The 464,383-nt window shown below is 41.9% G+C and overlaps 3 protein-coding genes and 1 non-coding gene across 23 annotated transcripts; 2 read left to right on the forward strand and 2 right to left on the reverse strand.

Annotated features, from left to right (window-relative positions):
- The first annotated feature begins 22,249 nt into the window (after window positions 1-22,249).
- PRIMA1 (proline rich membrane anchor 1) lies at window positions 22,250-91,105 on the forward strand. Of its 3 annotated transcripts, XR_004027956.1 has the most exons (6): window positions 22,630-22,708; window positions 23,527-23,650; window positions 31,963-32,098; window positions 73,614-73,743; window positions 85,253-85,423; window positions 89,885-91,105. XR_004027956.1 is itself a non-coding variant. In XM_030803548.1 (5 exons), exons 2-5 carry the CDS (start codon window positions 23,558-23,560, stop codon window positions 89,985-89,987), a joined length of 462 nt encoding a protein of 153 aa, XP_030659408.1. In that variant the 5' UTR covers window positions 22,250-22,708; window positions 23,527-23,557; the 3' UTR covers window positions 89,988-91,105. The 3 variants fall into 3 exon arrangements, 2 of the variants coding, with proteins under 2 accessions (XP_030659408.1, XP_030659407.1); XM_030803548.1 differs by lacking the exon at window positions 85,253-85,423 and having other exon boundaries at window positions 22,250-22,708; XM_030803547.1 differs by lacking the exons at window positions 22,630-22,708; window positions 85,253-85,423 and adding an exon at window positions 22,802-22,863.
- Window positions 91,106-103,552: 12,447 nt separating this feature from the next.
- Window positions 103,553-382,024, reverse strand: UNC79 (unc-79 homolog, NALCN channel complex subunit). Of its 18 annotated transcripts, none has more exons than XM_012497970.2 (52): window positions 381,698-382,024; window positions 345,238-345,358; window positions 338,588-338,892; window positions 335,262-335,432; window positions 324,942-325,034; window positions 316,224-316,279; window positions 315,404-315,533; window positions 287,100-287,164; window positions 282,520-282,608; window positions 281,849-281,889; window positions 278,161-278,189; window positions 272,531-272,760; window positions 269,931-270,102; window positions 268,069-268,299; window positions 238,432-238,622; window positions 237,720-237,843; window positions 235,325-235,465; window positions 232,527-232,748; window positions 230,203-230,430; window positions 228,242-228,383; window positions 223,985-224,064; window positions 223,747-223,895; window positions 217,230-217,387; window positions 213,516-213,697; window positions 210,296-210,497; window positions 207,733-207,912; window positions 206,192-206,257; window positions 198,062-198,348; window positions 193,903-194,085; window positions 192,833-192,995; window positions 190,154-190,303; window positions 188,353-189,573; window positions 180,326-180,433; window positions 176,597-176,713; window positions 173,947-174,030; window positions 169,916-170,018; window positions 167,467-167,607; window positions 164,520-164,558; window positions 157,612-157,724; window positions 157,441-157,526; window positions 156,118-156,291; window positions 152,323-152,391; window positions 148,600-148,710; window positions 137,889-137,993; window positions 128,639-128,716; window positions 124,666-124,755; window positions 122,481-122,656; window positions 121,025-121,211; window positions 119,380-119,577; window positions 116,941-117,018; window positions 106,728-106,769; window positions 103,553-104,726 (listed from the first exon to the last, which is right to left on the reverse strand). In XM_012497970.2, the coding sequence occupies exons 3-52, from the start codon at window positions 338,832-338,834 to the stop codon at window positions 104,526-104,528; spliced, it is 7,923 nt and encodes a 2,640-aa protein (XP_012353424.2). In that variant the 5' UTR covers window positions 338,835-338,892; window positions 345,238-345,358; window positions 381,698-382,024; the 3' UTR covers window positions 103,553-104,525. The 18 variants fall into 18 exon arrangements, with proteins under 18 accessions (XP_012353424.2, XP_030659387.1, XP_030659390.1 ...); XM_030803527.1 differs by lacking the exon at window positions 381,698-382,024 and adding an exon at window positions 381,513-381,626; XM_030803530.1 differs by lacking the exon at window positions 381,698-382,024 and adding an exon at window positions 346,125-347,099 and having other exon boundaries at window positions 338,588-338,733.
- On the forward strand, window positions 375,019-375,129 carry LOC115832585. Its single transcript, XR_004028111.1, has one exon. It is a non-coding gene; the product is annotated as a U6 spliceosomal RNA (small nuclear RNA).
- A 78,707-nt stretch (window positions 382,025-460,731) lies between the features above and the next one.
- On the reverse strand, window positions 460,732-461,908 carry LOC115832449 (cytochrome c oxidase subunit 8C, mitochondrial). Its single transcript, XM_030803539.1, has 2 exons — window positions 461,696-461,908; window positions 460,732-461,059 (listed from the first exon to the last, which is right to left on the reverse strand). The coding sequence occupies exons 1-2, from the start codon at window positions 461,819-461,821 to the stop codon at window positions 460,967-460,969; spliced, it is 219 nt and encodes a 72-aa protein (XP_030659399.1). The 5' UTR covers window positions 461,822-461,908; the 3' UTR covers window positions 460,732-460,966.
- Between the last annotated feature and the right edge of the window lie 2,475 nt (window positions 461,909-464,383).

Genomic DNA, 464,383 nt, shown 5'->3' on the forward strand with positions numbered 1-464,383 from the left:
GAAGGATTACGACATTCCAGTCACTAAGCATGCTATCCCATTTAATCCTTATCAACCCTGAAAGACAGGTATTGTCATTCTCATTTGACAAGGGAGGAAAGGGAGGCTTAGGGAGCTGATGGACTTACCCACAGTCACACGAATGGTAGGAAAATGCCCAGTCTTGCTGACTCTTTGCTCAGTACTCTTTTTGGCTGACTGTTCATGGCACTCAGCTCTGCTCTCTGCCTCCATGGATGGGTGTCCTGACCCCATCTGTCACACCAAGGATCTCATGGCTCTTTTAAGTAGGACACGACTATATGTGATACAGTGACCTTAACAGGTGCTGGATGGATAAGGGGTTGGGGTGATCAAGGAGATCTGGGAGGAAGTGAGGTATGTCGACACCACAGTTGTAATGACAGATGTCACTTGTTGAGGGCCAGAGGGAGCCAGACCACACATCAGCCACTGACATACATTATCTCCTTTCAGTCCTCAAAACAATGCTGTGGGGTAAATATTAGTGCCAGTTCACAGATAAAGGACCTGAGCCTCTGAGAGGGTCAGTAACCTGCAGCTTCCAAATGGACCTGCTGTCCCTTGTCCCCAGACCTGTATCCATCCTCTGCCTCCTTCTCTGCCTGGTTCACTCCTGGTTACCATTTGGTTGAGGTGAGATATCATCTTCCTGGCCAGCTGCACCCCTTGAGCTGACTCAGGGGACCTCCCGAGCCCCACAGCTCCCTTGCCTTTAACCCCAGGTCTTAGTTCTTTTTGTGCTGCTGTAACAGAATATCTGGGACTGGGTAATTAATAAGAACAGAAACTTTTTTTTTCTCACAGTTCTGAAGGCTGGGAAGTCCAAGATCAAGGCATCAGCATCTGGTGTCTAAAGAGTGTATATTCTCTGCTTCCAAGATGGCGCCTTGAATGCCACATCCTCCACTGTGTCTTCATATGGCAGAAGAGCAGAAGAGAAAAAGAACTCACTCCCACAAGCCCTTTTTATAGTGGCATTAATCCATTCATGAGGACAGGGCCCTCACAATCTAAACACCTCCTATGAGGCCCCACCTCCCCACACTGTTGCATTTGGGATTTAGTTTCTAGCATGTGAATTTTACAAAGTACATTCATACCACAGATCCCACCCTGAAACTGTACACACTGCATTGTCCTTGCCTGTTTTCTGCCCTGACCTTCCATCTACACTGTGAGCAACCCATGTCTTGCCTGGTTCCATACGTTTAAATGAGTTAGTAAATGTAAAATGCATGGCACAAGGGCTCAATAAAATGCGTGGTACATAAGGGCTCAATAAGTGCTGTTGTTTTTATTATTCCCATTGCCCACCACAAAGCCAGGCACTCAGCAGGCCAAGAAACATTTGTCTAACTAAGGAATGAATGACTATCATATTAGCTATGCATTTATAGAGCCAGGATACCAGTCTCACTGTCTCCAAAACTGTAGGGAGACCCCCTGAAACTATTGCTACAGAATAAAAGATGAAATGCTCCTGACTATTGTAAATACAAAATTGCATGCAGGATTGTGTAAAGACAACGCCAGGTTGGACTGCCAGAATGAGCCACCAGCGCGTGATGTGTTTCCCCCTGCAGAGAGCCTATGAATGGACATGCAGTCAGAGAGGTTTCACATCACCAAGGTTCCTATCCCAGAAAAGCAGATGTTCATAGCTCTGGGAATGGAATGTGACCCTTGTGAAGAGCCTATAAACGGATGCATGAGGGGTGCCCATTCAAATGGATAAGATAGGGCTACAAACGTCCTCATCTTGCCACGGCTCTTCTAGGCCTCTTCAGGGTTAAGGCATGCTCCCTTCTGAGAATTTCTGGTCTAACCGGTTGTCTAGCTTCACATCTGTTTCTATGGATTGTTTGTAAGCAGCTTTTACTGCAACTGTTACTGCTGATTAATATCTTGCTGATCATAGGTTGTGGAAAGACTGTGTTTCTGTTTTAAGGCTCTGTTAGAAATTACTGAGGCACACACTGTATTGTAAATTCTTATCCCTGTATACTGTACTTCTGCATACAGATGTTATGTTAAAGAATTACTTCATCCCCATGTGACCATCTCACCTCCTAATCAAATGACCTTAAATCCCTCACTAATCTACCCCCCCCCCACTAAACTTAATAATAAATGCTGGCATATACGGTGCATTGGCGGCACTGCAGGACGAGAAGGCGGTGACCCCCCTGGACCCAGCTTTCACTATCTTGTGTGTGTCTATTATTTCTCGACCTGCCAATCCACCTGGGAACAAAGAGAGAGCCCCGTTGCATTGCGGGCTGCTGGCCAGATCCCACAATACAAAACCATGGATTGCCTCTTCTGCCTTGGCTGGACCTGTGAGATGCTTCCCACCCACCTTGTTGCTGACATGCCTTCACTTCCAGAGTGCCACCCCACCATCAGCTGAGGCAGGTGTGCAGATCGGGAGCAGCTCCCAGTGTAAGAATCCACAAAGGCCTCAGGTCATGCAGCCACTTGGAACTCTAGCCTTGACACCACTGCCCCTGGGAAAGCAAAATAAAACACTTTGGGAAAGGAGAGCTCAAGATCTGTTCTCTTCAGAGCTGGAGAAGTGTTAGAGAATCCTCTGAAACTTTTCTTGGAATTCTCCATGATAAAATGCTGACTCTCAGCTGGTTGGGTACGTTGATCTGGAATATTCAAGGTAAGTCCAGCTACAATCAACTTGCCAGGGATCAGGCTCCCGCCATGTTGAGTCATAGCACCCCAGCTGGGAGTGGTGGCTCACACCTGTAATCCCAACGCTTTGGGAGGCAGAGGTGGAAGGATCGCTTGAGCTCAGGAGTTTGAGACCAGCCTGGGCAACATGGCGAAACTTCGTCTCTACAAAAAGTACAAAAATTTGCCAGGCATGGTGGTGTGCCACTTAGGGGGCTGAGGCAGGAGGATGGCTTGAGCCTGAGAGGCAGAGCAGTGTTCATGCCACTGCATTCCAGGCTGGGTGACAGACTAAGACTCTGTTAACAAAAATAAATAAATAAACAAAAATTTAAAAAAAGACACTAACTCTCTTCCTCTGAGAAGAGCAGGGATTTAAGACCAGACTTGTCATTTGAACTTCATTGGTCATCTAAGCCCTCTCTCGCCTCTTGCTCTCCTTCCCTAGGAAAACCTCATTTTGATCCAGGCCTTACTCTCTGTCCATCCTCCACCCTCACAGCCTGTTTTATCCTGAGTCAGCCCTTCCTTGGATGTAAATTCTGGGCTTCTTTGTTCCTTGTCCCATCTATTCTCATAATGCATAAGAGTGGGAGTCCCAGCTTCCAGCTCTCCCCCCTCCAACAGTCACTTTCCCAGGAAAGGGGGCTGCACCCCAGATGCTCAGCCAGTCCCGGCCAAGGCAGACCCACTGGCAGGTGAAAGCTATGACTGTGCTTATTGCCCAGGCCAGGAATGGTGTGCCCTGGCGCATGGCACCCGGGAGCTGCATGGGCCTTCTTCCCCAACCTCATTGCACTGGCCAGGTCTCTCCCACTTCTTCCTTTTCCTTCTCTTCCTCCTCCTCCTCATCACCATCATTGCTAACCCTTATTAAGAGCTCACCATGTGTCAGGCCCTATTTGGATCATTTTTCATAGGTATATATCATTTTGTATGGGGAGATCCCTACACTAGTTTGGGGACTTAAGATCTAGTCTTAGAAAACCGGTCCACTGGTAGAGACTGTGAGCCCCTACTCAGACAACTAAATACTGTATCCCTCATGGACAGAACCTAGGACCGCATCCAGCCTGCCTTCCAGAGCTGAGGCTGCTGGTCACCAGGTCTACCTACCAAGCTAGATTCTGTTGGGCACCAACACTGCCCACACCAGCTCCAGGTTCATTCTAATAATACCTGGCTGCCTGGTGTGGACTGTGGGACCTGCCCTTTGGGGGCCAGCCCAGCAGGCCAGTGCAGCTTGGGTTTCCTCCCCTTCCTCAAGTCCATGACTGAGTTCCCAGCCAGCCTCATGGCCAAGGCTGCGTAGGTTAGGACATGAATTCTCTATGTGACCACTCGTAGTGATGAACTCCACCCAATAACTGATCAATTATTTACTTTAATGGGCTTGGTGACTGCCAGCATTTTGAGCTGCTTCCCCAGTTCACCTCCTCACAATGTCCTCTGAGCCTTTATAAAAGGTGGGATCACATGGAAACATCACGGGTATGTCTCTTGCTGCAGTTGGGAAGGTCCATGTTGAATCATGGTTACTTGTTAAAGCCACATAAGAAAAGCCATATTCCTTTAGAGAGAAGCTGAGGTCTTCCAAGAAGCATAGGGTGTTCTAGTTACTATGGCTGCAAATCAAAATATAGTAGCATGAAACAGCTATTTGTTATGCTCATGGATTCTGTGGGTCAGGAATCAGGGACGGGCTCAGTGGAGCAGTTCTTGCTTGGAGTCTCTCATGAAGGCGCAGGCAGACATCTATTGGGGCTGTCATCTAAGGCAGGCCACTCACATGGCGGGAAAGCCAGCATTGGCTGTTGGCCCGGGGGCCTTGGGTTTCCTCCACAGGGACTTCCCCATGGAGCTGCCTGTGTGCTATCACGGCACGGCAGCTGGCTTCCCCCAGAGTAAGATCTCCAAGAGGCCAAGATGCAATACCTCCTATGACTTAGCCTTAGAAGTCAAACACTGTTACTTCCACCATATTCTGCTGGCGACACAGGCAAACCCTGACTCAGTGTAGGAGGAGACTACACAAGTGAATGAATACCAGGAGGCAAAAATCACTGGGGCCGTCTTGGAGGCTGGTTCCCATAGGCAACATTCCCAAGGTGGAAGTGGAATTGGTGGCCAAAGAGAAGAGGCCACATCTGTCTCTAAGTTCCAGATTTAGAGGCATCCAGATGTCCAGCCATACTCTCCTAAACTGGGGGGACCCCAAAAAAGTGCCCACCACATGAAGCAAGACTGAGGTTGACACAAAAGTCACCTGGAGTGGAATCCAAACTGGAAATGAGTAAATGTCATTGGCGCTTTTAGGGCCTGCCTGACATCCCCTTAGCCACCTCTGAGGTCAGCTGCAGCTGTAGCAGACAGCTCCCAAGGCTGCGGGCAGAGTCCCACCTCCAGGACCAGCCACATCTTGGCTTCCCTGCCTGCTGCAGGCTTGGCCCACATGTAAGGCAACCCAGAGTGGAGAGGGGTCAACAACCCCTATCAATGGCATGGCAGTCAGTGAATCCATGCCTTAGGCTCCCCTCCCAGAGTTCCTTGGGGGCACCCAGAGTAACTGAAGCCCAGCTGCCCACAGCAATAACCAGCTCAAGAAAGCACTCGTTCTTGCTTTTTTTCTCCTTGCCTGTCTCTCTCCCTGTTCTCTCACCTTCAGAATAAACTCCCTTCACTCAATGTCTTGCCTCAGGCTCTACTTTCAGGGGGACCCAAACTAAGACAGTGAGCTTCAGCCACCTTGCTCTTGGGCCTCATTTTCTAGATTCATGCCATGCTCTGCTGTTTCTTTTATTCAACAGACACTTTTCAGCGCTTCATATGCAGCAGACACTGGGAAGCAAAGGTAAACCAGACATGATCTCAGCCCTCAAAAACCTTGAGCCTCCCGCCTGGCGGTCCCAGACAAAGGCATCGGCAATTAGGGAGCATTGATGAGGGCAAGAGCACGGTGCCCCAGGACGGAACAGGACAGGATCCCAGAAGAGGGGACTCTAAATGAGACAGGGGTCCAGGAAGTCTTCTCAGATAATTGATGCTTGGGCTGAGAGATGCAAAGGAGGAAAACTCATTAATGAGAGGAAACAACGGGAAAGGTTGGTTTGGCCAAGGGAAGTGCTTGAAATAAATAAAATGAAACGATGTTGCTAAGGCACTATTGCTACAGCTTTTTGTTGTTTTCTTTTTCCTCTTTTTTTTTTTTTTTTTGAGACAGGGTCTCTGTTTCCCAGGCTGGAGTGCAGTGGCACGATCCAGGCTTACCGCAGCCATAATCTTCCACCTCGGCCTCCCGAGTAGTTGAGATTACAAGTGCACACCACCATGCCCAGCTAACTTTCTGGATTTGGTGTTTGTTTGTTTGTTTGTGCCTTTTTGCTTTTTTAACATTTCTAGGCCAGGTGCAGTGGTTCATGCCTGTAATCCCAGTACTTTGGGAGACCAAGACAGGAGGATCCCTTGGGCCCAAGAGTTCCAGAGCAGCCTAGGCAACATCGTGAGACCCTCTCTCCAAAAAATAAAAATAAATAACATTCCTGAAGAGTTTTTCCAAGTGCCCAGACCTCACATGGATCATTTCATATAATCCTCATAGCAACCTGTTGGGGTAGAGATAACTAACCCCATTCTGCAGATAAGAAAATGGAAGCGAGGAGTTCAATTATTTGCCTGTGGTTGCCCAGCTAACAAATGACAGGACCATGATTCAAACTTAGGTCTGATTCCAAATCCCAAGGTCTCACCAAGAAGAACGCATCTCCTCCTATGGTGGGTCACGGGTGCATGTGGACAGTTGCGGAGTGGGAACACAGCTGTAAGAGCAGGCAGGGGTTAGATCACAGACTGCAATAAACCAGTAGAGTTTAAATGAGGGAACGACAGGCTCAGATTTGATAGTTGCAAAGCTAATTCTGAACACTGTGAATGAGATTCCATTCTATGTTAACAGGGTCTAAGAGAAAGCACCTTGGTCCATCCTGGGGCCACAGGAGTATGGAGAAAGCAGCGCCCCTGTGAGGCTGGAGTGGGGCCAGCAGTGATTAACGCCACTTTCTCCCAGAAGGCGCTCAGAGAAAACTTCCCCATTAAGAAATTGCCCTACAATGCTCACCTTCCAGGGTCTGAGATTTTATTAAACAAAGTGACACTTTTCTTTTAGGTTTTTCCCCCTTGGAAAGTCTAATAAACATCGCTTAATGAGCAAGGAGGGGCTCTAGGGTGCAATGATATACACTATGACTATTTTTGACTCACCCTGCTTTTTCCAGCGCAATCTTAATTAAGTGGAAGGTGCCAGTAGCTCTAGAAGAATTTACCAACTGCCTCTCAAACTAACTCTGATTAATAGCAGAGGCACAAAAGTGTCGCCATAACCAGGTCACATGACATAATACAAATGACTGTCTATTGCTATTTTTAAGTAATGTTTATTAGAATCCCTTGGCGTGTAATAAATTTAATTTACAGCTACCTGCAGCCCGACTTACACATGGCCTCCTGCGGCTCAGCTCATTAACACACTCAGGGAAGAGATGAGTTTTCTCTTTAATTCTCCCATTCCATTTCTCCTTTCTAATGAGGCCAGATTGTGAAACTCTTCAGGAGAGAATTTCTCCATTGTCTCCAATACAAATGGTCTGAAACGCTCAGATGTTTTAATTATCACAGAGGCACACGGCACAGATTCATATGAGATGGCTTGGGGCAGAGCTGGAGAAAGACATGGTGAATCATCCACGTTCACATGCGTGAGAGCTCTTGGAAGGGAGACAAGAGGAGGAAGCCTTTGGATCCAAGAACCCTCCAGTTGGAGATTTGGAGGCCTTTAGACAGATCCAGCTGTTATCAGACTCTCCAGAGAGCAACAGAAGAGCTGGAGGCCAATGGACCAATGGCCTGGGGTCGAATTGTCGAATTCTGCTTCTGAGTTTGGTTTAGAAACCTCGGAGGGCCTTTCCAGCTCTTAACAGTCTGATTCCTTCCATTTCTTGGATTGAGGACAAAATTCAAAGAAGAAATATCTCCATCAAAAAGAGCAAGAGTCAGCATACTTGTTCTGCAGAGGACCAGATAGTAAGTATTTCAGGCTATGCAGGCCAAGAGGCAGAATCAAGGATATTATGGAGATACTTACATAACAAGACAGAACAAATTTCCATAAATTATTATTGATGAAATTTAAAACATAATAACTAAGTACAATATTTTATTATGTAGGTCTACTGATGAGAAGAATGGAATTCTTTTTTATGGGATAGCATTTTGCCTAATTGTCGTTTAAAGATAATGTTCTCCATCACCAAACTAAAGAATATTCATCTGTCATAACCCTTCTTAGCTATGGGCCATATAAAAACTGGTGGTAAGCTAGATTTGGCCTGCAGGTCATAGGTCGCCAACTCCTAACATAGAAGAGTGTCTAACGGTGTGAGTTCTGCAGTCAGACTGCCTGGGTTGAGATCATGGAGCACCAACGATTAGCTGGAAGGTTATGTCATCTCTTGCATCTGTGATCCACTGCTTCAACCATGCTGCAAAACTGCAGCGGTGTATGAAGAGACGTATTTCCTTAGCTCACAAGTCGGTGGATCCCCTTGGTCTAGGCAGCCTCTGTTGGTCCAGGTGGGCTTGCTCATGCACCTGCAGGGGTTGCGGGTTGGTTCAGCAGCTTTGCTTATCTTGGCTGGGCTCGCCCACAGGTCTGAGGTTCTGCTGGTGCTTGGCCAAGCTGGGGTGGCCTCAGCTGGGATGACCTGAGCAACTCGACCCCGTTCTACGTGTCTTTCACCTCTGGCAGGCTGGCTGGGGCACATTCTTCACATGCCCATGAACAGAGAAGCAAAAGCAAGCAAACCCAGCTCCCAAGCACTCCCCAGCTCTGTGTACATCACACCCACCAACATGCCATTGGTCCAACACAGGGCCCAGGGGCCCAGAATCGAGGCACAGGAAGGGGCAGCACCAAGTCACATGGCAAAGGGGTGGATGCAGCAAGGGGGCAAACACTGGGCCTGCCACGCCACCTCGCCTCCCTTGGCCTGTTTCCTTATCTATAAAAATGGTGGCAATCATCATAGTTTCCTTCTAAGGTTGCCATGAAGATTTAAGGAGTTAATACTGTTATATCTTTAGAACATAACCTGGGGTTTAGTAAACACCCAATAAATATTAGTCATTATTATCAGCTGATTTACTTACTCTAGGTATCAGCTTCTTAATTCTATCTCCTGGTAGGACCTATGCATTCTAAGAACCTGGAAATAAACATACATAGATGGAGTTATTTACTCTGGGGCTCTTTAAAGACATTCTCTATGCTCAGGTATGGACCATGGGTGCAGGGGAGGTCTAGGGGTGTCTGGTCCCAGCCTTCTGTTCCATCCACAAAGGATCTGCAGAAAGGCTGAGAGAAAGGCTCTGGTCTTCCAGGGAGACATCCTTGTGTGTCCTGAGTCATCTGGTTCCACACCGTCTGCATGGGATGGCTGCTTCTTGATTAGAGGTTTCTTCCCCTGTCTCTCAGAGCTCAGTGTCCTCATCAGAAGGCTGGTATAAAGCCTTTGCTTCTCTCCCAGTGGTCCACCCTGGCCAGCTGCTGCTGCGGGGCCCTCAGCCCCCTGCCTGTCTGACCTAAGCTCCACTGAGCTTCTCTCTGTCTTTGCTCATCATGATTTTGTTAACAGGATGGGCCTTTTTAAACTCCCCCTAAGGAGACAAGTGTCTCTGTTTGGAGTATGACTGAAGCTCCACAGTGCAAATCATTAAGAGATGCACCAGAAATTGCTAGGTATCTGGTTGTCCCCAGCATCCATCTCTGTAATTCATTAGGAATGGGACCTCTGATTTTAAGCTGGACACATGGTTGCCCTGAATAAGAAATGTGTTTCACAGCCTCCCTTGTAGCTTGGTGTCCTTTTGTGATTATGCCCAGGCCAATAGGATGTGAGCAAAAGTGTCATTTCAGACTTGCAGAAAGTGCTCTTAAAGGAAGGAATCGACCTTCCTTTCTCTGTTCCTTTTTTCTGCCAGATGGAATGTGGATATGATGGCTGGAGTTTGAGCAGCTATGTTGGACCATGAGGTGTAAAGACCCCTATGTGGTGAGGATGGCAGATTGACAAGCTAGAAAGAGCCTGACCCCTGTTCTGTGGAGCACCCCACCAGCCCCAGACTTCCTTTTACCAGAGAGAGAAATAAACTTCTACCATATCTAAGCCTCTAGGCATTATGGATCATGTCTGGTATTTACATGGTATTTTAAACTTTACAAAACCCATTCCTATTTATGTTCTCTTGTGATCTTCCTAGGCAAAGCAAGTAACATTATTATTCCCATCTTACAAATGAAAAAACTGAGGTCCAGGGGATTTAAGTGGATTGCCCAAGATCATATGCCTAGACAGAAGCTGCCATTCAAACCTAGACCATGTGACTCCAAGTCCAGTCTCTCAGCCAGCACTCAGCGCACCTGCCTTCTATCTATCACACGCGCTTCGCCCTGCCCCTCCTCCCCAACACTGCCAGCATGGTCTTTACACAAATACTCAATGCCACTCTCTTGCTTAAACCTGCTCGGTGCCTCTCCACTGCCCCCAGAATCATTCCAAATGTCTTCTCAGGATGGCTCACAAGGCCCACTACGGTGGAGTCTTTCCCTCCTGGAGCCTCATCTCTTGTATGTTCCTGCTCTGTCCTCCAGGTGTGTCCAAGAACACAGCCAGGAAATAACAGTACTAGGAGTAACTCAGACCCAGCTCTGTTTGACGCCAGAGTCAACAAATTTTTCTCTTAAATCATCAGCCTCCCAATTCCTCATTGATTTCATAATCACACAGGAGGCTGAAAAAGGCAGCTGTACAAGTGACTAGACACAGACTGCTCACAGAGCAGAGGAGATGGGGTTGGCTTGGTTGCTCACACAGCAGAGGAGATGGGGCTAGGGGAGGGGGTGCTTCCTGGGCAGAGTGATGATGTGAGCTGGATTTGAAGGATGGCAAGGACTTTGCCAAGAAGGCAGATGGCAAAGCCTTCCAGACAGAGGAAACTGCACGTGCAAAGGCAGGAGGTGACAACTGCAAAATGTGTTAAATCATCAGCCTCCCTACTCCTGTTGAACTTTGGTCAACATCAGCCTCCCTACTCCTGCTCGAAGTTTGGTCAACTTCAAGCGGAAGTACAATCGCGCCAGGACACTGAAAGCATCAGGCTCTTCCGGTGTGCTTGCTGCCTGTGCTCACTTCTGTCCCACACCATACATATTATAAGCAGCTCTCTCCTTCTCTGTCTTCCCCACTGGACTGGAGCTAGTGAAGAAAGGGCAGGGCCCCTGTTTCAGGCAATTCTGATCCCCAGTACCCACAGCCTGGGACAGAATCTGCATTCTCTCCATGTTTGTTGAGTGCCTAAATAAGCAAAGTTATCACAACCATAAATCGGGGACTGTCCGGCTAAGTGAATCCTTCTATATCAGGCGCTGAGAAAGGCGTGCTCCTGGAAAAGTTACAAAGAACAGCTGCGTGCTGGGCTGCTCAGCGCTGGTGTGAGCAGCAGATCTTCAAGCTCCTGGAAGCTTCTGACATTTCTGACTAAAGTAAATGGCAAAACCCTCATTCCCTGAAATATCTACAAAGCTCAGAGCCAGACAGGTTTCCAGGCAGAGGCCATTCCGTGAAAATCCTACTGTAAACAAAAAGACAGAGTTCAGCGAGGCCTCCCTGTGATGAAAAAGCCACTCAAACATGCAATCATAAGGAAAGACACAAAATGTAGAACTTTGTAAATTACCCTATTTCCATTCATTCCTTCAACAAACATGTACCAGGCGGTCACCGTAGGTCAGGCGCTGCCCTAGGCTCCTGGAGTATGGTGGTTGGCCTTTTTGTTTGGGTTCTCCCAACAGCAGAGCATGAGACAAGGTCTCTGGTGTAGGTGATTTGTTTGGGAGGTGAGCCCAGAAGCAGGAAGAAGGGAGAAGAAGCCAGGGCAGGGGAGGCCAGGTCAGTTTGTGCTAAGGACCCAGTTACTGCTGTGGGTGATGGGACCTCAGTCCCCTTTGGGGGACCCCCAAATAACTGTGTAGAGTAAGGCGCAGAACTGCCCCTCAATCCCGCCCTATTGTTCAGACCACTCTGGAGGTGTCACCTCCTACATTTCTGCTTTCGCCTGCTAAGCGGGTTTCCTCAGCTCTCAGGCAGAAGAGCAGAGAGAAGTTATGGCAGGAGGTTAGGGTGGGGGACTCCAGAGGAACTGCCCGTCATGGCTGCCACCAAAACCAAGGTGGGCGGAGGGCATGTGCCGTGGAATGCAAAGCATCCTCTCCGGGCAATGAAAAAAGGGGCCTGAAGCCCCTGCCCTCATGGAGCTTACATTATAGTGAGGGCGGACACATAATAACCAAAGGAAATGAGTAAAATTAAGTGTGTAATTGGGAAGCAATAAGTACTAGAGAGAAAAATAAAATAAAGTAAGGAGAATGGGGCCAGTGGTGGGAGCTGAGATTTTAAACAGAATGGTCAGGGTGGATCCTGTTGAAAAAGTGACATGTGAGACAAGGCTTGAAAGAGGGAGGGAGGGGGTCCTGCTGATCTGTGGGGAAAAGCATTCGAGGAGGAGGGAACACCCAGGCTGAGGCCCCAAGGCAGACTCAGGTTTGAGGGTTTCAGAAATAGCAACAAGTCTAGAGGAGGAGCAATAGCAGATATGGAGCAGGCGGGGTTCAAGAGGTGAGGGGGACCCTTCCCTAGAGGTCCAGTAGCACTGGGCTTATTCATTTAATAACGCTTTAGCAGTCGCTCACAATTCTTTACGGAGCTCCTATTACACGTTGGGTGCTGCTAGATGTCTGAACTCAAAGAGAAATCTAAAAAGCCCCTACCCCAAGGCTCTCACAGTTAGGAAAGGAGACAGAAGTGCAATTAGATAAAGTGGACGTGATTTCCCCCAACCTGCTGGGCTCAAAGTTTGACATGCATCACTTCTAATATTCCCCACTACAGCCCAGCAAGGCGCATATCAGCATCCTCATTTTACAGTCAGGGACACTGAGTCTCAGAGAGGTTAAGGGAACATCCCAGATTGGACCCAGATTCAAGCGACATCTGAATCGGAGTTCTTTCTACTAACACCACAGCCTGTCACCTCCCTGCCAACAATATGTTATGCTGTCATAACAGAGTCCAGTGTGATAAGGTGCCATGATGGAGGGGTGGGGAGGATCCAGAGAAGGGAGTCTGGGATGGCTGTGTGGCAATTAACCAAGATGACAAGAGGGGAAGGGGATCTAGGGAGGGGAGCAAGGGCAGGGAGGTGGGAAACGGTAAGGTGCCAGCGGGGAACTGCAGGTCAAGGTAGATGGGGCAATGGGCGGAGTGCCAGGGTTGGGTGTTCCTATGCTGTGTTAGGGAGTCTTCCAGGAATATTTTTTTTTAATTAAATTTAATTTTTTTGCGACAGGGTCTCATTCTGTCACCCAGGCTGGAGTACAGGCATGACTGTAGCTCACTGCAGCCTTGAACTCCCAGGCTCCAGCTATCCTCCTGCCTCTGCCTCCCAAGCACACATCACTGCACCTGGCTAACATTTTTATTTTTATTTTTTGTACAGACGAGGTCTCGCCATGTTGCCCAGGCTGGGACTTCCGGGGAGTTTTCAGCAAGAAAGAGAAATGGCCCTACTTGCATTTTCTGGGTTAGGTCTGTTTCTCCTTCCTCCATTAGAAGGTGAGGTCTTGGGGAGCTGGACCCATCTCCTTCCTCCCACAGCTTCTGCGTGACCCAGCGTGTGTTGGTGCTCAGCAGAATCGAGGAGCCGGAGCTGGCTTTCCCGGCTGGGCTGGCATTTGGACTTGACTGTTCTGGCCAAAGGAGAGGCTAGCCAAGCAGTTCCACCAAATGCTCTCTTGGATCGGATCTGTCTGGATTCTCTTTTGACGTAGGAAAATGGCATCGAGCCAGGCTGTGACCATGAAGCAAGCCCAGACTTGATAAGTTTTTTCAAAATGTTGGTCCTTTTTTTAGGGTTTCAGGAAGGATGACAAGACAGAGGAGACACGGATGGTTTTAAAGGGAAGTTAAAAATCTGGGCTTCTTTCTGACTTCCCCTGCCCCCCACCTCCCTGTCCAAATATCTAGCTTCAGAGATTTGGACCAAAGTATTCTTGGGGAAAGAACTAACTCACAGTTTGGGGCAAGGCAGATCTGTCCACACAACCCCAGGTAATGAATGCTGCTCAGCTCTTAGAATGCTGATGGAGGTGAGGGACAAACCTCAGAAGGACAAGTGATGTATTGGATGAATCCCAGAAGAGACTTGGGGTTCCCCCTCCCCCACACCTGGTCAATAAGGAAAATATCCTCTCTGGACAGATTCACAGCTGACCTACAAAACGTGGAACTGACAAGTAACTTTAATTCAAGTTCAGGTAATGAACAAATTGGATAATACCAATATCTTTTAAAATAACTCTATGTTTATTTGCAGCATTTAAAAATATCAGCCTTCATAATTTTAAGGTTTAATAATAAGTGTTCCTTTACTACTCATTTTTTTTGTGTTTTGCTCATCAAGATTCTTGATGCCAATTCGTACTCTTGTAAAACAGAGGCATCTTTGCCCCTCTATCTTTCAAAATATTTAGAGATAGACTTTTTTTTTTTTTCTGTGAGCAGTTATATTGTGCCAGGCTAAGTGTTTATTGAAATATCTCAGCTAATCCTTTCAGGAACTCTGTGATCTAATTATATCTAATAAATATTATTCTAATCCCTGATAGGGGATAAGAGTCAGGCCTCAAAGTTTAGGAAATTCCCCAAAGATTGTATAGTTAGCGAGAACCGAGCAGTCTGACTCAAGAGTCCATGCTCCCGGCCAGCATGACACTCTCCCCACCTAGAACCCACCTGTATTCACGGAAAAGTGGAGGCCAAGGAAAACCATCTGGATTCTTAAGGAGCCTCCCCTTTCAATTATCCACAGTTATACAGATGTTTCAGGCATAAAATATCCTGGTTGCCATGGTGTTCCACTTCATTTTATGCATGTGGCCATAGCCTCCGGAGCCCAGGAAACCTCTAAGAACCTGTCTAAGCCTGGGTTCCCTAGAAAAGGGGGCCTGAAGCAAAGCTCATGTAGCAGCACATTGTAGGGGTGCAATCCCAGGTTAGAAAGAGCAGGGGAAATTAGGAAAGGAGGCAGGGAAGGAAGGAAAGTACATCACGTGTGGTGCTGAAGAGGCCACAGTTTTGCCAGGGAACACAGCCAGTTGTTCGGTCACACAAGACATGTGTCTGTAAGCCATACGGATGGAGAAAGGGAGCTAAATAATCCACCAGATCTTTTCAGATCCTGTCATTGATCAAAGTTCATCCCACAGGAAGTTAACCCTCCTCCACTTTCAGGTCATGGTCCTTGGTCCCCACTGACAACTACTGGGCAGGCCAGACCCCCTCCCCATGGTGTGGGGAGTATACTCAATCCTCTGAGTATAGGATTGGCGGCAGGTCCTAGGTCAGGATCCTGTGATGCTCGGGTCAGAGTCATAGCTTCCAGTAGAGTGGAATCCTTACTGTGTTCATTGGTGGGACCTGTACTCTCTACAAGCCACGACCTCTGACTGTTCTAAATCTAAGGTTGCAGGGATAAGAGCAGATTCTGCAGGCTCTCCATGACTCCAGTCATCTGGGCCTGTCCCCCGCTGCTGCCGTGGCCCCTTTCATGGTGTACATGATGGAGGCCAGGCTGAAGCTCAGCTCTTACCCGGGGGAGGCTGCAAAAGACAGTGGCGTTAGGAGATGGGACAGTGGTGGCACTGGCTGCCCTCTCCATTGAGCAGAAGGGGAGGCAGGTAAGGCCAAGTAAACCCAGGAAACGTATAGAAGGGGCCCAGTACAGTCCACTCCTTGTGCTTTTCAGAGTCCCCCACCCCATCCTCCTGTGATATTTGGATGTAACTTGAGAACAAAATGGCATCAGTTTGAGAGTGAAGGTGTAAGTCCAATTTTTGAAGTGATCAATTGCAACTTCCTAAAAAGGCATGAAAAGATTAGCAAAGGAAGCTAGAGTCCCACTGCTGTGGCTGGTCCTAGGGCCATAATTGACATTCATCATCTTCCATCTACTCTCACCTTCCATTCTAGATTTCTGTCTTTCTTTTTTTTTTTTTTTTTTTTGAGACGGAGTTTTGCTCTTGTTGCCCAGGGTGGAGTGCAATGGCACGATCTTGGCTCACTGCAACCTCCACCTCCTGGGTTCAAGCAATTCTACTGTCTCATCCTCCCAAGTAGCTGGGATTACAGGCATGTGCCACCACGCCCGGCTAATTTTGTATTTTTAGTAGAGACAGTGTTTCTCCATGCTGGTCAGGCTGGTCTCGAACTCCCGACCTCAGGTGATCTGCCCACCTTGGCCTCCCAAAGTGCTGGGATTACAGGTGTGAGCCACCATGCCCAGCCCCATTCTAGATTTCTAGGGCCAGCTCTTCAGTGGGTCTGGGGTTCTCACCTGGAGGGTCTTCGGATATTGTAATTGCCTGTTCATGGCTATCTCTGAGCAGAGAATCCCCCACAAATCCCAGACGACCAGATGTATTTGTCAGCTCAGGCTGCTGTAACAAAACACCCCTAGCTGGGTGGCTTAACCAACAGAAATTAATTTTCTCACAGTTCTGGAGGCTTGGCTTTCTAGATCAAGGTTCAGCAGGGCCAGTTTCTGGTAAGGATTCTCCTGCTGGCTTGTGGACAGCCGCTTTGTCCTCACGTGGCTTTTCCTCTGGGTACCCAGAGAGAGGGAGATAGCTCTGGTCTGTCTTCATCTTCTTAGAGGGAAAACAATCCTAGTGGATAGGGCACTACGCTTATGACCTCATTTAACCTTAATACCCCCTAAAGACTCCCTCTCTAAACATACCTAATATCTCTAAATAACCCCTAATGTTGAGGGTGGGACTTCAATGATGCATTTTGGGGGAAACACTTCAATCCAGAGCACAAGACATACTCTTCCCTGCACCCACTATGTAACACCAGCCCTTGCTCCTCATGGTAATGAAGTACTATTGTGCATCAGTATAGCAAACCCTCCTTTCTCTGCTGCCCCACTGGCAAGAGCAGCCCAAGGCGCCCAGGTCACAGTCACAGCTTCCAGTTTAGTGGAACCCTTACTGTGTTCATTAGTGGAGGTTTTACTCTGTAAAAGCCAGGGCCTCTGACTCTTCTAAGTTTGCAGGAAAAAGCAGCACGGATTCTGCAGGTTTCTTGCAGGCAGTCAGACAGATGAGCTAATCCTACTTCCACTCTTTGGTTCCTAGACTTGTATATTCCAACTGTCAGAGACACATCTATTGACTCACACTATATCCAGGAGAGCAGTGCCCCAACCCCACCAGCTGTTGTCTCTAAGCTGATGTCACAGCTGAGCCTTCAGTAGACCATCTCATCACTCAGGGAAGCCCTAGGATGGCCAAAGAGGGGCTGGGTCATCCTGTCCGGCTGACTCTAGGAGCCTCCTTGGCAACAGATGCTCCCTGGAGAGACAAACACGAGGCAGAAAGCCCCATACTCTTTGTGCTCACTCCCATGAATTCATCATTTACTGTTTACTTGACCTCCATGCCCCTGGCTTTTCATTTTTGTTCTTTCCATGTCCCTAAATGATTAGCCCAGCCATTTACCCTGCACAGGAGAGTGTATGTCTGCACTTTGGGCCACCTCTCCTACCCTTGAATGCGAGGTAACACAGCAGTCATCTATTCCCAACTAGCACCAATACACCACGTTGACCTGGTTGTAAAAGAGGCTCTGGTGCTTTCCTCCTCCATCAGACTATCACATGGAACTCCCATTTGGGGCTAAACATATATGTTGAGGAAGAGCTTCAACAGAGGTGGGTGACATGAAAATCTGGACCAGCTGTTTAGGCAATTTTCCTGTTCCTTCTAGACCTGCTCGAGCCTGGTCCTATACATACCACTTCTATCACATGCTGGGGTGCCACTATTCATGGCCCACCTAATGCCTCAGAAATCCAGCCTCCCCTTTAATCATAGGCTCTGGACTATGAACAACCTTAGATAATTTCCATTGCAGTAGATGTCATCTTTCTGCTCTTATACTCTTGATTTTAAAAGTATATATATTTATACAAGTCAGGCAACACCCCTGTTAGCTCCCCATTTGTCTCCCCGCCCCGCCAATTACATCATGTTCTGTCAGCCATTAACATAGATTCCTGGCTGGGCGCAGTGGCTCACGCCTGTAATCCCAGCACTTTGGGAGGCCGAGGTGGGCGGATCACGAGGTCAGGAGATCGAGACCATCTTGGCTAACACGGTGAAACCCCGTGTGTACTAAAAATACAAAAAATTAGCGGGCGTGGTGGCGGGTGCCTGTAATCTCAGCTACTCGGGAGGCTGAGGCAGGAGAATGGCATGAACCTGGGAGGTGGAGCTTGCAGTGAGCTGAGATAGCACCACTGCAGTCCAGCCTGGGCGAAAGAGCGAGACTCCGTCTCTAAAAAAAAAAAACAAAAAAACAGATTCGTATGGCTTCAGGCACCCTGGTTGCCACTCTGGCCTTGCTGCCCATTATGGTAATTATGCCCACTTTGAATGGCATGACATTATGCCACTTGGCCTTTGCCATTACACTGATTGCCATTGATCCAAGAGAGTCCATTTCCCCACCATCTCCCATCATCAAACCCAGGCATCAGAAGACAGGGGAGAGCCACCACTGAATTTCTCAAAGGTGCTGATGGGCTCATTAGGACTTCTTTTTTCTGTTTCAATGAAGGGAAGATTCTCTGGGCTATCCCAGGGAACATAGGCCAGTGGTGGATTCTCAGGTCTTATGATTCTAATATTCACACCTCTGAGCCTTCTGGTCCTTTTCTTCTTATTGTGCCCAAAAAATGTTCTGGCATCTCGCGTATTCACTGTAGGCTGTTGTCATTAAAGCAAGTACTACCTTGCAAGTTTCCTGCTTCAATGAGGTCATTGTCATCCCCAGGCCAAGAAGAGCTGTTCTGTTCTAACAAGTGGAAGAGAGTTGCTTCTACCTGACAGAGGATTCAAGATCAGGGTCCAGATTTTCAGGTTTGTTTACCCAAAAGTTTCCATTCCAGGTCACCAGCTCCAATCCTTTCTTTATTAGAGCTCTGACTTGGACATAAGACATCTACGTGGCTGCACATTTAGTCTCCTTTTCAGATCTGCCACCCTTATAATGAGCCCCCAAGCTTAATTTTCAATGCAATCTGTCTTGCAGATGTCAGGAGCGTCCTTAAAGTTTTCATTTCAAAGCATGTCTTACGCTGGTAGATAACTTCCCTGAGTCTATCATTTTCTCCTTGAAATACCTCTGATACCATCAGAAAAAGCCACTTAACCCCAAATGCAATGGCCATTTGATCTCATAAAGCCTTATTTTCTACCTGCATCTCATTCCAATTAGCCACAAGTGAAGTTTTAGAAATTGTAATATCACTGTATGCCAGCTACAGCCCAGCAGTGGAGACCCTATTATAGATAGAAGACAAATCCAACATCCCATCCTAAAGGTCTACTTTTTAGGACCATTTGTGGTAGCAATTGTCCCTGTTCCTTAGGAGACAGAGTATCAAGCAATAATGCTGCTTGCTAATACTTTATCGAGGGATAAAATCCTAGGGCAACAGACAGAAGGGAAAAACTGAAGCAGGGGAGGAGGGAAGCTAATAGAAAGTTGTGCATTTTTGTGAGATAGGGTCTTGTGATGTTGCCCAGGCTGTTCTTGAACTCCTGGGCTCAAGGGATCCTCCCGCCTCAGTCTCCCAAGTAGCCAGGACTATAGATGTGTGCCACCAGGTTGTACATTATTGAGCTGGTCACATCCTCAGAAGTAAACACAGCCAGTTGCTTAATTGCACCTGCTGGACATCTCCCGACAGGCCAAATGGAACCACTGCACTCCATATGCTGGGTCCCTTCCATCTCTTGTCCTTCATTGGTCAAAATGTGTCCCAAGCTTTAACTCCCCTGTATTTCTGAGTAGATGTATCTGGCCCCTGTAGGCAGACCTCATGTGGCCATGGTGTGGGTTACCAACTGATTGAAAAGGGTGAGAAGAGCCACGTCCTCCTTAGGCCGCTCATGGCATGAGAGGCCGGTGACAGAGCCTGGGCTTCACCCTAAGGGAGGTGACAGGAGGGTCAGCAGGATGTGGGGCCAGGTTGCAGGGAGCTGAAGGCCCATGGGACGTAACCAACTCATCATTCTGCTGGAGGCTATGTGATCAAACAGCAAACTGTTTATCATGAATGCAGGATGAGGGCGAACTTACACGGCCCTGCCACCAAAAGGTTTGCTGAGGGATGTCACTCCTTGGTGCCGGGCTCCTTGAAGTTATCTACCGGGAAATCTAGCACCTATTGTTCAAAGGATGCAGCCTCACAAGCCTGCTGTGAACCAATTGACAATTACTGGACAATCACACCCCCTCCCCTTTCTTGCTGTCTCTTTTGCCTAATAAATACGGAAGGCTGTGTAAAACTCAGGGCCCTTATCCACTAGAGGCAAGGCACCCCCTGACCCCTTCTTCCAAATATACTCTTTTATCTCTTGTCTTTTATTCCCATGTTCACCCCGCTTTGTTCAGTCCCCCTAGGTCCGTGCAGGCTACAAGTGGCAACCTGAACAGTGACAGAATCGGGCGATCTACACCAGGTGACCCTCAAGAGGTGCATAGATTAGGTCCACTACAGCAATATTGAAGACCAGATTAGATAATGCAGGTTTTCCAATGCACAAAACTTACCTAAGTTCTCCCAAAGTCATGAGCCTCTAGCTGGGGGTTAGTATTTCTGAACCCCCAGTGAGCTGCTGTGTGATTCTGGCTCAGGCACAAAGGTCTCTGAACTGTTCACACAGGGCAGTTACACTTACATCACAGAGTTGTGAGACCTGAATTAAAATGTGGTGTAAATAACATTTGTTAGTGGCAACGAGCTCCATGTATAAACACCAGGAGCTGTTGTCAAATGAAAAGATTGTGCTGAGCAAAATACCACGACTTGTTTTGGCTGGACAGGCATTAAAATATCCAGTGTTATTTTGACCTCAGCTGACCAATAGCTGCTCCATTTCTCCACACTGTACATGAGTCACCTAGGAGGTCCCTATCCCTTCATCTTCTTCCCATCCTCCCTCCATCCTATCCCACCCCCAGTGAGATATCCTCTTGTTCCCTTTTCTACCCAGCATCAAGAGTTCTGTCTGGCCCCTAGCAGGTGCCCATGGAGACTACATATGGAATGAAGGAATGAAGGACTGAATAAATGTCTCCATTTCTTTGCACAAAGGGTTACCAATGCTTGAGATGCTCCCCTACTCCCAGGAAGTCACCCTCTCCAAGGAGCCTTTACTCAACCCGCCCTCCATTCCTCATTCTTCCCCTTTCTCAGGGCAGCTGGTTGTATGCCAGTGCACAGTGGAATGGTTGATTTTATCCATCTTCCTGACAGGCCCCTGAATTCTTAGGGGGGAAGGAACAAGGTCTCATTCACATTTGTCCCTGCATCTTGCTGGTTGAGGTGCAATGTGCAGCATTTATGTGGCAAAGAGCCTCGGGGCGGCGCTCTGGCGTGAAGGAGGCCACTAAGACGTTTCTCTGAAAGCTGGCTTGCAAGGCAGTTTATACTCTGCAAACCAGCGTTTATAGTATGTGTTTACATGAGTGGCTGAAGGGTGTCCAAATACTGGGAAAAGGTGCTCAGTAAATGTTTCTTCCATGCATGCGCTGTAGTATCTGACCCTCGGCTCTGTGTCTTAGCCCCTGGTTCTCTCATCCAACCTAAAAATAGGATTGTCCGGGCCTTGAGGGCCTTCTGGAAGGCGCCCCCCATCAGTCAAAGCGCTTACAAAGTGCTTCCACCACAAGAGCAGAGTGGCCGCGCCATGCCTGTGATGCTGCTAGGCACAGCTTGTCTGAAAGAGATGTAACCAGGCTACTTCCCGAAGAACCGACTTGTTGATAATCTTGCCTCAAACAGGAGTTTGCAGATGGTTGAGGAAAAGCAGTGGTAGAAATGTTCTCCCCAGGGCCGTCACAACTCCTTCTCAGCCGCAGCCTAGTGTTGCAAGAGAGTTTCTGCTGCTGGGACTACAAAGGAGACGACAAGGCCCATGGCCGGGAGAGCGGCGGCCTGCACCTTTCAGTCCCGGCGCCCGGGAGAGCCTGCGGGGAGTGCGGCGGGGAGAGTCCTCAAGGATGGAGCGCAAAAAAGGGTCTCAAGTCAGTCCTCGCCACCTTTCCGCAGCCTCGGGAGAGGCTTGGGGGAAGCGCAGGCAAGGGGCAAAACCCCATGGAAGTGGGAATCCTCGGCCTCCAGGGTGAATAAATAATTAAGCGCCCAATACACAATAGCCTCGCTAGATGGAGACGAGGAATCACTGCAGCGGCGCTGGCGGCGGCGGCGGCGGCGGGGGGAGCGCGGGCGGGAGCGCAGCCCCGGGTGGGAGGCGGGAGAGGCTCTGGCTCGGCTCACGTCTGTTTTCCTTTTTCGTGCATTATTTATTTCGCCTCCACCCACGGCTTTGCTGCCCCACCAGGAGCTCCCGGCCGGCGCCTCCCGCCGCTGCCTCTCGCGGGCCGGCGTGAGCGTAGCAGAGAGCTCGGGCACCCCAGTGCCCCGGGCAGCCGCGCGGCGCCACCAGGAAAGGCGGGGAGCCAACGCGGGCCCGGGGAGGGCTCGCGCGGCCGGCTCCCGGCGGCTTGGAGGAGACTTTCCCCGCCCTCTGCCTCCGCCTCGGCTGCCAGCCCCGGCCCTGGGAGCGGGGTGCCGCCCCTCCCGCCCCGCGCGCGGCTAGGCGCAGTCCAGAGCCACCGCGCCCTGCGCCCCGTGCGACGACGCCGCTCCTGGTCCTCTGCTTAGCGGCCCGGGAGGCCCAACCGGCGCGCAAACTTTTGCTCCAGCGCCGGGCGCTCCTCCCCGGCATGTGAAGCCCCCTGGCGCCCGCGCAGCCGCCAAGGTGAGGACCGAGGCCCCGCCTAGAAGGCGGGGGACTGGGGAGGCGGCTGGCTTTAAATGGGGGCTGTCCGGCGGCTGGGAAACAGAGCTGCCGCGGGGGAAGCGCGGACCTCTTTTCCCCGAGCCGAGGATCGGCTGGGGCCGCCGCCAGGCAAGGTAGCGTGAGGCGTTGGAAGGGTGCGGGCGGAGATGGAGGCGTGGGGGAACCCACGCCCGGGAGCGGGAGATCGGGGCTGGGCGGAGGCATGCAAAGGGGCAGCGCACGGAGGTGCCTATGTTGCAGTGTGCGCAATGAGGCCGGTAGGGCAGTGAGGGTGCACGCAGTGTGAGATTTCTTGGGGCCGTGCATGCAGGGTCAGCGAGGGTGCAGGCAGGAGTCGGTGGGTGTGCACCGGGATCGGTGGGTGTTCACGTCTGTTTCTGTGGGTGTGCGCGCAGGTGAGTAGTGCCCTCCGGGTTTGAAGTGTGCTCACAGTGAGAGTGAGTTGTATGGGATTTAATGGGGGCGCAGTAAGTGTGCTTGGCTGTTTCTGGAGGTGTGCATGGGGCCAAGGTATGCACGCAGTATTCTGGAGCTGTGCGCGGAGCCAAAGTGTACACGCGGGGTTCTGGGGATGTGCATAAGAAAAGAGTGTGAATTCTGGGATTCACGAAGAGTCAGTGAAGGTGTAAGCTGGAGTGTAAGTGCAGGCTTGGTTTACTAGGGTGCCCCTGGGTGCGGGGCGTGCCCGTCCGACCCGGGCTGGGAGGTATGTTGGTGCGCGGCGGCGAAAGTGCCTGCGCGGTGTCCGCCTGACCCGAGCCTTGCTCTCCTGACAGTTCGCCCCAGGAGCGGGCGCCGCTGGCCGAGATGCTCCTCCGGGACTTGGTGCTGCGCCGTGGCTGCTGCTGGTCCTCGCTGCTGCTGCACTGCGCGCTCCACCCGCTCTGGGGCTTCGTGCAGGTGAGACGCGCCGGCTGCGCACCGGCTGGGAGGGCCTCCTGGGTGAGGGGCGAGCTGTCCCTTCCCTCCTGAGACCCTGGCTTCTTGCAGCCACCCCACTGATTGGTTCTCGGAAGAGCTTGGGAAAAGAAAACTGCTACGGTCCCCTATACCCTACCCCTGAAAAGATAAGAAACTCCAAAGAGAGGCTTCGACTGTGGCCTAAAGCCTGCAGGACCGGGCCGGCCTTGGAATGGAAACGGGCTCAGAGAATACCTTCCGATGATAACATTCTAAGGTAGAAATTCAGCAAAGAAACAAACTTACAAAGAAAAATGATCCCAAGGATATATATTCTTTCCCACCAGAACCACTGATGAACTTCAAATTAGCTTTCTTAAACTGGTTTTCAACACGGAAGGCAGCCATGTTTCTTGTAGGTATCAGAGTTGAGGATGTAGACAGATAATGCGTGGTGGCCCATCCCTCAGGACTGCCCAGGGTTGAATCTCTCACCCTGGGTCCCTTAAATCCCAGGGCAGAGGCCAGGCAGCCACTAACTGGAGTTACCTCTTAGGGTCAGACAGGGGGTTCAATGGGATGGTCCCTAGTCCCCCCCAGAATGTGCATGGTCACTGGTACAGTGGAGAGGTGACAAGGTGGACTTCGATGTCAGCTCTGGAATTTGAGCTTCAGCTCTGTCCCTCACCAGCTGGGAGGCTTTAGGCAACCCACTTACCCTCTCTGAGAGTTAGTTTCTTCTTCCTGCCTGTATTATTATAAGTACTTGATGAGATAAATGCATGTAAGGATTACTTAGTGTAGTGCCAGGTCCATGATGAAACTAACGGGTAGTGGTTGCTGCCGTTGTTGATAGGAGTAATAGTAATGCGTTCTTCTGCCTGGCTGACCAGGTACTCTGTTGATCACTGCGTGGTCTGTTTGACAGTTTTTCTGCAGGCTCTGGAGGACATTTTCATTGTTTTGGGCATTGAGGATCCACTCGGGTATTTGTAGCCTCATGTTTTGCTGATGGCATTTTGGGGTTTGGGGACCATTCACATGGTTGCTCTGTACTAGTAGGGGTGACAGACCAAGAAAAAAAGGGATGGGGGCCAAGACCACTTGCCAGTCTACCGAGGTCCATGAGCTGCCCCAAATGACGGGGCCCTGCCGAAAGCTCGCTCAGTCAGCACTGCCTGGATGATGGCCTGGGTGACTGCCCATCGAGAGCCAGGGTCAGACGCTGCTCAGCACCCCCCACTCCCAGGCCCCATCTTCTGCTCTCTTCTCTGGCTTGCCTCCGTCTCACTCACAATTGTTTTCCTTTTGGAATTGACAGCTTTGTCTAATGTGCGAAACAGCAGTTATTAAACTCAGCTGTGCCTCCTCAGGAAACATGATTTTGTCACTTCTAAACACTTCAGTGGCTTGGGACCAGCTTCCCTTGTTCAACTTTTAGCTGAACCTCAGATATTGAGTTCACTTAGTTTTTAGATTCATTTCTTTACAGTTTTCTCTCTTCCATAAGACACCTTCAGCTGGGGTGGGAAGCAACATAGTGAGGTTGTCAGTCTCCAAGACTAGAGTTCTACTGTGTGAGCTAGTAGGATCTAAACAGAAGACCCACAAGCACCCTGCACTCCTCCCAGAAGAAATAATTTTGTGAAAGCAGTTCAGTTTTTTAAGTGTCCTTCAGCCAGGCAGTACTTACACAAGCAGGTGTGTGTGTGTGTGTGTGCAGGAGTGTGTGTGTGGGGGGTGTATTTCAGATGCTCTTACTCAATACAAATCAATTTTCATAAAAATCAATTTAAAAAGGAATCCTCCAGACAAGTAGAATGGGTAAAATCTTGGCTTGAGGCTCTGGAAAAATTAATTTACAAATGATAGGGACAGAGAAATCAAGGGAAAGGGGTTTTGGAATGAATGGATCTGGCTTTAAGCAAAAGAGCTAAATCCAAGGGAACGTAGGAGAGAAGAGGAAAAATGGAAATGCACGAAGCCATGTGTTTCTCTTTAAGTGGGGAAAATAAAATCTGTCATGTCATAGGAGTTTCTCTAATCTGGAGAACAAACTCAGAGCTATCTGCCCTTCCATGAGCATTGTGCCAGAAGAACATTTGGAAGGACAAGGCCAACATAACAAAGTCCTGTGATTAATGGGATCGTCGATGAGGCAAGAGACCTGGGGTCCCCCAAAGCACCAGGTTCTTACCTTGCGATCAGCCTTAAGCCTCTGGCTGCTGCTAGTTGATAAGAAACTGAATCATTAAAGTCAGACGACATTTAAATTGCCAGAAAGGTTGGTGGGAGCATTCCTTAGCCTTTCCCCCTGTTCTTTAATGTGTCTGGAATTGAGATTTTGAGCTTCTGTGATTTAGGGTTCTTCTAAGTTCACTTCCAGATGATTCTTTTTTTTTTTTTTTTTTTTGCAAGGGAAGAGGATGACAGGCTGGCAAATTTATTAGGTGTGACAGGAGTGTGTCTCATCAAGTTACCGTGGTGCTGGCCTGTCTCCATGAAAGATGCCAGAAGCCATCATCTTTGTGGCTGCCCTCCTAAAGCAATAGTTAGAGAGACAGCCTCTTATCTGGCCTTATGGGTCTCTGTGTGCTGATGAGGAGCCACCCCAGACCCAAGTGATATTGAACCCCTTCTATGGTCAGTCTCTGCAGCTTTGATGATTCATTCGGCAGCATTTATTGGGCGCCTACTGTATGCCAAGCCCTTTGTTAAGTGCAAGGGGCTTAGTGGCCTCTTCCCTCGTGGCACTGATAGTTTGGCAATGTAGAGCTAATTAAACAAGTAATTATCATCAAGAGACCTCAGCAAGAGCAAACAGCTTGGACCCGGGGCAAGAGTCATAGAAGCCTCAAGGGTGTGGTGCTTCAGCTGAGACATGAAGGATGAGAAGTTAGGATGCAAATGAGGGTGAGGTGTCCAGGCAGAGGGAACAGCCCAAGGCCAGAGGAGAGAGGGACTTTGGAAGACCCAGGGGAAAGAGGCACCAGGTAAGGCCACTGTTGTAAGCCACCAACATAGTGTCCTGCAGTTTGGACTCGATCCTGAGGGCTATGGATGTCATTTTAAGTAAAGGATTTTAAGTAACAGATGACGCAATCTCAGGTTGGTATTTTAGAAATCTCAGTCCAGGCTGGTTGCAGTGGCTTACACCTGTAATCCCAACACTTCGGGAGGCCAAGGCAGGAGGATTGCTTGAGGCTAGGAATTCGACACCAGCCTGGACAACATAGCGAAACCACGTCTCAAAAAAAAAGAGAGAAATCTCAGTCCGGTTGCTGCATGAAGGATGGATGCGGGGAGGAGGCAAGGCAGGGGCAAAGAGGTAGGTAAGAGGATGGTGGGCCAGATTTAGCAAATAAAATACAGGATATCCAGTCAACTTTTAATTTCAGATGAACTACAAATTGTTTTTCTGGCATCTCTCCCATGTAATATTGGGGATATACTTTAAAATTATTTGTTGTTTATCTGAAATTCAAATGTAATAGGGTGTCTTATATTTTATCTGGCAACCTTAGATGAGAGGCAGGTACTGCTCACTGGAGACCTGATGGTGGCCTGGTTCAGGTGGCAGCAAAGGAAACAGAGGAATAGATGGATTCAAGAATGATTTAGGAGGCAACGTCTGCTGGACCCAAAACTGCACTGATTGGCCAGGAGTAGGATGGTGGTTGGAGAAGAGGGAACTGAGGCTGGGAACACTGTGTCCTTCAGACCTCTGCTACAGGTACCAAATCCAGGAGACTCCAGGACACACCTGTGCCTCAGCCCACTCTCAAGACTACAGCATTTACAGGATTCTGGCTGCAGGAGAACACTGCAGAACAGGGCCTGGAAGGCAGATGATAGTGAAGCTGGAATAAGAAGTGGTCCCGGGAAGTACTGATACCAGCCTGCGTTCTGTGGGCTTTAGACAAGTCACTGACCTTTCTGGGCCTCTGCTCTTTCTTAACGAAGTCCAGCTAAGAGCATGTTACTTCAGGGGAAAGTTCCTTCTCCTTTTGAAATTCCCCGAGATAGAAACCAAAAGCCAGGTGTTGAGACAAGCTCCAGACACCCGAGGCTTCCTCTCTATTGGTCTAAATACAACACTGCCAATCAACAGAACCCCCAAGTGGAACCAGCACTGGGGAATGGGACAGATCCTGTGTTTCTCCACTGGTGGGCATTGCATCTTTTCACTGAGCGCCAACTGAATGCTGGGCCTTGGGCAACTTTGGTACATCACTTAGCTTCGCGGAGCCTGCAGGCCACCTGTTAAGAGTGGATAATCTCACCTATCTCTCCCGGTTATGCCTAGGGAGAAATGGGAGCATGAACTTATGACAGACACATAGTAGGGCTCAGAAAATCATGATTGTTCAGGATTAATAAAGTACTCATCTACCTGCCCGCCCTAAGACACTCACAACTTAGTGTAGAGAGACACACATTACAAAATAGCATGGAAATGCCCCAGACAGAAGTGTTTGCAGAATGGAAATACCCCAGACCGAAGCGTTTGCAGAATGAAAACCCAGACGAAGCGTTTGCAGAATAAAGCAGCAGCACTGAGCAGGTGGGTCTAATTTGGGGTGGGGGAGGGTTTAGGATGGCTTTGCCCAAGAAGGAGGATTGCTTGAGCCCAGAAATTTGAGACCAGTCTGGTCAACATAGCGAAACCCTGTCTCAACAAAAAGAGAGAGAGAAATCTCAGTCCTGTTCTTGCATGAACACACAAGAAGGCTGTTCAAGAGATGGGTTTGAAGGATGGAGAGAGGCTAGCAGGTGGATATGGGGTCTGAGTAACCCAGAGTCGAGGCAGGCTCAGACGCCACAGGCTTGGACTGGACCAAACTATCAGGACACCGCAGTGTGGGCTCAGCCGTCAGGCATAAGGACCGACCAGACGTGATCCTTTTGTGAGAACAGTTGGCTAAGCAATTGTGCCTGCTCACATTTCAGACAGGCCCTTATATAAGAGACTGAGAACCACTGATTTTTTTTGTTTTGTTTTGTTTTGAAACAGGGTCTCGCTCTGTTGCCCAGGCTGAAGTGTGGTGCACTGTAATAGCTCACTGCAGCCTCAACCTCCTGGGCTCAAGCAATCCTCCCACCTCAGCCTCTGGAGAAGCTGGGTCTATAGGCATGTGCCACCATGCCCAGCTAATTAAAAAAAAAAAAAATTGTAGAGATGAGGTCTCACTCTATTGCCCAGGCTGATGTTGAACCCCTGGGCTCAAATCCGCCCGCCTCAGTCTCCCAAAGTGTTGGGATTACTGGTGTCAGCCTCCGCACCTGGCCAGAGCTATCAATTTTATGTATGTATGTATGTATGTATGTATGTATGTATGTATGTATGTATGTATGTATTTTTGAGACGGAGTCTTGCTCTGTCTCCCAGGCTGGAGTGCAGTGGTGTGATCTCAGCTCACTGCAAGCTCCGCCTCCCATGTTCACGCCATTCTCCTGCCTCAGCCTCCCCAGTAGCTGGGACTACAGGCGCCCACCGCCACGCCTGGCTAATTTTTTTTGTATTTTTAGTAGAGATGGGGTTTCACCGTGTTAGCCAGGATGGTCTCGATCTCCTGACCTCGTGATCAGCCCGCCTCGGCGTCCCAAAGTGCTCGGATTACAGGCGTGAGCCACCGCGCCCAGCCTTATTATTTTTTGAGACTGGAGTTTCGCTCTGTCGCCTAGGCTGGAGTGCAGTGGCACGATCTTGGCTCTCTGCAGCCTTGACCTCCAGGTTCAAGTCATTCTCTGCCTCAGCATCCTGAGTAGATGGGACTACAGGCGTGCACCACCCTGGCTAATTTTTGTATTTTTTTTGTGGAGACAGGGTTTCACCATGTTGGCCAGGCTGGTCTCGAACTCCTGACCTCAGGTGATCCGCCCGCCGTGGCCTCCAAAGTGCTGGGATTGCAGGCGAGAACTATCAATTTTTTAAATGCAGTATGCTCCTTCACTTCTTCCTCCTGCAGCCTTGAAATTTGGCCCTGATTTTTCTGCCTAGAACTTCATCACATTAAACACCCTTATACATCTGTGCCTTCATATCCTCTCACAAAAATAGGTCATTGTGTCGGGCCAGGTTAAACAAACGTGCTCCTCTTGAACTCTCTCATAAATTGCACCTTGGAGATTGAGAAAATAATTACACTGGCAATGGTATTGCTTGAAGTTCACACACTTGGTAGAGTGCATTGGAGAAGTGGTCTCAGAGGCCAGCTATTAGGAGAATGAAGCTTTCTAGCAAATCCCAGGGTCTCAGAAGGTCAGAATCTAGAGGGGCACAGGCTTAATGATGGGACGTCTAACAATGGCACCGGTCTAGAAGCTGGTGGATTTCCCACTGACATGTAAGCAGTTAATCATTTCTGTAAAATAATTGAGCAGAGGCCACCATCAGATGGTATGCTCTTCCCAGTGGGAGAGAAGATTGCCTTCCAGGGTTTGAAACGCAGTCAATGGCCCTTTAAAAACATTAAAAGGTGATGAGCAGGAGCCTCTTAGCCTGGTAGATATTAAGCCGGGGCTGTAAATCAGCTCACTTCCTGCTGCCACCCCAGCGGACATTACCCACATTACTTCTTCACATCTTCCAGGTCCGATGGGAGCCTCCCAGCCCCGGGGGCTCTCCTTGCCACATGACAGAGGGGCTGGATCAGCATTCAAAGGCAGGCCACACATGGCTAGTTGCAGGGAAAGTGGAGTTCTGGTTTCCAGTGGCTCAGAGATAACAGAGAGATCAACCGTGGCTGTCGAGGAGGTGGAGGGTGACTGGCAACTCTTTGTGCTTTTAAACCAGCTTGTTCCCTGGGACAGGCATGAAACACCAGACTTCTGGATTTATGGCACTCTGTATAGTGAGGGACACTGGCAGTCAGTCCAATCCATCCACCCGGTTCCCATGCTGGCTCTGCATAAGAAGTTTAACCTGGGAAGCTTAAGCAAAATCCCCAGGCCCAGCTCCACCTGCAAAATTCTGATTTAATCGGTGTGGCTCAGGCATGGGTATTTTTTAAAACCACCAGGGAGATTCCAATGTACAGCCAGGGCTGGGAACTGCTGGTGGAGCCCAGCTCACTCCGGCTACCGTTCTCGTTGACAGATGAGGAAGCTGAGATTGGTGCTGGAAAAACACCAGGCCAAGGTTCAAGAGGCGTGGATTGTGGCCCAGTTTTTCATATTCATTCATTCACTCACCAGAGATTTATCAAATGGTGGGCATTCCCTTAAGTGGTGATTTATGATAGAGAGAGATAAGGAACAAGGCCTGCTCTGCCCTCAGCGAGCTCACAGTGCCATGGTGAAGATACGTATGAACCAGGTAACATCCAAATGTAGCTTTCTGCCCCCAGAGGGGAACCTGGTGCCGGGAGAGCCCATACAAAAGGATCTGGCTGGATAAAGAGGACAGAGACACATCTGTGAGGTCACCGCCAAGCTGAGTCAGGGGCGCAGCAGGGTAGGGATGGGAGAACATTACCACCACTGGAGCAGCAATAGCAGAGGCCAGGGGCCTGGAACTGAAAGGAGAGAATGAGGGCAGAGAGACGGGGAGAGAGCATGGGACGAGGTGGGGCCGGAGAGGTTGTCAGGGATCGCCCCTTGCAGACCTTGTAGGCCACGTGATCCCACGAGGGGTGGGGTGGCATCTGGGTCTTGCTGGGGGGATGGAGGTGGTTTGGAGGGGTGCCCTTCCCACAAGACCACCTGGATGCCGAGTGGAGAGCATCAAGCGGTTTGCTCTGCTCCCTTTGGTCACGTGGGACACAGGAGCAGAGGCCTCTCTGGGTGAGGTTTCTCCCCAAGAGAGGGGAGCCTTGCCCCAGAGTAGACATGAAAAGGCCATCAGGAGTGAGGGCTGGAGAGAAGGCCAGGGCTTGGCCTTGGGCTGTAACAAGGAAGAAGGAGAAGCGGTTGGGCTTAAATTATAAAGGAAGCAAAGGGTCTCACTCTCCAAGTGTGAGACCCTTGGGCAGCTACTTCTGCCTGGGCCTCAGGTTGCTCATTTGTACAATGGGGAAATTCTACCAGTTAACCTTCAAGTTCCTGTCTACTTCTCATTCATATCCAGGTCACTTGCCCAGGGTCCCTGGCAAAGCTAGGAAGAAAACCCTGGTCTCCAACCACCCAGGCCAGCTGCCAACAACATTGTCCCCTTTGAACCAATCCGACTTCTGTTGATTCTTCCTGCCTTGGTCTTGGAGAGGAATCCCAAGTCCCAGCCTGGCAGGGGACGGGGTGGCCTGGGCTCGTTTCAGCTTCTAGTTGCCTTATGGTCTTCTCCCTCTCTTGGTTACGTGTGCCTATGTGTACAGGTGACGCATGGTGAGCCCCAGAAGTCCTGCTCCAAAGTGACTGACAGCTGCCGACACGTCTGCCAGTGCCGGCCCCCTCCCCCGCTGCCCCCGCCGCCCCCACCCCCGCCGCCTCCCCGACTCCTCTCCGCCCCAGGTAAGTAATGGCTCACTCCATTTTCGGGTTTCTCTTTGTGTTTTCCTGGGCCCACGAAGATCCACTGAGCGTGGCCGAGGGCAGCCCTGCCTCCTTGGTAATTTTCCACTGGCCAAGCAGGAGGGAAGCCAAGGCCCAACTTTCCCCTGCAGTCTGCAAAACGCCTTTCCCACAGCGTGCTCCTGCAAGATGGAGAAGGATGTTTCTCCACCAGTTAATCAGATAAAAGTCAATCTCCATTTGATGAGTGACTTGGCCTGGATTGTTCCGAAGGCCAGATCTTTAAAGGGGGCTGCTGCTGGGGACTGGTCTTAAATAGCCCCCTCCCCCAACACACAGTTCTATTTCTCTAATTTACATTTAAGGAGGCAGTTAGGGTAGGAAGTCAGTGCTCCGGGAGCAAAGTTACAAGATGCCATTCAGCTATGTGCACCAAATTCTGCTAAAACCTCTCTGTGACTTGTTTGCCTTGGACGATTTCATCTCTGAACAATTTGATTGCGCCGTCGTTCAAACAAAGGAGCATTTCTTTAGCCAGAAATGGCCTCAGCCCTGACCTCTACATGATAAAGTTCCCTGTTTACAATTGCTACTTGATAAGGTCTCTCCAAAGGAGGTTCTGTATTTCACATGGTTCATTCAAGTTCCCACCTATAGGATGCCCGTGATCCTGTCCGTATGTACCTCATTCAGCACATCTCCTTGGAATTATTTGGGATGTATTTTCAATAACCTTGGCACAAAGCTTGTTCTCTGGTAGGCTGTGTTTCCAGCCTCTTGGTCCCCAGTCAGTGACGCAATGTTCTGGAGGATCTTTGCAATTTGTGTGAATTTCTGCATTTTGACTGTGAGGCCTCTATATATCTCCATCCTTCCCTGACACTCTGTGGCCCATTGCTTCTCAAAGCCTAGCCCTCAAATGACCTGCTTCAGCATAACCCAAAGCATTTGTTTTAAAATGCATCTTCATGGGCCCACTTCAAACCCACTGAGCCAGAGTTTTTGGGGTGGGACTTGTGATTCAAATGCAAGTTACAGTTGAGAACCTAGGCCTGCCAGGCCCTCTGCTCCAGGCCTCTGCCGGATCCTTCTATCCTGGGATGCTCACTGGCCTCCTCTCTCCTGAAAGAATCCCCGGGCCTGCACCTACCCTTGGAGAGATCACTCCTTTCCCTTCCTTTAGAATTCCTCACTCTCCCACATTTTGGGCCCCATGGCACGTAGTCTCCCAGTGGTTTGTATTTGATCATCCACATCCCCCAGCTAGGGTCCCTTCAGGTCATCTTGTGACAATTGAGCATCCGTGTCAGACAGAGGAGAAGGACCGTCCTGGCCTTCTGGAATCTCAGCCCTCCCAGGGAGGGCCATCCTGTCAGCAACCTACAAAGAGTGGCCTGAGAGAACACAGAAATTGTTCGCTAGGTGCACTGGAAATACCTGAATAGTTAAGCAAAACAGTAGCCCCAGTAAATAGTAACAGGGGTCTTTAAGAATAAATGGAATTGGCCGGGCACAGTGGCTCATGCCTGTAATCCCAGCACTTTGGGAGGCTGAGGCGGGTGGATCATGAGGTCGGGAGTTCGAGACCAGCCTGGCCAACATGGTGAAACCCCGTCTCTACTAAAAATACAAAAATTAGCCGGGCGTGGTGGCACACGCCTGTAATCCCAGCTACTCCAGAGGCTGAGGCAGGAGAATTGCTTGAACCTGGGAGGCGGAGGTTGCAGTGAGCCAAGATCGCGCCACTGCACTCCAGCCTGGGCCACAGAGTGAGACTCCGTCTCAAAAAAAAAAAAAAAAAAGAATGAATGGGATTGTTCCAGGTTGCTAAGCAGGTTGGGGGAAAAGGGCATCCAGGCAGAAGGAAGAGCATGGACAAAGGCTTGGAGGTATGGCTCTGTGAGACTCCTCTTGAGAGTCACAAGCCCTTCAGCGGCTTGAAAGAGTGGCCAAGGAGGAGGACCTAGAAGGGCCTCGTGTGCCTGGCTGAGCAGATCGCATTTAATCCTATGGGTCATTGTTTGCCGAACAATGATCTACATTCACGCATATCCAAGTACCACCTCTTATTTGCCTAATTTTTTTCTTTAAATAAACTCACTTTTGTGTGTATACAAATTAATTTCCTTACCTTTACAAAACTACTCTAAATGAGAAACTAGTACCACTCGCATAAATGGAAGGTGACCATAATAATAAATGCAGTGGAAGCAAACCAAGCTTTTAAAATTCCAGCTTTCTCTGGAAGATTCTGAGCTTGAGACTTTCTCTCTATTTGTTAAAAAGGGAGAGAAGTGGTAGAGAGATGTCAAAGCCATGGTGGCACAGTGCTGAGACCTTCTCTATAAAGTAATTGGAAAGTTTGTAAGTGAATCAAAAGGAGCTTAAGTTTCTTATTACAGGTTTCAATGTGTTTGAGTGCTGGGTCCATGTACTACCTAAAATCAGCTCTCATAACTTCAGGGACGTGGACCCAGTGCTTTAGGAAGCTGCTCTGGGCAGTGATGAGCCTACAAAGGTGTTAAGTGGGGAAGTCACATGAACCTGTATTTTCTGTTTCAGAAAGATCAACTGTTTTGACAATGTGGGTTGGACTGGAGTGGATTGGGGTTGAGCTGGGCGACTGGAGTCCAGTGGGGAGTCTCTTGAGATCATTCAGACCCCAGACCATCCAAGAGGGCCTGAAACCAGGCTGGGGGCTACGGAGATGGGAGGAGGCTAGAGGAGAGTGCTTGGTTGGGTACAGAGGAGAGAACTCATGTTGAGTTTTGGGACTGAAGGTGCTTCTTGGGAGAGGAGAGTAAGAGAGGAGAGCTCTGTATGGCAGGACTTTTTCAGCTTCAAGTAGCAAAAACACATCTTGAAGCAGTTTAAGCAATACAAAAACTAGGGAGAAAGATGTTAGCTTGTGGGCTTATGTATCAGGATATCCAGGCAGCAGATCTGCTGAATCCATGGTCTCAAATGATGACGGTATTGGATTTCTGTCTCTGTCTCTGTCGCTCTCTCCTGATGTCTCCTGGGTTGCCTTTTCTCTCAGGCTGGCTCAGTTCCTGTAGCTCTAGGCTCCAGCATTCCATCATCCTTACAGTCAGTAGTCTCCCTAGGAAGAGACCTTCTGTTTCCCAATAGTCCGAGGGAAGTCCTGAGGCTGACTTTCGCTGGACTAGCTTGGGTCATGTGCCCACCTGTGGACCAATCATGGTGGCTTATGGGATAGAATATGCTAGTTGATCAGGCCCGGGCCATGTGACCACCCCTGGAGTTGGGATGTGTGGATAGAGGCTCAGGGAGAGGTGGTTTCCCAAAGGAAAATCCGAATAGAAGGGCTATAACCCAAAAATAAGAACAATGGCTACCAGGCCGGGAGGGCAGGGAATGTCTACCATAGCCATGGAGGGCCTCAGGCATGTAAGGTGGATTAGACCAGTGGTGGAGAATGTGATTTGTTCATTCTCTTGGTCCTCCTTGAGCTCAGCCCAGAATCCTGCACACAAGTAGTGCCCAATAAATGTCAGAGCTATGGCCACATCCACAACTTCCGCCAATCATAAAATATGGAGGCGGAGGTTGCAGTGAGCCAAGGTTGCGCCATTGCACTCCAGCCTGGGCAATAAGAGTGTTAACTCTGCCTCAAAAACAACAACAACAGCCAAACAAAACAAAAAAAACAACAAGTGCCTGCTATATAACCCTGAAGGAATTCGTGTCTCCCAGAGGGCACAGGGCTTCAATGCTGTGGAGCCTCAGCTGTCACTCAACAGGTGTGCACTGAGCTCCAAATGTGGGACATGGTGCCAGGGCCCGGGAGCCAGCAGTGAGCAGCAGACAGCTCCTGCCCTCATGGAGTTCATGGTCCAGTGGACTGTCATTTGCAGAAGGTGTTGACAGGAGTGTCCCTTCCTGCCATCTCTCTGGATTCACTGGCTCAAGGCATGTGCCAGTCCTTGTCCCATTTGCTCATTTGATGTCCTTTGCATTCTTGCCACTCACAAGGGCCTCTCCTTCACCTGGCGAGCATTTGCCAGGCACCTGTTCTAGGTTCAACCCTGCGCTGGGCACCCTGACGGATACAGAGTCACACAGGGACCTCTCCACATCAGCAAGGCCCAGGTCATGAAAGAACAAGGACTTGGCATAAGAGGCCGATTCCATGAGCCTTTCTTTAGCCTATGTTGGCGTGCTAGCCCTGCTCTTTCCTCTTCATGATTTTAAGAGAGCCGGTCAACCTAAGCCTCAGTTTCTTCCTCTATAAAATAGGTCATGGGCTACACCCACCCCATGGGGTTGACTTGAGGGTTCCTGAAAGTGAGAAGTACTTTTGAAAACTAGACAGGTATCCATTGCTGTAATCATCCTGTGGAAAGCGTTCTGATGAAGAGCAGCCTGTAAGTGCAAGCCAGACTTGGGGGATAAAGAGGTGCTATTGGGAAGAGGATACATAATTCCAAAAGGGGCAGGGAGGACGGATTTGGGAAGACGTGAGAGAATTCCCAGGTAGAATGGGACAGGTGGGAGCAGAGGGAGGCTGGATAGGCCACGAAGGAGAGGGAGTGGCCAAAGCAGATGCCCAGAATTAGCAGCCCAAGGATCAGGCAGGAGGCTCCCTGCTGAAGTGACATTTAACAAACAGGTGTGTTGAGCTTTGGTGTGTGTGTCTGGGATAAAGGGAGAAAGAGGGGAGAGAGAAACACCTATTCGCGCAGGCCTGTGAAGTGCCCCCTAGAAGTAATGACCAGGAATGTTTGCAGGGCATCCCTCACATGGCCAGGCAGGCCTTGCTCTTCATCCAGACAGCACCTGCTGCTGCCCTGCCCCTCGGGGTGACCCGCTTGTCCTGGCTGGCCCAGGCCTCTCTAGGTTTTAGCCCCAAAGGTCCTGTGCCCCAGGAAACCCCTCAGTCCTGGACAAACTGGAACAGCGGGTCACTCTACTGCTGGGCCACCCTTCTTCTGGCAAAGGCAAGAATGGTTTTTCCAGTTGTTTTTTGTTATGTTTATTTTGGGGGTGTTTGTTTTGTTCTAATTTGCTCTGATTTTTTTTTTTCTTTTTTTTTTTGAGACGGAGTCTGTCTCTGTTGCCCAGGCTGAAGTGCGGTGGCGTGATTTCGGCTCACTGCAATCTCTGCCTCCTGGGTTCAAGTGATTCTCCTGCCTCAGCCTCCAGAGTAGCTGGGATTACAGGCGTGAGCCGCCACACCTGGCTAAGTTTTGTATTTGTATTAGAGACAGGATTTCACCATGTTGGTCAGGCTGGTCTCAAACTCCTGACCTCAGGTGATCTGCCCTCCTCAGCCTCCCAAAGTGCTGGGATTACAGGCGTGAGCCACCATGCCCAGCCACCATGAATCTTTTGAGAGTCCTGACTTGCCTCCCCCACTTCATTGCTGGAGGGGGCAGCATGGCCTCCTATTCCTCTGTGGCGGGCCCAGCTCTGTGCCCTGCTCCCAGCAGCCCTACCTGTGCCCTGCCTGTCATGGAGAAACAGCATGGAAAGGGATCTAGTGAAGCAGAAGGTTCTCGAGCAGCATCTCCACCTTCTGCCCTTGGATTTTTCAGGCTCCGCCCACAACCCTCACTTTGAGTCTGGGCACTCAACCAGGGGTTCTCCAACTTGAGCTTGTATCAGAAGCACCTGCAGAGCTTGTTTAGTCACAGATCACTGAAGCTTATCCCCAGAATCCCTGACTCGGTAGGTCTGGGGTGGGGCCCGAGGACCTCCATTTCAGTTCCATTCTCAGGTGATGCTGACGCTGTCGGTCGTAGGAGCACACTTTGAGAACCTGTGCCCTACAGAATGACAATCTCAGCAAGGGGCTCTGGGGCCAGCCCCAGCCCTTTCACTCCTAGCTGAGACTCTGGCCATGTCACATCCTCTCAGAGCCTCAGTTTTCTCATAGGATTCCTACCTGCAGAGGAATTGTCATGAAGATTAGAAATTATCCAGGCCGTCCTGGGCAGAAACTTTGTGCTCAAAAGGTGGAGTTATATAGCGCGGTGGCTCAGAGCCTGGCTTCCTGCCCTCTAGACCTTGTTCATTAGCTAAGTGATTTGGGCAAGGAATCCTTAACTGCTTGGAGCCCCAATTTCCAAATGTGTGGAATGGAGTTAACAACCCCACCTGCTGAACATGGGTGGTTGGAAGGATTCGATGCCCTAAAACTAACACAGCACAGAGCCTGGAACCCAGTTAATATGCAATAGATGGCAGCTCATAAATAATTCTAATGCAAGCAGTAGAAATGAGAATAGGTCACTAACCTTCAGATTGGGAGTTGCTTCTGCAGGGTTCCAGCATCTCTCTGCTGAGATAGGAGCATCAGATTAGACACTCTAAGGATGAGATGGGCTCTCGAAGGAGGTGTAGACTCCCCTGGATCTTCAACAGGAAAGAAAAGGTTTTCAGAGAGTCCCACCTGTGTCTCCTCCGGGGCAGCCCTTGCCAGGCATGTGATCCTCAGTGTCAACAGAGTGCCCCTGGTGAAGGTATTTCTGGAAGGCATGGGTGGGCATGAACCCTGGCAGAGCCAGAGGCCTGCCTGTGGCCTGAACAAAAAGCCTTCAGCAGCCGCCAGAGCCCAGAACCTGGGCTTGCTTTGTAAATGTCAGCCGTGGCCCGCCCGTCCCCGCCTGTGACTCAGATGGTGGAGGCCATGGAAGGAGATGTGTACCAGCCCCCAAGCAAAGCACATACACGCCCTCTGTGAGACCTGCTTCCAAGGCTGATGGGGCCAAAAATAGCTGTGGCAGAACAGAGGCGTGAGCCTGCATTTCCATAGTGCCTGTCTTGAAGGAGTTCAAAGCACTGATAGAGATTTGATTGGGGCATTTATTTTGTTCTTGGAAAAATTGGAAGGAGGTTAAGTGACTCCTCAAAGGTCACACAACAGTGGTGGAGCCAGGAATAGGGTCACCTGGTTCTTTTCCTATGTGCCAAAGGCCAAGTTTCAACAGAGAAAGAGACAAATGGGACTGTGGAAGTTCTAAGATGCTTCCTCTTTACTCACCCAGAACACTAGAAAGAAACCAATACTTAGTTCCCGGTACTGTTGGAGAGAAGCTCTGCTCTCCTCATCTCATTTAATCTTCAAACCCTTCTTTGTAATAGGTGGTATTATTACCAATTTTTATGAGGAGCTTAGAGGTTCAGAGAGGGTGAGTTATTTATTCTAGGCTGCCCAGCTGGAGAGGAAGGGAGGTTATTCAAGGCTATCTGCTTACTTCCTGCTGTGGCCCCTGCCTAACTCTTCCCTCCACTTCTGAGAGGCAGCTTCAAGGACTCCCGCTTTCCTTTCCTTCCCTGGGCCTCACTCCTTCCTGTCTTGGAGCCTTTGCATATCTAGTCCTTCTGTCCACCAGCCTCCCCTTCGAAGTAGAACCTAACTCATGCTGATCTCAGCTCAGATTCCCTTTCTTTCTTCAGGAAGACCTTCCCTGACTTCCACAAATGTCACACCAGTGCCTGTTCTGGTCATTTATGGCTGCAGAACGAACTACTCCAAAAGCTACAACACCAACGTATTTTCTTTCTCTTGCTGCTGCAGGAGTTGACTGGCTCCACCTGGAGGTCCCTGCTGGGGGTCTTTCATGCACCGGTAGTCTGTCAGCCAGGGCTGGGGCCACCATGAAGGCTTCCTCTCCCGTGTCTGGTGGTCAATGTTGGCTGTCGGTTGGGTCCTCAGATGGAGCTGTTCACTCTAACACTCCATGTGATGCCGCCTTGTGAACCGGGCTTCCTTACAACATGGTGGCTGAATTTGAAGGTTGAGAGGCTGATGGGAGCTGTATCCCTTTTGATGATGCAGTTGAGGAAGTCACCCAGCATCACTGCCACTGCATTCTGTTTTTCAGAATCAAGCGACCAGGGCTGGCTCCTATTCAAATAGTGGGGAATTAGACACCACCCCTGATGGAGCAGTGTCAGAGGAGTTGCTTACATTTGGAAACCATACCACCCTGCATCCACATGCACACACACATACATGCACACACACGTACATGCACACACACACATGCACACACACGTACATGCACACACATACATGCACACACGTACATGCACACATACATGCACACACACACATACATGCACTCACTTTGAATTTTTCATTTTCCTTTGTAGCAGTTATTCCACCGTTTAAATATGTAATTAATGACTTGACCAATGCTTGATCCTTTGTTAGTCATACACAATTGTCCAGTGTCTGCTGGGTCCTCAGTGATAGCCCCAGATCTTTAGAACATGCCTGGCACGTCATGAGTCCTCGGTAGCTACTAATTCACTTATCTCACAGATATTTTTGAATATCTACTATATGCCAGGCACTAGGTACTAGGTACTAGGAATCTAGTGATGGACAGAACAGAAGGGCCCTGCAGTCACAGAGCTTGTAGACTGATGGCTGTGTGTGTGCATGGGAGGGGGCATGGGATGGTGGTATAGGAAATAAGCAAACCAAAACCATCGCAGGAAAAATGGAAGATAAAGTGCCACAAAGATAGAGAAAAACACGCGATTTGATAGGGGTAACTGGGTGGCTGCCTAGGTTATGTGGACCCGACATGGCATTTCAGCTGAGAGCTGATCAAAAGGGAGTAGCTGGTGGAGGAAGATCTGGGGGAAGAGCTTTCTCATCAGAGGGAACAGCATGTGCAAGGTCCTCGTGTGGAGAAGCACTCGGGGTGTGTGAAGGGCCAGCGTGGCTGCTGCCTGCTACGAGGGAAGACTGCAGGAGGTGAGCCCACAGGGAGGCAGTGCCCAGACCGCACAGGGCCATGGAGGCTAGAGAAGGAGTTTGGATTTTATCTGAAGTGCAGCCAGAAGCCAGCGGGTTTTGAGTAGGGGGTGTGGTGTGCCCTCATGTGCACTCTACAAAGACTGACTGGAGGGTGGAAGGAAGGGGAAGAGTGGAGGCTGGGAGCCCAGTGAGGAGGCTGTTGCCATGGGCCAGGCGAGTGACGGTGCAGGGAGAGATGGTGGTGGTAGGCTGGACCCAGGATGGAAGCAGGAGGAGGTGGCATGCCCTGTCTGTGTTAAGATCATTCTGCAGCAGGGACTCACTCAGTGATGGCTGTGGTTGTAGGGGAAGAGCAGAAGCAAGAATGCTGCTAGGTTTTGAGGAATGACTGCGTGGAAGAAGCCACCAGATGTCACCCGGCGCTCCCTCTCCTTGGTCCTCCTCCTGACATCTGTGATCTCATGAATGGGATGATGAAGCAGACTCAGGTGGTGCCAGGAAGGCGGTGGCTCAATTTCCCCACCCCCACCATCAGAGTGTTTTAGCTGCTGCCATCAGAAGGACCCAGGCTCTGGGACATTCGCATGAATCCCAGGTTTAACTAGGCTTCATCGTCATAAAATGAAGTCCCTGCTGCTGGTGCAAATCAGAGTCTCCTCCAAGTTGTGATGAGTTTCCGACTAACAAAAGAGGAGGTCCAGGCCTTGTGGGTCGCAAAGCTGAGCGACAGGCACAGCAGGTGAAGCCAGTCCCCGTGACCCGCCTTCCCTGCAGGCGACAGGCTCCTTATGAAACCTCATGAATGCCGCTGCCCTAGCCCTTGGCTGGATGCAGTGTGAGCCTGTGACGAGGGACTGTGGGCATCAAACACGGGCCATGTCACTTTGAATGTCTCCTGCTTCAAGGGCTGTGTTCATGCCCAGCTCACTGTTGCCATTGATTCCGGCCTCGGGGTGTTGAATGCTCGTCTTTTGCTGCCCCGTGATCTGCTTGCCTGGTCTGCAAGCAGGAGGGCCTGGAGGCCAGGCCAGGCTCTTGCTCTTTCCAGATGTGTGCTGGTCACTCAGCTTCTATGAGCTTCAGTTTTCCCATCCGCCAAAGGGGGTTGTGCAAATCACACATGTGAGGTCCTGGCCCAGCCCTGGAACATTGTCCACTCACAGTAAATGAGATCTCTCATCACTATATAACCTTTGCTTGAGCAAAATTCTTATCCAAACTGGCCTCAGCTCCCTCATCCATAAAATGGGCTGACTCTGCCTTGCATTCCCCTCTGTACAAAGCACAATGCAGGTATGAACATGACTCCTATCTCCAGATGAGTTTGAGATCCATAAGAGCCTCTAGAATCGCTGGCCTTTTAAAAAAGTGATCTTTAGCCGGTTGTGGTGGTGCACACATGTAATCTCAGCTATTCGGGAGTCTGAGGCAGGAGAATTGCTTGAACCCCGGAGGTGGAGGTCGCAGTGAGCCAAGATCGCACCACTGCACTCCAGCCTGGGTGACAGAGTGAGACTCCGTCTCAAACAAAAAAAAAAAAAAAAAAAAAGATCTTTTTTTTAAGTACTGAATTTTCCTCTCCCAATGCAGTAAAAGGAATTGTTTTAGTCTTCTGTTTATTTATTTGTGTCCAGCAAATAATCAAAGCTTGCAAGTTTATACATATTTTAATTTATTCAACAAATCTTTACTTACTGATTTATTGAACATTTACCAAGGTTGTGCCATGGCAGGTTCTGGGACTACAAAGGTGAATTCAACACAGCCCTGCCCTCGGACCCCTGCCTCTAGTTGGACACTTGAGCCCTGGTTGCATGTTGACAACACCTGGGGGCTTTAAAAATACCTGATACCCAGGCTCACCCTAGACGGGAGTTTAAAGCTGCCCCAGGTGATGCTCGCATGAATCAAGGTTGAGACCTTTGGCTAAAACCAGTGGCACAAAGCGACCTGTATTAAAATAAGAACAGGTGAGGTGTGATGGAACTTAGACCCAAAAGACTGGGGGAGTTGCAGGCAAAGAGGTGGGAAGGACAGTGCACCTTCTCCACGGTCCCCTGCTGCCAACACAGCCACTAATAAGTTTGCAGGGTTTAGGCCAAACTCAATCCTGCCCTCCAGGAATTCTGTGTCTTATGTGGAGTCTGGACTGAACATTGAGGTGGAAAAAGGGACACATGTCTCTTCAAGAGGCTGCATCCAGGCCCGGCATATGCTTTCTGGGTGCCTTTTTTTAAAAAAAGATTTTTTTTGTTGAGGTAAAATTTGTACAATGTAGAATTCGCCATTTTGACCATTTTAAAAACATACAATGTAAAAGGTCTTTAGTATATTCACAATGTTTGCAACCATCACCACCGTCTCATTCCAGATCATATTCCTCACCCCTAAAAGAAGCTCATACCTACCACCCCCTGCAACCACTGATCTTCCGCCTGCCTCCATGGATTTGCCTGTTCTGGACATTTCATATGAACCTGAGTGTTCAGAGGCAGGTGAGCACGGCAGTCCAAGCCTCAGTTTTCTGATCTGCTAGTGGGAATGATGGCTCGTTCCTCGCTGTCTCCAGGCAGAATGGAGGTGGGGGTGTGTAGGGTCAGCCTGCGCCTAGCATGAGGCAGTGCTCGGAGGATGGGGCCCCATAATGGCAGGAGATTCTGCAGGATGGGGAGTGTAATCCTGGCTAAAAGTCCCCACCTTTGGGCTCAAGGGCTAGCTCCGGCACCCCTGGAACTCTGGCCTCAGGATGGCATTGTTCTGCGATTCCCAGCGTCGGCTGTGATGCAGAAACAGTGAGCTGACATTCACCTTGGCATGCGTTTGCTGAAGGGTCAGCCAACCCTTTGCTCCTGACCCGGGCCCCACCCCCTGGTTCTGGGCTCTGGGACCTGATAGTGCAGGGCATTCTCTAACTTCCCATCCCTTTCCCTGCCCCTCCTCTCTCCAGCAGCAGGGTCCACAGTGAGACTCACCCAGTTAGAACCTTGTGACCTTGGGAAAGCCTCTTAACTCGACTAACCTCAACTTCCTGATCTGTAAAATAGGAGTCCGCCCACCACGTACTCAGTAGGGTTGTTTTGAATATTCACTGAGATAAAGGTATTAGTTAGCCCAGGGCTTGGCATACATCGTTCTTAATAAATGTAGCTGTTGTGACGTTTGCTATTTCTGATCAGTATCACCTTCTTGGTCTGCCCACCCCCTTCAAGGCCTTCCTGTCTCTTTGGCACAACTTTCTCTGCCCAGAGGATCTTGTCAATTATTACAGACGTTGGTTATGGCAACATGAGATTGGTTCAAGTCTTGTAGGCCACTCTGCCCATCAGTGGGCTCCAGGACTTGATGCCCTGTCATTTGTTCATTTGTTCATTCCTTCATTCAGTCTCTCCGCTGTGTCCCAGGCACTGGGTAGAGATGAAAATAAAGAAGATATGGTCCTTATCAGTTAATCAGTTTGTATCTTACTTTCCTTCTTCATTTCTTATTCTTGAGTTGCAGAACTTGACTTGGCCATGCACACTGAGGGCATGAAACCCAGTCACTGGTTTTGATTGTTTTGGTTTTGCTGTTCATGGGAAAATATTAGAGTGGATGTCTGCAAGGGGTCTTTGCTGAGTGTGGGGGTACAAGTGGACCCATTCACCTTCAGGGCTGAGGAGCGTCTGCAATTTGTTTATCAAAGGTTTGTTGAATTCTCTGTGTCATGCTGCATGTGAGGCCCCAGGATGCAGTGATAACTACAGTGAGGCTCCTGCCATTGCTGCATCCAGCTCTGTCCCGTGGCTGAAATCACCGGTGTGTCTGCAGTGGGCAGTGGCAAACTCACTTGGGTGGGAGAGATGCTGGCCTTGAGGGGAACAGGAATTCCTTGGGTATCACCTGATGCTGGCTCCTGGAGGCTAGAGGCTGGCTTCTTGTCATCCAATCATCCATCTCTCCCAGCACACCTGACCCTAAGGTGACTCACACTCAGAAGGGCCAAATGACTTTCTCAAGGCCACCACCAAGGGAAGGCTGTGAGACCCAGACCCAGGTCTTTGGAATCTGGGTCTTGTTTTCTTTGCCTCTGCTGTTACCCAAGCACAATAGATGCCCTGAGCCATGTCTCAGGCAAGGGTGCTTTGAGGACATGTTCATTTCATTGAACCATGAGGAGGCATTGGTTTGCTACCTTAGTGTCAAGAGTAGATGAGCATCTTCTGAAAAACTGGTCTTTAAAAAATCTACAGCCACTGTGCCATGTGTAAATGGCCTGGCTCCCTCTTGGATGCTACCTGGAAAGCTGGAGAAAAATGTGTGGCCCTGAGTGCAAAGGACTTTTGGCTTCTTTTCTTAGCAGCTTCATGTTGGGTTCAGTTTTAGGTCACTACCCTCATTTTATATATTATCAATTAAGGCAAATTAGAAAATCATCAAGTAAAAGAAATTACTTAGAACACATAATTTCTGGGGAAGAGAGCTTTCAGCTGGCCTTTAGGGGGCTGCAGGGATGGAGCATGAGGGTCCTGAGAACTAAGGGTGCTAGGATTGGAGGTCTTCAGTGTTGACTTGGTTTCCCCAACGTGACTGATCATTAAGAAGGAGAGGAAGAATGTCTAAGGGACATAATTTGAAGCAAGGATACTTTCATTTGCAAGCTTATTCCCACAGTCCTGATTCAGCAGCTAACATCTGCACTTTCTTTCCCCAAATTCAAGTGATTTGGATCCCAGGTGCCATGGTGTAGCTATGTGGCCTCAGAAAGGAGCTTTGCCCTCGTGTAGACCTCCTTTTCCTCCTCAGGCTGATGAGAGGGTCAAAAGGAATAATATGTTCAGTGCTTACAATAGTGTCCAGTACAGGGTGGCCACTCTGCCAAGGTTAGTTAGCTCATCTTATTATGAAATTCATCTAGGATGCCCCACTTGTGTCCAGGACAAAGCAACCAGTCTGACCTATTAAGTGTCTGATCCGATCCCTGAGGACAGGAACTGTTTATGCCTCTGCGTCCTCAGCGGCAGCACAGGGCTGGACACATGGAAAGTGCATGCTGAGTGTTTGCATAAATGAATGCACGCATGGCTGGATGACAATGATGAAAGATCAACTCTGGAAAAGAAAGGAAGTAGGGAGGGGGCTTACATTTTGTAAGAGCCTGCCATTTGCCTGGGAGCATTTGGGGCCATGTCTTGGTTTTGGTTTCTCCAGAAACAGATGCTGAGACAAGGATTTAAGTACTAGTGGTTAATTGAGAGGTGATCCCAGAAAACACCAAAAGGGGTGTGGGGAGGACTCAACGGGGAAGGGACAGTAGCCAGTAAAGGGTGCTATGTCAAGCCAGTAACCCCAGCTCAGTTACCCCCGGGTCTCTGGGAAATGGTGATTACATGCCTGAGAGTTACCCCAGCTTGCAGGAGCCAGGGCATATATGCACTGCCTCCCACCAGGCACAGTTAAGAGCTGGTCCAAGAAACGTGAGAGTCACTTTCCTGGGCAGAGATATGTGGCTGGAAGGCACCAGCAGCATAGGAGTCCACACTTCTCTCTCTCACTCAAAAAAGTGCATCAGCATTTCAGCAAGTGTTCTCCTATCATGGGGAGACCTAAATTATATGTTTAAGGAGCAGTAAATCACTCACAAACATTTATTCATTCAACAAATATTTATAGAGCACTGAGTGTGCCAAGCATTACCCTGTGGTCACAGACTGAGGATGACGCAGTGGAGAAGACATGGTGAACCCACAGGGAAAGTTCACGGGGGAAGAGCAGGGTTCTGTTTTTTCTCATGTGGAGTTTGAGATGCCTGTGGACAGCTTTGGGGGCGGGGGGGCAGAACATGCAGGAATTGCAGGCTAAACAACCCCCAGGGAGGGGTTGGCTGAGAGGAGAGGTGCCCAACCAGGGCAGGGGTCCTGGAGGAGGTGCTGGCTGGGCTGGGATGGGAGACGATTCTTCAGCTGAAGGCGAGTTGGGGGAGGGGAAGAAGGGCGGTGTTTCCACAGAGGGACCTGCAGGTTGGAGGCCAGAGAGCTTGGTCTGTCCTCTGAGAGATGAGCCAGAGGGGTGAGGATGGGCCGAGCCTGGCAGCCTACAGATTCTGGACTTATTCTCCAAGCAGGGAATGGCGGCTTGGGTCAGGCAGTGGCTGGGAGTTAGAAGGGTGGGAGTTTGAGAACCTTCAGGACTCAGTGACTGACCAGACATGGGATGAGGGAGGAGGACCGCTGGGTGCCAGTGTCTGATCGGATGCCTCTCTCAGAGGAAGTGTGTGACACACGGAGATCCCGAGTCCCAGGTTTTGTCACAAGGCGTTGGAGGTGCCATGAGACAGCAAAGAAGGCATTGGCTGGTGCCTCTGGAGTTGAGGGCAGAGGCCCGGGCTGGCCCCAAGGATGTGAGGTGGAGGCACCAGTGCTATGGCTCCAAAGCCATCAGAGATCACTGGGGAGAGCGTGGGGTGGGAGAAGAGATGGCGGGGACTGAGCCAGCAGAGGACCAGAGGGAAGGAGAAGAGCCAAAAACTGTGCTGGGACCTTGTGAGCCAAGGGAAGTTGCTGAGGACTGGAAGTGCTCACCGATTAGCAGACCAGGCACGCATCCACCCCACCCCCACCCCCACTGCCCCTTTACCCGCTCCTCCCTCAACCCTCCTCCAGGCCTGGCTCCTGCAAGCTGCAGAGTGGAGTGGAAGGAAGGAGGAGGGAGCAGCCAGCTCTGAAACAAATGGCTGCTTCGGCTGGGGGCCATGGAAGACAATCGGTGGTGTGAGCCTCAATAGTCCAGGGAGGCTTCAGGGAGGAGGCAGAGCTCACTGCAGGCCTGGAAGGTGGAGAGAGATGAGCTCAGCCTCAGAAGGGTGAGCTGGCCTCCCAGGGTGGGCAATGGCATGAGCAAAGGTCAGGGAGCAGCATGGGTGTGGCCAGAGATGACCAGGGACCCCCAGTGATGTCACAGGTGTGTGCACTGATGGGGGTTTAGAGGCAGAGTCCCCAGTATGCTGGCAGCTGGGGCTCGGGAGGCAGGGGAGATGCTGGGAGGGGCAGACTTTTATTCAATCAAACATTTCTTGAGCATTTCTGTATCCTAGGAGCCTGCAATACACTATGGTACAAAATAGATCCTGAGTTTATATGCTGGCAGGGGGCAGAGGGACCAGAAAGCCATGGATATGCTCGCCCCCCGAGCTAGCCAGTGTGCTGGAGGCAGCAAGTGCTATGGGAAAAAGAAAGCATGCAGCAGAACAAGCTGGGGTCGGGCCAGGTGGCAGTCTGAAGAGAGGGTGGCATTTGAGTGGAGGTTGGCAGAGGTGAGGACCAATGCAGGCTGGCATCTGGGGAGACTGTCCCAGCAGAGAGGACGGCCAGGGCTGAGGCCTGGAGTGGAGGAGCAGCAAGAGGCCTACGTGGCTGGAGTGAAGTCGGGTGCAGGGACAGGAGACAAGGATGGGAGAAGCAGATGGAGTGGGGCCTACAGGCCCATGGAGGGTGTTTCTTGACTTGGTGTGAAGTTGGGAGCCCGTGTAAGGAAGGGCTGAGGATGGGAATGATCTGACTCACTCCCTATTGGACAGTCTGGCTGCTGTGCTGAGATGAGACTGTGGGGGTCAGGGCAGGAGCAGGGAGACCAATTACAAGCCTGCCACAGTGACTTGGGGGACAGGTGACAGCCACCAGGACCAGGTGGCACCAGGGGGGACATGAGAATGGTTGGGTTCCAGACGGGAGCCTACTGTACTTCTGAGTCAACCTGGTTCTGATGGGTGGTGTCCCAGGGGACCGGGACAGGGCACAGAGAAGATAGCTGGACTCTTTTCCCTGGAATGGGCCTGGGATTGGGGGGTGGGGGCTGTGCTGGAGCCAGGACAAGGCCATCTGATTTCATCTCCCAGCCAGCCCACTGAGCAACAGCTCCAATCCCAGCAGGGATTTGATGAGGCTGCCTCTAAATGACTGGCTACTGGTGCAATTAAAAGGGGAGGGGAATGGTTTATGCATCTGCTGGGTGGGAGATGAGCACTATCACATCAGGACTTCTTGGTGCAAAGTCGAGAGTGCTTCGTCACTGTCAGGAAGTGCTGGATTGGGCTGGGAAGGTGGGGCCAGCCCCACCTGCGTCCCACAGGGTCCCAGGACTGGCATGTCCCCAAGCTGCCTCTTGGGCTTCCACATTACCCCCCAGGCCCTGGCCCAGGGCAAGGCCCCTCTGACCGTCGAGGGAGGTCGTTTCTGTGGATACAGAACAACAGTCAGAGTCTGTAAGCAATACCGTGAGAGGGCTCTCCTAAAGAAATCAGTGCTGACAAATGAAACAGAAAATCAGAAAGAGGCAAAATATGCTGGGAGGCAAGAGCCACTCTTGGTTTCTGCTAAAAAAGTGCACAGCCCAAAACTCTTGTAATTTTCATAGTTAAGAACCAAGAAATGGAATCTGGATGTCCAGCGGGAGGTCACTGCAGGTGATCGTGAGGTCCGTTCAATCATTCATTCACTCAGTGAACATCTGTTGAACACCAACTATGGGCCAGATACTGTGGGAGAGGGTGGGGAGCTGGGGATATAGGGATGATTCTGGGGCAGGAATAGAGACTACAGAGAGGGCCCTACCTTCCATGGAGAAGGCATGCCCAGGAAGGTCTCTCTTTGAGCTGGCTGATATTGGAAGGAGGAGAAGGAATTAGCGCCATGAAGACAAGGAAGAGCATTCCAGGGAGAGGGAACAGCACATACGAAGGCCCTGTGGCACAACCATCAGGGTTTGAGAAACCCAAAGAAGGTCACACAGCTGGGCACGGTGACCACGGGGAACAGTGGTATAAATGAGACTGGGGAGGTTAGTCCCAAAATCATGCAGGGCTTTATAAACCATAGCTTACATAGGACAGAGGTGGGTTTTTTGTTTTTGTTTTTGAGACAGAGTCTCGCTCTGTTGCCCAAGCTGGAGTGCAGTGGCGCAATCTCGGCTCACTGCAACTTCTGCCTCCTGGGTTCAATCGATTGTCATGCCTCAGCCTCCAGAATAGTTGAGATTACAGGTGCGTGCCACCATGCCCAGCTAATTTTTTTTTTTTTTTTTGTATTTTTAGTAGAGACAGGGTTTCGCCATGTTGGCCAGATTGATGTCGAACTCCTAGCCTCAAGTGATCCACCCGCCTTGGCCTCCCAAAGTTCTGGGATTATAGGCGTGAGCCACTGCACCCAGCCAGAGGTGGAGTTTTTTTTTTTTTTCAAGTGCTATGGAAAACTGTTGAAGAGATTCTGACTATAGGGATGACACTTACAGATTTGCTTCTTAAGACAATCATTGGCATCTGAGTGGAGAATAGATTGGGGTAGGGGTAGTAAGAGGGCTGGGAACAGACCAGTCAAGATGTTGTCAAGGTGATAGAGGTGGTGGCCTGGACTGGGGCAACAATGGAGGGGAAGAGAGGTGATAGGTGCCAGATGTAGTGTGAAGGGAGATGAGAAATTGATGCCAACAAGTGTTTGCTAAGAGTTTGGTGGCCCTGGGGCCATCTGCCAGCAAGGCTATTGATTGACCCAGCTAGTGTGTACTGAGCACCTCTTGTGTACCAGGTGCTGGGTGGGGCAGCCGAGGGATGAGTGAGAGCTGCTCCCTGCTCTGGTGGAGCTCACCAGCCAGGGGAGAGGGGATAAGAAGCTGTCAGCCAGCAGGGAATTCAATGGGCACCAAGTGCTATAGATGGGTCGTGAGCCATCAGGGATGGCTGCCTGGAGGAGGTGGCACTAAACTCTGCCTCCGAGAATGTTAGGACTCTGAAGAGCAGAGTAGGGAGGGGTGGAAGGGTGGGTGGAGGAGATGCTCCAGGTAGAAGAAATGGCATTCACAAAGGCGGGTGGTATAGGAGGTTTTGGGGAACCTGAGTACAGTCCCACTTAGGGGAGGTAACAGGAGTGGGAACTGCCTCAGGGTGGATGGGCAGAGGAGTCTGGCTGTGATTCTGGAAGATCTAAAGGTTTTTGAGCAGCTGAGTTCGTCGAGGTAGGACGATGACTCTCACGGAGATGGGAAGGAGGCCGAGTTCCCCGCTCATGTGTGTGTCTGTGTTCAGTTCCTCACTGTGGCAACGACTGATTTCAAAGATTGTGCCAAGACGTTGCCTTGTTTTGTTCCCCCTGGCAGCCCAGGCTGTGGGGCTTGATTTATGCTGCCTCTCCGTCTGCTCCTGTCTAAATATGGTCAGGCAGCCCTCGGGGACGGCGGCTGTTGCCCTGTGGCAAGGGCCTTCCTGCAGCTTGTCAGCACCGGCTGTGACCTGGCTGTGGCATCCGTGCTGCCCTTCGGCCCCTGGAGGAGGAGCCCAGTAAAGGTTCAAGTGTCTCGGGCCAGCCTGTCTGGGAAGCCTCCAGACTGTGATGTCCAGGCCGGGGCCTCTGCCAAGCGGGGCACGGTGGTGAACACCACGGCCTTCCTAGAAGCTCCTCTGCCAGGGACGCCTCCCCCTCCCCACTGTTGCTCTCGCTGGTCTGTGGGGCTCCCGGGGGCAGAGCTGCAACTTGCCTTCTCACTCCACCAGGAGAATGGCTGGGCTGAGGAGATTCGAAGCTCCGTCTGTGCTGGAAATGCAAAGCGTCCTGGAACACTCAGGGAGGCTTCTCATCACAGGTGTTCTTTCTCCTCTCCCTCCCCTCCCTCTCTAGCCCTCTCCCTCATGCTCCCTTTTTTGCAAGTTGATGTGAATCCTCCCACATGCATGCACACACACATGCACATGCACACGCACACGCACGTGCACACATGCGCACACACACACATGCACACGCACACGCATATATGCATGGACTGCCCCCCACCCCGCCCTTCGCTCTCCTTCCCTTTCTCACCTTGAGCTGATTTTATCCCACCGGTGGTTTTCAGTCAGGGGTAGAAACACACCCTAGGATGCATTTGGAAATGGGGGTCCAGGTTTTGGTTGCCACAGTGACTAGGGAGTAAGCACTACCGGCATTTACTGGGCAGGGGCCAGGGATGAGAAATGTCCTGCAACTGCAGGGACAGTTTCACACAACAGAGAACAGTCCCTCCCCATAAGCCAGCAGAGGCCCATTGAGAAACTGCTTAGCCCTCAAGCCTCCTTTCCAAACAGGCAGACTTCAAGTCCTAACCTCGTGCCCTGCGGAGAGTTGATTCTTTCCATTTTTGGAAAATTCAGTGACCCCTGTTGCTATCATGGAAAGCGACAGCTGTCTGTTTTGATGGTTCTGTTTCACTGCTGTATGATAGTTTTGGGCTAGTCCCGATTCATCTGTGAACCATTTACTGAACACCTACTACTTGCCAACAACAGAGAGATGCAAAATATTCGAAACCCAGGCCAAGCCCACAGAGAGCGGGCAGGTAGCATTGCCAATTGTCTTTGGTGGTCTTTGATGACCCCACCAACGTGCCGGCCCCTGGAGGGTAGACAGTGGGCCCTTGTTATCCCTGAACCCACCCCACAGAGTCCATTGCACAATGCTTTGCTCATGGTACACTTAGGAAATTGGTGGCACATTGAATTGACCCAGGGACTCCACATTGGTGGCTACTGACATTCTAAGTGGCTGGAAGACAAGAGTGTCTGTGTGCTTCATCAGGGCGTTTGTTCTACTCTTTGCTTTTGAAGGTTATTTCTTTCTTTCTTTTTTTTTTTTTTTTTTGAGAGTCTTGCTCTGTTGCCCAAGCTGGAGTGCAGTGGCACAATCTTGGCTCACCGCAACCTCCACCTCCCAGGTTCAAGCAATTTTCCTGCCTCAGCCTCCCAAGTAGCTGAGATTACACGTGCACACCACCATTTAAATACAAAAATTAAAAATAATTTTTGTATTTTTTGTAGAGATGGGGTTTTGCCATGTTGGCCAGGCTAGTCTTGAACTCCTGACCTCAAGTGATCTGCTTGCCTCGGCCTCCCAAAGTGCTAGGATTACAGGCCTGAGCCACCACACCCGGCCGAATGTCAATATTTCACTGGAACTTTTTGTAATCTTATGTGGTCAGCTGCTCATATTTAGGCTATGTCTTCAAAGACTTGATGTTTGTCAAGACTTCATTGGCCATCCTGTCTTTGGTTGGTTCCCTAGTGGCAGAGCCGAGTAAGCTGAGCTGAGACAGGGGTGTACCCAGGTGGAAGCTGTAAGGAAGCGAGGGAGGCAGGACAGGAAAGTGAAGGAGCGAGCCAGGATGTGGTTTCAGCTGGAATGTTCCATGGGAGCCCACGGGAGCTCTGGACTGAGTAGCCTCACACAGGAAGTTCTGCCTTGAGGCCAAGAGCAGCCTCCTAGGCCCCCCGTCAAAGCATCATCGGCCCCCTGCAAAGGGAACTTGTGGGTGGACACCAACAGCGCCCGTCACGTGTTCGTCTTAGTGAGGAGAGGCTCCCCGCTTCACACACAAGGTTCTCTTCAAGTTCTTGGCCTAAACACAGCAGAATCGAATGGCATTAAGAGCTACCAGGTTTATCTTCCTGCATTTGAGGTTTTAAAATATTTCCCTCTGTTTCCTCCCCCTTCATTCCTTTTTTTCCCCATTTCCACTAAACTTACGTTCCCACCAAGACAAAGCCCACCGCTCAGCCCACTGCACAGACTCAGAGAGCTTGAGCGACTCCACGCAAGGAAGAGGCCAGCTGTCACCATGTGGGCTTCAACCACAGACCAGTTGCTGGGAGAAGCCCCCTCCCTCCAGCCCCCACCCCAGGCCGGAACCCTGGACTCTTTCACAGTCAGAAATACACGAAAGATTTTCTTCTCATCTCTGAGAACATTCTGGGCCTTATAAGCAGCAAAGAGGTTTATCTTTTTATTCAACTAATCTGAGATGCTTTCTGTGGGCCACTTAAACCCTGTGGGATTAGCCAGCTCTGACGTGTCCATAGAGCCGCTCATCCCTCCGAAGGGAACGGATTGGCGGGAGTGTGAGCTCGAGCTGGTGGCGGTGGCTGACGGTTCTCAAGTGCGCCAGTGTCAGAGGGGCAGCCATTAAGTAAGAGGACTCCCTTCCTTCCTTCCTTCTTCCTTTCTTCCTTTCTTTTTTTAAACCCAAGTCTCACAATTTCTCCATCCCCACTTGGAAATGTTCCCACTGTGTGCTGGCTCTGACAGTTCTGTCACTGCTTGGAAACTTTCTAGATTCTTCCCTACAAAGGTTTAGACCTGAGTGACCCAAATGGGAGAAATATTTCGCAAAGGCCATGATAAAAAGGTTGGGTTTTCTTCTACCTCTGGTAAGAAGCCTTTGAAGGACACTGAGCGGGAATGTAATAGGATCTCACTTCACTTTACAAAGAACCCCCTGGGTACCATGGGGGACAGGCAGAGAGACTGGCACAGAGGCTGCTGTGGAGGACACGTTTGAAGGGGACTTGCTGCCAGATTGAACAGAGGGAGGGCTAAGGGAAGGCTTGTCCGAAAGACCCAGGTTCCTGAACTGAGCAGCTGGGTGAATGGAGGACTGGGGGAGGAGAGGGGCAGGGGAAAGATGAAGTTTGGTTTTGGACAGGGAACCCAGAGCCGGCCTGTGGACCACCCCACTGGAGACGCTGAGTCGCAGCTGAATATGGGAGTCAGGGGGCTGGGGGACGTGCTGGGGCCGATGCTGTACACATGAGAGTAGTTGGCATCTGGTGGGGACTTGAAGGCATGGGACTGATGGATTTGTGGGGAAGGGCATAGATGGGGCCGGGGTGGGGCGGGGTCCGGGGCTGGGAGCTGCAGGACCTTTCCTCCTGCCCACCCTCGGGTAAGACGCCCGGGCAAGCCAGGGAGAGGCAGAGGACAGCCCCAGGACCTAAGAAGGCTGCATTTATTTTTTACTTTACATTTTTTAGGATGACAGCTTCATTTCCCTCCTTTATTCCCAAAGAGATAGATTAAAACCAATCCATGTCTGAGGCCATGGCCTGGGTCACTGCCCCTCAGAAGTCCAGCAGTGGCAGCCATTAGATACTGCGCTAATGAGCCACGCCCAGTGTTTAAAAAAAGAAAAGAAACGGCATTTAACATCAAAGATATTTCTTATTTTAGGCCAGGCAAGGTGGCTTACACTTGGAATGTCAATGCTTTGAGTGGCCGAGGCTGGAGGGTTGCTTGAGGCCAGGGGTTGACCAGCCTGGACAACATAGCAAGACCCAGACTTAAAAAAAAATCCAGATTTCTCTATTCTCTTTTAAAAATTGGCATCTCACAGGGCTTTCAAGCTGGATTTCAGACAGCACGGGGCTAGGGAGGGAGAGAAGGAGAGAAGAGGTGGCTGCGTGTCAGAGAAGAGCTTCGGGTAAGGAAGAACAGGGTCACAGAAGCTGGGGAGGAATCTCTGCTCTCTGGCGTGCATGGTGAGCCCTTCCTCACCTCACCAGGCACTCGTGGGTACAATGCTGGGTTCTCATTACCCTTGTGGGTTGGCTCTGGGGGGTGGGAGGGATGCTGAATCATCTCCACAGTGGATTTGGGCCAAGGTCCAAGGCCACAGGAGCCGATCATGTCTGGTTTTCCACGTCTCCAGCTACCAGAAGTACTGGAAAAGGTCTGTACATGCCTTGTCTGGATGTGTTCTGGAAATCGGAATATTTCAAATTTTAGCAAAGTAGTGCCATGTATACACCATAGATGAAGTAACACCACCAGGCAGTCCAGTGCCCAACGATATTTCTCCAGTGAAATATGTGGCCATTCACACTAAGTGAGATGAACCAAGACCACAAAGAACCCCATTCCTGCTCGGCTCTGGTTTTCCTACTCAGTTAGTTTTGGCATCAAACTGCCTTTTGGGTTAGGAAATTACCAATAAAGGGTTGGAGTCCTGCATCTGAAAAACAGCCTCTCCTAAACTGGTGAGATACATTGTGGTACATCCATTCAGCTCTTAAAAAAAAGAAAGGTGGCCCCCATCACACTGATGTGAAAGCATTGCCACATGTAACAAGTGGAGTGTGCACTGCGTCTCATAGTCATAGCATCCCGGTGTGTGCAGGGTGCTCGCACTTGGGATGCATATATTTACACACACACACACATCATCTTGAAAGATACATGGGAATCAGTTACCTCTTCCAATGGTTGCCTCTAGGGAGGGAGCGCCTGAGCTAACCCTTAGGCCTAGGGTTTTTTTCCCCACTGACTAGCTTCTGGATGTTTCTAGAACCTTCCAGGTTATTGGTTATATTTTATGGTTCAGGAGAGTCCAGAATTGGGAATGTCAGTTCCCAGAGAGCTTTCGAGACCTTACCTCACTTCCTGGTGAGGAGCCAAGCCAGCCGTGCCTTCCCAAAGGCCTCAGCTGCTGTGACGCTTGCTTCTGGTAACTTTGGTTTTCTAAAGCAGGTGGACGCGGCTGGTTTCTGAAGCGTCACCCTGTCTGTATGAGGCAGCCCTCACCTCTGAGACCCCATTCATGTCCCTGTCAAAGGAAGGCGATGGAACAGTCAATTATGGTGACCTGTGTGGCCGGCTGTCATGTAAAATAAAGAGTGGGTGGCAGTGACTGGGTTCTTGAGGGGCTCGATGTCCACTGGATTTTGAAATGATGTGCTCAGGGAGCTCATGACTGTAAGGAATTAAAGGGGAAGAACTCGTCCTGAAAATGATATACATTTCTCCCTTGCCGAGAAGTTTGGTTCCCTTTTCCCTCCCTCCTATGATCCAAGGTGTGGGTGTGGCCAACTTTGCCCTCTCTGGTCTTGCTCACCTATCACAGTCTCTTCAGTTGAGTTTAGTCTTGCTGTCTGCCCTTGGGAGGGGTGGATAGAGGGCTGGAGAAGGCGGGGACCAGAGGACAGAGGTCAAGGCCCCCATGGCCCCACTAGGCAATGTTAAAATCTGTTCTCATGCTGGACCAAGTCGCTGCTGCTACAAATCTAGTAGCAGTGGTCTCTGCCTGGTTTGCAGTGGGACGTGATAGAAAGAAGATGGACTTTGGGGTCAGATTGTCCCAGAATCCCAACTCCACAACTGGGATTGTGAAGAGCTCCACGAGCTCTTCATTGAGCTTGTTCTCACTTCAGTCAAGGGGGACAGTGACACCCACATCTCCTGATGGATCGGGAGACTTAAATCAGATGTCACCTGGGCAAGGTGCATGACAAGTGCTTAGCAACTCTTATCGTTACGTTTTTGTTAAGCAGTTGAACATTCTTTAATGTAAATATTTTCCTCCATAAAATTTTCTGAAACCTTAAGCATTTGCTCATTTGCCAGCAGATGGTAAGTAACAAACAAACCCTAGTGAAGGCTCAGAGACAGCCCAGCAGGCCCAGCCCAGAGGGGTGGCCTTTTGCATGAACATAAGCAATGGTGCCCGTGACTCTGTGTAAATCGCCACCATAGCATCTGTTATGAAGGGAAAGGCTGTCCCTGGTTCACATTGTGGGATTTCGTGTTTCCTGGGGTTTGGCAGCGTGCACTTTAACTGGGAGCTGTTCTGCCTGGAATAGGTCAAAGTTGCCCTGCTCACCTACACCTTCCTTCCATTATCAAAGGAGTCCTCTCCACAAAGGGGGCGGCATCATCTCTCCACTTAGGCAAGGGTGGGTCTCCAGTGGCCTTTGGGAAAGCTCTGTTGTCGGGCCTTCTGCCTGGGAAAGATGGCAGGGCTCTGCTAGCTGGGTCAGCGAGCAACATCCATTGGTTTTTGCCCCCTGCTTCCACCAGAGAAAAATAAGGTCATAGGAGCGGCGCCTGTTCCCTGCTCCCAAGTTTCTGTGTCATCCTTCCCAGCGATCAGAGAAGGCCAGAGGCCACCGTTTCCTGGAAGAGATGTTGGCCTACCCCCTATCCCTGTACCATCTGCCCCTCCCAAGAGTGAATGGGTTCCTTGTTCTCAGATTTAGAATGAACTGGACCGTGGGTGGCAAAGGCCCATTGTCTCTGGACTTGGCAGAGAGAATTATGGATGCCTTGGAAATAATGCCTTGGCTTCTTCTTGGACCCTGTTACAGACAGTTCCACTGCACAGCCTCTGAGTAGCCAGGGGTCATCCTGAAGGCAGTTGGCTTGGAATCTCAGAATGTCCCAGCTGGAAGGCCATCCAGTTTAACTCCTTCAATTGGCTGGGATTGGTGCAGTGCACTTGGGAGGCCGAGTCAGGCACTGTTGGCTGTGCCTGTGTTGGACGCATCAGTCTCCACCAAGTGCAGAAGCCAGGAAAGAGCCCTGGCCATCTTCCAGCCCTGTGGCTCTCTTAGTTTCCCAGGGGACATCTGGTCATCACAGCTGGGGGAGGGGTGCTACTGGCATGTAGTGGGTAGAGGCCAGGGATGCTGTGAGGCATTCTACGGTGCACAGGACAGCCCCGACCATAAAGAACTATCCAGTCCAAATTGTCCACAATGTCGATGTTGAGGACCCCTGCCCCTGCCCAAGGTCACCACTCCCATTGGGCAGATGGGCATTTGATGTCCAGAGAGGTGAAGTGACCTGCAGACGTCCAAAGGGCTTCAATGACAGTGCCATAACCCAAGCTGCATGCCCCAGATCTTCAGACTGGGCTGCTTGTCCAGACAGAGAACTCAATTTCCAGGCAGGAGCTGGCTGTCAAACCTGCCCAAGTCTCGGTGTGCCCTATCCTTGGACAAGCCAGTGTCACAGAAATTGTCTTTGGATATTGCACTGGTGGAGTTTCGTGGGCCTGGGGCCTGGCCCTGCTTCACCACAGTGGCCCAACTGCCCATCGAGGAGGCTGGAGCCGGGGCAGCCCTCTGCTTGTTATTTTCAGGAAGACATAGTGAGTACTTAATACTTTTTAGATTCAGGTGTTCCACTCACCAAGCCACATGGCTGCTGAAAGAGAGAGGGAGTGAGGGGCCCCGCATGGGGTTAGAATATGCCCTGGCATGTTTCCAGCTCAGCAGAGTGTTGGCTTGCCGGGGGGCGGGGGGGTCTCCCTCCTGTGGTCTCTCAAGCCCTGACTGTCACTTTACTCGCAGTTCTGTGACTTTGCTTCTTTGACCTTCAGAACCCTCAGTTTCCTTATCTATAAATAGTTCTAATGATCCCTGCCTTGCCTGTTTCAAGGGGAGGGATCTGAGAATCAAATAAAAGAATCTAAGAAAAATGTGCTTTGAAAGTAGATAGCACTGGCAGGATCCGGTGGCTGTCTCCATTTGCTTTCCGTAGGGTAAGAAAACGGCTCCTGGCTGCCTTTCTGGAAAGAGAAGCAGAACATCCCACCTCCCAACACTCTGGACGGCCCAATACACTTTCTACGATGCTGGAAATGATCTAAGTCTGTGCTGTGCAAAACAGTAGCCATTAACCACGTGTAGCTATTGAGCACTTAAAATATGGCCAGTGCAACAGAGGAACTGAATTCTTGATGTATCTAATTTTAAGGAATTTAAATTTAAGTAGCCACATGTGGCTGGTGGCTACTGTATTAGACAACACAGCTCTGGACTGTCAATGTTGATATTGTTTTCTTCAATACTACGTGTGGTTTTGTCCCAGAGCCACAGACATTTCAGGTTTATTCCTTTTTTAACAAAGACCAGCTGAGCAGCAGTGATTCTTCTCAGCCGTGTCATCATCCCTTTTTGGTCCCAACTTGGACTCAAATCATTCTTAGCTTAACCCTACAGGACCCTTTTAAACAGGACTTAGGCTCTGTCCAGAGAACTAGCAAAGGGTAGTCCTGGGAAGGAGTCATCTAGAATGTGGAAAGTTCACATGCATCTCATTGGGATATAATTTCATCTCTTGTTTGATGCTTTAGAAGGAGGCCAGGAGCTTTCAGCATCTTGGTAACCTCATGTCTGGGGTGCCTGATGTGGAACCTGTCCTCAGACCCTAATTTTTAAATGAAGTGCTCCCCAGGAGAGACTGAAGAGGCAACGGAGGTGGTAGGGTGGGGCAGGGGGGAAGCAGAGTGAAAGCACCATCTCAGGCCAAGTCCTGCAAAGGCAATTTCAGCCTATAGTTGTCCCCAGCCAGGCTGTCACACTTAGCACCCGTCGGTTACTGGTGGAGGATGCTCTGCAGAGCATGGGACATCACTTCCTGGGCTCCCCACCTTGTGCACAGCCACCCTGGCAGCCCTAATGCAGACCCTGAAGACGGGCTGCAGGTGCCCGGAAAGTCAGACGTGTAGCTTCAGGTGACACTTTTCTGCCTCCAGAGCAGAGTCCCTGCGTCCCGGCCAACAGGTGGGAAGCAGCTCCCCCCAGCCTTCCACGGAATGTTGTCACCCTTTGGCGATGGGAAACTGAGGCTTGTAAAATGTAAGTGCTTTGTCTGCGGGTTTCTTAGTGGGTATGGTGTGGCCAAGTCAGGATCCAAATTTGTGCCTGTCTCTCTGCTGTGCTTTGCTTTCTCACCACACTGTCATCATGAAAACTCCCAGGCAAGATGGAGCCCTGTGCCCCATGCCCAGAGACTCCCACCTAGGCCTTGGTGTGACATTTGGGGTAAAGGGCCTTTCTAAAAATAATATGGAAGGAGTGGATTGTTTACTTGCAAAATACAAATTTGTGGTATAATTTCAGGACACTTTCAGACCACTCTTCTAAGCTCGTCTAAGAATCTCAGGTTAAGACTCCTCTAAATTAGGGGTAAAAAAACTTTCTGTAAAAGGCGAAATAGTGTATCTTAGGCTCTGCAGGCCATACAGACTTCCATGGACAAGGTGTAAACAAATAGGTGTGTCTGTGTTTCAATAAAACTTTATTTATAAAACAGGTGTTGGGCCAGATTTGGCCTTCAGATCAGTGTCAACCACTGGTCTAAGCTGACCCTGAACCCCTCTGCAAAGTGATTACAACTGATTAGACAGAGCACATTCTACCTGATGGAGCATTCATGAGGGCCCCATCATGTTTGTTTTGAGACAGGTTCTTGCTCTGTCACCCAGGCTAGAATGCAGTGGCATCATCATAGCTCACTGCAGCCTCAAACTCCTGGGCTCAAGCCATCCTCTTGCCTCAGCTTTCCAGTGCAAGTCCCAAGTAGCTGGGACTAGAGGTGTGCAGCACCATGCCCAGATAATTTTAAAATTTTTTGTCACACTATTTTTTGTCTTACTATCCCAGCTGTTTTCTTTTTTTTTCAGACGGAGTCTCACTGTGTCTCCCAGGCTACGGTGCAGTGGCATGATCTCGGCACACTGCAACCTCTGCCTCCTTGGCTCAAGCGATTCTGATTCTCCTGCCTCAGCCTCCCAAGTAGCAGGGACTACAGGCGTGTGCCACCACACCTGGCTACTTTTTTGTATTTTTAGTAGAGATGGGGTTTCACCATATTAGCTAGGCTGGTCTCGAACTCCTGACCTTGGGCGATCTGCCCACCTAGGCCTCCCAAAGTGCTGGGATTACAGGCATGAGCCACTGCACCCAGCTTACTTATCCCAGCTAATTTTTTAACTTTTTTCTTGCTATGTTGCCCAGGCTGGTCACAGACTCCTGGGCTCAAGCGATCCTCCTGCCTTGGCCTCCCAAAGTGCTGGGATTACAGGTGTGAGCCACTGCACTCAGCCTCATCACCTGTTAATTAAGTGCCCCCATGAGAGAAAGCAATCATATTGAGCATCAACTAGGCGCTGGGGCTCTGCTGGGTGTTTAATATATACCATTGGGAGCATTCTCCCTTCCCAAGGTCACGAGCTCTCACAGGCAAAGATGAGCTCATTACGTTCAGTCAACTCACACTGGCTCTCCATGTCAAGTCATTCTCATTTTTGTTTGTCAGCTTCCTGTTGTTGTTACCAAAGTCACATGCAGTTAAGTGTCTCGGTGAGCTGGGAATCAGTCTGCATTTACTTGGTGATGATTTAATGAATGTCCAATTTCCAGTAGATTATAAGCGTCATGAGGACAGGGTCCATCCTGTCCCCAGTACTAGCATGGTGCATGGCACACAGCAGGCTCTTAACAGATGTGTATTGAGTGAATCAGTGAGTGGATTAGCAGCTGAATGAGGAGGAGTCATCAAGGCAATGAGGGTGGGTGGGCACAGTTCTGAATGTGGCCCCCTCTTGTCGCTTCTCAAAGGCACTGGGCTATTCTAAACTTGGCAAGTATGTGGACCTTCTGCACAGTCGTGCGTCTGCAGCCCTGGTGGGGAACAGAAGGCCTGGCAGATCTGGGGAGGGGACCAAGGGCCAGGACAGAAAAAGGGTGGAATGCAGCTACTAAAAGAGAGTAGATGCTGTTGAGTAACAAGGCCTTGCCTTAAGGAGTCTAACAAAGAGGGCTGTTTGGGCAAAAACAAGGGGGACGTGTTCTCCAGTCGCTACCAGAAGCGTAATTAATTCTATCAGGCAGTGACCTGCTGTTCTCGGCTCCTGCCCCAGCCTCCACCCAGACTCTCCCTTGCACCAAGAAAAGCTGAGGCTGCCCACACCAAGAGACATAAGCCCGATTCATAATTTTCCTTTCCTAATTAGGCACAGGAATGATGGAGACAATTATTAATAATGTATTGGGTTTTTTTTTAATGTCCCCTCAGGAGCCGAGCCTGAGAACAGTGCCCTTGATGATAAGCAGCCAATCTGCCACCTCACTGGGCTCTGCGCACAGAGCACCAGGCAGAAATAAATAAGCCCGGGGAGCAAGTGGCCCGCAGAGCACAGGCTACAGATTAAGAGCCATAGATGGAAGGGCACAGAGCCCCACACCCAGGGCTCAGGAAAGGTCTCAGTCACCAGCCAGGGGGCAGAGAGGCTCCTGGTGCCGCTGCCTGTGTCCCCCATTCCTTCCCTTGCTGGCACCTTCTCATAGGGCTGCCCCTGCACCCTGTCGGGCTCAGCTTGAACGTCGCCTCCTCAGAGAGGCTCTCCTGATGCCCAGGGTGGCCCCATCACCCCTTTCCACACACTGCGTTGCTCCCTCCAGTCTTCCGGTCTCCCCCAAAGCGTCTCTCCTGGCCGTTTGTCATATGTGGGGACTTGCCTGCTTTGTGTCTATGCAGCCGTCACAGGTTGGCCCTGGGGCCAGACTGTCTGGGTTCAATCTCAGTGTCCTCATCTGGCCAAGCATTGTCCTTGCTCCCTGTGGGCCCCTGACCCCTCTCTCCCTGCTCTCACTTTATCGTACACACCGGGCACAGGCCCCCTTGGGCGCAGCTCTTCCCCCTCTCCTGGGCCACAGCCATCAGCACTCACACACTCAGTCGCTCACACTCATGCACACTCATTCACACACATACACATTCACACACACACTCATATGCACTCACACACATACACATTCACACACACTCATACGCACTCACACACACACTCATACGCACTCACACACACATTCACACACACTCATACGCACTCACACACACATTCACACACTCACATACATACACACTTACTCACACTCACAGTCACACTCCCACACACTCAGTCCCCCCACTCTCACACTCATACACACTCTCCCACTCAGTCCTCGGTCCCCACTCACACACACACACACACATTCATACACTCACACACAATCACACTCCCACACACTCAGTCCTCCTTACATTCACACACTCATACTCTCTCCCACTCAGTCCCCACTCACACTCGTACACACACTTGTACACACACACAATCACACTTCCACACACAGTCCCCCTTACACTCTCACACACTCATATACACACACTGTCCCACACACTCGCACTTCCACACACTTCCCACTCACACACTCATATACACACTCATACACTCACACACACTCATATGCACTCTCATGTACTCTGTCACACTCACTCTCACACACTCATACACACATACTCCCATGCACTCACACTCCCCCACTCACATTCTCACACACTCACTCTCCCACACTCACACACTCACACACTCCACCTCCTGCCTTGAAATCCTTCCCATGACTTCTCCCCCCAGATACGGCTCCATGCCGCCGCTCCCTTTTGCAGCGAAACTCCAACCGCGAGTTGTGCATCCCCACCATTTCCATTCCCTCTCTCATTCTCTCTGACTCCCCGAATCGGGCTTCCTCCCTCCACTCCCTCCAAACCACTTTTCAGCGGCCAGCAGCAACTGCCACATGGCTCCATCCCATGGCTGGCTCCCAGCCTTGCTGTACTTGACCATCAGCTGCGGTAGACACAGTTGACCTCCCCTCCTCCTGTACGTCCCTTCCTGACGTGGCTGCAGGACCGGATGGCCTGGGCCGCCTTCCTCACTAGCCTCCCCTGTCACCCTCCTCTGCACCTCCTCATGTTGAGGTGCCCCAGGGCCAGGCATTGGCCCTCTTCTCCCCTCTGCCTACCCTCTCCCACTTGACAACCCCCTCCAGTCTCAGGGCTGGGTGCTGACCACTGCCAAATGCCTGCCTCCAGCCCTCAATTCTGAATGCAGAGTCTGGCCCCAGCTGCCTTCTCACCGTCTCCCGTGGTGTGTGACAATTTCCGACTTCACACCTGACCTCCACACCCGTCCCAAAGCTGCACGGACTCAGTAATCTTCCCCATCAGTTGGTGACAGCTTCCTCCTCCCACAAGCGCAGCCCCAAACCCTCGGAGTCATCCTTAGCTCCTCTGTGTCTGCTGCCCACATCCACATTTCCATGAAATCTACCTTGAAAGCATTTCCAGACTCTGACCTTTCCTCACCACCTCTGCTGAGAACCCCTGCGTCTGAGCCCCGCCATCTTGCTGCTAGGTTATCAGCAGTATCCCCGCAGCTTCCCGCCCTTCCCCCACGCCACACACCCAGTTTAAACACAGAGGGACTGTGCTGACCTGTAGGTCAGAATTCACCACCCTCTCTTAAGTCCTCCCCATGGCCTCCTTATGGCATCCCCATGGCCCTATGTGGTCCCATCTCCTTCTAGTCTCCCCTCGCCACTCCCTCTCAGCCACACTGGCCTCCTTCCTGCTCCCCAGAACCGCCAGGCCCGCACTCACCTCAGGGCCTGCACTCCAGCCATTCCTTACCCCAGATACCTGCATGATGAACCCCCTGCTGAATTCCAGTCTTTGCTCCAGTGTCTCCTCTGGAGACTGACCCTGACCACCCTGCGTCACACTGAGACCCCCCCCGCACCCTGCACCCAGCACCCTCAGCCCCCATAAGCTGCTCAGCTTTGGAGTAAAGGACACAGCAGTGTGCAGGAGGAGAAGCCACCTCCTCTGCATCTCTCTTAAGAGCCGGGACACCATTCCCAGGAGCCCCCAGCCGACTTTTCCTCTCCTGTCCTTGCTGGAGCTCTAAGACCCCTAAACCAATTAGGGGCATAAGTACTGGAACAACCAGGCCTGGCAGCGACCCCTGAAAACCGACCTCCTAGGCTGAGCCCGCCTCTCCCAAAGCCTAGGCCCTCTGGAGGGTGGAGGATATAGGAGGGGAATCAGAGTTCTGCAGGGAGAAGGGGAAGGATGTGGGCGGCGGCGGAGGGGTGTCTGCTGCTGGTTCTCTGATCGTGTCTCTCATGTCGTCTTTGCACCAGCCCTGAGGAGGTGGTTCTGTTGCCTTCCCCCGACTTGTAGTGGAAGAAACTGAGATTAAATCTAACAGAGTCAATGACTTGCCCAAAGTCAAGATCTGGATTTTAACTTCTGGTACTTCTGATTCACAGCCAGTGTGGATAACCACTGTGCTGAACTGGGCAGCTGATATGATACCCCAGGAAGGAGGGGCTGGCGGGGGGATGGGACGACCTTGATAACCCAGCAAGACCCAGCACAGGGCTGGAGTCAGGGAGAAGGTGGAGAGGGGGTTGGAGGGAGCAGCCGCAGGATGTGGCCACTCAGAGGGCAGAGGGAATGCCCAGGTGGGGGCCTGAGCCAGGAGGAAGGCACTGCCCCAGCGGTATTGAGGAGCGTGGGGCAAGGAGGCCCCACTCCCTGTTGGATGCCTCCAGCACAGGGGGCCCACCAGGCTGGGGCTGGGGACCTGAAAGGCGCTGCACACACAAAGCAGTTGCAGAGAAGAGGTTGAGGGCAGAGAGGATGTTTTCAGGGCCACTTGTACAGCAGCGAGGGTGGGACCCGGGGCTCTGACAACTCTCCCCATGAAGCTCAGCAAAGAGTCCAGCCTGGCCCACCCTTGTGGCTTGGGCTGCTCTGGAGCCCTGAGACTGTCCTGGTGGCACATTCAGGTCTGGCACATTCCTGCCAAACCACCACCACAGGCTGACCAGGGCGTTATGCGTATCCACAGGCCCACTGTTCCTGTCAGTGGTGGGTGAGGGTGGGGCGTGCTCAGTGCTGCCAGCCACTGAAGCCCAGCTTCCTGGGGCAGGAAGGGTTATGGTTGGCATGCAGGAGGCAGTATGAGGGAGGTGGGCAAGAGACAGACTGCCCCAAAACAGGCCAAGCCAAAATCACTTCCCTGGGACACTCCCCTCCCACCCCCGCCCCGGGCTACAGGTTGCAGGGCAAGAGCCCCATTTAGGCTACAGTGCCCACAAACTGTTTCCCTCCTGCACAGTAGAGAAGGGTGTGTCCCTTAGTTTTGGAAAAGGCAGGCCGCTGAGGCACCCCCAGGAGTTCTGTGCCCCAGGGAGGCTAGATGCCCCTCCCTGGCTTTCTGTTAAGCATGGGTCAGGCACGGGTGCCTCTCACCTGTGGTTATGGGCAGCCAGGAGCTTCCTGCTGTAGCAATCTGTGATTGGAGGGAGGAACTGGGGAGACTTATGAAACAGGGGGTCTCCATGCTAAACCCAGAAGCCTTAGCCAAATTCCCACTGACAGAGAAGGGGTGGGGGGCCCCTGAATTGTAGGCGCACAAGGGCACTGTGTTCATCCAGTCACACCCCAAAGGAGATTTCTCATTTCTCTGTAGAAATAGGGGCTCGTTGCAGAGGTTGGCCAAGGCACCGAGGTCTGATTTTGTATTTGTGGTTTTCAAGTGCAGCCCACGTGCTCTGGTGCCTTCGGGGTGAGGAGTGAGTGAGCAGCCCCGCACCCAGGCCGGCTCTCCAGACCTCCCCCAGGCGCCACAGGAGGTGGACGCCCTGGCACAGACCTCCCCAAGGGCACCCTGTGCCCAGGAATGGAGAGCAGTGGCCTGAGAGGCGGCCCCTTGTGTCCCTGAGACAATGGGACCCTGTGTGGGGGCAGGCGCCACGGAAGAGTGGCCGGCCCCGCCCCCACGCCACTCCTTCCTCAGCGGCCTTGGGGCTGGGGGCCCTGAGGCAGGGAAAGGGTGGTCAGCGCAGAAGAGACCTCTGAGAAACCGCGTCCTTTGTGGTGCTTTGGGGGCAGCTCATAAATGAGGCTGAGAGACCAGAGGACCTGAGTCTGGTCCCTGTGTGGCCTCAGGCAGGCTCCTCCCCTTTCTGAGCCTCAGTTTCTGCCTCTGTCCAAAGGGTCTACAAAACAGATTCTGCATCACACAAATCTTTAGCAAAGCTCCGGCCCCCACACTGTCCTTGTGAGACAGACAAAACCTGCGGGGGCTTCAGCAAGCTGGCTGACCAGGGCCGAAGAGGACGCACGTTCCTAAGTGCTTTTCAGCATCCCGCCCCCTTTCAGCGCGCGCCGAGTCCCGTGCATTTGCACTTCTCCGTGACATTCTGGACAGTTTCCTCAAGACCCTTTGGTGGGCGGGAGGGAGCGGTGCCAAAGGGGACCCCTGCACACGCTGAGGACCAGCGGTGCCATGAGACTTTCCCTGGAGCAGGGCTGTGACTCCTTTCACCTCTGCTCCCCATGGCCGAGTCACCAGGCCCACACTCGTATTAAGACAGAGAAACAACTCCCAGCCCAGGTGCTTCTGCCTTTGGTTTCCCACAGCAAAGGCTGAACTTATCCTCAGAGGCTTGGGGAGCACATTCACTGACGTTGGCTCCTTGAGGGAGATGGAGGTTGATCTCTACAGCGCAGGGGGGCCCTAGACAAGTGGCACTAGACTGCATTGTCAGCCGTTGTGACCCACCTGATGGGCCCGGAGCTGGGCTGCTCAGGAAGCCAGAAGCAGAGAGAGCAACTGCAGTGACAGCTCCCACCTGACTACAATCAAGGCCAGTGACGCGCCAGGCCCTTTCAGCTCCTGGGGAACAGTCAGGAAGCCGCTCAGGCAGCCCAGGGCTTCAGTCCCAAAGATTGGAAAGTTAGGAGAGCCATCTAACGATGCCTCTGAGGCCCAGAGGCCCCCAGCATGCCCATGGTGTCACCAGCAGTGTCTGGTACTCAGGCTGCGCCCCAGAACCAGGAAGCCGTGGGGGCGAGTGGGCTGCCACTCACAGGGTCAAGAGGCCCAGCAGTGGATAAAGCCTCCATCTCACGGTGCAGAAGCAATTTTAAAACCAAGAACATGGCTCTCACTCCCCTCTTCTAGACTCAGACAGCATTCCTATTTAAAGATAGCTTGCAAAACTGAGATTGTTTCCAACCTACTTGCTATCTGTTTGATTCATTCATCCCTGGCTCTGTTCCCTCCTGTCAGTCCAGCACCTCCTGTGTGCAGCTTCTCTCCAACAGCTGGCTCTGACGGGGACAGCTGTTTGCCCGGGTCATACATTAGTATGTATTGAGTTAGTTGTGAGTACTGTCGCAAGGCCCCTGGCTGTGTGGCCTCAGTTTCTCCACTTCTGAAAGGGGAATATAACTGAGCTATGCGCTATTGTGCCTAGTAGTGCCTTGAAGTCTTTGCTACTCCTGGTACCCACCAAAATGCTGCCTCCATCATCTCCTTTGATAGTCACAAAAACCCTATAAGGACGATAGGGGAGGCATTTGCCACCAAGAGTACCTGGAGGGCTTGTCTGACCTCACACACTTCTTTCATGCATTGGACCTTGAGTGGGTCCACAAGCCCACCTCCCCCACCCTGCGCAAGGGAATTTTTTGGTCTCCTTAGCCTCCCTGGACCCATACAGGTGGGCACATCCAAAGCTGCCCACCCCACCTGCTGCTTCTGCAAACATCCATGGGACCTCTCTTTTCTATTTATTTCACAGCACTTGCCATGATGTGCCATTATATATTTATTGGTGTATTTCCTTACCACTGGCTTCTCCTACTGTTCTCAAAGTTCCCCTGGGGAGAGACCTCATCTGTCTTGTTCACTCTCTGGACTCTCAGCTGAATCTCTCCAACTTACGGAGCTGGCGAGGCCCTGCGGATTCTGCCTTCCTGCACTACTGTTTTGGAAACGCTCTCAAGGCAGTGAGCTGGGCCTATGTTAGGACTCACCGCATTTGTTTCATCGTCTCTTGGGAATCAGTGTCTTTGGTTGCCTCTTTTAAAAACCACTGTTTCAAATCTTTGGTATGGTTTTTGGATGTTTCAGACAGGAGGGCAGATCTGGCCCCTGTTACTCCATCTTGGCTGGAAACAGAAGTCCAAAGCTTTTAACGATGCATCTCATAATGAGAAGACAGCTGCTCCTCTGATGAAGCAAAACTGAGCCTGGGCAGCTTGCAATTGCTCTCTCTGGTTGCCAGCTTCATCATCTTTACAGGCGTCAGGAGTGTTAAATGAAGACAGCAGACGAAGCCTCACTGAGCCCCGGGGAAGACAAGGTGTTGCGACCCCTGAGATGTCAAGACAGCTCCTGCCTTTCTGTTGTGTTTGCAGAATCTTGGCTGGGAGGTAGAGGGGGTGACAGAGGAGGCAGAGAGCCCAGGTGGTCTCAGACCTGGAACTTGGCACTCTCTGCTTGTCTCAGCCTCCCTGTCTGACCACCTGTCTCTCACAAGGCATCACCCGCACCCCTGAAATAACCTTCACCTTCTGTATTAGCAATTCATGCATGCCTCTTTTCCCCAGAGACTCCTGAGCAAGATGATCAGGTCTTAGCCTTGTAATTAATAATTCATGGGGCGGCTGGCGCCAGCCCTGGTAAAGGCACCGTTTATGTCTGATTTATCTTTGTACTCCCAGATCCCAGCACAGTGTCAGGCACCGAGGGTGCTCAGTTTGCTGGATAAACAGATGACTGAAGGAGCACCTCCATGATGCTATCTTCTCGAATATGAACCATCAATCTGTGCACATGTAAGCTGTCTTAGCACCTCCAGAAAGAGGTGCTGGCCACACCCCATGGGAGGGAAGTCCAGGCAGGGATAGACCCAGCTGTAGCCCAAAGATCAGGGTCCCAACCCTGGCCCTTGGGAAAGTTGCTTCTTGATCCTGGGACTCCATATTGTATTCTCTTTTCTGAAATAACACCTCCTAGACTTCCTCCAGCTCCAACATTCTCTAATTGACTCAAGCAAGGATAAATAAGGATGCATTCTTTGAACACAACAGCTGGTTTTCTGAGCAAAATCCAAGATGTATGCCTTCACTAGGTTTCACAAAATGCCTCCCTCATTTCATCACCATTAGCGTTTTTGCCTCGGGTAGTTTTCTCATACACGTGCGGTGATGAGTGTTCTTGCAGAATATTAGAGGGGACCCTGTGCTCCAGCCCAGTGAGCCATGGGCTCACTGCTTTCAGTATCAGTTATGTTTGAAAAGGAATAGCAAAAGAAAATTCCCACCTAACTAACAGAGAATGTAAAGAAGAGAGGCACTGTGAAATTTAGTGCCAAATTCCCTATGAGGCTTATAATCAATCAAGTTGATGAAATTTCTCAACAGGGGCCCTGTTGGTATTTTTCAAGGGACAATTCTGCCTTGTGTGAGAGTATCCAGTTCATTGTTACTAACATCCATACTGCTGGGATCACACATTGTGACAACCAAAGACAGCACCCACTCCGATATTTCCCAGTGCTTACTGGAGGGGGTGCAGCAGCCCCTGGCTGAGACCACACACCGGACACCGGTAGATCTGTCCCCAGCCACAGGAGTGTTGGTGCGACTGTGGTCCTGGACCGTTGGTGGCAGGCATGGCCCTGGGGTCTCTCCCAGAGGTGTCACAGCCTGAAGTAGAGCCATGGAAACCAAAATTGCTTCCCTTTGTGGTGAAAATGAGGAGGTAGACCTTTGAGGCTTAGGGGTGCAGTGTAGACAGAACAGCCTTGGATGATCTGGCTGTATTTCTGACTCTCCAGCAGTGACTTCTGACTTCCCAGAGTGTAGGGAAGGTGGGGGCATCACCCCAGGAAGACACAGCCAAGTCAGGGATACCCCAAAGTGAGGAATTGGAGGGAAGGATTTTTTGTTTGATATTTCACCAAGAAAGCCTTGAACAAGTTCCTCATGGGGAAAATGAGAATCCCCCTGGGTCTCCTTTTTCTTATTTTAGAGTTCATTCCTATTTCAATGCTATATTCTGTATCTTTTCAGTGTTGAGGTTTCTAAAGGCCTGGTCCTGCCCTAGCTGAGAGGCCCAGTGGCATCCTCCTATCAGCCATCTCTCAAGAAGCATTTCTTTCTTTTTATTTTATTTTATTTTATTTTATTTATTGATTTCTTTTTTTAGCTGGAGTCTCGCTTTGTCACCCAGGCTGGAGTGCAATGGCACAATCTTAGCTCACTGCAACCTCCACCTCCCGGTTCAAGCGATTCTTCTGCCTCAGCCTCCCAAGTAGCTGAGATTACAGGTGTCTGCCACCACGCCCAGATAATTTTTGTATTTTTAGTAGAGACGGGGTTTCACTATGTTGGTCAGGCTGGTCTCAAACTCCTGACCTCAGGTGATCCACCTTCCTCGGCCTCCCAAAGTGCTGGGATTACAGGCATGAACCACCATCAGGAAGCATTTCTGATTCGACTTGGTCTCTGTGACACCTGAGGCTCACTCCTGGGCACCTTGCATTTGTTAGTGGGGTTTCGGCGCTGGTTCACTGGGAAGCACATAGTGGCTCCCCGGATCTCCTAATCCAGCTGCAACAAATCAGTAACCACTCCCTTCTTCCCATCTTCTTTCTTCTTTCCACCTTTCTTCATGCTGCACAGAATGTACAAAGGTACAAGCATTCAGGAAAAACAGCTTGGCATGTCCTTCTAAAGTTTATCATACACACACCACACAACCCAGCAGTTCCACTCCTACATATTTATCCAAGAGAAATAGGAAAATGTGTCTGTACAAAGACTTGAACACAAATGCTTATAGCAGTTCTATTCAACATAGTCAGAACTGGAAACAACCTAGGTGTTGGTCATCAGGTGAATGGATAAACAAATTGTGGCCAGGCGCGGTGGCTCACGCCTGTAATCCCAGCACTTTGGGAGACCAAGGTGGGCAGATCACCTGAGGTCGGGAGTTCGAGACCAGCCTGACCAACATGGAGAAACCCCATCTCTACTAAAAATGCAAAATTAGCTGGGCATGGTGGCGCCCATCTGTAATCCCAGCTACTTGGGAGGCTGAGGAAAGAGAATCGCTTGAACCCAGGAGGCAGAGGTTGCGGTGAGCTGAGATTGTGCCACTGCACTCCAGCCTGGGCAATAAGAGCGAAACTCAGCCTCAAAAAAAAAAAAAAAAAAGAAAAGAAAAGAAAAAAACAACAAATTGTGATATGTTCATATAAAGAAATACTCTTCAGCAATAAAGGAAGGAGCTGCTGAAATACACAGTAACATGGATGAATCTCAAAAACACTGTGCTAAATAAAGGAACAAAAAAAATACACACTGCATGATTCCATGTATGTGAATGTCAAAACCAAGCAAATCTAATCGGTGATTTTAGAAATCAGAATAGCGGTTGCCCCCAGGGTGGGATTGATTAGAAAGAGGCACAGGGACACTTTCTGGGCTATTGGAAATATTTATGTCATGCTGGAGGTGTGGCTTCCACTGGTGCATGCATTTGTCAAAGCTCACAGGATGGTACTTTTAAGATGGGGGGGTGCATTTCACTAGATGTAAATTACACTTTGATAAAAATCCTAAGAATGAAGCCATCCATATTACCCTTTGGGAAGTCATCTCCTGGTTCCCCACTTACTGTCACACCCCTCAAAGTACCTATTATAGAGTGGACACCAAGTCTGGGGTGTATTTCTGATTCTTTTGCATATATTCATGTCTTGGAGACCTGTCCAAAGTTAATACTGTCTCTCTGTCCATCCATCCATCCATCCATCCCTTCCTTCCTCCCTCATCATCCCCCTTCCTCTTTTTTTCTCTTTTCCCTCTCACTTCCTTTCTCCCTCCCATTCCTTTTGCAATTCTGGGCACTCCTTTTCAGTTGTGTCTTAGTCATCCCAGAAGCCCTGGGATGAGGCTGTGTGATGTCTTTGCTTTTCTCAGAGGAAAGTGAACCGGCCTCACTGACACAAGTCCTTCAGGTCCACCCCAAGACAGCCCGTGCCAAGGGAGGGAGGACAGGTTCACCCAAGGACTCCATGGATTGAGTAACTAAGAGAGGGCCCTGTAGCACCAGTGTCCGGTGCCTTGTCAATGACACTTTTCCAAATTTTGACCACCTCCGTGCAAACTGAGACAGCGGCAAATACCCACCCCACGGGCTGAATCCAAGAAGAGAGAACGTCTGCATCTTGCAAGAAATCAGCTTAAGAAATGGACATTGGCAGTCCTCCCTTTCTTTCCTTCGTCCCTCAGCACCCCCTGTGAGCCCCGCTCCCCACCCCTGCCTGCAGAGGAACCAGATTTAGTGCCTCAGCTGAGAGAATGAGACGCTCTGTTATTTTTCATGGGAAATTAGGCCTGACCCTGCTGTCAGTTAGCTCATGCCGAGGGAGGATGGATGGCCTGGGGCGTGGTGCTTAGCCCCTGCTCTGAGCACGCCGGGGCAGGGATGGAGGCGCTCAGAGGCCAGCCTGGCTGGGGGCCAGCCATGATGTCACCTGCCACAGGGTGGGGGCAGGGATGGCAGGAAAGGTCAGGGAGCCTTCATCCAGGTGATGGATGCCAGTGGCCTCCCCGTGCCTCTGTTGGTGTCACCCATAATGGTCCCACCAGTGACCTCCCCACGCCTCTGTTGGTGTCACCCATGATGGTCCCACCTCTGTCACTGGCCATAACCAACTCGTCCAGGTGACACTCAGGCTGCTCCTGTCTTTTTCAGCTCCCAACTCTACCTCTTGCCCCACTGAGGAAAGCTGGTGGTCAGGGCTGGTGATCATCATTGCTGTGTGCTGTGCCTCCCTGGTGTTTCTGACTGTGCTTGTCATCATTTGCTACAAAGCCATAAAAAGGTGAGTGCTCACCCACTGCACCCAGCTCCAAGCCGAAGGGAACCCCAGCTGGGCTTGGGGCTCCTACACACATCCCGTATCATTATTTTAAATTATAAAAGTTGTTAAGCATATAAGAAGCAGAAAGAATATACAGTGACCTTCCATCTACCCTTACCCCGATTCAACAGTTCATCGAGATCTTGATAAATTTGCTGTATCTATTTTATTTTTCCTTTGATCTTTTTCATTGCTGAAATATTTTAAAGTTGATCTCAGAAATAATGTCTCTGTCACTTTAGAGAGTTTGATTCCACAAGCAATTGATTAGCACCAATTGTATGTCAGGCCCAGTGCAACGTGAAAAATACAAAAATGTTGCAAAACCCCGAAGAGGCATAAGAGTTGTTAACAATATAATATTTCAAAGGAAGTTTTTTAAACATTTCCTGACTCCCAAAAGTAGAGGGCCCACATTAAGAACATTCCTAAAATCTAAAATATTTAAGTTTACTCTTTAAGTTCGTTGTTCTATGTGATTTCACTTAAGTAATTCAAAAGCAGGAAGTAAAATATCAAGGTAAAAGCCTTAAAACAAGTCAGGCACACAGGATGGGGGGCCACAGAAAGCCAAGAGACCAGGAGCGTCCTGGTAACCGGGCACAGGAGGGAGGACACCTGGCGGCAGAGACCGGGCATGGCGGCTCCATGCAGGACAGGCCATGCCCTGGGGATCTGCCACCCAGCCGAGAGCCCAAACTCAGAGCCCCGTCTGCCCAAAATGCACATGCTGCAGGGCAGTCTCCAAAAACACTGATAAATAACACAGGCATAACTATAATCAGCAAATACCTCAGCCGGGCACTGGGTTCTTCTCCTCACCAACGTTCTCTTAGTTCATCTCCACCTACATTTTCCCAATCAGCTCCATTTTGCAGAGGAGGTTGAGGTTCTAAGGAGTTAGAGAGCTGCCTGGGGTGGCACAACTGGTGAGCAATGGAGTCAGTAATTGAACCCAGAACAAAGAGACTCCGAAGCCCAGCCCTGACTACTCACCCTGTTTCAGGGCTATTGACGAGTTCAACTCCAGTGTTGGGCTAAGAACAGACCTCGGTATTCCTGCCTGCCCTTCCTCAGGGATGCGGGAGAGGGGATACTCGGGGTTTGGTGAGGTCTGTCTGTGCTTCTTTGAGACCAGAAGGACATACAGACAGAAAGGCCCAATGCTCCAAGACCCTGTAACTCTGGGTAGGGGCCTAGCCTTGAAAACCAAGGTGGGGCCAGGCACGATGGCTCACGCCTGTAATCCCAGCATTTTGGGAGGCAGAGGCGGGGTCGGGTGGATCACCTGAGGTCAGGAGATTGAGACCAGCCTGACCAACATGGTGAAACCCCGTCTCTACTAAAAATACAAAAATTAGCAGGTCATGGTGGCACAGGCCTATAATCCCAGCTACTCGGGAGGCTGAGGCAGGAGAATCTCTTGAACCCGGGAGGCGGAGGTTGCAGTGAGCTGAGAGCGCACCACTGCACTCCAGACTGGGTGACAGAGGGAGACTCTATCTCAAAAAAAAAAAGGAAGAAAGAAAACCAAGGTGGATGGTTGGAGTCTCCCAGGGGACATAGCTAATCCAATTCCCACGTGTTTTGTAGGCGCCTCCTTTGTGCCAGGCTTGGTGGGCACGCAAACAGGTAAGACCCAGGCTATGCCCACAGGCTGCTCCATGAGGCTGTGGGAGGTTTGCTGGTAGCCCGCTGTGGCTGCCCGGAGGAGTCACGGTGCATTCTGATCTGGACCATAAAGCATCTGAGCTGAAGGCCTGCTGGAATGGGAGGAGGGTTTTAAGTAGCAGAGCAGAGGAGGCATTCTAGGTCAAGGCACCTATGAGGGGAGCAACCGGACACCAGGAAGCCCCCGCGACGCAGGAGATGAGGCTGGAGGAGCCGTGAGCCTGACTGGGGAGGCCTTTGTCACCAGGCTGAGTGGTGACTCAGACACTAGGAAGTACTGAAGATTAGCTTCAGTAGCTACTTTTTGGGGGAAGAGTGTGCACCACCAGGCCATGGCTGCCAGTCTCCTTGCAGACACGCCCCACTTCCCCTGGGAGAGGCTCAACATGAATAATCTGTTTAATATAAACTCGTGTTCTTACAAAAGACACCTGAGCCACTTCTGCCTCCCTCCCTGCCCCAAACCTCCCCTGAAGAAATGTGCTACCTGCTTCTACCGGAGGAGGGAAAGAGAACAAACTCACTTTAATAGCTCACTAGGGCGGTGCTGCTCAGCGGTAGCCTGCTGGGCTTTGTCTCGGCTGGGCTGGGGGGCTCCCAGGAAGGGTGTGAGGGGCGTCATCTCAGAGCAGCTATAGAGGGGTCTCCTGTCTGTCCGCTTCCACTCTCTCTGAGCTCTTGGCTCCTGGGTCTGTTAGCACCCTGGAAAAAACAGAACTTATGCCAGATGGCTCAGTGGACCAGACTTCAGATAGTGGGCTTCTTCCAGGGGCATCGGCGAGGATCCACCAGGGCGTGGGCGGGGCTTCTTCCAGAGGCATCGGCGGGGCTCCACCAGGGCGTGGGCGGGGCTTCTTCCAGGGACATCGACGGGGATCCACCAGGGCGTGGGCGGGCTTCTTCCAGGGCATCGGCGGGGCTCCACCAGGACGTGGGCGGGGCTTCTTCCAGGGCATCGGCGGGGCTCCACCAGGGCGTGGGCGGGGCTTCTTCCAGAGGCATGGGCGGGGCTCCACCAGGACGTGGGCGGGGCTTCTTCCAGGGGCATCGGCGGGGCTCCACCAGGGCGTGGGCGGGGCTTCTTCCAGAGGCATGGGCGGGGATCCTCTGGGGTGTGGGCGGGGCTTCTTCCAGGGGTGTGGGCGGGTTTTTTTCCAGGGGTGTGGGTGGTGCTCCTCTGGGGCATGGACGGGGCTTCTTCTAGCGGGTGGTGAGGATTATTCCAGCGCTTTGGGTAGGCCCAGAGAGCAAGTGGGGCAGGTGAGGCACTCAGGGACTTGCAGAGTGGGAGCGGTTAGCACCTCTAGGAAGACAGGCAAGCGGGAAACTAGTGCCGTGGGAACCTCGTGAGAGACTCGCACTTAGGAGAAAGGCCTCCTAGCAGGAGCTGCGGTTGGAACTGTCAGAGAAGCAGCCCCAAAACAGGCAGGAAGGGGGAAGAAATGCTCCCAGCAGCTCTCCATGCTTAGGTTTCCCGTGGGCGCCTCCCACTGGCCAAACCCAAGAAGCAGGGGAATCAGGACACACAGTCAGTAAGGTCGGCCTCCCGGGGGCACAGGGCGGAAAGCCCGTGAAGCAGGCAGTTGGGGTGTAAGCCGACGCTCTGCTGCGCAGCCCCTTTGCTGCCCTGCACCAGGCTCTGCATCCATCTGCGGATCAAGACCTGGGGACACCGAGGAACAGGACCCAGCCCTTTGACCTCGAGGTCTTCATAATCCAGAGAGAGCATCCCTGGTGCAGCAGACAGATATTTAATGACAAGAGGGGACCGTGTTCATTGCGGGTGAAGGCAGCAATAGAGCCCAATGCTGCCAAAACCCACCTAGAAGGAGGCTGGGGAGGGCGGCCTAACCCCTTGGTGGAGGGAGAAGGAGGCAGCAGAAGCTGCAACCCCGCCTACAGAGCAAAGTGCTCCCCACTGCCCCCAGGCGCTGACCTCAGCTGGGGCTGTAAGAGATAGCATCCTCACTCAGGCCAGCTGCCTGTCCACATCTCTCTCCAGCGAAGTGGAGGATTTCTTGCTCACGGCCAATTGTTTTTGGTCAATAATTCATCTGAAATATGCCTTTTCTCTCAGGAAACAAAAGTATCTCATGTCACTACAAAACCATTAAAAGGAAAATTTAGTGATAAACCCTACTCTTTTTTTTTTTTTTAACTCTCATAGCCTCGAGTCCTAGGGATTTCCAAGAGATCTTTGTAAACGGCCCCAACACAGCCTTTCAGAGCCTTGTTGCTGAGAGGCTGTTTCTAGAATCGCGTAGGTCAGGGAAGAGGTGACTCTGGAGATGCCTTGGCACCTGGGGGTGTTAGCTGCCAGGACACAGGCCTCGGCAGGGACGGGCGGACACCGAGGGCCGAGCTGCAGTTGTGGAAGGCGCACCCCTCAGGGCCCTCACATCTGTGTCCGAGGCCTGGCTGAAAGGGGGCTGGACCTTGGCAGGAGGAAGAGTCTCACTAGCATTTGCTAGACGCAGATTAGGTGAATTAACACTTCCTCCTGTGACTCAGCAAACCTTCACCAAGTCCCACCTGTGCACTGGGTAGACCGTGCTCAGGGAGCTTCCAGGCTGGGGGAGTTCAGAGGAGGGACACCTTGCCCAGACCTGATAGCCAGGCGGGGTGGGGAGGTTTCTCAAAGAGGTACATTACCCAGGCCAGGGGACTGGGCGGGCAGGGTGTTACCTGAATTTGCATGAGCACAAGCAGTGGCCCCCAAGTCCGCTGTCGATGACCCCAAACTCCAGAGGGGGTTCCCAGCCACAGGGAGCCCATGCAACATGCATTTTGGTGGCTTCATTGCCCCGGGCTTGTTATAAACAAGCCTTTTTATCTACAGCTGCATGGAGAGCAGGCCCCAGAGCCCTTGGGTGCTGGGTACCCCCATGCCTGGCACCCGGGTGTCCTCCCACCCCTAGGCCTGACGGGAACGTGTTTCTGACAGCAGGACAGCCTGATTTGTTAAAAGCGCCCAGAACGGGGAGTCAAGCCCCCAGGCCTATTCCCTTCCCAGCCCCAGCCCAGCCGGGCTCAGCTGGGCTCAGCAGGTATCACTTCCTTCTGTGGCCTCTGTTTTCCCTCTCTGAAATGACAATCTCCGAGCAGACTTTTGTGTCCCCATCCTGGATCGCAGGGGGACCATCACCACTCAGGCATTCAGCCACTTGGACGTATAAATGCTGATCACTGTGCCCGCCAGGGCCAGGCCAGGTGCCAGGACCAGGTGCCAGGCACTGGGCCACAGGAGTGGGCACCACCGGCACAGTCCCTGCCCATGCTGCACATACCTTTTCGGGGGAAGAAGTGGGCATCAATCAGACCAGACTGCCCCCAAAGAACTGTGGATCACAGTCAGAGGAGAGGCAGAAGCGCAGAGACAACACGAGTGTCCATCCAGGGCAGGAGACAAACTTAAAACAAGCGATGACCACAGAGAGTCATCAAGATAAAGCTCCAAGGGGCAAGGCACCCGCTGCCCAGGTAGACCTCAGATCCCAGCTGGGGGAGCCCCACAGGCCTGTGCACTCGCAGGGATGAGGCTGTTTTCCCGGGGTGGCATTTACAGCTTCTCTGACAGCCACACCCTTCACTCAGAGAAGAGCTCCTGTGTTGAGGGGAGATGATGCCCACCCCCTCCCTGGAGACACGCCCACGCCGGCACAGGAAGAACACCTTGCCTCCATTGGCCATCTGTGGCGTGGGTCTGTTGAAGCCACTGGACAGCCATTTCCCTCTCACAGGTATAATTGGCAGAAAGACCAATACGTGGTTTCAGGACGGTTTGGCTGACCCTGCAGACGTTACTTGCTGACCTTAAGCAAGCGTGCTGCTTCCTGAACGTGGGCTTCAGTGTGCGTGATTGTTCCTAAGCACCACTTATTGCCGGGCTCTGACCCTCATCAGCTGTTTGTGGTTGAGCCGCTTTCAGTAGAACGAGCACTTTTTAATGCTCAAGTCTTCTTGATGGTGCCTTAGAAAACCCATTGACTGGCACAGAACTGCTCAGTGTTGATCCATTTATTGAGCACCTACTGTGTGCTGGGGACTAAGCACAAGGGATGCAGAAGAAACAAGACAGTCCCTGTTCTCCTCCTGCTGGAGGAGGCAGATTAAGCACACACACCAGCAAATTAATAAATGAGGTGATCTTAAGGACTAGGAAGAGAAAAAAAATACAGGGTAACGGGGAAGAGAAGGAGAAAGGAGTGAAGGCTGCGTCCTCTCCAAAGAGTCGGGCATGTTGTGCATGCCTTTTGAGACAGCTTAATGATTAGAAAGTATGGCTAGAGCATTGCACATTTATTACCTCCTTTTAATTTAGTTTTAATTTTTCTCAAAGGAATACATATACATACTATGGTTTAAAATGTCAAATGTGCTCCCAAGGCTCTTAAGAAAGACAGCATCCCCCTGTCTTTTCCCCCAAGTCTCATTCTTGAGAGGCAACCACTTTCAACAGTTAGCTGTTTCTTCTGATATTTCTCTCCATACGCTAAGTGATGTGTATACTGCTATTTAAATTCTCTTTCCATTTTAAGCACCATCTATTTACTTTCCACTGTGGAAGATACCAAGGCCAGCACCCTTGCAGTACAGGCATACAACATTCTTCCCGTCTTCTCATTCTCCACCTAGAATGGGGTTCAGTATGGGATTCTGTGCCTATTCAGGGCTCACCTTAGTGTAACAAGGAACGTATTGTGCATAGCTGAGCCACATAGCATGTTATGCTGTTTCCTTTCCTGGGGTTAACAATGCCTCCTCTCAACACAGTCAAATATATCAGTTCCATTTTTGTCCTGAGGGCTCCACGCTCCTCTCCAAGGTGGACTGTGGGTCTCTGAGCCTGTTGCACAGTTGTCAACCTACAATCATCCTCTCCAGCACCCTTCCAAGCTGGATGACCCCAACACGGCTCCTCCCTGGGAACCCGCTGCCCTTAGCTCTCTCCGTCCCTCTCCAACTCCAGTCTCTCATCTCCTTAGCTTGATTGTTTCATGGATATTTTTCCCAAGATCTTTCCTGGATCATAGACTCAGTAGAAAGTTAATCAGTGAAATTAGTTTTCTTTTTAGAATTTACACTCTTTCTGGAGCTTTGGGATAGCCCAGAGAAAGGTTAGTTTTTACTGAATGTGTGGCGTATAGAGAAGACCTGGTTACCTGAGGCACCTGGAATACCAGGGAGGGTGGAAATGAGTTTCCTAGGGAGTCTGAGCCAGAATGAACCTTCATGGTCAAGAGCCAATCCCTTGTTTTACTGATGTGGGAACTGAGGCCTTGGTGGGGAGAGAAATGTTTCAGGTTCCAGATGTTTCCTGCCCTCCTCCTGGCTCATCGAGCACTCCCATAGCTCTCTCTGGTCAGTGTCCTTCCCCTCACTTCTTCCAGTTGAGTCCTTGCTGCTCCTCCCTGGAGATCCAACTCAAATGCCACCTCCTCTGAGATGTCATCCTGGACGAGTATAGAGCTGTCTCTTCCCTGTCCAACTGCTAGAGTCATAGCTCTCCCTGAATTTACAATTCTGCTTTCTGCTGTAGGTAGGTGTGTGTCGGTGTTCGTGTGCCCACACACTTGCGAATGTATGGTTGTGTGCACACACGGTAGATGGGGATTGGTCATCTCATCTTACTCATCTCTCTCCCGACGGTGCCTGGCATGATGCCTGGCACACAGTAACTGTTCAGTGGTGGTTTCTGTGGTGTGAATGGAGGCTTGTTCCCACAGACTTGCCAGAGTCCACCTTTTAAACTGACAAACTCTATTTAGAATCACAGTAAACTCATTTTTTTCCCTATCTGGATGAGTGAAATGGTCTGCTTTTGGTGTAAATAACATGCACCAAATTTTAAGTGTTGGGCGTCACCCCTTCACCAGTTTCAGTTTTCCCAGCCCCCTGCCATTCTTGCCCCCTCCCTCTCAACCCCGTTTCTTCAGTAGGTGTCCTGCCATTCTCTCCCTTCCCCATACGATAGCTCAAGTGCATGCACCCTGACTCAGCGGTCCCCTCTCCAAGCTTCGGAATAGCACAGCCTCTCTCCCACCTGTGCATGACACACTCCCAGGCTGTGAATGCGGTGGAGCAGCCCCGCCATCTACCTCCTCTTCTTCCTCCCCGCAGGACACACCTACTGTGCCAGAGGCCAACCCCGCCCTCTCTCCCTCATTGCCTGCTCTGGCCCTCAGCTGATCTGCAGAGTCAGGGCCAAAGGAAGGGCATGGGGAAGAAAAGGTAGGCCAGGCCCAGAGGCCAGCAGTGAGGACCAGGAATCAGGACAGGAGTGGAACTGCTCCATCCACCCTCAACTCACCACAAACTTCCAGGAGCAAGAAATTCACCTTGAATGCATCTTGGTGCATTCCTGGGGCCCTGAGACTGGGGTTATCTCATGGGCCAAAGCCTCTTGGCCAGGTGGGGTCTCAATGCGGTTCCCATCTGTCACCTCTCCCTGCTGTTCATACGTGTACCTGTAGCAACACTCCCTCCTCCCCACTGCCCCAAACCCAACCCAGAATCACCACACCTGGTTGTACTGTGAGTCAGGTCAAAGTTAGTGTACTCCAAGGAAGGGCCTCTTTAGGGCAAGTGCTGAGCATTGTTGCATGGCTTCGGCTGCTCAGAGACCATCCTGCATACTTTGGAACCTGGGCTGGATTCAAGGAGCTGGCACCTGTGCTTAGGCCAGAATCAAGACTCGATCTTCTGACTCCTCGGCCAGTTTGCCTTCCCCTGGGCCTCACGGCCACCTTCTAGGCTCTCTGGGGCTTGGCTCTTTGGAGTCCCAGAAGCTGCATTGTCCTCACCATCACACCCACATCCTCCATCCAGGAAGAGGTCAGGCCAGCAAGGGGCAGGGGCACGAGGTCCTGACCTGTCCTGGGCTGAAATGCTTCCTTGGACTTATTCGTCCCCCCATAGAGACCGATCTTCCATCATGGGTGATAAAATCCCATCCTGCTGTGTGAGGCAGGCAGCAGGGACGAGCCCGCTTCATCTGCCGGCATCCTTGGTGTGGGGGACATGGAGCCCAGGCCTCCGTGCACTGTGGACAGTCACGGACAGAATGCTCAGCAGATTGAGGGTGTGTGTGCTCAGGACCAGCTGTTGGGAGACCCAGACAGATCCCTGCTTCTTGGGGCCTTTTTCTTTCGTCATCAAGAAATACATGCCTCTCTGGACCCATCTCTCCAGACATGCTGGGTCAAGGTCATGGGGCAGGGTGAGGGTAAATGGGAACCCCCATTTTAGAAGTCCTCAGGTGACACCCACCTCTGTCAGGATAAGACCCAGACAGCTTGCCCTGGCCAGCTGCACCCTACAGGGGCTGGCTCCTGCCCCACTGCTTCTGCTGGTGTTTTTCTCCTCCTCTCCGCCCTGGCTCAGGACTCTCCAGCTGCATGGGCTTCCATCCCGGCTCTGTCCTGCTCCTTGCATGGCAGGGTCCTTCTCACCCCCTGGACCTCACTGACCTGTCTGCCTACCAGGCCTCCCACTATTCTCTCCCTCGACACCTGGTTCGTTGCCGTCTTAGTTCCTCTCCTAATTTGCTGCCATCTGTTCATTCGTGTACTGCTGGTCAGATGACGGCCAACGTGGTGCCAGGTCGAGGCCAGTGTCCTTGGGCCATGTGAGTCCGTTCTGTGCACTCAAATGAGCCGAACCCACAGGACCATGGAGGTGGAGCCACCTGTGAATGAATCTTGTCTGTGAAGAGAGGCGCCCTGTGCCTGAGGTTGGGGAGTCCGGGGAGGGGGATGGGCCACTTCTCTGGGGGAGACACGCCCTCAGCCTCCTTGTTTGCTTCAGGAGCCCCCGAAGCAGTGCCGGGCATTTCTGTAGTGCCCATGGTGACCAGGCTGGGCTGGGCTGGCTCAGGACAGCTGAGCAGCGTAGGATGCAGGGGAGCCCTGGTGGGGCATGACCGCCCAGGAGCTCAGGGCAGGTCTGTCCTGGAAACCCAGCCTCTAGGAAGAACATGGCTTTGTGTATTCCCATTACCAGTGAAGGCCTTTTGTGACAGCAAGACAAGGTGAAGGGAGGTTCCGTGACCTGGGGCTAGTGTCCAAGGGCATGCCCACATGTGTCTGCCTGTGCCCACCTGTTCTATACAGGACCCCCACCAGACCTCAGCCGAAGGCTCTTCTACCCAGAGGTGTTCCCCAGCCCCTTCATCCCCAGCACAGAGGGGTGGCAGGGAGGCATTGTCCCTGGAGTTTCAGGGAGGCGGGTGCCCAGACCCCCAGTGAGACAGACACCGTCTGGGCCGCTTCTGCCCACAGAATCCCCCTCAGGGATCTCCATCCCCCAGCACCATTCTGGCATATCGGAGGCTTGAAGGACAGTCGCCAAGGCCTGAGCTAGCTTGGAGGTCCCTGTCCAGGGCTCTGTGCATGACCCCGCAATCCTTTCTTCAGCCTCTGGGCTGGGAAGGGCTCTGCCCTAGAACAAATCCCAGGCTGCAGAGCAGTGCTCGAGGGGAGAGAGAGTCACGCCTGTGAGGAGCCCCCCTGCCCCCCGGCAGACCCCTCTCTGCTCCCCTCGGCCCACAGCTCCCAGGGGAGGATGCAAGCATGTGAAATGCACAGGAGCCAGTTCCGCCGCGGCTCAGCAGAGGAGGCCAAACAGGTGATCCCAGGGGATGGTCCAGACAGTGGGTCCCACTGGCTGTGAGGACGCTTGTCTGCCGCGTGCCTGTCTCCCACCCCTGGGCGATGGAGGCTGGACGTGGGGCTGCTGCTTCTCACGGTGACACCCTCGAGGCTCAGAAAGGCTTTTTTCGGCTTCTTGACCCAGGTTTGGGGAAGTCTGAGGTCTACAGAAGAGTCTCATCATGGAACGCTGAGTGTGTGTGCATATGAGTGTGGGGCTAGATGTAGATAGGTATGCGTATGCATGTGCACATGTGTGTGTGCATATGTGTGTAGGGACATGGGTGTATGTGTATATTGTGTGTGTGTGTAGGTACATGTGTGTATGTGTATATTGTGCGTGGATTCGTGTATATGTACATGTGTCTGCGTGTATGTGTATATTGTTTGTGTGTGGATTTGTACATTTGTTTATGTGTATGTGCCTCTGTGTGTGTGCATATATGTGTGTGTGTAGGTACATGTTTGTATGGCTTTGTGCATATGTACATGTGTGTATGTGTATATTGTGTGTGTGTGTGGATTTGTGCATGTGTACATGTGTCTATGTGTATATTATATATGTGTGTGTTTGCGTACGTGTGTATGTGTATAGTGTGTGTGTGTGTGGATTTGTGCATATGTACACGTGCCTATGTGTATGTGCCTGTGTGGATGCAGGTTCACGTGTATGTATGGGTGTGGGAGGGTGTCGGGTGGGCAGTCGGGAGGATGAATGCCTTCATAAGAGGTGAGTCCGGGACCTTTAACTTTCACTTCTCCCAGGGGCACATGAGGCGGGAAGAGAGCCTCCCTTCTCAGGCTCCCAGAGTTGTTATTTGCCTCCGTCTCCTCCATCCCCACAGAGCAGCAGGCTGAGGGGGAGGCTGTCACATCATGATCAGCAGGGCCTAAGAGGGGTACCTGGGTCCTGGCCCTCCTTGCCCAGGCCAGAGATGCTGGTGGAGGCGTGGCTTCTGCAGGCTCGTGGCTGCCGGCATGGGCGGCTGGAGCTGTCCGCACGGCACTCCGAGCAGGGAGTATGGGGGCTGCTGCCCTCTGAGCCCAGGGCAGGGACAAGAAGTCTCAAGGTGGCAGAACTCACCCTCCTGCATGCAGGAATCCTGGGCGCCGCCAAGGAAAGTCTCCCTAACCTCTCTCTTGCTTTCTAGGAACCATGCCATTTAGGGAGCCCTCTGTGGCCACCTCTGCCTGGACCAGGGTGGAAAGGCCTCTTCTTGGTTTAGTGAGACCAGCCTCAGCTGACTCACAGAGCTGCAGAGCCAGGCTGGGTCCTAACAACTCTCTCTAGCATTTCCGGAGCCCCATGGTGCACGCGTTAGGTAGGAAGTCTGTGCAGACTGGAGAACCTTGGCTGCTGCCAGCCAGTGGGGCCAGCTGCCTGGCGACAGCTTTTCCCCAGCAGTACTGAGAGCTGACAAACATTTATGGGGCACTTACGGTATGCCAGACGCTTGTCTAAGTGCTTGACGTGGACTAACGTGTTTAATCCTCCCAACAAGCCTGGGAAATGGACACCACTATTGTGCTCATTTCAAAGACAAGAAACTGAGGCACAGAGAGGCTATGTAGCTTGCCTGAAGTCACACGGCCAGAAAATGGTGGGGTGGAGGTTTACTGAACTGAGCCTTGACATCTGCCTCTTAGCACTTCCGCAGCGTCACCCTGAAGTGCCGTGCTTGGTGGAAGGGTGGAGTTGAGGGGGTGCAGAGGTGGAGCCATCTTCTGCTTTCGGGAACAGCCAGCTTCCATGGGGCTCCAGTGAATCTCAGAAAGGCTTTAGAGCAGCGGTCCAGGCAGGAGAGTGGTTGGGGACTCAGCTCCGGTGGCAGGAGGGGAGCAGATCGTGACCACTTCTCAGGAGAGCCCTCGGCTGCCACCCTTCCCCATCACCACGTGCGGGCTCCTGAATGCTCCTGTCTGTGGCCCTTAACTGCCACAGGTGCCGAGCCCCTGCCGAGCCCCTCTGCCTGCTTTCCTGTCTGGGAAACTGGCTGAGCAGCTGTGAAGGCCCTGGGCCCCCTCCTCACCCTGCCTTCCAGGGTCCTCCTCCTGCCAGGCTCACTTCCTGCTTAGCTCTTCCCAGCCACCTCTTCCCCATGGCCTGCGAGTACGAAGGGGTCTCACAGACGGCAGGAAGCCTTTAGAACTCTCTCCTTGACTCCTGCCAATAGGAATCCTACTGACCTCCTCACCTTACCCGAAAAAGCGTGGAAACCTTGAGCCCTCCAGGCTTAGTCATTTCCAAGGGAGCTCCATGCCGCCTTCATGTCTTCATTATCCGCCCTAGAAGGCCCTTAAGCCCTATCTCCCATGATCTGGACCTGTTGCCTGTTGCAATTGTTTTTATTTTAGCCCTAAGCCCAATATGTAGTACGTATCAAGGAGAATGCTGTGTGGGCTTGGGTCCAGACTCTTTTCTGCCTGTTAATATTTTCCGCAATCCTGATGCTGATGTACTTTCTTCCCCTCATGTATTCATGATCTATTTCTCCCACTTGAGTCCATCAGCGGCCTCACTGGGGAGCACAGGATCTCACTGTAAGAAAATGCCCCCCCCCCAAACAAATTATCCAGGCCATGCAGATTTCATGGAGTCAGAAGTCAGGCACACCCAGCAACATCAGAGCTACTTAAGGCTTCCTGGAAAGGGGTGGGTAGGACAGGAACGGGGATGAAGGGGACAGAGGGAGCAAAAGGCCCAGGGCAGAGCTTGGCTGCAGAGTCCATCATTTCCCATGGATCCCGACATAAGGTAGCACAGCTGAGGCCTGTAAACACAGAGTTTCCAGAGAGTATCTGTTAGCGTCTACATAAATGACGTTCTCAGATTCATATGTGGGATATGCTGAGTTAAAGCAAAAGGAGACAGGCTTCTTGGAGGACTCTGAAGAATCTCTAAGAGGAGGGTGGAGGAAGGCTTTCCTAAGTTGATGAGATCCCAGAGCTCATAGGGGAACACCTGCTGGGAATGCTGATTAAATGGGAAGATGCTGGCACTTTGGGAGGCCGAGACGGGAGGATCACTTGAGGCCAGGAGTTCAAGAACAGCCTGGGCAACATAGCGAGACCCTGTCTCTACAAAAAATTTAAAAATTAGCCAGGCTTGGTGGCACACACCTGTAATTCCAGCTACTCAGGAGGCTAAAGCTGGAGGATCGCTTGAGCTCAGAAGTCCAAGGTTGCAGTGAGCTGTGATGATGCCACTGCACTCCAGCCTAGGCAACAGAGCAAGACCCCATCTCCAAAATAATAGTAACAGTAATGATAATGGGAAGATAGATGTCTGGCCAAGACACAGTGTTGGTGGGTGGTGGTCCAGGCCCCACCACAAACCAGATGAGTGTGCTTGGGCAAATTAAACCCTCTCTAAGCCTCAGTTTCCCCATAAAATTAATCTCTTACTCCAGGCTTAGCTTCTTCAGGTGACCACTGAGAGAAGGGACAAGGAAATCTCTGTGACGGAGAGTGCTTTGCACAAAGCATGATGCACTGTGGGAGGAATTGTGGGTTTGCCTCTTGCATTCCTGGAAGAAGCCACGGTGGCCGGGCTTGACCACCTGGAGTGAGTGCACTTGGCTTGCTTAGCAGAAGTTTTGAGCTACTTCTGCTGCAGGAGAAAAGGGAACAGTTCGCTACCAGACTGAGCTCAGTGTGTGGTCTCTGAGTAGGCCTGACTGTTCTTCCGGTGAGCTGCTAATGATCCCCTCACAGACCCTGCCTCCTCTGAACTCACTCAGTCAGGGCTTTATCCCAGAGACATCGAGCTGGTCACCAGGCACCAGCCCTTCTGACTGTGGCTCTGGGGAGGCTCTGGGGACATTTGAAAAGGCAGAAGCAATCAACTTCTGGGCCTATGATAATGACCATAAATGTCCAGCCTGGACAGCTCCCAGCAAGGGCAGATCCAGGCTCAACCCTGGCACCCCTGGGAACCCTGGAGGGGGCTGGGCTACAGCCCCGTGGGGATGAGATAGCAGAATTGTGGCATGGAATTGGGCTACAGAGAGCATGTGTGGCTTAGACCAGGAGGATACAGACACTCAGGCTGGGGGCCAGAGCCCTCCTGAACAACTCGAGGGAGGGAGGAAGTGAGACTTGAGCCAGGCCCAAAAGTACACCATAATTTCAGAACCCCAGCAAGTGAGCAAGAGCCTTCCCAGAGCCTCCCTCCCAGCCCTCCTGATCCCTTATATGCATAGGAAAAACCGCTTTTGGGGTTAGGGGCCCTCTGGAATGAGCTTCAAATGGCTCAATTTAAAGTGTTCCAGAACCACTGGTGTGTACTAATTTAGTGTAGACATTCACCACCATCATCACTACCACCGTTGCCATTACCATCACTATCATTGCCACCCCCATCATCATTACCACTGTCACCATCACCACCACCATTGCCATCTCCACCACCACATCACCACCACCAATACTACCTCCACCACCATAACGACTATCACCTCACCACCACCAATATGACCTTCGCTACCATCATTACCACCATCATCACCTCCATCACCACCACTGTTAACCCAACCATCACCACCACCATTACGCTAACCATCACTATCATCATCATTACCATCATCATCACCCCATCATCATTACCGCTGTCACCATCACCACCACCACTGCCATCACCACCACCAATGCCACCTCCACCACCATCAGAACCACGATCACTATCACCACCAGCATTTTGACCTTCAGCACCAGTATCACCAGTATCACCATCACCACCAGTCAACCGAACCATCACCACCACCATTACCCTAACCATCAGTATCATCACCACTATTACCCTAACCATCAGTATCATCACCACCATTACCCTAACCATCAGTATCATCACCACCATTATTAGCATCATCACTGCTGCCCCCATCACCATTACTACCTCCACCACCCCATTACCACCAGCATCACCACTACCACCACCACCAGCATCACCACTACCACCACCACCATTACCACCAGCATCACCACTACCACCACCACCATTACCACCAGCATCACCACTACCACCACCACCATTACCACCAGCATCACCACTACCACCACCACCATTACCACCAGCATTACCACTACCACCACCACCCCGTTAGCACCAGCATCACTACCACCACCACCCCATTAGCACCAGTATCACCACTACCACCACCACCCCATTAGCACCAGCATCACCACTACCACCACCACCATTACCACCAGCATCACCACTACCACCACCACCCCCGTTAGCACCAGCATCACCACTACCACCACCACCATTACCACCAGCATCACCACTACCACCACCACCATTACCACCAGTATCACCACTAGCACCATCTGCTTCATCACATTTTGCGTTTGCCTTTGCCCACACTGAGGAAGATTGCAGAACTCAACCCCTAGCACTTCTCTTCTGTTAACTGTCTGTGCCCTGATCGAAGAGATCAGTCAAGGCCTGACCATGCTAGAGTGAACATACTTTCTTGTTTGTCCAAAACAGCCCGGACTCATACCTGTTGTCCCTGCTTTATCATTAATAGCTACCCTCTTTCCCGCTCAACTGTGCCCCGGTTTTCATGACTCCCGAGTTAAGACCACGTCCAGCTTCTGATTAACCCCACAAGGACTAGCAGCCCAAGGATGCTAACCGAGAACACAGCCATTGGCTTCCTTCTGACACTCTCACGGAGCAGGGATGCTAGCTGGAGGTTACACCCCACTGTCAGTGATAACTAATGGTGTCCCTGCCTCCCCCTCCTTTGCCTTCCCTGTCCCCTCCTCCCCGCTTCCAGGAAACCACTGAGAAAAGACGAAAATGGCACCAGCGTTGCTGAGTATCCCATGAGTGCTTCGCAGAGCAACAAAGGAGTGGACGTGAACAATGCAGTGGTGTGAGTCTGCAGGCCCTGGACCCGCTGGCCAGAGGGACACCTTGGTGGCACTGGTGGACATGGGAAAGCAGGTGGACATGAGCTAACCCTGAGCTTGTCCAGGACTTCATTGCCTCACAGGCCCTGAGCCTCCCGCAGGAGAAATCATTGTCTTCCCAGGCTTGCCCCTGGTCAGCCTGCGGGCCCAGTCGGCTTGGACACCAGGTTGAGCCCAGCTCACGCTGCATGCAGCACCTGGGCAGTGTCCCCACCCCAGGCCCTCCACATCCCCCTCCCTGTCTGGTGTCTGGTCCGTCGACTGCTCCCAGCTGCTGTCTAAAGCATGTGCACCGGCAAAGCCAGAGGGATCTGTCTTTCTGCTGTGGCAGGGAGGCTTCCCCCTTTAGCCAAAAGAAAGATGGTCCGGGGCCCACTCCCTGCCGGAAAACCTCTCCTCCTCCCAGGAAGCCTGCCTGCTCCTCTGTTCACATTCTCAACAGAAGCCATCGGCACAGCCAGCAGACAGACGTCCCCTTTCAAAGGTGCTTCCCACACATCTGTTCATCGCCCCATCTGCAGTTGTCAATCTTCAGGGCCTGCCTTCTCCCTCCTATCCCCACTGACACCCCACACCCTAAGCTCCTGACTGCCTGCCATGGAGGGCTGTGAGTCCAGCCTGCAAAATCCCCTCCTGAGCAGACACAGGAGCACGTTTACACTCGGGGGCAGTGTCTGGCCTTCCGGGGGCAAGACGACTCACTGAACCCGCGGCCCAGGGCCACTGGGCAAGGGCAGAGGCCACTGCACCTGTCCTCAGACTCATCCCCACACTTGACCCCATAGGAACTGATGCATCTATGTGAGCCAGGCCCTGCCTTAGTCAGCAGAGGCCACTACTTGTGCCAAATCCACTGTGGGCATGCTGTACCAGGCTGATGCTGGCCAGGCGCTGGATGTCCCCCACAGTCCCCTGAGGCCTGACTGTTGTACTCAGGCCCTCTCCCAGAGTCCTCCATCATCTCCCCATTTTACCCTCCCCCAAGCCCCAGTCACCAAGAAGGAGGCGTTGTTCTTCCACAGTCTCATGCTATAGAAGCGCTGAGCCCTCCAGCGTGGTTGGAGGATCAAGGGATGAAATGGGACAGGAGGAGAGGGGTCCTCCAGGCTGGTAACCCCTGCCCGGTTGGCCTGTCTCCCAAGTGGCGGCCTTCCCTCTGGGCCACATCAGGAAACCCACGGAAACAGGGTGATTTTGCATCTCCTGGAAAATGAGTGGGACACTCCTGGCCCCGTGGCTCTCCCCAGTGCCCCTACATATGTGCTCAGAAGGAACTCAGTGCATTGAATGGTTCCACTATCGAGCCCTCTAAGACCTGGTTTGCCTCCTAAACCTCCAATGTACTCCTCTGGTAGGTGTGTAAGCTACAGGTGAGACTTTGAAGTCCAGAGAAGATGGACACACCTGAATACCAGTCCCCATTTGGGCCGAAACTTAAAATGCCCATTGTCCCAGAGTCCTAGTGCCCACAGAGCTGTCTGTGTGTCATTGTCCTGCCCAGGTCATCAGGTGTAGGCTGAGGACAGGCCCAGGGCATACCCTCCCATACAGGGTTTTTCTTCTTTCCTCATTTCCTTCTATTTGAGGACTCGTTTGGGGTTTAGATTTGGATTTTGCTTCCCCTGGACACATGGGCATCAGCATAGTGCCGCCCCCTGCTCCTGACCTGGCCGGTACTTCACAGTGCTCTTGAGGTGCGGAGCCAGGTGACAAACAGGCCAGAGGGTGTGGGCCAGCAGCAGGTCAAAGGGGGAAACCCAGCAGACCCCACCCCAGGGCACTCTCCCCTACTGCCTTCAGCCTTCTGGTGCCTGCTGAACCCCCAAGCTGTGCCCTAAGCAGACCCCTGGGCAAGACCCTAGCCCTAAGCACACACCACCCTGTGCTGCAACCATGAGAAAGTGCCCATGCCTTGGGCTGTTCAGAAGCTCAGGAGTGATCAGAGGGCACCTTCTGCAAGAGGGGAGGTTCCTGGCTAAGGGGCCATGGAGTGGTAGGCAGCCTGAAGGGGCTGGGCACAGCCCAGCTTTGCACACACTCGCCTGGTCCCATCATTCCCTACCTTGGCTTAAACCTAGGAGGCCTGGATTTTGCAGTTAGCCTAATCTTCCAGCCCCAGGCGAGGCTCCCTGGCGAGGAATCAGCTGAGCCATCACCACGCTTTGGGGCCCGTATCCTCTTCCCTGAGCCACTGACGCATCCAGGGCTCTGGTCTGCACGTAAATTCCCTCTCAGTTGGGCTTATGAAATCCCTTCTCATCCCAGTTAGCAAAAACCAAGGGAAGAGCCTAGTTTTTTTTTTTAAAGATTCACTTAATACCCACCCCCAAGCCCAAGACCGGCCATTCAGAAAATAAGTCTCATGGCACAGCAAGGGAGACCCACTAGAGTTTGAGCTTATGAGACATAGGGGTACTTAAAATCACGTCGGCCTAGTATTTGAGCTTAGAACTTTTATTTAAAATGAGCCGGCAGTCTCTAGACCCGCACGGATTCTCAGGCTAGTCCGAGCCCTGAGGTCAAGAACGAAATGCACTTCCCTTCTCATTTTCTCAAATAGATCTTTTCCAGCCGTCTCACAGTTGACCCCAACTTTGGAACTCAGATCGTAGGATCTCCCAGAGGTTTCAGGTGTTCCTAAGAAGCTTCTAAAGGAAGTTTTGGAAGAAAGACTAATAGGTGTAAAAATATAAACATATATATTATATATAGCTATATATATTTAAAGAGATCTCTACATATATATATATATAAAAATATAACTACTGTACTCTCTGCATCTGTACAAAGTATGAATTAAACTGCCCAGGTAGTGTGAGATACGTAATGCATGAATGTGAATATCCTGAAATCTGCCTTCTTAGCAACGTGCCGCGTGTACTGGAGAGAGGACAGTTGCTCCTGGGAGTTCTCTCAATGGGCAAATGTACAAGTCGATGCCGTCTTATCCACCAACAAGCCATTAAGGTTGGTTTCCTGCTGAGACTTTTGTACCGGAAGCAAGACCGGCAGCACCGGGGGTGTCCATATGCCACTTATGAGGAAGAAAGCACCATGACTTTTTTATTTTCAATAAAAATATAGAGATGTCTGTCAGTTGTCGTTTGTGGGGTGGGAGAAAGGAGAAGGCAGGCCTGAGGGATGGGGAGATCCTTCACTAGGGTCCTGCTATACCCCAGGGCCGGGCTGGGGACCTTCCATGGGATATTTCTCTATGTTTTATCCCAACGCCCTAAGGTCGGTGTTTATGGGGATTTCAAAGGCCAATTCTGCCCCTCATCCTGCCACCCACCACCTTGACCCTTGACTTAATTGAGAATAGGGCGACCAACCTTCCTAGTTTGCCTGGGACTGAGATTTTCCTGAACCCGCGACTTTCAGGGCTAAAACCGGGGATATCTGGGGAAAATGGGACAAGAAGGTCACCCTAAATTGACAAGTACTCACAGGAATCAGGGAGCAGGAATCAGCCGGCCACACCAGCAGGGTGACGGTGGCCAGGGTCGCCTCCTAGATGTCCACCGCACGTGTAGATCTCAGCACCCACGGGCTGCTCTGCAGAGCCCCCGTACCTGGCCAGCTGCGTGGAGAATGGAGGCTTGACCTGCACCCCCACGCAGAGGGGCCCAAAGGGCACAGGGCCCCCGCCTTGTGCTCGAGCTCCCGCCACCACCCTGCTGCTTTCTTTTCCAGCTCCAGTCTCACCCTCAGGCAAGCCTCACAGGAAGCAGCTGTGGGGAAGAGCTTCCGGTCTGATGGGCCAGAAGGGATGTAGGAAGAGAGAAAAAGTTGCCCCTGCAGCACCTTCATCCTTCTGTTTGGAGTGAGCAGACAGGTCAGAAATGGGGCACAATGGCCAAGGTCAAGCACATACCAGGAAACAGGGATGGGGCTGGGGGTTGAACCCAGCCTGGTGCCTCCAAGGCCCGGCCACTGGGCACAAGTGAGGGGCCACAACCCAGACTTTCTCCACTGTTGGGGCGCTGCTGGGCCCCACCACCCCCGCCTGGGTTCTCTGGGGCTTCAGAGTTAGCTCAGTAAGGGACAGTTAAGAGACCCATGTGCCCAGAGCTGGGGGGCAAGTATATCCCCCCAACTGGGCTCACAGCCCAGGAGTTCAGTGCAGGAACTCAGGGAAGGGCCTGTGTCCCAGGCATCAGGGACGTGGAGGGAACATGAAAGTTATTAAAGGCACTCCTGTTATAAGCGCCCCTTGCACCTGGGATTCTGTGAGCTCCCGTTGGCCTGCATACAGTAGACACACAGTAGAAGACGACCGTCGTTACAATGACTGTCACTGTTGTCCTTAGTGAAACAGCCTGTGTGATAGTGAGGGCTCCTCTGTCCACTGGCCCCCTCCTGGGGCCTGCCTGAAAGCTGGTGAGGGTTCAGTGGGACATCTCAGGCCTCACACCCACTCCTGTGCACGCCCAGACCAGGCATCCTCAGCAGCAAGCTCAGAGGCCAGCAGGGAGTGGCAGGCCTATGTGCTGTGCTCTGCCTGCTTGTGCAGGGGCCTGGGAATGGGGACCCAGGGCCAGCCTGGCAGAGGGAGGTGGTGATCAGCTGAGCATACAGGTGCCGGGAGCCATCAGCACACAGTTGCAGCATCAGAGCCCTCCTGGGGGCTAGCCCAGTGCCTCCACCTCACATCTCTGGGGAGTTTGGCCACTGATGACAGCTCCTATGGCCAACATGACAAACTATGCTCTGGCTACCTTGTAGTTCCATGTCCTGCTCTGGGGTCCTGCTGCTGCCCGTGAGGTGGGAGATGCAGCAGAACCCACAGGACATCCCTGCCCGGCACCTGGCAGGGTGGCAGAATTACTGTCTTGGACATGTGGGAGTGAGTGATGGCAGGAAAGCTCTTCCTCCTGCCTTCCCCACACATGATACTATGATGTGACATCGCAGAAGATGGTCCCGTGAGCCTGAGTGAGCTGCTGCGCTGGCTTCGGGTGGCAGCTGGCTCAGTAACCTGGCTGCACTGTGGCCTCACCTTTGGGCAGACACTCACATCACTAGGCTCATGACAGCCCCCACTGAGTCACTCGCTTCCTGTTCCTCTACCATCCTCCCACTTAGGAAGTAGCTGACCAGTCATGTGACACATGGAGGATGCCCTGTCTCCATGCCTGGCACAAGTGGTGTCCACAGCCTGCACTCCAGGCACCTATGGCTGCCTTTATCTGGGAGATCCAGCTCTGTGAGGGCCTGCTTGTGGGGGCAGGTGGAGCCGCACTCCCAGCCTGTCCTCCTCTCCTCTCCGGGCTCTCCTGTGGGGCTCCTTCTGCTTTCCATCATATGTTCATGCAGTCAGTCAGTCCCCAGATCCTTAAGAGGCTCTGCTACCGGCCAGGTACCACACTGAACAGAGTTCAGCTTCCCCCACCCGAGGCCCCAGGTGGAAACCTCAGAGGTCCCCAGCTCCTTCAACCTGGTGGGTCCTACTTGGGCCCTCCCATCTGCTCTCCAACCCACCTCCACTTACCCAGCTCCTCCCCATACCATCCCCTACTTCCACTCCCTCTCTCTACCTGCCTCAGGCTTCTCATCACTCCACGCAACCGCTGCCTGCCCAGCTGAGCACTCAAGCCCACCCTGCTGGCTGCTGTGGACCCATCTTTAGTCTAGCTGCCCTGGGCCCCGAGGCTTCCCCAGCCCCACTCCTCACTGCTCACCCCACCCCACGCCCCACCATCCAGCAAACCACATTCACTGCCAGCCTCGTGTTCCCATGCCCACCCTTTGGCTGGGCTTCGCTGTCCTTGCCCAGCTCACCTCTCCCTCCAGTTTCTGCCTGGCCACCACTCATCTGCTCTCCAGGTCCCCTTCAGAGGCAGCCTCCTCGCCGAACACATGTGGATCATAAACCCACGCATGCCCAGAGCCGGAGGAATGCCCCCTCTCCTGGGCGGCACAGACAGCCCTGCACGCAGAGCTCCCACTCTCTGCCCTCTCTGGCGGATGTTTCCAGTCAGTTATCCTCCGCTGCCTGAGCCTGGCAGTCCCCAGACAACGGCTGCTCACCCATATCCTAGTGTTGACTGGGGACACGTGCTGTGTCCTGGGGATACAGAGGGAAGGAAGACAAGGCCCCTGCCCTCCAGGGGTAGGTTGGTGGTGGCAATGGCCCCACAATGTGCACTGCGACAATGACACAAGTGTGGAGATAAAGGGACACTCAGGGCCAGCTTCCCAGGGCTTCACGTACTTTATCTCTTTAATAGTCCCTGCAAGCCTAGGAGGCAGGAAGATTGCCCCCATTGTACAGATGAGTAAACAGGTTAAGTGGCTTACCAAGGAGTTAAAAAAAAAAAAAAAAAAAAAAAAGGCAGTTAAGGCACAGAGTTGCAATTCACACCTAGCTCTGTGTGACTACAAGTTAATTCCAGGCTCTTCCAACCCAGACAGGTCCTTGGATTTTAAATGGTCCATTCCAGCTGGATTTACAGCCAAGTATCTCCCCTGCCATGGGAAGCACACAGAAGCTGCAGTCAGGGACCCGCGGGTCTAACAAAATCACTTCATATGTGACTGCTGCAAGGCTCTTTCCCTGTGAGCCTCGGATTTCTCACCTGTGAAGTTGGGGGAGATAAACTCCAGTGGCTCTTTTTCCAGTTACTATTGTGGCTCTCTTTGAGCACGTCTCATCATTCTCTATTCTATCACCTGAGTTTATTTTCAATACAGCACTTCTCAGCCCCTAAGAACAATTGCCCATCTGTGTACCTGCCTTTCTCCTCCCATTTCAATGTAAGATGGTGGGAGCAGGGGCCTTATTCGTCATCAAATATCCAGCCCTCAAATCTCCAAACATGCTGGGCATGGGAAATATTTGTTAATTAACAGTGGGTTATACATTTTACACAGTACACACAGGCATAAAGGAAAAAATAGCATTTTATTTCATGTAACTGTCCAGAGTCCCTGCCTCACTGGGTGTGAGGGGGGAGAGGAATAAAAACCCTGAATTTGCTAATTGATGGCATTGCAGCCTCTTCTGGTTTGACCAGAGTCTTTTGGGTGACTCTGTGTCTTGTAGATACACCCTTAGTCGTTGAGGCATCTTCCTGGGCCTGCCCCCTGTAAGAAGCACCCGCAGGTACCCCTGAGCAGATATCTGTAGCCTGGTGCAGGGGAGCTGGGCTCAGGCCACATGGCGTCTTCTGGGTTCTCACAGGTCTCTGCTGCAGAGCGCAGGCTGGCCTGGGCTGCTTCCTGGACAGGTGACTGTGGGGCTGTGCCTGGGCTTTTCTAGGCGAAGGGTGACCCCTGCCCCCACCACTCCAGTTGCAAACGTCCAGGCTTGAAGCAGCCTCCTCCTCCTGACTGCGGCCTCTGCACATGTTCCTGAACACCCATGGAGACTTCTGAACTCTGTGCACTCACCTGGTTCAGGGAGGGCTGTGGATGCTTCTCTTCGAGGTTTATGTGCCACCATCTTCCAGGGCTCCCTGGGACCTTTTCAACTGGGCATCTCTACAACATCCTCACCCCTAAGAGGGAAGGTGAAGACACGCCCACCTGGCCTCCCAGCGCCCCCTGAATTTGTCTCCCTTTTTCTCCTGCTGACAATCCCCTGAGGTCCTGAAGAGATGATCTGGCTGCCTCCTCGTCCTGTCTGCCAGAGCTTCCCCTACATCCTAACCTCCTCCTGCCCCATGAAATCCATGGAACTAGACAGGGGCACCTGGTTTCCTGGAGAAGAATAAAGAACATATCCATTTATTATTTTCAAAATATTATCCCCATTCCAAACCCAATCACGCGCTCACACCGTGTGAAGTCCAAATGCTGGCAGAACGTGCCATATGGAGGAGGATTTCCCAGTTGCTCATTGAAACAGAGAGACGTGGGGGAGCCGTGAGTCACCACACGAAGCCAGCAGTGTGGGAGCACCACGCTCAGAAGAATGGGAGCCAAATGCCCATTGCAAGCTGTGATTTCATTTCAGCAAAACACCAGCTGCCACACGGCGTTACAATTTGAAGAATAAATGGCTGTGTGACTGCAAGGCGTTTAACACAGAGCCAGGCATGCATCGAGTAGGGCGTGCCTCTTCAAGGTTAGCTTCCATTCTTGTTTGGGATTCCCACTCTGTGCCAGGTACGTGACAGCCATCATTCCCTTCACTCCTTACAGGAAAGAGGAATTATCATCTCCATTTTGCAGTTGATGAAACTGAAGCTTAGTGAGATTAAATGACTCACCTGTGGTCAGAGAGCAAGTTAACAAGAAAGTCCAGACTCCAACCCTGAGAACCAACCTGGCTGCAAAGCCCTGTCTGGGCTCCTCTCCACCTGCCTCCCCCACCCGAGCCCAGCATGGGAGCCCAGATTCTGCACTACAAGCTGGAGGCCCTGGGCACACCCCGCTGTCCGCAGAGCCCCCCATGCCCTGCATCCCCACTGGGCAGAGTGATTGTCCTCACCTGGAGAGTTTTTCTGTCCTTCATGCTTGATTGCTTGCTGGTTCCTTTCTTCTCCAAGTGGCCACTTCAAGGAGTGGAAATCAGGGCGTCTACCAGGCAGCCCTGGGAAGCTCCCTTCTCCACCCACCTGCGGGGAGCCTGTCTGGGCTGCATAATTAAAAAGCCAGCTCTTTGTTCTTAAAACAGCGAAATCTGTGGCTTCCACAAAGGTTCTGCATACCCTGCAGGGAAGAGCTGGTGCCAGGGGCTCACCTTGCCCCACCCACCTGACCTCAGCTTCTCTGAGTGAGAGGAATCCAGGACGGTCATGGGCTGGAGAGAACAGCCCTGGCCTGAAACAGGGTCAGGGCTGATGGTTGACATATGGAGGGGCAGGTGGGGGCAGAGGAGTGATGCCACGGAAAGGAAGGGCCGCATGGGGCGGAGAGCATGGCTGAGTGGTACTGAGTACATCCCACCCCTCTTGGCCCATAAAATGGGAGGGCCAATCTAAAGTGGAGAGCAAAACCACTGCCCTGCCGGGCCAGGTAGGTGAATGAATGAGCACACCAGGCCTTGTAAACCAGCCCAGAGGCGGCAGGATTTCTGCCCACGGGCTGGTGGGTTGTTCTTCTTGCTTTGGAGGCTGAGGTCAGTGGAGGGAACTGAGCAAAGCTGGTGCCTGCATGTTACACCAGAGGTATCCAGACAAAAAGAAGAAATTAGAAATTCAAGCTCAGCAAAGAAAATATGCTCTGGGCCAGGGCCGGCCAGCCAGCAGGTTGCCAGTTGGTAACTTGTGATCTAAATGACTCTAGGTTACCTTGGAGGTCAGATGAGTAACAAGGGACTTCCTATCATTTAACTATTGGTAATAAGCAATAGCCTGAACCTGGGCTTTGGAGGCAGAAATACTCAGATTCAAATTTTGCTCTATCTCTTACTGAATGATTCCTGCAATTCTTTAATCTCTCCATGCCTCCCTTTTCTCATTTCTAATATGGGGTTAATAATAGAAGTGTCTGCCTCACACCATTGTTGTGAAGATTAACTGAGGTTACTATATCAAAATTGCTATATATGACAAGCTCTCCTATTGGTCGCTATGATTATAAGTAATTAGGGGCAAGTTTCCTCAGGGCTGGGTAAACTCTCAATAGGCCCCAAATCTAGCAGAGTTTATCATCACAATCTTTATTTATTTATTGATTGATTGATTGATTGATTGAGACGGAGTCTTGCTCTGTCGCCCAGGCTGGAGTGCGGTGGAACGATCTCGGTCAGCTCACTGCAACCTCTGCCTCCTGGGTTCAAGTGATTCTTGTGCCTCAGCCTCCCGAGTAGCTGGGACTATAGGCATGCACCACCAAGCCTGGCTAATTTTTGTATTTTTAGCAGAGACAGGGTTTCACCATGTTGGCCAGCCTGGTCTCGAACTACTGACCTCAGGTGATTCGCCCCCTCGGCCTCCCAAAGTGCTGGGATTATAGGTATGAGCCACTGTGCCCGGCCCTATCATCACAATCTTCTACTCATAATTATTCTTTCTCCTAAAACTACTATATTAAGTGGGAAACTAAATGTGATTTAATTTCTAATCCAAATGTTTTTTGCATGTACATGAATTCCCAAAGCAAGGGGAAAAACACCTATGTCAGATGAAGTGATAAACAGAGATGCCAATAACATTGAGCCACCTCAAAGAAAAAAAAAGACCTCAGATTTCTCTACCCCATGCTTCTGGCACATTTTAGCCAAAAGAGCCTAGACCCCAAAAACGGGGAATAGAAATGAACACATATTGAGTGAGGCCCTGCTTTGGAGGCAGACGGCCTTCAGTCCTAACGCTACTCCTGCTAGCTGCATGATCTTGGATAAGGCACTTAACCGCTGGGCCTCAGTTGCCTCACCTGCAAAGTGGGGATAATAATAAGGCTTATCTCACCCAGGGAAAGGGGCTAAGGAATAAACATCATGTATGTAGAGTGCTTTGTATCTAGTAGATGCTCAATAAATGGTGGCTATTATTGTTCGTCTTTGATCCTCTTCACCTGAGGCTCACCACTCGCTCCTGTCAGTGAAGACCTGGCCAGCCTTTCACTAATAACACATCAGCCATCTCCCAAAGCATTCAAACTCCACAAAACCACGGTTCAGTACCATTCCATTGGGTTCCAACCACTCCCTTCATTCTTAAGAACCTACCATTACTGTCAAAACACCCATTTTCCCAATACACATATTTGCCAATCAGTTCTATTAAAGCAGTATAATAAATGATCTGCATTGTCCAATTAATGCCAGAGGCCCAGCTCATGAAAGAGATGGGAGGACCCATCTTCTCTGATCCAATCCAGTCTTATTTGGCCTGTTGTAGCTTGGAAACAGAGATGAATCTGCTGCAACCACTTGGCCTCTGATGAGACTCTTCGGGAAAAGATTTGCTGGAAACATCCTGGTATCAGGCTGAATGACATGCTTGCTAAGAGATGGTGCACAGTGGAGACTGGATGCTCTTGGCTACTGCCACGTTTGGGCTCTCCTGGGTATTGTAGGTCTTAATCCTGAGGCACTGGCTGAAGAAAAAAAAAAGACAAATGAGCCTGTAGCTGTGAGCTGTCCTTCTGTGTGCTCTTCAGGAGGCAGCAAGTCTTCCCAGGCGTCCACAGATTCCAGCGCAGTTTCCCAAGTACCATCACAGTTCTCCACCCATTTGAGCTTTCCATCACCCCAGGAAGATGGGTAGACAGCTCCATATTACAGAGAAGGAAAAACAGAGGTCTAGGGAGGTTTAGTAACTTGTCCAAGGTCACCCAACTCATAAGAGGTATGCCCATTGTGAAAAATAATTAAGAATAGAATCTACACATTTGGAGATTTAGGCTTCCACCCTCGGGAATCTCAGTGTATTCTGTTCACACACTGAAACCAGTAGGGTGCTATGTGGAAAGGAAAACAGTCTGTACTGTGGCCGTTCTCCACGCCAATAATAAGTGCTGGTCAAATCTGGAACAGGCAGATTTTGCTGAGATCTCCCTGCCCTCTGTTCTGCATTTGTGGCCGTCACCTGGGGATGATGTGTGCTGTGGCAGAAGTTCATATGGGCAGCGGCTGGGAGCACAGTCCTCGGGGGTCGGATATCCTGGGTCAAGTCCTGGCTCTGCCTCTTACTAGCTGCATGACCTTGGGCAAGTAGCTTTACTTCTCCAGGCTTAAACATAAGAATAAAAAGAATAATCAGTAACTTTTAACAAGTGCTTACCACGTGCTAGGTGTTGCCCTAAGCCCTTTTCTTGCATTCTTTCATCATCTCAACAACCCTCTGAGGTAGAATGTGTGTCATTGTCCCCATTTTACAGATGAGGAAACACTAATCTGGAAATCCCAGTGCCCCTGAGGTGGTAAGGAAAATATATCCACAGAAGGGCTGGCTCCAGCTCAGTGCCTTTCAGGGGTCTTTACATAGGTCAGAGGTCAGCACACTTTTTCTGTAAAGGGCCAGATGATAAATATTTTAGGCATTCTGAGCCCTACAGTCTCTGTCACAACTCTGCCTACCATTGTAGCACAAACTCAGCCCTACACAATATGTAAATGGTGAGTGTGACTGTTTCCACTAAAACTGCAAAAATAGGCCATGGGCTCTATTGGACCTGTGAGCTGAGGGTGCTGACTCCTGCCTTAGGTGAATGGGTTCTCTTCCTACTTCTTATTAGTGCCAATCTTGCTAAACTTCCGTTAAGTCCCCTCTCTTCCTTTTTTCTTCTAAGTGCCTGAACCCACCTTGTTGGAAGCTTTTTGTCCCCTCTCTTCCTTTTTTTCTTTGAAGTGCCTGAGCCCGACTTGTTGGAGGGTGGACATGAGGTTGCGGAAGAAGAAGAGGACACTGGCAATGGCGGGTGCAGCATAGGCTGGGGGAAGCTCACTAGTTTCCATCAGCCAGTGAAGTGGCAGGGCGCCAGCAGGGACAGCATTTGGGTCAGTTTGGCAGGGAAAAGGGTCCTGGTTCTCAAGAGCATGGAGAGAGATTTGCCTGGGAGTGACCAAGACTCTAGGTCAAGGAAACAGGTCCAGACAGTTGGAAGCATTAAATGGGGGCCCCAGTCAAGAGTGCCACGTTAAGGGTTCGTCTGCAGCTTGGGGAAGATGCAAACACAAAGAAAAATTCAGGGAGAAGTCCATTCAAAGAACTGGGCAAAGAAGAGGGAGTGGGAGAAGAAGATGTGAATAACTTTGGACCTTGTCTACTGGTAGGATGGGGCCACTAAGATCCTGGCTACCTGGGGCAGGGTGGGCTCAGGACTAGCCAAGAGCCAGGCCTGCAGCTGAGCACAGATGAGGATGTCAGTAGAAACCCTCACAGGGGAAGCAGCCAGAGCCTCCTCCTCCTCCAGGAACCAATGCAAAAAAAGAGAATGTCACACGCAAAGCTCATGGTGCCCATGGGGAGCTCAAGAAAGTCCTTTTGCTTAACTGAATCCATTCCATTCGATAGACATTAATTAAACATGCACTGTGTGCCAAACCATGAGGAAACAGAGATAGCACATATGCTCAAAGCTGTCACTGTTTACAAGTGAGATAAACAAATGTACATCTTGACTATGAGACAAAATGTTCACGGAAGCTCAGCCAAGCATGACTGCGACGGAGAAGGGTTCTGACCAGGGAGAGGACTTTCTGAAGCGTTTGTTAGCCAGATAGAAAGAATGATCACTTCTGTACTCTCCATACTGAGCCTGAATGGTCCCCTGCAATTTGTATTAGGATGAAGATTTGAAGATCGCTCTTTCTAGAACTCATATGAACAATTAAACATCTGAGGGCTTGTTTTCCTCTGAGAAACATTAAGATCTCAGAGCTCCCAGAAGAAAAAGGAAGCCTCTTAATAACGAACATTAAAAAAAAAAAGGTCTTTTGCCCTCAGAGTCCTTCCTAGAGGTGGGCTTCAAACAAATTGTGTATTCTTCTCATCAAATGGCCTGCAAGAAAGCCTTTTCTTCTTCATAATTTCAGTTTTAAGAGAAGTTAGAAGCTGTAGAACCTTAGAAGGAATGGTTGTCAGGAACTAAACTCTAGTTCTAAAAACTGGTTTTAAAAAACCCCAGGCTCACAAAGATAATAAAAAATGCATTTAATAGCATGTCAATATACAGTTTAAATGTGTAGTAAGTCTTCTGTTAGTCAGTGCATTACAGGGATAAAGAGGAGAAATTTCATTTGGAATGCACAGTCCAACGCTAGGCATAGGTGCGGAGAAATCTTGGTGCTCTTACACTATTAAAATTCCGTTTTATGAAACATCACTCCAGGTGCAGGGCGCTGTGCCAGTGAGGGACTCATCTGGTCCAGGGTGCAAGCTACAGTTTTCAATTAAATTGTATACAAGTATTAACAAAAGAATAAAATTTATTATTCACAAAACTAAAGTGGTTATCATAAAGCTTACAAGAGAATACAGCCTAGAACTAATGAGTTGAAAAACTAGTTTTGAAAATAATAAAACTTACTGGACAGTTTTGGAAAATGATATTATAAAACAACGAAAACAATTGGCACAGTTTAACCACCTAATTTCTAAGTGCACTTTGTAATGTTCCTTGCAAGCTGCCACTTTTCCCAGGATAATGACAAAAAGCTTCAGTCAGGTGTCACTGGCTTATGGTGACGGTTTTTTTTATTGCATTGCCAAGAGTGGATTTTAAGAAAAAACACTACAAAGGTTTCAAAAACCCTATTTATTCTCTATCATCAAAAATAGCAACAGGGGGACTTATACAACTTTTCTGTGAGTACCCACCAGTCTATTTTTTTTTTCTTAAAAAAAATAGAAGTTAGTTAAAGAAAAATGATTTGGTTTTTAAAAAATAATGTAAGGAAACACTTAATCAGATAGCCCAAGGAGTCATCAGAAATATGTGTAGCAAGAAAGCTTCATTTTCGGCCCTCTCTGGCCTTTGCACATCTTTTACTAAACTAGAAAGAGAATGTACAGTACCAATATGTTCCCCAACCTGCTTGGATCAAATTGTTTGTTTTTAAACCCATTATTGCTAAACCAGAGTGTTGACACTGAGCGCCGAGGAGTCCACTCATAGAGGATAAAATTGAGAGGCTGCTTCCGAGGACTGGATCTCCACCTGTGCCATTTTGAACTGAGTGCACTGCAACCACTTGCGGAGGGCTGCCAGGCCAGCACTGCTCTGGCCCGAGCCCGGCAGCGTCCTTAGGCTGTGGTGGTTCACGTGGTTCTGAATAGCCTGGAGGCGAAGCTGGAGTCCCGCAGATAAGTGCTGTAGAAAAAGGGCAAGAGGTTTTAGTTTATTTCTTTTCATGGGCAACCCAGGGAGTGTTGACCCGGGCGGCTTCTTGCAGGCAGAATTTAGGCTTGGCTCAAGGGTTGTCTGGCCTGAAGAAGGCAAACTCTCTACTCCGGCAGTGCCCAGAGCAGGGGATTGCACCATGTTTTCTAGAGTCATCCTGGCCCAAACCCATCATAATAATGACATGCCCATCTTGACAGACTCACTGCAATGAAAACATAAAGCTGCCACACCAGTGCTGGGCTAACACATAAACTTAGCCCCAGTGAACTATTTATGACAGGGACCTGGTGTGGTGGTGAAGTGTCTGGGTTCTGCTGCCAGGCTCCCTGTGTTCAAAGCCTGGCTCCTCTATAGGCGACTTTGGGAACAAAGTTTATTGGTCTGTGTTTGGGTTTTCTCATGGGTAAAGGGGGGATAGTGACACTTACTCAGGGGGGTTGTGTAGGACAAATGGGTTAAAAGAGTGCTCAGAACAGAACTTGGCACATGAAGAAGCTAGGATGGTAGCTTCTCTTCTTTCTCCACGCTTCTTAGGGAGTTTTGTTGGCCTGCTCCTGGCCATCTGGGCAATCGCCACAGATTGCCATTAAGCCAGGAAAGGGGTAAGAGAGGCAATTTAAAATGCTTCAAGCTGAGAGTGCAAGAAACTCTCTTTCCACAGAAAAAACTAGTACCAAGAGGCAGTTTTCAGCAGTGCCCATGCCCCCAACGGCCGCCACAAATAGCACCAAGGCCATAATCAGGACTCAAAGGCTGAGGTCATTGTTGACAGCCGCATTTTTCTCTTTTGGTGTCTGGGTACCCTGAGTTCATACCGCTTTCCTTCCACTAGCATGCCTCCCCAACTCGGAGAAGAAACTCCGCAAAAAACTTTCCAGCTTTTCCTCCCGTCCCAACACTCTTAGTGCTACAGACAGGACCCGGTTTGGATGGAGCAGGCAGCTGGCTTTGCCATCTTAAGTCAAGCCCACTAACTCTGTTTGCTAGTCATAGAGTATGTTTGCCCCTACAATGACAAAGCGCCACTCAAGGCAAAGCCTGGGGCTGGGAAATATATTCGGGCGGGATCTCCTCTTCCAGGCTGTGGGGCCCTGACCAAGTCACTCTTCCTTTTGGTCCTAAATTTCTTCAGATATAAAATGAGGCAGTAGGTTCCTTGTAGCTCAATCCTGTCATTTCTTCAATGTTGTCCTTTCATAGAAAATCAATTTTAGCAACCAGGACACATCACTGAATGTGCCTGGGTATCCTCCAAGGGGTCGGTATTCTATTTTTTTTTTTTTTTGAGAGACAGGGTCTTGCTCTGTCTATATATACATGATCTTGTTATCTGCAAATAGTGACAGTTTATTTTTTCATTTCCAATTTATATTTCTTTGATTTCTTTTTTAAAAATAGAGACAGGGTCTCACTCTGTTGCCTAAGCTGGAGTGCAGTGGCAGGATCATAGCTCACTGCAGCCTCGAACTCCTGGGCTCCCAAGTGATCCTCCCACCTCAGCCTCCTAAGTAGCTAGAACCACAGGTGCATGCCACCATACCCAGTTAAATTTTTATTCTTTTGTAGAGATGGGGTCTCACTATGTTGCCCAGGCTGGTCTCCAACTTCTGGCCTCAAGCAATCCTCCCACCTTGGCCTCTCAAAGTGCTGGGATTACAGACAGAAGCCATTGCACCCGGCCTTGGCCTGTACTCTCATCAGTGGATTGAGGCTCGCTCAGACCCTGGGATACCACCCTCCACCTGTATCCTCACCAACCTCAAGCAGTAGGACAATGGCTCCTGCTGCCACCCCCTGCCTGCAGAGCCCTTACCTGGCCCACAGGTCTCCTGCATTATCAGCCCTCTAAGGCCAGGAGCAGGTTGAATTCATCCTTCTGCATAGTAAATGGAGCATCAACAATCCCTAGGAATGTTATACGTTCTCTGCAGGAAACCCAGCTTCCAATCAGCCCAGGGAGTGACTTACCTTGATATTTGACTGAATCATTGGCAACCACATAGGTATCAGCTGTGTGGAGAAAGACAAAAGCTTCATTATTAGTGTCCTCTATTCTTCTGCAAAGCTTTGCTCATTGCAAGAGAAAACAGGCCACACTGAATCCCTTTCACATCATGCACGGATGTGGGCCCTGCTGCAGAGCTACCTGTTATCGGCAAAATGTCTTTCTGAGGCCAAACCCTGCTGAGCCAGTGGCATTTGGAGGTTAATAAGCACCCCATGAGTGCCTGAGATACACACTTTAGAGTAAATGACTGATTGTCTCTCGAAAGCTACCAAGCACAGGAAATTAAATGTGTATTTATTTAATTAAATCCTCACTTTCTTGAAATAGAATTTCCTCCACAGGATCTTTAGAACTGAGTGTCTGAGTGGAATGGCGACTCTATTTGCCTGTAGTCATTAAGAAAATATCTCTGGTCAGTGGATGGAACACTTAAGTGAGCGAGAAAGACCACTCCAAGATGCCTGGCTGCTATCTGGAAGGTGGAATACAGTGAGACGGAGCCAGGTGTCTGCAGAGTGTGGGAGTACACACAGCTAAGCAGCAAGTCCCTGCTAGAGAACCCTGGCCCTCTGCTGCCTCTCTGATGGGCCCTCAGCCCCTCTGATGTGGTCCTTCCTGGGAGGCAGTCATAGGGTGCCCTGGCCTGAGGACCTCCACAAGCTGCTCCTTCTCTCTGCTTTGGTCCCTCCTCCGTGTTTCAGTCCTTTAGAATCTAAGTAAATATTCATGGCCTTGTGCATCCAGAAGTCAGAGACAGAATATGGCATTTCTCAAAGTGTGTCCCACAGAACTCTAATTTGGAGAGCTTTTAAATGGTGGAGGGGGACTCCGATCCAATAGGTTTGGAAATGTTAGTTTCTTTATTTCAGTACTTCTCAGATCTTTAATACACCAATATGCATCATATCATTTCACTCCATATTCCTTCCAACCCTCCACTCAAATAAAGGAGTAGTGTTGTCATGGATTGAATTGTGCCCCATTAAAATCTATATTGAGGTCCTAATCTGCACTGCATCAGAATGTGACCTTTTTTGGAAATGGGATTGTTGAATATGTAAATTAGTGAAGATGGGGTCATACTTGAGTAGGGTGAGCCCCTAATCCAATATGACTGGTGTCCTTATAAAAAGGGGAGTTAGGACACATACACACAAACACACAGAAAGCATGCTATGTGAAGATGAAGATGGGGACCTACAAGCCAAGGAACCCCAAAGACCCAGCAAACCACCAGAAGCTAGGAGAGAGGTCTGGAACACATTCTCTCTCTAATCCCTTAAAAGAAACCAGCCCTGCCAACACCTTGATCTCAGCTTTCTGGTCTCCAGAACTTCCAGGGAATACATTTCTGTTGGTTGAACCACCCAGACTGTAATACCTTGGTAGTCCTGGGAAGCCAGAACAAGGGCATTCCAGGAAGCAGAGAGAAGGCATGGCAAAGCTCATTGGTGGGAGTGTGCAGAGAGTTGGGGACGGGAGACAGTCACGTGATGCTGACATGTGAGACTCTTAGAAAACGGCCATGAAAAACAAGTTTAGAAAAGCACAGGCCAGGCCTTCACACCCTTAGCCCACCAGATGGCCCTAAATGCCAAATTAGGGGATCTGAATTTTATTCCAAATTGAATACAACTTCCGAAGAGAGGATGCTGTATTCACCATGAGCAGAACAGTGCTCCAGAAAGATCACTGTGGCAGCAGCCTGCAGATTAGGGTGAAGAAGGAGGCAGGGAATGGAGGCAAGAGCCACTGTGGAGGTTGCCTCAGTGGTCCAGAGAAGACCAGGGACAGTTTCTGGGGATGGGGAAGGATTCCGCCTGCAGAGACAAATCTTGAGGATCTGAGGATGAGTCTGCTCTTTCAAGTGAGGAAAAGGTCAAAGAAGCGGTAGAGGTTTCTAACCTGGGCAAACTGGGGGACAGTGATGCAATGAACAAAACCAAAGAAGGAGAGTTTTTGGGATGGGGGACAGTATGTGAATGACCTCAGAGTTCAAAGTTAGTCATAGCCATAAGCTGCTGGTTTCACTGAATTCATCACATTTTCTTTAAAATGAACTTGGTGAAGTGAAAAGCTGCATTTCTCTCCCTGTTTTTGTTCCCAAGGCTAAATCTGGCTGTTGTTTGACTTTTAACATTCTGTTGATGTATACAATTCACTAATTTGACTTCTATTGACATTTACTCCTAAACATTCCTAAACATAGTGTTTCTGTTGCAGCTAGCTAATACTTGGTCTCTAACATGAATACTGTGTTTAGAAATGGAGTATGGTGTGTATCAGAAAATGTAATGAGACTAAAGCTGAAAATATCAGAAAATGCCACCCTCTCCATGCCTCCCCCTGTCCCCCAACCCTCATAACAAAACTGTGGGATTACAAAGGTTGGTACCAGATAAGGCTGTGCCCTCTGACCCTTACTAGGACTGGCTCCTCTAGACATTCTGAATGGAAAAAAATAATTTATCTAGTCTAACTGTCTCTCCCTATAATTTCTGCACAGCAAAAAGCAAGCCCTGGAGGGTCCTGATGGTATAGACTTCGTTGACCTTTGACTATTTAATATGGAAGTGGGCCCATACGCCTCTTGATATTTGGGAAATACCCAAACTAACCTCCTGTTAAGAATTGTGAGGGACTTGGGAAGAGTAGGGTCAGGGAGTACAGAGTACCCTGTCCCTGGGTGGATACCTTTCCCAGTGCTGCCACTGGGGCTAAGGGTCCATGTGAAGCAAGCAAGGGGAATAGTGATGTTGGTCTAAAAGAGTTTTTATTATTTCCCCATTGATGTAATCTATGACCATGTGATTCTAAAATATACCTGCAAGGGACCTTCAGGTTTGTGATTTGCAAATCACGTGACTAAAGGCATCCAGTTAAAGCTCATCATTATTGATGACGTTATATAACCCAGCCATCATCCTATTTCAGGAATGTTAATTTGACTTACTGAATAACTTTAATTTTCATTCTTTTTTGGCTAGTGGCTCCTACAAATCTGTCAGTAAGAACTAGATATAATTTATTTTGGGCTCTGTAATGTCACAATGGAGTAAAGTTGGTTGGTTTTTTTTCCCCCTCTTCAGAAACAATATCCTGAAAACTGAAGGACATTTAAAAAATAGGTTTTCACAAAAATAAAAGTGATACCCTTCTTCTTATCTTGGTTTATGCTATAGAACAAATGGAAGACTTCCTGCCTGGTTGGACTGTACTCATTTCAATCCTGCTTATTCCAGCCCTCAAAATTAAAATTGGTGATGAAACTTTCTCTTTCAGCCAAGATGGAGTAACAAGGACCAGATTTACCCTCCTGCCTGGAACAATTAAAAATCCAGACAAACTATAAAAAACAATGTTTTTCAGGTATTGAGCATCAAGAAATGCGGGACAGAGATCACTGAGGGAAAGAAAACAAACCAGGTGAGCCCTGCAGGTATTCCAGCTCACTGCCTAGAGACAGTTTTCAGGCATAGCACTGGCAGCAGGAATGCAGGTGGAGCCTGCAGTCTTCCTGAGTGAGGAGATGTAGCCAGGAGCCCTGGGAGGTCAACGTGACTACAGTTTGCAAGGTAGAGCACTGGACAGGAGAGATCTACAGAGAGAGAGACAACTCCAAAGATCTGAAAAGGGATCCCCCTGAGTCTTCAGCTGAGTGCTGACCAGTACATGCAAGTTATAAAAACTATCCAATACTGGAGAAAAAAACAACCAGAAAATCTTAGAAGGAAAAAAATCCCCTGGTGATTATATAGGGCCAAGAATATTTTGTGTTCCTATTAGTCAGAGTGGAAAAATCTTATAACTCATAGAACATCATGAAAGTACTGATAAGGATAGTGGTATACAGCAGCAGCAGTGAAGAACTATGCGCCCTACAAAAATTGCTGCTCTGATCAACACCTAACGAAGCTTAAATGTTAGCCTCAGAAGGATAAAAATATTTGTAAGTTATGTAACTATGTCACAGAATACAGCTTAAGCATATTTTATATGAATACAAAAATATCCATCACCCAAGAAAGTCAAATTAACAATGTCAAGAATACAATAAGAAATTACCAGGCATGCTAAGAAACAACAACAACAAAAGAAACACATGAATGAGGAGAAAAATCTGTTAACAGAAAATAAAACAAAAATGACACAGATAACAGAACTAGTAGACAAGGACATTAAAACAGTTATGATAACTATATTCAATATGGTCAAGAAGGTAGAAGAAAGATTGAGCATGTTGAGTAGAGGCACTGAATAAAATATTTGAAGAAACAATGGCTGATATTTTTCCAAATCTAATGAAAACTATAAATCCAAAGATTCAAGAAGCTCACCAAACCCAAGCACCAGAAATATGAAGAAAACTCTACTCTACCAAGGCACAGTATCATCAAATTGCTTAACCATAGTGGCAAAGACAACAGAGGAAAAAAGACATATCACATACAGACAAAAAAGATAAGAATGACAGATTTCTTGTTGGAAACAATATAAGCAAAAAGACAATGGAGGAGCAATGTCTTTAAAGTATTGAAAAAAAAACCTCCAAAACCATCCATCTAGAATTCAATACCCAGTGAAATTTTCTTTCAAAAATGAAAGCAAAATAAAGCTTCTGAGACATACAAAAGCTAAAACAATTAATCACCAGCTGACCTGCACAGGAGACTTTACAGAAAATCCTTTGGGCAGAAGGAAAGATGAATGTTTAGATCTATGGAATGAAATGAAGAGCACTAAAATGGTAAATATAAATATGGCAATTATAGCAAATATGAGTGAACATAAAACTTGCTTAAAATCTCTTTAAGAGATAATCAACTGTTTAAAGCAAAAATAATAATGTATGATTTGCTTTATAAAATATATAGGAAATGTATGACAATAATAGCACAAAGTCAGGAGGTGGGAAATGGAGGTATATTACTGTACAGTTCTTATACAATACATGAGGTGGTATAATATTCCTTGAAGGCAGACTGTGATTAAAAATATATACTATAAACCCTGAATCAACCACTAACACAACAACAAAGACATACAGCTAAAAGATAATTAAAAAACACACTTCTAAACAACTTAAGGGGCAAAGAAGAAACCAAACTGGAAATTAACATTTTGATCTGAATGGAAATGAGAATCTCTCAAAATCTGGGGGAAAGCAGCTAAAACAGTATTGAAAGGAAATTTAGAGCACTAAATGCTGATGTTTGAAAAAAAGGAAGTTCTCAAGTTAATTATCTTAGTTGCCATTTCAGTTTATCTTAATTAGACAAAGAAAAGGAAATTATATCCAAAATTTAATCATAAAAACCTTAATCCAAAAGAAGGCACAAAAAGAGAGGACAGGAGACAAAGAACAGATGTGAAATATAGAAAACAAGCAGTAAGATAATAGATTTAAACCCAACAATATCGCAAAACACAATAAATGAAAATGATCTAAAAACCTCAATCAAAAGGAAGAGACTGTCAGATTGGATTTTTTTTAAAAGCAACATCCAACTTTATGCTGCCTATAAGAAATGCAGTTTAAATACAAAGACACAGATAGGTTAAAAGTAAAAAGATGAAAAAGATATGTACCATCCTATCATTAGTCAAAAGAAAGCTGGACTGTTTTATAAGTAAATATTACCAAAGATGGGTAATATTCATTAATTTGATATAGCAAAGTCAACACTGTTCGAGTGCAGTGGTGCAATAATGCATATATGGTAAATGGTACGTATTTAAAATGCCCAGTTTGATAAGTTTTGACTTACATTATGCCATGCACCACAATCAAGATAATGAACATATCCATCACCTCCAAGTTTTTTCAGCCTGAGCACGGTGGCTCAGGTCTGTCATCCCAGCACTTTAGGAGGCTGAGGTGGGCAGATCCCTTGAGGTCAGGAGTTCAAGACCAGCCTGGCCAACATGGTGAAACCCCCGTCTCTACTAAAAATACAAAAATTAGCTGGGCATGGCAGCGGGTGCCTGTGGTCCCAGCTACTCAGGAGACTGAAGCACGAGAATTGCTTGAACCCGGGAGACAGAGGTGGTGGTGAGCCAAGATTGTACCACTGCACTCCAGCCTGGGTGACAGAGCAAGACCCCATCTCAAAAAAAAAAAAAAAAAAAAAAAAAAAAAAAAAAAACTAAACTAAACTAAAAATATTACCAAAGACGAAGAGGGACATTTTATAATTTCAATTCATTAGGAAGATATAGCAATCCTAAACACTTATAAGCCTAATAACAGAGCTTCATAATACATTAAGCAAAAGTAAATCCACATTCAGAGATATTTCAATACCCCTTTCTCAATAATTGGTAGAATAAGTTGACAGACATAACAAGAAGGACATAGAAGACTTGAGCAATACAATCAACAACTTTGAACTAACTTACTTAGGAAACTCCAAGCAACAACAGCAGAAGACACATTCTTTTCTAGTGCACACAGAGCATTTACTAAGATACACAATTTTCTGGACCATAAAGCAAGTCTCAATAATTTAAAATGAATCAAATTATATAAAGTATATTCTGTGATACATTAGAATTACAAATCTATAACAGAAAAATCTCCAGAAATCTTTAAATATTTAGGAGTAAAACAATATCGTTCTAAATAATCAATGTCAGAAAGAAAGCAAAAGAGAAGTTAGAAAGTATTTTGAACTGAATAAAAATGAGAACACAACATGACAAACTGTTAAGATGCAGCTAAACCAGTGCTTAGAGGAAAATTTATAGCACTAATCACTTATATTAGAAAAGAAAAGTTTCAAATCATTGTGCTCCACCTCAGCCTCCCAAGTAGCTAGAACTACAGGCATGCGCTGCCATACCTAGATAATTAAAAAAAATTCTTTTGCAGGGTAGACACAGGGTCTCAATATGCTACCAGGCTGTCCAGGCTGGTCTTCAACTCCTGGTCCCAAGCAATCCCCCTCAGCCCTCCAAAGCACTAGGATTACAGGCATGAGCCACTGTGTCCAGCCCTTAACAATCTTTTTGTAGAAATTGACAAACCAATTTAAAAATTTATCTCGAACTGCAAAGGACCTAGAATAGCCAAACAACTTTGAAAAAGATGAATGAAGTTAGAAGGCTGACACTACCTGATTTCAAAGAATATTATAAAGCTATAGTAATGCAGACAGTGTGTTATAAAAATAGAGATTTGGCTGGGCATGGTGGCTCACACCTGTAATATCAGTGCTTTGGGAGGCCAAGGTGGGCAGATCACCTGAGGTCAGGAGTTTGAGACCAGCCTGACCAACATGGTGAAACCTGTTTCTATTAAAAATACAAAAATTAGCTGGGCATGGTGGCAGGTGTCTGTAATCCCAGCTGTTCAGGAGGCTGAGGCAGGAGAATCACTTGGACCTGGGAGATGGAGGTTGCAGTGAGCCAAGATTGTGCTACTACACTCCAGCCTGGGTGACAGAGTGAGACTCTGTCTCAGGAAAAAAAATAAAAATAAAAATAAAGAAATAGAGATCAATGGGACAGAATCAAGAAGCCAGAAATAGAATTGTATACTTATTTGATTTTTGACAAAAGTGCAAAGGCAATTTGATGGAGAAAGTATAGTATTTTTAACAATGATGCTGGAATAACTGACTATCCATATACATAAAAGGTACCTCAATCCATACCTCACACCATATACAAAAGTCAACTCAAAATAGATCACAGACATAAACTAACACCCAAGTGAAAACATAGATAACACTTAGAATAAAATACAAATGAAACTCTTTATTATTTTTGGGTTAGGCAAAGATTTTTTAAAATACAACGTCAAAAGCATGATTCGTAAAAGAAAAAAATTGGTAAATGGTACTTCATCAAAATAAGAATTCCAAAGACGAACCACAGAGAAAAATCTTTGCAAATCACATACCTGATAAAGGACTTGTATCTCAAACTTCAGTAATCAGGAAACAACCCAACCCAATAAAAAATGGGCAAATACTTTTAACAGATACTTCACCAAGCAGACATATGGACAGCAAATAAGTACATGAAAAGATGCTTAATGTCATTAGCAAACAGGAAAATGCTATTTAAAACCACAACAAGATACCAGTACACAACTCTTAGAATAATTAATACTAAAGATTGACTATGCCAAGTGTTGACAAAGACGTGGAGGAACTGGGAATGCTCATACACTGTTCATATACTGGATGTAACAGAGCACAACAGCTTTGGAAAATGGTTTGGAAAACAATTTTTTTAAAGGTAAATATACATCTGTCACATGGCCCAGACATTCTACTCCTAGGTATTTGCCCAACATACATGAAAGCATATATGTACACAAAGACATCTTCACGAATCTTCATAGCAGATTTATTTGTAAAAGCCCCAAACTGGAAACCCCCTAGATATCAAATAACTGATAAATGAATAAGCAAAATGTGGTATATTCATACAATGGACTACTACTCTGAAATAAAAAATAACGGTCCACTGATACATGCAATAACATGGATTAATCGCAATATAATTATTACAAGTGAAAGAAGGCAAAAAAAAGTATATACTGTATGAATCAACTTAAAGAAAATTCTAGAAAGTGCCAACTGATCTATAGTGACAGAAAGCAGGTCAGTAGTTGTCTGGGGACAGGGAGATGAGTAACCCAACCAAAGGATTATAAAGGGGTATGAAAAAAAGTTTTGTTTTTTTTTTTGTTTGCTTTTTTTTTTTTTTTTTTTAGACAAAGTCTCATCCTGTTGCCTAGGCTGGAGTGCAGTGGCAAAATCTAGGCTCACTGCAACCTCCCCTTCCGGGTTTAAGCAATTCTCCTGCCTCAGCCTCCCATGTAGCTGGGATTACAGGTGTGCGCCACCATGCCTGGCTGATGTTGGTATTTTTAGTAGAGATGGTGTTTCACCATGTTGGCCAGGCTGGTCTTGAACTCCTGGCCTCAAGTGATCTGCCCACCTCGGCCTCCCAATGTGTAGGGATTACAGGCATAAGCCACCACACCTGGCCTGAAAAAACTTTTGGAGGTGATGGATACGTTCATTGTCTTGATCATGGTGCATGGCATAACGTAAGTCAAGACTTATCAAACTGCATGTTTTAAATATGTACCATTTGCCATATGTATATTATTGCACCACTGCACTCCAACAGTGTTGACTTTTGCTATTATCAAGCTAGATATCACATAGCTAGCCCATTTGAACCAATGATCTTTTTCTGTTCTGGTAACAGTCAAGTTTTCCCTGAAAATGGGCTGCTTTTCTTCAGCATAGTGTGAGTGAATGTGACAAACGTTCTTTGTTGAAGAGTGGAGTTAACCAAGGAATGAAACAGCAAGTTATGAGGTTCCAAGTTGATGCCCACTAGTGGGTGGTGATGGTGGTTGGTGACGGTGAAAGATAAAGAAATACAAGAAGAGATACAAGGAGAGGAAGAAGGATCAGAGAGACAAAGAGGTGGAATGATAGGAAGGAAAGGAAAAAGAGGGGAGGCAGAAAGATAAACGGAGTGGGAAACCCAGTTCTCTGCTGTTTCGTTTTTGTATCACACTAGTCTGTTTCTGATGAGAGGAGGGTACCCAGGGAGGGTAGATGACAAATGCTTGAATTACTTTTATACACTGTATAATGATTTAAAATAATATTATTTGAAACTAAATTAATTTGTCTTAGAGAAAGCACCAGATACCATGTCAGATAATTACAGACTATTTTCTTTGGTTTTCTGGATATCTTTTGCAAGGTAAGGTGATTTATATTAGAATAGGGTAATTTTCACATCAATATTCCCCAGTAATATTTTCAGCACTTGTGTTACTTTTTTTTTTTTTTTTTTTGGTAGAGACAAAGTCTCACTATATTGCCCAGGGTGGTCTCAAACTTCTGGGCTCAAGCAATCCTCCTGCCTCAGCCTCCCAAAATGCTGGGACTATGGGCGTGAGCCACCATGCCTGGCCTGGTCTGATAGATTTAACCCAGGTGAAATTGGTCACGGTGGTAGACCAAAAGCAAAATTAATGCAATAACCATTTGGTAAAGGGTTGTTATAGGAGCCTGAATTCTCCAACCCCAACTCTGAATGTTAAAACTAACTCTCTTCAGAAAGTACCTTCAACATAAATCCACATTTGTTTTTAGCAGTAAGAAGTGGTCTACAAAAATCATAAGGTTTTCCTACCTTGACAAAAATGGTCGAATTGCATTCCTGCAATGCCTCCATTAAACTAATCACATGGAGACACACCATTTCTACCATCTGAAACAACAAACATGAAAGTTAATTCCATTCCTAGTGATACCGAAACCTTGCAAACTAGTTTGCAGCCACGGAAGACCGATGTCTTGTGCCCATGGGTCTTTCTGCGTAATGACCATAGGAGACCACTGGCAGTGGTGTTCATTCACCTCTGAAACTTCAAACCAGAAAAAGAATTTTAAAAAAGCTCCAGAGGCTTGGTAATTGTCACGCCTCCCTCATTCAACTTAGGGCTGCCAATGGAATTCAGGCATTGATCTCACTAATCTGCACTGCACTGACTCACACCAGAGGATAAATGGCCTCTGTTTCCTTCATTTCTAACTATGGAACTCTTTGGGTGTAAGAGTTCTGTATCACACTAGTCTGTTTGAGAGGAGGGTACCCAGGGAGGGGAGATGACAAATGCTTGAATTACTTTTATACACCATATAATGATTTAAAATAATATTATTTGAAACTAAATTAGTCTTAGAGAAAGCACCAGATACAAAGTCAGACAATTACAGACTATTTTCCTTGGTTTTCTGGATATCTTTTGCAAGGTAGGGGGATTTACATTAGAATAGGGTAATTTTCACATCAACGTTCCCAGTAATATCTTGATCCTTTCTCAATCTTGATCCTTTCTACACAGTGTCTTCATCAGCAATAACTGTTTAATTTACTGCAGATCTGCTTCTGAGGCTTTATTCTCCGTAGGACAAGGTAGCCATGCTTACGACAGTTCAAAGACAGTAGAAGTGATGTCCCTCATCAGAAATTCCTACGGCTGGATTTTAAATATTTCAGGGAGATTTTACCAGACTGGCTTATATGGTTTAACAAAATTTTCAGAATGAATTTAATTCAAATTCTTTTGTAATATCATTTGCATAAAATCATGTGCAACAAATTCATTTGTAACATTTAAATATGGAGAGTGATGTGGAGGAGAGGTATTTCTTGGTATCAAAAAACTAATGATAGAAGGAAAAATTTTAATCCCTAGCTTAAGTTTAAGGCCTCAGTTATGTTGTCTGTGAAATAACAGAATAGAATGTTTGATCTCCAAATTCTTCATTAGTCCTAGAATCTGTGATCCAATAAATGTAATTATTTTCCATAACAGAACTATTCAAACGCTAAGATTTTCACATAAACTTCCTTTAAATTGAACTAAGACATCTCTCTACACGTAGAATTGCCTGTATCATTTGCATCTCTAAAGAACAAAGTGCTTCACTAAAGGAAATATACAATCCCCTTTCTAATTAAGAACCAAAAGAAAATACTTCTTAGACTATTATTCTATCAGTTAAAAAAAATTTCCTGAATGCCTTTTATGGGCAGTGCAGTGTTGGGTTTCAGGGCACACTGGAATCATCATTATGATGTCCCTCCAGGTCCCCTGCTCCTCACAAACAAGAACTCTACTGATGGTGTCCCCATAACAAGACATTGGTTGCAGCTTTCCCAGCTGAGAGTCCTCCTCCAATACACAGTCAGAACCAAAGGACTCCCTTGTAAATTCCTTCCATATATCCTCCAACCTTGACTCCAGGATGAATACTCCACACTGGTTCAATGAAGTGGGCTTAGGCTAGCCATACCCCAGACATTTTCCAATGAGCTCTGGAACAGTCCCTCTCTTGGTAGCTGCTACATTCAATAGTACTGGATTTGAAGATTGGGGAGCATAGGTCCCTATAAGGCAGCTTGAAAAGGTGAGGCTCTTTTCAGGCTTTGAGGCTTGAGTGGAATGAACACCTGTAATCAGTCTACTCTTAAACCACCACAAATAGATTACCTAATTGGCTAAGGTTTTTCCAAATTGCTTTGAAATCCTCAAGTAATATGAATTTCACTCCTAACCCTCTGACATTATAGCATCAAACAACCCTTCAAGGTAGATATTTCATACAACATACATTTGATGTCAGGCAGAAAAAATAAAAATTGTTTTTAATATTAATAACTGTACTTGTTTGCTTTAATATTTATATATCAATATAAAAGTTTTGAGAGATATATACATTGTGGAATGGCTAAATCAAGCTATTTAACATGTACATTGCCTTACATACTTATTTTTTGTGGTGAGAACACTTGAAATCTCCTTGTAGCAATTTTCAAGTATAGAATATATTGTTATTAACTGTAGTCACCACGGTGTACAATAGATCTCTTGAACTATTGTTTATTTCATTTTTAATCAAAATGCTTATGCAAGCAGAACATCCAGCTTATAAGGTAACAAATCCCTGATCCATTTATATAACCTTACAACTGAGATCTGTGAAAACAGGGAGTGTGAGGATTAGGAGTGGTGTGGACACTTTGAGATTCCATCTCAAAAGGGAAACTCATCCGTGGACTCACCACTTTGTTATGGGCCATTAGCTGAAGGATGCTGGGTGTCACCCTACTCCAAAATTCTAGTGCTGTCAGTATCGCCGTGAAGCTGAATTCATTCTGATTTTGGAGATTTGTAGCGACAGCACTTTGCTCGCAATACACTGTCCAGAGCTGAGCAAAGATGAACGCGTGGAAGAGGGAGCACATGTGCAGCACGGAGGTCTGAAAAGGAAGAAGACGGCATTGGTGCATTGCATCCCAGCAGGCTGTGGCCCTCTACGGAGCCCTCCCCGCATGGCTTCAGTCTTGCCAGGGAGCACAGGGGAAGTACAAAGGCATAACGTTATCTCAGAGTTACAAAGTCATGATTCATCACCTTAAAACTATCTGCTCTGCTCTCTTCTCCACCAGTGGGAGTGTGCTCAGAGAACAAAGCACATTTTTGAAGAGAAGGCACCTTAATTTGCTGAAGAAATCTACCCACCCCCTTGCCCTTTAATGAAACTGACATTCCCATCCCTAAACTAGATTAGGGAGAATAATCATTCTGCCATGTTAGGATGTTTCCTCATCTGTAAAATGGGGATAATAGTAGTCTCTTCAAAGTGTGGGAGTAAAGGAGGTGATATACGTGAATACACTGCCCAGAAGTTCATAATCACAGCAGCAGCAGCAGAGATCCTCCTCCTAGCGGGAAGCACGTGCAGACAGAGCACCTACAACACACCAGAGATGGCGCCAAAGGCTTTTCCTAGATCACCTCCATCACTCTCCAACCATCCCCTCGTCTATTTCACAGATGAAAATCTGAATAACAGAGAGGTTAGATACACTTGTCAAGCTCACAAAATCACAAGTACCATAGTTAGGAATCAAACCCGGATCTGAGTAGAAATATTAGGAATCGACTGCCTAATTCCTTTTGTGAACATCATTTGGATCATTGGGATGGGTGTGCCATTTTATCACATCATCAGCTTGCCCCGTCCCAAACCCGAGCTGTCCCCAAGGCCACTGTGACCTCCCAGAACTTGCCGAAGCTCTGTGAAGGTCCCCTGGCTCCTCGGAGCTGATTAGTACCAATGTGTCTGGTTTGCCTGGAAGGGCTCATGACTGGTGCCTGCCTTGGGTCTACTTTCTTCCTTTAGCACATCATCTGTCTCTCCAATTTACAAAGTTCCCCTGTGTAGGTCATGCCAATGTGTGCTTTAGTGAGTTCCCAACTGGCCTTCTTGTTTTCATTTTGTATTTTCCTGTATCTCTAGAGATTTCCGTTGAAAAGATGGTACATGAAGAATTAGATAGAGAATAAATTTTCCTCCGTTTTGTCTCTGGTTTTAAAAACTGATCACAGAATTTTGATTATATTTCTAGCCTTTTATTTCTCTTCATTATTTTGAGACAGAAATGCCTGGGAAGCCAAATCTTGCTTGACTCCATGATTTATCTTCATAAAAGTAAGCCGAAAAACAATTTGGGGGCGGGGGGAAAGACAGTCTGGGAATCTAAACAACTTTAAATAAGACATTAGCACAAAGTTGTGTTTCTAACATCCACAGGAGGGCAAGTGATAAGATGCATTTTCTTCTCAGAAGAAACATAATTGGCTGATAAGGTTTCCATTAGCAATTGCGATGCATATGGTCTTAATCTTGCAGAAATCACTTACCTTTGATTGCTCTGGAAATCCAATCAGGATAACAATAAGATGGTCTGCAACATGGGAGCCTGCATCCAGAGGAATGGGCAGGCAGGGAGAGGAGGCATTTGGGCACACTGCATTGTGAGTGAGGGAACCCAGCAGCAGCCAGGACAGCAGTCGGATATGGGAGACACACTCGATGAATTCTTTAGGTCTATTAGAGAAGAAGGAGTGTTAAAGATGATTTTATGTTTTCTGTTTCATTGGGTGCATAACAAATGCTTATTGAAGGAAGGGATTGAAAGTGTGGTCTTGCAGGCAATCACATAAAGCAAAACGCCAAAGCAATTGAGTGTCAACAAAATGATGTATCTGTTTTTCTTGTTTTCCACTCTAATCCTGGATCTCAGCTTCTTGAGAAAAGAACAGCCTTTGGTGACACAGGATTACACAGCATTCTTCCACAAGCCTGACTGCCTCTCTGACTAGCTTCTCTTTCTAAACTCTTTCCACTCCTGTCTTTAGAAATTTCTTCTCTGGTGGGCCGGGTGCGGTGGCTCACGCCTGTAATCCCAGTGCTTTGGGAGGCCGAGGTGGGTGGATCACCTGAGGTCACGAGTTCGAGATCAGCCTGGCCAACATGGCAAAACCCATCTCTACTAAAAATAGAAAAATTAGCTGGGCGTGGTGGTGTGTGCCTGTAATCACAGCTACTGGGGGAGCTGAGGCAGGAGGATCGTTTAAACCCAGGAGGCGGAGGTCGCAGTTAGCTGAGATGGTGCCACTGCACTCCAGCCTGGGCAACAGAGCAAGAGTCCGTCTCAAAAAAAAAAAAAAAAATCTCTTCTCTGGCATCCCCAGTAGAGGGGAGGAAAGAGATGAGGAGATGTAACACAGCTGCCCATTTTCCTGCTCCCCAGTGATCTTTTCCTCCTACCCTTCTCATTCCCACTCTACACTTTTCCTCTGGACAGGAAGGCTGACCACGCAAAAGGGCGGGCTCAAACCTACCCTGAGTTCCCAAGTCAACAAACCCATACATGCCTCTCTCTTCTTTAGCCTCCCTCAAAGGCAGGGTCAGGGGCTTGTACAATCTTACACCGATTTCGTCCCTGCTATAGCTTTTGTTCCAGCTACAATCTAAGCTGCTTGAAGGCAAATATATTGATATATACCTATTAATTTACTTAACTAGTTGAAATCAAGCATTAAAGTGGTAATTCTAAGCTCAAAATTTTCATTCTTCATGAAAGGACAATTGAGGTTTTTGTGGGAGGACAGGTTTATTTTTTAGCAGCATGTCAGAGAGCATTCTGGGTCAGCAAGTACGTAAGGAGATGGGATCTGATTTCCATCTTCCTAACCAAGTATATTCCACTGTCGTAAATCTTCAGTGTATTCATTAACTCTAGCTGAGCCCGAGGAAACTCAGGGGTATCTCCTCCCTTCTTTACCCTCATTCCCGAAATAGTAAGGGTCTTACCCTTGCTGCATTGCGGAGGGGGGATGATAAAGCCAAGGCAGATAGCGGATCACAGCTTTGTTATCTCTGTGGTTGCCCCGTGAGATGTCCATGGCTGCAATCTGGGCCAGCCCCACTTTGAGATGTCCCCCAAAGGTATCTTCATGCAGAGGCTGGGAACATGTCTTCATATGGCTCTACAAAACCGAATGGTATTTTGTAACTCTGGCAGACACCTGGATTCATTCCAGGCCATTCTTTGAAAAGATGAGGTTGTCATTTCCACCCTTCTTATCGCCACTCTGAGCAAATAACCTGCTTAAACTTCTTCAGAGCCTTCCCATTGTTCTTAGGATAAAAGGAGGGAAAGTTCCCTAGCGTGGCCTACAAAGCCAGAAAGATCCAGCTACTGAGAACTTAACCCCTTCAGCCTGCAGCTCCAGCTGTGTTGGCTCTCTGTGTTCCCTCCTGCTGCTATTCCCTTTGGAATGCCATTCCTGCCTCTCTTCACCTAATTGTTTAGATTTTAGCTCAAGTGTCACTTCCTCCGGGAAGCCTTCCCTGACCTCCCTGGCCAGGTGCATGCTGCTTTCTACCTCTTTTTCATAGCAATTTTGAGAGACACATTTTTACTGTCGTTTGTGTGAAATGTTCAGTAAATTTGGCCTCCACTACCAGACTATAAATTAAACAAGAGCAGCAACTGTGTCCGCTTTTGCTCATCACAGCATCCCCAATGCCTAGAATAGTGCCATGACATTATAGGTGCTCATACATATTTGTTGAATTAATTTAGAAAGATTTCTTTGCTCAGTGTGAGCTCAGTGGGAAGGGCACTGAACTAGGCATTGAGACCTAGGTTCTAGACCCAGGTCTGTCCTAGCTAGTCCCATGGCCTTAGATAAGCCACTTGCCACTTGATCCTTCTGATTTGTTTCCCAATATGTAAAATCAGAGGGTTAGATTATGTCTGTATTTCCAACCTTTTGATGATCCTGGTTCCTACTTATTATTTTTCGAAAGCATCTGCAAAACAACCTAAACATGTTTAGGTAATAATTGTTTCCTCTTCTTTGTACATCAAAGTCATTTAAGTGTGGGCAATCAGATTCAGCAAGGAGTAACCGGCACAGGAGTGAATGATAGGGGAGCTCATTAAGAAATGACTGGGTTTACACATCGTGAGATAGTCTCAGTTTACATTCTGATTCTACTTTCTGCCTGGGATTTCCAAATCTATCACTATACCAAAAACCACTTTGATCATCTGAGCAGAGCCAGAGAACAGTTCAGTGATTAAGGGGCCATATTTTTGGCTGACGAACTTCTGGGATCACTAGCTCCTAATTATCAAAAAGGAATCATCTAGCGCCAGATTGCAATTTGGCTGCTCCTTGGACCATGTTTGGATTCTCTTCTGCCCTCTGTCTAGGGCCTTCCTCAGATCTCTCAAACTATTCATCCTTTAGCTCCCTAGTTGAATCACAGCAGGAAAGTGGACCTGCATCAGCAATTCATTCCACCCTGCAAAAACTCAATAATCTCAACAACTTCACTGGGATTTTGTCCATATGCAAATTAAATTTTGTTCTATCCCCTTTCATTAAGGATTTTCTTTAAGAAAATAGCTTCAATGGAGCAAAAAATAATACACAGTGTATGTCTGCATAACGTGCTACAGTTTATGAAAGTCTCTTCACATACATTATTTTTGATCAAACCCTCGTAACAGTCAGGCAAGGTACAGATTATTAGATTCGTTCTTCAAATGAGGAAACTGATGCTCAAGGTAATTAAACGATGCTATGTGGTAAAAAGAGAATGAATTGAGAGTCACAAGAATCTTGGGTTCAACCTTGACTTTACCACTTAGTAGTGTGACTTGAGCAAGTACTACACCATCCCAAGCCTCAGTTTCTCCATTTGTAAAATGGGGATAGTATCTTAACAGAGGTATTGTGAGAAGTGAATATATGGCAGAAGTAAAGCTATGCATGTGGCTGATGCCATGTGAATGTCCTTTCCCTTCCTCTTTTCCTCTTTGCAAAGCTGGACCCTGGCTCTTTGATCCCCCAAGACAGGGGCTCATTCAACAGTGCCACGGCTGCCTCCCCAGGTAGCGATAAGTTCCCTATGGTCTGCTTAATTCTCTCAAAGCATCTCTGTTTTGTGAACCTGAGGGATGAGCAGGTGGCGGTCATCTCACCTTCAGTTTGGTCAGCGTGTGCATGTCTGCCATGAAATCCAGCACTTCGTTGATGTACTGCCTCACACACTCCATCGCTGCTGTCCCACACTGAAACACAAGGACACAGCTGGGTCACACCTTCATTTTTGCCCTGACTCCAATGATTGCCTCGCTCTGGTTTCACGTTGTTTACTAAGGAGTTGTTTCACTTTCTGGATTTCTGACTCACTCCATTACTCTCAGCATGGTCTGTGACTGTCTGCCCAGCATTTGGACAAACATTGATAGAAGGTTTGTGGCAGAGAACAAAGAAACAGGAGAGGCCTATGGGAGATAGGGCTAAATGCTTTTATCCACTGGGTAATTGGACTGATTTTGTGTGTGTGTGTGCTTGTTTTTAAACTGCTTTGTATGCAAAGATTCAGCCTATGTCATGCCATTAGTATCAGAGTCTTTAGGACATCATTCATCCCAGAACATAGCAACACATTCTCATTCTAGGGAAGTCTTAGCTACACATAAAATACGTGCCACCAAATTCTACCATCAGAATCTCGAATCTATTTTCTGTCAAAAAAGTATATAAACAAGCATTGCTTTTGCTGAAAGAGTCAAAAATTCTCATGCTAGTCAAGTCGCTTGCGAATTAACTTCTTATATACAGTAGGTACACTACTAAATAGATAACATGTACTACTGTCAAGTTCTTGCTGGGAGATAAATGAAAGAAAGAATGGTCATCTTCCCCACATGCTCGAAGTGTGTTTGAAAAGTTCTGAAGGAAAAGAAAGCAAGTTTGTGTTTTAGGTCGTTAAATGACATCGGCCTGCTCTCCCTGAGAATGCAGTGAATTTAGGATTATAAGCAAAGCAAAGGAAAATGAACAAGCAGGCTGCTATATCAAAGCCGTATGAGAGAAACCACACATCAGGCCGGGTATCATGTGGATCAAACGAAGCAGGCTTTGAAGCCAGATGAATACTATGCTAAAGGCCTTCCTCGGCTTTCTGTAGGAAAATCTGGAACATTATAGACTTAACTAGCTCAGCCAGTGGCTCTCATTTTCCCATATTCATGTAAATCTGCGCGGTACTGAACTATATCACCTTCTCTCTCTTCTAGAATGTTACGCTTGTCAGTTCTTCTGACAGGATAACAAATAGCAAAATAAGGTCATTGGCAGTCTGTCAGAGTGTTTTCCAAGCATTTCGTACATTCCAAAGTTTTCTTCTTTTAATTTAAATCAAGTGAAGGAATTATAAAAGGTTATTGTATTCCTGCTTTTGGAATATTAATCCTTTCGTGCAAGAAAGGATTTCCCCGCAATTTATTCCATTTTCTCTGACCTTTCACATGTCATGCAAATAGGACTGGAGACTCTGTTCTTGAATTTCTTGAAAGGGATTTGTTTCTTTCATAGGCAATATTTTATAGCATTTCTACTAGGCAAATGTCACTGAAAATAATTACTAGGAGCATTATTCAATATTTGTCTTTTAAGTTTGAATCTCAAAAAATGAGAGCAAGGAATTTACTACCACTGAGTCACTTTTGTTCTAGAGACAGCCAACTACATCTAATAAAAGCCTTGAAATTCACTGCATGGTCAGGAGAATCTTAGTGAGCCGTATATACTTAGAAAACAAAACATATAATTTCCAATCCCTCCTCCCTTTTTTCTACTTTGCAAAGCTCAAGAATAACCTTAGGTGTGTTACTTAAGAAATAAAACAAAAGAAGTCAAGCTCCATTTGTTTCAGAAGAGCTATATTTATTTCACTGGAAAACTAATGATTAAAAAGTTGAAAATATTCAAAACTTAAATTCATGAATTGAAGCAAATCATAGCCAATTCTTCCTCAAAACTAATATTTGATTTTAAAGCTACATTTCTTAGATTATAAAAGCAACACATGTTTAATATAGGAAATTTGGAAAATACAGATCACTAAAATTAAAATTGAAATCACCATAATCCTAATTCCTGTCCTCCACCTCTGGGAAACCTACTGTTAATATTTCCTTCCAAGTGTTTTTAAATATTTTTTAATGTATATAACACACACACATACACATAATGTTTATAAGATTGAGATAACATTTTTCTAACTTGCTTTTTAATTAATACATCATAAGCATTTTCCAATTAATTAAATATTATTTGAAACTTTGATTTGGTAGGCACATAATAGTCTATCTTATGGATGCACCTTATTTTATTTAAACAATACCCTGATGATGTTAGACATTTACTTTGTTTCCGTATTTCTGCTATTTTAAGTGATGCTTTAATAAACATACTTGATATAAAACATGTGCATATTTATTTTCTCAGACATATTCCTAAAAGAAGATTGTCAAACTGCCCTCCACCAAGGTTGGTTTTACTACCACTAGTGGCTTACAAGAATGCTTGTTTCATTTTACCATCAATAAGTCTAATCATTGAGGAGGATCTGCTGGGGAGGGAAAAATGGGGAGGTATTAGTCAAAAGGTCCAAGGCTTCAATTATGCAAGGTGGGTAAGTCCTAGAGATTTACTGGGCAGCGGAGTCCCTAGAGTTAGAAATACTGTATTACATACTTAGAAATTTCCTAAGAGGGTAGGTCTTATATAAAGTGCTCTTATTGCTAATGACAAACAAACAAAAGCAAACAAACAAACAAATAGGCAGGAAGAAACTGTTGGAGATGATGGATATGTTCATGGCATAGATCACGGTGGTTTCATGAATGTATAATCATTACCAAACTAACAAGTCACATACATTAAAGATGTGCAGCTTCCTATATGTCCTTCATGCCCTGATGAAGTGTTTTTTTTTTTTTTTTTTTTTTTAAAAAAGAGAAAAGTCTGCTGATTGGCTAGCCAATTTTAATTTTTATATTTTTCAATATTTTTATTCTTCATATTAACTTACAATTCATTGACTGCTATCAGAGTAAAAGGTTTTTTTTAATGGCTTATTGGTCATCAGAAAGGGACCTATATGTTGCTTTGTTGTTGTTGGAATGTTCGTCTTTTAATTACTGATTTCAATAACCCTTTTATTATTAGGTTTTTTTTCCAGCTATGGCATAGGTAGCAAATACTGAGTTTTAAAGAATTAAACAACAAAGGAAACAGCGAGCATGCAGCAGAGACTGGCTAGCCACTCCCCAGGCCTGTCTTCTTCCTTGGCCCACAACTAGACCACATTTCCCATCATCCCTTGCAGTTGGGTGTGGTCATGTGACTGAGTTCTAGCCAATGGAATGTGAGTAGGAAAAAACCACACACTTTTAGACTTGGCCTGTGAAAACCCCATGGGCCATATTCCCTTCCCTTTCCCCAACCACAATCAAGCTGATTGCAGTGGACTGTACATAATGGAAGAAACCTGATCCCCCAGTATGTATGTGGAAATCCCCCTTTCCCTACTAATCAGGATACCCATTTAAACTTCACATGAGCAAACAATAAACTTTCATAAGTCATTGAGAATTGGGATTTTTGTCTCATAGAACCTTGTATTACACTATCAAGAACGCTTAAAAAAAAAAAAAAACATAGTTTAGTCATTCTATTCCCAGAAATCTATTATAAAGAAATGGTCTGAAGTATGGACAAAGATTTAAGCACAAAGATGTTCTTTGCATATTAGTTACAATAGAAAAATATAGAAAATAACTAAAATATCAAAAAAATAGGCAATGTTTGTTAACATTATTTTTAATAGATAACATTTTCATAGCGTTTACTATGTCTGGCTCCTTGCTAATATGCTTTGCATGTATTATCTCATTCAATACTCAACCTATATGTTAAACTCTGTTATATCCCATTTGACAGATGATACGAATCAAAGAATTATAGGTTAAAATACGTTCCAAAAGTCACATAGCTAGTAAATGGCAGGCCTCAAACCCTGATGTAAGTCTAAAGCCTACATTCTTAACTACTATTCTATGAAATACAAGCATATAGACAATGAATTTGGTCAGGACTTACTCCAGGTACAGAGGCTATCATCTGCTTGCTCAGGATTGTTGACTCAGCTAGTTTGGTTCCAGCATCTGCACAAATAAACTAATAAAAAAGTGAAAGGATAATTATTTTTAAGGGTATCTGGACAGTAATAAGTAATTTATCATTTTATTAACTTGGCTTAAATTAATTAGTGTTTATTTTCATGACAATCTGCCTTGGATAGATCAGATTTGCTAATCATGATGGTTCATTCCTATCAGAAACTCAGAATCACAGTACTAAAATTAACACACAGAGTCTTACTTTACCCAGACTGTTAAGTGGCACTGAAATGGTGCATTCAATCAAGGAAAAAATAAAAGATGTCAGCATTGTCAGATTTATTGTGAAGTCATTCTATTTATTGTTTAGTACTTCTTGACAGTTACTGTAAGCACATTTCATACAGTTTCATGATTTCTATTATCGTATCATATATTTAGAAAGAAACCAGAAAAACAATCAACCTCAGAGTGAGTATTCTATCTGTTTCTTCCCCACAGAGGACCTTCAGCATCTCATCTTCCTGCCCCTATTCATCCACATGCATCCTCTGTGCTGATAAAGACCCCCACTCCTTCCCTGGGTGCCCAGAGGACTTTTCACACACTTCCATTGTAACAGTCACCACGTCAGACTGCAGTGACTTATGAGTCTATTTCTCAACCTGCTATGAGCTCTTCAAGAGCACAGACTTGATGCGCCTCATCCCCAGCACTAGCTTGGTGCTGGACACCTCAGAGGGGCTCAGTGAGAGTTTACAAAGCAAATCCATTAGCCAGTTATGACTTGAGATCATTACAAGAATGGATTTGCCAGATTTCAATTTAATTTGCTTCATTACAGATTTTGACAGGTGTTTCTCACTTAATGCAGCACTCAACTATTTATTAATAGTCTTAGGAAAAAAGTTAACCATGAAGTAGAGTTTGCTATGAGCAATTAGCTCCTGTTTAATTTATATTTCCTGCCCTCTGGCCAGTAGCCTTAACAACTTTGGGATCTGAAATTGCTGCTGTGCAGAGTTCAGAAGTTTCAGCACCAGTTGCTCCGCCTTCTCATTCATTCCATTCTCATACTGGAAGGCACAGGGAAGCTGAATAGGTCAGCAGGCTCAGTCCCTGTCACACTGGGGAGAAGTAATAACAACGAGGGTCGCAGAGTAAATCTCTAGGAGGCCTGATAAGGAGCCATGGAACAAAGGAACAGAAACCAGCATATTATCGGGCTAGTCAGGGGTTTAAATGTAAGCATTATTAACAGGTAGCAGGTTTTGGCTAACTGGGTACACCTCTAAGCCAAAGGTCTCCTGAGGCCAAGGAACCCTTAGACTTCCAGCTCAGGGCCAAGAGCTGGTCTTCAAGTGTGGGAGGGCTGCCCTCCATGGAAAGCACGTAAGTGTATATAACTGAGTGGGGGCAAGAGGGCACAAGCAGAGCTGTCCCCAAGAGCTGTGTGACAGGAGTGGATACAGATCTCCACATTAACATTCTGTCATTTCCATTTGCCTCAAATACAGTTACAGAAAACTGAAGAATCTATTTAGCCATTAACTCTGAATCTGGCATAGAAGGGGGCAACTGGTAACATCCTGGGAACACCTAGCATTTTCTACGATCTTATTCAGGTTTGCTATGTCTGCTCACCTAACTTAAGCTTATTTCTAATGTAAGGAAAAGTAAATAAATCAGGTTTTAGAAAATGTAAAGCCTTTAACTCCAGCCAAAACCTATAAGTAAAAAAATAAAACCTGAAATATTTGATAGACATACACAGTGAACAGAAGGAACACTCCCAACCCAGCCTCCTGGTAGAGACTGCATGTTTTCCCATAAAATTCATTTTAAAAAGCTATCTAGGCCAGGTGTGGTGGCTCACGCTTGTAATCTCAGCACTTTGGGAGGCTGAGGTGGAAATTAGCCGGGTGTGGTGGCACATGCCTGTAACCCAGCTGCTCAGGAGGCTGAGGCAGGAGAAGAATCGCTTGAACCTGGGAGGCAGAGGTTGCAGTGAGCCGAGATGGCACCACTGCACTCCAGCCTGGGCAGCAGAGCGAGACTCTGCTTCAAATAAATAAATAAATAAATAAATAAATAAATAAATAAATAGCTATCTAAGTCTTCAGTCTAAGACAACTTATAATTGAGTTCTAAAACCTCTGTGAGGACATCAGCATTAATTTTAATTAAGTTCTTTACATAAGAAATGATATTGCACAGCTAAGAGAGGCCACAGGGGAGACAGAGCCATATCTACTATGTGAGGTAAGGGGCGCACTTAGAGCTGTCTCTTTAAGGATGGTTTAAAGTCCTGGACCCCACTTAAGTATGTTTGCATGGCCTGGATGGGCCCTTGAGGTCAAGATAAGGTTTGTGAAGAAGGAAAATTTTAAATGTCTGTATCTCCCTTCAGCAGATCACTTTCTCACCCACAATACTCAGCAAAGTGCAATGCAGAGCATAATGTAAGCACATTTCAGCATGGTTAGCAATAACGCAGCGTCAAGATCTGAGGTTAGATCCAACTGTCTGATTTGTGAGAACTCTTACTAGTCAGAATTAATCAAAAATCACCCTAAAAGTAAAGGAGGTACACAGAGAATCTGGCGTATTAAAGGAAATAAAAATGCATAAGCCTCAGAAATCATCTATTATTTTTTATCCATGCGTTGTAATCCAGCATATTTTTACATCAGATGCACAACTAAAACCTTAATAAACCTTTCTGTCTTTGTTTTATATGGCTGCCAACCACAAACTGAAAAAAAAATCTATTATGATCTTATAGAGCTGCTCAAAACATAATCATATATGACAAAAATCAGAGAAGGAAATGATGATTGCTGTTGAAGGAAGAGTTCTGTACTTTGAGGGAAATCGGGCACTGAAATATGCATTCCCCCATGAATACAAAAGAAACACAATGTCTATTATGTCATTACTAACTTCATTATCAAAATGATACCCAAAATAGTGTCTTCACCTCTCATCTCATAGAGTGATTAGATTGTTACTAACTCAACTAATATTAATAACCCCATTCAAATGATAACTCTGTGAATTAAAAACAACAGCTGTTCCTCCACTAGTTCTCTGTCCTCCAGCCCACAATGAACCTATCTTTAAAAGAAAACCTTTCTTCAACAATATGATCTCTCATAACTTCAATATGCAGGTATATCCCACTGAGTGGGAGTGGTACATGCAAATTAGCAGAACATCTACTTTTTTTTGAGATGGAATCTCGCTCTGTCGCCAGGCTGGAGTGCAGTCGCATGATCTCGGCTCACTGCAACCTCCGTGTCCCGGGCTCAAGCGATTCTCCTGCCTCAGCCTCCCGAGTAGCTGGAACTACAGGCAGATGCCACCACATCCAGCTAATTTTTGTACTTTTAGTAGAGACGGGGTTTCACCATGTTAGCCAGGATGGTCTTGATCTCTTGACTTCGTGATCTGCCTGCCTCAGCCTCCCAAAGTGTTGGGATTACAGGTGTGAGGCACCGCACCCAGTCGAATATCTACTCTTGACACATAATAGGAGCTAAGGAAATTCTTTCTGATTTGAACTTAAACAGTCTTTATGGTGGGAGTTATCACTTATTATGAAAACTCTATCTTGAGAACAATTATAATAACCTATTACACATAAAATATCCACAGCAAACCAGCAAAAGAGAAAATATTGGAAACAAAAAGCAAAAATGTCAATAGATCTGAATTAAAATAGTGTGCCAGTGCATCTGTCCAAAATGCAAAAGGAGGACTATGCCCTGGGGATCAACAATTTGGACTCTGAAATGACATTTTTCTATTCAGCAAATTTTTTCCTATCTTCACGCCTCTTTTTCTTTAAAAAGAAAAAATCCACCTGAACATTTAAGGCCACCCAGCTTCATATGTAAATTCACACATAAACTTTACATATGTAAACTTCATATGTAAAAAAACTTTATATGTAAACAACAGTGGTCATGGCTAGACAACCACAATAGAGCAGGCTGGGGAATTCCCCATGATGCCAGGCCTCCAGGGAGAACTTCTAGGAATTAAAAAACAGATTGGTACCAGTTACTGTCTTGACATGTTTAAAACTTGGGTGATCCCACATTTCTTGGACAAGCATTCTATTTGTTCTTTAAGGGGCCTCTCTTACTGCCAGAGTATTTGGTAACACAAAGGTATGGTCTATCTATGAGAAGAATAGAAATGGTTCCATCTTAGTGAGCTCATCTATCTACTGTTATTAATTAGAAAAGTAGTAGAGGAAATACTAGCAGTTCCCTATGGGGTGAAAGAATGAATGGCAAATGCAGCATTGGAGCAACAGACTTCTGTTTTCAGCATAGGGACCAGTGTCATTCATGATGGATCACCTAGGGAGTTTTTCCTTCTGGTTACTGATTTTTTTTATGTTTCCAAATTGCATTTTCAGTTAACTAAACCCACCCTCACTGGGTGGCCTTCAGATGATGGTCACTGATATCCATAAAGAAAGTCACTGTCTGCTCCTGGCAGATCATCTGTCCCTGATGTAAGCCTGGTTGTCCAAGTGCCAGGAGCTGACAATGCCCATAGGTAAAGGGGAAAGGCTTCCTCTGACTCCAGCCTAGATCTCTGGCCTAAAAGAAGCTTCCAGAGAGCAGGCTGTCATTTCCACTATTCTACAGAGAACACCTGGAGGACCCAGGCAGTCAAGGGCAAGAAAAAAAGCAACTGAGAAACCCTAGAAAGAGGCACTAGGCCAGGCGCAGTGGCTCACGCCTGTAATTCCAGCACTTTGGGAGGCCGAGGCAGGCAGATCACGAGGTCAGGAGTTCGAGACCAGCCTGACCAACATGGTGAAACCCCATCTCTACTAAAAATACAAAAATTAGCTGGGTGTGGTGGTGCGTGCCTGTAGTCCCAGCTACTCAGGAGGCTGAGGCAGGAGAATCACTTGAATCCAGGAGGTGGAGGCTGCAGTGAGCTGAGATTGCACCATTGCACTCCAGCCTGGGTGATAGAGCAAGACTCCATTTCAAAAAAAAAGAGGAACTACTCACAAAAGAAACAACATTTCTCCTCATCCCATCTGATATGGTTTGGCTATGTCCCCACACAAATCTCACCTTGAATTGTAATAATCCCCATGTGTCAAGGGGCCAGGTGGAGATAATTGAATGGTGAGGGTGGTTTCCCCCATACTGTTCTCAGGGTAGTGAATAAGTCTCACAAGATCTGATGGTTTTATAAATGGGAGTCCCCCCTGCACAAGCTCTTTTGCCTGCTGCCATGTAAGACGTGACTTTGCTCCTCAATCACCTTCGCCATGATTGTGAGGCCTCCCCAAACATGTGTAACTGTGAGTCAATTAAACCTCTTTCTTTTATAAATTACCCAGTTTCAGGTATGTCTTTCTTAGCAGCATGAGAACAGACTAATATACCATGTGTGGCCCCATGGAAGACTTCTCTCCATGACTTAGGCAGGACCACAGGGCAGAAAAGGGAACTACTCTGTTTTAAGGTATGCCTCACTTTTATTTCTCTGATTAGAAATAAAAATTCCTTAAGAGTTTATAGAACAAGGATTTGTTACTTTGAAATGGCTTAAATTTTTTTTTCTCTTGGTGCTGAAACCCAGGAACAAACCACGCTCAACATTTTTTTTTTGGAGAAGAATAAAACATTTCCATAAAGTTGTTTTTACTGGGCATGATCTGAAAATGTCTCCAAAATACCCCTTCAATCTGAATAATTTTACAACTTGACGTTTTGTAACTTAATGATTTCAATGACAAGTCACACGTTTGTTTTAAAAAGATGAAATGGCAGATGAAAACCCATAAAACACATTCGGAATTATCTTTTTGCTGTCTTTCTTCTTAATTTGTTTTTGTTATTTATTCACCTAACTGTGATGCAATAATCACTGTTTTTGTGGTTTCCTTAAGCACTGGGTAATTTAAACTGTCAGTGTTCTTTTGGCATCTTGTGACAAGTGCTTATTACAGTTGACTAATGTATTTCATTGAAAACCAGTCTCCAGCAGTTACGGTATGGAGTGCTAGACCGCAAGAAGATCAGCCACACAGATCTGCTCTGCTCAAGACAAAGGGCAATTAAGGGAATGCTGTTCACCATCTGCAGGAAAGCACCTTCAGTACCCTGAAGTCTAGGTGGTTTTCAGGTGGCACATCTCCAGCTTCAACACTCTCAGAAGCAAGTGACCTCCAGACACAGTCAGGCTGCTAACCTTAAATCCCTCCTGGGATATTTCCCTAAGCCCTGTTCACCTGCCCTCTCCTCCAAGTCAGTGTAGAGCCCATGAATCTTCAAAAAGATCTTTTTGGGCCAAGAGCAGTGGTTCACACCTGTAATCCCAGCACCTTGAGAGGCGAAGATGAGTGGATAGCTTGAGTCCAGGAGTTCAAGACCAGCCTGCGCAACATGGCCAACCCCCATCTCTACTAAAATTATTTTAAAAATTGGCCAGGCATGGTGGCCCACACCTGTAGTCCCAGCTACACTGGAGGCTGAGGTAGGAGGATCACTTGAGCCAGGGAGGCAGAGGTTGCAGTGAGCTAAGACCATGCCACTGCATTCCAACCTCGGTGACAGAGCAACATCTTGTCTCAAAAATAAACTAGCTAATTAAAAATAAATAAGTAAAAAAGTCTGTGTGAACACAGCTTGTTCTCAAAGGCAATGTTGCTGCTGCTATGTGAGCAGAAGGGCCTGGCCAATGCAATCCACAGAAAGAAATGCAAAGTTGGTCTCTGCTTAGGAGCACAGATACTTTCTGGCTGTGACTTTGCTTGTCTTCCTCCTGGGATGTCCAGTATCTTGGTATAATAAGAGCCATTTCATTCTGATGACATCATGCCCTGCATCCATTGCTGTCATTTTCCAGCAATCACTGCTCGCTGAGAGTTCAATGTGTCCTAGAAAGCCCTTAAAAGACAACTCAAGACCATTCTTGAAAGTATACCAACTTTTAAATTAAATCTCAAGCCTTTGAGAAAAACTCAGTTCTGATCCTAATGATTTGTAGTCTCTAGAGTGGGAGTACGGAGACCAGGCAGTGGATATTCAACAGTAAATGACAAGAGTTGTTCCTCATCTTCTCTACTGGGTCAACTCCTGAACTTCCGTGCATCCTTCAAGATCCATGTGAACTCTTCTGCAAACAACACTTCCTTACTCAGTACACATCTCTACTACTGTACCCGTTGCACTATGTGGGAATTTTTTTTTATTTACATGTCAACTTCAATTGCTAAATTATAAACTCCTGGAAGGAAGGGGTCATGGCTGATTCTTCTGTTTCCCTAGCACCCTGCAGAACACCTGGCCCATGTCAGGCCTCATAATGCTTCATAAGCCTTCCTCCATCTCCTAGGTTCAGTTAGCCACTTCCTCTTCCATAGTGTTTTATACACCGTGTAGACTTTCATGAGAGTAGTTGGCACATTATCAGGATATGCCCATCACATCTCTATATTCCCAGAACCCAGCCCAAGATAGGCGGTCAGTAAATATTTGCAGTGGGAAATACTGCTGAAGAGTCAGAAGTGGCCAGATGATGGAAGACCTGGATAGTTCAGACCTTACGAGGTCACTCTAGGTTTCTGATGCAACAGTGATCTCTATCAGAAAAGTGGAGTTTCAGCAAAATTCCTCTAGGCAGCCACAGGCCAGAAGATTGGGTTGGTGTGGAAAGAGATGAAGGAGGTGCAAAAAGCTAAGAGCTGTTACAGTAATCCACATAAGGGGTGGAAAGGGCCTGTCAAGGCTGTGTGTTATACCGAAGGGAGCTGGGCTCTGAGTCCTAACACACTGAAATCAGGTGTTTGATACTACCTGTCACTTAGGCCAGCACCGTGGTCTTGGGCAAGCCACTGAACCACCCCATGCAATACAGAACCAATGCTTCCTGAGGCTGTAAGGATTAAATGCTTAACACATAATAGGTCCTCCATTAGTGTTCCCTTCTCTCTCATGTCTCCAGATGAGTACTTACAATTCAGGGAAATCTGTCTAGTTCCTTGATACCAACCTCCCACATTCCTTCAATCATTTAACCCTCAGCTTGTAGGCCCAGACTCTGGGACTGGTCTTAATGCTTATCAGCGAGTGCTGACACAGCTGTGATGCAATGGCTGGGCACTTTACCCAAAGGCCAATGAATGACACCCTGATCCCAGCTGTAGCTCATGGCCATGTCTCTAAATCTGGCCTCAACCCTTGGGTGAGAGGCAGGGTGCCACGTTACCTGAACCCCTGCTGATTCCTCTGGCACAGCCGGTCTACTTTTTCTCAACCCTATCCTCATGCCATTATCCCTAAATGTACTCCACCATCCTGCCTAAGCCTCCCCTATGCTTGAAGCCAGTCAATCTCTCTAAGCTGAACCCTAATCCCAGGCAAAGACATTTGTCTGTACCCTCCAGTCCTTTGTGACCCAACTCAAATGCTACTTCCTTCATGAAGTCTCTGATTTCACATCATAAGGGGTGGGATCCATCCTGCTCTCAACTTCTCCCTAGGACTTTGTTTACCTCTTTCTCTCATGGCATTATCATAGCCTGTCTCAGGTCATCAAAACCTGCATGCCTGCCTAAGATGCTGAGTTAAGGACAGCAGGGTAGAAGGCTTTAGTCCCTCAGAAGCCCTAAAACCAAAAGCATAATCGTTGCCAGTTCTCCAAAGCCTCCTTATAGTGGTCCTCAGCTTCAGTGGTCCTGAGGGCTGAAGCATACCTAACCCCCACTGTGAGTACCACTCAGTGCATCCTGCCATTTGACTGTCTCTGGCCTGACCCATCCTCTCCTTCACTTCTGCTCACGGAGATTCAGTGATCACCCATACTCATTTGATTCTGCAGTCAGACCTCAGCCTGTTCCCCCACTTCTGGCCTCAGTAGACCTGTCTCAGCTCTGGTGACTGACCTGGCCCTCTAACCTACTGGATCACGCATTTCTTGGGGAGAAAAATTATTGTTTTATTCTTCTTTTTAACCCCCACAGAACTAATTCCACAGTAGGAACAAAATCAATACTCCTTCTTGGACTTTTTTAGCCAGTGGGAGCGTCAGGTGCATACTATTAGTTAGATCATGGTCCATATAAGATATATTATTTATCATCTCTGGGCAAAGATGCTTAGTTTTATGCATACACTCTACACCTCCCTTAATTTTCCCAAACATACATGGATCTCATGAAAAGTTTTACAAATCAGGCATGAGCTTACCTGAACGAGCAGAAGAAGGTTTGTATCTGGTAAAGGAGATTTGAGCTTTAGGGCCTGCAGAAGTTCTAGAACAACACTACGAGACAAGTAGAATTTATCTCGTTCCTAAAGAAAACAAAACAGAAGGAGGTAAGTGATTTTAGAAATTCAATTAGAGTATATCTATGTCAAAAGAGCTTCCAAAAGATTCACGGGTCATAAATAAAAAACAGTATTTAAAAATGCATAGTGAAGTGTCCTCAAGAAATAAAATTAGAACAAAAAAAGGCATTTTTGTGTGTGTAATGAGTTTGCAGAAGCACTGAGGACAAATAATTTAATGGATAAGAAAAAGATAGGCTGTCTCTTAAACATTGATGCCCCAGTATTTGGTTCTTATTCACAGGAAACAGGTTCCAAGAACTGCAGCAATTAAATCAGTCGAAAAGTATTTTTTCAATACAAAATGATTTAGAGAGAAACATATATAACTCTTTAAAGTATTCTGTGACCTCTCCAAGGAACTTATTTCTGAAATGGACTATTTCGAGCATCCAGAAAAATAGAGAGAATGGAATAGAGTATGCACCTACCACCCATCTTTGTCAGATCACATCATTTTGCTTTATTTGATTCATCCTTTATTTGGAATCCTAGCTTCTTTCATTCTTTCTTAAATTCATACATAATATTTGTACATATTTATGGGGTACATGTGATATTTTGTTGCATGCACAGAATGTGTAGTGATCAAGTTAGAGTATTTAGGTTATTCATCATCTTGAGTATTTATCATTTCTATGCATTGGGAACATTTCAAGTCCTCACAGCATTTTGAAATATACAATATACTGTCATTGGCTATGGTCACCCTACTCTGCTATAGAACATTAGAACTCATTTCCTCTATCTAACTGTATGCTTGTACCCATGAACCACTCTCTTCATCCTCCCCCCATACACCCTTCCCAGCCTCTGGTAGCTATCCTTCCATGCTCTACCTCCATGCAATCAATTTTTTTAGCATCCCTATATGAGTGAGAACATATGATATTTGTCTTTCTGTGCCTGGTTTATTTCACTTAACGTAACAAACTCCAGTTCCATCCCTGTTGCTATTTTTTATGGTTGAATAGTAGTTCATTATGTATACATACCACATTTCTTTATCCATTTGTGCATTGATGGACACTTAGGTTGACTCCATACTTTTGCTATTGTGAATAGTGCTGCAATAAACATGGGAATGCTGGTATCCTTTTGATATACTGATTTCATTTGGATAAATACCAAGTAGTGGCATTGTTGAATCATAGGACAGGTACTTTTTAGTTTTTTGAGAAATATCCATACTGTTTCCTATCGTGGCTTTATAATTTAAATTCCTACCAACAGGGCGCAAGAGTTCCCTTTTCTCCATATCCTTGCCATGATCTGTTATTTTTTGTCCTTTTGATAATAGCCATTCTGACTGGGGTAAGATGATATCTCATTGTGGTTTTGATTTGCATTTCCCTGATGATTAGTGATACTGAGCATTTTTTCATATGCCTGTTGGCCATTAGAATGTCTTCTTTTGAGAAATGTCTATTTAGGTCCTTTGCCCACTGTTTAGTGGGATTATTTACTTAGTAGGATTATTTATTTAGTGGGATTATTTACATGTTTGTTTTTTTGTTTTGTTTTGTTGTTTGTTTGATTTTAGACAGGGTTTCACTCTTGTTGCCCAGGCTGGAGTGCAATGGCGCGATCTCAGCTCACTGCAACCTCTGCCTCCCAGGTTCAAGCAATTCTCCTGCCTCAGCCTCTCGAGTAGCTGGGATTACAGACATGTGCCATCATGCCCAGTTAATTTTGTATTTTTAGTAGAGATGGGGTTTCTCCATGTTGGTCAGGCTGGTCTTGAACTCCCAATCTCAGATGATTCACCTGCCTCAGCCTCCGAAAGTGCTGGGATTACAGGTGTGAGCCACCGTGCCTGGCCCTGTCTTTTGTTTTTTTACTGTTGAGCTGTTTGAGTTCCTTGTATATTCTGGATATTAATCCCTGGTTGAAAGTTGATTCATCCTTTTTAAATAATAAATATCACAGAAACAGCTGAAGCTACCTATACAGTGCTCTCTTTTCTTTCTTCCTTTCTCTCTTCTTTGAAGTGGCCACTATTCTGAATCTGGTACTTATTATTTCATGTATGTTTTTACACTTTAACTACATATGTATGTCTCTATTATAATATATAATATTGTTTTGCATTTTTAACTTTCTGTAATGTTATATTGTGCATTATCTTTCCACAACTTGTAATTACTCACTACAATATATCTTTGAAATTAATCCTTATTGATACACGTAGCTCTGGTTCTTTCAACTCAACAGCTTAACAGTATATTATTGTATGAATACACCAAAATTAACTGATCAGTCCTCCTGCTGATGGAATGTTGAATTGGTTTCAATTTTGTAAGCCTTTTCTATTGTTGAATATAACATATGTGCAGAAAAGTACATGAAATATAAGCATACAGTTAAATGGCTTCAGATGGTATGATACTGTAAAATATATTTGGTCTTCGATCCTGAATCTGACATACAACTCCTAAAATCCTTAGACTCTCCCAAACTGATGTCTTTTTGTATGCTAATAAGTTGACTGATGGCTGGCAGCTTAGGTAACATTAGGAAGAGGACTGATCACCTGAAAGACCCAGGCACAATTAGAGAGTTGGGGCTATCAGCCCCACCCCTCAACCTTTAGAGAAGGGCTTAGAAGGGATGTTGGCTGGGTTGATCACCAATGGTCAATGGATTAATTGACCATGTCTACATAATGAAACCTCCATAAAAACCCAAAAGAAAAGGGTTTGGAGAGCTTCTGGATAGCTAAACACATGCAGGGTTCCTGGAAGGTGGCATGCCCAGAGAAGGCATGGAAGCTCTGTGCCCTTTCCCATGTGCCTTGCCTTATGCATCTCTTCATCTGTATCCTTTCTAATGTCCTGTATAACTGGTAAATATAAGCAAGTGTTTTCCTGAGTTCTGTGAGCTGCCCTACCAAATTAATTGAGCCCAAAGAGGAAGGATCCCTAATTTATAACCAATTAGACAAAAGCACGGATAAAACAACCAGAGTCTGCAATTGGCAAATGAAGGTGGGAGGTGGAGGACAGTCTTAGGGGCTGAGCCCTCAACTCGTGGGATCTGATGCTATCTCCAGGTAAGTAGTGTCAGAATAGAACTGAATCTATTCTGCAGAATCCATTGCTTGCTTTTTGGTGGGAAGAAATCTCCACACATTTGATCATGGAAGTCCTTGGTCTTGATAACTGTGAGAGCAGAGGAAAAACATGGCTTGAGTTTGAGTTTTTCCAGTCTCAGAAGATGGACTGAACACTCATGTAATCACCTCCCAGGCAAACAGCAGCACATTGCAAGTGTCTCAGAAGCCCTGTGTGTCCTGTCTTAATCCTTTCATAATCAAATAAGTAGAGTCCCTGTGGGGTTGTCTCCACTGTCTTTTCTTCCTATTCATTTTCACTCATTGTGTCTTGCCTCCTCATATGTCTGGTTATCTTTGATTGTGTGCTGCTTTGTTAGGAAGATATTTGCAGAAATGCTTTGCAGCCTGAAATATTATCTTCCTTCAAAGAGCTTTCTGTTTGTTCAGTGTCAGGGGCACAATCACAGCTCATTGCAGCTTTGATCGCCTGGGCTCAAGCGATCCTTCCACCTCAGCCTTCAGAGTAGCTGGAACTACAGGCATGTGCTACCATGCCCAGCTAATTTTTTTTTTTTTTTGTATTTTTTATAGAGATAAGGTTTTGCGATGTTGCCCAGGCTCAGGGTTGCCTTAATACACATACAAGGCTTGTAATATTTTACACTGGGCTACCACAGGGCTTGACACTGAGCTGTGTCCACATGACAGAAAGTTACTATGGGGGTGTCTTTACTTCGTGGTCCTAGCCAAAAATGTGTGGGTCAGGAGGCATGGTATCAGGGTCTCCATCCTTGGTAGGCTCTGGATTCAGACTTTTGTCCCTCTAGCCCCATGGGACTTCCAAAACTGCAGCCTCTCAGTCACATCTAGATTGACAAACACTCCCAGGGTAAAAATGGCCATCAGTGCTGGGCTCACAGCTCTGAATTTCTGGGCTCTCCCTGATCTTAGCCTCATAACCCTTCTCTATATAGTTAGCATTTTGAGGAAGTTTTCAGAAAATGTTTTGTTCACTTTTTTTCTTTTTACTTTTTAACTGGGAAAACAGGTTCAAATTATCTTGTTTACCACCATCAGAAGAGAAAATCCAGGATTTTAATTGTCATTATACTAAACCTATAGGTTGTTCTGTGAGAATTACCTGTTTTTACTATTCTAGGTCTTCATCTATGAACATAAAATCTCTTTCCATTTATTTAACATTGTGTAATGCTCTTCAGTAAAATGTTCCAGTTATCTCCATAAAGTTGTTGCATATTCTTTTTTTTTTTTTTTTTTAGACAATGTTCTCACTCTGTTGCCCAGGCTGAAAGTTCACTGCAGCCTCAAACCCCCAGACTCAAGTGAGTTTCCCACCTTAGCCCCGCAAGTAGCTAGGACTAGAGGTATGCACCACCATAACTGGATAATTTTTTTGGGGGGTGGGGGGAAGGACACAGTGTCTTGCTCTGTCACCCAGGCTGTAGTGCAGTGGTACAATCATGGCTCACTGCAACTTCCACCTCCCGGGGCTAAGCAATTCTCCACCTCAGCCTCCCAAGAAGCTGGGACTACAGGTGCGTGCCACTATGCCCAGCTAAATTTTTGTATTTTAGTAGTGACAATGTTTCACTATGTTGCCCAGGCTGGTCTCAAACTTCCGAGCTCAGACAATCCACCCACCTTCACCTCCCAAAGTGCTAGGATCACATGCATGAGCCACTTTGCTCAGCCTAATTTTTTTTTTTTTTTTTTGTATAGAGATGGAGTCTCGCCTTGTTGCCCAGGCTGGTCTCAGGCTCCTAGGCTCAAGCAATCTTCCCACCTTGGCCTTCCAAAGTGATGGGATTATAGGCATGAGCCACCACACCCAGCCATTGCACATTCTTATTAGATTTATTTTTTGTCACCACAATAGATGACATTTTAAAAGTACATTTTATAATCATCTGTAGTTGAATATTAAAATTTGGTGATTTCTGGGTATTCATTTGTATCCAGCATCCTTGCTGAGCTCTCTTGTAGGTTCTAAAAAGCTTTCTATAGATTCCCTTTGGTTCATTTGTAATCATATCACCTATGAAAAATGAGAGTGGTATTTTTCCTTTCTAATCCTTATACCTTTGATTTCTTCTTCCTGTCTTACAGAACTTAATGGGACCTCCAGTACCATGATAAATAGAAACAGTGATGACAGGCTTTCTCATTCTTATTTATGATTTTAAAGGGATGACTCTTAGCATTTCACCATTAAATATAATGCTGGCTAGATGTTTCTGGTAGACTCACTATATGAAGTTAAGAAAGTTCTCTTCTATTCCTAGTTTGATAAGAGTTCATGATAAATGACTACTGAATTATAAAAAATTATTTTCTTGCACCTGCTGAATAATGATAGTTTTTCTTCTTCAATCTGATAACATGGTGATATTAATAGATGTTCTAATATTTAAACATTTTTATATTTCAAGACATTTCCAACTGTGTCATGAGGCCCTCCCTATTTTTAATGACTGATTTGCTATTATTCATTCAGAAGTTTTGCATCTATGAAGGATATTGACCTATAATTTTCCTTTCACCTATTGTCCTTCTCTGGTCGATATCAAAATTCTACTGGCCTCATGAAATGTGTTGGGAAGTGTTCCCTTTTTTCTATTCTATTAGTTTGTATAAAGAAGAGATCAATCAGTTCTTAAATGCTTAGTAGAAGATGTCCTCTAAAGCTGGAATAGTTTTTGAGGGTAGGTTTTAAACTACTGATTCCATTTTCCAGGCATCTAAGTCTAGTCAGTTATTTCTTTTTCTTTCTTTCTGGATGTTTTGTATTATATATTTCTAGAAAATTGTACCTATTGTCAAAGATTTCAAATTTACTGACATAAGGTTGTTCATTTTAAAATCTCTAATGTCTGTAGTTATGCTGATATTCTTTATCAGTGTCTTTTATCAGTGGTTTTCTTGATCAGTCTTGCCAACGGTTTGTCTATTTTATTAGTCTAGTCAAAGAGCCACCTTTCTGTTGTATTGATCTTCCATTCTATCTGTTTTCTTTCCTTCCTTCCATCCTTCTCTCCCTCCTTCGTTCCTTCCTCCTTCCTTCCTTCCCTCTCTCCCTCCTTCGTTCCTTCCTTTCTTCCTTTCCTTCTTCTCTCTCTCCTTCCTTCCTTCTTTCCTTTTTTCAAAGAAGAAGAAAGGGTCTTGCTCTGTCACCTAGCCTAGAGTGCAGTTGGTGCAATCATATCTTGTGGCAGCCTCAAACTACTGGGTTTAAGCAATCCTCCCACCTCAGCCTCCAGAGTGACTAGGACTACAGGTGCATGCCATCACACCAGCTAATTGTTTTATTTTTCTGTAGAGACAGGGTTTTGTTATGTTGCCCAGGCTGGTATATCTGTTTTTTATTTCATTAATTTCTGCTCTTATCTTTACTGTTTCTTTTAATTAATTAATTCCCTACTATCTGTTCCATGTTTTAAAATCTTCCACATTCTTAAATATGTTCTAAAATTGGTTGATTCAGGATTCTTTATATGACTCTTGCATCCACTTTGCTCACTGTATTGTTCGAATCTACTATATGTTTTATCTGCTTGATCTATCTATAACTGAAAGAGAAAATCTCCTGTATAACTGTGAATTTATCAATTTATCTTTGTAAGCCTATTATATTTTGTTTTATATATTTGGAGGCTATAATATTAGCTCTATGTAATTTTTGAATTGTCACATTATCCTGGTGAATTGCTCCTCTTATCAATATATTGTGACTTTCTTTAAAATAATGCTTTTCAACTTAAAGTCAGTTGACTGACTTCAGCTTTCTTTTCATTAGTATTAGTCTGGTATATCTTTTTTCAATCTTTTTCTTTTAAATTTTCTTGGTGTGTTTAGACATGTTATAAATGTAGCTTTATTTTTAAAAGTCAATCTGACAATCCCTAGTGAGTCTAGTAAACTTAAATTTATTGTGATTCTGTCATCCTACATGTGCTTATTACAGCTTGTTCTATGCTTCTCTTTTTGTTTTGATCGAATTTTTATTCTTGTTTTATTCTATGTTTGGAACTTATAAATTCTATTTCTGGCCTTTGGAGTTTACATTTACAATGTCTACATGTATTCTTAAGAGTTTAAAATTATTCATTATCTCTGCCCTTCTTGTAGATAATATATAGAATGCTTTAACTCCAATCTCCAACCACACACACACACACAAACACACACCCCTTACAGAGTACTATTTTCTAGTATTTTATTGTCATTTTGTTTTTATGCCCATCTGATTAACATTATTATTACTTCTTTATATTATCAATGATCACTTACCACTGTAAGTGGTACCAATTTCTTTGAGCATCATTCCTTCACACATTTCACTCCTTCCTTCTTGGTTCACTTTCCTTCTTATATCTTTTAGTAGCTGTTTCAGTAAGAATCTATTAGAAACTTTCTTATTTTCCTGATAGAATATCTATTTATCCTTCACTCTTGAAGGACAGCTTAGCTGGTAGAGAATTCCAGGTAGATAGTTCTTTTTTCTTATCATTTTAAAGACTTTTTTTTTCAATTATCTTCTGGCTTCTATTGTGCTGTTGAGAAGTGTATTGTCTGTCTTCAGAGTGTCTTTTCCCTTGATTGTTCTGAAAATATTTTCTTTGTCTTGGCTGTTTTGACAAGTTATACCTACTCAAGTACACTATGACATGAGCAGGTAAAACTTTATTTATAATACTTTTAGGGCTCATTGTGTTTCCTGAATCAGAAAATTAAATATTTTCACCAACTCTAGAATTGATAAAAAGCTTATTTTCCTTATCTGAAATATTTATTAGATATATATTAGAATTTCTCTTTATATTCATCTCTTTAACTCTCTCTTCTGAATTCTAGGTAATTTCTTCTGATCTATTTTCCATTTCACCAATTCTCTCTTTGGCTATGTCTAATTTGCTATTTAATCTATCCATTAAGTTTTTTATGTCAGTGATTGTTTTTCATTTCTAGAATTTCTACTTAGTTTAAATCTGGTTCATTTTCTTTTTTTTTTTTAAATGACTAAATCTATTATATTTTTTTATATGCTTATCATTTAAAGCATAGTCATTTATGTTTATATTTTTATTATATTTTATAATATTTATATATACATTATTCATATGCATATCATTTAAAGTACAGTCACATATATTGTCATTTTTAATGATATGTATATCATTTATAGTCTTTATCACATAGTTTTAACATTGAAAGCTCTTGTGGGAAATGATCTTGCTACTTGTTGACTTTCCTAATCTATCACAAGGTGGGTTATATCTTCATTTGTTTTGTAATTTTAGATTATGAGCTCATGTTCATTAGGATTTTAACTATAGGAATCCTGCTGGGCCTAGGTTGGAGACATATTCCTCCAGAGAGGGTTGAGGCTTGTTTTGATATTGCTTCTGCCAGATATTCCAAGGTTATTACTTGCTAAGCACTAATGTTATTTGACTCTTCAGCTTGGGAGTTCCAAGAGCATGCAAGTATTATAAATTCAAACTCTAAACCTGATCCAAGATAGGCCCATGTTTACTAATTTTCAAGGAAGACTATAAATCTTTCTCCCAGTTCCCAAACTGAGACAGATACCATTCTTTGTCACCTCTATATAAGAATGTATTCTTTCCAAACCACCCTTTTACCAAGTGAATAGCCTTTCAAGGGTTCTGACCTTTTGCTAGGGATAACTCAGATCTAACTCCCTGCCTGGATAATCCCAAGACTTAATCTCCTTTCCATGTATGGGCTTTAAAACTCTAGCCACTAAGTTACCAAGACAAGCAACACCCCCACCACAGGGCTACTTATATGCTTACCACTCTGATTCTCAATCCCGCTTCATTTTTGCCCCTTTCATTCTTATAAAATTAGCTCTACATTAAAAATCACCTTTATTACATTTCATCCAGTGTTCCTAGCATTTTAAGTGGGATGGTTTTCAGGGTATCTAGACTACCAGTTTGCTAGAAAGTGAGGTCTCCAAAGTTCTTACCTTTCTGTGCCTTTTCTTTTGATTATATAAGGGAGACAGCTCAATTAGCTACTGCTATTTTTAAACAATTTCTTATAGTTTCTCATTATCTGCGAGGAAGGTAGGAACACCATCAACTGAAGCTTTCTACAAGTAATCATCATCTTCTGTTAGAATGAGAAAGGGTAGATGATAACGGGAAGTAAGAGGCCACTAAAGTTATGAGGGATTATGAGGAGATATCGTGTATAATGAATATCTTGAATTGAAAACCAATAATATCTTGAATTCAAATGCTAGAAGGTCCCCTGTAATCAATATCTATAGTGTACAACATAGAAAGTATAAACTCATTATGATTCTTCCCCCAGAAAAGGTATAATTTAAACAAACTAAACATAAACACAATGAAGAAATCAAATGGTTTCTAGAAATAGGAAATCTTTTTGGTGCTGTGTCTTATAGATCTACTTTTTTAAGTGAAAAAGAAGAAGAAGTTAACTTTCAAGAAGGTTCTAAAAGAAGAAAAAAATGCTGACCATCTTGGTAGTTAGAAAACATATTGCTCCAGGCAGGGTAATAAATAGTTTCTAATCAGAAAAACAAAGTAAAGATTACCATGGAACACTTAACATGACAGAATGGACCCAAGTTGGTAAGAAAGGGGACAAGAATGCTTTAAATAGAATGAAAGCCTTAGTATAAAATTAGATTTTTATGAGGAAAATAAAGGGCTTATAGAAATGGACAACATGAATAAGAGACATTCTGACTGTTCAAGAGAGAACAACAGAAACAGAGACCCATTGAAAACAAGCTTGGAAAATTTGGAAATTGAAAGGGTAACATTTGCACATTGTTCTTAAGGATAGAAATGCTCCCAATTTGCCCTGCATTCTGCTTTTCCATTAGGACAGCATCTACCAGCTCCAACAAGGCTGCTACTGCCACTGGGCCAACAGTACTTTTCCACTTTCTCAGTAGTGGGCCGGGGTGCTACAGATAATGCAACAGAGAAACCATTATTAAAGCAAGATGACAAAAGATGAGATTCCAATCTCAGAGGCCAAGAACCCAGACCTAGAGAGATAGACAAATGATGAGAATTAAGGAGTCCTTCAAGGGCTTTTACAAATGACAAGCTGATATTTTTCTACTTTGGGTATAAAAATGATATGTAGAGATGTCTTGCCCCACTAATCATGGGATGATGAACTTGTAAAGGACCTTAAGAGGTCATGTCAACCATTAGCTCTTTTTATTAAAAATACCACTTCTGTTCTAACCACATGACCCTCAGTTCTCCAAATCCGCATATGTGCATATTTTAGACATTGTGTGTGCGTTTGTGTGTGTGTGTTTAAAGTGTTTCCTTACCATGGTATTTATTAGACCTCAGTAGAATTACTCATTTTTAACTATATGGAAGCAACTGACCTAAAAGGGACTTGACACTGATTCAAAAGAATATATTTCTGCCAGTTTTCAGTTTCACAGGAACACACATATGGAAGCTTGCTTACCTTAGTGAAAGCTCGGTAACATAAGCCACACAGCTCTACCAGGTAGGCCAGCGTAAAGACAGCATTCTGAATTACAAAGCTGAGCAGTTTTGAAAACGGTTCCAACAAACTCTGCAATAAGATTGGGGCCAAATAAAGTCAATTGCTGATTACTTCATTTTTAAAAAGTATTAAAATCCTATGATACTTCAACTAATGGAATCACTTTTTTTTTAATCAAAAAATCTGTTGCCAGGGGGCTCCTGTAGCAACCCCGTTGGTCTAATAAAAACAGAACTGCACCTTCAGTCAAGGGCTCAAAGAGCAGGACCAAATCATTTTACTGCTCAAAAAGACATTCATTTTTCCATGTGGCATCATTTACAAACCTTCCTAACTACAACCCTGTCTTCATGTCCACCCTAAGCAATCAAGAGTGTGGGGTTTGCAATAGGATCTTCCACTTTAACAGAACATTTAAGTATTTATGAGTTCATCATATTCAGATCTGTAAGCCTGTCTTCTGGGTTAGGTAGCACAAACCACCCTTGCATGTAAGTACTAAAGTACTATAGCTTAGATAAAATTCATCACAACCCAGCCTCCTGCCAATGTTAATCAGAAAAGCATAGTCTGTTTCGGTTTCTCCCCCTGAATCCTACCCATAAAGGATCAGTTTTAGTTCCATATGCTTTCTTAAGTCATTTAGAAACATTTGTTGAGTACCTACTGAGTGTCAGACACAGTTAGATGGATGATTTCATATAGTTTATCTTATTCAAATTTCTCATAAACTACCCTGGGAAACAGTGTGTTATAATATAGGTAATGACACAAGCACTAAATTCTGACACAAGCGTTTTCACACTCTAGCTCACTGTGACCTTGAATAAGTGATTTAATCTCTCTGGAACTTGGTTTTCTCCTCTGTAAAAAGGGGATAATAATGGCTTCCACCTCATTAGGGTGCAAGTTATGAGAATTAAAAGAGATAATATATGTAAAGCACTTGGCACTAGTAAGCTCTCCATCAGTGTTAGCTATGATCTTCATTATTAACCTTCTGAAGATTTAGTATCCATTCCTGTTCTGCAGCTTAGGCAGTTAAGTAGACAAGCAATTTGCCTAAGGCCATAAAGGTATCAGGTGGAATTCAAAGCCAAGTTCCAGGGCAATTTTCCAGAGGTAGAATTGCTCTGCAGAGAAGATAGGATTTTAACTGGACTCCAAAACACTTGCATGCCATGATTTCCAATACTTCTCAATCTCTATAGTGCTCACTGTCTGGTTTTCAAAACATGTTTAGGCTGGGCGCGGTGGCTCACGCCTGTAATCCCAGCACTTTGGGAGGCTGAGGCGGGTGGATCATGAGGTCAGGAGTTTGAGACCAGCCTGGCCAAGATGGTGAAACTCCGTCTCTACTAAAAATACAAAAATTAGCCAGGCATGGTGGCACATGCCTGTAGTCCCAGCTACTTGGGAGGTTGAGGCAGGAGAATCGCTTGAACCCGGGAGGTGGAGGTTGAGGTGAGCCAAGATCGTGCCATTGCACTCCAGCCTGGGTGACAAGAGCGAAACTCCGTCTAAAAATAAATAAATAAAAAATAATAATACATGTTCAATGTCAAATTCAAGATATGTAGGAAAGGACACATGAGGAAGTAAAAGTCATCCATAGTCCCACCACCTCATGATTACATTTTGATACGTAGTGGAAATATTACACATGTACAATCCTAGGTTTTGTTTATTATTAACTTAATATAACATCAGAAATTCCCAGTGCGATTTAATTCTTCATAATCATCCATTTTAATGGCCACAAGGTCACATTTTACTATAAATAACACCCCAATAAATATATTTTACATGAAATTAGCATTTGCATTTTCTTCCCAGAATAGATTCCCAGAAAAAAATGACTAAATCAAAGGATATAAGTATATTTGAGGTTCTTTTTTCTTATTGACATGAAAATGAATGCACTCTATGTTAGTTTCCCCTAAAGATAGGAATTCTGTTTTTTACTTATTTGTATTCCCCACAGAAATCCATGTGGTGCGTTCCACATAGAAAATCTTAAAGAAACTCACAGACATAGTACTGATGATTCATTATTCTTTGCTCCATGTAAATGCTATTGCCTTGAGGTTGGGCGCAGTGGCACACGCCTGTAATCCCAGCACATTGGGAGGCCGAGGCGGGTGGATCACTTGAGGTCAGGAGTTCAAGACTAGCCTGGCCAACATGGTGAAACCACATCTCTACTAAAAATACAAAAATTAGCCAGGCGTATGGCGCATGCCTGTAGTCCCAGCTACTTGGGAGGCTGAGGCAGGGAGAATTGCTTGAACCTGGGAGCTGGAGGCTGCAGCGAGCCAAGTTGGCATCATTGCACTCCAGCCTGGGTGACAGAGTGAGACTCTGTCTCAAAAAAAATTTAAAAAAATAAAATGAACATATATATATATACATGTATATATGCTCTTGTCTTGAAACATTGTCAATAGATGAATGGAATAGGAATGTCTCATGTTGCACATAATGTATCCTTATTGGTCAAAAAGAGAAGCCTGAATTCAAGCCTATATGGAAACTTGCTCTTACATCTAGAAGAGCAGCATAGTGATGGGGCGATATGGACCCAAAAGACCTATGCTCAAGTCTCAAATCTTCTACTAACCAGCTATGTGATCCTGGCCAAGACACTTCATCTCTCTGAGCCTGTTTCCTCGTCTGTAAATGAGTGGATTGAAGCTAATGATCTCTTTGTAACCTTCTAGCATAAACCATGAGTCTACGAAAGCACAGTCAAGTTAAATAGTTGCAGAATATGTACATTGTTGGTATATTAAATAGTAATTACAAGCTATAGCAATGCAAACTATTGTACCACTGCATCGAATGCAGTGCAGAAATACAGCTTGGAATACAAAAGTGAATGAGATACGGTGCAGAACTTCTTGAAGCTTGTGGTCTCATTGGGACCACTTCAGGGCAATGTAAGTGCTACTATAGAGAGCTCTATCAAATACTGTGGAAGCTGATACTGGAGAAAGTTGCTACAGATAATATGAACATGTTTTTTCATTAAATGGGACCTTGAAGAATGAGAAGGAGTTCACCACACCAAAGAGGGCATAAAGCATTTCAGGCAAAGGAAATGGCCTAAGCAAAGGCAAGGAAGTATGAAATTAAATAAGATTATATATCTGAAGCATTAAGCACAATGTCTGCCATATGATAACAAACAGTGGTCGTTGTTGCAATGATGATGATGATAACGCTGATTCTGAAAGTGCATAGGAGGAATGGATGAATGAGACATGGAGCCAAAGATTAAATTGGAAGGGTGGGCTGGAGAGTTATGAAGTAACATTTTAGATACCACATTAAGGAATCTGGACATCATTCTGAGAGAAATGAGCAGTTATCAGAGATTTTAAAGCAAGGAACAAACACAATAAGATCCTGTTTAGAAGGATCGCCTAGTTAGTAGTATGGGGGATGGATTGGGGGGCATGGCCCAGGGCTAGCAGGACCAGTTATAAACCATGACATCGTGATGTATTAGATAGAGCTCTTTATACAAGGCACTGACCTAGCATGAAGAGAGAGAAGAAGGCTGAAAGGGAAGCGTTCAGTATGCAATAACTATGTCTTCAGTATTGCTACAAGCCTATCTCATTAGGTTAAAAAATAACTGACTAACCAATTTGTTATGTTTTTCTGAAACATACATACCCTTGTAGCATTGGTAGAAGGGATCTTCAAGAGGCAAATCATAATTCTCAAACTGGAATCTAAAGAACACTGTGAATAAATACGAAAAAAGTAAAAATCAGTTTCCACCTTAATATAACTTTTGCTTCAAATATGTCCTGAAAGCATTTATTTTAGCAAAAGGAAAAATTTGAAATATGACTGCCTCTCTACAGATTCCCATGCCATAATATCCTTGTTGAGAAAAATCATTCTCAGGTTAAAACAATTTTAATTAAACAATTATACAATGGTAAACAATTAAATAATTAAACACAGCTCCTAAAGTATTTTTCAAAGATATAGCCCTAAAAATTAATGAGATAGACAGTTGAATAGAGACATGGGTGGATGGATGGGTAGATGGATGGATGGATGGATGAATGGATGGACGGACAATGAACAGAAATTTGTTGGGTAGATATTAAATGTATCTAACTCTAAAGAGATACACCAATTTGTGAAAGGCCTTTTTAGGGAAAAAAAAAAACTGCTTAGATCTATTTAAAAAAAAACATGAATCTACATAAGAACCAGTTTCATCTGCCCTTTCTCTGCTATGAAGCAACACGACAAAAACCTGAGAAAATGCAGTAAAATTTCTACAAGACAAAATCATGCCTTACCCATCCATTCGAGTTCTATATTGACAAGATTCCACATCAAAATGTACTTTTTAAATTGAGTTTACTAGGATTGGGGGTAAATGTTACAGCAAGAATAAACAATGATATGGTAAATAGATCACAATAACAGGCTATAGTTAAATTTCTGCAGCTGTGTACATACATTAACTTCCTCAAGATAGTACAAAATAAGCCAGGAGTTTTCCAAGTGGAATCCCGGAACCAGCAGCTAGAAATGCGCCAGAATGCAAATCCTCAAGCTCCACCCCTGCTGAATCAGAAACTCCCAAATCAGGCCCAGTAAATTGTGTTTTAGCAAGTCCTTCACGGACAGTGATGCACACTGACATTTGAGATCTGCTTCTATAAACTGATGAAAACTAACTATAGAAGGTTTCAGTGGCTTATTATTTTCCCCAGAGATTAAAAACAAAGGCAGAAGATGATCAGGGGCAGTGCCCAGATCTGCCCTAGCCAGGGAAATTCTTACACAGATTCTGAAAGTATTTCACAAGTGCCTTCTAAGGGAACAACTGGTTCTATTTAATCTGCTTGACACTCATCGGAGTTGATGTGACATTTACATTACTTTAAACCAGAGGCTAAAAACTGGCTGCTCATCAGGCCCCCATAGTGATTTAAAAACCAGAAAATGTCCTCTTGGGAAAAAAAAGGAAGACAGACAACCTGAGGCCTGCGCTCCCACAGAACAACAATTGGCAGGCGTGAGTAGCCACTGACCTCAAAGAAGGACTGGCACATTCCAGTTCCTAAGGGTCTCAATTCTCCTTATTATCTTTTCTCCTTTATTAACCCTGTAGGCAGGGTCCCTATGGGCACGCTGATTGTCACAAATTAGGCATGCCACTTGTTTACAGCTGGCAACACTTGCCACTCTTCTGTGCCCAAGTTAAATCTTCTGACAGTCACATCGGCACACAGGCATTTAAATTTGCCATACCTCGGCCGGGCGCGTTGGCTCACGCCTGTAATCCCAGCACTTTGGGAGGCCGAGGCGGGCGGATCACAAGGTCAGGAGATCGAGACCATCCTGGCTAACACGGTGAAACCCCGTCTCTACTAAAAATACAAAAAAATTCCCCAGCTACTCGGGAAGCTGAGGCAGGAGAATGGCGTGAACCCAGGAGGCAGAGCTTGCAGTGAGCCAAGATTGTGCCACTGCACTCCAGCCTGGGTGACAGAGCGAGACTCCGTCTCAAAAAAAAAAAAAAAAAAATTTGCCATACCTCATCCCATCCCTTCTCTTAGCGTGTGCGGCTCCTTAGTAGTGGAGCCCTGATTGGTTCTCGGGTCCTAGGAGGCTCCACGTGCTTAAAATTTGTGCACTCAATTTCCTGTGTGTTGATGTACAGTAGCTATACACATACACAGTTTCAAAGTACTAACCCTTCTTGCTTGGATTTATTCAGCTACTCCACATCTGTGGGCAAACAAAGACCACAGAATATAAGAGGTGGTAAAGATCCCTCCTCTATACTCCTGCTTCTCACAGTAACTCCAAGCTCAAAGCAGCACACGCTGAGCTAAGGGTCCCTGCATTATCCCTTGCAGACCTATCAGTAGTATCTGCCCATTTGGAAAAATGTATTAGCATAGGTTGTCGATCTTTATCAAGTATCTTATGTTACATAATACTCATTTCAGAAGTGGAGCTACTAATAGGTAACCTGATCCTTTTGTTTTTCTGTCTATGGGAAATGCACTTTATTTTTATTTTATTTTATATTTTTGAAACAAGATCTCACTCTGTTGCCCAGGCTGGAGTGCAGTGGCACAAATATGGCTCATTACAACCTCGACTTCCTGGGCTCAAGCAATCTTCCCACCTCAGCCTCCCAAGTAGCTGGGACAACAGGTACATGCCATCATGCCTGGCTAATTTTTAAAATACTTTCTATTTGTTTATTTATTTTTGAGACAGAGTCTCTCTCCGTTGTCCAGGCTAGAGTGCAGTGGTGCAATCATGGCTCACTGCAGCCTCAACCTCCTGGGCTCAATGAGCCCACCTCAGCCTCCCAAGTAGCTGGGACTACAGGTGCACGCCACCTTGCCCAGCTAATTTTTTTTAAGAGACAGAGTCTCATTATATTGCCTAGGCCTATTTTTTTTTAATCTTTCATAGAGACAAGGTCTCCCCATGCTCCCCAGACTGGTCTTAAACTCCTGGGTTCAAGCGATCCTCCTACCTCTGCCTCTCAAAGTGTTGGGATTACAGACATGAGCCGCTATGCCCTGCCTGATTCATTTTGTTGCCAGTTAAATGCTTCTGTAATCTGCATAGAGAAAGCACAAAAAACCTCATGGAGCAGGTCAGGTTCAAAGCCAGCAACGCCACTGCCAGCCACCACCCTGCCCCCTACTCTAGAGACATGAATGCCTTCAACACACCCCTGCTGTAGAAGGGCAAGAAGAGTCTGTTAGTGAAATGAGCACTAGACTGTGAGTCAGAAAACCTCAGTTCTAATCCTCGCATTGCCACCACTGTGTTGTTTCCAGAAGCTACACCACCTCTGAATTTGCAGAATTCATTTAGAAAAGAGAGGCATTGGAAAGGATGATCTTTATAGGTTTCTTCCAACTTTAACAGTATTGGCTTCTTATTTGCATTTACTGAGCTCATGTTGTCAATGATTCTTGGGCCACCAGATTTCCAGGTAGGTAATTATGTGTGTATTCTTGGGAGATGGTATGGTGTAGGGGGTAACAGTCAAGCAGAAATATCATCATTCACAAACATAGCAATCACTTCCCTTTAGATAATTCTCTAAAATGGAAACTTTATATGTATATGCTTTTGGACAAAACTATTTACTTACTTATTTAATATCTATGGGAGAAAAATTGCCAGATAAACACAATCTACTCATGTCTTCCTGGCTGTTTTTTTTTTTTTCAAATCAACTGGAAACATGCATATTCATAATCAGTGAGCAAAATGCTCACTCCATATTCCTGTCATTCTCTAAGAGAAGACAGAACAACCTAAATAAGTGTCCTCACTCCGTGGCTGACGGAGTTTCCTCATTGTCCTTTGCAATACATTAAATCACCCAAGACTTTGCTGCTTGTACATAAACGGTCTGAAAATGGTAAGAAATTAATTGAAAATGAAATCTTCGGCTCAGCTTACCTTCAGAGGTAAAACACAAGGCAGCTTGGCAAAAAATGTCTGAAACTGGTTGCTGATTGTGGTCCAGAGGCTACTAGGAGAATCCATAGGCAAAGCTTCCATGAAGGTTGCAATGTTTTCCAAACAGCGAATCATAGCACCCCCTGCTGGTAAATTCTTTTTGTTATTTAGACCCTAAAAACACAAAAGCATAGGCAATCAACTGCTGAAACAGCACGAGAATGCATAGTGCTATTTGGTGAAGGTCAGTTTAAAAGTCACATCTTCAGGCTATAAACATGTTCGATGCCTACTACAAAGGCCAATCCCTGTGACAGACTGGAGGGATACTGAGAAAAATCGTTCAGACAAACTTAAGGGGGGAAAATTGGTGAGAGGTGAAATGTGAGCAAGAAATAGGAAACAGCTTCCAAGGGTCTACAATTGGTGTGGTTCGGTGCTAAGAAAACAATGAATGATGCTCACTGGAAATAATCCCCTCACAAAGACTGAGCGAAGAATTACAGGAGCTGCAGCCTTTTTTCTAGCAGTGAGCATCTCCTGCAAGCAAACTCCGAGAGCTGACCTGCAGTGGTGCTGAGACTTGAACCTAAGTCTCTTGATCCGACGCCCATAGCTCCACCCACCACTCTGCCCTTGGAAAACCGGGTTGTTCTGTGGAAGCAAGGTCACGACTTAGCTGAGGGTATGGAGAAGTTTTCAATGAAGAGTAAATCCACACAAAGCAGCAATGTCCAACTGACACTTTTCTATGCAATTCTATTTCTTAATTAACTTTTTAAAATTTAAATTATGTTAATTTTTAAAATTTAAATTATTTAAATTTTAGTATTTTCTATTATTTTTCTTTTGAGTTGGGGGGTCTCGCTCTGTTGCCCAACTTGGAGTATAGTGTAGCCATCACAGCTCACTGCAGCCCCCAACTCCTGAGTTCAAGTGATCCTTCCCCCTCAGTCTCCTGAGTAGCTGGGACTGCAGGCATGTGCCACCACGCCAGCTAATTTTTTTTATTTTTATTTTGTAGAGATGGGGGTCTTGCTATGTTTCACAGGCTGGTCTTGAACTCCTGGCCTCGAGCAATCCTCCTGCCTCAGCCTCCCAAAGTGCTGGGATTATAGGCATGAGCCACTGCACTCAGCCCTTAGCTTTAAATTTAATATATATTTTTTAATTAAAAAATTTTAGATTTCATCTTTAAATTAAATAACATTGAAATCCTTCCTCAGCAGTACCCTAAGGTGTGACTCAAAGAAACACAGCCCACAGTTGTGCTGGGGCTTAGAGTTTCGGCTGGGGCTTAGGGTGTCACTAAAGGAAACCCACCTCTAGGAGCTGACTGAGAGCTGCGATGGAGCTCAGCTCATTGAAGTCCATCAGAGACGAGGCTAAGGTCCGTAAAAAAGTCCCATCTGGAAAGTCAACAATCAGATTTAGTGTTTGGGTGTCTGGGATGAGGCAAATTTATGGTGCCTGGATCCTCAGTGGATGAATTACCTTTGATGGTGCTTTGGAACAGCTGCGGGAAGATGCCGTTGGGGGCCAACTGATGGAAGATGCAGCGCAGGAACTGCTTGGCCACCCCCGCCGCATTGCCGGGAACCATCATGCTGGAGTTGAACAGGGGAGAAAAGACACGAAGTCATGGGCCAGTGAGCATGTGTTCAGATATTTACTTAGAGTTCAGACATTTGCACACCATGCCTCTTATGGGATAGCTCACTGTCATTTCATCAGTGAAATGAAATATTCTATTCAAACCTAATCCCTGTTAACAAGAAGTTTTTAGAAATAGAGAACCATGAAATGCCAGTGTAGTCTCAGATGTATTCCAGGTCCCACAATGGACTCAGGAAGGTTATGAGATCCTGAGAGAAGAGGCCACATACAAAGGTCACATGCTCACAGAATGACAGTCAAGACTAGAGCCCTGGATGAGGATTACCAGGAAAATCCTCCCAGGAAACTGTCACTGGCTAAGAGAGAGTTGCTCTGAGGAAAAAAAAATTCATTATGTATATATATATATGTGTGTGTGCATATATATATATGCAGTGAGGGAGATGTTCATTCTCATTAGGAGATCTGGGAAGTTTTCTTTGGGCATCTGAGCTGACACTTGTACTTTGACAGGTGCAGTTTGCCCTTCACCCTTCATTGCACCTCTGCACATCAAAAGTAAGGCCAAATTTATGAGGCCCTGCCCCTTAGACCAAGGTACCAGAAAGGATGCTTCTTGAAGTAGTTAGGGGGTAAGTTACCAGAAGGAAGAAAGATAAAATCAAAGAATGTAAATAGATAAAGAGTAAGAAGTACTGCTTACCTAATTGTGCCAATTATTACCTCATTATGCCACATCTACCCTGAAATGCTGGTTCAAAGTTTTAGGTCAAAAATATTCTTCAGGAAAAAATAACACCGAACTTACAATAACTTCAGAAAATAGAGAAGGAGAGAACCCTTCCCAATTTGTTTGATGCAGCCAGCATAGCCCTAAAACTAAAATTAATAAAGCCATTATCAAAATAAATTTTAAAAAGACGGAAACAGAAAAGAAATGGGAAGAGGACAGACAGACCCATAGTCATCATGGCCACTGAATCCAGCTATAGATTAAAAGACCAAGTAGGGTCATAACTAAGTAAAGTTTATTCCAAGAGTATAACAATAGTTTAATAATACTCAAAAAATCAGCCAGTATAATTCAATATATTAAGAAATAAAGGACAAAAAACTTTGATCTCAATAGATGCAGAAAATACATCTCACAAAAGTCGACACACATCATGACAAAAACTCAGACTGGGCCAGGCACGGTGGCTATCGCCTGTAAGCCCAGCACTATGGGAGGCCAAGGCAGGAAGACTGCATGAGCCTAAGAGTTGGAGACCAGCCTGGGAACCAGGGCAAAACCCCCCCCCATTTCTACTAAAAATACAAAAAACTAGCTGGGCATGGTGGCACACACCTGTAATCCCAGCTACTCAGGAGGCTGAGGTGGGAGGATCACTTGAGCCAGGGAGGTTGAGACTGCCAAGATGGTGCCACTGCACTCCAGCCTGGGTGATAGAGCAAGACCCTGCCTCGACAACAGCAACAGCAACAACAACAAAAACCCTCAAAATGGAAATACCTCAATTTGCTAAAGGGCATCTATAAAAAACCGATAGCTACTGTGATTAATAGTAAATATTGAATACTTTCCCTGTAAGAGAGGAAACAAGACAAGGGTGCCCACTCTCCCATCTCTATGATCGCACCGGCAGTCCTAGCCATTGCAATAAGGCAATAAAAAGAAACAAAAGGCATTAAAATAAGAAAGGAAGTAGTAAAACTCTTGCTATTTACAGATGATTTTTCCATACAAAATCAAATCCTAAGAAATCTGCAAAGCAACTACTAGAACTAATATGTGAATTTAGCTAGAATACATGCTAATATGCAAAAATCAATTGTTATTTCAATATCAGCAGCAAAAAGTTGAAAATTTTTAAGATTCCACTTACATTAGTATAAAAAACATAAAATTCTTGAGAATAAATTTAACAAAAATGGTAAGACCTCTACATTGAAAAGTAAAAAACATTGCTGAGAGAAATTAAAGAAGATCTCATGAAACTGAGATATATACCATGTTCATGAATTGGAAGATTCAATATTTTCACGCTGTCAGTTATCCCCAAATTGATTTGTTCTTTCAATACAACCCCAGCAGGCTTTTTTGATAAAAATGACAAGTTTATTCCAAAATTTTTATGAAAATATAAAGAATCTAGAGATCCAAACCAATCTTGAAAAAGATAACTAAATTTGGAGGACTCATGCCACCTGATTTTAAGACTTACTACTTACTATGAAGGTACTATAATCAAGATGGCGTAGTGCAAGCTTAAGAATTAATATATAGATCAATGGAACAGAATAGAGAGCCCAGAAATAGACCCACTCTTCTATGGTTTCTAAGCTTAACAGGCACCACAGTGATCCAATAAGAAAAGAGAATATATTTTTTAACTGTGCTGAAAAACTGAATATCCATGTGGATAAAAATGAACTCCTACCGCTGCCTCATACCACAAATAAAAATTAATTTGAGATGGGTTTTATAAATGCCAAATATACATATGAAAACCATAAAGCTTTTATAAGAAAACATTAGAGAATATCTGCATGACTTCGAAGTAGACAAAGGTTTCTTAGACAAATAACAAGAAGCAATAATTGTAATGTTTTGTTTTAATGCATTAGAATTCATCTAAATTAAAAATTTCTCAGCAAAAGATACCACTAAGAAAAGAAATAGGCATGCCCCAGACGGGGTGAAAATAGTCTCAAAACCTACTTAACAAAGGACTAGTATTCAGTACAAAGTCTTACAACTCAGCAATAAAAAGACAACAACCCAATTAAAATATTCAAAAGATTTGACCAGACACTTCTCAAAAGAATATACGCAATGGGTCAATAAGCACTTAAAAAAATGTCATAGAGAAATGCAAGTTAAAACTATAATGAAATATCCATTACACATCCACCAGAATGACCAAAATTAAAAAGACCAACAATGCCAAAGTTGGGCAAGAATATGAAACAACCAGAATACATTGATGATGGTAATATAAAGTGGCATAACCACTTTAAGAGAAGTTCCAGTAGTTTCTGATAAAATTAAACATATACCTACCCTGTAACCCAACAATATCATCCCTAGGTATTTTACCCAAGAGAAATAAAAACACTTGTTTTAAAAAGGGCTTTTATAAGAATGTTCAAAATAGCTCTATTTTTTTTATAGCCCCAAACTGAAAACACCTAGAAGTCCTTCAATAAGAAAACTAAAAAGCAAATTATGGGATACAATTCAGCCTTGAAAAAGAAACAAACTCCTGATAAAAAAGCAGCAACATGGATAAATCTCAAAAACATCATGCTGAGTAACAGAAGTTGGACACAAAAGAGCACATACAGTAGGATTCCATTGACATGAAGTCTAGAATGCGCAAAATCAACCCATGTGGAAAAATATCACAACAGTGTTTGCCTCTGTGGGGGTAGAGATTAGCTGGAAACGTGCACGAGAGAACGTTCTGGGAATAATGGTAATGTTCTCTATCTTTACAGGGGTTTGGGTTACACAGTCATATGCATTTGACAAAACTCAAGGAATAAACACTTAAGATTTGTGTACTTCCTTTTATGTAAATTTTACAAAAGAAACAACCATAGTCAATGTACAATATGGTGAGTATAGTTAACAACAATGTATCATATACTGAAATTTGCTGAGAGAGTAGATTTCAAATGTTTTCACCAAAAAATACAAAGATAACTACATGAGGTGATGGATATGTTCATTAGCTTGATTGTGGTAATCATTTCACAATGTACACATCTATCAAAAGATCACATTTCTATCTTAAATATATATAATTTTTATTTCTCAATTATACCTCAATAAAGCTGGAGGAAAAAAGAAACAACTGTATACAAAAATTGAACTTGAGTTAATGCTAACTTTGCTGAAGTATGTAGGGGAAAATATATTCTAATATCTGAAACTTACTCTGAAATACATCCAAAAAAATGAATTGATGGATAGATAGATGGTTGGATGCATTATAAAGAAAATAAAATATTTGTTTTAAAATCTAGGTGATAGGTATATGAGAGTTCACTGTATAATTCTTTCAACTTTGCAGTACGTTTAAAATCTTTCATAAAAAGTTAAGAAAATAAGTTTTTTAAAAAGCCATTCATCGAATAGAGCATAAGAAAGAAAAGCAAACATCCCTAAAATAAGTTATAGAAATGCAATGTCAACAATAATATCATCTTATGTTTGTAGGACCTGCTACAGTTATGCTATCATATACACTCTATCATTTGGGTCCACAGAAAATATCCCTGAGGCACAAGAAGACATATATTAGTATCTCTCTTTTACAGATGAGGAAGCTAAGGCAGAGACATCAGTGCGGCCAAAGTCACACACAGCATCCGTTCCTGCCCTCTTCTGGTTCTTTCTCCCCACTGCAGTCAAAGTAGCCTTTCTACATGCTATACACATGCACGCACACACACACCTTGCTGCTTACAAATCCTTCACTGTCTTCCCACTGCTGCTAGAAGGAAGTCCAAAATATTTAATGTGGTTTATAAGTCATGCACAATCTGGTAAGTCTAACTCAGCAAGTGCTTGCATCTCTGTGCTGTGGTTATATTGGCTTTTTCATAGTTCCTCCTACACACTGTTTTTACCATGCTCTTTCCATAACCATGTGCATAATTAGGTTAAACTCATTTTTTCAGATCTTAGTTTAAACATCACTTCTTAAGGGAAGCCCTTCCCTCATTCTCCCCTCCTCTACCACTACCAAGACCAGACTGGGACCACCTGTTACACCCACTCACACCATCAGCTCTCATCCAGGCTTGCTCATCTCAGCAAATGCCACACCCGCCCACCCAGTTGTTTAGACCAAAACCTGGGAGTCATTCTTGCCTCATCTCTTTCTCTCACACCCAACATCCAATCTATCAGCAAATTCTGTTGGCTCTACTTCAAAATATTTCCTAAATATATCCTTAATGTGGCTGCCTCTCACCACTTTAGACCAAACCACTAACCTCTCACCTGCAGCACTAACATGGTCTCCGAACTGGTTCCCTGCTTCCATTTTTACCCCTTCCCCATAACCTATTTTCAACAGAGAAGCCAGAGGGATCCCTACAATTTCTTTTCCCTTAAAAAGATTTACTTTATTGTGCAAGAACACTTAACATGAGAACTATCCTCTTAACAAATGTTTGTGTACAATACATTACTGTTGACTGTAGATGCAATGCTGTACAGCGATCTTCAGAGCTCATTCATCCGACTTGACTAAAATTTCATGCCCCTTGATCAGTAACTAGGCAGTGATCCTTCAAAGCAGGTGATACGGTTTGCCTGTGTCCCCACCCAAATCTCATTTTGAATTGTAGCTCCCATAATTCCCACATGTTGTGGGAGGGGCACAGTGGGAGATAACTGAATCATAGGGGTGGTTTTCCTCTTACTGTCCTTGTGGTAGTGAATAAGTCTCATGAGATCTGATGCTTTTATAAAAGGGAGTTCCCCTGCACAAGCTCTCTCTGTGCTGGCTGCCATGTAAGACGTCCCTTTGCTCTTCCTTCGTCTTCCACCATGATTGTGAGGCCTCCCCAGCCATGTGGAACTGTGAGTCAATTAAACCACTTTCTTTTATAAATTATCCAGTCTCAGGTATGTCATTATCAGCAGTGTGAAAGTGGACTAATACAGCAGGTTAAAGCACATTGCGCCTCACTCCAGTGGCTCCCTGCTGCATCCTTAAAATGACCTGCAGGGTTCTACTTGGCCTGGCTCGCACTGCCTCTTCCCTCTCATCTCCTCCCACTCTTTTTCATACTCAACCTGCTCCAGCCACATTAGTCTGTTTTCTAAATATATGAGGCATTTTCCTGACTTAGAGACTTCGAATTTGCTGCTCCCTCTGCCTGGAATGTTATTTCTATAAATTACTGCATGGATCACTCTCTCACTTTATTCAGGTTTTGTTCAAATACTACCTCCTCAAAAAGGCTGTCCTTGACCATTATATCTAAACTACCAGCTCCGGGCACTCTCTATCTCCCAGACTTGCTTGATTCATTTTCGTAGCATTTAGCACTAAATGATATTAAATTACATAGTCAGTTTTCCTGTTGGTTAATTTGCTTATTTTCTCCCTCCTCAAGTAGAATGTAAGTTCCCTGAGAGCCAGGATTTGATGTTTTGTTATAGTTACTATAACCTCAATAACTAGTAGTCACTCCATACATAAATACTCGTTGAATGAATTACTGTTATATAAGTCTCTCTGTACTTTTTCTTCATAGCACTTAGGACACTTTACAGTTATAAATTTGTGCAAATATTTTATTCATATTGGCTTCACGGATAGACTATAAGACCCATGAGGGCAGCAATCATGTCAGTTTTGCCCCCAGTGAAGGCCTAAGTGTTCAGCACAGGGTGGGCTTAAAAGTATTTGTTGGCTATAATGAGTGAGTGAATGAATGAATGAATGAATGAAGGCATAAACAGAAAATGAATAACTAGCACTCTCTAGAGCTGCAACTGGAGCCTAACAATATTCCTTCCGTGGTGCACAAGCTGGTATTTTTTTTTTATTTTTATTTTTAACTGAGACAGGGTCTTGCTATGTTGCCCAGGCTGGTATTGAACTCCTGGGCTCAAGGGATCCTCCCACCCTGGCCTCCCAAAGTGCTGAGATTACAGACGCGAGCCACTGCACCCAGCCCCATGCTGGTGTTTTAGAAATGGGATGAACATGCACAGAGGAGAAAAGAAAGTAAGATCTGGGCTCCCTTTAGGACCTTACCTTTCTGCTTGATTAGAAAAGGTAGTACTGGATGCCAATCTAGGAAATAAAGTAAAGAGAGTCACACAAATATCTTAGCTTTCCATGATGAAATGCATTAATATTGTGGGAGGACCTGTTCTGTTTCCAGTTTAGATGAGGAGACATGTATAATGTTGACAATTCCCTTGACAGCACAGAGGGCCCACTCAGTGGTCAGTCTCTAGAGTTAAACTTGACCTAGTCCTTGAGACCTGCTATGTCAAGTTAGATATTTTCACTGAAACACTTGCAGTTAAAGTTGGTTTTCTACAAAATGGTGCCTGCAGCCAGGTCAGACAGTTATCACAACAACATTTGACCCAGCCTCTCTCCATATTAACTCAACTCAAAATTCATTTCTATGTATATAACCTCTGAAACCTAACTATAAACAAACCACAAACGGTAAAAGCCTCCATAAGATAATAAAATAGATAACATGAATATTTGTCAGCTGTTGGGTTGAAATGAGGAGAAAGGAAATGTTACATTGAGAAGAGAAATGTATTGGTTAAGTAAACAATATGGAGCATGTAATTTCCAGAAAAGTATAATTATACGGTTCTGTATGTGTGGAAATATTCTATATGTCATCATACAGAAAGAGAATGGACTACACTGATGGGTTTAGAAGAACATGTCTGGATCAGTAAGATACTGAAGAAACAGATAAGGAGAATGTTGCAAATTTATTTACTTGATTAGAACTACAGGTGTAAGAGTGAGCTGAGCCAAGACCCCACTTAGAGAGGAATAGGGGGTCCAGCAACCACTAACACCAGACACCATTCCCAGCTGTGTTGTTTACAGACCTTCTCATGCTAATGCCACTACAACAAATAGATAAATATTGACAAGTAAACTAAACAGGAACAATAATTAATGGTGCAGCAAATGAGATTTTAAAGGCTGTACCTACAGAAAGGGATCATTTAAGAGGTATCCAAGCAGACAGCAAAGTATGATATCATATGGAAAAGCCTGGGTGATCCATGAAAGGGTTATGCTGAGCTTACAAACTCTTGGAATTGCTGGGAATGGTCCCCATGGTCATAATTAGCACAAATAAACAACGTGTTTGTAAAACCACATGACCTCATCTGTTCTTCGTGATGAAGTGAGGCATGCCAGGAAGCCCTGAATTAGCTGACAGTTGAATCTGTTTTCTTGGTAGCTTTGGTGATTAGGCTTAGGTTGCTAAGAATTGTGGCAGCTTGCACTAAATGTACTCCCTGTCTCTTGCTAGTCTACCCAAAGGAGGTAGAGATTTAAATATATGTGTATGTAAATATGTAAAAATGTATCTGCTACAGGTTTTCCCTTGCTTTTCTTCAAAGCTCATGTGTTTCCATCCTAACAGTTGGCAATGTTTGAACATATATTGTTCTCACTTATGTTAAAATAAACAAACAAACAAAAACTGAAACAAACCCCTCTAAATAGCTATGACAACTTAGATCATCTGTTTCAAAGAGATGATAAGAGACCAGAACAATAATTCTACCCATTCTGAAACTAAGAAGTATTGATAGTAGAAATTATGACCTGGTATTAATAAAAGCTCTCAACTCCCCAAGTATTGCTGATAGCTGACACAACATTTATTCTGCAATTACTATGACTAGGTCAAATTCAAGGGCTTAAATGAAGTAATTCATCTTTTCTTATCTCTCCATATCCCCATATCCATCCCTTACTTGGCACATGGGCTATTTTGAAGTCTCAAGATGCAATGGTCACACTTACCTTTATACAATCTCTGTCCATGTGACTCCTAAGGACACTACCAAAAAAACTGGAGGGAGGGAGGATAAGAAAGCCATACACTTTTGGGGTTGAGGAGTTTATAATGCTTTCCTATTTGTCTTCAACTTGAAGTCAGCATTTTTAGTTTTTAAAAAATATTAAATTTTAGCAACATTAAGATTCATTCTTTCCTTCCCTCAAATGCCAAGAATTTGCAGAATCCAGTTCTTGTGCTACCTCCTCCTTATAAACTTTAAGAAATCTTTCCTATACTAATCTTCTCTAGCACTTAGCTCTCTCTCATTCCACTCATTACAGCATTTAATCACACCCTATCTTGTATGGCTAGTCAATGAGTCCACAGTAACTGTCATAGCAACTAAGCCCAAAGTACCTGAGGGTAAGAGCTCTGTCTAACACCTGCAGCCTAAAGCACCTGGCGCTGTTAGCACAGATTGGAAACGTTAGTACGTTCATGCGGAGTTTAATTCAACCCTCTCCTATAAGTTGTGCATGCTAAGACTATAGTTTGTTATTGAATTTGAGCTTTCTTCATATCCATGAAATATATCATTTATCTTCTAATGTCCTATCTACTAAATAGAATTTTCTTAGCATGAACACCCTCAAAGCAGCTAAGTGTAATCTCTCAGTCAGGTTGAAAGCCCTGTTCCCCAAATGTGTGCATCCTTCTGTTATCTGAGTCGGAAATGTGAACCTGCTATAATTACTATGTGTCTCCTCAAACAACAATGCCCCAAATTTCATAGTTAAATGAGGTGTCCTTGAGATTACAAATGCCTAGAAAATCCATCTCAAAACAGGTAAAGAGAAATAATAACAGGTAATACTTATGAAGTGCTTACTATCAACTGCTGACAGTTGTGTACATGGTTACATCCATTAGCTCATCTAGTGATAGTGGTAACAAACAATGGGGTTTCCTTAGTGCAGTTGCCTCTAGCTTTGCTCTGACGTTGTGACTCATGACTCTATGCAGCTGGAGAATTCAGTCGAAAGACGGGTCTATTTGGTTTTTAAAACTAGTCTGAGTTGATCTCACAAATACCAGTATCTACAAGGTGGCTGAATGTTTCACTTTTGAACTGGTAGTTTTTAGTTCAAGATAGAGACTGAATAAAGGACCTTCCTACCAAACAAAACAGAAGCTGACATTCACCTTCCCACAGACTGCATGATATCCAGCAGCAGCGGGGCTGCCAGGTCTGGGCTTAAGTGAATGAATGTGGAGAGGACCACGATGGCCAGCCCAAGTGTCTCTTCATCGTATTCTTCAAGAATGGCCCCACAGTCATGGCATCTGCAAAGAAAAGAGAGACATGCTTTCCATGAAAGAAAGAACCATGGTCTCAAGATATAATATACTACACACATGGCTGTTTCTAGTAGGTCTTGTAAAAGTCTCCAAAAGGAGATCAGGAGCCCCGCTCTGGTAATCAGTAGGGGATTCCAGTGCCACCATCACCACAGATACAGAAACAGCACACATGGCAGAGACCACGAAGGTGCCTCTGATGGCTGAAAATGTTCTTTCAATTCCCCAGCATCTGGCCTGCATGTAAATGACTGCTCTCGCTTAGAATGAGTACCAACTGGGCCATTAGTTTGAAGCCTGTGGATGAGAGATTTGATGCATTTGACGTTATTGCTGAGGGAAGTCAGTAAATAGATTTGTTTTTCATTTGTTGAAGTTAAAAATGAAAAATGCTTAGACATGGATGGAGGCTTTCATAAAATGTTCTATTTGTGGGTAAGAGACGGGGTACTCAAGTCTACAGAACCATCTGGAAAGCCTGAGGAGACAATGGAGTCTCTTCTCCATCACTCACTCAGATGAGTTTTATGAACTCACCAGGCCTGCCAAGTGTCATATGTAAAAGCACAAACAATGGCACCCGCTCTTAGGTAACTTCTAACCTATCGCTCTTTGTAGTGTCCTAATGTAGGGTCCATTTCATTCAACTCGACCAAAGCCAGCTGGTAAAGTGAGCAGTTTTACAAAGGGAAGTGAAAGTCTAATGGGAATAGCAGGGAAACAAGAACTACAACTGCTATTGCGACCTTTCCTTCTGAAACCTTCCTAAATATAGGCCAAAGAAAGAGCATAAAAATTTCTTACAAATTGACATTTTATAATACAGGATTCACATTTCTAAGTAAAAAAGAAAAGAAATGGAGTGCACAGAAAGGCAAGTAGGAAAGATTAAGACTTGGGGAGGGGGGTAATCCCAAAGGAAGAGCTAGAGAGAGCCCTCCACGGGCAACTCAATGACCTGTGTGGACCTTCCAAGGCAGCTGCATAAGACAGGCATCACCACTTCTTCAGTCGTGGTTGTCAGGTCATTACAATGAGTAATGGATGGCCAGCTACAGGGATACTCACACCAGCCCCTTCCACCTTACCTTCCTCACTTTTTTTTTTTTTTTTTTTTGAGATGGAGTCTTGCTCTGTCACCCAGGCTGGAGTGCAGTGGCGCAATCTTGGCTCACTGCAAGCTCCGCCTCCCGGGTTCACAACATTCTCCTGCCTCAGCCTCCTGAGTAGCTGGGACTACAGGTGCCCACCACCAGGCCCAGCTAATTTTTTTGTATTTTTAGTAGAGACAGGGTTTCACCATGTTAGCCAGGATGGTCTCGATCTCCTGACCTCGTGATCCACCTGCCTCGGCCTCCCAAAGTGCTGGGATTACAGGCATGAGCCACTGTGCCTGGCCCCTTCCTCACCTTTTATCAAAAGCATACTGTATTAGTCTGTTCTCATGCTGCTAATAAAGACATACCCAAGACTAGGTAATTCATAAAGGAAAGAGGTTTAATTGACTCTCAGTTCCACATGGCTGGGGAGGCCTCACAATCATGGTGGAAGGCAAGGGGGAGCAAAGTCACATCTTACATGGCAGGAGGCAAGAGAGCTTGTGTAGGGAAACTCCCATTCATAAAACCATCAGATCTCGTGAGACTTATTCACTGCCATGAGAACAGTATGGGGGAAACTGCCCCCATGATTCAATTATCTCCACCTGGCCCCACCCTTGACACATGGGGATTATTACAATTCAAGGTGAGATCTGGGTGGGAACATAGCCAAACCATATCATCTACCTAATTTATCAATCAGGTCACTTTTACCAAGAAGGCTTCCTGGTCCAAGGGGATTTCTCTAAACTTGAAATCTTACAAGTGTTTTGTTTTGTTTTGTTTTGCTTTTGAGACAGTCACTCTATCACCCAGGCAGGAGTGTAGTGGCACCACCACAGCTCACCATAGCCTTGACCTCCCAGGCTCAAGTGATCCTCCCACCTCAGCCTCCCTAGCAGCTGGGACTACAGGCACACACCATCATACCAGGCTAATTTTAGTATTTTTAGTAGAAACAGGGTTTTGCCATGTTGCCCAGGCTAGTCTCAAACTCCTGGGCTCAAGCAATCCACCGCTTTGGTTATTCTTTATCGTACCCACTGAACAAGCATCTTTGTGCCAGGCAATGTACTGGAAGAACAAATTATGACTTAAAAGCAAAGCATGCTTTTTCCGAAACTTTCTCACCACTGTGGTGACCAAACTCAAATTCTGTAAACATGGTGAAAAAAATAACTGTGCGAGCTTACTTGTCCGTCATCACCGTCGGCTGCTCGTCAGTGAATTCTTCGGGTGCAGGCACAAACATACTGACTATGCTTGGTGCTGATAGCAGGCTGGATTTGGTGGCACCTGGGTAAGCAGCAAAGGGACAACCAGTGAATACAGATGAGCTTCAAGGGGCCAAGAAAGGCCTGGTTCTCCTCTTAGAAACCCTCCAAAGACCACATTCCCAGGAATGCAACTTGGACATCCCAATTGTACTGCAGAAAGCCCTCAATCATGAAATGAAGTCAAGAAAGATTGTGATTTGTTTCTGCTTGGTTGAAGTGAAGAGCTAGACTTCTCTCTCTTTGCTTCTTGACTTTGAAAGAAATCAGAAAGAGCTCAGGTGTGCCAGCAGGGTCCAAAGAAAAAGATGAAAGACAAAGGGGGAAATCTATTCAAGGGTACCCTTAAAAGAGCTACAATTCTTATTTGTAGGCATAAATGGAAACTGCCCATACGATACTGCATTTCTAAAATCACAAACACAGATCAACTTTACAGTTTTGCTAATATGGGAAGGTGGTAAGATCCCAGAATTCCATGCACTTAAGCAATGGAAGATCTTTGAGCTAAGAAATATCAGTGTGTTTGTTTGTTTGTTTGTTTGTTTGTTTGTGAGAAGGTCTTGCTCTGTCACCCAGGTTGGAGTGCAGTGGCGTGAGCACAGCTCACTGCAGCCTCAACCTTCCAGGCTGAAGCAATCCTCCCACCTCAGCCACTCAAGTGGCTGGGGCTACAGGCACACGCCACAATGCCTAGCTAATTTTTAAGTTTTTTTGTAAACACAAGGTCTCACTTTGTTACCCGGGCTGGTCTCAAGATCCTAGGCTCAAGGGATCCTCGCACCTCAGCCTCCCAAAGAGCTAGGATTACAGGTGTGAGCCACTGTGCCTGGCCTTGCATTTTTCAAACTGAAGTATTTATGAATGTAATATCAAGTTTTTTTGAAGGAACCATCCAGTGACTCATTCCATGTCAGCCAATCAATACCACGGTGTTTAGAACTTTGGGGTTTGATGTCTTCAAAGAAATCTGAAGCAAGAGTCTTAGCAACATGGTCCAGGAATGAGTAAGTCAGTCTGGAGAGTCAGGAAGCTGTTCTCCATTAAGAAAGCCACTAGTGCAAGATAGAGTCTCATGAAAATGAGGCATCCCAAGAAGAATCTCAAAGGGATCATCCAGAATAATGCCATGTTCTACAAAGTAATAACTAAAACTCTAAGTTCCTCAAACAGGAAAAAAGCAGAAAAATCCAACAGTCATTAAATAATCTTTCTCATCAAGGAATTAGTATCTTGGTGCTGGGAGAAAACAAACAAAGAAACAAAAACCCAGTATGACCTTTCCTCAAATAGGAGAAAGATAATGATTCAGACAATGAGTTTCTAAAGGAATCAAAATATTCATAAAGCTAGCCAAGTGGGCAATGTGTTTCTATCCGAATTTTAGGAAGAAAAAATGGTGTTGAGCCTTTGAAAAGTCAAGATGCTTCCATTCTACAGACTCCTTTGCCTGATCAAAGGTTACACGAGTATAAGAAGCAGAACGTTTGCAAATCCAAACTGCAAAGGAAAGTATCTGAAAATATCTTTATGTCACTTCCTAAGCTCCCAAATGGGAATCCAAATTTTACTATTATATTTATCAGCTATATCCAAGATAACATCCTTCCCCAAGTATACGTAAGTGTATCATTCACAAAGATCTTCAATTGTTTCATAAAGATGTTACTTTGAGTGGAAGCAACAGTATTACAAGCATAAATGTACACTGATTAATAATAGAAAAGGCAAGAAATAGTCCAAGATAAATGAAGACACAATTGATTATTAAATAGCACGGTAAACAGCATGAAGTTGCTTCAAGAAACCAAGACACAGAAAATTTAAATTCAATACTCCACATTTCCTGCACATTGACAGACCACATCAACCAGATGTCAGAATGCTTGTGCTAAAAGTGGAAAAATTCAGCCCATACAATATATGATGATACGTACATAGACTAACTAGAAACATAAGAAATTGATTTTTTAATTAAAAAACCTCTGAGTCAAGCCTTTCAGAAGATTATTGCCAATTACTATTATATAGTAATCACAATTAAAGTCAAGAAAAGGGAGGCACTCGAAGTCATTCTGGCAGTTTCAAACTAATTATTGCCTAACACAAATGCCAAGAAAGAGGTGCTTTTGACAATAGCATTGTGAAGCTGTTTTTCCATATGACAGCATGGAATGTATGATGCAATATTTATGGCCGTCACCTATAAAAGCAGACAGGTTCAGTTATTGGACACTGATCCCCATAGGGCAACACTGGCTGAATCAATGGATTCCTAAATATTGCTACTGAAGTAGGAACAAAAAGTAACGTACTAGGAGGAGGTGGGAAATGCAAAAAGGAAGCCACAGACCTCAGCCACCTTTGTTATACTTCAGTCACAATAAGTCTGCAATGTTAAAGACAGTCCCTATCACCCCCAAGTTGCTGCCGACATTTCTGATACCTCCACTACTGGCTCCCCTTCTGAATAGCTGAAGGGCACGCTACACTGAGCTAGCAGCAGAAACAGAGGGCTCTCAGAAACTTGAATGAAGAGGGGCCCATCTCCAGAGCCCAACTTTGAAGCTGAAGATTTTGACAAAAGTCCCTTTGCGAGCCTTGGGGACAGGAAAAATTATGAAGGTGTTTGTCTCAAAGGCATGCATGGATCAATCCCCCAGCTGTACTGTTGGGCTCTTGAGTTCACTATGAAAGAGACTGACTTTGCGTCTTAGTGTTCTCATCACCTCATTCCACTTCTGCTGCTACTGAGTCACCAGATCATGAAGAAGCACCAAAGATTTGTTCAACCACCCTTACTTCTACTCATCAAAGCTTTTCCTAGCCCCATAGATGAGAAGAATCTTACCTCATCCAATACAGGGACTAAAACTGCTATTCATTGCCAAAGAAATGTGAGCAAAAGCTGGAGATCAATATCTCCTCATTCCTTAGGAAAATTAGAAGAGTGACATGATCTAGAAAAATAGGTCTACTTGATTTAAAAGACTAGTTGTGAGATGGGATCATAATTCTTTCTGGGTATTGTTTTTCTACCAATGATAGGTTAATCTACCTTCTCAATTAAAAAAGAACAAAGGTAACAATTAACTACTTTGGTAGTTAAAATTCATGGGATTAATTTTGAAAATGAATATTCTGACCTTAGCACAGATTGGCCTTCAGCTTGCTTCTGTGAGCAGCATCAAGTCAAGTGAATCTTTTCAATGTATACTTCAGAGAGCTGGAAAGAAACTATTAGCCTATGACCTCAATATTCCAGAAAAAATACAGATTAGCTGGACCATGCTCAGAAGAGTAGATATGGCATGATATGGAAAACCGATATGTCTGAGGAGGAATGCTGAAGGACCTAGGAATGTCTGGTCCAGAAAGGACTGAGGGAATAAGCAATGTCCAAAAATTATAGAAGAGGCCAGGCAAGGTGGCTCATGCCTATAATCCCAGCACTTTGGGAGGCCAAGGCGGGTGGATCATCTGAGGTCAGGAGTTTGTGACTAGCCTGGCCAACATGGTGAAACCTCATCTCTACTAAAAGTACAAAAATTATCTGAGTGTGGTGGTGCATGCCTGTAATCCCAGCTACTCGGGAGGCTGGGGCAGGAGAATGGCTTGAACCCAGGAGACAGAGGAGATTGCAGTGAGCCAAGATTGCACCACTGCGCTCCAGCCTGGGTGACAAGACCCCGTCTTGAAATTCATATATATATAAAAGAGACTAGACTTGTTTTGTGCACAAGGGTTAGAAAGTCACTATAAGGAAGAACTATTGGCCATGTTCAAAGATGAGATGTCACGCACTCTCAGCCACTGGGGGTGTTTGGGCAAAGGTCATCCCCACTCCATGGAGCTGCTAAGAAAAAGGCTGCACCTGCTGGGTGACCAAACGATGGACATGTCCAATCTCCTTCAGCTTTTACAGCCAGAGACTCTGTGACTCAACTAACCTCTCATCCTCAATGGCTGCCCCTCCAGCTCAGGGTTTAGGCACGTTGGCGCGTTACACTGGCGTTTCCCAGGCTGTATCTGTTCTGTGGATAAATAGAGGGTTTCAGTCTTTGATGTGGTCATCTTAGCACCATTTAGAACACAAAGAATTTAACCAACCATCTCTTGGGGCCATTTTTTTGGTCACTGTTACTATGTATTATTAACATTTACAGAACACATCCCAGATTTCAGGGTAGGGTTATTTGGGGCTTCACTACAAACCTGCCATTCGGTTCTATGAAATGCAACTAAAAGCAGGACAGCATCTAAAACTATCCCAAAAAATCCAGACAAGCACCCCATCCTGCCCCCCGAAAAAAGTTCAAATCTCATATCTCCAGATAGGAAATGAAAGGCTAATATCATAGCCATGACAGAAACGTTTTATGCAAATCAGTAAGTACATAAGTGATCATTTGGGGCAATGGCCAGAAAGGTCATACTGTAAACATGTGGAACTGGTAGAAGGAAATGACAGGCGTTGGACTGAGGGATGGGGAACAGGAATCAGGGGGAGAGGGCAAAAATGGAGGCATGGTGCTTCAAAAATGTTTGTTCACATGAAAGATGAGGCAAAGCAGTAAGTCATGGCGCCATGCACGGATGGAGAATAGGTGGGTCTCTCATATGCATGGGTGGAGAAGAGGCAGCTCTCAGGGTGGAGCTGGTGTGTGCTGAGGTGAACTGATCAGATCCATGTTTTAGGCTGCCTTTCTCAGTGTGCCTACATGGCCACATTTGTTCTGGTGGAGACCAGCAAGTCACTGAATCTACATGTGTAGTTTAAGGTGACATGCCACCTAACATTGTACTACACAGTCACAGACTCTCCCCTGGGCTCGCATGTGAGGAGGACTTTTCCTGGCGCTAATCAAAACAAGAATATTGAGATGACACTCGTAGGACTTGGTGACTTGAGAACCAATTTGGAGGATGGAAAACAGGCCCATGAAAACTCAGGAAAGAAATTCAGATAGCATATAAATGGGAAGTATTAAATGGCAAACCAGAGTGACATGAACAAGATTGAAATTTGGTTGAAAAGTGAAAAATTCCATTAAATGGGTTATTTGGCATCATGTAGATTTTCTTAGATTAAAATTTGGACTGAAAATTGAGATCAGTTTGCCTTTTTATAACTACTGTGTCCATTGAAGTAGGTTGTCATTGTAGTCGGAATCTAAACTGGTTGGTTAGCTTAGGCTGAGCTACCTGCTGCAGAAAACAGTAGCAAGGTAAAAATCATCTTCAGAGCCCTCACATCAGCATTTAATTATCAGAGACCTAATCAAACAAAAGCTGCCATTCTCAGTTCTTACATAGCTTCATCTCTGTAAAGAAGAAAGCACAGTCCTCTTTGGTGTAGGCAGAAAGACTTCATTCAAACCTAGTGAACTCCTGAGGTTGGCTGTCCAGTCTTTCTCCTTCTCTCCCTTGCCTGTTGGCTCTTGGCTATTCACTGCTCACTACCACATATCACTAAAATGAAGAGAAAACACTAAACCTTTACAATGTAAAGAACCCTTATAAAGTCCAGGAGAGCTGAAACTATCTGTTAAATGTGAGATTGGGTATGCTGTGTGGTATTTAGTTATCTAGACTAGTGCTCTCTCTCTCTCTCTCTAAGAATAATGAGGGCAAGTAAAATTATGTATATAAATACTATGGCTTTGAAGAAAATAAAAGTATCTCAATATTTTGCTTCTGTGGATATTACAATTCATAGTCATCAGGAAGAATATTAAAATAATCTCATATCACTGCAGCCAGAAAGTATTAATCACAATACTAAAAGAGTCTGATCCAAGGGTAGGCCCCAGAGCATATCACCATAATAAGCCCTTGCATTTTAGTGGTGCATGCATGTTGCAAGGTGTTTTCACATATAGAATCTTGTAACTCAAATGACCCATTTAATTATAGAAGAAAAAAAAAACAGAAAAGGCAGGCACTTAAAAGAGGACTGCGGCTGTACTACTGGTTTGATAAGGTAGTACACATACAAAACGTGGTAACAAAGTTTAGAAAATGCAGAGTGATCATGTTTAGAATAGACATGTCATGGCAGTCATTTCTTACTTTAAAATTGAGGTTAGATGCAGTTCCATGAGCATGGGGGTGTGCGGCTGCAACCTGGTGACCCTGCTGGCTAAAACACAGAACTCGTATTCCCAAACCTACTGGCAGATCATGATGTCACTAAGCTGACAATTTTTATCACTATTAGTATTACTATAAATATTCCCTCATTTGGGGTGTACTTTGTAGTTTATACAACAGAGAATATTGATAATCTGCTGTGTGTTTTCTTTTTTATTTGCACCATGAAACCACAGTTCCATTCCCTCCTCCCCAGATCAATAACCTAATAGCTGGAATCTGGGTCTTAGAACAAGAGTTGGGCCAGCCTCAACGGAAGAGCGTGTCACTCTAGAACACTTGGGAGGTTTAAATAGACTTACTAATTACCTTAGGTGGTTTTGAAAAATTATCTGAACCAAAGAATAAGAGAGAAAATCTATTCTTTAGCGAGGGAGCAGAGTGGACACACATAAAGTAGCATTTGCTAATCCGAGAGGTAGAATGAGAAGAAAAAGCTTGACCCACCAGTGTCCCAGTTGCTGATGTTATGGGGGGCGCTAGACTGATGCTCCAGCTGCCGCTTCATTAACTGGCTCATTGTCAGAACTCCCAGGGATCCCCTTTTCATCTGCCTATACTGAGCTAGATGGAGGAAATTAGGAGACGATTATAATAATAAATTTGCACAGCACACAAAGGCTCCACACATCCATATAGAATTGTAATTGACCCTTCATTTGCTATTCATAATTTTTGGTAAATTGTATGCTTCTGTTCAAATGAAAAACTAAGGTACTCTGCTGTTCTGGATACCTTGCTTCACATAGTGAAGATGGTAACAGTGTCCATCAGCACTGATTTGTCACCTGTAAATATTTATCCCAGTTATAATTGAATGAAATATGACTATCTTCATCTACTTTTAAAATGATATACTCTGCCATGTTTCAAAAAGGATTTAAGACAAATAACAAATTTGAATGTATGGCTTAACTTTCTTTAACAGAGCTTGTGCATACATTATTTCCATCTTCCTCATAGCCCCATGAGGTCCTTGTGTATGTGTGCGTGTGTACACGATGTGTGTGTGTGTGCGTGTATATTTTAGGGTAGGATGACATATACCAACCCCAATTTTTAGAAAGAGAAATTGAAGCAAATGAAATCATATGACTTGGAACCAGTCAGCAACTGAGGTGGTCCTAAAACCAAAACATACCAACTCCAAAGTCAATGCTGTTTTCAATCTCCATGTGAGCCTCTGCCTACTGTTTGAAAAATGTGAATCAAACAACATTCCACAAGTATATTCTAGTAGACATCTTTGTTTTTAAAAAGTGGTAACATTTTTATCCTGTAAGTTAAGCATTGAAACATATCCCATCAGTGAAATGTCAAGTTATTAGCATTTCCAAACCAGAAAACAATGAAAAACACTTTTGCCAGTAGATTGCTGAGTTGGAAAGCAGTCGCCTCTGGTCCTATTCCCAGCAGTCCGACCAATCCCTACCAACTAGCCCAGTGAGAGAGGCAGAGCATCATGGATGCAACTTTTCTACATGACCCCAAATACCTTGTATATTTGACAACTTGTGGTTATTCTCTGTGTTATAAGAACAATTTCAGAAACCGAAGCTATCAACTACATGCCCTAGAAAGGGATGGTAGAGACCGGGATGACCACATGGCCCCTGGAAACTCTTCAATGTTATACACAGGTTTCACAATCATGGCACCAAGGTGGCAACTTGGTGTGATGTGAAATCAATTATAACATTATTTTTAATGTAACTAGCATGCTGTTTGATTAATGGTGGTCACAACATGTTTAGCTACAAAATAACCAGCTGATAAACTGATCAAAAGGGAAGGATGTGATGGGAATTCTTGTGTCTTAAAGTCAATATTAACCAAATTCATGGAAATGACTGCTCATCCCAATACTAAACATCTCTGGTTTTTGTCGCCGATTGGTAAAACTTACAATGTTGACTCACTTGAAAAGCACAGCTTTAAGTAAAATTCAAAAGCAGAATTCTTTTTGAAGATGTAACAAATTTAAAAATTAGCAGCATCTAGAAGACTCAATCAAAGGAAAATTTTAAACCTCTGATGATTGAATAATTTCTTCAATTCTCAGGTGTTTTTAAAGACAGCAGAATTCCCTGAGAATAAAACTCTTAATGTTTAGCTCAGTGCATAAGGTACCAGGCATGATGTCTCCAAGAACACACCACCAAGAGCTATAGAATGCACGCTTTTAATGGCAAGGAGGAGTAAGGTGGAAATCTAATGAAGTGCTAAGCTAAATCCAAAGTCTAGATCAATCATGACTTTGGGATCATGAAACATTTGTAATTTGTAAATTCATTTTATGGTATATTTAACTAGCATTTGAGTCCTACTGAGCTAATAATCCTATTTCAAATTATACTCTAATTCACTATCTTTTTATTTCTTGTTTTTGTTTTTGTTTTTGAGACAGGGTGCACAGGCTGGAGTGGAGTGGCATGATCACAGCTCACTGCAGCCTCCATCTCCCATGCTCGAGTGATCCTCCCACTTTACCTTCCCCAGTAGCTGGGACTACAGGTGCGCACCACCACGCCTGGCTAATTTTTATTTTTTTTATAGAGACTGGGGCCTCACTATGTTACCCAGGCTGGTCTCGAATTCCTGGGCTCAAGTGATCCTCCTGCCTCAGCTTCCCAAGTGCTGGGATTACAGGCGTGAGCCACCACACCCAGCCCACTATCTTTTATTAAAGATTACTCATACAAATTAGGAGAAGATACACTTTTATGATTTTAGTATGTGGTCATAAAATTGGCATTTTATCATGTGATCAAACAGATTTTTGTAATAAAAGAAGAATAATTAGATTCAGGACTAGCCATTCTTCTTTGCTACCAAAAGGGCAAATAACTGTCATTTGGAAACTATTTCTTAGAATTTCCATAATCCTTATTACAACTGATTTGAATTATTTAAAGGAAGTACAGTATACTAAAAATGAACATGGGTTTGTAAGTCTAAAGGGCCTAGCATCAATTCCTGACCCTATCACTTAGTAGATATTTGACTTTAGGCAAGTCATTTAGCTTCTCTGGGTCTCAATTACCTAATCTATAAAATGGGGCCAACAACATCTATCATGCATGTGTTGATGTAAGAATTGGATCAGACAACAATGCATGTGAGCCACTTGGCACAGTGCCTGGCACATGATAGATGTTAAATAGATAGTAGCTATAATTACTATTATGACTGCAAACTCCTGGAGAACAAGTGGTGTTTTATTTATTCACTTTTGACCTCCAGTGCCAAGCACAGTGTCTGGCATCCAGCAGACACTTAGTAAATAGTTGCTGAATGAATGAATGCATGAATGAATGAACAATGAAGATGATGATGTTCCAAACTACCAGTCCAGTATTTAAGATCTTTATCTGTTTTTTCAGGATCATCAAAAGATGGTCAAATGAAAATTATTAAATAGCTTTTCAGGCAACATCCACATGGAACACAACATTTATCAGCACATATGACAAAGGTTTATACAAGTTGCATCTGTGTTCATATCTCTGATTCTTGGTAAGAATGTCTCATGCTAAAGTCTCGTAATTAACCCCACCGAAACATGTGGACACAACTTATGGAACTTCAGTGGAACTCAAGCTCTCATGGACAAAATCTAGGACCCAGTGACAGCAGCCAGTTTCAAAATACTTGCCTCCTACAGGTCCTGTAAAATGTTGTGCCATTTCTACTCTCCAATCCAAAAGAGCTAAATTCAGTCATGACTTAGGGAATATGATATATCATACATTTATTTTACGATAACCTAGATCAAATTTTGTCAGTGATGGAGGTGATTCAAATTAAATAAAAGTGTTCCATGTAAAATTCCGCCATAGACAATGCTTTTCATGTGCCCCAAAACCCATTCCGTGTTTTATGTTCAGGTTATACAATTTTTATTTTATTGGATAATGGAATTCAGTGATCATTCCTTAACAAATTAGGATACTTGGCCAGTCAGTAACCATAGTGATTTATCAAACACTAGAGATATGGATGAAAGTGGGTCATTCTACACCTCAGAGTCTCTGAGAACATACAACATACTGTCACCAAGGAAGCTGATGCAACATTAAAATATATATACAATATGAAGATTGGAAAAATTGAAAACAAGGGAGCAGTGTTCTAAAATAAATGTACAGATGAGATAATCAGCAGAGGAAATCTTACTTGATATTGAGGAATGGCTACTTGTTTCCGGCACACCTGCTTCTAATGTAGGGGCAGATGAAGATTCTCGTGGCATTTCCAAAGTTGAAAGTCCTTTAGTAGAAGGATCTACAAACAAAAATATTATTTAAAACTCAGGACACTGATTAAAAGCAAGTTCAAGAAGCTTTTCTGTATCTTTTCCCTCTTGCCTACTACAACCATTCAAATCTTTATACACTTTCTGGGCCTAATAATTACTTACATGGAATTACATACACACTGGTTACAATGTTCCAGGGACAGCTGATTCTATGGGACATTCTGCACCTATGGATCTGCCTTCTGGAGATTAATGATAGCAAAATTACAGAGCTAAAGCTCAGCTGCTTACAATGCATATCCCCAAACAAATTCCTTAACCTTTCTGTACTGAATTTCTTTTCATCTAAGACCTAAATATGCTTAATAGTTTATCCCTATCTCCTGTCTAGGTACTCCACCTTTGTCTGACAATTTCCTACTCATCATTTGCATCTCAATTTATATAGAAAATTCCTCCTTTAGGGAGGCTTCTACGACCTCTCTCCACAAAAATATACAAACAAAAATGCTGGATCAGGTACCCTTTTGATGTAATTACAGAGCACCTTGTCTTTAACCTTCTCCAGACTTACCACACTATAATCGAATTGTCTATTTCCTTGCCCATAACCTTCACTAACCCTTAAGTGATTTAGGAGCATGGACTGTACTCAACCCAAAATAAACATGCATGATTAATTCAGATTTTGTATTTTATTTGTTGAGCAAGAAACAGACTGTCATTGGCTCTCCTATTTGACAAATGTTGAATTTAAAGTGAAATATTTTCTGCATATAATATTGTCTTATTATATGGGAAACACTCTGTCCCGTATTATTCTAGGTAACTACAAATTATTTTTCAAAACCTGCTGAAAAGTTTACTGGCTTCTTTCCAAACTTGTTGCCGTCTTAGGCAGCACCATGCAGTGAATATACTGAGCATCTTGCTGGCTTGGAGTTACCACCATGGGCTTCCATGACTACACTGTACTAGAATTCAGGGATGTCAACCCTAAATGGCTTCAAGTTCTTAAGCTTAATAGTGTTTCTGTCTCATCCTTGCCATGGTGCCAATTGTTTTTTCTTGCCAGAGAGCAAACCTCATACATTCATACAAACATACAATTTAAGGAAACAAATGCCATTCTATTATTGGATGATCATTAAACTTGCTAAACTATAGAACAGATCCTAGGTGAGGGTCTGGGAGAAAGGTTTCTGAGCACTGATTTCAAAGCATCTATTTTTGATTCTCAGAGGTCTTTCAAGTAGGTATGGTTGCCAGATTAATAACCTCTTGACAACAAAAAAGCATAACTCTTGTAAAGTTTCCCAAACCCTCTTAATAAAGCATAAAATAATGACTAATGTTAAATTACTTTAGCCATTAAGATAGTAAAGATCAGCTATGATTTTTCTCTTAGGTATCCTCCCCAAACTACTAATCAAAAACATGCATAATTCTCTCTCTTACCCTTACTGGCCTGCATTCTATGCAGGCTACAACTAACGCCTAATAACCTCACCAACAATTTTAGTGAAAAAGTTTAAAGCTAATTTTCAATGATTCTCTGAAAGACTATTAAGACTTTTAGAGTTTTGATATGCCTATTTGTGTGTGTGTGTATATGTGTGTGTGTGAGATGGAGTCTTGCTCTATTGCCCAGTCTAGAGTGCAGTGGCATGAACTCAGCTCAGTGCAACCTCCATCTCCTAGGTTCATGTGATTCTCCTGCCTCAGCCTTCCGAGTAGCTGGGATTACAGGCACCCACCACCATGCCTAGCTAATTTTTGTATTTTTAGTAGAGACGGGGTTTTACCACATTGGCCAGACTGGTCTCGAACTCCTGACCTCAGGTGATACACCCACCTTGGCCTCCCAAAATGCTGGGATTACAGGCATGAGCCACCATGCCTGGCCTTGGTATGCCTATTAAAATCCTTGGTGTATCTTTAATTTTAAAGAAACATCTTACTGTAAGAAGGTCGGTAATAATCATTAGTGTACTAAGATTCTGTTAGCGAGGCAATCTTTCCTCAGCCCTCCATCATTTTATGAAAGCTTTTACTTGTATAAATTTAAGATAAATATCTGAATAGAGCTATCCACTTGGCTTAAAATATTTGTATTCTATTTTTTATAGTGATGGGCAGAAAATGTCAGGCTATCCTTTCATTCCTTCATCAGACATTTGCCAGCTCTCCATTAGTCATTTGCGATACAATCAGTGAACAAACCAGACAAAATCTTTGCCTTCAGGAGCTTTCATTTTGGTGGGGAGAGACAGACAATAATTAATATGCATAAAAGTGAATACATTATTGTATGTTGGAAGATCAATTCTCTGTAGGAGAGAAACAGAGAAGAGAAAGAGAGACATCAAGATACCAGGTAGGGGCTGGAGAGTGGGGCATAGCCCAGGGCAGTCCTTGCAGAGAACCTGGTGTTGGATCAAAGAATTAAAACAAGGGAAAGAATGAGCCAGACAGATATCTGGCAGTTCCAGGTTGAGGGAGCAATCAGTGGAAAGGCCCAAAGGTAAGGAATACAGAGAGGCGTGTTCAAGACCTGACAAGGGGTCACTGTGGCTAAGTAGTACTGTGGTGAGAATAATGGGAATGCAGTGAGAGCCAATGAGGACTAGGACCACATAGGGCTTTGCAGGAATTTAAAGAACTTGAGCTTCTGCTATGAAAGAAATAGGGAGTCACTGGAAGGCTTTAAGCAGGGGAATGGTGTAATCTCCTATTTTAAAAGATCACTCCAGCTGTTGTGCTGAGAGGACATGAAGGTAACAGAAGTATAAGGTGGGAGACCAGTCAGGAGGCTCTAGCAGTTCATCTAGGTCAGAGATGTCAGTGGCTCAGGCCAGAGTGGAAACAGTGGAGGTAAGAAGAAGGTACCACATTCTGGATGTGTTTTGAAGGTGGATTAAGTTTGCCAGATTAAATAGAAGATGCCCAGTTAAATGTTAATTTCAGATAAACAACAGATAATATTTTCGTATGAGTAAAAATAGTCCCATGCAATATCTGAGAGATGTGGCCCCAATTCTTCATATCTCCCTGAATCCATGCCTTTCACCATGTGACCTTAAAGTTCTACCACTAAAGAGGAAGAGTATATTTCCCCTCTTGACTTTGGTTCAGCCATGTGATTTGCTTTGGCTGACAGAATGTTTGCAAGAATAACATGGCCAGAAGCTTGGAAAGCGCCTGTGCAACACGGCTTGTTCTTTTGTGGCTCTGCCATCACCATGGGAATATTTCCAGGCTTCGAGGTCCTGGTCAAGGTCAGCAGGCATGAGAAGCAGAGCCTAGCCACCCAGCCTTGGCCAATCCCCAGGTGAGTCATAGACTCTCGAACTAAATAAATACTTGTTGTATGCTGCTGAGGTGTTTGCTACACAGCATTATTTCCGCAATAGGTCACTGATGGTTGTCTTAGCATACAGACAATATGTAAAGGCTAAAACCAGATGAGACCATTGAGAGAGTGAGAGTTCATAGAGAAGAGACTAGGATCAAGGACAGAGACCACAAGTCACTCTGTCATTAGGGAGACAGAGAGGAACCAAAGAGAATGACGGGGTGACCAACGGTGTCAAAGACTGCAGATATGTCAGCATCAGACCTCATGGATGACTGCTGACAGATTTAGCAGTGAAGGACGCTGGTGACCTTGACAACTGCTCTTTGGGTGAAATAGTAGGAATGAAAGCTTCATAGGAATGATTTTTTTTAAGAGACAGGGTATCACCATGTTGTTCAGGCTGGAGTGCTGTGGCTATCCACAAGTGCAATCATAGCACACTACAGCCTCCAACTCCCAGGCTCAAGAGATCCTCCTGCCTCAGCCCCCCAAGTAGCTGGGACAACAGGTGTGTGCCACCACGCCTGGCTTATGAACAGCTTTTAGAAATAACAGAATGGAAGAAAACTGGAGATAGTACAGAGTTGTCTCTTCCAAACTCGATACTAATGTTTGTCTCTTCCAAACTCTATGCTAATGTTTGTCTCTTCCAAACTCTATACTAAAACATTTAAAATGATACGAAAAATTAAATGATACCAAAATTTAAAATGATACCAATAAACATTATGTGTTTTTGTTTTCTTTTAATTTTAATTCATTAGTATGTTTTAGTATAGAGTTTGGAAGAGACAACTCTAATAGAATTTGGAAGAGACAACTCTATTCCATCTCTTCCAAAATGTTTTGCTACAAGGAAAGGAATAAAATGGGCTAATAGTTGCGAGAACACGGATCAAGTGCTTTTGTTTGTTTAAGAAAGAGAAATAAGATTATGTTTGTAGGCTCAAATCAAGGGTCCTTCAGGAAAAAAAAATACTAAGGGAGGATACAGAAGGGAGAATTTTAGGGGCCTATATTCTTGAGTAAGTGAGAGAGATAGAATCGTGTCCACATGTGGAAAGGCTGGGTGTAGACAGGAATACAGACAGTTAACCTACTGCCCCAGCCAGGAAGTCCAGGTGTGTAGGTACAGAGGCTGGAAGGCGGGCAGGAGGCTGTGGAAAGTTCTTCTAATTATGTCAATTGGAAGACTTACTGAAAGTTCAGGGAGAAAAGTAGCTATGAAATAGTCATTTAGGAGACTGGAAATGTGAATGGACCAGGAAAATACATTATGATTGTCAGGTTGAAGGACCCAGTCGAGGTTCATGGCCATTAATTTAAAATGATACCAGCCAACATTATGTGTTTTTGTTTTTCTTTTTTTAAATTTTATTTTGCGCATGTGTAGTTGCACTTCATACAATTTCATTTGCAAAATCAGGCAGTGGGACAGATTTGGCCCATGTGCTATTGCTGACCAATCCTGGATCTATGCTTTCACTGGTCATGTTAAGGAATTCAAGCACGTTTCTTAATTTTCTTTTAATTTCTTGAACAATGCATTATGTGTTTTCACCCAGTCACATTCATCTGATAGGTGCAGGTACTGGTAGAGGGAGAGTTGGATTTAACACGAGTTGTGTTTAGCCAAGCAAATCTAAAAAGGGAAAAGCCCGAGAGGGTGCAGGCAGGGAGGGATTACATTGATAGCCTTGAGTTTAAGTTGAGTAAGGAGAAAAGACATGAAGTAGGGGAGGGACAGCAAAAAATACTTGGATCAATACACAATTGTCCAGGGAGAGAAGAAATGGTAATCAGAGAATGAAAGATATGAAACTGAGATCATGAAGAGGTTGCAGTTATTGACAAATAATATGGTCTATGATGTGACCATGGGTGTGAGCAGCTGAGCTAAGGTGGAGGATAAAAAAACAATCACTGGAGAAGATGCATTCAAAGAAACCAAGTGTCAGGAGTGTCATCTACACTAATATTAAAATCCACAGGAATTAAGACAGGAATAATTTAGGAAAGAATAAGAAGGGCCACGAATCAAATTTGTCAACATGTGAGGAAGAGCCAGCGTTCGTGATGATGCAGCAATGCAAGTAGTGGGTGCTGTGGTCTGAGGGTATACAGCTCAGAGAGGGGGTTTCTAGAGACAAGAAGGGAAGGGTCTGAAAGGGGCAGTGAGGAGCAAGGAAGATGGTGCCCCTGGCCAAGTCCAGTGACATGGGCTGTAGGGAAAGCAATGTCTTTGGGGACAGCTGGGCTTCCATTAGACTCAGAAGGCAACGGAAATAGAGGAGAATGTGTGTGAGGGATTTTGCTCTTGAAGGACCATGGATTTCCTAGGACACAGGGGAAGGGTGTCAGGAGTCAGGGTAATGAAGGAGCAAGCTTCAGAACAGAAGGTATGCAAGGCCTTGTGGAGCTCTGAGTGAGGGATATGAAGGATAACCCAGTACTCTAGGGACGGACATAAACAGAGTGAAGTGCACAGTGAGATTAGTCCTAGACTCCTGGCAGTTAGCAGGGGCAAAGCTGTGCGTTTGGGAGGGTTTGGAGGGGCAAGTGTCTGGGCCTCCCTCACTCCTGATGATGGAGACAGGAAAGTCTGGGGACGCCTGGGTCATGCTCTGAGCACACGGGACTGCTTCCCATGCCCAGCACGGAGGGGCAGAAGAGATCAGATCAGAGTCAGTGGGAGGCAAAGCCCTATGGAGACATACAATTATGATGACAGTAAAATAAATATTATGCCATTTTAAAGACATGTTATAACTATCATGTATTTTTCCCTTGTTCTGTTAACAAATAATTTCCTCCCTGGTAGTCTGGGGAACAATCAAACATAAGGCTGAATAAAGAAGCCAACACAGTTGCACACACAAACCTGCACGCTGGAATCTACATGCAACCTACACATCACAGAGACTCACCCCGTGGACCTCAGCTTCGTATGCACCCGCCCTATAGATCTCTATCATTTCTAGGTCAATGCCCTCCTCCTTCCATATGCAGCCATTTTCCTGGCCCCAAACAATAAAAAGGTGTCCCAGTTTCCCTGAAAGCCTTCTTAACTTCTTAAACTTTCTTGTTATGAACAAGGACCATTTTTTCCCTGCCTGGCTGGAGCATGACCCTTTCCCAATACGCCAATGTTCATTCAACAGATTTTTACAGAGCGTTTTTGAGGTAGACAGCTCTGTCCTATGAGCTAGAGGACAGCTAGAAATTTCTGGAAATGCCTGGGGCAGATAAAAAAAGCCCAGTGCATTCCCTTAGAAGTTGCTTTTGTGTGGAATAGCGGGAAAACGTGACTGGAATCAGGCACTGCTTCTGTCTGGCCATGTGACCTGGTGCATCACCTCCTCTAAGCCTCGGTATCTTCCTGTATAATATGAGGGGGCTAGGCTAGAGGTCTTTAAGACCTTCACCAGTTTTTAACATTCCACAGTCTATATATCTACTAAAATAATCATCTCTAGCCAATTCCATTTTTTCTAAAGTCCCATTAACTTTTTTATTTTATTTTATTTTTTTAGACGGAGTCTCACTCTGTCACCAGGCTGGAGTGCAGTGACACGATCTCACCTCACTGCAACCTCCACCTCCCAGGTTCAAGCAATTCTCCTGCCTCAGCCTCCTGAGTAGCTGGGATGATAGGCGTGCGCCACCATGCCCAACTAATTTTTGTATTCTTAGTAGAGACGGCGTTTCACCATGTTGGCCAGGATGGTCTTGATCTCTTGATCTCATGATCCGCCCGCCTCAGCCTCCCAAAATGCTGGGATTACAGGCATGAACCACTACGACCAGCCCCGTTAACTTTTTTTAAAAAGATCTGAACTAAGAAACGAAGATGGGTTCTGATCAGTGTTGCAGTAACATTATAGAAGACTGTGTTATAGGATGAGGTGGATCATGGGCTTGCTTGCCATTTCTTTCAAGTTATCTATCTTAGAAACAATGCCTCCAAGCAAACACAAGAAATGGCCCTGAGGCAGGAAATCCATGGGCTGTGATAACTTCATCACCAAGTGATGACTGTGGGTTAGGGTCTAGGCTGTAACTGGTATTTTTTGGTTTCTGATATTTGGTTAGTATCTACCATCAGCTGTATGCCCTGTAAATGATTATACAGTCAATTCTTAATCATTCTAGAGCACTCTTTGCTTTATTTTAGCCTTCACATTGGTTCCTTCTTTGGACTATATCACAGCTCACTAGTACAGCGCAGAGAAAAAAAAGAAAGCAAAGAGTTCAAGTTAATGACTTTTGCTGTTTGAGGAAGGCTGAGATGATACCTGGATTATCCTGATACGAATTAACCAATGCATCTCATTGCCAAGGGTGGTCAAGAATTGACTGCAGAGTTTAAAACAAAAACAGAAACATTTATGGAGCCAGTAGAACCACATCTGCATCCAACATTGTCCAGTAAACAGGAAGGATTCAGAGTGATTGCAAAGCCATTATAATGTCACACCCTGACATTATAAGAGTTTGAGTCTGATGCATATTCAGTGCTGGTACCCTACCAAACAAGATGCACAAACTTAAAGTTAAGGCTGGGAGAAAGAAGAGAGTCGAACTTACCTGGATCTTTCTGTTCTCCCAGTTTGTCTAGAATGTTGAAGGAGATGTCGAGGTACTCTCTCTGGATAGCACTGACAGCAATCTTCCTCTGCTTCCTCTGCCTGGGAACAATCTGAATCTTAAATTCGGATTCCTCAGCTCCATCCTCTTCCACCTTCCTTTCAGGATTCTGTTCTGTATCAGATTCTGCACTGGTATCAGGCTTCTCACTTTCTGTAGGGTTCTCCCCATCTTCGGGAACTTTGAGGAGGACGGTTTTTGCCCCTGAACTTGGCATCAGCTCCCCAGGCTTCTCCCCCTCAGTGCCCGGGTCAGGGTGATCATCCAGTGACATCTCAGGGAGAGCAAACGACTTCTGAAGGAGGTCTCGTTTTTGCTTCAGCGTTAGTGGGCTACCGCAGGAGAACTCTGGCAGCTCCTCTGCCTTTGAGGATCCTTTAGCATCCATAGGGTCTTCCAGAGTGATGAGGGCAGAGTCTGTGTTCCCTGCTGACTGATTATTTCCTGAGTCCTTAGAAGAAAAGTCTTTGGAACAATCCTCCACACTTACTTGTACAAGCGGAGTTGTGCTCAGGCTGAGGACGGAGGGATGGCTGGGGACGGAGGGAGAAGAGGCAGCATTTTTACCAGACGGGCTGTCATTGCCTTGGTTCATTGTCTCCTCTTCTTCGTCACTCTCGACTATTCTGAGAGGGGGAAGAGGCTCAAATACAAGAGAGTCGCTGTCAGAGGTTGAGAGTATAGAGTGTTTTTCAGGCCCCGAGGTTGAATCTGAGGACAGATCTATCAGATCTAAATCCTCTTTAGGAGCAGGCTTTACCGGCGAGTCAACTTTCACCTCGAACGTCTCCATACAGTTTAACCTAACCTCTGGTATGACAGGCCTTCGAGCGTCTGGAAACCCTTCCATAGCTGGGTTCTCGGGGATTTCACTATTGTCAGGCCTCGTAGCAGAGTTCTGTCTAGAACGTCCAGGGTCGTTTGGTCTTTGTGCAATATACGCAGCTTGGGTCGGAGGCTTCTCTATGTCACACCGATCTATGCACGACTTCCTACGATGTTCGTCTAATGTAAACAAAAGCGAGTCTGCATTCCCTATATCAAGAGATTTTTGTTTGAAAGAGCGTAGCTTTTTTTTCGGAATGCTTTCTTCTCTCACACAGTGGAGAAGGCTGTCTTGTAATGCACCCGTCTCTCTATATTCAGCCAGTTCTATTTCACCTGATCAAAACAGAAAAAGCTAGTACTATTTTACTTGGAGATTTCACCATTTTTTTCCCCTCATCCTTGGGCATACAACTGGCATAAATCATCATCACAATCCCAGCTCCACCAGGAGGGAAAACGAACTTTCTGGCCAAGTTTTTGTAAGGTTTGTTCTAATTTCAAAAACTGGAAAATTTACGAATGAAAGAAACCAAAACGGCAGTTTAAGATCTGATTTCCAAAATCGGGCTTCGGGATAATTCCTCAGCTCTGTTCATTTGTGCATAGGAAAGGGGATCATTTTTTGGCTGAGGCAGATCTAGGAAACTGTATTCAAATCGTGTGGAAGAGAAGCAAACATTTTGCAACAAATCAAATCAAGCAATGGCTCTCAAAGACGATCATGACATTAATGATGTATCTGTCGATTCACGTATATATATAAATGTGTATATATATATACTGCTTGTGCATACATATATATAAATCAACGGTATTAACATGTGTAGTAACATAATAAAATTAAGATTTCACCCCAAACAAACGGTAGAGTACAACATTTCTGCATAAAATTACTAAGAGAAAAAATTCATACTTCTCTGAACATTCATCTCAACCGGCTGATATTTCACCATTTTGCTGCCGCCTATTCTTTTCAATCTTGCAAAAAAAGTTTGAGACTCTTTATTGCAGGGTCCAGTAGGTGTATCATGAATATCAGATTCATCAAAAACACTATCTTCTTCTAATTGGGGAGAGAAAGTCAAAATTACACTTAAGAGGTTATTCTCTCTTAGGCTGTGTCTACACAAGCATTTCAATGAAAGCATTATAGAACAAGGTCTGGGGTAGTTTCTGCACCAGCCCAAGTCTAGCCATGGGTTGGTATTTCATCCAGGCATCAAATTCTCCATCTACTGGATAGAGCAAGCTGTTACAAGATTGCCCATCACTTTTCACATGACAATTGGCAGCATTTTTAAAGAAAGGCTTCTTGAGAGTCCAATAGCGCCTTTTTGGGAAACTTTTCCAGTGCGCTTAACACCAGATGACACATAGATGTCAGCTACTTTTTCCAGGAGCCTGTGACACGGCTTGGACTTGCCTGCTTTGCGTGGATTTTCAGGCTGATTTGGCAAAAGGAAATTAAACAAAATGAGTACATCTTGGCCTTTCCAAAAAAGAAAAAAAAAATCTGCCTTTCTGGGATTTGGTAACTGGCATAGACACAGCCTAACAGTACATGCACCTTATACGGTGTGAATGCAAAATACTGTACTCTACATTTGATAATGAGACACGCAACACACAGAAAAAGCTTAGAAAAGCCACTTGTCATCTCAAAAGCTCCACGAATGATTATGGACTGAAAGAGTAAACAAAGGAAAAAGAAAACAGAAAACAACATTTCCTCCTATTAAAGTAAGACTCTTCTCTGAGGAGTTTACTACGTGTAACTATTATGGACCTCATGAATCCCAGAAAGAATCTTTGACACTTATGATCCCTAATCCTACATAAACAAACCGGTCACTTCGAGTGCCTGTTGAACTTTTTTCTACGTCCTCCCTTCTATACCCATGTGGCCATTTTTAAATCTAAGACAAACCCCAAAATATGTTAATGAGGAAAGAGTTGATATGTTGCAACCCATAAAGTTTACTTAACCAATTTTCTTCTTTCATCCTTTTGAAAGGCCAAAGCCACGTACAAAGTGGCAACAGAAATGGCTACTAAAATGCATTTAATGGCATCATAAATGGAATTAACCTACTATTCAAGTTGAATATCACTGAACTCATAATGTTTGGCCTGTATTTACATCTACCTATATGACAAATGAGGCTCAGGTGCGATTATGATTATTCAAGGTTTTTTTCAGCATAAGGGCAGTATATGCATCAAGTTTTAAGGACCAACCCTGTTCTAATGCACAAAATTCTACAAGTAAATGAAACTTGAAGCAGTAAATTTTAGATGAAATAACCATACTAAACTTTTTAATTAAATAAAAATAAACGTTAATCAAAATGAATTTGTTTTTAAACCCAGTGAACTTCCACAAAGATGGGAATGCCTATCAAATTCCCATGTTTCTGGGGAAATGCAACACAATAATCTGTTTTAGTTCTCTATTTCCTCTTTGGAAAAATATCCTTCGAAAAATGCAGTTTTTCCAACCAATAGTTATGTGACTTGCATTACGTAACTTTGAAACAATTTTCAAAATGCATTGAACAATCAAGACTGAAAGACCACAGGATGGTGCCTCCCATCCAGAAAGGTTCATCAGGGTTTGGCCCAAACACTAAGCCCACACTGAAAAATCCATAGCTTAACAGATCTCCCCAATTTCCCAGAGACTAAACCCTAAACTGGTAGACAAGATATTGTTTAGGAGGGATCTGAATGGTACCAGAACTTAAAGAACCTAGTTCTCGAGTTCCGTCTGTAGCCAAAACTTTCAGCAATAACAACAGTGGATCACTGCCTACAATTTATACTTTTGAGATATCTCCAGAGCAGTCCTACTAAAAGAGACTCTACTAACCTCATAAAGGGTCATTGAACACTTGGTTTTCTCCAAAGACTAGATTAAATGATGTCAATTTAAAATCTAGTCAACCGTGACTTGCACTAAAAACTAAAAATAGACACCCTGGTTCTTCGTGTCTCACCTGAAAACAGGCTGCAATTTCACTCTAGCTAAAGTTGCATTCTACTGCCTCCTTTTAGAAAAAGGTAGCAATAGAAAAAGTGTTGATAATGGAGATAGCTTACACCTATGCAGCAAAAATGTTTCATTTCCCTTGCCTTGAATCACTTTGTATTGAATTAAAAGTCTAGGAAAATGCACTTCAGCAAACTTAGACTCCATTGAAACTCTATGAGCGCAAAGATCAGGGGCAAACTAGAGACCTACAAAGACTGGATCCACTGTGTGCCAACCAAGACTTATTTTATAGCCCAAAAACGAGATGCTTCTAATACGTAAGAAAAGGCTTACAAAGGCTCCCGATTCAAACAGCAGAAAATATTTTACGAAATACTATTTCTTACGATATAGGCTTTGGAAGCATATCAATTATTCCTCTTGAATGCTCAATTTCAAAGTTAAAGCAGCAACATTCATGGAACGTTGGAAAATTAAGAAAGTGATTTTTTTTTCACTCCAGAATGATATCTGGGAACACTCCTCTATCTCCTAAGAAAACATTGTCCAGAAATGTATGATGTATTGAAGCTAGGTTTGGGATGGAATTTAGATATGTACCTTTTTCTTTTTCACTGTATCTGCTTATGTTACTGTTGTCACTGTACAAAGGTCCTGCCGTGGCATGGGGCTTGCAGCTATGATACTGCGCATTGAGTGTATTGACTGTTATGTGAATCAGATGCAGCAGGATCTTGCTGATATCACAGTCTCGGTATGGATACTGCCCAATGAAACGAAAGAGAAAAAGATAAATGGTTATTTTAAAGGGTAGGCTTTTCCACCTGATCTTGCTGGATAGTTTTTGCAGTATCTCTTGGGGATAAATACATATATAAGAAAGAGAGAAGTAGAAACAAATTCTGCTCATGGCCTTATTTATTTGTTTAGTTAGAGACAGGGTCTCACTCTGTCGCCCAGGTTGGAGTGCAGTGACGTGACCATAGCTCACTGCAGCCTCAACCTACCGGGCTCAGATGATCCTCCCACCTCAGCCTCCCAAGTAGGTGAGACCAGGCACGTGCAACCATGCTTGGCTAATTTTTTGTAGAGATGGGATTTCACCATGTTGCTCAGGCTGGGCTCGAACTCCTGGAGTCAGGCAACCCACCCACCTTGGCCTCCCGTAAGTACTGGGATTACAGGAGTGAGCCACCACGCCCTCCCCCGTGGCCTTATTTTTAGAAGGGACCATATTCCTTTCCTCCTTCACCAAATCACTGACAGCAATGCATGCCAGTTCATAGTTACATTTCTTTTCAAGAAAATTATCTGGCATAAACATTTAGTGGACGAATACAATTTCAGGTATCTTTTGTTTTCTGAAATAGTAATTAATACTTAGATAAAATACAAGACTGAGTATAAACAGATGTTCTTGATCAATAGCCTACCATTTATCATTCTCTGTTTTAAACATTTTTAGAGCATATATTGACAGGGCCTCCCATTTCTATTTTCATGTCAATAGCTCTTTGGTTCTTAACAGTAATTGTATATCCTGATCTTCCTTCTGAAGGTCAAACTTTTATTCTACAAAATTTTCAACTAAAGACTCAGGTGTTCTCCTAATGCTATATGCTCTCTAAGAGAACCATTGCATCCAAAACAGCAGCGACCACCCAGCTCACCTTGTAAAGGATGACAAGCAAGGCCTTCAACCACATCTGCCGGATGTGAGGCTTTAGGGACCAGAGGGAGCAACGAGGCGGCTGTTGGAAATAATGCCGGAGTTGAGGACAAGAGCAGTATTTGAGCACCTGAACCACTAAGGGGAGAAGGTGTTTTCCCAAGTTAATGTTATAGTCCATAACCTGAAATAGAAAAAATATTAATAACTGATGGAAAACTACAAAGAACACTCAGAAGTCAAAAGGAAAAATCTGAGCCATCCCAGTGGTTAAAATTTTTAACAGGCAAAATATTTAACAGGCATCCATCCCACAGAACATTAAAAGTAATGGCTAGTAGGCAAGAAGGAGGAAAAGTCCAACCTCACAAAAAATTTTTGAAACTTGTAAATGAAAATAGTTTTAATCTAACTAATTGTTTATTTCAGTGTTTATTGAAAATAAAATTTTGTCCATTCAACTATTAACCAGAGTTAAACTAGACAATGAAGAAACCTAGTATTGGTAACTACCTGCAGAAATAGGAATTCCTAGACAACCAGCAATACTTGGTTCAATCTGAACCAAGTATTATACCAACCAAACTTGATACAATCTTTCAAGAGAACTATCTAGCAATATATATTCAGGAATAAGAAAAAGCACATGCCAGGTGCAGTGGCTCATGCCTGCAATCCCAGCACTTTGGGAGGCTGAGGCAGATAGATTGCTTAAACCCAAGAGTATGGGACCAGTTCGGGCAACATGGCGAAACCCTGTCTCTACCAAAAATACAATAAGTTAATTCGGTGTGGTGGCACACACCTATAGTCCTAGCTACTCGGGAGGCTGAGCTGGAAGGATCCTCTGAGCCTGGGAGGTCGAGGCTGCAGTGAGCCATAATCACACCACTGCACTCCAGCCTGGGCTACCAGAGTGAGACCCTGTCTCAAAAAAAAAAAAAAAAAAAAAAAAAGCGGGGGAAAAAGAAAGAAAGAAAAAGCACATACCCTCTAACACAGCCATTAAATATATCCCAAGGAAATAATCAGACAAGCGTTCCAAAATATACATATAAAGAAATTCAACATGGCTTTGTTTATAGTCACCCCAAAGTGAAACCTCAATATTCAATAATATGGGATTAGATAAACAAAATACTGTTTGTATAACTACAGGATACTATGTAGCCATTACACAGAATATGATACAAATTTATTTACATGACATAAACTTCATAATAAATTTTAGGTTTAAAAAGGTTGCACCAAAATCTCAGAAATCACCACTAAAGAATGTAACCATGTAAGCAAACACCACCTGTTCGCCAAACACCCATTGAAATAAAAAAATTTTTTAAAGGTGACACATATATCAGTATGTATAATATGAACCTATTATTGTAAAAATGTGCGGACATACATATGTGAGTATGAAATTATGTATGTGTATAAATCTGGAGGGAGCAATATATGCCAAAATGTTAGAAAGTTATTTTTGACACGGGTTTTCTGGAGTTATACAAACCCCATATAAAAATTTAATTTTTAATTTTTAGCTTATATTTCTTTTTTTTTTTTTTTTTTTTTTGAGATGGAGTCTCGCTCTGTCACCCAGGCTAGAGTTTAGTGGTGCAATCTTGGCTCACTGCAACCTCTACCTCCTAGGTTCCAGTGATTCTCCTGCCTCAGCCTCCCACGTAGTAGGGACTATAGGCACGTGCCACCACGCCCAGCTAATTTTTGTATTTTTAGTAGAGACAGGGTTTCACCACATTGGCCAGGCAGGTTTCGAACTCCTGACCTCGTGATCCTCCCACCTCGGCCTACCGAAGTGCTGGGATTACAGGCATGAGCCACCATGCCCGGCCTTGATTTTAGCTTATATTTCTAAAGTAGACATGCATAATGTGGATTTAGAGGGTGGGGAGAAGAGGGAGGAAGGGTTTGGTATCCAAAATAGTGACAGCTGAGAAAAAGCGGTGATCCATCCAGTTATCAGCGTCAGCACAGGACGACTACACGCACATTGCTTATCGTTGTTCATTATATTACAATCTATTTGAGCTAATTGACAATAACAGCAATCATCTTTTGAGTTCCTACCATGAGACAGGCATTGATCAAGGTGCTTTGCAATATGTTTTCTCTAATCTATCAAAAAAGGAAATCTGTGTTATCAATAAGCAAGCAAGCAGAGAGTGCCTAAGCCCTAGCAGCTAATAACAGAGGTGGAGCTGAAATTCATATGCGCATCTCTCTAGCCCCAAGTCCTCTATCTTTGCAGATTGGTGCAGCTGTTCTGCAGAGTGAGATTTGTAGCAATGACCAAATTAGGCATACATTTACCCTACGACCCAGCAATTCTTCTGGATCCATCTCCCTAAGGAATTCTCACATTGGTTGATACGGTGCATATACAAAGATGCTTATCACTGAACTGTTTGGGGTAGTGAGGCATTGGGAGCAATATCAGTCCATCACTAGGGGAATGGATGGTGTCTGTCCACCATGGCATGCAATATAGCAGTTAGAAGTAGCAGACGCACATGGAAAAGCCAGTGATGATGGTGTGGCATAAAGTTAAGTTGTATGATTAATTCAACTCTCTCCACCTGAAGCCAAAAAAGGAAGAGGATTTTTTTTTTTTTTTAACCACAGAAACAGTGGCCAGGCACGGTGGCTCATGCCTGTAATTCCAGCACTTTGGGAGGCCGAGGTGGGTGGATCACTTGAGGCCAGGAGTTCAAGACCAGCCTGACCAACATGGTGAAACCTTGTCTCTACTAAAAATACAAAAAAATTAGCTGGGCGTGGTGGTGGGTGCCTGTGATCCCAGCCACTCCGGAGGCTGCGGCAGGAGAATGGCCTGAACCTAGGAGGCAGAGCTTGCAGTGAGCCGAGATTGCACCACTGCACTCCAGCCTAGCGACACGGCAAGACTCCATCTCAAAATAAATAAATAAATATAAAACCACACAAACAAAAAAGCCTATACTCTCTTATTGTTTAATGGGTACAGAGTTTCAGTTTAGGATGATAAAAAAGTTCTGAGGATGGACAGTGGTGATGGCTACACAACATAAAATTACTCAATGCCACTGAACTGTACACTTAAAACTGTTAAAATGGCAAATTGTACGTATATTTTACAAAAGAAAAAATCTCCCACACTCCCTTGATGATACCAGGCTACCAATTCTTTTTTTTTTTTTTTTTACTGTGCATGAAAATGTTTGATAAAATGGCAATTTTAATAGATAAATGTAAATTTGAGTGTGTAACACCAAATGGAAAGTAGCTGAAACACACAGAGAAAACAAGGCTTTACGTAGCTCCAAACTTAGCTGTTTTACACCAAACAAAGTATTGGAACATGTGAATATTAGAACCTCCTTCTAACTGGAAAGACTTCTTCAGTAAGATACAATTGAAATTAATACAAACTAAAATTATAATTTCTAACATAGAATTAACAAACCAAATTTAAGTATTTTTAGTTAGCAATTGAAAAAAAATAAGCACAGTGATCTAGAAACCAAATATACTGGCCGGGCGTGGTGGCTCACGCCTGTAATCCCAGCACTTTGGGAGGCCAAGGCGGGTGGATCACAAGGTCAGGAGATTGAGACCATCGTGGCTAACACGATGAAACCCCATCTCTACTAAAAATACAAAAAACTAGCCGGGCGTGGTGGTGGGTGCCTGTAGTCCCAGCTACTTGGGAGGCTGAGGCAGGAGAATGGCGTGAACCCAGGAAGCGGAGCTTGCAGTGAGCTGAGATCGCGCCACTGCACTCCAGCCTGAGCAAAGGAGCGAGACTCCATCTCAAAAAAAAAACAGAAACCAAATATAGAAAAATGATTATGTAACTGTCATATCAAGGTACAGACACTCTTCATATGCTACAAGGTTAGCATCTTTCTCTCTCTCTCTCTCTCACATATACACACACACACACACACACAGTCTCTCTGTCTCTCTCATACTCTGTCTCACTATTCCTCAGCCAGGCTCCCAATTCTTACTAATGTTCACATGCCCCTCCACATACTCCTGCATAATACCAAGCAATTTGTACAAACCTTTATGCTGAACCAGTGTTGGCTACATGGTATGTAATGCCTTGCTTCTACTAAAAGTATAAGGGTGTGACTTCTGAAAGCTGTTATTACACTTACTTGGGCAATTCCTGCAATGAATGCATTAAAGCAAGTTGACAGGCGCATTTTTTGAGGTGCAATCATGAAGCAACCTTCCTGCTGGTCATAGCCGAGTAAGACGTACAGGTGTCGCTTGACCGTGTTGAAGGCCTTTGCACTGCTGATGTCTGACTCAGCGCTGCTTTCATCCTTGGCCATGAACTTCATGAGCACTGTAATCAGCTGGTGAACTGTCTGGTGGTCGATCCCAGCATCTTCTGGGAGCAGGTCCTTGATGGTGTTGTCATTCTCCGGAGATTGTTGTCCTGTCAGTAGAAGAAAGGCTGTCAGTGGGTGGCTCACTCACAAGTGAAGTGGCACTAAAATCTCTCTTAGATATTGATAAAGCACCCTTGTTTCTGCTTCTACAAAACTTTCTGCTCCAGACAGACTTTAAGAAACTTAAAGGCACAATATGGCCTAGTAGGCAGAGCCCTAGTCCGGTGAAAGTTATTGTATTCATCAACAACCAAGTAATCTGAGAGAATTAAGGGAATGGGAATAAAAATAGGGTGCTATGAAGCAATATTATCCTGAAACAGCAAGACAAATGCCTACATAAATTTTGCATTTAGCAAATTTTTTAATATGTTGGCAAAGTTTTATCCTCGGTGATAAAGGAAGTTTCCCTTTGTAAAGTTTCCAGCTTTGTAAAATAAGCATGTAAGAATAACCACAAAACGTTATAGTCTAAAATCCACTGAGGGCAAAACCACTGGGTTATTTTGTTTAAATTATTATCTCGATTTAGTTATGTTCATGAATCAGCTAGTGCAAAAAAAATATATTTTCCAAACCCTGAGATATTAGCAATAGGTACTCTTTCAATGAAATAGTCAAAATTATAAATAGCAAATTATAAGCCCTGCTGTATGTCATGAGAAACATACAAGGAAGGGAGAAGACACAAACAGGAAGAGAGCGAAGCATGAACTTGTAAAAACAGAAAAACACCACATGAAGGTGAGCGGAAAGTTCACATGGAAAGAAAAAGTACCTTCGCCCTTGGCCTCCTCTTAACCTAGTAAATAACAGCATCTGAGCAGCCCCCTGACATTGACTTTCTCTGTTATTTTTCAAGTCAGAAATTATCCTGTCTCTCTTTGTTCTTCTGCCTCTTCTTATCACGTTTGGTTCAGGACTTTGGGAGAAGGAAGACAGATATTTGCTCTTCTATATTTACGGTTTGGGGATTATTCAAAATACTCTTGTCCTTTTTTTTTTAAATAAGCAACATTAGAATTTCTAAATTGAAAACAAAGATTTTGTCTGGTGGGTTAGATCAGCACACTGGCATTCTCATCTCTCATTCTGCAAGGAAACGTTCTACTAGATGATGACAAGCTTTGGTTACAAACCATTATAAACCAAGCCTTGGTTACACCCATTATAATTATGGTATAAAGGATGCAACAAAGAGTTAGGTAGTAATTTATACCTATTAACTCCTCAGTTAATTTGGCAAAATCTCAGCCTTCCAGGACACAGCCAAGAGAAGCAAGGCATAAGAAATGTTTCTGGGAATTGCAGAAATTTGCTGTCTCAAGCCCAAATACTTTTTCTCTGGGATAGTAGTATGAAGGTCAAATTCGGAATTTACCAGTTCAGACCTGTGCATAAGGTAACAAGCTTAGTTGTCAAGTTTCCCAGACAATCAGATGAATGTTGGTCTGTTCAAAAGTGAACTGCTGAGAAGGGATAGTTGACAGTTAAGTGAAGAGGCAGCAGAGGCAGCTTAGTGTAAGAGCCTCTAATACAGAGAAAACCATCTGACACACTTCAGTATGATTCCAGGACACTCACACTTTTCTGTCTCATAGAATCTGTTCATGAAGGAATGAATATGTATGATGCACGTTAGAGAAACTTTTTATCAAAAATTATTCAAATAAAACCTAAGAATTTGTTTATTACAGTGTTTCACATGCAGGGTGATCAATAAATTGTTAATATTATAATTACTTATTAGGCATGCATCGGAAAAAAAAATCAATGTATGTGGAACACCCTATTTCAATGAGAGGCTAGAAAGGTGAAGCATCACAGCATGTGGTTAAATTAAATGTTCATAATATAGGATTTGACCAAATACAATACCTATGTAAATCCTTGTAAGGCAAAATAGAAAAAGTTTACAGGACTATTTTTTCAGCATTGAAAAATAGTTTACTCAGGCTGGGCACAGTGGCTCACACCTGTAATCCCAGCACTTTGGGAGGCCGAGGTGGGAGAATCATTTGAGCCCAGGAGTTTGAGACCAGCCTAGGCAACATGACAAGACCTGGTCTCTACAAAAAATACAAAAATTAGCTGGACATGGTAGTGCACACCTGTAGTCCCAGCTACTCGGGAGGCTGAGGCAGGAGGATCACTTGAGCTTGGGAAGTTGAAGCTGCAGTGAGCTGTGATCAGGCCACTCTACTCGAGCCTGGGCAACAAAGCAAGGCCTTGTCTCAAAAAAAAAAAAAAAAAAAAGAAAAAGAAAAATATTTACTCTAGATTTGTTTTTCCACTAGAGTATTACTTTACAACTAGAAGGCCATTATTGTTTTGGACATGTTTGGGCCAAGAATATGACAGGGCCCCCTGCAGGGTTCAATGTTATTATAGCAGCAAGTAATGGCTGTTACAATATAGCTTCAATCTTCAATTCCTTTTAGCTCTGGGGTGCAAGGTTGAAGTGAACATGTATCACTCAGTCCTGCTCAGCCACCTCATGTCCACACTGGCTCAACTCCAAAGTCCCAAAGTTAAAAACTGGAACCAGAGAGTGTTTGAGAGGAAGTTGCTCCTTTGTTTTATAGTGCTGAGAATCAAGGGACCTCAATACAGAAGAAAGGGAGCTCCCAGCAAGGCCCAACTGGGACCCTGCCCCTGTTTCCTTCCATCCCAATTCAAGTCTAGAAAATAGACCATCAGACTTCAGCTTAAATATTTAAAAACTCTTCTCATTACAAGTGGGCATGTTTCTAAACAATGTGTAACCGTGAGTTTTCCCATTACATCATATTTTCCTGATGACTGTCATTTCATACATGCCCATCTCACTAGATCATTTTCACTGATCTTAAGTTTGCTGCTTTCCCTGAATAGCAAGTAATGAGTGATCTTTAACAACTGTACTGAAAAAAGGACGTTTATGGAAACTTTTGCATAAAAAAATTTTAATCTCTTTTTATTCTAATAATTTACCCCTCCAGTGTGGGCTTTGCAAATCTGCACTTTGTTTATTGCCTCTCTTTGAAATAGAGTAAGCTTGTGACTGGTGCACTCTTCATAAAGACAAGTTACCTTAATCAAATCCCTAAGAAAAATGAGTTGTGGATAAGCTGAAATATTCTCTATTGATAAAGACAATATTAATGTTTTAACCTAGAAAAGGTATGAAATTTCCATCTCAAAACTAAATGCCTACAAGCATATTCTCTAAGGAAAACAAAACGCTTAATAGTATTGAATTCTAGTCTGTGAAATTCCTATATCTGTCCTAACCATAGAGATTTAACATGTTAAAGGGTCTGATTTTATATTTTCTATAAAGAGAAAATATATTTACAATTATAATTATGGAGGCAGAGCTATTCCTACCTTACCTTTAATGTGGACTGATTCCATGACAATCTGCCCACAGAGCTGTATAACTGATTGAAACTCCAAAGTGTAATACAACATTATTTATTCAGATGATTTGAAACCAGGCAGGATCAGGATCTGCTTTTCCAGACTTATCTCCTATTATTTCACCCGAAATGGTCAACGTTCTTACAAGCTGGGCTACTCGCGGGTCTCAGAATGGAGCCAACGTTTTTCCCTCTTTGCACCTTTGCTCATGGTGCTCTCTTCACCTTGCAAGGTGGTTCTCTACCCTCCCCCAACAATTTTGTGCTATAAACTGGTCCCCAAAAGCCATTCTTATTAGATATATCCAATATTCGTCTCAGCAATTGGATGTGATCCCTAAATTCTTTAAATTTCTAAAGACAAGAAAGGAGGGAAGACAGGAGAGAAAAAAAGAATGGAGGAAAATTCCTTTAGCATTTTCCTAACTCCCACGTGGCCAATGACAATTATGCAAGGCAGAACATTTTGTGTATTCATTTGCCTTAATACTCCAATAAGAACATAGGCTTCTTGAAGGCAAATGACATATTTTATCCATCTTTATATCCCTCACAGAATAGGGGCCAATGTCTGACATATGGTAGATACTTATTATACATAAATGTCTGTCAAAGTGCACTAAATTCAAGTAAGTATGTCAGAGCTTACATTCTGTATAAGAGAAAAATTGATAAAGTCCCAAAGCAGAAGGAATATTGGAACATTTCTCTATATGAACTGACTCACTGACCCCTCTGCCAAACCAACAAGTGACAATTAGGTAGAGGAAGAAAGGATCCCTCCATGAGCTTACTCTGCACTTGGTCCAGGGCAGCCAATGAGTAAGCACTATAAATGAGGTTCCATTCCATAGGCAGCTCTCACTACACTGCCTCGCTCATCTCCCTGCCTCCTTACCTCAGTTTTCCCTTGTGTGTGCACACATCCACAGCAGGGCTGGAAAGCTGGGGCAGTGACTAACTTCGTATCCTCCTATGCTCCCCATCCCCGCCATTTCTCCTTCCTATTCCACATCCTATTATCGTGTGTTTATGTCTCATCCACCAATCAAGCCTGGCTGAAAAGCCACCTGTCCATGAGACCTTCCCTGATGTCTCCAGCTGGTAGAAAGCTCCCCTCCCTTTGCATTTGACATGACTCATCCTACGTACTGTCACTTTCACTCAAGATGAGAGTTTACTGATGTTCATACTTAATATCCCTTACTTGGCCATAAGCAAGTTAAGAGTATAAAAATTTCCGAAGCATCTTTGTATTCTTCATATTTCCTAGTCCAGCAGGTGTAAAATAAATATTTGTTGAACAAGCATTTGTGGCACACATCTCTGATCCAAGCTACTCGGTAGGCTGAGGTGAGAGGATCCCTTGAGCCCAGAAGCTCAAGACCAGCCTGAGCAACAGAGCAAGACCCCATCTCAAAAAAAGTATTTGTAATGTTTGTTGAACAAAAATTGTCACTTCCCAAAAATATATCTTCAAACAAGAGTATTCCTATAAAAACAACTGTACTCTGACTTACTGGATCTTAATGGTCAATAGACATTTTGCAAGTTAGTGAAGAAGTGAATTGTAAACCATCTGTAGAAAGAAAGAGCCCAAAGAAAAGTTATTTGGAATTCTAGGCTGGGACACTCAGGAGGCAGGAAAGGTCAATGCAAGAGTGCTTTATTGGTCCTAACTAGTACTGGGTACCTTCTCTTACAGATACAAATGCAGGCCAAGAGATCTCCAGGTTTCTCTGCAGGCTGAGGCAGAACTTGGAGTATGCAAGTCCCAAGAGAGATGGGGATAGCTCTGGACCAATCTGGGGTCCTAACTGGCAAAGTCCTTTGGTCTGGACACTCATGGCCTTAAGCCACTCTGTAGCAGGCCTGAAAGCCCAGGCCAACTCCATAACCAGACTGGTGTCCTCATGTCCCACAGGGCAGAAATACCCTAAGACCAGTTCATCAAGAGGTAGTTGTGGTAGAATGAAAGCAAGCCAAATCCCTTGGATGCCAGCATCGGTTCTGATCCTAACTGGTTAGTCATATGTGACCTTAAGCAATCACCGAAGCAGAATCACTTAATCCCTCACCACATCAGTTTTCCTGTAAGTAAAGAGATACTGCATATACAGGAAGGATTATCATTATTACATACCTATTATTGTTTAATTATGCATTCCAGGCGATGAGGAACATTATATAATTAAGCGCCCTATGTTCACATGGGATTGATACCATTAGTTCAGTATTGTGCTTATATAACAACAGCTGCATTCTATTCAATTAATCTTCATCAGTATTCTAAATACATGAAGACAAAATTTCCTCGTTCTTACAGCACCAGTGAAAGTACTCCTTATGTCTAATCATACAAATTGTAGATGAGCAGTTAAAAAGATTGTGTATCCCATCAATTAGGAAGAAATGAAGGTGCTGAATTCCTACTGGCAGTTACATGCCTTGTTACAGAGCTCAGGACCTCTGGGCTTGAGACCCAGATCAGTCACCAACAAGCTTGTTCTTTTGTGAGAATCTCAGTTTCTTCCTCTATAAAATGAGACTGTTAACACATTGCTAATGTTTCAGCTATAAGATTCTATTAATTTTATTTAGATGCACAAAGCCTTTGATTTGAAAAGTCACAGAGGAATGTGACTCTCTGCAAACCTTGCAGAGTATACCTCCTATAGAAAACAGAATTTTCTATTCCATTTTCTGTGGTTACCATGTAAAGGTTAAGATCAGAGAGTCATAAATTGAAAGTCCACTGCCAAAAAGTTCAACCTAAACAGCAATTAAATTTAAATCTTGTTGTATAAAGGGGCATCTGCTTTATTTCAAGTCTAATCAATAAGAGGTCCGCAAAGAGGAGCCCATTACTTGGACCAAAAAAAGTATGTTCGTTAAGTAGCAAGTTCTTCAGTTTCCACTTAATTACTGTCTTAAACCATTCTCCACAATCTTATGATAAATCTGGCATGTCCTTGCTTCCAAGTTAGAAACAGTCAGGGTCCAGTAAATAATAATGCAAAAATGGAACCCTACAGTAGTTTGAAATTGCCTTATAAGCTGAGCCAGCTATTTCCATATCTAAGCAAGTTTTGCTTATGATGGTGTCATGTAAATTACCTTTCCTGAAGTTTTAGCTTCATATTTTATTTAAACAATGCTGTTATCTGCCTCTTTTCCATCTGGCCACTTTTGGTGGAATAATTAGATGCCTGAAGGCTTTTTTTAACTGCAAGAAACACATGTACATGTTTTCCCACAGAGATGTGAGGGGACTTCTTGGGTTGGATTGTTCAAATGGATAATTATTATGAAAGACTAGCTTCTCAGCTAAGCTTTAAGACAAAGAGACAAGCTAGAGTAAAATAAAGATAATTTATGAAACTAAGAACAATCTCAAAAATGCCTCACTGAAGGGGAACTGCATGGATTTCATATTTCTAATAAAGCTTTGAATCAGAAGTTCTTATTTTTATTCTTTAAAAAAAAATCACAGCACAGTAGCATACGTGAGCGATGTGTAAGGCAAGGTAGAGGGACTCTACCCAGTGTTTGCTATTCCTTTTTTCTCATCAATTTTAAAAGAGAATTGGCCACCATCTGCTGTCTGCCTGGATGATATCTGGGATTTTCTCTCTCCCCTCCCACTCCGGACTCCCTCTCTTTCAAACTTCCTTTTTATAACATATAATGATCTTTAAAGTCTCCTTACTTGAAATTTTCCTTCTGAGAGTGTCTGTACCATTCTGAAACATTTATCTTAAAACTAGTAGTCTTAGATGAAAACTCAAATGTTCTATAGCATGATACATAGGTGGGAGTTACCAAATTTGTTTTTGACTAATAAGCAGGTATTCAGAACCTTCATAATCTTCCCAGTGAGTCACGACACCATTCGTGTGGAATCTCCTTGCCAATGCCCTCTTAGGCTACTTCATGATAAATTGTAATATATCACAGAACATCAAATGGTCGTTAAACTGTATCATGCTATGGTCCTCCAAACAGAGGAAATTCTCCTTTCTCTGAGAAACAGAAATGCATGTAGAGTTGCAAAGAATCAGGAATGGCTAAGGGGATGAGCAGATGACAGTGGTTCAAATGTATAACCTTTTAAAATGTAAATGAAATGTATGGTTTTCCTATAGCAGATATATATGAACAAAATATTTCTATGTGTAAAGACACATACAAATATAAATACTGTGGATAGCTCTAGTCATACTGGCTCTCTGGGGAAAGGTGCAGACTCAGGTGATATGATGCTTCTTACTGGACCAAAAGTTAATGGAATCAAAAGTCATCTGTTAATATCAAAATAGAAAGAATTGCCCTATCAGGGGCTCAAACACTTGAACATCTGAGGTAAGACCCTTTTGAGCTTGCAAATCCTAAGTATATCACCCTGGTCCAGTTAGAGACACTGCATTCTCTACCTTGTCCACCTGTGATAGACACTTGTACATGGCCCTTCAATGTCAGAAGTACCCACCTGGCGTCTGTTCGGGTGTCCCACCGAGAGCTGGAGCAGACTGCTCATGCCTGGTCAACCTCATAGCTTAAAAATCAACAACAACTCTATTTAAATAAGCATTACAGACAACTGGAGCCTAGAAAATATACTCAGTGCTAACTTTATTGGATAGTAGGGGCAGGTTTCATTTTTCTATTTGTAATTAACATCACATGAAAGTTGTTTATGTAACAAACGTTTTGCAGTTTTTATCTGAATCATAAGACCATCCTTCAATGTTACTTCATCTTCAAAATTGTCATGTGAATTAATGAACAAGAAATAACAATAAATACACTTTATATTCTAAACTGATCCGTTAGGATATAAATAGAGCTGGGAAACTCATATAAAATTTGTTATTTATTTAATCTAGGTATTGGTTTCTAGGATTTAAACAGTTTCACCTGGGGCCTAGCACTACCACTGGCTATTCTTAAATGATCACCTGTGATTATCTTTGCTCCCTGAAAAACTGGGTTATTGATTACTTAAAGAACTTTCATTCATACTTAACTCTCCCAAAGTTTAAAAGAACACATTTCCACAGCTTGTCATAAAATAGAGAAAATGTAATGAATAAAATCAAATCATATTTGTGATTATAAACGGTTATGTTATATAAGGCTGTCTTCTAATAAATGCCAATGAAAAATAGACCTTTCAACTTCTGACAGGATAAGAAATAGGTTTTGGGTCATTATTTTATTTACTTCACAGTGATTATTTAAAGATTAAATCATTTAATAAATTTTACAAGTTAGTAATATATTTAAACATATTCATTAGTATGGTGATTTAGTAATGATTTTTAATTATTTGTCTTTCATGAGTCATTACTAATCATTAGAGTTTATCTAGTCATTTGGTAATTTAAGGAAAATTTTATTCTCTTTAAAACTATAATATAAAGAAAGACCTTTTATAGAACAAGTATATATGGTCTTTTTTAAAATATTGGTAATGAAGCTTATTTTTATTTATGAATTATCTGGTGAAAATGAGCAGAAATTCAATTTCTCAGCCCGATTTCTCTATTTCAAAAGCAACCATTATTATTGGTTTGTCTTAGGGGGTTTGTGTGGCTGCTTCTATCAGACATGAAAAAAAAATACATTCCAAATTTCAACTGTCCCTCCTTAGCCACGATAGGTCTTATTGTCTAAGTCTTATTCAGAAAGCTCTTAGGATACAAGGCTGGTGGTGCAAACTTTGGTGTCCTAGGACTTAGGAGCAAATGTTTCTTCTAAGCTGCATGCCAAGCATCAATGCATTTGCTGCCTTTTACATTTCAAAAACATCTATTGTTGGATCAGGGCTTTGCTACCCCAGCAAACTAGGAAAAGCAACCCTAGGCATTTATACCCCTGAGGTGATTCTCTAGGGAATCTGAAAGCCAAACTTATGAACAAACTCAGTTTGCTAAACATGCTATACTCTCTGTGAACATTCAACAAGACAAGTAAGCCTCAGAAAGACATTAAACAGATTTAATGGAAAGATGAAAGAAGATACTCAACGAATTTTGGAGGTCAGGGTCTCAGGGAGGGAGAGTGCCCTCTTGGATTCCACAGGCCCTTTCACACTGTCCCTCAGGGAACGTACACTCTTCTGGCGGTTTCTTGCAAAGCGAGCTCTCTTGATCTTCCATAAGGCTGCATCGCTGAGGTTAGCAACATTGGTCCTCACAGCAGTGATGGCTTTGCAAAAGGAATTAAAGAGACTATCACTCTCCTTTACATAGGGCTTTGTAATCCACCTAGTCTAAAACAATCCATCTGTGTAGAGTTTCAATATTAAAATACATTTTTCATGGATATACATCTCCCTCTATGATGAGTCCTATATACAAAAATGACTATTGCCTATCATGATTTTTTTTTCTGCTTAGACCACAAGATTAAATTATCTAATTTTGTTATCATTGGATAGTTGAGTGACGAAAGTCTTTTCTCCACCTATTCAGAGCTGTAGGTAACTGATTAATAACTAAGCAAGAGGCCAGGTGTGGTGGCTCATGCCTGTAATCCTAGCACTTTGGGAGGCCATGGTGGGAGGATCCCTTGAGGCCAGGAGTTTGAGACCAGCCTGGGCAATATAGCAAGACCCCCATCTCTACAAAAAAGGAAAAATTAGCCAGGTATGGTGGTTCACCCCCATAGTCCTAGCTACTCAGGAAGATTAGCTGGGAGGATTGCTTGAGCCCAAGAGTTGAAGGTTGCAGTGAGCTATGATGACACCACTACACATCAGCCTGGGCAGCAGATTCAATGCAATTCCCATCAAAGTACCATCATCATTCTTCACAGAGCTACAAAAACAATTCTAAAATTCCTATGGAACCAAAAAAAGAGCCCACATAGCCAAAGCAAGACTAAGCAAAAAGAACTCATCTGGAGGCATCACATTACTGGAGTTTAAACTATACTACAAGGCTATAGGTACCAAAACAACATGGTACTTGTATTAAAATAGGCTTGTAGACCAATGGAATGGAATAGAGAACCCAGAAACAAAGCTAAATACTTACAGCCAACTGATCTTCAACAAAGCAAATAAAAACATAAAGTGGGGAGAGGACAACTCAAGATGGATCAAAGGCTTAAATCTAAGATCTGAAACCATAAAAATTCTAGAAGACAACATTTGAAAAACTCTTCTAGACATTGGCTTAGGCAAAGAGTTCATGACCAAGTACCCAAAAGCAAATGCAACAAAAACAAAAATAAACAGATGGGGCCTAATTAAACTAAAAAGTTTCTGCACAGCAAACAAAATAATCCACAGAGTAAACAGACAACCGACTGAATCGGGAAAAATATTTGCAAACGGTGCATCTGACAGAGGACTAATATCCAGAATCTACAAGGAACCCAAACAAATCAGCAAAATAATAATAATAATAATCCCATCAAAAAGTAGGCAAAGGACATGAATAGACAATTCTCAAAAGAAGATATACAAACGGCCAACAAACATATGAAAAAATGCTCAACATCACTAATTATCAGGGAAATGCAAATTAAAACCACAATGAGATACCACCTTACTCCTGCAAGAATGCCATAATTTAAAAATCCAAAAATAATAGGCATTGGTGGGGATGTGGTAAAAAGGGAACACTTTTACACTGTTGGTAGGAGTGTAAATTGGTACAATCACTTTGGAAAACAGTATGGAGATTCCTTAAAGAACTAAAAGTGGATCTACCATTTGATCCAGCAATCCCACTACTGGGTATTTACCCAGAGGGAAGGAAGTCATTACAGGAAAAGACATTTGCACATGCATGTTTATAGCAGCACAATTCGCAATTGCAAAAATATGGAACCAGCCTAAATGCCCATTACTCAACAAGTGGATAAAGGAAATGTGGTATACATATGTACCGTGGAATACTACTTGGTCATTTAAAAGAATGAAATAATGGCATTCACAGCAACCTGGATGGAATTGGAGAACATTATTTTAAGTCAAGTAATGCAGAAATGGAAAACCAAACATTGTATGTTCTCACTTGTAAGTGGGAGCTAAGCTACGAGGATGCAAAGACATAAGAATGACAGAATGGAATTTGGGGACTTTGTGGGGAAGGGTGGGAGGGCGGTGAGGGATGAAAGACTACACATTGGGTACAATGTACAATGCTCAGGTGACGGGTGCACCAAAATCTCAGAAATTACCAATAAAGAACGTATCCATGTAACCAAAACCCACCTATGTCCCCAAAACTATTGAAATTTAGAAAGTATGCAAGAGTGAGTTTGCAAGGTGCAAATATGCTTCCTAAAATTGCTCACAAATGTTATAAACATAATGACTGAATCATATTTAGGGAACACACAGTCATAAATGGTTATCATAGGTCAAGGAAATGAGAAGAATTCTGATTTTGGAATGCCAGGATATGCTTAAATCTATGGATTACTACAGCAGCTATTCAATAAGCATTTAATGAATTGAGTGCATGAGGTCAAGGCATCCTCTGCAGAGGAATTAAACGACATGCCAATGTCTTCTGTTTGTCTAGGCAAGCACAATGGGAACTGTAACGGTTTACAGCAAGTTCTTCATTTTACTTACTTGTAGGAAAAGGAAATTCCTTGTTACAATCCAAATGTAGCTGGGCTTCCAAAGAAAGCGTCTCAAATCTATTGACAAAGAACTCCCAGCTCAGAGCAGGAATATCCTGCTTAAGAAAATGCAAGAGTAAAAGCTTGCTCAAAATTGTGGGTCTGTCTTTAACCACAGTATCAAACTGGAAGTCAAGACAAAGACATAGACCCTGGGAAAGAGGAGAAAAAAAAAAAGAAAAGAAGAAAGTCAGATATAAACATCTAAGTTACTTCAAAGCCGATATACTAGGCAAAGTCAATGAAACAAGGCAGCCTACTCAATTCAAATTTATAATGTAGAATGATCCCACTGGAATCTTTTTTGATTGCAAGTTTTGGTAGGAAAGAAAAATGTAGAAGAGGAATTTATCTTCCTTGCAGAATCTCTTGAATTTTGATTCAGAAATCTGAACTAAATGCATGCTATTGATTTTCTAATGCGTTAAATAATAACCACTTAATCCAAATACCCTCAAGTCAATGCATCTGGGTTTTTTGTTGTTGTTTCTTTGTTTGTTTTTTGAGATGGAGTCTCGCTCTGTTGCCCAGGCTGGAGTGCAGCAATGGGATCTCAGCTCACTGCAACCTCCACCTCCCAGGTTCAAGCAATTCTCCTGCCGCAGCCTCCCGAGTAGCTGGGACTACAGGCGAGTGCCACCACGCCTGGCTAATTTTTTGTATTTTTAGTAGAAACGAGGTTTCACTGTGTTAGCCAGGATGGTCTCAATCTCCTGACCTTGTGATCTGCCTGCCTTGGCCTCCCAAAGTGCTGGGATTACAGGCGTGAGCCACCGCGCCCGGCTGCATCTGGTTGTAATGCCTGTAGTCATTAAGAGGAGCGTACTTTCAAAGCTACATTTTAGAATACACAAAAAGATGGTCTAGAAATCTACTTTCAATCCAAAATTTCATGATTCTGAAAAAAGCAGTCACCTGGTTTTCTTAGAATGTGAGTGGAACATAGAATGTTAATCAAAGTTGGAATGGATTGAGAACCTGTTCCTCTAGTGTCTGAGTTTACCATTCCCCCTCTTTTTAACAGAATGAGATTTAAAAATTGCAATTCATCCAAACATCCCATTCATTAATTCAGCTGTCATCTAATGAGTGCCTCCTATGTTCCAGGCCCTAAGCAAGGGGTAGGACATAGAAGTACCTGGTAAGATCAACAGAGAAGAACTATTCAGAAGTCAACTGGAGATTTTACAAAAAAAAGAATGTGCCACAGGCAGCATAACCCTTCAGTCTTTCAGATCATGCAAGCTTGCCCTTGCTTCTTGGTCTTAAAATCCAGGAAGAAGCTTACACTGGATTAGGAGACAGTGTATGCGTGTGCGTGCACACACACACACACTCACACACACACACACATGCACACACACTCTTAAGTATGTGGACTGTATTATAAATCAGTGCTGAATTTCCTCTGCAGATAACTAGCTATGTGACTCTGAAAAGGTGGCTTAACCTTTCTAACCCTCAGCATCTCTATCTGTAAAATGAGAACACACAAAAGGTTACTGTGAGGATTAAATAAGATAGTGCATAACAGTACACTTTTAACACACTGCCCTGGAAATAGTAGCTATCTGAGGAATGTTAGCTCTTGCTGTTATTAGTTGAATAATAACAATAAAATAATAAATCAGATGCAACATGGAGAAACAGTAGATCAGAACTTTGGAGGCTCTAATCTTGATTCTCTCACTAAATCACTTTGTGTCCTTTGATAAGTCACATTATCTCTCTGAGACTCGGTGTCTCCACCAAAAAATAAAGGTTCCAAACAAGATAAATATACCACTCTCTCCAGGTCCCATATTTCTTTTCTCTTTGGCTTTAATTTGTGATGTTTTCTTATGGTAGCATATTTACCTTCTCATGTTTTACTTTGATTAAAACTATAATTCAGGCCAGGCGCAGTGGCTCAGGCCTCTAATCCCAGCACTTTGGGAGGCTGAGGCAGGCGAATCACTTGAGGCCAGGGGTTCAAGACCAGCCTGGCCAACATAGCAAAACCCTGTCTCTAGTAAAAATACAAAAATTAGCCAGGCATGGTGGCATAAGCCTGTAGTCCCAGCTGTTTGGGAGACTAAAGCATAAAAATCACTTGAACCCAGGAGGCGAAGGTTGCAGTGAGCCGAGATCGCACCACTGCACTCCAGCCTGAGCAAGAGAATGAGACTCTATCTCAAAACAAAACAAAGCAAAAAACTATAATTTATCTGATTTCTCTTAGCATCGAGCCTCTAACAACAGAGGCCTCCATCCCAGGAGCTAGCTAAGTGGTGTAAGATAAACCAACCTAGTTTTAAAATCTGCCACACACACACACACACACACACACACACACACACACACACACACACGTTATGCAATAATTACATCTGTCCAAAGTCATATCGGCATATGAATAAAGACTGAAAAGAAAGTATCAACAAAGGGCCAGGAAGTACAGCTCATGCCTATAATCCCAGCACTCTGGGAGGCCAAAGCGGGAGGATTGCTGGAGGCCAGGAGTTCAAGACCAGCCTGGGCAATATAGCAAGATCCTGTCTCTACAAAAAAAAAAAGTTAAAAATTAGGTGGGTGTGGTGATGCATTGTCCTAGCTACTCAGGAGGCTGAGGAAGGAGGATCACTTGAGCCCAGGAGTTTCAGGCTGCAGAGAGTTATGATCAGCCTGGGCAACAGAGTAAGACTATCTCTTAAAAAAAGGTGGCATCAACAAATAACAACAAGGGATCTTTTAGCAACGTGTGGTTCTGGTATATTTCTTCCAGTTAAAAAATCTCCATCATCATCATCAATATTATATGTGATGCTATGGTCTGAAAATGTGTGCAAGGGCATCACCCCCAAATTCCTGTTGAAACTAAATCACCAATATGATAGTATTAGGAGGTGGGGCTTTGAGAGACGATTAGGTCATGTGGGCAGGACCCTAATGAATGGGTCTAGCGCTCTTATGAAAGAGGCCCTAGACACAGCAAAGGCCCCATCTATGAACTAGACAGCAGGCCTTTGGCAGACAATCGCGAAATAAATTTCTGTTGTTTATAAATTACCCGGTTTATGATATTCTGTTATAGCAGGTCAAACAGACTAGGACATGTGACAAATAACACAATGATTTATTAGTGCTGACACAGACCACCTTCCGAGCAGATAACACACATCACGTGTCACCTGCAATGCTGGCCTCTTTATGGTGTCAAGCAAGAGACCAGCTCTGGTAGCCACTGCGGGGTTGACATCCTCCACCGCTGTCAGGAAGCAGCAGAAGGCATGTGCCAGGGAGTACTTCAGCAGGTGGTTTTTGGTTACTGAGTGAATATCCAGAAATCTACAAATTACAGCAACTTTTTCCACTGCAATGTAAAAGAGAAGGCAAAATACGTAAATACGCACACGCATACACATTTATTTAGCCAGTCTGAGAACTGAACTCACAGAGAAAAAGTTAACTCGGGGTCTCCCACATGGTTTACTTTAAATCCCAACAGGAAAGTCTAATACCACCATCTCGAGTGTTCCATTTCATCTGTGCAGTAGAGACTCTTTCTACTCAGAGCAGAACTTTTTTTTCCCACGCAGCCTTGATCTAACTCTGGGTTGTCTTTTACAATTTTTTCATGGTCTTTCTCTTTGTTTAACTTTCAGCTATATTTCAAAATATTCCAAATGCCTCTATGCTTCTTTCTGTGGCCATTCCATAGAAGCTCTGCAGATAACAGAGAGAGGTAGGAGGTGCCCACCAGTCCTGGCTCTGGGTTCTGGTCCCCTACTCTACTCTTAGTAGGTCGTGGTGCGAAATGGCAGACCAAATAGACATTTCCTGGGGCTATCAAAGCCAAGTATTTATTCCATGCTATAAATATATGCTTACTTGATAGATTTCTAGTTATTCTGCAAATCAATGTTAAACAATTCCAGCCATACTTAAAGCATGGCTTTATAAAAAGTTACAATAGCTAGCAAAGCAATATAGTGCAATGCAAATTAAGACGTTTCAGTATTTTGCTTAAGCTGTTGCAACAGCCTAGAATATTCTTTTGTTTGTTTTGTTTTGTTTTTTTGAGATGGAGTCTCACTCTGTTGCCCAGGCTGGAGTGCAGTGGCACGATTTCAGCTCACTGCAACCCCCATCTCCCAGGTTCAAGTGATTCTCATGCCTCAGACTCCCAAGTAGCTGGGATTACAGGCAGGCACCACCATGCCCAGCTAACTTTAGTATTTTTAGTAGAGACATGGTTTTACCATGTTGGCCAGGCTGGTCTCGAACTCCTGACCTCAAGAGATCTGCCTGCTTTGGTCCCCCAAAGTGCTGGGATTACAGGCATGAGCCACCGCACCCGACCTACAGTATTCTTCCTATTGACATTCTACCAACCTTAGAGAATCTCTGCTGAAATTCTGTTTTATAAAGTCTTCTCTGATCTCCTAGAGTGACCTTTCCATCCCATGAACTCCTGTAAAAGTACTACTCATTCGTATATCACTAATTTACATATTGCATTTGTGTGCTCAGAATATGAGCTATCTATGAACACAATACGTGCTCATTATATGACATATTTTATTTTGTGGTCTTGATTATATTTATGCCTTTTATAATTTGCCAACCTCTTACATGCTTATGTTTGGTCTCATCAATTAAACCGGAAGCCTCCTGAGGACAGCAATCTGCTCTTACACTTCTTTCTATTGTTCCCATAGCTCCTAGCACATATCTAATTTATTCAATAAATTCACTGATTTGCTTATTTTAAAAATATATATGTATATATATATTAAGCACACATATGTGTACCACTAAGAAACTATCTTAGGCACTTGGGAGGAGACAGAAGTAAATGGAAAGAGGAATCATTCATAACTCTTGACCTCAAAGTTAAATTGACTAAAATAGATAAGACACGTACAACTATAACTGAAATATAACTTTTAAAAAGCTGTAAATGCCTCTAGTGTGGTATAAATAAAATGCTATGGGAGATCCGGGATACATAAACCACTCTCCACAGGGGGGACCTAGAAGGTAGACCTCAATGGCGGCATTTGAAGATGGATCATGTGGAGGTGGCGTTTGTGTAGGGCCTTAAAGGAAAGAGGATGAAAGGTGGAAAGCCCAGAACGGCCCCCGCATGGAGGAAGGGAGGCAGGAAGCAGTGGGAACACAGCAAGGGTGTGTGTAGAAAGAAGCGCAGGAAATGAGGCTGTCTGCAGTTGCAGTCAGACCATCTGAATGGCAGTTTAAGGAGTCTGAACTTTATTCTCTAGGCATTGAAAAAAAACCCATTAAAATTTCTTGAATAGAAAAGTAACACGACCTTGGCCAGGTACGGTGGCTCATGCCTGTAATCTCAGCACTTTAGGAGGTCGGGGCGGGTGGATCATCTGGGGTCAGGAGTTCAAGACCAGCCTGGCCAACATGATGAAACCCCATCTCTAGTAAAAATACAAAAATTAGCCGGGTGTGGTGGCGAGCACCCGTAGTCCCAGCTGCTCAGGAGGCTAAGGCAAGAGAATCACTTAAACCCGGGAGGCAGAGGTTGCAGTGAGCTGAGATCACTCCACTGCACTCCAGCTTGGGCAACAGAGCTAGACTCCATCTCAAAACAAACAAACAAACAAAAAAAAAAAAAAAGGAAAGAAAGAAAATAACATAACCAGAGCTGAGATTCAGAAGATTAATCCTAACCCTCCACAACATGATGTGCTATCATATATATATACTAACTAGCCCCTGAGATTCCTGTGGGCATTAAAAAGCAAGAACATTTTGAAGTGGCCATATATTAAGGAACTGAACTAAAGGTATAATAGTTACCTCACTGATGAAACTTCCATTTCTGTGCCAAACTTTTGAGACACAAACATACAGAACTGTTCTGAGAAGCCGCACTGTGGCATGCCGACCCTGCCTGCTACCCTGAGAATGGAACTACTAGCAGATTGGGGTGACAGTGGGCCAGCAGACATGAGGCTAAGAGAACCCTTCCTCCCAGGTTCCTTCCTTACCACATTACTCTGAGAACCTGATGTTCTATTTACTAGGAAATTATACCCAAGCTGCAAGAGACTTGGTCCCTGATCCCTCAGTGGCAAGGGTAAACAGCAGAGATTCTCAAACCTCTTATTAAAAATCTCAATTTCTGCCCCAGCACAGTGGCTCATGCCCGTAATCCCAACACTTTGGGAGGCCAAGGTGGGCAGATCACCTGAGGTCAGGAGTTCAAGACCAGCCTGGTCAACATGCTGAAACCTTGTCTCTACTAAAAATACAAAAATTTCCCAGGTGTAGTAGCATGCACCTGTAGTCCCAGCTACTTGGGAGGCTGAGGCACAAGAATTACTTGAACTCAGGAGGCAGAGGTTGCAGTGAGCTGAGATCATGCCACTGCACTTCAGCCTGGGCAACACAGCAAGACTGTCTCAAAAAAACAAAACAAAACAAACAAACAAAAAACTCAATTTCTGGCATCACCCCCACCTCCCACTGAGATTCTGATTCAGAAGCTCTAGGATGTGGCCAGATAATGTGCATTTTAACAAATATTCCCAGTAACTGATGCAAGTAAACTCATAGGTTGACTGAATCCAAGCCAGTGCCTGTTTGGGAGTAAACATGGGTGCAGTTAATCGCTACACTTGGGTAACAGGCATAAGCTGGGTCTGTCCTATGCAAACCCGGACAGGACCACCCTCCCTAAGGACCACTCTGCAAAATGCTGTTATTTTAGAGAGGAAGCTCAAAGCAGAACCCCCAAAGGACACCAGCCAGCAGGAGAATGCCTTTTAAAAAGAAGGGATGAGAAAGGAGCTGCCAAAAAAGATGCCGTGACCAGACACCTGTGTACTGTGTGACCCAGAATGAGTTTTAAGCTAACACAGAGGTACCTGCTTCAAACCTCATCTTCCAGTCTTTGCTGTTGAAATTGCCATTTATGATTGTCCAGAAGATGTCAGCACCATGAGGAAGTGACAGGGCATGGAGGAGAAGAGGGACTGCCAGTGAAGACAGCTGAGAGAACTCGGATTTGACGACCCTCCACAGGCTAGGGAATCAAGGAGAAGCAAAGTGGTGACAGTTATCACAACCTTTCCAGAAAAAGATCCTGTCCTCTTAATTTACGGCAAGCGGAGTTACAAGACGGTGGGTAGGGGTGCTTTTGGTGAAATTACACTCATCCACAAGAGGATAATCCTCTGATAGACGTTTCCTATGCTCTGTCCTCTTAACGTGACACTGGAGAAAAATACTTTTACTTAACATTTTATAACTTAAAAATCTGCATAATGTAAATTCAGCAATATAAATGAACAATATAAATAAATGACTGTTCAGTAATATACAAAGTCAAAATTAGTTATGTTAGGATGATGGAGTAATACGTGATTTTTAAAAATTTTCTTACAGTGAGCATCTGGGAAGTTTGGTTGGTTTGGCCTGCCCAGCCTCTTACGATGTCAAAGAACAACTCTTTTTCTCTTAGTAACAGCCCCTCCAAGAACAGACAGGTCATCCGTCAAGCTCCCCAACCTTCTCTATCATAAGGGGGAACACAAACAGGCTAATCAAAGAAAGTCAACACCCTGAATAAAGTGATTAGCTAGGAGAAGGCGTATGACCCAAGCACGGGAATAACAGAACTCTTATTTCAGGGACTGATATGCACTCTGGGAGAAAGAGGCTCTCTCTCCTTCTGAAATCTCAGGAATGAAGGGTGATGTCAGCCTGCAGCTGCCAATGACCCTCCTTCCCATTTCACAGGGACAGCCTGTACTTAACGGAGAAGCCAACACTTAGTTCCATTGAAGAAGCCAAGCCAGAGCTGGGCTATGAGATGCGGAGGGAGTGAGAAAGGGGAGGAGGAGAAGGCAGAGAAAGAGATCCCTGATAACATCCTGCACCTTAGCAAGTTTCAGCTAAGTTCCTATCAAGTTCTACCAGAATAATTCTGAATATAAAATATTTTAGTAATAATACATTATTGTTTCCATTTTTTTCAATTATTTAAAGTATGCCTTTTGGTTGTTTCTGTTGTTGTTTTCTTTTGTTTTCTATTTGACTCCAGAGTCAATATCAGAATCAAAACTACAGTTGACCCTTGAACAACACAGGTTTGAACTGTACAGGTCCACTTATACATGGATTGTTTTCAATAAATATATTGAATTTTTTAAGGAGATTTGCAACAATTTAAAAAAGTTCACAGATGTACCATGTAGCCTAAAAATAGTGAAAAAATTTCAGGAAAAGTTATGTCGGCCGGGCGCAGTGGCTCACGCCTGTAATCCCAGCATTTTGGGAGGTGGAGGCAGGTGGATCACAAGGTCAGGAGATCAAGACCATCCTGGCTAACACAGTGAAACTCCATCTCTACTAAAAATACAAAAAATTAGCTGGGCATGGTGGCGGGCGCCTGTAGTCCCAGCTACGCTGGAGGCTGAGGCAGGAGAATGGCGTGAACCTGGAAGGCAGAGCTTGCAGTGAGCCAAGATTGTGCCACTGCACTCCAGCCTGGGTGACAGAGCAAGACTCCCGTCTCAAAAAAAAAAAGAAAAAAGAAAAAGTTATGTCATGAATGTATAAAATATATGTAGTTACTAGTCTATTTTAACATTTACTACCATAAATTATACACGAATCTATTATAAAAAGTTAAAATTTATGAATGCTTACACACACAAACATTTACAGACCATACATGGCGCCATTCACAGTGGAGAGGAATGTTAAGCAAATGTAAAGATGCAGTATGAAATCGTAACTGCATAAAACCAACTGTGGTACACACTGTACTACGGTAATAATTCTGTAGCCATCTCCTGTTGCTATTCAGGTGAGCTCAAGTGTTGTCTCTCTGTGTGAGCAGTTCCTCTCTCCACTAAATTACAAATCACAGTAAAAAGTGATCCCTCGCAGTTCTCGCGTGTTTTTCACTGTGTTTAGTGCAATACCGTAAACCTTGAATAGCACCATGGGTCCCATATGAAGTGCCACTAGTAACGCTGGAAGTGCTCCCAGAAAGCAGACAAAAGTCACAACATTACTAGGAAAAGTTGAATTGCTTGGTATGTACCATAGCTTGAGGTCTGCAGCTGCAGCTGCTCACCATTTCAAACAGACAATTCATCTTGTAAACAGATGGCATAAACTTACGGTATTGATAAACACAGTATGGTACTGCAAATGCATTTTCCTTATGATGCTCTCAATAACATTTTCTTTTCTCTGGCTTACTTTACTGTAAGAATACAATAAATAATGCATAAAACATACAAAATATGTGTTAATCAGCTCTTTATGTTATCATAAGGCTTCTGGTCAACAGTAAGCTATTAGAGGTTAAGTTTTGGGGAAGAGAAAAGTTAGACACGGATTTTCAACTGCACAGGGTTCAGCATTTGTACCTCCCCGTTGTTCAGGGGTCACCTGTATTTGTGACTTTACAAAGCTCATGCTGCACCAGTAAGAGAAGGGAAGAGTGACACGTGCCATCTCCATTTTACAGAGAGCACATGGAGGTACAAGCCACTCCAGCTGGCTGTTTTTCAGAAGGCATACCAGAGCTATAGAATGAAAAGGAGTGCTTTTTTAAATGCCGTATGCTTAATCTAAATAAGTGGAAGTCAGACAAATAGGGATCTCATCCCAACCCTGCTATTCATGAGCTGTGTAACCACGTGCAAATTCTCTAAACCTTCGTGTCCTCCCAGTGTGGGCTTTAAACAAGATGTGCAGAGAGCATGGCACTTAGTAGGTATGCAGAAACCTCAAGCTGCTACCACCATCATGATGATGAGGATGATGATGCTTCCAGAGCACAGCAATAGGCCCTAGGAAGAGTGCAAAGGAAAAATAAGACATAATTTGTGCCTTCATGGAACTTCCGGTGTAGTTGAAGAATGCAAACCAGGCAGCCCAGCTAGAAAACCATTTCCATGACCAAAACCCGGGATTTGGCCAGTCCCATTTGGCTTTCCCAGCTCTCTAGGGCAGACTTGTTTGGAAAGAAGCAGAGCATCTTTTCCACAGGTCCTTTCATTGTCCATCATGGTTTTTGTGTCAGGGTGGCACTTTGCGGAGAAAACCTGGCCCTTGAAGGAGAAAGCCCGGACTATGGACCCCAAAGGCCGAGTGGGTGGTCCCGTGGCACTAACAGTCCATTTGGCAAGTGTACATTCTGGGGGGTTGCTTTCACAATAAAAAAATGCCCATTTTGTATTCCCATGTTGAATTCATGGAGTGTCTGCCTAACTCTTGACCCTGTTCCTTCACTCCTTTCGTCCAGATCTGCTGATGGTCTCAAACTTCACACTGTTCCCTCCAGGTCATTCCTACTCTTCCGCACTCCAGGTCAGCCATGTCTGCCCTTTCCCTTTCCCTCTCCCCAGCTTCTTCATCCCACTGCAGCTGTAGAATCCCTGTTTTCTTGGGAAGAAACTTCTGTAGATCCTCCACCTTTCTCATGGTATGCTTCTCTAGTGGGCTGAATAGTGCGCCCCGAAAATTCATGTCACTTGGAACCTCAAGATGGGGCCTTATTTAGATTTCATCAGTTAAGATGAGTTCCTACTAGATAGGGCGGGTCCTAAATATAATGAATGATTAGTGCCCTAATAAGAAGAGGAGGGGACACTCAGGGACACACAGGGAAGAAAACCATGTGGCAAAGACTGGAGTGAGGCAGCTACAAGCCAAGAAATTCCAACAATTGCCAGCAGCCATGAGAATCCAGGAGAGAGGCGAGAAAGGCTCCTCCCCTAGAATCGTCACAGGGCGCACGGCCCTGCTGACACCTGGACTTCAGGTGTCCTTACGCTGCTGGATGAGACGCTGACCTCCCCTCTATAAGGCTGAGAACACCCAACTTCCCCCCATCCTCCAGCCCATCCTGACTGAGACTCCTCTGCCCTTTTTTCCATACTATTCTCCCAAATATCAATTTTTCTGGCTTCATCTGCTTTCAATTGTAGAATGGATCCCAGAGACAACCGTTTCATCACTCTGGAATCCTCATCCCTCTGAGCTTCCATCATAACCATATCACCAGTCGCCGGTCCCAAATAAACCCTTTGCCCATTTGCTCTCGTCCACTCCCAAGACCCTGAGCGCCGGAGGAAAAGAAACCCAAACCCCTACTAAGCTGGTCCACTGCAAACTGGTGCTAGCTAACCCCAGCCGAACCCTAAAGCTGGTGATTCTTTGGTTATTTTTTGTTAACTTCCTGTTGCTTTCCTCATGCAGGCTGTCCCATACTCTCTTCCATGTTCCTGAAGCTCCCAACACAATGTCCATCATCCCCCTCTCAGGAGAAGACATCAACACCTAATATTCTTAAGGCTTAAGTCAGCTGTTATAAACTCCCCTTAACACTTTCTCTTTTCCTCAAAATTTATCTTCTTTCAAAGGAAAGGATATTCTTCCTGTTTTCCACCCTACCCTTTGTTCTTGATTGCACACTATCCTGCCTTCCAGAACTTGGACCCACTAACTGTTTTCTTTCTCTGGCCCTTTGCCACTGACTATAAACATATTCAGATTTTCTTTTTCTTTTCTTTTTTTTTTTGTTTTTTGAGACGGAGTCTCGCTCTGTCACCCAGGCTGGAGTGCAGTGGCACGATCTCGGCTCACTGCAAGCTCCGCCTACCCAGTTCACGCCATTCTCCCGCCTCAGCCTCCCAAGTAGCTGGGACTACAGGCGCCCGCCACCACACCCGGCTAATTTTTCTGTATTTTTAGTAAAGACAGGGTTTCACTGTGTTAGCCAAGATGGTCTCGATCTCCTGACCTCATGATCTGCCTGCCTCAGCCTCCCAAAGTGCTGGGATTACAGACATGAGCCATTGCGCCTGGCTGTTCAGATTTTCTTTATCCTAAAAATCCTTAATGTTTACTCCCTTTTCTCTGTAAGTATCTGATGTTTCCTTTCCTCTTCTAACAAACCTTTCAGAAGAAAGTGCTGCATTGTGTGTTTATATTCAGTAAGCCTTTGCAATGTGCTCTTAGCACTCTCTTAAATTTGGGTGCTTTCCAAAAATCTTTCTTTTCTCCATACTCATTCTAGTAAAGCACACCTCTGACTCTATTTTAAGGTCTTCCATGGCTCTCCAAACATCACTAAATAAAATCCCTATCTTCAAGGCCCTTCATACTTGGGTCCCAACCTACTTCTCCAGCCTCATTTTCCATTACTCCCTTACATCCACACCATCCAGCAAAATAAATAAATAAATAAATAAATAAAGCTTTGGTATCCCCCAAGTATGCCCTGCTCATTTCTGGTCCCTCCTTTCCAACTCTGCCATCTGTTTGCTCTTGACATTCCCAGGTTTTACAACATGCCCCACCCATCTCAAATCTCTACCAATGAAAATTCTATCATTATCTCAATGCCCATTCAAGTGGTATTGTCTCCAGAGCCTTTCATCATTCATCATTCATCCAGAAATGCTCTCTCCCACCTCTGAGCTGTATAAAGCAGTAATTTATCACATTCCCTTGGATTGACGGTGACTTATATATACATGACCATGAATCTTAGTTTAACCAAGACTGTCGAGTTTATATTCATCCTCTTGGGGTTATTATGAAGACCACCTCTCTTCACTCTCAAACGCAGACAAATTTGAATACTAAATTATGTGGTCACCTTTTCTCTATATAGGATTCACCCCCTTCCAAACTAGATTGCAAATTCCCTAAGTACCTAGAACAAGAATGTATACAGTAAGCCCTCATATTTGTTGAATGAATAATAAATAAATAAACAAAATGAGTAAAGAAAGATAGAGCCTCAATGTGGTTTGTCATCAAGTTAACCTGAACCAATCTTTTCCTTTTTTACTGACTCATTCTCATACATATAAAATAAGGATGTTTCTGATGTATTTCCAGGAAGATTGCAAGAGTTATTTTACGGTTTTCAGGAGGAAAAACACTGTAAATCTAGGGTAACGTTTTATTATAATTTTCAAAATGTCTCACCAGTCTCTAAAAAATAACTTATCAGATAGTATATGGAGAGATTTAGACATCTATTAGCAGTTCTATTTTAAGTAAGAAGGTAGGTCCTTACTTAATTATACTAGGTAAATATTAACGTATTTTTTGGCATTTTTCTATATTTTCTATATTCTTAAGCCATCTAACAAATGAAAGGCATAAAATAATTTTTACTTTAACTTTTCTATTTATTCAGTATCAGGCAAATGGAAATTACCATTCCTTGTATTAATGTACTTTTAAATTAGACTAAAAAAGAAAAATAAAAGTAGTTATCATAGGCAATCGAGCTGTCCTGGCTCAAAAAATAACCCAAACAAGCCAGTAAATCTTAATCTAACTTTAATTTTTCACAACTAAAGCCTAATATATAAACAAACAAAATAAACCATTAGGAAGACGTACCTTGCAATCAACATGTGGTCCTGAATGTAGGCTAAAAATTGAGGGTGATCTTTTCTGGCAATGTATAAACATTCTCCATGCAGACAGAGAATCTTCAGGCAATTGAGCATATTAAAAAGAATGTCTGGCTCTTCAAACTTAGCCATTTCCTATACAAAAAAAAAAACCACATGGTTACTAAGTTATTCAAAACAGTAATGCTACCAAGCCAAGTATTCAAAGACATCAGAAAATATACCTGGAAAATGGTATATATTAGTCTCAATGTTACCGGAAGCTGTTGGTAGCAAAATTTTCTTTCGGTATCATTCTTTACTGCTGTGAAGAAATAATTACACAAAAATTAGGCTAACTCTTCCTTTGCCCCATCATTCATCAATTTATCAAGATCGTAAAAACCAAGAAGAGTAAAAAATCGACATAGAATATATGCAAAATTGTTTGAGAAATATTTTTTATTTGCTCTCCAAATTAGCATATATCCCTGCTATGATACAAGTGCAGGAAATCTTCTGAATTGAGGATTCTCAGTTTCCATTTTCCACTGGGCAGTCCATCATGTATTCAGATGTCTTTGGCTCCCTGGAGCTAACCCTACCCAAAGACAACTGAATACATGATTGACTGCACAGTGCTGCTAGTTGTGTTAGTTCTGCTGCTCCCTGAAGGGACCTGGAACCTGGCTAGCTATGCCTTCCTAATTGGAAGGGAGATATGCAGGTATTAAAGAGAGGTGTTCGGCCGGGCACGGTGGTGGCTCATGCCTGTAATTCCAGCACTTTGGGAGGCCAAGGAGGGTGGATCACTTGAGGTCGGAAGTTCAAGACCAGCATGGCCAACATGGTGAAACCCTGTCTCTACTGAAAATACAAAAATTAGCCAGGCGTGGTGGTGGGCACCTGTAATCACAGCTACTTGGGGGCTGAGGCAAGAGAATCGCTTGAACCTGGGAGAGTGGAGGTTGCAGTGAGCTGATATCGAGCCACTGCACTCCAGCCTGGGCAATAGAACAAGACTCAGTCTCAAAAAAAATAAAAGAGAGAGAGAGAGGTGTTCAAGTTGTACTAGCAACTAAAGAGGTTTATCCCATGGATTCTCACAAAAAGAGGCGCATTTTGAAACAGTTGAACATATTCAGATGAGAACAACTACTTATTATTTTCACCCTCTCGGGAGGATCTCTAAAACTTTTGCCCCCATACTGGGGGCAGCAATATATTATACATGAGGCATGCTAGAGAAAAGAATTCACAAGTTAACCAGATGCAGAAACTAGTGCAGAATGTGTTAAAATCACCATTACATGTTTTGGCAATCCCTAGGATCAGAGGCAACGGCAGTCAAATTCTCTTGGTCTAGATACTGAAAAGTCCATTGGGAATCTTCTGCCTGAATGTATTTTAAATGCTTGTCATAAGTACTTGACTGTTTTGTTTGATGTGAAAGTTTTAAATATATTTTTGGTGGTGGACATATCTGACCGCTATAAGAAATAGGGGCCAGGCCTCAAGATGGGAAAAAGGGAAGCACACTAGAAGGGAGGGGAAGTCTCTGAACACGTGTTGACAGAGCACCCCTGAGTTCTAGGACAGAAGAGCTCCAGATCACTGCCTGAAGGCCCGCAGAGCAGAAGCAGGAGAGAGGCTCTGAACAGCAGGGAACGCTGGTCTTGGAAGAAAGAGAAGAGGTGCTCTCCTGCGGAGACAATTTATAACTGCATCCTGCAAGACAGCAGACAGCCTGAGCAGGAAAAGAGGCTAAAGCTGCCACAGGAGCCTGGAGGAGCATGCAGGGGAGAACAAAGCATGTGTTTTAATAAGTGGACTGCAGAACAATTCAGCAAGGAAAACATTTAAAAATAAATTGCTGGCCAGGCGCAGTGGCTCACACCTGTAATCCTAGCACTTTGGGAGGCTGAGGCGGCTGGATCACTTGAGGTCAGGAGTTCAAGACCAGCCTAGCTAACATGGCAAAACCCCATCTCTTAAAAAAAAAAAAAAAAACTTAGCCAGCCTGGTGGTGGGTGCCTGTAGTCCCAGCTACTCAGGAAGCTGAGAAATGAGAATTGCTTGAACCTGGGAGGTGGAGGTTGCAGTGAGCCAAGATCACACCACTGCACTCCAGCCTGGGCAACAGAGTAAGACCCTGTCTCAAAAAAAGAAAAGAAAAAAGAAATTGCTTAATTTTAACCATTGTTCCAATAAAATATTACATAGAAATAAAAGCAGCAGTTAATTGATCTGTGTGCTAGCTTAGGTTTAAAAAATATATTTGCATAGAAAGAGTACAGGCTATTGGATCATGAGTGAAGTCCCAGCTTCCCTTAGGCATGAATGCCTGACAGAAACACAACTGTGGGCCTGGGCCCTGGCTGCTGCAGCACCTACAACAAGTTAATTAATCCTAAATTAAACTAGAAGACCTGGGTTCTAGTCCCAACCCTGCCACTAATTAGTTGTTTCCAATTCCCAGGTCCCCAGCCCAGGGATACCTAGACTTGAAGCTGGGGAGTGGAGCTTTTGTTTGTGTTTCTGTTTCTCAGGGATTCTGACGTTCTGTTACAGCTCTGGAATCATGTGAAATATGAAGTATAAATTGTGAATGAATAGTAGGAGTGACATGACCAGGGCAAGTTGTTTAACCCATCTGGGATTTATTTTCCTCATCTGCCAAGTGCAAAGGCTAAACTGGATCAGCAGATTATAAACTTCTTTTCTGCAGAATATTTTGTTTGCAGAAAATCTTAGAATTCCAACACATGGGCCAGGTGTGGTGCCTCATGCTGTAATCTCAGCACTTTGGGAGGCCAAGACGGGTGGATCACTTGAGTCTAGGAGTTCGAGAACAGCCTGAGCAACATGGTGAAACCCCATATCTACAAAAAGTTTAAAAAATTAGCCGGGCATGGTGGAGCGTGTCTGTGGTCCCATCTACTCGGGAGGCTGGGGCAGGAGGACTGCTTGAGCCCGGGTGGTCAAGGCTGGAGTGAGCTGTGATCGCACTCCTGCACTCCAGCCTGGATGACAGAGCAAGACCCTTACCTAAAAAAAAAAAAAAAAAAAAAACAACTCCAACATATGAAAGAGAGCAAGTTGGAGCGATCTGGCAGAAGCAAGGTGGGGAGCCTGGGTCTTTACATTTTGCCCTCCTCTTCCCCCCAGGGGTTGCCCCAATTGAGGATGTTCCAAAAGAAATCACACCGAGCCCTTACAGCTTCAAGAAGTGCACACTGAAAACCAGTGAACCATATCACCGCAGGTATTCCTTCAAATTCTAAAGTTTAGGACATGAAATAGTGTTAGCTGAGATATTCATACACAATTCACTGTTCATATGATCCATGGAGAAGCAGTCAGTTCTGATCGAAGATTTAGTAGGGTTACCTCCACAGTTGCAATGAACCCCAGAAAACAGTCCCCTAATAATATCTGCTGCTCATTGAAGAAATGATGCCAAGCCCATGCCTCCTGATACTGGAGTGGGCTCCCAGGAGCAAGCTATTCTTTTTTTTTTTTTTTCGAGCAGAGTTTCACTCTTGTTGCCCAGGCTGGAGTGCAATGGCACGATCTCAGCTCACCACAATCTCTGCCTGCCCGGTTCAAGCAATTCTCCTGCCTCAATCTCCCTAGTAGCTGGGATTACAGGCATGAGCCACCACACTCGGCTAATTTTGTATTTTTAGTAGAGACAGGGTTTCTCCATGTTGGCCAGGCTGGTCTTGAACTCCCGACCTCAGGTGATCTGCCCACCTTGGCCTCCCAAAGTACTGGGATTACAGGCATGAGCCACCGCGCCTGACCAGGAGCAAGCTATTCTAACTCTTCCAGATCGTGGATGCAGGAAGATTGAAAAGCTGCCCAAATTTGCCCCAGGTCTCATATAGATTCCCAGAGTGCCACCACCCAGAGCTAGAAATCAGGCTTTCCCAGAGGCACGTGGGGTCACATCCTGAAATTCCTAAATGCCCTCATGTGAGAGGAGCTAGAGTACGATTCCTGAGCCTGTCTGCCATCTTGCTGCCCCCATTGCGTCCACCCAAGAGCTTTGAGACAAATGAAAAGGTGGCCGCTCCCCAGTCCCAGCTAAGAGCCAGCAAAGTAGCCTTTGAGCTCAGCCTGCACAGCCCAACTGCCAGAGCCCCACTGCTTCTATCCAGAAACACTCTGCTTTAGCCAAATGCCCTGAGTGGCTGTCAAGATTGTCAGCGCCCAGCCTTGGTCCACAGAGAGTACCTCGCATTGTAAGTAGGGAGGCGATGAGTTTTTATTGAAAACGGGTGCCAGCTGCCAGAAAGATGCTCAGGGAACTGGGTTCTGCAGGAACTGTAACAGATCTGTTCATTTTATAATCTGCTGGGAAATGTTCCTCTGCACGAGTCTATACTAAGGAAACCACATCTGAATTTGCCCAAGTCGATATTAAACCAAGAACCCGGTGATTTGAACATCAGGCCATGTGCACATGGCGCATTCCCCAGCAGTCAGAGCACACCTACCAGCATGTTCCACGGGCTCGGTGCGATTGCCTGGGTTCTCCCCATGCTTGCTTGCAGGATTCTCCTCCTCCTCCCCTTCAGGGCCTATGATAAACTCTGGTCTGGAAGAAAGGAGGCTATCCTCAAGGCTGTCTGTGGGCTCCTGAAATAAACAGGACAGGCAGCCAGGTAAGCAGCCCTGGAGGGGTGTCAGGAATCGTTTACTCAGCTCAGCAAAGCTGGACTGCACACCTGCTGTGTCCCGAGTCCCATGCTGCTGAGGCCAGAGGCCAAGGCACCTCACCCCAGAAGACCCTGGAGCTTATTGCCAGAACAGTGTAAAGAAATCTCGATCTGCTATTGCTGAAACATTTTCTTTCACTTCAAATATATATAGAAGAAGATCAAAAACATCATTAAATCTTCCTAGGCCTGCTTTCTCACCTCTGCATTAGTCTCCAGGATCAGAGTCCCACTCATCAAGTCACTCCCCACCCATGTACATTTTATTCAATAACAGGACTTGATTAGGAAGGAATAATAACGGGCTCACAGAGCTATATTAAGATGCAAATGGCCGGGCAAGGTGGCTCATGCCTGTAATCCCAGCACTTTGGGAGGCCGAGGTGGGCAGATCACGAGGTCAGGAGTTCGAGACCAGCCTGACCAACATGGTGAAACCCCATCTCTACTAAAAATACAAAAATTAGCCGGGCGTGGTGGCACACGCCTGTAATCCCAGCTACTAGGGAGGCTGAGGCAGGAGAATCGCTTGAACCTGGGAGGCAGAGGTTGCAGTGAGCCGAGATCGTGCCACTGCACTCCAGCCTGGGTGACAGAGCAAGACTCTGTCTCAAAAAAAAAAAAAAAGATGCAAATACTGGCCAGGTGCGGTGGTTCATGCCTATAATCCCAGTGCTTTGGGACGGTGAGGCAGGAGGATCACTTGAGGGCAAGATTTGAGACCAGCCTGGGCAACATAGCAAGACCTCATTTCTAAAAGAATGTTTAAAATTATCCAGGCATGGTGGCATGCCTGTGCCCAGTTACCCAGGAGGCTGAGGTGGGAGGATCCCTTAAGTCTAGGAGTTCAAGGCTGTAGCTATTCATGATCACACCACTGCACTCCTGGGTGACAGAGCAAGACCCTATCTCTAAAAATAACAAATAATAATAATAATAATAAATTTAAAAAAAAATTAAAGGCACAAATAGTGGGGTTGTCCAGGGTAGTCAAATTTTTAGGAGTGAGAAACTGCTATAACATGTGAGTTACAGACAGCAAGGTATGGCAACCCAAGTGTCTGTCAACAGCTAGATGGAGAAACAATTTAAAAAGGCATACATTTGGCCAGGCACGGTGGCTCACACCTGTAATCCCAGCACTTTGGGAGGCCGAGGAGGGTAGATCACTTGAGCTCAGGAGTTTAAGACCAGCCTGGGCAACATGGCAAAACCCTGTCTCCACAAAAAATAATTTAAAAATCAGCCAGGCATGGTGGTGGGCGCCTGTAGTCCCAGCTTCTTGGGAGGCTGAAGTGGGATCACCTGATCCTGGGAGGCAGAGGTTTCAGTGAGCCATGATCAAGCTACTGCACTCCAGGATAGGAGACAGAGTGAGGCACTGTCTCAAAAAAAAAAAAAAATACATTTTACAGTATTCATTGTCACTTAAACTTTGTAATATAACTTTGTGATAAAAGTTCTTTTAAGAATACTAGTAATGCATGAAACCGTATGAATGGAGGTGCTACAACCCTCACTCAAGCCACTTAATAGAATTCTGTATAGCGTGGCTCCAGTTTGTATCCTTTCCAAGAGCCTGAGTTGGTAGAAGCAATGGGAAAAGTTTCTTTTAACACAGTCTCACATATAACCCAGCATGAAGCATAAGATGCTGCTGGAGGAAGACTCCATTACATCAGCTACTGCAGTCTTTAATGCTATTATACACGGGTCATCTTGTTTCTTCAACTGCTTACCACCAGCCGGCTTTCTTCTTTAGGAGCTAGTCTCTCCAGGAGTTCACAAGCAAGCTGATAGCAGAGGATACTAGACTGACATAAGTTGCACTCGATTGCTTTTTCGTCCTTCTGGCAGGTGTGGGATCCCCCCCAGGGGGCTTGGAAGACATTGTTTATAATAGAAATAATGTCCTTTGATAAGCTGTGCTCTAAACCCATCGTGATTCCATCATCTTGTAACTCCATCTGAAAGACATCAAAAAAAGACACACGCACACACACACACAAAAGAAGAAGAAGAACAAGGAGTTTGGTCCATTTGTCCAATATTCCATTGGCACACTACTTGGGGATAATTTTCACTAACTGACAGCAATATTGAATTATTTAAAGACAATATAGGCTTCAAGACCATGAATATACATACACATTGCTGTCCGTGGGTTTTTCTAGAAGGAATATAAACACAAGATGAAGCAATTGGAATTATTTTAAAAATCATGTAGGAGATTTAAAAGAGAGTTTTTGTTTTTGGCTAATCGGTTTGTGAGATTTTACACATTTAAAAAATGCTGCTCCTCACCTAGATTCCAGATCTTGGTTTCTAAATACCATGAGCTGCTAAAAGGAACCAGGGCTCCTCAGAGAAATGGCTGAATTCCAGGGATGGGGCTAGGAAAATATAAGATGAGCCTGGAACATCTTGTCACACCAGAAATCAAGGAAGAGTTCATAGAATGATGTGGACGTGCCAAAAGAACACAGGAGCCAGCTTGAAAAGATTCCCACTGGCCAAATGTGGAACAATATGAGTATCAAAATACAGAATCATAGTAACAGATTATAACCCACCAAATAACATAAAAATCCATGGGCACTGCGGGAATGAGTAGATAAATAAATAAACACGTAAATGGGAAAGAAGGATAAACTATTCCATCAGTAGAATACCAGCGAATACATTTAGAAGAAATGATGGAATTGGAAAATTATCACTTGACTGTCAAGATAGTAATAATTGATGAATCATCCATTGATGCTAAAACTAGTGGATGAAAGCCTGATAATAAATAGGAAATCCATAAGGTAGTTACAAATTACTTATTAGTTACAAAAGGGAAAATAGTGACTTTATCACAGAAAAATGTGGCAGATTTTGGTCACTTGGTTAAGGTGACCAAAGTTGTCATCACAGTAATGGGATATTATTATATCTTATGTCTGCTGACATGATGCATTACAAAGGATGTAAGATCACATCTGTGGTCTTCCTGCCAAGAAAATGCATGACCCAAATTAATTCATAAGGAAGCATCAGGCAAACTCAAATTGAGGGACAGTCCACAAAATATCTGGACTATACTCTTCAAAAATGTCAAGGCCCCGTAAGTATAGATACCTACGAGGTACCCACAAAAATTAAAAATAATTAAAAAAAAAAGTCAAGGACATGAAAGATAAAGACTGAGGAACTGTCCTAGATTAAAGAAGACAAAGGAAACAGTACCTATAATTGCAATGACTGCTTCTAGATTGTTCCTTAATCAAAGCCAGGCTTTTTTCTCTTGCTATAAAGATGATATTGCTATTATATCAATTTTCAAAATTAATAATTTCTGCAAGTTATGTAGTAGAACTATAACACTAATTTCCTGATTTTGATAACTGTACTGTGTTTATGTAAGAGAATGTCCTTTTTTTTTTTAGAAAATACACTCTGAAGTGTTTAGGGATAAAAGGACATCATGTCTGCAATTTAGTCTCAAACGATCTATTAAAAATTAATGCACACACATGCAGAGAAAGAGAGAAGCAGATGTGGTAAATAAATGTTAACATCTGGAGAATTGCTGGGAGGAGTATTTGGGAATTCTTTATAGTATTCTTGTAACTTTTCTGCAAATCTGAAATTATTTCAAAATAAAAGCTTAAAAAGAAATGTTCTCATCAAAACCTTTTTAACTTTTCTTTTTAAATTAACTTTAAAAATCAACGTATAAAATATATTAAAATTAGCTTCATTACTATAGAGTTGTACCTTTCCCTTCCCAACAATAGTATCATCCTTTTCGTTCATGCAATTTATTTAACAGAATCAATTCTAATGATGCTAGGGTGTTTCTAAAATTCAATCCATTCTCATATGTCAACATCACTGCAGATATTCACATAAGTAGTTTTCAGACTCTTTAGGAAATCTCCAAAGGAGTTTGCAAAAGGTCTTGGGTGGTGCTGCATCATTTTGATAAGTGTGGAGATGCCCAACACATGGAAAGAATTGCTGTACAACGCTTTCTCTCATTCTTCACCTCTGAACTAAAGGAAGCTCATGCTTCAGCTACCTGCTTCAGGAGAAGATCAAACATGAGGATGAAACAATTTAGATTCATTTCATCATCTTCACAATCAAAGTCAATAGTCCTTCCTCCTGGGTGTCCAAAATTCTTGAAAGGGCTACGAAATGGACTACGCATAGGACTCCGAAACGGACTCTGGAAAGGACTATGAAATGGACTGAGCATATTGTGCTGAACTCGTCGACCAGGATCAGAGGCAACACTCACCTACAAGAAAGAATGGCAACACATTGAAATGAACTCACAGAAGCTCAAATGCTGTGTAAAATATTCAGGGACTCTATGTAAGGTATTTCCAGCTGTCACACTTATTTCCTTCCTTAACCAATGGCATTAGTACCTCCAAATACTAAGGATTCTCTCAATGTATAAAAACAAGAAATAAAACCGCTCAAACTTCCTAGTTGTCAGGAAGTGACATCAACACCCTGAAGAATGAAGGCATCTGCCATTACATTTTTCAACCCATCAAACATGTCCAATGAGACCAGATTGTTTGAATCTACTGAAAACCGTACTCTGAAAAATGAGAACTTACAAAAGTAAAATATTGCAAGATAATGTTTAGAATCAGAAGCACAGAATCTCAAATTGACATGATTGGTTAAAAGATGGTCTCTGGGGATTACAATTATTAAACCATTATGGGACAACAATATATGACAAACCTTTTGTACTGGTTATTCTCCATTTGTCCACCCAACCCCTGCTCAGAACCTTACTACCTCCTTGGCCCTACTCTATGCCCAAGAAGTCGTGGACTGAGTCTCCTCTGGCTCCTTTGCTGCCTGGTTTCCAGTTGGGTTAAGTCAATGGTTTTTATTTTTTGGATTTTTTTGTTGTTTTGGGACAGAGTCTTGCTCTGTTGCCCAGGCTGGAGTGCAGTGGCAAGATCATAGCTCACTGCAGGCTCGACCTCCCAGGCTCAGGCAATCCTCCCACCTCAGCCTCCCAAATAGCTGGGACTACAGGCATGTACCACCAGGCCCAGCTAATTTTTTGAAAATTTTTTTGTAGAGACAGGTTCTCATTGTGTGGCCCAGGCTGGTCTCTAACTCCTGGACTCAAGCAATCCTCCCACTTCAGCCTCCCAAACTGCTGGGATTAGAGGCATAAGCCACCAAGCCTGGCTGGGTTCAGTCAATGGGAGGCACCAGCGGAAGTCCTGAAAGCTGGAGGAGAGAGAGGCAGGAGTATTTCTCCCCTCTCCCTGCCCACTTGGGTGCTACATCTCTGGGAGCATCTCCAGCACTCCATAACTTCTCTAACCAGCCCTTTCTTACAGTTTCAGCTCCCGTTTGGTACCCCAGGAACTCTTTCCCTTGTTCCTTCAGCCCTGGGGGTGTAAGGACTTCCTACTGGACTGTTCCTGGACTCTGGGTGCCTTGTCCACCTGTATTGCTCCTTTAAGCTTTCCCATAACGCTATAGGCAGAATCTCCATTAAAGTCTGTCATTTAAACTATCTGGGATAAATTCTGAATCAGGACCCTGACTAATACATCTGTATATCACTCTCAAATCATATTTCTCTTTTTTTCTTTTTCAATTTTTATTTTAGAATCAGAATAACACACGTGCAGGTTTGTTACAAAGTTATATTGCGTGATACTGAGGTTTGGGGTATGGTTGTACCTATCACCTAGGTATTTTTCTGTCTTAAAAATCTTTGTGGTAACCACAAAGCTCTTCAAACACCATTTTTAAGGTAAAGAGGAAGATTACTCCATTAAGAATCAGAATACCCAGGTATTCACGGTGTTTCTGTAGGAAATCACTTCACTTCACTGAACATCAGGTTAGGTAGTTGTAAAATGAGGATAATGAGTTCTTCCCTGGCTGCCTCACACAATTCTGTGATATTGTTTGTTGTGAACACATTGCACAGAGTAAAGTGCTACACAAAGGAATGTCATTTTAAAGGTTACAGAAGAATGAAATAAAGTATAGATGGTTGGCAGCTGGCTCCTATCAGGCAGATGACAAAATAAGTAATGATATTCTTTAAAAACACTGAATACAAACCCATAATCATGTTCCATTTTTTAATCCCTAGATATCAGGTGGAATGGCTGGAGGCCTGTGGCATACAGTGGGGGAAATTTTGTAGAGAGGCTTGACAAGGAAAGAGTGGAGAACATTTTCTGCCAACCATCCAATAAGAGTCAACCTTTCCACAGCTGCTCATGGCCTGAGAACAGCAGCACATCAGCAGAGACTCTATCAGGCCTCCATAGAAAAATAATCAAAGCTGTCCAGCAGTTTGTATACACTTTAGACCAGACTATCTTGACTTTTCTCACCTACAATGATGCAAAGGGGTCAATAAAATGCGCTCAGTTGGTTCACAGTGACAGCATCCCTCACAGTCACCAGTAGTTGATCATATCTTCCCAAAAGACAAGGAAAAAAGAAAATCATCCAAACTCCTCCCAGATTCCTCACTCCCAAAGTGAAGCACTGATCTGCCTAGGAACTGGTAAAAAATTCTTATTCACCAGGAGACTCATAAAAATGGAATGTTACCAAAAAGCTACTCTTTTTCATTAAGGGAGAGAGCTAAAATTCAAAGAAATTAAAAATAAAATGAAAACTCAATAACTTACTGGTTATACACTATACCAAACAAATGTGACTGTTTAATGCACTTAAAAGATGAACACAGCGAGATGGACTGAAAATACATTTTTGGTTTCTTATGACAGTACTTTCAGGCTTAGGATGACTGACAAGGGTTTTCAAGATTTTTAAAAGTAAGACAAGAACAAATGTGGCAATAATTACCCTTCGAGATGCAAGGTTCCCTGCCAGTTCACTGACTCTTGATTTTCTTTGATTTGCCAGCTCTTTGACTGAATTAACTCCATCAGAAAACATACTTATTAGTAGTTGAAGTGGAACCATGATATCTAACTCTGATAATACCTAGGGAAAAAAGGCATATATCCCCCCAAAAAACATATGTAAATTTTAAAACTCAAAAGAGCTATATTTAACCTTCTTTTTCCAAAGCAAATTATTGAACATAAGGATAATTAGCCTTATACATATTCTATCAACACAGTCATCCTCCAATTTTCATACTAAGAAAATCAAAGTTATCATCGAACTTTCTCCTTTCCTCACCCCCAGCATCCAATAGGTCACCATGTTCTTTCTATTAACACTTCTCAGTTTCTCTTGACGCTGTCCCCCACTCTCCATACCCACCGCTAGTGCCTTAGTTCCTCACCTTTCTCCTGGACTAGCACTGCTTCTCTGGGCCATCCCCACTCTGATCTCAATGACCCATCTGATCTTGCTGTCTGGTACAACCTGGTGTCAATCTGGGCCCAAATCAAGTCACCTTCTCTGTCATTAATTTTCTGGAAAAAAATGCCTTCTTCCTTCAGACAGAATTAATACATCCCTGTTCTCTGCTTTCTTAACCTTTATACATACCTTTATTAGAGCAATTATTACTTTTTCTTCTGTTTAATTGTCTAATCCTATCCCTCCCACAGTGAGCTGCGTAAAGAAAGGAAGTATGCAGAAAGGACTATTTCCAGTCCCATTTTTATTCCAGTGCCTATTCCAGGGCCTGGCACATGGGAGCTCTTGCACGCGTTTCCACAATTAATTATAAATGAGTCAACTCTAACCACTATAGTGTCCACTCTATCCTCCAAATAGACCAAGGCTGGAAAACCTCCTTCAGCTGCAGCACTCTGCCTTATAAACCAAGGCTGGATGAAAGCGCAGTCCGTAAAATGTGTAAATGTTTCCGCTGTAGCCATAGAGGGGGACAAAACTGTATAAGTTCATCCCCAAAGAGCACAGTGTAAGGGCTGTGCAACAGGGTAACTGAGGCAACATCCAGCCATCTGTAGGTAGACTGGCTTTCTTAAAAGGGGAATTACCTTACTGAAATCCATTTGGGAATAAGTGGTTAAAATTCTAAATCCCAAAGTTGACTTTTTGTTTGTTTGTTTGTTTGTTTTTTGAGACAGGGTCTCACTCTATTGCCCAGGCTAGAGTACAGTGGCTTGATCACAGCTCACTGCAGCCTCGATCTCCTGGGCTCAAGAGATTCTCCTGGCTCAGCTTCCCAAGTAGCTGGGACTACAGGTGCGCGTCACCACATCCAGCTAATTTTTGTATTTTTTGTAGAGATTGGCTTTGGCCATGTTGGCCAGGCTGGTCTTGAACTCCTGAGCTCAAGTGATCCACCCACCTTTGCCTCCCAAAGTGCTGGGATTACAGGTGTGAGCTACCGAGCTGGCCCAAACTTTGACTTTTTAAAAAATGGTCCCTTTACTCTCTGTCAAATGTGAAGAATATTGCTCTTCAGTTTCGAACCCAGAAAGGCATCTTTACAACTTGAAGAGCTTATGGGATCCTAACCTTGCATGACACAGAAATGTATCTGTACCTGTAGTTAATCTAAACACTGATTCTGTCCTCATTTTCTATAACTGCCCAAACTCATATCAGGTATTCAAGTTAATTTAATAAACTTTAATTGAATATCCACTTTTAAATACAAAGCATGTGCCGTATTCTAGGAGGAGAGGATGAAGGGGGTTATAAATACAGAAATGAGTAAGACCTGGCCCCTGCACTCAGGAGCTTGTAATCAGGTGGCAAGACAGACAAAAACTGTGAGACAGAAATAGAACCAAACTCACACAGAGAACCTGGGAAGATGAGGGTTTGAAGTAGCAGAAAACTTCAGATAAGGGATAATTTTTGAGATGGACTTTAAAAGGTAGGTTGGAGTTCACAAATAGAGACAGGAGAGAAAGTCAGCCCAGGCTGAGGGAACAGCATGAACTACTCACTAAATCCTTCCCCATCTTTCCAAGTAAAGGACCTGTTTAATATCAAAAATTTATCAGAATCCCACAAGACAGCTATTATACTTTTAATAGCCATTGATGGAAAAATACAAAAGGACCTAAAGCTACTATGAATTCAGTAATATTACTGCACAATTTATATATTTATATGTTATTAACCACAACTAGAGCAACATATATTTGAAATTTACTCATTTATCTATGCATAGGAGATATTCTTTCTTGGCAAACATGGGGACTTATGAACTCTTTGCTATAACTCCCACTCCCTCGACCCAGGGATCTAAAGCTTATAAGCTAAGAACTATTTCCTAAAATGACCAAAAGTATTATTCACTTACATGAAGCCATAGCAAAGCTTGCTCCTGCACAGAGGAGGGGTATCCTGTAAACCGACAACTAATAAAACCAAACATCTCCTCCATTGAGAAAGGCAGAGGACAGAGTTCAATGTCAAACATTTTGCTGGAAAGCAGAGCAACAAAAGTAAATGACCAATGGGCATAGATTGGGTTCTACTAATACCACCACTGTCTTTCTAACTATTCCCCATTTGGAAAGTCAAGCCTTTTAGATTAGTTTGTGTTCTGAACTGTTATCAACATATTTCACTTTACTGTAAGAGAAGTTTATGTCATTGAAATAGAGATCTTATAAATAATTCATATGGTTGTTAATAACATTACTGTTCTTCCTCATATTAGGTTTAACAGAAGGAATTGCATTTCTAAGGCATTAGCATTGCTCCCCAGCATCTAAAACAGTTTCCCTTTCCCACCACATCCCACCAATTATAATTATATTTGAAAATTTCAAAATAAGTAAACATCTGTTTTTTCCACAAGAACAAAATCTTTTCTGGACAATGCCAAATCATCTTAGGTTGAGGTATTGCAGCTATTTCATGTTGGGGCTTCAAGTTTCTCCACAGGGTTGTTAAAAAGTAAATGAGATTATATAAAACGCTTAGTAGGGTGACAGGCACACAGTACATGCTCAACAAACATTAGGTATGATTATAATGACAGTGACTTCATTAAACTACTTACCCACCTTAATACTTCCCTGAATTCTTTTAACTGATTATCTGGGACTTCTGTTCTGATGGCTTCCAGCCATTCCGGCATAATACACTCCCAGACAGATTGACTGATCACATTATAGGGGATCAGGCAGAGGATTCGGTTGAGACCTTCCTTCAGCTGAGTCACTGTGCTACAGGACTTATCCCAGTAGCCACCAACCTGAAGAGGTTTCCATAGCCACAGGGGAAAAGAATGAAACACACTGGTTACAATTATACTCAAGGACTTCTTAAGGCAATGGGTACAGAGGAGGGCCACAATCCATCATGTCTGAGTGCTAGGCCAAGAATCTTCAGTGTGAGATTGATTCGTAAGATGGCAAACCACCAGGATCCATCAGTTACAGAAAGGAAAACATAGTTACGAATAGGCTCAAATACTGATTACAGATTGAATTTTTAATGATGTTACTGTTGATTTTGCAAATCACATGTGAATTAAAATTCCAAAGATTTATTCCCAACAGGATGAGCATACTATTAGAGCATTCTTATTCCTAAAGTCTGATAAATCTATTACAGCATGCACGTTATACCTGTGCTTCAGAGGAACACGGTTTTCTACTACTGCATGCTTTGAATTGCAGATGTTTCATTACAGGAAATACAGTAGTACACAGTGCTCTTTTTACCCTATGCTGCATACCCTGCCACAATTTTTTTCCTAAAATGTTGTAAAGGTAGTTGAATCTGTGAATAAAAAGGACTGGCTTTTTAAACTAATTAAGATAGTGTATCAATTTTTAAGAGCAGGAAAAAGTTAAAATCACGAATTTACAAACTTAGGTTGTTTATAATCCTGATGTTAGACAGCGTATATTCTAAGTGTCAACGTAACAAAGGTTAAACTGGTCCTGAGTCTTTACTAAATAACATGTGTGAGAAACTACCTTAATTTAAATGAATTCAATTTTAAATGTTTATTACATCTAGAATTCCAGATTATTCCAAAAGATCAATCAATTCTATTTTAAAGCTCCAATATCTATTTGGTGCCATATTGACCAAAATCTTAGACAATTGACTAAATATTTTCTGGAAGTGACTATATTTCTGTAATTTCTGTTGTGTTGTTGTTAGTTACAGGTACAGACAGAAAAGAACCAGCACTAATAACATTGAGATCCTGAAATAAATCATTACTGAAGTTTTCTGGGCTATGTAGTTTACAGTCAAGCCATATAAAGGCTTACTGGTTTTGAATAGTATGTTGGAACAAGTATGCTTTTGGAAACCCTAAATTGTCAGTGGCCAGATGACAGATCCTTTGAGTTGGAAAAGCTTTCATATTTAAAAGGATTTTTAGAGAGCACTTACCCTAAACAAATGTCCTAATTACCCACAGGGGAGGATGAAATTGAAAGAAGGATACAAAAAGTATCACAGCTAGCCTAAAAGGCTCCCTTAATAAAATTAAATAACAGAAATCAGATTTAGAACAAAAATTTAAATCTACACCCACCATAAACTCCCCTTCACCACCTTCCTCCTGCACACGGACCAGTGGAAGGCTGATAGTCCAGTCTGATAGAAGATATTATGGAAGACTTCCCTTTACAGGTCAATGGGCTCAAGTGGAATGATGTGCTCTGAGGGAAGGAATTCATCCTAAAGGCTCTGTTAAAAGATTTATAAAAACATTCCAAAGGCACACAGCTCTAAATTCAGAAGCCCTGGAACACAGGAATCTTTTGGTTTCCATGTCAGTTAGAAATTTTCTCTCTGACATAAGGGGACAATTTCAAAATAGGGCAGTTGGATGGGCAGGCCAATCCGTGAATGCTATTGTTGATGTCACCACCCAATTCTTTGAAGTATTAAAAAATAACTGTTCTAGGCTGAGGCAAAAGGATCGCCTGAGGCCAGGAGTTCAAGACCAGCCTGAGCAGCACAGTGAGACCCTGTATCTAAACAAAAATTTTTTTAAATTAGCCAGGCATGGTGGTATGCACCTGTAGTTCCATTTACTCGGGAGGCTGAGGTGGGAGGATCTACTGAGCCCAGAAGTTTGAGGCTGCAGTGAGCTATGGTTGTGCTACTGTACTCCAGCGTGGGCCACAGAGTGAGACCCCATATCTAATAAATAAATAAATAAATATTTTTTAAAAATAAATAAATGTTCTGGCTTTACTGAGTCTTTACAAAAACAGAAATGTGGCTTTAGGAATAACCTAAAGCCCCACCCATCCTTCTTACCAATCCCAAAACCTCCCCTCCAAAAGATGCTTGCAGATACTATAAAATGCCAGGACACTGGAAAAGGGACTGTCCTGCCCTTAAGAAGGAGAACTTAAATAGTAATTGTCCTGGGCCTCAGCCTGGACATGTAAGCACTGCAGACTCTCCAGACAAATAATTGTCCATTCCCCCATCCTCAAGCACCTAAATGTTAAAGCTCAACACTGTTGGGAGAATTTCCTGTTTGTCACAGACCAAAACCTGACAATAGGCAAATATGTCCCTGGAAATCCTCTTAGAGCAGTTACTTTAAAAGTCTGCATAATTCCTCTCCCCTTTTGAGATGTAAATCTTCTACCATCCAGAACTAAATTCTCAAGAACCTGACAGCAACCTCTTTTTTTTTTTTTTTTTTTTTTTGGAGATGGAGTCTCACTCTGTCACCCAGGCTGGAGTGCAATGGCACGATCTCAGTTCACTGCAACCTCTGCCTCCTGAGTTCAAGCAGTTATCCTGCCTCAGCCTCCCGAGTTGCATGGGACTACAGGCGTGTGCCACCACACCTGGCTAATTTTTGTATTTTTAGTAGAGACGGGGTTTCACCACATTGGCAAGGATGGTCTCCATCTCCTGACCTGAGGCAGTCTGCCCGCCTCGGCCTCCCAAAGTGCTGGGATTACAGGTGTGAGCCACCACACCCAGCCAAGAGCCATCTCTTTAAAATGCAAACATCCAAGGAAGTAATTCTGCTTTAGACCCCATAATTGAGGCTCCTCACTTTTACTTGTAGTACTGCTTCTTATCACAAAATTCAAGAAATTTACTTCCCCTCCTGATAAATACCAATTAAAACCCCAGTCTCTTAAGAAAACTCCAATGCCTTTTTCCTTAGCTTAGCCCACTTTAAAAAGTAGCTTTGCCGTTGACTAAAACAACCACCTGAGGCTGAGCCATAGCCTCTATGAGATTATGTATCAAGGCAAGTAAAAAGATCTTAAAGGTTTCCCCCACAAATATCAATAAAAAGCATTAGCCCGTATAATGAATAGGAAACAACTTGTTCCATCTGCCAGAAACACAATTTGAATAAAAGTGAGGCAAAGATGAAAAAGAGCTCTTATATAAACTAGTAAGTTTTTTTGTTTGTTTTTGTTTTTTATTTATTTTATTTTTTTGAGATGGAGTTTCGCTCCTGTTACCCAGGCTGGAGTGCAATGGCGTGATCTGGACTCACTGCAACCTCCGCCTCCCAGGTTCAAGTGATTCTCCTGCCTCAGCCTCCCAAGCTGGGATTACAGCCACCTGCCACCACACCCAGCTAATTTTTGTATTTTTAGTAGAGATGGGATTTCACCACATTGGCCAAGCTGGTCTTGAACTCCTGACCTCAGGTGATCCACACACCTCGGCCTCCCAAACTGCTGGGATTACAGGTATGAGCCACCACACCTGGCCTAAACTAGTAAGTTTTATATCACTTTTTGAAAGTTATAAGGTCTCTATTTGTGTCTGTATGTTTGTGTATGTCTATGTGAGACAGAGTAAGGATGGAGCTTGGCTCAGCTCTCCCCCACTAGAGCATTCTTTCACGCATTCCCGCTGATCACAAAACAACACTATGCTACCTCACTGACACCATACCCATTAATAGTTATATTAAGACCCATTAATAGTCATACTAAGTGTGAAAGGAAAACCTTGGGTGCCAAAATTACTAAACTAAAGGGAAATGTCAAGCTGGGAACTGCTCAGGGCAAAGCTGCCTCCCATTCTATTCAAAGTCTTCCCTCTGCCACACTGAGATAGGTGCATATCTGATTGCCTCCTTTGGAAAGGCTAATCAGAAACTCAAAAAAGAATGCAACCATTTGTCTCTCACCTACCAGTGACCTGGAAGCTCTCTCCCTGCTTCGAGTTATCCCCGCCTTTCTGGACAGAACCAATGTATTTCTTACATATATTGATTGATGTCTCATGTCTCCCTAAAATGTACAAAACCAAGCTGTGCCCCGAGCACCCTGGGCACATGTCTTTCCTGAGGCTGTGTCACAGGTGCACATCCTCAACCTTGGCAAAATAAACTTTCTAAACTGAGACCATCTCAGATATTCGGGGTTCACAAAAGAAAGTAGTCATTCTACTGATAAAAGAAAAACTTCAGCTGAATTAAATGCAAAGGCGTTTAACTGAGCAATAAACAATTCACAAATCGGGCAGCCTTCTGAGCCAGAGTAGGCTCAGAGACTCCAGCACAGCCATGTGGTGGAAGATTTATGGACAGAAAAAGGAAAGTGACAGACAGAAAAGAGAAGTGAGGCTGGGCACGGTGGCTGACACCTGTAATCCCAGTACTTTGGGAGGCCGAGGTGGGTGGATCACGTGAGGTCAGGTGTTCGAGACCGGCCTGGCCAACATGAGAAAACCCATCACTACTAAAAATACAAAAAATTGGCCAGGCATGGTGGTGGGCACCTGTAATCCCAGCTATTCAGGAAGCCAAGGCAGGAGAATCGCTTGAACCTGGGAGGCGGAGGTTGCAGTGAGCCGAGATTGTGCCACTACACTCCAGCCTGGGCAACAAGAATGAAACTCCATCTCAAAAAAATAAAAAAGAAAAGTGAGTACAGAAACAGCTGGATTGGGTATAGGTTGGCATTTGCCTTTTGTGAACATGGTTCCAACAGTTGGCTACATTTGATTGGCCAAAACTCGGTGATTGGCACAGTGTAGGCTATGGTCCATTCATACCTCCATTTGTTACAGATCACGATGTACAGAGAAACTTTTAGGCCAAACTTAAAGGATGTAAGGAGGCAGTTTTAGGCTAAACTTGATTTAACACTATATTATTCTTTTGGGCTTTCATGTAACCATGCCTTTTACTTAAAGAATTCCAGGCCGGGCGTGGTGGCTCAAGCCTGTAATCCCAGCACTTTGGGAGGCCAAGGTGGGTGGATCATGAGGTCAGGAGATCAAGAACATCCTTGCCAACATGGTGAAATCTCATCTCTACTGGACATGGTGGTGTGCGCCTGTAGTCGCAGCTACTCAGGAGGCTGAGGCAGGAAAATCGCTTGAACCTGGGAGGCAGAGGTTGCAGTGAGCCATGATCATGCCACTGCACTCCAGCCTGGCAACAGAGCAAGATTCCGTCTCAAAAAAAAAAAAAAAAAAAAAAAAAAAAAAAAAAAAAAAAATTCCAGAAACTGGCCTAAGGATATCCAAAATCGAACCAAGGTTGTGGAGTGTCCCTACTCAAGAAGGAATGCTGAACTATTGATTTACAGCATAGTTGCCGCGGGCCAGACCACCAGGTGGCCTGTTACTCAAGGTAACCATCACAACTGGCTATGCTGACCTGCATACCTTACCCTTAACATGCTCTGCCCAGCCCAGCCTGCACCCCTTACCCCTGATGTCAATTCCCGCTCTTTGCCTAATAAAACAATCCCTACCAACGCTTTTTAGAAAACCAGTGGGAGGATTCTTGCACTTCCCCTGTCTCCCTTGCTCTTGAGCACAAGCCCTGAAATACAACCCTTGTCGAGGAAATCCGCTTGGCCCCATGTCAATTTCCATTACATGGGGAGCCAAAGAGTCTGGTTTATAAGAGATTCTCCGGCAACCGCTGCAGGTCCACAGGACATGGGGAATATTTTTCTCTCCCAAGTGGGAGGCTTGTGAGCCGGACCCCTCTGCAGCTGATGGGCAGCTGTCTGAAACTTCAGTTTAGTATTGCTGCAACTGGGAGTTTTCCTCCAGCCTCCCCAAGACTCCTTGCCACCCCTCTAAGCTATGCTTTCCCTCCTCTCCTGCCCCCTATTTGTTGTGTTTTTATTTTTCCTTCTTCTTCCTCCCTCCTTCCTTTCTTTTGGTTTTCACTAACTTCATCAGCTCCAACTGAATAGATACCCACACAGGACATGTTGAAATGGTGGATTGGCTCAGCCTGAATAGTCACCCATGCAGGATGGATTGAAACAGCTGATCAGTTTAGAAAACTCTGTTTAGTGCCCTGGCTTTGAACTCTGTAATCTTCTTTAAGTCTTCTAAGTATTCTCCCTTCCTTTGCCACACCTTGTGGGGAAGGGAAGCCTGTGGACTTTCCTGTCGTCTGTCTGTTTCAGTGTGAAGCTACTGACTGTGGGTGCTGTTAAAGCAAACTAAATATGGCCTGAGAAGAACGCCATACTTTTATATTTGAGTCCCTGTGGATGTAACCTAGCTGTAGAAAACAACGTATATGGTGGTCCATTTTCAAGACAAAATACCTTGAATACACTTGGACCTGTAAGCTATGGAAGAACAGGATACCCTAGGGCCCTGCCTTAATAGCCAGTGCCTGCTTATTGGGACCCTTTAGGTATCCTCACCCAAACCAGAGGATTTAGCTTAGAATGGAAGTTTACTAGCTTGCAAAAGTAGCTTACCTTATCTATTCCTAACAGCTTGCTTAACCCCCTGGGTCAGGTCAAATACTTGAAGAGTCCCAGAGCTGACTACAATTACAATGCATTAAGGGCTGCAACAAAATGCAGCGAGAAGACCCGAAAGAAAATACCAAAAGCCCCAACCCAACGACCAATAAAAAACAAGAAAAGAAACTTAGGTGACTACGTCCAGGAAGATTGTAACCCCACAGTGCTCAGCCTAGAGGAACCGGGGGAGGGACTTGAGCACTAGGGGATAAATTGCTTGCTGTAACTGTACCAGATGTGCCTGCTCAACAGACACCTGATCTTGCAAGACTGACAGTCAAGTTTCACTTTCGCTGTACTTCTGGTCTCTTAGCCCATTCTTTGGGTTTGGACCAGTAGGCACGCCTCTTATAATTTGGGGGAGCACATTTCTGTCAAGCCTCTGAGACTAAGCTAAGCTGTCGTATCCCCTGTGACCTGCACGTGTACATCCAGAGGGCCTGAAGTAACTGAAAATTAAAGAAGTGAAAATGGCCAGTTCCTGCCTTAACTGATGACATTATCTTGTGAAATTCCTTCTCCTGGCTCATCCTGGCTCAAAAGCTCCCCCATTGAGCACCTTGTGACCCCCATCCCTGCCAGCCAGAGAACAACCTCCTTTGACTGTAATTTTCCACTACCTACCCAAATCTTATAAAACAGCCCCACCCCTATCTCCCTTTGCTGACTCTTTTCGGACTCAGCCCACCTGCACCCAGGTGATTAAAAAGCTTTATTGCTCACACAAAGCCTGTTTGGTGGTCTCTTCACATGGACGCATGTGAAATTTGGTGCCGTGACTCAGATCGGGGGACCTCCCTTGGGAGATCAATCCCCTGTCCTCCTGCTCCTTCAACATTTATTCTCCAAAGAATATTGGGTATCCGCACCCAAAGATCAAATTTCTTCTCCATCCATTACCTACCTCAATAGATAAACACACGTGCTCTCCCTGCCGATCGTGTCCAACTGATCTCTCAAACCCCAACACCTTCTACGCAACAACTCCTTTCCTTCCTAGGCATACTTGGATACTTTTGCCTTTGGATACCTGGTTTTGCCACCCTAACAAAACCATTATATAAACTCACAGACGGAAACCTAGCTGACCCCATAGATCCTAAATCCTTTCCCCACTCCTCTTTCCGTTGCTTGAAGACAGCTTTAGAGACTGCTCCCACATTAACTCTCCCTGACTCATCCCAACCGTTTTCATTACACACAGCTGAAGTGCAGGGCTGTCCAGTCAGAATTCTTACACAAGGACTGGGAACCCGCCCTGTAGCCTTTTTGTCCAAACAACTTGACCTTACTGTTTAGGCTGGCCATCATGCCTCCGTGCAGTGGCTGCCACTGCCCTAATACTTTCAGAGGCCCTCAAAATCATGAACTATGCTCAACTCACTCTCTACAGCTCTCACAACTTCCAAAGTCTATTTTCTTCATTTTCTTCCTCACACCTGACGCATATACTTTCTGCTCCCCAGCTCCTTCAGCTATACTCACTGTTTGTTGAGTCTCCCACAATTACCATTGTTCCTGGCCCGGACTTCAATCCGGGCTCCTACATTATTCTGGATACTACACCTGACCCCCATGACTATATCTCTCTGATCTACCTGACATTCACCCCATTTCCCCATACTTCCTACTTTCCTGTTCCTCACCCTGATCACACTTGGTTTACTGATGGCAGTTCCACCAGGCCTAATTGCCACTCACCAGCAAAAGCAGGCTATGCTGTAGTAGTATCTTCCACATCTATCATTGAGACTATTGCTCTGCCCCCCTGCACTACCTCTCAGGAAGCCGAACTCATTGCCTTAACTCAGGCCCTCACTATTGCAAAGGGACTACGCATCAATATTTATACTGACTCTAAATATGCCTTCCATATCCTGCACCACCATGCTGTTACATAGGCTGAGAAAGGTTTCCTCACTATACAAGGGTCCTCCATTATTAATGCCTCCTTAATAAAAACTTCTCAAGGCCGCTTTACTTCCAAAGGAAGTTGGAGTCATTCACTGCAAGGGCCATCAAAAGGCATCAGATCCCACTGCTGTGGGCAACACTTATGCTGATAAGGTAGCTAAAGAAGCTGTTAGCTTTCCAACTTCTGTCCCTCACGGCAGTTTTTCTCCTTCTCATTGGTCACTCCCACCTACTCCCCCACTAAAACTTCCACCTATCAATCTCTTCCCACACAAGGCAAATGGTTCTTAGACCAAGGAAAATATCTCCTTCCAGCCTCACAGACCCATTCTATTCTGTCATCATTTCATAACCTCTTCCATGTAGGTTACAAGCCGCTAGCCCGTCTCTTAGAACCTCTCATTTCCTTTCCATCGTGGAAATCTATCCTCAAGGAAATCACTTCTCAGTGCTCCATCTGCTATTCTACTACCCCTCAGGGATTGTTCAGACCCCCTTCCTTCCCTACACATCAAGCTCGGCGATTTGCCCCTGCCCAGGACTGGCAAATTGACTTTATTCACATGCCCCGAGTCAGGAAACTAAAATACCTCTTGGTCTGGGTAGACACTTTCACTGGATGGGTAGAGGCCTTTCCCACAGGGTCTGAGAAGGCCACCGCAGTCATTTCTTCCCTTCTGTCAGACATAATTCCTCAGTTCGGACTTCCCACCTCTATACAGTCTGATAACGGACCGGCCTTTACTAGTCAAATCACCCAAGCAGTTTCTCGGGCTCTTGGTATTCAGTGGAACCTTCATATCCCTTACCGTCCTCAATCTTCAGGAAAGGTAGAACAGACTAATGGTCTTTTAAAAACACACCTCACCAAGCTCAGCCTCCAACTTAAAAAGGACTGGACCGTACTTTTACCTCTTGCCCTTCTCAGAATTAGAGCCTGTCCTCGAGATGCTACAGGGTACAGTCCATTTGAACTTTTATATGGATGCACTTTCTTGCTCAGCCCCAACCTCGTCCCAGACAGCAGCCCTCTAGGCAACTATCTTCCAGTCCTCCGGCAGGATAGACAGGAAATTCACCAGGCTGCTAATCTTCTCTTGCCTACTCCAGATTCCCAGCCATATGAAGACACCCTAGCTGGACGATCAGTTCTTGTTAAGAATCTGAACCCTCAAACTCTACAACCTCGATGGACCAGACCCTACTTAGTCATCTATAGTACCCCAACTGCCGTCCACCTGCAGGATCCTCCCCACTGGGTTTACCGTTCCAGAATAAAGCTGTGTCCATTGGACAGCCAGCCTAATCTCTCTTCTTCCTCCTGGAAGTCGCAAGTACTCTCCCCTACTTCCCTTAAACTCACTTGCATTTCGGAAGAACAGTAATAACCCTTATGAGCCTAATACATACCTTCATTCTATTAGGTCTGTTCGTCCTTACCCTACTTTTTGCAACAGGGCTTTATGCAGTCACCCCCACTACTTGGACTGTGCCCCAAAAACCAGTCATCCCTGCTGTCTTCTGTCTAGTCATACTCCTATTCACCATTCTCAACTACTCATAAATGCCCTACTCTTGTTTACATTGCCTGTTTACACTGTTTCTCTAAGCCATCGCAGCTGACATCTCCTGGTGCTATCCCCAAACCGCCACTCTTAACTCCCTCTTAGAGTGGATAGATGATCTTTGCTAGCAGGGCACCCTCCAATACTTTCACCCTGATGAAGTTCTATTCTTTACTTTTATACTCACTCTTATTCTCACTCCCATTCTTACGCCACCCTCTACCTCTCCCCAGCTATCTCCACCACACTATCAATCTTACTCTCTCCTAGCCGTTTCTAATCCCTCCTTAGTGAACAATTGCCGGCTTTGCATTTCCCTTTCTTCCTGCGCCTATATAGCTGCCCCCGCCTTACATACAGGCTGGGCAACATCTCCTGTCTCCCTACACCTCCGAACTTCCTTTAACAGCCCTCACCTTTACCCTCCTGAAGAACTTCTTTACTTTCTAGAAGGTCCAGCAAGACCTCCCCAGACATTTCACATCAGCAAGCTGCCACCCTCCTCTGCACTTACTTAAAAAACCTTTCTCCTTATATCAACTCTACTCCCCCCGTATTTGGACCCCTCACAACACAAACTACTTTTCCTGTGGCCGCTCCTTTATGTATCTCTCAGCAAAGACCCACTGGAATTCCCCTGGGTAACCTTTCACCTTCTTGATGTTCCTTCACTCTTCATCTCCAAAGCCCAACTACACACATTACTGAAACAATTGGAGCCTTCCAGCTCCATATTACAGATAAGCCCTCTATCAATACAGGCAAACTTAAAAACATTAGCAGTAATTATTGCTTAGGAAGACACTTACCCTGTATTTCACTCCATCCTTGGCTACCTTCCCCTTGCTTGTCAGACTCTCCTCCCAGGCCCTCTTCTTGTTTACTTATACTCAGCCCCGTAAATAACAGTGAAAGGTTGCTTGTAGACACTCAATGTTTTCTCATACACCATGAAAACTGAACCTCTCCCTCTATGCAGTTACCCCATCAGTCCCCATTACAACCTCTGACGGCTGCCGCCCTAGCTGGATCCCTAGGAGTCGGGTATAAGACACCCCTTTCAGCACTCCTCATCTTTTTACTTTGCATTTCCAGTTTTGCCTGGCACAAGCTCTCTTCTTCCTCTGTGGATTCTCTACCTACATGTGTCTACCTCCTAATTGGACAGGCACATGTATACTAGTTTTCCTTACTCCCAAAATTCAATTTGTGAATGGGACCAAAGAGCTCCCTGTTCCCCTCATGACACTCAGATGACAAAAAAAGAGTTATTCCACTAATATCTTTGCTTGTCAGTTTAGGACTTTCTGCCTCCACTATTGCTTTTGGTACTAGAATGGCAGGCATTTCAACCTCTGTCACGACCTTCTGTGTCCTCTCTAATGACTTCTCTGCTAGCATCACAGACATATCACAAACTTTATCAGTCCTTCAGACCCAAGTTGACTCTTTAGCTGCAGTTGTCCTCCAAAACTGCCGAGGCCTTGACTTACTCACTGCTGAAAAAGGAGGACTCTGTATATTTTTAAATAAAGATTGTTGTTTTTACCTAAATCAATCTGGCCTGGTGTATGACAACATAAAAAAACTCAAGGATAGAGCCCCAAAACTCGCCAACCAAGCAAGTAATTACGCTGAACCTCCTTGGGCACTCTTTAATTGGATGTCCTGGTTCCTCCCAATTCTTAGTCCTTTAATACCTATTTTTTTCTTTCTTTTATTCGGACCCTGTACCTTCTGTTTAGTTTCTCAATTCATCCAAAACCGTATCCAGGCCATCACCAATCATTCTATACAACAAATGCTCCTTCTAACAACCCCACAATATCACCCCTTACCACAAAATCCTCCTTCAACTTGACCTCTCCTACTCTACGTTCCCAAGCCACCCCAATCCCGCTTGAAGCAGCCCTGAGAAACATCGCCCATTATCTCTCCATGCCACCCCCCAAAAAATTTTCACTGCCCCAACACTTTAACACTATTTTATGTTATTTTTCTTATTAATATAAGAAAACAGGAATGTCAGGCCTCTGAGCCCAAGCTAAGCCATCGTATCCCCTGTGAACTGCACAGATATGTCCAGATGTCCCAAAGAAAGTGAAGAATCACAAAAGAAGTGAAAATGGTCGGTTCCTGCCTTAACTGACGACATTCCACCACAAAAGAAGTGAAAATGGCCAGACCCTGCCTTAACTGATGACATTACCTTGTGAAATTCCTTTTCCTGGCTCTTCCTGGCTCATCCTGGCTCAAAAGCTCCCCCATTGAGCACCTTGTGACCCCCACCCCTGCCAGCCAGAGAACAACCCCTTTGACTGTAATTTTCCACTACCTACCCAAATCCTATAAAACAGCCCCACCCCTATCTCCCTTGGCTGACTCTCTTTTCGGACTCAGCCCGCCTGTACCCAGGTGATTAAAAAGCTTTATTGCTCACACAAAGCCTGTTTGGTGGTCTCTTCACACAGATGCACATGAAAATTTCCTACACTAGCTTAGTAGTCAGACAAGATTAAAAACCTAACTTAGTAGTATGTGCCAATAACTGAGTCTTGGCTGTTGAAGTGGCCATACTTCAACCACTCATATAGACTGCTAAGTATTCAAACTGTGTTCAGATAAGGCAAGCACCAACCTGTAACCAATCCAGCTGTTTCTGTACCTCACCGCCCATTTCTGTAGGTCACTTCCCTGTTTTTGTTTATAAATCTTTATACTCCAGCACAGCACACATATCTGTTGTGCTGGAGTCTCCGTGAATCAGCTGTGATTCTGGGGGCTGCCCAATTCACAAATTGTTCGTTGCTCAATTAAGCTGTTTTAATTCAGCTGAAGTTTTTCTTTTATCAGTGCTGTCTTTGAGAGGAGAGAATTGGCAGCACATGGGTCCGGAGTCGGTATCACTCACATCCTGATCCATTTTTCCTTTTCATGTGTTTAATTTGACATCTTATTCCCCCATGCGGCCCACTGGGTGGCATCTTGCAAAAATGAGAGGCTTCTGTCTAAGGTTCCATGAAATAGAAAAGGAAGATTTTTTCTTTTATAACGCAGCTTGGCCTCCACAGTTATGGCCCAGCGAACAGGGTCATCAAAAGCTGCTCTGCTCTTATGAAAGCTGCAGAGACAGGGAAACCAAAACCCTGGCATGAAGGCAAAAGGGTAAGAATTTCTTACCAGCCAGGGCCCCGGCCTCTCGCTTTCTGTGCAAACCAGTTAAGTAAATGGTTAAAAAACAAAAACAAAAACAAAAAAAATCCCTGTTTCTCTCCTCTGCAAGATTTTTTTTTTTTTTTTTTTTTTGAGATGGAGTCTCGCTCTGTCGCCCAGGCTGGAGTGCAGTGGCGCGATCTCGGCTCACTGCAAGCTCCGCCTCCCGGGTTCACGCCATTCTCCTGCCTCAGCCTCCAGAGTAGCTGGGACTACAGGCACCCGCCACCGCACCCGGCTGATTTTTTTGTATTTTTAGTAGAGACGGGGTTTCACCGTGTTAGCCAGGATGGTCTCCATCTCCTGACCTCATGATCCACCCACCTCAGCCTCCCAAAGTGCTGGGATTACAGGCTGAGCCACCGCGCCCGGCCTGCAAGGTTTTGATTAATGAGAAAAGATGTGTGAGACTAGTCTTAGGTTGTAGTGAATCTGCTGTACTTTGTGATATGAATTTGTCATTCTGCATTGTTCTGTCGTGGAGGGGTTGCCACAGAATAGAATGTGGGTGTAGGACCCCTGTAAGTCTGCTGTTTGAGCCAGCCCTGCAGACTGGTCAGTTACAAACTTCGCTACGGGTCCCCAAACCAAAAACCAAATGAGGTTTCCCTCTTGTCTTGTTTTATGTCCTTGAGAGCTTGACTTTTTGACCATGTGGGGGTATTCTCTCTCAGTCTCTGCCATCCACAGGGTGGAAATTTTCAGGTTCATGTAAGGCAGCCAGTCTGAAAGGACACATGATGATGTCACGGCTAGCCTTAAGGATTCTCTTAAGCAGTTAAAATCCTTTGCAAACTTGAAACTGTCTGCTCTAGATTACTTCTGGGAAGAACAATACTGTAGCTCTGTGGCTAAGGCTTTGCCCATTCATGACAGTGGCATGGGTTCAATTCCCAGCTTAGAGAATGAGTCCTTTCTGGTTTGATATTTATGTGACCTTTGCCATTTATTTATTCTTTTTCCCTCCATTGTCTTTGTGACCATATGGGGGTACTCTCTCTCCATCTCTACCATTGAGAGGGCGGAAATGTTTAGGTTCATGTCAGGCAGCTTGTGATTTTCTGTCTAGAATTTTCCTTTCTCTGAGCTATCTAGGAGGCGATTCTACATCTTGTAAAAACTGCTTGCAATCTCTTTGTAGACACTTTGTGCGGCTATGGTTAAATCATAACCTTAATTAAGGCTTATTGGATTTGTTAGGGAAGCTGGAGCCTAGGAAAGCAGAGTAACCCCATTTTAAGTTCAGCTCCATCTTCAAATTAACTGAGTATATTCCTTGCTGGTCACTACCCACAGTCATGAGATATTTACAGTTGAGGAAACAGCCTAAGATACTGGCAAAGACACACTCCCACAACAGCAGAAAGTCCAGATGTCCCAATACCCATAACAAAATATGATTTCAAGATTGTTATAGTTATGGTTTGACGTATTCAAACACTAAAACATCAAGGATAGTTTTCTTTAAATCAATAGAATATAAATTTTGTCATGCTCTCTGCTCACACTTACATAGACATGGCTTAGCTTAGTTTTTATATAGAGATGACCCCTATACAAGAACAACTTAAGGATGCCGATGCCCTTCTCTGTAATGGAGTAGCTTTCAATAAACTCTCTCTTCTCACTGCACTCTGCCACTTGTCTTGAATTCCTTCCTGTGTGAGATCCAAGAACCCTCTCTTGGGGTCTGGATCAAGACCCCTTTTTCTAATAACAGTTGCACTTGGGAAAATCCCTTTGGGAGAATAAAAGGCCTAAACGCCAGAGGCGTTGGCTGTTTGTCCCCAGCAGCCAGACAATGGTCTGGCAATTAAAGATTTAAAAGGGTTTTTTTTAAAGAGCTCTATGGTAAATGAGATTAATTAAAAGGGGATAGCCAAGCTATACATACATTTAAAAGGCTGTTAGGCTTTTTTCTCTTCTTGGATCTTGTTTTTTTGAAAACAACGTTTTTGGGTTGTTTTTTTTCTCAGTTGATTAAATTGTTTCTCCACTTACTCTGTCCTCTGGCACACATGCCCTCACTGCCCTGCATGAGAGGACTTAAGGTAATTTCTGACAGCCTGGAACTCCTTGAGCGAAACAGAAGAGGCACCACAGACTCCTGTTTTGGGAGAAACCTCTGTTTTCCAAGTAGAACCCAAAGAATTATAAGCAGACAGATACTCCTCAAAATCTGAGGCTCTGTTCTGTTTTGCATTATGTTACCTGATCTTTTTGACTTTTGGGGGCATCAGAAATCATTTTGCATTATTTAGAAATGTTGAATCTTAATGTGCAATAGCTAAATAAGAGGCATATTTTTTTTAATGTCCAATAGCAGTTGCTTATAGTGAGTGGCTATTACTACAGGGTGATACCCCTTTCTTTGTGTGTTTACATAAAAAGCCATGCTCTTGGGCACCTAGAAGGTATGAAATGGAGGATGGGCTGATTACAGAGCAGACTAATTGATGTTGGGTTGTCCAGCAGCCTTGGGGAAATGTCCTTACAATAAAATATGCTGTGAAAGCATTGCACTGTCTTGTCTCATAGCATTTCCTTCTTTGGGGGGACCCAGTATTTGGTGTAAAAATGGGATCCTTGATTTTGGGAGATCTGTTCTGCCTTCCGGCTGTGCCCACATACTAGGCCCTAAAAACTGCATGCTTTCCTGGCCTTGTTCTTTAAAAGGTTCCACCCTGAATCCAGTTTAAAAACTTACATCTTTAAAGAAATCTCCACATGTAAGGGTATCTTTTTTCCCTGGCTGTCCCACCTAAACTTTTACTCACACCATTTCTCCCTTGGTTTAAGTAAAATATAAATTATTTATCTTATTTCACCTAAGAATTGTCCCTTTTAAAATGCAAATTCAGACTTACCTCACTGATAATTATTCAGGGCAGAGAACAGATAATCAAAAGATTGATGCTCTATCTAAAATAAAATGAGAAAGAAATCTTGGCCAGGTGTAGTGGCTCACACCTGTAATCCCAGCACTCTGGGGGAACGAGGCAGGTGGGTCACTTTAAGCCAGGAATTTGAGACCAGTCTGGCCAACATGGTGAAATCCCATTTCTACTAAAAATACAAAAATTAGCCGGGCATGGTGGCGTGCACCTGTAGTCCCAGCTACTTGGGAGGCTGAGGCAGGAGAATCACTTGAACCCAGGAAGCAGAGGTTGCAGTGAGCCAAGATAACACCACTACTCTCCAGCCTGGGTGACAGAGAGAGACTCCATCTCAAAAATTAATTGAAAAAAAAAAGAAAGAAAATCTTAAAAACTGGCAAATGAAGAATCTTATAACTCTACCAGATCTGCTTCTCTGTCTGTGTATTTATATGTGTCATGTATGTGATGTCTTACTACCAAGACATGTAAAAGACCTCCAATGAATTGGCTTAAAGAAAAATAAATGCTTAAATAAAATATTTTATCAGAAAAACAAACACTTTAGTTCACATGGCTTTAGTAATCTTTGGTAAATAAAGACAGTTTTAAAGACTATTAATAAAATAAAATTAAATGTCTTTAAAATTTAGGCATTCAGTCTAAATTAGGCAGGTCAGAAACTGCCCTTGCTAGATGCTTTAAGGTTATTAACTGTTTCTATGACTTTTGATAACTGTTTGACTTGCCTGCTTTGGGGCCATTAGATTCTAGGTAAGGCCTGGGGATATATAGAATTAGACACACTCCCTAGCTATACTGGCAAAGAGTCACATATTACCTGTAGTTCCCAGGCTCTGCACTTGGTACAGAATCAAAATTGCGTACACTAAAAATAAAAATTAGGTGTTTTTAATAAAAAGGCATGGGAATGTAGTTTTTAAAAGACAAACTAATTTTGTCTAATTTAGAGGTTGTTTAAGGATTGTTTTGGGTTAAAAGAAAGATAGAATATAACTGAAAGTTTAAGCCAGTTGGAGAAGGTTTGTGAAAGATTAATCTGGAAATAGAAATTCTGTGTATGAGCTAGTTGACTAAAAGGGTATTATTTCATTTTTCCATAAATTAAATATTAAAATAAAAGCTCGCTAACACAGGGCCAGAATCTGGGCTCATGTGTCAGAATAATAGGGTTTTCCTGGAGCATTTATCTGCTCTTTAACAAAAAATTTGCAAAGGGTTATAAAAATCTTACCTTATGGTCAAACTGGTTAAAATTAGATAGATTTGTTTATCAAATTTTATGGAAATTAGCTTTAGTATTAATATACTAATGCAAACGTAAAATTTGGTTTTCCCTTTTGAGCAAGATTTTCATTCACCTACAGGAAAAAGAGAGAGACAGAATTTTTTTTTTTTTTTTTTTTGGCACAGAGTCTTGCTTCAGCCAGTCACCCAGGCTGGAGTACAATGGCATGGTCTCAACTCACTGCAACCTCCGCCTCCTGGGTTCAAGTGATTCTCCTGCCTCAGCCTCCCGAGTAGCTGCGACTGCAGGCATGTGCCACCACACCCAGCTAATTTTTGTATTTTTAGTGGAGATGGGGTTACACTGTATTGGCCAGGCTGGTCTCAAACTCCTGACCTTGTGATCCGCCCACCTCGGCCTCCCAAAGTGCTGGGATTACAGGCATAACCCACCGTGCCCAGCCATGCTGTCTTTATCGGGTCTGGTTATTTGGAAAGCTGAGTCCTCTCTCTATGAAAGACTAAAGGATTTTTGATGTTTAGAAATCTTTGAGTTAATCATGTTGGTTAAATAAACTGTGGTCCTATTTTGTGATGTCAAGTGTTTTAAATTTTGATATTTGACAAGCTTTCCAAAATCAAATCCTGAATTAAGCCTTTTTTGACCTAATTAACCGCTTTGTATAGTAGGTCCTCTGAAGTCCAAAAGAGACATATGCAGCTTATTTGGTATATCAAAAACACACAGGAAACACTATCATATTTAAAATGGTGTTTAGCTTTTTTCAGATTATATTCACATAAATGTGTGATTAATATGTATTCCAAAGTTATATGAGATTCCTATGATTCTGATATGCCTAAGTATCTGCTATCAACAATTAAGATTGTTATGTTAAATTATTGTGTGTCACAGAAATGCCCAGATTTCCCTGTTGATTGCATCTTTAACTGTGACTGTCCTAAGACTGTTGTCATCCACAGACAATTGTCTTGTTTTAATCTATCCCAAAAGAAGGTTTATAATCAGCTAAAGGACTCTCATGGATACTCTTGGATGCAGGTCTCTGACAACTTGGAGACTGAGCCATTAGAATAGAGGGAAAAACTTGTAAGACCCTCTTGGAGATCTAATCTGTCCATAAATATCAAGCAGAACAGAAGTTAATTTCATGGACTAAACAAATAGGAGATTGAAATAATCTGTTTATGACCTTTTCTTACTGAAATGCTGCTAACCCTTTTTGTTTTGTTTTTCAGAGTCAAGAAAACTTTTTTCCCTTTTAAACTATTTACAACTTTTAACAACTGAGTAAACTACAACCTATAAGCAAAATTTCGAGCATGTTTCTTTCTCTCTAGCTGATTTCTGCAGAATTTGGAACCTATATGTGAGTATTCTTAACTTATGGCAATATAGTTGTTTGCATACATGCAATAAGAATCTGTTTTCTTTTGTAACAGGACACAACTGGAGAAACTGGTTATTTTATCAAGGCTTTATGAGAATGACATGCTTTCATACTGCTTTTCTAAAAATTGAGGTTGACTTATAAAGCCTATAAAAGCCCATTGGAAAAACTGCCCTCATATCCTGTCTATGCAGTCCTTGTACAGGGTTCCTGACCTATGGTAAGTAAAGACTGTCACTTTCTAACAGGTCCAGGAGCCCCAAGTTATCTTTGGACTTCAAGAGGGGAGGAATTCACCCAATTTATACAAGTGTTTGCAGGTACAGATAAATCCATAGCTAGGCTCACAGCTTTAAAAAGTCTAATTTGAGAATCCTTACAAAACAAAGTTCCAGCAAAGCCAATTAAAAAAAAAGTTTATATGGCAAAGAATTATTCTTGCTGCACTTCATGCAAATAATCAAAACAAGTATAATGAAACTAAAATTTAATTTGCAAACACATTAGTCCTACCATAATTTGTCTTTGATAAAAATGAGAGACTGGAGAGGAAAAGAGTATAATACACCTGTTGTAGGTTCTAGTCTTATCTGTTGTTTTTGAGCTTTTTAATATTATTTTCTGGGTTGCAAGTCTCCAAACTAACATTTTAAAAATTTTCTTCCACTTTTCTGACTTAATGAAATTGCTACTACCTTTTTCCTACGGCCCTGCAAACTAAGGCTTATTCTTTATAATACAAGCAAAAAAACATGAAAAATTGCCACCACCCTGCTCCTCCATAACTAAAGATGCTTTGAGCCTAATAACTGGGTAGATTATGCCCACCATTAACAGTTGTTTTTCTTTCGTTTCCATAGAAATGTCTCTTATTAAAAGTATGTTTGCCTTATATTTCAGACACCAGGAGACTCATTCTCCCAGCCTATTCACTTAAATTCCAAATGGCATCTGATTTCTTCTCATAGCATTGTTAAACTGGACTTAGACATTTTATTAATTATCACTGGGTACTATTTGATTTTTAAAATAATTATTTGTTATATTCAACAGGCGTACAGATGGTTAAAGTTTATGCCTTCTAGGCTTCAACAGTTCTAAGTCAAGCTAATGATGGCCCAAGGATTCCAACCCATACCATCCCAGAAGGATTCTAGTCCCTACAGGTCTCTAGAACAGTCAGTGAGAGATTACTATGTGCCTCTGAGGTTAGACAGGGACAACACCCTGTTCGGCACAACTGTTTGGTATAGCTTCAGAAGATGAGATCTTCGGCCCTTTTTCCTTAAGAATAAAGAGAGTGAAATATCTCAGAGGGGAATGAGACAGTAAGGATGAGGCTTGGCTTCAGCTCACACCCACTAGAGCGTTCTTTCATGCATTCCCACTGATCTCAAAACCCACACCACTACCTCACCAATGCATATCCATTAACAGTCATACAAAGAAAACAGCCATTCTGTATTGTTCTTCTGTGCTCTTATATGTTTAACCATGCCGTTTACTTAAACAATTCCAGACACTGGCCTTAGGAGATCCAAAATTAAACTACGGTTGCTGAGTCTCCCATCTCGGGAAGGAATGCTGAACAACTGATTTACAGCCTTGTTGCCACTGGCCAGACCAGCAGGTGACCCATAACTCAAGACAACCATTACAACCAGCTTTGCTGACCTGCATACCCTACCCCTAACATGCATTGCCCAACTCAGCCTGTATACTCTACCGCTGACGTCAATTCCCATGCTTTGCCTTAAAAAAATAAATGCTGGCCGGGCGTGGTGGCTTACGCCTGTAATCCCAGCACTTTGGGAGGCCGAGGCAGGCAGATCATGAGGTCAGGAGATTGAGACCATCCTGGCTAACACGGTGAAACCCCGTCTCTACTAAAATACAAAAAATTAGCCGGGCTTAGTGGTGGGCGCCTGTAGTCCCAGCTACTCGGGAGGCTGAGGCAGGAGAATGGCATGAACCCGGGAGATGGAGCTTGCAGTGAGCCAAGATTGTGCCACTGCACTCCAGCCTGGGCTACAGAGCGAGACTCCATCTCAAAAAATAAATAAATAAATAAATAAATAAATAAAAAATAAATCCTACCAGCTCTTTTGGGGGAACCAGCTCGGGGATTCTTGTGCCTCCACTGTCTCCCTTGCACTTGAGAACAAGTCCTGAAAATAAAGCCTTATCTAGGAAGTCCTCTTGGCCCCGTATTAATTTCCATTACATGGAGAGCCAAGGAGCCTGTGGTCTGTAACATATGTATATACATTATGTATATGTGGTATCTTCTTACCTCCAGAAAATATTGCCAAATTACTTTATAAAATTCCTTAAGAGACTTCTATTCTAAATGGGTTTTGTGGCCGGGCGCGGTGGCTCACGCTTGTAATCCCAGCACTTTGGGAGGCCGAGGCGGGCGGATCACGAGGTCAGGAGATCGAGACCACGGTGAAACCCCGTCTCTACTAAAAGTACAAAAAAATTAGCCGGGCGTGGTGGCGGGCGCCTGTAGTCCCAGCTACTCAGAGAGGCTGAGGCAGGAGAATGGCGTGAACCTGGGAGGTGGAGCTTGCAGTGAGCCGAGATCGCGCCACTGCACTCCAGCCTGGGTGACAGAGCAAGACTCCGTCTCAAAAAAAAAAAATAAAAAATAAAAAATAAAAAATAAATGGGTTTTGTGAAACAAGTAACTCAAAATCTAAGCTGTTGGAACTTTATATTTAAGGGAATGTGATTATGGGACCTGAGTCATGTAAACAGATAGCTGCAACCTAGGCAACTGTAACCTTGTTTTTCTAATTACAGATTAGCCTTTTTTCTTACTTACATTATTTTGTAAAATGTAGTAAGTGACTAAATTGAGCCAGGGAAGACTCCTTCTTCTTTTTTTTTTTTTTTTTTTTTTGATACGGAGTCTTGCTCTGTCTCCCAGGCTGGAGTGCAGAGCCACGATCTTGGCTCACTGCAACCTCCGCCTCCCAAGTTCAAGCAATTCTCCTGCCTCAGCCTCCCAAGTAGCTGAGATTACAGGCACATGCCACCATGCCCAGCTAATTTTTGTATTTTTAGTAGAGACGAGGTTTCACCATGTTGGCCAGGCTAGAACTTCCCTCTTTCCTCTCTCACAGAGACTTCATGACTATCATATTGTCTAGGATGAAATGTTAAATATACTCTTTTAAATTGGAAAGGCAACAAAAACTAGCTGTATGGAAATGAAAACAAACTGTAACTAACTAAATTGTTGCAATTTATAAACCACCCATGTGTAGAAAATGTTATAATCCTGCTAAATTTCTTTGTTTTCTGCCTATATAAGCAAGGCCTTAACTTTTAACTGCAGAGCACTGACCCCATTTCTCTGAAGTCCATGTTTGCTGAATGGCCATTCCTAGCTTTTTGCTTAAATACATGCTTTAAAACTGGTTTCTGATCCTTTTGATTAATTCAGATTGACAGTTGCAAAACATACACACTTACATGTTAAATTAAGTCTAACCTAAAGCTGTCTTCTTACATATTCTAAGTTTGGCCCAACAGTTTCTACGTATACATAGTGAACTGTAACCTAGCTGCATGTATAAACAGATCGTAACCTACTCTTGTGCCAATCACTGACTTTTGGCCAATCAAAGGCAGCCAACTGTTAACAAGGCAAACACCAGGATGTAACCAATCTGGCTGTTTCTGTACCTCATTTCCATTTCCTGTACATTACTTTTCTTTTCCTATCTTTTTTTTCCACCACATGGCTATGCTGGAGCCTTTCTGAATCTATTCTGGTTCAGAGGCTGCCTGATTTGTGAGTTGTTCTTTGCTCAATTAATCTCTGTTAAATATAATTTGTCTAAGGTTTTTATTTTAACATATATAAATTAAATATTCCTAAAACTCTCAGAAATATAGGAACTAACCCAAATGCTTTCAAGTATACGTGATTTCAGTAAATCTATAAATGAGACAAGTATAATATTGTTGGTTTAATAAAAACAACTGTGTTTTCAGAGTTATCAGCATTGAGTACCATGCTGAGCACACGTTTTGCTTCTACCTGGGCTTACTACTCAAATAAACTAATATTTTTACCAATGTTTAAGATTATAGAATTTACAGATTTGATTTTAATTAAACAGAATCATTATTCTGACAAAGTTTATATCAACAGTAATTGTGTTTTACAATGTTTCTGCTTAGATGTAGTTTTCAAAATCTTTTTGGTAACTTGAAACCTTAACGGTATACTAAGTTAAATTAAATGGCAGGTATTCATTGAAAATCTAGATCACTTCTAAGTAGGATAAAATATTAACACATTAATTGCTGATCATAAGTTTATCTGCTTTTAGCTTCTTATTTTTTACAAATGCTAAAGACATTTGGGTTTGTTAAAAAGGATGTTCTTTTTGCCACATTGGGGAATCATACTAAGAGGAATATGCGTCTAGAAATTGTGAGACAGTATATTCACAAAATTTGCTAAAATGCCAAAAAATGCTGATATACAACAGGCAATTCACAGTTGTCTAATAGTTTTCTCTGGAAAATAAAGGATAATAAGCGTTGAAAATTATAATCAATCATATGTAAATTGAACTACTAGACATAATCAGGATGAAGGAAAAACCTCTGTGTGCAAAGTATTCAAGTAATGTAGAATGTGGTTTTGTTACAGGAAAAAGAGGAATTCTTTCCTAAAGGAGCTGTTTACTCATCATTCCTGAATGAGGAAGAGGAAAGGACCAAAACCTGAAAGGGAAGGATGGGGAAGACAGAGAAAGAGAATTTTATCTTGTGTGGTCATGTTGGCTAAGATTGAGTAGATTTACTGTAAGGTTTTTAAATGAGCTTTAATATTAACAGTGTACTGATGCAAAACTAGAGTTTCATTTTCTCTCTCTTAAAAAAACAACATTTTTTAGATTATCTTATTTCTGTTCTTAATAAGAGGTTGTAAAAGGTTTTTCTTTACCTTTTGAAAAATCTGCCTAGGAAACTACCACAGTCTGAATATTTGTGTCCCCCCAAAGTTCTTAGGGTGAAACCTAATCACCAATGTGATGATGTTAGAAGGTGGGGCCTATTGGGAGGTGACTAGATTATGAGAACAGAGCCTTTATGAATGAACACCCTTGTAAAAGGGACCTCAGAGAGCTACCTTGCCTCTTCCACCACATAAGGACACTGCCAGAAAGCACTATCTATGAACCAGAACGTAGGCCCTCACCAGACACTAAATCTGCCTTGATCTGGGACTTTCCAGCCTCCACAACTGTGAGAAATTTGTTGTTTATAAGCTACCCAGTCTATGGTATTTTGCTATTGCAGCCCAAACAAACTGAAGAAACTAAGAAACAAAGACTGTGTCTTATCAGAATGATCTCCTGTGGCTATTTTTTGTTTTTGTTTTTGTTTTTGATTTTTTGTTTTTTTGTTTTTGGGTTTTTTTTGAGACAGGGTCTCACTCTGTCATCCAGGCTGGAGTGCAAGTGCATGATCATGGCTCACTGCAGTCTCAACCTCCCGGCGATCCTCTCACCTCAGCCTCCCAAGTATCTCGGACTACAGGTGCGAGCCAACATGCCAGGCTAATTTTTTTAAATTTTTTGTAGAGACAAGGTCTCCCTAGGTTGCCCAGGCTGATCTCAAACTCTTGGGCTCAAGTGATCCTCCAACCTCGGTCTCCCAAAGTGCTGGGATTACAGGCATGAGCCACTACTCCTGGCCTTCCTGTGCTTTTTGTCTTTATCATGTCCTAGATTATTTAAGAGAACAAAGTCTTCTAAATATTAAAAGAGCTAAGTTTTGTTTCTCTTTTTGTTTCTTACAATTGTGTTGCTCCCTATACTTACTTTTGAAATCTCTTAGTGTCATATAGGTTAAATAAATAACTAAGAATTGTTTCACAGTGACCTGTAATGTTGGTTAATCAAGTACTCAAATCTTTTGACATTTCTGATAACTTTTGATATTTTGCCTTTCCAAAGCCAAATCCTAAATAAAATCCTGGTCTTGAACTGACCTGGTCTTGAAAATTTCCCAGAGGGACGCTTGAAAATCTCAAAGGATTTGTTCTTACCTATAAAAAGATACATTAAACTAATTAGGTTTATTTGATATGTTTAATTCTACGGAAAGCATTGTCAAATAAAAAGAGATGTTTAACTGTCCTTAGGTTACATTTGTATAGGGAAATGTTATGAAGACAAATATTTCAGGAATTATATAAAGTTCCTAGAAATTTGTCAATGCCCTTGCTGGCATGATACGTCTTTATGCTTCTTTGTCTGATGGTAGACAACAATGACAAAATATTATCAGTTATCATTTTGTTATTATTTTAATGTTTCATGCTACAGAAACAACAAAACTGCCTTGTCAACTGTGTCACAGTGAACTTTCAGCAGATCTTTAACTATGACTATTTTAAGCCTTTTGTCATTCAGATAGTAATTGTTATCTGATGTTTTTCTGAAAACTCTTGCAATCAGCTACTAGCAAGAATGCTTATTTTCAACATAAACAGATTGTCTCTGAGATCCGTGGAAAGGATTATGACAGGTACCCTGGCGTACAGGCTTCTGGTGGCATTGCTTAAATAATTGAGATCATACCACTGGAATGAGTAAGGATTGCCAGAACTCTAGTGGAGCAGCTAATGGGTTCATTAACTGCTAACTCAATGAAGCAGAACAAGACTGAATTACACAGGACTGAATGATAAATGACTGTAATTTGTATCATTTTTTGTTTTGAACATTGCTAGTTTTTCAATCAATGTTCTGTTTTTCAGATACAAGGAACCCCTTTCTCTTTTCTCCTAAGCTATCTATAACTCACAATAATTTGGTAGATTTACACCTTTGTAAACAAAAATGAAATATATCTTTTTTCTCTCTGATTCCTCCAGAATTCAGAAGCTCTTATTGAATATTCCTATTTTCATAGCATTACAGCTATTTGCATAAGTTGAATAACAATCTGTTCTGCTTTTAACAGGACATAATTGGGAAACTTGGTTATGAAACCACCTTTACAAAAATCATAACAGTGAGAAAATAATGACAGTGGAGGAGATCGGTTCTAGCCAACCCCCTCTTGCCTTTAGCATTTAAACTGCCAAACTAGCTTTGGGAGATATTTAGCTTATAGTTTAAATGACAGTAGCCCTTCTCAAAAATTCAAATGCCTTTCTAAAGAGACCACAAGGCTATGAGGAGGAAAGGAGGCTGAATTCTGCTAAGGTGTAGACATAAATGGTTGCCAGCTCTTATTCCAGAGGTTACAAGATATGCAGCTTCTCCAATTATTCCTGCGGATAACATCACTATGGTAGAACCTAAGATTGGCTTTTTGAGATAGCTTTTCATGTTTTTTGCATGTCTGACACCCACGGCTCCACCTGGAGCCATGTCCTCCTGTGTCCCCACCCATAATCAACTCAGCATAAGAGGACAGCTTCAACTCCCTATGATTTCATCTCCAACCCAACCATCAGCAGCAGCAAGCATCCACTGTCTAGCCACCCCTACTCCTTCCTCCAAATTGGCTTTGAGAAACCCCTAACCTACAAGCCTTTGATGAGACTGATTTGAGCAATAACTCAGTCTCTTGTGTGGCATGGCTGACTTCATGTCAATTAAACTCTTTCTATACTCAATTCCGTGAATCGATGTTGTTTGTGCAGCAGGCAGGAAGAACCCATCAGGCAGTTACAGTTGTATTACCAAGCCTTTGCAGAATGTCATATTTGTGAATTGCGTGGAATCTGATATGACTAAACAGTTTTAAGGAACTAAGATTGACTTTATGGAGCCAGTGTTTTCAAAGCCCTCTTGGAAAAACAGATTCAATAACTGCATTACAGAATTCTCAGCCTTACAGATGAGTAAAAAAGGTCACTTCCTGGGAAACTTAGAATATTTGGGAGACCTCAAGGAGAAAGGAATTCACCCAAATCTATAAGTATTACAGATGAAATCTGACGACAAGTTCTTGGCCTGACTTCTAGCATCAAGAAACCTCTAAAAGTCCAATCTGAGATTCCTTGTAAGAGTTCTGGCAATGCAAACTTTAAAAAGCCCTAAGTGGTCAATTACCATTCTTGCTGTGCTTATGCAAATGATCAGACCAAATTTAAAGAGACTAATTTTGTAACCAAAAGTAATCTTACCTTGATTATCTTTGGTCAAAATGCAGGTGATTGTAAAGAGAAATTTTATGTTTTGATGAAAAACTATAACCCACCCTTGTGAGTGATCAGATTCTAGTCCTGTTCATCACCTTTGAGACAGTTTGCACCTCTTTGTAAACTAGATCCTTCTGTCTTGCCCATTTTGCCAGTAATTAACACTTCTAACTTTTCTCCTACTCACCTGACATGGCATCACTGAGAACTAAAACCTAACTTCCTAGATCATTATTAAGACTCTGGGTTATCTTGTTACAAAGCCCTAAAAGCTGAAGGGGGACAATATGATATAAAATTCAAAGGACTTATTGCTACAACAGTTTGGTCCACTCAGGAAGTTCACCAAACACTCACCTCTTCCCTGCTCTGCTCTGGAAAATAACCGTAACTGTGACACTGATGTTCTCACTCCACCGTCTAAACATGCTTCAAGACCAACATCTAGACATCTTCTCAACTGTCTGCCCTCCGTACTCAAAACCTAGATTTATAGTCTATCCCAACCATTAATCTGTGCTTTTCTGGTTCCTTGTTCTATGCTCTTGTTCTCCTCTGCAGATCTCTTACCTCACAATTTCTAACCTAAATCTTCCCTCTATAGCAATCAACCTAGCTTCTTTCATGTATGTTGAAACTTCAAGGGAAGTTTCAGATAAGGGAAATGTTATCCACTGAAACCCTACAGTTGGTATAAAGATTATTTTAAAGTGAAAACATTTAAGCTAAAGAAGATGCAAAAAGAAATCCTATCTGAACTTCCATTATGTGACTCAAGCAGTCTCCAGAGAAAACCCTTCTGTTATCCCCCTCCAAAGGGAGTTTCCTGTGGATTCAGCTGCTGTGGAGATAGCCCAGTTCCTGCCCAGCTCCCATGGTATTAAAAAACCCAATGGAACCTTCCATACCTTCTCACTGAAGCCCTTAAGTAAACCTTTTGTTAAGTTTGATATACAAATCTTTTATCTCTGGCTATTCAGGAAGTAATTTATCATTGAGATCTCCCACATGTACTCATAAATATACTTTGTCTTCTCTCCAGTTAAACTATTATCAGTTAATTTGCAGACCCCAAAACATCTGCACCTAAGTTGGAATAAGAAAAGTTTTTCTCCCAACATAATCATTTCTTCTCATTTTCCAGAAGCATGTCACATCAATCCTTCACTATTCCAACAGACATAATAACAGAAAACATATCAACACAGGCAAAGAATGTCAGAAAATGGGAAATTTCCTTTAGGCAAAAATTCAATTTTCTAAGTGAGTCAGTAGGTGGCACCAAAGAAGAAAGAAGTACATCTCCATAAATGCACAGATCACTCTGAGTCCTGAAAATCCAATAAAAGTTACCCCTATAGATGGTCTGTGCTGTTTTATCCTTAAATGTCCTACTTTAGCACAGGTTTCTACTGAAAACTGCCTCAAGATCTCTTTGAAAGGAAATAAAAAATCACAAATAAAAATAACACTTAGTAAACACTTGGAAAAAAAATTTCACATATTACTGCCAAAACCTGATTCTGGACATCCACCTTTCTGGGTTAGATGCAAATTACATCATATTCAAAAAATATGGGCTGCTCACAGTGGCTCATGCCTGTATAATCCCAGCACTTTGGGAGGCTGAGGCAGAAAGATTGCTGGAGGCCAAGAGTCTGAGACCAGCCTGAGCAACATAGAGAGACCCCATCTCTACCAAAAAATTCTTTTAATTAGATGGATGTGGTGATGCATGCCTGTAGTCTCTGAGGTGGATCTCTTGAGCCCAGGAGTTCAAGGCTGCTGTGAGTATGACTACACCACTGCAGTCCATCCTCGGTGACAAAGTGAGACCCTGTCTCAAAAAAAAAAAAAAAAGGGAAAAAGAAACATGGGGTCTTCTCAGATGTGATTCATTGAGGCAGAAGCAAGAGGATCAGCACAGAGAAATCTGTTCTTAAGTGAGAGGAATAGGTGCATTTTGTCTGACCCTGAACCTTTTTGGCATTTCAAATGGCAGGGCAGGGACTTCTACCATTCACCTGTATATATATATACATGATTAAAAAAAGAAAAAAAGACATTTCCCCTAGTTGAATGGTAATCTTTCCAAAGATTCTAAGCCAAAAGGGGACTGAGCTCTAGTACCTCATGGAAAGGCTTTTTTGTTGTTTCTTAATAAAAATATTTAGCTTCCCAGCTACTCCAGAGGCTGAGGCAGGAGGATCACTTGAGCCCAGGAGTTCAAGGCGACCAGCCTGGGCAACATAGCAAGATCCCATTTAAAAAAAAAAATCAGCAATGTTGAGAAAGAATAGTCCCTTAAATTCTTAAAGATACCTCACAAATGCATCTTGCCATTCTTCCTCATCCCAAATCAACATCAAAGCAGCACATCACCCAAGACATAGTTACTAAATTCATTTAGCTATATTAATTAAAATAAGGAAAGATGTTCCTCCTCTGCAGACACTGATAATACCCGCATGGCTAAGGCAGCACTTCTCCCCAAGTCCTCCTCTCTAACAAGTTGCGAGCTGTACACCTCCACTTACCCTGGCAAATTCCATGGGTTTAGGAAGAAGGCACATGACCATGACATCGAAGCGAACATCACATACGGTCTTCAGCCATTTGGTTACAAACTGAGGCTTCAGCTTTTCCACCAGACTTCCCACTTCATCATCCATCATATATGCAGTGGAGTGAAACCACTGAAACACCATGGCCACCAGCCTGGCCAAGCTTTCTGTAGGCGTGTTCTCACTGGGTGTGCAGAGGCTCACCTAGAAGTAGGTAGATTAGAACCTTGTTCAGCTTCCACCCATCTTTACAAAATTATTACAGGTGCATTAAAAGGCAAAAAAATAAAAATAAAAATAAAAAGATATCCCAGATAATCCGTTTGAAATAGGCAGTTTTAAAAATGGGGATCGCTTATCCAGAAACTGTGTTCCTTTCTACAGGGATAGATGGATTGCAACAACAATTTTCCCTCAAGATTTCACCTTCCAATTCAGCATTTTCTCCTACAAGAAATCCATTATATAATCTGCACCAGATAAATGCTTCTAAAAAGTTAGGTCAACAAAATGATATTTCATCAATATCCTCAATGAAAATAATGTATATACATTTCGGTTCTAAAATGATCATATTTTGCTAAGAATTGTGTATTAGTAATAATTCAGATACCTTGGAGTCCCCCCAATTCACTATCATAAATAGACTTTTTTTTTTTGAGATGGAGTCTCCCTCTGTCACCCAGGCTGGAGTGCAGTGGCGTGATCTCGGCTCACTGCAAGCTCCGCCTCCCGGGTTCACGCCATTCTCCTGCCTCAGCCTCCCGAGTAGCTGGGACTACAGGCGCCTGCCACCACACCCAGCTAATATTTTGTATTTTTAGTCGAGACAGGGTTTCACTGTGTTAGCCAGGATGGTCTCGATCTCCTGACCTCGTGATCTGCCCGCCTTGGCCTCCCAAAGTGCTGGGATTACAGGTGTGAGCCACCGCGCCCGGCCCATAAATAGACGTTTTAAAACATCATTCATTCATTTACTATGAACTAATCTTTTATTGAGTACTATGGCAGGGTCCAGGAATAAAAAAAATAAATAAAACATTGTCCTTGCCTTCAAAGAGTTCACAGTAGTAGCCATTGTGTCATTAAATAATAACTTCTAGGAAGCAAGATATGTGAAATCAACAATTAAATGCCAATTTGGTAAAGACTCTTTCACGGAACTATGTGCAAGTATAATAGAGATATATCACTATGGAGACTGAATTAATGTCTCCAACGGGCAAAACAAAAGCCTGCTTCTCTGCAGCATTGGTAAATTCAGCTTGCTTGGGACGTTAGATCTGTATGTTTGATCTCTACTGAATAGATGTTGAAGTTAAATCAGTCAATAGCAATCATATTCCTTGCATTGCTTTGGCTATAATGTCTCTGGTGTACATAGACTTATCATAAATACACAAAAAGCTCCACAGAGACTGAACTTTCAAGAAAAATTTCACGTACATAGGTGATGGGACATGAATTATCTGTAAATGTTATTGAATCCAGTACTTGACAATATATACTAGCAACTTTCCTACTTGTGCCAGTCTACATCCTGATACTGTAGGTTTAACACCTGGCTCTTCATCAAAATCAATGGCCAAGAGCTTTTTAAAAAATTCCCAAGATTCTGGAATGCGATCTGGGAATTGTTAGTTTTTAAAAGCTTTCCTAGGTAAATCTAACATGCAGCTCAGGATTGACAGCTATTGCCGTAGAGAATTCAGTCCCATTGCTAAGGTTAATTTTTCACTATTTACTCCTTTTAAAAGAACAGGAGAAATTCCACATCAGTACAATTTTGAAATGAGAAATAAGAAAGTGGAGAAGAGTTAACTTCTTTTTCTTACTAAGAACCATATTCCAAATTGACTAAGCAGCCTCTGATCGTGTTTATCATCGTCCTTGTTATCAAAGTCAGCATTATCCAGGGAATGGTGGGAAGAGGAGAGGCCCAGCTGCCGCCGCCGGTTCAGCTCATATTCTCGCTGCTCAGCATGGAACTCGGCTTCTTTCAACAAGCTGCCAAAGAGCAGTGTGATTTCAAGTTAGACTGTGAAAAAACACATTCTAGATCATGACCCATTCAGAGGAAGTACCTCATGAGTACTCAAGCATGCTGGATTGCTCTTATTTGAACTGAGTACTGTGTTACTGAGTTACTGAGTACTGTGCATCCTGAGTTACTCCAGGATGCCGCATTCTATTTTCTTACTATTTTATACTCCATTCCCATTTCAAAGATGAACAAACTGAGGCACAAAGAGGCTAGTTCCTCCAATCAATTAGCAGCAAGCAGAACTGATGCCCTCTGACTTCTGGTTCCCAACCATCCCACTATAAGTCAATGCTTCCTCTATATCTATCACGAAACTGTACAGACAGCAAATGCATGATACAAGGAAAGACTGAGGAGCTTGTACCCAAATGGAAAAATATTCACCATTTGGTATTCAAAGACACGAAAGTGAAACAGTGAAAATTCTTTTTTCCATTTGCTAAACAGGTTCCAATTTTAAAAAACAACACTCAGTATTGGTAAGTTTTATACATGGTGTTGGCATTGTAAATCCATACACACGTTTTGAAAAGCAACTTGGTCGTGTATTAAGAGTCATGTAAATATTCATACCCTTTGAACCAAGGTACTTGATATCTGGTTGTCTACCCTAAGAAAATAAAAAATGTAGGTACAGCACCATGTACAAAAATATTTCTCAAAGTGTTACTTATAAAAGTAAAAAACTGGAAGCAGTCTAAATATGTAATCATAGAGAAGAGTGAGTTATAGCTAGATTAATATTATATATCCACTACAAATGATAAATATGGAAACTACTCAACGACGTGGAGAAGAGCTAATAGTGTAATGCTATTTCAAAAAGAATTGTGGATACACTGTGATTATGGTTATAGAAATGAAACATACATTTGAATAAAATTAGAACATAACCAACACTGATGATGATGGTGATAACAGTATGGCTGGGTGCTTTTATTTCTTTTCAAACTTTCCATAATGTTCGATTTGACAAACATTAATTGTATTTCTACTATGTGTCAGCCACTGGGATAAGAGAAACAGAAAAGACTTGGCCTCTATCCTTTAACACTTAAATTCTAATTTTTTTTTTTAATTTATTTTTTTGAGACGGAGTCTTGCTCTGTCTCCCAGGCTGGAGTGCAGTGGCGCAATCTCAGCTCACTGCAACCTCCGCCTCCCGGGTTCAAGCGATTCTCCTGCCTCAGCCTCCTGAGTAGCTGGGATTACAGGCAGGTGCCAACACGCCCAGCTAATTTTTGTATTTTTAGTACAGACGGGGTTTCACCGTGTTGGTCAGGCTGGTCTCCAAATCCTGACCTCAGATGATCCACCTGCCTCGGCCTCCCAAAGTGCTGGGATTACAGGCGCGAGCCACTGCGCCCAGCCATATTATTTCTTTAATTAAAAAAAAAAAAAAAATCTTGCCTGGAGCCAGGCACGGTGGCTCACGCCTGTAATCCCAGCACTTTGGGAGGCCGAGGCAGGTGGATCATCTGAGGTCAGGAGTTCAAGACCAGCCTGGCCAACACGGTGAAACCCCGTCTCTACTAAAAATACAAAAATTAGCCGGACGTGGGGCGCGCACCTGTAATCCCAGCTACTCAGGAGGCTGAGGCAGGAGAATCGCTTGAACCCAGGAGGTGTAGGTTGCAGTGAGCCGAGATCGTGCCACTGCACTCCAGCCTGGGCGACAGAGCAAGACTCTGTCTCAAAACAAAACAAAATAAAACAAAAACAAGCAAACAAAAAATCTTGCCTCGATGAGTATCAGACAAAAAAAGAGGAAGCGTAGAAGTTATTTCAATTGCTTTTTTTTTTTTGGTTATGTGACAGAAGAAGAAAAACCCAGTAGCCTGCAGGACCTGTCCCTGCTGTCCCTGTCTGACTCCACAGGGTCGTGGTTTATCCCAGTATGGAATTACCTGGAGTTGTCCCGCACCTGTTTCCTGTGCAGGTAATTCGCCCTTGTTGCCTTCCCCGCCTCCTGACTGGTTAATGCTGCTGTCAGTCAAGCCAGGCGTATTCACATGCTTCACTCTGATTGGCCCCTTCACCTAGTTCCCCTAACGCCCTCTCCTCAATGCTATTACTGAGCTCACTAAACCGTACCACAATGAGGTGCTTATGTTTTTCTATTCCCTACATGGGTAACTTAAGGGCAGAGACTATATTTTATTCCCTCCTACCTCCCAAGTGCCCAGCATAGTGCCTGGCACATAACTGGCATCTGTAAAAATATTCATTGAATTCATGAATTAAAATAGCATCATTACAACACTGCGGGAAGGTGAGCATCTGGGCTAAGGGCATTTGAGGTTGCATTAAATATGCACATCTCAGTGTGAGCAGGTTAGCTCAAAGCAAGGTGGAGTTGTCAGAAGCAGCTACTAAGAAACTGCGTGTTACCTGATCACGGCCTCCACGGCACAGACCAGCTCCTCAGCGCCGCATTCCCGCGTGTTGATGGGCGGAGGAGAGGTCTGATAGAGGTGGGTCTCCGCAGCGGCCCCCACTTCATTACTGTGATGATTTGAGTGGCACCTCTTGCAGTACCGAACAGGCCTGTTTCCGTGACGACCGCAGCACCCTGCTGAGAAGCAGGTGACAACTGCTCTTCTAACGTGGGAACTGCAGTTCTAGAAGCCAAGAAAGTGAAATCAATTAAAATTGACCACCGAGGTAAACTTGGCTAAGAATCAGAATAAATGAAAACTTAAGGGGCCACTCGAAGTGACAACATATTCAAGGGCCACTAGTTTCCAAAGCGCAGGTTATTCTCCCACTAGCTAGATTTCAGTCATAGTTAAAAAATAAAGGTGAGGAGTGTTTTCTATTCCTGTGAGTAGTAGAAATGCTCTAAATATCAGTGGCGCTGTGTAGGGAAGCCCTGTGCAAAGTTACCTCGGCCATGGGGGGAGTGAGGAGGAGGACACTTTCTGGGTTATTTCAAGTTAACATTCCAAGAGTTTTTCAGCAGAAATATAAAGAAAAAAACAGAACCATGGATCAGAGAGTGCAACATCACTGCACATCAGGGAAGAAAAGAAATGATGTTAACTCCCAGAATAAACTCTTTCAAAATAATTTTATCCACCTCAAAAGAGTAGATTTCCACTACAGCTCCTCTGTCCTTGTCGCATTCAAGGACAGGTAGATGCTGCATTCAAAGACAGGGACGTGCTGTGCCAAGGCGATGGCCTCAGACCAGCCTTTCCTATGCCCACCAGCATTCTATGAAGACCACAGGGACGTACACAGCCAGAACCCTTCGTAGAGTCAGCATTGACATCAGCCGCAGGAAGGGAACTGCAAATTAAGTGATGGGAACAAGAAAAGTGGTGGAGCGTAAGACATTTCCAAGTTCAGGGGTGCTACTGTTCAAGCTGCCCTGGCAGGAGGCAGAGGAGTGAGGCAGCACCCACTTAAAGCTGTTGGAGACGTGCCCCAAGCCTATGAGAGATGCGACCACCACAGAGTCAATGTCTCTTTCAATAGTGCTTGTGAAGATGTGAACACTACCAAGGGGGCGTTAGATTCTAAGCCTTTATGAACTCAGAGCTTGTGAGAGGAGGAAGATAAAAGAATGAATTAATCTGTCTTCACCTAGAATTTAAAGGGAAAATACTGAGCTCAGGACAGTCTTTCTAGCCAGCATAAGATTCTCAAGGTAAGAAAAAATCTCAAGGCAAACATCAAATCCAGGGCCCTATCAGGAAAATGTGGTTTCAGTAGGAAAAAAATGATGGCAAGGGCTTGAATATAAAACCCTTTGTTAAGAACTCAGAATTTAATATGGTACACCATAGACTCTTTTAGATAGACAAAAAAAAAAAAAAAAGCCAGGGGTTGGGGAGTGCCTTCTAAGGATCTTAAGGGCATACCTCAGCATCCTCTTCATTCAACAATAAGGGTTCTAAGAATCTTAAAGTCATCGTTCCCAGGAGCCTCATAGAGAGATAAGGTGTAGAACGACTTATCCCAAAGAGGTTTGTGCATTTGACTCACGTTTAATGAAGCAGGTTTATAAATTGAGACATAAAAGCCCATGTTTTTAATGGAATTATACCACTGTAGATTGAAAGGGACAGAGACAGCCCAAAAAAGAAGACGTTTTGGGATTTCCAAACTTCTATAAGCAAAAAATAGGCTGATAAAACTACTTAGCTGTAAATGACAGGCTACTTTTTATGAGAAGGAAAAGATGGGCATCTCCCAGAGGGTGGGGCCTAGAGCCAAAGAGACCAGCTCCCAGGAAGCAGGACTGGCACCTAACTAAGGAACAAGTGACATGTGCCCTGTGACTTTCAGAATTTCTAAGAACTCCAGATACTCCATAAGAATTTACTCAAAATTTAGCAGGATAAAACAGCAACATTTAATTATGTTCATAGACTCTGTGGATCAGAGATTCAGACATGACTACCTTCCTCTCATTTCCTCACTTTTACATGAGTCTCTACTGCAGTAATCCTACCCCTGTATCACTATTGCATGTTAGCTGTGCAGGATGCAGGTAACATCTCTTTCATTCACAAGTATTCAAAGCAAGAGGAAGAATACTTAAGGAGCCAAGCCCAAAAAGCCTCGTCTACATCTGAACTTGATTTTGATGAGAAGCTCTTGGACCTCCAGCCAGGATTTTGCAAGGGGAAAGAATGTAAATCATCTGTGACCAGAGGCGGGTTGTCCACACTCCTCCCATCAAGAAGTCAAGGATAGTTTCCCTCCCCTTGAATCTGGATGGGCTTGCAGCTGCTTCAACCAATAGAGCATGACAGAAATGATGCTTATAAAAGGACATGCAGCTTCCACTTGCTGCCTTGAGATGTTCTCTCTTCAGAAACTTCCTCATTAGGATACTACTCCCAGATCTCTGTCAGGATGCCATGAGACAGCCAAGCCACAGGGAGAGACCATGTTTAAGTCTTGAGTCAATGGCACTGGCTTAGCCTAGTCTTCAAGTCACCCCATCCCAGAACCCAAACGTATGATCTAGAAACCTCTAGATAATTAAAACCCTCAGCTATTCAAGTCTTCCCAGATGAAGCCCCAAACATCATCAAAAGAGACAAGCTATCTCCATCATGCCCTGTCCGAATCTCTGATCCACAGAGTCTATGAACATAATTAAATGTTGCTGTTTTATGCTGCTAAATTTCGAGCAATTTCTTATGGAGTATCTGGATACACTGCATATGATAATATCTGGAATACTGACTAAAAGTCAACCTGCTTTATTACCACATGCCATCAATCCTAAACAATGTCAGCAATAAAATACATTTCCCCAAAAATAATCTTCAGTTTATCAAAGTTCTAAATAATTGCTAGGATTCCTACTAAGTTTTGATAATATATTTGAAAGGCCTCAACCCATGTGGATTCAGCTCATTCATTTCCAAGGTAAACTAGAGAGGCTTCCCTTAGATGGAGATTCAGCTGGACATGTTTTCAAATGTTCACTCCAACAACTTTGCTTCACTGCTTTGAATTTTAAACACATAGAAATAACTCGAAGTGGTCTCACAAAATCACAGAATTGAAATAATCAAGGTCTGTCTCTTTATCTTTCCAATCACGATGCTATCACTGCTTATTTCAAATATACCATTCAAGGAATATGCAGTACAAAGAGGTAGAATACAAACTACCCAGGGCAAGCTCAAACAATTCTGAACTGTTATGAACTTAATGGAAGTTCTCCAAATTAACGTCTATGTAAAACACAATGTTTATTAAAGGATAAGCAATAAAAATGTGCTAATTTGAAGCTTGTTACTAAAAATAACTTTGTAAAGAGGGAAGTGTTAAAAAATGATCTACCCTGGGCGTCAAATACGTTACATATGTCCCCAGAGCCAAAACATGCTGATTTAGAAAATAGAACTGCTTGAAATCCTAGTCCCTCAAGCTTATAAACGATTGCAAAGTAAGAATGGCCTCAGGATAAAGATCAAAGGAAGAATATGGTCTATGACTCTAAGATCCTTTGTTAAGGCTTCAGAAAGTTATAAGGCGATGTCTAATTGAGCCTCTCAGCTATAACAAGGCTTCTAATAATTTTAAGGGCACACTGAAATGCCTGAAGTATAGGAAGGACTGCCTCAAAAATCATTATAGATGTGGCTTTGGGGGCACAGGACCCCAATGAGATTCACTGAAAATCCACAAAGTTTTTAAGAAAGTCATACTAGCAAAAGCACCACCAGCTAAAACTAAAGTAAACAGACGCAGTTCTAAATGAAAAGAGGTCTATGGGACCCTAACTCCTACATGCAGGAAGCAGATTGAGAAAGTTACTTAGCTGCAACGTGGACTATTTCTTACTGAAAAGAAAAGATGTCTCAGAGAGTGGAGCCAAGAGCTCAGGAGGACAAGAACAGATTAGGGAACTATTTCTAGGAAACAAAACCAGATCGTAATCAAGGCACGTATGCTATTCCTGGAGACAGAGGAACTGTTGATGTGTTTGTGGCTGGAGCTGCTATAGACCAATGACTGCTATCTGCTTTCCCTTCCTCTTTTTGAACAGAAGCTTATTGCTATGATCCTATCCCTGTCTCAACATTGTGCCTTGGGTGCAGAGAGGGAAGATAACTTTGCTTCTTAGTTCACAGGACTCTGAATCAAGAGAATCAGTTACCAAGAAGTTTAATCAGTGACATATCACATGCAGATCACAAGATACTAGACTTTAAGCCTGAAGCCATAAATGAATAAGACTTGTGGAGGTCATATAAAATGGTGAGCATATTTTACATATGGAAAGAAGATAAATAATTATGTCCAAAGGACAGACTGTGGTAGATTAAATGTGACCACAGAATTCTTGCCAATCCTTCAATAACCACAAAGATCCTATTTCTCCACTCTTTGAATCTGGGCCGGCCTTGGAACTTGCTTTGACCTGTTGAATGCTACAGAAATGATGCTGTGTGACTTCTGAGAGGCCTTGAGTGAGTGAGGCTCTCTCACTCTCTCAGAAGACTGCCACCTGTGAACAAGTCCAGCCTAGCCCCTGGACGATGAGACATCATGTGGAAAGAGGCCCAGACACCCTACCCATCTCACCATTCCAGCTATCCCAGCTGAGCCCCAGATATGGGAGTGAGACTATCTGGGGCCGGCCAATTCCAGCTTACCCACCAACTGACTGCAAATACATGAGTGAGCCTAGAGTAATTTATCAAAAGAACTGCTTAGCTGAGCTGAGCATAGGACAAAGTGCCAATCCACAGAATTGTGATTAAATAATTGGTTGCCATATGAGACACTATGTTTCCAGATGGTTTGTTATGCATCCATAGATAACTGAGACAGCCCTCCAATATACCTACTCACAATCAACATCCCAAAAAGTTTAAATGACATGTGCAAGGTCCACATAGGTAGGAGGGAACAGAACTGGCCAGAGTCCAAGAATCTCAACCAACTCGTCAAAAGTTCTTTTTTATGACATCATACCGCCTCCTCGTACTCTTTTCGATTATTAAAACAAGAAGAGAAGATGGAGGTGGTTTAGAGAAACTATTATTAAAAAAAACTAAAGGAAATATTAAAGGAAGAATCTTCAGCTACATATATTGTTCAACTTACACATAAATACTTTCCACATACAGTCAGTCTGGATATGTTTTTCACACACCCAAATTGGACTATTTGCACTCCACTTCAAAACAATCCAGATTTCTAGCATACAAGATATATCCTTAACTAAAGTTAAGTACCATAAATTGCAGTATAATTCAAACATTTTTCTAACTGGACTCCTATCCCAGAATTACACATAGGCTTTTATTGCAAATTACTGAACAAAAGCATTGTGCATAAGATGGATGAGCAAAAGCAAAAATAGAAATAGAGACCATTTGGATGTAGCAATCTTGCATGCTAAATTATTTCCTTTTCCCCTCCACAAATGCAATGGCATGCACATACTGGAAACCACGGTGCAGAAATGAGGCAGATGTCAATAAATGAATTTACATACAAACACAATAAATCATGCCCCAACCACACAAATGGTTTGCTCTTACCTTTTTCTGACATATAGCAGATATTTCAGCTGTAAGGGGAAGGCACACAAAATATCAACAAAGAAAGAGAGCCCCTCTAATTTTTATTTAATTAATTAATTTATTTTTTGAGACGGTGTCTCACTCTGTCACTCAGGCTGGAGTGCAATGGCACCATCATAGCCCACCGCAGCCTCTTGAACTCCTTGGCTCAAGTGATCCTCCTGACTTGCCTTCTAAGCAGCTAGGACAACAGGTGTGGGCCTCCATGTCCAGCTAATTTTTTTTTTTTTTTTTTTTGTAGACATGCAGGGGGTCTTACTATGTTTCTCAGGCTGTTCTTCAACTCCTGGCCACAAGCAACCCTCCTGCCTTGATCTCCCTCCCAAAAGGCTAGGATTACAGGTGTGAGCCATCATGCCAGGTCTAGAGCCCATTTTAAATAAGGGCAGCCATGAAGGGGGAATTTTTTAAATCTTAGTAACTCGACCTCTGGACTTGGCCCAAACAGCTTTTCACTTGTCTCATAAATTATCGTCTACTTTTATTGGCTTCTAGTTTCCTCAGAAATCATGAAATAGATCTCTTTTCATCTAGTGGTGTATGTTTAGTGAGGTTAAAAACATCTGCACACTGCTACTCTTACAAGTAATTTAATCTTTTCAGACATGACTTAGAAATCAAATCTTGTTAAAGCCAAACAACTTTAATCTTATTTCTCCATTTTACAGAGGACAAAACTGAGAACCACTGTGGTTAGGTAAATTCTTCAAGATCACACAAGCTATCAATGGTAGGGGCAGACCTTGAGTTCAAGTCTCCAAATTCCCCATTTACTGTTCTTTCCATTATACCATGACACTGGGTTGATGTGATATATTTACAGCATCATCATCAGATTATTTGCAATATCAAAACTGTAGAAAAAATTACTAACTTGGACTACCTAGATTTAAATTATCAACTTATACCATTCTTAACGTATGTGTGTAAAACCAGCTGTAAGGTTATTTAAGAGAAAGCAATTTTCAAACCCACGGGTAGACCAGTTGGAGCAAGACTGTCAAATTACTGCCTACATACGGGATTGACCTTAATGAATGGATAAGAATTATTTTTAGTGGGCACATCAATTATTTCCATGAAAACTGGTGCTGGAGAATATTTGAAAATAAATTTTCCAAGAATTGGCTAATATGTACTCTGAAATAGTATGTACTCAAAAAATGAACTAACACCTTATTTATAGTATAGTCTATGTTACAATTTATTTAAAAGATCAAAGGTAAATGTCTCCCAAACCCTGTCTGGTAATCTTAAACTAGTGGATGAAAAAGCAATAAAATTTACAACTCATGTTTAAAAACTAGTTTTGTATAATTAATGGTTATTTGACAGTTTGATATCCTAGAGTTTATCTTAAATCATGTGAGGTTAGTGTCACATGTCTAGATAAGTAATGAAAAGTTATTGCCAATTTTCCTCTAAAGATGAATATCACTGGAGATGACAACCAGAACTCAGCAACATATTTAAAAAGTATTTTATAACTTCTATTTTATAACTTGACTATGGCTTTTACCTCAGAGCACTGGATGATCACTAATTAAGTAGCCTAATTTAAAGGAAAAAAAGTTACATTTACCCATATAAGCCCAAATCCTTTTACAGGTTTTTTGTTGTTGTTGTTTTGGGTTTTTTCTTTTTTTTTTAAGACGGAGTCTCGCTCTGCCGCCCAGGCTGGAGTGCAGTGGCGCGATCTCAGCTCACTGCCAGCTCCGCATCCCGGGTTCACGCCATTCTCCTGCCTTAGCCTCCTGAGTAGCTGGGACTACAGGTGCCCGCCGCCATGTCCGGCTAATTTTTTGTATTTTTAGTAGTGACAGGGTTTCACCGTGTTAGCCAAGATGGTCTCGATTTCCTGACCTTGTGATCCGCCCACCTTGGCCTCCCAAAGTGCTGGGATTACAGGCGTGAGCCACTGCGCCCGGCCTGTTTTTGTTTTTTTTAAGACAAGGCCTTTCTCTGTCGCCTAGGCTGGAATGCAGTGGCATGATCACGGCTCACTGCAGCCTCAACCTCCTGGGCTCAAATGATCCTCCCACATTAGACTCTCAAGTAGCTGGGACTACAGGCATGTGCCACCATGCCTGGCTAAATTGTTTTTCCTCTCCCGCCCTCCTAAATTTTTTGTTTATTTGTTTGTATTTTTAGTAGAGACAGAGTTTCACCATGTTGCCCAGGTCGGTCTCAAACTCCTAGGCTCAAGCCATCAGCCTGCCTCCACTTCCCAAAGTACTGGGATTACAGGCATGAGCCATTGCGGCTGACTTACAGATATTTTATGTAAATTTTCAAAATGTGCCTTTGAAGGATAAAGAGGCTGATATTATTGCTCCATTTTACAGAGGGGAGCACTAAATTAACTTCTCCCTTAAGGTTGAGAATCTAATATAAATAATCTAATATGAAAAGTGAGACTACAAAAAGTGTAATTATCAACCAAAGGCCTTCAATTAAAAAAAAAAAGTTCACAGAATTTAGTTTGCATAAGGTTTTCCTTGAAATAGGCCTTTCACATGAATCCTTTTATTTTCTTTTTATTTTCCAAGAATCGAATGGAGTGAGGATATTTTGAGCTACTCACATATGAATTCATAGTTTATTCATGGACAGCTTGATTTTTCACAATAATAAGACTTTCATGGTTCATTCTTTTTTTTTTTTGAGATGGAGTCTCACTCTGTCACCCAGGCTAGAGTGCAGTGGCGCGATCTCGGCTCACTGCAACCTCTGCCTCCCAGGTTCAAGTGATTCTCCTGCCTCAGCCTCCTGAGTAGCTGGGATTACAGGCAGGTGCCACCATGCCTGGCTAATTTTTTTATATTTTTAGTAGAGATGGGGTTTCACCATGTTAGCTAGGATGGGAATCCATTTATTTTCTACATCTGAAGTCATATACCATCGAGTTCTTCCTGTGCCCCGATCTCTACTCAAACTTAGTATGCCTGCAGCTCTTTCCACCTTTCATCTTTCCTCTCTGTTTGTCAGTACTTTTCCTTGTCATTTTAGCCTCCAGTGACATGGCTGGAATAGCTGCTTCTCCCACATGTGGAGAAATGCTCTGTCTGGAATCTACCAACTTATAGGGCAGAGCTTTGAGAACTCTGACAAACTACAAGAAGCATTGCAATCTTGTCTTTCCATTGAGATGGGTTAGATATACTTTATCCCCATTTTACTGATGAGGAAACTGAGCCTCAGAGAAATTCAATGATTTCCCCCCCACAACACGGTACTAGTAATAGTAGCAGGGAAAAGGCCAATTATTCATTTCTCTCCCAGCTGGTGTTCCTTATTCTTTTTCTTCTCCTTGATAAGACCCGGTGCAGCAACTTATCACTGACAACAGCTGTTACAGATACAGAAAATCCCTGAAGACATAATTTGGCAGGGCTTTAGTCGTATGGAATCCTAATTCCAATATCTACCCTTAATTTTGGTAGGGATGATACTACTTCCCTCATTATTAAATGTGTGGGTACATCATAAATCAGGCATTGATATTATGCTTCATATCAATGAATATTCATAGAATACAATACTTTGGTGACTGTCTTTGTAAAATAAAATAGTACAAAAGGAGATAAAGCAACTATGTCATTAGTCATGATTACTCATTCTTCATCCTTTCCTAAGTAAACCATACCTTGTGGCAGAAGAACATCAATCAGCCACTCACTGTGGTCCCTATTGAAAAAAACAAAATTCATTTTTGAGCTTCATTGAAATGTTCTTCCACATGAATGTTTATAAGCTGCACACTATTGCTGAAAGGCTTTTAATAGAAAGGAAGTTTAATTAAGAGCACTATCATAATAAACTCTTAAAATGTCTAATGCATTCCAGCTAAATTATAAATTATAGGCACTTCATCATATTCAGTTATCTTTAAATGATACTTTCCAGATGCTAATTAAGCCAACCAAAATACTGCATGATCTGTACAAAGCTGAGTGTGATTCTGTGAAACAAACAAGCAAAAAGAACCCATATAATTTGTATGTCATGTTTGGAAACCACAGTTTTCTTTTACATCTGTTTTTCTCTGTGGCCTTTTTAACAGGGTTACTCCAAAATTGGAGCTGATTTATTAAGTGGAATTGCCTTCTTCTCATGTCACATAGAGAGAAATATTGCAACTTTTCAAAGCTGTAATGTTCCCAATGAAAGTTTGCTATATGTTAAATATCAGAATAATCAACCTTTAAAAATCAGAGAGGCTAGTGAGAAACTTTAACAATGTAACTAAGTCCAAATATTTTTCTTATCTTCTTATTGTTGCCCTATTTCCTTTTTTTTAAGAACTCTTATACCTACCCTGCAATCCTCTCGCTGCATTCTTCACAGAGATACAACGGGGGTGGTTTATCACCCAATGCTACTGACAGGGAAGGGTCTATACACATCTGAAACACATGAAAAGACAGAATGAACTCTCCTGTTCCTGGGTATCACATTCCCTATATTCTAAGCACAAATGCTTCAATAATGACAGATTTTCCAAAAGCAAGGTGGAATAAATATTTTTAGTAAAACCCTTTTTACCGATAAATGTTTCTCCCTGCACTAGCTGATGAGTATACCCTGAGGATTTAAATGTGGCTGCCGTGGTTTTTCATTTCTCCTGTTAACTTGCAATTCAAGTAATAAATAGTGTCAAGAAATTCACTCTTATTCCACAAAGATCCAAAATATCATCTTGTTCAATTGCTGCTCAAATTGGCGGTATATTACTCACAATAATTCCTTCTTTGAAGTGGTAAACAGCAGTAGTCTCTCAGGAAAAGGAAAATATATTATTAAGATTTCAGAATCATAACTGATATCAAAATGCTAGTGGTAGGGAACTTTGCTTCTTAAGGCATAACTTATTCAAAAAAGTTGGCATTAAATCTAACATTGAGTGGTTCACTTCTCTTACTCTGGAATCTTAGTTCTGTATCAATCATCCAACCTTTCTTTTTCATGTGTTTTTTTTTTTTTCCTACACATGACCTACAATTTGTTTGCCCTTGCTGGGACTGGTTGATATGGCTGGGTTTCACTAGCCTAAGCACAGAGATGCAAAGTGTTAATTTCACAGCTGATCATTGGAATATTTCAATATCTGGATCTTTTAAATCAAATGAACAAAAAATCTAGATAACTAACTGCATTTTGTACTTTGCATAAATTTAAATTTCTATAATTTACCAAAGCCATTTTGAATTCTGTTTCTACCCTTGAAAAAATAATCAACTCATGTGCTAGCTGAGTAAGCAGTGAAGATGCCTAATACACAAATTTTTCTGGAACTACACTCTTTTTTTAGTTGTTCTCACAAATTTGAAGGGGGGAAATCACCCAAACTTATAACCCAAACAGCCTGTAATTCAAAGTGAAAACTCAGATATTTCAATGATTGAGGAATCTAGTTAGAATTGCTCAATTTACCATCAACATTTGTAAACTATATATTCCCTGATGACAAAGGCTCAGAGTGAAAATTTTCCTCATATAAGTTTCATGCTTCCTTAGATGTAATAAGTAACTACTTTGGGGTGTGTTAAATCAGAGATTGGCAAACTTTTTTTGTAAATATTTTAGGCTTTGTGGGACTCAGTCTCTGTCACAACTACTCAATTCTGCTGTTAGAGCATGAAAGCAGCCATAGACAATACGTAAGAAAATTAACATAGCTGTGTTCTAATAAAACTTTATTTACAAAAACTGGCAGAAGGCCAGATTTGGCTCTGGGCCATAGTTTGCCAGAACCTGCCTTAGATAATTATCTGGGCTTCAAAGTATTTCATAAAGTGGACTTCAAGTAGAACCAAGTAAAACCAAAAGCAGAGTATGATATAAACTTTAAGTTCAAGCATATTTTCATATTTAATCCTATTACAACTCTTGGCTTTTGCCTAAAAAGTACTTTTTTGCAGCCTATTAAAACAAAAATAGATGATATTTTTCTATTTGGTATATCATTCTTGCTTAGCAGTACAGCTCACTGTCACAGAGATATTAGGCTTTTGGTGAGGATTAATCAATTTTCCCCAAATCTTTCCCATGCCCCCCATGTGGAGCTCCTCTTACATATTATATAAGTTATTCTACCCTCTTTTTTAGTGAGTCATTGATACCTCTCCCAGGTAAAGATACTTTTTCATTCCACTCAAAAGGAGAAGCTCCTAGGATGCTAAAACTATAAATAATCATTAGAGATTAGCCAGTCAACCTCTGACTTTTTAAATAACTTACTTAGCATGACCTATCAGATCTGTAGTTGGTCTAATGAGTTTTGTTCTAGTCTGAACAGGTTGGTTTACATCCACACTAATGTGTTCATATCTGTGTGTCACATTAATAAGTGGATTTTTTTTGTTTATAAATATGACATATGCCCAATGTAGAGGCTTTGGAAAACCGAGAAAGGGAAAAAAGAAAATTCAATTAACACATTAACCCTCCATCTTGATGCAATCCATAGTAACATTCTGATAAGTATTACTGATTGTTTTTCACCATGAATATATATAACCTTTAAACTTTTTAAAACTTTTAAACATCATACTATAAAATTGCATAACTTTATGCTTAACATTATTTTGTAAGCGTTTGGATGTTGGATACCCTTGACTTGCATGTCATGTGGTGATGATGTGGATTGGGCGGTCTCACACTGTAAAGGAAGAGCGATACTGAGCCAGACCTATTGTAGTGGAAAAACGGCCCCAGCACAGGAAGTCTTCATGAGAATGCTACCTTTCTGCAAAGTGTAGAATGAAAATAGAAAAGGAGGGTCTTTAAGGAAACTGGAGTACAGAAAGTAAGATTTGGGGGATATGAAAATGTCTTGGGACTAGAAAGAGGTGGTGTTGGCAAACATTGTAAATACACTAAATGCCACTGAATTATTCACTTTAAAATAATTCATTGTTTATTATGTGAATTTCGCCTCCATTTTTATAAAATGATAGAAAGTGGATGGTTTGACTTATCATGGCTGACTCACTTCAGGAAGAAAAGTGAGGCCAACTCAGTGGAATGGACTGGGCTGTTTGCCTAGAAAAGAAGTAGAAAATCTAATTCATGATGCTTTGTGTGAGTAGGAGGCCAGAAAGCATTACTAACCAGCATATCAGAGGACTCCTGAGAATGCAGTCTGACATAAAATCAAGGAAAAATAACTGCAGAAACCAGACAGAAAGGATCCCCTTCCTGTTGATGTCTGGGTGACCCAAAAGAAGGAGCTATAACTTAGGCAGGAGGAAGAAAAGAAGGATAATAAGAAGGAACCATGGAAGTCTCATCATTGTGAAAAATCAAGCTGAACTATATGAATGAACTATAAATTCACATGTAAGTAGCTCAAAATATCCTCACTCCAAAGAAGAGCACCTCTGAATCCCAAATGTCTATTGAAGGTCAATAGTGGGGTGCACACAGTAGAATGGGAGGGGCCTACACTTCCATTGTGTGGGTCATCATTACCTGCTCTTTTTTTTTTTTTTTTTTGAGATGGAGTCTCGCTCTGTTGCCCAGGCTGGAGTGCAGTGGGGCGATCTCGTCTCACTGCAACCTCCACCTCCCTGGTTCAAGCAATTCCCCTCCCTCAGCCTACCGAGTAGCTGGGATTACAGGCGCACACCACCATGCCCAGCTAATTTTTATTGTACTTTTAGTAGAGACGGGGTTTCACCATGTTGGTCAGACTGGGCTCAAACTTCTGACCTCAGGCAATCCACCCGCCTCAGCCTCTGACAGTGCTGGGATTACAGGCTTGAGCCACCAGACCCAGCCAGTTACCTGCTCTTAATATCAATCCATTCAATTTGCCTTCAACAAAAGCAGAGATTAAAAATAATAATACAAGGCCATCCTTTGTTAGTATAAATGTATCTAGACGACAGTGTTATTATTGGCACTCCTCTGCCACTTTTGGTTCATGAAACACATTTTTGGTTTCTTTTATATTTATTGGATCTTATTTCACCTTTCCTACTTTGTTTCTATAAAGAGATGGTGTTAGTTTTCTATCAGTATTTGGTTTTCTACAGGCTATCTATAAAACAAAAGAAGCAAACCCGCAGGACACCTGGTTCTCCAAAGTAACTGTGAACTCTGATAACTTCAGGTAACTCCTACTCCTCATAATATAAAAATTATACCTTGCAAATCCAGACACAGGTTCATCCAGCCAAATATTTTATATCCAATAAATATATCATAAATAATTTTCTTAAAAGGTGTGATTATTTTTCTTCACATTCAACTTTCAAGATTCAGGGTTATAATAGGACAGAACCAATTTGGTGTGGTAGAAGGACAATAAGGTTAGGAGTCCAGATACCTGGTTCTGTCTCCAGTTCTGTTGCTAAATGACAACCTTAGGAAAATGCCTTGACTCTGTAAACCACTGTTTCCTTACCTTTAATGTAACTTTCCATGTATATGCTGTCCAGACACCTTTCAGTCATTTCACTTATACTTGTAATATGAGCTAAAAATTAACGATTTTATCTTCTTGTCCTACCACTCCTGAATTTGCATAAGCACTCATGATTTGTAGCATACACATGAAAACAGAGAGAAAATACATTTCCCTGAGTTCATTAGCTGAAATAGAAACCAGTTAAGGACCATGTAAGCATTTTACTAGGATCCTTCTGATAGATAATTAGCTCAGTGCTACATAGCACTTGGCTACGAACACATAGGCAAAACTGCAGACAACGCTATTCATTGCTCTCTCTTGATCAGTCTGCCAAAGTACAATCAGATTGAATATGGTGGTACTTGGAATTACTACAGAGCACATGCCTCTGCTTTACAGAGAAGGATGCAATCTACTCCACTTCATTCAGCAATTTGACCACTGACAATACCGTATGGCACCAGGTCTAATAAAACAGTACCTTCACAGCTGGTTTGTTAATTGCATTGTGGCATTCAATGTGCTGGCAGTGGATGGGATTCCAAGCTGTAAAGTAAAGCACAGCTGATGAATACTTCTCATTGAAATTATTTATGCCCTAGTAAAAACAGATCCTTTACTATTTTCTTTTTTCTAAATAGAACCATCATCAGAAAGCTTCCTAACAGAATCATCTTTTTAATCTATAAAAAATTTAAAAGACAAGCAAAGATATGCAACTCCATCCATTTTCCTAGGATAAGAGATAAGCCAGTATAAGATGGCATGTACAGTACCACAATGGTATGCCTTTAATAAGTTTTCAAAGGTTTTTACAACCATGGTTTCACTTGATCCTCCAACAACTCTGTAGGGTAGGTACAGCAGATTATTAATCTCATTTCATATAAGAATAAATTAAAGTTATCAAGGTTAAGTAGCTTGGTATGGTCACAGAGTTAGTAAATGATAAGCTAGGACTAGAACCTATATCTCCTGGTGCTTGACATTCTGCTATTTTCATGATAGTATATTATGCTAAACATCCTAGATTGTTGGCACCAGTAAGCATTTTAAATTGGTAACAATTGAAATGAATAGTAAGGCGTCCTCTACCATTCCACTTCCTATCCCATCCCCATCAAACATGGAGACTGGAAAGATGAATTTCTTGCCCAAATGAAATGCATCTCTCTCTTACACGTGACCCACCTACTAAACCTCTGCTAGTCTGCTAATACCCAATTAAACCTCTGCTAGTCTGCTAATACCCAACTCCTAAGCTTAGTATACACACAGAATGAGGAAAAGAACCAAGTGACCTGTAATAAGTCAGACTGATAATCACAACCAGTAGTTATCATCTGGATGATTCTGTAGCCCAAAGCACTTAGCTAACAATATTCCATCATTAAAAACATGTAAGAGGTTTATATGCTTGAGAGTAGGACATTTTTCTAAAGTGCCATATTTTAAACTCAAAGGACTATGTTGGCCTATTCTTAATATGTGGGAATTTGCAGATGAGAAGATATTATTACTTAGTTACATATTCAATTATAATTCAAAAATATATATTATTAATGATCCGAGCTAATTTATGTTCCAAACACTTTAGAAAATTTTCTACCTAGGAGCTTCCCAGCTTCAAACTTTCTATCTCATTGTTAGACCATGTATAAGATTATGTGTCTAGTTGGGGATTCAGGGAAATATAGTTACCAGAACCACTGACATTTAAAAATATATGACAGGTCTATTTATTTGAAAAGCAGACAAGAAATACAGACCAGAGACCACTACTATAATAAGATAGTATCATTTTGATCATATTTTTAGAGCACAACAAAGAAGAAACGAATGAGTACATGAACAGATTGATGAAGAAATAATTTGGGTATAGGCGCTTCATAACTATGAGATTAGTTTCCCATATATGGTAAAGTCAAGCTGAATATAAAGAGTTGCAACAAGTTTTCTTGTACAATTAGAGTAACATAGAGGAAAAAGCTGCCTTTAACCAGTACATGAATTGCAAAAACATGGAACATGTGCTGCATTCTTCTGATCCCAAACTCATGACAGACATCACTAATCCATTACAGCATTCCTTCCTGCTGAGTCCAGAACTGGCCTTAGGATCCTTCTTATCATTGTGCTCCAAGAAGTCACCACTAATCAAAACAAAATTGGCACACAAGATAAAATCTGCTAACCATCTCCAAATCAGTGTATTATGAGAATGTTTGCAGATTGCTTTACAGAAGTTCATGATACGGGAAGAATAATATTCAAAACATATAACAATTCCTATGGCACAGGCAAACAAATTGAAGTGTGCACCAGCCACAGTAATTAGGGCTCTAAAGACTTCTATTCTGCCAGAAATAAATGCTTTTTTTGTGGATAATGGAGATATCCAGGAGGTCCTACTGCTTTAATTTTGCATTCCATTTTTACTGAGTGTTGCTGTGTTAAGAACAGGTTGTAGGATAATCAATTGAAGTTCATAAAAGCCACATTGGATTTAAACTTACTAGAACAATGATCTTAAGTTTTGCTATGTATCAAAAATCAACTGTCAAGATTTTAAAAATATGATGTCTGGAACCAATGTTAGATCTTCTGAATCAAAATGTTTGAGGATAGAACACAGGTATTTCTAATTGGGAAAAGCACTACAATTGATTTTGATATAAGGACAATCAGCATATCTTATCTTGTGGCAAATATAGTCATAATAGATCACCATTCAAAAATAATAACAAAAAACATAGCGTAAAATCACAGCAGAAAAGAATTATCCTTTCAACTATGATAGAAAAATTGGTATTAGACTTGCCTTCCCACCATAAACAACTAGAAAACTAAAAAATATATGTTTGAAACACTATTTTCAGAAACTGGTCTCCAAGTAGTACAGGACAGTGATCCTTGAGAGAAGAGAAATAATGCAGTGAGCCCCACAATCGCCCTGGCTTTCTTCCTGACAGTAATTTCCAGACCTTGGCCCTAGAAGGGGAAAGATAAGCAGAGTAGTATGGTCTTGTTTTTAGTTGAGGGGACAAAAACTGGAGTTTAGAGAGGCCAGGTGGCTGAAATTTGCTGAATAGAGTATGAAGGAAGAGGGAACTATGCAAAGAAAGAGATGCAGAAATCTAAATAGGAGTCCTTTTGAGTCTTTGGCTTTATACTAAGTAAAATGTATGTAAGGTAAAACTCCATGAGGCTGGATAGAGAAAAACTGTGAGGGTTCTGTGAGCTAAACGATTCCTAGAGCTTGTACAGGGCTGGAAGATATTCAAGGTCCAACCAGTCAGTGTAGAGGGAAATCACTAAATACTTGGAGCAATCATAGAAACTTTAGGAGGGTCATATCTTAGTAATAGGGCTAAACTAACATTAGAGAAAAAGTTACTCTAGGCTCACTCTAACAAAACCTAAGAATAGCCTTGAAATGGTCAGACTAATCCACAAGTAACTTGATTGCCAAAACAAACTTCAACATACTGCAATGGAAGACAGCAAAATTCAGACACTCAATAATTTAACAATCATGAAATCCAGCATCTAGTCAAAATTATTTGATATTTGAAAAGGGGGTAAAATGTCACTCATAACCAGGGGGAAAACAGATCAGCAGAAACAAACCCAGAAATTGTGGAGATGAAGTAGTTGGCAAAGAAGAACTTTAAAATAGTTATCATAAACGTTGGCAAAGGAAAGCATGAAGACGGGCATAATGAGGATAGAGATACAAGATATAATTTAAAAATTAAATGTGACTTTAAAAATCAGAAATACAACTTGAAAAACTCACTGAATGGGCTTAATAGAAGAATAGACAATGCAGAAGAAAAAATCAGTGAATTAGGAGACATAACAAAACTACCCAAACTGAAATAATGGAAGAAAAATAGAGATACAGTGAACTGTGGGAAAATTTCAGGCAGTTTTACCTTACATATATTTTACTTAGTATAAAGCCACATTTTTATGATTGCTCCAAGTACATGTGATTTAAAGCACAAAAGAAATAAAAGGGGGAAATATTTGAAGAGACAATGGCTAAAAATGTTCAAGTCTGATGAAAACAATCCACAAATCCAAGAAGCTCAATGAATCCTAGGCAAGATAAAAGCAAAGAAAATAACACCAAAATTCATTATAAACAAATTGATGAAAACCAATAAGGAGAAAATCTTAAAAGCAGCCAGGAGGGAAAAAAAAGACACGTTACTTACAGGGGAACAAAGATAAGAATGATCGCTGATTTCTCGTCAGAAACAATGCAAGCCAGAAGACAATGGAACGACATCTTTAATAGGCTGAAAGAAAAAAACTGTCAACCTAGAATTCTATACCCTGTGAAAATATCCTTCAAAAATGAGTATGAAATAAAGACTATTTGAAGACAAACACAAAATAAGAGAATTCATTTCCAGCTGAGCTCCACTACAAGAAATGTTAAAGGAAGTTTTTCAGGCTAAAGGAAAATGATACCAGATAGTAGCTCAAATTTACACAAAGGCACAAAGAGTGTTGGACATGGTAAGTATGCTGAATAACTACAGAAGGCTTTTTTACTCATATTAATATGTTGTTAAAAGATGTTTGATTATTTAAAACAAAAAATAATAATAATGAATAGAGGCTAATAATATATACAGAAGTAAGATGTTTGGTAACAATAACAAAAAGGATAGGAGGGGTAAAATTAAAATATAAAAAGGCCTTACATTATATGTAAACTGATATAATTTGAGGTAGACTGTGAAGTTAAAAGTGCATATTATAAACCCAAGAGCAATTTTTTAAAGGTGGTATAGCTAACAATACAATACAGAACTAAAATGTAACACTAAAAATAATTAATTCAAAAAAGGCAAGATATCAAAAAGAAAAAAAAGGAACAGATGGGACAAATATAAAACAAGTGTAACATGATAGACTTCAGTCATACAAGTGTATCATGATAGGCTTCAATTCATACCAGAAATTACATTAAATGCCAATGGTCTAAACAATAATTTTACTAACGTAAATGGTCTAAAAGGCAAAGATTGTGAAATAGGATTTAAGTTTTTTAAAACCTATGGCCCAATTATATGCTCCCTGTGAAAAACATATCTAAAATATAAAGGCTCAGATAAGCTAGAAGTAAACAGAAAAAGTTATATTATGCAATTATGGCATAATTATTATACCATAATTGAAATTATAAGAAAGCTGGAGTGTCTATACTAATATCAGAGAAATAGATTTCAGAACAAAGAATATTACCAGAAAAACCAAGGCAATTTTACAGTGATGAAAGGGTCAATTAACCCAGAAAACATAAAAACCATAAATATTTGTACCCTTAGTAAGGTGAGAGAATTGAAAGAAGCATAACTGAGGTTGTAAATTTCCATAATCCTCTCTCAGTAACTGATAAAACAAGCAGACAGAAAATCAGCAAATATATAAGACTTGAAAACACTCTCAAACAACTTAACCTAATTTATAATGTTAGAAATCTCCACTCAACCACTGTGGAATACACATTGTTTTAAAGTACACATGCAACATTTATCAAGATAGATATTCCAGTCCATAAAATAAGTCTCAAAAATTTAGATGGAGCTACATCATACAGTATATTCTCTAGCCACAATAGAATTAAACTAGAAACCAATAACACAAAAGTATCTGAAAAATTACCAAATATTTACACATTAAAAAGCACACTTCTAAACAATCCATGAATGAAAGAAGAAACTTTAGAAAATATCCTGTACTGAAATACAATAAAAGCATACCATATATAATGAATTTCTGGGAAGCAACTAAAGCAATGATTAAATGGAAATTTATAGCTAAAAATTATTATATAAGAAAATATTAACGATCTGAAATAAAAGGTTTATGCATCTACCTTAAGAAGATAGAAAAAGAACAAAACTCAGTAGATGGAAGAAAACAATAAAGAAACAGAAATCAATGAAATTGAAATCAGAAAATCAATAGATAAAATCAATAAAATAAAAAACTGGTTCTTTGAAAAGTCCCAAAAAATTGATAAGCCCCAGCATCCTGATGGACAAAAAAAAAATTGAAAATTCATGAATTACCAATATCAGGAATGAAAGGTAGAACATTACTACAGATCCTACAGACATGCTAATAAATTTGAAAACTTGGATGAGATGCTCACATTCCTTAAAAGGCAGAAATAACTCACTATAACTCAATAAAAGTAAAAAAAAAAAACCATAACTATTAAAATTACATTTACAACATAAAACATTTCCCTAAAAGAAACCCCAAGTCCATGTGGCTTCACCAGTAAATTCTACTAATCATTGAAAGAATAAATAATACAGATCTTACATAAACTCTTTCAGAAATTAGAAGAGAAAAAAACATTTTCCAACTCATTTCATGAGGTCAGTGTTACTCTGTAAATGGAACCAGATGAAGACATTATAATTAAATAAAACAAAACAATATCTCTCATAAATGTAGGAACCTGAACACTTAACTTAGAAAATTAAATCTTGGCCGGGCGCAGTGGCTCACGCTTGTAATCCCAGCACTTTGGGAGGCCGAGGCGGGTGGATCATGAGGTCAGGAGATCAAGACCACAGTGAAACCCCGTCTCTACTAAAAATACAAAAAAATTAGCTGGGCGTGGTGGCGGGCGCCTGTAGTCCCAGCTACTCGGAGAGGCTGAGGCAGGAGAATGGCGTGAACCCAGGAGGCGGAGCTTGCAGTGAGCCAAGATTGCGCCACTGCACTCCAGCCTGGGCAACACAGCGAGACTCCATCTCAAAAAAAAAAAAAAAAAAAAGTAAGAAAATTAAATCTAGCAATATAATACAGCATGACAAGATGAGTTCATCCCAAGAATGCAAGATTGCATTTCACACACACACACACACACACACACACACACTCACATATACATATGGACCAAATGGAAATTCTAGAAGTGAAAAATATAATGGGGCAGAATTTGGAGAATGTTGGTCAAAGGCTACAAAACTTTAGAAAGAAAAGATATATAATAACCGAAATTAAAAACATAATTAGGAGGCTAAAGAATTTGAGAACAGGAAGACATGTCAGAAAAAGATTCAGTGTGAAGCACAGAAAAATGAAATGGTGGGGGACGGGGAATACAAAAAATAGGCATAAAAGGCATAACGTTGCCAAGAAAATCAATGTAATTTACCATATTAACAGAATGAAGGGAAGAAATCATATAATCATCTCAATAGAAAGAGAAAATGCATGTGACCAAAACTGACATTCATGATTAAAGCTCTCAGTAAACTAAGAACAGACAGTAATTTCCTCAATCTGGTAAAAAAAAAAAAAAAAACTATGAAAAACCTACAGCTAACATAATAATTTAATGGTGAAAGCTCAAATACTCTCCCCAAAGATTGGGAGAAAGAACAAGGACATCCACTCTCAGCACTTCTATTCAAGTGGAGATATTAAGCAGTGCAAAAAAAAAAAAAGAGAAGGATAGAAAGGAAAAAAGGGAGAAAGGAAAGAAGGGGAAGAAAGAGAGAAAAGGAAAAGAGGAGAAAAAGAAAGAGAAAAGAAGGGAGGAAAGATGGAAGGGAGGGATGGAGAAAGGGAGAGAGGAGTGGAGAGAGGGGAGGAAGGAAGGAAGGAAGGAAAGAAGGAAGGAAGGAAGGGAGGGAGGGAGGGAGGGAGGGAAGGAAGGAAGGAAAAAAGAAAGGCATACAAACTAGAAAGAAAAGAAAAAATAAAAATTATTTGCAGAGAGCATAATCAGGTATACAGAAAATCTTAAGAAACTTATAAAAAAGCCACAAAAACTAAGAAGTGAATTTAGCAAGGTTGCAGGGTATTTGTAGAGTACCAATAAACAAGTATAATATTAAAATCTTTAAACACTATTTATAATAGCATATAAAATCATAAAATATTTAGGAGCACCTTTAACAAAATATAAGATCTGTACACTAAAAACTAGCAAATATTGTTGAAAGAAATTAAAGAAGACCTAAATAAATGGATAAATATACCATGTTCATGGATGAGAAGACTCAGTATTGTTAAGATGTCAATTCTCCCCAAATTAAACTATATAGTCAATGTAATCTCATTCAAAAATCCAAGCAGAGGTCAGATGCAATGGCTCACACCTGTAATCCTAGCACTTTGGGAGGCTGAGGCAGGCAGATCACCCTGAGGTCAGGAGTTTGAGACCAGCCTGGCTAATATGGTGAAACCTCATCTCTACTAAAAATACAAAAATTAACCAGGCATAGTTGCACATGCCTGTAATCCCAGCCTCTCAGGAGGCTGAGGCAGGAGAATCACTTGAACCGGAGAGGCAGAGGTTGCAGTGAGCTGAGATCATGCCACTGCACTCCAGCCTGGGCAACAGAATAAGACTCCATCCCCCACTCCCCCAAAAAACAATATCCAAGCAGATTGTTTTGTAGAAATTACAAACTGATACTAAAATTTATATGAAAATGCAAAGGTACTAAAATAGCCCAAAAAATTCTTTAAAAGAACAAATCTGGAGTAATTACACTACATAATTTTATGTATTAAAATAGCCCATAAAATTTTTAAAAGAGCAAATCTAGAGGATTTATACTACATGATTCTAAAATACACTATAAAGCTACAGTAATCAAGATTACATCATATTGGTGTAAGGATAGACAACAAAACAAAATAGAGAGTTTAGAAATAGACACATACACATATGGTTAATTACTATTCAACAAAAGGGTCAAGGTAATTCAATATGGAAAAGATACTCTTTTCAACAAATTGAACTGAAACAACTGGATATCCTTAAAGGAAAAACAAATCCAACCCTTACCTCTCGCTATATACAAAAATTGATTCCAAATAGATCATATACTTAAATGTAAAATCTTAAACTATGTAACTTCTAGAAGCATAGAATTTCTTTACAACCTTAGGAGAGAACAAAAAAAGGACCACAAAAGAAAAAAAAAGATAAATTTCAATTAATTTATCAAAATTAAAATCTCCTTCTCTTTGAAATACCTGAACAGGGAAGCCCCTGAATGAGAGAGTATATTCACATTATGTTGACAAAGGTCTTATATTTTGAACATACAATATAATAAGATAATAAAATAAACACCCCAATTTAAAAATGAGCAAAAAGTTCATTGGTAACTTCAAATATACACACAAAGGGTAAGCAAACCTGAGAAGGTAAGAATATAGAGGGAAAGATAAATATATGAAATTAGTGGTTACAGTAGCCACAGAGCACAAACAATGAAAATCTGACCTAAAAATTATACCCTTTCCCCAGAAGCAAAATTAAGTTCTCTCTGAAGGTATCCATCATACTAAGTCTCAAATTAGCTTTATGGTTTTTATATCTATTGTCTTGAACACAATAAAAAACAACCACACAAACAAGAAGACAAGAAAACAAAAGAAACAACAGACAAAAGAATCAGAATCTCCAGGGATCCAGAACACTGAGTCATCAGAAACAGATTTTAAAATAACTATGCTTAATATGTTCTATAAAGTAGAAGATAAGAGAATATCATCAAAGAACTGGAAATACACACACACACACACACACACACACTCTCACATATACATATGGACAAATGGAAATTCTAGAAGTGAAAAATATAATGGGGGGTAGAATTTGGGGAATATTGGTCAAAGGCTACAAAACTTTAGAAAGAAAAGATATATAATAACCAAAATTAAAAATATAATTAGGAGGCTAAAGAATTTGAGAACAGGAAGACATGTCAGAAAAAGATTCAGTGTGAAGCACAGAAAGATGAAATGGTGGGGGACGGGGAATACAAAAAATATGCATAAAAGGATGTATGAGAGAAAAGTCTAACATAAATACCATTAGAATTCCAGAAAGAGGGATGAGAATGTGTCAGAAGCCACTTTTGAAGAGATAAGGAAACTTCCAGTTACAACCATAATAAAAAGCTGGTATTGAACTTATCTTTCCACTGGACAAACTGGTTTCAGACGTTGGGCATAGACACAGCACAGGGTTGCTCTCTTTTTTAAAAAGTAAAGCATACAAGTTAAGTTCTACATTCACCTTGGCTTTCTGCCTGGTGATATTTCCAAACTGCGGCATAGAAAAATGGAACTCAGTAAGAAATCAGCATTTTTGGTGGGTAGAAGAAACAGATTTTCAGTGGGTACAGAAATCAAAATAAAGAAATGCTAAGGCGGATGGAATTTGTGAGTAAAGGTAGAGAACAGAGGAGAGCTGCCGAGAAGAGGTATCACAGATCAATGGAAGGGCATCCCTCAGGTCCTTGGCCTGCATGTGCTCAGAGCAAACTTCTGCAAGGACTAGCAGAGAACTCTGCTCTATGGTTGAAAGCAGAACAGAGATTTTGGAGGTCACACAGGGCTAGGTATATGTTGTATTTCCAATGCAGCCAAAGAAAAGAACTTTAGTGAACACACCAGAAATTCAGGAGACAATAGTTGGTAACAGAAAGGTCACACCTTAGGAATGAAGACTGTGCTCTAGGCCTAAGTTTAAAAATTTGTAGACATAGAGTTGTTCATAGTAATCCTTCACTATCCTTTTAATGTCCATGAGATCAGGAAATAATAATCTCTATTTAATAATCTCTATTTCCTTTCTGATATTAGAAATGTGTGTCTAATGTCTTTTCCTCTTTTTCCCTGGTTAGACTGGCTACAAGCTTATTGATTTTTTAAAAAACAGTTTTTAATTTTGTTGATTTTTCTCTATGTTTTCCTGTTTTAAATCTTACTGACTTGTTCTCTAATTTTTATTTATTTTCTTATGCTTGCTTTAGGCTTAAATTGCTCTTCTTTCTCTAGTTTCCTAAAGTAGAAGATTATAGCATTGATTTTACATGTTCCTTCTTTCTACTGTATGTCTTCAGTGCTATAAATATCCCTCTAAACACTGCTTTCACTACATAACACAAATATTGAAGATAATGCTACAGGAGTCATAGTTATACACTAGGACTAAAGGCAAAACTGAAATATAGTTGGCTCAACAAGTTATAAATCTAAGTCCCTGGGAAGAGAAGGGCAGATAAAGAGAGGCTGGTTAACAGGTACAAACAGACAGAAGGAATAAGTTCCAATATTTGATAGTAGAGTAGGTTGACTGTATTTAACAACAATGTATTGTATATTTCAAAACACCTAGAAGAGAGGACTTGAAATGTCCCCAGTGCATAGAAATAATAAATCCTTGAGGTGATGGACGCCCCAAATACCATGACTTGATCATTACACAGTCTATGCAGGTAACAAAATATCAGGCCATAACGAAAACGTATGGGATACTTTACATTCCATAAAAATGTACAATTAGGCCAGACACAGTGTCTCGTGTCTGTAATCCCAGCACTTTGGAAAGCTGAGGCAGGAGGATCACTTGAACCCAGGATTTTGAGACCAGCTTGGACAACATAGGGAGGCCCATCTCTACAAATAATAAAAAATTAGCCAGGTGTGTTGGTCATGCCTGTAGTCCCAGCTACTTAGGAGGCTGAGGTGGGAAGATCACTTGATCTCAGGAGTTCAAGATTGCAGTGAGCTATGATTGTGGTGCCATTGCACTCCAGCCTAGGAAAGAGTGAGACTGTGTTAGGAAGGAAGGAAGGAAAGAAGGAAGGAAGGAAGGAAGGGACAGAAGGAGGGAGGGAGGGAAAAACAAAAAAGCAAAAATATGTACAAGTAAAATTTTTTTAAAGACTAGAGATCAAGAAGGCTATAAAATCTGAAAATCTAAAATAAAAATAAATAAAGCTAAGCATTGATGCAAGAAGGTGATCCACCAGTAACTTCAGACCAGCAAATACAAAATACAAAATTCAATGCTTTTTAGAGTAAATAAAATAGTTCAGAGTCTCTACAACATATTCTTTACAATGTCCATCATACAATAAAAAATTTACAAGACATGTGAAAGGACTAGAAAATGTGATCCATAATCAAAAGGAAAAGAGTGAAAAGAAGCAAATGACCTAGACTCATTTCAAATTAAAAATAAGAATTTTAAAATAAGTAGTTCAAATATATTAAAGAATATACAGAAATAGATCATTCAGATGAAAATTCCCAGAGACAGATGAAAACTGTAAAAAATAGCTAAAAGAAAATTCTAGACCTAAAAACATAATTAGAAAAGATAGCATATATAAAATTACTAACTCATTGACTGGACTTTTAAAAAATATTGGACACAGCAGAAGAAAAGATCAGTGAACTTGAAAAATTAATACAAATCCAAACTAATGCACAGGTAACCATTTTTTAAAAATGGAGTATTTGATACCTCTGGAAAAAGTACCAAATATTTTTTTAAACTCCCGGAATGAGAGGAGAAAAAAGAAAGGCAGCATAAATATCTGGATAAAATAATATCCCAAATTTTTCCAAAACTGATGAAGAACACAAAAACAAAGATTCGAGAAGCTCAGCAAACCCCAAGCAAAATAAGTACAAAAACCACCACACTCAAGCAGAACATAATGAAAGTACTAAATACTGGCCGGGCGCGGTGGCTCACGCTTGTAATCCCAGCACTTTTGGAGGCCGAGGCGGGCGGATCACGAGGTCAGAAGATCGAGACCACGATGAAACCCCTCTCTACTAAAAACACAAAAAATTAGCCAGGCGTGGTGGCGGGCGCCTGTAGTCCCAGCTACTCGGAGAGGCTGAGGCAGGAGAATGGCGTGAACCCGGGAGGTGGAGCTTGCAGTGAGCCGAGATTGCGCCACTGCACTCCAGCCTGGGTGACAGAGCGAGACTCCGTCTCAAAAAAAAAAAAAAAGAAAGTACTAAATACCAAAAATAAACAGAAAATCTTTCAAAGAGGCAGAGAAAAATATCATACTACATTTAGAGGTACAATTACAAGAATAATATGTAATTTCCTGTTGGATACAATGAATTGACACCTTTAAAGAATTAAATGAGAGAAGCAACATTCACTAATTACAACAGAATTACCATAGATATCAAAACAAAAAGGTAACTAGAACCCAGATATTTGCAAGTTAAACTACTCTCCTAAATAACACAGGCAATAAAGATAGAGCAATTAAAATGTCTAAATATTTTTAAATGAATGCTAGTAAAGACCCAAAATATCAAAATCTGTGGGATGCAGCAAATGTAGAACTTAGAGGGAAGTTGGTAATTTTAAATGGATAATTAGAAAAAATTAATGTTGGAAATAAACAATCTAATTTTTTAATCCCAAGAAGCTAGGAAAAAGAAGAAAAAATTAAATTCAAGAAAGTAAAAGAAACAAGATAGTAAAGATAAAAGCAGAAAACAATGATACATAAAGAACACAACTTTTATCGTTTTTCTGTTTTTTATTTGTTTTAGTTTATGTAAGCATTTGGTGAAATTTAAGAACTGGTCATGCGCAGTGGCTCATGCCTGTAATCCCAGCACTTTGGGAGGTAAAGGCAGGTGGATCACAAGGTCAAGATATCGAGACCATCCTGGCCAACATAGTGAAACCCCATCTCTATTAAAATACAAAAATTAGTTGGGCGTGGTGGCACATGCCTGTAATCCCAGCTACTCGGGAGGATGAGGCAGAAGAATTGCTTGAACCCAGGAGGCAGAGGCTGCAGTGAGCCGAGATCACACCACTACACTCCAGGCTGGTGACAAAGCGAGCTTCTGTCTCAAAATAAATAAATAAATAAATATAAAAAATAAAAACTATTCAGAATAAAATATGTAAATCAACTGGAAATAAAATTTAACTTTCTGAAACTGATATAAAGGAGATTTGCAAAACCCTACGGCTAATAGCATACTTAATGGTGAAATATTCCATCAAGTTAGGAACAAAGCAACAATATCTAATATGGCTTGGATTTGTTTCCTCACTCAAATCTCATGTCAAATTGTAATCCTCAGTGTTGGAGGAGCAGCCCAGTGGGAGGTAACTGGATCGTAGGAGTGGATTTCCCCTTTGCTGTTCTCATAATAGTGAGTGAGTGCACAGAGAATTGGTTGTCTAAAAGTGTGTGGCACCTCCCCACCACCTCTCCCTCCTGCTACCGTGTGAAGATGTGTCTGCTTCCCCTTTACCTTCTGCCATGATTGTAAGTTTCTTGAGGCCTCCACAGAAGCAGAGCCAATTAAACCTCTTTTCTTTATAAACTACTCAGTTGCAGGTATTTCTTTATAGCAGTGCATGAACAAACTAATACAGAAAATTCATACTAGAGAAGTGGGGCATTGCTATAAATACACCTGAAAATGTGGAAGCCACTTTGGAACTGGGTAATGGGCAAAGGTTGAAACAGTTGGGAAGGCTCAGAAGACAGGAAAATGACAGAAAGTTTGGAACTTCCTAGAGACTTGTTAAATTGTTGTGACCGAAATGCTGATAGTGATATGGACAATGAATTCCAGGCTGAGGCAGTCTCAGATGGAGATGAGGAACTTATTGAGAACTGGAGTAAAGGTCACTCTTGCTATCCTTCAGCAAAGACAATGGCAGAATTGTGCCGCTGCTCTAGGGATCTGTAGAACTTTGAATTTGAGAGAGATGATTTAAGCTATCTGTCAGAAGAAATTTCTAAGCAGCAAAGCATTCACAATGTGGCCCGGCTGCTTCTAACAGTGCATGCTTATATTCATCAGCAAAGAGATTATCCAAAACTGAAACTTACATTTAAAAGGGAAGCAGAGCATAAAAGTTTGGAAAATTTGCAGCCTGACCATGTGGTAAAAAATAAAAACCCATTTTCTGGGGAGGAATTCAAGCCAGCTGCAGAAATTTGCATAAGAGGAACCAAATGTTAATATCCAAGACAATGGGGAAAATGTCTTGAAGGCATTTCAGAGAACTTTGTGACACCACCTCACATCGCAGGCCCAGAGGCCTAGGAGGGAAGAATGGTTTCATGGGCAGGGCCCCGCTGCCCTGCACAACCTCAGGACACTGTTCTCTGTATTATAGCCACTCCAGCTCCAGCTGTGGCTAAAAGGGCCCCAAATACATCTCAGGCCACTGCTCCAGAGACTGCAAGCCATAATCCTCTGTGGCTTCCACGTGGTGTTAAGCCAGAGGGTATGCAGAGGGTAAGAGTTGACGCTTGGGAGCCTGTGCCTAGATTTCAGAGGATGTATGGAAATGCCTGGATGTCCAGGCAGAAATCTGCTGCAGGGGTAGAGCTCTCATGGAGAACCTCTACTAGGGCAATATGGAGTTGAAGCCCCTACACAAAGTCCCTATGGGGGCACTGTCTAGTGGAGCTGTGAGAAGAGGGCCACCATCCCCCAGACCCCAGAATGGTAGATCCATCGATGGCTTGCGCCATGCACCTGGAAAAGCTGCAGGCAATCAACACCAGCCCATGAAAGCAGCTGCAGGGGATGTACCTTGCAGAACCACAGGGGCAGAGCTGCCCAAGCCCTTGGGAGCCACTCCCTTGCATTAGTGTGGCCTGAATGTGATACATGGAGTCAAAGTAGATTATTTTGGAGCTTTAAAATTTAATGACTGCCCTGCTGGGTTTCAGACTTCATGGGCCATGTAGCCCCTTTGATTTGGCCAATTTCTCCCTTTTGAAAAGGAAGCATTTACCCAATGCCTGTATCCCCATTATAATCTGGAAGTAACTAACTTGTTTTTTATTTTACAGGATCATAGGTGGAAGGGACGTGCCTTATCTCAAATGAGACTTCAGGCTGTTGACTTTTGAGTTAATGCTGGAATGAGTTAAGACTTTGGAAGACTGTTGGGAAGGCATGATTGTGTTTTGAAATGTGAGAATGACATGATATTTTGGAGGGGCCAAGGGTGGAATTATATTATTTGGATTTGTGTCCTCACCCAAATCTTATGTTGAATTGTAATTCCCATGGTTGGAGGAGGGGCCTGGTGAGGGGTGATGGGATCATGAGAGTGGATTTCCCCCTTGCTGCTCTCATGATAGTGACTGAGTGCTCAGAGAATCGGTTGTTTAAAAGTGTGTGTACACCCTCCCCCCACCAGCCATGTGAAGATGTGCCTTCTTCCCCTTCACCTTCTGCCATTATTTTAAGTTTCCTGAGGCCTCCCCAGAAGCAGAAGCCTGTACATCCCACAGAACCACAAGCCAATTAAACCTCTTTATAAATTAACAAGTTTCAGGTATTTCTTTATAGTGGTGTGAGAACAGACTAATGCAATATCCGTTCTTATCAATTCTATTCAACAGACTTTCTTTTGTGAAAGTACTGGACAATAAAACAAAGAAAGAAAACAGCAATAAGTGATATAAAGATTTGAAAGGAAGTAGCCAGATGACACCATTGCCTATATAGAAAATCCAACTAATAAACAAAGTACTAGAATAATTGAATTTAGCAAACTCATGAGATAAAAGATCAATATGTAAAACTCAACTGGATTTCCTTACACAAGCAATAAACAATTGGAAATTAAATTTTAAAATAATGCCATTTACAATGGCATAGAAAAATTCAAACACCTAGGAATTCATTTAACAAAAGAAATGTAAGACTTCTACAGTGAAAAATACAGAGCACCACTGAGAGAAATTTTAAAAGACCTAACTAACAGAAAGATATACCACATTCAGGGATTCAAAAATCCAATATTGTTAAGATGCCATTTCTTTCCAAATGGAATCACAGATTAACACAATCCAGATTAAAATCCCAGCAGGATTATTTTGGCAGAAATTCTTGTTGTTGTTGTTGTTGTTGCTGTTGCTGCTGCTGTTTTTAATAAACAGAGATAGGGTCTCACCATGTTGCCCAGACTGGTCTTGACCTCCTGGCCTCAGGTGACCCTCCCACCTCAGCCTCCCAAAGTGCTAGAATTACAGGTGTGAGCCACCATGCCTGGCCTTTTTTTGGGTTTAGTGTTTTTGTTTTTGTTTTTTTGACAGAAATTGAAAATTGAAAGCTGATACTAAAATTTAAATGGAAATGCAAAGTCTCTAAAATAGCCAAAGTAGTCAAAGAAAAAGAACAAAGATACAGATTTGAACTATCTGATTTCAAGCTATAACATACAATTATTTAAGACAATTGTATTGGTGTACAGACAGAGACACAAATAAATGAAAACAAACACGGTCCATAAATAAACCCACATAAATATGACCAAGGGGCCAATATAATTCAAAGGGGAGAAAATAATCTTTTCAACAAAGAGCACTGGAAATAAGGAAATATAAATCATAAGGAAGACAATAAGCCATAGCCATCATACACAAAAATTAAACTTAAGACAGATAATAGACTTAAATGGAAATATAGACCTTCTGGAAGGAGAAAATGTTCACAATCTTGGAGAAGGCAAAGATTTCTTAGGACATGAAAGGCATTAACCATAAGAGCAAAAATGATACATTTCAGTTTACCAGAATTAAAAACTCATGCTCATCAAAAAAGACACTGTTAAGGAAATAAAAGAGTAACCCCAAGACTGGAATAAAATATTTGTATTATATAAATCTGACAAATGATTTGTGTCAAACTAAATAAAGAACAACTACATATCAACAACAGAGAATATAAAGAACCCAATCAATAATTGGTAAAAGACTTTCTCAGGTACTTCATAAGATATAGGAATAACCAATAATTATATAAAAATGTGCTCAACAGCAGTCATCAAAGAAATTTAAATTAAAGCCACAAGATACACACTCACCAGAATGGCTAAAATTAAAAACACGGACAATTGCAAGTGATAGCAGAGTGGAGAGCAACTGAAACTCTCATAAATTGTTGGATGAAATGTAAAATGGCATAAACACTTTAGAGAACTGTTTAGATATTTCTTATAAACTCTATGACCCAGCAATTCCAGTCCTAGGTATATACCCAAGAGAAATAAATGCATAAGTCCACAAAAAAACTTGTATAAGATATTCATAGCAGCTTTATGTATATTGGCTAAAAACTGAAAACAACCCAAATATACATCAATAGAAGGTTGATAAACAAATGACATATCCATGCAATGGAATACTTAGCAATAAAAAAAAGAACTACTAATATCCACAATAACATGGACTAATCTCAGTAATATGTTGACTGAATGGAGTCAGAAATGAAAAAATATATCGTATTTGATCTCCATTTACATGAATACCTGAATTAGATGAATATATGAATTATGTAGAAACCAGAATAGTGATCACTTCAGAATGAGAGAAGGGGATGGTGTTTGGAAAAGGCATACCATTACTTTCTGGGTTGATGGAAACATTCCATTATCTTTATTTGGATGATGACTACATGAGCATTATACATTTGTCATAATTGACCCAGCTGTACATTTGATACTTGTGTATCTAACTTATGTAAAATATACCTTAATAAAGTACTATCACTAACAAAAGAGAGATAAACCTGACAACTTTCCACTGACAAAATACATCAAGCCACAGATCAACAAGTCCTATGAACCCCTCCAAAAAGACAAACATACATAATATCATAACTAGACATATCATAGTAAAGCTGCCAAAAATAAAAAAAGAGAAAACTTTTAAGACAAAGAAAAAAAAGTTTACCCTCAAAAGAGTAACAATTGGCAATTGAGTTTGATAGAAAGTCAATTTTTCATAGAAACAGTGAAAATGAGAAAATCATGAAAAACCTTCAAAGTATGAAAAATAAAATGACTGCCAATCAAGGCTAGCCTGGCCAAGATGGTGAAATCCTGTCTCTACTAAAAATACAAAAATTAGCCAGGCATGGTGGCAGGTGCCTGTAATCCCAGCTACTCGAGAGGCTGAGGCAGGAGAATTGCTTGAACCCAGGAGGCAGAGGTTGCAAGTAGCTGAGATCACGCCATTGCACTCCAGCCTGGGTGACAAGAGCAAAACTACGTCTCAAAAAAAAAAAAAAAATTGTATACATTGAGAAAATAGCCTTAAGAAACAAAGGCAAAGCAAACATTTTCAGACAAACACTAACTGAGAAAACGTATCTTCAGTAGAATGGCACTAAAGGAAATATAAAAGGATATTATTTTAAAAAACTTCAATCCCAGATAGGAGCTTAGAGATACAAAAAGGGAAAAATAGCAAGAAAAAGGAAAATATAATCTAACTGACTGCACTGAACAACAGTAATTATGTTTTGTGGAATACATACATATATATATATATATATATATATATATATAAAATAAAGTATAGCATGGAAGTCAGGAGGGAGTAAATGGAGTTAAAATCTTCTGCCACTTTACACAAAAATATAAAAGTACTACTTTATACTGGACACTGATAAGTCAGAATGCATGATATAATCTCTAGGGTAATGACTGAAAGAATAGTAGAGGACTAAACTTACTAAGCCAAAGATGGGATGATGAAATATTTAAATATACTTAATCAGTGCAAAAGAGGCAAAAAAAAAAAGAGAAAAAAGAACTCAAACAAATTTACAAGAAAAAAACAAACAACCCCATCAAAAAGTGGGCGAAGGACATGAACAGACTCTTCTCAAAAGAAGACATCTATGCAGCCAAAAAACACATGAAAAAATGCTCATCATCACTGGCCATCAGAGAAATGCAAATCAAAACCACAGTGAGGTACCATCTCACACCAGTTAGAACGGCCATCATTAAAAAGTCAGGAAACAACAGGTGCTGGAGAGGATATGGAGAAATAGGAACACTTTTACACTGTTGGTGGGACTGTAAACTAGTTCCACCATTGTGGAAGTCAGTGTGGCGATTCCTCAGGGATCTAGAACTAGAAATACCATTTGACCCAGCCATCCCATTACTGGGTATATACCCAAAGGATTATAAATCATGCTGCTATAAAGACACATGCACACGTATGTTTGTTGCGGCACTATTCACAATAGCAAAGACTTGGAACCAACCCAAATGTCCAACAATGATAGACTGGATTAAGAAAATGTGGCACATATACACCATGGAATGCTATGCAGCCATAAAAAATGATGAGTTCATGTCCTTTGTAGGGACATGGATGAAACTGTAAAACATCATTCTCAGTAAACTATCGCAAAGACAAAAAACCAAACACCACATGTTCTCACTCATAGGTGGGAATTGAACAATGAGAACTCATGGACACAGGAAGGGGAACATCACACTCTGGGGACTGTTGTGGGATGGGGGGAGGGGGGAGGGACAGCATTAGGAGATATACCTAATGCTAAATGACGAGTTAATGGGTGCAGCACATCAACGTGGCACATGGATACATATGTAACAAACCTGCACATCGTGCACATGTACCCTAAAACCTAAAGTATAATAAAAAAAAAAAGAGAGAAAAAAGAAAAAAGAAGCACGAAAAATAGATTGCAATAGAAAATTGTGGATTTAAAGTCAAATATACCAGTAACTACATTACATATATATGGGCTAAATGCTCCAATTAAAAGGCAAAAATTATAAGTCTTGAGTTTAAAGAACTATACGCTGATTACAAGACACACATAAAATATTAAGAATACAAAAAAATTGAAAATTAAAAGATGGGAAAAGTTATACCATGCAAACACTCATGAAAGCTGGTATAGCTACATTAGTATAAGACCAAGTAGATTTTAACACAAAAGTATTAGAAGAGATAAAGATATGCACTTCATAATGGTAAAAGTTTCAATTAGCTGGGAAAATACTGCATTCTAAACTTGTATACACCTAATAATGCAGCCTGAAAATACATAAAGCAAACATCGACAGAACTACAAACAGGAATAGACAAATCCACAGTCATAGTAAGAGATTTTTAACACCCTGCTCTTGGTAATAGATAGAAGAAATGGGCAAAAATATAATGAGAATATACAGGATTTGAATTAAACAATTACAAATTTGATTTCATTGACACATGTAGAACACTGCACAAACAACTGCCAAACAGAAGTTCTTTTTATGTTCTTGAGTTCTTTTTAAGTTCTTTACACAGGAACATTTACAAAAATGACCATATGCTCAACCCTAAAGAAAGTGTTAAAAATGTCAATGGAATGAAATAATACAAAGTATGTTATCTGACCACAGAAGGATAAAGCTATAAATCTCCTTCTAAATGACCCATGGGTCAAAGAAGAAACCATGAAGGATTTAGAAATCAGCATAGCACAGGATTTAGGAATCAGCATAGCACAGTGAGATTTAAGTCACTGCAATAAGGCAAGAGGACATAAAAGGCTTATGGATTGAGAAAGACATTAAATGTGTATTATTCAACAATAATATAATTGTGCATATTAAAGTAATTTTTAAGCAAGACTACCATAGTAAATTATTAGAACTGAAAAGTGACTTGGCAAAGTTGCTGGATACAAGACCAATATACTAAAAATTAATTGCATCTACATACTAGCAACAAAGAGTTAGACAATGTATACTTGACAATAATATTCTAAAAATAAATATGTAGGAATAAACTACATGAGAGATATGTAAGATATCTACACATCTACATCTAGTAGAAAACTAGAAAAGGGATTGAGGGCAACTTAAAACAAGCCTAAATAAATGAAGAGATATACCATGTTCATGGATTGGAAGATTCAATATTATAAAGAAGTCAGTTTCCCAAATTGATCAAGATTATCTCAACACAGATTCAAGACAATCCCAATCAAAATCCTAGCAGTATGAGTGCTTGTATATGTTTAACTTGACAAACTCTTTAACTTAGCAAAGAGCTAGGAATAGGCAAGATATTATTGAAGGAGGAGGAAGAAATGGAGGAGGAGGAGAAAGAACAGAAAGAGGAGAAGGTAGGTGAAGACAAGGAAGATGAAGAGAGCAATAATAACAAGGTAAAGGACTTGCACAGGTGGATATAAAATTTTATTATTAAGCTACAGTAATTAAAACAGTATGGTATTGGTAAAAGGAAAAATAAACCAGTTGAACTAAGAATCCAGAGACAGAACCATTTTTAAATAGACACTTGATTTATGACAAAAATGGTACCACAGAGTAGTAAGGAAAGGATAATATTTTCAATAAATAATGTTGAGTCAACTGGCTATCCATAAGAGAAGAGATTGGCCATTACCTCATACCATATAGAAAAATTAATTCCAGATACATCTAAAAGATGAAAAACAAAGATTATAGAAGATGACAAAAAAGCGTTATAATTTTGGGGTAGGGAAGGATTTTCTTAGATAGGACATGAAAAGGATTAAATATGAAGACAAAGAATGCTAAGTTGATAATATTAAAATAAAATAACTTTATTTAATGATAAGACATTATTCAAAAATAAAAAACAAGATATTTGCAACATATATAACTGACCAAGATCATATAAGAGGATATTCAAATGGCAAATAAACATAGGAAGAAATGTTCAGCTTCACTAGTAATCAGGGAAATGCAAATTATAATCATAAGATACTTCTACACGCCATTGAAAATGGCTAAAATTTTTAAAACTAACAAAACCAATAATAACCAAAATGTGGAAAATAAGACAAAAAGAACTCTCATACACTACTAATGAGAGGACAAATTAATACAGCTACTTTAGAAAGCTGTTTGCCATTATCCATTAAAGTTGGATATATGTACATCCTCCAATCCAGGAATTCCACCTTAGGCACCTAAAAGAAATGTATGCAAGTATGCACCAAAAGACATATACAAGGATGTTCATAGGAACATTATATATAAAAGCCAGAAAGTGGGAATAATCCAAAAGTCCACTAATAATAGAATGGATAGGTAGACTATGGTACATTTATTTGGTAGAATAGGCACAGCAATAAAAAAATGAACAAAGTACAGTTATCCTCAACACCATGAACAAATCACATACACACAACACACACACACAAATAAATGATGGGTTATTCCATTTCTATAAAATTCTAAAACAGACAAAACTGATCTTGGGTATTGGAAGTCATGTCAGTAGTTACCTTTGGGGTATAAGAGGGAACATATGGTAGGAGGTGGTCCATGAACACTTATAAATTTGTGATTTTCTGCATGTATACAAGGCACAGGTAAAAAAGTTTTAAAACATTTTTAATTATGTAGAGATAAGATTGAGTTAATAAAAAAGATAACTAAGAACTCAATGTGACATAAAAAAACTGGTAGACCTTCTTGCACTTAACTTGTATACAACTCAAAAATCCAATTGTACTGATGTGATATTTGGTAGCCTAGACCAAAATTTCACCTTGTAGTACTGTCTTGAGTTATTCTCTATCTGCTTTTGCAACAGTCTGTGTCTTAGAAAGGTACAGTCCCTGTCTTGGAAATGTAGAGTGTGTTTCTTGGAGATGTATATCTTGTGTAACATCTTTTGTCCTATAGTTCAAATGGAAACTAAACAATAATTGCTGCTGTTCTTTACTAACAAAGGCTAAATTATTTTCTAGTTGGGACACTGTAACAGGAAAATTGCTAAATAATTTCTTTCTCTCCCACAGAAGCAGAGAAGCATAGAACAACATAATGGCTATTTTCATTGTCAAGAAACTTAAGTTACAATTTTTTGCATTTTTTTTAAACAGGAGAAAAAGTCATTTTAATTATATACATACACATGGGAGTCCCACAAAAATATGAGACATCAATTTTTTGCATCTTTTTTTTTTTTTTTTTTTTTTTTGAGACGGAGTCTTGCTCAGTCACCCAGGCTGGAGCGCAGTGGCGCAATCTCAGCTCACCGCAAACTCTGCCTCCTGGGTTCACACCATTCTCCTGCCTCAGCCTCCCAAGTAGCTGGGACTACAGGCGCCTGCCACCACCCCCGGCTAACTTTTTTTGTATTTTTAGTAGAGACGGGGTTTCACCATGTTGGCCAGGATGGTGTCAATCTCCTGACCTCGTGATCCACCCACCTCGGCCTCCCAAAGTGCTGGGATTACAGGCGTAAGCCACCATGCCCAGCCAATTTTTTCCATCTTTAAGACCAAAATAATTGGAGCAGTTGTTGTTGATATACACTAATAAACCAAAAAGGAACAAACATTGTAGATCACCAAATTCTTATTATTTGATCTTCTTTGTATGAGCTGTAAATATTCCTATGTTAACTATGTTTAGAAAATAATATATAATTCCTACACATATATGTGAAGTTAAAATTATGGTGAATTACTAACAATCATTAACCCTGTGTGTTCATAGTGATTCTTTAAACTTTCCTGTGTTTGACATCTTTTATCATAAATAGTTGGGAGGAGCCTTGTGTAATTACATACAATATGATCTTAATTGGAGTTTTTAAAGTTCACCAAAACCTGTAAATAAACCAAAATGTTAACAATAGTCATTTCTGGATGGCAGTGTTGTTTTTCCTCCTTACATATTGCCATAATTTTTCTTTTTTTTTTTTTTTTTGAGACGGAGTCTTGCTCTGTTGCCAGGATGGAGTGCAGTGGCGCAATCTCAGCTCACCGCAACTTCCACCTCCCGGGTGCAAGCGATTCCCCTGCCTCAGCCTCCCAAGTAGCTGGGATTACAGGCACGTGCCACCACACCCAGATAATTTTTTGTATTTTAGTAAAGATGGGGTTTCACCATGTTGGCCAAGATGGTCTTGATCTCCTGACCTTGTGATCTGCCCACCTTGGCCTCCCAAAGTGCTGGGATTACAGGCGTGAGCCACTGCGCCGGCCACATGTTACTGTAATTTTTCTATAAGTAAATTTTCCTTTTTTAAAAAAAATTTTACTTTTTATTTTTTTTAATTTATTTTTATGTTTTTAAGATGGAGTCTTTGTCTGTCACCCAGGCTTCAGTGCAATGGCGTAATCTTGGCTCACTGCAACCTCTGCCTACCAGGTTCAAGGGATTCTCCTGCCTCAATCCCCCAGTAGCTGGGATCACAGGCGTGCATCACCATGCCTGGCTAATTTTTGTATTTTTAGTAGAGCTAGGGTTTCACCATGTTGGCCAGGCTGGTCTCCAACTCCTGACCTCAGGTGATCCACCCGCCTCTGCTTCCCAAAGTGCTGGGATTATAGGCATGAGCCACCACACCCGGCCAAACTTTTACTTTTTAAAGAGGAAATGCTGTACATCACTGGGAAAACAAAGAAAAGTTGCTGGTTCCTAAGAAAGCATTTCATCTTTGAGCTTCTAAGTTAATAAAATCCATACAATTTTCATTCAGAATATTTGGGGTTATAGTGCGATTTAAATACTGATGATACTCTTTGGTATGTCTTGCAGTAGGCATTGCAGACAATTTCTAATGCTTTACCTAATGTTTAATTAAAGAACTGAATTGAAAAAAGTGATGTAACACAGTTAAAGTAGAAAAATGTGGGGCTCAAATTCAATGTGTGCCCTTATTATTTGTGTGAATTTAGGCATGTTACTTAAACTCTGTATCCCACTCCTCATCTGTAGAACAGAAATAGGACAACTGACTTCCCAATATTTTTGTAAGGTTTAATTGAGAAAACATCTGTAAAACCTAATATGGTGCCTGGTCCATAGATTGCCTTCAATTAGGAGAGGGCTAAAAAAAATTAGATAATATAATAAGCAGCTAAACAATGTCTGACCAGCAGCCAGTGCTGGATAAGTAGTGATCTATAGACCAGAATGATTTTTTTTCTGTGATCTTTTGTTTCCTACACAGAATGCCATGGTCTACTAGAATGGGAGTTTCAAGAGAGCTACTTGCCCAGTACCTAGGACAGTGCCTGGAGGGCAGCAGGCATCCCATTAACAGACTGCTGAAAGGATGGAGGCATGAACATGTCATTGCAAGGATGGACTGAAGAATGAATGCCCTCAGACAGAGACATCTTGGTTCACAGAGCGTAAGAGAAGACGAAAGTCGCTCTGGTTGTAGTGGGCATAGGCTGAGCTATATCAGTGAAGACAGGTTTGACTGAACCTTCCTCGGGGCAATGGCCACGGGGATAGGTGGAAGTGGTTGTCAGTTTGCTGGGTTTTTGAGATACTCTGAACAGGCAAATCTCATCAAGTGGCTTCTCCATCTAAAACCTGTGCCTGGTGTCCCTTTGCTGTTAGGATAAAATCCAAACTCCTTCCCAGGCCTATCAGCGTCTCTGCTCACCTCTGGCTACTCTCCTCCTCTCACTCCAATGTCTGGCTACATTGGACTTGTTCCAATTCCTAAATACTATCATGCTATCTTCTGCCTGCAGTACCTTCTGCCTTGCAACTCACAGTTTATCCACTCATGCCTCATCCGTTTCTAACATCTAGTGTGTACATATCCTTCAGGTATCAGCTTAAACGTCACTTACTTGAGAATCTGCCTTAACAAATACCCCTTCCCAAACATGCCCACATCCCGATGAGGTTAGAGACCCTTCCTGTGTGTCCCCACAGCTCTCTGTATTTGTTCTACTTTAGCACTTATTACCCTGTAAGGCAGTTTTGGGGTCTTTCCCCAACAATCAGAATGTAAGCTCCAAGATATTAATGATTTTCATGTTTTCTTTACTGCTTCACCAAGAATGCCTAGAATAATGCCTGCCTAATAGTAGACACTCCATAATTATTTGTTCAATAAAATGAATGGATTTCCATGTCTAGATTGTAGTAAGTTCCATGAGACCTGGTTTTGTGTTGGCTCCTGTATTATTAACAGAAAGTACAGTGTCTGACACAGAGTAGTTACTCATCAAATATTTATCGAATAAATAAATGTTATTTAATACTGATAATCCATTTATACTTCACGTAAGTGCTTATTTCAGGGATCAAATGAGAAGGAGTTAGTGTCAAATATTTCAGTTGTTTCACCTTTTATTCTATTAATGCTTCCGTAAGTTGTGCTGCTTTTACATTCAAATCATTCACTTACCAACACTTAAACATTCTCTGCTGTCTATGATATACAGCACCAATGATACCAATTCCCAATTTTAAAAAATTTACTTACTATCTACCTTCATTGTTTTTATTATTGTTACCATGTATTTTGGGTTTAGAATGAGCCCACCAAGGGCCACCAAAAGCCCAGACAACAAGTATTACTATCTCTAACACTTGATTTTAAGTCTTTCATCAGGAACGTAAATCGGACACCTGAATTCAGTTAAATCCCCTTGAAAACCACCTCAAATCACCTTTGTAAATACCAATAATGCGAACAAATAAGTAGATTCTCAGAACATCAGTGTGCAATCCTGCAATAACTTGGAGAAAAGTCAACCTTGCAAAAATATCCATCTCTCTTCATTTTCAGAAAATTATACCTACAATTAAGTGGGGCAAAAAGGTCAACAAGGGCATCAAAAACTCCATTAGCCATAGGTTTCTTCTTTGATTTAATAATATATATACATAAACAGCCTCCTAGGACCTGGAGGTTATTGATTTGTTTGTTTGTTTTGCAGGATTTTTTGGTAGATATCTGTCATTATATTTAAAGTTAATGTTCTTTTCTCATTATTAATTACATCAAAATTCATTCACTGTTGAATGGCTGAGCAACCAGGCTATCGGGGTCATTTTTTTGTTTGTTTTTTGAGACAGAGTCTCACTCTGTCACCTGGGCTGGAATGCAGTGGTGTGATCTCGGCTCACCACAGCCTCTGCCTCCTAGGTTCAAACGATTCTCCTGCCTCAGCCTCCCAAGTTGCCGGGACTAGAGGCACGTGCCACCATGTCCAGCTAAAATTTTTTTGTATTTTTAGTAGAGATGGGATTTCACCATGTTGGCCAGGATGGTCTCAATCTCCTGACCTTGTGATCCGCCCACCTAGGCCTCCCAAAGCACTGGAATTACAGGTGTGAGCCACCACGCCTGATCTATTTTTTATTTTTTATTTTTTATTATTTTATTATTGAGACAGAGTCTGGCTCAGTCACCGAGGCTGGAGTGCAGTGGCATGATCTTGGCTCATTGCAACCTCCTCCTCCTGGGTTCAAGTGATTCTTCTGCCTCAGCCTCCTGAGTAGCTGGGATTACAGACACAAGCAACAAAATTGGCTAATTTTTGCATGTTGGCCAGGCTGGTCTCAAACTCTGGATCTCAAGTGATCCACCCGTCTCAGCCTCCCAAAGTGCTGAGATTACTACAGGCATGAGCCACTGCACCCAGCCTATCGGGGTCATTTAATTTTTTTTTTTTTTTTTTTTTTTTTTTAGACAGAGTCTCGCTCTGTAGCCAGGCTGGAGTGCAGTGGTACAATCTTGGCCCATTGCAATTTCTGCCTCCCAGATTCAAGCAATTCTGGTGCCTCAGCCTCCCAAGTAGCTGGGACTACAGGCACGCACCACCACACCCAGCTAATTTTTGTATTTTTAGTAGAGATGGGGTTTCACCATGTTAGCCAGGAGGGTCTACATCTCTTGACCTTGTGATCTGCCCACCTTGGCCTCCCAAAGTGCTGGTATTACAGGCGTGAGCCACTGGGCCCAGTCTGGGTCATTTAATTTTTATTTAGTGCCTGAGCTGGTGATATTGAAAGTGCTGCAAGTCTTCTTATCAGAGCAGAATCTGCTAGTTGGGGTTTCTGCTAAATGATGAGCAAATTTGCAGCATCACTCTCACTGCTCATCCCTGTGGAGCGATTAATGGTAGCCAGAGTTAAGACCCTCAGCCAGTGGTATAGCAAATGGACTGAGACTTAGGGCAATTTGCCCTGATGCCATAAATGCTTTTGAAATTGATTTGAATTAATTCATCTTTAAACTACTTAGTTTCAGAAAGGATTTATGACCATGTCCAAAGGCATAGAAAATATAATCCAGCAAGATAAAAATATATGTATAAGTAGGTGAGGCCAGTGTGGCACAGGAGAAATACAGATGGGGCATCACAGGGCTCCTCTCCTCTTACCTGTGTACTGCAACCCCCTGTACTCGCTTATTGCCCCAGGAGGTTTTAAATTGGGCCAGTAGTGGAAAAGCATTTGCACAGCTGGAGGCTTCACTTGTGAAGGCCCATACGCAATCACATACAAAAGATCCTAAAGGAAACAGCAAGCATATTTTGACTTAGCATCATGAAATAAAAAGAAAGGTAGAGACTTCAACATTACCAAAGCAGTGAAAATTCTAATGGAGGGGTTGAGGTGAGTAATTTCCCTGGAATCTCATGCAGGAATGTTTCATAGATTAGATCACGTTAAAACATTATATTTTAATGATTTATTTATTTACTGGTCCTTCTGTAAATGAGCCCTCACAGGTAGAGTACAAAGTACTTTATCTTCTAACAAATTCATCTCTAATCAGATTGATGCTAAAGAAAGATTTTAGAATAGCATAAGACAGTTTGCCAAATACCGTATTTGAAAAAACATTTCCCTAATCACATTTCTTAAACATTCACATCTCCTATTTGAAAGAGGACACATTCTCAAGCAACCTTTCAAATTAAATAAAATTGTTTGTCATAACATATAATATTAGCTTAATTCCAAGAATAAGATACGTCCAATTACTTTATCCGTCAAAACACGATGTTCTTAAAGGACCATTTCTGCTCTAAATGATAAATAATTAACCATTAAAGAAAGAATTATGGGTTCTGCCACATCAAAATAATAGGACGTCAATAAATTTGACCTCAACAACAGTTTTAATATGTAAACAGTTTTTACTGTATTATACAAATTAAGTTTGTGACTATGGGTTAAATTTGACCCAAAACTTACTTTCCAGACTTCTTGTTTATATTTCATGAGGCATTCCAGTAATTGACAATGATACACTGTAATGTAGAAAATGTAATTCGTACATGAAATGTAAATACCAGACAAAACATCCTTTGATATATATATATATATATATATATATATGTAAGAAATTACTTCAATATGACTTTTCAGTCTCTAATCATTAAATTAGAAATAACTTCTCTCCATATATTCATACTTAAAAAATATCACATAAGCCCTTGACTTTATCAAGCTTTGTCCCAAGGTCCTTGAGAAGTATTTCATGCTTCTTGTTAACAATGGAAATATTTTTAAAGTCGGTAGTAATCATACATTCATAAAATAAACTTGTATCAACATAAGATCTACATAGGACAAAAAAACTAGCCCAACAGAATCACAACAAAAGCTCACATTTATTGAGCATTCATTATTTGCTAGATACCATAGAAAGAGCTTTATATGTATTATCTCACAATTGCCATGGTGCAGTTAGGAAACTAAGGCTCAGTTTCCAACTTGCCCAAGGTTAAATGGATAGCAAGTGACAGACTTGATGGATAGAGTGGGGTTTTATAATTTCATCACCAGTTCCATCTTATAGAGGAATTTTTAAAAGCTACACGACAGCAAGCTTCCTTGATTTGCCTATCTTCACTTGGGGAGTTAGGCATCAACCTAGTTAGATGCCTTTTGATACCTTCCCTAATCTATATTCCAGGCCTAATGCTGACATTGAAGCTGTTCACACTTTATTCACCAATGACCTCCATGTCATTCAATCCAATGGACATTTTTAAGTCCTCATCTTACTTGACTTTTCAGCCACATTCAGTAGTGCTGACTACGTCTCCTTTTTGAAACACTCCTTGGCTTCATATGAATGACCCTCCCCTGTCACCTGTGGTGGACAACACTGTTGCTACTCAACTGCTGTCAACACCCTTTTTTTCTTGTCCATTTGCCAATTGATATGGTTAAGCTGTGTCCCCACCAAAATCTCATCTTGAATTGTAATCCCCAGGTTTTAGGAAGAGACCTAGTGGGAAGTGATTGGATCGTGGGGGCAGTTTGCCCCATGCTGTTCTCGTGATAGTGAGTGAGTTCTCACGAGATCTGATGGTTTCATAAAGGCAGTTTTCCCTGCACTTGCTAGCTGTCTCATTCCTGCCACCATGTGAAGAAGGTCTTTGCTTCCCCTTCACCTTCTACCATGATTGTAAGTTTCCTGAGGCCTCTCCAGCCACGCGGAACTGTGAGTCAATTAAACCTCTTTTCTTTATGAATTACTCAGTCTCTGGCAGTTCTTTATAGCAGTGTAAAAACGGACTAATACACCAATACACAGACTACAAAAGCAAGATACTTTCCCAGAGCCCCTTGCAGCTAGAGGTGGCCATGTGACTCAGTTCTGGACAGTAAGAATGAAGAGAAAATCTGCTGGGGAGCTTCTGAGACATACTTTCTCCCTCCGATAAAACAAAAGAGGTACACCAGGAGACTTTTCTCTTAATGACTCTGCTTGATCCTATTACCTGTTTTGTAGTTATATGAGGTTATAATAACCTCCACAGTGGCAGCCTTCTTGCAAACATGAGGGGAATTCCAAGAACTCAGCCCCCTGATACGTGCAGCTACCTTCAGGACTTCCTATTAAGTAAACAACCAATGTGCTTATACTTTAAAGCCTCTGTCAGCCAAAGACATCTTAACAGATGCAACCTCTCTGTCTCTTTGGAGAGCTCATCCTCTTCCACTGGGCCATTATCTGCTGAAGTTTCTGAAGGCCTAGTCACAGAACCACTCCACATTTCTTTCATTCTCTGCTCTCCCCTAAGCAATCTCAGACTCATACACAACTTCAGCAGCCACCTATATGCAATTCAGTGAAGGTCACTGGACACTTGTATGTGGGCTCAAAGTTCATTAGCTCTAGTCCAAAGCTCTGTTCTGAGCTCCAGACCCATAATACAACTACCTAATTACCAGCTCCTATCAGGTGTCTCAAAGATACTGTGAACACAACATGTCTGAAACAGATCTCAAGATCTTCCCTCAGAGGCCTGATCTTCTTCTTCCAATGCCTCCTTTATCAGTGAGTAGAACCACAGTTACAGTTTGCATCTGTGTTCCCACCAAATCTCATGTTCAGTTGTAATCCCCAGTGTTGGAGGTAGGGCCTGGCAGAAGGTGATTGGATCATGGGGGTGGGTCCTTCATGAATGGTTTAGGACCATCCCTTTGGTGCTGTTCTCATGATAGAGTTCTCACAAGATCTGGTTGTTTAAAAGTGTGTGGCACCACGCCTGTAATCCCAGCACTCTGGGAGGCCGAGGCTGGTGGATCAAAACTCCTGAGGTCAGGAGTTCAAGACCAGCCTGGCCAACATGGTGAAACCCCGTTTCTACTAAAAATACAAAAAATTATCTGGGTGTGGTGGTGGGTGCCTGTAATCCCAGCTACTTGGGAGGCTGAGGCAGGAGAATTGCTTGAACCTGAGAGGCAGAGGTTGCAGCGAGCTGAGATTGTGCCACTGCTCTCCAGCCTGGGCAACAAGAGCAAAACTCCATCTCGAAAAAAAAAAAAAAAAAAAAAAATATATATATATATATATACACACACATACATGTGGCACCTCCCCTTCTCTCTCTTCCTCCTGCTCCAGCCATGTAAGACGTGCTTCCCCTTTGCCTTCTACCATGATTATGAGTTTTCTGCCTCCCTTAGAGACAGGAGCCACTATGCTTCCTGTACAGCCTATAGAACCATGAGTCAATGACACCTCTTTTCTTTATAAATTACCCAGTCTCAGGTATTTCTTTATATCAGTGCAACAACAAACTAATATGACCACCATGCATCCAGTTAGTGGATCCAGAAACCCACTCTAGCCAGTATGTTACCAAGTCCTATCAATTTTACTTCCTAAATAGCTTTCAGAAAGATCCGCTTATTCTTCAGTTTCAATTGTCCCTGCCTTTGAAGTGCTCAGGCAAATGCAATGACCTCCTTCCAGGTCAATCTATATCCAACCTGGCTTCTTTTCAATCCGTTCTCAACTGCAGCGGGGGTGACACACACCACAGCCCACTCAAAGCCATTCAGCAGCTTCCCTTTAGATTTGGAATAAACACAGGCCTCCCTAACAGAGCTCACAACACCCTGCATGTTCCAGCCCATGGAACTCTAAGTCTAGTGTCACACCAGGGAGCCCTCACTCTCAGTTCCAGCTACACTGATCCTTCAGTCTCAGCTGTTTGCCAGACTCCCCCGTGACACATGAGATTCCTCTTCCTGAACCACCTCCCCTTGTAGGCCTTGTTCACATTACTCATCCTGCAGTTCTCAAACCAAAGGTTACTTCCTCAAAGAAGTACTCCTGACTTCCTCAATAAAAGCAAAATTTCCTTTTATCACATCTTATAGTATAACATACTTGAAGCACTTGTCATAAGCAAAACTTTACGCTTGATTTTATGATTATTTGATTGTCTTCTCGCCTCTCAACCCAACCACACGATAAGCTTCCTGAGATGAGGATGGGGTCAGTCCCATGTCACTAACCATGGAGCCCCCAGTGCCTAGCACATGGTGGATACTCAGTGACTACTGATTGAATGGTCACTTTAGAATTGGAAATTTGGTCTTAAGCCATCACTGAATTCTCAAGTGCAGATGGTCCAAGACACTTTCTTGTACATAGTGTCTGCTGATCTCCACAGGTCTGCTATATGAACCTTGTTCAGAACCATCACTGACCCATGAACATACGTGGACAGTTCCTTTGTTAAAACAGCCTCCCCTCCCAGAATGCCCCATTTACTTTATCAATAAAAACTCTGTCCAGCCAGGCACGGTGGCTCATGCCTGTAATCCCAGCACTTTGGGAGGCCAAGACAGGCAGATCACTTGAGGTCAGGAGTTTGAGGCCAGTCTGGCCAACATGATGAAATCCCGTCTCTACTAAAAATACAAAAATTAGCTGGGCATGGTGGCATGTGCCTGTAGCCCCAGATACTGGGGAGGCTGAGGCAGGAGAATTGCTTGAACCCAGGAGGCAGAGGCTGCAGTGAGCCATGCCACTGCACTCCAGCCTGGGCAACAAAGTGAGATTCCATCTCGAAAAATAAAACAAAACAAAACTCTGTCCATAATTTAAAATTCATCCTTGGCCCAAGTGACACAAAATCTTTTCTCATCATTTCAATCCATACAGCTCCCTCCATCTGATAAATTAACACTGTCTAACATCTTTATTTAGTATTCCTATGTACTACATTACATTGTTAACCAATGATTTATGTAAATATGCCTGATCTTCCCAATTAGACGTAAGCTTCATAGCAAGTACCATATCTTATGTTTTTGTGTGGTTTTCACAATGCCTAGCTCAATGAATGCTGGTTACTTAAGTAAGGATTGTGCTCTATCCTTGATACACAATCAGCTACAAGGACCAAGTTGCCAGTTGTGCTTCTTCCAATAAAAATTCAAAGAACAGAACTATGACCTACCGCTTGGTCCCAGAGAGCCCCTGGTGGATATTGCCTCACTTAAGTGCTTCCTATATCACAAGACTAGTTTTGGGTCCCAACTATGATTCCTAGTATACAGTAGCTGGTTATAGACACTTCCTCATGAACAAATGAAGATACAGATTTTAAAATAACAGATGCAACTCTATCTGACCACAGTAGTTTTCCAGTGAAACACTCAACTCAACATTCAACTCCAAGAAGAAAATGGCAAATTGTAGGGACTCACTATTTATTGAGAATTTACAATTTGTCAGTCACTAAAGTAAGCACTTTACATATATGTAACCCATTAAATATTCACAGCAGCATTTTAAAGTACCATAGGAAGAATTATTTCCATTTTATAGATGAGGACACTTGGTTTCAGGGGGTAAAAAACTTGCTCAAGTTCACTAACTAGCAATTTGCAGGTAAGCTCAGATGTGAATCCACATATGACTAATCTCAAAGCACCGTGCTTTACTACCCATCTAGCTTAGAAATTTGGACCAGACTGTCATGATGAGACTCTAATTAACTAGATTCCAAATAAATGGTTTCATTAAGGACATAATATATAATAAATATAATATTTTGATTATTTTAAGCCAGACAGATATATAAGATATAATTTCCCCATATATATATTTTAATTATGTCTATATAATAATCATAAGAGATTTTGTACTTAAAGAATGCAACATACTGAATGTTTGTGTCACCTCAAAATTCTTCTGTTAAATCCAAACCCCCTAATGTGATAGTATTAGGAAGTGGAGCCTTTAGGAGGTGATTAGTGCCCTTATAAAAGAGGCCCCAGAGAAATCCCTTGCCCTTTTGTCACTTGAGGACACAGCAGAACGACAGCCATTCATGAACCAGGAAATGAGTTCTCACAGATCATCCAATCTACCAGCACCTTGATTTTGGACTTCCCAGCCCCTGGAACTATAAGAAACAAATGTGCATTGCTTATAAGTCATCCAGTTTATAGAATTTTTGTTATAGCAACCCAAATGGACTAAAACAGAAAATTGGTACTGAGAAGTGGGGTGATGCTGTAACAAATAGCTAAAAATGTGGAAGCAGCTTTGGAACTGGGTGACAGGTAGGGGCTGGAAGAGTTTTGATGTGCAGGCTAGAAAAAAGCCTATATGGCTATGAATAGACCTTTAAAAGCAATTCTGGCAAGTGCTGAAAAAGAAAAGAGGAAAGCAGTAGAAAAAGCTTCAATCTTCTTTGAGAATACCTAAATGATCCTGAAGAGAATGTTAGTATAAATACGGACAGCAAAGGCAATTCTGATGCGATCTCAGACAGAAATGAGGAACACATTACTGGAAAGTGGAGGAAAGGCCATCCTTGCTATAAAGTGACAAAGAACTTGGCTGAATTGTGTTCATGTCCTAGTGTTTTGTGGATGGTAGAACTTGTGAGTGATAAAATTGGATACTTGGCTAAGAAAATTTCTTAGCAAAGTGTTGAAAGAGCAGCTGGATTTCTTCTGACTGCTTATACTGTGATAAAATGTGAGGAGAGAGAATGATCCAAAGACAGAATTGTTAATCAAGGAGGAAGAAGACTTAAAGATTTGGAAAACCCTCAGCCTAACTGTATTGAAAGGATGAAGAAGCCTGTTAGGAAGAGAATGGGGAGAGTGTAGCCAAGTGACCATTTAATACGATTAGTCAGCCATCTCAACAGAAGCCAGGAGGTATTGTCCAAAACAATGGAAGAATGACCCCAGTGGCACTTCAGAAATCCTCTGCACTGCCCCTCCCATCACAGACCCAGAGTGCAAGGACGGACCCTGGGGGAGAAATGGTTTCAGACGAGAGGCCACCAGCACTTTTGAGACTTCAGGGCATGCCACCCCCTCACAAGAAACCTTCTTACATTGTAAAATTCAGTCCTATACTCCAGTGTCTCGCTGTTCAGCTGCCCTTTGGGCAGAGCAGCATGCACTGTACCCAGCAAAGGCATGGGGGTGTAGTCACCTCCACCTAGATTTCAAAGGATGCCCAGGAGAGCTGGAACTCCACCCTGAGACAGTATGGGCACCGGACCCCAGCCTGCAGAGTGGGGCCCAGGAAGGGAACCACTGTGGGGGCCAGGGTCACTGTAGAGAGCCTCCACCAGGGCAATGCCCAGCAAGCCATGGAGGCAGAGCCATGGAAAGCCATAGGGGCAGGGTCTTGGGGGCCCAACCCCTACATGGCAAAGCTGCCATGCAGGGCCACCACCTCAGTGGGTCCAGAAGACAGAACTCTTACCCCAATGGGTTTGGAAGGTGGGACCTCCAGCCCAGCGGGCCTGGAAGGTGGAGCATCAAGTCAAAGAAGGTAATTTTCAAACCTTAAGGTATAATGTAGTTGGGTTTTAGACTTACTTGGAACCTGTTACCCCTTTTTTCTTTCCCATTTCTCCCTTTTGGATGGGAATGTCTATGCTATGCCTGTCCAACCATTGTATTTTGGAAGCATATAACTTGTTTGATTTCATAGGCTCACAGCTGGAGAGGAAATTGCCTCACCCATATCTGATTTAGATGGTATTCACACGAGACTTTGGACTCTTGAGTTCATGCTGAAATGAGTTACAATTTTTGGGGCTATTGGGATGGAATGAATGTTTTGCATATAAGAATAACACGAATTTTGGAAAATAGGGTGGAATACTATAGACTAAATGCTTGTGTCCTCTCAAAATTTGTATGTTGCCAGACATGGTGGCTTATGCATGTAATCCCAGTACTTTGGGAGTCCAAGGCAGGAGGATCACTTGAGGTCTGGAGTTTGAGACCCGTCTGGGAAACATAATGAGACCTGTCTCTAAAAAAATTTAAAAATTAGCCAGATGTGGTAGCACATGCCTGTAGTCCCAGCTACTCAAGAGGCTGAAGAAGGAGAATTGCTTGAGCCAGGGAGGTCAAGACTGCAGTGAGCCATAATTGTATCACTGCACTCTAGCCTGAGTGACAGAGTAAGACTCTGTATCTAAAAAAAAAAATTTAAATTTGTATGTTAAACCCTAACCCTCAAAGTGACGGTATTCAGAGTTGGGGCCTTTAGGAAGTAATTAGATCATTAGGGCAGAGCCCTTATGCATGAGATTACTGCCTTTATAAAAGCAGACCCCGAGAATTCCCTTTCCCTCCCACCATTTAAGGACACAACACAAAGATGGCCATCCATGAACTAGAAAGCAGGCCCTCACCAGACATCAACTCTGCTGGCATCTTGATCATGGACTTCCCAGCCTCCAGAAATAAGAGAAATAAATGTTTACTGCTTATCAGCCACTCCGTTTATATTTTTGTTATGACCCAATGGACTAAGACAGAAGATGCCACTCCAAGCTAAGAAGCATTCAGATTTTGAAATAAAAAATTTTTCCTCATTCTGAGTCAGAAGTTCAATTATTATTTATTAGTAATTAAGTAGATAGCAAAAAAAACACAGTGCCACCGGATTTGTTTACTTTCCAAATAAACATTAAATGAAAATAAAAATGAGTTTATATCTTAGCACATGTTTTGGTCAGTTTTCCAAAGTTATCTGCAATTATACTGACAAATGGAAATCAAACAGAGTAAATGTGAAAATCTGTGCAACATCACTAGTAATGGAAAAACTACAAATCAAAACAATGAGATATTAATATTCATCTGTCTAACTCTACACAAATTTTATAATAATAATGACAAATCACAATGAGACAAGTACTTTCACATACTATTGGAAATATTGAAAATTTCTCAAGTCCTTTAACTCATTAATCCCTCTTTTGTTGGTTTATTCTAAGGAAATAATCAGAAATATAGTAAAAGGTTTATGTTTAAGGATATTTGGGTGTACTAGAGTAGCCAATTTACCAAAATATTAACGGTGGTTATCTTTTGTTCTTAGAATTGCAGGTGATTTTTATGTTTCTAATTTTACTATTTCTGTATACTTATATTCAATCCATTTCCAGTCAATGTCTAAAATGTGTCCTCAAATATTCTAAAAATATCACTGGCCTGCAGGATCACTGCTAATAGCAATAGCCAAGATAAATTGATTCCAACTCAAAAGTCTGTTTTCTACACATCTCCATGATGATGACGTTCTCACATGAGAACATCTAGCCTGCTTGTTTGATGTCTTGTTTAATTATTGGCATTAGAATTAGTCAAACCATTCCAATTACCACTTACCTGGATTGGATGTGTACTGCATTGCAATCATTAGCATGGATGATGCAGAGAGGTTAACATGGGCAGGTACACCTTCTCTCCTTGAGGAGCCCACTGCAACCAAAAGTTCTTTGATTAGACACAATTTAATCTCTACATATACCTGTTACTTTGCACAGAGCATGAGAGCTAAGAAGGAACTTTCAAAAAAAAAAAAAAAAAAAAAAAAGCTCCAATAAAGCTAATGGAAGTTTTGCACAAATGAAACCACAAAATGTGTCCTGGCATACAATGCTACAGTTGTCATCTCCATAGGAAAATTGAGTGAGAATCTATAAGGAGACAGAACAGTGCCAGAAAGTGATGTAATGGCTTTATCAGAATTGTACTTAGATGGGATCTCTACCCCCATGATGTTTGTATTTAGATGGAAAAGAAAGAAAAAACAGAATCCTCTATGTGCCCAACGATAAAGACATATTGAAGGGTATCCCAATGAGAAAATAAAAAGGAAAGGTTTTTAAACTCAAATTGAATGTATTAATTTTTAGAGATGCAGATGAAATAATAGTTTAATTATAATGTATAACATTAATTTAGTTACAATACAAATTCTAAATCACATATTATAAAAAATGACATATTAATTTAAAAATTTTCAATTTTCACATATCATTAAACAGTTTTATTCAAACCTTCACATGTAACTTCATCATCAATGTCTTCATTACCATGAGAACCACTTTTTTAGTTTTCCAGAGCTTACCATCTTCATATTCATCTGAGTTGTTTGAAATAAAGCAATTTTTGAATCTGTGAATAACACAGTTGCTGGGCATTTTATCCTACACCAACAAGCATAAAATCACAAAGCAAATTGGCTTGTTTAAAATCCATCTCATTGCTGTATAATCATGGTCTCCACTCACAAACTGCTTTTAAGACATCTTTAAGTGGCTTGTTTAAGATGACATCAAATACCATATTAAATTTCTTTGTCTCTCACGTTTAAGAGAGTGTATCCAGTCACCCCTTTAAGTATTCAAAAGTAACACTGATGGAAGTCATTTGGGGAAATACATTGTCTCCCAAGAGGACTTTCTTTCTTTTTTTTTTTTGTTTTTTTTTTCTTAGACAGAGTCTCACTCTTGTTGCCCAGGCTGGAGTGCAGTGGCACAATCTCAGCTCACTGCAACCTCCAACCCCCGGGTTCAAGCGATTCTCCTGCCTCAGCCTCCCGAGTAGCTGGGATTACAGGCACCCGCCCCCATGCCTGGCTAATTTTTGTATTTTTAGTAGAGATGGGTTTCACCATCTCGGCCAGGCTAGTCTTGAACTCCTGACCTCATGATCCACCTGCCTCGGCCTCCCAGAGTGCTGGGATTACAAGCATGAGCCACTGTGCCTGGCCCCAAGAGGACTTTCTTATTTCAAACACAGTAATTGAGAGAGGACCCACCACAGGAGAAACTTTATTAGGACTCAAATATAAAATAAATTCCTCTTTTCTCAGGGAAAATTGCAGAAGTAGAAGAAACCTCACCTTACACTTGGGCTTGTGTGGCAGAGTGTCAAGCATGAACAGAATGGTGTGCAGAGAGCAAAAAACCCTCAAAAAGTCAACCCTTAGATTTCTAAACATAATAGAGAAGACCACTGCCACGGGCAACAACAAAAAGCAAATAACCTCAAAATCTGCTTTATTTTATTTTATATTAAAGTACAATAGGTGTGGATTATATCTCACCTACATCCAAAATGGATAAGATAACTTCTAATAAAACACATGTGTATAATAGAATCATCAAAACACTAATAAAAATTTGTCATACAATAAATCAGAGGAGATAAAAAAATTTAACACAATTCTTTTCTAATCAGAGGAGATAAAAAAATTTTAACACAATTCTTTTCTTTTTACATAAAGGAATTTGGGCACCGAAGTAGACAGTGGCCTTTAAAACAACTTTTACAGAAATAAACAAACAAAACACATCTATCACTAAGTTCCATTTACTTAAGTTGGCTTTTATTAATCACTTGCAGCTAAGCAGCTGCTAACCCAGCTGCCTAAGCCGGTGATACTCAGGGAGATAAACTAGTTTGGCTCCACAACTTATTAATAAATAAGTATTAATAATTAGACAAAGATTGGAGATCAATTCACTGCTCTTAGACGTCAAGTTGATTAATCAAATGTGATTAATCAAGAAAAAAGAACTTGCAGCCAAATGCTAAGGAACAAAGTGCATGCTGCTCTCAAACTGTAGCCAAGGAGCTTGTTCAAATTCAGCTTCTTTGGGGCCAAAGAAGATGCTTCTGGAGAGTCAGTTTGGAAACTACATGTTTCCAGGAAAGTACATGTTTAATTAATAAGCACATCAAGTGATTCTGATGCAAGCTGGCTTTGGACCACTCTTTGAGAAGTACTATTAGAGGAACGAGAAATAAGAAAGAAAACGCCCAGTAAGGTGTCCAGGGGCAGGAAGAATAATTGCATGCCCTGTGCCCTTTGTTAAAAAAAAGAGAAATTCTTGTCTCAGACGTATTCAAGAAATACACACACACACACACACACACACGCACACACGTATATGTATATATATATATATTCTTGTTTTGGGACAAGCGTTTCACCTTTGTTTAAATTCATCTCAAACTTTTTAATAATATGCATTTAATAATATGTATTTCTCAACAATGAAAACTGCTATTAAGGAAGGCTGAGAGTCACTGTAAATGGAGGCCTTTAAAAGTAGGAAAGATGCCCACATGTCTCAGATGATTTAGGTGAAGTCTATTTGCAGAATGGTCCAAATGGCTCAGCCACCTCTGGATGTCCCTCCTACTCTGACAAATCCATACTCTCCCTCAAGAACGACCAGCCAGGAGGCCAAAAGCATTCCCCTGGCTCAAGCCCTAGAAAATTGGCTGTGATACTTACATAAACAGACGGTGCCTTGCAATTTCCTAGCCTTCTAACAGACTGAATAAAATCATTGCAATTCTAATTTAATAAACATGCACAGGCACACATCATTTATTGAATCTTGTTAAAAAGGCATGATGTAAACAGATGTGCAGCTTGTCCCCATGAGGGTGTAAAAAGCCAAGACTATAAGCAATAGAAGGGAGAAGATAATTCATCAAAATAAGAAAATTTTGCATTTAATATTGTGCTCAGGAAATACAATTAAAAGTTCTCAGTCCTATTCCCTATCCTCCCAGCATCACCAGAACAATCATTACCATGATCTCCTCCCTCCAGGAATAGTAACAATGCCTTAATATGTTCCTGTATTTTGTAGTTCTGAATGTATTATTTTGTACAGCTCTTATATGACTATCATCCAAAAGAAGAATTATATGGGAAAAGCCATTTTATGAAAGAGAGATCATCAAGTTATTTGCATGACAGCACCAACCTAATCATTGGGACTGCAGGCCAAGTCACTTGATTTCATAGCTAATGCTCTAGTTACTTATTAATTCAACAACTTTTTTGGTCAGTACTTCCTGCATACTAGACATTGTTCTAGGTCCTGGGGATACAGTGCTAAAGACAGACAAGTCATCATTAAAAAGTCAGGAAACAACAGGTGCTGGAGAGGATGTGGAGAAATAGGAACACTTTTACACTGTTGGTGAGACTGTAAACTAGTTCAACCATTGTGGAATACAGTGTAGTGATTCCTCAAGGATCTAGAACTAGAAATACCATTTGACCCAGCCATCCCATTACTGGGTATATATCCAAAGGATTATAAATCATGCTGCTCTAAAGACACATGCACACGTATGTTTGTTGTGGCACTATTCACAATAGCAGAGACTTGGAACCAACCCAAATGTCCATCAATGATAGACTGGATTAAGAAAATGTGGCACATATACACCATGGAATACTATGCAGCCATAAAAAAGGATGAGTTCATGCCCTTTGTAGGGACACAGATGAAGCTGGAAACCATCATTCTGAGCAAACTATCACAAGGACAGAAAACCAAACACCGCATGTTCTCACTCATAGGTGGGAATTGAACAGTGAGAACACTTGGACCCAGGATGGGGAACATCACACACAGGGGCCTGTCATGTGTCGTGGGGTGGGGGTAGGGGGGAAGGATAGCAGTAGGTGATATACCTAATGTAAATGATGAGTTAATGGGACTCCAACATGGCAGCACACCAACATGGCACATGTATACATAGGTAACAAACCTGCACATTGTGCATATGTACCCTAGAACTTAAAGTATAATTAAAAAAAAAAAAAAAAGACAGACAAGTCTTTGTCCTTATGGATCCTAGATGCTAGGGCTGTGTTACCTGATATGGTGACCACTAGTCACACGTGGCTATTTAAATTTAATTAAAATTAAATAATATTAAAAATTCCATTCCTCAGTCTCACTGGACACATTTTAAGAGCTTAGTAGCCACATGGGGATAGTGGCTACTCTACTGGGCAGCACAAAATTTTTAATGTTTTTATGGAACATTCCATCATTACAGGAAGTTCTGTAGACAGCGCTATTCTACAAGAAAGGGCAAACAGGTACTTGTGGCAAAATAGAAGCAGTGCAAGGGAATAAAGAGAAAGTGATGGAAGGTCCTGTTTTAGCCAGAGGGTAAGGAAGGGCATCTTGAAAGATGTACTTGAGCTTAAACCTAAAGAATGTAAGGAAGCAAATAATCATGAGACCATTTGGGAGAAGGACTTTGAAGACAGAGAATAAAGCATGGAGCAAAAGCAAAAGTGCGGTGCCTTTGTGAAACTGCAGAAAGGCCAAGGCTCCTGGAGCAGAGTGAAGACAAGGAGATGTAGTGATTGAAACAGGAAGGTAGTCAAGGGTCAGGTCATAGAGGGCCTGTGAGTTAAGGAAGGGCACTGAATTTGATTTGTTAGAGTGTTGGGAAGCTAAATGGTTTTGCTGAGGAAGTGGCATGATCTGATTTACATGTTTGGAGGATAGCTCTGGCTTTTTGATGGAGAGCAGAAGGTAGGAGGGCTAAAAAGGGAAGCACAGAGACCAGTTCGGAAGCTACTGGACTGGCCCCAATGAGAACTGGTGGTAAGAAGTGGCCTGAATGGGGATATGCTGAAATGAATTCCACTGGCTTTATACTTGTCTAAAGGGTGAAGGTAAAGGAGACACCTGGAAGGAAGAAACACATTATGGTGTAAGTTTTTCAATGTGACAGAACCATTTCCTGTATTCTGCCAGACTGCACTGCCTGGATTAAAAAGTGGTCTCACGTCTACCCGGGCCTCCTACTTGTGTGAGCAGAGGTAATTGTGTTCCATGAGATAGGGTTTAAGCATAAGATGTCCATGCCTTCAGAAGGGCATTATCAGTTAAACATAAAGGGAAGACCAAGACAACGTGACCTAGAAGCCTACGCAGCATTAAAATATTTGCAGAATTATAGATTAATGAAAAGTCATGGACAGAATGCCCATCAACACTGTGGAAGTGGTCTGTCAGATTCTATGAATCCAAAAACTGCTACAATCATTATTTTTATTATACAACAAACTCTAGAAGAAAAAGTTCCCAAGCCCCAGCAGATGGCCTCTTACCTCAAGCAATATTTAAGATGATGAAATTTCAGGACAATGTGTGAATTTCAACTAAGTATTGGAATGAGTTGCAATGGGATTTAACATGTCTGTGATTTGACTATGCATTTGGCCTGATATACACGTGCATAACATCACATGATATTTAAAGGCTATTCTCATACATTAGTTCATGGTCTTCACAACAAACATGGGATGTAGACACAGGACGTTATCCTTAATCACCATTTTACAGCTAAGGAAACCAAAGTTCCATGAGGTTAGGAGATTTGCCAATACTTGAAGGATTATAACTCAGCTCTTCTGGATTTCTATTTCAAAACATTTCCCATGACTCAGCAATAAAACTCTCAAAGTATACAGGGAAACCTATCTTAGAAAAACAACCAGTAGCTAATAAAACAGACTGCATATATTAAAGATTATTTAAAAATCATCAATATTTTGCATTTTTACTGTTTTTTCTATGTGTTATTAGTCTTTGGAAGGTTATAGAAACATAACATGCACCCTCTGTAGTAGTAGGAATAGAACAAAAAATGGTAAGTCACACAATTGCCTTTGAGATAATGCCCTTAAGATTTAAATGAACCTTTATTTTCCCTGAAGGTAAGTGACTTTTTGAGAAAATTTAAGGTGGAAAGGGAACTAGATGAGACCGCATAGTCTGGGATACTAGGATACGTTAGAATAATCTTAAACAATTATATCTTAAGCTGATATAATTGTTCAGCTTTATTATCATCTTTACAATAACATAGCCTGCATCAATCAATGTTCACTTGGAATCAGCTCTTTCTCTTCTCTGCCAAAGCCATCATCTCCCAAACCTCCATATTTCAATTCAGTCCACAAATCACAGATCCTTTATTGGAAAAAGAGAGGTTTCCATGGTGACATGCAAATGCTTTCTCAATTCTTAGTAACTCCTTTAATATATTTTTTATAAACAAAGCATATTGAGCACATTTGGAATAAAGAGAAATATATTTTATTTACGGAAGGAGTTAAAAAGAAAAGCTATGTCAAAGGAAAATTTCACAATAAGTAAGTTGAAGTTTGCTCTGCAGAACATTAAAAGGACTCATTCTAAAATAAAAGTCCGGCACTTGGTTTATTGACAAGGATGGTAGGGAGGAAATTTCTGATATACATGCTGGCCTCTTACTCTGAAGAGCTGCAATACCTCGTTAGGTCCACTTCAAAGATCAGAACTTTATCTTCTAGGTCCTTAATGAAAGAATCATTTTACACCTGAAAAGCAGTTCATGTTTTCCATCTGACATTAGGAACACCACACCAAAAAGGCTTTTTGTCTTTTTTTTTTTTTTTTGAGACGGAGTCTCGCTCTGTCGCCCAGGCTGGAGTGCAGTGGCGCGATCTCGGCTCACTGCAAGCTCCGCCTCCCGGGTTCACGCCATTCTCCTGCCTCAGCCTCTCCAAGTAGCTGGGACTACAGGCGCCCACCACCACGCCCGGCTAATTTTTTGTATTTTTTAGTAGAGACGGGGTTTCACCGTGGTCTCGATCTCCTGACCTCGTGATCCACCGGCCTCGGCCTCCCAAAGTGCTGGGATTACAAGCGTGAGCCACTGCGCCCGGCCGGCTTTTTGTCTTAAAGACTTTATCGAGTACTCAGGACATACAATATCCTTCATCCTAACATCTCAGTCCTGAAATAAAAATATTCTGCAAGAAGTTATGTGCTCTTGTCTTGTTTTGGTCACAATTTCTAGACACCAAAACAACTACCAAAAAAATAGAAAAAACATGAATACGACACACAGACACACATTCTCACATCAGTCCATTTTAACATGATTAATCTGAAACTATATCCTTCTGGGTTTGGATCTGTGTCTTTGTATACTCATGAAATAACAAGTACAAAGGAACACCTGAATGGTGTAATCAAATTTGGCTGTAAAGGTTGGTACTACAATTTATTTTCAAAGACTTAAAGATGACAAATATTGGCTATTATTGAACCACAGGAATGATTATGAGAAAGGAAAGTCAAAGCTAAGAGACTAAAACCAGAGCAACAAAATAAACACATGAAGTAGACCAACAATTGGGTTAGAGGACAATACGTACCTCTTACATAAAATAATATTGATGTTACTTAAACTAGAATTAGTATGCCAGAAGTAATCTTCGAGACTGAACATTTTTTTCAAACCCCTTCTTTATAGTAAAAAAAATGGGATCTTGGGGACATAAAGTGACTTGTTCATACCTTCAAATAAACGCCAAGTTACTCCTCTAATAAACATTAAGATATACACAAATTTTGTAAACTTAACTTACTATTTTATTCTCCTCAGTTGCCAAGGTTCGTACATTTATGTAAGTAAGAATTCTAACATGACTACATGGCATGTTTTGGAATCTGTGTTTCTAATTAAGTAGAAATTAATAATCAAGTGTAAAGAAACAAATTGTCAGCTATCACAATACTTGATCAATCTTAAATGTAACTTCAGAGGCCTGATATTTTCAACACCTCTCCTACAATTATTAACTTATTCCTAAGAAGGAGGGATTTAGTGAATTAGATTAATTGTTAGAAAGCTACAGCCCCCTCATTAATCCCACCATCGCCTCCCAGCACTTTGGAGGCTGAGGCAAGAGGATCACTTGAGGCCAGGAATTCAAGATCAGCCTGGGAAACACAGTGAGACCCCATCTCTACAAAAAAAATTTTTTAATTAGCTGGGCATGGTGGTAGAGGCCTTCACACCCTACTTGGGAGCCTAAGGCAAAAGGATCACTTAAGCCAAGGAGTTTGAAGCTGCAGTGAGCTATGACTGTGCCACTGCACTCCAGCCCAGGCAATAGAATAAGACCCTATATCAAAAAAGGAAATTAAAAAAAGAGAGAGAGAGAGAGAGGAAGGGAGGAAGGGAAGGAGGAAGCCAGGTGCAGTGGCTCATGCCTGTAATCCCAGCACTTTGGGAGGCTGAGGCGGATGGATCACCTGAGGTCAGGAGTTCGAGACCAGCCTGGCCAACATGGCAAAACCCCATCTCTACTAAAAATACAAAAATTAGCTGGGCGTGGTGGCTCACGCCTGTAGTCCCAGCTATTCGGGAGGCTGAGGCAGGAGAATCACTTGAACTCAGGAGGCAGAGGTTATAGTGAGCCGAAACTGCACCACTGCACTTCTGCCTGGGTGACAGAGTGTTACTCCATCTCAAGAAACTAAAGAAAGAAAGAAGGGACAAAGGGAGGAAGGGAAGAATAGAGGGATGGAGAAAGGGAGGGAAGGAGGAAGGAAAGAAAGGAAGGAAGGAAAGGAAGGAAGGAAGGAAGGAAGGAAGGAAGGAAGGAAGGAAGGAAGGAAGGAAAGGAAAGGAAAGGAAACAGTCTCATTTGTTATGCTTCAAAAAACCAAAAATTCTTATGCCTAACAGTTAACATTATTTATTTTAAAGATATGACTATGCAATTCTAAAACTATATCAAGAAATGAGTACTTGTCAGTAAGAACAAAAGAAGAGAATGATCAAATATTGTATTACTTGAATGGTATGATCAGTCTGCTAATTTTTTTGAATTGCTATATAATTTAGGGAGAAGTCAAACTCTTTGCTAAAAGACATGAAAAGTACAATTCCATATATATATGGTTACCAATTGTTATTACAGAGCAACAACTTTAATAAGATCGTAAGTACATAAAATTAAAATGTGAAAAATGATCACTAGGAGTTGAATGTAACCAACAAAAATATTTTTCTAAAACAAGAGTTGAGAGAAGGAGAGAAGCAAGCTGACACTTACTGCATACCAGGCATTGTGCTAGCATTTTACCAATGTTCCAAGTTAACCATCTTAATTATCCCACAACTTCATGAGGCAGCTATTGTTATTATTACTATTATTTTATAGGAAAGAAACAGAAAGTTGAGTAATTTCCCTAAAGTCATATAGCTAGTAGGCGGAAGAGCTATGATTTGGATCCAGACGTTTGACTCCTAACCCACAATATTTTCGGATTTCCCACTGAAACATAGATTAATCCATAATCCATTTCTTTAAAAAATATTTGAAAATGATTTTGATTATAAAAACCACAATGCAATATTTTTTTCTCTTTGTGCGCATGTCTGGAAAGCCTGTAAGATTAAGTCTACAGAAGTGAAACAGGATTCAAATCAGTTTTATGTTTATAATCATACATTGCACGTGACTTGCAAGCTTTAGCTTTTTTCAGCGTTTTCATAAATTTCGAGTCACTTTATCATCACAATATCTCTATAAGGAAAAGCTGATGGGTTCATCACTCTGTAGATGATGTTTTAACTATGTGAGCTGCCCAGATTAGAGGCAGAGCTGGGACCAGAATTTACACATCCTGACTATCTAATGCTCTTTCTATCAGATCCTACTGCCTTCAAAGCCAAAAGATAGGAATTTCTGCATCTGAGACAATACTTTCCCCATCTTTTTTCTAAAGTAGCAAAAGATACTGTAATTTATACACAGGAAATCTAGACTGCCTTGATATGTTCTTTTTTTCTATTCTATAAGATCAAACAGTCTAAATAAAACAATTCTAAGCCCTGACGCCTTTCATTTCTTTGACTTTCACCATAATATCCATGCTAAAGTGACTGAATTTAAATCATAGCTCCTGTATATATCAAGTGATTCCATTATAATCTTGAAAACCTAGAGCCTATAACAGCAAAAGCAATTTCCATTCATATAATACATAAAAATAATCTAGTATTAGGTAAGATTGGACTTACATATAGCCATTGGTAGAAAAGATGTGCTAAGATATTCAATGATATCCTTGTGCAGAAATGGAGGAAAGGTAGCTAACGTTGATATCATCGTGTAGGGCAAAGTACTCAGAATATCATCATTGAGAAAAGGTAGCAAACATGTAGTTGTATAAAATATCGACTGTCCAAGATCTACAAAACAAAATTGAGTAATCAGTCACTGAATATTTTGCAATTAACAAAATATGCTAACTTTACATTTTAAGCTTTAATGAACTGGTTTAAGTTATAAGCAACTAGTTTTCCATCCCTATTAAGTGTTATGAAACATAATGTTTGATAGGGTACCATGTATACAGTAACTGGTCAATAAATGACTGATGAATGAATATGTTAAGAAATATAAATATCCATTACATGTATTTTTCCTCCACACTTCCTCAATCTTCAGTAATACTTGGTATTCATATTACTACATTCTACACAAGATAACTGAGGCACAAGAAGTTAGATGATTTGCCCAATGGAAGTTTTAGAAAAGGCAAGGGCAGTATCAGAAATAAAACCGGGCTATTTCTGCTCCATCAATCAAACCATCTGGAGTGTCGGGCAATGAGGTAATTTGCAACCTTCAGCAGAGCAGCAATTTCAGCAAGCACCAAACAAGGGAAGCTGTAAGCTGGTGCTACATGACCCTGTGCATTGAGTCATCAATGATCATAGGAGGAAGTGCTACCTAATAATAATCTTTCTAACAACATCTTTAAACAGGGATCATAACAATACCTACCTCACTTCATTAGAAGGATTGTTAGCAGGTTTTAATGAGATAAATGTAAAGTCCTTAGCGTAGCACACACTGTGTGCTCCACAAATATTAGCTGTTATTATTAATATTAACAGTTACTATTATTATTACCTGCACAAGAATAAAAATAAAGGAGATGCAACAAAACCATAACTATTTAGCTTTAGAATGCATGTAGGCCAAATCCCATTACACTAAATGTACATTTGTATATTCCTGGACTTCCCAAAATATAGGCCATCAGCCAAGGTTTGATGATGAAGACTTTGATCACTTTTGTATTCATTATAACAGAAAAGTACTAGACTCTTCTTCGTCTTGCAGCAGATGTACCTTCTTTGGATTCCTAATGTTATTTCTGATTGTCATTAGAATTAATATGCCATCTTAACAGGCACATCAGCTAACAACAGAAAGGATGTGGCCACAGTGCACACTAGAGGGCCAGGGTCAGTCAACCTTGAGCTCAAATGAACGAAATGGAAAATCCACAGGTGTTTTACTAAGAATTAACCGAGGCTGTGCATACAAGACACCTCAGCTGCTTTTGCTGAGCCTTTTAGCCTAATTACAGAACATCAGCACTGAAAGGAGCCCAACTGGAGTATTTTCCATATAAGGAAACTGAGGTCCGGAGACAGGTGATTGTTCAGGATCACCTGAGAGTTAGCAGTTCAACTGCGACAAAACCGTTCCCTAGTGCTCTTCCTGTACTCCACCCAGACCCAGCAGCAAGACACAGCCTCCGGTCTTAGTGCAGCAGCTCTCAAAGTCTGTGCAAAAGAAGCGTCCACAAGGATCTTGCTAAAAATTCAGATCCTCAGGCCCCACCTCTCAGTGATTCTCAGTCACAAGTCCCCAAGTGGGACCAGAATTCCATGTTACAAACTCCTTCGGTGATTCCAATGTTTTTCAGACCATGCTTCAAGAAGCAATGCCGTATTGTTTCTCTGAACCATTCATTACATTGATCTACTGAGTTTTTTCCTACCTTCTAAGCTCTATCATGCAGAACAAGAACACTATAGCTAAATAACAATGCCACAAAGTCACAAAACAGCTGCAGGTACAAGAGCGAAAATACAAATCATCTCCCCTGAAATCGTCACAATTTACACATTAATTGCAATTATACAGATTGCAATTTACCAAATTTAATGTCTTTATCTTAATCAAGGGGCTTTGAAGATAACAGGCAGCTCCCCTAACACAGTGGACCAACCCAGGACCAGGCAAGTCCCAGGTGAGTTCAGGACTAGTAGTCACGAAGGAGAGGCACTGACAAGCTCATCAGCATAGTAAGCTCTGGCAGTCTTATGTTCAGAATCCTCTCATTTAAATTCAGAGCTGGCAGAGGATCACAGTAGAAGTGGCTAGGCTTAAGACAGCTACAGAATTATACAAAAAGCAACTTTATGAATTTCTATACCTTTTACATTCACCATAACACAGAATTGTAAATGTAAGAAAAAACAAATCCAATAGTCATTATTTCATCATTTTTATCTCAGTAGATTTTTAAACTTTTAATATTAGGAACACGTTGTACTAAATAAACCATCAAGAATTCTCTTAGGGGAGTTAGCCGTAACTAAAAGACAAAATAACCCCCACTACCCACTTATTTTCCAAAATTCAAATTTTTCTGTACAGTGAAACTTTGGTTATCATACTTCCAGGGACCAAATTATCAGAGTTTTGAAGTTAAGACAACTAATGTTTTAAAGTGCATTATCTGCAGAAATCCCTTTTCTTATTGCATTGTTTTTCATTTGATTCTCCCATTTTTATGGGTTAGGAGAATTTGCTAAGCAAGCAAGATAATGAAACTGGCTAAGGACACAGAGTAGAAAGAGGGAAGAGTTAAGAAAAGAAGCAGGCTCTTAGATTTCTATTCTAAGCACCACTAATAGCATATATTGTATACATACTGCAAATAATATAGCACCACTAATACCATATGCTGAATACAGCATACAGCGCCACTATATACTATATCTACATTTTGATACAACATTTTGTAATAACTATTGATTGTTGTTTACATTTGGAAGAGTTCTTAGAGATTACTTCTCATCTAACCTCCTGACTTTATTAAAGAGACAGGAAAAAATGGGTCCTAGAGAATTTGCTCCCTCAAAAATCACAGAATCAGTCAGTGGATTATAGCCTGCTCTTCATGCTCTACTTCTTAATTTTCTGGGCGACAGTTTTAAAATCTTATCTCCCCACTCATAACTTCAACAAGAGTCCTCAGGATAACTGATGAGGAAAGAAGAGAAAATTTCTTGTTATACGTCTTCCTCCTTTCTCCAGCCCCATTCTCCCCCAACTTGGATAACATCCCTCTGGCAATAAAACAGTGTAAAATGATAGTATGGGAAGCACCATAATGAAGTTTCAGTGTAATGCTTCTAGCCACACAAAGCCCTTTCAGGTGATTGATTACAGCAGTGACCATCTCCAAGCCCCTTGCTCAGCATCATATACATTCATAAGTATCCACGTACATTTCCAAAGGTTTCAGCTAAGTGCTCACCGTGTTGGCCATGCTGTAGTAAAGGAACTAGATCCAGGAGAGTCACCAAAGTCACGTAGAGGCCTTGGTAGTCCAAAGAAGGGTAGTCTGACAACTGAGCATCACGACTTTGCGGGCCGCGTTCTGAGGGAGCATCTCGCAGGACGCTGTAAAGGAGGGAGCGAGTAACAGTAGGGTTGATGGAACTGACCTGCGGTCTTAGAGATGGGGTGAGTGGGAATGGCACAGGAAAAAGACACATGGTCATGGGCACTGTCAAATTGGAGGCATCTTGGTTTTCCTTCTTCCCTGTGCGGGACAAAATGCTGTTGGGGGGACAAAGAAAAAAAAGAGACAACAAAGACACAAAGAACAGCACATTACATTGAAATGACACTCTAAAACAAATAATAAAACACCAGATACATTCCACATAAGATGCAACTGCCACATCAGCAGGGTCTACCAATCTAGTACTGGTCACATAGCTTCGTGCTCAGAGCTACCAATAATACAAGGTTTACTTTGTGGAAGTCTCATTGCATCTCATGTGTTATCTGGTTAGTAAGGAGCAAAAATATAAAAATGCATGTTTCAGTGCCAAACCCATGTTTTACAGTTTAGCAATTTGGTGAAGGAGAGGTTTCCTGGGAAAAAAAAAAAAACAATGGCTTTGTCTAATGAGTAAGGGCTCTTATTCCTAATTACAAGGAGCTTTCAAAGGAAAAGACGTTTTCAGCAAGACTGTCTTCATCAGGTAAATAGGAACTTGCAAAATATAGGTATGGCACTTGCAGAAACATGTTTCAGCAAAGAATAAACATGTGTGTTTATTAAGAAAGTCTTAAAAATCACATGTTTATTGCATCAAAATAATGTCTATATGTATATTATGATACTGTTTCATGACATTCTGTCAGTATCATTTGAGATAATGAAGTTTAAACAGGCATATGAATTTAGAAATAATACATATTTCTAAAATGTTAGCTAAACTACATTGGAAAAGCTATAAAATAATATATAGTTGATGGTCCGTAGCATATGTTTGTGAACTAATGATAATGGTTATTTATGTGTGTTTTTTAAATTTTGCATGTTGGGGAGGAAACATTTTATTTTATGAATACGAACAGTGGTTTATTAAATAGTTACCTTCAAAATCCTAACGACTAAGCAGGCAGTATCTGTCATATAGCTGCACATCATACAGTAAGATTTCATATATTACTGCTGCTACTTACGTTATTATTCAACAAAACTCACTAAAGACTAAAGGAAAGATAATTTAGAAAGTTAAAAAAAATTAATGGGAATAAAAATAAATTCTAAAAATAAATTGGTTTTCTTTTAGCCTTAATTTTAAAATAAAAACCTTTCAGTAAAAGCGATAAAGCAGCAAAGTTGTTAATTTAAAAATAGAAGAAGTAACTGCTTAGCAAAATGTTTAGATTTTGTAAAATTAGGTTATACTATTTAGCATTAAAGACAATAGCTATACATTAGACTGATAATATCTGTGCACTTGCAAAGTGCTTTTATATAGTACACTTATGTTAGTCCAAGTAGATAACAGTTTATAAATGGTTCACTACATAAAAATAACCTTGTTTTACAGTTGCTCTATGTGCATCAAACATTACTAAGTTCTTAGTTAATGATATTACATTTACAATTTTACAGTGATGTGAGGTTAGTGTCAAGCATGCTTGCTCTATCAAGTTTGCATTTATTTTTATTATTTACTCTTAGTGCAAAATATGTCATAATGTAAGAAAAATGACTACATGCTTTGTATTTTCCATGTGCCTAATTTACCTCGGTTTCCTTTGTCTTCTGTTACCCAATGTCCAGGGGAAAACAATTGATAATAATAAAAATAATTTCAGAATACTTATGTAATACTTCTTATCAATAAATAACTTAAGATTTTTTTGTAATTTAAAGGGATTTAATTTACCTTTTTGTGTGTGATGTATTTGACTTTGTAAGCTTATACTTTATAATGGGATAATATCAACATTCCAGTTACCACCTGACTGTATCTATTATAAATGCCATCAGATTTTTCATCAGACTTTATACTTTTCTCACATGACTCAATTATTCCTAAGAATACCACCTTTATTAATGTTATATTCTTAATAAACCCAGTCACCAAAAATCTGTTTTAATCCTGTAGGATTCTAATCCCACTGAAAATTCCTCTAGAATCACAATGGCTACAAGTCAGATATATTATTTCCCAAACTTCGGCCCTAAATTAACCTACTATTGGCATCTTTTCAAAATTACAAAATGTGAATCTTATAGAAGTGGTATAAGGAGAACAACATTTTGCCTTAGAAAATAAAAATAGCTAAATACCATAAATTAATGCTATGCTTTAAATTAAGTGCAATGCTCTGATCAAACTTCTTGGTGGGGGAAATAAACACATTATTTTTTCAAATATACCTTAGTATTTTTCCAAAGTGCAGTGTCAGTTAACAAATACTTTGGAGACTCTACTTTGATATTTTTCCCTTCCTGTATATGTGGGGTTCCCAAATGATAGCAACAACAGCTTCATACATGCAGGGAGGGAAGAATGTCAGCATGAAAACAGTAAAACTTCTCTCTCACTGCCTTTAGATTTGAGAATTCGGTGAGGTTGAGAAAAAAAATGGCTGAAAATGAGTCATCCATGAAACCAGTTTTAAATTACCATTCATGTCTCAATGTAAGGAAATGTTTTCATTTGTGGAAAAACTTAAGAAGGGCTCATGAATAAATGTACAATGCATCGTGATTTTATGATGTTTTGTGAAGTTTATTCAGAAAAAAAAAAAAAAGTATTTCCCCAACCAAACTGCCTAACTTGGGAGTTGATAAAACCATTTTCCCCACCTGAAATTCTTTCCCAGAGTTCTGTAAACCCAACCAAAATGAATATTAAGAATGCCCTGCTCAGAAGAGTTTGATGCTGCAAACCCAACCAAAATGAATATTAAGAATGCCCTGCTCAGAAGAGTTTGACTCTGCAGCCAGCTTTTCACCTTTCCCTTTTCCTCCTGAGATTCTCTTTATCAACCATTGACTTTCAGCATCAAGAGAGGAAGACCTCTGTTGGTGTGAGGAAAGATGAGAAGTTGCCCTGAGGTATGTATAGCACAGAAAATTAATATGTCAAACAAACTTCCTTTAAGATTAGGCATGTTGACATTTGAGTTGAATCTTAACAAAATTTACTTCATTATGCGATGCTCTCAAGTTCCTCCATGACTTAACCAATAATATGGTGGATATATCTATATGTACATATATTCTTCCTAAGCAATTGGAAATTATAATTCAATTAAGATTATTATGCTGTGTCTACAATCCATTTTTATAACATATTAGGCATTTTCTAAATAGCAGCAAGCAACTTTCCCCAAATGTAATTTTATTAAAAGATTTTACATGCTAGCAGCCTAAACAGCACCAGAAGAGAGATCTGGGGGAAGAAATTCCAAAAGAATGTTTGACATAGGAAGAAGACTAGGATCCTTTAAATGTCCTGCCAGGTAAAAGGCAAGATTCTTAAAGACCTTTGCTGTTGAAAATATGGCCACAGGATGTTTCCAATATAAAAAGAACAGACTCCCTCCCATGTAGCAGTGAGGGGAGATTAAACTAGATGGTCTTGGTAGTTACTTCTAATGCTAAAAGCAAACAAAAAACTAAATTCTGAAGTTGTGTGTTGCTCACTGCTGAACTTAGGTATCTGCTAAATTAAAATGAGTACAACTCGGCACTCAGATGTAACTTTACCAGACCCCAGGTCACCACTAGATTAAGTAAATAGCATTTACTAGAAGGAGTCCAACGCTGGATGAGATTTGGACTAAAGTCAATTCAATTCAATTCAACAAACATTTACTGATCGCCTTCTCTGGGTCAAACACCACTCCAGACACAACGGCTAGCAAGCTGAATAACACGCATGACTCACCTTCCACTACTAGAGTTTAAGGAATGCCCATGAACACAAATATGAGTCTAATTATGAGCTAAGTGGACATATGTGGACTCTTCAACTGATTTTATAGTCAACTATAGTAACATATAATCTCTCCCCTCCTGCGAATTAAATAAATTGAAGTTAAATGTCTAAGCTAATTTCTGCCTTTCGAAATAGGTACAAAACTCTACTGAAATCATGAGAGTTGTATGGATGAACAAATAGCAGCGAACTATTGCTCCAGAAATGCAACCCTAACTCAGGTGAAGCTGCTGAAATTTCAAGTTGCATATTTTAACCAAAAAAAACCATTTTAACTTCATTGAGAATATCCAAATAGAAAGACAAATAGTTACTTTGTGAGAATTCATCTCTAATTCTTTCTTCTTGTTATTTTTCCCCAAGAACCTGAGTTCTGAAAGCAAGAAGTGCTTCTGAACATAAAGATCATATTAAATGCTTTAATAATATTAAACAATATATAATAATTTTGCAGTAGAAAATCTTGTTTGTAGTAGAAAATCTTACTGCCAATAATCTTGGACACCAACTACTTAGACCATCTTATTTGTCTTTGAATTTATTTATTTATTTATCTTAGAGATAGGGTGTCACTCTGTCACCCAGGCTGGAGTACAGTGGTGCAATCAAGGCTCACTGTAGCTTCAAACTCCTAGGCTCAAGCAGTCCTCCTCCCTCAGCCTCCAAGGAGCCTGGACTAAAGGTGCATGCCACCACACCTGGCTAATTGTTAAAAGAATTTTTTAGAGATGGGGTCTTACTATGTTGTCCAGGCTGATCTCAAACTTGTGGCTGGTCTCAAACTTCAAGTTTGAGACTTCCGGTTGCTAACATTATCTCCACTTAAATTCACTTAAATTCTGAAAAGTTGACAAATCTTGGTGCTAAGCACTTCCTTTAATCTGCCACCTCAGCCTCCCAAGCAGCTGGGATTATAGATGCCAGCCACCATGTCTGGCTGTCTTGAACTTTCTAATAGCATAAATAAAATGAAGAAGTACAAATACAATTGTTATGGATGTACGTATCAACAGTTCTGTACTTCTAGTTAAAAAAAAATGGTTGCAATTGTTACTATTACCATTAGCAGCAGATGTTGATATTGCCTCCCTTTGAAAATGAACTCAGCTCAGTTGCATAGGATCTTCTCCAACAAGCCACTTGAACAAACTACCAGTTTTACCACTAAAATGCTACCACTTATGATCATATTCTAATGGTCCCCTGCTTAAGAAAATGGAATCTTTACGTCTTGCAAACATGACTTTTCAATATTTTAAATTCCTTAACTCTTGGGCACAATTACTAAGACCTAAGCAGCAAGCTCTGAGGTGCCAACTAGGATGTTAGTTTCCTGGCAAATGGAATTCAGCATGCTTCCTACTGAAAAGTGTCTCTTGTTTTGAGAACTTTCAGAATCTATCATAAAGGAAACTGTTTACCATTGAGAACTTGGACCTCAAAGACAAAAGGAGAATTCAAGAGAACAGAATTGGATGCTTTGATTCATAAATTTTTCCGATGATCACTATGAAAATTGGGCTAATTATTCCATTACAATTTGAGAAGAAGGAAAATATCCTGTAAGAGGTCCTAACCTTACTGTGCAAGTGTGAAATGTATGAATCTGATAAGCAGAAGCCCTTCAATATAGAACAGGATCACTAAGGACTCTAAAGAAGGAAAGATATTTCAAAAAATAAGAACAGAGAGATAGGAGGACTGCAAAAGATTCGTAGCTGACTTGATCGCATGAAGCTTCCATCCACAAAGCATTCAGCTTTGCCCGTGGCAAAGCCTCCGACTGCTAGAAACTCCAGTGCCACTAGTCTTTGCAAATTTGTGTTCTCCTAGTATCTGTCTTACAAAATTTTTGCTTCTGTACAGCTAAAAGAAACAGTACCAAGCCAATTTATGTGTTGCCAAAATCAGATTTGAAGTGAGAAGATTGTGGTAATGGAGAAACCACATCTTGGAATTTAATGGAACGTGAGAGGTTCTTCTGAATTCTTCAATGTTATTTCCCAAAACAATTGAGCCTTTACTTGAACAGTTCATCTTTGTTTGCTCTGTTTTCTTAATCAAGATACGTGGAGCAAATAGGGCCCTCCTATCTCTACCTTACAGTAAAAGTAGACAAAAGAAAAAGAGTCCTATTTTTTTTCCTTGTCCTTCATAGAATTTCATTATCAAGGCAAAGCATGTTGAACATGTGAAGTGTTACCCAGATTAAAAATAACTATTATCACTGTATATTACACTTAGGGAAATAGAAAATGCTAATGATGAACCTAAAATGCCACATAATTCTGAATTGCTTTTAGACCAAAAGTGTTTCCAATTATTAATTTTAAGCAATTGTAGGCTCTCCTTTTAATCCCACTCTATATTAGTGCCAAATATAGAACTGTATCATTTTAAAGATCCCCTGAAAAGATGTTCAATGCGGGAAAGCAGGCAGTAGCCAGGCAACCAATCTTTTTCAGCTGGGCCTGGGATCCAATTTGCTACATACACCCAGAGAACTTCAGTGCAGACTCTTCTGGCAGAGCACTAGAAAACATAGGCCCTTTAAAACTTGCAATTCAATAAAAATTTAGATCCCAATAAATTCAGCAATACTACCTAATAATTCTCTCAAAGTAGAGGATATTGTAAAGCTTACCTTAACAAGGTCTGAGAAAAGTATTTCAAGGTGTTTGCAATATCTGTTCCTGATGGCACAGGATAAATGTTGTGGAGAACCCGGTTATGATATTCCTGCAAGTACCGGATCTTGGAAGCAACTAGATAAAAGCAAAAAAAAAAAAAAAAAAAAAAAGGAAGAAGAAGAAAAACAAAGAGAAGAATCATCTTGTAATATGTATTAGGCATACAGTCATTTTTTAAAATGATTACATACAAGAATTTAATCAGTATTTTAAGGAAGATAAGTAAATTTTTAATAGAATTCCATGATAGAAACAATTACAAAAAAACTTTTAATTTCTTTTAATTGTATTCGGCACACAAAATTATTCTTAGTTTTCTGATTTAATATCCTATTCACAAATTATCTATTGCTTGTTTTTATCACTAAGAAAAGCAGTACTCCAAATTGTTTTCTAATCACCCCCAAGTTGGCTTATTATTAGCAAAATAATAATAGATATAAGTCTCTGCCAAGGAATTATATCTAATGTTGCTTAACTAAAACTGAAGGAGAAAACTGAAAAGTCTTTCTACAACACTCAAAAAATCCTAAAATATAGGGAGTCCATTGCACAATGGCATCAATTGAAGTCAGATTATTAACTCAACATGTGATCATGAAAGTGTGTTTAGTAAATGCTTTAGCTGTGAGAATATGTTAAGAGTAGATTAACATGATGAGTATTAAGTAAGAATACAATGATCATGCACTAATAAAAATGTAAAAAATAAATGTCACATTTTTCTTCCAAAGAATCTCATAAATTAGGAGACTTCCTGATAGCTTTCTGAGCTTGGCTGCCCAGATCTTCTCAAGATTCAGGAGGGACTCAATAGATTTATTTACCCTCCTAGACCTACCTGGAGTCACCAGCATTGTCCACATTCCTGACCTGACCTTTGACCTGGCTGTAGTGAAGGACCCCGTTCTAGTCATTCCTCTTTGCAAATCCCAAGGAGCCATGATGATCAACGTCTCTCTGGTCTCCTCTTCCACAGAGTTCTCAACACTGTCCATTTGTCCTTTCAATCTTTAAGGCTACCAAGGGAGCCTTTTAGGTGGTATGACTCACTGTCAGCAGTTAACAGAAGACATATCAAGTCCTGGAGAAGCAAGGCCTGCTGTTCCCAACAGCCCACGGAAATAAGCTCCTGGATGCATACTAACTCAAAATCCTTTTGATAAGTGTGGGACGTAGAAGCACAGAACGACAAAATATCAGAACTGGAAGGACCTTAGAGACCTCTTCCCATAACCACTTCCTTTTAAAGATGGGCAAAATGAGGCACATAGGTGGTCAATGGCAGAGCCAGACTAGTACTTAGATTTCCTGATCCCAATCCAGTGATCTTTCCACTATGACATACTCTAGAATATGATTCTGAAATGATGTCCACATGAACGTGACGTCCACATGAATGTGAACGTCCATTGCTTGACATCAAAGCAATTTCCAGCAGTTAACAGGTTAATCACTGATTCTAAATCCTACATACGCTATTTATCAGATTTGCCTTTTCTCTCTTCCACTACCTGAACTATTTCCATAATATGATTAGCATTTTCCCAAATAAGTCTAGATTGCAGATAATAATACCTTGAGTCTGTGTAACACATCAGCTCCAAAGAAAGCAACAAGTTTATAAACATCATCTCAATTAACTCCATAAATATTTGGTTGTAAATAACTTTTTTTCCTGAGATAATAGGTGATAGTTGAAAATAGTTTGATTGCATAATCTACAAAAGTCCATTTCCTTCTCAGTGTTTTTGATCTGCTATTCATTATATTTTAAAAATCATATTACAAGAAAATCCCCACATTAATGCATAGTTCCAAGTTCCAAATATCCGAGATATATGCTAGGCCAGCACATGCTGTCTGCTCACCCACTGTCACAGTAATGAAGCATTACTGTGACTTTTCTCACGTTTTAATATTCAGCAGGTTTCTGTAGAGTATTTCAGGAATACCATTAATCATTAAACCACCTAAGAAAATGAGTTGATAATAGCACAGGGTATGGACAATAAGTTCAAATGAGGAAAAAACTCACAAATCCCTCAACTCAATGGCTTGCTCATAATTCAAGAGCTATAAAACCATCACTACACAATGATTACAAGCATTCAAAAATGTTTATGAAATGAAAGGATGTTCTTTTTATAGCTCTTTTCATTAAAATGCAGCAATAGCTCCTTTCCACACGTACCCAAATATGCACAGCAAAGCAGAGACAAGAGTCATTTTTTTCTTTGAGATCTTTTAATGTTACAAAAGTCATATTGCATTGTCTCTGTGTACTTACCTGTTTATTTTTCTAAACCAGCTTGTAAATTTCTTAAGGGCAGAAACTATACGTTACTCATGGCTCTATCCCAAGCCTAACACACTGTCTGGCACTTAGTAGGGACTCAATATATTCATAGGATTAAATGAACAAATGAATTAATACTTTAGTAACAGCACTTATCACTCAGGTCTTTAGGATATATAGAGAGTATACATATATGCATATATATATACACTATACACATATATACCTGCATATAGACATACGATAGACTGTGGACTCTTCATCCTTAGTGCCAGACACCTAGTAGGTACTCAATAAATTGTTGATAAGTGAAGATGGAAAAAAAAGGAAGAAAGAAAGTGGGATAGAGAAAGAGGAAGAGAGTGGTGAGTAATCATGAAAGACCATTTTTAGAACAGACTGAAAAAAATGTTCAAGGCAATTTGTGCATTGGTGAATGCAACAAAATCTTAGCAGTCATGGATTTAACATCCACGTTTTCAACAACTTGAGAGCAGCCAAAAAGGTCCATGACAAATAGTAATTTGTACTTGTGCCAAGGATGTGAATAAAACTCATTTACAGTTCAATTTTGTGCACGAGAGGTGGTCATTTGGCTGGTTAATAAGCCCATGTGAGCATCCAGCAGCCTCATCAAAGCAGGGTTCCTCTTTACTCCACACATACACCTGACTGCTGCTGCGGAGGCTTGAATAATTGGGCCCGATAGATATAAATGAATGATCTTCAACCTCAACTGACCCTAAGGCTACATTTCTCTAGTAAGCTCCTTCTTCTACACTCTTCAATTATAGTTATACTGTCTTCAAAACTCCCCCCGGGGCCACCCCTTTCCTTATACTTTAAAAAGCCATCTGTTATTGACTGAATTTTGTGGTGCTTAGAATTCATATGTTGAAACCTTAACCTCAAAATGTGACTGTACCCAGAGATAAGGCCTTTAAAAGGGTGATTAAGTTAAAATGAGGCCGTTTCGGTGGTGGACCCTAATCCAATTTGACTGCTGTCCTTTTAAGACGAGATTAGGACACATAAGAGATACCAGAAATGTGAGAACACAGAGGAAAGGCCGCGTGAGGACAGAGAGAGAAGGCAGCCATCTGCAACTCAAGGAGAGGCCTCAGGAGAAATCAAATCTGCCAACACCTCAATCTCAGACTTCAAGCCTCCAGAACTGTGAGAAAATACATTTCTGTTGTTTTGGCCACCCAGTCTGTGGTACTTTTATGGCAGCTGGAGCAAACTAATACACCATCATAGAGGAAATCTTTTTTTGTTTTGTTTTGTTTTGAGACAGAGTCTCGCTCTGTCGCCCAGGCTGGAGTGCAGTGGCGCGATCTCGGCTCACTGCAAGCTCCGCCTCCTGGGTTCACGCCATTCTCCTACCTCAGCCTCCCGAGTAGCTGGGGCTACAGGTGCCCGCCACCACGCCCGGCTAATTTTTTGTAATTTTAGTAGAGATGGGGTTTCACCGTGTTAGCCAGGATGGTCTCGATCTCCTGACCTCGTGATCCACCCGCCTCTGCCTCCCAAAGTGCTGGGATTACAAGCGTGAGCCACCGCGTCTGGGCCTGAGGAAATCTTATTAGTAAGAGTTAAGAGTATGAACTCTGAAATCAAACAGTTCTGACTTAAGACCTTGGATCTATCTCCACTTAAGCCCAATTTCCTCAACTGTAAAATGGGGATAATTATATCAACTTCATAGGGCTACTGTGATTATTGTGCTATTGTGATTATGGTGTGAGTGGATACTTTGCACAGTGCCTGGTATACACTCCACATATATTAAATAGCAGATGTCAAAAACCTACTAGCAGCTCCTTTCCTTGTCCTGTCAAACACCAATCCCAGCACTCACTGGGGCTCTCCATCCATCAGTGTGTCTCCTATGGAATTAATCTCTCCTCCCTTGCTAAATCATTCCTACCAGGATTCAAACAAACTGTAGAATCTCCCTTGTTGAAGGGAAAGAACAAAACCTCTCTCCTGCCTTTCCATTCCCTTCCAGCGACGGTCCTCTGCCTTCAGAGCCAAGATGATGAAGAGTCGTGCACACGTTCTCCTCTCTCTGTTACTTCCTATTCCTCCTTCCACTCACTCCAGTTTGGCTCCCACATCCACCACTGCACTGAATCCATTTCCTACAATCATCTAGAGCCTCCAGATTGCCAATCCATCGGGCACTTTCCAATCACCATTTTCCTAGGCTTTTCAGAGCATTCTGTACAGTCAATCCCTCCCTCCCTCCTTCTTGAAACTCTCTCCCCTTGGCGTCCCAGACCCCACATTCCCCTGATCTTCCTCCCCTGGAATGTATCCTTCTTCAAGTGCTTTGCCACTTCCCCCTATTAGTTGATATCTAAGTGTTGGAATTCATCAGGGCTCAGTCCTAGATTCTCTGTTCCTCTCTCTCGATATTCTCCCCATAGGCAATCCCATCCATCCACAGGACTGTCAGGACCGTCCAGGGGCCAACTGCTCTGAAAGGTCTGTCTCCATCCCAGGTGGGTAGCTCTTGTGAATAACAGGCCTCATCGATTCAATTTCTCCACTTGGGAATCTTATAAATATCTCAAAGAAAACATGTCCGACATTGACTCTTAGGTCTCCCTTCCCCCAAGAAAGAAACCCACTCCACCATCTGTGTAATCCACCAAGTCACTCAAGCAAAGCATTCTAAAGCTCATCCTTGACAGCCCCTATTCCCCGCCATGCCTCACTCCTCTAATCCAATCCATTACTAAGTCCTATTAATCACTAAGTCTTATCACTAAATCCTATCAAATACATCTCTCAACTGTCTTCTATTCTTTATCATCACTGTCATTACTCAGCAGCAGCATCTCCTGATCAAGTCTAACAGCCTCCTAACTCATTTTTCAGATTTCTTCTTGCCTCTCTCCACTCTTTCTCCTCAGAGCAGCCAAACAGATCTTTTTAAATTATAAACTGCTTCATATAGTCATAAATAGTAACCACTGCTCAAAGTCCCTGATCAGGGGCTGCTCACTGTCTTCAGGACAAAATCCCAAATCCTCCTTAGTGTGGTCAAAGTCCCTGCCTATCTTCCAAGCTAACGTCGTGACACAAGAGCCAGACACTGTTGTGTGTGTGTTTTGTTTTTTTTTTTTTTGAGACAGAGTCTTGCTCTGTCGCCCAGCCTGGGGTGCAGTGGCCTGATCTCCGCTCACTGCAACCTCCACCTCCCAGGCTCACGTGATTCTCCTGCCTCAGCCCTGCCAGTAGCTGGGATTACAGGTGCTGGTCACCACATCTGGCTAATTTTGTATTTTTAGTAGAGCCGGGGTTTCACCATGTTGGCCAGGCTGTTCTCGAACTCCTGGCCTCAAGTGATCCGACCACCTCGGCCTCCCAAAGTGCTGGGATTACAGGCATGAGCCACCACACCTGGCCCGTTTTTTCCTTAACACTGTTTTTTGTTTTTTTGTGTTTCTTTTCTTTTCTTTTTTTTTTTTTTTTTTTTTTTTTTTGGCTTGAAAACCTTTCTACGTCCTTGTCCCTCTTCATAGAGTGCTTTCCCTCCACATTTTGTGGGACTAACTCCTACTCATACTTCAAAACTGACTTTAAGTGTCCCTTCCTCATCATGGAGGTCTTTGCAAACTTCCTTGTCTGAAATGATTCCCTGATCTCCACCTTCATTTCTTTCTGTGTAACACTCTGCAGTTTTGTCCAGAGTAGTAAGCACAATTTGTAATGATGTATTTATTTAGGTGACTGTTGACTGTCTTTTCTAAGTGAACAGTGAGCTTTTTGTTCACCATTGTATACCCTCGGTGCCTATTAAGTACTGAATTTGCTGAGTTCCTAGTAAGGATGAAAGTAGACAAGGCAGGAAGGGAAAGAATGGCCTTTTACAGTAGTTCAACTTTGTCTATAAAAATATCCCAGAAGGCCAACTGTTAAAACTGTGATGAAAATGAAGAAAAAAAACAAAAGAGGTCTGTGCATACACAAATTTAATCTCTGTTCGATATTTTACGGCCCCTTCTATCCTCATTGTTTCTTGGGAGCTTTGCTACTTTTTGAGAGCAAAAGCCGTAAAAGCAAAATTCAGTCATAGACTAAAAAGTACTTAACAAAACTGGGATTGTATAAAACATAAGTTTTAAATCTTTCTTCTTTAAGTCTTAAGCATTTTCCTATGTCACTAAAAATTTTTAACAGAGATCCATCCCTATTTTTGAAAAATTTAATTAGCAATCCTCATTATCATAAAAGGAAAAAATTCAGGTAAGCAACATGAAGAAGATAAAAATCACCTAAAGGGCCCACTACTCAGAAACAACTGTAGTTAACATTTTGGCATGTTATCCTTCTAGAAAATTTTCTCTGCATAAATATACATTTACCAGAATAGGATTAAACTGTGTATAGTTTTATAATCTGTTTCTTTCTATGCACTTCTATATCATCATTTTAATGGTTTTATAATCTCCTTTATGTAAGAGAATCAAAATTTACCAATCATCTATTTGTGAAATTTTGGGGTGTTTTCCAGTATTCTATTCAATGCTGCAAAGAATATTCTTTTCTTTTCTTTTACTAATTTTATTTTTTGTAGAGACAGAGTCTCACTATACTGCTCAGGCTGGTCTCGAACACCTGGGCTGAAGGGATCCTCCTGCCTCAGCCTCCCAAGTGCTAAGATTACAGGAGTGAGGTGCCACGTGTGACCAGATGTGCACACATCTTTATTTCCTTAGAATAAATTTTTAGTTATGGGATTGCTGAGTCATACAGAAAACACTCATTTTTAAAGCTCTTGCTAAGAATTAAGAAATCGTCCTTCAGAAAGACAGTACCTGTTTACATACCAGCAGAGTATATACATCATTAAGTGTGAATAACATCTCTTGAGCATCCACTATGCACCAGGTTCTCTATATACTTTTTTTTTTTTTGAGACGGAGTCTTGGTCTGCCTCCCAGGCTGGAGGACAGTGGCGAGACGGGGTTTCACCGTGTTAGCCAGAATGGTCTCGATCTCCTAACCTTGTGATCCACCCACCTTGGCCTCCCAAAGTGCTGGGATTACAGGCATGAGCCACCACGCCCAGCCCTATATATTTATTTTTAACCCTCACAATAATTTTGCAAGGTGGTCACTATCACTACCATTAAAAGTTGAATAAACCAAAGTTCAAAAACAGTAAGTGACTTGCCCAAAGGCACAAAGCTAATAAGTATAAAACTGATAGTTTAACAGGCTGCAAGCCATGCTTTTCCGCCAGACTACATTGTTCTTTAATTATTTTTACTGGTTTAATAATATTCAGTGATACAGATTTAGCATGAAATATGGACACTTCCCCTATTCTATTGTTTGGCATTTAGGTTGTTTCCAATATTTCATTAAGTAAAACTGCAGTGAGCAGACAAAATATTAGACTATTTAGAATATTAGACTAGTTATTTATTTCTTAGAAAACACAAAACAAAACATTTACTTCACTAGCCTTGCCCTTTACTTTCTTGAAAAATCAGATCCCTTTCACCCTTCAAGGCTCATCTTAAGAGTTACATTGGCCGGATGCAGTGGCTCATGCCTGTAATTCCAGCACTTTGGGAGGCCAAGGTCAGGAGTTTGAGACCAGCCTGGCCAACATGGTGAAACCCCGTCTCTACTAAAAATACAAAAATTAGCCAGGTGTGGTGGCACCCACCTGTAATCCCAGCTCCTCCGGAAGCTGAGGCAGGAGAATTGCTTGAACCCAGGAGGCAGAGGTTGCAGTGAGCTGAGATCACACCACGGCACTGCAGCCTTGAGTGAAGCCTTCTAATTGACTCTGGACATTATCAATAGCTCCCTTTTCTGACTACCCAGAGCATGTATTATCTGCTTCCAAAATTTTTGTACTTCATTATATAAATATTTCACTGATTATAAACTGTTCTAGATGGTTCTAAATTAGTTTCATGTTTGCAAATCTAGTTTCCCTAACAACACTTTAAGATCCTTGGAGACAAAACCATCTTATATTACATTTGTACTCCCTTGGGACTTGTCACAATGCTAGGTACATAGCAGATGGTCAACAGTAGCACAGTGGTTGAAATGAACTGAAAGTTTAAATGTCAATTATCTTTAGTCCTATTAATATTCCCTACATAACTGCTTTAAAATTCTAATATCATTTACACTAATAAGTAATTTCAAGATGAAATTTGCTTGTATAACATGCAAATAATGCAGTACTCTTTTTTTTATTTCCTTCCATCTCTCATTCCAATGGAACCCCCCAAAATTATATAGGTTCTTCATTATCATTTGCAGTACTCATTTTTTTTTCCTGCAAATTGGCTACTCCAACTTTAGTTTTAATTACTTAGACCCCAAACATGTTGAGTCACGGTGTTATCACAACGCCCTGCAGAGATCCCTAGGAGGGAATGTGAGTTCCCACCTACAGCTATGTGTGACTTCAAGCAAATCATTTAATATGTGTAAGCCTCGGGAGTTATTTGTTTGTTCTGTTCTGTTTTTGCTAAATGAGAAATTAAAGTAATATTTTCCCCATTCTTTGCCAGTGCTAGTTATTAACATTGTAGATTTGATAGTATATGTCCGAATTCCATCTTAATTTTTTATTGGTTTCTTCTTGCACGACATAAAGCCTAAGATTTTATAGATGATTTTCTGTCATTGCCCCCTTTTAAGCCATTCATCTTCTTTTCATTCTAAGCTGTCATTAAGAAATGTTAGACATACATAAAGAGGATTTGGACATATTTCACAAATGTGCATTGTTACATTCACCACATGGTTTAAGTAAAAATTATGCCTGAAACCTGTTTATTTTTTTCTCTTGATTGGTGGATCAATAAGGAATCAGACATCCTCCTCAATTACCTGCCACTGCATATCTGTCTTTACTCACTATTTTTGTGTCCTTCGTGTAGACTAGTGATCTACTTATTGGCCCTATTGGTTCTGTCTAGAAATCAACTCCAGGGTCTACCCTCTTCTCCATCCACATTGACATCACCTTAATTCAAGCTTGTGTAATCTTTTCCCTAGATTGATTGCTGTGATGTCCAGACTGATTCCCTTTCGATCCTTTTTCCACATGACACCCAGTGTGATTTCTCAAATTCAAATCTTCCTCATTTTCTGATGGTTGAAATCCAAACAATTAACTTAGCATATCAAGCCCAGCATGAAGAGCTCCCTGCTCACCTGTCGGGTTTCACCTTCTGCCTCTTTTCCTTGTGTTCCACACTTCAGTCATATTGACTTGCAAAAACTCTAACTCATGATGCTGTTATTCCTCCATGTTTCTAGACACATTCTCTACTACAGGAATGCAATCCACACTTCTTTGCCTGGCTAACTCCTAAGAATTCTTTAAAGCTTAGCTGTACCCATTTCCCCAGTAGATAACTAACCTTCCCACAAACTGCATTACATGCATCTCCTCAGCACTTTCACAGCACATGGGACTTCCTTCTATCATGGATGGCATTTATCAACACATGCTACAATTATTAACTCAATGGCTGTCTCCTCCACTAGGCTACCAGAACCTTCAGATCAGAAATGGTCTCTTTAATTTTAGTACATCCAGCATTTAATAAGGGTCTGGTCCTAAATGCTTGTTGAATGACTGAATGAAGAAATGAAGAAATGAATGAATGAATTGCCACATGACTCTTGGTACAATGGAGCAGTTTAGAATTTATTTTCCTTTCATGGGCTAGTTTTGAATCTTGGCTATAACACTAAAGTTTCCACTACCTCCTCTTCCTACTACTCATAGGAAGAACAATTTGTATCACAAGAACTACTTGTATCACTTTCCTCCAGAATCCCCCAATTCCACCACCATCCATTTTGGGGTATGGAGCTGGTCTGCCTGAAAGCTTAAGAATGGAATAAGGATGGGATTGTATCTTCAAGGATGGAGTGAGATCAAAGAATACGCATTCCAGAGTCAGAAGGCCAAACAGAGAGCCCCACTCTAAGGAACTAACTGTGTGAGAAGCCAGGCATGGCCTCATGGTTATAGGATGATATGTACCCCACTCTCACCCTGACCAGCTCAGAGAACACTCAGAGCAGAGGCATATAAATATTTTTCATTCTCTGAGTCAGTCTTGACTGAGATTAGAGCCATGTACCTCTAGGTGCAGGAAAGTGAAACACCCTTCATAGAGGAACATCCCTAAGAAGGACCTTTTGGGAAAAATAATCTTAGGAGGAGCAGTAGAAAAAATACAGAGCTTATTAGCACAGCTAACATTGGCCCTATTCTATTCAGAATGAGTCAGATTCCCTTCCTCTGTTGGATTAGAGCCACAGAGAAGAGGCCCTGAGGGTAGAAGGTGTGCAGGCTACCCCACTGGCAGACACTCATGATCTACCTTCAATAGTCACCACCTGTCCCCTTCCACTCTTTCTCTTTTTTTTCTTGCTTAAGTATTTAAAGCATATCCTATTCATCACATTATTTTACTTATCAATATTTTCATATAATTTCTCACTAATAAAGACAGTGAGAATATAATCACATACTATTATCATACTCAACAACATTAACAAATAAGTCCTTTAATATCAGAGGCCAAACAAGATTTGAGGGGTATTTTCCAAATTCCATATGCTCCCTTCCCTCATTCCCAGATTAGCAACTATCACCTGCACTCACCAGGCTCCTAGGGAAAACCACACAAACACTGAGAATATGGGCCTTGGGGTTTCTTAGTTTCCATTTCTAGCCACATGTTCCAGCTTTTCCAAGTATTTCATCATTCACCTCATCATACATCTGTAATTCTCTGCAGCTCCTGTGAGAGTCACCTGAACCCTCCTCCTTGCCTCATCTCAACAATGAGAGCTTTTCACACACACACACACACACACACACACACACACACACACACACACAATCCATTTTACTGATGGGAAAAACAAAACAAAACAGAGGCACCAGGAGTCCAAGTCCAGGGTTTATTTGAATTCTGGCTCTTCTATTTACTATGAGAATGTGGATAAAGTCATGAACTTCTCTGAGTCTCAATTTCCTAATTTATAAAGTGGGGGTAATCATATCTATCTCACAGAGTTGCTATAAGTACTTTAAAATATTGCATATATAAACTACCTAGCACAATGACTAGCACATAGTAGATAATAAATTACTACTATAATTAGCTATTACAGGTGAGTTTCTCTTCTTCCCCTTTCCCAGTTCAAAACTATGTCCCTTAAAATAGCATAACCTGTGGAGTAAAGAAGACGTAAGACATACTAGTAATCTTGTGTCATCAATAACATCAAGAATAGCCCCCTACACACACACAGAGACACACGTGCGCATGCAGATGCATGCACACACACGCTATACTGCTGCATATGGTACTAAAATTTAGTTCTATATTCAGAGACTTATCTTGTAAAGAATAAAAGACAAATGCGCTAATAAAAAAGACATATTCAGAAATGGAGATGTGGGGAGAACAAGGCAACAATGCACTGTTTGACAACTGTAGCAGACAAGCAGAGTTCTTTGCAAATCCTTAATCAAAGAACGATCTTCTCTTTTGAGGAAGGTCATCTTCTTTAACTGAAAGCAAAACCTCATAAAAAATACAAATGAAGGGCTGTGGAAGAGGATACACAGGTAGAGAGGCTGAACAGTCCAAAGGGTGTCAAATTCACAAACGGCATTGTTAAGCTCTTCCAAATATTTGCATACTTACATACATAGTCTTCAGCCAGTTTTGGCTCCAGGTAGCAAATTTTACCTGGCACTTTCAGCAGACAGGGGAAGTCAGCAAAGAACATTCCTGTTCTTTGGCAAGTGACTCCAACACTATCATCATCATTAGCATCATCAACATCATCATCATCATCATCCATTACATTTGTATGGCCATTTACATTTTTCAAAGTACTCCACATACATTATTCAATTAAATTTTTTAGCATTTAACATGTGAAAAGCAAAATGTCCAGTCTAGGGAATTTTAGACATTAGCAACAAGTTAAGCAGCAAAAGTGAAAGGAAAGATATCAGTGTTCTTATTCATTCATCAGATATTGATTAATGAGGCACTTTGATATATCAACATAAATAAGAAAAAATCCTCACCTCTAGAAGGTCACAATAATCACAATAATAATTCTAAATTCTGAGTGTTTACTACATGCTGGTAAACAGAAAAATAATAGTTGTATTGCTATTATTTCCACATTACCAATGAAAAAACTGAGGCTGAGAGACGTTAAGTAATTTGCCCAAGATCACATAGGAGGTAAATGATAGAGCCATTTTCTGATATGTCACCTATAAAGAGAAACACCTGAACTAGCTGTGACCCCCACTGCACATTTCAGCACACTAATTATGTATACACACACACACACATCTATACATACATACATAAAATCATCTAGTTAGCTTTCATACATGAATTAGTAAGACCTAACACCTGTCAATGGAAAAAAGTCTACGCCAGATGTGATGGCTCATGCCTGTAATCCCAGCAGTTTGAGAGGCTGAGGCAAGTGGATTGCTTGAGCTCAGGAGTTCAAGACCAGCCTGGGCAACATAGTGAGACCCCATTTCAACAAAATAAATTTTTTTTAATAACCAAGTATCATGGTGCTACCTGTAGCCCCAGCTACTTGGGAGACTGAGGTGGGAGGGTGGCTTGAGCCCAGAAGATTGATGCTGCGAGCCATGATGGCACCACTGCACTCCAGCTTGGGTGACAGAGCGAGACTCTGACTCCAAAAAAAAAAAAAAAAAAAAGATTTAAAAAGTCTAAACATGGAAATGCTTCACGTGTCCCAGAGATGGGACACTTGCAATAAAGAAAAGGGAAAAAACAATTTATTCCCCTCAAACAATCTATTCCTCCTCAAAAAATGAGGTTTCTGTTACAGTTTCTATTGCACTATTGGTCAAGAGAGCTTGTACTAGAAACTTTGAAAGTCAGATTGATTTCATGATGTGATGAAGAAATAAATACAGGCAGTGAATTTTCTTCAAGTTGAATGTTGGATATGTCATAATTTGAAACAGAATATGAAAATCTATTCTATTTTGATGCGACTGGGTTAGGTTATAAAGACTTGTTTTTCAAAGTTTACTAAGCAGCTTCCTCAGATCAAGATTTTGAAATCAGAGAATCTGAGGCCAAATTTTAAGTACTTCCTATCCCACTGAAAGAGTGACTTATGAGCTTGCACTTTCTAATTGATGAGATAAGACATCTGAATACGCTGCTTATTGTACTTGAAACTGCAAGGAGGGGAGAGAAACAAGAGCATTAGTGATCTTTTCAAGAAAGTATAAATTCAGATGTATGTATTTAGCAAATGAAAACTAGAAAATTATTTAATCTCTCATTACTAAATTTCACTGAGCTCTCTATTTAAAAAATCATAGGTTTTTGAAGAACTGAGGAATTATTTGGTGAAAATCAATTAATTTCAGGGATATACGAAGGCTGATAACTATGAATCATTCTTTAAGTTTCTACAGCTAAGTGCAATACTCAAGACATATCTGAATTATCAACCACCTATCCAGTCAATGTGGCTCAATTTCAAAACAAAATGATTGCACTGAAAATAAATTCTACTCCCTAAGAAGACACAGATAGCCCAGAATTGCCTAAACAAGAAGATGTATAATAGCCAGCACCATCCTTAAATGTCTGGCTATGTGGAAAACCTCTGGGAATTATTTGGGATCCACTTTCCTGTGGAAGCACAATTCTCTCCCATGACAGTGCTAAAATTCAAGTTGCCATTCATGATCAACCTGGAGTCAAAATTCAGATGTACTTTGATTCAGAACATACTACACAATTCAGAATAATAATTCAGTCCATCACACAGCAAAATTTTCTTTAACTTGAACAAAATTGAACAACAATTAAATATAAAATCACAACTCTCTAAAGACTGTTTTTAAGACTCTTAAAACTATAACTATAATAGCATTGTTATAGTCCCATGTGCCAGGCACTGTTCTAAGCACTTTATCCTTTCAACTCTCTAAGCCTCACAATAATTCTATGAGGTAGGTGCTATTTTATTTCCCTGCTCTTATTTTTTTACAGATGAGAAAACTGAGAAAATTGTTACCAATTTAAAAAATTCGGCCAGGTGCGGTGGCTCATTCCTGCAATCCCAGCACTCTAGGAGGCCGAGGCAGGTGGGTCATCTGAGGTCAGGGGTCGAGACCAGTCTGTCCAACATGGCAAAACCCCATCTCTACTAAAAATACAAAAACCAGTTGGGCATGGTGGTGAGCACCTGTAATCCCAGTTACTCTGGAGGTTGAGGAAGGAGAATCGCTTGAACCTGGGAGGCAGAGGTTGCTGTGAGCCAAGATCGCACCATTGCACTCCAGCCCTCCAGCCTGGGTGACAAGAGCGAAACTCCGTCTCAAAAAAAAAAAAAAAAAAAAACATGCAGTCCAGGTGTAATCTGTTCTTTCACGCTTCAGTAAATGTTCATTGTAGTTAACTATGTGCCAGTTGCTGGGGATGTAACAGTTCACAAGACAGCCACAGTCCCTGATGTCATGCAGCATATGAGAAGTGTGAAAAATGAACGAAAAGACAGTAAATACTTTTTAAAAGTCTATAAAGATATTATAAGAGACTCAAATACAGACTAAAGAAGCAGTTGGGCAATGCCTTCTTGACATACGATAGTCCGGGAAGACCTTTCAGAAGAGATAATATTTAAGTAAGACATGAAGGATGAGAAAATGCTAGGCATGGAAAAGTAAGAGAAAGGTTCTGGGTCAGGACTGCAAAGTGAAGACAATCATCTAAATCATACACAACTAAAACATCACCAAATTGCAGTAAAAGGATTTTTCAAAGACAAGAAGAAAAGGCGACAAGGCAAGAAAACACAAAGCAAGATCATTTTTGGAAGCTTGAAAGCCAATAGACAAGTAGCAGTTGACTCAGCCCACCAGAGAAAGTCAAATCCCAGGCCAGCAGCAGTGCTAAGAACCAACTGATTCCAAAGCCAAGAACCAACTAGTGTGCATTTCAGGCTTCTCAAAAGGCACAGAAATGGCAGCAACAGACAGCTTTGGAACAAGAGGTAAGGGGCAGAAGAGGGCGCTAAAAAAAATGTGGGGGATTGGCTGAAAACTGTTTAAGAGCAATTAGAAGCCTAAATTTTCTCCCCCACTTCACATGCCTGAGAGAGCACCTCTCAACTCAGAATATCTGAAGTTCATTGCCGGAAGAGAGACACATCAGAGGGTCTCCGGAATGGCAGAGACCAAACAGAATGGAAAGCCAGGATAATCTATCTAACCAAGGGGATTTGCTGGCTATATGAAGTGTAAATGCTAATGCAGAGCGGAACCAAACCCTGCCCTCCAACCCCTGGCAGCTAGACCCTTACCCTTCAGGCTGGAGACTGGAAGCCTCTTTTTTTTTTCTCCTTCCTTCTGTGAATCTGACTAAGTCAAAGAGGAAAGGTCTGAAGACAGTGACACCAGGGGTGCCCCCAGTAAATGGCCCTCTAAGCTGCTCAGGTCAGCTTCTTATTTCCAACCCTTAATTATTAGTAGACAGGGAAGGATGGCCAACCATCTAAAGAAAGCCTCTAACTGTAAGACCAGAAGGAGAGAAAATCAACTTGGAGAGAAAGAGTCTGTAGGGAAGAGGAAAACTTTATCTTAAAAAAAAAAAAAAACCTGTTATTAATATCAGAAAGATAAGATACTTTACCTAAGAATGAATGCTGTTGTGCTGTTAGGAAAACAACATACAGTGAAGAAAAAAGTTTTTGTAGATCAAAAACATAATCCCAGGAATAATCAATAGAAGGTTTAGAAGATACAATTGAGAAAATTTCCCCAAAATACAGCAAAAGACAAAATAAAAGAGAAATGACAAATCCAGGATATCCAAGATCAGAATATAAGGAGTTTCAGAAAAAGGCAACAGCAAAACCAAAAGAGTTAAAACCATTAACAAAATTAGTTAAGAACTTTTTAGATAATGGTGGATTAAAAGAGCCCACCACAATGAGTAAAAATAGACACATAGCAACGCACATTGTTATGAAATGTCAGAAGCTAGGGACAAAGAAAAGACTCCACATACTTCTAGAGATTTTTAAATTTTTTTTATTACTTAGGAAAGATCAAGAATCAAAATGGCTTTGAAATTCTCCAAAGCAACACTGGAAACAAGATAACAATGAAGCAATGCCTTCAAAACCCTGAAAAACAATGTTCCCAAAGTAGAATTCTACATTCAGACAAACTACAAATAAAAAATAAAGGCGCATTTAGACATTCATAGAGGCATCCTTTCTCCTGGGAGAAGGAACACCCAGTTGTGTATCAGGCATAGAGGGCAATCAGTCAAGGTCAGAGCAATGTGGTTCGAGAGACAAATTCCTGAAAGTTGCCATCACCAAGAACCCCAGACCATGCTTTTAACCCAATGCAGAATGCCTTGGCAAGTGTAGCCCAGATATTTGTTCTTGAGCCAATAAAGTTCCTACTCTCCTCCACAGTGGCTTCAAACAGCTAAGGACACTCGTTTTACCCCCACAGAAAGTTTCTGCTTTGACCTACTTCTAAGAGCTAGAGGCAGGTCATGTTGAGCTTAAGCAGAAAACATAGAGTAACCCACTCCCTGACCACATTTTTGGTCAGAGGACTCCTGGCCTACACAACAGCACTGCCAAAGCTTCAACTGGGATGAACCCCTTCTTTCCCAGGACTCTTCTGACTTTGCTCAGTGACCTCCCGAAGAGGAGCTCTCAAGGAAGTTGAACTTCGATTGTGTCCCAGAGACTGTTTAGCACATCTTCATGATATGAAAGAGGGCATACAATTATGTATACACTTTCAAAAGTAATAATAACATACACCCATTTACCCACCACCAGATTAAAAGATAGAACACTTCCTGTATCTTATCTGTACCCACCGCTGATTTCATTCCCCTCACTCGCCGTAGATATAAGTCCTTTTCTAACGTTTTCATTTATCATTCCCTTGCTTTTCAGTTTCATCCCCTGATGATATATTACCCAAACATTAAATTATTTAATTCAAAAAACTGAAGAGCAAGCATGAACCCAGTGGCATAAGAAAAACACAATATGCATACTGTCATTGTTGAGAAGGCTCCCATATTTACAAGTTGGTTTTTTTCCTTTTTTTTTTTTTTTTTTTAGAGACAAGGTCTTGCTCTGTTGCCCGAGTGCAATGGTGCAGTCACTAGTCACTGCAACCTCAAACTCCTGGCCTCAAGGGATCCTCTGGCTTCATCTTCCCAAGTAGCTGGGATTAAAGGCACGCACCATCACACCTGTGCCCTGTACTTACAACTTTTGATAATCATTTCTTTATTAAAAAATAAAGAGCTGCTGTGACTTCATTTTGACCCAGAAACAGAGAGTAGATGAACAGCCACAAGCCTGGTTCTAAAGGCAGCAGCCATTTATTTAAGAAACGAATCTAAAAACCAGAGACTAGAGTTTAAGCACTCAAAAATAATCAGCTTAAATACGGTAAAAGAGGAGGATTATGGAAAGAGGACAGTGGCAACAGCATAGTTTTTGAGTCAACCCAGGGCCCTCTGTTAAAAATAGACAGATCATTGGGGATAACAAAACCAAAGACCCACTGACAATCTCTACAACAAAATTAGGAGACAAAGTATCACTGTGGACTAAATATGAAAAGATGGGGACAGACTGCTGATAGCCACACAGCTGTGTGGCATCAGCATCCATGCAGGAAGACACAAAAGGAAGGCAGTTGGGTCTACAGAACAGAACTCTCAAGTCATCAACAGGTACTCACCGGAAACTGTGAGGCCCAGTCTGAAAGCAGAAGTCAAAGCAAGGAGGGAGTTCCTCAAGTGATAAGATCTGAAAGTGATGGAGCAGATTCTAAAAACGAACAAACCAAAAACTACTTTCCTGAAGCAAGTGAGGGAATCCCACAAGGGAAAAAACCATAAACTCTGGATCCCCAAACTCTGACATCTTTGACTGACCCCTGAACCACACAAGTGCAAAATAGACCCAACTCAGCCCAGCTAAACACAAAAGATCTGAACAAAGTAAGGAACTGCTGCATGAGAACAGAGTTTGCAATTCCATCCCAGCCAGGAAAATTACCCATAAAACAAAGGAAACAACGCCTCATCGGTAGGAAATAGTAGAGCCCGAAGTCTCCAAAACTTAACATTCATTATATCCGGGATACAACTCAAAATGACCCAGCATAAGAAGAACCAAGAAAATAAAACACATTCCCACAAGAAAAGTCAGTATATTCTGATCCTGAAAGGAAATAGATGCTGGAACTAACAGACAAGGATTTTAATGAATTGCTAAAACTATCCTCAATTAAGTAAAACAAAATATGTTTTCAGTGCATGAAACTCTCATCATAGAAATGGGAAGTCTCAGCAGAAATAAAAAAAATCATACAAGAAGAACAAGATGGAAATTCTAGAACTGAAAAAATTTCAGAAATAAAAAAAAATTAACTGAATGAGCTTACAGCCATTAGAAATGGTCATGACAGAGGAAAGAATATGTGAACTTGAAAATAGACCAATAGAAAGTATTCAGGGTGAAGAACAGAGGAGAGAAACGATTAAAAAAAAAGAACCGAGCCTCAGAGGTGGGTTAGGTAGTACCAAACAGTAAGAGGTACATATGTGTGATGGGAATACCAAAAGGAGAGGACAAAAAGAATGGGGCTGAGAAAATATTTGAGAAATAATGGCCAAAGAGTCCTCAGATTTGGTAACAGGCAGAAATTTTCAGACATGAAATGACAAACACAAAGCAGAATGAACATCCGGAGGCCCATGCCAATAGAAGCCCACGTGACACTTAGACTGTTGAAAGCCAAAGATGAAGAGCAGATCTTAAAACCAGTAAGAGAAAAATAATAATTTACATACATTTTATGGATATATGACAAGTAATGGCTGAATTCACCTCTGAAACCAAGAAGGCCAGAGGGAATAACATTTTTAAAGTATTCAAAGGAAGAAAAAAAAAACTGTCAAAGCAAAATCCTGTATTCAGCAAAAATGTTCAAGAATAAAAGCAAAATACTTTTTCAGACGAAAGAAATCTAAAACATTTGGTCACAAGTAGAGCTACACTACAAAATATGCGAAGGAATGTTTTTCAGGCTAAAGAGAAATAAATTTCAGATAGAAACTTGAGTCCTCAGAAAAAAAAAACAAAGCACCAGAAATGGTAAATATTTGGCAAATGCAAAAGACTATACTTTCTTTTTCCTGTTAATTTATTAACCATGTAATTTTAAAATTAAAGTTATAGCATTATCTTCTGGGGTTTATAACATATGTAGATGTATTACATAAAATAAGTATAAAATAAAGAGGGATATGGACCTATAAAGTTGCAAGATTTCTATATTTTAAATAAGGTAGTACATTATTAACTGTGAAAAATTAAGGAAGTACATAATAATTGCTCAGTCAACCAGTAGTTTAAAAATGCAAAAAAGAATATTTAAAAAGACAGTAGGAAAACTTTAAAGGGTGAAAGGAAATGAATGGGAAACATAAGCCAGATAAACACTATGTGAAGGTAGTCTGGAGTAGCAATATTAATATCAGATAAAATACATTTCAAAGCAAAATATATTAACAAGGATAAAAAAGACACTTCGTAAAAATAAAAGGGGTATTCAATAGGAAAACATAATAATCATAAATGTATATGAATCCAGTAACAGAGCTTCCAAACACATGAAGCAAAAATGACAGATTTAAAGAGAAAAGGAATTCCATAATCTAACGACTACAATATGCTTTAACAGCAACTATTAGAAAAACTAGACAAAAATCAGCAAATGTGTAGAAGATTTCAACACATCACCCAACAATTTAAAAATACATTTTGTTTTCAATTGGCACATAGAATGTTTACCAGTATAGACTACATTTGAGGCCATAAAACAAGTCTTAATGTCAAAAGATTGAAAGCATACAGAATATATTCTCTAACAAAAATAGAATTAAGTTAGAAATCAAAAACAAGATAACCAGGAAAATCCCAAATATTTGGAAATTAAACAACACACTTCTAGGCCGGGCACAGTGGCTCACACCTGTAATCCCAGAACTTTGGGAGGCCAAGGCAGGAGGATCATTTGAAGTCAGGAGTTTGAGACCAGACTGGCCAACGTGATGAATCCCTATCTCTACTAAAAATGCAAAGTAGCCAAGCATGGTGGCAGGTGCCTGTAATCCCAGCTATTCGGGAGGCTGAGGCAAGAGAATCACTTGAACCTGGGAGGTGGAGGTTGCAGTGAGCTAAGTTCATGCTACTGCACTCCAGCCTGGGCAACAGCAAAACTCCATCCCCCACCAAAAAAAAAAAAAAAAAACCCACACACACGTCTAAAGAAATTTTGGGTCAAAGAAAAAAATTGCAAGATAAATTAGAGAACATTTTGAACTGAATAATGAAAATACAAAACTGGTAGAATGTGCCTAAAGCAGGACTTATGAAGAAATGCACAGCTTTCAAGTGCCTATATTAGAAAAGAAGAAAGATTTCAAATTAATAATATAGTTTTCACTTTCAGAAGCTAGAAAAAAGAAGAGCTAATTAAAACTCAAACAAACCAAAGGAAGGAAATGGTATAAATATTTATGTACAAAAATCAATAAAATAGGAAACAGAGAAACAATAGAGAAAATCATTGAAACAAAAGTTGGTTCATCAGTAAAATGTATAAACCTCTAACCAGACAGGTCAGGAAAAAAGAGACATAAATTGCCAATATCAGAAATAAAAGAGGAACATAGCAACAAATTCTATAGATGTAAAAAGAATTATAAGGGATTATTACAAATAACTTTATACCAGTAAATGGCAACCAGACAAATTTGTCAAATGGACAAAATGGACAAATTCCTTAAAAGACACAAATAACCATAACTGACTTAAGAAGAATTTAAAGCAAACAAAAATTGTGAAATCTTTATCAATTGAAGAAACTGAATTTAAAATTTGAAACCTTCCCCCCAAAAAAGAACCTCCAGGCTCTGATGGCTTCAATGGTGAATTTATCAAAAAATCAAGGAATCGTTGTCAATTCTACACAAACCCTTTCAGAAGTTATAGAAAAGGAAACACTTCCCAACTCATTTTATGAAGCCAATTTTATCCTGATTTCAAAACCAGACAAAAATATCACAAGAAAACAAAACTACAGACCAGTATATCTCATGAAAACACAGATACAAAACTCCCTAAATATTAGAAAACTGAATCCAACAATATTTTTAGAAGAATACATTATGACCAAATAAGGTTTAATTCAGGAATAAAGGAATGCAAGGTTGGTCTAACATTCTGAAAGGCTCAAAGCTTTCCACCTAAGGTCAAGAACAAGGCAGGAACACTCACTCACATCACTTTTATTTAGCATTGTTCTGAAGGTCCTAGCCAGTGCAATAGGCAATAAAAAGAAATAAAAGGCATACAGATTGTAAAGACAGAGGTAAAATTATCTTTATTCACAAATGGCATAACAATGCATACTGAAAACCTTAAATTATACATATATTTTTTTCTTTTTTTAAACTATTCACCAAATAGATGAGTGTGGCAGGGGTACAGGATATAAGACCAACACGACAAAGCTATTGTATTTATCTATACTAACAGCAAATAATTAGGAAATAAAACTTGAAAAACAAATCCACCCACAAAAATACTTAGGAATAAATTTAACGAAAGATGTGACAACTACCAAATATTGCGAAAGAGAATTAAACAAGACATAAATAAGTTTAGATATGTGTCATCCCAAGGATTGTTAAGAAAGTAATCTTCTCCAAATGGATCTATAGACCAAAATCCAAATAAGCTTCCTTTGAAGCAAATTACAAGTTGATTTTAAAATTTACATAGAAAGCAAAGGACTTTAAATAGTTGAAACAATTTTGAAAAATAAGAACAAAGTTGGAAGACTGATAGTACTAAAGATCATATGCCACTGACATAAGAATAGATGAAGAAACAAAATAGAGTCCAGAGATAGGGCCAGGCGCGGTGGCTCACACTTGTAATCCCAGCACTTTGGGAGGCCAAGGCGGGCGGATCACGAGGTCAGGAGATCAAGACCACGGTGAAACCCCGTCTCTACTAAAAAATACAAAAAATTGGCCGGGCGTGGTGGCGGGCGCCTGTAGTCCCAGCTACTCGGAGAGGCTGAGGCAGGAGAATGGCGTGAACCCGGGAGGCAGAGCTTGCAGTGAGCCGAGATTGCGCCACTGCACTCCAGTCTGGGCGACAGAGCGAGACTCCATCTCAAAAAAAAAAAAAGAGTCCAGAGATAGACCCACACATATATGAGTGATTGATTGTCAACAAAGGTACCAGGATAATCCAATAGAGATAAGAAACAACTGCATATTTTACATGGAAATAATGAACCTCAAACTTTACCTCACATTATACATAAGAAATAACTCAAAAATGTTTATAAACCTAAATGTTAGAGATAAAACCATTAAGCTTCTAGAAGAAAATACTGAAGAAAATCTTTGTGACATTGATTTAGGCAAAGATTCCTTAAACAAGATACCAAAAGTGCAAATGATAAATGAAAAAAAATTGAAAATGGGCTGTATAATTTAAAAGTCTTGCTTCTCAAAAGTTGTTGTTAAGAAAACACAAAGGTAAGCCACAGATTGGAAGCAAAATGTTTCAAAGCAATGAACTTGTATTCAGAATATATAAAGAACCCTTAAAACTCAATCAAAAGACCAGAAAAATCCAATAAAAATAGACCAAAGATTGGAACAGAAATTTCCCAAAAGAAGATATACAAATAGTCAATTGGCACATAAGAAGATGTTCAACATCACTAATCCTCTGAGAAATGCTAATTAAAACCACAAGATACCACTGCACACCAACTAGAAAGACTAAAGTTAAATAGACTGTGAATACAAAGTGTTGATGAAGATGCAGATCAACTGAAACTCTCTCCTACATTGCTGGTGGGAACATAAAACCTTACAGCCACTTTGCAAAATAGTACAGGAATACCTTATAACGGTAAACATTCATTAACCATACTACCAAGCAATTCCATTCCTAGGTATTCAACCTAGAGAAATAAAAACATATGTCCACATGAAACCAGGTATGCAAATATTCATAATGGCCCAAAACTGGAAACAACCCAAATTTCTATCAACGGGTGAATGGATAAACAAATTGTAATATACACATTCCATGGACTATATAGAGCAATAAAAACAAACAAAATATTAACCCAACAACATGAGTGACCTTCCAAAACATTATGCTAAATAAAAGAAGTTAGACAGAAGCCAGGTGCCGTGGCTCACGCCTGTAATCCCAGCACTTTGGGAGGCTGAGGCAGGTGGATCACGAGGTCAAGAGTTCGAGACCAGCCTGCCCAACATGGTGAAACCCTGTCTCTACTAAAAATACAAAAAATTAGCCAGGCATGGTGGTGTGCACCTGTAATCCCAACTACTCGGGAGGCTGAGGCAGGAGAATCGTTTGAACCCAAGAGGCGGAGGCTGCAGCGAGCCAAGATTGTGCCATTGCACTCCAGCCTGGGCAACAGAGCAAGAGTCCATCTCGAGAAAAGAAAAAAAAAAAGTCAGACAGAAAAGACTATGCACTGAATGATTCCATTTACATGAAAGTCTATAAAAGGCAACACTAATAATAAAAAGAAAATCAATGTCTTCCTGGAACTAGAAGTTGAAGGAAGTGATCAAGAGCAAAGGACACAAGGAATCTTTCTAAGATAAGGATAAGGGTATTTATTTATTTATTTATTTAGAGACTGAGTCCCTCTCTGTTGCCCAGGCTGGAGTGCAGTGGTGCAATCTCAGCTTCCTGCAACCTCAGCTTCCTGGGCTCAAGCGATTCTCCTGCCTCAACCTCCCGAGTAGCTGGGACTACAGGCGTGCAATACCATGCCTGGCTAATTTTTATATTTTTAGTAGAGACAGGGTTTTGCCATGCTGGCCAGGCTGGTTTCAAACTCCTGACCTAAAGTGATCCGACCACCTTGGCCTCCCAAAGTGCTGAGATTACAGGCATAAGGCACCATGTCCAGCCAGGATATGGGTCTTCATCTTTATTGTGGTAGTGGTTACATGGCTGTATATTCTTAGCAAAATTCATCAATCTGTGCTTTGCAAATTGGTGAATTTTATTATTTGTCACTATTTCCACATAAACAAAAAGAGGACAAAATGACACATATCTTAATATGTATGTATTTGGGCATGTCTACATTAGAAGACATGGTGATAGTAGTCAAATGCTTGTACTTATAACGAATAAGTTGAATTTATGCAAAATAAGATAATATTCAACTGAATGTTATCGACTTCTTATTTATATTTAACATTTCAAAATAAGGGCTAAATATATAGTTCTATATACATGCAGAATCACCATCAATAGGCTAGTTCACATGTAGACTAATAAAGGTATATTGTGTGGGTAATTCTAAAAAAACTCTAAAAGAAATAAAGAGATTTTTAAAATGTACAGTAGAAAATGATCCTACAGAAGATTAGCAAAAAACACCCAACATATGTATGATAGGGATCGCAAGGGAAAATGCCAAACAATGGAACAAAACAAGTATTAAAACTATATCTCCAGAAACTGTACTTCCTAAAATTAAAAAAAACTTGAAATTATTGAAGGGACATGCTGCAATCATTTCAGCATACCCAACAATGAATCATATATTATAGTTAAGGCTACTTAAAAGGAGATTTAAAAAAAGACTAAGCCACTAAGAAAACAAGATTGTCACTGGACTTTTCACCAATCCTTAATGCCAAAAAAAATGATGTGATAAATTTAAAATACTCAAGTTGGCGAAATATAAGTCAAAGATTTTATGTCCACACAAGCTGACCTCCAAGTTGCAAACTATTGTAAACTTGCCAAAACTCAGGCAATAATTAATTCTGTAAGCCCTTCCTAAAGGATCTATTAGAAATGGAGATTAAGACTACCAAAAGGACTGAAAGACAGTCGTATAAGAATGAGTGATGAGTATTAAATATAAATTTACCTGCAAAACAAAGCTAAACCATGATTATAAGAAAATATAGTAGCTACAATACAATTATCAAAAATCAGGAGGCATGGAGGGCATATGGATATGATTGTCTAATAGGTATTAACTGTAAACAAAATGACATTATTGTATATCAGATACTGGGTTAGAAGGAGGCGAGAGAGAAGAGGTTACAAGCTAATTGCAATATATTCAATGTAGGGAACTAGTTAGTCCAAAAACAAGTGGACTAGCAGTATTATGTAGAAGTCTTAGTATAAAGTTAACCAATAGAAAAAAAATGAACAAATAAAACCCATTGCATAATGAAAGAGTTTAGATATAAAATACATAAAAATAAAATAATATGATAGAACTGAGGCCAAACATATTAATCATATCAATAGATGTAAAAGGGCTTAACTCACCTATTAAAAGAAAAGGATTTTCAGATTGGCTAATAAAGCAAAATCCAACACTATGCAGAATACAAGAGACACACCTAAAACAAAGAGATTCAAAAGAGTTAAAAAATAAAAGGATGGCAAAAGATACATCAGGCAAACACAAATAAAAAGAAAACGGGGTCATAATCTTAATATCTGACAAGGTGGAATTCAGACCAAAAAGCATTAAAATAGATAAAGAAGTGCCCTTTATAATGTTTAAGGCTACAATTCACAATGAAGATATTAGTTATTAGTATTTATGCACCCAATAACACAGTAACAACTTCGATTAAGCAGCAACCTACAGAAGATGCAAGGAGAAATAGACAGAAACACACTAATAATAGGAGACTTTAACATACCTCTCACAATCCAAGATCAAGTGGATTAAAAATTAATAAAAGGTATAAAAGACCTAAACAACATTACAAGGTAGATCTTATAGATATACATCAAACTTATATTATTGTATCAATAATAATAGAGATTACAACTTCTTTTTAAGTACATATGTGGTATTCACAAAAACTGACTAAATCTTATGACACAGCAAAAACCTCAATGTGCTAAAGAATAGAAATAATGTAATTAGTATCCTCAGACCATAAGGCAATAAAATTAGAAATCAACAATACAACAGAAAAACAAAAATGCCCTTCCACATGGAAATTTATGCACTTTTAAACCACTCTTAGGTCAAAGGCAAATATACAAAATTCAATTGCAGAATTTCTTGAAAATAGTTATAATAAAGCCTGACATTACCAGAATCTGTAGGCTACAACTAAAAGAAGTGTCAAAGAAAAATATATTGCATGAAATGCCTATATCAATAAAATTAAAAAAAACATTAACAGCCAACTCAAAAAGCTAGAGGAATACCAAAATAAAACAAAGAAATCAAGGAAAAAAAATCAGAAATCAATAATAAAAACTGAAATTAATTTAGAAATGCCAAAAACTAGAAGTAATAAAGAAATAAAAATAACTGGTTTCTTGAAAAGAAATCAACAAAATAGACAAACCACTAACCCAATTTTTTAAAGGGGGCAGGGGAGACAGCACAAATACACAACATTAAATACAGTCATCCCTCAGTATCCACCAAGGATTGGTTCCTGGACCCACCACCACCCCTAACCTCCTGCAGGTACCAAAATCCTTGGATGTTCAAATCCTTTTTATAAAATTATATAGTATTTGCATATAACCTATGCACATCCTCCTGTATACTTTAAATCATCTCTGTTTTATAATACCGAATAAAATGTCATGCTATAGGAATAGTTGTCATACCCTACAGTATTTTTTTATTATACTATTTTTTACTGGTTTTTTCCCAAATATTTTTGATCTATTGTTGGTTGAATCCACGGATGCAAAAACCCCCAGATACAGAGGGCCGACTGTATGCATTAGAAATGACAAGCAGAAAATAAACATCAAAACAGAGGAATTTTTAAAATTTCTAAGATAGTCATTTGCATAATTCTATGCAAACAAATTTGAAAACTTAGATGAAATGCATAATTTTTTAGAGAAATAAAACTTACCAAAATTGACCCCAGTAGAAACAGAAAGTCTAAATAGAACAAGTGTCATAGAACAAATAGAGAAAGAAGTTAAACAGTTCCACTACAAAAAAAGCACGGGCCAGACTGTTTTACAGGGGAACGCTAAAAAAATTTTAAAGATCAGATAACACCAATGCTATTATATTATTCCAACGTATAGAAAGGAAGCAAAATTTCCAGGCTCACTTTATGTAGTGAGTATCACATTGTTCCCAGGTCCTGAATAAAATTACTTCCCACTCTACCCCCCAGAAAAACACCTATGAATCAATCTAACTTATTAATATCAATGCAAAAATTCTTAAAATATGATGAAATTCAACCCAGCATATTAATACAGTTAAGAGAGGAAGCAATATGGTCTCCATAGATGCAGAAAATAAACTTGACTCAACACTCATTTTGGTTAAAAAAAAAAACTTAACAAAATAAGAATTGATAGATACTACCTAGTATATTACCTCAGCCCAAAAGAATATCTTACTTAAAAGAGAAATACAAGAGATTTTCCTACCAAAGTAAAACACAAGCCAAGAACACCCACTCTCTCTGCTATATTTCACACTATATTGGAGATACTGACCAATGGCAATCAGAAAACAAGAAAGCAATTAGAGGCATAAAAATTGAGTAGAAATGAAAGGACAAAACTATTTTCTATTTGCAGAGCATACAAATATCTTGAAAACCCAAAAGAATAGATGGAAAAATGACTACAAAAAGAAAATAATTTCATAAAATAAAGTTATAAAATTGGCATACAAAAACTCAATAGCCTTCATGTATTCAAAATTTTAAAATAGAAGAAATAGTACATCTTAATTATGATGGCAAAAAAAATGATGAAAGAAAATACTAAGCATGAGCTCTATAAGAAATTCCAAAATCTATGAGAAAAAAGCACCCCAAGAAAGGCACAGACTTGAACAAATGGAAAGACATACCATGTTCTTAGAAAGAGTAAGATCCAATATCAGAAAGATGTCAATTCTTCCTAAAGTAAGTTACTCTATAAAAGTAATGTGATACTCACAAAAATACTATCAGGCTTTTTCCTGGAGTTATTCAACTTGTTTATAAAATTATTTTGGAAAAATGAAAAAGATCTAACGCAATGAGGGTTATGTGAAAAAAAAAAAAGAACGCAAAAGAAAGCCAGTGAAACTTGCTTTAAACATTATTTTTTAAGAACAAAAAAAAAAAGAACAATGTTGAACGGGAGAGTGGAGATTCTTAGAAAATTCTCCACAAAAATTTTAGCCTCCAGTTAAAATAAAGAGTAATAATGATCACAGGAGCAATTGTTGGCTCCCTATGAATAAGTCATCCCAAGTTCATTTCAACTTACTATTTTTTTAGGGATCTAGACAGGGCACCAAAGAAAAATTGTAGAGAGTATACACATCTCAGCAAAGTAGGATGCACTTGGAGAGTCAACTGTAAGCTCCTCTAGAGCCTAGCACAGTGCCTGATACATTGTAGACACCCAATAAATATTGGTTGAATAAGTGAATAGACAAGTTGATGAAATATATAGATTGAGTGGTACCATCATAGGATAGATTTGTACCAAGTGAAACTGTCATATTTAAAATATATTGATTAGAGGCTCAAAGCTAACTTGAAAAAAGTTATTTAATAGCATGACACAGGGCTTTTGTGCTTCTTTCTTTTTGTCAACATTTTTATTTTGGATACTTCATTTAGGAATGCATATTGTTTTGGTAGTTGATACAAAACCAATGGAAGAATGGCTAATATGTTGGATTATAGAATCAGACATAACAATGAAATAACATTAATAAGACAAAATGTAATAAGGTTTGTAGTGGTTTGAATTGTATCCCCCAAAAGATATGTTCAAGTCTTAATCCTGGTACTGTGAATGTGACCTCATTTGGAAATAGGGTCTTTGCAGATATAATCAAGTTAAGATAAGGTCATACTGGATTAAGGTGGGCTCTAAATCAAATGACGTGTGTTTATAAGAGGAAGGAGAGAGAGGTTTGGATACAGAGACACAGGCTATGTAAAGATGGAGGCAGAGATTGGCATGATGCTACTACAATCAAGGAATGCCAAAGATTGCCAGAAACCCCCAGAAGCTAGGACACAAGGAAGGGAGACTCTTCCCTAGAGCCTGCAGAGAGAGCACAGCCCTGCCAATGCTTTGATTTCAGACTTCTGGCTTCCAGAACTGTAAGAGAATAATCTTCAGTTGTTTTACACCACCTAGTCTGTGCTAATTCATTACAGCAGCTCTAGGAAACTAATACAGCATTAAACAAAGGCCTAAGAGTTTCAGCTGCACAGATAGAGGGTAAGTGCTCACTGAAAATATTAGAATGATATGCAAAAGACTGGCATGACCCCTGCGCAAGGATGACACACAAATCTGTGAAAAGTTCTGTATAAAAAAATAAAAAGAAGAAATAGGAATTAAGGTACCTGAGGAACATTGAAGAAATAAAACCAAAGTATAATAACATACCACTCAAAGCTCTTATGAAAATGAATTAAGCTAATATACACCAAAGTGCCTAGTACATAGTAGGCACAAGCAATAAATATCTAAACTGTCTTTCCCGGAGAGCTTAAGATTCAAGCACATATAATCCTGACATGCTAAACTGTCTGTGAGTTATTATCTATTTCTACTTCTGAGGCAAGCTGATTTATTCTTAAAATAAAATAACATATACATAAATGTATACATATATACACATGCATTTGTGCATGTATATATACATAAATATATATGTATACACACACACATATCCTTTTAATTTTATTCTATTGGAAGACCAAGTCCCTGAGACCAATGAAAATGAAAGATACCCTGAAATGCTGAACACCACTCCAGTTTTAATCCCACATCAAATATCAAATGAGATTCACATGATAAGCTGTATGCTGTTGGTAACATTGGTCTTGAAAAGTCCGGAAGCAGAGAAAAACAAGACACAAATAGAATAAATGGACTGAAAGAAGCTAAAAGTTCTAAATGAAATTGTTGAGCTTTTCACATTACAGAAAGCAAGAGTATTGATAAGAATGTATTTTTTGCTTAATGCACTTTTTGATACAGGAAATATTTCATTTCTAAGCCAATATATATGTTCATTTATGCAGAGCTATCCATATATATTCAAAAGGTAAGAAACAAATACATATGAATTTCCAACATAATACTACTGCAAAACAACAATCCCAACTTAAAGCTTATTTATCGGTTGAGTAATCAATACATAAAACTTGAACAGGATCCAAGTAAAACTGAAGTCTGAAGAGGCCCTGACTTCAGATATATTGCCACTTTATCTTAAAAAAAAAAAAAACAGTTGGCTGTGTGCTAAAACTGCCTACCACTTTAAGAATCATAATTATTATTTTGAATATAGTAAAGGGAACATTTAGCTAATTGGACAGAACCAAAACCACAATGAATGTTCAAGAAACGTGTAACTTGTTATATAAATACTGTAACATTTGATTTAGCAAATATATTTTAAGTACTTTTGACAACTGTAGTTTTATTTACCTGTAAATCCATTTGAAAAGCATGCATTTTGTGCAATGTTCACATTGCATAGAATGCAGAACTTCGTATTAATGAAAATGTAAAATCTTCAAATTAATGATATCCAAACACTTGGTTATGTAATCCTTCCTTATAAAAGACATTTCATCCACCCTCAGTCATTTTTACTTTTTCAAGAAATGATTTTTGTGCAAACACTATGCACTGGACAAGGGATTGCACACTAGAGACACAGAGAGGAACATAATACAATCTACACACAAAATAAATTAAGGCAACTAACAAGAAAACTAATTGAAATATAGTGTGAGCACACAAATAGGGCATACAGGGAGAAAGCGGCAATCAGGCAAGGTTTCAAAGCTAAGTATTGAGCAGTAAGTAGGCATTAGACAGGCCAAGATGACGAGGGGGAAGAAAGCATTTCAGGCAAAAAGAACATGATGCATTGGAGGAACTGAAAAAATAGTTCATTGTAACTGGATCAAAGAGGTAAAGCAGAGATTGTTGATCAGCTAGAATCAACAGGGCTTGGGAATGTGTTGAATAGTTATGACAGAGAGTAAAAAGTTTAGGAAGACTCTGATTTTTTGACTTGGATAAATGAGCAAGGAAGTGTCATTCACCAAAATGACTGATCTAAAAAGAAACACAAGTTTGGAACAAAGGACAATGAATTTGGGTTTGTGGCATGTATAAGATGCTTGGGTAGAGATAGAGGACTGTAGTTCCAAAAACATGTGTGGACTAGAAAATTGTATGTGGGAGGCATCCTCTTGGATGATACCATGCAAGTGAATGTGGTCAAGAGTCTGTGGGATTTTAAAAAAGAGTGAGAGAGAGGACTAATGACAGAATCCCGTGTGAAGCTAATTTTTAAAAGGCAGGCAGAAGACAGCCCTAAGAAAAAATCTGAGTGGGAACAGCCAGAAAAGAAAGAAGAAAAGGAGAGTTTAAATCAGGAATGCAGCAACTAGTGTCAAATGATACAGAGAACTCATGTAAGACAAGGGCTAAAAGCTATTCTTCTTTTTGCAACCACAAAAATGGTTATAATAGGCACATTCTAATTTTTGCATATATGAATAAAACTGTAATAGAGTTTCCTCTATAAGAAGTTCGCAATATTCTTGTGAAAAGATTTCTAAATGACTACAACTGCAGTGCTATTGAAAGAAGTACTTTTCTATTTTAGTGATATTACCAAATAATGTGCAAAAAAATAGAGAAAACTATCTATTGATTTCTCCATGCATGGCCCTTACATATACATGGGAGAGAGGCAAGTTCAACTTCAAGTCATAGTGCTAATCAGCTATACTCTTAAAATTGTTTATCTCTGATGTAATCAAAAATATTTTTGGTTACTGGGAGGCTAGATCCAAACTTCACAATTATCTCCATTTTGGCAGCAAGTATAAGGTTTTATATTGGATGATGATGATGATGATAATTGTTAACATTTATTAAGTCCTCATTTTGTGCCAGGATTCTCTGCTAAGCACTGTTCATGAATCACCTCATTTAATCTTCACAACAACTATAACCATCCCCATTTTATAGAGGATGTAGTCAGGGCTTAGAGACATTAACTTATCCAAGGTCACAGAGTTTACAGGGAACAAAGCCAGGATTCAAACCCAGGCAGCAGTCTGATTCTAGAACCCCAACTCTGAATGTCTGCTGTTATCAAAAGCAGAGCTTCTTTTGAAAGAGCATGCCCAAGGTGCTCCCGATTGGTCAATTTTGATTCTTAGAAGACAGAAAAAGTTTGGGGTGGAGGGAGTGGGACTCCTCTTTAGAATTCCAAATAAATTTCATTTTTATCATTCCAAATTCTGTATCAGCTATGCAAACATTTTCACTACAGTGAACTTTGTAAGAAAAAGAAGCATTTGGAGAAAAAAAAATTTAACTCTTCTGCAATCACCTGAGAAAGTGCTAGGAAGCTTTCACCTCCTGTTTTGAGGCTCTGCAGATAGCACAGGAAACAGATTGAATATTTTTTTAAAGCCTCCAAAAACTAGCTGCTGCTGCTGCTTTTTTTTTTTTTTTTTTTTTTTTGAGACAGAGTTTCGCTCTGGTTGCCCAGGCTGGAGTGCAATGGCACAATCTCTAATCATCGCAATCTCCGCCTCCCAGGTTCAAGTGATTCTCCTGCCTCAGCCTCCTGAGTAGCTGGGATTACAGACATGCACCACCACGCCTGGTTAATTTTGTGTTTTTAGTAGAGATGGGGTTTCTCCATGTTGGTCAGGCTGGTCTCGAACTCCTGACCTCAGGTAATCCGCCTGCCTCGGCCTCCCAAAGTGCTGGGATTACAGGCGTGAGCCACTGCGCCTGGCCACTAGCTTCTCTTTCGTCACTATTACTTATCTCATAAAAGAAAATGCCACTACATAAAACAGAAATCATTTTTCATGTCTCTGTGATACATTACATTTCAAAGGTAAATCAGGTAATCTGGTTTGGGTTGAAATGCAAGTACTTTCTGTTGCTGGTCCAACAAAACTATGTCTACTTGTCAAACCAGTGAAACCTTTACTTATATCAAGAAGCTCCAAGAAGAAGAGTAATAGAAATAATATTTTGACATTATATTAAGCCTAATTCTCCCTCCTCAGTCCTTAGGACAGTGGTAGTGTGCACACTCCTGAATGCAGAGGAGAAACAAGCTCTCCCATTCTCTCCTTATCCAGTAGTCTTCACACCCAGTAGAAGAAAAAAAAAATTCCCTGACCTTTCCTTCTCTTGCTCCTTACACCTAGCTAAACTTCTACAAAGTCCAAGGATAAAATGCTGCCAATCTGCATTCTTTTTATAAAAAGTATTTGTCCTTCATGAACATCAACTATGCAGCCTATTGTGTTTTTGCTTTATTTTCAGGTACATAACGTACACTAAAATGTCAAGCCACTCATGTTAGTGCATATTAACAGAAAAAGAAAAGAGATTCCTTAATTACCTTCATTCTAAATACAGATACCTAAAAACATTCATAGCATCCTTAACCTTTCCACTGCCTACTCCCATTTACCTCCTTTGCCCTCCAAACCCTCAAGACTAAAGCAAAGATAGCTCCTACTACAATTCCTTACTTTAAAGATGGAAACTCTGAGGCACAAAACTATTAAGTTAATTGCCCCGTGTCTCACAATTAATCACAAGGACATACAAAGCTCAAGTCTACATGTTCTAGCTCCAGATATGGTGTCCTTTTCATCCTCTACAGATGAAAAAAATCTGTTTCACTAACACGTCTAAAATAGCTACTTAAGTCCACTAATTGCTCTACAGAATCAAGTCCATAGATAGATTTTATTCATTGCCCAGGAAAGAGACAAGACAAAGCATCCAGTCCATTTCAAAATATAACAAGGAAGAGAAAACACAGGAAGAGGACAGTAATACTCACTGGCTTTAGCCTGAAATTACTTACGTAATATGTAACTACACAATCAAATGACAGGTGGTGTTTTTTCCTTTAAAAACCATACTATAATAAAACCACTTGGCTTTATTATAATATCAGGATGTGATATGCTCAAGTGGGAAGTTCTACATGGACTCAAACTATGTTACCATTCCTCAAAACAGAATGCACCCAATTTTTTTTAAAAACCTCTGTAAAAGCAAAACTTAATTTTGAGTGTAGATTTAACTTTCAGAAACATGCAAAAAAATCACAAGAGAGCTTCCTAACTATTTAGAGGAGATGGACTATTTAAAAGTGGACAATGCTTGTCATTATCATAGCCACCATTTATTGAGTACATTCTATGTGCTAGGCTCATTACTAAACCTTTTGTATGTATTCTCTCATTCCCCACAACAACCCCATCAGCATGATTAGCCCAGGTTTACAGATGAGGAAATAAAGTTCAGAGAGGTCAATTATCTTGCCCAAGGTCAAACAGTAGCAAAACTAAGATTCAAACTCAGATCTTCCAGATTCCAAAAAAACATAAAGAAGTAAAAGCACTGGATGGTAGGTGGGCATGCACAATTTCTAATGAACCATCAATCTGAGAATTCTGTGAGCCTTCAGTTTATTTAATTTATCTGGTGAATAAATGACATACTGCATTTTACCATATATAAGATATTGCCTTCAAATAATGAGACTACTGTTTTGTATGTCTCAAAAAACGGCTTTAATAGCCATTCCAAAGAAGAATTACAAAGACTTTTAAGTAGTGACAGCATTATCCATATAATGTGTACTGCTTTGGAAGAAAGGAGTCATCTAGGTGAATAAGTTCTGGTATATTGTTAAAAATTCAAACTCACTGCTTAATAAAAACATCTTTTATTTACAATCTGAAGTTTAAGCTCCTGAATCCCTCAAGCCCTCAAGTGCACTCGGAAAAAGGCTTCACATTGATCAACCTACCAAGCACACACCGAAGGCCTACTAGTGCGCACTGCAATAAGACAGACTAGGGGAACCATATTAGAAACTTACTCCATCCACAAGGAGTTAGCAGGTTGCTTCCAACCACGCACACAGTCAGTCATTACTGGGACAACCAAATTCCTCGGGTGCTATTTGCTATAGTTTGTGTGGGCTGCCCTACAAAGGAAGCCTGCTCTTTGGAACAATAATTAGATCAATTAGGTCATTTTCCCAGAGCTCCTTTCACTTTCTTGTAAGCACCGCATGGTTGTGGTTGGTTTTGGCATTGGTGTTGGCATTATAAGTTAATTTTCCTCTTACTGAATCCAGAATTTTGCCTGGCTCCCTGCTCCCTCCCCCTTCTCTCCCTTCTTGCCTCTTCCACCCGAAGTGGAAACTGCAGACTCAAACTCCCCTATGGCTCCAGCACCAAGAACTGGGCATGCTCAGAAGGCCAGGCAGGCTTTGGTTGCAACTGACAGTTCCCCGCCCCTGATTTGCCGCTGCCCCCCTTCCCCCACTCCCAACAAGAGATACTGAAATGTTTATCTGAAAGATACGAGTCCTCTTTTTCCCGAGAATGACCCCATTTTAATTTCATTTCGCAGGGTCTGTGAGTCTTGCGAAACCCCCCCTGGAGCCCGAGGAAGACCGTATTATTTTTCAGCACCGGGGACAGCGCCGCGCTGCCATTAATGTCCACCCTCCCCCACCTTCTCTCCCCGCCACCCCCCACCCGCCCCAACCTCAGCCCCCACCCCCGCACCAGCACAATGCCAAGGTCTCCCAGCAGCCGCAAACGCCGCAGCTGCAATAGCTCCCAGCCGAGGCCGGGCCGGAATGCCGGGCCGGCTGCTACTTACACTGCTCCGCTTTGGTGGACATGGTGCTGTCCAGTTGGAAAGGCTTTGCCCCAAAATCTGTGTCGTGTGAGCTCCCTCGCTCCGCCAGCGATGTTGCGAGGAAAAGAGTGCATACCCCCCACCCCCCACCCCCTCGCTTTCCCCCTCCCTTAGGCCCGTGTCGCTACCATTCGGACAAAACGCACATCAAATTGCAGAATTCGGTCCCGGAAGGTTAGGAAATCGCCCCCGGAGAAATGGGTGGGATTTAATAGGCGGCCAAAGGCTTCCTGTCCGTCCCCTCCTGGAGCTGCCCGCGTTGATGTGGGCGGGGAGACCGAAAGGAGAGAGCAGGCTGCGGCTCCTGGTGAAATGGGAAAATGGGCTCGACCGGGGGAGGAGTATTTCCATTCATAAGGCGCACGGAGCGGACGGGTGTTTCCCAGAGAAAAGCCTCTTAAAGCGCCGGAGTCCCCGACCATTTGGATCTCCCATTGGCGTTCTCCAGGCCTGTAAATCCCGCTCCCGGAGCAGCCCCCGGAGCCTCAGCGGGGTGACCAGAGAGGGACCCAGGTGCGTCCCACGCTTCGTCTCAACCTCCGGGAGGAAGGAGAGGGAGGCGGATCCGGGGCGGGCTGGAGCGCCGGGGCCGGAGGGTGCGAGGATGCTCCTGAGGACCGCGAGGAAGGAAATGCAGGAGGAACCCTCAGCATGGCTTCCCGGCGCGCTGCGGTCCCTGCCCTCGCCTCCCCTCTGCGATGGGCTCTCCTGCTGATGATTGGGGATGGGAGGTCCCACTGCCAGGGGGCTGTGACAAGACTTTAGAAGTTGGGGCTGGAGGAAGGAGGAGATGCCCACGGATGGTGAAGCCGGAAGGGCCACAGAAAAGGAAGATGAAAGACTGAAGACAGGAAGACCCCAGGTGTGCTCCCTTGCAGCCATCCCAGCTGGACAGGGACACATTAGGAAGCCCCTTGACTGGGAAGGCAGCGGGAAGGGAAGGCAGCGGGAAAGGAAGGCAATAGACGAGGGCATCGTGCATATTAATAGGAAGATGTCCAAAGAATCCACTACAGAATGGAGAGACACTTGGAGTCGGGAAGAACCAGATTCAAGACCCACTTTTACCACTTACTCACTCAAGGACCATCTTCTAATCTCCCTACACCTCCAGTTCTTTATCTGTAAAATGCGAACATTAAAACCTGCTCTGTCACCTGAAGAGTTACTGGGCAGATCGAATGGATGCGCAAGTCCTTGTAAACTAAAAGTATGGCACAATCGCCAACCATTATGCCCATTCTTCATTCAAATAGTTTAATTTGTTAAAGCTGAGGGGCAATGGTCATAGCAGGTTAATTTAGTAGAAGTTACAGGAACAGAACTATAAGTGTTGACAATGATTTTTAATGCTGATAAATCAATGTTTTCCACCTCAGAAAATAAAAGATCCTATTTAGGGAAAGAATTTTAAATTCTGTTAATATATCAAACTATTCAGGTGAAATCTTGGACAATTAAGGAAAATATTATGAACAAACATCAAGGAAAGATGCTTCTGAGTAGCAAAAAAAAAAAAAACTACAAATAACAGGGAAACTGCCCATAGTGATGCACACACAGCACTCAAGTTTCATGGTATTTGCAAAAATGTTCATAAAGCGTTAGTGAATTGGCTCTTTGGGTTGCATGTGTGATTGGACTCTGACATCTTGCTGATTGGCAGGTTGGTCTGGCTAATCAGCTATCATTCCATGTCATTGTTCATTCCCAAAACCACATCCCAAAGAGAAGTTCCATTTATTAGTAAAAGATAAATGATTATGTGAAGCATGATGCCAAAGAGTTCGTTTTGAGTAAAAAGAAATTGGAATCATTCTAAAGAAAATATCAATATAATGAACATTCCTGAGAAGATGACAAACACTTTGTATGACTAAAAGAAAGCTCAATGGGTTATTCAGAAAATTCTTGGAAGCCCGAGGCTTTGATAAAGAAAACAGTAATTGGAAATTAACACACATGAAAAAAAGGTGTCTTGGATAATACAGAAACAAAGGACAAAGTATGTGTTGGAAACCTATTATCCCTTTATCTGCTTAACAATCTTTCATTTGTCATCAATTAACCCTCCCATTACTGAGTTAAGGGATGGACTGAGGAGTTAGACAGCCTGGGTTTGAATTCCAGCTTTGCCTCTCATGATCCGTGTAACCTTGTGCAAGTTGCTTAACTTCTCCATGCCTCAATTGCCTTACCTGAAAAATGGTCATATCATAGTCACATTAAAGGTTGTCAGGAATAAATAAGTATATATATGAGAATCTAGAACAATGACACATATGAGTGATGGCTGCTATTAGCATTACTGCTCAAACTCCTCAAATGCACCCAATCCATTCAGATTAGTTCTGATGCTTCAGACCCTCCAAAGCCTGATAGCATCCATATAATTGAGACTCTAATCATCAACCTAGGCACTCACAGCTTGAGCCTTCTGACATGCCCATTAACTCACTAACCTGGGCCATATCCATTACTCAGTTTCTCCATTCTGACATATGGCCTTACTACTTCAATGAACTCCCTCACCTTTCCTTCTGTCTCCACCTATCTCAACCCTTCCTGCTTAGTTTTCTTCTATTGCAGAGGTAGTGCCTCTTCTCACTGCCAGATGCAATGTCTTTTTTTCTAAACCTATGCCTCTAATTATAAACATTCCTACTTATTCTAGAATTTGCTATTTTAATTATCTTCTTTTTCCCAGCATTTTAAGTCTCATCTTTTCAATGGATTTTCCCATCCTGCTTGCAAACATGCATAAATTTTTCATCCTCAAAAAGCTGTGCCTATCATCTTACTGAATAAGTGGCCTCCATTTCTCCATTTCCTCACTACCCTACCTGCTATCAAATTGTGGCTGAAACAGGTTCCTTCAATAGTCACTAATAATTTCCTAATAGTAAATTACAATTGCTTTATCTCTTGGTGACTAATGCCAGCATTTGAAATTTCTCCCTATTTCTTTTTGAAATTCCTTCTTCCCTTAACTTCTATAACATAATGCTCTTCAAAGTCTTCTCCAAACTTTTTGCCCATTCTATTGTTTAATGAAGTACTTCAAACATAGAAATATTTTTAAAATCATGAACACTAATGTTACCACTACTCAGTCTCATCAAATCTTCATATTTTGTCATGTTGCATTGCTTTACTTTTCAGAAATAAAACATTTTAGAGACATTAGAAGCGCCCACAAAAATTATTCTAAATTTGTGGTTATGTCCTTATATTTTATATTATTTATTTATTTGTTCAGCAACTACTTATTGAGTGCCTATATATGTCAAACACTGCTCTAGGAACTTGTTATAATGTAGCAAACAGAGAAGACAAGAAAAATCTCTGCTTCTAAAACTAATATTCTAGTGGAAAGACAAAAAATAAGTAAGTAAAACATATAGTATATTAAGTGCTGACGAGTACTAAAAAGAAAAATATTACACAAAGAGAAGAAGACAGTTTGCATTGGAGGGGTTGAAATTTTGAATGAGATAAAATTTTAGATAGGGTAATTACATACACACCATATATGTCTATTTTCATAAGCAACATATATTATTTTACATGCTTTTTAATTTTCTATAATTAATACCACACTATACATATCTTTTTAAAACTTAACACTTTATGCTCAACATTCCATTTTGGCTTAATTATGTTTATTAAACACTATGTGTGAGGAACGCCCCACACAATTAGTGATTAAAGACTCCAATAGCATACTCACAGCTTGATTGACCCAAAATGCCAAAATACATAGTTAAAAGCAATTATAGCTGCTAGAAAGTGAAGGGAGAACTATGAGAAAGAGAGAGCCACAGTAAAGGAGATATCACCTATCTACCTCTGCCCAAGTATCTAGCCGATCTCTGAACCACACACGTGCAAGGCTGCATGCAAACAACAAAAACCCAACTAGGGATACAAGAACTAAACTGATATTCGATAAACTGATAGTTTATAGTTTATATCCCATTAAGTTAGTTACCTGCTAAAAAAGTCAACACTCTTCAGTGGAAAATAACAGAACACAGAGTCTCCACAGCACTAAAATCACAATGTCCAGGATACAATCCAAATTTACATGACACACAAAGAAACAAGGAAATGTGACCCACTTGACCCATGGTGAAGAAAAAAGACAATAGAAAATGAACCCAAGATGATCCAGATGTTATCATTAACAAAGATTTTAAATCATGTAAGTCTGCTCAATGCAGTGAAAAAAAACGCTTATAATGATTGCAAAGATAAAGATGTCAGTAGAGAAATTGAGACTATATTTTTAAAAAACCATTGGAAATTTTAGAACTCAAAAGTACAATACATGAAATAAAAAATTCACTAGATGATATTAATGGCAGGGTGTAGAAAATAGATGAAATATGAAGTAAGCTTAAAGATAAATCACTGTAAATTATCTAATCTGAAAAACAGATAGAAAAAAAATAATTAGAAGAAAAGAAACACAGCCTGGGGCCTGTGAGACAATAACAAAAGGTATAACATATAATTATACTTACAGAAGAAGAGGATAAAAATACTAATAATATATTAATATATTATTTTAAAATATTTAAGAACAAATAATTAAGGAAATAATGGCTGAAAATTTTCCAAAATTTGGTGACAAAAAAAAATTTACAGATATAAAAAGAAGTACAAACCCCCAAGCAGGAAAAATACCATGAAAGTCAAGCCTTAAGCACATCAGATTCAAAATGCTGAAAAACAAAGACAAGGGAAAATCTTGGAACCAACCACAGAAGAATGATATACAATGACACACATTACATACAGGGAACATCAATGCAAATTAACACTGACTTCCAATCAGAAACAATGGATATCAGAAGACGATAAACTAACATCTTCACCATACTAAAAAAAAAAAAAAGAAAACTGTTAATGCAGTGGCATATTTGGCACACACAAAAAAGTCCTTCATAATGAAAATAAAATAAAAATATTTTCAGATGGAAGAAAACAGAGAATTTGCCACCAGCAGACTTGCACTATACGAAATAGTAATGGAAGTTCTTCAGGCTGAAGGAAAATGATACCAGATGAAAATGCAGATTTTCTCCCAGTCTACAGCTTGTTTTTCACTTTGTTTATGGAGTCTTTTACTGAAGAGAAGTTTTAAAACGTAAACGTAGCCAAGTTTAACCAGCCTACCAATCTTTTTCTCTATAGTTTGTGCTTTCCTATGCCCAAGGTTGTAAACAGATTCTTATATTTCATTCTAAAAGTTTTAAAGTTTTACTTTTCACATTTGTTTGTTTCAACTTAAATTTATGTTTATGTTTATGTGTGAAGTGGCATCTGCTTCTTCCCCTATGAATGAGTAGCAACTTACCCATTTATTAAACTCTTCCCCGAAAGTTTCTAATTCCATGCCAACTTGGTCATAAATCAAATTTTTATGTATATATGAGGCTATTTGCCAGCTTTGTATTCTGGACCACAGGTATGTTTGTACCTGCCTGTTTAACCATACTGTCTTAATAACGATAGCTTTATATTAAGTCTTTATAAGGCAAGTCCTCCCACCTGTGCTTATTCTTCAACTTTATCTTGGCTATATTTGACCATTTTGCCTACTGCATCCCCACCCAAATCTAATCTTGAATTGTAATTCCCAAAATCCCCATGTGTCATGGGACGGATCCAGTGGGAGGTAATTCAGTCATGGGGGTGGTTACCCCCATGCTGCTGTTCTTGTGATAGTGAGTGAGTTCTCACAAGATCTGATGGTTTTACAAGGGGCTTTTCCCCCTTCTGCTCAGCACGTCTCCTTCCTGTCATCATGTGATGAAGGATGTGTTTGCTTCCCCTTCTGCCATGATTGTTAAGTTTCCTGAGGCCTCCCCAGCCATATGGAGCTGTGAGTCGATTAAACCTCTTTCCTTTATAAATTACCCAGTCTCAGGCAGTCCTCTATAGCAGCATGAAAATGGACTAATACACCTGCCATGTGAATTTTTTTAGTTTCAATTTTTATTTTTTGAAGATACATAGTAGGTGTATATATTTATGGATTACATGAGATGTTTTGATATAGACGTGCAATGTGTAATAAGCACATCAGGGTAAATGGTGTATTCATTACCTCAAGCATTTATCCTTTGTGTTATAAGCAATCCAATTATATTCTTTGTTATTTTAAAATGTGCAATTAAATTATGTGTGACTATAGTCACTCTACTGAGCTAGCAAATACTAGATCTTATTATTTCTAACTTTTTTTTGTAACCATTAACCCTCCCCCATTGCCACTCCACCCCCACTATTCTTCCCTGACTCTGTTAACCATCCTTCTACTCTCTATCTCTATGAGTTCGATTGTTTTAATTTTTAGGTTCCACAAATAAATGAGAACATGTGAAGTTGTTCTTTCTGTGCCTGGCTGTTTCACTTAGCATAATGACTTCTAGTTCCATCCATGTCATTGCAAATGGCAGGATCTCATTCTTTTTTATGGCTGAATAGTATTCTCTTGTGTGTATGTACCACATTTTCTTTATCTGTTTATCTATTTATAGACATTTAGGTTGCTTTCAAGTCTGGCTATTGTGAATAGTGCTGCAATAAACATGAGAGTGCAGATATCTCTTCAATGTAATGCTTTCCATTATTTGGGGTATATACCTAGAAGGAGGATTGTTGGATCTTAAGCTCCGTTTTTAGGTTTTTGAGGAACCTCCAACTGTCCTCCATAGTGGTTGTACTAATTTACACTTCCACCAAGAGTGTATGGGGGTTCCCTTTTCTCCACATCCTCTCCAGCATTTGTTTTTGCCTGACTTTCGGATAAAAGCCATTTTAACTGGGTGAGATGATATCTCATTGTAGTTTTGATTTGCATTTATCTAATGATCAATGATGTAGAGCAACTTTTCATATGCCCGTTTGCCATTTGTATGACATTTTTTGAGAAATGTCTATTTAAATCTTTTACCCACTTTTGAATTGGATTATTAGATTTCTTTCCCTATAGAGTTGTTTGAACTCCTTATATATTCTGGTTATTAACCCCTTGTCAAATGGGTAGTTTGAAATATTTTTTCCCATTCTGTGGGTTATCTCTTCGCTATGTTGATTGTTTCTTTTGCTGTGCAGAAGCCTTTTAACTTGATGTGATCTCATTTGTCCATTTTTGCTTCAGTTGCCTGTGCCTGTGGAGTATTACTCAAGAAATCTTTGCGAGTTCAGTGTCCTAGAAATTTTCCCTAATGTTTTCCTTTAGTAGTTTCATTGTTTGAAGTCTTAAATTTAAGTCTTTAATCCATTTTGATTTGATTTTTGTATATGGTGAGAAATAGGAGTCTAGTTTCATTCTTTTACATTTGGATATCCAGTTTTCCAAGCACCATTTATTGAAGAGACTGTTCTTTCCCCAATATAAGTTCTTGGTAGTTTTGTCAAAAATGAATTCACTGTAGATGTATGGATTTATCTCTAGGTTCTCTGTTCTGTTCCATTGGTCTCTGTGTCTGTTTTTATGCCAATACCATGCCATTTTGGTTACTATAGCTCTGTAGTGTAAATTGAACTCAAGTAATGTGATTTTTCCAGTTTTGCTCCTTTTGCTTAAGATAGCTTTGGTTATTCTGGGTCTTTTGCGGTTCCACATAAATTTTATAATTTTTTTTTCTATTTTTGTGAAGAATGTCATTGGTATTTTGATAGGGCTTGAATTGAATCTATAGATTGCTTTAGGTGGTATGGTCATTTTAACAATATTAATTCTTCCAGTACATGAACATGGAATATCTTTCCTTTTTTCTGGTATCTTCTTCAATTTCTTACATCAATGTTTTACAGTTTCAGTGTAGAGATCTTTCACTTCTTTGGTTAAGTTAATTCGTAGGTATTTTATCTTATTTGTAACTATTGTAAATGGCATTACTTTCTTGACTTCTTTTCTATTTTTTTTTTTGTTTTGAGACAGAGTCTCGCTCTGTCCCTCAGGCTGGAGTGCAGTGATGCTATCTCAGCTCACTGCAAGCTCCTTCTCCTAGGTTCACACCATTCTCCTGCCTCAGCCTCCTGAGTAACTGGGACTACAGGTGCCCACCATCACACCCTGCTAATTTTTTGTATTTTTTTGGTAGAGACGAGGTTTCACCGTGTTAGCCAGGATGGTCTCGATCTCCTGACCTCATGATCCACCTGTATCGGCCTCCCAAAGTGCTGGGATTATAGGCGTGAACCACCGAGCCTGGCCTTGATTTCTTTTTAAGATTGTTTGCTGTTGGCATATAGAAACACTACTGATTTTTGTATGTTGATTTTATATCCAGCAATTTTACTGAATTTGCTTATCAGTTCATGTTTTTAATATGAATAACATTGTTTATATTGAGGTATGTTCCTTCTATAAACTAAAAATACATTTCTAAGGCCCCCCCAACCATCTGAATGAACCCCTCCTTTTGGCCAAGGGCATTTCAAAGTTAACCTGAAAAACTGGTTCAGAACATGATGGGAAGGGAGGGGTCAAACATGCCTCATTATGCCCTCCTACCTTTTGGAATTCAGGAAAGGCCAACCAGCATTCACATCAACAGAGGCCTTAAGTCTGATAAGAAACACTTACAATCTATTATCTCTGAAGCCAGCTACCTGGAGGCTTCACCTGCATGATAAGCTTTGGTCTCCACAACCCCTTATCATTGTAACCAAGATATTCCTTTCTATTGATTCCAGGTCTTTAGATAATAACAACTCTTTCAACCAATTGCCAATCAGAAAATTCTTAAATCTTCCTACAACCTGGTAGCCTGTGCTTCAAGCTATCCCACCTTTCCAGACCAAACCAATGTAAATCTTACAAGTATTTATTGATGTATTATGTCTCCCTAAAAGGTATAAAAGCAGGCCATACCGTAACTACCTTGGGCCCATATCATCAGGACCTCCTGAGGCTATGTTATGGGTGTGTTCTTAACCTTGGCAAAATAAACTTCCTAAATTGATTAAAACCTGTCTCAGATACTTTTGGGTTCACACTTCTATACCCAGTTTTATGAGAGTTTTTATCATGAAGGGATGTTGAATTTTATCAAATGCTTTTTCAGCATCAATTGAAATGATCATATGGTTTTTATCCCTCATTCTGTTGATATGATGTCTCACATGATTGATTTGTGTGTATGTTGAACTAACACTGCATCCCTAGGATAAATCGCATTTGGCCATGATAAATGTTCTTGTTTTCTCTTTTTTTTTTTTTTTAAGCTATCTCCTACATGAAGGATAATCTTTGTTTAAGATGTGTTGTTGAATTTGGTTTGCTAGTAGTTTGTTGAGGATTTGTGCATCAATATTCATCAGTGATATTGGCCTATAGTGTCTTTTTTTCTTTTTGATGTTTCTTTGTCTGGTTTGGTATCAGGGTAATATAGGCCTCTTAGGATGTATTTGGAAGTATTCTCCCCTCCTCTGCTTTTCCAAAATGTTTGAAGAGGATTGGTACTAGTTCTTTAAATGTCTGGCAGAATTCAGCAGTGAAGCCATCAGGTCCCAGGCTTTTCTTTCCCTGGAGACTTTATTATGTTCAGGTTTTCGATTTATTCATGGTTCAATTTTGGTAGGTTGTATGTGTCTAGGAATTTATCCATTTCTTCTAGTGTTTCCAATTTATTGGCATATATTAATAGTTCCTCATAGTAGCCACTAAATGATCCTTTGAATTTCTGTGGTATAAGTTGTAATGTCTCCATTTTCATCTCCTATTTTATTTATTTGAGTCTTCCCTCTTGTTTTCTTAGTCTGGCTACAGATTTATCAATTTGTTTATCTTTTCAAAAAGCCAAATTTTTGTTTCATTGATTTTTGGGTTGTTTTCTTCATATTAAATTCATTTATTTTTGCTTTGATCTTTGTTATTTCTTTCTTCTAATAATTTTGGGTTTGGTTTGATCTTGATTTTCTAGTTCTTTATGATGTATTATTAGGTTGTTTATTTGAAGCTTTCTTCTTCTACAATATAGGCACTTATAGGTGTGAACATCCATCTTCATACTGCTTTTGCTACATCCCATAGGTTTTGGTATGTTGTGTTGCAATTATCATTTGTTTCAAGAAAATTTTCAATTTCCTTCTTAATATCTTTATTGACTCACTGATCATTCAGAAGTATATTGCTTAATTTCCATGTGTTTGTATAGTTTCCAAAGTTCCTCGTTATTGATTTCTAGTTTTATTCCATTGTGTTCAGAGAAAGTGCTTGATATTATTACAATTTTTTTGATGTTTTAAGACTTGTTTTGTGACCTAATATATGGTCTATCCATGAGAATTATCTATGTGCTAAGGAAAAGAATGTGTATTCTGCAGCTGTTGCATAAAGTGTTCTGTAAATATCTACTAGTTCTGTTTGTTCTATAGTGCAGATTAAGTCCAGTGTTTCTTTATTAATTTTCTGTCTGGAAGATCTGTCCAATGCTGAAAGTGCGGTGCTGAAGTCTTCAGCTATTATTATATTGAGTTCTACTTCTCTCTTTAGCTCTAATAATATTTTCTTCATATATCTGGGTACTCCACTATTGAGTGCATATATATTTACTATATCCTCTTGCTGAATTGACCCCTTTATCATTATATAGTGGCCTTCTTTGTCTCTTATAGTTTTTGTCTTGAAATCTATTTTGTCTGATATAGATATAGACACTCCTGCTCTTTTTGGTTTCCATTGGCATGGAGTATCATTTTCTATCCCTTTGTTTTCAGTCAATGTGTGTCTTTATAGGTAAAGTGTGTTTCTTACAGGCAACAGATCATTGGGTCATCTTTTTTTATCTGTTCAGTGTGTTTCTTGTAGGCAACAGATCATTGGGTCTTCTTTTTTTTTATCTGTTCAGCCATTCCATGTCTTTTGATTGGAAGTCTAGTTAATTTACATTCAATTTTATTATTGATAAGTAAGGACTTACTCCTACCATTTTGTTATTTGCTTTCTGGTTGTTTTGTGGTCTTTGCTTCCTTCTTTTCTTCATTCTTGTCTTCCTTTTAGGGAAGATAATTTTCTCTGGTTGTAAGATTTACTTATTTTAGTTTTTAAGGAATGAATAATAGAGAGTGATTAGGTTATTTTATGTTAGTTAGTTATTTTTAATTATTTTTTATTCTTTTATAAAGACAGGGTCTCACTATGTTGCCCAAGCTGGTCTGAAACTTCTGGCCTCAGGCAATCCTCTTACCTTGGCCTCCTAAAATGCTAGTATTACAGGGGTGAGTCACCACACCTGGCAATGATAGCATGATTTAATTTCTTGCTTTTAATTTTTTGTGTATCCTTTGTATGTTTTTTATTTAAGGTTACCATGAGGCTTACAAATACTATCTTATAACCCATTATTTTAAGCTGATAACAACTTAACACTGTTTTCATAAGTAAAAAACAAGCAAAAAGAAAACTAATAAAACTCTACGCCTTAACTCCATCCCCCTGCTTTTTCACTTTTTGTTGTTTCTATCTTATTATACTGCCTGTGTCTTGAAAAGTTGTAGTTATTATTTTGGATGAGTTCATCATTTGGTCTTTCTAATTGAGAGTGGTTTACGGGCTGGGTGCCATAGTGCTGGCCTGTAATCCCAGCACTTTGGGAGGCTGAGGAAGGTGGATCACAAGGTCAGGAGTTCAAGACCAGCTTGGCCAACAGAGTGAAACCCCGACTCTACTAAAAATACAAAAATTAGCCAGGCACAGTGGCAGGTGCCTGTAATCCCAGCTATTCAGGAGGCTGAGGCAGAAGAATTGCTGGAACCTGGGGAGTGGAGGTTGCAGTGAGTCAAGACTGCACCACTGCACTTCAGCCCGGGTGACAGAGTGAGACTCCATCTCAAAAAAAAAAAAAAAAAAAAAAAAAAAAAAAAAAAAAAAAAAAGAGTGGTTTACACACCACAGTTATAGTATTATAATACTCTGTGTTTTTCTGTTTACTTACTATTAGCAATGAGTTTTATACCTTAAGATGATTTCTTTTTGCTCATTAACATCCATTTTTTTTCTGATTGAGGTACTCCCTTTAGCATTTTTTGTAGGACAGGTCTGGTGTTGATGAAATCCCTCAGCTTTTGTTTGTCTGGGAAGGTATTTCTCCTTCATGTTTGAAGGATATTTTCACTGGATATACTATTCTAGGATAAAAGTATTTTTCCTTCAGCCATTTAAATATGTCATGCCACTCTCTCCTGGCCTGTAAGGTAACACTGAACTTTGCAAACATAGAGAAAGATATCAACATCCACGTACAAGAAGGTTATAAGACACCAAGAAGATTTAACCCAAAGAAGACTGCCTCAAGACATTTTATAATCAAACTCCCAACAGTCAATATTGGAGCTCTCCATTTTATGTTATTTCTTTATTTTCTCTTGCTGCTTTTAGGATCTTTTCTTTATCCTTGATCTTTGGCAGTTTGATTATTAAATGCCTTGAGGTAGTCTTCTTTGGGTTAAATCCGCTTGGTGTTCTATAGCCTTCTTGAACTTGGATATAGATATCTTTCCCTTAGTTTGGGAAGTTCTCTGTTATTATCCCTTTCAATAAACTTTCTACCCCCATCTCTTTCTCCACCTCCTCTTTAAAGTCAATAACTGTTAGATTTGCCCTTTTAAGGCTATTTTCTATATCCTGTAGGCATGCTTCATTGTTTTCTATTCTTTTTTATCTCCTCCATGTATTTTCAAATAGGCTGCCTTCAAGCCCACTAATTCTTTCTCCTGCTTGATAATAATTCTGCTATTAAAAGACTCTGATGCATTCTTCAGTATGTCAATTGCATTCTTCAACTCCAGAATTTCTGCTTCTTTTTATTTCAATATTTTTGCTAAACTTATAAAATTCTGAATTTCTTGTCTGTGTTATCTTCAATTTCTTTGAGTTTCCTCAAAACAGCTATTTTGAATTATCTGTCTGAAAGGCAACATATCTTTGCTTCTCCAGGATTGGTCCCTGGTGCCTTATTTAGCTCATTTGATAAGGTCATGTTTTTCTGGATGGTCTTGATACTTACAGATATTTGTCTGTGTCTGGGCATTGAAGAGTTAAATATTTATCAGTTTCCTGGTCTGGTCTTGTTTGTATCCATCCTTCTTGGGAAGGCTTTTCAGACATTCAAGAGGACTTCAGTGTTGTGATCTAAGCTGTATCTGCACTAAAGGGCACCCCAGGCCCAGTAATGCTGTGGTTCTCACAGACTCATACAGGTACCACCTTGATTGTCTTGGAAGAGATCTGGAAGAATTCTGTGGATCACAAAGCTGAGACTCTTGTTTTCTTCCCTTACTCTCTGTCAAAAATAAATGGAGTCTCTCTTCCTCTGTTCTCAGCTGCCTGGGGCTGGAGGTGGAGTGACACAAGCCCCCACTGTGGTCACCACTACCGGGACTGCACTGGGTCAGCACAGCACTGGGCCTCAACCCAAGGCTGACTATAACCACTACCTGGCTATCACCTATGTTCCCTCAAGGCCCTGGGGCTCTACAATCAGCAGGCGGGGAAGCCAGCCAGGCCTCTGTCCTTCCCTTCAGGGCAGCAAGTTCCCCCTGGTCCTGGGTGGGTCCAGAGGTGACATCCAGGAGCCAGAGACTAGAGTCAAAAACCTTAGAAGTCTAGCTGGTGTTCTATTGTACTGCGGCTAAGGTGGCACTCAAATCAGAAGACGCAGTCCTTTCCACTCTTCTCTCACCTTTCTACAGGCAGTGGGGCCTCATCCTGTGGCCAGGATGGGGAGTACTGTGAAGCTACCACCAATACTCCCTTAAGGCCCAAGAGCTCTTCAGTCAGCTTGTGGTGAATGCTGCCTAGCCTGGGACTCACCCTTCAGGGCAACACACTCCCCTCTGACTCAGGGTAGATCCAAAAATGCCATCCAGGAGTCAAGACCTTGAACTGGGGACCCCAAGAGCCTGCTTGGTGCTCTATTCCCCTGTGGCTGAGCTGGCACATATGGAGCAAGCCAAAGTCTGCTTTTCTTTTTCCTCCACTTACCTCAAGCAGAAGGAGTCTTTCCCCATAGCCACTACAGCGAAGAATGTGCTGAGTCTCACCTGAAGCCAGAAAGTCTCAGAGTTTCACCTACGGCCCACAGTGTACTTCCTGGGCATCACTGTTGGTTATTCAAGGATCAAAGGCTCTTTAGTTAGCAGACAATGGGTACTGCCAGGACTGGGTCTTTCCCTTCAAGGCAGCAGGTTCCCTTCTGGCCCAAGGTGTGTCTAGAAATGTAATCCAGGAGCCTAGAAAGGGGGCCTCATTACTTTGACCATTGTCCTATTCTACTGTGGCTGAGCTGGTATCCAATATGCAAGACAAAGTCCTCTTTTCTCTCTCCTCTCCTGTCCTCTCCTCATGTGGAAGGAAGGGACTTCTTTTGAAGCCACGAGCTGTGCAGCCTGGGGTTGTGGGAGGGGTGGCACAAGCACTCCCCTAGCCGCCCCAGCTGGTGTCTCAGTAAGTGGCATGCCCCTCAAGTCCACTGGCTCTGATCCCAGTTCAGCACTAGGACTCACCCAGGAGTTCCTTGTAGCCTAGGGTGCCTTTCAAGTTTAATGAGGGTCCCAGAGCACTCCATCCCTAGGTGGCAATACTTTCCAGAACTAAAGTTCAGACCACTGGGATGGGTGATTCCCCTCTGGCTAGGGCTGGTTTAAATACTCCCTCTGTGGGCAGACGTCAGCTGAGTTCAGCCTGGTATTGCTTTTTGCTATGACAGGGCAGAACTAAGTTTCATGTAATGTTTCACAATTGCTGCACTCACCCACTCCCAAGTGTCCAGATTCTCTCTCCCTGCCACGCAGCCACTGCTGGGTGAGGGAGGAAGGGTGGTGTCAGTGATTCAAAACTCTTTTCTACCCTCTTCAATGCCCCTTTCAGTGATATGAAGTTAAAACCATATATTGTGAGTGATCACCTAATTTTTGGTTCCTATGCAGGTGCTTTTTGTGGATAGTTGTTAAATTGGTGTCTTTATTGGGGGACTGATTGGTGAAGCCTCTATTCAGCCATCTTACTCCACCCCCTCTACTCATGTAAATTTTAAAATCAATTTATCAAATTACATTTTAAAACCTTTTGAAATTTTGAATGGAATTGCATTGAATGTATGAAATAATTTAGAGATAATTTATATCTTGAGTGTTTTTATTCATAGGAATGATATCTCTTTCCATGTATCTAGATATTTTATTTTTTATATATGTTTTCATTTATTTATTTATTTTACAGACAGGGTCTTGCTCTGTCACCCAGGCTGTAGTGCAGTGGTGCTATCATACCTCAGTGCAGCCTCGAACTCCTAGCCTCATGCAATCCTTCTACCTCAAAAGTAGCTGGGACTACAGGAGCATGCCATCAGACCTGGCTAATTTATTTTTATTTTTTGTAGAGATGGAGGTCTCACTATGTTGTCCAGGCTGGTCTCAAATTCCTGGCCTCAAGTGATTCTCCTGCCTTGGCCTCCCAAAGCACTGGAATTATAGGTATGAGCCACTGCACCTGGCTATACCTAGCTTTTCAATAATATGCTGTAGTTTTCTTCGTAAGAGTCTTGAACACCTTTTGTCAAATTTATTTATAAGTATCTTATAATTTTATTGCTATTTTGAATGGAATACTGTTTCATATTATATTTCAAATTATTATTGAGATATAGAAAGAATATTGATTTTAGGTTGATCTTATATCTAAAAAACCTTGCTAATCTCTCTTATCAGTTCTAACACTTTGTAGATTCTCCAAAATGTTCTACATAAACAAACTTAGCATCTACAAATAATGAGTTTTGACTTGCACTTACAGTTATTATAATTATTATTCAATCTTATTACATTGGATAAGATCTCCAGAACAATGCTGAATAAAAGCAGTATAGTGAATCCTTTCTTTATTCCTAATTTTATTGACAAAGTGTTTAAAATTCATCACTACATTTGTTATGCTTATTGTAGGACATTTTTATAGATGTGGTTGAGGAAGTTTCCTTCTATCATATTTAGCTGAGAGTTTTTAGTGATAAAATTTTATTGCATTTTAAAATAAAGGTTTTTATTAGGCAGTACAGAGTTCCCATATACCCTCTCTTCCCCTCCCACATCACATACACCAAGTTTTTCCCATTACTAACATATTGCTTTAATGTGGTACATTTGTTATAATTGATGAACCAGTATTGATATGGTATTTTTATTTTTACACTTTGTGGGTTTTTTTAAGACAAGATCTCACTCTGTTGCCTAGGCTAGAATGCAGCGGTGCAAACATAGCTCAATGTGGCCTTGGCCTTCTGGGCTCAAGCAATCTTCCTGCCTCAGCCTCCTGAATAGCTGGGACCACAGTCGTGCACCACCATGCCCAGCTGGTTTTTTATTTTTTATAGAGACAGGGTCTTTTTATGTTGCCTAGGTTAGTCTTGAACTCCTGTGCTCAGGTGAGCTTCCCACCGTGGCCTCTCAAAGTACTGGAATCACAGGCATGAGCCACTGCACCTGTTCTTATTATGGTATTATTAACTAAAGTCCATAGTTTACTTTAGGCTTCACTCTTTTATCAGTACAATTTTAGAGATAAGCCAGTCAAAGGTATTCTTCATCTTTCTTAGTGTGTGTTGTTTCTAGCATTTCCTTTAGATTCTTTTAGAGCTTCCATCTCTCTACTTATATTACTCTTGTGTTCTTCTTTGCTGTCCACTTTCTCTATTAGAGCCCTTAGCATATTAATCATTGTTATTTTAAATGCCCAGTCTAATCATTCCAGAGTTTCTACCCTATTCGAGTCTGGTACTGATGCTTTCTTTGTCCTTTCAGACTGTGTTTTTTCTTGCCATTTATGATGCCTTGTAATTTTTTGTTGAAGACCAGACATAATGCATTGAGTAATAGTAACTGTAGGTATATAGGCCTTTGCTGTGCAGTTTTATGTGTATTTGGCTGGGAGTTAGACTGTGCTTAATGTTGGCTGTAACTGTAGGTGTCAGAGCCTTCAATTTCCTCTAGTGCTCTTGTTTTGTCTCCCTTGTTCACTTTGTTTCCCTAAAAATGCCTTCTTAAATAGTCTGTGTCTTTCAGCTCTCTTCCTTGTAATCTTATGTTATTATGCTAGAGCCCTGTTGATGTGGTAATAAGGTACTGGGGAGGAGAAGCATTCTATAATCTTATAATTAATCTCCAGTTTTTTTAATGGGCCAAATTTTCTGGACTGAGACCTTCCAAATAGTTTCTTACCTTTTTTTTCCCCTGTGTTTCTGTGAGACAGAAAAACTAGAGTGCACTCCAATTGTCTGATTGCCCTTCCCCTAACACAGATAAGGCCTGGTGGTTTCCTTTAAGGACAGGCCTTTGTTAGAAAGAACAGATGTATTTTCCTCTCCCCCTGCCAGAGGCATGAGATTTTTCTCAGCTCTTTATCATGAGAACCTGGTGGGGCTCCTAGAGATAAAACTTATGAAAGTGGGTGTCCTCCCCACAAGTCTAGGCCCTCAGGAGTTTTTATGTCTCAAGTTAGTCCATACTTAGCTTCCAGCAATTTGTCAATTATTGTTTAAGTGTTTCTATCAGGTATTGCATTTAGAGGCTTCTGCTCTCTGTAACCTGTGATTCTCTGTATTTGCCTATCTCTCTAGTTTGGGGGGTTATGGTGTAATTAGTTGAATAGTATCCCCCCAAAATGTATGTCTACCAAGAACCTCAGAAGGTGACCTTATTTGGAGATAAGGTCTTTGCAGATGTAATCAAGTTAAGATGAGCTCATACTGGGTTAGAGTGGGCCTTAAATTTAATAACTGGCATCCCATAAAAAGAGAGGAGACGCAGAGACACACACAGGAAATAAGTTCATGGAAAGATGAAGGCAGAAATTGGAGTGATGCAGCTACAAACCAAGGAATACCAAGATTGCTGGGAGCCACCAGAAGCAAGGAAAAAATGAAGAATTCCTCTCTAGAGTATCTAGGGCTTCCATCTGCTGACACCTTGATTTTGTTTAGAATTCTAGCCTCCAGAACTAGAACAAAATAAATTTTTGTTGTTTTAAGCCAACTAGTTTATAGTACTTTGTTTTAGCCGCCTAGGAAACTAATACATGCAGTTCACCTTCTGATCCCTATTATCTGATAGATCTAAAAAAAGTTGCAAAGTTTCAGTTTCTCCCTTATTATGAGATGAGTGATAACTTCCAAGCTCTTTGTGTGTTAGAGCAGAACCCAAAAGTTTGTACTGAGTTTTAATAAATCATCTTTTAGGATGATCATAAGGTTTTCTGTCTGTTAGTAAGATGTACTATATTAATAGATTTTCTTGTTTCCTTGTTTTCTTTTTAGAGACAGGATCTCACCTTGTTGGCCAGGCTGGAGTGCCATGGCATGATTATAGTTCACTGTGGCCTCAAGCTCCTGGACTCAAGTGATCCTCGCACCTCAGCCTCTCAAGTAGCTGGGACTACAGGCACATGTTGCCATGCCTGACTAATTTTCTTTTTCTTTTTTTTAAAGATATGGGGTCTCACTATGTTGCCCAGGCTGGTCTCAAACCTCTGGACTCCAGAGATCCTCCCGCCTAAGACCCCCAAAGTGCTGGAATAACAGGCGTGAGCCACCATGCCCAGCTCATTAATAGATTTTCTAAAGAATCCTCACATCCCAGAAATAAACTTGATCCTAATATACTATTTTTTCTTAACACTGCTGAATTTGCTGTGTTAATTTTTTTTTTCTAGAATTTTTGCACCTATGATGGAAAGTGACATTGCTTAACAATTTTCTCATCCAATTATAGTATCAAAGCTATGGTAACCTGAAAAAATAAACTGAATAGGTCTCCTTCTTTGTCTAATCTCAGCTTATATAAAATAGGGATTATCTATTCATTGATCATTTAGGTGAATGGTGATGAGCCATCCTGTTTACCCAGGACTGTCCCAGCTCAGCATTAAAAATCAATGTCCAGGCCGGGCGCGGTGGCTCATGCCTGTAATCCCAGCACTTTGGGAGGCCGAGGCAGGCGGATCACGAGGTCAGGAGATCGAGACCACAGTGAAACTCCGTCTCTACTAAAAATACAAAAAATTAGCTGGGCGTGGTGGCGGGCACCTGTAGTCCCAGCTACTCGGAGAGGCTGAGGCAGGAGAACGGCGGGAACCCGGGAGACAGAGCTTGCAGTGAGCCGAGATCGCGCCACTGCACTCCCGCCTGGGTGACAAAGCAAGACTCCGTCTCAAAAAAAAAAATCAATCTCCCAGAAATCACAAGTCCTAGACAGACCAGGATAGTTGGTCACCTTAGTAGATGAAACTCCGCTGGTATCTTCTGATGTTGGGGAAAGTAGTGGAGAGATTACTCTCCTGCTCTTCTATTTCTAGTTTCTTGAGTTAAACATTTAACTATTTTTAAATGTTCTTAACAAGTGCATTTACTTTCCAGTGTCACGTTAGCTGTATGCATTTCAAATTACATTTATTGTCATTTGATTTTGAATATTTTTGTAAATGGCATTGTGAATTCCTCTTTAAATCAAACATACAGAATTTTCTTACCATCTTTTTCTTGTGGATTTCTAAACTGTAGCCAGCAAATATGACCTTAATAACATTAGTCTTATGAATTTTGAGACTTCTTTTATAACATGGAAAGGTGATCAATTTTTGTAATGTTCTCCAATTACTTGAAGCTTCTATATTCTTTGTCTGTTGGAAAAGAGGGTTACTTTTGTTAACTTTGGATAGAAATTTTTTATATTTTGTTAATTTTTTATATGCTTGACTTAGTTTCTCTCACTTTGTGGGTTTTATTCATTTCTCCTTGTAATTCTTTCAGTTTTTAGTTATTGATATACCATTCATAATATCATATATAATATTTAAAGTTTATGTTATTTAGGGTAAACATAATTGTTACATCTTCTTGTGGATTTTTTTTTTTTTGAGATGGAGTTTCACTCTTGTCACCCAGGCTGGAGTGCAATGGTATGATCTTGGCTCACTGCAACTTCCACCTCCTGGGTTCAAGCGATTCTCCTACCTCAGCCTCCCGAGTAGCTGGGATTACAGGTGCCCGCCACCACAGGTAGCTAATTTTTGTGCTTTTAGTAGGGAAGGGGTTTCACCATGTTGGCCAGGCTGGTCTCGAACTACTGACCTCAGGTGATCCGCCCGCCTCGGCCTCCCAAAGTGCTGGGATTACAGGCGTAAGCCACCCCTCCCGACTCTTCTTGTGGATTTTTAAAATTAATATATTGCAGCCTCATTTATTCTTTCAAATGATTTTGCCCCAAATTCTAATTTCCAATACATACCTATATAAGCTTCTTAAAATTAGTGTTTTCATTAGAGTTGGCTTTGTATATAATAATTTTCCATCCCTTTATGTTTATCTAGCCTATGTGGTTTTAAGTTTGTCTCCTTTAAGAAGCAAATAGCCAAATTTTATTTTTTACTCAATCTGCTCTCTTTCATTGAGAGGAGTTGAATCTTTTTATGTTTATTCTGATATACTTAAGCTTATATTTCATATCTTATTTTATATAGTTTTTACTGCCCTTTTTTCTCCTTTTCTCCCACCTTACTTTTAATATAAATTTTTCTGCAATCCCTCCTTTTCCCCCTGCTCATTTGAAAACTGTGGATTGTGTTTCTAGTGTTTTACTGATTACATATATACTATATTACAATAATATATGTATATATTAAATATATGTGTGTGTGTGTATATATATATATATATATATATATATATATTTAGAAGGTCTCACTCTGTCATTCAACCTGAAATGCAGTGGTGTGATCATAGCTCAATGTGGCCTTGAACTCCTGGGTTCAAGCAATCTTCCTGCCTCAGCCTCCCAAGTAGCTGGGACTACAGGTGCATGCCATCATGCCTGGCTATTATTTTTTTTTTTAATTTTTGTAGAAACAGTGTCTCACTATGTTGCCCAGGGTCACATTTTTTAAATGAAATGTTTGTGAATTTTTTAACAAATTCTAAAACTATTCAATATTTCAATCCTCTTCCCAACTGAATACAACTCCCCATTTTGTTACTGTTACTTAGAGTTTCAGTTTGCGTTTAAAAATAAAACTCACCATTCTCTTGGTCAATAGCTAATTAAATTTACCAATGCATTTTATCAATTTCTGTGCTCACAATTATTTATTGCACACCCTCCCTTCTCCTGGGTTTACTTTTCTTTCTTACTGAAGTATATCCTTGATTATTTGTTTCCAAAAAGGTATACAGCTAGAAAACGGTCTTACTCTTTCTTTATGTATCTGCAAATGTTTTTTGCCCACACTGTTAGGTGGTATTTAACTGGATATGAGTCTAGCTCACTCTGCCTCAAAAAAAAAAAAAAAAAAAGAGTCTAGCTCAAAGTCTTTACGCTTCAACACTTTCAAGACGATATTTCATTGTTTTCTGGGATCCTTTATTGGTGAAAAGTTACCTGTCACTCCAATTGCCTTTTTAAAAAATAATCTAATTTTTTGGTGCTTCTTCTTTGGTTGATAAAAAAATTTTTTTAATCCGCTTTTTCTCTCTCTGGTAGCATTAGAACACTGTATTGATCATCAGTGTTCTGCAAATCCACTATGATGTGTCCTCATGTAGATTTATTTTATGCTGTTTGGTGTTGGAAACGCACTTTCTGTCTGAGGACTCATGGCTTTTGTAATACTGAAAAACTGTCAATATCTCTTGTGAAAAGAAAATAAATCTCAGGACCCCAAAATCACTAAGCTAAAGGGAAAAGTTAAGCTGGGAACTGCATCAGGCAAACCTGCCTCCCATTTTATTCCTAAATGAGATGGTTGCGAAGATAAAAAAGCTATCTACTTCCCTCACAATTTTCCCACAAAGAAATTCCCTGTGGACCTAAAGATCTTTACCCTAAAACAGTTCTGCTGAATTTCACCTTGACAATGTAAATTCATAGCTTATCTTCACAGCTGCAGGACAAAGGACAGAACTCAAAGTTATCCCTCTGCTTACACAAGAAAAATGCATATCTGATTGCTTCCTCTGTCCTATTGTTTATGTAAAAATGCAGATTCGCTGAGCCAGACTGAGGTATAAGTGACTATTCCTCTACCCCCCTCTCATGAGTAAATTGAGTACTCAGTGAAAGGCTGACCAAAGACTCAAGAGAATGCAACCATTTGTCTCCTACCTATTTATGACCTGGAAGCCCCACTCCCACCTGCCATTTTGAGTTGTCGTGACTTTCCAGACAGAACCAATTACATCTTAACACATATTAATTGATGTCTCATGTCTACCTAACATATATAAAACCAAGCTGTGACACACATCATCAGGACCTCCTGAGACGGTGTCACGGGTATGTCCTTAACCTTGGCAAAACAAACTTTGTAAATTGCTCAGCAGAGACAGCAGAGAAGAAATATCTGCCAGTGTGAACCACAAGTATCTGAGTCTACTTTTGGTTCACACTCTCATATATTTCTTCTCTAGTGTCTCCTCCCTTTTCTTCTGGAACTTCTATTTGATATTAATATTTCAAAACCTCTAATTCTATCTATATCTCTTACTTGCTTATTCATATTTCTTATCTCCTCACCTCTCATGACACATTCTGAGTGAATTCCTCAGAACTAGCTCTCAATTCACTGACTGTCTTTGTGTCCAATGTCATGTGTATCCCAATTAGTTAATGTTTCATTTCAATGGTGTGTATATTTCATTTTCACATATTTAATTATATTTTTTCATATCTACCTCTTCTCAGTTCATATCTGCTTCACTTTTGTTTATAATTTTTTCCTCCTTATGCATTTTATTCCTTCATTCAATACCAAATATACTTTAGTTTTAGGGTTTTTGACAGTTTGTTTCATAAAAATAATTTTATCTACAGTGCATTCACAGTCTCATAATTTTTTATGCTGGATTTCTTTTTTTTTCTTTTCTTTTCTTTTTCTTTTTTTTTTTTTTTTTTTTGAGATTGAGTCTCGCTCTGTCGCTCAGGCTGGAATGCAGTGGTGCAATCTCAGCTCAGTGCAATCTCCGCCTCTTGGGTTCAAGCAATTCTCCTGCCTCAGCCTCCCAAGTAGTTGGGATACAGGCATCCACCACCACACCTAGCTAATTTTTGTATTTTTAGTGGAGATGGGGTTTCACCATGTTGGCTGGTGATCCGCCCACCTTGGCCTCTGGTGATCCGCCCACCTTGGCCTCCCAAAGTGCTGGGATTACAGGCATGAGCCACCACACCCGGCCTATGCTGTATTTCTTACCATTACATTACATTGTGGAATCTTGGATTGGATATGTCCTTTGTGAGAGGCTTTTGTTCTTATTTTATTTTCTCCCTTCTATTCCCTTATGCTCACTCTTCCCTTTCTAACAGTTTGTGGTTTGTCTGTTTGTTTCTACCTAACTCTCTGGACAACCAGTCCAGAACCAGACCTTATATACTAGCAGATAAGGATGTCAAATAGAGATATCACTAATCCAGTCACAAGACATTGGGCAATTTTATTCAGTCTGAGTCTCAAGGCTGTATCTATAGCTATCTGAATCTCTAGGCTTACAGCATGTTCTAAGCTGTAGGTATCCCAAGAAGGAGCCAACAATTTTTTTCAGACTCTTTTCTTGAGGTGGAGTGGGGCTGGGGTTAGCAGGAGACTTCAAGCAGTAAGTGTGGCTCTAGTTCCTGTCTTACAAAGAGCACTACCCTGCAGGACTCAAACCTGAAATGCGTTGTCTGCTTTCAGCCTGGAGTCCAGAGGCTTGCGGCATCAACCCTACTCATAAATTTGCATTTCTATTCAGTTTCTGGTACAAATTGATATTTACCTTGTTTTGAGCTCAGTGATGATTTATCTATCATTACTGTGAGTTTGAGGCTCAACACATGTACATGCTGCCACCTTGGGCAAGTAGTATCTGCCTATTTCTTCATCTTTTGCATCTTACCCCTCAAAAACTGTGAGTTGTTTATCAAAGCTTTGCGCTTGGAATTTTTATCTTTTTTCTACGATCTGTCTCTTTGGAAATCTTATCTACTCCTATGCTTCGACAACAATTTATGTGTTGAAGATTATCAAATTTTTAAAAAAAAATTTTGTCCCAACCACTCTGCCAAGATTCAAGCTCACATTTTTAACTGTTTAATAGATGTCTATATCTGGATGCCCCACTAATACCTTAAACTCAGCATACATAAACCATGCATTATTTTCCTATCCCATCAACACCTCTTACTGATTTTATTTCTCATAATGAAGGTATCATTCTCACTATCACTGTTATTCAGACTTGAAATTTCAATGTTGTCTTATTCTCCCATCTGCCTCATCCATATCCTCTAATCAGGCTTCAAGTCCTGTCTTGTCTCTTTCAGAATCATCCCTGAATTCATTTCTTTCTTTCCATATTTTTTGCCATAACACTAATTCATTTATTCTTGATCTCACATCCAAATCATTGAAATCCCTTCCGTGATGGTTTCCTGGGTACTGCTCTCACTCCACTCTCAGCTTTTCTTCATTCTGCTCCCAGCATGATTTAGAGTAAGCACCCTAAAGCGATACACACCATAGACCCCAGTGCCCTGTGCTGTAATCAAACTTATCCTTGTGCCTTCCTCGTCATTAAGCCTTTATTCACGTCATCCCTTCCCTACATTTCTACCTTAAAAGCCTATCTTTATTCTGCTCAATTACTACTTTATCCATGAATTCTTCTCTAATTAATTCACTCAGAGGAATTTTCCCCTTCATCTGAACTCCCAGGATGCTTTCCTGAACCATTCATGTGGCACTTTTCTGCTAATTTATACCGTATTTACCTACTACTGTCAGCTCCTTGGGGATGGGGGTCAAGTACATAACCCACATCAACCTTAAAACAAAGTCATGCCCACAAGAAGAGTGAAAAGAATAGATCCTTTGAGATAAACTGTTATTCAATTCCTGACTCTGCCATTGATTGACTTGGGACATGTTAAATTTTTCTAAGTATTAAACCTTTCAAATACCGTGCGTGATACTCCCTTAGTTTCTTCTCAAGTAAACCATCCCAAAACAGCCCCCGCTGAACAAGCATAAAATATTTCTCCCAAAAACATTCTCTCTCACAAGTATAAACAAAAAAGTAGAATAATCAGCCAGTTGGTCATAGGAAGAGGAAAACACCAATATATTAATGGCAAATAGGGATACCATGTTATGATGGATAACATGAAGATCCATTGACTGTGCTTCTAAAGTCCCTAAAACTCCCAGGACTATGAATGACCTTTCCGTTCCAGGTTCTATCTCAGGCTGTCATGGGTCCCATTATTCCTGTGGCCTAGTAATTAAGCTTTTCCCAGATAACCATTAAGGATAGCTGCTTAATCAATATCCTGTTTTCTATACACACACATGTATATATGCAGGAAATCTACACACAGGAGATCGGCAATGCAAAGGAAGAGCCCCAACTAATATCTGAACTTCCCTCACAATAAACCCTCTACTACTTGTGGTGAATTTTGGTTCCATGACAAGGAAAGGGACTAGCTATTAATAAAATACCAAATCTCTATATCTATCAAATTGGATTATTGATGGCAACCTCCAAAGGTCAGATGAGGATTAAATGAAATCCACATATAAAGTGCTTGGCACAGTGCCTGGCACATATTAAGGATCTAATAAAATTAAGCCTCTTGTCTCCTCAAAAATAGTATGGGAAGAATAGAAGAAAAATGGGTGGAAAAAAAGAATGACTGTAAGAACTGACCTACCATTAATTAATGCTGTGTATCTTCAATAGTGCCTAGCAATCATTTCAGGTATGTCTTTTTGATTCCCTAGTGGTCTTACATAATTGTGCTCTGGGGAATTTCCTATTTAAAAATTTTCTTATTCCTAAATTCTATTTCAACAAGAAATGTGACGTGACCAAAATGAGTTCCCATGCGATATGGTTTGGCTGTGTTCCCCACCAAATCTCATCTCAAATTGTAATCCCCATGGGTTGAGGGAGGGGCCCGTAATCCCCACATGTAGAGGGAGGGAGGTGTTTGGGTCATGGGGGCAGTCTTCCCCATGCTGTACTTACTCATTATAGTGAGTGAGTTCTCACAAGATCTGATAATTTTATAAGTGTCTAACAATTCCTCCTTCACACGCTCACACTCTCTCCTGCCACCTTGTGAAGAAGGTGTTTGCTTCCCCTTCTGCTATGATTGTAAGTTTCCTGAGGCCTCCCCAGCCATGCAGAACTGTGAGTCAATTAAACCTCCTTTGTTTATAAATTACACAGCCTCAGGTAGTATCTTTATAGCAGCATGAGAATGGACTAACATACCATGTTTACCCCAACACACACCATTCCATTTCATACTCATTTCTTCCCTCCTGTCTGTGGGTACATGCCGCAATCCTTTAACCTCTTGCCTAGCTAAACCCTATATATTATTCAAAGAGCAGTTTTCCTCCTACGTAAAGACTTTCCTGGATACTGCAGCTGTTACAGATTTTCTTCTCCTCTAAAACCCTTCTGTGTTTGTAGATTACAACATTCAGGAAAATCCTAAACTGTCTTGGCATTATTTAATCCTTCATCATGGGGTTTGCCTTGACAATCAAAATACAAATGGCTAACCTGAAGCAACTCTGATAAGCTGCAATGCCTGCCCCACACTGTCCCAGGAAAATGCAATGGACATCAGATAAACAGAGTTCTCTGGACCAGTGTGCTCCTCATAGTCTGTCCTGAACCAATCACCTGGGCCTGTTAATGTGATTGTGTTCTCCCAATTCCTCTATATAGTCTTCTGTTTCTGCCTACATTGTGCCCATCCAAATTTAGCACAATATTGTAATCAAGGCTCCAAACTTGTTTCTTCTCTATAATGTTGCATCTTCTCTATCCTGAATGCCTTACTTCAACTTTCCTTGGCTTATTATCCTCCTAGTTACACTCAGTCTTGTGCCCAGGGCAACATCCCACCTGGCTGGCTTATCCCTATCCTGTAGGTAGCACCAAATCACAAGACCCTTGTGGCACACAGACATAAACTCTTATGCTTCAATATACCTATATCTTGTAAAACAGAGCAGCCAGACTTTTTTTCTAGTGAGTACTACACAAGCAAGCTCTTAATAATTATTGAGAAGACATCATTGAAAATGGTGGAGTAAGGACCGCTGAAATTCTCCATAAAAGGAAAGAGAAAACTGGCAAAATTTGTCAAAATCAACACGTCAGAACTTGAAATTGACTAAGGGCTTGCAGCAATTCAGACATCATTTATTCACTCAACAAAAATGGCTGCATCTTGTTAAGAACAAAATTTTGTAGAGTTTTTAAAAATTTGAGACAGGAAACTCACTATGTTGTCCAGGCTGGTCTCAAACTCCTGGCCTCAAGTGATCCTTCTGCTTCGGTCTCCCAAGTAGCTGGAATTACAGGTGCACACCACCACACCTGGCCAAAAAAAAAAAATGACTCCAACCACTGTTCTAACGATGAGAATGGAATTAGGGGACACTCTTAGATATGATCAAGGATTTGTTTTTCCTTTTTGAAACAGAATCTCACTATGTTGCCCAGGCTTATCTCAAACTCCTGGGTTCAAGCAATCCTCTTGCCTCAGCCTCCCAAGTAGCTAGGTTTACAGGCAGGAGCCATAGGACCCAGGTTGTAGCATTTTAATTTTCTCTAGTCCCATCCCCCACTCTCCAGATATACTACAGCCTTGGAAATTAACAGACTGCATTTGCAGTGAAAATTAGAAGCTGGAAACCACTGGAGAGGACAGGATCAAGTTGGGGTTTCTTTAAAGCCCTATTCCTAAAGGACTGCGATTATTCAATCTGTCTGGTAGTTCCCTGGAAGATCTCACTTCCAGAAATTCAGATAAGTTGTCTGAATTTTACCTGACAGAGAGTTTTCTGAAGTGACAATTCAAAAGGGCTTTACCCAGGGCAGTTGTCAAAAACAAATAAGTCAACTGTTTAAATTCATACCTGGCTTGTCGGATGGTAGTGGGTTATCAGAACTTATTAACATTAGTGTCACTAAAGTTGGTATATAACCGCCTGTTGCTAAATTTGACTGGCTTTTAAAAATAAAATAAAAATTAAACAAATAAATTCATAACTGCCTGATGAGGTGGAAAACAGGACAAACAATGGACTAAGCAAAAAGCTTAAAGGGAAACAATAGAAAACAAGATGTCCTAGGGTTTTTGAAATGTTTTGAAATATTCCTAGGAACCTAGATGACCACACACATATATAAGCCTGTGCCCATACTCAGTGGTGACTGACAACATGCTAAGAAAATCTGAGAAGGCCCTAAGCTCTCACATCTGGCTTGAGGAATTGCTAAGCAGAAAGTGAGGGCCAAGACAGAGTTGTCAATTGCTTGGCTGAGAGTTGAAAGCATGCCACAACACACACACACACACAGACACACACACACACACACACACACACACACACACACACACGCCCTTTGCAAAGACTGGGAGATTTATTGGTTCTAGGCAATTAAGAAAGTCTTCATCCAATAATTAGCTGACCACTAAGCTAACCAAGCAGAGACTTCAATAGCCACATACAACATAGAATACAGATGTTACAGCAATAATTGAGAAAAGTCACTAAACAAACACACGAAAATAGACAGAAGCAACAAGAAACCCTGAGGAGGGGAAAGAAAATCTGACTTCCAGAACTACTATACTACTTAAAACGTCTAGCTTTCAACAAGAATAATAAAAAGACCATAAGAACAGTAAAAAAATAAGAAAGTATGGGCCATACATAAGGAAAAAAAACAATCAGTAAAAACTGACTCTAAGAAATCCCAGATACTGGACTCACTAGACAAAGACTTCAATAATCTATTTTAAATATATTCAAAGAACTAAATCATATCTAAAGGACTAAAGGAAAGTACGAGAATCATGTCTCACTAAATAGAAAATATCAATTTATTAGTTCTAGAAATAGACATTTTAAAGAGATAGATCTTTTTTAAAAAACTAAAGAGAAAAATTCTGGAGTTGAAAATAACAAAAACTGAAAGGAAAAATCCACAAGACAATCTCAACAGAAGATTTCAGCAGACAGAAAAAAGAATCAATGAACTCGAAAACAGGTCGATTGAGAGTGTCTAGTCTGTGTGACAGAAAAAAGAAAGAATGAAGAAAAATGAACAGAGCCTCAGACATGTGAGATATCAAGCATGCAAACATATGCATAATAAGAGTCCTAGAATGAGAGGAGCAAGAGAAAGGTACGGAAAGAATATTTGAAGAAATATTTGCCAATAATTTCCCCAAATGGAGACAAAACATTAATCTTCACATCCTCAAACTCCAAGTAGAATAAATTCAGAGAGACCCATGCCTAGACACATCATATTCAAACTGTCAAAAAACAAAGAAAAAAAAGGTTGAAAGCCCAAAAAAAAAGAAGCAAACCACCATGTATATATGATACTCAATAAGATCAACAGCTGATTTCTCATCAGAAATTGTGGAGACCAGCAATGGTGGGATGACATACTCAAAGTACTAACAGGAAAAAAAAAACACTAATAAATTCTATAGCCAGCAAAATTAGTGGTATGGTTTGGTTCCATGTCCCCAACCAAATCTCATGTTGAACTGCAATCCTTAATGTTGGGGGAGGGACCTGGTGGATGGTGATGGCATCATGGAGACGGATTTCTCCCTTGCTCTTCTCATGATAGTGAGTTCTCATTAGATCCAGCATGTAGCGTTTCCCTCTTCGCTCTCTCTCCTGCTTCACCATGGTAAGATGTGCTTGTTTCCCTTTTGCCTTTTGCCATGATTGTAAGTTTCCTGAGGCCTCCCAGCCATGCTTCCTGTACAGCTTATGGAACTGGGAGTCAATTAAACTTCTTTTCTGCATAAATTATCTAGTCTACAGTGGTTTTTTATAGCAGTGTGAGAACAAACTAATACAACTATCTTTAAAAATGAAGGCAAATTTAAAACATTTCCAGATAAAAACCTAAAGAATTCCTCACTAGTGAGCATACTAAGATAAATATTAAAGAGTGTCCTTCAGAATTAAATAAAAGAACCCTAGAGTAACTGAAATTGACAAGGAGAAATAAAAAGTACAGAAAAGGTAATTACATAGATAAATATAAAAGACAATAAAAATGTGATTTTTGTTTGTAACTCTTTTTTTTCTATATAATTTAAAAGACAGGCCAGGTGAAGTGGCTCATGTCTGTAAACCCAATGCTTTGGGAGGCCAAGACAGAAGGGTTGCTTGAGGCCAGGAGTTGGAGACCAACCTAGGCAAAATAGTGAGACCTTATCTCTACAAAAAAATTAAAAATTAGCCAGGCATGGTGGCACATGCCTCCAGTCCAAGCTACTCAGGATACTTAGGCGAAAGGATTGCTTGAGCTCAAGAGTTCAACACTGCAGTGAGCTATGATCATGCCACTATACTCCAGCCTGGGTGACAGAATGAGACCCTATCTCTAAAAATAATAAAAACATAAAATGGCTGGGCACAGTGGCTCACGCCTGTAATCCCAACACTTTGGGAAGCTGAGGAGGGTGGATCACAGTCAGGAGCTCAAGGCCAGCATGGCCAAAACGGTGAAACCCCATCTCTACTAAAAATACAAAAATTAGCTGGGTACAGTGACGGGTGCCTGTAATCCCAGCTACTCAGGAGGCTGAGGCAGGAGAATCATTTGAACCTGGAAGGCGGAGGTTGCAGTGAGCTGAGATTGCACCACTACACTCTGGCCCGGGTGACAGAGCAGGACTCTGTCTCAAAAAAAAATAAACAAGGTAAAATAAAATAAAATAAAAGACAATTGCATGAAGCAAAAATTAAAAACCTGTGTTGATGCAAGGATAAAATGAGTTAAGAATGTACAGCTCTTAGATGCTGGCACATATGAAAAACTGAATCATGTTAAGTATCATTTTTTATTACAATGTGTGTGAAACATCAGTGGGCATAAATGCTTAGCTAAATAAGGCAAATGAAACCTGATGATGAATGGGATAATAGATGTCACAGCCACATAGCTTTTATTTCCACCTCAGAACATAGCAAGAATACTGGCAGAAACTGGGAGTTTGAAAGTAGTTATTCATGGGTACTAGGAATTCTGTGTAGAAGACACTGAGCTTGAATGTATGGTGGAAGATACAGATGTCCTAAAAAAAAAAAAAACACGACAAAATTGGAATGGAGTTTGAATGGGAGGTAGAACCTGGAAATATAATCATAAGAGTAATATTTGAGGTTAGGGGACAATAGTAACTCCCCAAATAAAATAGCATACATAGAGAATAGCAGAGAACCAAGGATTGAGATTTAAAAGAAATCAAGAATTGGAGAAAGCCAGTTAGCAAATACTTTCTAGGGGGGTGGGAAATATCCAATCGCACAGCCAGAAGGAAAAGAATACTTGAATTTCTAATAATGGTATGGCTTTTTAAAAACTGCTTCAATTTTATTGCTCCTATAAAAAGAATATTCTAAGGAAAATGCTGAAATAAAAGATTCTATCCAGTCTACCTAGAAAAGTTTGCATATTCATTGTTCACTTGACTGTGTTTCTGAGGTGTAATTTCACCTAGAAAAATGGCAAGAATACTTATGTAACACTTTAATGTCTTTATTTCTAAATTTCTCTTGACAGCTAAAAATTTTGAAAATAAGCCTATGTCATTTGGCTCAATTTCATAAAGAAGGGAATCCTATTTCCTACATTAATTATGGAGAACTGTAACCTTTAGTCTCAATAAAATATTAATAGATGTCATCAAATATAAGGACCAGCTTCTGAAATGAGCCTTATTTAATGACTAAGTCTTAGATTAATTCAAGAACCATTTACTGAATCCTACTGCTATGATTTGAATGTCCCCTCCAAACTTTTGTTGGAATTTAACTGCTAATGAAACAGTGTTGACATGCAGGATATTTGAGCAGTAATTAGAGAATAGAGTATTGTTGTTATTGTGTAAGTGGGTCAGTTTATCACACAAGTGGGATCCTGCTATAAATTATTCATCCCCAATTTTCCTCTCTCACTGGCTCTTGCCCTCTCTCATACCAGCTCTCTCACCACAAGATGCCTCTGCCATGTTATGATGCAGCAAGAGGCTCTCACCAGATGTGCCCTCAATCTTGGAATTCCCAGCTTTCAGAATGGTGACCCAAATAAACTTCTGTTGTTTATAAATTACCCAGTCCATGGTATTCTGTTATAGCAGCCAAAACCAGACTAAGACACCTACTATCTGCAATAGATTCTACTCCTCATTCTCTGGAACATCATAGTTTCTCTCTGTTGTCCTATATGTATCTAACCACACACTGGCATGCTACTTATTACCTGTATTAATCCGTTTTCATGCTGCTGGTAAATACATATCTGAGACTGGGCTATTTACAAAGAAAAGAGGTTTAATTGGACTCACAGTTCCCTGTGGCTGGGAAAGTTTCACAATCATGGCAGAAGGCAGAAAGGACCAAGTCACATCCTACATGGATGCCAGCAGGCAAAGAGAGAGCTTGTTCAGGGAAACTCTGCCTTATAAAGCCATCAGATCTTGTGAGAATTATTCACTATCATGAAAAGAGTGCAGGAAAGACCTGCCCACGTAATTCAATCACCTCCCACTGGGTCCCTCCCATGACACGTGGGAATTCAAGATGAGATGTGGGTGGGGACACAGCCAAACCATACCATTCTGTCCCTCGCCCCTCCTAAATCTCATGTTCTCACATTTCAAAACCAATCATTCCTTCCCAACAGTCCCCCAAAGTCCTAACTCATTTAAGCTTTAACTCAAAAGTCCACAGTCTGAAGTCTCATCTGAGACAAGGCAAGTCCCTTCTGCCTATGAGCCTGTAAAATCAAAAGCAAGTTAGTTACTGCCTAGATACAATGGGGGTACAGGCATTGAATAAATGCAGCCATTCCAAATGGTAGAAATTGGCCAAAACAAAGGGGCTACAGGCCCTACACAAGTCCAAAATCCAGCAGGGCAGTCAAATCTTAAAGCTCCAAAATTATGCCCTTTGACTCCATGTCTTGCATCAAGCTCACACAGATGCAAAAGGTGGGTTCCCATGATCTTGGGCAGCTCCACCCCTGTGGCTTTGCAGCCTCCCTTCTGGCTGTTTTCATGGGCTGGCACTGAGTGTCTGTGGCTTTTCCAGGTGCACAGTGCAATCTGTCAGTGGGTCTACCATTCTGGGGTTTGGAGGATGGTGGCCCTCTTCTCACAGCTCCACTAAGTGGTGCCCAGGCAGGGACTCTATGTGAGGGCTCTAACCCCACATTTCCCTTCTGCACTGCCCTAGCAGAGGTTCTCCATGAAAGCCCCGCCCCTGCAGCAAACTCCTGCCTGGGCATCCAGGCGTTTCCATACATCTTCTGAAACCTAGGTGGAGGCTCCCAAACTCCAATTCTTGACTTCTGTGCACTCTCAGGCTCAACACCACGTGGAAGCTGCCAAGACTTGGGGCTTGCACCCTCTGAAGCCATGGCCTGAACTCTATGTTGGCCCCTTTTGGCCATGGCTGGGGCACCTGGGATGCAGGGCACCAAGTCCTTAGGCTGCACACAGCACGGGTCTCATCTACAAAACCATTTTCTCCTAGGCCTTCAGGCCTGTAATGGGAGGGGTTGCTGTGAAGGCCTCTGACATGCTCTGGGGACATTTTTCCCATTGTCTTGGGGATTAACATTCAGCTCCTCATTACTTATAAAAATTTCTGCAGCCGGCTTGAATTTCTCCTCAGAAAATAGGTTTTTCTTTTCTATCACATTGTCAGGCTGCAAATTTTTCAAATTTTTATGCTGTGCTTCCCTTAGAAAACTGAATGCCTTTAAGAGCACCCAAGTCACTTCTTGAATGCTTTGCTGCTTAGAAATTTCTTCCACCAGATACCCTGAATCATCTCTCTCAAGTTCAAAGTTTCACAAATCTCTAGGGCAGGGACTAAATGCTGCCAGTCTCTTTGCTAAAACCTAACAAGAGTCACCTTTGCTCTAGTTCCCAACAAGTTCCTCATCACCATCTGGACCACTTCAGCCTGGACCTTATTGTCCATATCATTATCAAGCTTTTGATCAAAGCCATTCAAGAAGTCTCTAGGAAGTTCCAAACTTTCCCACATCTTCCTGTCTTCTTCTGAGCCCTCCAAACTGTTCCAATCTCTGCCTGTGACCCAGTTCCAAAATTGCTTCCATGTTTTCGGGTATCTTTTCGTCAACACCCCACTCCTGGTACCAGTTTATAGGATTAGTCAGTTTTCACACTGCTGATAAAGACATACCCGAGAATGGGCAATTTACAAAGGAAAGAGGTTTAATTGGACTTACAGTTCCATGTGGCTGGGGAAGCCTCACAATCATGGCAGAAGGCAAGGAGGACCAAGTCATGTCTTACACAGATAGCAGTAGGCAAAGAGAGCATTTGTGCAGGGAAACTCCACCTTATAATGCCAAGAGATCTCATGGGAATTATTCACTACCATGAGAAAAGTGCAGGAAAGACCCACCCCTGTAATTCAATCACCTCCCACCAGGTCCCTCCCATGACACATGGGAATTCAAGATGAGATTTGGGTGGGGACAGAGCCAAACCATATCATTACCTTTCTTCAAAAAGTGTTTATATTTCAAGAAAACCAACGTTCTGCCTCCTAATTCTCAATGAAACTGATTTTAACAAACCAAATTCACAAAGGCCTAGAGGAACATTCCAACATTTTTTCATCTGTTAAAAGATACTTAAAAACACATAATTATTTTCTCATAGGTTATATAAAGCCATTCATATTGTGAAATACAGCACACACAGGAAAGTATATAAAACATAAATGTGCAGTTTAATGAATTATTATTTAAGCAGACACTCACATAACTACCACCCAGGTCAAGAAACAGGGCATTGCCAACACTAAAAAAGCTCCCAATTTGCCATTCTTAGCTAAAACTCTCACCCTCACTTCCAAAGGTAACAATTACCTGACCTTGGTGGTAATTGCTTTCATGAGTCTCTGTATAAAACGGTGATTTTAAAAGAACAGAAAACTACCAAAAACCTATTAGTCACTAGACTATATCTGAACATACAGTCAAAAACTATTTTTAAAGGAATTATCACAATTATTTTTGTAATTTTACTAATGTTCCATACTATCCCCAAGGCATATATCAATCCTGAGGTCTACTTTAGCCCAAATCCTTTGTAACCGATCACCAATGACAGTCCAGATGCAGTCCTTCATTTCTTCAAGAACATATTAGGTGTTATAAACACAGAGTTATCAAGATATCCCAAGAGATTTGGGTAATCACTCATCCACAGTCAATATTTCAAACTGAATTAACAGTCCTGTTCCAGAGAAGATGCTGATTAAGGAACTGATGGAATATGTGATGAAAATGAAGTAGAAAATGTATCTGAGAACTCCCGTTGGCTATGGGCAGAAAAAAAAACACTTCTTTAGCTTGTTTGAATATGTGACCCCTGTCACTATGTTCCCCATAAAAAAGAATGGACTGAAGAGTCATTGTGTAAATATTGAGAAATGTGAGGGGAAATCTGTAATTTGATACATACTACATGTCCATATATAACATATAATTAATGTGTAATAAATTTTTAAGTGTTCACTTCTTTTTTAATCACCTGTACCCTTTCCATAAGTATGTATCCCTAAACACTACACTTTAGTTTTGCTTATTTTTTAACATTAAATAAATAAAAGCACACGGTATATGTTCTTTTGGTCTTGCTTCTGTCCTTCAACATTGTTTCTGAAATTCATCATGTTTTTACATGAAGCTGTCATTTGTTAAATTTCATTACTGTACAGTAGTCCATTGTACAAATATCAAAGACTTATTTCTCACTTCTTGGTGACAAACATTTGAGTTATTTCAATTTGAAATTACCAAATGTAATGCTACTATATACATTAAGATTCATGTCTCCCAGTGCATATGTGGATATATTTCAGTCGAGTAAATACCTAGAAATGAAACTGATGGTCACAGGACTGCCTCATCTTCAACTTTCCTGCTTCATGCTAAACTGTTTTCCAAATTGTTGTGCCAATTTACCCTTCTACCAGTTGTTCTACATTTTTGCTCATATGTGATAGTGCCATCTTTTTAATATAAGCCATTCAGCTAATTGTGTAGCAGCTTCTTTTAGTATGCAATTCACTGATTACTGAGTTGAGCATTTCTCATGTATTTATTGCATATTTGGATATCCTCTTTGTGAAGTTCCTGTTTAAATCGTTGATTATTTTATATAAATTGTCTTTTTTAAATTAATATGAAGGAATACTTCATGTCATCTAGATACAGGCCTTGGCAGGGCACTGTAACTCACACCTGTAATCTCAGCAATTTGGGAGGCCCAGGTGGGAGGATTACTTGAGGCCAGAAGTTGAAGACCAGCGTGGGCAACACAGCAAGACTCTGTCTCAAAAAAAAAATTATAGATACAAGGCTTTTGTCAGTTACATATGTTACAAATACTTTCTACCATTCTGTAGCCTACCTTTGCACGCCCTTAAGTTTGTCTTTCGATGAAGAGAAGATCTTAATTTTATTGTCGAATTTGTCAACCATTTTCTATATAGTTAGCGCCTTTTACTTCTGCTTTAAAAAATCTTTCCCTACCCAAAGTCATGATAATATGCTTCTATTTTATCTAATAAAGCTTCACTGTTTGCCATGCACCTTCATGCCTACAACCCACATGGAATTGATGTCTGGCTGTGATATGAGATAAAAGTCAAGTTTCTTTTCCTTTGTATTTCCTTTTCTTTCTTTGTTTCTTTTTATCATATGTATATCCACTTGTCTCATACATTTTATTTAAAAGACTATTCTTAATCTGCTACTGTGCAATGGCACCTTTGTCTAATCAAGTGTTCATATCTTGGCTTTCTTTCTGGACTCTATTTTTTGTGTCAATAAGTTATATATTTTTGTGCTGATACCACTGTTGTAATTACTGCAGCTTTAGGAAAAAGTCTTGATATATGGAATCCTGCCATATTGCTGCTTTTCTTCGGGAGTGTTTTAGCTATTATTGATCTTTTAATTTTCAAATAAAGTTTAGAATCAGCTTAAGATTCTAAACAAATGCAGAAAACACAGAAAAAATGGAATTTTGTTTGGGATTTTTTTTAAATCTACAGATAAATTGAGGAGATAATTTGAGAAGAATCTGATATCTTTATAACATTAAGTTTTGCAGTCTATGAATCTAATTTCTCCCTTTATTTAGGGCTTCTTTAACTTCCTTCAAGAACGTTCTCCATAGAAGTATAGTACATCTTTTCATAGATTTATTCCCAGAATACTCAAAATTTTTGATGCCACTGTAAATGGTTGCTTTTTATATTTCATTTTACAACTGTATGTGGCTGACATACAGAACTACATCTGTTTTTTGTTTAGTGACCTTGTATCCTACAAACTTGCTAATTTATTAATGCTAATAATGTATCTATACCTTCTTTTAAATTTTTCTATATATACACAATCAAGTTACCAGCAAATAGTGACAGTTTATTTATTCATTTCCAATTTGTATTTCTCTTATTTCTTTTCTTACCTTCGTGTACTGGCTAGGACTTCCAGTACAACATTGAAGAAAACTAGAGTAGGCATCCTTGTCCTTTTTCCAATTCCAAAGAGAAAGCTTTCAAAATGTCACCAATTAAGGATGATTTTCCTATTGCTTTTCTGTAGAAACCTTTTATCAGGTTGAGGATATTCTCTTATATTATTAATTTGTTGAATGTTTTTATCATGAATATATGTTGACTTTTATCAAATGGTTTGCCACATCTATTGAGAGGATCATATGATATTTTTCTGCTTTAATCTTTTAATGTAGTACATTACACTGATTGATTGTTTCCAATGTTAAACAAATATTTCATTTCAGGAAGAAATCCAACTTAATTCTCACATATTAATCTCCTTATAGGTCACTGGATGAAGTTTGCCAGTATTTTGTTCAGAATTTTTTATCTTTGTTTATGAGTGAGATTAACCTATAGTTTCCTTTTCTCATAATATCTGTGACTAGTTTTGGTTTCAAGAGAATTCTAGCCTCATGAAACACGTGCTCACTGGGTGGGGGGGGCTCACGCCCGTAATCCCAGCACTTTGGGAGGCCAAGGCAGGCAGATCACCTGAGGTCAGGAGTTCAAGACCAGCCTGGGCAACATGTCAAAACCCCGTCTCTACTAAAAATACAAAAAATTAGCCAGATGTGATGGCACGTGCCTGTAATCCCAGCTACTCAGGAGGCTGAGGCAGGAAAATTGCTTGAACCCAGGAGGCGGAGGTTGCAGTGAGCCCAGATCGTGCCATTACACTCCAGCTTGGGCGACAGAGTGAGACTCTATCTAAAAAAAACAAAGCTCCCACTTTTCCTGTTTTCTGGAAGAATTTGTATTAGGTTGGTGCTTCTGTGGAAGGCCCTCCCATTTTTTATAATCTTCCCCACAAGTTCTAACTCCTTCCACCTCCATGAACTCCAACCTCTGTCTCCTCAATTCAGCAAAACCACCAGACTCTGCAATGTTATATGAAAATTGCCTCCAGGAAAATAGAACTGGGCAACTGTGGGATTCACCTAGTTTTTTTTTTTTTTTCCTTCTCACGGGGATTACAGTCTGGGACTGCCTGTTGAACAATGTCTCAAAGCAGGGTTTTTTGTTTATTCTTTCCAGATTTCTAGTTTTTTAATCATGAGATGAAAAACCATAACCCTGTAGCTCTGTCATGGTCAGAGGTAGAAGTTTACTTTTAATTTTATTTCTGTCATCTTAGGTTTGAGCAACTTGCTTTGTCCTCCCCAATATCTTTTCCCCACCTTGTTGGTTACTGCACTCTGATATTTGCCTTGAGGAGCCATCCTAACCCCCATTTTGTCTAAATGTCACTGTTAATCAGTGTCCCCATCCTCCATGACCAGGAAATAATCTCATAACTCAAAACGTTCTGAAGATGCTCTCTCTCTCCTGAGAATCTGAAGCCAAATTCACGATACGAGGATAAAAAGTTAAACTGGTCCATTCCAATCAGTTCCTAAAGAGATTAGCCATCAATCCTTACAAAACATGACTATTAGCTGGTGAATCTTACTGGAAGAAGCCAACCTGGATACATTGGAATAAAAAATGATTGATCAATTATTCTCTGAACCTAAAATGTAAATATATATTACTTCCAACTGTTCCACTACAAAGGAAAAAAGGAAGAAGATCAAGGTTCTTCCTCGGAAAGAAGTTTAATATTCCTTCAATATCTTACCAAAGAAGTGCCCCCATCCAGATCTGAAAAGACTGGAAAGGAAAAAACTGCTTCCTCCAGGAAAGTGGTCTTTATCTGAAAGTGTTCACTCATAAAATTGACAAAAAAAATGTTAAGCAATGCTATTCATTATTGATAAAGATGCAGAGTAATGGACACCCTCATGCATCACTGGTTGGAATATGAATTGCTGCAACCTCTTCTGGAGACTAATCAGGCAATATCTATTAACATTAAAAATGCATATACAATTTAGCACAAATCTTGGATACAAAAATACATTTTTGAGAAATGTATTCTTTACAAATAAAAGCGCCAGTGCCAAAAACATACATATACCACTGTTTCTTTCAACTTTGTCTGAAGGAAGAAAGGGGGAAAGAGAGGAAGGAAGGAAAGAAGAAAGGAAGGGTATGCATGTCCATCAAAATAATGACTGAATATGTCGTAGTATATTCATGCTATAGAATATTAACTTGTACAGTCAGGTGTGGTGGTATGTGCCTGTAGTCCCACCTATCAGGGAGGCTTAGCCAGAAGGATCGCTTGAGCCCAAGAGTTCCAGGCTGTAATGAGCCAAGATTGCACCATTGCACTGCACTCTGGCCTGGGTGACAGGGCAAGACTCCAACTCAAAAAAAAAAAGAATATTAACTTTTGAAACGAATGAGCTGGCCATGTGCAGTGCGTGGCTCATGCCTATAATCCTAGACCGAGGTAGCTATACTTAAACAAAATAGATGTCAAGACAAAAAGTATCAGAAGAGACAAAGAAGGTCACTACATAATGAGAAAGGGGTCATTTCAGAAAGAGGATATAACAATTGTAAATATATATGCACCCAATACTGGAGCACCCAGATATATAAAGCAAATATCAGAGCTAAAGAGTTAGACTCCAATACAATAACAGCTGGAGACTTCAATATCCTATTTTAAGTACTGAACAGATCTTCCAGACAAAATCGACAAAGAAACATTGTACTTAATCTGCACTATAGAACAAATGGAGCTAATAGAGATTTACAGAACATTTCATGCAACAACTGCAGAATAGACATTCTTTTCTTCAGCATATGGATCATTCTCAAGGAAGGACCATGTGTTAGTTCACAAAATTAGTCTTAAAACATTCAAAAAACTGAAATAATATCAAGCATCTTCTCTGACCACAATGAAATAAAACTACAAATGAATAACGAGAGGAACTTCGGACACCGTTCAAACACATGGAAATTAAGCAACATGCTACAGAATGATCAATGGGTCAATGAAGAAAGTAAAAAGAAAATTTAGAAATTTCTTGAAACAAATGCTAATGGCAACATAACATACCAAAATCTAAGAAATATAGCAAAGGCAGAACTAAGAAGGAAGTTTATAACTATACATGTTTACATTGAAAAAGAAAAAAAATTCAAAAAAATAACCTAATGATACACCTTAAAGAACTAGAAAGGCAACAACGAACCAAACCAAAAATTAATAGAAGAAAGAAACAATAAAGATCAGAGCAGAGGCTGGGTGCAGTGGCACATGCCTAAAATCCCAGCGCTTTGGGCGGCCAAGGCGGGTGGATCACCTGAGGTCAGGAGTTTGCGACCAGCCTGACTAACATGGTGAAACCCCATCTCTACTAAATACAAAAAAAATTAGCTGGGCATGGTGGCACATGCCTGTAATCTGAGCTACTTGGGAGGCTGAGACAGGAGAATCGATTGTACCTGAGAGGCGGAGGTTGCAGTGAGCCGAGATCATGCCATTGCACTCCAGCCTGGGCAAGAAGAGCAAAACTCCGTCTCAAAAAAAAAAAAAGCAGAAATCCACAGAATTGAAATGAAGGAAACAATACAAAAGATCAATGAAAGAAAAACTTGGTTTTTTAAAAAGATAAACAAGAGTGACAAACCTTTAGCCACACTAACTAAGAAAAAAAGGGAGAAGACCCAAATAAATAAAATTGGAGATGAAAAAGGAAGCACTGTAACTAATACCAAAGAAATTAAATTGGAAAATCTGGAAGAAATGGATAAATTCCCAGATACATACAACCTATCAAGATTGAACCATGAAGAAATTCAAAACCTGAACATACCAATAATAAGTTATGAGAATGAAGCCATAATAAAGAGTCTCCCATCAAAGAAAAGACCAGGACCCAAAGGCTTCACTGCTGAATTCTAACAAGCATTTAAAGAACTAATACCAATCCTACTCAAACTATGTGGAAAAATAGAGGAGGAGAGATTACTTCTAAATGCATTCTATGAGGCCAATATTACACTGACATCAAAACCAGACAAAGACACATCAAAAATAGAAAACAATAGGCCAGTATCACTGATACATATTGATGCAAAAATCTCAACAAAATGCTAGCAAACCAAATTCAACAGCACATTAAAAAGATCATTCATCATGACCAAGTGGGATTTAACCCAGGGATGCAACCATGGTTCAGCATATGCAAATCAATCAATATGATACATCACATGAACATAATGAAGGACAAAAACAATATGATCATTTCAATTGATGCTTAAAAGGCATTTGATAAAATTCAACATCACTTTGTTATAAAAACCCAAAAAACTGGGTATAGAAGGAACATACCTCAATGTAATAAAAGCCATATATGACAGACCCACAGCTAGTATCACACTGAATGGGGAGAAACTGAAAGCCTTTCCCCTAAGATCTGAAAACAAGAAGGATGCCCACTGTCATCACTGTTATTCAACAAAGTGCTAAAAGTTATAGCTAGAGCAATCAGACAACAGAAAGAAATAAAGGGCATCCAAGTTGGAAAGGAAGAAGTCAAATCATCCTTGTTTGCAGATGATATGATCTTATATTTGGAAAAACCTAAAGACTCTACCAAAAAACTATCAGAACTGATAAACAAATTCAGTAAAGCTGCAGCATACAAAATCAACATACAAAAATCAATAGCATCTTTTTTTTTTTTTTTGAGACAGAGTCTTGCTCCATCACCCAGGCTGGAGTGCAGTGGTGCAAACTCTGCTCACTGCAACCTCCATCTCCTGGGTTCAAGCAATTCTCCTGCCTCAGCCTACCAAGTAGCTGGGATTACAGGTGTGCACCAACACGCCCGGTTAATTTTTGTATTTTTAGTAGAGATGAGGTTTCAGCATGTTGGCCAGGCTGGTCTTGAATGCCTGGCCTCAAGTGATCTGCCCACCTCGGCCTCCCAAAGTGCTGGGATTACAGGCGTGAGCCACTGTGCCTGGCCTCAGCAGCATTTTTATATGTCAACAGTGAAAAATCTGAAAAAGAAATCAAGAAAGTAATCCCATTTACAATAGCTATGAATATGATAAAATACCTAGGAATTAATTTTTGAAAGAAATGAAAGATCTCTACAATGAAAACTGTAAAACAGTGATGTACAAAATTAAAGAAGACACCAAAAAATAGAAAGAGATTTCATGTTTATGGATTGGAAGAAGCAATATTGTTAAAATGTCCGTACTACCCAAAGCAATCTACAGATTCAGTGCAATCCCTATCAAAATACCCATGATAGTCTTCACAGAAATAGAAAAAACAATTCTAAAATTTGTATGGAACCATGAAAGAATAGCCAAAGCTATCCTAAGCAAAAACAAAACTGGAGGAATCACATTACCTGACTTCAACTTATACACTACAGAGCTATAGTAACCAAAATGGCATGGTACTGGCATAAAAACAGACATGTAGACCAGTGGAATAGAAGAGAGAACCTAGAGATAAATCCATACATCTACAATGAACTCATTTTTGACAAAGGTGCCAAGAACATACATTGGGGAAAAGGCAGTCTCTTCAATAAACGGTGCTTGGAGAAATGGATATCCACATGCAAAAGAACGAAACTAGACTCCTACTTCTTACCATACACAAAAAAAAAATCAAAATGAACTAAAGACTTAAATCTAAGACCTCAAACTATGAAACTACAAGAGAAAACATTAGAGAAGCTCTCTAGGACATTGAGTGATGTCCCCACAGGCACAGGCAACCAAGGCAAAAATGGACAAATGGGATCACATCAAGTTAAAAAGCTTCTGCACAGCAAAGGACACAATCAACAAAACAAAGAGACAACCCACAGAATGGGAGAAAATATTTGTAAACTACCCATTTGACAAGGGATTCAGAGCCAGAATATATAATGAGTTCAAACAACTCTGTAGGAAAGACATCTAATAATCCAATTTAAAATGGGCAAAAGATCTGAATAGACATTTCTCCAAAGAAAACATACAAATGGTAAGCAGGCATATGAAAAGGTGCTCAATGTAACTGATCATCAGAGAAATGCAAATCAAAACTACAATGAGCTATTATCTCACCCCAGTTGAAATGGCTTCCATCCAAAAGTTAGACAGTAACAAATGCTGGAAAGGATGTGGAGAAAAGGGAACCCTTGTACACTGTTGGTGGGAATGTAAATTAGTACAACCACTATGGAGAACAGTTTGGAGGTTCCTCAAAAAACTAAAAATAGAGCTACCATTTGATCCAGCAACCCCACTCCTTTAGGTATATACCCAAAAGAAAGGAAACAAGTAAATCTAAGAGATATCTGCACTCCCATGTTATTGCAGCACTATTCATAAGAGCCATTTGGAAGCAACCTAAGGGTCCATCAACAGATGAGAGATTGTATTAGTTCATTTTCATGCTGCTGATAAAGACATACCTGAGACTGGGCAATTTACAAAAGAAAGAGATTTATTGGACTTACAGTTCCACATGGCTGGGGAGGCCTCACAATCATGGCGGAAGGTAAAAGGCAAGGAGGAGCAAGTTACATCTTACATGGATGGTAGCAAGCAAAGAGAGAGTCTGTGCAGGGAAACTCATGTTTTTTGAAACCATCAGATCTCATGAGACTCATTCACTATCATGAGAACAGCGAAGGAAAGACCCGCCCCTGTAATTCAATCACCTCCCACTGAGTTCCTCCCATGACACATGGGAATTGTTGGTGTTACAATTCAAGATGAGATTTGGGTGGGGACACAGGTGTGAGCCACCGTGCCCAGCCTAAGTTTTTTTTAAGTACTTGCCACAGCCAACCCAGCCTTCTGCAACCACCACCCTGATTAGTCGGCAGTCATCAACATCAAGGCAACACCAGCAGAGAGTACGTCTTGCTGTAGGTTCATATGATCATTCACATTATTTAGCAATAAAGTATTTTTAAATTAAGATATGCATATTGTTTTTTAGACATAATGCTATGGCACAGTTAACAGACTATGGTATAGTATAAACTTACCTTTCATATGTACTGGAAAGCCAAAAAATTTATGTGACTCATTTTATTGCTATATTTGCTTTATTGCAAGGGTCTGGAATGGAACCCACAATACCTTCAGGGTATGCCTGTAGATTATTAGACAACATTTTTTCTACTTGTCTTCCCTACCCACCCATAACCATTTTCTTCAACAACCCCAGCTCCCACTTCTCCCCATCTTCTTCTGAAGAAAGAAAATGAAAACTACACTTCAGATGCAAAGTAGGCCATGTGAATGCTAAGCTGAGAATGAACCCACAATCTCTCTCACAAAATTATATGACCATAAGAAAGACCCAAAACGGTCCCAGTATATGAAAGTTAATTCCTCTAAGACGTCTTTCAAGACCAGTTCAAATGACACACCCTCCATAAAGGAAGAGGTTCTACTTGATTTTCTATCCCAGCTAAATATTCTTTCTTCAGCCTTTCAGATAATAAGCCATTTTATTCCCGTGCTTTTATAATATTTATCATATTCTATCTTAAATTCTAAAATAAAACTGGGAGATTAGATATTCTAACTTGTCTAGTCTGCTATTTTCTTTTAGGTTAGCGACAGACTTTTTGTATCCTCATGGAGTGTAACGTATTTTGGTACATGCATTAGATCAATCAGTATTTAATATTGATGCGGCAGTGGTAACTCTTATTAACTGATGAGGAGGAAGACAAAATGGATGGAATTTGGAATCAGAAGACATGGATTCCAGAACTGACTCTACCATCACTAAATATGGACCTTGGGCAAGTCACTTAACCTCTCAGAGCCTCAATTTCTTCATCTGCATCTGTATCTGTCTTACTCATTTTTATATCTTCAGGTGCTAGGTACCCAGAAGGTACTCAATAAATACTGAGTAAATGAATGAATAAAAAATGTATGCAAAAATAGTATGCAAACTATTAACGATTGGCATGCAATTTATTAAGCCCTATTTTGTAGGGACTGTACATGTATTCCCGAGGAAGGGAAGGAATATAATGATAATCTTCCTCTGGAATATATACACAGTCCTTTTTGCCATGTAAGGTAACATCTTGACATCTTGACAGGTCCTGAAGATTCAGACCTGGACATCTTTGCAGAGTGGGAAGGCAAGCATGATTTTGTCTACCACATACTCTTACACATTCAGAATAAGAAAATAGTGTTCTTTTCTTCTCAAAGCTGCTCTGAAGTTCATTTTTAAAACCAAGGCATGGAACAGGGTGGGTGGAAATATCTCAGGCAATTTGCAACCTCCTGAGATATGTGGGTTACACCTGGCCAGTAATAAATCTCCCCATCAGAGGCACATCTATTACATACCTTGTATTATTAGGAACCAGAAGATAAATAGATATAGATACAGACATTGAATTCTGAATTCAGAAATTAATAATATGTCCAGTTCAGAGAATTTTTTAAATATCTTAGCTTCATTTAAAGTTTCTCCCTTCCTCCAGAAAGGCAGCATGTTGGTCTTTTTAGTTTCCAGCTTAGCTTGTCTATTTCTGCTCCCTTACTAGTTCACTCTTGGCTTTCCTAAGACTGAAAGCTTGAGGGAGGGCCAGGCTGATAAGAGTCAAGGTGAAAGAAAGGTCTTATTTGACTCATACTCTTGTGGAAATCTACCTCTAAAGCTCTCTGACCATGGCAAGTATTTAAAGCTGACACTTCCTCTAGAGGACACTCTTGTCTTTCTTTGAAGTTCATACACCAGCAGTTCCCTTGACACATGCAAATATATCTCTTCTGGAATGTTCTCCTAGCATTCTACTCTTAGGAATCTGGGAGTATACCTCCTCTTCTTCCCACTGAAGTATTCTCAACTATCTAGATGATGTTTTTAGGCAGACTGTTAAGACAATCCCATTTGTCTCTCCCTCTTGCTCCAGAAGCCTTTATCTGGCCTACCAGTAGCACGCTTCTTGAGCACTATTGGCGGGAATGTTGCATTTTCCAAACCCAGCTCGCTCTTCATCGAAAGCCCTGACAGGCAGCTCCAGACACAGCCTGTTATCCTCTGCCTGATTTAGCTGCATGAACCCCAAACCCTAGGACACATACATGAAGCTCCCTGAGTGATTCCATTAAAGTTCCTCTCACTAGCCTTTAAGTGAGGGGAAAGCACCCACATCCCTTCTGGGGGGAGTCACAACCCCAACATCTGTCTTCAAATAAATCCCTTGACATTTCTAACAATACCTCTGGGCTTCTCTAATTTCTTTTATAGGCTAGAGGCAGTTCGTCAGCCAAAGATTACAAAACCAGCTTCCCTTTCAAATCTGCCTCATGATCTTCCATCTCACTTTAGAATTGGAACTAGTTAGCAGCTTTATCTTGGGGTCTGGGCCAAAACTGAGGCAACATAATCAAATCTTAACATTCCATTCCATGTATTTGTTTTTACAAAATTAATGTATTTCCTCTACTAAGAATAAAATTCCATATGGGCAGGAACCACATCCGTTTTGTTTATCACTGACTATCCAAGGCACTCAATAAATACTTACTAAATGACTGACAAATACTAACAAATCAGCAAAACTCCCTGGCTCTCAAAAACTCAGAAACTATATTAATTTCATACATTTGTATGCTATTTTCAGATTCCTCCAGAATATCTCTGCAGTGTGGCTATATATTACAATTTTGGCAAAAACATAAGAGTTACCAGAAAAATCTATACACTGAATATAATCTAAAGTAAAACATTAAACAAGCATCTTTCATTCAATCCAACAAATATTGATTGAGTACCTTCTATATACCACAGACCACGGCAGGTACTAGTGTACAGTGATGAACAAAACAGCCAACATCTGGCCTTCATGGAGCTTATAGTCTAACAGGGGATGCACACAAACAAAACTCTTACTGCAAAAGTTCAATTTCACATAAATATGGTGAAGAATATGCATAGGGTGTACTCATAGAAAATAAAAGAAGGAAGCAGGGAGACTACTTTAGAGTAGTCAAAGGGGGTTTCTCTGAGCAAATGACATTTAAGCTGAGACCTGAAGATAAGCAGTAGCCCCTGTAGGATGTGGGAGGGGAGTGGAGAAGTCTGCCCAAGCAAAGGCTCTGAGATGACGCTTAATCTGGGGAGGAAAGTGGGATGAGAAATGGGGGAAGGTAGTCTTCATACTTTTTACTACATATATGATCTTCATTTTTTACAACAAACATATACTAATGTGTAACTTTTTAATGAAAAAATGTTTACTCTGACTTTGGAATTGAATATTATATCTTGGTTCTAATTTTTCCTGAACCTGGAGATAGAAAAATATCATCCTCCCTCTCCTACTCTACCCATCCCACCAATAAGGAGAGCAAATCTAACATATGCATCTACTACGTGCCAGCTTCCTTACTTACGTTGTGTCTTTAATCCTCAGATCAATCCTGTGAAGTTAAATTGAGGAAGAGAGAAGTGAAGTAATTTTCCCAGACCCACAATACTATGAGGTGGCAGAGCTGGGACTGAAATTCTGGTCTGTACAAACTCTTGCACCCTGAAATTTAAAATGCAAAGTGACATCAATATTTGAGAAGTCCTGAATCCAATGGTAAGTCTAATATCTTGCAAATTTCTTTTTTTATTATTTTTATTTTATTTTATTTCAATAGCTTTTGGGGAACGGGTGGGTTTTGGTTACATGGATAAGTTCTTTAGTAGTGATTTCTGAGATTTTGGTGCACCCATCACCCAAGCAGTGTACACTGTACCCAATGTGTAGTCTTTTATCCCTCACCCCCCTCCCACCCTCTCCCTGCAGTCCCCAAAGTCCATTATATCATTCTTATTGCATTCAGGTTTCTAAAATGTGCTTCTGCAAATTAGAATCCCAAGCAGCCACAACAATTGGTTTAATGGGTGATTTTAAATATGAATTGTATATTAAAGTAGGTAGGAATCGTAGTGAAGAAATCTTGCAGTTTATTGAAGTCTGAAATATACCAAACAAGGTGTATTATAAATCTCTGCAGGATATAAGGTGATACTTGGGCTTAAAGTCATGAAACCTTTAATATTTATGGCCAACTACAGAAATCTCCCTAATTTGCCAACCTCAAAAAAGTTTACTAGCCTGTTCATATTTACCAAATCCTGCTTAATTATAGATGATGACTTTTTTGGTTATCTATAGCCTGTGCAAACTCTCTCTCAACCTCCACCAGTTTGTAAGTCTACCTGTTTTTTGTTTGGCTCTTTGGGAAACTAACAAAGACATAGTCTCTGTAGTTCAAGTAAAAGATGTTGATAAAGATTATACCTGGAGTAATAAGAGGAATATCATAGATATTCACAAACAGAAGCCCAAGTACAGGTGTGAGCTGGAAGTAGTTGTAGATTTAAAGCAGAGATCAATCACAGCAGTGGAAATTCATGAATCCCCACTCTTTTGCTCAGCTGTTAACATGACTCTCTTACACTCTTTTGCTCCTCCTGATCCAGACTTTGCTTCTTTCTCATAGTGCCAGTTCTGTCTAAAGTTGGCTTCCATGGGACCTCATGTAGCCTTTCCAGCTACTCCACATTCTGGCCTTTTGAGTCTCATCTTCTATTGTTTGTTATATAGTGCTACCATGTATCTAAGTTTTCTCTTTTTCTCAAATACATCACACTGAAAGAAGAGACATAATTCTGGCAACCACTATGATTTCATAAGTAGCATATGCTACTACAGGTTGAGCTTCTGTAACCTGAAAATCCAAAATCCAACATGCTCCAAAATTTAAAATTTTTTGAGTGCCAACATGATGCCACAAGTGGAAAATTCCACACCTGACCTCATGTGATGGGCTGCAATTAAAATAGAGCTACAATTTTGTTTCATGCATAAAATTATTTAAAATATTGTATAAAATTACCTTCAGGCTATCAGTATATGGTTTATATGGTTTATATGAAACATAAATGAATTTTGTGTTTAGACTTAGATCCTATCTCCAAGATATCTCGTTATGTATATGGTGAGATTCCAAAATCTGAAAAAAAATCAAAATCTGAAACACTTCTGGTCCTAAGCATTTCAGATAAGGGATACTAAACTTGTACCACTAACAAGGCTGTATCATTCACTTTATAGTCTCTGATCCCAAGTAGGAAGTTCCCTAAAGGTTAAAATTTACAACTTTTGTCTTCTTGAACTTAAAATTCTTATAATCACCTAAAGATACAGTGAGAATGCCAATCCTCAATAAGTCAATACAGGTCTTTGGGCAAGTGTGTTCCCACCTTTCCGTGTGAGCTGAGGCTGAGAAGTATTATCTTGTCCCTGCAGGGAAGCTGTGGTAAGGAAGACAAAAGCATGTGGGAAATACTCCTTTATATCTCCAGAGCTTAAGCATGACAGTAAACAGTCATCAAAGAATCAAAATTGGTTGACAGTCCTGATCCCGTGGCTTATTTTCTATCCCCAACTCATTTACCAATAGGCTGATTTTTAGTGATTTCTAATGAATGAACAAGTGCTAAGTCTGGATACCTGATTATTACAGCAAATATTTTCCAACTTCTTAAACTGTTTAAACACTAAAATGTATTTGTTGTTGTCTACCAGTAAAAACAGACCACACTGCAGGGATCCTCCTGCTATGAAAGTTGTATGTAACTCTGCTGGGAGTGGGTAAGAATTTGGGGAGTTGTTCTGGTGGTCTTCCATACTGGGGAGCATTCTGATGGTCAATACACATCTTCGTGCAATAATATTTTATCGAGACAAGATGGGTGGTAGGATTATGAGTAGATTACCCCTTTCCAAAACCACATTGGCTGTTATCCCACCCAATATACACATTGGATTCCACTACAGCTTTAAGCAGTTCTGTTATAGGATTTCAAAATGTGTCCTAAATGTAGAGTTTGAGAGATTGAGAGTTGTGCTCATTTATAGTTCATTCTCCCCTTTATATAACACAACATTTGCAAGACCTCACTGGTTGAGCCTTCAGATTGTATCCCGGTAATCACTATTTTATTTTCCAACTCTTGCCTTCTCTCCTATACTTTTCCTCTTCCCCTTGTGGTTGCTCTTTTGAAGGCCTCACCCCTCAGTACATCACCATTTTCTTTAAGAAACAACTATTCTCCGCCAGGCACGGTGGCTCACACCTGTAATCCCAGCACTTTGGGAGGCTGAGGCGGGTGGATCACGAGGTTAGGAGATCGAGACTATCCTGGCTAACACGGTGAAACCCCATCTCTACTAAAAATGCAAAAACAAAAATTAGCCAGGCGTGGTGGCAGGCGCCTGTAGTCCCAGCTACTTGGGAGGCTGAGGCAGGAGAATGGCGTGAACCTGGGAGGCGGAGATTGCAGATAGCACCACTGCACTCCAGCCTGGGTGACAGAGCGAGACTCCATCTCAAAAAAAAAAAAAAAAGAAAAAAGAAACAACTATTCTCATTGCACTTCTTCTTTCTTGAATCTTGCAAACTGCACTGCCTTGGGTGCAGCTAAATGCAGTCAGTGAAGTCTGTCTACTCCTTCACTGATCCCTCAAAGGGAAAAGGAGAACTCTTTTCATTTGAATCCTTGCATATATGTACATAGGTGAGTGCATGAGAGAAAGCTGTAACATATATAATATATATTATATATATTTTATATATTTTTTAATATATTTTATATATTTTATATATTTATATATATAATTAAATTAAGCAAAAAGCCATTGATTGACCTGAGGCAACCTAACTTAGTATACAAACAAACTGAATTCCAACCCAGAAGTATATTTTTTGTTAACAAATAGCTGGGATTCAGCCAATCACAAAAGGCCAATTTATCACACTATACCCAAACAAGGCAAAAACCTAGCTGGAGCCAACCAGATGATTTCTCTGCTTTCTATAATAGCTAACTGCTCATGCTGCTGGTTGGAGCTTTCTGAACCTCTTCTGGTTCCAAGTGCTGCTCAATTCATGAACTGTTCTTTGCTCAAATAAACTCTTAAATTCCAATTGTCTAAAGTTTTAGCAATATAACACATACACACACACATAGCTATATGTGTATATGTGTATAGGATATAGATACATATAAATATATAGTTTGCCACTGTGATTTTTTTTTCTTCTTTAGAAGACCACCAGTTCTATTCTACCCTGGAACGCATTAGTAAATAATGCTCATTTTCCTGAAGACTGTAAGGAAAGATTAAAGAAAGATTTTACATCACCACACAGCATTTGAAAAAATTTAAATCTCTATAAGATAGTTCTGTTCTTCCCCAAAATCTCTCTAGTTCCCTCAACACTCTTTTCTATCAATACATATTAAGTGCCTCTGGTTATCTATTGTTGCACAACAAACTAGCCTAAAATTTAGAAACTTAAACACCTTATTATAATTCATGTCTTAGTCCATTTTCTATTGCTTATTAACAGAATACCTCAAACTGGCTAATTTATAAGAAAAGAAATTTATTTCTTATAGTTATGGAGGCTGAGAAGCCCCAGGTCAAAAGGTCACAACTGGTGAGAGCCTTCTTGCTGGTGGGGACTTTCTGCCGAGTCCCAAGGTGGCACAGGGAATCACGTGGTGAAGGGCCTGAGCATGCTAGCTCAGGTCTCTCTTCCTCTTTTTATAAGGCCACCAGTCCCACTCCCGATGACTCATTGATATGGTTTGATCTGTATTCCCGCCCAAATCTCATGTTAAATTGTAATCCCCAATGTTGAAGGTGGTGCCTGGTGGGAGATGATTGGATCATGGGAGTAATCCATCATGAATGGTTTAGTGCCATCCCCTTGGCGCTGTTCCCATGATCGAGCTCTCGTGAGATCTGGTCATTTAAAAGTATGCAGCACCTCCCCACTCTCTCTTGCTCCTGCTCCCACCATATGAGATGTCTTGCTCCCCCTTTGCCTTCCACCATGACTGGAAGTTTCCTGAGGCCTCCCCAGAAGCAGAAGCCACTTTGCTTCCTGTACAGCCTGCAGAACTGTGAGCCAATTAAACTTCTTTTCTTTATAAATTACCCAGTCTCAGGTATTTCTTTACAGCAATGTGAGAATGGACTAATACACCTATTAATCCATTAACCCATTAATCTACTAATCCATGGTTGGATTAATCCATACATGAGGGCAGAAGCCCAATGACTCAATCACCTTTTTTTATTTGTTTTTGAGACAGGGTCTTACTCTATCACCCAGGCTGGAGTGCAGTGGTGCAATCACAGCTCACTACAGCCTTGACCTCTTGGGCTCAGGTGATCCTCCTACCTCAGCCTCCTGAGTAGCTGGGACTACAGGCACACACCACCATGACCCGCTAATTTTTGTATTCTTTGTAGAGACAGCGTTTTGCAATGTTGCCCAGGCTGGTATTTAACTCCTGGACTCAACTGATCCTCCTGCCTTAGCATCCCAAAGTGTCAGCCACTGCACCCAGCCTCAACCATCTCTTAAAGGACTCACTTCTCAATATTCCCACAATGGGAATTAAATTGCAACATGAGTTTTGGAGGGAAAAAATATTTAAGTCATAGCATTCCACCCCTGGCCCCCCAAAACTCATGTCCTTCTCATGTACAAATATATTCATTCCTTCTCCATAGCCCCAAAGCTTTAACTCCAACACCAACTCAAAACTCCGAAGTCCAAAGTCTCATCTGTGAGCATGTGAAATTAAAGCAACTATTCTACTTTCAAGATACAATGGAGGCCGAGTATGGTGGCTCACGCCTGTAATCCCAGCACTTTGGAAGGCCAAGGCAGAAGGATCGCTTGAACCCAGGAGTCTGAGACCAGCCTGCATAACGTAGTTAGACCCTGTCTCTATAAAAAATAATATTTTTTAAAAATTAGCCAGTTGTGGTGGCACTCAACCGTAATCCCAGCTACTCAAGAGGCTGAGACTTTAAAAAAGAAAGAAAGAACGCTACAATGGTGGTACAGGAATAAGACAGACATTTGCATTCCAAAAGAGAAAAGTAGGCAAAGAAAAGAGTAAAAGGCCCCAAGCAAGTCGGAAACCCGGCAGGGTAAACATTAAACCTTAAAGCTGAAGAATAACTGCTTTTGACTCCATGTTCTACCTCCTGAACACAGTGGGGCAAGGTTGAGCCCCCAGTGCCTCAGGTATCCCTACCCCTATGGCTTTGCTGGGTGCAACCCACATAGCTGCTTGTATGGGTTGAAGTCCAGTGCCTGAAACTTTCCCAGGTGGATGTTGCACGTTGCCAGTGACTCCATAGTTCCAGGGTCCTGGAAGTGGTCCTGCTTCCACAGTTCCACTTAGGCATTACCCTGGTGGGAACTTTCGCAGCAGCCCCAGCCCCACATTTCTGCTCAGCATTGCTCTAGTGGGGCTCTCTGTGGTAGCACCACACCTATGACAAGTCTATGCTTGGGGCCCCAGGTTTTCAGTGACATCTTTTGAAATCTGGGTGGAGGTTGCCAAGCCTCCACCGCTTTTGATTTTTTCAAGCCTACAGAATTAGCACCATGTGGATGCAACTAAGGCATACCTAGGATAAATCCCACTTAGTCGTAGTGTATGATTTTTTTAAATACACATCATTGGGTTTGATTTACTAATATTATGTTGCAGTTTTTCGCATCTATGTCAATGAGAGATACTGGGTTGTAGTTTTTTTCTCTTCTTGTAATGTTTTTGTCTGGCTTTATTAGGTAATGCTGGCCTTGCGGAATGTGTTAGAAAGTATTTATCCTTCTTCTATCTTCTGGAAAACATTGTCCAGAATTGGTATGATTTCTTCCTAAAATGTTCGGTAGAATTCACCTGTGAAGCCATCTAAGCTTGGTGCTTTCTATTTTGCATGTTAATTATTTATTAATTCAACTTCTTTAATACATATCAGCCTATTCAGATTATCTAGTTCTTTTTGTTTGAGTTTTGGCAGACTGTCTTCCAAGGAATTGGCCCAACCCCAAATATCAAATTTGGGGGGCTATTAGGTTGTACACACTATTCCTTTATTATCCTTTTAATGTCCATAAGATCTGTAGTGATGTTCCCTTTTTCACTTCTGATATTAGTAATTTGTGTCCTCTCTCTTTCTTTTTTCATAGATAGCCTGGCTAGACGTTTATCTACTGTATTAATCTTTACTAGGAACCAGCTTTTGGTTTTGTTGACTTTATTAATTTCCTGTTTCAATTTCACTGACTTCTGCTCTAATCATTATTATTTGTTTTCTTCAGGTTACTTTGGATTTAATTTGCTCTTCTAGTTTTCTAAGGTGGAAGCTTAGATGATTAGTCTTCTCTTCTAACATATGTATTCAATGCTATAATGCTATAAAATTTCCTCTAAGCTCTACTTTTATGCATCCCACAAATTTCAGTAAGTTGTTCTCATTTTCATTAGCTCAAAATATTCTTTAATTTCTCTTGCAATTTCTTCTTTGACTCATGTGTTATTTAGAAGTGTGTTGTTTCATCTCCAAGTACTTTGAAATTTTCCAACTATCTTTCTGTTACTGTATTCTGGTTTCATTTCATTGTGGTCTGAGAGCAAACATTGTATGATTTCTATTCTTTTGAACTTGTTAACGTGCATTTTACGGCCCAGAATGTGCTATATCTTAGTGAATGTCCCTTGTGACCTCGAGAAGAATATGTACTCTGCTGTTGTTGGATAAGGTGGTCTATAGATGACCATTATATCCAGTTGATCGATGGTGTTGTTGAGTTTAACTATGTCCTTACTGATTTTTTATCTGCTAGATCTGTCCATTTTAGGAAGGGTATTGAAGTCTCCAAATATAATAACTGACTCGTCCATTTGACCTTGAAATTCTATTGGTTTTTGTCTCACGTATTTTGATCCTTTGTTGTTAAGTGCTTAAACACATTAAGGATTGTATTTCAAGAACTGACTCTTATCATTATGTAATACACAAATTTCTCCTGAGTAGTATTCCTTGGTCTGAAGTCTTCTCTGTTTGAAATTAACATAGCTACTCCTGCTTTCTCTTGGTTGAGGTTAGCATGATATATCTTCCTCCATTTACTTTTAAACTATACGTGTCTTTATATCTGAAGTAGGTATCTTGCAGACAATATATAGTTGGGTCATGTCTTCTGGTCCACTCTGACAATCTGTCTTTTAACTGGTGTATTAAATCATTCACATTCAAGATTATTATTGATAGAGCTGGTTTAGTGTTTGTTACTGTATGTAATATAATCACATTAGATACAGAGTTGTTACTGTATATATACATATACACATGTGAACATAAGCATATATAATTGAATACATTGTTGCTATTATTTTGAACAAATTATTTATGACCAATTAAGAAGAAAAATTATTTTATCTTCACTTATTCCTTCTTTAGTGTTCCTTTTTTCTTTATGTTGATCCAAGTTTCTGTCCTATATTATTTTCCTTCTCTCTGAAGAACTTCTTTTAACTTCTCTTGCAAGGCAGGTCTACTGGCAATGAATTTCCTCATTTTTATTTGTCTGAGAATGCCTTTATTTCTCCTTAACCTTTGAAGATAACTTTGCAGGTTATGGGATTCGAGGTTATAGGGGTTTATTTCTCTCAATACTTTAAATATTTCACTCCACTATCATTGTTTGCATGGTTTCTGAGAAGTCAGTTGTAATTTTTTTTTTTTTTTTTTTTTTTTTGAGACGGATCCTTGATCTTTTCCCCAGGCTGGAGTGCAGTGGTGCATCTGGGCTCACTGAAAGCTCTGCCTCCCGGGTTCACACCATTCTCCTGCCTCAGCCTCCCAAGTAGCTGGGACTACAGGCGCCCGCCACCATGCCCAGCTAATTTTTTTGTATTTTTTAGTAGGGACAGGGTTTCACCGTGTTAGCCAGGATGGTCTCGATCTCCTGACCCAGTGATCCACCCGCATTGGCCTCCCAAAGTGCTGGGATTACAGGCGAGAGCCACTGCGCCCGGCCGTAATACTTATCTTTGTTCTTCTACAGGTAAGAAGTTTTTTTCCCCACTGGTTTATTTCAGGAATTTTTTTCTTCGTTTTCATTGAAAACAGTGTGCCTAAGTGTTGTGTTCTGCGTTTTTTTGTTTTGTTTTTTTGTGTGTGTTTTTGGTTTTTGTTTTTTTGAGATGGAGTCTCACTCTGCCGCCCAGGCTGGAGTGCAATGGTGCGATCTCGGCTCACAGCAACCTCCACCTCCTGGGTTCAAACAATTCTCCTGCCTCAGCCTCCCATGTAGCTGGGACTTCAGGCGCGTGCCACCATACTGGCTAATTTTTGTATTTTTAGTAGAGATGGAGTTTCACAGTGTTAGCCAGGATGGTCTCAATCTCCTGACCTTGCGATCTGCCCGCCTCAGCCTCACAAAGTGCTGGGATTACAGGGTACAGGGGCGAGCCACCCCGCACCCACCCCTGTTTTGTTGTTGTTGTTTTGGGGGGTTTTTTGAGTTTTTTTTTTTTTTTTTTTTTTTGGCAGGAGGAGGAGCATATCTTGCTTTGTGTCTCTGAGCTTCCTGGATCTGGAGTTTGGTGTTTGACATTAATTTAGGGAAATTTTTTTCAAATAATTCTTCTATTTTTTTTTCTCTCTTTCTTCTCCCCCTGGTATTCCTATTACTTGTATGTTACATTTCTGTAGTTGTTCCACAGTCCTTGGATATTCTTTGTTGTCGTTGTTTTCAATCTTCATCCTCTGCTTTCCAGTTTTAGGGTTTCTATTAATACATCTTTTTTTTTCTTTTTCTTTTTGAGACAGGGTCTCGCTCTGTAGCCCAGGCTGGAGTGCAATGGTGTGATCTTGGCTCACTGCAACCTCCACCTCCCGGGTTCAAGCGATTCTCCTGCCTCAGCCTCCCGTGTCGTCAGGACTACAGGCAGGTGCCACCACGTCCGGCTAATTTTTTTGTATTTTTAGTAGAGACGGGGTTTCACCATGTCAGCCAAGATGGTCTCGATCTCCTGACCTCGTAATCTGCCCACGTTGGCCTCCCAAAGTGCTGGGATTACAGGCGTGAGCCACCACGCTTGGCCTCTGTTAATATGTTTTTAAGCTTAGAGATCTTTATTCAGCCGTGTCTAGTCTACTAAATAAGCCCATCAAAGGCATTCTTCATTTCTGTTACGGTGTTTTGATTCCTAGCACTTCTTTTGGCTCTTTCTTAATATTTCTACCTCTCTGCTTACATTGTCCCTCTGTTCTTGCACACAATCTAGTTTATCCATTTGAGTCCTTTGCAATTAATCGTAGTCATTTTAAATTCCTGGTCTGATCATTACAACATCCCTTCCATGTCTGCTTCTGATGCTTACTCTGTTTCTTCAAATCGTTCTTTATGTCTTTTAGAACGTCCTGTAATGTTTTTCTTGATAGCTGGACATCGTGTGCCAGGTAAAAGGAACTGCCATAAATAGGCCTTTAGTAATGTAGTGATTAGGTGTGAGGGGAAGGGAAGCATTCTATAGTCCTGTGATTAAGCCTCAGTCTTTTAGTGAGCCTATGCTTCTGGACTGCGAACTCCACAAGTATTTATCATTTTTTTCTCACCCCTCTTAAGTGGGACAGGATGGCTACATAGGCTAGAATTGGGTTATTTCCCTTCTCCCACATGGAAGGCTAAAGCTAACTGGAGTTGGTTACTTCCTGTCCCTCAGCTAAATTAGGCAGTGATGAAACGCCAGTAGGTCAGGCTGTGGTTAACTAGTTCCCCTAAAGGCAGGCCTTGTTAAGAACAGATTAATCTGGCATATTTCAAAATGGTTCCGTTTCCCTCTGCCTGCCAGAAACGCAAGGGGATTTTTCTCTGATACTTACTGTGGCCATCCTGATCGACCTGCCTAGAGGTAAAACTCACAAAAGGAAGGAGGGGTTCCTATGACTAGGTCCCCAGGAATATTTAACCCTCAGACTCATTCACACTGAGCCTCTACTAATATGCCAGTTACAGTTCAGGTTTTCCTACCTGGGCACTTGGTCCCATGGCAGTGTCTGTTCATGACTTTTCTGCTCTGGTAAGCATGACACTAATCCTGGAAGCAGCAGTGTGCCCTGCTTCCTTACTTCTCTTATGAATCTAAGAAGGGTTATTGATTTTTTCAGTCAGTTCAGCTTTTTACTTGTTAAAATGGAGTGGCAACTTTCAAGTTCCTCATATGCAGAACTGGAAACTGGAAGTGTCTATACTACAATTTGTAAAAACGTTTTTAGGCACAGTCTAGCCTTTGAATTGGGCCAGGAATCTGTTGAAGAACAGTGTAAGTAGAAGGGGAATCAAGTCGAAGAATTTTACACAAGTTTACTGTCTGGAACACATTCCTACCTAATGTATTTCCTTTACTACTACCAGTTTTTTGCACCAAAGCTCACAACACCCTTTGGGTTAAAGTACGCTGTGTTGTGATTTAGCAAACATTGCCTCGTCTTCCTCCACCTTACTTCATCTCTTTCAGTTGTTGACTAGGAGACTATATCATAGAAATGACAAGTAAACTCAAACCCTTGCAATAAAGAAGTTTTCTAAAGGGCATTTGTCTTCTCCAGTGACTTCATCCAAGCACCCATAAACAAACATTGAATGCCTTTAAGAACTTTTGGTGAAATCTGGATTCTGCTCAAGGAATCAGGAGACAGTCAGCTTTCAGTCTTTGTTTCAGGTTCACTTGTTTACAATATTTGCTAAGGTACACTATATTGTAGTTTGTGTCTTAATAGCTTTTCTAATTCTTTGAAAATGGCATTTTTGAGCCAGGCACGGTGGCTCATGCCTGTAATCCCTGCACTTTGGGAGGCTGAGGCAGTTGGATCACTTGAGTCCAGGAGTTTGAGACCAGCATGAGCAACATAGCAAGACCCCGTTCTCAACTAAAAATACAAAAACTTAGCTGGATGTGGTGGCATGCACCTGTAATCCCAGTTACTCAGAAGGCTGAGGCATGAGACTTGCTTGAATCCAGGAGACAGGTTGCAGTGCATCAAGATCATCCTACTGCACTCCAGCCTGGATGACAGAACAAGACTATGTCTCAAAAAAAAAAAAAAAAAATGAAAAAGAAAAGAAAAAATGGCATTTTTTCTTTACATTTTCATTTTTGTCATTTTATTGTCAAAGAATAAGAGAGTAAAAATGCTTTCTCCCCACTCCCCATCATATTTTGCAGAAGACTCATCCCTTTATTTTAAACTCTTTTAGAGGGGTGATGTCTCCAGTAACATCGTATCTTTAGATTTTTAAAAATCTGAACATTCTAATAGATGAATTTAACTTGTTAAAATTTTGATAGCAAGTAAAATAAGTCTCAGTGTTTTAGAAACACTTATTCTTCAGTAGAATCCAGATATAAATGAAACTAATCAAAATAATCAAAGAAAAATGAAAAACAATGAGAAGGCAATATCCAGTTTATGCAATGACTGCAAAATGAACAAAACTGGAAGAACAGGCCTAACTAAAGTGGTCCCAGGATAAGTCATACAGCAGAATCACTCTGAGAAAGGGTCAAATAGGAATAAAGATTAAGGAGTGAGTTTTGGATTTTACATAAATGTGTAAATTCAATACTGTGTCACTGGGATGCTGTGTTCCTGTTGCCTCTCACATTGACTCTGATCAGGTCATTGTAATCAATCATGCAGCTATTGTGTCCATATTGACTTCTTCTCTATTGCAACTATTTCCATCCATAGAAGAAATCATGGACTATAGGAAGGCAAATGGTCACTTTTTCTCAAGTCAGAGCTGAACAGAGTAAATTAGGCAGCCTATTGCCTAGATTGGTCTACCTGCCCTTAACACTGCTCAAGATGGATGGGCTTGCCAAGACAAGGGACCAACACAGGGAGTCAACACATTTGTTGTGATTACTAATCTTTTAAAATTTATTCCTGCCCTCTTATGTTATTTTTCTTATATTTTCAATTTACCATACCTATTGTTGCTACTCTAACTTTTCTGCCTTTTTATTTTGGATTCATTTTCTTTTCCATGTTTTTACTCTAATGGTTTGGAAAATATCCGGCCTATTTCCATACTTCTTATAGTTAACCTTAAATTTTGAAGGAATAAGCTTTTTTTTCTTCTCTCACACAGCATTGATAAAGGAATACAATTTCATTGGCCAAAAGTATCTCCATCAGTATCAGTATTTATAGCCTTCCCTGCTGGCTACCATCCACTTTTACCCCGACGCATGTTCTACCCATCTGAGGGTTCAGTTCTAGATTATCACATTGTTTGACTTAATGAATCAACTATTACTTGGACTTAACTATTTTGTTTGACTGGCATTCTTCACCACTATTTCCTATACCCATTTCTTCCTCGTCCTTAGATTTCTTTTTTTACTATTTTATTATTTTTATTTTTGCTTCCTATGTGATAATAGATTTGTTTTGCAAGAACGAAGCCTCTAATCACTACTTAATAGGAGAAAAATGGAGAACTGGATTTACAATGTCTTCAAATCAAAGTCAGTATGAAAGCCTCCCAGATAAGAGCTAGGAGATGAGGGCTGTGGGAAAAAAATACATGTCTGTGAAACAAGAGGCTCAGGAACACTGGGAATCAACTGCTTTTTCTACTCAGAGGATGTGTCCTTGGTAATACTGCCTTTTGGTTAAGAATCAAGAGTCCTAGCACTTATATTTATCGGGAAAAATAAAAAGAACTAACAAAGGCTGGGCACGGTGGCTCACGCCTATAATCCCAGCACTTTGGGAGGCTGAGGCAGGTGGATCACCTGAGGTCAGGAGTTTGAGACCAGCCTGGCCAACATGGTGAAACCCCATCTCTATTAAAAATACACTTAATTTGCTGGTTGTGGTGGTGCGCACCTATAATCCCAGCTACTCAGGAGGCTGAGGCACAAGAATCGCTCGAACCCGGGAGGCAGAGGTTGCAGTCAGCCAAGATCATGCCACTGCACTCCAGCCTGGGTGACAGAGTAAAACCCTGTCTCAAAAAAAAAAAAAAAAAAAAAAAAAAAGAAAAGAAAAAGAAAAAAAAGAATCAAGGGAACATAGTATTTGCTTACACTAATGGAAACACATGGATTAAGTTATTTCTGAATGGTCGCCTCAACCCTAAATATACAAAAGAATAAAAGCTTAGCAAGACTTGAGTTGAGTTTTCCCACATCCATAGGACCTTGCTCTGGCTGGACATCATCTCCAGCAATTCTACATCCCATTAAGAACCTGAGAGCCATGGAAGGTTGCACTGAACAGATACTGTTTTGGATCTGCTCTGTGTAACCAACTCATTTGTGATAACATTTATATCCTTAGTTAGTTAAATCATAAATTTTAAAAAATCTTTGCTCAGACAAGGAAGGGAAGGAACATTTACTACAACCCACAATTCACCTGAAATACCTTACATGGGAAACCTTAAGGCCTTGCACATCTTTAGTTTGCCCTTTCACCTAAATGTTACTTTGGGTAGGTATAGTATTCTAATTGGTTAAAAAATCATTTTCTTTTCTATCTTCAAAAGTGTTGTTTCATTGCCTGCGAAGATTGTGCTACAATAAAAGATGTGATTATTGCTTTGTAGACAACCTCTTTTTTTCTGTCTGAAAGCTTTTGGAATTTTCTCATTATCCTTTGTCTTCTCAAATTTCACCAGAATGTATTTAGGTGTAGGCTTTTTATAATTTATTCTACTTCCAGTTGATGGATTGTTTCAATCTGAAGCCTTTTATCATTTCCAGCTCTGGGAAACTTTTATTTGACTCCTTTATTTCCTCCCTTCCATTTTCTCTATCTGAAATTCCTATTAGAGAGATATTAAATTCCTGAATCTATATTCCATGTGCCCTTTTTTCTCCCTATTTCTAATTCCTTGGTCTTTTCTCTATGTTCTTAAAGACTTTCACAGCTTACTCTGGCAGCTAATTTGATCTTTGACTGTATCATTCTGATACTTAGCGCAGATGTTGAGTTCTTCATCTTAATAATTATATTTTTAATATTCAAGATCTCTGCTTCATAGTCAAGGATGTCCCATTGTCAAACCTATGAGAATATGTTTGCTTTAAAAATTGTTCTCTGCTTGCTATGTTAACTCTGATTTCTCAGTATTAGTTCTACTTCTTGAGTTTGGTACTTCTTTTTCATGGTATTGATTTTCCTCAAGTATTTGGTGAAACTTGATAGTCTGATCACATTTTTTTTTTTTTTTTTTGAGATGGAGTATCGCTGTGTCACCCAGGCTGGAGTACAGTGGCACGATCTCGGCTCACGCCAACCTCTGCCTCCCAGGTTCTAGTGATTCTCCTGCCTCAGCCTTCAAGTAGCTGGGATTATAGGCACCTGCCACTACAACCCACTAATTTTTGTATTTTTAGTAGAGACAGAGTTTCACCATTTTTGCCAGGCTGGTCTCGCACTCCTCACTTCAAGTAGTCCACCCACCTCGGCCTCCCAAAGTGCTGGGATTACAGGCGTGAGTCACTGCGCCTGGCCTGATAACTCTTTTTTAATTAAAAGTTGTGTTTTTTTTTTTTTGTAGAGATAGGGTCTTCCTATGTTGCCCAAGCTGTTCTCAAACTCCTGGGCTCAAGCAATCTTCCCTCCTCAGCCTCTCAAAGTGTTGGGATTATAGTCATGAGCCACTGCACCCAGCCCTGAGCACTTCTGTACTTGATAATTTCTGTCCTTCTGTTTATTTTTACTGTGACCTGATTCTGGTAAATATAGGAGGAGGGGCAGGACATGTGGCACCTATTATAGTTGTAAAAGCTTCCCATTTTTTTCTAGAGGGCAGTAGCAACTACCTGGAAAAAAATCCCAGGCCCTTTAGCCCCCAATATCCACATTTACAACTTTAGTCAATAAGCCAATGCCAGTGAATTGAATGATATGTAAATTGTATCTCAGTAAAGTTATTTTTTAAGCCAATGCCACAAACTGAGATGGGAGAGGGTTTGACATGCTAAATAGCTAAGTATAGTTCCCTTAACAATCCCACTGAAGATTATCCCAGGCCCCTTTTCCATTCCTTGTATATGTTGAAACTGAGCCTGGAATTCCCCACATCTAAAACACCCTTCTACTGTGACTACTGAGCTATGTTTTTCTCCAGATTTGTTTGGAGGTGGAACATATGTGCCACCTTCTTGATCTAATCTCTCCACCTACAATAAATTAAAATAAAACCTAAACTACAATATGGATAAATCTCACATATATAACATTGAGCAAAGCAAGTCAGAGTTAATAGTACATTCTATAGTACTATATTTATATTAAAGTTCAAACAGGCAAAACTAATCTATGCTGTTAGAAGTCACGATTGGGGTTATCTTTGGGGGCTAATGAATAGAAGAGAGCACAAGAAGGTCTTTTTGGGTCTTGGTAATCTTCTGTTTCTTGCTCTGGGAGCTGGTTGCATGGGTATACTAACTTTGTGAAATTCATTCAGCCATACACTTATAACTTGTATACCTGTGTTATACTTCAACCAAAAAGGTTTTGGTGTGCAGGGGTCTCTTATTTCAGATAAAACAGACTTTAAACCAACATGATCAAAAAGGACAAAGAAAGGCATTACATAGGTCGGGCGCAGTGGCTCACGTCTGTAATCCCAGCACTTTAGGAGGCCGAGGCGGGTGGATCACGAGGTCAGGAGATCGAGACCATCCTGGCTAACACGGTGAAACCCCGTCTCTACTAAAAATACAAAAAAAATTAAACGGGCACGGTGGTAGGCGCCCGTAGTCCCAGCTACTCGGGAGGCTGAGGCAGGAGAATGGCGTGAACCTGGGAGGCGGAGCTTGCAGTGAGCCCACATCGCGCCACTGCACTCCAGCCTGGGCAACAGAGCGAGATTTCGTCTCAAAAAAAAAAAAAAAAAAAAAAAAAAAAAAGGCATTACATAGTGATATAAAGTGTTCAATTCAACAAGAAGACCTAACTATCCTAAATATATGTACACCCAACACTGGAGCACCCAGATTCATAAAACAAGTTCTTAGAGACCTACAAAGACTTTGATAACCACACAATAACAGTGGGAGACTTCAATACTTCACTGATAGGATTAACGAATCTTCAAGGCAGAAAACCAACAAAGATGTTTGAGACCTAAACTCAACACTTGACCAAACGGATCTAACAGAAATCCCCAGAACACTCCACCCAACAACAACAGTATATGCATTCTTCCCAGAAGCACATGGCACATACTTTAAACCCAACCACACAATCAGAGATAAAGCAATTCTCAACAAATTTTTTAAAAACCAAAATCTTAACAATTACTCTCTCGAGCTACAGCACAATAAAAATAGAAATCAATATCAAGAGCTCTCAAAAATCATATAATTACACGAAAATTAAACAGTCTCCTCCTGAATGACTTTTGGGTAAACAATGAACTTAAGGCAGAAATCAAGAAATTCCTTGAAACTGATGAAAACAAAGATACAACATACTATAATATTTGGGACACAGCTAAAGCAGTGTTAAGAAGAAAGTTTATAGTGCTAAAAACCCACATCAAAAAGTTAGAAAGAGCTCATATTAACAACCCAACATCACACTTAGAGGAACTAGAAAAACAAAAGGAAACCAACCCCAAAGCTAGCAAAAGAAAATTATTAAATTATAGCTAAGCTGAACAAAACTGAGACACAAAAAGCCATACAAACCAAAAGTTTATTCTTTGAAAGAATATGATTGATAGACCACTAACTAGAAAAATAAAGAAAAAAACAGAAGACCTAAATAAACCCAAGCAGAAACAACAAACGGGACACCACCACCAACTCAAAGAAAAACAAAATCCCTCAGAAACTATTACAAACACTTCTATGAACACAAACTAGAAAACCTAGAAAAAAGTTGATAAATTCCTGGAAACAGACAACCTCCCAATACTGAGCCTGGAATAAACTGGAACCCTGAACAAACCAAAAACAAGCTTCAAAACTGAATCAGGGCCGGGCACAGTGGCTCACATCTGTAATCCCAGCACTTTGGGAGGCCAAGGCGGGAGATCACCTGAAGTCAGGAGTTGGAGACTAGCCTGGCCAACGTGGTAAAACCCCATTTCTACTAAAAATACAAAATTTAGCCGGGCATGGTGGCACACACCTGTAATCCTAGCTACTTGGGAGGCTGAGGCAGGAAAATCGCTGGAACCTGGGAGGTGGAGGTTGCAGTGAGCCAAGATAGCACCATTGCACTCCAGCCTGGGTGACAAAATGAGACTCCGTTTCAAAAAAAACCTTAATCAGTAATAAAAAACCTACCAACCATAAGAATCCCTGGACCAGATGGATTCATAGCTGAATTATACCAGACATATAAAGAAGAACTGGTACTAATCCTACTGAAACTATTTTTAAAAAAAATGACAAAGAAGGACCCCTCACTAACTCATTCTGAGGCCAGCATCATTCTGATACCAAAACCTGGTGAGACACGATGAAAAAAGACAATTCCAGGCCAATATACCTGATGAACACAGATTCAAAAATCCGCAACCAAAGACTACCAAACCAAATCTAGCAGCACATCCAAAAAGCAAATCCATCGTGATTATGTAGGTTTTATTCCTGAGATGCAAGGTTGGTTCAACATACACAAGTGAATAAATGTTTTCATCACATGAACAGAACTAAAAAACCACAAGATCATCTCAATAGACTCAAAAAAAGCTTTTGATAAAATTCAATACCCCTTCATGTTAAAAATCCTCAACAAACTAGGTACTGAAGGAACATACCTCAAAATAATTACAGCCAACTATGACTAACCTACAGCCATCATCATACTGAATGTGTAAAAGCTTGAAGCATTCCCCTTGAGAACCAGAATAAGACAAGGATGCCCACTCCCACCACTCCTATTCAACACATTACTGGAAGTCCTAGCCAGAGCAATCAGGTGGGAGAAAGAAATAAAAGGCATCCAAAAAGGAAGAGAGAAGTCAAGCTATCTCTCTTTGTAGATATGATCCTATATCTAGGAAACCTCATAGTCTGACCAAAGGCTCCTAGATTTGAGAAACAACTTCAGCAAAGTTTTAGGGTACAAAAATCAGTAGCATTTCGTTCTTTTTTTTTTTTTTTTTTTTTTTTTTTTTTTTTGAGATAGTGTCTCACTGTGTCACCCAGGCTGTAGTGCTGTAGTTCAAACATGGAATAATGCAGCCTCAACGTCCTGGGCTCAAGCAATCCTCCCACCTCAGCCTCCCAGGTAACTAAGACCACAGGCCAGCATGCCCAGCTAATTTTTTTTAATAGAGATAGGGTCTCAATAAATGGGCCGGAGTAACACACCCAAATGAGGAATGTGTTGCCTACAAAATCCAAATAGGCCTGCTAGGCGTTGTGCCTCTTTCTTTCTTTTCTTTTTTCTCTTTTTTTTTTTTTTTTTTTTTTTTTTTGAGACAGAGTCTTGCTCTGTCACCCAGGGTAGAGTGCAGTGGCATGATTTCAGCTCACTGCAACCTCCACCTCAGGTTCAAGTGATTCTCCTGCCTCAGACTCCTGAGTAGCTGGGATTACAGGCGTGTACCACCACGCGTGCGTAATTTTTGTATTTTTAGTAGAGACAGGGTTTCACCATATTGACCAGGCTGGTCTTGAACTCCTGACCTCAAGTGATCCACATGCCTTGGCCTCCCAAAATGCTGGGATTACAGGCATGAGCCACCACACCCAGCCTGTGCCTCTTTCTTGGTTGTAGAAGAGGCCAAATGCAGCAACTTACCCTTCACCTTACAAGGAATATCTTGACAGGCCCCACACCACTGGACCCCTAAAAATTTTACTGAGGTAGATGTTCCCTGAATTTTAGTCGAATTTATTCTCTGGAACACAAATGTCTCACCAATAAGTCCAGTGTGTTTACTACTTCTTGCTCACCGGATCCAATCAGCAGAATGTCATCAATGTAATGGACCAGTGTGATATCTTGTAGAAGCAAAAAGCAATCAAGTTCTCTCTGAATAAGATTATGACACAAAGCTGGAAAGTTGATACACCCCTGAGGTAGTGAAGGCAAATTGCTTCTGGGGGGCCTTATGGACAGGAATGGAGAAAAAGGCATTTGCCAAGTCAATGGCTGCATACCAGGTACCAGGAAATGTGTTAATTTGCTCAAGCAATGAAACCACATCTGGTACAGGGCTGCAATTGGAGTCACCATTTGGTTAAACTTACGATAATCCACTGTCATTCTCCAAGATCCATCTGTCTTCTGCACAGGCCAAATAGGAGAGTTGAATGGGGATGTGAAGGGAATCATCACCTCTGTATATTTCAAATCCTTGATGGTGGCACTAATTTCCACAATCCCTCCAGGGATGCGATATTGTTTTTTATTTACTGTTTTCCTAGGTAGAGGCAGCTCTAATGGTTTCTATTCGGCCCTCATCCTACCGGTCAGGGAGCCAATGTGGGGGTTCTGCAAGCTGCTGAGTATGTTAATGTCAATTATGCATTCTAGCACTGGGGAAATGACCACAGGATGAGACCAGGGACCCACTGGATCCACTGTAAGTTTGACCTGAGCTAACACTCCATTAATTACCTTACCTCTATAAGTCCCTACTTTAACTGGAGGACCACAACGATGTTTTGAGTCCCCTGGAATCAACATCAGCTCAGAGCCAGTGTCCAGTAATCCCCAAAACGTCTGATCATTTCCCTTTCCCCAGTGCACAGTTACCCTGGTAAAAGGCTGGATGTCTCCGTGGGGAAGGATGGGAAAAAGATTAACAGCAGAAATTGTCGTTGGTGGAGTGAGGTCCTTCCTCAAGGAGACCCGGCCTCCCCTTCATTCAAGGGGTTCTGGGTCTGTAAAGTGGCTCGTCTGGAAATTAATTGAGGGGACATGATTCTCTCTTTTTATAATTCAAATTAGCCTTTTGTCCATTTGACCTGGAAGTTTTCTGCTTATATAAATTAAATAGGAATGCAGTAGGCTTCCTATCAATTTCACTTCTAGGAACAATGTAATTAGCCAATGCCAAAGCTCTACACGAGTCAGACCATTCTAATTGTTGCTTTGCCTCTGCTGTCCATTATGGTAGCTATGCTGACCTTGCATTTGATTGTTGAGTGCTGCCACTTGGCCCCTGCCACCTTGGGATCCAATTATCCCCATTTTATTTAAATTCTGTAGCTGAGTGACTGCAGTTCCCACTGTTAGATCTGACATACAGAGAAGAGCAATTACAGGGCTTTTCAAAGATGCAGGTGCTGCCCTCATAAATCTATTTTGCAAAGCATTGGTCAAGGGTATACCTTCTGGACCCTCCCAGCTGGGATGAGTAGGTCTAAAGTGACTAATCCTCTCCACCATACCAATCTCCCTAAGCCTTTGGATCCCTTCCTGTACATCAGACCATGGGAGATCAGGCATTTCCAGCTCACTCGCAGTGGGCCATCTTTTAATCCATATTTCAGCTAACCAAGCAAATAAACTATTAGAATCTTTTTTAATTATCCAAGCTACAACATTAAATTCTGAAACCCTATTTAGTGGGCCCAAATCAATAAATTCAGCCTGATCCAACTCTATGTTCCTTCCACCATTATCCCACACCTTTAATATCCATTCCCATGCCTGTTCTCCAGATTTCTGCTTATATAAAGTAGAAAACGCAAGTAGTTCCTTTTGAGTGTAGTGCACCTCTTCATGGGTCACACTCTCAACCTCACCTCTAGGGGCCTGCTGGGACTTTAGTCTAGTTATAGTTCTAGAAGCAGACAAGGGTGTTCGGGGTGGCTCCTAAGGAGAATCAACATTATCTTGCCTGGCAACTGACTCAGGGAAGGCCATCACTGTTGCCTCAGGCAACAGCACAAGGTTTATCTCCTCAGACAAAGGTGGAAAGGCTGATGGCAGCATGGATCGGGGAGGGGATGTTGCCACTACTGGGAATGGGGAAGCTGTTTGTTCTGGCAAAAAAAGGTTCATCGGAGTTTACAAGCTCAGTGTCTCCAGCTTCATCAGGGTCCTCCCACATGTCCCCATTCCAAGTTGCAGGGTCCCATTCTTTTCCAATCAATGACCTCACTTTAACAGTAGACACCTGGCGAGGCTGTGCATCCACTTTTCATTGCAGGTCAGCCACGCACGTGATAAGAGCTTGTGTCTGTTTTTCTACAATTTCAGCTCTTTCTCTACAGGAGATAAGACTCTCATTCAGGGCAATCTTAGAAGATTTGAGGCTCAGGATCTGCTTCTGAAGCTGGCAGTTAGAATCCCTGAGTTCATCATTTTCTTTCATCACTTTGTCCAGTGAACTTAGGAGCAACCAACCAACTTCCTTATGTTCCTTGGTCCTCCACATATAGTCAAAGGTATGATGTATAGAGTCACTAAACTCCTTGCCTCTCAGGGGTGTCAAATGCATTTATTTTGCATAACTCTCTAAACAGTTCATGCCAAGGACTATCAGTGTTCTCCACACTATTAGAAGTAGCATCCTTAACATTATGGGGTCTAATCATATTAAGCCACCAACTCCAGAAACCCTAAAACCAATGAAAGAACTCCATCCTTAATATTCTGTTCCTCTAGAACCACTCCTGGTACCAAAATCTGTATTCATCAGGGTTCTCCAGAGGGACAGATCTAACAGGATATATATATATATACACACACACACATATATTTATCCATATGTCCATATATATATCCATATATCCATATATATATCCACATATCCATATATCATATATATATCCATATATATCTCTATATATCCATATATATCTCTATATATCCATATATATCTCTATATATCCATATATATATCTATATATCCATATATATATCTATATATATATATATATGGGAGTTTATTAAGTAGTATTAACTCACACAATCACAAGGTCCCACAATAGGCCATCTGCAAGCTGAGGAGCAAGGAAGCCAGTCTGAGTCCCAAAGCTGAAGAACTTGGAGTCTGATGTTCGAGGGCAGGAAGCATCCAGCACGGGAGAAAGATTTAGGCTGGGAGGCTAAGCCAGTCTAGTGTTTTCACGTTTTTCTGCCTGCTTTATATTCTGGCCATGCTGGCAGCTGATTAGATGGTGCCCAACCAGATTGAGGGTCGGTCTGCCTTTCCAAGCCCACTGACTGAAATGTTAATCTCCTTTGGCAACACCCTCACAGACACACCCAGGACCAATACTTTGCATCCTTCAATCCAATAAACTTGACACTCAGTATTGACCATCACAATGCCCATTAGTGGTGGACTGGATAAAGAAAATGTGGTACATAAACACCATGGAATACTATGCAGCCATGAAAACAAAGGAGATCATGTCCTTTGCACCAACATGGATAGAGCTGGAGGCCATTGTCCTATGTGAATTAACACACGTCATAAGTTAATTAATGCAGAAGCAGAAAACCAAATACCACATGCTCTCTTTTATAAGTGGGAGTGAAACACTGGGTACACATGGAAACAAAGGAACAAGAAACACTGGGGCCTACTTCAGTTTGAAGGGTGGGAGGAGGGTGAGAATTGAAAAACTTCCTATTGAGTACTGTGCTTATTACCGGGGTGACAAAATAATCTGTATACCCAAACCTCACGACATACAATTTACCCATATTAACAAATCTGCATATGTACTCCAAACCTAAAATAAAAGTTAGGGAAAAAATTTTTAACCTGAATTTAGATTATTTCAAATTCTCCATTCACCTTAAAGAGAGCTATTCATTTGCTTTAACCATAGCTTTAAAAACAGATTACTAGGCCAGATGTGGCAAAAATAATTTTAAATATTTCAAAACCTGAAAAATCAGATCATATAGTGGGTTTGCACTTCTGGTAATGGGAGAATGGGTCAGTAAAGCCAGTTATTTCTGCTGATCTACTAGACAAGTAGAACGAAATGCACAAACATCTCCTTGAAGGTACTGAAGAACTGCAAAACACTGAAGACTTACCAGGCCAGACGCTGGTGAAATACAGAGATCAAGAGAGCGCTGCATTCGGCAACTCTGGAAGAAGTGCCTGAGAAGTGCTTTTGACAGTCTCTCATGGGTAAGGAAACAGAGATTGGAGCCCAGAGTACAAAGTGACCTGGGTTAGGAGAGGAATCAGGTGATTGGGTGAACCCACGTCGATTTGGGTTAAGACCCCAAAGGGCTGCAGCCTACAAGAGTGAAATAGAACTGGCTGGGAACAGTGGCTCATGCCTGTAATTCTAGCACTTTGGGAGGCCAAGGCCGGTGGATCACCTGAGGTCAGGAGTTTGAGACCAGCCTGGCCAATGAAACTCTGTCTCTACTAAAAATACAAAAATTAGCCAGGTGTGGTGGCAGGTGCCTGTAATCCCAACTAATTGGGAGGCTGAGGCAGGAGAATTGCTTGAAACCGGGAGGTGGAGGTTGCAGTGAGCCTAGATCGCATCACTGCACTCCAGCTTGGGCGACAGTACAAGACTCTGCCTCAAAAAAAAAAAAAAAAAAAAAGTACACCAGAAGTAGATTCCTGAAGAGACTACATTTGTAATAAGAGTAAGCTACGGATGTCATGGGAACACAGGACATGGGGAGGTTATCCAAAGGACACATTTAATCTGAGAGTTGAGAGAGCAATAGGAGTAAAAATTATCCAAGCCAAAGTACAAATTGAAGAAGAAGGAGAAAAGCATTCTAGAGACAGTAGCTACCTATGTAAAGGCTGGAGGCAATCTGAAAAACTGGTGCATTGATAGGATAGGGGCATGAAAATATGAGTAGTTTACTATAACAAGAGCATAGTTAGGAAGACAGTTAAGACTTGTTAAGAGATGAAGCTGAACCTGGATGGAAAGAGCTGGTCAATGTAAAAGAAGTTAAATATGTAAAATTATTAAGACTGTAAAATTAGGCCAGGCATGGTGGCTCACATCTATAATCCCAGTACTTTGGGAGGCCAAGGCAGGCAGATCACTTGAGGTCAGGAGTTCGAGACCACCCTGGCCAACATGATGAAACCCCATCTCTACTAAAAATATAAAAAACTGGCTGGGTGCAGTGGCTCACGCCTCTAATCCCAGCAGTTTGAGAGGCCAAGGCGGGCCGATCACGAAGTCAAGAGTTCGAGACCAGCCTGGCCAATATGGTGAAACCCCATCTCTATTAAAAATACAAAAATTAGCTGGGTGTGGTGGCAGGCACCTATAATCCCAGCTACTTGGGAGGCTGAGGCAGGAGAGTCTGCTTGAAACCAGAAGGTGGAGGTTGCAGTGAGTGAGCTGAGAACGTGCCACTGCACTCCAGCCTGGGTGAAAGAGCAAAACTCCGTCTCAGGGGGAGAAAAAAAAAAACTAGCTGGGCATGGTGGCAGGCACCTGTAATCCCAGCTACTCAGGAGGCTGGGGCAGGAGAATTGCTTGAACCCAGGAGGAGGAGGTGGCAGTGAGTCGAGATCACGTCACTGCACTCCCAGCCTGGGTGATAAGAGCCAAACTCCGTCAAAAAAAGGCTGTAAAATTAGAACTACAGTAAAGACAAAGATGGCTTCCATGTCTCTCTCTGGTGGCTGAAATGACCATACTAGCTTACTTTTGAGATTCAAGCCAAACATGATCTACTTCTCATTACATTTACTTTCATAAAGTACTTGGGTTGTCTTACCAAAATCAGATCCTAACCCTTTCCTGTTCAAAACCCTCTTCCTGTATAGACTGAATACCTCTTATTCAAAATGCTTAGGGCTGGGTGCAGTATCTCATGCCTGTAATCCCAGCACTTTGAGAGATCAAGGCAGGAGGATTACTTGAGCCCAGGAGATCAAGACCAATCTGGGCAACATAGCAAGACCCCGTCCCTACAAAAAAAAAGTTTTTTAATTTGTTGGGCATGGTGGCGCATGCCTGTGGTCCCAGCAACCCAAGGGACTGAGGTGGGAGGATCACTTCAGACCAGGATGTCAAGGGTACAGTAAGCCACGATAGCACCACTACCTCCCAGCCTGGGTGACAGAGTAAGACCCTGTCTCAAAAAAAGAAAAAAATGCTGGGACCAGAAGTGTTTCAGATTTTGAATTTTGTTGGATTTTGAAATATGTGCATTATACTTACCACTTGAGCATCCCCAAGCTAAAAATCCAAAATCTGAAATGCTCCAATGAGCATTTCCTTTGAGCATCATGTCAGCACTCCTAAGTTTCAGATCTTGGAGCATTTTGGATTTCAGATTTTCAAATTAGAGGTACTCAACTTGTACTTAAAATAAAACTTTAAATGCCCATAAAACACAGCCTGTAAGGATTTGGCTCTCATCTGCCCATCATCATCTTCTCATATCACTTTCCTTCTCACTCAAAACCCTTAAATTTAACATAGCTTTCTTCAATTCTACAAAATGTTAAAGATATTGACCCCCTCAGGGTGTCATGTTCTTTCTGCCTAAAATTTTAGTTTTTTCCCCCACCCTTCATCTATTTGTCATTCAGGTCAACTTAAATAACACGTTAGCAAGCATAACTTCTTTTTTTTTTTTTTGAGCCAGAGTCTTGCTCTGTTGCCCAGGCTGGAGTGCAATGGTGCTATCTCGGCTCACTGCAAGCTCCGCCTCCCAGGTTCACGCCATTCTCCTCCCTCAGCCTCCCGAGTAGCTGGGACTACAGGAACCCGCCACTGGGCCCAGCTAATTTTTTTTGTATTTTTTTAGGAGAGACGCGGTTTCACCCTGTTAGCCAGGATGGTCTCGATCTCCTGACCTCGTGATCCACCCATCTCGGCCTCCCAAAGTGCTCAGATTACAGGCATGAGCCACCGCGCCCGGCCAGCAAACATAACTTCTGTGACTCCCTCCTCCCCCAGTTTAAGTTAGGTCCCATGGCTATTTTCCATACCTTATTTATGATTATGTATTTAAGGTTACATGTTTGTCTATCTCCTCTTCTAGAGCAAGTTAGGACACTGACTTTGTCTTTTTGGTTCCTCAGTATATATCCAGTTCCTAGCACAGTGTACAGTGGTGTACAGTAAGTGTCCAAACGTGATCAAATATTGAATGAATCACTCAATGCACAGGAAGAAGAGCAGGTTTGAGGAGAGAAAGGTTTCAGGTTTGGATTTTTAAATCTGAAGTGTCTACATAATATCCAAGAGGAAATGTTAAGCAAATACACATAATTATCTGGATTTCAGGAGAACGATATGGGACAGGGTGATTGATACAGGAGTAAACAAGTATATGGTAACTGAAGTTATTCAAGGAATGAGAATATAAAGAAAGAATAAATTTTACAACAGAAAAAAAGAGAGGCTAAGACTAAGAAAGAACTATCAAACTCATAGCAGGAAAATAAGATGCAGCCAAACCACAGTGTGTGATACTATGGCAAAGGTGATTTCAAACAGAGTTAAAAAGTGCTGAATATGCTGGGCACAGTGGCTCATGCCTGTAATCCAAAGCTTTGGGAAGTCAAGGTGGGAGAATCACTTGAGCCCAGGAGTTCAAGGCTTCAGTGAGCTGTGACTGTGCCACTGCACTCCAGCCTGGGCGACACAGTGAGACACTGTCTCAAAAAATAAAAATAAAAATAAAAAATAGTTCCACATACTATAAAAAGATAAGGTTCGATAAGTAAAAGGAAAAATAGCAGGGTCCTGTGCAGAAGAAAGAAGTAGAAATCTCAGTGATGTCAAGTCAAGGTGTGGTGGGAACCGTGGAATAAGGAAGCTCAGATTGAAGGCTGACATCACATATGACATCAGAGATGTGATTCCCTCAACTGTTGAACCTACCAAAGTATCATATTGTATGTTTATGTTTGTGCATATGTGCATAAACTATAAATAGGTTCCATTTAAAACAGCACTTGATTTATAAGTGTTCTGAGCACGTTTAAGGTAGGCTATGATATTCAGGTTAGGTGGATTAAATGCATTTTCAACTTACAGTACTTACAATACTTTCAATTTACAATGGGTTTATCAGGAGGTAACCCCATCATTAAGTCCAAGAGCATCTGTATATTAAATAAGGTGTTTTAAAAAGGAAACAGACATAAAATAAGTTATAGACTGAGAGGCTGACAAAAATGTTATGACCAGAGGCTCACAGGAACTTAACCCTGAATTTCCCCTAGGAGTTCAGTATTCATTAATTCAGTGTTCACAGTGCCTTTATAGAACAAAACTACCCCAAACAAGAACAAACTGTACCTTGAATGTGACACCTTTATGAGTGTAAAATTAATGAGACAGGGCAACAGAGTTCATTCATCGAAATAAGTTACCATTTCCCAACATACAGTATTATTGCATGAGAGTACTCAATAACTTGAGTGTCAAATGGTTCAGAACACTAAGTGCTAAAGTTCTATGGAAAAGATTCCTATAGTTCAATATTCTTCCCCAGCTAGGAGGGTAAAGCTGTCTTTTGCCATAATTTGGAGCACAAGAAGGTAGGCATCAGAAGCCGAAATACAAAGCCACCAGAGTTAGAGAAGGAAAAAGTAAGTTCAAAACTGGCAGCAAAAGCAAGGTCTCACTGAATACAAGAAATCAGAAGATTGAGCCTGTGTCAACTCCCTTCTATTTATTTATTTTTTATTTCAAGAATATTTATTAAAGATGTTAAAAGGCTCAAAACATTTCACCAAAGCAAAAAATATGTGTTCATTTAACCAAAGATTGATAATTAAAAGACTTTAAAAGCAATATACAAAGTTACATGAATATAAATACCTTAGCCCTTTTAAATTTTAGTTTTCCTAAAGAATCAAAAACCTACGAATATAATATAGAAATTATTTTGCTATTAATAAAATGTAAAATCTTTGTTTTTTAAGCCAAGTACCAAAAAGGCAAAGAAAACTTTCTGCAGTGTAATTGCTTCTCCTTATGGGAAGCCCATTTAGATAACCCAAAAGTCAAACCTATTGAAAAGAGTACATGAATTTAATCAGACACAGGAAGAGTCTGTTCAAGGTTATGAGTATAGCAGAAGAATACATGAGTCTTAGTAATAGCATGAGAAATTCCTGATTACATTGAAAAATTTAGACTTATCAAGAAAAATCAGGAGTACAGATAAAGTTATACTGGAGGTAAACATTGCTTTTTTGGACCTTTAAGATAAAACATTTTAGTATTAGGCCACAACAACAGCTGGAACTAGAGGGAAAAAATTTCAGGAGTGATGAAAAAACTGAGGAAGAGAGTTGTCATCTCAAGCCTTCTCAAGGGGAGGAAAAGCTGAAAGCAACAAGACACAACAAATGTTGAACCTCTCAGATACGAATCTAAGAAGTTTTTAAAAGAAATTGGTTATATAATTAAAAATCAAAACCTCTTGTAATTTCCCTAAAAGCAAAGCAATACCTTAAGTAACCCTTGTTTTAATGTAAGGGGCTAACCTTTAGAAAGACTATTATAATGGTTTCCTTTTTAGTTATAACCAACTTACTTACAACATTCCTTTTATAAATTCTGTTTCTTGTACCTTATAACCACTTACACAGCCCATTTATAACACTTTTCACTTTCTTACTTGTCTTACATTACACTTCTTTTTAAAAATAACCAGTTATTTTACTTTAAGACAAAAATTTACCACACAAGATCTTTTTTAGATAAAATTATTATTTTTAAACAATCTTACTTACCAAAAATATATTTATATTCATAACTTTTCTCACATCTTTTACTTCCGATTTTCTTTTTACCTTTTTTAACTTTTGAATAACTTCTAAATTATATAAAATTATTTTTTCTCAAGAACACAACTTATAGAATTATATAAGAATTATATATTAACTAGAATTCTTATTCTTAGTAACCTTAAATTTTAGTGAAAACCTAGGAAGCAAGACATCCTGAACTGTCTATCAGATGTGAACACTTTATAGATGAAACCACTCCACAATTTTAGAAATACATTTTCCCATATTATAACCCTTTCTTAGTTAGAAATGACCCAAATATTCAATAAGCATCCAAAATAATTTTAAGATTTTAAAATTACATAAAAAGTTTACCTGGAAGCATTTATCCTATTTTTATGCACTTAATTTTTTTAACAGTTTATCTAGATTACTTCTGAAAAATGAAGATATTAGACAGAACTAGTTGTCATTTAAAGTTATTTCTCTGTTAATCATTTATAAAGCCTGTGAACATCAGGCGTTCACCTGAGTAAGAACCTTAAACACAAGGACATTTTGCCAATAATTCAGAAGCCTCAGCTGTTTTTATTGAACCTGAAATATTTAGCAAAGGTAGATATAAAATAATTAGTGTGAGAAAACACTTTAAACAGTCCACTTTCAAGGCATGATAAATCTAAGTACGTGCAGCCAGCCTGTGGATGTAACAAACCACACAGCTCACGCACCTAGAAGGTCAATAAGCAAACAGAATGTAGAGGAAAGATCAGCCTATAAAAGGGAAGAAAGTGTTGTTATTGGGAAATCAAAACTTCAGTGGGGAAGGGGACTGGGGTATAACCTTATAGGGGGATAATGAAACTTAAGCAACATCCAGGAAGATTGTAACCCCATAGTACTCGACCAGTGAGGAACTGGGGGAGGGACTTATTACATGCTAGGGGATAAATTACCTGCTACTGTAAGTGCCCCAGGTGTGCCTGCCTACCAGACGGCCAGTCTTGCAAGACTGCCATTAAAAGTCTCGCTTCTGCTCTTCTTCATGTCTCCAAGGGTTTGGCCAGGTGAATATGTTTCTGACAACTGGTATATCTGCTGTTAATCACTTATTGTGTCCGGAATTGGTGGGTTCTTGGTCTCGCTGATTTCAATAATGAAGCTGCGGACCCTCACGGTGAGTGTTACGGTTCTTAAAGACGATGTGTGTCCGGAGTTTGTTCCTTCAGATGTTCAGATGTGTCCGGAGTTTGTTCCTTCAGATGTTCAGATGTGTCCGGAGTTTATTCCTTCTGGTGGGTTCGTGGTCTCGCTGGCTTCAGCAGTGAAGCTGCAGACCTGCGCGCTGAGTGTTACAGCTCTTAAAGGCGGCGCGGACCCAAATAGTGAGCAGCAGCAAGATTTATTGCGAAGAGCGAAAGAACAAAGCTTCCACAGTGTGGGGGGACCCAGGTGGGTTGCCCAACTTCTATTTATTGACTATTGTTTCAGGTACTATGTTGAGAGGTACTTTATCTTTCTTTGTCCAATGTTTTATTCCCACAGCATCACTTCAAGACAGCAATTTTAAGTCCCCATCACAGAGATAAGGAAACCAAGACTCAGAGTTGAACTATGTTGCCCATGATAACAGCATAATCAACAGCTAAGACAATTCAAAGATGTGTATGATTCTTCAAACTTCACAGAAGACTAAGAGAAGATAACAACCATTAAAATAGGAGATGTACTCATTCTTCACATTCTGACATGTAGTCATTTAAAGAGGCAAAGATAAGAAATGGTTGTACTTCTCACAACAAATTGTGAAGTGTGGCATGGCAGTACTAATAGAACATAAAAACCATTTAGCTAAACTTATATTACCTCACAGCTACACATCTAACCTTTTAAGGGTGATGTCACTAGATACATTCACTCCCTTAATGTCACTCCCTGAATCACTAAGTCAGACCTTTCACAGCAGTTCTCGGTAAATTTTCATCAGCTTTCACGATGTTTAGAAAATAATCTGCACACATATTACCAAGCACGAATAAGTGTTTCCGTTTTATTTAACACTTAAGCGAACATTTTTGACTATACATCTATATAACGCACAGTACTAAAAAAGTGCAAAATATTCATCATAAACATGAGGAAAGTGAATACCACAATGGTTGCATCAACTCAACTAGGTAATTTTGCTCGTTAACAAAAACACAGCTTTTTCTTAAAGTTTTTTAGACGTTAACAGCTGTTCAACATCATCTTCCATCTAATTCCTTCTGAACTGCTTCAGGTTGCCTAGCACATATGCAGCTGGTGTTAAGAAGGTAGTAAAAAACACCACAAGTCCAACAGCCATTTCCTGGAAGAGAAGATGACATGCGCTTCTGAGTATGGCTTCCTGGGCCAGCGACTTGCTGCCTAACAAAAAGTGCTTAAAAAAACATTTTAAGCAACTAGGCCGTTGTCCTAGAAACACGGTCCAGGTGAAATCTAAAATGCCGAAAACCGATTCATGGATCACCTGATTTTTTTTTTTAATTCATTTTTCATCTAACGGTTCTCCGGTTCCAACCTTCGCACTCTGGAACTTCTATGTGGCCCAAGATTTCCACCATTTTATCGAAAATGCTAGATCTTGGCAGTGCCGAGGACGTCCGAGGATGGTAAACCATTCCTCCGCGAAACCACAGCCCCGCCCCCGAGCCAGCCAGGTGCCGCTAAAGGGTAACAACGAAGGAGGCCCAATCCCCCCGCGCTCCTCAGGGTCCCGGGCTTTCCGCCCCTGTGCCCGACGACGGCATCCTCACAGCGACCCTCTCCTAGGAACGTCCCCCAACAGCAACCAAGCCACAAGAACCTCCCCCAACGGCGACCAAGCCACAGGAGCCTCCCACGCGAGGCCCGCACGCCGTGTCCTCCCTTCTCCCCACCCGTCGGGGCGCCCCGCCTGGGCCACGCGCTTCCCGCCCGCCATGATGGCTGGGCCTCAACTCACCGCGGCAGACAGGGGCCGCTGGCGCGGGGGCTCCGAGTGGGCGAAGCGGGGAGCGGGCTGCAGGTCGAGCAGGGCCAAGCGGCGGTAGTGGCGGCAGGCAGGACAGCGCCCACGCAGGAGAGGCATATCGCGTCAGGTGAGACAAAGCCAGGCGTGGACAGCACAAGTGAGGTGAAGCCAAGTAATGCAACCTCCAGTGCTCGTGAGGCAGCTGGTTTGCGCAGGCGCCCCAGCCACGAGGGGGCGCTCTGCCCTCGCCCCTACCCCGCCCCTTCTGCCCAGCACCCCCTGCTCTGCCCCGCCTCTTCCGCTCACCACTCCTTGCTCTGTACTGCCCTTTCCACTCAGCACTCCGTGCTCTGCCACACCCTTTCTGCCCAGCACCCCGTGTTCTGCCCCACCCCTTCTGCTCAGCACCAGTTGCTCTGCACCACCCCTTCCACCCAGCACATCCCTGCTCTGCTCCACTCTCTTCAGTTCAGCACCCCCTGCTCTGCCCTGCCTTTTCCACTCAGGGCTCCCTGCAACCTCCCAGCCCTCATTCACCTCACTTTCCACCCACGTGTCCTATCCTCTCCTAAACTCTCCTGCCACCCTTCCCTGAGCCCCAACCCCACCTCACACTAAGTATCTCTTTTCTGCTGGGTAAGGTGAGGGACTTGGCACACCTACTCCTTTCCTTTGTCGTCCTCTCTATACTTTATATACCTCTTAACATGCCCTGGCATTGGCAGAGTTTATAGCACACTGTTCTCTAATGCAAATTAAATCTTCCATAAAATGTCTATAGGTTAATTCTTAACACTGAAAACCAAGAACAAGTTTCTATAGTCGGCTGATGATAAAAAAATATTCATGGCAGGGTCAAATAGAGTGTTTGGACCCAGAAGAAAAGGTGATGTAATTATCTGTCACTAAGGCTAATTTTCTTATTTTTTTGTAGAGACAGGTCTCACTGTGTCACCCAGGCTGATCTCAAACTCCTGGGCTCAAGCCATCCTCTTGTCTCAGCCTCCCAGAGTATTGGGATTACAGGCATGAGGAACTGTGCCCAGACTCTCTTGAGGGAAAAGTAAATATACCCTGATTTTTAAATTTAGTACTGTAATAAAACTTTATCTACTACAATGATCTTGTGTCTTCACATTATTTCTTTTGGGGGCCTATTGCACAACTAACACTCTAGGGTTTCTCTGGATTGCTCTGTTTCTGCAGCCTGGTATCTTCCTCTTTCTTAGATTTCTTGTCGTTTTGCTGTAGTACATCCTTAAGCTGTTCTTTCAGGAAGGGTTTGTAGCTGATAAAGTTCCTCAGTCCTTGGAAATCAAAATATATATATATATAGGTCTCCATTTAAATGCCAGTTTGAATGGTTATAGAGCTCTGGGCTCAAAATCATTGTCCTTCAGAGATTTTCAAAAGGCATTGTTCCTTTCTTTTCCAGCATCTAGTGAGCCGATAAATATAATGCCAATATAGTTGTCATTCCTTTGAGTACCCTCTTTTTTCCTTTTGGGAATCTTTTAGGTATTCCTTTTTGTCTTTGGAATTGTGACGTTCCTCCAGGATACTGTTAGATATGGGTATTTTTCCATTCATATGGATTAGCAGTGGGTAAGACCTTTCTATCTGAAGTCATGGTTCTTTAGCTATAGGAGCACTATTCCTATTTATTTGCTTCTCTCTGTTTTCTTTGTTCTCAACCTAAAATTCTTATTGATGGACATTGGCCCTTCTTAGCGGGTCACCTCTGTCTTTCAACATTTTTCTCACTCATCGACGTTTTGTCCCTTGTTCTACATTTTGCAGGATTTCCTTGACTTTTTCTTCTAGCCCATGATTTTTTATTTTAGAATTATAGTTTTAAAACATACTAATTTTTGCTTTTACAGTCACTTGTTAGTATTTTATAGATGCTATCACTTTAGATTTCTTTCAGAATATTAATCTGAACTTTTAAAAAGTTATCTCTATTCAATGAACTATCTGTGTTTCTTCTGGCATACATTCTATTTATTTATTTTGAACCTGCTAGTTTTATTCAAGTATCTTATGATCCTTGGTTGTCATTTCATGCTTATGAATATGAAGAAGCAGTTCGGTTACTTTTATTCCTTTCTGTTACTGTCTCAGTCTGTTCAGGCTGTTAGAATACAACAAACTGGGTGGCTTATAAATGACGGAAATGTATTTCTTACAGTTCTGGATGCTAGAAACTCAAAATCAACGTGCTGGTAGATTTGATGTCCAGTGAGGGCCCACTTTCTTGTTCTGGTTGTGTCTTCATAAGATGGAAGCAACAAGGTAGCTCTCTAGGGCCTCTTTTATAAGGTTACTAATCCTATTCATGAGGGCTGTGGTATGATCTAATTACTTCCCAAAGGCCCCGCCTCCTAACTCTGGGGCATGTTTCACCATGTTGCCCAGGCTGTTCTTAAACTCCTGGCCTCAAGCAATCCACCTGCCTCGGCCTCCCAAAATGTTAGGATTACGGGAGTTAACCATCATGCCCAGCCCATGTTACATTTCCACTGGGCAACTGTGCTCTGGAATCTTATCCTAACCAATCAAGGACCTGCATGAACCATGGCTGGCCACCTCCCTAACCTCATCTCCTTGTTCTCAGTCTTCCCTTGGCTCATCCTGCCCAGTCACATCAGGTAAACTCTTAACTTTGCCTTAGATATC

The sequence above is a fragment of the Nomascus leucogenys genome, chromosome 22a (assembly GCF_006542625.1).
Source record: "Nomascus leucogenys isolate Asia chromosome 22a, Asia_NLE_v1, whole genome shotgun sequence".
NCBI lineage: Eukaryota > Metazoa > Chordata > Mammalia > Primates > Hylobatidae > Nomascus > Nomascus leucogenys.

Coding starts and splice junctions, on each gene's coding strand:
- PRIMA1 (XM_030803548.1), top strand. CDS start 23,558: ATGCTCCTCCGGGACTTGGTGCTGCGCCGTGGCTGCTGCTGGTCCTCG. Junction 23,651..31,962: donor CGCTCTGGGGCTTCGTGCAG/GTGAGACGCGCC, acceptor CTATGTGTACAG/GTGACGCATGGTGAGCCCCA. Junction 32,099..73,613: donor CCGACTCCTCTCCGCCCCAG/GTAAGTAATGGC, acceptor TGTCTTTTTCAG/CTCCCAACTCTACCTCTTGC.
- UNC79 (XM_030803523.1), bottom strand. CDS start 346,281: ATGGACAGTGTTGAGAACTCTGTGGAAGAGGAGACCAGAGAGACGTTG. Junction 176,714..180,325: donor TAGCCATTCCTCAATATCAA/GTAAGATTTCCT, acceptor TCCTCCATCTAG/CTCAGTATAGGCAGATGAAA. Junction 170,019..173,946: donor GCAGCCATTGAGGATGAGAG/GTTAGTTGAGTC, acceptor CTGCTTACCCAG/GTGCCACCAAATCCAGCCTG.
- LOC115832449 (XM_030803539.1), bottom strand. CDS start 461,821: ATGCCTCTCCTGCGTGGGCGCTGTCCTGCCTGCCGCCACTACCGCCGC. Junction 461,060..461,695: donor AGCGGCCCCTGTCTGCCGCG/GTGAGTTGAGGC, acceptor CTTCTCTTCCAG/GAAATGGCTGTTGGACTTGT.